The sequence below is a fragment of the Pezoporus occidentalis genome, unplaced genomic scaffold (genome assembly GCF_034315485.1).
Source record: "Pezoporus occidentalis ecotype Australia unplaced genomic scaffold, CSIRO_AGI_Poc_V1 ctg133, whole genome shotgun sequence".
NCBI lineage: Eukaryota > Metazoa > Chordata > Aves > Psittaciformes > Psittacidae > Pezoporus > Pezoporus occidentalis.
In genome coordinates this window covers 25,696-530,273 of record NW_026913136.1, presented here as the reverse complement: position 1 = coordinate 530,273, position 504,578 = coordinate 25,696, and the positions used below count along the sequence as shown (strand labels likewise).

At 39.3% G+C, this 504,578-nt stretch overlaps 4 protein-coding genes and 1 non-coding gene across 8 annotated transcripts; 1 reads left to right on the top strand and 4 right to left on the bottom strand.

Annotated features, from left to right (window-relative positions):
* Positions 1-33,650: 33,650 nt before the first annotated feature.
* ADAMTSL1 (ADAMTS like 1) lies at positions 33,651-434,358 on the top strand. 3 transcript variants are annotated; one of them, XM_062608991.1, is made up of 30 exons: positions 33,651-33,849; positions 143,077-143,196; positions 286,434-286,561; positions 293,735-293,780; positions 304,134-304,370; positions 315,700-315,826; positions 321,320-321,394; positions 324,347-324,504; positions 335,526-335,637; positions 336,526-336,664; positions 346,058-346,108; positions 350,333-350,537; positions 351,767-351,914; positions 354,495-354,579; positions 359,910-360,211; positions 363,263-363,392; positions 375,747-375,957; positions 384,070-384,249; positions 387,909-388,062; positions 389,476-390,613; positions 396,305-396,432; positions 399,439-399,567; positions 406,742-406,921; positions 408,750-408,884; positions 420,502-420,702; positions 421,742-421,922; positions 425,153-425,360; positions 428,456-428,565; positions 429,525-429,745; positions 431,258-434,358. In XM_062608991.1, the coding sequence occupies exons 1-30, from the start codon at positions 33,769-33,771 to the stop codon at positions 431,362-431,364; spliced, it is 5,427 nt and encodes a 1,808-aa protein (XP_062464975.1). In that variant the 5' UTR covers positions 33,651-33,768; the 3' UTR covers positions 431,365-434,358. The 3 variants fall into 3 exon arrangements, with proteins under 3 accessions (XP_062464975.1, XP_062464974.1, XP_062464976.1); XM_062608990.1 differs by lacking the exon at positions 431,258-434,358 and having other exon boundaries at positions 429,525-430,827; XM_062608992.1 differs by lacking the exons at positions 33,651-33,849; positions 143,077-143,196; positions 431,258-434,358 and adding an exon at positions 272,068-272,479 and having other exon boundaries at positions 429,525-430,827.
* Positions 434,359-438,452: 4,094 nt separating this feature from the next.
* SAXO1 (stabilizer of axonemal microtubules 1) lies at positions 438,453-458,867 on the bottom strand. Its single transcript, XM_062608984.1, has 5 exons — positions 458,166-458,867; positions 457,988-458,067; positions 447,960-448,139; positions 443,570-443,772; positions 438,453-439,563 (listed from the first exon to the last, which is right to left on the bottom strand). The coding sequence occupies exons 1-5, from the start codon at positions 458,169-458,171 to the stop codon at positions 438,536-438,538; spliced, it is 1,497 nt and encodes a 498-aa protein (XP_062464968.1). The 5' UTR covers positions 458,172-458,867; the 3' UTR covers positions 438,453-438,535.
* A 4,989-nt stretch (positions 458,868-463,856) lies between these two features.
* On the bottom strand, positions 463,857-483,351 carry HAUS6 (HAUS augmin like complex subunit 6). Its single transcript, XM_062609001.1, has 18 exons — positions 483,254-483,351; positions 482,896-482,991; positions 482,072-482,135; positions 480,367-480,499; positions 479,652-479,799; positions 478,596-478,661; positions 478,421-478,472; positions 478,057-478,221; positions 477,240-477,424; positions 475,989-476,115; positions 475,292-475,373; positions 472,908-472,992; positions 471,454-471,517; positions 469,875-470,033; positions 469,191-469,324; positions 468,772-468,773; positions 464,913-465,923; positions 463,857-464,027 (listed from the first exon to the last, which is right to left on the bottom strand). Exons 1-18 carry the CDS (start codon positions 483,349-483,351, stop codon positions 463,975-463,977), a joined length of 2,724 nt encoding a protein of 907 aa, XP_062464985.1. The 3' UTR covers positions 463,857-463,974.
* On the bottom strand, positions 471,613-471,742 carry LOC134158770 (small Cajal body-specific RNA 8). Its single transcript, XR_009962899.1, has one exon. It is a non-coding gene; the product is annotated as a small Cajal body-specific RNA 8 (non-coding RNA).
* Positions 483,352-484,394: 1,043 nt separating the features above from the next.
* On the bottom strand, positions 484,395-501,758 carry PLIN2 (perilipin 2). Of its 2 annotated transcripts, XM_062608983.1 has the most exons (9): positions 501,691-501,758; positions 499,700-499,757; positions 499,428-499,623; positions 497,377-497,459; positions 496,574-496,855; positions 495,981-496,169; positions 495,113-495,247; positions 494,127-494,417; positions 484,395-485,684 (listed from the first exon to the last, which is right to left on the bottom strand). In XM_062608983.1, the coding sequence occupies exons 2-9, from the start codon at positions 499,727-499,729 to the stop codon at positions 485,550-485,552; spliced, it is 1,341 nt and encodes a 446-aa protein (XP_062464967.1). In that variant the 5' UTR covers positions 499,730-499,757; positions 501,691-501,758; the 3' UTR covers positions 484,395-485,549. The 2 variants fall into 2 exon arrangements, with proteins under 2 accessions (XP_062464967.1, XP_062464965.1); XM_062608981.1 differs by lacking the exon at positions 501,691-501,758 and having other exon boundaries at positions 499,700-499,836.
* Between the last annotated feature and the right edge of the window lie 2,820 nt (positions 501,759-504,578).

Below are 504,578 nucleotides of genomic sequence, written 5' to 3'. Positions count from 1 at the left end.
TGGGCTATTGAGAGGTGCTGTGAGTTCTATGATGACGCACAGAATAGAAATCCTATAGACAGTCATCGAGGCTCAGCCTTCTTTACAGTTTTTTTTTTTACTGCAGGAACTGAACTTGGCTATGCCTGTGATGTTCTCCAGTCTTACTCTTTTAAAACTGACTTTTTACTGTCTTACTGACTTGGTGCCACCACTGGCTCTACTGTTACACCTAAGATTATCATTAAATCCTCATTTACTTATCTTAAATTTCTAGTCACAGTGTTTATTAATTTGGTTGTTATGATAGCTTCGGAACAGCGGTTTTGTTTAGCTGTAGAAAGCACTGTACCTTATTACCAGGCCTGTGATATTTGAGTCTTTCATCTGACATGAATTGAAGAATTTATTCATGCTGCTTTCTTAAAAGGTTTCCTGTGAATCATTTTAATAGCATTTATTCTCTTGTAAATTAAATGGCTGCAGAAATGAGAAATTGTCGTTCCCTCCCCATCCTTCTCCTTCATGTGCCTCCTGTGAAGCAAAGCTAGGTATAACTGTAGTGCACTTTAACAACTAGTTACAGTATGGTAACTCTGGTTTACCTACTACTTCACTGGGCACATGAGAGGTGATCTCTGCCATTGTAGATGCCTGCTATCCTCTTACTTTAATCGTGATTACTGATGATCTGTATTTCACTTAACTAACTAAACCTTCCGAGCAATAAGTCTAAGTGATGTTCCATTTTCATTTCTGTGTGGATATTGTCCAGCCTCTTTGAGCTCAATGACTAAAAATCTGTGGAAGCTAAATAGCTGGTGCAGTGCTCTTTGTTAAGTCCCAGGACTGTGATTTCATTTACTCACCTTGGCTCACACCAGAAATTCAGTCTATGTAAGAAGAATTCTGTGTTCATACACAAATCCTTAGTGCTGTTTTTTTTTTTTAATAAAGTTATATAAATATAATAGTGCTGTTATTATTTTTAAAAATAATTCAAAAAATCTCTGTGTAATTACTCTGGCAGTAGACACAGAGGGGTGAGAACAAGAATTCTGTTATATTTGTGGCTCATTACATGACATTGTTTCAGCTTTCTTGACCAGTGGAGGCAAAAAGCAAAGCTCACTATAGGTATTTCTTGCAATATCTCCAGTTTTATTTAAAGAACTTTAACATGCAGTCATGACTGGATACATGAGAAGACTTTTAATAATATTTCTTGCTCTCACTGAAGGATGCAGAGCTACTGGAAAGAGTTCAACAATGAGCCAGTAAGATGGCAAAGAGACTGGCGCATGTCTCATACGAGGAAAGGTTGAGCTTGGACTGTTCAACCTGGAGAAGAGAAGGTACAGGGGGGGATCTTGCTAATGTTTGTGAAGACCTGAAAGGAGGATGCAAAGAGGACAGAGCCCGCTCTTTTCAGTAGTGCCCAGTGACAGAACCAGAGGCAAAGTGCAACACAGGAGGCTCCGTCTGAACAACAGGAAACAGTTTTTCAGAGTGAGGGTGACCGAGCACTGGCATGGGGTCCCCAGGGAGATTGTGGAGTCTCCGTCCCTGGAGACATTCAAAAGCCTCAACAGTGGTCCTAGGCAACCAGCTCTAGGTGAGCCTTCCTGACTAGGGTGTTTAGACCACATACCCTCCCAGAGGCCTTTTCAGACCTCAAGCAGTCTGTGGCCCCATGATCTCACTTCAAAGGCAGTCTTCTAGTAGGAATTGCGTTTTAATACTTTTCTTAGTTTTCAACTTGCAAAGTATGAACTAAGGTCACTATTTTAAAATGCTCAGTTTGTACCCCATCTTTAGGTCACCCAAGTTTCCACTCTGTTGAGCTGATGTGGTACAGAAGAGATTTCAGTTCGTATACACGGGAATTTCTCTATCATGAATTTCTCCCTTGTGTTCCTCCTAGGTCAGTAACAGATTTACTGACTCATGCTGGGCCCCCTCTATCTCTAACAGCCTTTTTCACAGCAGCTAGCATAGGCATGTGGCATAGATTGTTATATTCTTGAGTATGGCCAGCCGCTGAAGCTGTTCCTTGAAACGGAACTGCAGAGACCTGTGCCTAATATCCAAGCCCTACTCAGTTGACCTTTATCATTCACACCTATTTTTGAATAGCAGTTGTGACTGTAATATTCATGGTGTTAGAAGTGCAATTTGATACGTCTCTCAAAAGTCATGAAAGACAAAAGTATGTCCTGCAAGAAAAGAAAATGCTACTTCTCCAAATTCTCCGCTGAGAGAAAAAATTTGTTTTTCAAAGGTGCTTTTATTATCCTGCTGCTGGTTTAGCCTTCTGGTTGAAGAACTCTATAAAAACACCGCCACACCAGGCATTTAACTGCAGGTGACTAGTCTTTGCAGTTGATCTCCTCCTGAGTGTGTAATTCAGTCCCCTGCAGAGCAGTGATAAAGGTGCAGTTTCACTTTATTTCTGCTAGGCTTTCAGGCATACTGCTTCTGAAATCCAAATTCTGGCTGAGGTGAGGAGTTTGTGCAATGTGAGTAATACCTAAGGAAAGAAGACGGGGCCCTGTAAGCCCTAGAGAACACCACACATCTTGCAGATACCAGAAGTACTTGGTAGATCTCTGGGTTTGACAGCTTAATTTTCTTTACAGATTGAAGCAGGGAAGGGTTAAGTCAGGCAAATTTCTCAGGGGAGAGGGGCAAAGAAAAAAAAGAGGGAGAGAAACAGCAACTACTAGTATCAGCAGATGCTGAGCAAAAGTTTTGTAGCAAAAACTTAACCTTTTCAAACAGTCATTTTCTGGCAGGTATTTAGGTCAACTCTCTTAACTGTGTGCATCTACAGCTACAATATTTATTATAGTGGGGCTCTGACTTTTTATATCTCTGTCTCGCAATAGTTACTCCCTGGAAAACTGGTGTCGGGTGCTTTTTGTCTAGGTATGTCACATGAATACATGAAATAATTGAAGTATCTTGGAAAGTGATAGCATTTGAAGAAGATAATTCATGGCTGTGTTGTACAAAGTGGATTAATCCGTGTGATGACAAACAAGGAAATAAGGAAGTGTTATTTACTTCTATTTCTAAAAAAACAAAAAAAAACAAACAAAACCCCAAACTTCTTATCTTGCAAGAGAAAATATTCTGGTGAATACCAAAGATCTTCAAGATTTCTAAATGATCTATGGAAAAATTAAGAATTCTGACTGATATGTGAGAAATCATGAGCAGTTCAATAGATGGTTTTTTGTTCTTATCAGACAAAGTAATACTGTATGCAAACAAAAGCAGTAAAAAGTATGGAGTTGCCTCTTAAATGTCCAGTAGTTCAGTGTAAAAGGTGGAACTTACGGACACATGATGCATATATGGAACTCGTAGAGTGTGCACTGTTAAAATTATACCTAAAAGAATGTATGAATAGGTTCTAAATAAGAAAAACTGAAATTAATTAGTCCAGTTTATTAATCTGGTAAAGTATTTCTTAACATATATTTCAAAATTACTTGTTTTTTTTTTTACAAAGCCTCAATCATTTTAGTGGCTCAGAAACATGTAAATACATGTACTGTAAATGGGCTAGTGCTACAAACTAAGGTCCAAATCTAAACATCTTTAAAACTCAGATATGATGAGATCCAAGGTTTTGGTTAGAGCTTATTACAAGACAGCTGCAAAATCTGGATTCTGATGCAGAAACTTTCTCAATGTTTGCAGTGTCCAGATGTTTGTGTGTTACTTGGGCCATTTTATCTGTTTAGGTTTTGTCTTTTTTTTTTTTTTTAATGTTCCTATATTTTTATTTTCACCTTCTATCTGAGATATCTATTACTGGACACTATCTTTAATCCAGTTTTGGAGTGATCCAGTGTATCACTTCAGAGGCTGGAAATCTTCAGGACATTGCTACTGCCTAAGACCAGTTAAGCTACCCATAACAATTTTTTTTTAAAAATGAGCAAAAATATTTTTCAAGTGAGAGTTTCCAATTAAAAGGCTTATCTCACTAACACATTTGTGTCGTGTCCATACTCAGTTACAAAGGCATCATTTGGGTTATAAAACCCAAGATAAATTGTTTTCAAAACCAGAGCTGTATAGATAATGAAGACTGCACAGTTTGTAATCCACTGGCAGATCTAGCAATTTCATTTACTGTTAAGCAGGTTCTGTTCCTCCTCTTGGAAGTGCTTAACTCCAACATGTTAGCTTTGCTCCCCATTTGTTATTGATTTGTTGCTTCCTTTACATATGATAATCATTGCAGTAAGTTGAAAAGTGCCATTGTGCTTGAGTACCTTCTCTTAACTGTTCATGGAAGTGAACCTGGAAGGGAAATTCTTTAAGCTAATGATACCACTGCAGTAAGTACCTTGACCGTAGCAGACTACGCTTCAAGAAAATTTGTTCTGTTTTCTGATGAAATTAAGCCCAGAGGCCAAAACCAGGGATGGATGTCAAGGTCCAGCAATTGACAGGCAAGTACACTGTCATGGTAAGTACCTTTCACTAAAACCAGTGAATATTCTACTGATTCTGTATCATGGGCTGTGCAGCATGCAAACAAAACCCTCATCTGGGAGGGGCTGTATTTGAAAATAATTTGTTCCATGGCATCTAGACAAAAATAAGAAATTAATTCCCTGCCTCATAAACATACTTATGTTCTGCAGAAGTGTACTGCAGGTGGTGACCATCCGGAGGAAAAGCTGGGAGTGCCTTTCAGCAGAAAGCTGGAAGATGTAACACTTCTGCATTCTCTCCCTGCTAAAAAGCCACGGGCTGTAAAATGATGTGTGTTGGGGTGGGGAGGGCAGGGCCATTCTTTGTGTGTCTCCCGTGCCCGACGATCAGTGTTCACTTGGAGCATGCTATGTTCAGTGAGTATGACTTCATTAACAGGGGACAGTTTCCACATGTGAGGGAAGGAGGAGCAGTGCTTTCTAAGTCACAGGGATGTTGACAAAGCTGAGCCTGAGCTGCACAGGAACAGTGTGCAGACAAATGTTTGGCATCAGAATTACACTTGGGCTCCAGCAGTTTAGCTGCTCAAGTCCAGCGAGGCTCTGCAGCCAAAATCACAAAGCTCTGACTTCTCAATTTATACAGACAGTTTTGTATAGGCATCAGTCTCTGCTCAGTTTAATCTACTTACAGCACCCTGCAAAGGTGTAAATACTTAAAAAGACAATATGAGATGTACATCTATGTTTGAAAAGGAATGACAAAATAACTATCAGGAGCTGAGCAAGGACTTCCATCTTCTGCAGCTCAAGGTAGTCTGAAAGTATGTATGTATACTGGCTAAACACCTACCAAACTGGCTAATAACAAGAATTTTAAAAGGAGGCATTGGGCTATTTTGTGTGCCATCTTTTACTGGCAATGGAATACTATTTTGATTCATAAGGAGGCTTACTGATCTCTGAGGAAATACTTGGATAGTAAATTACTGTGTAAAACCTATTAGAAAAGCAATATTAGATCATGAAACAGAGCTACCTTTACAATCTAGGGGAATTTAAAACAAGTGTCTTTAGGGAGGGCCAAGGAATTCCTGGCCTTTTTTAGAGCTCTGCTCATTTAATCTATCTGAACAAGCAGGCCAGTCTCTGGCATTTAACAACAGTGTCAGGGAGTGTACAGAGTGTACTTCCAGCACCAGAGGCAAAGTGGGAGGCTTCTCATTTGATTTCTTTATGGTTCCCCTTTAAAGAGTACCTCTAGTGTATCTAGCAGTCTCCATTTACATACATGTAGGGGCAGAAGCATTTTGTATTTCTTCATGTACTTTTTCGTGGCAACTTGCTCAGTAAGAATTTTGTACACAAAGCACATAAGCAAGATCAGAAGTGACATTTTGCTTGTTTCTTAAATTAGCTCCCAACTCTTTTGTAATAATGTTGAACATTTTGTAGGACAATCAGATATGCATAAATTAGTGATATGAAAAGAGGGTTCTTCCTTTTCCTGAAGCTATCATTCCTGGTGATAGTTACGCACAAAGAAAGGATGGAGAATTGCTTTGGGTGGTACCACGGAATAGAGCTGGGAGTACTGGAGTCAGATGGTAACAAAGAGAAATCAGCATAGGCTGAGCAATCAGAAAAAAAGTCCTTAATGAGTTAGCATCCCAAGAGGCATAGGGAAAACCCTGTCATATGGAATGCTTAACATTTTGTATTTAACATTAGAGTGCAAAATGCATTGAATGAGGGAATAATCCTGCTCTGTCAGAGGAAGGTACTTAATAATGTAATCTGTAATTTCAGGGCCAAATTCTCTGTCAGAGGAGACCCACCCTTTCATGCTAACAAAGGATGCAGTTTTCCCTGCTTTCCTCTGCCACAGAGAGGACCAGTCAACAGCTCCAGGAGATGTAACCCTAGTTCATTCTTTGTCTTAGTTTTCCCGGTGGGGAATTTAAAAATGGTTTTGCAATTTGGCATTTTGCAGTGTTTTTCTTCATATATTTGGGCCACAAAATGACATCTTCTTTCTGCCTGTAATCTTGAACATAACTAGCTTTTTTGTCATCATCTTTGTACCAGGCTGGGTAGCCTGAAGCTTCTTATTTCTGCTGGAGGTAGAGTTTTGTATAATCTGGGGAAAGATTCCTACCTTCTGTTCAAAATGTCACACCTCATAAATTTCACAGACCCTGTAGCTCTTCTCCAGAAGCTTATTCAGTTCCAAGAAATACCAGGAACCTGCAAGGGTTCCGTCTTCTTTGCTTTGGATGCAGAGAGCCCAGCAGCTTTCTACACAAGCATGGTACAAAGGAAATAGTAGCTTGACATTTACGCTTATGGGAAGCAAAGGCAAAAAGAGCCCATGAGATGGGTAGAGCTTTACTTTGAATAATCCGATATAGGCTACCAGGGTGTCAAAACTCTCAAAAATAACTCCAGGGTATCCAAAAGGGTAACATTTTTTTTTTATTGATGAAGGGATAAAGGCTACCAAAATCACATTAATGTATTTTTCTGTCAGTAGCTCATTTGTAATCAAAGTGGCATTTATCCTGCCACCAGAAAGCACATCACTGGTGGTCAGCAGCATGAGCAGTTTGTCTGCAGGCTCCAACTCTGCTATTGACAGAGTGACCCACTTATGCTCCTGTTTGCATGAGATGTTAAAACCCACTTTCTTCAGGTGGTCCATCTTGTGTTGTGTAGTATGCATATTCAAAGCTGCCCCCTGCCAGAGGGTTCAAGTCATTGTCATGGCAGCATTTAATACAGCCGTGGAAAAAGCACATATTAAATTAAAAACACGTTGGCATCAGTAACTGCAAAACCATCTTAACAGTAGGATCTTACTTGATATTCACCATCTTGTAATATGTGACAGATTTGACTACTTTTGGCCACATATATGAGCCATTGTTTTTCATTGATAATAGCTGTCTAGATGAAGAAGTGTAAGCATGCTAGGTTTAAAGAACTGGTACATGGACATGCAAGGAGAGGCCAGCATAGTGCTGCAGCACTAAAACTTCACCTTTTTACTGTCCTTTTTCTCAGAACGTATTATGGGTCATCTCTATAATCTCATTCTTGTATGATCTGCAGGCCTCCCCCAACAGTTTTACGTCTTGGTGGTGATAGTAGCTCTGTTCATTTTGCAAGTCAAGAATCTCTTCATTAGTTTTGTGCCATGCCAAGAACTGATTTTTTTTTTCTGTAAGCATTATGCTGTCCACCCCACAATATTCCAGTGGTCGAAGAGGGCCCACATAACTTGGACTTTCAGCAGTGTTGGGAAAAATGGTGGAAATAACTTTTCTTCAAAATGTAGGGAAAGCTGCTCAGTTTCATGGATAAACAATGTAAGTGTATGAGATTGTCTCATACGGTCTGGATATGTATATGCATATGAGTTTACCACCTTGGGTGATTAATTGACATGCATTGTTTTATTTAGAAGTTGATTAAGAATGAAGTAGCCGTCATAGCCTTTGGCATTTTGTGCTAGGAAAGTGTAGCCCCAAAACTTTGTGCCCATTAACAATTGAGTGAAGTCCCTGAGACGTGTCCTTTTTAAATTCTCATTCTCTTTCAGTTTTCCTTTCTCCCTTTCTTCTTCATCCCGTGGGACATCTGGTGATAACTCCATGGTAAAAATGTAGTTTGGTATATGTGTTGCGGTCTCCTCCATACATTCCGTGTCATAGGTAATAAGGCCTTGACTTTCTTGATTTTTGATCATGGACATGAAACATTGGTGTTGGTTTATATTACAGACCTCTGAGTAGCACATTCAGTACTTCCAGCTTTTACATTCATGCTGGTTTTCGACACAGACATTACACTTTTCACAAAAAATCATAGCCAAACAATCAACTATTCTGAATAGCCAGAGCTTTGTGTCCCCCTGTAAGCATCCCTCAGCACTGCACAACAGGTTGCAACTGGGGCACCTCATACGTTTCCCCAAAACAATGCATGGTTGTGAGACAAGCAGAGGCAGCAATAATAATAGCTATGGCCATGGTTATACAATATATGATAAAGCTCACAAAAGTTTTCACCCCAGATATCTTCCAGATTGCCTTAACATGCAAAACAAAGAAACAGGTCTTGGAGTATTTAAGACTGTTGTTTGGCTTAAAAGTCCCCCAGTCTTTTAACCCCTCAGAAGGATGACATATATATTACCATGTGCCAAATATTTATGTAAAGGTATGTCACTTGGCATGACCTTTCTGTGCACAGGCCACTACAGTTTGTGCTTTTGCTCTTTTGCTCTGCTTAACAGTTATGGACATGTCAGGTCCCTCCTGGCTGTGAGAGCTGTGAGACTCTCAGCAGAACAGAGATTATTGCCATTGTTACGTAGAGCAATTAAACAATTCTGCTTGTTGCCTGTAATTTTGGATTAGGGGATAGGCTGCAAAGTTCTACAAACCCTGCCCTCGAAAGCTCTTGTAACAGTGACAGCCTGAATGAAACTGATGAAAATGCAGCTCTCTCTTACTTCACAGGAGAGTACTGACCCAATCTAAAAATTCGGTTGCATTCACATTGTTTAAATGAATAGTGGGACAATATAAAGCGTCATGCATGCTGTCAGCTTCAAGGTGGAGCTGAGCATTATCACCAGGTGCAAACAGCTGGCATAAAGGATCATAAATTTGCTCCGCACCCTGAACAAATGTTTTGTAAGCTTCAAGTAGGGATACTGAACCTAAAGTAACAAATCTGTATTCTTTTACATATTGCCCAGCTTTGAACCTTTGCACTGGCCAGTTTTACCTATGCTCTGTGGCATCCGTGGGGCAGACTGCTGCCTCCTCTGCTGCAATAAATGGGAAGTATCTTCCAGGGGGTCACCTTCTACCCTAGCAGAAGACTTGTTTGCTGGGCCACATGTTAAGAAAAGCTGTTACGACCACCAAACTGCTTGCAAATTTGTGCTTGAAAATAATCATGATTTGTGAGGGCTAAAACCTACCTTACTGTTTATTGTTGCACGCCCCCCCCCCAAAAAAAAAAAAAATGGCTTAGCAGTACTAATGGCCTTGTTTGTAACATTATGTTTTGCTTTGATGTCCTGTGAAAAATAGCCAAAGTCTTATCAGCACAGTGAGCACTACTATGACCATCCTCCTGGCTTCCTTAGCCTCTGTCCTAGCACCACAGTCTGCCCTTCTGTCACTGGCATCCTGCTGATGTTCTCTGGGAGCATAGGGCTGCAGTCTGTGTCCCAAAGACTGGGTCTTGCTGTTTTTGCAGTTATCAGGATGTTCTAACAGGCTAATCTTGGTGGCATGCTCAGTCCTCCACCTCTTATTTGTAGTATCAACATAAGGATACAGAGACACATACATCAACAACCTGCATCCCATAATGGCATTACAGGTAGCCGCAAGATCCCCTAGAACAACAGGGAAAGGAAGTGTTCCACCACTACTCACCCTCTTTGTATGACATTGACCTTGAAATCCAGTTTGAGGTTCATGGGCCCATTGGCTGGTTCTTCTGATTCACCTAGTTGTTTACCACTATTCCCTTTGAGTCTTTTCCTTATTGCCCCCACCTGCATGTTCTTCTGAAATTGGCATTTTGCTCTGTTTTTTTGCTTTTGCAGACAGTGTTGCCTGTGTCTTGCAGCACTGAGCAAAGCCCTGAGCCTGCCCCAGTTGCCCTGTATGGCCATCCTGCTGGGCTGAGCTTCTTGGTCCAGCTCATGGGACCAGTCTCTTTTCACACAAGAGCGTCTGCACCATAGACCTCTTGCTGTCCTTCCTATGAAGGGTCCATAGCCCTTGGGCATGTTCCCCCACCTTTTTGGAACTCCTCAGCCGTCTTGAAGTAATCCTCCCTCAGTGTGTTGGGCTTGTTCTGCAGCCTGTTTGTTTGCTTTCTGTTCACATTTAAACTTTAGTTATCTGATTAGCTCTTAAGTAATGCTTTATTCATTTTATACCTTCCATAAATTATATATTTAATTTCTATATTTTTATAAATGCATTTTACTTAATTATGTATGTATTACTGAGTATGTGTCTATATAAATATGTGTATGTATATTTCTACTCTATACCTTTATATTTCTATATATGTATATCTTGGATATAAATGTATATATTTTTATACGTGTGGTCTTCCTGACACGAAGGACACAGACAGCGAATCACAGGACTGCCTGACAACATGTGGGTACAGTCGTATGAAGAAGTGGCTATCAGCCAATGCTAGTACAGTATGAAAACATGTGGGTTACTATGTTTAATTAAAGGTGCTATAAAATGTATGAAAACAGCTGATTTTCCTGTAACTGTTCCGGTACTGTTGGGTCCCTTTACACCCTTTATATGGTGTCCATATCCCAGCTCCCTGAATAAGGTGTTGATTTTGTGGAACTTGCCAGGTGCACAGATGTCCTCACCTTTTTCAGATATCCCCACCCTTCTTTTTTTTTTTTTTTTGGGGGGGTATGGAACAAACAGGAAAAAAAGAAAGGAGTTGACACAAACACCAAACATGCAAGTAACATCTCTCTCAATGTTCTACAGCCTTAGAAAAAATGGGGTGTAGAGGTTGAAACTGCCTCCAGGCAGCTTCAAGTTTTAGGATTCGCACTTACATAACTGATCATGCCTTGCTGAATTTGGCAGCCATGTAGGGCTTATGTTTTTCACATGGATGAACTGTTCTTGAACAATTTCTCCAATGTATTGAGCACAAACAGGCTTTTCTTCAATGTCAAGCATGCAGGTCTCCTCTCTTTTTTTCTCACCCTTTCCTCCCCCCTCTCATCCTCCTAACAACAAATGAAGTTATTGTGGCCAAGGTAGTGGTGGAGTGGATTCTGTGTAACAACAAAAAAAAAAAATTCTTGTAGCATGGTGCTGTTAAGAATGGGAAAATGGAAAGAAGTAAAATCACTTTGGGCTGGGTTGCAACCCACACAATTGTGCCAGAGAGGAGATGTAGAAGGATACTGCCCCTGTGCTCACACACTCTGCACATCAGCAATAACCTCAGACCCTGAGGATTAGCAGTGCACCAGTACAAACAGCTGAAATCCCTGACTGGGTGGAGGAAATATTGTGGGGCCCCCGCCTGCTGTGCACCGCACCCACTGGCAAGAGAGGGGAGAAACCGCTGCTCCATCCCCAGGAGTGATGGGGCATGAGGTTCTGCCCTCTGTGGGGGTGATGGGGCATAGGGCTCTGCCCTCCCTGCCCAACAGTGTGGTTCAAAACTTCAGAGGGGAAGAGAAAAGCTTTCTTTTCCTTACACCCCGGGATCCAACAGGTACAAGAGGGGGGCTTAGAAATACTCGTGATGTGTTGTGAATGGTTGTGTGTAGCCGAACCACCTTTTGAGTTCATTTCTAAGTAGTTTCTGTAGTTCTCACTATATGAGCAGCTCAGGGGTAAACAAGACTTTCTGATATTAAAGGTAAACAAAAGCTATTAACTGTTGCCCTTTGAGAGAGGAATTTTTTCCTAAAATATGTGCTCCATAGCTATTGTAGGAGGAATAGGGAAACTGGTACGTTCATGTTCCAAAACAATGGCATCCAAATTAATATTCAAAAATATTTCCAAATACTGCAAATCCAGAGTTTTGTGTTTGGGGGGTGAGGGGTGGGGGGGTGTTTGTTTTGTGTGTGTGTGTTGTTTTTTTTTGGGTTTTGCATGTCTTTGGTTTTTGTTTGTTTGTTTGTTTGTTTGTTTATATCCTATCAGGAATACAGATTGATAGAGCAATGATATGTAAATTAGTCACTCTTTCTGAATTAGTCTGTGAGTTAATAAAAGCTAACAAAACCTGTATCTTATATGACAGTTAACACAAACAGTAAAAACCTGATAGCCCCATCTGGAATTTCTTCTCAGATTTTTTGATTGTGGTGTTTCACTACCCAAGCATGCATGGATGAAATTTGGACCTATAGATATTTCATTTTAGTTTTGATTTTTCTCATTTATTAATTTTTTATATTCCCCACTAGATTTCTTCTAGCTGCTTTTGTTAACCTCGTTGTTAACTATAACAGCTATTTAAGTGTGATGAATTTACTTCCTACATTCATGTTAGCAGTAGTATTTACTTTAAAGTCATCATGTTCCCCATATTTTCTGATGCTGGAACATTAAGGCATTAAACTACTTTTTAACATATGGAGAATCTATTTTACTCAATATTGCAACCATTTAACATGACAGACTGGTTTCTTGACTTCTCTAAAATGCTGGAGAATGAGGACTGCAACTATCTATGAATTACAGATGAACCATAGACTACCTGTGAGGGGGAACATAAATATTGTGGCAAGCCCTACACTATGTCATCTGCTATTCTAAAATCAGTCTCCAAACAGACCTAAAGTGCTATAGGACCTGGCACATTCAAACCCCAGCCTGGCCTGCCTTCAAACCCCCATCTTACCTTATACTAGCACAAAGATAGCCCTGTAGTAAACTCTATTATCCAGGCAATCAATATTGTGCTTTATGTTCCAGAGTAATGGGAGAGTTTAAGAACATTACAGCAGTGAAACAAAAGTGAATTAATTAGGAGATTATCAGAGATATCAGGCTGGCCAACCTACTTACAACATGAGAAGCAGGTGTTCTGCACATTTGAAAATCAGGCTATAAATGGAGAAGAAATGAAGCACCAGAGCTTTAAGGAACACATGAACACGAAATGAATGTAGGGAGACACTACCTAAAAAAGCCCCATGCAGTTGTGCTTAAATAAAACTGTTCCTTGTTGAGTAGTGGATATTTCCCACAGGACATTCTAGCAGGATGATGTAAAGTAGTTCGGGTGTGGGAGACCATACCATGAAGCACAGGAAATAGTTGAAATCTTTTGATATGTTTATAATGCTAAGTAAATGGGAAATGGCTACAGCTGAGGTTGTCAACCACTTCACAGTCATCTTTTTCTGGCAGATGGTCACTTTTCACTGTCAACATTTCTCTGAAATTGCACACACAAACAAGGTATGTGGGCATGTTCTGTAGCTAGTGCTCAGGATATGCTCTTAAAGCAACTTCCTTTCAATTTAAAAGTTTTGCTTTGTTATTCCTCATCTCCTCTGTGAGACTCCTGAATACTCTACATGCACTTCAACTGTGTAAATATGGTGGCTTTTTCTTTTCACCAGTGGGATTTCAATACACTTTACTGAACAGCACATGCTTTTAAAACAGCCTGCAATGCCAGCCATGACAATCTTGGAGGGCACATCTGTTTCCTTTTTCTGCTATTGTAAAAGTGATTTCCAAACAAATCCTTCCTCCCTTCGTTCATTCCTCCCTCCCTTCTTTCCTTCCCTTTCCCTTTCCCTTTCCCTTTCCCTTTCCCTTTCCCTTTCCCTTCCCTCCTTCCTTCCCTCCTTCCTTCCCTCTTTCCTCCCCTTCCCGTTCCCTTCCCCTGCCTCTCCTTCCCTTCCCTTCCCCTCCCCTCCCCTTCCTCTCCTTTCCCTTCCCTTCCCTTCCCTTCCCTTCCCTTCCCTTCCCTTCCCTTCCCTTCCCTTCCCTTCCCTTCCCTTCCCTTCCCTTCCCTTCCCTTCCCTTCCCTTCCCTTCCCTTCCCTTCCCTTCCCTTCCCTTCCCTTCCCTTCCCCTTCCCCTTCCCCTTCCCCTTCCCCTTCCCCTTCCTTTTTTCCTTTACCTTTTCCTTCCCTTTCGCTTCCCTTTCCTCTTCCCTTTCCCCTTCCCTTTCCCTTCTCCTTCCCTTTTCTTTCCCTTTTCTTTCCCTTTCCGTTCCCTTTCCCTTCCCCTTCCCTTTCCCCTTCCCTTTTTCCTTCCCTTCCCTTTTCCCTTCCTTTTTCCCTTACCTTTTCCTTTCGCTTCCCTTTCCTCTTCCCTTTCCCTTCTCTTTCCCTTCCCTTCCCTTTCCCTTCCCTTTCCCTTTCCCTTTCCTTTTCCCTTTCCCTTTCCCTTTCCCTTTCCCTTTCCCTTTCCCTTCCCTCCTTCCTTCCCTCTTTCCTCCCCTTCCCGTTCCCTTCCCCTCCCCTCTCCTTCCCCTCCCCTGTCCCCCCCCTTCCCTTCCCTTCCCTTCCCCTCCCCTCCCCTCCCCTCCCCTCCCCTTCCCTTCCCTTCCCTTCCTCTTCCCCTTCCTTTTTTCCCTTACCTTTTCCTTCCCTTTCGCTTCCCTTTCCTCTTCCCTTTCCCCTTCCCTTTTCTTTCCCTTTCCCTTTCCCTTTGCCTTTCCTTTCCATTTCCTTTTCCATTTCCCTTTCCGTTCCCCTTCCGTTCCCCTTCCCTTTTTCCTTCCCTTCCTTTTTCCCTTACCTTCCCTCCCCTTCCCCTTCCCCTTCCCCTTCCCTTTTTCCTTCCCTTCCCTTTCCCCCTCCTTTTTTCCCTTACCTTTTCCTTCCCTTTCGCTTCCCTTTCCTCTTCCCTTTCCCCTTCCCTTTTCTTTCCCTTTTCTTTCCCTTTCCTTTCCATTTCCTTTTCCATTTCCCTTTCCATTCCCCTTCCGTTCCCCTTCCCTTTTTCCTTCCCTTCCTTTTTCCCTTCCCTTCCCTTCCCTTCCCTTCCCTTCCCTTCCCTTCCCTTCCCTTCCCTTCCCTTCCTTTCCCTTCCCTCCCCCTCTCCTTCCCTTCCCTTTTCCCTTCCTTTTTTCCCTTACCTTTTCCTTCCCTTTCGCTTCCCTTTCCTCTTCCCTTTCCCCTTCCCTTTTCTTTCCCTTTTCTTTCCCTTTTCTTTCCCTTTTCTTTCCCTTTCCCTTTCCCTTTCCCTTTCCCTTTCCTTTCCATTTCCTTTTCCATTTCCCTTTCCATTCCCCTTCCGTTCCCCTTCCCTTTTTCCTTCCCTTCCTTTTTCCCTTCCCTTCCCTCCCCCTCCCCCCCTTCCCCTTCCCCTTCCCCTTCCCTTTTTCCTTCCCTTCCCTTTTCCCCTCCTTTTTTCCCTTACCTTTTCCTTCCCTTTCGCTTCCCTTTCCTCTTCCCTTTCCCCTTCCCTTTTCTTTCCCTTTTCTTTCCCTTTCCTTTCCATTTCCTTTTCCATTTCCCTTTCCATTCCCCTTCCGTTCCCCTTCCCTTTTTCCTTCCCTTCCTTTTTCCCTTCCCTTCCCTTCCCTTCCCTTCCCTTCCCTTCCCTTCCCTTCCCTTCCCTTCCCTTCCCTTCCCTTCCCTTCCTTTCCCTTCCCTCCCCCTCCCCTTCCCCTTCCCTTTTTCCTTCCCTTCCCTTTTCCCTTCCTTTTTTCCCTTACCTTTTCCTTCCCTTTCGCTTCCCTTTCCTCTTCCCTTTCCCCTTCCCGTTTCTCTTTCCCTTTTCTTTCCCGTTTCTTTACCTTTCCCTTTCCCTTTCCCTTTCCCTTTCCTTTCCATTTCCTTTTCCATTTCCCTTTCCATTCCCCTTCCGTTCCCCTTCCCTTTTTCCTTCCCTTCCTTTTTCCCTTCCCTTCCCTTCCCTTCCCTTCCCTTCCCTTCCCTTCCCTTCCCTTCCCTTCCCTTCCCTTCCCCTCTCTTCCCTTCCCTTCCTTTCCCCCTCCCTCTCCAGCTCTTCTTCCCCCACCCCTTCTTTGTTTCTATTCCTGTTCCTGTTCCTGTTCCTGTTCATGTTCCTGTTCGTATTCCTATTCCTATTTGTATTCCTGTTCCTATTCCTGCAAGTGTGGTGTGCTCCAGTGTTCTGTTGCCCTGAGTCTCTGGAACCCCATCTCTGCCTGCCCCTGCAGCCTGCTTTTTGAGGAAGATGAGCAGGATGATGACACACATGCTGGTTTTAGCAACAGCTGGGGAGTGGCCACAGTATGTGTGTGGACCTAGGAACATTATTCCTTAGTTTAGATACATTTACTGAGTGCTCTTCAGTCACTAGCCAGAATCCCAAACTACATCTGTCCTAATAGAATTATGCATAATGGGCATTAAGGCAACTAAATATAAAAATGTAAATACTGGGAACATATTTGATTAAGTATTAGTGTAAGATATCTTACACAGTACACAATTTAAGATTAAAGCTGGTGTTGGATACAGATGAAGAGCTCTTAGGCTGAATGACATACAACTTCTTTTACGAATAACTGTAAGGGGCTCTGCTATCTCTAGTTTATCATCTTTCTTGTCCCTTCCTAAATTTAATTTGCAAGCAAGCCACTCATTGCTTCCAAGAAATATGATTGTTGTGGTTGGGAGATCAAAATACAGTATTTTGTGAGCAAGATAAAGTGGTAGTCTATTCGATGAGATTTTGTTCCTTAAACGTGAGGGACTTCAGACCTTGTATTGTACAACAGGTACAATACAAAAAGCAGTACTGCAAGGTTCACCACGTGTATCTGAGCCCTGCATGGGTTGTCTTCTGTGTTCCTTCTGCTCTAACTACTGTAAATTAACTAAGTGGTTTGTTCTAGTTTTGCTGTCTCTAAGGACAAGTGTAGTTTAGCTTGGAACAAATTACTGGAATTGGTAAAAACGTTTTCAGCAGAATCAGTTGTGCTGCTACTCCATTCTGCCTTGAATTTTTATCTGTTATACAACACTTGCTCATAAGATAGATTGTGGGGAAAGGGTACTACTTTGGGACTCTAAAATCCAGAAAATTAGGTAGTTATACAAAGATTCTCATAGGAAACTGTAAAATTGCATGTATCTTTAAATTGGCATGAGTCTTTTTCAAGGCATTAAAGAAATACTACTTACTGCCCACAAAACATACATTCTTGGGCCAAAAAGCTAGACATGGAAATGTTCACTCTTTACTAGAAAAAGCAAACAACAAAACCTGTTTTTTTCCATTCAAGTAGTTCAATATATGTGAATTTAGAATCCCATCTAATGTAGGGTAAATGCCATATATATTATAGAAAATCCCCTACAGAGCCTCTTACAAGAACATCTGTCTTGTCAGAGATCTCCTAAAATAGTTGTAAACTTGTGTGTAATACATAGTAGCCTTCAGTAGAAGTGCAGCAGACAGTCACCTCTTTAGGCAATTGTCATGGTTTAAGTCCAGCCACGCACTCTCTCACTTCCCCTCCCCTCTTCCTCCCACCCAGCTCCTGGAGGGATGGGGGGGAGAACTGAAAGAATATAACTCCCACTGATACAAGAACAGTCCAGTAACTAAGGTATAACACAAATCACTACTGCTACCACCAATAATAATAATGATAAGGGAAATAACAAGGGAAGAGAATACAACTGCTCACCACCTGCCGACAGATACCCAGCCTGACCCGAGCAGTGATTTAGCCCTTCTGGGTAACTGCCCCCAGTATATATACTGGGCATGACATGCTGTGGTATGGAATACCTCTTTGGCTAGTTTGGGTCAGGTGTCCTGTCTCTGCTTTCTCCCAGCTTCCCCTCCTCCCTGGCAGAGCCTGAGACTCAGAAAGTCCTTGGTCAGAGTAAACATCACTGAGCAACAACTAAAAACATCGGTGTTATCAGCGCTGTTCCCAGGCCGAAAGTCAAAACCACAGCACTGCAGCAGCTACTAAGAAGGAGAAAAATGACTGCTACTGCTGAACCCAGGACAGTATCCACCCTTTATTCCATACCATTCATGTCATGCTCATATCTCACATTTTCAATATACCATCACTCTTGTAACAGTCTTTCAGAACAGAGAGGCTGTGTGCAGTGGTCACAGTCGTTAATAACCTGGGCAATAGTGCCCATTGCTAAGTCCACCCCTCAATCATGAGTCCATCTGTATGTTGCATCTCTGCCCTGGTGGCCTGAAGTGTCATGGGCCCACCAGGCTCAAAATTATTCACTCTCCCCTTCAGCAGTTTCTGCAACTTGTTGCCGGGGACTCCACACAGCTGCCTTCCATCTCCGATGCTTCCAAAGCACTGGAGGGGCCCAGTGGACTAGATACTCACCCATACTGTCCCAGACACCCTGCCACTCATCACTGTCCAGCCTCGGGGAAAATTTCTTGGTCCTTCTATATCGTCGTCTAACCCTAGACAAGACCCGAACCTGACTCTGCTTAACTTTCGAGATCAGACTAAATGGTGGTGGGTAGAACACAGTCTGTGTGTGTGCCAACATGCTGATCCCCATCACAATCAGCAGGCAGGTCCGAAGGGTACCCAAAGGCCATTCAAAACCTTCAGAACTCTCAGTTGATGCTGCTGTGCTTGTCACTGGGGCTGGTGTAGCTGTTGTGCTTGGAGCTGGAGTAGCTGCGCTGTCTGCTGCGGTCGGAGTTTGAGTAGCTGCTGTACTTGTCGCTAGGGTGTGTGGGAATGTCTCCCTTCATAGGCTGACCACCTGAGGAGGGGAAAAAAAGATATGTAGTTGGTATACACTTCTGTTATATACCTCCCAAAGTGTAGAGGTGGTCACGACACTGGGAATGCAAGCAAGATCAGTTTCATGATCAATGAGTCCATTGAATTACAAGTCATTACCATAAGGTACAATGAAACAAGAGCCTTAGCGCAAGCTCCCCAGCTGATAAACACTAAGACAGCAAATACCAGCTGTAAGTAAGGTACAACATGCTGAAACTCCGAGATCAAGAGCAACAACTTTGAGAGCAAATAAATCAGCATTGTGACGAGTGACTGTTAATCCAAAACGATAAATGCTTATCACAAATACGATTAGACACACTCTGGTCAGATCTGTTGTTATCTCAACACTTTGTGCCCCACACTGGGCACCAAAAAGAACTGTTGTGGTTTAAGTCCAGCCCCGCAGTCTCTCTTGCACTCCCCCCCTTCCTCCCCCAGTTCCCAGAGGGATGGGGAAGAGAATCGAAAGAATATAACTCCCACGGGTTGAGATAAGAACAGTCCAGTAACTAAGGTATAACACAAAACCACTGCTGCTACCACCAATAGTAATAAGGCTAAGGGAAATAACAAAGGAAGAGAATACAACTGCTCACCACCCGCCAACCAATACGCAGCCTGACCTGAGCAGTGATCTAGCCCTTCTGGGTAACTGCCCTCAGTTTACATACTGGGCATGATGTGCTGTGGTATGGAATACCCCTTTGGCTAGTTTGGGTCAGGTGTCCTGTCTCTGCTTCCTCCCAGCTTCCCCTCCTCCCTGACAGAGCATGAGACTCAGAAAGTCCTTGGTCAGAGTAAACATTACTGAGCAGCAACTAAAACCATTGGTGTTATCACTGCTGTTCCCAGGCCGAAAGTCAAAACCACAGCACTGCAGCAGCTACTAAGAAGGAGAAAAATGACTGCTGCTGCTGAACCCAGGACAGCAATGAAGTAAGTTCTTCATTCTGACCTCTATGAATTACTTACTGTAGTGGGACTATAAGGGGAGATTCGTATCTGAATGATCATTATGTATCATTATGTATCACAGGTCTTCATTTTGACTAAGTTCTGGCTGTCTAGCAACTATGTAATGAAATCTTAGGTGTGCCTTAGATGAAGGTAGTTCCAGTCCCATTTGACTATCCATTATCAAAGAATTATTTATCTGAGAAAATGTGCTTATATGTTGTAAGAATGCATAGCACAGCTGAGACATAATGTGGCTTAAAAGTGATTCTATTTTTCTTTTTTTACGAGAAAAATCTGACTAGTTTATTATATTCTGAAACCACTGTTCCGACCTTTAAAAAATAGAATCCAGGGTAAAACTACTGTAGTGTAACTGGAATGAAAGATTTGCAACACACAGGATCTGGTCTTATAGGTAGCAGTGCTCCATTTTACACTGCTGGTGTTTATATCCCCTAACCTTACTGTTTGTGACAGTTTCTAACTCACAGGCAAATTATCGTATCTCTGTGTGCCTTTCTTTCCCAATCTGTGAAACAGGGATCTTTGGATACTTTGGTTTGCAAAGCATGTTGAAAATTACTAATGAAAGAACAGTGCCTACAACAACATTTTGGTTTTGGTCCATATAAATGCGCTTTTCAAATTTTATTTTTACAGCATCTGATTATTGCCAAATCACTGCTTGTCTTATTACCTGCTCTTTTTCTGCTTATTTTGAAGAAAGGTTATTAACTTATTGGGCAAGTGATTTTCCTCACTGTAATATGAACAGACAGATTTAAATCAAGAATACTGAATACTGTTCATGGCAGATTCCACTTCAACAACACTGGAAGGTATCACATCCACAAAAGAAAGGGTAGAAACACTGCATACAACCATATAGTTCTTAAACCAAGCCTGATATACATGTACCAGCATCCTCAAACCAGCACATCTTGGCTTCTGTTCCTACTTAGTCTCTTCTAAGATTATGAAAGAGAGATGGTTCATATTAAATTTTTTATAACTGTAGACACTGTTCTCTTAAAGCTGTCCCAAATGGTTTTAAAAATTACCTACCGTGCAGCTGTGAATTGCTAATCTATTCCATGCTGGATAGATTCAAACATGGTCTTCTGATGCTTCAGAAGAAGAGTCGAAAATCAGAGTCTTTTATTAGAATAGTTTAGCTTCCTGATATTGTATCAGTGGTGAAATATTTTATACTTTCCTGGAGTGAAATTGTTGAATAGTAAATGACAAAAACTATTAGATTTAAGTATTATATCTGGCTTTGAATCAAAATTAACTAAAACTGACTACTGCAGTGATAGTTTGAAATCTTGTGATCTGCATTTGAGTTGTGTCTGGAAAACTCTTCAGGAATAAACAGGATTGATTGCTTTTTTCCCCCTCTTTTTCTCATTTTTTACTATTGGAAAAATAATATTTTTTTTTTCTTTTTCCTCCTGTAAGAATTCAAATTCCTGGGCTTATCAAATGAATATTGGTGAATATGTGACACCTAATACAGCCCAAACACGTAAGACTCTCTTTGTTCCCTTACCTGTAAAAACAATTTCTGGCAAGTAAGTTAGCCATCACTTACAAAGCCCAAACAGGAAAAGACAACTGATGCTTTCAAATTGTTCCCATTTAGACCTTTGGGCTGTAGGCTTTAATATATTTTGAAGCTAATATTGCTTGACAATAAAATAAAATATGTCTGCCTTGATTCATTCAGTCTAAATGCTAATTTTCATTTAGCCCTGAAAAGATCAGTTCAGGAAGAAGTCATATACCTTTTGCAATATTTGTAGCTTTTCTTAGGAAAGCATAGAATGCTGCACAGACAAGTAGAACCACAAAGACTCCTTATCTATTTATATTAACCCTCCAAGCAAACTCTGCTCTCATCTCCCCACCAATAAAATACGGAATTCACTGCAGTTGGATGATCATTCCATTGTAGTGAATTGTGAAGCAGTCATTTTAACTGCATGTTAGCTTTTGTGATAAATGTGAATTCTCTGGGGTAAATTTTCTATGAAACAATTTTAATTTGCAAGGCTAACAGAATTTTGCAAATACACTTCAGTATCCAGTTTAATTACTTACCAATGTATTCACATACAAAGATTTATATCATGTGCTGATGCACAGTTTTACAGCATAACTTTTGCAGAGCCATTGCATGTATCAATATATTGTCCATGGCTTTTATATGCATCTTTGCACACGAAGTTGCAGATTTCTATATGGCATATTTGTGACTAGGAAAATGCAAAGCATTGGCCAATTCCAGCTCTTGAAAAAGGTTGCTTTCCAAATGTCATTGATACTCTCCTGCAATTCTTGTTAGATAGCAGCAGTTAGATGATAGCATTGTAGGTTGGAAATGATATTCTAAGAGCAGAGGAAAGAAAAAAAAGACCAAATCATTCATTATCCTATTGGTTCACTGTCTGAAAGTACCCTAAATTTAGTATGTAACATCTCTACCTGTCATCCAAGAGTTTGAATTGGGAGGGGTGTGGTGTGGTTACTGAATATGTGTGATTTTTTCTGTCTGCTTAATAAGGGCAGAGTTCCTATTTTCTGTGTGTAAAGTCCATGTTCATTCTTGCCTACCAAAAGAAGTTCAGCATGTGTATTCTGTAAATCCACATATTTCTAAAGGCAAAAGCGTTAATGTATAATTGTGGTTAAGCTTCAAATGTTCATGTTAACCTTAATGCTCTTATGGTATGGATTCCTGGTGCAACACATTAAAGAGACTAGCATTATGAACAAATGATCTTAATCAAGAGGCAAAAGGCTACTTTCTCCAGCAGAAGGTATTTCTTATGCAAAACTGAATACTAGCAGTATCCATGCTTTTCAAGCCAAATTAGAAAGCAATTTATTGCTATATAAACAAATCAAACTGAACCAACAAAACACCTCAGCATTACAGTATGTCACAGCTTTTTAGTATTTGGTAACATGTTCTGTTATTACTTAAAAGAACGAACGGCATGTATAATGCATGATGATGACACTTCTGTAACTTCTGGTGAAGAACTGCTTAAAACTCTGCTTCAAGAAACTGTCAATGGATCTATGGTGCAGCCTAACTCTTATCTGCGCACTATTCTCCAGACAGGCATGATGAAGGAGTAGATATCTGTGTAGATACTACCTCAGAGGAAGGAGATAAGTTGTAATTATTGGATTTCTTTAAAGTCTATCAAATCAATTTATGTTTATTTGAAATTTTGAACAGGTTCTAAGGCAGTTTTTAATTATTCTGTGAAGCAGTATTCAAAACATACATATAGATCATTAAGTAAATATTTTATGTAACAAAATAAGGGATTTCCATTTTGCAATATGATTTTCTGGAGCATTAGATCATTGAGTATTTAATTCAATGAAAGCAGGAATGTTCCTTCATTTGAGTGCTCTTGACAGTGTTGTTCTTCAGACTTTTAATTTTCAGTAAGCAAACGAGTTGGCATAGATCACACCTATGCTCTTATGCACAGCTGTTTTAAAGGGTGGTCAGATGTCTGTGTTCATGGAATATGGTATGTCACAGTCTGCAGATTGAGAATAGATGGTGCCATGGTGCCCTACAACCTATTTTCACCTTGGCCTGGAAGGGAATGAAAGAGGAGTACACTACTGCTGCTTAGTGTACTGATTCCTTGTCATTTTTGTTGAGACAGTTAAAGAGTGGCAGAGAGAGCTTTTGTAATGTGAATCCTTTGGCTTAAAATAGAGCTCTGAAAACTGGCAGCAATTTTATTTCATTAGTGATGTGTGAAGATTTCTTGTAGTTAGTTATTCCTTGTCTCATGTATGCTTCCTCCAGGGGAGGAGTTAGTCTCCAGAGTTTCTGGAATACAAATCTGCAGAGACCTAGGAAAAGCTATTGCTGAGATCATCTTTCCTGCTCCTTTTTTTTAACAATTTGTGTAGGAGCTGCCATTCTAGGCGAAACCAGTAGCCTGTTTGCTTAAGGCTCTGTCAGTGTTAGACTGCAGCCAAGCATGCTAGAATTTAGTCAACTGTGTGCCAAGACAGTGCACGTTTCTGCCTAGTCGTTATCACGTAGTTGTACGCTATGTTTCAGAACTACAGTTTTTTTCCTTGCAATATTTCTAGCCTACTTTGTCTCCCAGTGATTTTTTAGCCTCAGTGACATCTTGTGGCTGTAACATGTTCATCTTTCTATTTTCAGAACTTATATTTTTTTTTCATCTCATAAGAGTTCTACTTTGAAAACTTTGTAAGGGAGCATGAAGAGGAAGATTATTGTTGATACGATCCTGTAGACATGCTCCCAGAGTATCACAAGATGAATGAAAGTCTTTAAATAAAAATGTTGTCTGGGGTTTTATAATGAGTTTTAGCCTGTGGTAAAATGGAATGAAGCATGGTAAGAGATTTACAGGAATATACACAAAAAAAACCACCCCAAACACTAGCTAGGACTCACCGCAGTTAGACACGACTTTTTACATCTCAGATAAAAAGGTATTGCTAGCTTTCTTGGAAGGCTCTGATTATTTACCCACCAGTAGGACTGAACTTCTCTGACTTCTGAAATGGTATTTCAGAAGACTACATTAGATCCACAGCTTATCAATAGGCTTCTAGGGCCAAGGGCTTAATCTCTTAACATTTGTCTTATTTCTGATTTGTTTTCCATCTGACACACATTTCTGTACAGTTCTACCAGTTGCTGGATTCCTGTCCCCATTTATGTCAATGCTCTGCAAAACCTGATATAACTGCAGTGATAGTCTCTTCAAATGCCATCTGACTGGTATTTGCTGACTCTTCCTAGATGGGAGGATCCTTGCTTTTGCAATCCAAAAGAAACAGCTGTCCTAAAAGCAAAGAAAGGTGAGCTGTTAAACTGTGATGTTTTAAAATACTTCATACTTGAATTACATTTTCATGAAACAAAATATCAAATAAAGGAGTATCATTCAGTAGAAAAACAAGTACATTTCCTTATGGCTAAGGTGCTGACCACATGCCTGGTTCAGAGCTTGTTCTTCACTGAATCATCTCCAGATCACTGGTGCAGAGTTATTGCTGTTACTCTGAAGAGGAGAGAACAATTTTTTCCATGCATTGTTCCAACAAGTCCCATATACACCTGCCGAATTTCATAATGTTATACTTCACACTGTCAGGATGTAATGTGCATTATTTTTGGCTAATGCTTCCATTTTGTACAGAACATGAAGTGATAGCAGGATTTCTATTTTATTTTACCATTGCACTTTAACACTGAGATGTGACACGTTTCTTGGTGCCAAAGGAGAACAGAGTTAAGGCTGCATAAACTTTTCAGGTTGCTTGGTCTTTGTGAGCACATGGGTTATTCTCTCACCACTACTAGAAAGGAGAAAAATACTTTGGTTATCTATCTGTGCATGCCACTGGTAAATGTAAATGTTTTTACTCTGCATACACTGTATCTGTTAGGTTAAATGAAGATATTCTGTGCTGGCATTTTTCCCATACAGCAGTTCCCTTCCTTACATACAGACAGTCTAGGCTCATCAAAGATTTTGGGCCTGATTCTATTTTCACTCAACTGCTGATCAAATGTAATGTAACTGGTCAAATTGTTCTGGCAGGAAGGAATATTCAGGTTCTTATGAGACCAATTTTCAAGTCTATGGACTGTTTATGTGGCCTTTTAATGTGAAGAATTATGGGTGGTCTGCTCCCCAATATGTCAGACTGATGTATAAAGGTGAGTTCAGTATTGGGAGGGAGCAAGTTGGAATAAAATGAAAAAAATAATCATTGCTGAAACTTGATGGTTTATATCACTAAAACATTTTGGTTTTCAGTAACTCTGTCAAAAGACAACGGTGCACAGAATACCTTACAGCTTACAGATAACTTCTGGGATTTTTGGAGGATGCAAAAGGAAAAATATTTAAGTTATCTTCTTGAAAAAAATCTTTCAGTGCTGTAATCTGATGAAACCAGATTATAGCTACAAAGATCTGACAAGGAATAAGATAAATAGTTCTGCTTTTGTGGAAGATTTATCCGTCTTCTGCAGAGAAGGAAGGATGAAAAGAGGAACAACCCTTCCAAAACATCTGCTGCTCTGTGTACCAAAGTCAACATCTAAGGAAGGAACTTGATAGTTCAATAAAAGCATGCAGATAATCCCAAAATGCGAGGGATTATACTGATTTGATTTATACAAGAATAGAGTGATCATTCTGAGGAACAGAGAATGACTTTGACTTTTTGCTATAAAGGGTAGGTAGAAGTGGACTGTGTATATTTTGCTAAATCAAACGTGTTCCTACCTGTAACTCCAAAGAAACACAATTCATATTATTGCATAGAAAACTATGTAGGAAAAAGGCACTCTGGAAAAGATTTATAAGTTATAGCTGATGGTATAAGACAATGATATAGTAATACACTGGTTTGATGCAACCAGTGGATGTGTAAAATGTGAAGACTAACTAGTGGTAAATAGCTGGTATTACCAGTGTCTATCACAGATGCAAGTATTGCTGATCATTTTCTTACATCTATAACTCATGCAGGATAGAGAAGGCTCTTAGAAAAGCCAAATGAAAGATTAATGAAAGACTTGGGGCATCAAATGTACTTAAGTTTGTCACAGGAGAAAATTGATAAGGCCATAGCTCACATCAGTTCAGGAAGTCCTATGGCCTATTTTATTAAGTAAGTCAGCATAGGTGTCTTTTGCCTTTAAGTCTGTGAAAATAGTCTTCGAGCAGATCTTTATACACAGAATTGCTTCAGGTTGATAGCTTTCAGGTTGACACAGTAGAAGTGGCATGTGGCTCCAACCTGCAGTTTATCATCTCATGTGAAATAGCTAGTATTTCATGCCGAGAATTGCAGTGACAGTGCTGTCCAGTCAACCTGCTGACTACAACATGTTTGGTGCTCTGTACCAAACACTGAATGATAATAGCGCAGACATGTTCTTGGCCTGGAGAAGTAAATGTTTGAAGTGATGCGGGAACTAGGGATCAGATTTGGATACAAGTAAAACAATAGATGCTGTACTAAAACTTAGTAACATAGTGCTTTGGACAGATAATCAGATGGCAGTTTAGCAGCATCTGAACAGTGCAAATGAAACAATTGTATGAAATTGCTTAAAGACTTTTATTTTTTTTTTTTTTAATCAAGCCTTGTGAATTCAAAGGGCTTAGGTGTTTATTTCTTGCATTTTCATCGCCTGCTGTTTTAAATCCATCTGTCAGATTGTATGTCACAAAAGACTGGGTTTTGCTCTACAATAGACTCAAAGAAGCAGGTTAATAGGAATCATTGGCATGTTTGGTACTGCAGAAGAGGTCTGTGGATGACAATCTAGTTTAGAGGAAGAAAGCCTCTTTTTATTTTTTTCTGATTAAACTCACTAAGGGTGAGAGCATCATGCGCAAAGGTCAGAGCACTGAAAAGTTCCTTAGGAGGCAAATAAGACTGCTTATTTTTATTATCAGATAAGACTAAAAAGAAATACTTAATAAACTCCAAAAGTTTTATCGCTAGAATATTATGACAGAATGTAAGAATTGCCATTATTTGTTTTGGAATAAATACCAAAACTCAGGAAAAAATTTTCTGGGTATGCTAGAAGTACACAAAAGTAACAAAAATTGCCCTGTTTCTATGCTAGCATGATGTTTTTATGAAGGAAAAAAGGCAACAAAATATACAGACATGCCAGAGAGTGCCATTCCACCGCAGCAGAAAATGGTTTCTGGGGCTGGAGTGTGTAACTGCCTGACAGCTCCTATATCAACTGACATTTCCCATGACAGTGTGTCTTCCAGTAAGGGGTAAATGTACTGTGCTAAAATATTGAAGTCCACATCACAAATGGTCATTTACAGGTCAAGAAGATTCATCTCTTTTTCCACAGCTCCTTATATGGCATGTTCAAATGCTGATGACTGTGTTCTGCTCCTATCCCCTTTTCTGAATGATTAAATCACTTGAGAAGAGTTGAGGAAGAGGAAGAAGGTGACAGTTTTGCTTCAGCACTTGTGAGGAAACCAAGGACTGCAGGTGCAGGGTGAAGAATGAGATTTATCCTAACGGATAACAAATTTTAAATAGATCTGGGAGAGGCTTCCTTCCCTGAAATGTGGCAGTTTCCTGGGATGTATCTACCTTGCTCTATATAAAAGGATACCAGCAAGGAACTTTGACGCCTGCTGGATTCTGTCCACTAGTTTGGTATATATGCTGTCTGAGATCACAGACTACATTCACAAGTCAAAGGAGTAGCATTTATTTTATTTTTTTTTTCCCCACTATTGTCATCCCTTTTCCCTGAACGATGATGGAGAACTGCTAGAGGAGGCAGTCCTGGAACTGCCCTGAATTGATGCACTTCTAATTGTAGACATGACCACATCTTTTGGCAGCATGGTTGACTTCCATTTCTGGGACTTCCTTATTTGGAAAAGGAAACATCTTAAAAAAAAAAAGGATTGAGCCTTGAAAAGTCATAGTCCTACTAAAGGTAGCCTGAGACTAAATTCAGTAGATGATATGTGACAGTTTCCTGATATCATCGCAAGTATAGAGACTTCTAAACTACAGATGAGGTGCTAAGGAAATCAGAAATAACTTCTGCATCAGTCTGCCTCTTCCACAAATGTTACATATCTTAGTATTTTAAGTATCTCTTGCATATCCATGGGGAACAGCAGACGGTAAGTGATTTGAGAAAGTCTTTAAACACTCTATGACAATTTCAACAACTTTTTATTGTTATTAATCCTAGATCTTGTATAGCTAGTGAAGCCTCACCCAGAAAGCCTCACCCAACAGAGTTTTATGTTATAATACTTTGGAACGTTAAGAGTTTTAGATGCAGTCTCTGCTGGGAGCTCTTATATAAAGAACAGGTTTTCTTCCATGAAACAAGCAAGTATTCAAAATACACACCTCCCCCTAAAAGAAGTCCTGAAGTTGTGCTGCATTGTTTAACTTCTTAACAGTTCGTGAAGCAATTTTTTATAAGTTAAGAAAAACAAATGCTGTCACATTCTGAGTTTTGAACAAGCCAAAATCAAAAGATTAAGTGTTCCACACACTTAAACATTCCATCCAATTAGTCAGTTCAGTCTGGCTTCTCTGCCTCTGAACTGCTTCCAATAAATTTTGAATATAGAAAGATAAACCCACTGATAAGTTTCTACTACTGTACTGTGCTTTTCATGCAAAGTAGTTTTAGCATTTAAATTTACATATGAATTCTTTGTTCTTTTTCTATGCTGATTGCTGAATTTTTGTGACTTTTTTAACTAATTCTCTGTATTTTGTTATGATGAAACAGATTCTGAAGGGCCCTGATTCTCAGGACTCTGAAAGAACACCTCTGGAATAATTCAGTGTTTGCTGGTCTAGTTTCTCCAAAGACTGATCAGAATGAGAAGGAAAACAGCTAGAGTTAAAAAGTCATCACCTGCTCAGATGCCAACACGTGAAATCTGACGGATGCATGCACAGAGCCAACCAAACGCTAACTTTGTTTTAGGAAATAGGAAATGGCAAAGGAAAAATAGAGAGCAGAGGAAAGGAGAAGAAAGGAGAAGGGAGGAGAGGAGAGAAAAGAGAGTTGTGAATTGTGAGCTGTAGATAATCTGCTTCGCTGTTCTTATTGTTAGTAGTAAGGCACATTTTTAGAGATCATGCCAGACTCAAGTCAAAGTCAAAGTCATGCCAAATATTAACTATGAAGAAAAATCATGTTTGCCAGTTATTACTGATTTTGAATAATCTGTAGTTAAAAATGCAGAAGGAAAACCTGAAGATACTTACTCACACAATGTACTTCATCCACCCTGTACCTGAGCTAACCCTATCTATAGAAAGAGAACTGTTAAACAAGCTGAGAATCATTTTAAAAGTACTGGGGCTCTTCACTGTCTACATTGAGCAGCAGATGACATATAGGAGTGAAGGGCCTACCTATCCTGTGAGACACCTGAGGACTCCCATGTTAAGAACCCCAACATCTAAGCAAGACCAAATGACCCCAAAAACTTTCTACCTGTAAAAAAAGGATTATGTACCTGCAACACAAGCTGCTGCTCAGTGATGCGAGTTCTACTTATGCAAGCACCTTAGTGGAAACTGTGAATCTCTACATGGGAATGCAGCCCCATTCACAGCTTCTGAGCTGCTGGAAAACCTGGCCCCCTGGAATTAATCCTGCAGAAGTACTAAGAATGGTGGGACATCACTATTGTAGTGCAGAGAAGCATTCTGGCCAAACAATTCTGAGAATGATGTAGGATGCCTAAAGCCTCAGATGTTTAATTTTACATCAACCTACCATGTATTATTATGTCTGCTTGGAGGGTTTACCTGAGTTTAGATCTGCAAGGCTGTAAAAGTGCACCGACATTTCTGCAGGAAATAATGAAGTTATATAGGAAACAGAAAGAGGCATAGAACAGTCTGACCTTGTAATACCAAGGCAGTGTTGCTGGGAGAAAAAAGTTGTATCGTCTAAGAGTGTACCTTGCCTGCATTCTAAATATGGAGAAAAGCATATCCTATTATTTGCCTTTTTTTCTGGCTAATGCTAAAAATGACTTCAAAGTTGTTAAACCGTCTCTTTTTCTGAACAAGGATAGTCATTTCTCCCTACAAATGAAGCCTTGGTCTTTTCTTAGATCTTAAAAGATCTCAAATTTTCCTAAGGCTTCTCAGATCTCTGGGCTGATGGCAGTGTAGATTTGACATCTTGTGACTGGCAATAGTTGTGAGTCTCACAAAAGACTAAGCAGCATATTTCTTTGTGTTCTGTTAGTTCTTCTCTGGTTAAAAGTAGTATTGCCAGATGTCTTCATATCCATTTAATTGGGAAGACACTATCAGAAAGTTCTTTTTTTCCCCTCAGTCGTTAATGCATAACTCTACTGTTCTTCTAGACACAACTGTAAGAAAAACAGCGTCTTTGTTGCTACCCTGTTGGACAATAACATTGTGTTGCACAACTTGATATTGAAAGTTAAGGCTTTCAATATCAAAGTCATGCAAAATCACCTGTAGCTATAAAGTCGTCATGAGAATACAGAAATCTTACATTTTACATGCTAATAACACAGATTTCATAACGCAGATAGTAATGATTGTCAGTAAAACACTTCCTGACAATTAACATATAGCTTGGTTTTACCTTCAACCCTTGGGCCCTTCAGACAGTTGTAAAAGGTAGATAAAGAACTGGTGGATGGCTGCATGCAAAGAGTTGTGGTCAATGGCTCAAAATGTTCAGCTGGAGACCAGTAACGAGTGGTGTCCCCCAGGGATTGGTGTTGGGACCGGTCTTGTTCAACGTCTTTGTTGCTGACATGGACAATGGGATTGAGTGCGCCCTCAGCAAGTGTGCCGATGACACCAAGCTGTGTGGTTTGGTCGGTACCCTGGAGGGAAGGAATGCCATCCAGAGGGACCTTGACACACTTGTGAGGTGGGCTGATGCCAGCCTCATGAAGTTTAACCATGACAAGTGCAAGGTCCTACACCTGGGTCGGAGCAATCCCAGGCACAGCTACAGGTTGGGCAGAGAAGAGATTCAGAGCAGCCCTGTGGAGAAGGACTTGGGGGTGTTGGTTGATGAGAAAATGAACATGGGCTGGCAGTGTGCGCTTGCAGCCCAGAAAGCCAACCGTAACCTGGGCTGCATCAAAAGGAGCGTGACCAGCAGGTCGAAGGAGGTGATCCTGCCCCTCTACTCTGCTCTCATGAGACCTCACTTGGAGTAATGTGTGCAGTTCTGGTGTCCTCAACATAAAAAGGACATGGAACTGTTGGAGCAAATCCAGAGGAGGGCCACGAGGATGATCAGGGGACTGGAGCACCTCCTGTATGAAGACAGGCTGCGAAAGTTGGTGCTGTTCAGCCTGGAGAAGAGAAGACTGCGTGGAGACCTCCTAGCAGCCTTCCGGTATCTGAAGGGGACCTATAAGGATACTGGAGAGGGACTCTTCATTAGACACTGTAGTGATAGGACAAGGGGTAATGGGTTAAAACTTAAACAGGGGAAGTTTAGACTGGATATAAGGATGAAATTCTTTACTGTAAGGACGGTGAGGCACTGGAATGGGTTGCCCAAGGAAGTCATTGTGAATGCTCCATCCGTGGTGGTGCTCAAGGACAGGTTGGACAGAGCCTTGGGTGACATGCTTTGGTGTAAGGTGTCCCCCTGCCCATGGTTGGAGCTAGATGATCTTAAGGTCCTTTCCAACACTAACTATTCTATGTGTCTATTCTATGATTCTATGTCAGTAAATGCCCTCCTCATTCCTTAAAAGATAAGGGTAGTTTGCAACATGAAACTTGTAAACAGCTCATTCCTGACAAATTGGATGTCATGTTTTGTTCAGCCAAATTGTGTTTCTTGGATCATGAAGCATTTATGGCATATTACAGACCACACTATTTCATGCATACAGGAGCTTTAACCTCTATAATTACATGCTAATAAAAACAAGAACTGCACAATGTTTACATCTTAGCCCAACCATATATCCTTAGAAAGAAAACCAAAATTCCGTAAGTTCATCTGTCATGCATATTCATAGATTATTCCTGGGTGTACTTGCATAAGCAAACACTTTTCAGTTTAAGCTACTGTGCTTTATGTAGCTGTATTTGAAAGAGCATTTCTAAAATGTTCACCATAGCACTTGTGTTTGTTGTACAAATAACAGGTTGTAGAGAGTTATCAGATTAAATAGGTTATAAATCTCAATGTAAAAGAGCTGTTACAATTTCACTTGTAGATCTGAGCTTTAAACCCAGCATGCCTTCATGGCACAGAACAAAAACTTTCTCCACAATGGCTGATAAAACACATAATGGATGGAGAGAAATGTGGCAGTCTTTAGTCTATGCATGTGCTGCTTCATCAACATAGTTTTATTTAAGATTCCCCTGTGATTTATTTGGCTCTTCAACGAGGTGTGCGTTTTTCCAGGGATAATCCAAGTATGTAAATACATGTGCCCAGACATTATGGGAGCATTTGAATAGGCTCGTGGTGGGACCTTTAGGAACGTACGTCATAACAGTACATTTTCTTGTGGGTTTGCAAGAGACTTACAGGAGCTGCCACGAGACTTTCACAAGTGGCCAACACAAATTTGGACAAATTGATGTCCTTATTTGATTGGCACAACTTGCGTTTTGACTGTTCTATTAGCAGATACTGGGATTGCAGGTATGGGCCAGCACCTTCAAGTGAAGACCTGAAGGCAGCTGAGAATGCTGTATGAAGTAGTTTTGCTCCCTAGACTTGCACCCTTATCTCCAGGCAGGTGTGAGCAGCCAGTGTCGAAGCACAGCAGCATTTCAGTTTATGTGTCTTAGAAATGCTCGTAGGCTTAGCAGGCAAAGACATGAAAGCAAGCAGACCAGTGAACCACGGCGAGAGAGGGCCCGTCCTTGTACCTGCACACTCTCTGCCTGCATGACTGGCTCTGCCTGCCTGCCTGCCTTGTGTTTGCCACTGCGTCTCTGCCTTGCCAATCGGCACCGTTCCTACTTTAAACATCTCTGCCCCCGTGCCCCATCCCTGACTGCGGCACCCCGTAAGGCCCATCCCTACCTGCATGCCCTGCGCCTGCCTGTGTGCCCCATCCCTTCCTGCACGCCCGTTCCTCCCCGAACACCGCATCTTTGCCTGCACGCTACCTCTGCCTGTGCTCCCCGTCGCAGCCTGCGCGCTCCATCCCTGCCCGTGCGCTCGGTCCTTGCTTGAGCGCCCGGTCCCCGCCGTGCGCCGGTCTGTGCAGACACACGCCTGCCTGCGCGCCGCGCACGCCCCACGGTGCCCGCTCCTTCCGACCCCTGGAGGAGCCTCGGGGCAGCAGGCAGGGCGGACCGGCGGCAGCGGCTCCCCGCCTCCCTCCCAGCCGCCCGGCAGCCGGGGGCCGCGCCCCCGCGCACCTCCCTGCCCTGCGGGGCCCGGAGGCGCCGCGCACCCCCCGCCGCTCGCAGAGGCGCGCAGGGGCGACCGTGAGGCAGGCGCGGAGCGGCGGAGCGGCGGCCCCCCGTGCGGCACGCCGGAGCGCCGCGGGAGCAGGATGACCGCGGCGGGAGGGAAGCGCCGGGGCACTGCCGCCTCCCTGCTCGCCCTCGCCCTGGGGCTCCTCTCCGCTGCGCAGGTAAGCGGGTCCGGGGTCTCGCCCGCTTCGCCGGGGGCAGCGCCGGGCTGGGGCTCCGCTGCTTAGGGTCGGGGAAACGGGTTTGGGGCGGCGAGAGCCCCGCGGGACCCGGCGGCGCTCGCCGCACCTGCGGGCTCTGGGATGTTCCCGTCCCCGGGCTGGGGGAGCTCTACCGGCTTTGCCCCTCCTCGGCCGGCAGGTAGCTGCCGCGGCTGCCCGCGGCCCCTGCCCTGCACGGGCGCTGGCGGGAGGCGCTGCCGGCAGCTGTGTTTGCCGAGCGCACGGCCCCGGGGTGCTGCGCCAGGCTGGTTTTACAGCTCTGTGGAAGGAAAGTTGGGAGGGTCGTTACTGCAAAAGTTAGGACACTACTGAGCTTTGCCGAGTGTCGAGCGGGGGGGAATGCTTTCCAAGATACCGAACAACATCGGGAGTCCCCCGTCCGCCTTTTTCAGACGGGTGTTTCGTGCTGAAAGCAGAGCGCTGCGCGGGGCCGTGTCACTGCGTTTCCCTTGGGTGTAATTTACATCCTCTAACATGCTGTAAAAGTTTGCTTTGCTTAGTCATCAGTTGCCATTGCCCAGCTTTATTTCAGACTGTAGCCAAGCGAAAGAAAAAAAAAGAAAAAACCGAAGAAAATTAGCCGCTCAAACGATGCCCTACTCAGCCCTCTGGAGTCAGTAAATGAACTCACTTTCAGCTTTGTATGTGCCCTAAACAAAAGCAAGTGTGAACATGGCTCTCCTAAACCATTCGCTTTTGGTTTTGTTTTAAAATTCTGAAGATGAGTTTTAAATAAGTAAAAGCCCATTTGTAGCAAAGACAGTCTTTTTGTACTTAGGGCATTAACCCTCTCAAAAAAAAAAAAACAACCAAACCAAACCCAAAAAACCAAACTCCAAACAACAAAACCAACACAAAAATCCCAAACCAACCAAAAAAAAAAAAAAAAAAAAAAAGGCACAGGGTCACCTGAAATAAATTCAGAAACATAATTTTCCATGTAACTTAAGGCTGCTGCTGAATGGGAAACTTCTGGTCTCCTGTGCTCCTAAGCATGCATTTTCTTCTCCCTTGAACCTCTGTGGTAACTGTACAGCCATTAGCAGGTTAGCCTAGTAGTCTGAATAAAGTTCTAAGTTTTGACAGAAACTTCTGTCTTAGGTAACTTTGCCTTCCGTTCTTGCACCACCTCCAATTCAGTCAGTGGAGGGCTGTGGTGAATGAGGTGTGATGCCAGCCTACACCTGTAGATGTGTGTGGTCAGGACTGTATCATGACTGCGTCACTGGAAAAGTTGCTGACAGAAGGCTGCAGCATGAGCTGATATCACTGGTGCGCCTCAGGAGTGCACAGGCCGTGCCTTGGGCACCCATATCTAATGGGATCTAGTACCTGTTTCTGATAAAGGCCACTAGAGACATGATAGCTGTGGTCCTGCAATGGAAACCTCATCTGACACATCGCTTAACCCTGCCACCAGCTCTGTTCCCAGGACTGAGACAGAGTTGATCTCCTCTGGCACTCAGCTCTGTGCCTGCTTACCCTAGCTCTGTGGACTTGCTTGCCTGCTTTCTTGCAGCAGCTCCTCTTTGTGGGGAGTTAAAATAGCTCCTTACATCTTTTTTTACATGCAAATAGAGAACATTGAAGCTTACTTCTGAAAATTGTGGAGTGAGTGAGATGCAGTACAGTGCAGTGGCCTTGAAGCTGGGACAGAGGGGCAGTTGAGTTTCCTTTGGCTTTCATTTTACATGTTAGTTACATGAATTTAATTTTACAGTTATTAAGATAGTGTTACTTTTGAAACAGCAGTTTGGCACTGCCTCTTGCCTGTAGTTTCAAATTTACAAAGTGATAGTATGAATAAAATCAGTTGTCCTTATGGACATTATTTCCTAGGGTCAAGAACATCATCAGTCTGGGAAGCCTCCTGTTGTTTTTCTAGCATTTGTAATGCAAGATAGTGGACTAAGTGGGGGTTAAAGTTATGCTTCACTAGGAAGTCACAGGTATCTGCACATATCACAAAGAAGATATTAAAAAAAAAAGACTGTTATTCTGTAACACTCCATTGTATTAATCTAAATTGTACACTAAAATTTATTGTTCTCACGTGCTGTGAGCATGAATTTAGGATTTGGATGATACTGCTATATCATATTATGATAAAAAGGAGTATACAAATCCCTTTGCCTTTTTTTTTGAAGAAGTAAACCGAGTCTTCAAATCTTGTGTTGTTATTACTATTTTATAAGTCCTTCAGGAACTAGACCAAATTGGGTCTTTCAATTAGTAATAAATTGGATCTATTAATATTTATCTATTAATAATTATAGGTCTGAGCTCTATATTCTAGCTGTATTTTGAAATTAAGTGCTATTTTTTTGGGGTTGACATCCTATGCATCCCGTGCATCCTCAGTTCAGTGTTCCCATGGAATTTAAATTTCTTCTTCTTTTTGCATAGTTTTGACAGGGAATGGCCATCACCATTTTTTATAATTTTGTCCTCCTTTAGGTCTCCAATTTATTGGATTTTAGTGGAACTTCTCTTCTTAGGATGATTCTTCTGACAGTGATTTTTCTTTTTGTTTTTTGTTTTTTTCCTAAACTGTTGTTGCAAATTTAAAAAATGCAGAAAAGGTTATAGTAGGTACCCCAACAAAAGAACCTATACTGACTCTTAAAACTGTGCTGTGACATAGTAGTTACTATAGTAGACTCAGCTTTTAGCTCTGCTGAAGACTTCATGTATGAGCTTTGTCGGTAAGTGCAGGCATTTTCACATGTGTTTTATGGATATGAGCAGGTTTAGGTCTGGAAGAGGTGTAGGGAAATGTAGAGCATTGGTAAACTGAATTTTCATGTACTGCTAGACCGTTTGTGCCTCATATTTGCTATATCCTGTTCTATTTTTATATTTAAATAGTGTGGTTGGTAGTGTTTTTTATGTCCACAACATGTGACATAGGGTGGGAGTAGAGTGGGGTTATTTTGTGTATGAAATAGTTCATTCTAAAATATTTGCATGTAGTGACATAACAGTAAATTATATCAAGCACCTACCTTTACCTTTTCTCTAGCAAAATACTTACCAAGTTAAAATCCATGGAGTTTTGTTCCACTCTCCAGAGAAGACTGTTACTTTACTTTCTAGTGCATAAATTTGGAAACAAAGAGTCAAAGCTTCCTGAAAATAGGAATACACTCAGAAAACCTACATTTGAAAATTTGACCATGTTACAGTTAGAAGGTCAAAATAATTCAGTCTGGAAGCATTTTAGATGACACTGTAGAAAAAAATGAGCTCAGGACATAATATTAGAATAGCAGTAGTAAATTTATATTGTTCAACTAGTCAGCAAACTGTCACCATACCCTTACGTGTTTCAAGATGAACACCAGTTTGTATCCATCAAAATGATTTTGTAGTGTTTCTTATGAATCTTGTTAGTATGGTGACCAAAATTTTAATGGTGAAAATAATCATGGCTGTATTGTTAAAGTTGAGAGAGCTCAAAGAAATTTCACTTTGTTTAAACTTACGTTACTTTAATTGTTGGATCTGACTTTTGAGCTTTGTAGAAGGTAAAACGGGTTCTTTGTTGTCAGCTGAAGGCGTGAAGCCGCAGGGAGGTATATTCATTTTACATCACCATCTGTCATAACATTGTTTAATAATAAGACTTCCTCTCAGAATCCCAGAATACAGACTGGTTCAGGTTGGCAGGGACCTCTGGAGGTCGTCTTTTCCAATCTCCTTGCTCAAGCAGGGTCACCTAGAGCCAGTTGCCCAGGACTGTGTCCAGGAGGTTTTTGAGTATCTTCAAGGTGGGAGACTTTACCACTTCTCTGGACAACCTGTGCCGGAGCTCGGTCACCCTCACAGGAAAGAAGTGTTTCCTGAGGTTCAGAGGGGCCTCCTGTGTTTCATTGCCTCTGGTCCTGTCACTGGGCACCACTGAAAAGAGCCTGGATCCATCTTCTTTGCATCCTCACTTCAGGTGTTTATATACATAAACAAGATTCCCCCAAAGCTGTTTTTCTTCAGGCTGAGCAGTCCCTCTCAGTGTTTCTTTGTAGGAGAGATGATCCAATCTGCTCACTGTCTTTGTGGCCCTTTGTTAGACTCTTTCTAGTACGTGCATCTCTATCTTGTACTTTGAAGCCCAGAACTGGACACGGGACTCCAGATGTGTCCTCACCAGTGCTGAGTAGAGGGGATGTATCACCTCTGTCACCCTCCTGGCAAACCTCTTTGCTTAATGCATCCCAGGATACCATTTTCCTTCTTTACCGTAAGGTAACATTGATGGCTTATGGTCAGCTGTGTCTGCCCCATCCTTTTCTGCAGAGTTGCATTTACTTACAGATATGGTGAAGAGAAGGCTTGGGGCTAGCTTTTTACCATGGTGGGCACTTGACTTCAGTCAAATATTTTTAGGGAAGTTTCATGCAAAATTGTAGGGCCATTTCTGAGACTTCAGGTGTGTGGGGAAAATGTAATTTAAAGCATTTACAGTGTTTTTTTCATTCATGAAAGCGTTGAGAGTCCTCAGTTTCTTTGTGAAATAGGATTGAAAATACAGCAAGAGAAATGCCTTGCACTCAGATATGTATTGCTAAAACTATGAAAGTGAGACACAATTTCTTTAAGTTACAGGTCTCTGAGCATTCATGGCCCACAGCTGACTAGACATTTAGGCCGTCAGCATTTTCACACACTTTCACAGGCCATATGTGAATATGTGCATATGCCAGGGAATGAAGCTGTACTTCCTTTTCCCCTGCTGCACTGCGCAAAGTCAAATTATTCGCAAACTGGCATTACATCTGGATCCTACAGACATGTTTACATCTGGATCCTACAGACATGTTTTCATCTGGATATGTGCAAAGGTGGAGTGAATGAGGGGTTTGTGAGATCCAAATGCAGATGAAACAAGAGCTACAACAGGTCAAGAGATAAACACAGAGAACAGGAATATTTTAGCACTGATTGCATGGGATTGATTGTACACTGATTGTACAGCTTCTGAGAAGTTATATGATCTCTGACAATGCTACTTATTTTTTTTTGTGTGACCCCAATAAACAACTCTTCTGTAATAGCTTTTGCCTCATTAAGATGAATGGAAAAGAGGGAATCAAACTATACTTTTATGGTGTCTATCTGATTTGAAATGCTGTTTCATTCGCCTTTTATTGCTGTTGGCCAAATCTCATGGACTTAAAAATATTGCCCTGTTCATATTTCCAGCAATAACTGGTTTGATAATGCAGCCATGCAGTTAGGTACAGATGTGGAATACTTCGATATTTTATCATTAATGAGCAATGGCAGAATTAATAATGAAGCTATGCTTCAAAAAATGGAGGTATAATTTTTTTCTGATCTTGATTAGTTTACTAGTATCATATTCCAGTTTTATGTTCCTGTAAATGACTTCTCTTAATAAAAATATAGCATGCATTAAAATGCATCTTGTTTCTTGGTGTAGAAGTTCACACTGGGTGCGTAACTGGACACTACTAGAGCTTAATGGAAACATTAGAGATGTAAATTGTTGCTGTGTGGCTATTAGAGTTTTGAAAGTCTTGGTTAGAAATTTAATCAATTTTTTCCGTAGACTTTGAGGTCACCTAACATGAAAAACAGCAGCCCCCCCCCCCCCCCCCCCCCCACACACACACACACACAAAAAACCAAAATCCACACTTCAGTGCTTTTACTCTTCAGTGCCTTCTTCTTTTTTTTTGCACTACAAAATATAATAACATGTGTCTTGCCTATGGTCAAAAAGGTGATCAAACATGATGAAGTCTGCTAATGGGATGAGGTATGGTCAGTAGACTAGCAGGTCATTAGCTGGATTTAGCAGCCACAGTATTACCTGTATGCTTTTGTTTCTGCATTTCAAGTCATCCCATAACAGCTCAAGTACATGGGAACATGTAATTATTGTGCACCTTAAGGCTCTTTGCACCTTAAAAATGCAGTTATGTCCCAGTTGCGAATAAGAACTTTCTGTTTTAGTAAGCAATGAAACAGCAACGTAACATGTTGCTTACAAGACTTGGTGAATAATGCAGTGCATCTGAGTCATGCCGCTATTAAATTTAATTAAAATCTTTAGACCCTTCTCAGTTTTAAGGGTATGTATTTTGTATGCCTTTTGAGAGCAATGTGCAGTCAGCATAATTGTTGAACATGTATGTGCAAGGAAAGTTACAAAGATGGGGGAGAAATGGAAAGAGACAATTCAAGGCCTTTGGGAAATACATTAAGTGGAGCTGCATTAGGTACCTTGGGATAAACTGTGGGACGAACAGATCACTAGTGGTATTTGACATGCTGTTGTATTTCTACAAAAAGGAGACAAAAAAAAAAAAAAAGGAAAAAAAAAGATACTTTGGATTGAATGTACAGGGGAAATCAGATTATAGCAATGAGTTCTGCTGGATAGCAGAAATCCTGATTCTTTAGAGCACGTTGTTCTACTGACTGGACAAGGGCAGTATTATATGTGCTGCTTATGCACCAGTTCAGGGCTGGTGTGGGAATACAGTGGGTGACCTAACAGGACCATCCCATCTCAGCCAGTAATTACTATCAGAGGAATTAAACAAAGCCTGTTCTTGCATCCATGCTGCAGTTTGTTCATAGTCCTATATGGCTAGGTGCCATGAATAATGACTGCATTACATCAGTCCCAGATATGGCTTGTGGAGGGTTGTTTGATACAGTTACTTTTGACTGAACCAAGTGTTTCCAGAATTCTTATCTGTACATTTTTTTCTTTTTTTTTAACTGACCCCATATATGTCAGTTTTTTCAATGAGGCATTTAATAATGAAAGAGTGGATTTGCACAAAACTGCCAGAAATTTTGTAGTTTAGTTTTTCTTGACTTGTGTATTAAACAGGTATATATATTGAACAGAAACACCTGCTTCTGGAATTTGACATAGTTATAATAATACTGCCACTCTCTGTGTAGCTCAGGTGAGCTACAGAAACCCCTTTTTCTTTGGGTTGCACAGGGGTTTTTGTTCTAGGAAGAATTGATATGAAGGAAAGACTTAATGTATAATAATGCCACTATAAGTAATACAATAGCTCAGAAGTAGTCCTGTGTGGCCACATATTTTCCCTTCCCTTCCCTTCCCTTCCCTTCCCTTCCCTTCCCTTCCCTTCCCTTCCCTTCCCTTCCCTTCCCTTCCCTTCCCTTCCCTTCCCTTCCCTTCCCTTCCCTTCCCTTCCCTTCCCTTCCCTTCCCTTCCCTTCCCTTCCCTTCCCTTCCCTTCCCTTCCCTTCCCTTCCCCTCTCCTTCCCTCCCCTTCCCCTACCTTCCCCTTCCTCCCCTTTCCCTTTCCCTTTCCCTTTCCCTTTCCCTTTCCTCCTTCCTTCCCTCCTTCCTTCTCTCTTTCTTCCCCTTCCCCTTCCCCTTCCCCTTCCCCTTCCCTTCTTCCCCTTGTTTCCCTTTTTTCCCTTTTTTCTTCTCTTTATTTATTTCTCTTAGGGCTTTTTAGAGGAAACAAAGGGGAGCCAGACTCATCCTGACTTACACTAACTCCCAAAGAAATGACTGACAAACCGCTACACTGAAAACCACCCCTACCTTTTTACCATGGGCTTGGATGAGCTATCTGTTGCAGGGAATGGGAGATGAGGAAGGGAAGTTTTTTTTTAACAGCTTTTCTTTAAATTTCAGAAAAATTGGTATGCAAATGTTTCAAATTTTTCAGTTCAATGGAGAGTTAGAGAAAGAGGCAGCGAAGGTCAGAGCTGAATGTCTCAGTGATGCTTTTGCTTAACTAATGTTTGAAAAAATGGTGCAGTTGTGAAAGCACTGTTTTTTTTTCAGGAAAGAATAACTGTTTTATTGTATTAGGCAGTGCCAGTAATTTCATGGCAATTTACTATGGTAGACTGGTGAATAGAGTGGTGCATGAGACTATTCTGACATGAAAACCGTCTAATTTTTCTCTGAAGGCTTATTGGTGAGTTGTCTTTTTGATATGTGGCATCATAATCGTGTGTATGGTTCCAAGAGAAATAGTTGCCTTTGCAAAATCTCTCTCAAAAAAAAAAAGATGTGCCAATGCAAAAGACAGAAATTAGTTTCCGAATGTTTTTTCTCTTTCGCCCTTGCCTCTTCATGGCTTTCTGAATCCTCTTGCTACAGCTATGCTTCTACTAAAAAGTGTATGTGTTGTGTGGTTATAACTTTGGTTGTAAATGATCCCAGTGAACCTAGGAAATTAGTCATATGAATCAAGTTATATGCTTGCAGATTTGGAGACTGTCTGAATGGTCCTTAGAAAGGCAACAGGACCTCTGCGTTTGGTATGTTTTCCCTCATTGTCCTTTATTTCTAACCTTTAACTTGTGGATGATGGCACTGAATATTGCATCCAAAGGCTTATTATGAGCACTGTCACTGAAACATAATGCTTCACCTGCAATTTGTACAGTGGCTTTTCAAATTCCACTTACTGGAAGACTGCTGTCAAGCAATAAACTCTTGAAACCCACTTGGAGTTTAAATATAAAGTACCTATGTGCTGTACTGCAGTGACTAATTCAAGGCAGTGTTTATCCTGGAGGTGAATGATTTTCAAAATTCATAACTTTTTTTCAAGAGGTGCTTTTCAGGTATGAGTCAGCATTGTATTTAATGACCTGACTACAGGTAGAGTTTTGTAGAAAATGTCCTGTTTGGGGTTAAATTCTATAAGATGCTAACAAACCTTTGCTGAGTCTTAAGGAATGTGTACTTCAGAAGATTAAAGTACAGTTGCTAGATGGGTCAAAACCTTTGGCTTTTATTGAAATACTTATGTTACTATTTAAATTCTTACTGGAGTTCATTTTATGAGCAAGTAAGCTCTGTTCACTTTCTAAATGCCATATTTTCATGTTACATAGTTCATAAATGCTTAAACATTTTCATTTGTTTACAAAATGTACAATTGTCCTGTAGTCCCTTACAAGAATAAGCTGTTACTACAGTCTTGCATGTAGAGGCATATGTGGGGCAAAGGTAAAAGCTGCTAAAGAAAGATCCCTTCTACATTTGAAAGCTACTTGTCCTCATTACCTTAGCATTCAGCTGCACAGGGTAGAGAGATGTTTTAATGGGTGATTTTGAATATGAATTACACACTACCAAAAATGAGTTTAATCTGTAGTAAGCAAAATGAAGATACAGAAAAAATAGTAGTTGCACACAGCCAGGGAGGGAAGAATGCTGTTTTTATTTTAATGTAGATACTTGTGCTGTATTAACATTTTTGTTAAAAAAATGTTTTTTTTCATCTCCCTTCTGTGTTCACTCTGATACTTTTGGCAACTGCGTCATAATATTGTGCTTTTATTACTCTTAATATTACGCATTGCATTTAAACGTAAATTAGCATAGTGAAACGAGGACTGTGTAGTCTTGGCTTTTCAGTTAAAGACCAGGAAATGGCTTTATTTTTGCATTATTTTTTTATTCAAATTTGCTGATTCAAAGATGTTTGAAACAGTGTGGTTGTATAACATTCTCATCTTCAATGGCAAAGAATTCAAGACAAGATGAAAACATGGAAGAAGGCTGAGTATAAAGCTGCTCCTCAGGCTTTTTATAAAAGTATATTTAGAGCCTTGACAGGCTCTCGTAATATCCTCACAGGATATTAGCTGTAATAGAGCATGTTCTGAAACAGTGATCACAGTTACAAAAGGCTAACATGTCATAAGGTCACTGTGGGCACATAATGTGATAAAATATTTATCCTATTTAGAAAAAAACCCCATGGTTAAGTAGATTGTTAGTCAGCAATTCATATGATCCAGCAGTACTATATCACATAATGACTATTTTAAGATTGCAGCAGATATGATTATCTTACTCCAGTGGTTAATAGAAGTACAAGTACAAAAGTATTGCTGGCATAGCTAGTTACTGGCAGAGCTATGGTTGTATTATTTTGGTTTGTTCGGTAATTGTTTTTGTGGTGTTTGGGGGGGGGGGGGGGGGGCATGGAATTGCTCTTGGGATTAATGTGGGAGTTAAAATATTTCTGCATCTTACGAAACCAGCATTAGGATGCCTTTTGTGTCCTTGTGGTCAAATTTCATCCAACATCCAGTGAATGAATTTCAGCTAAACAGAGGGGATAAAAAAAGGGATATTTTACATTTATCCTGTTATCTTTTACTTTCTGAAAGTTTTTAAACTGCCCCACAGGAAAAAATAGGGATTTATGACATGTGGGAAGCAATTTTGCAGAAATGCAATTTTTAAAATACACATAGTTAATACTCTTTTATGAAGATGTTCCTGTGATCATGCTGCTAAAAGTTGAGTTTTGTGTGTTTCATTCCTCAATGCCAGACATGGATGCAGGCCTGGAAATGAGTTGATTGAGAGCAGCCTTGTGGAGGAGGACTTCGGGGTGATGGTGGATGCAAAACTGAGTGAGAGCTGGCAGTGTGCCCTTGCAGCCTAGAAAGGCAACTGTATCCTGAGCTTCGTCAACAGGGTGTGGCCAGAGGTATGCTCCTCTGCTCTGCTCTGGGGAGACCCTAGCTGGAGTACTGTGTTTAGATCTGGGGCCCCCAGCAGAAGAAAGAAATGCTGGGGAGAGGAAGGCCACAAGGATGATCAGGGGACTGGAGCACTTCCCATATGAAGACAGGCTGCGAAAGTTGGGGCTGTTCAGCCTGGAGAAGAGAAGGCTGCGTGGAGACCTCATAGCAGCCTTCCAGTATCTGAAGGGGGGCTATGGGAAATCTGGAATGGGGCATGAGGTGACAGGACAAGGGGGAATGGCTTTAAACTGAAAGAGGGGAGATTTAAATTAGATATTAAGAAGTGTCTAATTTACTGTAAGGTTGGTGAGACACTGGCACAGGTTGCCCAGAGAAGTTGTGATGCCCCATTCCTGATGGTGCTTTAAGCAGCCTGGTTCAGTGGAAGGTGTCCCTGCATATGGCACAGGGTTTGGAACTACATGATCTTTAAGGCTCCTTCCAACCCTAACCACAATGAATTTATAGGAATTGCCTGTTTAGTCCTTCATGTTGCCCATGACTACTTGCAAAATGAAGGCTAGTATATATTTCTTTGTCAAGTGCAAATGCCTTAATAAGTGCTTTCAGTCCAACTGAGTGGTATTTTATCATTTGTTCATTTAAATTATGCGTAACAGATTAAGCAGAAAGGGCAAATCCTGTCTGACCAATTTGGTGGCCTTCTGTAATGGGGCTACAGAACTGATGGATAGGGGCAAAGCAGCTGATGTCATCTACCTGGATTTGTTCAAAGCAACTGACACTGTCCTGCACAACATCCTTGTCTCTGAACTGGACAGACACAAATTTGATGGATGGACAACTTGGTGGATAAAGAACTGGCTGGATGGCTGCATGCAAAGAGCTGTGGTCAATGGCTAAGTGTTCAGTTGGAGACTGATAGCGAGTGGTGTCCTTCAGGGGTCAACGTTGGGACCGATCCTGTTTAACATCTTTGTCTCTGACATGGACAGTGGGATTGAGTGCGCCCTCAGCAAGTTTGGCGGTGGCACCAAGCTGTGTGGTTTGGTCGGTACCCTGGAGGGAAGGAATGCCATCCAGAGGGACCTCGACATGCTTGTGAGGTGGGCTGATGCCAACCTCATGAGGTTTAACCATGCCAAGTGCAAGGTCCTGCACCTGGGTTGGAGCAATCCCAGGCACAGCTACAGGCTGGGCAGAGAAGAGATTCAGAGCAGCCCTGCGGAGAAGGACTTGGGGGTGTTGGTTGATGAGAAAATGAACATGAGCCGGCTTCAGTGTGTGTTCGCAGCCCAGAAAGCCAACTGTATCCTGGGCTGCATCAAAAGGAGCATGACCAGCCGGTTGAAGGAGGTGATCCTGCCCCTCTACTCTGCTCTTGTGAGACCTCACTTGGAGTATTGTGTGCAGTTCTGGTGTCCTCAACATAAAAAGGACATGGAACTGTTGGAGCAAATCCAGAGAAGGGCCACGAGGATGATCAGGGAAATGGAGCACCTCCTGTATGAAGACAGGCTGATAAAGTTGGGGCTGTTCAGCCTGGAGAAGAGAAGGTTTCATGGAGACCTCACAGCAGCCTTCCAATATGTGAAGGGGGCCTACAAGGATGCTGGGGAGGGAGTCTTTATGACGGACTCTAGCAATAGGACAAGTTTTGAAGTCTGTGTACCCTGTTTTATAACATAAGTCATTCATTAGTATAAATTTACATGTCTCTGACTGGTTCAGGGTTACCCTATGGAAGGGCCCACTAAAATAAAACAGCAGGTCTAGCCCAAAAATGACAATGTGTGATCTGCAGAGGAAGTAATGAAATACATATATGCAATTGAAATGCTGAACACAATATGCATACCAGTATAGAGAGAAAGATATAAACTCCTGGTTATTTAACTGTTAAAGGATGGCTAATACAGGCTTGAATTCACTGCCATCTTCAGCTCAAATCCTCCATGGCTAAGCCATTTTAGGACTGCACCTGTCTAATGATGATTATACTTCACCTGCCTTCTAGGACAAGGAATACATTTGTAAAGCATATTGAAAATCAAATGTCCTTTCTTTTTAAACTTTCTTACTGTTAGAAATGAAAGACATATTTGAAGGGCACATTGGCGTTTGAAAGATTATTTTATCACAGAAGTGTCAGTGATTGAGCAGTGTTACGGAGATGAAGAACTGGAGAGACCTGGGAGTATAGTACTGCCAGTATTTTGGACAAAAATGTTTCTTTCAGGTAGCGTAGTTTCTTAGCTATTATTTTTCTCTTAATAAAGAAGATGTAAGGATGCTTATGCAGGCTATTAAATAGGGAGGCAGGAATTGCAAACTATTGATGTAATTTGGGTGTTTTTTCTTTGAATCAACTGTGAGGGAGCAGATTAAATTTAAAAAAAAAAAATCTCACTCTCTTGTTTTCAGGCCAGTGGATAGGAGTTGAATGTTCAATTCTTTGAGTGCTATATCCTGCAACAAGGAGACAGGGTTGATACCGACTATTTAGAAAAGAATACAAGTACCAAAACAAGTTCAATGTGGCTGAAAAGAGGAAATGGATTAGGGCTGCCCTCAAAGAAGAAAATAATATAAGGGAAAAGCAATACAGTACATGTATTTGCGTCTCAAAGAGGCAAGATTTTTTTGTTCGTTTTCGTAAATTCTGTTACCACATTCAAGTTTTTATCCTCAACTTAAAATGTTTGTCTGTGATTCTGATGAGCAAGACAGTATTCTGTATCTTGCCTGTTTCTGTGTCAGGAGGAAGAAACCCCTTTGTCAGCAAGACAGGAAAAAAGATTGCTGCTTGTCTTTTGCATACAGCTTCAACTCTGGTGAATGGAGAAATGTGAGAACATGAGGATGTTGGAACTGCATCTTAGTAATGTTTTCCTTTGAGCTGTGAACTGGAGACTCTTAAAAAAACCTTTTACCTCCAGACTTTTCTTCCTGTCTCCCTACAACTTCTCACTCAAAGCGTGACACTTTGTTCATCGGTACTGCCACAGGATCAAGCTGAGATCTTGAATTTCTAATGCCTCTTAAGTACCCTATATTTTACATTCTCTACATACAACTGTTCCAGTTGTAAAACAGAGATAAGAATTCATATTTTCTTGAGTCTTTTTATATTTTTAGTTGGTTTCAAAGCAGGGATTTGTATGTTCTCGAACTAGTGCGCAGCGCAACGCAACCTAGTTCTTCACAAAGCTCTTCGAAAACATTGCAGTTTAAGTGACAACTGTGAAAACCACAGGTTTTAATGGCAGAACTTTTCTAGCTGCATTCTTGCTAGGTGAATGTTTTTGTATTGTAGGATTACCATATGAAAATGATGTTTAACATAGTTGAAGTTAGATTTTTTGTAGGTCAGCTCTGAAAGTCAGTTTAGGATCTGGTGGGAGCATTTTTCTTACTTGTAATAACAAGATTATATGTCTCCTCCCTGAAGTCTGCATTGTGTAAAGAATCAGTCATGACCACGTATCCTTCAAACTTCTTCTCAGTGCTCTTTTCATGATTATCCCTGCTTTAGTCATGCTATCCATGCTTCTTCTAGGATTTCAGCTGCTGATAAATTTGTCTGTAATTACTGGGTAAAATCATGGTCTGGAAAGCAATTTGTAAAGGAGAATTAGGAATAAACTTCCTCTTTTCAATACTGTTCTTTAATGCTTTTGTCGACACTTTGTAGCACAGCTGAAACACAGAAAACAGAAGCCAAAGAACTGACAGGACATCCTTTCCTCTGGAAATACCACCTTCATGAAAAATTCCATCTATGATTTTGCATATTGGTGCATGTGTCAAGGTTATTCTATTTGTAATACAGAAACCTTATAGTAAGCAAAATTGTCAATGGAGATATTGAATTTGACAGCTGTACTTCATTTCTTGAACATGAGTTTTTGGAACATTTGTAATTCTTGCAGTAGGCAGTGTTTGAGCAGTGGCATCTGTTACGAACTCAGAATTTAGAATAAATTCTTGGTCACATAAAAAGCATGTCAAATATCCTAGGGCCAAAATAATATTTACCACAATTACTTTTGCCTAATGCATCCTCCTTTGACGAAGTAGGAGGAATTTCATTATTTTTTACTTTTTAGGAGTACTTTGGAAGCACTTCATGCTGATCCTGTTTGGTTTGTAGTGCTTTTACTTCTATTTACGTTTTTTAAATATTCCAAAATGCTCATATGAAAGACTGGATTTGTAAAACAGCTAAGGTTGGAAAGATACAGATGGTTCTGTAAGATGAAGACTTGGAAAATGGAACTTAATTCAACCTGATAGAAGTTTTCCTACTAACTGGAAACCTAAAGCTTAGGGATCCGAATATTCCTAGTTTCTTAAAAGATCTGCGATGTATACTTACAATTCTGACAAGGACAGATGACTTATACTGGATTTTAAAAATTAAATAACTTTTAGTGTGTGCTAGAATGGCTAGAAGTTGTATATGGTTATATGGCAACTTGGATGTGCTTTGCATGTCATTGGTAAAACCAGCTTTTGTGTGCCTTTAGTCTGAGAGGGTGGATTCCAATATTGCCTTTTTTTTTTCAATTTCATGTTTGAAAGTAGGTTCTTCACTTGATGCTGGATCTTCAAAGTTGTGAAAGAGTTAGCAAGAGAAGAACTCTGTTGGAGCTAGGAACTTAACTCGGGGGGGGGGGAGTATTATTTCAAAGGTGAGCCTTTGTCATGTTCTCAGTGTGACTTGTTTCTTAGCAGTCACATATCATTAGGTTCAGAAATGCTAAGGATCCTCTCCTGTAGCTATGGGGAGAAAATGAAATTACTGGGATTATAGTCTCAAATCACTTCAGTTTGTTTCATGTCACTGGGGAGTGCAGCAAGAGATGTATTTATGTCAGGGTGGTGGAGTTTGTTTTTTTTTTTTTAAATAAAGGAGAGCAAACTGTGGCGCTTCAAATAGTGTTTGGAACTGTTCCTTTCCAGTAGTCTGATTGGTTTAGATGAGCATGTTGCTGATCTTACTGAAGTGAACAACATGCAGAAAATATTTAAATTTCTCCTAGTTGAGCTGAAGGAGCATGTCTTTCATTTTTCTAACACTATCTGGAAAGTAGGAAATCACTGCAGGGTGTTGAAAGCTGAGGGCATACAGTGTGTTTGCTGTGGGTTATTGGATGCAAGAATAAAAGTCATTGAGTTACAAAAGAAGAAGTACAAATTTTTAGGCAGAATTAATTTGAAAGTAATTTAAAGCAATTTAGTACAATCTAGTCAAACAATATGAAATCTGAGATTGGGTTTGGCTTTAGTAGCAAGAAATAGTTGGAATACTCAGTAATTACGATTAAACATACAATTACAATTTTTTAGTAGTCCACCAAAAGAATAGATTTGTCTTTGGAAAGCTTGTTTACATAATTCACAGGATTAAACGAGCATGGATAGTATATGTTTATTATTCATAATTGCAGTGGCAAACTACTTGACAAAACCGAAACGGTATTGTTCTTTTGTGTTTGAGTACTATGAGAAGGGAAACAAAATAGAAGGCATAGTATGTCTTTGCCATTTCCTGATCAGTGTGTAGATACTGCTTTGGAACAATTTCCTTAAACATGGATTCTTCACATTATGCCGTGATTTTTGTGATACCACTAGAAATTGTAAATGCTTGTAAGATCAGGGATCTAGAAAGGTTACCTTCAGACTGGAGTACTTTGGAAAATACTGTTTCATTTTCAAGAAAGAAAATTCTGAAAATGAAAAAGATATGGTTTGGAGGAAGTTACAGAAACAAAATAGAGGATGACCCTGGATTTTCACTTAATGAATTTCTCTAGCAACATTTACGAGCGGGCTCAGGAATCTCATTGGAAATGTTTTGAATAGCTATATGCAAAAATACACTGCACATTGGGAAAGCTTTTAGAAGAAAAATATGAACAGAAATAATTAACTGAGAAGGTAACCAGAACTTCATTTAGTTGAATTCGTCATTATAAGTACTTAAATAGCTCCTTCTGGTGTTCCTTAATCTTTTTGGGTAGATATTTCCTTTTCAGCAAGCCTGTAACTAAACATTTATTTATTCTGATGCAGCCTTCAGACTTGGACTTCTCTTGGCTAACAAATCACCCTTTAGATACAGGAAGAAAGGAAAGAAAGAAAGAAGAAAAGAAGAAAACAAAAGTGATGGGTTTAATGTTGGCAGTCACTTAATTTTATGAAATTGCTATAACCATTGCATTCTGTAGGAACACATGTTTTTTCTCATGTTTCTCTCCCTTCTTCCTCTCCTACCTCTTCAAGTCTACAAGCCAAAATAAACAGTTTTCCCCACAATAACATACCAAATCTTGTAGAAAGCAAAGTTTAATACAGACATTTAATGACGTTAATTATACAAAACCAGTGATAGTAGAAACAGGACTTTGTTCTTTCTTACCCTTGGATAAGATGTTAGTCATCTTCATAATCGTGGAGGAACTATTTACATCCTCTCCTGATGCAGATTACTTGTTTCTCCCTCCCCCTCTTCCCCAACCTACATTCCTCTGAAGCTCTGGATGCTTGCCATGGCTCGAAGGATGTTGAGCTGCATGTGCAAGTGTTGCTGTTTACTTGAGAAACTTCCCTGATGCTTGGTTGTGTCATTTTGCTCATTCTTAAACCATTTTTAGGATTTTCAGGTCAGCATCCCTGTCCTTTTCTCAAGATCATCTGGGAAGTTTCAGTTAACAAATTCTTTATTGTAGTGGTGTCAATGATGTGTTCAATTTTTCTGCTCGTCATGGAGTGCACCACTTTGTGACCTTAGGTACTTTGTACAAAGAGATGTGTCTAACTGTCATTCCTAGGGGCATTTGCTTGTACTGTGTGTGGTTAATGCTAGGGATCTGTCTGAAATTGGCCTCTTCTATGAAATTAGTGCTCCACATGATTCTATCCAGCCCTGTTCTCATAGCCCTATCAAAAAACAAAACAAAACAAAAACCACAATATTACCCACAAGTGCATCTCTTCTCTATGTCAGGTATTTTTTGTAAATAATTCATTATCATCTTCTGTATTATCCATTTTCAAGGGCTTTCCAAACTGCTTGTCTTGATTGGTGTGGTAATAATGTTTCACACAGTAATTAATCTTGTTAATCAGTCTATTTTGATTTTCTTTTGAATGGTTTGGATAATTACATCTGTGTTCTTTGCACCTGTATTTTATTTAATAGAAAGAAATATGACAAAAAAAGGTATTAACAGAAAATTAATCCTTTTTGAATCTCCCATAAAACTTACATTTTCTAATAAAGCAAATTGCCAGTGCATACATTTATATTTGGAAAAATATTTTTGTTCTCTTCATCAGGAACTGTCATAATGCTGTTCAAGGATTTCAGTGTTTTCTTACTGTGTTAGGAGCTAGAAAATACAAAATATTTAAAGAGAACTGTATTAATAATCATAACCTGGAATAATTGGCACTCAAGAAATAGGAGCCACATTTACCCTTGATTTACCCAGCTATAAATTCAGGAATTTTAATGCAGTAGTGCATAGGCATGCTTGAATTAAAAACTGAAACTCTGTAATGCTGACATTATTTTCTCTGCTGATGTTTTTCCCGTTCTTACCATCCCTGCCCTTACCCCAGATCCTGCACATGCACCGACACTATTTCATAGAAGAGTTTAGGGGAGTTGCTATTATTATTTTTTCCCTTTTTTTTTAAATACAGTGACTTGCCTTGGAGACCTAAAGCTAAGAAGAGCGTCTTCTCTATCTTAGAGGTCCTGTGACTAGAAGAAGGTAAAAAAGCATGTTGTGGATCAAAGTCACCAGCATGCAAGCAGTAGTGAGGGAAACACAGACCTGTGTCTGTACGTGAAAGGATCAGTGATAGGCAAATGTGATACAGAACGGAGTAGATACAGTAGAATGGCATGTAAGTGAGGCATAAACACAGGCAATCTAGAGGGACTAGAAAACAAGAGAGGTAATACATTATAAGCAAAATAATACTGTATGACTACCGGGGGGTTTGTGTTGGGGTTTTTTATATGTCTGAGGCAAAACAAATGAAAATTACATTGATACCAGTCAGAACTTATATTCCTTTGTAGGCAGTAGTTACATATAACAAAAATGGGACTCTATTATTAGGAACCACACTGGGTTTCTATTATCTTAATCTCACCTTCTGCTTTATGTAGTCACTAGATAGTGACTTCTGTAGAAATTAGAATTATGCAAGATACTGATATATTGACTCAAAATCATATTTTATTACATAGTAATAGCAGTGTTGCACAAAACCAATTCTATCTACCCCTTACAGGACGCAGAACACTTTGACATGATACAAGTGATGTTTTTTTGTTGTGCAATAAGGTTATTTGGGCTGGGAGATGGGAATGACGGCTTTGCTACCTCAGGGTTCTATGGTGGACTCTTCTTATTGTTATGAGCCACAAACACATCCCAAACGCCTCAGTGAGTAGACCTCAGAGGCAAGGGAGCTTGTGACTCCTCAAGGACCCTGTCCTGGGACAATACTGGGACTAGGAGTCTGCTGGATCCTGGGATTTGTTTGCCAATCCTTCATCCCTATCTGGGAATTTGAAATATGTAGTAGACCCCACATTAGCAAAAGTCTTCTGTTGCTCATGTGAACTAGCTGGTAGCACTCTGTGAGGGTTGTTCATAAGCCATATGTGGCTAAAACCCACATGATTATTGCCCATACAGTATGTGAGCATATAAGGAGTTCTATAGTGCCACTTGTACGATGGTCTGTATCAGCAGGAGACAAATTTAACAACAAAGGGATAAATTTGATAGAACTAATGAAGCACACATTCCAGAATGTGGGCAATTAGCCAAAGATGCATATTTTGACTCTGTAAGGTATGTGATGCCATTTTGAGTAGGTGGGAAAGCAGAAAAGCAGGTTTGCACATGTTACTTCTGCTTGGGAACCATTCTATATTCTACAGGAGCACTGCTTAGATCAGATAGTCTAGGAGATAACAATATTTAGTAAGATAATCATTCAAGGGAGTTGAGAATTTTGAATCTTGTGCTGCAGAATTAGTTTTCTTGTTTTAGCTGACACTGAGCTGCAAGAAATTGAAGAGCACTGAATAATTTGAACAGCAGTAGTCTAGATTTTACCTGGAGTCTAATAACCACTCTAAGAATTTATTATTTGCATATGTTAGTTTTTCTTTAATGCTTTGAGCATGCTTAGCCACATTTTTTGTGGAAGGTTTTCTATTTGTTGGAATGTTAGCTGGGAGCAAGCACCATTAGCCTTTGCTTTTCTAAGAGTTGACTGTGCCAGTGTGCCAGAATCACCATGTATGGTGTGGCGGGTATGTTCTGTTCCTGAGTGGCATGTACTGCATGTTCTGTGATCTTACGGGTTGAGAATTTAGTACAGATGCCTTTTTCAAGTAAAATAAAGAAGACAGACAGTACACTCCTCATAAAAACATGCCTTAAAGGAGTGTGCATATATGTGTACATATATGTAAACTTATATTTATGTGTGTTTGTTTGCCAAGTCAGATAACGACAGAATGATTCTTAACAACTATAACTATTTTTAAAGTGTATTTATTATTAATTTTATTTGATATTACTTATTTTATATATTGTTTTTTATTTTTATATAAATTTATATATCTGGTGTGCAAACGTAGATCTAACCATTTTGTTTCTATCAAACATAGCTTAATACTGAAGGATATGCAAAATAAAGCTTAGCTGTAAATGGGAACAAGCGTTTTTCTTACTAAGGTTTAGATAAAACTTTTGATTTCCTGCCTCCTGATCAGGAAAAAAATTATATAATTGATTGACCAGTTAAAACTGTTAAATTAAATCATGATTTCAAAGTGTTGAAGTTCTAACAGGGTATAAGTACTCATTTTGAGAAGGACCTGGGGGTGTTGGTCGATGAGAAAATGAACATGAGCCAGCAGTGTGCACTTGCAGCCCAGAAACCATCTGTGTTCTGGGCTGCAGCAGAAGGAGCGTGATCAACGGGTCGAGCGAGGTGATCCTGCCCCTCTGCTCTTGTGACACCCCACTTGGGGCACTCAGTGTGGTTCTGGTGTCCTCAACATAAAAAGGATATGGAGCTGTTGGAACAAGTCCAGAGGAGGGCCATGAGGATGATCACGGGGCTGGAGCACCTCCCGTATGAAGACAGGCTGAGGAAGTTGGGGCTTTTCAGCCTGGAGAAAGAAGGCTGCATAGAGACGTCATGGCAGCATTCCAGTATCTGAAGGGGGCCTATAGGGATGCTGGAGAGGGATTCTTCATTAGGGACTGTAGCAGTAGAATAAGGGGGAATGGGTTTAAACTGAAACAGGGGAAGTTCAGATTAGAGATAAGGAAGAAGTTCTTTCCTGTTAGGGTGGTGAGGCACTGGAGCAACAAAGTGTCAAATGCTCCATTCCTGTCAGTGTTAAGGCCAGGCTGGCCAGAGCCTTGGGCAGTGTGGTCTAGTGTGAGGTGTCCTTGCTCATGGCATGGGGTTGGAACTAGATGATCTTAAGGTCTTTTCCAACCCTACCTATTCTATGATTCTATGATTTTAATGCTAGTTGATAATGTGTTGGCCACCAGTCACTTTTTTGAAGACTTAAGGACTAAGGAGATACATGTTTATTTGAAGCCTAGTAAGTAGTTCTTTCTAACATCTCTGGCAGTAACACTATGTGATTCTGATATTTTCTTCTTTGAGGCATTACAGAGACCTATAAAGAAATCTACAAAGAGGTGTATCAAGGTTATTTAATTTTTATAAATCCTGTATTTCCAAAAGAATAGGGCTGCTAAAATAATAGTGGATATTATCGCAATTGTAATACTAGATTTTCCCAAATTAGGTCTACATGTGCTCTGCATTGCTTATTTTGAAGAATCTGAAGGGCCTTCCTGATTGTCATGTGAACTTAATGCTGGCTGAGCGATGAAGGGGTTGAGAACAGCTCTGTTGAGAAGGACCTGGGGGTACTGGTGGATGAAAAACTGGACATGAGCTGGCAGTGTGCACTTGCAGCTCAGAAATCCAACTGTATCCTGGGCTGCATCAAATGGACTGTGTCCAGCACGTTAAGGGGGGTGATTCTGCCCCTCTGCTGTGCTCTGATGAGATCCCATCTGCAGTACTACGACCAGCTCTGGGGCCTAAAACATAAGAATGGTGTAGACCTTGGAGCAAGTCCAGAGGAAGGTCATAAAGATGATCAGAGTGATGAAGCACCTTTCCTATGAGGAAAGGCTAGGGGATTTGGGCTTGTTCAGCCTGGAGAAGAGAAAGTTCCAGTGAGAACTTACTGCGACGTGCCAGTACCTAAAGGCGGCTCATGAGAAAGATGGGGGCAGACTTTTTAGTAGGTCTGTGGCAGTAGGACGAGGAGTAATGCTTTTAGACTAAAAGGGGTTAGATTCAGGCTAGGTATAAAGAATAAATTTTTTACAGTGAAGGTGGTGCAACACTGGAATAGGTTGCCCAGTGAGATGGTACATGCCTTTAGAGGTCCCTCCCAACCCAAACTATTCTATAGTTCTAAATACAAAATAGAAAGAAAATAGAATTATTTTTCCAATGTAAATGGATAGAGGACATGTGACTGGAGTTGGCAGAAGGAGGGAATAATGGTTGAAAACTGCCAGAAATCAGTCAAAAGTCACTATCCAGCTGAACATAAGGAGAGGTGAGAGAGAAGTGGTTTGGTCAATTGGCCACATATAAATTCATTCTATGTTTTTGTGGAGAGTTCAGTGAACCATAAGATAGCTTGCTGAGGAAGCCTTTGGTTTAGGTAAAATGGTGAAGAAGAACTGTTTTAATGTCTTCAGGTCTGTTTTCAAGTCTGTCTCTTGACAAAGATGAATAAAATGTTTTTCAGTGAAATCTCCTCTATTACTTTTCCAGTGCAAGCAAATGTTAATTCATTCAGAAGTTGTCATGAAGATACAGTTCAATGGATTTGTTCAAGGACCAGGTGTGGAAGCAGCATCACTGTTTGACTTTTACCTTTGACAGATGACTGGAATTGAAGGCTTGTCTGAGGCAAACGTTACCTCATAATATATTTGGCACCAGCACAACTGGAAAGATTATAAAAGAAAATATTAACATGATAAAATATGAAAAGGAAAAGAGTATTTTTTCCTCCATCCAAAACTTAGTTTGTTCATTAATGCAGCATATATTGTCTTCTGACACTATTTCACTATTTTGTGTATAGAAACAGGTGATGCTTGCTGGATAAGGTACGTCTGGACATTCTCATGTGATGATAGGCAGTCTTATTTATCATGCTTGAGGAAGATTAAGAAGGTGGTCATACTGTTATTTTGTTTACTAGCATACTAAGCCACCACTTTCTGTTTTCTCAGGCCCAGTTACCTGTGAGCTAATGAGCTAATAGCAAGCTGTGTTTAGAGTTACTTCTGTAGTAACACCTGGTAAGAGGGGGACCTACCAGCTCCAAGATCCCTGGCAGTTCAGTCCACCCAGCAATCTGCTTTCAATTTTCTCACAAGCATTCCTGGGTTTGCTTTTCAGCCTTTAGGAACTTTATGGACCAGTTTTCCTTTTCCTCTCTGAAACAAATGCCAGCAGAGTCAAGATCCATTTACTCACTGTTGAAAAGTGAAAACAAAGTGCTGACTCAGCCACAGGGAGTTGGAACCAGGTTGCTCCCATAACAGGTTTCCGTATAAATAGCTGCTATGACCGTTGGGAGGGTCTTGTAAGATTGTTTTCTATTGACATATCCATATGGGCAGCTGGGATTGTGCTTTTGCATCATTGTTCGAATTACATGGGCTGCAGAAACTGTTCTGGGACCCCAGAATGGTAAATTATTGAGGCAATTCACTTGCTTGTGTGGTTTGAATCGGTACTGCCTGGTGTTAATCTCTGTGTCCCTTTGCCCTACAATGTGGCAGTGTTTGCTTCTGGGAACTGTACTGCTATAATTATCAATTAGCAGGTGCAGGCTAAGTGTGAGAGCTTTCTGGCTTGTATTTTATTTCTCCTGATTACATTCTGAAATCAAAAATATTCTTTGCTTTTGGGAGTTGTATCTCTGAATTAGGTAGGGTTTGCTTACTTGAAGACATGCCATGTGCTGCTATCCGTTTACATCATCGCTGCAGTGAGATATAAATCCAGCAAACAAACCTGGTTTCATTACCCTTAGCTATAAATTTTCCACACTAGGAAGTTATCTAGTTAACATATGGAGTACAATAGATGATCCCAATGTGACTATGCTGTAAGCCACTCAAGGGATTCGGCTGCTGTGATCAATCACAAGAGCATTTGTTCTAGGGCCACGTGTTATTATTTATAATATATACTGTTTATACTTCATAAAACTCCCTTATCACCCTTTATTTTATAAAATATATACTTTATTGAAAGAAAGAGCCAAAATATTAATCATTTTTATAATAAAATGTCTGACTTCACCTGCCAGAAGTAGCCAAATTGATTTTAACGTCTGTTAATGATTTAACTTTTCTTTTTTATTGACGTCAGTAAAAGGGTGTTACCACTCTCAGTCATCAGTGAAAGGGTGTTTTCAGTTTACAGAAAAATACATTATTTCTCTCTGTATTTATATACGTGTAATGTACATTACACTTTAATTGCTTACCTGTAAAATGTTGAAAATTTAGGTAGAGCATAGATAATAGGAAAATTAGAGACTCTTAAGTGTGGTGCTGGACAAGAAGGCATAAAGAGGGGTTTCTTAATGATTCGTATCATATATTTTCTCCTATTAATTATGAATACATCAGTAAGACATCACTTTTATTTGCTTATTTATCAATGCCTCCTTTACCATTCAGATGTCTTGAGGTAAAATATTGATTAATGTAAACCCCAAGAAGTGTGTATGCACATGTTTTTTAAGAAAGAAAATCCATTTTAAAAAGAATTGAAGTAGTTAATTTTATCAGTGCTTTCTTATGCCTCATGGTATATCATATAAACACAAAATATTTTCTGATTTCACAGTAAAACATCTTACAAGGACATTTTCTGGAAACCTAGGGATCAGGTCAGGAAAGGCAAGGTGCAGATAGAATTGAGTCTGGCCAGGGATGTCAAGGGTAACAGAAAGGGCTTCTATAGGTATGTTGCCACCAAAAGAAAGTCTAAGGATGATGTGGGCCCTGTCTGGAAGGAAATGGGAGAACTGGTGAGCCTGGATTTGAAGCAGGCTAAGATTCTCAATTACTTCTTTGCCTAAGTCTTCACTGGTATGTCTTGGAAGACAGATGCGGGGACTGTGAGAATGAAGAACTTAGGCCCACTGTAGGAGAGGATCAAGTTTGAGATCATCTTAGAAACCTGAATGTGCACAAGTCCATGGGACCTGATGAAATCCATCCACAGGTCCAAAAGCAGCTGGTGAATGAAGTTGCTAAGCCACTGGCCATCATATTTGAAAAATCATGGCAGTCAGGTGAAGTTCCCGACGACTGAAAAAAGGGAAATATAACCCCCATTTTCAAGAAGGGGAAAATGGATGACCTAGGGAGCTACAGACCAGTCAGTCTCACCTCTGTGCCTGGCAAAATCTTGGAGCAGATTCTCCTGGAAGGCATACTAAGTAAGGCACATGAAAATCAACAAGGTGCTTGGTGACAGCCAGCATGGCTTCACTAAGGGGAAATCCTGCCTGACCAGTTTGGTGGCCTTCTGTGATGGGGCTACAGAACTGATGGACAGGGGTAGAGCAGTTGATGTCATCTACCTGGACTTGGGAAAAGCATTCGACACTTTCCCACATGACATCCTTGTCTCTAAATTGGAAAGACATGAATTTGATGGATGGACCACTCGGTGGATAAAGAACTGGCTGGATGTTCACACACAAAGAGTTGTGGTCAATGGCTCAATGTCCGGCTGGAGCCCAGTAATGAATGGTGTCCCTCAGGGATTGGTGTTGGGACAGGTCTTGTTCAACATCTTTGTCGGTGACGTGAACAGTGGGATTGAGTGTGCATCAGCAAGTTTGCCGATGACACCAAGCTGTGTGGTTTGTTTGAGACATTCGAGGGAAGGCATGGGATCAAGAGGGATCTGGACACATTTGAGAATTGGGCTGATGCCAACCTCATGAAGTTCAACAATCTGAAGTGCAAGGTCCTACACCTGGGTGGGAGCAATCCCAGGCACAGCTGCAGGTTGGGCAGAGAAGAGATTCAGAGCAGCCCTGAGGAGAAGGACTTGGGGGTGATGATGATGAGAAAATGAACATGAGCCGGCTTCAGTGTGCGCTCGCAGCCCAGAAAGCCAACCGTATCCTGGGCTGCATCAAAAGGAGCGTGACCAGCAGGTCGAAGGAGGTGATCCTGCCCCTCTACTCTGCTCTTGTGAGACCTCACCTGGAGTATTGTGTGCAGTTCTGGTGTCCTCAACATAAAAAGGACATGGAACTGTTGGAGCAAGTCCAGAGGAGGGGCATGAGGATATTAAGTGCACAAAATCATAGAATCAGTGAATAGTTAGTGTTGGAAAGGACCTTAAGATCATCTAGTTCCAATCCCCCTGCCATGGGCCAGGACACCTCACACTAGACCATGTTGCCCAGTTCATAAAAACGTGCTGTGTAGACCATGTCTAAGAGATTTCAGATGTGGTGGGAAGCACCAAAAGATAGTTGGGAGCCTTTAAATGTGGAAATAGGTATGACAGATGTAAGATATTTTTCTCTTCGGTAGCAAGCCAGCTAACTCTGGCAAGATTTAGAGGACAAAGGAAGCTTGGCAAAGACAGGTCACAGGCAGTTTAAATAATTATCAGGCTTTTTCAGTGTTTTGCAGGACACAATAAATTGCAGCAACTTCAGCTACTGGCTAGTTCAGTGTTACTGACTGAAATGCCATTTCTTCAGTGAGACACCCAGGAGCCATTTAACTGTTACCTGGTATGAATTAAAGTGTAGTTCCCTGAATTTTGTTAGCAGTTTCACAAGAGCAGGGCAGGTCTGAAAAGCCTGGCTGTAACTGGGGAGTGTGTTTTGGCTTTATGTGGAGAAGCAACTTCAAACTGGCAGGGCAAATATCTCTTATGGTGATGAATGTATAGTTCAGCCAAATCAAATGCGAAAGTTTCCTTATCCCTTGGGATCTGTACAGCTACCTTTTGATTACATAGCTAACCTAAGTTATTTTTCATTAAGGGGAAGTTTAGATTGGATATAAGGAAGAAGTTCTTTAGCGTGAGGGTGGTGAGGCACTGGAATAGGTTGCCCACGGAAGCTGTGAATGCTCCATCCTTGGTGGTCAAGGCCCAGTTGGACAGGCCCTTGCATGGTTTAGCATGAAGTGTCCCTGCCCATGGCAGGGGGGTTGGAACCAGGTGATCTTAAGGTCCTTTCCAACCCTAGCTATTCTATGATTCTATGAAGTAGCATGATTGCTCATATGGTGAGCAAATCCATGTAATGTAACTATATCACTCCAGAAAATTAATTTCAAAGCTTTCTGTAGGTGAGGGAAACACTGAAATGATGCTTAGCAGCCCACTCAGGTACTGTTATGAGTCTTGGCTAGTGATATAGCAGTCTCTCAATTTGTTTGCCTAATCATGTAAATAATTTTTCAGAGAGGTAACACAGCTGACAACAGGAAGCTTAGCACCATGGAAAAATGCAGAGAGAAGGGACTTAGTTTAGTCATTGACACAGGATTGATAATGCATGGTTATCATTAGATCATAGCACAAAACATGCACTTCAACAAGTTATCTGTGGATAGTTGTATTCCACCTACAGTAAATTCTGTATGTAAAATTGCTTTCATAAAAGGCAACTGAAATGAAGTAATGGATGTAAGGAATTTAAGAATAAGGTTCTCAAAGTTGTGGTTTTTGGTTTGGTTTTGGTTTGTTTGTCTTTTTTTTTTTTCCCCCAAAAGAGAAATAAACCCAAAGAACTAATAATACAAGCTGACAAAATTTGTGGTTAAAATCAGAACTGTGCCTTCAGCTTTTTGCTAGCAATTATCCATTAGGTAAATTGTGAATGCAGCATCTGTGTAATAAAATGTAAGTACAAAACCAGGCCTATAAAATAGACCTGTTATGTCACTGTTTAATTGTTTAATTTAGTACTTGATTGAAAGTTCTTACTATATGAAACACAAATAGTACTTATCAATGATAGTGGAAAAACAATTTACATGCCCTAGCCTTCTGTGGCATGTACTGTGTGTTGCACTTCAAATGAACAGAGCATGTAATCTCCATTGGCAAAAGAGAGACAAGCCAGCACAAGTAGGAGTCAGAAAGTTAAGAATGTGATCTTTTAACACAGGGTGGTAATAATACATATTGTGTTTTGTTACCTGAGGTAATTAACCATTTGTTGCAATATTTTTACAGTGGTTCCAGTTGTCTTTCACTGCATGCCTGTCTTATCTTGAAAATGGAAGCAAAAGTTAAATGAAGCACAGATCTTTTACTTTATTTATGTAGAACATTTTTAACATACATAAACTGAAATCACAAAATAGCAAGAGTGTTTTTTACTCAGGGATTTGATTCAAGCTCTGAAGAAGCCTTACTGTTTTGAAGTCCTAAATAGAAGTTGACCTTCAGTGTAAATCCTATAACACTACCTTAAGAACTGCAATTAATACCTCACACAAACAATCAAATAAGCCAGAATAGGCTTGGGATAATTCAAAAAGATTTTAAATTTGCAAAATACCAGCATTTTATTTTCAGAGATGGAAATTTCTGACTAAGAATCAGTAGTGTATGTGTGCATTTCAAAAAACAACTTTTTGTTTAGGTTAAGGACTTTAAAGAAATATGGATAGGACTCTAGATTGTTTATATAGTGCAAATATTTTTTTTCAGGCTAATCCCACTTTTTATTTTGTCTTTAGAAAATCATCAGTTATTCCATTAAATCATACCAAAGTCATTCTCAGACATTAACTTTCCGTAACTTTTCCTCATATTACACCCTCCTTGTCCCATTCAGTTCAGTAGCTAACCAAAACCAGTGTGGCAAAGTTCTTACTGGCAATGCTAAGGTGTGACTGTTTTGATTTTCTAACATAATCTGCCAGAGTCATGAATGCTGCAATGCCTACCGTAAAAAATAAAAATAATTCTTTTTGACTGGCGATAACTGCATTCTTAATTAAACTTCTTTTCCTTTCAGATGGAAAGGGAAAGGACTTCCATTTATACCGGCAGTCTGCTTAACTTTGAGCTATTGATAGAGGTTCCCAGTACCCAGCTGCATTCCACAAGTGCCTTTAATAACTAGTGGGTATTAAAGGGTACGGTGTGGCACTGGATTTGTTCCAATCAAGTTAAAATATAACTCAAACTCAAATAGACATTGAAGCAGGAATATATGTTTTAAGATATACTAGTCTGCCAAAAGGTCTTAATTAATTTCTCTTACTTGGTGTATCTTTGTCCTGGGTTCAGCAGTAGCAGTCATTTTTTCTCCTTAGTAGCTGGTGCAGTGCTGTATTTTTGACTTTCAGCCTGGGAACAGCCCTGATAACACCGATGTTTTTAATTACTGCTCAGATGTTTACTCTGGCCAAGGACTTTGTGAGCCTCATGCTCTGCCAGGGAGGAGGGGAAGCTGGGAGGAAGCAGAGACAGGACACCTGACCCAAACTAGCCAAAGGGGTATTCCATACCACAGCACGTCATGCCCAGGATGTAAACTGAGTGTTACCCGGAAGGGCTGGTTCACTGCTGGGTTGGGCTAGGTATTGGTGAGCGGGTGGTGAGCGGTTGTGTTCTCTTGCCTTGTTATTTCCCTTATCATTATTATTATTGGTGGCAGCAGCAGTAGTGATTTGTGTTATACCTTAGTTACTGGACTGTTCTTATCTCAACCCGTGGGAGTTATATTCTTATGATTCTCCTCCCCATCCCTCCGGGAGCTGCGGGGGAGGAAGGAGGGGAGTGAGTGAAAAGGGCATGGCTGATTTATGGCTGAGCTTAAAACATGACAATCTTACAGAAGTCTCATCTCTATTCTGTGTGACCTGAGTACTCTGCTTCAGTTCTTAAGCTCTTTACCTCACCATGGGCTTCTCAAACTGTGGTACTTATTCAAAAGGAAATATTACGCATTTAATTTAGGGTAGTAGATGGGACAAGTCCCAGATCGATGTCTTGCTGTTTTACTGTATATGTTTTCCTTTCTTTTTTGTTTTTATATACCTTTTAATTTTCATCAAGATCTGTCTCCAGCTATGGAGTGAAAACACTATTAAGGTTGTGGTTGAGAAACATTCTAGGCTTTGCAGACTTATGTGTTTCTGGGTAAAACTGCTACCAAACATAGTGTAAAAAATAACTAATTTTCATCTCCTTGGTCTGTAGATGGTGCACAATAATTTATAGGAGTGAAACAAGCAGAATGAAAAGTACTTGGGGACTGGGAAGGCATTACTGAGAGAAAATTCTTAAATAGTCTGATGGGAGTGAATGGTTTGGCAGTATCTCCTCTTTTGTTCCCTTTGCCTGCCTTTCTTTTGGGGCAGAGATCAGTGAGATGTTCAATCTGTCAAATGCTGTAGGGTAAAGCATGCATTCTGTGAATTCACCTTTACTTTGATAACATACGCAGAAAACTCTCCACAATGAGATAGTTTGGAACAAAGTCAGATAATTTGTGGAAGCATTGCAAACCTCATAAATTAGCTAGGTGTTTTGTGTTTGGATTTGTTTTGTTTTTTTTTTTTTTTTTTTTGTAAGCAGTGAGAGTGATAGGTTGTATGCTACCTCCATACACAAGGCTTGAAAAAGATGGTGTCTGAAGAACTGGCGTAAAAGGGACTTTGCTTGATTACCCATGTGTAAAATGAAAATTTCAAGAAATTACTTACATAGAAGCTAGGAAATGTAATATGAAATAGAGGATCCTGCAGAGATTTTTCTTTAGAAAGCTCAGTAATATTAGCTCTGTTACTTATAAAATGAGAGCTGTGGATTTCCAGCTTTTTTTTTAAAGAGCTTTGTTTCAGTAACTTTGTGATTTCTTCTTAGTCACTGTTATGACTGGTAACATTAGTGCCAAGATCTAGTGGTTATGTGTTAATAAAGGGGCAGTATTCATGGATTAAAATACCATTGGCCCATTGTGAAACACAACTAAAAAGTGAAACTGATGGCTACGTTTTCATGAAAAAGAAAAAAAAAGCAGGTCCTATTTCTTACTCTTTTCCCCATTTTATACTGTATCACACACCCTGCAGGTATGAGGTTTCAGCTTTTTTGAGATTAATGTAAAAGTAGGTAAGGAAAAGAATATCTCAACAATTATTGAAAATGAAAATTTGTTTATTTTTGGAGTTTTTAAGACTAATTTAAATTTTGCTTTAGAAAGAGTATCCTAAGTATCAAAATAAGCTATTTAAGATTTAGCCCAGAGTAATTTATGACATGGGCTGTCTTTAATAAAGGAACATGGGTAGATATTAGTTCTAGCAATAATGTTAAAAAAAAAAAAAAGCCAATACTATACATAAGGAATCCTGTCCCTAATTATTTTAGATTTCCCAGCAGAATGGTTAACACTTCATTACCTCTGACCAGCTGCTGTTTAATGATTCCTTATCTGCAGACAGATCCCAGTCATGCAGAAGATAATGAATTAATTCAATAACTGAGAAGTCCCCTAATTCATAATGTATTAATCTCAATTTTGAAACCATTTTTTTCATTCTAGTTGAGCCTATTTTGTAAATGACCTTCTGTTTCTGTATCTTTTAATGGCTTCTCTATCTGAATATAGAGACACTATAACGTCTGTATTATTTTCTTAAAATTATACATGCAAAATGAGTGACTGAAAAGTGATAAATTTATATTACGTAAATGTACAAACTGATACAGCAACCGTGTATGTATAAATATACTATCTTGTATTAATTTGTCTACCTCATATGCACTACTTTTAGTGTTACTTTGGAATTATATGAACAGAGAAGAGAGTAAAACAAATGTCCTCTGCAGTTAATTGCTTTTGCTATACATAGAATCATAGAATAGTTAGGGTTGGAAAGGACCTTAAGATCATCTAGTTCCAACCCCCCTGCCATGGGCAAGGACACCTCATGCTAAACCATGTCACCCAAGGCTCTGTCCAGCCTGGCCTTGAAAACTGCTATGGATAGAGCATTTATCACTTCTTTGGGCAACCTGTGCCAGTGCCTCATCACCCTCGCAGTAAAGAATGTCCATCTGAAGCATCCTAGTTCACATGTAATTATTTTATGGATTTTCCTTTGAAGTGAAGCATACTTGTGCTTGAACAGCCTTAATTCTTGGGAACAAATTGCTGTTTTAATATACCTTTTTTTATTTTCTGATCGTAAGTGTTTAAGAAAAACTAATAGAACACATGGTATTATCTTAGTTATAATTTACTGTGAGAAAATAATATATTTATGATCTATCATTATATATATGCTATGGTAGTGCTCAGGCGATAACTTACGCTTGATCTCCTTTAAAGAAAAAAAAACTTTAAATGTGAAGAGTATAGTAAAAGATAATAGCTTCTCTTCCCCTCCAGAGTTTGCTTTACTGGACACTGACTTCATGTTTGTATTCTGGACTTTTTCCCTCCGGTAAAGACAGAGGCCTGAAATTATAAAGTGTGTCGGTGAGGTGACTATGTAGAGCTTCAGAGGTGGCAGTGCTGTGCCCGAGACAGCAACACCTCTCCAGAGAAGTTTTGTGGAAGCATTTACCTTAGAAACAAGCAGTTGTTAAGTGAGACAAGGGGGGCCGAGAGGAACAACAGCTGAAGCAGGCTGTAGAAGAGTGGATTTGGACATTACTATGCTGAGAGAAGAAACTTAGCACTACAGTGTGGATGCGCAACCTCAGTGAAGCCAGAGATCTTGTAATCTGAGGTCTTTGAAATACAATGTTGGAAGTAGACTGATACCCACTTTTTAGGAATGGGTCTTACCTTAAAACTGCTAAAAGGCTGATGAAGTTGCATGTTTGTCTGCAGACTTGGCTTGCCTTTGTAAATGCCTCTCTTGAGTAGGACCTGGTCCGTGGAAGTGCCGGTGGGTTCATGCTCCACCAACAAATGCAGGGACCTTTTGACAGTGTTGTTGAGAATGGGTGGCAGAGGGTAGAAAGGTAGGACTGTAAGTGCCCAGGAAAGGAAAAGCTAAAGTAAACTTGCGCTAAATCTGCTGCAGGCAAAATTACATGATTCAGTGATACAGGAGGACAAACTAAATGAATAGTAAAATCTTCCAACAAGAAGCAGGCATTTCAGAGTAACACTTGAGTAGGTGGATTTCTAAACTGTAAGGGTACCATGAAAGGACAATACCTAGATTTCAGGATGTGATTTTGATCACTAGATGGACTCAGTAAAAATATTTGGCCACAATATATAACTGTACCACCACCACATGAAGTGTGTTTAGGCCCCTTTCTGTTTGTAAAAAATTCTTTATTTGCTTGGTATATGGCAGCAGGCTCTGTCTATCTGGTATGTCAATTGTACCTGTAAATGTTTCTGTTTAAGCCTTTAAACCAAAGGAAAATATTTTAAGTAAATCTTGTTTTCTTTGGTTTTAGATGGGGATTTTCCTATTAACTCCCTGTAAGTTTATGTAATATTATACTTTGAGACTTTTGAATTACTATCTCTGGCTTTTTTTCACTTGTTAATTTAAAAGATTAAATTTGTTTTCTCAGTCCCATGACTGGACAAATGAAACTAAGACTTAATTAAAAAAAGAAGCTCTTACCACAGAGAAATCAAACTTTTTTGAGTCCAAAAGATCAAAAGAACAGAAAAGAATTCAAAAGAATAAGAGACGTCTTCTACTTTCAGCTTTACTGCATATCTAGTAAGGGTGACACCAGTGCTGCTCAGGAGGTGCAGAATTTCATTCTGAAAGCCCCCGTGGCCTCGACGGGGTTCACTTATTTTTTTTTTCACTTTTTTTTTTGGCAAAGGTGGGCTTTACAGAAGGCCCTTCTTCTGCCTTTTAATCCTATCATGAAGGGCAAGATTAATCTCAGCTCTCAGACATGCCAGGAGACGTCAAAGAAAGGTCACATCTAGTCTCCATTCCCTGTGGTCAGCTTTTCAGTTACCTCCTGAAGTGCTGAATGATAATACAGACAGAACTGAGATGCAGATGAGGGAGAATGATGGTGTGAACAAATAACCTATACACAGATGTGAAGCATTTTTCAAGTCTGTTGATGTAGTTCAACTTTGCAACACAAAGCAAAATGTATTTAGATGCTTCATAGTCCTTTTCACATACATAATGACTTCTTTAAGGTAGAGAAATCTTACTGTCATTTCAGTCCATGTTAAAATTTTTGAAGTAAAATTGATAGGGAAATCAGAAGCCATTTGTCACCCTCTAATTCCTCTATAGAAAGTAACAATGATGTTAGTAGCTCTGAAGAAATAATTTTATCAGTTCATATACACCTATCCTCTATATATTTTTCAGAAAGTAGTTGACCATAATCTTGCTTCCTGGTTTATTTATGTCCTCCAGGCATACTTCCCAAAAGGTTCTATTAAGTATAAAATACAGAAGTCTTCCCTCTTCAAACAGAGTTGTTGAAAGCTCAATTTAAAAATTCTGTATCTAATTCTGAAAAGTTTTAATAATATTTCAGAGCTATGCCACTGTAAATAGTTGCTGGCTTTGAGAAAACCAATTCTAGAATGAAGGCAAGAGTATGAGCAGCTATGTGATAATGGAGAGCACATGTGGCGTTTAAAACCAGATTCAGTAACTAAAATGCTTCAGTGTGTTTCAGTATTAACTCCACTGTTTTGATATTCAGAATCAGATCTCTACCGGATTCACTGAATAGATAAAGCTGTTCCATACTGAAAACTAGTGAGCCCCGAGTGTTTTCTGTGAATTCGTGGGTTCTCTTCTTGCCATTTTTTTTCCCAAGCAGTGCCTTTCACTTTACTATTGTGCTTGTGTAAGGTTCTCTTCTTCTTATAGCACAAGGCAGTGGTCTAGAAAGACTGCATTTTTACAGCTTGTTATTGTTGTCCAGTTGTTCTTATCATGTTAATCTCTTTTCTGTAAAGGCATCACCATCACTCTATTTCTTGTCATATATACAGAGCATGGAGATCTGGGGCATGCTGGTGTTGTTGCATGGATAGGTGTCACTTTGTGTAATTGGTAGATTAAGAATACATGTCAGTCAATAACTTGTTCAAGTTTATTTGCAGCAAATGTTGATGAACAAAGTGGTTCTATTAACGGCCACAGTTTGCCTACTTTATTGTTTGCCAGCAAGTAGGCTACAAAAGCAGAAAGAATCATTCAGGTACTTGAGAAGCAGGCTTTTTGAGAACACCAGCAACAGGCTCTCTTGAATCTTAGAGCCTTGCTTTGCTTTTTCTTCAATTTAGCAACCATTAGCCTGATGAACTGCTGTAATGTCTGAGATTGAATTATAGATCACATAGTACTGATTTAATTTTTTTAACACCCTCATTCTGGAATATGTTTGTTAGGTGTTTGTGTGGTTTCTGTTGTTTTTTTTTGTTTGATTTGGTTAGTTGGGTTTATTTTTTTTTAATTCTTATTTTATTTTAATCTTATTTTACTATAATTTCCATATATTTGAAATGAAATATTTACATTGGAGAACTATTCCAGTACAGAGAATTATTGTTACAGCTATTCCTCCTTTCAGTCATTCATTCTTTTCCCCCATACCAATCCAAAATATGGCTAGATTGAATTTAAAGTGTTCAGCCTCAGTGAGGAGTGTTAAAAAGCTGGCTAATTGTAACATTTCTGTGTCTAGGGTATGACCCTTAACAGTTCAATGCTAAGCAGCCTAAATAGAAATGATGTGGTATTCTTCTAAGCTATTGAGGAGTCCCACCTGTCATGGTTAGGGTAGTGGAATTATAAAAGTAGCACGACAGGATAGAGTAATAGAGTCTTTGAATCTGTCTGTGTGTTGGACACCCATAGCATCTCTGCAGTGGTGTTTATTTGTATATGTATATGTACATTTGTTTCTCAAGAATAGATGATGTATGTAGTGAGTCTTTAGTGTGTAGATCCTTTGCAAGCTTCCAAGGTATGTTAGAAACTCTTAAAGTAATTCCTAGAAGCTTCAGCAGGCCTGTAGCCAGCCTCCCCACTTCACCCTCCAAAACAATCACCAAAGGATGTATTCTGCAGAACTTGAACTCCCAGTGCAGATTACATGTGGATCACACAAACATGGGAACAATCACACCAAAGGTGTGGAGAACCATTTATTATGAATAATGCATTGATCATTTAAAATTTGTTCCACATAAGGTTTTTAAAGAAAAGAAGTAGATGCTGGCAAGATGCCCAGTGGCAGTTTTGCTGTAATTTGCACAATTTAGGCTGGGCTGGGCTGTGACTTCAAAATAAGAGGTTTTACAATAGAACTGGGGACTCTAGTTGGGTCTTGGCACAGAGATGCAGAAATGGAATTTACATATATCTTTTTGAGCTTTTTTGGAAGTGCTTTGAAGTTCCAGAAAGTGAAACCATAGTTTACATAGTATATTCTGTATAAATAGCATGTCCTGTTTATAGAAGTGCTCTCTGTGGGATCCTATTATTTCACATGTATGGGACTGTGCATGGTAATACAATGCTGTAGTTTAGGATTTCAAGAAAGTGCAAGTTAAATACATAAAGCTAAAGACTGTAGTGTGATCTTTTTTATATGAATATGTATATATTAGGAAGCATAGTTAAGATTGCAGAAGTCTTTAAAGCTTGATAGTATAATTTAAGTATTTATTTCATAGTTGTTTTTTTTTTGTGTGTGGGATAGGTGAATCCCTGGTAGTCTCCATGCAGTCCTCCCAGGAAGGAAAAAAAAATGAAGTCATGGTATAATAAACATGATAATGACCTCAGTGCAAGGCATTTGGAGAGGAAGGAAGAATTAATGATTACATCATCTGTTAGTGGTAATGTAGCATTAGTGAAAAGAATTATTGTTATTTATGACATTATACTAAAACACCTTAGAAAACATCTTTTATAATTCTATGTCTGAAACTATGTGAATCTTGGTTTGGTTTTAGTTTATATGTATATGTTCCTTTAATGACCTCAAGGGCAGGATAAATGCAAATATTTGAAGCTTGGGAATTTTTCTTCTGTTTTTTATATAAGACATCATCTATCTGCCCTGTGGTTAGTGATAGCTGTTTAACAGTAGGTGATACTCGAAATGTTAAGGAGGCAAGCTGTCTTCTTGAAAATACAGCAGTATTGCCGGTTATCATGTTTTTTGTCACAATTCTCTTGGGATTTGATGTTTTTCTTTTTTCTAGTTCCGCTTATGGAGAAAATACTGAATATGTGAATTCTAGCAGTTTCAACAAAGCTAAGCAAATAAAAGAGACTCTCATGATAATTTTACATCATCATTCCTGGAGACCTGGAATCAAACTTTGCAACACTTGGGATGACTGATACTGAGATCTGATTTGTTGCATCTTCTGATGTTAGAAACTGAACAGAATGCTTCTGCTAACACTGATTTTTGTGTGACACATTCTATTCTATTTCTATTTCTATGTGTGGTATCTGTGAGCAGATTTCTTCTAGCAGAGTGGACAACAGTAATAGGAAAAATTATGATTCTGAGGGTTTTTTCCATGATACAGAAATAGAGGTTAAATACCCAGAATGTCTGGTAGACATATAGCAACTGTGTTTAAGTCTTTTTGAAAACTTTATGGCTATTCCAACTTGATTACCTAGACTAAAGCTGTAGTGATTGACTGACTGACTTGGTATAAAGCATACTTAAGTATGCTCAGATGCTTCTGTCAATGAAGAGTTTTCTTCCAGATTGTACGCACTGTAGAGCTCATTGGTGTGGCACAGCCAGGGGAGTCATTGCTGAACTGATGCTTTAGTCTTTTTCCTGCCTGGCTTGCAGGAAATAAAACAGAAATTTTGCTCCTAAATGTCTTTTTTTTTCAGATGCTCATTGCCAGAAAGCACCATGTTTTCTTATTTTGGGTGGTCAAGGTTATAACTGTTCCGGAATTTTTGAACAGTCTATATCGTGCCTTTTTTTCTTGTGAAAAAACTGTATATTCATCAAAACTGAAACAAGAAAAGCTCAGTGTCTTTAACTTTTTTACCAAGTTCTAAACGTATTTCAAAATTTCCAAAAAGATGTGATGGTTCTTATTTACAAGGGCTTTTTGTTTTGTAATGCCATTTATTTATTAAAAATAATGACATTAAAATTAAATACCTTGAACTTACAAGACTGAAAAGTAATACTCTCAAACTTATTTTAACAAGTTAATCACTATGTTACATACTTAGGTAATAAATTTTAATGAGTCAATTTATACAATAATAATGAATAGTCTTTGGTAATTTTCAGTCCACAAAGATGAGGCTTCTGTTTATGGGTACTGGATATTGTTATGGCTTTGTCAGTTTAGAGATCTGTCTGCTGTTGAAACTTAGGCAGACATTTATAACTGAAATTAAACGATCTATTTATTTCACTTATTAAATTTCTAAAAAAGCATCTGTCATGAGGCAAAGTGTTTCCTTACTTCCTCACATTATTTTTGAGATTAGCTCCGAATCTTTTTAAAATTTTCCATATCTATTTTGAAGTAGAGATGCGAAAGCTGAGTTAAGTGATCTCATCAGGGCTCTAAATGTATGATATTACAACAAACATCTCTAAACTGTTAAGACACCCTCTGGCAGGGGAAGGTGGATTTGGTATTTCTGGCTTTTAAAATGGAAAGGAACATGTATGTATACAAACACCTTGGTTAACAATTTGTAAGTAAAATAGTGACAAAATCACATGTGTATGATGTCTTAACTAAGAACAAAATCCTTTCAACTGCTTATGATTTTGAAGAATTCATTTTGTCTTACAGGTAAAATATTTTTAAGTTCAGTGGCATTTAAAAATTACATTACTTTTTGGACTTGCAGGTATTCACTGTTGTGTGATACAGTCTAAATATCAGTAGAGGCTTAAGCTAGTACTGAGATCGGGTATTTCTATCATTTGAATGATGCTGATTGCATGCATTAAATAGTGTTATTGCTTCAGATCACTAGTAATTTCACCACATTTCTGGTGTCCTCAACATAAAAAGGACATGGAACTGTTGGAACAAGACCAGAGAAGGGCCATGAGGATGATCAGGGGAGTGGAGCACCTCCTGTATGAAGATAGGCTGAGGAAGTTGGGGCTGTTCATCCTGGAGAAGAGAAGGCTGCGTGGAGACCTCATAGCAGCCTTCCAGTATCTGAAGAGGGCCTATAGGGATGCTGGAGAGGGACTCTTCATTAGAGACTGTAGTGATAGGACAAGGGGTAACGGGTTAAAACTTAAACAGGGGAAGTTTAGATTGGATATAAGGAGGAAATTCTTTCCTGTTAGGGTGGTGAGGCACTGGAATGAGTTGCCCAGGGAGGTTGTGAATGCTCCATCCCTGGCAGTGTTCAAGACCAGGTTGGACGAGGTCTTGGGTGATCTGATTTAGCGTTAGGTGTCCCTGCCCATGGCAGGAGGCCTGGAACTAGATGATCTTAAGGTCCTTTCCAACCCTAACTATTCTATGATTCTATGATTAATGATCTGTAAGTATATCTGTACATACACAATGCAGTTCAAGTACAACTGAAGGTAACTACATTTGTTCAGCATTTGAAGCTTTGCCAGATTAGATTTATGGCAAAATTAGTAGGTGAATGGCCATTCTAGCCCATCATATCTTGTGGCTACTTCTAATTCTGGGGTATGTTTCATCTGCTTTATGCTTTTATCTACAGTTTGCTACAGTTTCCAGGAACTGGTGAGCCTAGTGAAGTAATGGTGACTTTTTCAATGTCAGATTAAGTTAAAGAAAGTGCTGAATAAACTGCTTAATTATGAAGCTGTTTTATCTCCTAGTCTTTCCTTTCCTGGAGTTCCCTCCTGGAGAACACCATATTTCAGCTCTCATGCAACCATTTAATCTGGACCTGTGGAAATTTTCTTTTAAATGTGAGCAAAGATAGCAAAAACAATTTGAGATTTTTCAGCCTCTAATAGTAACTAACCTGCAAACATTCACTGTGCAAGCTGTTTGTGTAAAATGGGAAATATCTCTCTCTGAGTCTGGTGCACTCTAGTGTGAATAACTTCTTTGCTGTGTGGTTATCTCTCAGGTGGTGGTGGTCAAAAATAATCCCAAGGCAATCAGGTTGAATTTCCCTGAGTTTAAGCATGACAGCCGGGTTTGTAGCTGTGGAGCAACAACAGTTTTGCACTGTTGTTGTTTCACCAAGCTTGTGGATGAAGATAAAAGGGAATACCTAGCCAGGGGACAATTGTCATTCCCTTTTCCCTCCTAACCTTAAGGGATGTGTTTGGCATCACTGAAAGCTGCTAGGAAGGTTTTGTGCAGAAAGTAAAATTTGTGCTGGAAGCAGGGTAGTTTTACTCAGGTAGAAAGAGCCAAGAGGAATTTGCAGAAGCTGGTCTCAAAAATTAAGTGCTGAACAGACTGCGTGTGTAGTGGCTGAATGGTCGTTTTATCCTCGGCTCAACTTGCTTTGTATGTTTACAGAAATTCATATATATGATTTATTTTTTGAGATTTTTTTTTAATAGCTTGCTTTAATCAAAGGTCCAAGAATAAAAGTGTAGGTGGTGTAAAAACCCGTCACTCTTCTCCAATCAGCCCCAATGACAAAGTCAGAAATGGCTTTGCTGTCAATGGGCAGAGACACAGTATGAGTGCTGAAACCAACTGTCAACCCTGAGTACAAAATCAGAAGACTATATTATGTCTGAAAGAGGCTGAGAAAAACAAAGACAAGGTTTGTTCTGTGGTGGTGCCAGAAGGGAAAGGTGTGTGTTTTAAAATGAACTTAAAAATTTTAATGTGTCAGTTCATTCTACCTTACCAGCCCATTTCTCAAAATCTTTTTGTTGGCTAGGTGCTGAGAATTAGATGCCTTTATAGTTTTTTTTTTTTTTCTCTTTACTATTATAGTGGTGATAGATCTGTGGTGTATCAAGCTTTTCTCACACTTCTTAATGATTTTGCATGGTGAGATGCTTCACAAAAGATGAGCCTTAATAGCCTAATACATAGGGTTACAATAATACATGAATAATGCCCTGAATGTTTTTTATATTATTTCTTTCATGATTCAGTTTGAAATCTCTGATAGTTGCTTCAGAAAATGTTGATATTAGGTTGGCTTTCTCAAAACAACTTGATCCACAAATACGATATCAATAAAATGGAATTTTTCAATTGCAGTACAGGAATGGGTATTTTGCTCTAAAGCTGCCGAGTATTAGGGTAAGATTTGTATATCTTACCATCAGAGTACTGACTGCATAGCTTTGTTATTGTGTGAATGTCACCACTTTGAATTGGCTGAATGGTTGAAGTCTGGAGTTCATCTTGTCCAGCCCCTGCTGCTCAAGCAGGCTTATATAGAGTTTGTTACTCAGGATTGTGTCCGTATGGGTTTTAAATACCTCCAGGGATGGAGACTTCACAATCTCCCTGGCAAACTGTGCCAGTGCTCAGCCATCAGGAAGCACTGAAAAAGTGCTTCCTGATATTCAGACAAGCCTCTTAAGGTTCAGTTTGTGCCCATTGCCTCTGGTCCTGCCACTGGGCCCCATGAGAAAGAGCTTCCGTTCTGTTACTTACATGCATTGATGAGATCCCACGTGAGCTTTTCATTCTCCAGGCTGAGCAGTCCCAGCTCTCTCAGCCTTTTCTCTAGTCCCTCCATTGTCTTAGTGGATGAATTCTCTTCAATATGTGCATTATCTCTCTTGTACCCAGAACTGGACACAGTTCTCTAGGTGTGGTCTCACCAGTGCTGAGTAGAGGGGAAGGATTGCCTCCCTTGAGTGCTGGCATTACTCCTGCTAATGCAGCCTAGCCCACCGCTTGCCTTACTTGCCATAAGGACACTTCCCTGGCTTGTTTTTAACTTCTTGTCTGCCAGGACCTCCATGTCTTTTTCTGCGAAGCTGGTTTCCATCCAGTGGTTTTCTGGTGCAGGACTTTATACTTCCATTTGTTAAATTGGATGAAGTTTCTGTCAGCTTGCTTCTCCAGTCTGAATGGTCCCTCTCAAATGCCATACCTGAAGTATTTCATCAGTCACTGTTGACATTGCAATATATAGCTATTCATGTATTAATTGCAATTAAACTCTTGCTTTACCACAAGAGTTACCTAACAGCTGCAACATTAATGAACCATACCTAAATACAGGACTTATTTTACTTATTCTGGAATGAGTCCAAGTGTAGTCTAGGGTTTTATTTGTTTTATTTTGTCTTGCTGGGTTTTGTTTATTTAGTAGTATTTGGTTCTTGTGTTAATTTTTTAGGAAAGCTTCATGAACAATATGACACAAACTGATAATAAAGTCTTTTTTTGTCTCTTACAGCTTCTTTTCTTGACTTATCTAACCTTTATTTAGAGTTCCCTATAACCCTTGCATTAGGAAAATAAGGCAGTTCTTCCCCTTTCTTTTGTTATTTCATCTCTGACCAGAATTTCTTCTTGGTCTTCTTTACTGTGGTCCTCTACAAGGTATAAAACATAAATAGCTAAGCATGCTGGCCAGGATTTCATAGCCTAACAGTAGAATCACTGTCAGCACATAGTTATGGTGTGTGAAAAAGTGTCAAGTAAATAATACTGTTGTAAGGATCACAGCTGCTGAATTTTGCAGAAAATGAGTCCTTGGATTTAACTCTCTGCAGTGCTTGTAATCAGAGATAAAACTGAGAGGACTTTCCTGCACAGAAAACACAACTAGCAGGCATGAGAAGTGCCTTGGAAGTGCGCATATGTGGAAATACACTGTAGGAAGATAGGAGCTGCTGGTACTGAACAATGTGGTTGAAAAACATAGTTCTTATGTGTTAGAGGTGGCATTACAGTATATAGCATAAACATACAGTTTATCTGAAACTTTTTCCACCAAAGACAGCAGATTTCTACACGTTTACTTGGTGTAAAATTGCTAAGTGGCAAATTTCTCTTAATTTGTTAAAGAAGAAATACTTAGTCTTACATATTTTTATGTTAAAGTTGATACAGTTATATGTCAGGAAATACAATAAATGATGATAACTGGGTACACTGAAATATGGCTAGCCAATTCCAGATGTGTCTCCTGGATAAAAGAAAGAACTGGAGACTTGGTTCTTATTTTTTGCAAAAGCAAATTGCAAACTCTTACCTGGTAGTGAACGGGTTTGAGGCAAACTCAAATGTTCAAAGAAACTGTAAGCATGTTCTGAAAAAGCTTTTTCTTTGAAATGTCAATGGATGGTTTGGACCAATCCTACTTACATAACCTTAAAAGGCATAACCTTAAAAGACTCATAGCTTTGCACAAAAAAAAAAAAAAACCAACAATTTTTTTTCTAGTTCTGTTCTTTGAAAAATAGAAGCTACGTACTAAAATTGGACATTTACTCTAATTGAATTCTTTTTCATGATTGTGATGGTGAATAAGTAAATAATAAAGTTGGCAATGAAGACATTCATGATAAGTATATAAGTTGAATTGGATAGTATGCTACCAACTGTATCTGTGTCTAACTTCTGTCATTCTGATGACAATGTTAAGAGTCACCAAGACCATTTAGAAGAACTGAGGAAACAAGAATTGTGACAGCTACAGGAGGATCTCTCACAGGAGGAAGCTGGAGGAGCTTTCCTTGACAATCACTCTGACCTCCCCTTCTGTGAAAGGAAGTTCAGCATTGTTTTCACATATCCTACCAACAGATACAGTTGGAGTATATAATTTCCCATGCTTTTCTATCTATAGCACTCCATTAGGGAGAATGCATTACTTGTATGATCAAGCATGCAACTGACAGAGAAAAAGGTTCCTCTGCATAATTTTCTGTTCTGCTTGTAAGTATGCATAGGGCAGGGAACTGATTTTAAAAAAAGAAAAAATCAAGTTAAGTAAGTGTTTAAATCACTTGTGTGTTAGACCAATGAGCAGAGGAGCTAGATCTGTTCTGATGTGACTCCAGGACTGAGTTTTCACATTGATTTGCGATGCTGTCTGAGCAATTCTATCATCTATTCAGTGTACCTGAGAAATGGAAATCACTGGGCTGATACTGTGATCTCTTAATGAAGAAATGCATTGGGCAAATGATCTCACATTCTTCAAGAAAGAAAAAAAAAGGGAAATCAAATAGTGCATGTTTTGTTTCTATTTTGTCTATAATTAAGTTTGAGAATTGAAGCCTTGTCTATCTTTTCCAAGTTAGTCCTAAATTCTGCTGAAATGCCCTCAGGGATCTACATTTCTGTGTTTTCAAGCTGGGCTGTATGTGTAAGTTAATTCTTTTTTTTCCACAAGTATATTAAAAACAGCTATTAAAAACTTTAAATTTAAGGCAGACCCAAACATAAGTGGATAGGAGTGCAGAGAACAACATATTTCTTCTTCATACAGATGGTAGTAAGTCAATGTAACCAGAATATGAAGTACAAAGTGAGACGATCTTGTTTTCAGAACTGCTCTTTTAACTCTCTAACACAGAGAAATCAGAGGAATTGAACTCTCAAAGGGCATATAATTCTTAGTGAACACAGAGAAGTATTTGTTGGCGATGTATTTGCCTCACTATGGAAAACAGTATTAAGCCTCTGTGTCTGGATGGTGAGTATTCTTCTCCAAGTAAGTAAAAGGACAAGATGGCATGCTTACTCATCAGCTTCAGTTCTTTCCTCAACTAGTCAAATTACCAGGCATAAGGCAAGACTTTTCATTCAAAATGCTAAGCCTATCTAAATTAAAAATGTAAAAAATACTGATGCTGAATTCGTATTCCATGAGAGGGAATAAAACTACTATTGATATGGGAAGGTATTTTAAGTGAGATTAAATGAGAGCAAATCAAAGTATGAAGTGGTACACTACTCTCGAATGGGTCTGCTAATAAAAATTGCTATTTAGGCATGGTTAGTTTGGATGATATAGGTACAATGGAAATAGCCAGAGTGTTTTGTTAAGGCTTGAATATAACATGACTGTTCCATAAATGTATGGTTAGTACACAGTAGTAAAGAAAAAACATACACGTGCATTTTATAGCCAATAATTTACAAGTTCTTTGGTTTGAGTAACTTCTGTTCTGCCATCTCCATATGTCTTCTCAGACACTAAGTGTCCAGAAAGACTGAAAGCTAGAACACTTATCTATGGAAGTTCTTTTATTTATGAAAACCTGCAGTATTTTTTTAAAAATCACTTCTTTCCATTGACAGTTGAAAGAATTTAAACTGACTTATCCAAGAGTTGCATTCCTGTGTATGGAAATATATTACAAATTTAAAAGGCAAAATTAGCAATACTAATACTTGTCTTCATTAAGAAATCAAGTTTACTGTATGTTTCTTAACTGTTCATTGGAACAACTGCAAGTGTATTTACGTTTCCAGTGAAGTTCTGCCCTTTGTGTCTTTTTTTTACACTTGCACTTAACTGTAAATTTAACTAACATTTTGAATAAATTAAAATGTTTAAAACTATGGGTTAATACCATGTGATTTCCCAGGATAATGAGTTCAGCAAATGCTTGATGAGGAAATGAAGAGTTAGTTATACAAGTGCATAACTTAAACTCTTGTTTTCTTGGAACTGGCAGGAGCCACTGGAAATTATGTGTAAGTGCTCCTGTTGCATTCATTATGTTCTTCTTGTGTCCTCCTACTGTAACTATGTTTTTCCAAACTGAGGAGCATGCCGTGGTGCATATTGTAGTCCCAGCTTGGAAGTCACTTGTTCTTTCAGCTGGCCAGCACTTACAAAGTATTCTTGTAGGGGATGGCTTTACATCCTCATTCTGTCTGGCCACTCTGCATGTCCAATCAAACATATAGATTGTTCTCAATAAGTTTAACACATCTGCTAATGCTTATTGCTAATGTCTTAGCAGTGTATTCTCTCAAAACAGGGTGTAGCATTTTTACATAGCTGCCTTTCTCACATCAGGCATAAATAAGAATGGCACAAGCATTCAGCCTTGTGGCAGTCCTTTCTCGCTTTTGCAGATTTTTCTAGAGAATAGTTATTTGTGTGAAGAATGTCTGTTAGATTGTGGTGTTGTACTCTGCAGATAGATTTGGTTTGGAAGGCACATGGAGTAATGAAATAGAAAAGCCCTTATGGTGATATAAGGTGATCTGAAATACATGATTCTACTGTTTCTCAGTTTTGAGAATGATCAAAAGGTATAGAAAGCTTAAAATACTTGGCATACTTCTCCTTAGTGCAACTGAAGATAACGATCCATTTCACAGAGGTATAAAGTGACATAGAAAAAATTCTCAGGAAGCTAGCTCTGTAGTGCTAATTTTTTTTTTTTTTTTTTCAGTTGAGTTAGAAAGCACAATTTTAAAGGGAAACAGGGAAGATTTAGGTTAGATGCAAGGAAGAAATTCTTTACTGTGAGTATGGTGAGGCACTGGAGCAGTTTGTCCAAAGAATTTGTGAGTACTCCATCCCTGGCACTGTTCAAGGCCAAGGGCAGGGCTTTGAGCAACCTGATTTAGTGGGAGGTGTCGAAACATGTTCATTAAGTCACAGTGTGTTGGAAGATTTTGAGGGAGTATACCTTTTAGCTATTCTGTGCACATGAGTTTTTTGTACTGCTAGCACCTGCATGAAGAGGGATTTTGACTTTGTTGTTTCAGCTTTTGGCTTTATTCTTCCTAATGAGAAGGAAATGTCCTTCAGCACAAGGTAACTGTAAAAGGAGGCATACAGCTGTACAAAATGAAAAAAATCTGTTAGAAACTATTAATCACTAAGAAAGGCAATGGCAACGTATTTTGTTTGGGTTGTTTTTTTTGGTTTGTTTTTTGGCTTTGTGGCTTTTTTATTTTTTAATTTATTTATTTTTATGAGGGAGTGGGATAATTGGAGGTTATATCTCTGCTCATTCTGTTGAGAAGGAGATGAATCTGATGAAATCGTGACTGGAATGGAGGGCACATAATAGGGAAGAATTGGTTACCATCCCAGCTGAAGAACTGGGGATCGTCAAATTACAGCAATATATAAGCTATACTTGATCTGTTCTTACACTCTAAGTAACTGCTTTGGCCATAGTGAAAGAAGTGCACTACTATGCAGTTTCATTGAAATCAATGCAAATTCTCTATCTGAAAAAGAAATGAGTTTCTATTGAGTGGGAAAAATAAAAAACCCAAACCCTGTAGGCAAACATCTTTCCTGATGGCTCAATTTTAAATTTGCGTAATCATAGCCGGAAGATATTTCCTACATCAATACTGGTCTTTCTTGATTGAGTCTTGTGCGAATATTGTAAAATGATTGTCTTAGATTGTGCACAGTGCCTGTGTTTGAAAACAGTCTAGAATCACTAAGGACAAGACTCATTCAACTGAAGCATTAGTGTTTACCAAAGTTGACTGCATTTTAATTTTTTACAGAACAAATTTGTGTCCACAAACAAATAAAAAATCAACGCCACAAACAAAAAGCCCTCCATAAACAAAAATACCCCAACCCAACGCAAGTAAACCTAACCCAAGTTTGGCTGAACATTTATGGTTTTGTGGTGTTTTATTTTTTTTTTAATAAGTGAGAGAGGAATGTTTGTATCTCATAAGTTCTTTGCAAGAAAAACTACAGCAGGAAAAATCATAGGTGTTACTGCCAGTCTTAAGTTTCTAACAAATTACTCTGCCAGTCCCATGTGAGTTTTGTAATTGAAAATATCTGTTGCGCTGATATTTAATGGGGGTGGCTGTATTTTAGTTGTTTGGATTATTTGCTTGTCTTGGAATCAGAAGGTCTTCATTTTTATTTTTTTTTTATTTTGTATTTTTTAATTCCATTTTTATTTTTATTTCTTTATTTTTTCATTTCATTTTTAAGGTCACAATTTAAAATGTCTTCAAACTGATTTTCTCTATGTCCTGCTCCTCTGCTACTCCAAATATAAACTAGGCTTTACCCTTACATTTCTGTATTACTGTCACATATAATTAAACTTAGCAAGAAACCTACCTGAAAAGAATTTGGCTTGCAACCTCTACACTATATTAACCTGAAAGAAACAGTAGTCTAAATGGAATAATCCCAGTATTAGCAAAGTTTATGCACTTTTGGCAGAAGCAGAAGGAGGGGAAAAAAAGATACCTCACTGCTATGCAGAATAATCTCAGGTGTCTGAATTTCTTGATATTTGAAATCTCTCTGTCATATTGCCTACACATTCCACCGTGGAGACCTTCTTTAGTGACTAAATACCTAGATTAAGAATTTATGCAGTGGCTGCAGCTCTGCTCATAAATCCCTGATGTTTGAGTCCACTTACACTGTTGTTTTGGTGCTGACTGTTAATTTGCAATTTTATTTGCTGCTATTAATAAACATAGCATGTGGACACTGCTGTTTCTGGAATACATAGAGGATTCAGAAAAAACACTGATTTCTTTGGGTTGTGTAGGCTTCCAGACTCCTTCACAAATATGTAGAGAGAACGCCTCTCTCTCCACCTCCCTGTCATAAACTCCATGATCCCAGTGTGGATCCTGAGTAATTTCAGCTGACCTTAAAGAAATTACTACAGGTGTCATGGTGAAAAATTAATATGGAATTAAAATTTAGAGGAACAGTTAAACCTGATATTTCAGATGTGCATAACTGAAGAGCAGAGAGGCATTCCATTGGCATTTTACCTGATCTCTGTGTAGATGAATCCTTGGAGTTGAAAATACTTATTAAAAGTTCAGTAATGGGGAGCTGCTGTTCTGGTCCAAAAATGTTTTTTGTATGCCTTTGTATAGTGAATTGTTCAAGTGCCTCTACAAACTTCAGTAGTTAGATACCTGGTGTAAAATGTAAAATTGCCATTTCTTATCACCCTGTCTACAAGGTGTTGAGTTCAAAGTTAATCTCAATGACACTTAATTGCTAGCAATAATGGTTATGTGTGCCTGGTTGTTGCCTTCAGTAAGATTTATGCAGTGGTATTACCATTATTTGTCGCCTATTGGGAAAATTGGAAAATCGTTTTCTATCAGGATATGAAAGAAGCTCAAGTCTATTTCCTTTCCACCTTTTCAGGGCTCATGCGAGTAAATGGTAGTAAACAGGCATTTGTATGTTATCTCAGTGGAGTTGAGAATGTGAGGTATCACCTATACGTTAATGTAACCTTTGCCCAGAAAAGAGAAATATCACTCTCCTGTACTGTACTGAAGTACAGTGTTAATGTCTGTGGTACAGAATATTTTGATGGAAAACATTTTGGAGAAGGTATTACTGTAGAACTGTTGTGCCAAATCCTTAAAGACCTCCTATTGTTTCCACTGCTTTAATACCATGGAAGAGCTTGGCAGCATGTCATGTCAGTATGAACTAGCTCTAAGCGCTACTTTTATCATTTGAGTACTGCCTTACAATCAGTGCTCATAGAAGGGAAAAACTTTCTCTGCAGACTGTGTTCTATAATCACCAGTGTCTTTTGACATTGTATACTTCTCTTTATACTTGCCTGGATATTTTACCTAGATTGCATGTGCTTTTACCCCAGTATAAACAAATTCAGGAAAGTGAGTGATTTTAATTTGTTTCATCTTTTGTATACCTAAAATTGAATAAATTTTACCTTGGGAAATGCATGTTAATATTCTGAATTAAAGCTAATTTAATATCTTTAAAAGTCATTTAGCATCTTAGAGAAAAGATACTTTGAAATCCTCTCCAGCGTGTGCCCCTGTTTAAAAGCTGTTTTGCTGAAAAGCTTGGCTGTCACATAACATAAACTTCTCTTTTACAACATGCCTCTTGCTGTTAGGCGGATTGTTTGGCTGTTGTAAACCTCTTCTGGCCAGTGGGTGTTCTGAGTACGAGCCAGGCTCCACTCTAATTTCTGTCCAGTTTCTGAAAGGTGAAACCAAACTAGTCACATATACTTCTGTTACCATATCTCCTGAGTTTTGGATTTTGTTTGTTTGCAATTTTTTTTTTTTTGTTTGGTTGTGTTTTTTTTTGCTTTAATTATTTTTATTTTCCTTCTTTTTTTCCTTAAGAAAAAAAAAGTATTATGTGCAAGCATCAAATTCTTGGTCAACATCTGGAAAAATACCCTTTTCCTTGTATGCTAGGCAAACTGTAGAAAAAATTAAACTAACTATTTGATTTCCATGTTCTTGGGATTGTGAAGCTGGATACAAAACTTTGCTTTCTTAAAGCAAAAAGGAATGAGGAAAAAAATGAATTGGCTGTCACTTTCTTTTCAAGAGACAGATCTGTGAATCCTCATTTCTTTGCAGACAACTCATCAAATATCAATCTCAATAGTCTCCATGGGTTTACATGCCCTTTCTGAATTTGTTAGTTTAAAGAAATTTCAGATGAAGTTTTGGATGATAATTGGGTCTGATCTGTTTTGTGATGCTCTTAGACTACCACATGTTATATCATTTTTATTGAAGAAAAAGGCTGTTCTTGGGGAATAATAATCTTAGTGTGATTTTAAAAATCTAACTGAAAGATTTACAATATTGTTTGTCATCCATCCCTGGTGATGATTTTCTCATGAATGCTCTTATGCAGCATACGAATATCAGGTAAATCATAGAATCGTTAGGGTTGGAAAGAACCTTAAGATCATCTAGTTCCAGCCCCCCAATTGACTCAGTGATTGGTGATCTCTACCAATACAGGAATATTTATCCCCTGGGGAGAATTACCATGTATAGACTACTTCCATCTGCCCACTCTGTGCATGTGAGTGGGTCATACCACTTCCTTTATTATTTCCTTTACTTCTAGTTCTCTCTCTTTAACAATTAGAAGCTGTGGGATGCTCTGGGGAGTTAAGGGCTTGTGGCCTTTGGCTGAAATTAGCTTTTACAAGCTATAAAGGCTACTACCAGTTGATGGGGAAATCTTGAATTGCTTTGATTTTCACACCTGGTTTCATGAGTGAATTATAAACAATTTCTGCAGCAAGCATTTGTGGCAGGGAAAAAAATGAAATATTATTAAAGGTGTTTGAATGGCTCAATACTTTGGTGGTAGAGAGAGGAATATTTCAAAACAATGCTTTTCAACAGCTGAAAAAGCAGCTACGTATAAAACTGACTTCCAAGTTTAACCCCCAGAAGGGAAGGTGCTGAATCATGCAGGCTGCACTCACTCGTCTATTTTGTGTTTGAGCATTCTTTCCCTGCAAAACAGACCTAGACCTTTCTCAGTTGTTATTTGAAGTATTATACTGCTTTGTAGAAAATACACCTTATTGTTCCATTTGGCAAGAAACATGTTCAGCTCGTGGTGTTTTTCTGTAATAGTCACTATGATGAACAAAGTGGTCTTTATCTGTGAACTTGATGTAATCTGAAAGTACCTAAAATTAGCTTTCTTGCTGATTTGCATGTATATGAGATCATCTTCTAATAGTGGTAGCACGCTGCTTTCATTTCTGGAAGTCAGGAACACATTTTACCCTTTGTGATTGGTGCATTTAAAAGAAGTTGAAGGAAAAAAATTCATGTCTCTATGTGCTTTAGCCAAGCAGGCGTCTGAGGGTGGAAGCCAAAGGCGCATTTTCCTCACTGTTTCCTTAATCAATCTGGAGGGAGAGGCAGCCTTCTCAGTGCTAATTTTCATAACATTCATAACAATAGAACTGGCGTTTGCTACAGAGAAGTAATTTTGTTAGGGTATTGTTGAAATTACACTATTGAACATGTTAATAGTTCCTCCATGTTAATTTAATAGGATGGGTTAATTTACTGTCACACAGTTTTAGTGCTGTCTGTGTCACCAGAACAAGGGGGCAGAGAGCCTAGTGCTGAAGCACTGTAATTGCTGGGTGGTACCACCTTTTCTGTTTTGAAGCTTTAAATTTAACCCAGATAGTTGAAACACCCTCTTATATCTCTTTATCATTCTAGGAGATGAGAAATGAAATTCAAATATCTCTGCATGCCTGCAATCCCATTACAGTTTAGAAAAAATGATACAAGGATGGCTAAAGCTTTGTATTCATTTGGTATAGCAGAAAAAAAACCCACAACAAAAACCTGAAAAGCCCCCCTCCCGCCCCCCCAAAGAGTTTTGCTTTAGCTTATTCTAGTTTCCTACAATATTTTCTATTCCTTGACTGGTAAGCACATGTAAACCTCACATCTGGGCTAAAACTGAGTTTTGGGTTTCTAACACAAATGTGGGGGTAGCACAACTGTGTTGTTATTGCTCATTAGACATTTTCTGTTCTTGTGATTACTTTAAATCTTTGTGCTTTGAACCCTCTTTTAGAGCAGCAAATTATCCCCAGCTAAGAAACAATTCTGTTGACACTTGGCAAGTCAGTTTGGCTGTGAACCCATGTTTCTGTGACCTTTACTCTTTTCCAGTTTTACCTGAATGCCTTTTTTAAAAAAAAAAATTATTAAAGGTTCCAAAAGTCACTTTTAAACTGATTCTCTTTTTTAGTATTGTTGCAGTAGTTATCATTAAAAAGTCATCTTTCACTCCCAGGTAACATTTGTGGTGTTTGAAATAGGATTATCCAGGTTTAGACTAGGAAAGTAATTCAGTTTTGTATAGAAAGCTCTAATATACAAATGATGCAAATGAAATTGGTTTTTCAAGAAGGGATTTCCATGTGTCAGAGAAAAAAGAAAGTAGAGAGATAGAATACTTTCACGTAAATCAAAGGTTGTGTGCTTGTGGCATTAAGGAAAAAAGAAAGGATTAGGGCATTAGGTTATATTGAATATTTGTCTGGGATACTCTATTGCAAACCGAGTATTTGCAGTTTTACTGCATTTCTTGTCTAATGAATTGTCACTGAGGCTTATTCAGCCTCTCTACTAACCAACATTGACTTGCTATAGTTCAGCCTGCTTTTGAGAGTCCCAAATGCTTATGCCTTGATTAAAGCATGCAACAAGTAAGGAATACAGAACTGAGGATTATAAAGTCCTCCTAATGGTACAGTTACACCCAAACTCCTTCAACTTTATTCATGTCCTTTCCTCCCTCCTCCCCCCAGTAATCTTATCAATGGTACTGTTCAGTCTGAATGAATAAGGGCAAACAGACTTTCTGAATCACTTTTTATCAGATATTGGTCATCAGAAATGGATTTCTGTGCAGCATGGTAATTCTTACTGCAGTTCTGATTTGGATTTTTTAGTTACTGGTAAAATACCCATAATTGCATTTATATTGTTGAAGAACAACGACAGTTATCTTTGACTGTGGATTTTTGGGGCAGGGATTCCTTGACCAATTTTTTTACAACGGCTTCCAATTATGTCCCCATTTCATATTTTTCTCTTTCAAAATCTGATGGGAATGTGGAATAATATGACCAGTTGAATACAGGTAATGTTTTCCAAAGACATTGGTGAATCCTTTGAACTGGAAAGCTCAAAGTTCTGATATAGTGGCTTGAACACTGGATGGGGAAGGAAAGGGTTATGTTTCTCTCTACTGTTTTGCCAGAGGATTCTTGCAGAAGGCAGAAAGACATAAAGCTGATGAAGCACTTGTGACATAACATACTTGTGAAGTTGAAATGAACATTGTTAGCTAAAATTGGTCTAGTTCTTCATCATTTTTGATAGAATGTGTGCAGGATTGACTCTCTACACACATAATTTTCATGCCTTCAAACATGTTAACCAATTTTCAATGAGGACATAAAGACATTTTTGCTGTGTGAAATTTGGTAAGTTTGGCTGATACTGGTTGTGAACTTAAACATATGATCAAACTCATTCACTTTTCCTCAGGGGATTTAGTAGTTCTGAGCTCATACAAAAACCAAACCAAACAAAGTAAAGAATCTCTTTTGGTTTTGCAGACTATCCATAAAGAAAGAGCAGTTTTGTATTCATCAGTAGTCTGAAACCAGAGTTGCTGGTTAACAGGTTTGCTGATTGTTGTGGTTTAAGCCCAGCCGGTAACTCAGAGCCACGCAGACACTCTCTCACTCCCTCCCTTTCTTCCCCCCACTCCTAGAGGGATGGGGAGGAGAATCAAAAGAACTCCCATGGAATGAGATAAGAACAGTCCAGTAGCTAAAGTATAACACAAATCACTACTGCTACCACCAATAATAATAATGATAAGGGAAATAACAAGGGAAGAGAATACAACCGCTCACCACCTGCCGACAGATACCCAGCCTGACTGAGCAGTGATCTAACCCTTCCGGGTAACTGCCCCCAGTTTATATAGTGGACTTGAGGTGCTGTGGTGTGGAATACCTCTTTGGCTAGTTTGGGTCAGGTGTCCTGTCTCTGCTTTCTCCCAGCTTCCCCTCCTCCCTGGCAGAGCATGAGACTCACAAAGTCCTTGATCAGAGTAAACATTACTGAGCAACAACTAAAAACATCGGTGTTATCAGCGCTGTTCCCAGGCTCAGAGTCAAAACCACAGCACTGCAGAAGCTACTAAGAAGGAGAAAAATGACTGCTACTGCTCAATCCAGGACACTGATGTGTTGGAGCATGATAGTGGGGATGGCAACATGTAGAACATGTATTTTCATATAAGAAGAATATGTATGAAGAATATGTGTTTTCATATAAACTATTATTATGGTTATTTAGATTGTCTTCTCATGTGACAGGTTTGAAAAGAAGTTGTTTAGCCAATCTGTCACTCATGGAGAAAGAAGGTGGTAGAAGTTGCACACCTGCAAAATCATTTTAAGAGATGATCCAGGAGGTTATAGAACAGGTTCAGAAGTGAGAGATGGTAACTTGTAGAACTCATCTCCAAATGACAATACACATTGAAGGGAAAGTTCCTGAAGTACCCTGAAAGTGTTGTGCACTTCTTGTGTCTTTCATGTAGTGAAAATGCAGCCCATATAAACTACATGCTTTTTTTAAGGTAAGTATCTCAGAGCTCTTTTTGCAACAGTTTGCAGATGTTCACTTCAGGCTTGCTCTAGAAAATTGTTCACTTAATACTCTGGAACTGATACAAGGGAGACTTAGATCATTTTAAATTGTCCCAAGTTGGTGTGCATAATCTATAATAAATATGGAGAAAAAGGAGGAAAGGGGGATGTCAGCTGGCAAACTAAAAAAGTGGTTTGTTTTCTAATCTATAGTTTTAGAAGAGTTTAGAGGTTAGCTTTCATTATGACTTTTATTAGGGTACTCTAAAATGAAAGAGCATACTTTTTTTTTGGGGGGGGGTACAATTAAATTTGTTGTGTAACCAATTAACTCGGCTATTTGCAGACTTCATGGAATTTTTTTGAGAAGGCATTAATATATGAAGTAGCTGTTTTTCAAAATGTGTTGTCATGGTTCTTTTCAAAGAGTTTTCCACAACTCTTAAGAACCATGGGTTCAAAATCAGTTAAAAAAAATCTTTTCTTCATTGTATAAAATAGTCAGAGATAAAGGAAAATATAGTGTCTTTGCAAGAACTCTACTTTCTATCCAAGCATGTGGATATGCAACGTTTGGGTGATACCGCAGAATCATGGAGTAAGAGTGGCTGTGGTTTGAAGAGATCTCTGGAAGCCATCTTGTGCAGAGCCCTTGTCACCTACAGGTGATTGCCCATGATCACGTCCAGATGGTTTTTTATACCTTCAGGGAAGGAAACTCCACAATGTCTCTGGGCAACCTGTGCCAGTACTCAGTCATCCTCAGTGTAAAAACTGTCTCCTAACATTCAGGGGTTTCCTCCCCTGCTTTAGTTTGTGCCTATTGCCTCTTGTTCTGTAACCGGACACCACCAGAAGGAGCCTGGTTCCATTCTCTTTGCACCCTTCCTTTGGGTTTTTAAATACACTGATGAGATCCCACATGCGCCTTCTCTTCTGAAGGCTAAACAGTCTCAGCTCTCTCAGCCTTTCATCACAGGAGAGATGCTGCAATCCCTTCATGATCTCAGTGGCTTTTTTGTTGGACTCTTTCCAGTGTGTCTGTGTCTCTCCTGTACTGGAGAGGCCAGAAACCGATGTGGAACTCCAGGCATGGCCTTACCAGTGGTGTGTAGAGATATATCTTCTTTCATTTCCAGGAGTCATTTGGCAAGATTCCTCACCACTGAGCATCTGAGTATGAAAGAAGACAGGTTCTTGAATAGGCAGGTGGTTGGCAGGAAAAAAACTCCCAAAACTATGGGCAGATTAAATGACCAGTTTTCATAGCACAGAAAGGTCAGTCACAGTTTTTCAGGGACCTTGCTGTGCTGTTGGACATGTTTGCCCATAGCAAAGCAAGCCAAATGGGATTCTTCATTCAGTGTATAGCTGAGCTATGAATGTCATTGATGCAACCTGCTGTGGACAGTAAAATGTGCAGATACGAAGATGGGTGGATAATCGCATGGGAAAACAAGTCCAGTAGAGGCTATCTAAAAAAACCCGCAAATATGATATTTTTGGCCAAGTAGGTTCTTTCACTACAAATTGTTGGAATCAGTGACAGCATTGTAAGGAAAGGCTGTGGGTTTACATTCTTCTAAGGGAATGCACTGTTGGAGACAAGGTAGAGGTCAATGGAAGTGTGATTTCACCAAGTACAGTTGACCTCATGATTGTTTTGCCCTTTGTATAGTGTGTAAGGCAAAGGAATAGTGTTATCCACGCATTATTTTCCTGTGGACTCTTTGGTAAAATTAATACTTGCCATGGTTTGAACTTCAAGGAAATTAACTTTAAGCTGATATCTTTCATAGAAGCTAGTCGAAACAGCGGGTGTTTTTCAGAGGAACTTTACGTACAGCTAAGATGTACTGTAGTTTCTAGGAAATTGGTCTTCACTGCTTTATTTCTGCAATACCGGACGGTCAGCAGCTGAAGCTCTGTAGTCACAGCTCCAGAGGCTCGTGCAACTACATATAAGCTTATTTGGTTGGAGAATGGGAATGTTTGGGATATGCAAAGTGAAAAGAGGGAAATAAATGCATAGAGTTTAGAGTGGTAATAGAAATGAAGCAGTAATCTGAATGTCCTGTCACCAACTCTTAGCATCAGCAATGATTTTATTTTGTGATTAATTTGTTACAAATTGCTGTGACATTAATAATCTTGAAAGTGATTTTAAAGAAAGGAGTCGGGGTCTGGGGAATGGGTTGGTATTTTTGTGCAGAACTTTAAAAGAAGATGCGCCTTCTCTGTCAGATATGAAGTCAATAGCAGGGAATGTTTACTTCTGAGTTTGAAATAAGAACAGGTAATGGAAATGGGGCACCTTTTGTCTTTAGACACAACTTTCCACAAGGGACATCAAAATGAAAACACTGTATGTTAGACAAAATTGGTATCATAAATGATGTGTAACCACTCATAACCACTCATTTGTCCCCAAATATTCAAGAGATCCTATGAAAACAAAAGTGGTTGGACACTATATTTTATAGCGTAATAGCTAGAAAAAAAAATGTAAACAAAATCATAAAAGTTTATTTTTGCAATAGCTGAGCTGAAAGAAAAACTCACAAACAACCCCTTATTTAATCTTGAATTTCAAGTATTTCTATTTTTTGCTAACTGTAACCATTACATACTGGAAAATTTCTTTGATATCAAAATTATGACAGTAAGAAAGAGGGAAAGAAATAAAGAAAATGTCAAGAAACAAAAAATCCTTGCTTAAGAAAATAAAAGTTAAACAGTCCTTTAGGTGTTCAGTGGTCCTATCCCTTTACTAGATGACATGGCTGGTGGGAACATTCCCCAGTCTTTCAGTGGCTAAGCCAAAACCTAAAAATATGTCAAATCCCCCAGCTATTTTTATTTTCCCAGATTGTGCATAATTCCTTTCAAGTCACTCCTCAAAGCTGTGAATAACATCTATCATGTGCTTATAAACAGTCTATGATCATGATTTCCAGCAAGCTTGTAGCATATTGTTTCAAGTAAGCTGGGTTGCTATAGTTTGTCATGTGGAGCCCGTGTAACCTATCTGCATCCTAGCTGTTATCCAGTCACTTTTAGGCCACACAGTGAAAAGTTAAACCTACCAGCTGAATGTCATGGCAGGACAATATGTGCTGTCACCTCAGCACAAGGTTGCCTGTACTCGGCTGAGTGTGGTTCATTCCAGGTGGTTGGTTCAACTAGTGGGGGACATTGGTGGTGCATACTAAGGGCAGGAAAGGTGAAAAACTGTAGTTGTGGGATGGCTGAATTTTACTGTGGCAATGAACTAGCTGAAGCATTTAGAATGAATAGTATTCACAATAGTATTCATAGGTAAAGCTTTTGCTTTAGAATATGTAATTTAAATAAAAACTTGTACAGTGACCTGCAGTTTTGAATTTGTTTAGCAGAGCTACACCAAATGTAACATAACAGGCTGCTTGTTTAAGTAATGAGGAGGCAAAAGCTGGAATAGTTGTTCACTGAAGACCTTGCCAATTGATCGGAATAACAGTAGGTCTGATTGGCATTAGTTTTCATTTTACCTGCTTATATAAAATATGTTTTACCTGGGGAAAAGGGCTCACTTCAATAGGACTGGACAAACTAAAATAAAGCTCAGTTCCTTTTTTTCGGTGGAAAAAAAAAAGAACAACCAACCAACCAAACAAAACTCCAGTGATAAATATACTAAAAGAAAGCAAAAATAGGACATTACAAGAAAAACATAAAACTAAGAGCTGAGAAAGTTGTTTTGTTACGAAATGATAAAGCAAGCTAACTCACTGCCAGAGAGCGCTGCTAATTCCCCTCCTTTTTATTACTCTTGTTGGAAATTTAAAAGTAGAAAAAATAACATTTTTTCCTACTGGGCTACTAGTTGCTTAGAAACAGATTTAAAGCCTATAGAAGTTCTTAAAGAGGTTCCCAGTGTCTACTGTGAGACTGGTCTGAGTCTTATTTCTCAGTTTCATTTGGTCAAAAGCTCTTTAAATGCCTTTCACAGCACGTAAAAACACTGTCTTGATCTGTCAGTGAATTCCGTGCACATTCAGCGTTTAGTTTGTATATGTCATGGTTCATAGGGGTTTATGTCAGCAGTAGCAGAATTTTTGAACTTGCTTACATGACTGAAAGTATATTCACAAAAGCATCTGATATGCAAAAAGAAGGTGCATGAAATAACTAAGACTGTAAATTGTTAGGCTGGATCACTCTGCTGCCCTGGTTACCAGTAAAGCTTTAGTGTGAATATAGCACTGGCATTACTCTATGTATAATAGCTCACAGGTCTGAATTTCTCAAGTCATGGAAGCAGTTAAGAAACTTTTCCTTGCTCTTCAATTTGAAGTGTAGCAAGGAAAAGCTATTAAGAAAAGTAATATAGATTCTACACCTTTTCAGTTTCTGTGTCAGTTTTTTGCCACTCATTAGTTTGCCTTATGTTAAAATTCTAGAAAGGGCAAGAAAAAAAAGAATACATTGGGGAACAAACATCCTCTGCAGTTTGCCCTCTCCCCTTTGTACTTTTTTAGGTAGAATTCCCTCCCTCTCCTCCCCCCAGGGGTAAAGAGCAACATAACATTCTATTACTCCCCCTCTGTTAACAGGTGAGGTGCAGAAAATACAACAAAAAACTTATCATGAGATAAGACAGGGTGATTACTTACCAATAACCATCATGGGCCAAACAGACTTGGCTTGGAGAAATGAATTTATTGCCAGTTAATTGTAACAGATTAGGACAGCGAGGAATAAGAATAAAACAAAAAGAATAATACTCCTTCCCCCCCACTCCTTACTTCACTTCTGGCTTTTCTACACCCTCCCCCTAAGTGATGCAGGGAGATCTGGAAGGGGGGTTGCAGTCAGTTCATAATGCTTCATCTCTGCCAATCTTTTCTCATCATGCTTTTCCCCTTCTCCAGTGTGGGGTCCCTCCCGTGGGATACAGTTTATCACAACCTTCTACAACATGGATCCTTCCCACTGGCAGCAGTTCTTCACGAACTGCTCCAGCATGGGTCCTTCTCACATGGTGAAAATCCAGGAACAGACTGCTCCAGAATGGCTTCCCCATGGGGTCGCAGGTCCTGACAACAGGTCATGCTCTTGTGTGGTTTCCTCTCTAAAAAGCCTCGGACAGAGATATCACTTTCTTAGAATCATGACTGCCTAAGCTACACAGTCTGATAATTTGTCATTTACTCTTTAGAAGAAAAGAACATTACATATTTGAGTTTCATGACCCCATTTTCCCAATTTTATGAGATAGATAGGTCTACATTAATCTCCTGTGAAATTCTATTAAAGCTGAAGAGTGACTTGAAGGATTAATTTGCCCCTAGAAAAAAAATTAAGTGCATTGATATCTAGGAGTGATTTATCTGCACTTTTGATGCAACGAATGGTAGTTTAAGAGTATGGTATCCACATCCATTCATGACAGTAATGTCATCCGATTCCCCATCCTTAGCACATAAGTAAAATTATTAGATTCTCCTTTCTGCCTTCCTGTAACTTTTAAGCTGACAGTGTTTTGGATAAGAAGGTTTCTTACAAGTAATGTAAGAAGCTTTCCTTGGATGCAGGTAAGGTAGAGATTTTAGCAGGGAAAATGCAGTCTTTGCTTGACTGACAGGAAGTCTGAGGGGGTGGCACATGTAAAGGTGTTCCTAGACACGTTTTATGATGAGAAAAACACATTGAACTTGAAACAGTCATTGAAACTTGAAGATGATAGGCCTAACAAAATGATTTTTTTTTTTTTGCAGAATAAGCAAAGGATGCTTTATGCATCCTGATGCTCTGCTGGAGGTATATGCTGTTAGACCTGTTAAACCTCTGTAAGCATCTTAAATACAGTGAGCCAGATGCTTCTCTGAGTCCTTTTGTTGTTTCTAAACAGCACCAATAAATTCAATTACGTTTGAGAGTTGCATAAGTGATTTAAAATGTCAGGATATAGTGAGCTCTGCTTTCAACATGTTTGGATGTTGAATACAGAAAAACAGACAGAACTCAACCTTTTTCTTCATTCTTGACATTATATCTTGTTCTGGGTTCAGCAGTAGCTGTCATGTTTCTCCTTCTTGGTAGCTGATGCAGTGCAGTGTTTTGACTTTCGGCCTGGGAACAGAGCTGATAACAATGATGTTTTGGTTTGGCCAAGGACTTTGTGAGCCTCATGCTCTGCCAGGGAGGAGGGGAAGCCGGGAGGAAGCAGAGACAGGACACCTGACCCAAACTGACCAAAGAGGTATTCCATACCACAGCACATCATGCCCAGGATGTAACTGGGAGTTAGCCGGAAGGGCTGGGAGACTGCGGGGTTGGAGGAGGTATCGGTCAGAGCTTGGTTGGGCTGGGGGGCCGAGTTATCAGTGGGCTGGTGGTGAGATGTTGTATTCTCTTCCCTTGTTATTTCCTTTATCATTGTTATTATTGGTGGTAGCAGTAGTGATTTGTGTTATACCTTAATTACTAAACTGTTCTTATCTCAACCCGTGGGAGTTGCATTCTTTTCGATTCTCCTCTCTGTCCCTCTGGGAGCAGGGGGAGGGCAAGAAGGGGGGGGAAGTGAGTGAATGAATTGCCTGACTGGGTTTAAACCACAACATATCTGTTGACTAATCCCTTGGATTTCAAAGGGAGCTGATTACAATCCTGGAGCTGTTCAAGGTGCTAACCCTTGCCTTCTTTGGCCTACCTGTGTTAATCCACTGATTTGTAAGTCCTGGTTACTTCTATCAACAGGAAAATGATGTGAGAAGATATTTTAAAAATATGAATTAAAAAACCAAAACCTTTTGCTCAGTCATTACTAGACAGACACGTTTGTATACTATGTTCACATGCTTAGTTAAGAGTTACTTGTTTTGACCAGAAGTAGTTGGTGCTGCAGTAAAAGGTTAATTAATCAGTCCTATTTCACATACACATGGTTAGGGTTGGAAAGGACCTTAAGATCATCTAGTTCTAAGTCCTTGCTGTGGGCAGGGATGCCTCATACTAGAGCAGGTTGCTGAAGACCCTATCCCACCTGGCCTTGAACGCTGCTGTGGATGGAGCACCTGTCTCCTTTTCTCTTAGGCCTGGACTGCCAGCTCCATACAGCAAAGATCTTGTCTTCATGCTTCACCTTGTGCTTAGTCCGATGGGTTTCTGTTCTGCCTTAAAATAATACTGAAACCCATGGGAACAGGAGCTTTGAATGCAAGGCAGAGGGAAAGATAGCGAGAAGATCTCAGGGAAAGAATAACTATCAAAATGAGGAACCCACCTGCTACAAAGCAAAGACCAGCCTGATCAGAAACAGTAAGTGAAAGTATTCAGCACTGACCTATGGTGATAATCAGTGGACCGACAGCATTGATAAAGGCATGAGAAAGACAACATGGAGAAAGTAGCAGTGCTTTAAAAATCTTCTCTGCTATAAGGGAAAGCAACTTCTTCTATAGGTCCACAGCTGGTGCCTCCAGAAAATGTACTTTTTTTTAAATTTTTTTTTTTTCAGGTGCCTGGGTAAGATTTCCATTTTGTTTTAGAGGTTCCAGATGCAGAAAATGGATGTCAAAACAATTCAGCTTTTCCTCAGTGTCCTTGGTAATGATTTCCTGTGGGTTGAGTGCTGGGAGAATATGAATGTCAGCTCCCTGGTCTGACAATTTTTCACATGTCTTAGCAGAGAAGAACTGAAATCTGTTTGAAATTTCAGGGTAATAATAGTGATATTGAATCTTCACTCTTTGGTGTATTTTGAGTCACAAGATTTAAATACTACACAGGTTGTCAGGTTAGGGGCTATAATATTTTTCTCTTTTACCTGGCAAAAAATATGTTGATTTTTAGATGCTGGTATATTGTCTGTAGGTACTAGCTTTATGCAGAATGAACACAGAGCCTTAGTGAGGGCAAAATTGTCATGCTACACAGAGAGTCACAACTTGTCACCTTTGGATAATAAGAGTACTTCATTTAACTGTTCTAATTCTAGGACAGGGCAAGTGTATTTATGTATTGTATTTAGGCAAAAGACATTCCTGCACTGTACAGTTAAACAAGTGTTTCAAGGCCATCATGTGGAAAAACAAAGTAATCTGAACTCCCGAGGAAGTAAAAGGTGTGCCAGAGATTTAAGCAGATCAGTCAAGATTTTTTCATCAGGATAATAACCATCTAAAGTGTTTCTGGCAAAGGTTCCTGATTCAGTCTGAACTACAGACATTATAGACATGATCTCTGTGCAAATTAACATTTTGCTTGATAGTAGTCCAATGGTTTATTGATCCTAAATTCCACATACAGACTGAATTTCCAAGATGTTACTCATTTAGTCAGGAACTACCTCCCTACGTATGTTTTTTATGAAATACTCCCATTACAGCTTTCATTACAAAATCATAGTGAATGTTTAGAGCACAACTTTTGGTGTTAAATATACTTTCCTTTTCCTATCAGCAGAAATTGTATTTTTAGAGGCTAACCACAACAATAGTCTTGATTTAATTCTTAATTGTTGGCAAACTACCTAAAAGGCCTAGTTGAAAAAGTCTTTGCAGCTGTTTTTTTGTCAGAGATTTCTACTCAAATGCCTAATTGGGCAACCCCACCCCTGGAACGCTCACAGCACTATCTGCATGAAATTAAGAAGAACGGACAGGATCATCTTGTCCATACCTGCTGAAAATCATCTGAACATGCTGGTGGCTCATTGTGGATTAGTCAGACACACTACATAAAATCACCAGTTTTAACATGTGCAGAACTAGGAAGGTGGGGATTTTTTGATTTAAAAAGTTGCTCTTGCAAGGATGGGCAAAACATTGAGTGTATAAATATCAGTGAAACAGAGGTCTGCATCTCAGTAAGATGTTCAGAGTTGTTGAGTGATTTGTATTTCCATTTTTAGCATTTGTATCTTTGAGAGAAAAACAGAGTGAGGCCCAATCATGTTATGTTTAAGTCCTTCTCTTTGTGTTTACTGACTTCTGTTACTCTCCCTTTATAAAATTTTCTCAAGCCTACATCTGACTTTTTATATGATGGCACTCCAAAGTCATAGTAAATATTTAGCAAGTCTTACAAAAATGGCATGCAGGTAGATTACGATGAAAGATCTTTAAAATACAATGTATTCTATACTATGATATATTGTATGCCATTACTGATCCACTCCCTGCTCCCACGTGTGTATTAGATGGCTCATACTTCTAATTAGATTGACTTTCTGGCATGCTCTCTGGTCACTTGGGTCCCAGGCATCTGCCTTTCTGACTCATCCATAAAGCTCTCTCTGAATCATGTTTGTGACATGCATTCTACCAGGCTGGTGGAGTTTTGAATAATGAAGACTTATGCATTGGCAAGTGTGTGTAATTTCAAGTACTAATGCAAACTCTTCATGACCCATCCCCACTATTCTTAATCTTCTAATGTAAAAAGTTTCCTTTTAAGCAGATGTGGCTTAGTTCTTACAGTACTTCTGTTGTTGGCCTGATGAAGAAATGTGAGGTGTTTTTAAAAAGAGAATTTTTGTCTGTCTTATGGGCATATTTCTGTGTGAATTCAGGCAAAGTAAGTGGTACTGAGAATTAGCTACAGTTCTTCTCAGTTCTTGGTGAGAGATGATGCTTCTTCATGAAAAAATAGCTCTGTCTTACTCAAGCATCTAAAAATGAAATGTCTACTTGCTGGTAGCATGAAGACACAGGGCTTTTGTTTTGTGGTTCAAATTCTTCCGATGTAAGTTGAGGATGACACTGTGTTAGCTTCCTGACACTGAAACAGGCAAATGCTTTTTTTAGTTCCCTCAGCCAGAGATGAAATAAGAATGAAACAGGTAATGCAGGGTGGCAAGCATCAATTAAACATGAAGTGTTTATATTATGAATGTAAATTTCTCTGTATCCAGTACAAAGATTTTTAGATTCTCCCAGATTGCCTAAGAAATGTAAATATAACAGCAGTAAATTGAGCTGAGTAACTTTTGCTTAGAAAGAAGCTATTCGGGGGGGGGGGGGGGGGGGGGGGGGTTGCCACAGTTGACCCTGAGATCTTTTTCCTGAGTTGAATCTGCCAGTTCTGCATTGTTTTTCCTCAGCACGACCTTACACTTACGCACACCTACCGCATCCCTGAGGCCCATCTACAGTTCCTTGCCATGGACACCACATTTGACTACCCATAAAGAGCTCAATATCACTTATGTGCTTGGAGGTTTCACAGTTGCCTCTCCTTTCTGGGTCACTGAAAGGGATGGGATATAAAGCTGTTGCCAGCACCAACTTGTGAGGGAGGGACCCTGCCTTTGGCATTCTTCCATCCTGAAGTAACACCTAAGCAGTACCTTCTGTGTCCTCTGCTTTAATTGGTTCCCTCTTACTAAAAGGATCTCTTCTCCAATCTTTCAGCAATGGGATTTCCTTATAACGTTTCATGTGGAGCGTTGTCAAAGGCCATTTGAAAATCCAGGTCAGATTTTATCCGCAAGGTTATTGTTACCCTTCTGGAATTCCAACATGTTGATGAAGCAGGATTTCCCCTTTATAGCCACACTGATGCCTCCCCAACAAAACTGTGTTCATCTGTGTGTATATTGAGCAATCTTTTTTGCTTTTCTTTTTTCTTTTTTCTTTTTTTTAAAGACAACTTGCTTTTTTCTATGAATAGGAGCAGTCAGGCTCACTAGTCTATAGTTCGCAGGATTGACTCTGGAGCCCTTTTTGTAGATACAGTTACAATGGCAACCTGCCAGTCCACTGCCACAGTGCTGTTTATAATGGTAGGCTACATACCTTGGCTAGCAGTTCTGTAATTTCAGATTTGAGTACCAAAGGAACTCTCCACACTCATCTCAAAGCTATCTTTTCCCTCTCAATTTTAATATGAAACCACTTACTCCTTTTGATAATATGGTGATTTGTTGCAGGGAAGGCAAGGAGTAATTGTATTTCACACTTCACCAGTTAGTTTTTTTAGTCATGCATGTAATCTGTTTGACTTAAACCAAAATTCCCCACAACTCCAAAAAATCCCTTTCAAATAATGATTTTTTTTTATTTTGATACAAGTGTATGGACTTGGTTTGTAAGGAACTGCTTAAAAAGGGTTGTAAGTAAAAATATTTAGAAATAAAGAATTGAAACTAAGAACTTTGTGCTCTTATTTTTAGTGATTTTATGTATATATATAACACTCAGTAGACTGTTATAATTCATAGTGTATTGAAGATTTTGGTTACTTTACAGACATCAAATTGACATGTAAAATTCACAAGTGAGATAAGTATTTCTTTTTTTGGATGGAGTGCATAGGAAATCTCTGGCAGAACTTGCATATCTTGACACTCAGCTGTGTGTTTTATTGTTTAAGATTTCTTCTTTGGATAAATAATGTTTTTGGAATTTATTGCATTTGTCTAAGAAAAAAAATTGTCTCAAATCAAGTCATGCAAGAGATTCAAGAAGAGATTCACAAATCTTAAATTTAGATAAAACTCTCAGATTTTATGGATGTTGAGTCCTCCTTGGAATAACATGGCTGTGATACGATACTGTAGGTGCTTTCCTTTTGCACAACTCAAGGGGGATGTTTTAACCAACAGACTTTTTTTTCTCTATGCAGCCTTCCTGAGTTTGGTTGCAGGGAAGCTCTGGAAACCTTCTCAGATGTAGGAATAGTATAAATCTCTGGAGGTTTTGGAGATGGAGGTTGAGACAGGGTAAAATGTTGATGACTGTGGAAAAAACCTCCCCATGGGGAGATTTCAAGGTTTGTATTCAGGCTTCCAATGGCTTTCTTCCCCTGTTTCATGGGTTAGGATGTACCATATGTACCCTTCCTTACACCTGAGTAGACACACATGATCTGCCCTCCACACATCTACCTGATTCCTATTTGGGAAACAGTCTCATTGTGTGTCAAGTAACTGACTCGCTTACGCCTTAAACAGGATTTTCAGCTTTAAAACCACAGGTTTTTGTGTACTGTAGGAGACCTAGTGAGACCAAAGATGGATGCTAACTAGGTTTGATAGGTAACTGAAGGATCTTAGTTAAAATAACCACAGAACTTTTATAAAGAGGTTGGAGGAGCCCTGTCCCTTGTATGTGAGTTAACATCTATTCCCACTATTAGCACAAGACAAAAAGTTGTCTCTCTTGTGTGTTTTACTTTTCCATCCATAGATAAATGAATACAAATTTTCAGCCTTTTACTTTGAAGTAACAAGTGAACTTCTATTTCTGCCTGACCTTAGGTATATGCACACTCAGAATTTATGCTCTAGGGTGATCCTTGTAGTTACTACCTCATCTGCTACAGCTTCCTCACTGGAGTTGGTGCTGCCTCCCACCAGGATAGTCTAGTCAGGATACTTTTGGGCCACCAACAGAATACAGAGTTGCCAAAATAAATGTTTTCCAGCAAGATTTCACACTCGCCTAATGAAATAGACATTTTTCTAACTGTTTCTTTAGAGCTGAGATTTTCTTCAAGTTTTGTAATGAAAGTATTTCATGACCTGTTGACATATTCATATGGTGATTTTCAAAAGAGAGATTTCGCTTGCAAAATGGTCTTGGCAACAAGCTGGAATATCTGGGAAGCTGAACAAGACTGTTGACAGGCAAAATTAGAGCTGAATCATAACTGACATTAGCTTTGCAGCAGAGCCATTTTTAAAACTGACCAATAAGTCTTGCTCTGGTGATTTTGAATGTACAAAAGTGAGGTATGTACAGTCCAAGCACTGTACATACTTGCAGTGGTGGTTGTGGGGGTGAAGATAGTCATGTGTTGTTTTTGACAGAATTTGCTAGATCTTAATTCATGTCATTGTGCAAACAAGAATGGCACAGAGAAAAATCTTGTCTTTTAAGAAATAATACAGGGTGAGAAAAATTCCTGTTTCATTACCGGTAAAAGAATAAATACAATAAAACTTATCACACTGGAGGAATCACAGTTTTTGTCTTATTATCCAGACTTCCAAGCACATCATGAGATGGTGGTTCATTTCTGCTGGTTCTAAAGCTTGTAAACACCCCAATAATTCATGTTTATTCAAGAAATAAGCACAATGGTTTATGTAGTATTAAACTGTAAATTTACTCCTATTAAATGATCATGTTCTTGTGTGATGTAGGGTATGTTATGAATTCTGAGGTTTTAATTATAGTTGTAGTCATTCAACAGTATATAAATGCAGGCATTATTTTTTAAGAGGTGCATAATTAGCTGTGACAGGGTCAATGATGACTTCCACTTTATATAAATTTGGAAACAATAGTTCAGTCTTTTAACAGTATTGCTCTCAGGAAAATAATCGGTAGCTGCAATGCAAAACTTAGGAATCTGTTGGTAGTGTGATGCTAATCACTGTGGTGATTACTTTTTTTTTACTGGAATGTTTGCCAGAAATGCGATAACCTGGAGTGTACACTTCGATGTAAATATGAAAACACAGATAACTTATAGATGGCAGGACAAAAATATTGATCCAATACAGTATCATTTTGTTTGTTCTGCAATTTAATATAGCTTGTAAATGGATGTTACTGAGTCAGTGCAAAATAGAGTCATATCTGTTGCAGAAAACTTACAAATCGTATCTAATGTAATCGAGAAATTCCTAGTCATAAAATCTGATAGGTTCTTCAGATAATATAATGATGCTTTGGTAGTACTGTCATGGTAATAGAGGATGTCTGTAAAATGAACCTGATAGAAATGGTAGAGTTTGTAGAAATGGATAGCAGTTTTGTGTACTAAACATTTTAAATGCATACACATACACATGCATGGAAATTACATTATATCCGTGTATTTTAATTTTCTGATAAAGTTTTAAATTTGCGAAAGGAAACTTTCCTAACTGGAAATCTAATGCTGTGTTCTGGCAAAGCTCATTTTACCTCAATACAAGTAACAGTTCTGATAAACAAAAGCAAAATGTCAGGGTTAGCCTTTAATAAAGGGTAAGAATAGAAAATATTTGGCATAGTGGATGTAATGTGCTTGTAGAAGAAATGCCAGCCATCTTTTACATAATCCACATTGTTTCAAAAAAACAGAGTAGGTTTGGTCCACCTCATAAAAATTTCTGGCAAATAAAGCAAGATGTATGTAATGGAGAATCCTGACTTTGCACAGATGTAAAACTTCACTGCTTAACATCCATTGCTGCGTTTTGCAGTACCAACACTTGTCTGAGTCTTCTAAACAATAGGCTGTGAAGCAAAACTTTGTAATAAGATTTTCTACTAGTGAAGCATACTGTAATGACTTGGTAAAAAAAAAAAAAAAAAAAGGGGTGTGGAATGGATAACAAAACCATAATGAAACATAAACCCCACACTCTTCAACTTTCCCTCAAACACAGAGTACCAGTGGGAACAGAGGTATGGAAACTGCTGATTATTTGGAGACTGTTGCTAGTCCTAGGTCTAGTATTATCAATGTTAAAAGAGAAACAAGTTCTGAACTTTGAGGAGAGAAATATTTTGACAAATACAGTTCATGCTTTTTGTTGTGCTGTTGCGTGATCAGTCGCTTGTGACTGACCCAGGAGATGACAGTCTTGTTCAGAATGCATGGGTGAAGGTCTTCCCAAATCTTTGTTAGCGAAGACAGGCCTTCCTCACAGGAGAAGGAAAACTCCTACCTTCACACCTGGGCTGATGGAGCTCGTCTGGCCTTGTATGGTCTTCCATCAAAGAGAAGGTCAGTCTTACAAAACCTACGACCTGAGGACTTTGCTGTCACCGTCCTAGCTCGCTAGGCTGTGGCAGTTAAACCTCAGGTGTAAAGGGTGGGGCCAGGTCTGCACAAGCTGCGCCTCACCTAAAAAATCCACTGTGCAGGCTGGAAGGGCTCACTCTCACTCTCACTTTTCTGTATGGATGGGCGAGGGTCTAAATGGCAGGCGACAAGGTGCATGGGACACTGCAGATCCAACCTTGCATGTGGGCGGACCAGCCCATGGGTAGCTCGAGTTAGCTCAGGAGTTGACAGTCCTGGTTGGACACTCCCTGATTGCCTAAGCAGCCTTTTTTCTAACCAGATTTGCATATCCCACATGGCCTTGGTCATCATGCTTGTAGTAAGTGTGGTTAAAGCCCTTCCCAAATCTTCGCTTGCAAAGCCAAGCCATCAATCAATCAATATTTGCAACCACATATTGGTGCTATGACAGCTCACAATTTTAAATATGTTAATTTCTCACTACATAATGTAAGAAATTTCCTAAAAATGAATATGTTGCAGAAAAAGCTCCTTATATTCTGAAGAGATTGGTCTTCATTCTTTCATCTGCTCTAAATTAAAAGCCAGTCAGGTTGGTAGAAAATAACCTTTTACTTTGTGAGAATTTGATTTTTGCTAAAACATAAAATTTCACCTCTTCGTAAAGCATGCTAGTAAATCTCTCAAAATGCTTTGGATGTAAGTTGAAATATTCTGATATTTTTTTCTTATTTTTCTTTTCAGAAATGGAAATGTGAGGGGGAAAAAATTTGCTTTGCACTGTTTCAAAGAATAAAGACATTAGGGGAAAGTTTAGTCTGGAGAGTTTTTCTCTACTGAGGTGTTTTTTTTCATCTTTGGGTTTGACTAAGTTTTGTGACTTTGAATTTTCCAGTATAAGACTATCTTAACATACTATATTAGCTGTAGTCATTACTCAGGGGTGACACTGGGAGACATTGCAATATGTCTTATCTTTCCTTTAAAAAATGAGGTTCTCACAGCTGCCGATCATAAAGTATAATTTATTTAACTTAATTTTAGCATTCTTTGAACAAGCAGAATAGCTTATTCCAGGGTTATGTACTGCTGCAAAATAATTTATAGCTATAGTACTTATGACCTGCGGTTGTTGAACTTGGTAACATAAAAACTGAGATAAAAAAGGTCTGTTCATGAGCAATATTTTCTATTTCTTAGGCTGTGATGCCACAGACTATGGCTTATCCAAAGGTACAAAGCACTATGCTAAATAATTGATGTAGTGGAATAACTAGCCTCCCAAGCTATGGTCTGAATCTTTCGGTTGTTTAGGTTAAGGACAATAGTATTTTTTGCACTCACTTCTGTGTTTTTAATCAGAGAACAATATGCTTTATTTTGGTTAAAGCCATTCCATTTTGTTAGGGTAGTTACTTCAAGGAAATATTTCATCTTCAGTTAGTTCAATATTCAGGTCAATAGTAATTCTGTATTCTCCCTTGCTTGTGTTTATTCCTTGTAATATGCTGCAGTCTGTCATTCCTCTAGAATAATGTAATGAGTCAGTTAGGGGAGATATAAAAGTGTGATGTGAAGCTTTTTGGTCTTTTTTTGGCAAGTGCAAGCAAAAAAGAATAAGACACTCAAAGTCAGCCTCACAGGATGCGATGATATGAATTTTTTTATTTGGGTAATTTTTGCACTCATGAATTTCTTAGAGCAAAATCAGTCTCTTGTTGTTGGTTTGCATGCCACATAATGGTTAAAACCCACTACAGATTATCACCACAAAGACAGTAAATTTAAAAAAAAAAATGAGGTAAAGTAAAATATTTGAGATAGTAAAATATTTATTTATCACTGATCAATGGGAAATTTCCCTACTCTGTTTTGTATTTGGTGAAAGAAGCAGTCCTGGTCAAAGTAACAGAGCCCTCTCCAATAGTTATTTAGGTGCTCCAGGAAGAATGCGTGATGTTAGCATGAACTTTTTTTTTTTAAATAAGAAACTTGAAAATGGTGATTATTGAAAAATGGGTCTTCTTTTAAAAAAAAACCAAAACTCTGCAGGTTTTTCCTAGTTTATAAGAAAAAAACCAAACTCTTATAACCTCTAAAATAAATTTATGTTGATAGAATCAGTTGTAAAGGGTTTTCTTTTACTGATAATTTTAAATTGTCAGTTGTTAAGTGAAAAGAAAGATATTTAATAATTAATAAAATCTGTTTTTTGAATTGTTGGAAACTCCTGAACAGATTTCATTCTGTTTAAAGACATTAGAACTTTTAATTTATTGTTTTATTTCAGCTGGATTTCTGGTTATTCATGAAGCCTTATCTGACATATTTTCTTTTGCATTATTTCAGTGGTAATTTAAACTGCTCTTAAGGTGATGAAATATACACTAAAGCTTACTTAGCTGTGTTTTAAAGTCCTGGAAAGAATCCAACTATTTTCCTTTAGGCAGTCTCTTCTCATCAAAGCAAGAAAATGCTATACCACTGTAATATCAATACAGGATGAATACAGGGAACACTGTTTTGTCTTCTATTCACTGATCCCAAAGTATGTTCACATAACTATTTTTTTTCTTTTTTTTTTCTTTTTTTTTTTGACATAAGCATATCATCAGTAAGGGATGATGAAAAGAGAGGGGTTATGAGTACATGAGATTACCATGTATGTAAAACAGGTCGTTGGATTCAACCCATTTCATGTCAAACAGGTGTGTGTATTACACAAACAACATTCCTACATCTAATACTAATTGAAACTCATGTTGCTGGATTTTTAAGAACTAATGCCAGGGATTAAGCTGGCATGAAGCCTAAACTAACCTTTCCTTAATAGGTACATGCAAAAAGCTGATTCAGTTTCATATCAGATCTGAATTTGTTTATTCTTTATAGTAATATTTGTTGAGGTATTACATTTATATGCTCACAGAAAGCAAAACAATAAGCCTTAGTAAATAATTCTCATTGTTTTTCATAAATTCAAAAGCTCAAGAGTGCTTTTTAAAATTCAAGTATTGGAAAATAATTTTAATTTCACATATGGAAAATGAATTTCGCTGCATTACATGATCATGAAGCTTTTATGTTGGCCCATGCATACATACCAAAAGGTTTTTAAGGCATGTCTTTGGTAGATAATAAATGGAAATAATGTTCATTATCTAAAATTCAATGGAAGGAAAATATTTCTGACGTGCTAGAAGCCGTCCTTTTCCTTGATTAAAAAAATGTCAAAAAAATTGAGAAAGAATAGGACTAATGAAGAAACAATTAAATAGCAGTAATGAGATGTAGATTCAGTGAACACTTTGAAGTGGATGTGCTTAAATTTTCTACTATAATGAATTGCCTAAAAGGCTTTTTAAACTTAACAAAAGCAATTAAAAATTAAACCAATACATTCGACTCTTCAAGTGGACAAAAAGACAACTTAGTACAAAGTACTTCAATAAGAGTAGAGACAAACAGCAGATTTATAATATCAGTTCTTTCTCCCTTACAGGTCTTTCTTGCTTCAGAAAACTCAGCAGTAGCAAACTCTTACATTTTTCCCTGTTTCTGAAGAAACACTTCTTTTTACCACATCAGAGATACCATGCCATCTCTCAAACTTCCTTCTCTTCTTAATTAGCCTCTCTCCATGTGAAACAGAAATAACCTTTTCTCCTCTGTGGGGATCTTCCTTACTTTTTCTTTTCATAATAATATAAGCTTAGAAAGAACTTCCAGTGGACATGGATAAAACTGGTACTCAGTGCCTTCTTTGCCTCAGTCTTCTCTCCAGCATGATCAGCCTCATCCACCTGACTGCTTTTTATGAATGTTAAAAAGGCTATGTTTCTGAATTTTGTAAGGCCACTGGATGTCATTCACATTGTCTCTAGCAAAGCTTTGGACATTGTCTACCACACTATTTTTGTACCCGTTTTAGGACAATGAAGCTCGGGTAGGTGGATGAGTAAAATGCTGTTTGTATGGTCATGTTGAGAGTTCTGTATGCTGCCTGGAGGCCAGAAACAAGGGGGCATTCAATACAGTCTGTCCTGGGGCATGTTGTGTTTCACATCTCTCTCGGTTACTGAGAGGAGGGGATGGAGGGTACACTTAAACAGATTTGCAGATGACTCCAAAATTTTGTGTGCTTTTGTAGGATATGTCTTGTAATTTTTGAAAGGCATGCAGGTGAAGAATAGAAAATAGCAATGTTTGTGAGCTCAAAAAACTTTAACATCTATTTCTTAACAGCTTTTAATTCGGGGATATAGGTTAGAGTATCAAAAATGAAACTATGTTGATTACATAAAACTTACAATGTTTAGCTTAGCATATTTACTTTGGCTTCATCCATTCAGTTTGTGAACTTGTGAGATACAACAATCGTAAGTGAAATTCAGAAAAGTGAGTTGTCTATGGTTTTTGCCCTCTTTAATTTTTATATGTTTTTTTATCTTTTTTTCCCCCTCAGCTCCATTTTCAGGCTAGTGTAAAACTGTGGTGTGATTTTGCCAATGCTTCACATATCGATTAGCTTACTCCTTGGGAAACTTTTTTGACTGCCCCAGAGGAGTGTTTTGATCAGAATTTAATATTTATTAATCCTAAGCATGCTAGGATTAAGCTGACTTAAAAATTAATGGTGTTAATGTCTTTGGTAATTTGAGAAATCTCATAAACTTGTAGAATCTTGGAACTTTCATTTGGTGCTATAATGCTGATATTTGCTGTTCTTGTTGAAGCTGGAATGAAAGAGCAAGAGGGGTTATCAGACCATCTAGCAGCTATTATTAAGGGGAGCAAAGACAGTGCAAAACAATTCAAACACTCTCTATGGAGAAGTGTATTGGAAATCTAGAACATGGTGTTAAATATATTTCTATTTTTGCTTAAGAATGTTTTAGCAATAGACAGTCTCTTGTGCTAATAACTTTCCAAGTACACTTGCCTAACATTAACCTACCTTGTTTTAACATTCAGTTAACAGACTCATGGCAGTTGGCCAGAGTCCCGTTGTAGGAACACCCCTAAATGAAATGTCCTTCATTACTCATGATCCAAGTGGTATGTTTAAAAGGGCAAAGCAGCCAACTCTCAATCTGTGATTGCCTTTAATGGGGGCTGAAAAGGATACTCTGGAACCACAGAAGTAGAAAACAGAGACAAACATAGAAACAGCATGGTCAGGGGCTGTTTTAATCACATAATGGGCACATAATTATTTGATCCAGCTACACTCAACACTTGGGAATAGATGGGGCTTCTGAAAACTGAGTGTATTCCAAAGTGTAATAGTTTCAGGGTCAAATGAGTTGGACTGTTTTCAACTGAATAATCAAATATTTTTCTCTCATTCTTGTGCACTTATTACTTAGATAAAAGGGAGAGTTGAACAGCAAATGATCACAGTCTGCCTTCTAACTATAGTATAAACTATGCTAATAGGGATCGCTTGAGAAGTTAACATTACTGTATTTTGAGGGTAGAATCTGCGTCCTTGTGCACAGTGATTATTAGAAGGAATAGATGTGGCATTAGGTGTTCCACAGTCTCACAAACAGAGGAGGAATAAATAGTCCCTGTCTTCTGCTTAGCTACTGTTTTCAGAAAACAGAAACAAAATGTCTTCTAAAGTCTTGAACACATCCTGCTCTTATTTTTTTGGTAGCACTAGTTACAGCTGTATATTGAGGGAGTACTTCTAAAAATAATTCTTTTTTTTTTAGCAGTGTCTTTTCTGGTGGTGGATGGCTCATGCTTCCAATGTGAGGTGATTAAAAGCAAGATTTAGTTCCTACTCAATGCTACCAGATGCTATTAAAAAGAAGAGTTACTTCCATAAATTCCTTAGCTGTTACTAAAGATTCAAATCTGAATTTCTGATCTAATCACCATGAATTTGTAAAATATTAAATTTATTATGAATATAGGCATATGTTTATGCTGTCTTATTAAAGGATGTATACTTAGAAAAAGATGCCTATCCTATTTCTAATCTTCCCTAAATGGCTGATAGTGGCCACTGTTTTAGATTATCAACTGGGACACATAAAGCTTTGGCCTGACGTGATACAGTTCTTATGTGTATACCATTATTTAGGAGAATATTTCTGGGGGTTTTATGCTGCATTGTTGTAGCTTGAGGTGCTTGTCTTTGATTCATGTATGTATAACTGACTTGAAGCTGAGATGAGTTGGTTTGAACAAAACACCATGTTAGCAGTGAGCCTGGTCCAGTTGTCAGCAGAGTCTCTACTGGGAGGTGGTACAGTTTGTTCAGTAAGCTAGACTTCTGAAAAAGTACAAGCATAGAATCATAGAATCAGAATATTTTGGATTGGAATGGACCTTAAGATCATCCAGTTCCAACCCCATGCCATGAGCAAGGACACCTCACACTAAACCATATCACCCAAGGCTCTATCCATCCTGTCCTTAAATACTGCCAGGGATGGAGCATTTCACACTTCTTTGGGCAACCCATTCAAGTGCATCACTACCCCCACAGTAAAGAACTTTATATTTAGCCTGAACTTCTCCTGCTTAAGTTTAAACCCATTCCCCCTTGTCCTATTGCTACACTCCCTGATGAAGAGTCCATCCCCATCATCCCTACAGGCTCCCTTCAGATACTGGAAGGCTGCTATGAGGTCTCCACGCAGCCTTCTCTCTTCTCCAGGCTGAACAGCCCCAACTTTCTCAGCCTATCTTCATATAGGAGGTGCTCAATTCCCCTGATCATCTTTGTGGCCCTCCTCTGAACTTCTTCCAACAATTCCATGTCCTTTTTATGTTGGGGACACCAGAACTGCACACAAGACTCCAAGTGAGGTCTCAGAAGAGCAGAGTAGAGGGGCAGGATCACCTCCTTCAACCTGCTGGTCACACTTCTTTTGAAGTAGCCCAGGATACAGTTGGCTTTCTGGGCTGCGAGCGCACACTGAAGCTGGCTCATGTTCATTTTCTCATCGACCAGCACCCCCAAGTCCTTCTCCACAGGGCTGCTTTGAATCTCTTCTCTGCCCAGCCTCTAGCTGTGCCTGGGATTGCCCCAGCCCAGGTGAAAGGTCAGAGTGAAATGTAGTTTTTCACATTCCAAAAGTGTGACTTTACATCTCAGTTCTCATTATTTTGAAGATACTGTCTTCAGAATATGACCTGTGTTTAGGCAAGTTTGATTGCTTCTACATGAAGCCTTAAAAAGCAGCTTTAGGAACCTGGAGTCTATCCTGATTTTCTCTGAAGACTTACAAATTCTTTTATACTATGTACCACAGTGTTTTGATTTGCTATATAATGCTGTTTCCCACATAGAATCATATAGAATAGTTAGGGTTGGAAAGGACCTTAAGATCATCTAGGTCCAACCCCCCTGCCATGGGCAGGGACAGCTCACACTAAACCATATCACCCAAGGCCTCATCCAACCTGGTCTTCAACAGCATACTAAACACCAGAGGCTTAAGCTGAGGGGCTTGAGTACTGAGCTGAGATAGTGAAGAGAGTATCATTGTACTTTAAAGTAACTTTTATCCTAAGGAATGTATGAGGACAGATTCCTGTGAAAGTAAAAATTCTTCTTGCACTTTAAGTTGTATTTGAATAAAATTTTTCTGACATACTGTTTTGTCACTGTCATTCATTGTGAGTTTTAATGATGGGGAATACTTCATTTTGCATTGGGTTTAGTTTCTGGTTTGATTTGCTTTCTGGTTTGAGCCTGGAAAGGGATCACAGGTCAGCAGTGGAGCACCTGATGAGCAACACAAGGGACTTCCAGCCTTTCCAGCCAGTAACCCAACATCATCAGGAGTCCAACTGAAATGTCTCTATGCCAATGCACGTAGCATGGGGAACAGGCAAGAGGAGTTAGAGGTACATCCAAGGAAGTTGAATGGAACTTTGAGCAACCTAGTCTAGGGAAAGGTGTCCCTGCCAATGCCAGAGAGGTTTAAAATAGATGATATTTAAGGTCTCTTCCAACCCAAAGCATTCTGTGATTTCAGTGTACTAGAGATTCTCAGCCTGAACTCATGGCATTTGAGTAGAATCTTTGGTCTCATTAACCATCCTCACGGGAACTACAAGACAAAGACTGAGATGGCCGTAATTTAACAAAAAAAATTTAAAAAAAATGTATAACTGCAGGAAGCAAGGAATGAATATTTTTAAAATGGGTTAATGACTGAATATAGTATTTTACTGTTTGTTAATTACACGTGCCTAGTGTTTCTTTGTTTCTCATATGAAATAGAACCAGCTATGCTCATGAATCACTGGATTTGGGACTTTAATATTTACAGAACCTGCTGCTATTTTTTACTGTTAAACAATGGAACTATTAATACTTCTCTGTGGGAGAAGGAACTTGTCAAAATGGAGTGCAGCTACTTTGAAATGCTACTGTGACTGTGAAGTAAGTACACTGAAACTTCAATCTAATAACATGTAGCTTCAGTTTACTGGTTCCAGTTAGATGCTCCAACCAATACATTTGATATACAAAATGCACTGCTATTATGACAACTAAATATTTTGTATATTTTTCAAAAGTTATTTTCCTGTATAATCTGGGCCATTACCTCCTGTGCAGGATAATTTGAAGGTGCAGTAGAGTGTAAACACAACCACATAGCCAGTGGCAGATGTCCTAGTTACACAGCTGTCAGCTGATGCTGGTTGGGCTCAGCTGAAGTTCCTGCTCGGCGTTTCCCTTAACTGGCCTGCATTATATATGATTTTAAGAAACCGAATGACATGCTGGTGGGACAAAAACACTGCAAGAAGTAGAATCAAGTTTTTAGTAAATTTAAATCTTAAAAAAGCTATTCTAACACATCACTGATAGAAATGACCTGAAATACCAAAGCATTCACTAACCTTTAGACAAATGGAATCTATATAAATATTTATCTTATTAGCACAATTTCAATAACCTAGTAGTTAAATCTACGTGAGTGGGTGTTGTGCTTGTAATTCACAAGCGTGGCTTGGGGTGAGAGAGGAGTGGGCTGGGGAAGTGGAACCTGAGGCTAAAGGTCCTTAGTGCTTTGGAGTTTGTCATGGCAGGATTTTGAAAATATGTTTGGAGTTCCCAAACAAGAAGGTTGGGTCTTTTTGTTCACTGCTACGCTAATGCCAGACAAGGGGTCAGGGATGGTCTCCCAAACTGCCTGTCATCCTCGTAGAATGTGGGGAGTGGAGACTTGAGGAGAGCAAAATGAAATTTCATCCTGTAACCAGGGACTCATTGTTAACACTTTAAAGCATATGGCACAGCTGTGAAATTTTTGTGCCAGGCCTGGTGAGCTAGTGGGAAAGCTTGCAAAGCCAAGCAAGCCATTTTGACTGATGACATTGCTAGTAGGAAGAAGCAGATGATAAAAAAAAATTATTTAAAAGCTGAAAAAATAATCCTGTGATTTATTACCTAAGCCACCAGATGTACTGTACTATACTGTACTACATAATTGAGACAGCATTCTCTGATGTAACAAAGATATAAAGCGTGTGTGGGTGTATGGGGGAGAAAAGAGTAGTGGAATTGAGGGCAAGTTGAATAAACAGTTGAAGATTTGTTGTTGGCTTTTTTTTTTTTCTCTCATTGCAGAGTGTAAAATCATAATATACCCCTTAACCAAAAGGCTCTTAAAAACACTGGTGAGCTCAGAAGGGCTGATTTTTGCTACAGATCAAATCCCTGGCAAGTCATTCCCTGTGTATGGAAAGATGATTCGGATTTTGTCATTCTTTTTCAGAGAGTCGTTGTCAGTGCTGGGAAGGTTAGTGACCTAGGGATTGGGTGTGGAAAGGGGAGAGGTTCGAGCTGCTTTGGCAGATTTCAGATTATTAGCAGGAAGAAATGTGTTGTTTCTGGAGCCCCGTTCAATGCTCCTAGAGCAAAGAGAAACTAGCAGGGTTTTTGGTAGCACAAATGGCCATGCTGGACAGAGTTCATGCCCTGCCCAGATGGTTCTGTCAGACCACAAGGTTTATATGTTATCTCCCAACCACAGTTTCAGAAGTCCTCTATGAGTTTATGTCAAAGGCATTGCCCAGGTGGTGGAGCTGGAAATGTGCATCAGCTGCAGAGGAAGCAAGAAGGGAACAGAAGTGGTCAGTGCTGGCAGATACCCACTGTGTCAGAAATACATTTCAGATCTGCTAAATGTTAGTTGTGCACTTGTAGATGCCACCTGGTTTGAATCAAAACTGCACAACAATGAAAAGCCTTGCAAGATCTCTGACAAAAGCAGTTTTGTTCGTGTAACTGTAAAGATGCGTGAGATACGAGTTTTAAAAAAGAAACTGGAATACTTTGGTGCTGTGCTAAATGTGTTCTTTTCATAGCAGGTATTCAGGTAGTAGAGCTAGCTGCAAAAAGAAAGGGATGAGGGGAGGAACAATGTCTATGCAATTCTTGTGAGCTTACACCCAGACAAGTTACTCTAGAACTTTCTTGCTATCATTTATCTCTTTTTCATGACAGAACTAGCAATTTACAGGTGGAGAGAATTTTTTTGTCTTCAAAGAAGATAAACTGAAGTTTCAAGAATACTATTTGTCAAAATGGAAAGGAAAAAGGAAGAGGAAAAAAGTCTGCTAGATTTTTTATTACTTGGATTTTGACATTTTATGACAAAAATTTAAATTATATTTTTCAGTCTTTAAAAAAGTGCAGTTGTACTGTACATTTGATGCAGAACCAGAAGAAAAGGTGAAGTTGTAGGTGAACAGCAGTTCTGTAAGTCAAAGGTAGATATGAAACCATTTACCTGCTCTCACCTTATCTCAAGATTAAAGAATTGTATGAAGTTGTAAGATGTCTCTGGGAAAATGTCTCACAAAAGTGTGGTTTTTAATGAAAATAAGCAATTTCTTGCACAGGGCAAGTGTTCATTTTGCTGGAAACTCAGACTTTATAAAAATATGTTACATTCAGATATTTAATTCTGAATAAAGTAAAAGTTCGATAGAGCAGAATCTGTGTTAAAAATATATATATTTCTTCCAGCACATTTGTTCCATGATTTGGGGAAAAAGCTTGGAAGTGAAAAGAATAGACCTTTATCTGAGCCTTTATCTGATCACCTGGGAGAAGCAAGTATGAATGTGGGCATTGGAGACAGAAAAACAGATAACATGATAACTGGTAGCAGAAGCAAAACTATTTTTTAATCTTTGAAGTCACACTGATCTGTTTTATTCATATGATTATATACTTCAGGTTTTGATTTGTGCAATTATTATTACAATTTCTTGGTTTTAGGTCAGCTTCAGTGTGCACTCACAGACCAGAAAGCCAACCATATCCTGGGCTGCATCAAAAGGAGCATGACCAGCAGGTCAAAGGAGGTGATCCTGTCCCTCTACTCTTAAAATCATAGAATCATAGAATACTTAGGGTTGGAAAGGACCTTAAGATCATCTAGTTCCAGGCCTCCTGCCATGGGCAGGGACAACTCACACTAAACCATGCCACCCAAGTCTCTGTCCATTCTGGCCTTGAACACAGCCAGGGATGGAGCATTCAGAACTTCCCGGGGCAGCCCATTCCAGTGTCTCACCACCCTTACAGTAAAGAACTTCCTCCCTATAATCAATCTAAACTTCTCCTGTTTAAGTTTTAACCCGTTACCCCTTGTCCTGTCACTACAGTCCCTCATGAAGAGTCCCTCCCCAGCATCCTTATAGGCTCCCTTCAGGTACTGGAAGGCTGATATGAGGTCTCCACGCAGCCTTCTCTTCTCCAGGCTGAACAGCCCCAACTTTCTCAGCCTATCTTCATATGAGAGGTGCTCCAGTCCCCTGATCATCCTCATGACCCTCCTCTGGACTTGTTCCAACAGTTCCATGTCCTTTTTATGTTGAGGACACCAGAACTGCACACAAGACTCCAAGTGAGGTCTCAGAAAAGCAGAGTAGAGGGGCAGGATCACCTCCTTCAACCTGCTGGTCATGCTCCTTTTGAAGCAGTCCAGGATACGGTTGGCTTTCTGGGCTGCGAGCGCACACTGAAGCCGGCTCATGTTCATTTTCTCATCAACCAACACCCCCAAGTCCTTCTCCGCAGGGCTGCTCTGAATCTCTTCTCTGCCCAACCTGTAGCTGTGCCTGGGATTGCTCCCACCCAGGTGTAGGACCTTGCACTTGGCATGGTTAAACCTCATGAGGTTGGCATCATCCCACCTCACAAGCGTGTCAAGGTCCCTTTGGATGGCATTCCTTCCCTCCAGGGTATCAACTGAACCATGCAGCTTGGTGTCATCGGCAAACTTGCTGATGCACACTCAATCCCACTGTTCACGTCACCGACAAAGATGTTGAACAAGACCTGTCCCAACACTGATCCTTGAGGGTCACAACTCGTTACTGGTCTCCAGCTGGACGTTGAGCCAATGACCACAACTCTTTGCATGTGGCCATCTAGCTAGTTCTTTATCCACCGAGTGGTCCATCCACCAAATTCATGTCTCTTCAATTTAGAGAAAAGGATGTCATGCTGGTCAGTGTCGAATGTTTTACACAAGTCCAGGTAGATGACGTCAACTGCTCTACCCCTGTCCATCAGTTCCACCATAGAAGCCACCAAATTGGTCAGGCAGGATTTCCCCTTAGTGAAGCCATGCTGGCTGTCACCAAGCACTTTGTTGTTTTTCATGTGCCTTAGCATGCCTTCCAGGAGAATCTGCTCCAAGATTTCGCCAGGCACATAGGTGAGACTGACTGGTCTGTAATTCCCCGGGTCATCCATTTTCCCCTTCTTGAAAATGGGGCTTATATTTCCCTTTTTCCACTTGTTGGAAACTGGAAGTTGGGAACTTCACCTGACTGCCATGATTTTTCAAATATGATGGCCAGTGTTTTAGCAACTTCATTTGCCAGCTCCTTCAGGCCCCGCGAATGGATTTCATCAGGTCCCATGGACTTGTGTATGTTCAGGTTCTTAAGATGGTCTTGAACCAGATCTTCTCCTACAGTGGGCCTAAGGTATTCATTCTCACAGTCCCCGTGTCTGCCTTCCAAGACTTGGGTGTTTTGGTCAGAGCATTTGCCAGTTAAGACTGAGGAAAAGAAGTCATTAAGAATGTCAGCCTTCTCCAAATCCCGTGTAGCCAGTTCTCCTTGTAGCTTCTGGTGAAGGCCCACATCCCTAGTCTGTCTTTTGTTTGCATTGTACCAATAGAATCCCTTGCTGTTATCTTTCACATCCCTAGCCAAGTTTAATTCTAACTGGGCCTTAGCTTTTCTAACCTTGTCCCTAGCTTCCCGGACAGCATCCCTGTATTCTTGCCAGGCCGCCTGTCCTTGCTTCCACCTTTTATAAGCCTCTTTTTCCCCTCTAAGTTTCCTCAGCAGCTCCTTATCCATCCAATGAGGTCTCCTGGCCCTCCTGATGCACTTCCTTCTGGTTGGGATGCAGCACTCCTGAGCTTGTAGTCGGTGATCCTTGAATATCAACCAACAGTTTTGGGCCCCCCTGCCCCCTAGGGCTGTGTCTCATGGAACCTTGCAAAGCAGGTTCCTGAAGAGGCCGAATTCTGCTCTTTTGAAGTCCAGGGCAGTGAGCTTGCTCTACGCTCTTCTCACTGTCCTGAGGATCTCGAACTCGGCCATCTCCTGATCGCTGCATCCAAGGCTGCCCTGGAGTGTCACATTTTCGACGAGCCCTTCCCTGTTGGTGAGCACGAGGTCAAGCATGGCACCTCTCCTTGTCGGCTCCTCTATTACTTGCAGAAGGAAGTTGTCTTCCACACAGTCGAGGAACCTCCTGGCTGCTTGTGCTGAGCCGTACAGTCCCTCCAACAAGTATCAGGGTGGTTGAAGTCCCCCATGAGGACAAGGGCCTGCGAGCGTGAGGCTGTTCCTACCTGTCTATAGAGTGCTTCATCCACAGAGTCCTTTTGATCAGGCGGTCTGTAACAGATCCGCGCAGTAATGTCTCCCATAGCTATATTCCCTTTAACCCTGACCCACAAACTCTCTGTCAACTGCTCACCTGTCCCCAGACAGAGTTCCATACTCTCCAGCCTATCCCTAACATAAATAGCAACTCCCCCTCCCCATCTGCTGGGCCTGTCTTTTCTAAAGAGCCTGTAACCTTCCATTCCAACACTCCAGTCATAGGAGCCATCCCATCATGTTTCTGTGATGCCTATTATATCATACCCCTGTAGATGTGCACACATCTCTAATTCTTCCTGTTTGTTCCCCATGCTACGGGCGTTTGCATAGAGGCATCTGAGTCGAGCTCCAAATGAAGCCAGCTCATTGGCTGGAGTGCCTGGAGTATCTCTACATTGCTCCGAGCATTTATTAGAGGTCAAGAATCAAGAATCAAGAATAGTTAGGGTTGGAAAGGACCTTAAGATCATCTAGGTCCAACCCCCCTGCCATGGGCAGGGACACCTCACACTAAACCATATCACCCAAGGCCTCGTCCAGCCTGGTCTTGAGTCTCCTTCCCTGGAGACATTCAAAGCCCGCCTGGACACATTCCTGTGTAACGTTATCTAGGTGTTCCTGCTCTGGCAGGGGGATTGGACTAGATGATCTTTTGAGGTCCCTTCCAATCTCCAGCATACTGTGATACTGTGATACTGTGAACACTGCCAGGGATGGAGCATTCACAACGTCCTTGGGCAACCCATTCCAGTACCTCACCACCCTAACATGAAAGAATTTCTTCCTTATATCCAATCTAAACTTCCCCTGTTTAAGTTTTAACCCATTACCCCTTGTCTTGGCAGTCAGGTGCTGGCAACTGGCTGGGTGTGTTGGGATGGAATGATGCCCCCTTCCCCCAACACATCTAGTTTAAAGCTTTCTTGACCAGTCTGGCAAGCCTCCTACCAAAACCTCTCTTCCCCTTTGTGGTCAGACCAGCTCCACCAGCCTCCAGTAGACCTGGCTTCCCAGACTGAGTCCCATGTTCAAGATACCCAAACCCCTGATTATGCCACCACTGTTCTAACCATTTATTTACCTGCCAATCCTCCTAGCCTTTTTAAGGTCCTCCCCTTTATCCTGGAGAACTGATGAAAAAGACTGACTGAGCTCCAGAGCCCCTAATCACCTCTCCCAGGGCTCTGTAGTCCTTCTTAATGTTCTCTGGGCTACTGCTGTCTATATCACTAGCACCCACATGGATAACTGGAAGTGGGTGATAGTGGGACTTATTAGACCAGGCAGCCTCTCTGCAACATCCCTGATCCGAGCAAAAGTGGGATCTCTTTTGAGACCCCCACCTGCAATTCTGTGTTCAGGTTGGATGGAGCTTTGAGCAGCCTGGTCTATTGGAAGGTGTCCCTGCCTGTGGCGAGGCTTTGGAACTAGATGGCCTTTAATGTCTCTTCCAGCCTAAATCATTTTATCATTCCACGAAATAAGCAAAGAAAGGTTTTGTATTCAGGTTTTCTTTTTTCCACAGAAGTATTTTAGAAACATTGTTAGTTACTGTACTGAGTATAGGATTAACCAGAAGCTGAATTCAATGCAAAATATGCAGAAAAGTACAGTAAAGCTTATTTTTAAGGCTTTAATGAAATTGAATTTTTTATTTATTTCTATATATATGTATATATTTCTCTTTTTTTAGCTATCTTTAGGGTTTTGCAGTAAGATGTTTGGAAATTGGACTGGAAGAGAGTAATGTCCTAAGAGTAACAACATAAAACTATCTAGAAAAGTTATGAAAACAAAACTGACAGTGTTTAATAGCACTTTTGTAGCTCATCATTTTTAAACCAGGCATCAGTGGTTTAGCTGATTTAAAGCTCCTGGACTTTGAAGGTGTCCTGGGTTCAGCAGTAGCAGTCATTTTTCTCCTTCTTGGTAGCTGGTGCAGTGCAGTGTTTTGACTTTCGGCCTGGGAACAGAGCTGATAACAATGATGTTTTGGTTTGGCCAAGGACTTTGTGAGCCTCATGCTCTGCCAGGGAGGAGGGGAAGCCAGGAGGAAGCAGAGACAGGACACCTGACCCAAACTGACCAAAGAGGTATTCCATACCACAGCACGTCATGCCCAGGATGTAACTGGGAGTTAGCCGGAAGTGCTGGGGGACTGCAGGGTTGGAGGAGGTATCGGTCGGTGCTTGGTCGGGCCTGGGGGGCGAGTTATCGGTCAGCTGGTGGTGAGGTGTTGTATTCTCTTCCCTTGTTATTTCCTTTATCATTATTATCATTGGTGGTAGCAGTAGTGATCTGTGTTACACCTTAGTTACTAAACTGTTCTTATCTCAACCAGTGGGAGTTGCATTCTTTTCGATTCTCCTCTCCGTCCCTCCAGGAGTAGGGGGAGGGAAAGAAGGGGGGGAGTGAGTGAACGAGTTACCTGACTGGGTTTAAACCACGACAGAAGGTTTCTCAGGATAAGAAGTATCTAACTAAAATATCCCTTTTCTATTGTATCCATGAACTCTATGTTTCTGTGTCAGCTTTTTTCTTTGTAGGGCTAGAAGTTCTCATAAATAGGATTCTACACTGGGAATTTTGTGGAATAGGTTGCTTGTGTGTATTTTCACTTTATACTACCCAATGTCATTTTTCTATCCCTTTGTTTCTCAAGTTCATATTGTGTTGACTATGTCATTATCACTTCTGCTTTTTGTGCCAAAGGTCAAGAGTAAAATATCATGAATTACTGAATCTGAGGTCCTTAAAATCCTTCTTAGATTCTTGACCTCTCTCACCCTCTCTAAATTTGTTTTTTTTTTTACTGTATGCTGCAGAACTATTAAATGCCAGTCTTTGATGTCATAAATATCAGCTTTTCCTTATCTTCACATAGCAATTATTTACAGTGTCTTCCCTTTTCCTTAGAATACTGTAATTCTTGAATTGCATTTCCACTTTTGCCATGGCAATTTCATTTACACAGTCTTACTTCATAATACTCATTTTGTGCCTCTGCCCACATGGTAAATGCAACTAATCTTGTTTAAAATTTATATCAAAACTTGATTTATTTTTCTAAACTGAAATTCCTAAAATCTTTGAGCTTGATTCTACTTTCACTGAACATCATTTCTGCTTTTTTTCCCATCACATCATCTTTATTATTTTCTTCCTCAAGGTTATATCCAGTTAGGCTTTAGTAAATGTTATTTTTAGACTCAACAGTGCTAAATCCCAGCTTTCTTGAAGTTCAGTCTACTCTTTCTTCCTTATTTTTTGGGTGCACACATATTGGTACTGATATCTTTTTATATACAATGATTCATTACATTAGGTATGGACGTTTTTTTTTACTTGTTTGGGATTTGTGTTCCAAGTATGGCTTTGATATAGTTTGACTTGTGGAAATTTAAGCCTCTAAACAGTTTGAGACTTTGAGCTCTTTAGTTTGATTGAATTTGACTACCAGAAGCATTAATTCTTCACAGACTGACATTTTTGCAAACTTATTTTTATCCTTCAATCTGTTTATTTAAATAAATAGGTATACAGCTACTTTATCCAAGTATATTTTCAATTTCATTCCTGCTTACCAAAACTAGGTCTAAAGTAGTTACTTTTTTTTTTTTCTTTTTTTTTTTCTTCTCCTTTTGGTTTGTTGATTAAATGTTTTTCACTCATTTTTCAAGTTCTTCTAGCTATTGCATCTAGAAATTATTTGGCCTACCGTTGTTAGTAGTCTTTCTTTTCAAAAGTATGTTTGGGTTATTAGTTTTCCATAATTCTTAGAAATTCTTGCCAGTAGTTTCCTCTCCAATAATGAGATCTTTGCCTATATCCATATGGGACAGTACTTATGGTTGGCAAACTTATTCTACAATCCCATTAGACTCTTTTTTATTTTTTTAATAATTGTTTTCCAAAATAATGTTCTTCCAGATAATTTTTAAATACATGAAAACTTACACAACAGTTTTATTTCCACTGTTTAAAAATTCTTTCCTCATAGTACCTGTATTCAGAAGTTTGGGGGTTTTTGCTTTACACTTAGCTTTATGTTTTATACATGTCACTCTAGTTTTCCAGTGTGTTGATCAGCCTTCTTCCATAATTCTGTATCTTTCTTGTTTCTCATTGACATCAAAGTTTTTCAGCTTTATTACTGTCTCTATTTCCTACTTTATTTTCATAGTACACTTACTGATATTTTCTGTCATTCTTGTGTCTTCTCTAACTTTTCTGTGGATTTTTAAAAATCTATTTTTGTATTGTATTTTGCCTGATTTTCTATGTTTTGTGATTTAGAGTTATGAAAACAAGACTTTCTTCTTTCTTAAGTGTAGCTCTCCTTAGCTGCCCACTCACCCTCACCTGAGAAAGCTATTAGTTTACAGTTTTGGACTACACACATTCAGAGTCCTTCTGATGGCTAAAGGTAGTCTGGAGCACCAGTTCTTTATTTTTGTCACTATGTAATTTAAAGGTTTTTTTATAAGTAAAAGAATTCCACTACAAGTCACCTGAATGTCTGTTTCTGTGAAACTTCTTCCCGAGCACAGCAGTTTTATAATTTGTTTGGGAACATCCTTTCTCAAGCATGTCTTAGGCTGATCAATGACTATAATGTTTAATTCACTTTGACCACCTTTCAGGAATCATCTTTAAGACAGTCCAAGAATCCCATCCAAAGCTCTCTTGGACCAAGTAGACAGTAGTAGTTCTGAAGATGGCTAAGATTTCAGTGAATCACCTTCGTTTTAGTCAACTCAGTGTTTCAGATAAATCCATTTTCTCGCCTATACAAGTGGCTGTCTGGGGAGTTCTTGGATTGCACAGGGGAGTTCACTGGATTCACACAGAGGTACGTCTTAGATACGAGACTAGACCAAATTTATAGCTGTAGAATGAACTTGAATTTCATCCTTGTATATTATGCTAGCTCTCGCTGTAGCTCTTGCTACTCTGCCCTTGTATTGTGCAGGTTTCTGCAATCTCATTATCTGTGCAGCTTTCTCCATCCTATCTTCAACTTCATCTGTATTTCTACTGTATTTCTAGTCAGCTGTCACTATTTTCAATTAATTCATTTTGGAAAGAATTCAGACATAATAAACTTCCAGCGGATAATCATTCAAAAATCAGACAGCTTTGCATCTAATAAGGAAATCTTGCTGCATGCTGAAACTTACTACTTAGTGGGAAATTGTTGAAGGCATATTACTATCGTACCATTGAAGAAGAGATAAAAAAAACAGTTGCAAACTTTTGCAAGATTTTTAGCAGTCCTGGGTTTCAGAATGTCTTGCCTTTTCATTTCCAGATGAACTGAAAGGACACAGAAAACCTTAAAACTGAAGATGCAAGTCTGCATTGATAAGAGAAACAAGAGGCACAGGTGGTTGTGTTTCTAGAGTCATCACTCTGTTAACCTTCAGAGTGAGGATACAGAGGTACATGTGAAGTCATAGAAGGGAATGAAAAGGAGTGATTAGGCCTGGGGTGAAAGAAGGCTTGTATTTTGAACGTTTGTGTTGGGAGCTTGTGTTTTGCTTTCAAATTTAATTCACTTTTCTGTAGGTTATTTTTTTTCTTGAAAAAAATCCTCAGTTTGGTCTTTACCAGAATGTCCTTCAGGAGAATGAGACACAAATGGCACTTGTTGAAATGAGAAGTCCACTAGCTTTCCTATGAAATGAGGGGAGGAAGCCAGGAATTTCCTAACATTTTTCCAGCATCTTTTCCACCTATTTCTGATATCTTGTTTTTCTGAATTGCTGACCCTTTCTTCTGAAGGACTAATGCTACCCCTTTTTGTAGACTTTATGGTTGATTTTACCATTTGTATCACTGCTCAGAAAAATCAGTCGGTACCTGGAGGCTGGATACTTTGAACAGCATTTTCAAATATTTTGCTTGTTTCAGCACTTATATTCTTAAAGTTTTCACCTGCATCTCTTAATACTTTGGGATTACTTTGTTTAATGGCTCTTTTCTCATTGAGGCTGGATGTCAGCCATACCAGTGACCCATTGCAGTTCTCTGTAATCTCCTCCTTTCCTGTGTCGTTCTTTTTGGAAGATACAAGTAACAGCTACAGGATGCTTTCATGCATGTGGCCAATCTTCTCCAGAGTAAAGGCTGTAGACTGCACAGCTGCAATTCCTTAGTGGAAGCACATGAACCGTGACCTACTGCAGACAGCCACTTTGGGTTACATCATCCCACTAGCCATCACCCACTGCTGCAGACAGCCAGCCGGAGGGATGCAGTGAACAGGCGGCCTTTCATTGACACTTCATGAATTAATGGCTAGGGGCTGCTCAAGAGGAGCACAGTTGGCATCTCTTCCTCCTCGGAGACCAAGTGTTTCAGATCCCTATGGCAGAAATTCAGGGAAAAAAGAGGATGAATTACAACAAGCGTCTCCTTGGTGTTTTGGAATGTGTTGTCCTTTTGGCAACAGTGCTTTTTTGTTTGGGGTTTTTCCTTTCTGCTACTAGGTTAGTATATTACCCAAAAAGATAACCCTTTTCATGCTGAATGCTTGAGGGAAAGTGTTGAAGATGAATTCCCATTCTTCTCGCATGACATCCTTTTGGTTCTTCTTAAAAGATGACTACATGTCTCTGTTTCTTATCATCCATGTTTTATACTTCAGCTCTCAAAAAGAGTGATGTGCACTGCGGTGAGCAAAAATGCTTCCTCTCTCCATCTTGCTGATTCGGTATCTGCTCCTATGAGGTGATCTGTCAGCCTGCCCTCAATTTTCAGATTAGAAATCAGATAATGGATCAAACAAGAATTAGCTGAACAATGGCTTGCTGTTTTATGTCAGACAAGCAAAAACTGCTTGTTAGTTCCCTGCAAATAAATTAGTATTCAGTTTAATGAGAGAAAAGCTGTTGAAACATCAAGCCACTTCTGAGTGGCATTTATCCTCAAACACAGCTGATTTGATGTAATGACCTGTTAATAGAGAAGCAAAGAAATTCTCGCCTGCAGAAGATTTTTTTAACCTGAAGAAGGGTCTCTTGAAAATTTTCAGCACCTGCAGGTTATCCAAAGTGAAGGGAAAAAAGAGGTGTTAAGCAGCTATATAATTCATAGATGGATACGTGTTACTAATATATAGTTTTGCATAAATTAGTTTGTACAGATGATTTTTCTTGTCAGTAAATCTGCATGTAACATTTAAATCCAACCTTGTGATTTCCTCTTCCACAGAGGTATTTATGTCTGTGGAAACAGAGACTTTGAAACTTCAGAATGTACTGAAAGGCATTGCATCTTGAAAGACAGCTAGTAGCAGCTCCATCTATGTTGTGTATGTAAAAAGTGATGCAAGAATTTAATCTGTACTCATTTGTTTTGAAGTATAGTAAATGAAGATCTATCCATCTCCTTTACTTTTGAAAATGGCTAGTGAACTGGGCATTTAAAAATTTTTATCCAGCATTGTCTATTTCCGTTACTTTCCATATTTATTTTGCTAGAATTGTATTTGCATATCAAATAGAGAAAGGAAATATATCGATTAATAGTTTATTTTTCTTTTCAAAATTCAGGTGTACTTCAAGTGAAGTAAAACGTGAAAGAGGATAACATGAAAGAAAACAAATGGGTTTTGTTTATATAGGCTTCAGTTTATTTTAGTTCAGCCACATTCACTGCAGTTTTCTGTATGATATTAGACACAGTTTAGAAAGAAGTTAATTAAATATGCCTATTTCTAAAAGAAAATAGTACTGAAGATAAATTAGTGTTGCCTACATCTTTATTTTATCTAGGAAGTTAATTCTACAAAGAGCTGCATGCTCCTTATACAGTGAACGCTTGCTAGGTGTATTTATATGGGTAAAGAGAAAATCTTGAAAGATACGGATCTAGATTTAGTTTGCCTAAATCCCTTAAAAATTTCTAACATTTATCTCAAGTTTTGTCTCAGCCACCAGAAACTGCAAAATTTAACTGGGAATTGCTTGAAAATTTACAATAAGGCTGCTAGTATTTCCTGCGCTTTCTTGATCTGGAATGGCTGTAAGAGCAGTTAGTCTGTCTTAATGGAGTTTTAGCACTTTTCTCTCCTGGGAGGAATGAAACTGATGGGAAAAACAGGAAACCAAATATCTAAGCAACTTCAAAATCATTTATGGTTTTGATTTTAGAAATATGAAGCTTTATGTAGGTGGAGGCACGCATTTATTTTTCTGGGGCAATTTACAAGCTCATAAAAAGTTCATCAAACCAGTGACCGCAGGTTGCTTGCTCCTTATTCAGACATTGTTATCTTTGGATTATATGTGTTATATATGTGTATATGCGTTATATATGTGTGTCTATGTGTTACGTAAATGCTACAGCAATATAGATAAAAATTATTGGAATAAAACTGGAGTGATCCATTTTCTTGAAAACTAAACTTTTAGCAAACTGTTGAATAATCTTTAAAACTTTTCCTGCTGTCACATGAATAAATATAACAGCTCTGGAACTGGGTTGCTGTCAGGCAAGAGAGAAGTAGGGCAATCCGTTTAATGGGATAGTGCAACTGGGAGCTAAGTTCTTATTGAAAAACACTTGTTTCTTGCATTATTTCAATACTGGGAATATGCTCTAGTGATCACATTTCTCATCTTGTGAAATTAAGGTTATAGGCAGAGAGCCCTCTTTAGTTCTGATAAATCCTGGGAGAGCATTCGCATATGGCTGAGATTGTGTAACAGATGAGAAGATACATACTGTAGAGAGGATTTAGGATTATCTGAGAGAGTAAAGTGATGATTTCCCTGGTTCATGATATCCTGTAAATTTCTGCTATAGTTTAGTTTAAAATACTTCATAGGAACCACATTTTAGGGGTAATGAGGAGGTACCATTAGTATTCATGTGCTGGATAAGATGCCTGAAGCATGTCAAGATTTTTTTTTTTTAATTATCCTTAAATAATTTTTTTCTAAAGTTTACCACAATGTTTTCTGAGTTTAGTCTTGTTCTTCAAAATAAATAATAAAATAATACTTAATAAGCTGCACATTTAAAGTGACTTCTGCTTGTGTCTGATTAAAACTTTAACCTGAAGAAGTATGTCTGAACCAAAGCAATTCCAAGACCTTTAGTCTAGTAAAAGATTTTCGCCATTTTTCCTGAAATAAATGTGGCTTGTATGCTTTACGTTTATCAGGAGAAGGAAGTGTGCCAGAATAAGTGTTGAAAAATATGTTTGGTTTTTTTTTTCCTCTGTGTGAATCAATTTTCCTACATGTGAAAATAGAACTATAAGGAGTTTCTAAGACCATTTAATCCATCACCAGCATTGTACACTCCCTCATTTTTTGCAGGTTGATTTTCAGGTTCAGTTTTTTAAAGCTGGTGGGGTTCTTGGTCTGGTTTGGCTTGGCTTGGCTTGGTTTGGTTTGGTTTGGTTTGGTTTGGTTGGTTGGTTTTTCCCCACAAGTACTCAGGTAGTGAAGCTGTTTCAGAATAACCCCCATCTCATATTAAAATAAGAGTGAGAAACATACCTTCAACTGTAAAGTCAAGAACTGTATTTTCAATTTGCTGACTTTTTAGTGGAATGAAATTAGTTTCTGTCTTTAACACAACTTCCACTCAAATGAGACAGAATTACAGATTATGCATTGCATTGCTCAAAGCATGAACAGCTTTGAGAATTAAGAAATATCCCCATACCTAATGAGTGTAGTGGAAGGTAATAATACATAGAAATAAAAGAGAAGACAGTAACTGAAATCTAGGGTGCATAATTCTTTTCATATCAAGTCTGAATTTTCTGTTTGGGCAGATATATTTATGTACTGAATACACAGCTTTAAATGACTTACCATAACCACTCTTCTACTTGGTTTATCTTGGTGAAGTTTGAGTGTAAAACCCAAACTCTTCATAATTTACAATTCTAATCATAAGAGCAAAGGTGCCTTTATTTTATGATAGTTAATGCAAAATGATGAGGTCTAATACTATTAATTCTAACAACTCCTTCGCCTGTGATTTAGAGAAGTATCTAAACAAATGGGCTGTGTGTTGAAGAGCTGCTCTGTCTCTAGTCTCAGTTTTATTCACCAGTGAACCAAATAAGAAAGTACTAATCATAAGCAGCAGCAGAGTTTTTAGAAACAAGAGTGAGAGAATTACTTCATTTTACACAAGGTACTTAATTGTATTTTAGAAACTGTCATTTCTGAGCAAGTTTTTGTGCAGCAAATGATTCATTAAATCTGCTTAGCTGCCTGTTTGCAGGTTATCTATAAGCAGATCTGTTCATGGAATGTAATCCAGCTTTTTTATTGTTCCCTATGTCACCACAAGAGTGTCATGTTTGGTGATTTTGTCTCTTGATTTATTGATTTATAAGGTTTTGAAGAACAAGACTGAAATAAAGGTTTAACTAACCTGTGTTTAGAGATTGTTACAGATTGTAAAGAGATTTTTAAAACTCAGTTGAACTTGAAGAAGCAAGCAAATTATCATACATGCCACAGGAAGTTTCCGGAAGGGCTTTTCTTAATTAACAATAAAGCACCTCTACGAATGTTAGTAGAGTAGGAATAAACTGGATTGTAAGGACATAAAATCAAACTGTCAGAATTTATTTTAGTGAATATATTTTGAGTTTTAGCCAAAGTGCTATAACTATCAGTCAACTGCATTTCAAGGGGCAATATAAAAATGAATCTTTTATCAACCCTTCAAGCCAGTCAATAGATTTTGTACAAATGAAGTTTTGCACTGGGTTTTGTTAGGGGGGGAAATGGTTATTCTATTAAACGAGAAGATGAGTGAAAATTGGAAGCAATTTTGAACTTAGTGAGCGGTCTGTTGTAAATTCTCTGCCTACTCTGTGCTTTATCTATGTTTTTTATGATAAGCATTTGTGCAGAATATTAATTAAAGATATTTTTATCATAGCACTAGTTTGGGTGGGAGGCAGCTATGTGCATCTCATGGCAGATGGCTTTGTTTCTTTTAAGTTTATGACAAAGAAGAAGCCATAAACGTGAAAAAGTAAGAAGATTTCAAACTGGGAAATCAGCAACAGAGCATAAAGAGGTACATTTTTAAATAAATAAATTTGTGTGTAGCATTCAGGCCAAATGAGAAAAACAGTGTGGTGCATTAGACTTTTAAAGGACTTTTCTCCTGTGTCATCAAGACAATCAAAAATTTTTATTAGCCTCTGCCTGTCACTCATTTTCTACCACAGAAATACACTGTGTTTAAATTCAGTGTGATGCATATTGTATTCTTTTCAAAAGCTATTTGCTATAATGTTATCTTTTAGTAATACTATGTTTACTTGCTCTTACTGGTTTCCTTTCCCTCTTTTTCCTTATGCTCTCAATATACAGCACCTATGTCATAAAATAAATATTGTTTTTCTGAGTACATAGTTTCTATTTATTTTCCTTGTGTCTGAAAGAATTGTAGAACTGTACTGATCATTTCTTAGATACTTGCAGTTAACTTGAATTCATTACTTGCAGTAATTCGAATTCATTGTGTTTTCTGACTTCTGATGTGTTTCAAAAGTTGTGGATTCTGATACCAGAGGAAAAGTAAGCTTCTCAGTGTGTGTGGGAATTTCTTATCCATGTGTTTTTGTCCATCATGTGTCCTACAAGAGTGCCAAGGAGATCAATGATAGTGGCATTAGACTAAGGTAATAATGAGAGCTTTTTAGCACCTATTATGCGTAGTGTCTTAATTTGCTGCTCTAAGATTTAGTATTGTCCCTTACAAAAATTTTCATTGCCATTCACAGCATCAGCTGCTTTTCCTGGAGCAGCTTAGTTTTCCTTAGCACCAAACTGTTTTATATCCCAGAAATTATTTATCTGGCATTGAAAGTCCTTTACCAAGATGTGCCTGTAAATAAAATCACTGCAGGAGATACGGCTAAACTTCTTTGGGAAGCATTACAGTTTTCTGTGGGCTGTAGACATTCAAGATGCCTCTATAGTTTTCTCCCTAGATTTGAAGATTATGAGAAGGGTGTAAGAAACTGTCTTGTGGGATCTCAGAAACACAGTCTTGTTTCCATTCTTGAGATGTGAGAAGAATTTGCAGGCTGTGCAGAAAAAAGTTAGCTCAGCTCAGAGGTTTTGCTTTGCCACTAAAGGGCAGGTGATAAATCATATTTCAGCCTGTCAGCAGACTCTAAAGTTAGCTTTAAATAATCTTACTAATTGTTAACAGAAAATAGATTTCTACATTATTTCTTGGAAGCCATAGCCTGATGCTGTCTTCCAGGATCATGATGACTTGGCATGGTTAAATCCAATGGTGTAAAACATCCAACATTTAAATATATTTTTGTTCCTTTTAGCATGGTGGCTGTTTCACAGCTGTTGAAACAACACCTCTTTTTGCTTTCCAACCTTTCTTTGAATATATTGTGACTCGAGGAATTCTGTTGGAGTTTAGAGAGAGAATCATTTGTACACTCCATAATGGCTTGGATCTGGGCTTCTGAATAGAGGTCAGTCTTATGTTTTGTATACTGTTATTTGTGCCAGGTATTCTGCTACTAACCGGCACTGAATGATGATAAACATCTACACATTTAAACTTGTTTATAGCTGTCTTCAGGTGGTCTGCAGCTGAGTGTGAAGAAATAATTGAAAAGAATGTACTCCACCTGTTAATAGCCAAACATGCTTCTGGTTTAAAATTCAAATTTGAAAATCCAGGAGCTTTTAACTTCATGGCTTTCTCCACTTCTGATTAGTGATGGAGTATTATAGGCCTTCATGATGAAGACCGTGCATTTATTACTTCATTGCATTCTTAAGGAAAGAAATTCTGTACCAAAACTTATTTCTTAATAAAGTCAGTCTAGTTTCTGTTTTCTCATGTTGCTAATATAACAGTAAAACTTACAGATTAAAAGCTAAATAATTATCTGCTTGATGTTCAGAACTTCTTGATGTACCAGATGACTGTGGAGGGGGCAAATCAGTTTCTTTTTTAGGAAAGAAACCTCACTTTTATGTGAAACAAAGTCCAGTCACTACACTAAATCGAAATAATAAGTTCTAATTTACAACAGTACACAATTATCTAGAATGTATTGCAATGGAAGTATCAGATATCATCAAAACCTGATTTTGCAGTATACTAGCACTGACATCCTGAATCAGGCTAGTGTTCATCTGGACCTGTGATGCATATCCATCTTGAGAAATTAGTAGCTCCCATGGAAAGTACAGAGCAATACAATGAGCAGACATAGTATGATGACTTTTTCGGTTGGAACATTTAGACATCTCTGATTTTCTTGTTCACTGAACAAGATAATACACATTCTAGCATACATTATTGTTCACTGTGGTAACCCTACATATTCTTCATATTAACTTATATGTGTGGTTCTGTTCTAATCTGTTTCAATTTCAATACTAGGTTGAGTGCACCCTTTACCAATAAATTTCACAGCTCAGTTATCTTTGGTGGGTGTGATCACACCATCCTGTTTCAGCTGTACAGCTTCTGGGGAGCTTGGAGGATTGGACAGTGGCTTCTGAATTCTGAGTTGACATCCACAATATTGGTGAAATGAGAACACTACGTTTGGCAGGATGCTCAGTTACCTTTATGCTAGTGGTATATTCCCTTAAACTAGTAAAAAAATCCAGAATGAACATATTGAGAAGGTGATTTGTCTAAAAAGTGTAGCAGTAAGGACTGCTATTGAAAGACCTCAAGAGGTTTAGAACAACTGGAAGATTCTTTTCATCTGATTTTTTCATGTGTTACGAACTTTTTATCTGTAAACTCCTGTGCATCTTTGGTTTCTTTTAGAGTTAATCCCTGTGATGAATAATATATTTTACTCTGTGTTATAGTAACCAGGAAAGAGTTGAAAGTAAAACTTATCCTTTAGGATCTCAAATACAGGTGGTAAGGGGGACCATGTTTGTGTTTGGGAGAGGTAGTGGGATTTATCAGGAGGTGGGAAGGCTGTGGGGAAGGTGTACTCTGGCTGGATACACCAGCTCATAGGGTCTGGCAGCTGTTGAGTCACTGCACATGGCACTCAAACAACAGGGACTCAGATATCCTGGGAAGTAAATTAGAGACATAGTATCTTGTTTGATACTGTGTATCCATATCATAGTATGGATAGGGGTAGAGCAGTTGACATCATCTACCTGGACTTGTGCAAAATGTTCGACCCTGTTCCACACGACATCCTTGTCTCAAAATTGGAAAGACATCAATCTGATAGGTGGACCACTCGGTGGATAAAGAACTGGCTGGATGGCCGCACACAAAGAGTTGTGGTCAATGGCTCAATGTCCGGCTGGAGACCAGTAACGAGTGGTGTCCCTCAGGGATCGGTGTTGGGACCGGTCTTGCTCAACATCTTTGTCGCTGACATGGACAGTGGGATTGAGTGCGCCCTCAGCAAGTTTGCCGATGACACCAAGCTGTGTGGTTCGGTTGATACGCTGGAGGGAAGGAATGCCATCCAGAGGGACCTTGACACGCTTGTGAGGCGGGCTGATGCCAACCTCATGAAGTTTAACCATGCCAAGTGCAAGGTCCTGCACCTGGGTCGGAGCAATCCCAGGCGCAGCTACAGGTTGGGCAGAGAAGAGATTCAGAGCAGCCCTGTGGAGAAGGACTTGGGGGTGTTGGTTGATGAGAAAATGAACATGAGCCGGCAGTGTGCGCTCGCAGCCCAGAAAGCCAACCATATCCTGGGCTGCATCAAAAGGAGCGTGACCAGCAGGTCGAAGGAGGTGATCCTGCCCCTCTAATCTGCTCACATGAGACCTCACTTGAAGTATTGTGTGCAGTTCTGGTGTCCTCAACATAAAAAGGACATGAAACTGTTGGAACAAGTCCAGAGAAGGGCCACAAGGATGATCAGGGGACTGGAGCACCTCCCGTATGAAGACAGGCTGAGGAAGTTGGGGCTGTTCAGCCTGGAGAAGAGAAAGCTGTGTGGAGACCTCATAGCAGCCTTCCAATATCTGAAGGGAGCCTATAAGGATGCTGGGGGGTACCCTTCATGAGGGACTGTAGTGATAGGACAAGGGGTAATGAGTTAAAACTTAAACAGGGGAAGTTTAGATTGGGCACCCTCTTTACTATGAGGGTGGTGAGTCACTGGAATGGGATGCCCAAGGACGTTGTGAATGCTCCATCCCTGGTGGTGTTCAAGGCCAGGATGGACAGAGCCTTGGGTGGCATGGTTTAGTGTGAGCTGTCCCTGCCCATGGCAGGGGAGCTGGAACTAGGTGATTTTAAGGTCCTTTCCAACCTTAACTATTTAATGATTCTGTGATTCTATCTTGCTAACCAGTAGAGCCAGAAAGATGTATGGCAAGATAATCAGAAAGTCCTGCTGTAATTAAAAACAAACAAACAAACAAAAAAGTGTTTTTGTTAAAGCAGGTATAAATCAATAGCTTAAATGAAGACACATTAATTTACTCCAGCTGGATATCTGGTCTATTACTTGCTAGTATGTGTCAAATACCCAGCACTGCTATCATCATCTCCAGAAGCCATTCAGCTCCTTATTTAGAGCATAAAGATCTGGGAGAAGTTAGAAATTCTGATTGCAAGAGTCTGGCCCTACTGACTTCATTGATAACACATGTGACAGAGGTTTGGTATACTAAATATGGAGAGACAAAAAAGGAAGCCTCCAACCCTATAAAGACGAAGCTGCTTTTTTTATTTTTCTTCACAAGGAAATAAATAAAAGAATTCAACAGCTGCTATATCCACACACTGCTGAATATTAGGACTCTAAAGTTATTAAACCCACCCTTAGCATAGGCACAAACATTACAAATCTCATCAAATGTATTTTTAAACTAAAATGCAGAATGTAAAATCCAATATGAATAACAAGATTCTTCAAAGTCTATGAATCAAGTCTTCTAATACAAGGACAATCACAGTGGAAAAATTTATACAAAATCTTATGCCATGAAGCTATTCACTCCAATGATTTTCTTGCCGCATGTCTTAGTATTTACCAAGCATGAGAAAATTATGGTTCTCTTTCAACATTGTGCAAGCCATCACAAAAGTTTATGAAACTGATCACAAAACACAAACAAAGCCAATATCATATTAATGGAAACTGTGGCACTTTTGCTACCCAGACAAGAAAAAGCATGCTCACATGGACTGAATAGTAATTGCAGTGCATTATTATAAAGAAATGAGGTAACTGAAACCTATCTAATTGAATTGCAGGTCATAGAGATAATGTTGCCATTATTTTCTAATGCCTTTGCTGGCTATTTGAAGAGTGTGTATTGTGGTAAACACTGTATGATTTGATAGCAGAAAATAGTATAAATGCAATTAATGCCCATCAGCGGTCTGCCAGGACATTCCTGAACTTCTGCTCTCTAATACATAGGAGAGGTGGTCAGAGGCCAAACAATATGACAAGACTACAGTGAACAAATATGGTTTGTGTAAAGAACTCCACCTTGTGAAGAAATATGTCATAATAATTGGAAACTATGTTGAGGCACATGGAAAATAAAAGGTGATTGGTGACAGCTAACATGGCTTCACTAAGGGCAAATTGTGCCTGACAAATTTGGTGGCCTTTTAAGGTAGGGCCACAGCACTGGTGGATCAGAGAAGAGCTACTGATGTCATCTACCTGGAATTGTGCAAGGCATTTGAAGCTATTCTACACGACATCCTTGTCTCTAAATTGGAGAGGCATGGATTTGATGGATGTACTACTCTGTGGATAAGGAATTGGCTGGATGGTTCCACTCAAAGAGCTGTGGTCAATGGCTCAATGTCCAAATGGAGATTGGTGATGAGTAATGTTCCTCAGGGATTGGTACTGGGACCAGGACTGTTCAACATCTTTGCTGGCAACATGGACAGTGGGATTGAGTGCACCCTCAGCAAATTTGCTGATGACACCAAGCTCTGTGGTTCGGTTGGTACGCTGGAGGGAAGGCATGCCACCCAGGGGGAGCTTGACACGCTTGAGAGGTGGGCTGATGCAAACCTCATGAAGTTTTCAACCTCATGAGACTGGAGAAGAGAAAACTAAAGTGAGACCTGATAGCAGCCTTTCAGTACCTAAACAGGACCTACAAGAAACCTGGAGAGGGACTTTTTACAAAGCAATGGAGTGATAGAAGTGGGGGATGGCTTTAACCTGAAAGTGGGTAGATTTAGATCAGATATTAGGAAGAAACTCTTTACTATGATGATGGTGAGACACTGGCACAGGTTTCACAGAGAAGTTATGGCTGCTCTAACTCTGGAGGTGTTTAAGACCGGGTTAGATGGGGCTTTGAGCAATGTGGTCTATGGGTGGGTGTCTCTGCCCATGGCAGGTTGATTATAAGTAGATGATCTTAATGTCCCCTCCAACTCAACCCATTCTGTGATGCTGTGCTTAATTCTATAATTGCCTCATTTTGCATTAATACGATAGAGATACTATAAAATAAACAGGACCTTCCACCACCAATACTTGAACTCTGTGTAACCAGGGTTTGAGCACAAGTCCATAATGTCAGCTCAATGAATTTTCTACAGGGTTCATTCTTCTGTAAGGTAACAAAGTTTAACAGTAAAAAAGAAGCAGAATGAGTAGTTAAATTTCTTTGCTTAGAAGTTCTTTGTTGTTCATTAGTCCTTGGTTGCAAAAGCCCAAGATTCAAGCATGGAAGAAAAATGTGAAGATTATAGTTGTGAAATCTTACTTTCATGAGGAAAATACTGTGCTCAAAGTGCCCAGGAAGACTGATGAAGCAATTCTAGAGAATTTGCAAGTTTCCTCTTCCAAAACTCATTCAAAGTTGAAGAAGGAAGCCTAGAGTATTCTGTAGTTCTGCTGAAAGAAAAAAACCTTTGAACAATGGTGTTCAGTGAAGAAGAACAACTAAACCCTTAAATTATTTGGGCATTAAATTAAATTAGATTATCGTATTTAACTATTTTCCTTGATGCACATTTATCATTTGTTATTTCCTTATTATAGGAAAGTTGTATTAGTAGCAATTTTTCTAACACACACAAAAATACAAAGTGCAATAAATTGTGATAGCCCAAGTACAGGTAATTATGATGTATGTTGTAAGTAAGTTTTGTTTTCTGCTTTCTTTTATGCTAATGATAATTTGAAATCAGGTACTGCTGACTAGATAACATTTAGAAGTGACTGATTTTGCTAATCCCAGATTATCTGTTCGTTCAATTTGGCATAGTTTGTTGCCTGTTCTGGCCTTTAGGAGTATATTGCAGGTCTGTGACAAAGTGCATTGATAAATGAACATGTTGAAGGATGCAGAATGATTTCTGAAGCTATTACTTGCTCCACTTTCTCACATGGCACACACTGGTGCTGACCATTTTAAAACTGGCTAAGCTTTTGAAAAATGACAGTGGAGTTAACCATTCCTTGATGGTCAACAAAGTGAGGCAACAAAACAAGTGGTAGAAAATGAGTTCTCCAGACTGTACATCTTGGTTTCCTTTAATTGTGCCTGATAGCGATTCAAGTGTCTACTCTCAAGTGTTTTGGAAACAGGTACACAGTACCTTAAAACAGGTGTGTTTTGGAAAGAAGCTTTGGCTTGAATTCAGACACAGTCTTGCTCAAACCACAAAAGCCTTTTTGATTATTTTTTTTTTAGTAACCTGCTTGCGGAATGCAAATCACGTCCGTCTAAATATCTCTTGTGTATCCAGTAAATGAGAAACTAGATAATGTTCTCAAATATAATTCCAAATTTTGTTCATGTCTGTGCATTTTGTGTTAAGAACAGTTAGAAAGAAGGTTCTGATCAGCAGTATTTAAAAGGAATCCTATAACTTTGATTTGTATGCTTCTGTGTGACTTCACCTTTTTCCCTGGAGTCTGCTCTCTCCCTCTCTCTGACCCGTTTTCTTGGTCTTTCTCCACTTCTCCCCTCCTGACTTCTTTATTGGTTATGGTTGCTTGGCAGCAGGAGAATTGCTGTGGTTTTGTGCATTCTGCATTTTTGCCACTCCATTTAATGGGGCCATATTGGCTTTCTCCCTTGTTGGTACACTGTGGGTCAAGTGTAGGCGTGTGCATGCTTTACAAATTTGTCCCCATCATTGGTAATGTCTGTCCAAGAAGTTAGTAGCTGGTGATTTTGTTTGAGGGACACTTCATGCTGTAATTCTTAAGTGCAAATCACTTTCTTTTTCTTTTGTTCGTTTATAATGAGTGACTGAAATGGAGCTTAAATAATTCCTTCAATGAATACATTAACCAGATTCTTCTATTGTGGCTGTTTAAGAACTGAAAGTAATTAGCACAAAGCCACATTTCCTTCACAGAACTTTAGAAGAATTCAGGACATTACCATTAAGATAATCATGAATTCAGTCCCTGTGGAAAGGCAGGGAGGAAAGAAAAAAAGATTAAATATATTTCAAGACAAGCAAAAAGATTTCTGGTGGGAACATTCCACTGCTGAATAAAACATTCCCTTGGGAAATAAATGGCTCTTTGGGTTTTTTCATTTTGAGGCACTTCGTGAGTACCTTCAGAGAAGCCAAATAAGAACCTCCTTCTCTTTTTAAAATTTCTAAGCCTACAAAACCACTACAAACAGTAGCCAGTTTCCTAAGAGACAGGCTGTTAATTCAGAGACAATAATATCATCACTGTTTGAAAGACTGAATCAGAAAGCAATATTGTTAATATTCAGATCTCAGTGAAAATTTGTTTTCTTCAGGGTAAAGATTTTTTTGTTTGTCATGACTTATCCTTCCTAGGACTTGCAATCCTATTTTGAGATGTTGGAAGAAGGAATTGCACTAGTGAAAAAAATATTTTAGGATTGACTTAATTTATAAATTTGGACAACCCTTTCTTCTATTTAAAAGAAAGTTAGCAAGCTGAGAATCAAAGCCGTAAAACATAAGGGTTGTAAGGCAAGGAATAGCTACTAACTATCCATGCCAAGGAAAGCTGGGAAGCCAACCTCTAAAGGTTAGCCTAAAAAAAATATTCTGCATGAACAAAGAGAGCTGCCTTTCAAATCAGACTAACATGAAAGATAGGAAGAAATGCTGCTGATAGCAGTTAGCTTAGACCTTGAAGAGTCTCTTTTACCTTCAGTAGAGATGCTGAACTTCTTCCAAACCTAATAAGTAATTGAAGGAGAGAGTAAAACACAGAGAACATGGTGAGAATCTGACTACTTTCTTGCAAGCTTTCTGCTTGCTGTGACTACATGACAGTCATGTATACAATACCTGAGTTTACTCCTGTCTTCTCAAGTGATATTAAATACTTTCTGTATAGTGACACCACTCCAGTAGGTGACTGTCTGGAAAGCCAGTAATGGAGCTCATGTGAAAGCTATCTACACCCACATGAGCACCTAAGTTGCTGGGCTATGGGGTCACTGGGAACTTAACCTCGTCACTTATGGCAGATTTATTACAATAGACCATGGTTTTGTTTAATTTTGTTGCAGTGACCTAGAAATGAAACAAATAATCTCGTCTGATCTCACAAAAATGAAAGAAAATGAAGTGCTTTTTTGTTCTTGTTTCAGGAAGAAAACCATATACTAGGACTGAATCCAAATAGAATTAAATTTTGTAGAGGGGAAGGGAGTTTTCATGGGGAGAACAGTCATCCTCACAGCCCTAGTTCAATCTGTGAGAGTGCAATGATAAAAGAGAAACAAAAGTCTGATTAGGAGGTATTAGTACCTCTGCCTAAAAATCAGATTTTTGTTTTGGTGTCTACCTTATCTCTCAATTCACCTTAGATATGGATTCTTCTAGACTTTGATTTAAAGCAAGAGCTGACTTCATTACAGTAAAGACTTTGAATTTTCAACCCTATTACAAATGTGTTGACACAGCCTTTCTCTTACCTGGCCAGCATGTTTCCCAGTGGGGACCTAGAAAAATCTGTTTGAAATTTTTTAGCATTTCTGAAGCAATGTAATAATATGGAAACATAGCATTGGGAGAGTGATATCATTAGTTAAATAGGGTAGTATCTCCTTTTGCATTTATTCCTCTGGAAAGCACAGTGCACTCATGCCCAAGAAATTCCCAGAGGGAAACATACAGAAGAGATTTTAAATTGTGCGTGGCTTTCTGGCTCTCTGTGGAGGAATGAAAAGTTTTCAGAATGATTAACAGTGGCAGAATCAGGCTGTAATGTCTCTGTGTATTTTTGTGCACTTAGGTAAAGAAAAACAGCTTTTAGAAATCAGATTTGGAGCCAGATTATAATCACTTTTAAATCTGGGACCTGGTAATTGGGCTTGTATCCCTCTCTATCCATCCTAATTCCATTTTGGAGAACAAAGAAAATTTGGATCAAAGCTGCAGCAGAAAACCATGCAAAATTAAAGGCAATGATCATTTTATTTCAGAACTTCCTATGAGATTTTGTTGAACAATTTCTTGAGTCACCCGTGGTACTAATCATGCTCATTTGGCAGCTGGCAGCTGCTTAGACACACCTGAGTCTTCTGGGATGCCTTTCCTTCTTACATGACTGTGTTTTCCAGGTCTGAGGGATGCAGTAAAGCTCTTGTCACCCATATAAAAATGAAGCATTCTTTCACTTGGAAGTGTGCAGGCAATAAAGTGGAATATGTTGTTAGTTTTATTGAGAGTAATTCAGAATTGAAATTCGTGCACAAGTTGTCACGCTGTTTAAAGTGGAGCTTAAACCAAAAAGGGTGTTGCACAATAACTTGGCTTTTTAAAAGACTGCGTTCCTCATCCCTCACTATAAATGTCATTGTTACTTTTCTGGTATTTAATACCTTAATTTCTGTCATATGCTTCATGTTCTAATTTGTTTCTATCATAAAATCCAAGAAATTCATGCCTAAGAATACTACTAATAAGGAAAGGAAATCCTTCTTATTAATGTCAAGACACTCTGGGCGTCTCAAAAAACCCAGTAAGCTTAAAGCACATGATTTTTAAAAAAATATTTTGTAAGAAGACATATTTTTAATAAACCAGTAAATTTTTATTTCCTTAAGTGTTGATGTTAGTAGTAATTATCTGGGTGCTTTTGGATCTGAATAGCCAAAATAAGAAAACGGTTGGCTGAGCAACTGTCACCCTGAAAGTACTCCTGGGATGTGCCCAAATAGTTAATTATAAGTATTTGGGACAACATTTGGTATTTTTGCTTTGTGAGTGAGATATGCTGGAATCTGTTGGTCTCTGAGCTGAGAAAGGTGATATCGTAGGTACCATGATTATTTGCATCAGGTTCCTGGCCTGCGTAGTCATTTCCATGTCTCTTGAATTTGGCAAAGTAATTTGGTAAAGTTAAACCATGCTAACAAAGAATTAGTAGTAGTAGTTTATTGCTGGTCACAGCAAAATTAATTAAGCTACTTCCATAGTGGGACAGTACTCAAGCAAAAGAAAAATTAGACTCTTGGCTGGAATGCATCCTCCCACTGTCTGGTTTGTCTTAGGTTTTTTGTTTTCTAATTCTGTATTTGTTCTCAAAGATTTCTACAGTATGGACTCACATGACTGGATTTAATGGAACAACTAATTTTTTGCACTTATTTAAGAGACGTGGGAGCTGAGCTAAAACGAGAAAGGCATTGCTTAGATATTTGCTGGAATTTTATCTCAGCTCAATTTCATAAAAGTCTCCTTTGTAATGTCAGTTGGTCATCTGAATACCCAGATAGATTCCTTATGCTGAGAAACTTAGGTGCTATGCTGCTAATCTTCATGTATGCATTAGCAAAACCTCATTTCAGTGTTCTTTGCAGGTTCTTGAAAAGCCGCATATTGCTGCAGATGATTGCTGCTGCTAAGGGTCACATTTCTGCTTGGCCACTCTTTCTTTGTATGGTTTTCTCACTGCTTAAGAAAGGTTCAGTTGCCTTATTCTTGGAGGTTGTTTTCTAAGCTGGTCTTGTCACAAACTGAAGGAACAGAGATGAGAGATGTGGTGGCTGCATTACAATGATAGTAGGTTTCCTGAGATAATGAAATGATGACATATATGTAGCCAAGACTTTAAGGAAACTTGAAAAATGGAAAACAGTCTTTCCAGATATTAATCCAATTTACTGACACTCATCTTAAACAGATTGATTCCAGCTCTCTCAGTAAGTATGGCTATAGCCTACTAGGACTAAATTTCATCAGCATTTGTATAAATTACAGTGAACCCAGGAGGAATTACAGAAAAGTGCATAATCTAAATCAAGAGGAGAATAACATTTTTTAGATTATAGCATGTTTTTCAGTTCTCTTCTTTTTTTGAGACTTTATCATTCAGTTTTGCTGAGAATAAAAAATAAAATTAATGCTTTCGTTACTGCTTCTCTTGGGGTTTATTTCTGGTTCATCCTCCGTTTCCCAATACCTTTTTTTTTTCCCTCTTTTGGCCTTTCTATTCTTCCTGTGTAGTGCCTCTGGCATCTGCTTCACTCCCATGTTACTACCAGGAGTTAAAATCTTAGTATTGATATGGTAAATAGTCAAGTTTTAAAGGTTAGCAATACATTATTGAGATTATTGATACTGCAAATGCATTCTTTATGAAGTGTTTATGATAACTGTTAATGACTTATGAAGATAACACAGTAACTCCATAGGTTTCATTTCTTTTTGAAAAACAGTTTGAAATTGTAGTAAGTTGACTCCTCTTATAAGAAAAAGATTTTGCAGAATCTGCGCATATTTTTATAGGGGAAAAATGCTAAGCAGGAATGTGAATCGTTGGTGAGGAAGGGCCTTTTTACACTATCTGTAATTTGACTTCTGATATCAGAAGAACAAAACTGTACAAAAACCTAATTCATCATAATTTTACATTATATTTGCTGACCAATAAGTGCTTAATATAAGTAGAAACTGTTACTTAAAACAAAGGTACAGGTTTTCTTTCTTGAAATAACTTCTATTGTTAAACATCTTTTGCCAATCCTGGGCTGAAAATCTTTTATGAAATGTAAGCTATTTCAGGGACATTTTTATAATAGTTTGTCCATAGTATCTATTGCAAAATGAACATGCTTCAGTAGTAGGACTTCTTTTTCTTTTGGACACATGCATGTTTCTCACACATCCCTGAGGATTCTTCATTGCTATGACTCAATAATATAAAAGGCATACCAGCAGGTGTGTCTCTCAATGTTATCCACAAGATGGGAGACTAGGTATGAATTTTAAAACTTGTAAAACTGTTCGTTTTGTGAAAAGTCTTGGGGGTTTTGGTTGGTTGGTTTTGTTTTTTGTTTGTTTATCTTAAAATTTACACAGAGGAGCTCAAAGCAACCAGAAGAATTAGGTGCCCTATATTTTACTGCTACAGACAAGAGGCTTATGTGAAAGAGAAAGTCTTTTATGTTAACCAGTGTAAAGCTTGGCTTTAGGGACTCTTACTTCTTCCCACTACCCACTTCATGTTCAGGTATTCCCATCTCCCATTTTAGTTTTATTAGCTCATCTCCTTCTAGTCACCCCATTATAGCTGCCCTAGGTTTGCAGCAGTTCTGATCTCACTTCCCCACTAGCAAGGAGGATTGCCTCCTCTCAAACAGCAGTACCAGCTCACCTGTAGGGTATGGCAAGTCAAATCTGTACTTCATTCTCCCCCCACATACTACCCATCATATTCATGGTACACCCAAGCCTTCTTTTTGATCTGAACTTCTCAGCTAGGACAAGTAAAACTAGGATATATGTGGCATCTGGGGGGCATGCAGAAGAATGAATAGAATAAACAGTCATAATAAAAGCAGCAGAGCGTGGACTTTCTTGTTAGTAAAATAAATTTAGTAATATAGCACTTGTGAGTAATAACAACAGTTCATTTAAAAGTCTTGCGCTCATCTTAAATAGAAGAGGAAATATCCTATCTACCGTTTGTGATTGTTGTATGATGGAGAAACAAAAAAAAGCTAACCAGAAATTCTAAATGCCACATTTACCATGCATGTGTATTTCCATACCTTTATAGGAACATAAATCAGTATCTCACACAAAAAATTATCTATGATAATTACTCTTGCTTATTTCATATGAGAACTGCAGTCTCTGTTGTTAAATACTAAATTACAAGATATTCTTAGCCATTTGGTAAAATATACTATTCTCAGGCTGAGTCATATTCGAAATACATTGTGAAGTGTTGAAAACTGAAAAGAATCTACTAGATTTTCAGTTGACAATATACTTCCAGTTTCTGGTTGTTTACAAACTTTATGGGTGTTTCACCTGTAGTGGAATTTTTTTTAAGTCAGTCTAATGAAAACCACATATTCCATTAACATGTAAAAAAACCTCCCTGATGTTCCACCAGTTTCCACTATTTAAAATTTTCTCTATACCTAAAAAAAAATAATCAAAAAATAATCATTGTTTGGCTTGGATAACCAAAGTAAAAAAAAGAAAGCATGTTGGAGCTTGAAGAATGATGTGGATTTGTTTTCATTATTTCTTTCCAAAAACTGTAACAATACCATAATAGTACCTACGACATCTTGATAGGTGTTGGTTAGACACGTAGTGAAGAAACAACCTCTTTCTCAAGTAGCTTATAAGTCTTCCTGAGCTTGAAAAAAATAGGTGTAGTCTAGATGATTTAGAGTGCATGTGCATACTTGAGTTTGCTAGCCAAAGTTCTTATACGTATTTTTTTTCTGTCCCTCAGAAGTTTTAAGCTCTCTCTTCTTATGATAGAGCATTAAAATGCTGGACAAATATGATCAGTTTCATAAAGTAAAAATAAAACTCTATTAATTTATTTCACAAAAGAGGTTTTAACTGTCTTCTACTGTATAGACCAAGGCTGCAAGTAATAGCATAGAGACTTACTTTACAGAAGAATCTCATGTAAATGGCAGTTATCAAGTAACTATGACTTTCTTTAAATGCATGTATTTGTTTTCATTAGTGGCAAAACTGACCAGTTAGGATCAGTTTAGTAATGGAATAAAGGACCATAAACAGACAATTTAATCTTCCAGTCTGATTTATCTGGATATTACAATTGTATCTGTGACAGTATGAAAATTTTGCTTTTCCTGATATGATGCTTTCCTTTTAGGTTCACGGAGACCAAAATCAAGGAGCAGTTTTCCTTCGTGAATTTACATTGATTCGGAGAGAAAGTCTTCATGATGATTTCCTATCTGATTTGCTGCATAACCACAAAACAGAAGATCCGGTAGGAATCTTCTATTATCCCAAAATATTTCATCAGAAATGTTTGCAGGAATACAGATTTTTGTGATAGGTCTTTCATTCTGCTTTATCAGTTATGTTAAGTTACAAAACTAGATTTGCTGCATAAAAATATCACCAGAAAAGTATTGGAAATTCCATATACAAAAAGGCTGTTCATAGGGTGAGTGTCAAATGCATTCATTATTATACAGGCTTTTTCAAAATAAACTTCCATTGGTCTTTTGCTTTATAATGAAAATTTTTCTCATTCAGAATTTTGGCAGTCTGATTTGCTAGCATTGTTTGATTTGCACATGCAAACTGATTTTTTTTTCATTAAATATGAGTAAAGTTAAATTCACAGGTTATGTTAAAAGAAGTAACACATTCTAAAGAATTATTTTATAAAATGCACCAAGGAATGTAAGAAATAGGGAAACAATTTTATGAAAAATCTTCACTGTCTTGTATATATGCCTTGTATGTATTTTTTTCAGGTCTGAAGGGCTTCATGTCTGTCTAGCAGCTGGTTCTCTGATATTTTTGAAGAAAAGAATATGAAAGTAAAGAACTTGAGAGTTGTACTTAATCATGTTTTAAGATCAAATTAGGCAAGCCAAGTGATTTAAATTGCAGTAAATATATAGGTCTGGTATTTTCAAGGGCTAATCTATTATTATGTCCAACACATTGTAGTTTAACAGAATTAGTGGTGCATTAGTATCTAATATTACCATTAATGGGTGATGTATTTTAGGGATTAAAGTTCAAAATAAAGACTCTATAGGACAGAAAATGAAAAGGAAAGTGGTTCTAGAATAATTAAATGTTGGCACAGCCATGTTTATTGCCTTTTTAATCAACTTTTTCTCATTGCCTCAGAGGGCAATGCCTGATGTTACCGTCCTTAGTGCCAATAATCATTGGTGGGAGCACACAGAGATAGGACTTTGGAAGGATGGGGTGGGTGTCTTTTGATAAGTCATGTTGCTGAGGTCAAAGAATCCAGTTAACAAAAGGAGTGAGGGTATTAAACAATCCACTGTGTTTGTGCTAATCCATCTGCTCTCAGAGAATTTGTGCTTAGTGCTTTACAACTGCTAAGGTTTCAGATCAGGCAAAACCAGTGCTTCGTTCAACGACTGTGGGTAATTTTATGGCAGTTCAGGATCATATCAAACAACTGCTTTATTGCCAGGAAAATAAAGATTCATTGAACAGGGTGCTGGTCTTTTGCTACCCCCATCCACTCTCAAGAACATATGGCTGAAATTGTTATTCATTAAAACCATTTATTCTCTGTGGTCCAAAGAAGAAAGTAGTATTCTATTACAAGTTTTTTAGGTACCACTGAACTGATTAATTGTTTTTCTGAGTTATGCTGATCTTAGGTTATAAGTGCTTGTTTATAAGTGTATTTCACAAAGATCAGGTGTCATTCCTGTCATCTTTCTGTGCAGTTATATATATATGAAAACACAACTACACTGAAAGAATATCAGACAGAAAATACCGCTTTGCAATTTTCATTAAAGTATGACTTAAAGAACATTTATTCCAACCTAATCTTCTTGTGACAACATCTTCAACTACACAAGCGCATACTGTTTTCTCTGCATTATTTATTCAGTTAGGGAACACATAGTATGGAAGAACTTGAAGTATCTTTTCTGTATTTCGCCTGAAATATTTTAACTATGCATGGGGAGTCAAGAGTTGTATGCTGTGTGCTATGAGACTTTATTTCAAAGACAAGCATTAATTTTAGCAAGAGGTTTTCTCTGGCACTTACTCTACAATTCTGTTTCTTTAATATTAGTGAATTTGTTTACTAGAATTTCTGCGGAAAATACAGTTATTGTTCCTATTTTACAGATACAGATTCAAAAGCTCACAGACATTGTCAAAAAAATCTACTTTTCTTGAGATCAAAAGAGCTTTTGGTTGTTGTAACCGGTTGCCAGAGAATATATGCTTAATGAGGAAATGCTTACACTATCTGCTTTTGAGGCGGTTTTAAACAATTGTTTGCAAGCTTGTGTGTTAAAGAGTGTAATTTAGCCCAAATATCTTAGCTTATGGTAATTATATAATTAATGTCCAGTGAAGAGTATAGAACATGATGTCACCATTTTCACTCTACCAGAGTGGATACCCTGTTTCTACAACCTGTGAGCTTTATCTTGCTCACTGAAATAGCTCACAGAGGCGCTTCCCTTATCTTTCAATTATATTTCCACCCTTGCAAGTGATATGATTTAGCCTTTTACAACTGTAGCCATTGGGTATTACAGTTTCCATTTCAATATAGGCAGTAAACTGCAAGTCTCTTAGTGTAGTTTCACGATCAACTTTCGGGGGGCGGAGGGGGGAAGTTACTAGAAGCCAGAGGAGGTTTATATTTTCATCATTTTCTTAGTTCCTAGATTATGTTGGTTTTCCTTCTTTTTCTGGAAAAAATATTGAAAATAATTCAAGAACTAAGGCAAAATAATTAAAATATAATGGAGTACATGGATGTAGACTGCTTAGTTGAAACAAAACTTAAAGTTAGGGAAGTTCCTAGTTTAAAGAGCATCCCAAAAATTATTCTCCTGCAGTTTTCTGAGAGTTCCTACTTATGTGCTCCTGAAAGGCAGGGATAATGTTATTTGGGATTCATGAATCCTGAGGCAGTTCTTTAAAAGTAACTGTTTTACTAAGAAATTATTTAAAACTTTTACCTAAAAAGTCAGAATGAAAGCAAGCCCTGTGTATAGTAAAGAAAATCTAAGATGGGTGTCTAAAACTTTTTTTCTCTGTATCAGTTGATTCTGGTATTTACAGTGTATTGCTTAGGCATTCCAGATGGAGGTGATTATTTTCAGAATTGAAATATAATGAATATTTTATTTATGCTATTTCTGAGCCATATTTTTTTTTCCTTTGTACTCTGAATTATTTGATGTGTATCGATAGAGTTCAGCCTGTTAACTAAGGAATTTCCAAACTTCTCAGCTACAGATCATGTATTTCTAAATGGTTATAAAACAGTGCTGCTGAATCCAGCTTTGAGTTCCCTAGGGATGGGAAATTGTAAGACCACAGGAATTACAGGGCCTGCCCCTTGCAACTGCTGACATGATAGATAAATGCTAAAATGCTTTGATGATAAAAGGAACTCTTTTCTGCCTTCAGACTTACCTTGTGTTTACTCTTTGTAAAGAACAGATCTCCCTGGTGCGAATTAAGATACTCCTGTGTATGTTGCTGCCAACCCAATTATTTGAAAACAATGCACCTGTCCTGGGGGAAAAAAAAAACATAAGATTGACTTCAGTTTTGGGGATTGTAAAGCAGAATTGTCTTTATTTCTACTTACACACAAGATTGTTTAGGAGACCAGGAACTGCTTAAGAGTTCTCTGGCAAATAATGCCCTCAGAGGGATCCAAGTCAAATAGTCTGGGATGTTAAGAAAAGTAGTGATAAATCATTGGGGCACAAACTTCTGAGCCACCATCTGTAGCAGCTGCATGGCGTGGCAGAACATGGTTTGTGAAGCTCACTTTCATGCCTTAAGTGCTTGATTTCCTTAGAGTAGCAGGATGCCCCTAAGGCCATGGGGTCAACATCATTGCTATGAGCATCTTGTATTCTTAGAGATGAGAACAGCCATTCCATTTTTTTTCAGTTAAATGGAACCTTGACTGCAGATTGTGTGATTCTCTTCTTCATTTAAATGTGCAATTCTCCCTTTTTATTTAATTGGCAAAAATTATATAGAACTTTTAATGGAATTTATTAAGTAAGGTACAATAAAATAGATGAAAGAATAATATAAAAGGTCTCTAGCAAGCTAGACAGATACTGACCTGAGGTATTCCAAACTTGCTGTTCTACCTGAGGTCTTGAATTTCACCTTGAATTGTTTTATAGAAGGCGAAGCATGAATGAAAAGAGATATAATCGTTTAACCAGTAGTGATGATGAAGTGAGTTACTCATTTAAATATTTTGGAGAAAAGTGCTCTTTTTGTTGAACTCAGATTGCATCCTTGACTAAGAATGTCTTTTTCTACTGCTAGGCAAATGTTTTCTGATTTTCTATTTTATAAATATTAACTGATCACACTAGTAAAAAATGAGGCTTCATAAATATAGTTGCTTGCAGGTTTACCATTCCTCATAACTTCATATTTCTGTGTTAGGCTGGTATATCTCTGAAGCTCTGTTAGTTTTCTTTCTTTTATTGTATGTGCATATATAATACGTATATGCCAGATATAACTAATTGCAGATATAGGTACACACAGTACCCCTTTATAATGCGCATAAGCTTACCTAGATGCCATGTTTGCAACATGAGGCTCGGAAGCATGAAATAAATGTAAAAATTTTAGGAGATGCTCAGTACTAAGTTGTCTGGGACAGACAAGAGGAAAAAGCCACAACTTACTCTTCCAGATTTTCTTTCCTGGTGGTCAAAATGAGACTTCTGAACAATGGCCTGTGATGCTTTAGGATCACAGGCTTTTCAAAAACACTTTTCTTACTTCCCAGTTGTACAGAACTTCCTTAGCTGCGCTGAACATAGGCACGGAAACTTTGGAATCAACGCTGCCTCTTACAGTTGGTAGAGACTCCTTTGCCAGTGCCTCTCAGCATCACAGAAAATGAAAGGAGGATTACTTTTTTTTTGCATTCCCTGTTTACACAGGCGCAGGCTGCCTCCTGAGAATGGGGGCTGAAAAATCCAGCCTAGGGAGCTTTGACTATCTAAGGGAGAGGCAGCACATTGGAGGGATTAGAGAATGTTAGAAATGCTTAAACTTTTTCCTTTTTGAGTCACACTAAGCTATGCCAGGGAATTATTCCTAGAAAAATTACACTACTGAAAAATCACTGGCAGGGATTAGAGTCTAAATTTAGTTTACTCACCAAAAAGTAAGCCTCTATGCCTACATATTTTGTAACTGTCATGTGTACCATAATATCCTGGACTGGTTTACTGAGTTGCCTCTGGTCTAGGGCACTGATGAAGGGTTTTGGAAACTCGTGCTCCTGAGCTGTGTTAAGTAGGACACTGCCCATTTCAGTATCAGCAAAAACCACTGGCGGATGAGCATACAATTTACACCAATGATCAGAAGGCTTGGATTCTAACATCTCCACTGTCAGTGCCAGAAAGTCTGTTTCCCTTGCCCTAGGTCTCTTTCCTTTTTTTTTTTTTTCCTTTTTTTTTTTTCCTTTTTTTTCCCCCTTTTTTTTCTTTCCCTTTTTTTTTCTATAGGGATGTTAATGTGATCCTCATCTCATGGTTGCCATGAAGCTTGCAGTGATGGTATTCAAGAGCATAAACTTTTAGAAGTGACTTTGTATGAACATGTAGATGAAGCTTGTGTGTTTCCATGGTCATCCAAAGAAATCAGCAACTGAGGTTGTAGATGTTGCTAAAGCCTGTACATGGTCAGAATCAAGTGTCTGCTTGCAGAACTGTTTTGTAACATTTACTCTGCTCCTAATATCTACATTTGAATGGTAATTCCTTGAAAAGCTGTGAATAAATCAGAATAAATCCTAAATTGCTTGTCTTCAATTGCAGTATCATGAAGCACAGCATGGTTTCAATAACCAGTTGCCACATACTGAATTGTTAAATCTGGATGAATGTGGTTAATCTTTTAATTATCATTCCATAATTGTCTTATTAAATCCTTATTTGAAGATCACATTCAGTTTTGTTCTTGTATGTTTTTCATGGCTTCCATTTCTTATTTGTAGCTTTCAGATTAGTACTGCAGGCCTGTATCCAAATATGTTGGCAGTAATCTGTAATGCCTTATAACAAGATGTTTGTAAGTCTGATCATACCATATTTTATGCAGACTTTTGGGAAAGCAAGCAGCAAAAGATTATTGGTAGAGTCTAAACAGTGAGTTTATCAGAAATATTCTGCTACAAGTTATAGGACATATGATGTCTAGCCTTGAAATTACTATCTACTGTAATACCTTTTCTGCTACACAGAGATTGTTGCCGGAGTCTGCTTTCGGAATAAGCGTATTGAATTCTTGCATCATCTGATGTGACCTTTTATGCCTACAATGTCTTATCCAAAGTGTATTAGTTATTTTTCATTCTGCAGAGAGAATACTATTTAAATGGGAAGCTATTTCTATTCCTTGTATTTTTTTTTTTTGCTCATTCTTACCTATCTCCTTCAGTAGCAGCGATATTTGCTCTTTCTTGTTCCTTAGGCTAAATAGTGTGGGCACTGGAACAATCTTTTTTGAATGTGAATGTACTATGGTAGGTATATTTTAGCATTCCTATTTATGATGAAGATTAGAATCAATCTGCATAAAGATCAGAAGATAGTGAGGTTTGGACAAGAAGGAGGGGTGGGAAATCTTCCCCGGAAATTTTTTTTCAGTATAGTACTTATTTCTGAGAAATCTTTATTATGCAGAGGTGAGTTTTCCCTTTGTTGTAGTGGATCACAGAAATAAATCTCTTGACCACTCTGTGTGTTCTGAATTCAGGTTTTAGATGCTGTATTCCTTGCTCATTGTACAGCTTCTGGATTAAGACCTGGATGAAGAATTTTATTGAGAATTTCTGGGGGCAAAGGATGGGTTTAATGTGGTCTAAGTCCTCAGAGCCAGTTGCTTCACTTGCCACTGAAAATTCTGTATGCAAACTTCTACGTGAGGAGAATTTTTATTTTTCACCCATTCTGTGGGGAAAAAAAATATGTTACATTTTTGTGTTGCAAGAAAGGTACGATATAACTTTTATTCCTACATGCATCACTGACTAGTTATGTCATCTTCATCAGGGATAAACTTTTTTTTTGTCTTCAGCACTCTATGATTTAAACCAGAATTGTGATAAAAAGGTTGTGGAAAAAAATTCTCATCTTTTTATGTTAATATGGACTTTATATATGAATCTAAAACAAATGAATAGATTATTTTAAAATAAATTAAGAAATGTGCCTAAGGACCTGCAAGTTATATTAGATATTCTGTGTCTATTTAGAAACCACAGTGGTTTATATATATATAAATCATATATAGTGATGTATAGTAAAGTAGCATCCACAGAGTTTGTAATATGTGTGTATAAACTTTTCTATCTTTGGTTTCAACCTACAGAGAAGAAATTATGGGAGTGTTACATTCCAAAAACTTTGTTAGAATAGCATATATTCTTGAGGGCATACCTGCCATCCTGGGTAACCTTGGTAGAAATTTGCCAACAGGAACATCTTTCCTGGGAAGGCAGAGCCCTGTGGGATGCAGTCTAGGACCAAGGAGCAGCTTGGGATGATGGCCCTGGTGGGTCGCAAGCTAAGCAGCACCTACCCACATACGTCAGCAGCAATGAGGGACAGCATTGTCTGGGGATTTGAGCACAAGGCAAGCCCAAGACCCAAGGAAGGGATTATCTCCTCTACACTGTGTTCATCAGACCACATTGCCCTGCATGCAGAGAAGACACCAACAAACTGGCTGGAGGTGAGAGGAATCCACCAAGCCAGTGGGACTGGAGACCTTGCCCTACAAGGAGAGTCTACAAAATCAGGGCTGGTTTAGCTCCTGTGGAGTTTCATGCCCTGAATGTGGAATATTTGAGCAGCCTAGTTTGGACCCTTGGTTAAGCCTACTTTGGACAGGGGCTGGAGCTGTAGACCTCTCCAGGCACCTGCCAGCCTCTCTGAGTACATGGCTCTCTTATTTTTGCTGAGAGCAAACTGTAATTAGCCATGCTTTGGGCTGATTTATAGCGTGTACCATTGGAGTGATCCAATTCAGAGATGGGGCAGGCGCATCTGCTGTGGGAAGCCTGTTCCAGTGTCTCACCACCCACATAGCAAAGAATATCTTCCTAATATCTAATCTAAATTTACCCTCTTTCAGATTAAAGCAATTCCCCCTTCTGTCACTACGTGTCCTTTAGGTACTGGAAGGTTTTTATAAGCTTTCCCTGGAGACTTCTCTTCTCCAGATTGAACAAGCCCAACTGTCTCAGCCTGTCTTCAAAGGAGAAAGGCTCCAGCCCTCTGATCACCTTCATGGCCCTCCTCTGGACTCACTGCAGCAGGTCCATGTCAGTCTTATACTGGTGGCCCTGGGGCTGGATGCAGTACTGCAAGTGGGGTCTCACTAGAGTGGAGGAGAGAGGGAGAATCGTCTCCCTTGACCTGTGATCACACTCCTTTTCATGCAGCCCAGGGTATGATTGGCTTTCTGGGCTGCGAGCACTCACTGAAGCCAGCTCATTTTGACCTTCTTATCAGCCAACACATCCAAGTCCTTCTCCTCAGAGCTGTTCTCAGTCTGTTCTCTGCCCAGCCTGTAGCTGTGCTTGACCCAGCTGCAGGACTTTGCACTTTTCCTTGTTGAACTTCATGAGGTTTACATGGGCCCACCTCTTGAGCCTGTCCAGCTCAATCTGGATGGCATCCCTTCCCTCCAGCATATCAACCATACCACACAGCTTGGTGTCATCTGCAAACTTGCTGAGGGTGCATCAGTCCCACTGTCCATGTTACTGACAAAGATGTTAAACAGTGCCAGTCCTGATTCTGACCCCTGAGGAACAGTGGTTATCACTGGTCTCCCCTTGGACACTGATTGACCATGACTCTGCATGCGACTGTCCAGCCAATTCCTTATCCACTGAGTGGACCATCCATCACATCCATGTGTCTCCAATTTAGAGACAAGTATGTCATGAAGAACAGTGTCAAATGCCTTGCACAAGTCCAGGTAAATGCTGTCAGCTGTTCTTTCCTTATCCACCAAAAGTAGAGCTCTTACTGGTGAAGACCAAGCCAAAAAAGTTATTCAGTACCTTGGCTTTCTCCATGTGCAGGTGACCAGGTCTCCCATTCCTTTCTGGAGAGGGCTCATATTTTCTTTTATCTTCCTTTTATCCACAGTGTACCTATAGAAGCATTTCTTCTCCCTCTTAATGTCCCTGGCCAAACTTAGTTCTGTCTGGCCTTTAACTTTCCTAATCTATTCCCTGGCTAATTAGCAAATGTGGCCATCTATCTCACTGCAGTTTCTTTATAGAAACTGGACTTTATTTTTCATTTCAGTTTTCTTGTTTGGCCCTCAAATACAGAGTTATTTATGGGGTCTTTTTGTTTGTTTGTTTACTTGTTTCTAAGGGGGGAGGGTTGGTGTGGGGTTTTTTTGTGATTTTTTTTTTTTGTGTGTGGTTTTTTTCTGTGTTTTGTTGTGTTGTTGCTGTTGTTTTGTTTTGTTCTTTACTTGGATTTGCTTTAAAATCTGTTGTGAGAAATAAGGCTTAGATTTCCAGTATTGAAGTCTTTGATGGTAATTTTTCTATGGCAGAATGTCATCTATAGGTTAAATCAGGGAATACTAAATTCCAAAAAGATCCCTTGTAGAATTAATACAAAATGCATACTGGACTGCAAAGGATCACAGAAGTAGAAGGACAATGTTGAAGCTTTTTATTGCTTTCAGCTCTGAGGATAAGAGAGATTGTTTCTTAGTGACAAGAGCTACACATGACTAGGAAAGATGTGCCATTGTTCTTAATTAGAAGATACAGTACTGACATCTGATGTCACGTTCCCAAAATCAAATTAAAAAGTAATTTGATAGTTATGGTTCGTATCTTTTTGTCTTCTTTTCCACTCAGATAATCTCCTATACAGCTGTGGTCATAGCCTCCTGTTTAAACAGATAGAGGTAGGTAGGTAGCTTTTTTAATAAAAAAAGGTGAAATTTAGAAGTATTTCTATCCATTTACTATGCATGATTCTTTAAGATTTGTAATACAAATACGTGCTCTTAATTGTTCTTAGCTCTTTTTTTATGGTTCTTCATACACTTAATGCTTGTTAAAACAGAGTAATTTTAAATTTCCTAAATGGTTAAAATAACAGTTTGAAAACATAGATATAAATAATCGTATTTATAGTTGTTGATTTTAAGTATCTATATATAGACATAAATTTATATGGCAGTACATATGTTTTTATACTGCTGGACACAAATGTAATATAAATATTACAACTATCTATCCCTAATTTGTGTTTTCAGATATATTTTAAGTGTAATTATCTTTCAGCTACAGACGAGAGAATAATTTGGAGTTAGAATGTACTACTGACTTAATGAAGCAAATTACAAATTTAAAAAACTTCCAAACGCATATGTCCACTACATGAAGCAATTAATAGGTGTCCTGGAACTTACCATTATGGATTCTATGGTATTCCAATTACTAAAAAACCAAAAGCCAAAAAAAACCCAAGCCCACCAATGACCAAACCAAAAAAAACCCCAAACCAAACCAAACCAAACCACTAATTATGGACAATCTTTTGCTTTATTTTTGTTGTAATTTTTTAAGGGTGTAGTTAAATGACTTGGGGATCTTTTTTATTTTTTTCTGAAAGACATTGCCTATGATAACAAGAAGTGCTTCTAATACTGTCCTCATTGAGGCCTAAAGTAAAATACATTGCCTGTTGGTGTCGTGGTTTAAACCTAGTCAGGCAATTCGTTCACTCACTTTCCCCCAGGCCCTAGTAATGTTTGCAAAGCGCCATCAGGTTGACAACATTCCAGTTAAGAAGGATGTTTGGAGGAGAGGAATTTGTCCTTGACTTTTACCCGAGTTTTTCAGAAAATAAAAGCTCTCTTATTCTCTTGTGAAATTCTATACAGATGTATGGTTATAAACATATTGTTCCTAATCATTACATGAATAATAATACTAAACTATTGGGAATAGAGACTAAAATTATCAGCGCTTAATCTTTTTTTATATTGATGTTAGTTAGAAACAGGTTGAAATAAACAAGCAGTAAAGAAAAATTAGCATTTCTTTTATTATTAACCTCTATCAATCATTTCTTCTTCCTCATTTTACTCTAATTCTTAAGTCCTTAAAAATCTTGCTTTTTTTTTTTTTTTTCCTCTCTCTGGATATGCCTGGATTCTACTTCTATTTCTTCTCTTTCCCTTCTTAAGAGATAGCCTAGTTTTGCAGGATGTAAATAAAGTGGGATCCGTGTTAACCAAGTCTTGCCAGCTTCCACATCTGTTTTTTCCAATCATTTCTGTGTTAAGTTTTATTTCCTAAATGCCTATCTTATAGTTTATCTCTGCAAACTCTGTATAGGGCCCAAGTAAAGTTAAGTATATTTGAGTATAATCTTCTGTAAGGCTTCTGCATGCCAAAAGCACCTTTCACTTCCTTTTGAGCAACCTATCTTCAAATTTAGTGTGTGAAGGTAACAAAAGGGAAAGACAAAAAGAAATCTATGAATGCAACATACCCCTGTGTCAGGGAACATCATTGTGTAATTAGCTTTATATGCCTCTCAGGACCCACCAAAGTTCTGTTTAAGTTGTTTGCTCTGCTGCTTTTAGTGCAAGGTTATTCCAAAGTCTTATTGCTTTGATAGTTAAAAATATTATTTCCAACTTTGCTTATGTTATGTTTCACATTTATCTTACAAAAGAAATATGATCTGCCAGATTTTTTTTTTTTGGTATGTTTTTTAAACTTCTTGATGTTATGAGATGAATGGATAGCTTTCTGCCTTCTGACTTAAGCTACTGACTTCTTCACTGCATGGTTGCTTTCCTTTCCATGTCTTGAGTATCATGAGCCCTGTTCCTAGTTTTAGCTTTGTCCTCATATTCCATATCACCTTTCTTTATGGGGGAAAGAAAAAATCTTTACATGATTTCCCAGCAGTATATAAACAATCTTCCATCTCAAACCCCTCCTCACTGCAGAACTGTCCTTTTTGGTTTGCTTTTCCTATGTGTATTTCATCAAATTTATTTATATGATTTTATCATAGGCTTTAGCTATAGATCCTTTTCAAATTTTCTTCACAAAGATTAATGGGTAGAGCACGATGTCTACTTTTTCATGAGACTATTTTCTATAATAAGTTTTGCAATTTCTCTATCTAAATTACCAGATTTAAAATAGCAATTCCTCTTACAGGTTTAGTGACTCTCTTAGAGGCTGCATCCAGAAATCTCAATATCCTGTTCTTAGTAGCTATCTGTATTTGGACAGATAGCTTTCTGTAGTGACATGATTCCTATTAGTTCCTCCAGTAACACTGCAGAACTTCATATCCAAAACCAATCCCTGATTGTCCCTACCTGGGAATATTTTGATCTGAGCTAATGTCTTAAGACTCTATATTCCTTCTTATTCCTCTAGAGGCTACCATGACCACGTGATGTTTTGGTGAACAATTTTAACCAATTCAAACAAATTTCAGCAAAAGGAAGTGTTCCAGGATAAGATTTGTAGATGACAGTGATCTGAAAGTCAGAGAAGGCAGCTGGATGTCATCAATATATTATGTATGTATGTTTCCTTTTGTTCTTGTCTTTGCAGCATGTATAATACTTTCCAGCAGCTATATTCCAGTCATAATTGCAGGTCCCAAGGATGGGATTCCTCCACCCTTTGAAGTCTGTTTCTCTTCTGCATCAGAAATTGTATCCTGTCTTATTATGCTGCCTGGTATCCTTGCTTAAGTGTGTGTTTCATCCTTCCACATCAGGCTACAGTTTTATGTGATCATGTGACTTCTGCTCCTACCCATACTCATACACTTTTATTCCTTGTCATTCTTTGCACATTATTGTGCTGCCATTTGCCTATTTCTCTTATCCTTTTCTGTATCACAGTCAAGTAAGGAACATGTGTGTCAAATGTCCCACATCATCATAGCATCTGTCCCTAGATCTGATGGATGGTTTGCCTTGTGAGGAGGAACAAAATAGCATGATCTACACTATATATCAGACTATCACACAGATTCTATCTCTACAGTGGAAATGTTGGGAGCTTAATGGAAGTAGCAGAAATCAGCAGAAAAAAATTCTAAAGACTTATTGCAACTTCTAAAGTTATAGAATCGTAGAATAGTTAGGGTTGGAAATGACCTTAAGATCATCTAAGTCCAACCCCACTTCCATGGGCAGGGACAGCTCACACTAAACCATGCTACACAAGGCCTCATCCAGCCTGGCGTTGGACACTGCCAGGGATGGAGCATTCACAACCTCCCTGGGCAACCTATTCCAGTGCCTCGCCACCCTAACAGGAAAGAATTTCTTCCTTATATCCAATCTAAACCTCCCCTGTTTAAGTTTTAACCCATTACCTCTTGTCCTGTCACTACAGTCCCTAATGAAGAGTTCCTCCCCAGCACCCTTATATGCCCCCTTCAGATACTGGAAGGCTGCTATGAGGTCTCCACGCAGCCTTCTCTTCTCCAGGCTGAACAGCCCCAACTTCCTCAGCCTGTCTTCATATGGGAGGTGCTCAAGTCCCCTGATCATCCTCGTGGCCTTCCTCTGGTCACGTTCCAACAGTTCCATGTCCTTTTTATGTTGAGGGCACCAGAACTGCACACAATACTCCAGGTGAGGTCTCACGGGAGCAGAGTAGAGGGGCAGGATCACCTCCTTTGACCTGCTTTCCATGCTCCTTTTGATGCAGCCCAGGATACTGTTGGCTTTCTGGGCTGCGAGCACACACTGAAGCCGGCTCATGTTCATTTCCTCATTGACCAACACCCCCAAGTCCTTCTCTGCAGGGCTGCTTTGAATCTCTTCTCTGCCCAACCTGTAGCTGTGCCTGAGATTGCTCCGACCCAGGTGTAGGACCTTGCACTTGCCATGGTTAAACTTCATGAGGTTGGCATCATCCCACCTCACAAGCATATCAAGGTCCTTCTGGATGGAATTCCTTCCCTCCAGCGAATCAACCGAACCACATAGCTTGGTGTCATCAGTTATATTGGAAACACAAGATTATGTTGATCCAGTTTTGAGTAAATACTGTCTGTTTTCCACGTGTCACCTCTGGGATAAACAATGGAATAAAATCAACCTTGTTCATAATTATTACAGTAATTTTTCAGGTGCTTTTCTAAAGAGAGTGAACAGTACATTAATGACTGAAGTATCAATTCAAGTGCATAATGTCTTAATAACACATATTTTCAATGTTCACTAGGCTTTTCTTTCAGAAAACATAAAATATCACAAGATAAAAATCTTCTGTTGTCTAAAAGACACTGTCTTTACAACTTTGTCAATAGTGTATACATTTTTCACTGATGAGCAGTGCAATACATAAAATGATGGAAGATATTTAACATTAAAGATTCATTGGAAAAGAAGTTTGGGGTTTTCAGAACTGTGCTTGGAAAAAGTTTTAGAATAACCTTTAAAAAAAAAATTACAATTTTCTCAAAGTTTCGAAACTATGAAATAAGTCCATTTTACATAAGGTGACTTTTATAAAAGATCATATTACACTGGTTTTGTTTTTAACTGTAATTTTATTATCTTGAGTTTTTTATTTGATACAAAAATTCTGCATTTCTGAATACAGTCTGTGCAAAGAAGTGTGACTCCCCATTACTGGTTTTGTTGTCTGCTGGTTGCTGCTGCATATTCATGAAGGGGTTCAAGTGAAAATCTCATTGCAGGAATCTTTTTCCCTTTCCACCGCTCTAGAGAAAAGCAGTGTCATAACTGACTGTGTGAAATGATATATGGTGTGAATTGCCCTCTGAGCTGCAGAGAAGCTGAGTGCTTTAGAGACATATAACTGGGTAATAATGGAGATTAATGAAGATAGATGGAGTAAAAAAGACTGCTGTTAATGGAAGTATTTAAAAAATGTGACATCAAACAGAGAAATAAATAGACTTAATGTTGAAAAGAAAGGAAAAAAAAACAAAAGTAGAAAAAAAATGAGCAGTGCTGAGAAGCAGCTGTCTTAAGGAATATTTTTTAAAACACTAGTGATCAAGAAACTCTCGATATTGGACAGGGAGATGCTACATTAGATTATCTTATCACTCCCACATCCACAGCAGGAAATTAAATTCTTTGCTGCTTTATTCAGCATACTGTCAAATATTTTACCCAGCCTAGTTTTAAATGGCTTAAGCAATGAATATGGGACATTCCTTGTTATTTTTCTGCCTGACTTATGTGGAACTTAAGCACAAATGATCAAATTCCAAAAGGTGGTCAATGCCCTGAAGGAATATCGGGGTAAGGAGCAATGAGTACTGTGTAGATTTGGCTAATGATGAGGCTGGTGATAACGGAGTATGAACATGCTAATGCATGAAAGCAGACCCCTCAGCAATGAATTCAGAAGACAGCAGAGAATGCTGGTACATTTGTAACCTGCAGTTCAGAAGGCAGCCACGATAAAGGAGTCTTGATGGAACTTGAATCTTCAGTCTTGGGCAACACGTTCATGCTTGTGCAATTGTGTCCTCATTCTGTAGAAATCAGAATCACTTCTTGAATGTGCTTTTGTGAAGAAACTGCAGAATGAGAACTTCATAGATCCACATGCTTTTATGGACTAGAATAAATGTAGAAGTGAAGAAAAAGATGGCATGTATTCTACTTGTCCATTTATACTGTTTTTGCACGGCAAGGTTTTGGTATCAAGAGGCTTCTGATAGAAGCTGCCAGAAGATACTCCCATGTCAGACAGAGCCAAAGCCAGCAGGTTCCAAGATGGACCCACCACTGGCCAAGTCCTAGCCCATCAGTAACACTGGTAGCACCTGTGGGATAACAGATTTAAGAAGGGGGAAAAGTTACTGTGCAACTGCAGCTGGAAGAGAGAAGTGAGATTATGTGAGAGCAATAGCCCTGCAGATACCAAGATCAGTGCAGAAGGAGGGGAGGAGGTGTTCCAGGCGCTGGAGCAGAGATTCCTTTGCAGCCTGTGGTGAAGACGATGGTGAGGCAGGCCATGGAGGTCCATGGTGAAGCAGATATCCACCCTGCAACCCCTGCAGGACCAAAAGCCAGAGCAGGGGGATGCCCAAAGGAGGCTATGACACCATCTAATGGAGTCCACACTTGGAACAGGCTCCTGGCATGACCAGTGGCCCCATGGAGAGATGAGCCCATACTCAAACAGGTTTGCTGCAGGATTTGTGACCCTGCAGGGAACCCACACTGGAGCAGTCTGTTCCTGAAGGGCTGCACCCATGGAAGGGACCCATGCTGGAGCAGTCTGCTCCTGAAGGACACACAATGGGCAGCTGGTATCCAGTGAGGGTCAACCCACCACACTAATACGTGACCTTGTATGGAAAGACTATCAAGAATGTTAGCTGCACTTTTCTTTGTGCCCTGTCTCATTCTCTGTGGAAAGGACAAGAGGAATCACTCCTATGGTAAATCCTCACTAGTAGGGAATTTTCTGTTTTCAGAGACTCAGAGAACAGTTATTCCAGTGGAGCCAGTTAGCAAGTTTGTGCTAGAGCACAAATACATTGGTCACCTAATTATATTTTGGTCCTTCATTTAGGAACAGGTCTTCCAGAAGAATTGCTCAAAGATAACAGGAATTGGTGTTATTGACTTGAGAGCTAGAGGTTTCTTCAATTTAGCTGAGCAAAGTAGCATGTGGCAGAATTCTCATATTCTGCATCACAAGACCATTTACATATGTGCAGAAAATACCAGCTTAACTCTTATAAAACAACTCAGTGTTATAAAAGTGGTGTAACAAGTGGTGTAACTTTTGGGAGGTTTTTTGGGACAGTGATATTATCTGCAGCAAAAGTATTGCAATACGTATCTATTCAAATTTAGATGCTTTCCCCGTTCTACAATATAGTCAGATACTTTTTTTTTTTTATTTCTACATGTGTACTCTTAGACAGGCTGATGTACATTTTACTTGCACAATACAGTCAAGACTTGCTGGTATGAAATACCTTAAACATTTTTTTTTTTGCTCCCAAGTCCATGATAAGTGGGGGAGGACGTATCTAAAAGTATGTAATTAGGTCTTGCCCAGAAGTATCATTATGTAGCATGATTGAGTGTAGCTACCAGGTTGCCAAATAGCTTACTGCTGTTTCACCTAGAGTACTGAATGCTCATTGAACCTTTTTCCCTACCACCTCAGTTCTTTTCTCAGAAATACCTTTTACATTTGCTTTGGATCATGGCATTTGAAGAATTGCTTTTTAACTTCTGGATGCTAGAAATAGAACCTTCCCCTTAAGCATCTTAATCATCGTTCTTCAACTTCTAAATATTTCTCAGTAGTTATTTTGAGTTTCATTTTTCCATTTGTTCTTAAAAAAATTCCATTGATTTAGCTTGATGTAGTCAGTTGGAATACACACAGTGAACAGAAGTGGTTTTAGTATTATCCTTGTCCTTTAAAGACACAATACACCAAATTTCTAATTAGCAAAATTACACTGGATTGTGGCATCTGTTGGGGTAATTTGATATTTGACTTAAGTAATTTTGATTTCTTAAGTTTTGTGCTTGGAAATAAAAACATATGGATGAAATATTAGGTTTAGAAAAGGTTTTCTAAAAAATTAGGTTTTCTAATATTTTTAAGAAATTTCTATTTGTTTTAAAGAAATTAGGTTTTCTATTAGGTAGAAAAATATGACATTATGAACCATTCAGGGATTTCTTTTTGCAGTATGTGCAAGATACCTGATTTTAAATGGATGTCATAAACCGATCACATGAATTATTCTCTCAATGTGTCTCTTACAGTGGAATTTAATGATGATATAGGAGGAAAAGGAAACCTGCATCTAGCTGAAATTAAATATAAGTTCATATTGCATGTAGAAAATACTTATCACTTTTTTGAGGCATAAAATGATGTTTCTTCCATGAATATTGTCCCAGTTTTTATTTACCATGACTTATCTTGTACAGATTGAACATGCTAGGCCAAATTTGTTCCGGCTGTTAGCAGATCTGCTAACATCAGCTGAATTTACAGGAGTAGTTTAATGTGTTATTTCTTTCAACTTTTCTGAATTTAGTAAGTGTAAATTTTATGTGGCTATTTTGCTATGTATGTATATGCAGTATTTCTCTCTCCAGCATTACCTTCCTTTCACTTCAGAAAAGAACCCTTAACAAAGAAAGATTTCCTGTGCATCTGTCCGAATAATTCTTTTTGCAGCAACATCCGGTTTCTCCCTGTTTTATCTGATCACTTATCAGCTAACTCACCAAACAACATCAAACATGACTCTTAAAATCCAAAAGGCTCGTCTTTGTTTCTTGGAGAGCATTTGAAGGCCCTAGGAGGTGAAAATAAATTGTTTCACATTTGTTTTTTATTTAACTGGAGTCCATCTGAGCTCCTTCTTGCATCAGCGTTAGGTCAGACTTTTAGTGTTGTTCTCCCATTTCTATCAGTGATTAACATTCTGGCCATCTTAAGCACTGATTACTGTTCAGTTTCCTAAGGATCCCCTCAATTCCTCCTTTTGTCCTTCAGATTAATTTTTCCAAATTTCTCTGAAAGTAATTTTTCTGAAAAAACTACCAACCAAATCTATTATTGAATGACTTCAGAATTTAGTTGTAACTTGTAAGTAATTATCTCTTACCTATCTGATTCTCAGCAGCCTTCCAATATCTGAAGGGGTCCTACAACGATGCCGGAGATGGACTCAGGGACTGTAGCTGTAGGACAAGGAATAATGGGTTTAAACTTAAACAGGGGAAGTTCAGTTAGATATAAGGAAGAAGTTCTTTACTGTGAGGGTAGTGAGGCACTGGAACAGGTTGCCCAAAGAAGTGGTAAATCATAGAATCATAGAATAGTTAGGGTTGGAAAGGACCTTAAGATCATCTAGTTCCATCCCCCCTTCCGTGTGCAGGAACATGTCACACTAAACCATGTCACCCAAGGCTCTGTCTAACCTGGCCTTGAAATGCTCCATCTCTGGCAGTGTTCCCTAATTATTTTATGATTCTATGAAAAAACTTATTCAAGCTAGTTTGGTTTTCCTCTGCATATGAATTTTCTATCACAAATTTAAAATCTTGTACAACTTTTGGGTTTTTAAGGAGGTTGTACTAAATGTGATCTAAGTGTGCCTCTGCAGTGAGCCCTAGATCCTCCAAGTGAGAGCTACTCGAGTTTTTGAATGTAATTTTTTCCTCTCACTTTCAGCCTCAGATAACTGCTTCTCTCTGTTCTCATAATGTTCTTTCAATTTGGCTTATTCAGTAATGGCAACAGCAGTAGCATTAGTAGCAGGATCATTAAAAAGTCTTTAAACTGACTTTCAGGCCCTTAACACTTTGGTCATGAGATTTATCAGTAGATTTGCATGTGGTGCAGCAATAAGTGAGGAAGCAATAACATGATACTGGTTTCACAGGCCTGCCAATTCTCATGAGATTTTCTTAAAACCTTAATCTTTTAAGGCTTGCCTTTTACACTGCTCATGAAATATGGCTCTCCTATTGCAAGCTAATCTAGTGGTTTAGTTTGGTGTTTTGTTGATTTTTTTTTTCCCAAACCCAGAGGTATAGGAACACTGGATCACAGAATAGCAATGCTCCCTTTATATGTTATAAGGTCCCTGGCTTCTAAAGTTTTGCTGGCAGACTGCCTGATGTTTTAACAGCAAAAAAAGCTGTGATACTTTTAAGGCCTTCTGTTGTCCTTTCTGCTTAAGTCCTTACAGCAGCTTTTGCTCTGCTTATGGTTAAAAAATAACTAGTGTGGTATTTACTCCACATTTTTCATCAAGGATAGCTCAAACACAGATATTGCCTGAAACAATTCCCAAACATTTTAACACAGTCTACATGATTTGTATTTACCTGAAGTATTCATCAATTGCCCCTCTACAAATCTATCATACCTGCTAATGTTTACCCACAATTCTGTAACATTTACCTGAGATTGGACTTCTGCTTTGCAATCTTTTTCTCCAGACAATGCAGAATATTTGATATTATATCCAGCTGAATGTATCATTTGAATATCTGGAGAAAGAAGAAGAGTTGTTATACTGCTTATGTTTTCAGAGAGAATACGAAAAAAGAGCTGTTAGTCTGCCTCTTTGAAATTCTTAACCAAGATTTGAGAGAGCTATCAACAAAATGGCCTACAGCTAATGGAAATCAGGAGGATTTGGAAGTTTGTAAAACTGATAAGATTTATGAGAAACTGCATTAAGTTTTTGGTTAAAGACACACCTGTAAATACATAACATAATCCTAAACACTTCAGCTGAGTTGGAGACTGTTCTGTGTTAGCGGCTGTTTACATGCACAGAAATCAAAGACAGTGCTTGCCTCAGGGAGCTGACAATCCACAGTAAATCAGGAAGAGGAATATTGATGCAGTGAGTTGAAAGACACCTATGGGTCAGACAAAGCTGAGAATAGAACTTCTGTTTTCCAGCTGCTCATTTGAGCCCACAGAGGAGCCTGAAGCATAACATGATCTAAATAAGTTTCTGTAAATGATATATATATGTAAATATAAATGCTTAAAGATGTTTTTCATCATTCATAGTGCTAGCATGCATCTACTGCTGCCACTAGATACTATCTCAGGCTTATGAAGAGGAAGCAGATATACCTGTTAATTGCAGTGGTCATGAACTCCCTTAAGTGCTCTCCAAATTACTTGTCAAATGACTGCAGTATCATGTCTCAAAAGGTCTGCTGACTTCAGCATTACCAAGATTAGTTTGCTTAGATGCTTCTTTATTTGTATCCTCTGACCTGTCTTCTGCCAAAAATCTTAAGGAAGTCTTGTCTCTCCAAACAGGTGCTCAAGGTTAAATAGAGTATTTCAAGATAATATGAGATGAAGAAAGTGATGGTATTCTCACCAGCAGAAATAAATACTAGGGTTTTTTCCACTTTGTGGAACTTTTTACTATTGTGTTGAAAAGCATACTTGTGTTAACAGCTACATTTAAAATATTTGTTCTAAAGCAAAACTCCCCGAATTTTCACCTTTTATGCCAAATAGATATTTATTTAATTTGACATGCAATTAAACTATTTGCAAATTGCAGTATATTGTACCAGTCTGATTTTAATCTCTGATTTCTAAACCTTCTTGTTCGTGAATGAATAATAGCTATAATATGAAAACAAATATTGGTTTCATCAGTCCAGCTTAGACTTTAATTTTGGATTGAACCAAATTCAAGCAACCCACTGAAAGCAAAATAAAATGGTCTTCCTCCTCAACTCTGTTCTGAATTTTATGCATGGGAAAAAAGATTATTTAATGCTGTGTGCCAGGGGTGGAACATTTACATCTTCTTTGGGCAATAATGCTTCTTTGCGGAAATTCTTCTAGTTAATTATCCTTTTAAGCCAACATCCTTTGCTCTACAGTTAAATTTCATCTGTGTTTTATTGAAGTCTAAGGGAGAATAAAATTGCTGTGTGAAAATAGGACATGGCAGTGTTAAAGGCCCAGTTGGACAGAGCTTTGGGTGACAAGGTGTACTGTGAGACATCCCTGCCCTGGTTGGAACTAGATCATCTTAAGGTCCTTTCCAATCCTAAATATTCTATGATTCTATTGTTATCTCTGTAGTTAACAAAAGCTAATGAAAGGTATGAAGTGTTTATAAGAAAGAACATACTACATCTCCAAAAATTTGTGAGAAGAATTCTAACCAGACTGTAAAGAGTGCAAATCCGTTTGGTAAATCAGAGTTCTTGGCTCTGGTAACCTCCTTTAGGGCTAAAATCTCTACATATATCTTGCTCTGAAAACCTTATCCACATTTAATCCCATCATTTAAAAATACTGTGGATTATATTATGAGTCATCCTAACTTCTTAATTAGAACATATTTCAACTTTTATTAGCTGTAAGGCAATGGGTATTCCTGCCTTATGTTTGGTATGCTTTACCTGCAGGGAACAAAAGTCAACTTTTACTAATCATGGGATATGCAAACTAAACAAAGAAAAAGTGCTTTACAAGTTGCAGGATGTGAAACAATTTTAAATTGATTGTTCAGATAAATAACTTATTTATTCATGGCTATCCTAGAAAAAGTTTCACTTTGATTCAGAACCTGAAACAAGTTGTGGCAGAGTTAAAAGACTCTTGTGCCCCAAACACTCTTCTTTTCCTATACTTTTTCTCTGCCTTTTCGCTTTAATTCTTTGGTAGGTGCTTTGTAACAGATGAGTGTAGGGCTAAGAATGAGATGCTGGATGCTGAAAAAAACAGGCTTATCTTCTCCTTTTGTTATTTAAAACTACAATTTTATAACCAGCTACAAGTTGAGGTCTGATATAGAATGGTATTATGTCATGTTATTTCTCTTTCATTTATATATTTCTGTATCTTGGTCAGGCTTTTAATTCTTGTAAGAGTAGTGCGGTATTTGGAAATATTTTTGGTTTTGACACCAAAAAACTCAGAGTGACACTTAATGGATTTTTCTCAAAATACTCTCTTCTCTTTAAAAAAGTACAATTTAGAATTTTTTTTTTTGTTATCTGAGAGAAGAAATTTCTTTTGGTAGGAGAAAAGAAGTACAAAAAGGAAAATATCACATCTACTTTGCATAAGCAAATGTCTGGATCTAGTCATGTTGCAAGGAAAATTGTTATCTGCAGGAAAGTAATTCTAGTTAAAGACTGAGTTTACTGCTTGTACTTCAAATGTGAATACAAAAGTTAACATAAAATAAGGCTTTTTCTGATTAGAAGATTCTTTAAATTAAAAATTAGTTTCATAACTGCCTTTTTAAAGAGTATAAAAATACCAAGGAGGTATTCCTGATTTCTAGCTGTGAATACTTTTCAAATTTTAGATCGATAGCTACTGTTCAGGGTTTTTTTGAGTTTTGCTTTTATAACTGAACTATGTTGCATCTTTGTTTTTTATCCTTCTCTCCACATTCTGATCTGTTTTAACAACATAACACATTAATTCAGGCAATAACAGCTTCTTCAATCCCAGCTTTGGGGCAGTAAAATCATTAACAACGCCAACTAATCTCTTTTTTTTAGAGATGTATCCCCTGTACCTCTGCCTTGAGAAAGGAGTAGGAAAGACTGACTCTTTCATCAGCCTGAGCCTTTAAAATTTTTGAGGGATTTGGACAAAAAGACATAATTGAGAAATATCCAAGGGTTTTGTTATCCATGTTTTTTTCCACTGCAGAGGTAAAAAAGAAACTCAGAGTACCCTTTTGGTCAGTTTGGGTCAGCTGTCCCAGCCATATGCCCTCTCAAACTCTGACCGACCCCTAGCCTACTCGCCTTTGGGAATGCAGTTTTTTGGAGAGAACTCCTTGATGCTGGGTGAATTTTGCTCAGCCACAGCAAAAACACTATCTTGCATAAATTGCACCATGCAGTGTGCTGTGAAGTAAGTTAATTCTATCCCAGCCAGACTCCACACAATATGGAAATCGCTCAGCCTATGTGTGTATTAAGTGTTTAACTAAAACACTCATAAAGAGGCTATAGTTGCACCTGCAGTCTGCAAAAGCACAAAGGCACAAGTCAACATCTTTTTCACAGAGAAAGAGATCATGTGTTTAACCAGATTTTAAAGAAATCTCAACCGATTTCACTCATTCGGTTAGAGAGTTAGACATGTAAGGGTGATTATGATCTATTTACTTATCCAAATTAATTATCAGATATGTGAAGCATTTACTGCTGCTTCCTGCCCTAAGCTCTTTCATTGAATTTCCTAGCAATATTAAGCATGACCATGTATCAGTGGAAATGTTTAGTGTTACAGGAAGTAGCTGTGTAGGGAAAATTACATGACAGTATTCAGCTTAATTAGCAATTGTGTATCTGAAGGGAATTCTACAGTGATTTATCTAATTAGATAGTTGTGTTAATCCATTTAACCACAAATGATGATGCCAAGTATTAGAGAATTACATATCACCAGTCAGCATTCCCAGAATGTCATAAATAAATAAACCTTTACTTTTGCATCGTAGGAACATGCTCCCACAATTCTTTAGAAATGCACTGTATGGCTTGGATTCGAACCTTAGATTATACCATGTGAATCAGACTAACTGTGTTCTTTCATATGACAGTCCTTCCCTAATGAGAGGCTGTCGTGGTTTAAACCCAGACAGACAGCTTGTTAACTCACTTTCCTGCCTTCTTGCCCTTCCCCTACTCCCGGAGGGACAGAGAAGAGAATCAAAAAGAATGCAGCTCCCACGGGTTGAGATAAGAACAGTTTAGTAACTAAGGTATAACACAAAGCACTACTGCTACCACCAATAACAATGATGATAAAGGAAATAATAAGGGAAGAGAATACAACACCTCACCACCAGCCAATCAATAACTCGCCCCCCCCCCCCCCCTCCCCCCAGCCCAACCAAGCACCGACCCATACCTCCTCCAACCCCGCAGTGCCCCAGCCCTTCCGGCTAACTCCCAGTTACATCCTGGGCATGACGTGCTGTGGTATGGAATACCTCTTTGGTCAGTTTGGGTCAGGTGTCCTGTCTCTGCTTCCTCCTGGCCTCCCCTCCTCCCTGGCAGAGCATGAGGCTCACAAAGTCCTTGGCCAAACCAAAACATCATTGTTACCAGCTCTGTTCCTGAGCTGAAAGTCAAAACACTGCACTGCACCAGCTACCAAGAAGGAGAAAAATGACTGCTACTGCTGCACCCAGGACAGAGGCAGATCTATGTAAAGAAGGCCATCCTTTGGCTATTTCTTGTGTGTACCAGATTTTTCTGTACCTGGGAGAATGGGACCATTCTGAATAATTTTTATGCCTATAACATAAGCCTTTTTGATTAGAATTGAGAAAAACACATCTCTACTGAAGAGCAAATACTTCTCAGCTTTTCAGGAAGTTTTCATCCATGTTTGCCTACCTCACTAACCCAATAATAATAATCAGAAGAAGGTCTTACAGCTTCTCTTCACAGCAACCAAAGTGGGCAAAAGCAACAGTGCAGGTCCCAGCAGTATCTTGGTGCCCCGCAGGTCAGCAAAACCCACAGACAGTAAAAATCAGAGAAGCCAGCACACACCCTCATGTTTTTCTACAACTAGACAGTCTGAATACCGTAGCCAAAAGCTGTTGTGAGTACCTCTTCGCCAGTCTGCAGGGTAGTCAGGCTCTGAGAGGTCACAAAAACATTGGGCACAAAGGGATTTCTTGCCCTTGGATCTATCCACCTGAAACATCTACTGCATTTCAGAAGCTGCATAAGCAGTAAGTTTTGCCATATCCCAAATGAGTTTTTCATCTCTCTTCCTAAAGTAGTTTCATCTTATACAAAAAGTGTATAGTCACAGGGATGAGCAAAAACCACCTGAAGTTCCCACATCTTACAGCACTATCTTAATGCAGAATCAGTTACCCCTTTCCTAGACAAAGAAATACTTATTTGCTTAACATAAGGAGGAGCAACATCAAAAACAAAAACACAGGACAGTTTTCTCTTTTCCGGTGACTTAATGGGCTACAATGCCTTGTTGGGTTATGACGAGAGTTGAAGATCTTGCAGGCAGATGAGGCAGAACAGAGTTTCAACAGGCATACACAGTGACCTTCCCGCAAACACCCTGTTCCCATGCTTGTTCTCCTCTCCCCCCCCAAAAAGAGATTCTGTGAAAATGCCTAGCTTTAAGAATGACACTGGAAGTAGGAAGCCCTTAGGATTTTATATCTATTATTTTTACTTAAATTAGTATATTTTGCTGAAATATTGTTTTAAAACACTGATGTATATTCTGGTAGTGAAAAAAGCGTGAGAAATATGAGTGGAATCACAAGCCCAAGGTATTCACAAATCTGAATGTAGGTTTTAAATGGAGGCTCTGTATGTAACAATACGAGAAAGCAAGTGACTCACCTTGAGATCAGCAGTGGGGCACAAGGCCAGCTTTACTCAGCACCTGAGGCAAGCAGTTATCTTTTAATAACCTTTCATGTTGTTTCAGAGATAGAACAGATTATTAAATTAAACTGAAACACAATTAGACAATGGTTGGTTGTCAAATGTCTACCTTTTCTAGAGCACATTTTGTCAGTAGATTGTGAGGGAATATAAAAATATAAAAATATAACAATAGTTGGAGTATATACTTAATTATATTACTTTATTTTAATCCATTTACAGTTTCATTTGGAAAATGTAACTGAGTCCTGGATCCTAAAACCTGCAAAGTCAGCTTCAGTCCCAGCCTGTGTGTCTGCACTTTGAAGCCTTTTGAAGTAGCTTTGGATTGGACCAAAACTGACAGATAAGTCAAAACTTGGCAGCGAGCAGAGGATTTTTTTCTCGTTCAAACCACTGGTTCCTCCCTTGAGTTGCTGAGGGCAGTGTGAGCTCAATCTGTAGATACTTCAAAGGCTTCAAGCAGCAGACACTGTGGCTAGGGCAGAAGCTGAAACATACAGTTTGTCAGAACCAAAGGATCCTGGGGCCTCACAGTGCTTTTCCATGCATTTTAAAGTAGATTGAAATTGCTATAAAATTGCAAGTGTTACCTGGATTTTACAAGGAAGAATGTCTGTCTGCATTCAGATCTAAGTGAACCTCTTCCCCAGTAAAAAGAATGAAAAATTCTTTAGCCAATCAGCCTTACAAAGCCAAATATCCAGGTGCACTGTTCACTTGGTTTAGCCAATTTTATTGATTTACTCTTTAAGCTTCTTATGATGGTGGACAGCTATTCACTTGAAAGATGTAAATATAAGCAAAAGGAACTGAAAAATTCTCTGCACATGAAAAAATCCACAGCGAATAGTTATTATATTTATGTTTTATGTCTCATAACTTCCATCCAAAATCACTTAAATATTTTTAAATCATTTTCAATGTCTATTTCAGTTTCCCACTTAGATATTGGATGAGGCTTATGGTGGTGATTAAACTGAGCCTTCAAAATGTTGTGAATGGTAGTTACTGTGCTTTCTCTTCTAATGCCAGTAAGCTGTAATATCTATATACTTTGGGGTTTATTCTGAAGTATTACTCCTTTCTTACATCTACAGAGAACACAGTTCACTCCTAGCTGTGTGGATTTATCCCCACTTTACTCATATGTAGTAAAAGCTGATTTACATGTTAGTGTAGAATTTGCGTGTTTATCATAATATAAACCTTAACTGAGAAGTAATTAGGAGGATATAAAAGAATAATAAGGAAAATGTGAGGTTGATCTGCTTACTACAGTCTTCTGTTTTAGCTGATTTCCTTAGACAACAGAGAATCTTTCAAAAATACTAGCTTCTCACCTCCATTAAACTAGTCTATAAAACTAGTCTATAAACTAGTCATTGTTAATCCATATTTGAAAATTTAATCAAGTCATTAGCAATTTCATTAATTATTTAGTTCTGTAGTAGGTATTAGTGCAGTTCACTTGAAAATGAGTTTTACCTTTTGGATGGATATCTTTATTAAACCTGGTTTTGGTCTGAAGCTTACCCCTGTAGGCCAGGTAAGTCATTCACACAGTGAATGCAGGAGCATGCTTTGTTCAAGAGCTCTGTCCAAAGCAGTCCCTCAGACATAAGACTTCAGGTTGCAGACCTTTGACAATAAGAACTGTGTTTAATTAAAATAAAAGTTTCCAGGATCAAGGTGGTGTAGTTTCTCACTTCAGTCACTGGGAATTTTGTATCCATGCTTTTGAGCAATGACTTTCAGCCCCAGGGCAGGTTTCATGGCATCCCCGCAGAGAATCTGGAAGTGCACTGGCCCTGGCCTCAGCAGTGTGAGAGCTCAGATTTGCCCCAGTGACAGGGTAGCTCCAGGAAGAAAACCTTTCCTCCCAGGTAGAACTGTTAATGCAATAGTGCTCAGTCCAGAGTTAAAAACACTCTAGGATTTGGTCTGTGCTTGACAGGTGGTAAGTACACTGATGTGAACTGAATGTCAGAGGCCAAAGGTAAGGCACTTAAGCTTGTTGAGGAAACCATAACTACATTGGTTGTCAGATTCCCCCATGTCTTGCAAGAGGAATGAAGCTAAGAGAGCACATCAGTCACCCCTGGGGCAGCTCTACCTGTCCATTGCTGCTCCGTTGGTGGTTCCTGCAAGCAGCACCAGCTAATTTCATTATGCATGACAAAGTGTCATTAAATAGTTGTATTTGTCTACCTGAAAATTATAACACTTATCTTCCAAAGCCTAATGCAAGTTACTTGCTATTCCATTTAAGCTGGTCACCTCTACATTAAAACTTTGCTGCCTGCAAGTCATGGGGATTTCTTGCTTACTGATTGAACTTTTTGTATAGACATGAGTCGATTACATCAGATACTGATACAGTACACATCATAAGATACACCAGATTCATTACACAGGAGGGAGTGTATGCAAAGATTACATTTTTGGGTGCATATGAAGACAGTTGAAAAGCTTGTCCTGTGGTCAGAGAGACTGAAACTCACATTTGATGTCACTGTTGTTCTGAACAGAGGCAGAGAGACCTTGTTTTTTAGGAGCTCACAAAGAGCTCCTAAAAGAAAGGATTACCTCTTTAGTTTGACTTGTAAACCAGGGGTGTTATTAAGTAAAACATGCCATATATTCTTAAACATGTGTTTTACCCACTCCTCTTTTATTGTCAAGGACTACACATCATAGTGCAAAATCATTCTCTTGCTGAATAATCCTAGCAGTGCAAACAGACATTTGATAGTGAAATGCCAAAATACAGGCCTTACTAAGTTGCTTAATTTAAAATATTATTCATAAGAATATTGTCCAGAGTGTATGAATCAATACAGTGCAAACATCTAGATAGAGGAAACGTTAAATTGATTTAGAATCATAGAATAGTTAGGGTTAGAAAGGACCTTAAGATCATCTAGTTCCAACCCCCTGCCGTGGGCAGGGACACCTCACACTAAACCATGTCACCCAAGGCTCTGTCCAACCTGGCCTTGAACACTGCCAGGGATGGAGCATTCACAACTTCCCTGGGCAACCCATTCCAGTGCCTCACCACCCTTACAGTAAAGAACTTCTTCCTTATATCCAACCTAAACTTCCCCTGTTTCAGTTTAAACCCATTCCCCCTTATTCTGTTGCTACAGTCTCTAATGAAGAGTCTCTCCCCAGCATCCTTATAGGCCCCTGTCCTGGGTTCAGCACTGTTCCCAGTCTGTAAGTCAAAACACAGCCCTGCACCAGCTACCAAGAAGGAGAAAAATGACTGCTACTGCTGAACCCAAGACAGCCCCCTTCAGATACTGGAAGGCTGCTATGAGGTCTCCACGCAGCCTTCTCTTCTCCAGGCTGAACAGCCCCAACTTTCTCAGCCTGTCTTCATACAGGAGGTGCTCCAGTCCCCTGATCATCCTCGTGGCCCTTCTCTGGACTTGTTCCCACAGTTCCATGTCCTTATGTTGAGGACACCAGAACTGCACACAATACTCCAGGTGAGGTCTCACGGGAGCAGAGTAGAGGGGCAGGATCACCTCCTTTGACCTGCTGGTCATGCTCCTTTTGATGCAGCCCATTTATTTAAATGGTTCTTCACTGATACTCAGGAAGCAAAAAATAGCTCGTATTTGTGGGAAAAAATGTTAAATAAATCCATTAGCTAGATCCTCAGTGCCTCAAATTATAGTATTATGACGCAAGAAAAGTTAAAAATGTCAATTGCATGTACCACATCTTTGGGCAGGCATGATAATAGGCCAACCTGAGTTGGAAGAATGAAAAAAAGAAGTACATTCAGCATGTAAGCTAAGATATGGAATGGGCAAATTCAGACATATGTAAGTGATAATTTCGGTCTTTTACTGTTTTTTTTTTTTTGCGCCTGTTGTAGCAAAGTGTCTGCTCTTCGTAGCAATCTGAATAATGTTGAGCTTTTTATAGTGAAATCTTTTTGATTTTTGGTATTGAACAGCCTTTTGAAATATCAACTGAATGTGGCTTAGATGATCCTGTAAAACCCGACCACTGAAAAGGTTTCCAGATGTAATGGATTTAAATGTGCTTGGCAAAAACTTTGCACTGTGAAGATATGCATTGAAATTTGTGACCAGAGGCAGAAAATTCCACACTAAGGAGGCTTCTATCTACCTGCTGTATTCTGTCATTTTTCTCAGCTTCTAGGTTGGATCAGCATTTAAGAAATAAGCATATTTTTGAGTAGGGAGAGGTCTTTTCCTTTTAATCTCTGTTAAAACAGGAAATCATATATTAAGAGGTTGTCATGGCATAGATACTAGATATGCTTCACTGTTTGCTAAGACAATTGTATTGCCGATCAGCAGGCCTAAATCACAGTAACTGGTTGGTGTCATCATAGTAACAAGGCTGGTCAGAGCTGCTTGACACAAGGTTTGTGGTGAGATTGTCCTGCTTATATGGCTTCTAAGCTTCATGAACAAAAACAGAACAGAAGAGTCATCAGCATCATTTTACAGCTGAAAAGTGCAGAATACATGCTTTCAGGGTTGCCCCTGATCTTTTATTCATAAAACCAAACCAAAACACTTTTGAGATAGCAGAACTGACCATACATATGTGCATGTAACACAAGACACCCTGATTTGCCTATTTCCTGTTACCTATTTCTAATTCCAGTTAGTTCCCTGATGCTGATTTCTCCCTCTTTTTTTTTTTATTGATGATTTATTTTCAAAGAACAGTAGTACAAAAAGATGGAAATTGCTTGTGTTGAGAGTCACATGGATGAAGTTACAGTAAGTGACTTGCCGTAGGCCACCAGGTCTGTCTCAGGCATAAGAATGAACTGAATTCCAGGCTGTGTTTTGTATGGCATTTCAGCTTTACACATTTTTTTCACAATTCTCCAGTCCAAGACACTCTTCCATACTTCAGATATCACATTTATGCTCAGCTGTGAGTTCCTCTGAACTGCAAGTAACTGAGGAAAAGCAAACATGGTGCAAATCTCCTGGGAAGGACAGCAAACAGGTGTCCTGTAGCTGGAGGTAGCAGGGCTGTGTGTCCATCCTCCTGGTGTGGTCTTTCCACCCTTGAGGAGCTACAAGTAAGAGGAATCATTGCTATTTTCCCTGGGGAGCCAGTAACCACACCTCTGCTCCATGTTACTGTGCTAGCACTGAACGGCAGCATTAAGTGACCTATTTGTTTTATAGTAGGAATGGAAGAGAAAATTATTCTGGTTTCAGTGAAGCTCAAGGGTAGTTTGCTCTGGGTTTACTGGATTCAGTGCTAATGAATGGTGCTTGCAGTCTGTTTTGGGGGGAGGCTTGGTTCCAGGTATAAGCTCACCTCAGGACACAATCCTCTGTCTGGAGCTAGTATAGGAAACAAGGGGTGGTGGAAATTTTGATTGTGCTGACACTGCCAGTTTAACCCTTTTCATTAGTCCAAGTTGCCACCTTTTTTCTTTTCCTGAAACAAGAGATAGCTGAATTAGCAGATGTGGTTCCTGTGCAATAATTTTACCCGAGGACAAGATAAGTATCTTTTTTTTCTTTTCACTAGTTCAGATAAAGCTGTTAAGTGGAAAAGTAATGATTATGAAAATTACATGGCTGGTATAGAGAAACTTTTCAATAGGTAGAAGATGATGGTGGAGAACTATGCCATGAAAAGGCACAGAAATAAGAAGGAAATGGCAGCCTCTGTGTAGATGAGGAGAGGTGAACTTTTTCTCACCTGCCTATAGTAAAAAATTTAAATCTTAAGAAAAAAAAGAAAGGAAAGAAAAAAAAAAACAACTTGCAGTTCTAAACAGACTAGAGAAACAGCTGGGTTTTGGTGTCTTCCTTTTACACTTCATTGCATGTTTGTTTCACAGCAGACCCTGTAATGAGCAGTGAGATTAAATTTTAGAGATCAGGATCAGACAAAATAATGAATATTTATAATGAATGTTTAACCCAAGTATTCTCAGTTTTCTTGTTTCCAGTTTGATTTTCTAAGAAAGAGCATATGCAGCAAGAAAAGACCCAGTTACTGTCCTTACTCAAAGCAAGTCTGCAGGTTGGGCCAAAGTGTTACGAGTCACCAGACACTTAGGAAAGTGTTAGAATGGACTGTCACTACTATGGGTAGTGGATGGGGCAATATTCAGACGTTATTCAATTCCAAGGGACTCACCAAGACACAAACTGATTTTAGAAATCAAGCTGTAATCAACTACACAGAGAAATAATACGGTGCTCCTTGATGTGGGACTAGATACTTGAAGACTATGATGTCTTCAGGCAGTCTATATTCCTTTAGAAAAGTAAAGAAGCAAATGATAGTGTTAATAGTGTTCAAACATGTATAAAATCTAAATGGTATATTCTGCACATAATAGGCATCTGTTTTACCAGTATCTGAAGAGGGCCTATAGGGATGCTGGGGAGGGACTCTTCATTAGAGACTGTAGTGACAGGACAAGGGGTAGCGGGTTAAAACTTAAACAGGGGAAGTTTAGGTTGGATATAAGAAGGAAATTCTTTCCTGTTAGGGTGGTGAGGCACTGGAATAGGTTGCCCAGGGAGATTGTGAATGCTCCATCCCTGGCAGTGTTCAAGGCCAGGTTGGATGAGGTCTTGGGTGACATGATTTAGCGTAAGGTGTCCCTGCCCACGGCAGGGGGGCTGGAACTAGATGATCTTAAGGTCCTTTCCAACCCTAACGATTCTATGATTCTATGATTCACTGGATGCTATTTGTGATATAGACATGCACAATGCAGGTATTTATATGACTGCAACGTTAAGAAGCACTAAACAAATTAGCGTTTAGCGGTTCAGCGTGGGTTATGTGTTGGTGCATGAAAGAGAAGTGACTACCCTTCTGCTACTCTGTGTGCAGCTAGGAAAAGGGCAAACTTCTCTTATTGCAGTGCTGCAGGCTGGATGGGAAGCATCAGTCCTCTGCTGAGGTGGGAGTATGATTTTATCTGCTTCCTCATTGAGCCTTTAACCTCACTGAGACAAAAGCTGTAAAGACAACAAAACATAATGTAGGATTTTGCTGAAACTAATGTTCCCAGCAGAATTAAGATGCAAGTATAGAACTCTTCATTCAGGGACCTTAGTATTTACAGCTATCAGATTGGAAGAATATTTGACTGAGTGTTGCAAATATTATGGGAGAGCTCCGCCAATGGCAGATGACTGTGAAGGTTATTAAATAATGACTTTACTTGAATGTGAACCTTAAATAACAGCTTTAAAATGTTCAAGTCTGTTTTCGTTCCCTTATTTGGTCATGTGGTTCTTTGCTTTCTGACCAAACTGTCTCCTAGGCCTAATGCATGAGGTGTCTGGCTTTGCAGTGGGCAGTCATGGTATGAGCTGTATTTTGGCTAATGTTTTATCTCTAGGCAGATATTCAGATGACTGTCACTTTCTGAATATCAGTCAGAGGAATTCTTCCCTTTCCACACTGTACTGCTCATGGTACTCATTTCTGCTGCCTCTTGAAGTCCATCATCATTACTGCTAATAGTGGTTGCAGAGGTTAATTTTCAAAGCCTAGTTTGAATAGCCAAATAGTTTCTCTTATTGGCAGAGATGGTCAGCGAGCTCCTTTGAAACAAGCGCAATACTCCTTAGCCCACTGACTCATAAATCTGGTGGTGGGAGGAGGATCAAGGTCTGTAAGAGAAATCCAGTAAAATATTGATAGCCATCAAGTATCTTAGATACTGTCAGGCAACTCAATTATCTTGATAAATCTTGTACTGCATTTTGCAGTGTGGTACTATAGGCCTTCTGAATACTCTTTTCATATCCTGACAACTAAATTACCTGAAGTATAGTATTAATAAGTCATGATATTCTGTAAAAACCACAGACTGACAGTTCTTTCAGTTATGCCTCAGTAATTTGCTAGAAGTAGGAAGGAACGCTCTGATTTTGACTGGCTACAGCCAGTAGCACTTTGCTTAACCCCAGCTGTTTGATTTTATTTTAGCTTTATTGCCTGCCACTATTGCTGTGGGTTCTTGGATGGGGGAGCCCTTTTCTAATTGAAGGAATCCTGGATTTTCTCTTTCACCTTTATACTAATTTTATTCACAAGGAATGAAATTATGAAGTGCGTATTGTGGCAGCCTTGCCTTCCACTCTCCAATTCACCAAGTTACTCTAACAGCATAAATTTTGAGCAGAAATTACCTCTGTTCTGAATCAACTTATTCTCCTCAGGTGAAATCTACTGTGTCCTGACTGGCAATTTAAGGAATGCTACCTGCCCACTTTGGCATGAACTCTCCCATGCAGGCATGGCTCCTAAGCGTAGGTTGCTGAGATCCCACTGTCCATGGTGCACTGTCAGCTGATGTCCAATGCCCTCCCTGGCTCTCCTGAGCTCAGGGTAAGGGGATTCAGGCAGCTGTGCTGCAAAGACACTTGCCTTGCCTGGAATGTTACTGCAGAACAGTGCCAGCACCAGCACAAGTAAAAGGTCATGCTTTCATAGATGTGGTGTATTGGAGTTATTTATACATCTCCAGTGAAAGTCAATTGGCCATTTTTTGGACAAGTTTGATAATACTTGACATGTTGTGTTTCTATGAAGGTAACTTATGATTACATTTAAATGAAAATAAAAAGGATTATAGATACTTCTGCCTTAAGAAGAGGATTTAACCTTCTGCTAAATAACGTTATTCTTTCATGTATGCTAATTGGTTTCCCAGTAAGTATTTTTTTTTGCTGCCTTTCATCAGATAGTGATAGATAAATTTGCATAAACTGGTGGAAAAGAACAAATCAATTAGTAGTAATTTTCTTAAATATTTATGCTGATAGCTATTGTTACATTTTAGAGTTTTTGTTTTATTTTTGTATAAATATATGCTGTAAGTTCCCATATCAGTGATGTATGTTTCAAAACTGAAAATAGTTTGCAGATTATATGCAGTATTTAAGGAGTTTTGTCAAATAGGAGTATATTCAAATCTCAAGGACTGCTTGGCCAGTTCCTGATACCCCTGAATTCAGCCAACTAGATGACATTTGTAGCACAGTCAAGCTGACTAGATGGCATTTGTAACACAGTCAAGCCCAAAAAACATTTAATTCATGCAACAAACAAACAAAACAGGCCAACATTGAATTCCCCATTAAAATATGGTGTCTATAACAAAGACCACCTTGTTAGCAGCATTAGTAGGAGCCTCCACAGGGGACAAGAGAGGGGTCGAGATGTGCCTGTGAGTCATAGGGCTGGCTTTGACTGTTCTCTCATTCAATAAAACACAACCTTTCATGCAGATCGCTGGTCTACAACAAACATCAAATGTTTGATACCATTAAAGCAATAATCAAATAGCACTTTTAAAACTCCATTCTTAAGAGTACGCTTTACTTACCTCTCATGTCACACTGGACTTTTTCCAAAGCCAAAGTTAAGTAGATTTCATTGTTCAGTTGCAGAATTTGGGGTAGTTGTTCTGTTCTTTTGGTTAAAATAAGTTTTATCACTTCAGAGATGAGGAGAGCTTTGGAATAACAAGTGCATGATTTACCAGAGGGATTCACCTTGCAGGAGAGCAGGTGGTGTTATTGCCGCTTGGCTTTCCTCATTATTTCGATGGGATTGAAAAGTTCCCGTTGTCACTGGAGGGTGTGAAGAAACCTCTTCAGATATGTCTGCTGGGTGGATGTGAAGAATAATAGTCATTAACATATAGACTTTCATCTGTATACCTCAGAGCACTTCATTGTGGTCGAATTGCATCATGAAGTGACTTTCCCTTTATCACATGGTAAGCTTGTGACAAATTTAGGAGAAAAAAAGAGTCAGCATATTTTTCAGCATGCTAGTCCAGATTGTTTCTGTCACTATCTGCTGTGTCTTAGTTGAATCCTCCCTCAAATCAAATCAATGCTGCACATTTCTGTAGTCTGTGCTATCTTACACACCACTTTTATTCTTTCCTAGGAACTAAATCAATAAAAATTGGGATAATGTCAGTGGTTAGTAGCAAAAAAAATTTCATGTGTTCTTGAGAGGTGAAGAAGATTCACCTACTTACTGCAATGTATCTACCAGATTTTGTCAAGTGTAAATATTTATATTTGCAGTGATTCTTTCATGATAAAATAAAAAAGCATGAAAGGTATTTGACACAAATATGTCTGCAGCTAATATACATCAGTTTCTGAGCATTAGCAACATCAACATATGCCTCTGACAGGGGAGGCCCTAGAGCTACTGGAAAGAAATCCTTCAGTTTCTGCAGTTGCAGGCTACAGGTAATATAATTAATCCAGGCATGCAGCAGCAACATATTGGCTTCATCTTGCTTTGACAATATAACATGTCTTCAGATATTTCTTTCTTTAGGAGCAAGCCATTTTCCTCTTCTCCATCTTTTCTGTATTTCTGTGTTGAGAAACTGAGTAAGTATTGAACAACTTCCAAGCCATTTCCCCCTCCCTCTTCTCCCATTAGATCTCTCCCTTGTCATAGCCAGGAGTGATATTTTGATTTTCTAATAGACAGTTTTTTCTCATGACTGAGACTGTACATGTGCATGTGAGAAATGCCTCAATTGCATTCCCCATCTATCAACAGTTCCCTTGATTTGTGGCTGTGTCACCATTTTAAGTAGAGCTGAAAGCACTGGAGGTTTAGATATCATGTGTCATGGTGATGATATGCAACAGGGAATAGAATTCGTATGATGTTGCATCCTACTTTATTATTAGGTTTCACTCCTAATGCTACAAGACTTCATTTGAATATTCCCTCATTGTTAATGAAGACTCCCAGCTAGAGATTGCCATTGGGGGTTGTATTTTTCTGCTTGATTTTACACTTTCTGCTGAGAGCAGCATGGATTACTGTTACCTCAAGAAGTAAGATTTGTGAAGAACATGGTGATTTTGTTTCAGTGCTACAACATATGCTATGACTTTTGAATGCTAAAGAGAATTTTATTTCCTATCACAAATGACGGGAACTGAAGTGTACTCAGCACGAGATCTGACCCCATTCTTCAGTATGTGCAGTTCTGTTAAATCTGTGGAGATCTTGGGGCGTCCAACAATTTTGAGTGCCAGTTCTGTCTAGGTAGACGTATTAACACTTGCCTGACTTGATTTTTCCTCGTCTTTCATAGCATTTATACCATACACTGCTATCTCTCTATCTGCAGAAGACGAAAAAGGAGGTACTTGTCAGCTACATTTACTTGCTGTTCTCATTCTGCATAGTGATTCAATGAGAAATGTGTATTGAAACGGGTACAATTGTCTTCTCCTCTGGTCAGCAAGTCAGTAGGCTTTTTAATCCAGCTAGGAGCCGGCCTGGTCTGAAAATGCACCGTGGAGCTTGTGTATTTTTTGATTAGCTATCCTAATAACTCTAGGTTTAATTTAGGTGAACGAAAGGGATTTAGAACAAAATCCTTCTCCTGCTGCTGTTAGGCAATTGGCAGAATATGGTGTTTTTATAGCATGATTCTTCTCCTGTCTTGGCACCCTCCACATGTAATTAGCAGAGTGCCTGCACGATCTCTCAGATATTTTCACTCAGCAGTCTCACAAGCAAGAAAGAATTAACACATTGCTTACTTTTCCATTCTGCTAGCACATTGCATTTAGCATTCTCCATCTAAACAGCTGCTTGGGAATTGGGGTTTTGTTTCCTTTCATTGTGCTTTCCTGGGTTATTGCCATTCTTGTCCGGATGCTCAAGAGCAGCTGGTCATTTGGAAAACTCTATGGTTTGTGGTAGCAGGAACAGAGATAAGACCTTTATTTCCTTACTTACCTGATATTTTTAGAAAGTCTTGAACATCAAAGAGAGAATTCAGCACTTAACAAATACTGCAGGAATTTTTCCAAAATCCCAACTGAGTTCCTTGATGGTGGAAATGGGATGTTGTGGATTGCATTTCTTGGTATATAAGCAAGGCCTCACAATCATATTTATATGTCATTGGTCTAGACAGGATTAGATAATCCAGACCTCCCCAAGACCTGAGGAGATCATCTACCAAGCCACAGACATCACAGAGCCATTTCATGGTTTTGTGTGTGAACAGCTGCAGAACTGCAGTATTTTCTTCCCAAATAGAAGTGAAACAAAGAGTCAAGAAAACTCCTAAAAGGAACTTCTTAAACAGCTGTAAATTTGCTGGCAGAAAAAATATGAAAGAAAGATCTGTGGAAAAGTTGCAAAATACTGCACAGAAAACTCTCTCTCCAAGAGTCCTGTTCTGCATCCCAGATGATACTTCCTTTTTATCTTCTTACCTAGACTTGCCTCTCTGCTTTCTTCTGTCAAAAAGCTGGATATAGAGTTTTCCTGACATAAATTCCAACTTGCCTCCGTCAGTTGACTCCCCTCAGTGGCTTCATAGAGCAGTTTGCACTCACTGTAATTATGAAACAAAAAAAAATTGTGGTTGGATTCAGACATGCACCAGCATTTGTCTGACTCAGTAGGCCATTAGCAACATCATTTTTCCAATTTGAAAAAGAAAGTAGATTAACTGGACAGCTCTACATGGCATAACTGAATTAGTAAAATCTTGTCAATGTAAGGGGTCTTGTTAGTTGTAATGGTGGCAGGAGCTGAACATGGTGTTTTCTAGGACTGTAAGAAAGTAACAACACTTCCACAGAGATCCTTTTCCCATTCAAAGCCTGCTGTTTGCCATCTCTCTTGTGTAGTACTGGCGTTTTAATGATACCCATCCTCTTCCAAGAAAGTAAAATTAATAGGACACATATAGTACCCTGGGTATCATAACAGTATTAAGAGGGATGACTCAATCATAAGTTTCAAAAATAAAATATAGTAGCTGAATTAGCAAGTATAATAAACAAGCTGACCAATATTCTTATATCTAATTTCAAAATAAAAGCTTAATTACAGCAAGCAAGTGGTACATGTCTTGTCTCTGTTAAGAAGACTTTCAAAGTATATCTAAGAAGACTTAAAATTGATGAAAGAGGGATACAGAAGAAATAAACTCATTATATTCCCTGCTCTTTTATCTTTATTTCTCTAGTGCTTCTCAAGCATACAAATTTGTCTGTGAGCTAAACAGCCCTCTTTCTGTGTTATTCCTTCAGCTCCGTCTCAGACAAATCTTTCAGTGAGTTTAATGAAAAATTTGCTTTCAGTAGAGGTGCATTATACTGGTCTCCTTTTTATCCTTATTTCACCACCACATCCCACTGATTTTTTATTCTCAGAAAGAGGAAGAAAAAGTACTCCTGATGGGACATAGATTTGTTGGAACAGAGTATGGCAGTGGTGGAATCACTACCCCTGGAACTGTTCACCAACTGTGTAGATGAGGCCCTCAGTGACATGGTTTAGGGTGGCCTTGGCAGTGCCGGGGTAAAGGTTGGATTTGATGATCTTAAAGGTCTTTTCCAACCTCTTTGATTCCATGATTCTATGTGGTGGTTAGAGCTGGACAGTAGAGTTAGAATTAAATAAACAGGTATTATATACAGAAAACTTCTGTTGTGCCCTCTGTGAGTGGAGATCACCATTCTGAAAATAGTGATTCTCAGGCTGCAAGGTAGAGGGGAAAAAAATCTGTTACTGCCCACCACTGGAAATTAGGTCCTAAATAATCAGATTTTTGCTATTATGTTTATTTATGTTGTAATGCAATACCATAAGAACTGGGAAATTTTGTTCAGGTGCTAATGCTATTCATTTATTTTTAAAGTACTTTAATTTTTTAAATATTCCATATGTTTTCTGTAGTGGTTTTGCATATTATAAAATACTTCCGTAGTACTCCAGTTTAGCTGTTTTATACTTTCTGTAATGCTTTTACAAAGAGGGTTTTAAAGGAAAAACGTCTGGCTTCTCTTTCAGCGATGATTAAATGAATCAATTACTAAAACAAAAGAGAGTAAATGCTACTTGTGCGTCACTTGCTATTACAAAAATGTCAGTATTGTCTGATTCTGGGTTACATATATGTTGCCGGTAGTTCTCTCTTTTATGAGCAGTCTTTCTAATTTCTTTATTGCACTTTCATTATTTGAATACTGATAAAGTGAAAAATACTGATTTTTGTATATTGCTGTTTGCTATTTATTTTTTTCTCTGATGACCAATATGTATCTAATCTTCACTGTGAAACCTGAAAAACATAACAAACAGGTTGGATAAATTCATTTGAAAGAGACAGCTTTCTAACTACTGTTCTGATCTTCTTAAAAACATTGAAGATTTAGTTTTTGGTTTGTTTTGGTTTGTGTTTTTTTTTTTTTTAACATCTTTTTACTCAGTTGAAACTTTCAGTAAAATGGAAATTTATAAATTATTGTATGGCCTGGAAAAGCTGGAGGGCTCTTTGCCTCCGTTTGACCTGTCATACAATCACTTGCTGTGCCACCATCAGCTCCTCACTCTTGGCTGCAGCTCAGAGCTGCACCTCTCCCTGTTCCTCCAAAACTAGTTAACAACCTGTCTCACTCTCATCTTGCAGTAGCCCTGAAAATCAAGGCATGTATTCCTAGCCCTGGCTTCCTGTATGTGTTTATCTCATGTTGCATTTGCTGCTCTTGCATTGAAAAAAGTGCTAAGCCCAGCAAAAACACAGCTCCAAAATTCTCTCATTCCTCACTTCCAAACAAAAAATTGAATTAAGTCAAACCCTCCCCCCTTAAAATCAAAAGCTTTCCTGATTAAGAGGCTAAACTTTGTAAAAAAGGCTGAGAATGAGACATGGAAATTCGAAGAAAGCCTGTAACATTAAGGAAAACTGATTAGACGATTTTGGTTGTCCTCAGATGAGTAGTCATTCTCATATGGCATAGTGCACACTTCAGGTTGAATTCCCTTACAGCAGCACTTAAGGCTTATATCAAGAACCACACCTTAAAAATCTGATTACAGACTGTCCTGGATATCCATTCTGACCTACCGTGACTGAGTTTTATTTTAATTTGTCTTCACAGACAAAGTTGTAAATTTAAATCTTGCTAGTTACCTTTTCGCAGCCACTCTGCCCTGCTCAAAGTATCAAACCTAAGACATTAAGAGATAAAGGTATTTATCCAGAGTTTAAAAATAGATATTCCAGTTATGATTGTGTGGAATGAAGGTATTGCGTACACTCTGAACATGTGATCGGCATTCTAATCCAGGCAAATGTCAGCATAGAGCCACCTGGTGCATTTTTCTTGCAACTCCACCGAAAAAGTACTGATGCTGCAGAAAACCAAGAATCCATTACAAAAAAATATTAATTCTTCACAGCAGTGAATAGCATAGTAAACAGCTACTTCTTGTTGCTGTGGTTAAATAGTAAAAGAAAACAGTCAAAATTCTTTACTGGCTTTTAGATTTTAAGAAACAGATTAGATTTAAGAAACAAAATTGTATAGAAAACTATCTTGAAGCATAGAAGCTATTCAGAAGGCTCTAAGTAACTTGGGAACCTACCTGTAATTTAAAAATTAGTCCAGGCACTTTGGAGAGAAGGATTCACTACTGGGGCTAAAGGCTGAAATGTGACTGGGTGCTATAGCTCCTAAATTGCTCTTCAGATGTGCAACTTTCATCCCTTAATCACTTACTCCTGAGAAGTTTATGTAACTAGAAAAGTGGCTAAGAAAGTTGGGGCTGTTCATCCTGGAGAAGAGAATGTTGTGTGGAAACCTCATAACAGCCTTCCAGTATTGAAGGGGACCTACAAGGATGCCTGAGATGGACTGTTCATCAGGGACTGTAGCAATAGAATAAGGGGGAATGGGTTAAAACTTGAACAGGGGAAGTTTAGATTGGATATAAGGAGGAAGTTCTTTACTGTGAGGGTGGTGAGGCACTGGAATGGGTTGCCCAGGGAAGTTGTGAATGCTCCAACCCTGACAGTGTTCAAGGCCAGGTTGGACAGAGCCTTGGGAGACGTGGTCTGGAGTGAGACATCCCTGTCCATGGCAGGGGGGCTGGAACTAGATGATCTTAAAATCCTTTCCAAGCCTAACTATTCTGTGATTCTATGACTTTTTGTTACTTCCAGCTTTAATTATTTTCCCACTTAAGCACCATAAACATTATTTTTGTTATTTTATTTGATTGGGTGTTTTTTAATTTTTTTTTATTATTTTTCCCTTTTGAAAATTACCACATAACTTAAAAGCTCATGAATTGAAATACATTGGAGAGCTTGTATTAGATTGCAAACATGATCCTAGCAACATATTGGTGAGGATCAGCATGATTTATTGTCATGGTTTAAACCCAGTCAGGTAATTCGTTCGCTCACTTCCCCCCCTTTCTTGCCCTCCCCCTGCTCTCGGAGGGACGGAGAGGAGAATCGAAAAGAATGCAACTCCCACAGGTTGAGATAAGAACAGTTTAGTAACTAAGGTATAACACAAATTACTACTGCTACCACCAATGATAATAATGATAAAGGAAATAACAAGGGAAGAGAATACATCATCTCACCACCAGCCGACCGATAACTCGCCCCCCCCAGCCCGACCAAGCTCTGACCGATACCTCCTCCAACCCTGCAGTCTCCCAGCCCTTCCGGCTCGCTCCCAGTTACCTCCTGGGCATGATGTGCTGTGGTATGGAATACCTCTTTGGTCAGTTTGGGTCAGGTGTCCTGTCTCTGCTTCCTCCTGGCCTCCCCTCCTCCCTGGCAGAGCATGAGGCTCACAAAGTCCTTGGCCAAACCAAAACATCATTGTTATCAGTTCTGTTCCCAGGCCGAAAGTCAAAACACTGCACTGCACCAGCTACCAAGAAGGAGAAACATGACTGCTACTGCTGAACCCAGGACATTTATGTTGGCATATATTTTTTAAATAAGTTTAATAGAATCGTTAGGGTTGGAAAGAACCTTAAGATCATCTAGTTCCAACGCCCCTGCAGTGGGCCGGGACACCTTACGCTAAATCATATCACAAAAGGCCTCGTCCAACCTGGCCTTGAACACTGCCAGGGATGGAGCATTCACAACCTCCCTGGGCAACCCATTCCAGTGCCTCACCACCCTCACAGGAAAGAATTTCCTTCTTATATCCAACCTAAACTTCCCCTGTTTAAGTTTTAACCCGTTACCCCTTGTCTTGTCACTACAGTCTCTAATGAAGAGTCCCTCTCCAGCATCCCTATAGGTCCCCTTCAGATACTGGAAGGCTGCTATGAGATCTCCACGCAGCCTTCTCTTCTCCAGGCTGAACAGCCCCAACTTCCTCAGACTGTCTTCATACGGGAGGTGCTCCAGTCCTCTGATCATCCTCGTGGCCCTTCTCTGGACTTGTTCCAACAGTTCCATGTCCTTTTTATGTTGAGGACACCAGAACTGCACACAATACTCCAGGTGAGGTCTCTCGGGAGCAGAGTAGATCACCTCCTTCGACCTGCTGGTCATGCTCCTTTTGATGCAGCCCAGGATATGGTTGGCTTTCTGGGCTGCAAGCCAGAATAATATTTGTTCCACATTAACAAAATTATTATGTGAAGTCATATTATCCATGAAATCAATATAGTATGAACAGCAGCAGTGCAAGACTGACACCCACCTGCCCTTCTCCATGAGGGGAGGACAGGTGGCCAATTCATTTATGATCATTTAACATATGGGCCATTCACATGGGGTGTAATATCTCCTGTTGTAGTGTCTTCTTACCGGGAAAGTAACGTTTGTGACAGCTGTGGAAAACTATTCCTGATACCTAATTCTCTTTGCTTTCTAAAGAGCAAGCGACTGAGTAGAGGAAACTCATGAGTGAGGCATAGTTAGGAGACCTGCCCAGCTTCATACAGGCATAAATTCTGCAAAGGCCTTATCCACTCGTCACAAAGGACAGGGACCCCAGAGCAATATCATCAGTGATATTAAGCACTGGAAATTCTGATGAAGAAATATTTTTGATCACTTCCATGCTGGAGGTTTCAATTGTCAACCTCCAAAAGAAAGGCAAGCTAATCTTATGGAGTATTCAAGTATAGCATGTATTCATGTACACTGCAGGATGGACTTACTTTTTTTTTTACCTCTTTTAAAGGAGCTACTTGAAAGTTAAGAGAATGATTAAATTTCTTGTTCTCATTGTCTTTGTGCCAGCAGAAATGCAAACTACAGTTTTGTACTGTAGCTTTCTGTAAGATTAGTTCCTTGAGGAGAAGCACAAGTGCAGAAAAAATGCTTAAGAAATGAAATGTGGATGCTGAACAACAGAGAAGCAGAAAAATTACTACAAAAACAACAAAACCCAAACGAAACAAACAGCCTACAAATATGGTAGTGAGAAGCACTGGTTAAACAGGCATGAAAATTCATTTAGCATTATGTCTCCTTGTCAGTCTCAGAGAAATGACAAATTCTTCACATTTTCATTCATCTTTCTTGGTGACAATTCATGTTGCTTGAAAATCTTACTCAAATCATCAGTTTCAGATTTTTCAACAGGATTTTATCACAAAGCACCTGAAATAGTAAAGGTCTGACAGAAAAAGAAGGGAAGGAAATGAAGAACTTGTAGAAGATATGTGCTTTTTACGTTATTGAGAGGGTTAGAATTAGAATTAGAAAGAAGGTTCATTTTTTGTCACAGTTTTGTTGCCCAGATTTACGTACATTCTGCTACTTGGAGTAAGCCCTTATTTTTCTCCAATTATAAACCGGAACAATTTCTGAAGTAAAAATTTCAGAAACATATGGGGAAAAACCGCTGCAGATAATGCATACTCTCTAAGGGCAGTAATTTTGTGAGACTGTGAAAGCAATATTTCCTGTCATCCCTATCCATCAGATGCCATTCACAGCTTTTTTACAGCTCCTGTATCTTTCATTCTGTTGTGATTACCTTAATGGGACCCATTAGCAGAGCAATACTATTTGATAGGACCTGGGAAACAGTGAAGAAATTTTAAGGAATTGTGAAGTTATTCTTTTGTAAAAGCAGGAATGTGATCCATGTCACAGGTTCTGTTGCAATAATTTTTTATGTTCATTGCAAAAATTACTGATGTGTTTTTGCAAGAATTGCAAACAGAACCTGCCACTTCTTAGTATCTCAAGGCATGCCTGTGCTAGTCCTCATAAACCCATTAACACTACTATTCCATTATGCTGAGTGATCCAGTAAGCTGCGACACACAATACACAGTAGCGGCTTACAAGAGGCTTCACTCCAGATACTAATTTGGCACCACCCTCGTATCCCTAAACAGATCTCATTATGGCAAGACCTAGGAAGTGGATTTTGTGTCATCTAATTCTTAAGCACTTGCATTCAAATTGAGGTGTTTCTTCCTGCTAAAAGTTGTTTGAACTTGCAAACAAGAAAATGGGAGTCAGAAAGTAGTTTGCTGTAGGTGCTTAGGCTGTTTCCTTAAGTATTTTCCATATTTAATTTATCAATGTACAAGATTTATGAGATAGCAAAAAAACCCCTCCACACAATGCTAGATTTATAGTTGTTTTGAAAACCTAATGAAAGGTGGTTGTGTTTTGTTTGTCTGTTTGTTTGTTCGTTCGTTCGTTTGGTTGTTTGCTTTTTTTTTTTTTTAATTCAGCAGTTATAATATTTTTCCATGAATTTGTGTTCTGAAAAATTCTGACAGAAGAACTTGTACTCTGGCAAATTCTTAGCTATACTGCTGCAGATCACAGGGTCCTCCGTTAGAGGGTCCCATAACACCAGTTAAGGCAAAATATGGTACCACTGGTGAAATTGTGAAAATGACCATTGAAGTGTTAAGTATCTGTGATGAACATTGGTATTTTGGTTATAATATGTAAGAGCAGATATGAAGGAACCCACACATTAGAAGGCAATGTAGGAAAGTGATACAACAAAGGTCTAAATTCAAAATAGTTATGAGTAATCATAAAATATGATTTTTTCCTATGTTTTAGTGTAATTGCTTTGTGTTAGCAGTAGTCATTGTTTAGCTTGTTTTTGAGACTGTAAGCTTCATATCGCATCTCCATATTAAAGTCATATCTTTATGGTACTTTCATCAGTCTTATCTATATTTCAGCATCTATTTCTGGCTCTGGAATGCCATCTTCCTCATTCTGTGATACAATCTTCAGTTTTTGGAAAACAGCACTCTTTACACACCTCATGATCTCGTATTCTTTGTAACATACTTGTTTCCTTTGGGAATATTAATATGGTATTATAAAATATTTCCACAGACACTTAAAAATTGGTTCCATTTTTGCAATTAAAGGACAGCACAATTTGCATGATGCAAAGTAAATGCATGCAATATAAATACATTTGGAATTTGTGCCAGTTTAAAAAGTAGGCCATTGTCAAGCAATTTGTACTATTCAAATTAGTTCTTATCTTCTCTGGGTTTAGAAGAATTATGGTACTTAGGAGAAGTTCAGTAAGAAATAATTGTTCTTATAATTAATATTGTAACTAGATAGAGATTTTACATAGTAAAACAAAACTGTATTCTAAGAGTTATGTTCTAATAACTGTAATGTCTGTGTTTCAGCAGGTAGAATTTCAATCAGGATGAATATTTTATTCATAAAAGTACCTCAGTGAAAAATTTCAGCTGGAAGGTGCCTTGGAAATAATCTCAGAATTCAAAGACTGTGTTTTCTTTAAGCTTGACACAAAGAGTGCTATGAATAGGGTTCTGCTAAGTAACTGCAATGAACTTTTGTTCAACCCCTGTAATTTTTAAGGTACTTAGAGCATTACATCACTTTTCTTGTGGAAAGGCAGAATTCCACTTTTGTTACTTTTTATACTTAATTAATTAACCAAATATTTTAGAAATACCATTGTAACTGAATATTGACTATATAAATAAAGGATGGGGTTTTTTTTTGCTTGACTTGTGAAATTAGTTCTTATAGAGTAAGTGTTTATTATCCAGTTGCCAAAATTTTAGGCACTGGGGTGGGAGAGTGGATACTGTAAAGCCTGAAAGATTTTAAAACTGAAGTTCTTGAAAGAAAGAAAATGGGAAAATACTCTCCGTAACTTAAAATTTCCATTGATCAGGATACAATGTTGCTGCTGGAAGACTTAGTAAGGATTTTTCACTAAGCATTTTTTCAGTAAAACTGCCTGAAAAACAGGCAAGATTTTTCAAGGTACCTAAGAACCCTAATATTTTACATAAATCTAAGTTTCATGTGACAAAACCTCAGCCGCAGAACCCCAGAGCCTCAAATTTGAGGGTATAACTTCTCCCTGTTAACATAAACTCTATATATTTTTTCTACTCAGCAGTATAAGCATAGTAACAGACAACCTGCAATCTACATGGGATAAGGACGGACTTGCATCTAGTCCAATTTTCAGCATTCTTTCATCACCATCCTTTGTCTTCAGCTGCTCTTCCTGTTTAAGGCTGTGTATACAATTCTGTTTTCCTATTATTCTCTAAGTTTGAGAAATAGACATTTGAAATAAACAGTTTTGTTTCCTTGAAACTTCTATAGCATCTGCTGTTCATTATCACAGTAACGATCAGATGTTAATCTCTGGAAATATTGTTAAATTTTTTAAAATTACTGTTACACATTATTTCACAGATTTTTTTAAAAAGATGAATTAAATAAGATTATAGAGGGCTCTAAGCAATCCAGATTGCCAGATTTCCTGCCTTGTGTATTTTCAAGTGCAAAAAAGACACACAGATGATGATATGCATCTATATCTATACTGTATATATGTCATATAAGTCATTTAACTACTGTATCAGTGGAAGTATAGCAAATAGCCTGAAAGTGTGTTCCATAAAAGATTAACAAAAAAAAAAAAAAAAAACACTCAAGAGCAAAGTGAAGACAGTGGAGGATAATGGATAGCTAGCACTTACGAAAATTTGGTCATAATTCTAGATGGTCCATGATGCAGGTTTACAAGTATAACTTTATATATCCATCTTTGAAAGCCTTAGCCTACAGGTACAAGTTGTGACTTTGCTTGAAGACTTTTAGCTGTCAGCTGTAACCTGGGCTCCTGCCCATTAGTGTTCAAAAAAAAAGTGGGCATGCACTCTCAGTTATTTAGTAATGAGAGCTTTAATCAGATTGTCATTTTTTTTTAACATTAAAGTGAAATAATTTTTAAGGAACTAAATATATCAAATTGAAAAGGTTTTCAGTTCAAAGGTTTAGGACATTTCTTGCTTATTTTGTCAAGTAACAGGGGAAGATCAACATATCAAAACACATTTGGAAGATCAACACATCAAAACACATTTGGCAGTGTAGCATTAGTAAAGTTTGTAGAACTCTGCTGCCAAAAAATGCTGGTTTTGATTTTGTTAAATGAATTTTTAAATCTGGAAGAAGGATCTTCTGCTGCCTTGAATTAGGAGAAATAATTCTAGAAGTTTTTCAGATTGTAATCTTTTTCTCTGAGCTTCAACATCTACCTGAGAGCTTAGAAATAAAAAGATTAGCTGCAGGAACCACTTTCTTCTTTGTAATAGCTGGAGGCACAATGCAACCTTTCTACATGGGAGGTATAACCATAAGAGTTGTAGATTCTGGGGGGACAAAGCGTGTGTGCCTATCAGATAGAACTATTGAGTTAATTCACTGAATTTGCAGTTTAGAGTCCATAATATATCCCATAGGTTCAGAGCTGATCATAATATATACCTTTATGAGACTGAATAATAGCTGTCATTATATGTTTTCAATAAGAGCTCTTTAATGTGTCTAGAAAACAGTTACAAGATTAGCACTGTTGAGGATGAACAGAAAAATAAATAACCAAGTGCAGTATAATATTTATTTTAAATCAGAGCTGCTATGAACACACTGCTTGAGTATGTCTTTCATTTTTTTTTGCAGTATCTCATTTTGAGTTTGGGAGTAAATTATTTTTTTTCTAGGCCAGGAAAAAATAATTGATGCAGTTCATGGAGTAAAATGCTCTTGCTACCTTAATTATTTTCATTGCTCCTTTAATAGTTTTTGTAATTTAGGCAGTTGCCTCCTTAAATGCATATTTTTGTTTGTTGAGAATAAATCCTGAAAGAAATCGACAAAAGCAGGCGTATGCAACAGTGCTACATTGTTGATGTATTTTTTAAAGCTGACCTTTCAAGACATACAGAATAGAGATTGGAAAGAAGGGTCACGTGTACCATGTAGATTCCAGAAATAAGAGAGATTAAACTTGACTGCTTTTCATATCAGAACTGAAAAGTTTTTATGTAGATCCACGTATTTGTTTTTGCACCTTGACTCTGATCAAAATTCTCAGTAAAATTGATTACTCATATCACTTTATCAAGAAATAGTTCAACATTTTTGATGAACAAAGACTTACAGAATTTGATGTGAAAGGTAAGTTCCTAGTATTTTTTTCTGTGATAGCATTTATTTCAAAGGAAGTCTTTTTTCAGAGGCTTTGATAAATTCAAATCTGCTCCTCTTGTTTTGTTTTGTTTTGTTTTTTCCCCCAAAATGGTTTTGGAGCAACTGATCCAAGTGGACACCAAGGGGTGCTGTTTCATATTCTTTGTGTGCAGTCTGTTGCCTGCTCATTCATGTAGAGGCACACACATACTGCACTTCTGCTAATTTAGCATTTCTGCAAGTTTATCTCCAAGTTAAAGAAGACAAAATGAAGTACAATCAAGTAAAACTTTTGGATCTGATTAGATATGTATTATGTATGTATGATAATATGTATTACCTAATTAACAGAGGGTGAGGAAAATCATTATTACTTTCAACTGTGTCATGGTAACTGAAGATACTCAGCAAACAAAAAATGCTAAATAGAGCTTCCATGTAACATGAGAAAGGGTATGTGTTCACACTAGAAATCCAGAACTGCCTATATTTAATGATGGGGCAAAAGAATTTGAATTGGGGATCACTGATCTAAATTCATTTTGCAAACAACCAAACAGGCCACAGAGGAAAGGTTTATTCATCAATACCTAAACCCTATTTAGAATTAGGTCGTTAGGTCTGTGCATATATGTGTCAGCTTGTGATAGAGCATGTGACTGGAGTTGTTGCTAACTCCAATAGTCTTTAAAAACTTCAGTTAACTATAAAATAGTATGCCTCATGTACATTAAGTACTTCTGTTAAACAGTGGGAGAAAAGTGTATTGACAATTTTTTTTCAGAAATAACGTGGCAGTATCTTTTCCTTAAACAATAGCATGGCCACATTTTTTTTTTTTTTTACACAGCTTCAAAAGTAGTTAAGGGAAGTGCATAAGCATATGACTAACAGGGTAAGTCAGGTAAGATAAACTACAGTACAGGAATTTAGCATGGAAATTAGGCATTGGATACATTTTAGTAGAAGCAGCACCTATTTTGTGGTCCCTGTTTATGTGCTAAAGCACAAAAAGGCAAATGTTTTCTCTATTTTGACATTCTTTACATTAATCACATTCCCTAGATAACAATACATCATGGGGTTTTGGCTTCATCCAAAGTGAATCAGGTTTTGTTCTGCAGAACCATTCTCGGTCTTGAATTCGCCACCTCTCTGAAAAGGGAATGTTGTTGTACATGTATGTAGTAATTGATCAGAGCATTCTTACTGCCTCCTCCTTTTCTACCCCCTTCAGGAAATCCTGGCCCTGATTCCTAAACTTATGGTGAATCACAAATTACATATAGTTTTTCCAGCTTGCATCTGACTTGGAATTCTCTAACTAAAACAAACATGTCTTGCACTCCTTTGAACTTCAAAAGCCATTCATGTGATTAATTGAGAATTTCAAAGTGACATCCACTTTCTGTGCCAGTTTTAAAAAGGAAAAAAATGTGCATTTGTACCAAGGAATGATTTTATATGAATTTGAGGCCTAGTCTGATGACCTCAGAGCTCTGGTCTGCTTCTGTTCTTGTATTTCATCTCTCCCACAAAGTTTTGCCATGATGAGCATAGGACTTCCAGCTGGAGGAAACAAAGCTTCTGAAGGCCTTCTGTACTGCAGGTGTACTTGTCTAATTGCCACATATGACAAGCTGGACATTGAAGAAGGAGGTAGGTTTTACCAGCCAGTAATTGTGGCCAGGGGGAAGAGTGATTTCATTCGCAGTTTCAGTGGTGACTAGTGCCTGACTAGATAGATATTCAGGTTTTGGTTGCTCAACTTTAGGACGATGGGGTTCGTGTTTGAGCTGATGTATAGTTTTCTCCTCAAGGAGTCTGAAAATCAAGTTTCTTCAAGGAATCTTAAGTAGTACCCTCAAGAACATCAGTGAAGTTAGAAAAACATCAGCAGAATAATGTGTATTTTAGTTGTTGTTCTCCTATTAAAGCCAGCTAAATCTTGCTTAATTTAGGGTGAGGGCTTATTCACAAGGTTATTACATGAATAAAAATTTAACCAGTAAAGTATGGACTGGAAACATGAGTATAAGTGCTACCTCTATACATCAGAAGCAAATAGATGAACTGTACAGTTCGCAGTCTTCCTAGGGTTTATTTGCCAACCTATGGAATATACTCCTTCAACTTTTTCTTGCTTCCCTGTTTACACTAATACTTCAACTTTCATTTAGACAATACTAAGAATGTCTTTTTCAGCAGTACCCACTGTGGAACAATCTGTCTTATATTCACCAGAATTCCATGCTCATTTAATGAACGATGAAAATTGTATTAACAGATCTGCTAAATCCACCTAGATAGCATGTGACCTGGTGGTAACTCATGGTATCCCGGAAAGTTGGATGTAGCAGCAAATGAGCATTGCACAGTTCTTCATGCTGCTGATAAGGATGTGTTTTGCATTAGGTTTGAGAAGACTGTGCTATATATCACATATTTTAGCACCATCTTCTGCAACAGGGAGGCTAGAAATGATTGCTTTGTCATCTAAACTCTGAATCTAATAGAGAAATCCTATTACTGTACTATCCAAAAATTGACATCCCACATTCTTTGATATTGAAAATCTGTAAAAGATGACCAGGTTGGATGAACTTTCAGCTTCCACCAAAGTTAAGATATAAAAGCTCTTGGTACTCTTTAACCACTTGTTTCATCAACAATGGTTCATTTTCTTTTCTGAAATTATCGGGCTGAAACAGCAAGCCAATGGAAGAGTAAGAAAACTCGCACTGACATGCAAAAAGCAGTATTTTAAAACAGATGTTTGTGGAAGCCACAGTGCCTTTAGGCTCCAGAGATATCTGCAACAAACAAATCAGTCCTACAGCACAGTTTATCACATGGCACAAGGGAAAATGCTTTAAATACGAGTTGTTTGGCAACCAGTGAGATGAAAAGAGTATTCCATGTACGGCAAAATAGCTTCCAGGATACAGACTGTATAGACATAAAAATCCATACTCTGCCTTACGTTTTGTATGCAATGATGTTTTGCACAGCTGTCTTAGGTTTAAATGAACACTGTAAAAATATTATTTTCAGGATGCAAAAGTATGTGTAAGCCTCCTATCATGTCTGTTATGCTGGTGCTAGGGGAAGAGGTCATTCATGTTCAAAACACTTCCCTCTGCTATCTGATGGCTACTTTAATTTGTCCCATCAGGCAGTAGCTGGGCTTGTCTCTCCTGCAGACAGATGAGCCATTTCAGATGCCTTGCCTTCTCTTCACCAAGAAGACCACCAAGCACTGGCATGGTCTAATTGCCAGTCTGGTTGCTTTCTTGTTGCCTTTGGAAGGCTGTGCTCTCACTGTGGCTTTTGTGGTTCTTTCCATCAGGCAGTGTGGTCCCTCTCAGAGGCACAAGCATGCCAGACCAGCCTTTTTGAATCAGTGCCAACCCTCTTACTTGGGAGGTGAAGCCAAATATCATATATTTTAAACTGTAATGCTTTACTTGTCCACCTAGCTCCTGTCTCCTAAAGTCATTAGTTGTGGTTTTACTTCACTGTTAAAACACTCATCAGTTTTTTCTCTTTCAACTCTAACTATATTCAACGTTATGTTTAGCAAGCTCTGTGTAGGTAAAATGGAGAGATTCCGCTGTTCTACTTAAGAGCTTTTATTTTTCATTCTTTTTGTGTCCTAAGGAAGTAAAATGTGTTCCTTATTAAATGTGAAACGTTTAAATAATATTTAGGAGCCAACTTAAATCAGCTAAGGGAAGGCTACTTAAACTTAGTTTTGACATTCTATCTCTATCAAGTGACTATAAACGGGTTTGGATAATGAAAGCTAAATAATATTGGTTAAGATATTTCTTCATATGTTAAATTAACGTTCTTTTCAAGAGTTTGTTGCTAATTTGCCTACAGTAGCTCCCTAATAAGGTACACATCCCAACACTGGGTGATCAGGGAAGGCATAGTTTGCTCAGCATAAAAACTGGCTGGTGACACCAGAGCCCTGACTCTCAGCACTAATGCTTTAAATTCCCTCGAAGTACTAGATTCAAACTTCCACAGGTTGCTCTACGAAAAGGTATGCAGACTCATTATTAACCTAGTGAGTTAAAGGTCTTGTTCTTGCTATTCAAGATTTAGTCATAAAGGCTAAGCCATCTTTTCCCAAAAAGGTGTAAAATAGATGTTGTCTTCATCTATAGGTAGATGAAGAAAACTCAGAGCCTGTTTTAGTTTTTTCTTCAGTCTTTCTGCTGAGCTTGCAATAAATTGTCAGGCAGACTGCAGTGAAGCATTTCTGTTGATTGACAGCAGTCCACAGAAAGATAGATTTATTCTGGTTTCATATAGCGCTAGATATCCAGCCCAAATAGACTACTTTAATGTTGCTCCAAATACAGTTATTAAAGTAGTCTTAATTTTCAAGACTGAAGTACTGAGAAAGCTGTACCAGAAGAAATGCCTACAATGAATCAACATTGTCTCTTGTAATACTGTGAAATTATTTTTTTTCATCAAGTGTGATTGTAGACAATCTTTCTGACAAGAAATAAAATCTTTAACAGTTTTCTCAAATCTTCCGGTTATTTTATTAATGAAATATGATATAAGCAAATAATTTATCATGCTTATGTAATAGGTTAATCAGAATAATTTCTGTTTGTCTTTTGAATGCATATGCAGTGGATGTTTTTGTGTGTTTTTTTTTATTTTCATACATACTCACATGCTCGGTAAAGGGGAACAGACTTTTCTGATGCTATACTATGTGTGACACAGTTTGGTAATACCAAAGAATGTCACGATTCATTCCCTGATTTTGTTGATCATAAAGAACTCTGGCAAAAAGAAAAACAAACTGTGTACCAGCAGCACTGTTGCATATTTTGTAATATTTGGGCCTAGGTTGTTTTTTTGTTGTTGTTGGGGGGGGGGGGGAGGGGGTGTGGAGAGGAGGGAGGGAGGTGTTTGTGGTAGGGTTTTTTTGCTGTTTCTTTGTTTGGTTGTTTTTTTTTTTTTTTAATTACCCATGTCTTCTTTATTCTATCAAATAAAAAATATTCACCTAGAGGATCTAGATATTCCCATATATACCATGTACTCTCATAGTAAACTACCACGATAAAGTAAAACTTATTGAGACACTCAGTAGACTATTTGGGGGGTCAAGAAAAAGTTAACATAGCATTTTGATAAAATATGGGTTTGTGTTTCACTATTGTAGAATACACAGAGGTTGTGTATCAAGATAGCAAGGTCGCCAATCCTCCACTTCAATCAGCATAGACTTATTTAAAATAAGATGTCCTGGTTTCAACTGGGATGGGGTTAATTTTCATCATAGTAGCTGGTGTGGTGCTGAGTTTTGGCTTCAGTCTGCAAATGATGCTGATATCATCCATCCCGCCTGAGTAGGGGAAGTGAGCAAGTGACTGCGTGGTACTGAGTTACTAGCTGGGTTTAAACCAAAATATGAGAGAAATGGACGAAGATTAGTATGTGACTAGGTCTGCTGTTAAACTAGCGATGAAAAGAAAAGGAAAAAACAAAGTACTAAATTAATCTCAAGTGATTGCTATTGAAAAAGTAGTGGCAGACAGACCTGGTGTGCAGGATGTCATCAGTGCTGTGTAATTCAAGACTTAGATGTAGTTTAATCATTCCATGTTATGTTTAATGATCAATATGTTTCTGCTTAAAAGGAAACTAGATTCTTGAATCTTTCCAGAACAGTATCTAGGGTTGCTTTTCTTGTTTTCAAATCCAAAGGCAAAAAACATGGACATTTTAAAAGATCAGTATTTTGTAACTACTAGAATTACATGCCTATCCAAAACTTCAGAGTAGTATTATATTATAAGGAGTTTAATTTTACTTGGAGGTTTGTTTTATACTGGAAATTTACTATATTTTTCTATTTCATAACAGAATAAATATAATAAACTATTTCTTATAGAACACGCTTTGTTATTTTTCATCAAAGGGTTTGTCAGGAAGCTGAGATATTACCCCCTCAAGTCTGTTATTTCTGTTCTTTTAAACATCCTCACTAAGTTCTTGGTCCTCACCTGCCCCTAATTCAATTCAGAAACTTGAGAGATACAGAAATTCTATGAGGCTTATGCGCTGTTTTTATGTAATGAAATCCCTCTCATTCAGCAAGTTTATGAGAGACTAACCCTTCCAATGATGTCAGAATTATATAGATAGCAAGGAAAAGCAAGACATTAACAAGGTATAAACCAAAAAACCACACATTTTTAATCTAGAAAAAGTAATAGGCTCTCAGGTTTGTGATAAAATACACTGTGTTGGAAAATTTGACTACTTTTAATGTGATAATGGCATCCAATGTGAAATGAATACCAGCTGTTACACCAAACTCATCAGTGATGGCCACAGTTTTGAAAGATGGCAGCATGAAATAGGTAAAGGGAACTTTGAGAGCAATGCAGATTAAGAAAAAGTGTCTATTAGACAACTAAAAAAATCACATTCTGGAAAAATATGCCTCGAGGCATTGACATTTCACAGACTTACAGGTTAGGTATTACAGGAAGAAAAAGAACAAGAGAGTTCAGTTGTGACTGAACCAATGTATCAACAGAGCTGCTGTATGAAGTACAGCTTTCTTATCAGCTCACATTTCCTCAAATTTGTTCTTTCTATAGGAAAACATCCAAATCAATGCAGATTTGTTCCTCTAACAAATTACTTTTTCCTGCTTTTCGGCAGCAATAGGAGACATAAAGGGCTGAGATGTAGTTTACCTACCAACAATTCATAGAATCATTGAATAGTTAGGGTTGGAAAGGACCTGAAGATCACTCAGTTCCAAACCCCTGCTATGGGCAGGGACGCCTCACCCTAGACCATGTCGCCCGAGTCTCTGTCCAACCTGTCCTTGAACACTGCCGGGGATGGAGCATTTACCACTTCTTTGGACAACCTGTTCCAGCACCTCACCATCCTCACAGTAAAGAACTTCTTCCTTATATCTAACTTGAACTTCCCCTTTTTAAGTTTGAACCCATTACGCCTTGTTCTATCACTGCAGTTCCTGATGAAGAGTCCCTCCTCAGCAGATACTTCCTTCAGATACTGGAAGGCTGCTAGGAGGTCTCCATGCAGCTTCTTTTCTCCAGGCTGAACAGCCCCAAGTTTCTTAGCCTGTCATTGTGTAGGAGGTGCTCCAGCCCCCGATCATCCTCATGGCCTCCTCTGGACTTGTTCCAGCAGCTCCATGGCCTTTTTATGTTGAGGACACCAGAACTGCACACAATACTCCAGGTGAGGTCTCACGAGAGCAGATTAGAGGGGCAGGATCACCTCCTTCGACCTGCTGGTCACGCTCCTTTTGAAGCGGCCCAGGAATCGGTTGGCTTTCTGGGCTGCAAGCGCACACTGAAGCCAGTTCATGTTCATTTTCTCATCGACCAACACCCCCAAGTCCTTCCCCTTGGGGCTGCTCTGAATCTCTTCTCTGCCCAACCTGTAGCTGTGCCTGAGATTCCTCCCACCCAGGTGTAGGACCTTGCACTTGGCATGGTTAAACTTCATGAGGTTGGCATCAGCCCACCTCTCAAGCATGTCAAGGCCCCTCTGGATGGCATTCCTTCCCTCCAGGGTATCAACCGAACCACACAGCTTGGTGTCATCGGCAAACTTGCTGAGGGTGCACTCAATCCCACTGTCCATGTCAGTGACAGAGATGTTGAACTAGACTGGTCCCAGCACCAACCCTGAGGGACATCACTTGTTACCTGTCTCCAGTTGGACACTGAGCCATTGACCACAACTCTTTGTGTGCGGCCATCCAGGCAGTTCATTATCCATTGAGTGGTCCATCTATCAAAGTGATGTCTCTCCAGTTCAGAGACAAGGATGTCATGCGGGACAGTGTTGAACACTTTGCACGAGTCCAGGTAGATGATGTCAACTGCTTTGCCCCTATCCATCAGTTCTGGAGCCCCATCATAGAAGGCTACCACTCCTTGAAACATAGCAAAGAAATGCGGTAATATATCCCTCTACTCCTTAGTAAATTTAGCCTAACTAACCTCTAGAGAGCAACCATTAAGAATTGTCTGAGTGAACTGGAAGTTATCATCAAATTAATTTTACATTTATGCATAAAAAGCCATTCTTCATTCTACAATTCCTTTTAAGCAAGGGATTGGCTGGTTTATTCTAAGTTAAATGCTCTGTCTCTGCTTATGACCTAAGCTTCAAAGCTTGCAAATGACTTGTTTTAGGATACATACTGCTGTTAATGCTAACAGCACTTTGAAATCATTACGATAATAAGTTAAATGTTGAGATCAGAAAAATTAATGATGCTATTTCAGCATAGTGTTATTTTATAGTGAGCAGTTGAAACTATAGGAGGAAATTTGCTTTGAACATACAGATATCACTTTGATTAATGGTGTCACATAACATTTGCTTATTCTCAAGGAAGAAAAATACGTGTGAAATGACAGTTAGATAAAGGATTTACTTTATATTTACTTTTGTTAAGGAAATTCTATTTCAAAGAGCTATAGGACTTAGTACTATCAGTTGCATTCCTTTTGGTGGAAACCTATAACACTTCTCTAGTCAGTTTTCTACACTGTCTATTTGAGAAAATTGTTTAATTTACTGATTTATTCTTACTGTTTCCTAGTTTTCATATGCTTGAATTGGTATTTTTAAAAGAAAATATTCTTTTCAACTGTATGGCCTGGAGTATAGCTAACAAGTGTTTTCAACATTATTAATTTTTATCCTCCTGACATCTGGTTTGAAGGCCTTACATTCAGTGAATCTTTACACTGTCATCCTATTTTATCTTGCTTCTCTGTTGGTATCAGAACTGTTTTTTTCTGGTGATGTACATAAGGAATAGAAGAGAAGATACTGCAGAGCTACTTCAAAAGTAATTTTTTTTCCCAGTAATGGGTACTCTTGGCCTATTATCAAACATCAATATAATAAAAAATATTATCAAACATCTGCACAGTGTTTACATTAAATTGTATGAGTTTGTATCAAACTTCTAATGTGCACATGGGAAATAAATGAAAGCTAAGGTATGCCACTCTGCTTAGGTGATCTGGTGTACCTCTGAAAAGCCACTTTATTTAGAAACTCAGTGTAGCTTTGTAACCAGTGGAGTATTTGTGCCCATTTCAATTCTAAAGAGTCCTCCTTGCTGTCTTACACTCTTAGGAAAGTATATGCTGGGCATGGAGCATTCAGCTTAAGGATACCTGCTTATCCATGGAAATTTACATTACTTTATATCCTTATTGTAAGGCAGTTGTACATCTATCAAACCCAGCTGGATATTAAGCACTTACATTGTGATGTTCAATGAAAAACCTTATTGAATATTAGGAAAGTATTTCAGTAATAGTAATATATGACATATTAAACTTCATGGCAAAATTCCCCAGTCAAGTAATTAGCATTCTTGTGGCTTTGGTTTTATTTTTTTTCCCTCTGAGACTATTTACCATCCTATTTGAAGAAGTTTATCATCTTCACTTACCCATGTGGTGATGCTCTTGTAGATACATGACTTGCAAGAACATAAATGGCAAGTATGTCCTTTATTACATTTATATCAAAGGGCAACCACAGGTCTGAGAGGTCATCCCATCTGCCAGATTCATTTGGGAATCTTCTGTATAGTCTTACATATGGAGTCTGGGTAAGATAAATAAGATTATGAGAAATAGAGGCTCTGGCACTAGATGTTTCAGTACTTATCAGATGTATTTAAGACTGTTAGATCCTCCTGGATATGGAAAGCAGATGGAAAATTACCAGAGGATACTGATGCCTCTCTGATGCCAGTGGGTGTATTACAGTCAAGACCATGTTAAAACCAAAATTTTCCAGTCTGTAGAGATGAACAGAGCCTTGGGTGGCATGGTTTAGTGGGAGGTGTCCCTGTCCATGGCAGGGGGGCTGGAACTAGATGATCCTTTCCAACCCTAACTATTCTATGATTCTATGATTCTATGAAAGAAATGCATAAAACATAATTGTGCTTCATTTATCAAATAGTTCCTCCATGTTTAAAGTCCACCAACCTTTAGTGCCTGATAGGAACTTACTTCATGGTCAGTTGTATTAGAAGCTTCCATGGGTCACCAGGTGCCTTATTCCTTACAGCCTGTATATGCTCATTTATATAAACAAGGAGAAATAAGGAGAACACACCTGTCTGTAATGAAGGCAGGTTATGTCTAGCAGTCTAGCAATCACCATTATCTTTCAAACTACTATAATTTTTCATGGTGACCATACTAGACCACCTTGGCTTCCTCCGTATGACGGATGCATAGCCCTCCATATTTCCCAATTTTTAGAAGCTCTATATTAGCCACCCTACTGACGCTGTCCTCTGACTTTGAGTTTAGTTTTGTAGTTTCCAGCTTCCCGTAAATGACTGGATGCTCTATCCTTTATCTATCCAAGATGCAGTTCATGTGTTTTACTTGCTTGCTGGCTTTCCATGCTTCTGTACAAGGTAAGTTCAAAGACACAGGGTAACAAGACTTCCAGTGAATCTTTGCCCTTCACACAGGGTTTGTAATTCAATAGTGTGTGTTTGGCTGCTTAATCTATAATGACCAGGTTAATCTGTCTCCCTGGGTGCTCTAAGTGTATTAATATTTATTATTTTTTCTTAGGAGAGTGCTAAGGGTATCAGATTCCCATTGTCAAAAGCGCTATAATACTTCAAAACGACCGCGGACATATTTTCTTCCTTTAAATTGCAATGTGAGATTTACCATTGGAATTAGAGTAATATGTGGATTGAGTTAACCTAAATTACCTTTAGAATTGCAACATTTGCATATTAAAATGCTATTTAAAGTTCTGTTCAAGAAGCTGGAATTCTTGTATTTCACGTCTTTTGAGTGACATATTAAATTTGATGTTAGAAACAGAGCAATATATGAGATAATCTCATTCTTTCTTACTTGATAAATTCTAAACTATGCCTGACCTATTTTCATGTATAACATGCCTTGTAATTATAGCAGTGCATAAAGATTTTATTGTTGTTTCTTTGGGATCATGTGCACAGTCAGCTTCTGACTTGACTCTTGAGAGCTCTTGTGGGCTTTTCCAACTCATGCTGTGCCATCATGTGCCTCTCTGTAGTATTTATTTTTGGTATTTTATACTCTTGCATAATGAACCTGCCAAGGAAAATTTGACACACTGCTTTGTGCAGTTGCCTAACTTCCATGAATTACTGTCAATAGCTTCTCCAGGGAGAGGTATATAACTCTGATGAACTTGAAACATTAGGTCAGAACATTCTTCTTATCTCATCCAGTGTCAACTTTCTGTTATCTGATGTCCCAGCTGCTCCTCAGTCTCTTGCATTCTGACCTGAGCTGAGCTGTAAGAATTTTGAGTGTAGTTCTCACACAGACCTTCTGTCAGGTGTGTTTTCATGACCCTGTGGATAATTCTGGATCTGAGGCATTCCCACAGGACTTTGCTTTTCCTCATTTGATAGTGTGCTGTAAACCATCAGTTCACTGGACACAGTTTCAAGCACGTGCTCTGAGAGGCCCTCTTCATTGTCATTGATCCTTAGAGGTCTCAAATGCTCAGAAGACGGGTTTGTAAAATGAGTAAATAAAATCTGTATTGCTATACTGCAGCTTCTTATTAGAGGTGCACATGCCATCAGTGAAAGCAAAGCAAACATTAGGGAATTTGAAAGTACGGGTTTTCCGCACTTAAATACATGAGTTGCAAAACCTCAGTCTCTTTAAATCCAGTGACATTCCTGCGTAGTAGCCCATTTTAATCTCCACCCCAAAACCAAATGTTCAAGGCTGAAAATACTCTTCTCAAGGCATTAGAGGTTTCTATTCCATCTGAGTGAAAGTTTTGCTTGATTAAAGAAACAATGGTAACTGTAGCAAGGCGTTGGACAAATAGTATTACAAGGACAGCATTGTTTCATTGTAGATGTAATAATTTTTTATTTTTTTTCTTTCCTTTTCAAGGAGACACAAAAAGTTTTAAAATTTTGGTGACATTTTCAGTCCTTTTTTTCTGCCTAGAAGCTGAGGAAGACTGTGAGGGAAATGCACAATTTTCTTTGAATGATGGCATATCTCTGTTAACTACTTTTTTTCTACCCTGCCTTTGTAACGTAACTCATCTTTGCAGCTTTAGCACTGTGATGTGCTCATGCACCTGGGAAGGCCTGGCAGTTGCCCAGCATCTTATGTGTGTTTCACAGAAGGGCTTACCTGGGTAAGAGGGTGTGGGTAGCATAAAGCTGTTTAGCCTTGTGCTCCAAGGCATGTGCTGATCCACAGGCAGCAAATGTCACACTGGGAGAGAGATGTAGGAATTCTGCTACAAAACCTTTGTGATGTGAAGTTCCGCTTCTGCTCTGCAAAGGATGAGTGCAGAATATGGCACTAGCCAAAATACCCCACCTATTCAAGGTGCCAGGCCCAAGCAAGATGGGGACTAATGGGGTTGGGTCCAGAGGAGGGTGGTGGAAGTGACTGGAGAAAGAGTGAACTTTAAAAACAGAGTGAGGGAATTTGGCTTCTTTAGTCTAAAAAGATGTCTATGGCAGGGGTGATGAAACTAGATGATCTTCAAGGTCCCTTCCAACCCAAAGCATTCTGTGATTCCATGATTCTATGAACATGCAAAGTCAAGTCTCTTGCAACTGCTTATTGAGAACCAACCAGGCCACAAGGTGACCTGCCTTTTTCTAGCATTTTATCTTCTCCCCTTAGGGAAGTCTTTTCTGCTGAGGAAGGTTAATTTTTGCATCTAGGCCAGGGTCCTGTCATCTGTAGAGTCAGACTGCTTGGAACAGGGTCACAGGGGCCTGTCAACAGCGGCTACATGCCAGGCAAGGTATCAGAACTAAAATCCTGTCTTGTAGGTGCAGATGACAGGAGCATAATTATGTTTGACATGCTACTAAAAGAGGAGGGAGGCAAGCCACAGAACACTACTTTCCCTTCTCTCAGTGCTTTATTCATCCCCTCACTGCTGCTAACGTGCTCTGTTAACTGATCATTTTAGGTTGCCAGCATAATGGGAGCCCTGGGGAATTAGTCTGCATGAGATGTAAGAAGCTGCTTCTTGGTAATGTATTAGTCATTTCAAAACACTTTAAGGAGGAAGCAGGAAAAAATGACAAGCTAATTCTCTGATATATTTCAGAGGTATTCAGGCCCCTGTGAGAACAATACCTCCATTCATGCTTTGGCACTGTTGGAAATTCATTTTTAGTTCATTCAAGAGAGTGGTTTGACCAAAAACAGAAAGAGAGAGAGAAGCAATGTGCTCTTCCCTTAGCCATGATTTCTGCAACTATTAGAGTGAAAGACTGGCAATTTTCATTGATTCTATTATGAGAGAAAGGCCAAGGATGCATTATGTTACCTTTACAACATATTCTGCATGCAGACTTTCCTCTGGAAATCTTCTTTGCCTTGACGTAGTGCACACAGGAATCAGGCAAATCTGACAGCCTTTCTTCTGATACCTACCTTACTGTAGGGCCGGAAGTTTATGAGGACTGTATAGCATTTGATTTATTGGCAAGTGTGCATAAAACAGGATCATCTAGCTGCCCATTCCGTGAAGGAAATAGCAGTCAAATGAAACAAGCTAAATAATATCATAGCATGCTATGGGGATAAGGGTTGGCTGTTTTCCCAGCACTGTGTTAGCTTGTTCAGCTCTAGTAGGTATAGGTAAAGGCAATCATCGCATATGGAATAGGGCATGATAAGTAGAGCTGTGAGTAGATTGTCATTAATGAATTAGAATGGTAGCCAGTTCCATAATTAGGAGTTGTGACTTGCTAATAAAAAAATCTGGGGCTGTTACAATACTTTGCTTCAGTGTGTATCATTATTGGACAAAGGGAAGGCAATTTTTGTAATCAGAAAATTGTACCCATGTGCAATCCTATTTCAATTTACAAACAATCAGCTTCAAAGAGTAGTGAGCTGTATAAACACCATCTCTATGAATAAGGATATAGACAAGTCTTCAAAAATTTGGGTTGGGATTATTTCAAAACCCTCTAAACCTTTCCCAGAGCTTTAAATAAGCTGAATTGTTACCACAAACCAAAGTAGGAAACACCACTGAGAAAGAATTTCCTCTTTTTCTTAGTCTTTTATTATGCAACCCAACTATATATTTACCTCATTCTATTTTCGCATGCTTTGTGTTACATCCCCGTCTTGTGACTTTGGAAACTCTTTTGCAAGTGAGAGACATTGCAGAGTGTGATTTATTGCTTAGAGTTATGTCTCTTCTGAATGCTACTTCACAGCTTTGCAAACCAAGGAAGTTAATGGAGTTATTAAAAGCTATAGCTATTTAATCCAGAATTTTGTCAAAGTGATTCAACAAAGTATTTAAGCAGTGATCACCAAAAAGAGTCTGTGGAAGGAAGACAGCAGCAGTCTTCTCAGTGGTGCCCAGATGCAGGACAGCAGGGAATGGGCACAACTAGAAATACTGGAAATTCCATCTGAACATAAGGAAAAAGAAAACCAATCAAAAAACATTTATACTGTGAGTGTGATCAAACACTGGCCCAAGTTGCCCAGAGAAGGCAGTAGAGACAATGGAGTCTCCCTCCTTTGAGATACTGAAAGCGGCCTGGTCATTTCCCTCAGTAACCTGCTGAGCAACTTGCACAAGCCCATCCCCAGAGATGCTGATCAGCCTCAGCCACACTTGTAGTTCTGTGATTCTGTGATTTTGGGTCTGCATGTACTGAATTAGATTTGCATGGCTGTTTGCTCAGTCATTACAGCATGTAGTACAGACCAGAGCATGCATCTGTAGTGGCTTTGCTTCTGCAGTTTCAAGTCCACCACACAGGTGCTGTGACAGTGGATTTTACATCAGAATGAGAATTGACAGAACTGACATGACTGCTGACTTTCTGTCATGCGATATTGGAATTTAAAACAGGCAAGTGTGAAAGCCTGTGTATAAGGGAAATAGAAAATGTGCATTTAAATTCTCAATCAAAATTATTTCAGAAGTAAAATCAAGTTGATTTCTGAAATTAGTGGTGCCCTGGGTGAACCTTTTCTTTTGATAGTCTTATGAGCAGTTTCAGGGTGGCTTTGTTTTGTTTTGGTTTTAACTTGTCTTTTATGTTTTGGTACTCTAAATAGGATCTGAACCGATATTCATTTTGCTGTTATAATTGGAGGAAATTAATATCAGATTCTTGACTTTTTCCATGCGTACAATTTCTTTCTTGCCTTCTTACTCAAAAATGCTGAAGATGTTGCTCGTTTCCTCAGCTGTGCTCTCTGAGATTTGAAGCACCCAAGAATCTTTTCCAGCACTGCACATCGACTCAGTTCTGTCCTAGAGTATGTCCATAACTATTACTGTATTGTGCAAGTCCCTGAATGTTAACATTTAAACAGCACTTTCTGAAGTATTTGACACAATTTGTTCAAAGTATTCAGACTTCAGCCTATGTGAGACCCATTCTGCAGATTCCCAAAATGTACAGAAACTGTAAACCAGATCCAGCAAAGCACCTCTTGCCTTAAACAGAATCTTAAATTAGAGAGCTGCACTGCCTAATGTCTACATCAAAGATCCATCCGGGATCCAAAATTGTGAGTTTATCAACCAAGGGGATAGGCATCCACCCAGGGTAAGACTTAATATTAACGTGTTTGGAATCTGTTACTAACCACATAGAATAACAAACAGGTATGTCGTCAATCTTGCCTCCATGGCAGGCTGCTATGAGAAACTCCCATCCATGCAAGACACAGTTTGTATATCGCATTTCTAAAGACAAGTGTCTGTTGCTTTCTTTTAAGGGGCTGAGGAAAGCTCAGCTTTTTTTTTTTTTTTTTTCTTTTGTCACTGGTAAATTCAAGGGAATTTGAGCTCTGTTGCCTGCCACCTGAATGAACATTACAAATATTGAAATGTCACCCTATTCAGAGTGAAGAAACTTTCCATTCTGTTGTGCTTCAGTGCAGGAAATGTGGATAGGACTCCTTTAGCATTAATTTAGCAAAGAGGGAGGCTGGAGTCTTTCTCCAGCAAACATTTCTCTCTTTTTCTTTTTCTTTAATGATCTTAGAGTCTTAGTCTGGATAGTTTAAACAGATAGTTTCAGAGGAGTCTCTGAGCCCAAAAGGCACAAGTTTATGGTGCTGTATGGTGTGCTCAGTGCCCGTCTTTCTAGCAGCAGTTTCTGTCTCCATACACACATGATTTCAGACCCATTCCTTTAGCCTAGTGTGAGGATTTCTTGGTGATACCAATATGGTCCTCATGCAGCAGATGTAATCATAAGTAAACAGCACTGTATAGACAGAAGACCCAACTGTGATTTTGCTTCTGAGGGATGAATTGTGAAGTAAAATGTCAAAAAAGCAATGTAAAATTAGTGCAAGAAGAACCAGGAGCAGGTTTTGTCTAACACTGAAAAAAGCAAAATGAGATATCAAAGATAGGTATTTTGACTGTTTATATGCATTCCTATTTCTGTCACATTAATCCTAAGAAACTCATGAAAAGTAATCTTAGAAATGGAGGCTATATGTTCAGTAAGTAGAATATTTTTAAAATAATAGAGAAATATTAAAAAAGATTTATAGCCTTTGCAGAGAATGTCTGTCAACCAGGAAAGTTTCTGTAGATGATCAGTGCAAATTCCACAAAAGTTTGGAGGAAGATATTAAAACAAAAGTGTACTATCATCATATGGAGTTACTGAGAACTAAAAAAAGTTGATGATGTCTACTGTCCTAAATAATTTTTAAATTTCATGTACAGTCAGCAATTTATTTTTTTTTAACTATACGACTTCTTATATGAAGTTTACTAGCAAGACAATAAATGTTACCCATTCTAAGACCAGTGTTTGAAGAACTGTACTAATGTCTCTCAAACGTGTGCTTTCTTTTAGTCCTGAACCGTCGTACATGCTATATTAATACAGCTCACAGTGAAATTATGGCTTTTATCCATTTGATTATATTATTATAAAGAGGGACAATAATTTTTTGCTATTACACAGATATATCTTTAGATGCAGGCAAGAAATACTTTGTTTGGACTAGAAACTTAAATTCCTCTAACTGTGGAGAATAAATAAATGTCTCTGTTTTGTGTCTCTGTGGTTCTGAAAACTTGTTAAACATTTTAGAAACACATTAGTGTAAATTCTGTGGTATGCACGAGTAAAATGGTTGACCAAAGGCTTTACTGGTAGTAGGAAGTTTGCTTTTGTTTGTGCTGTGTGTAAATATGGAACTGTATTTGTTTATTGTAGAGAGTGTAATTTCTCAGCATGTCTGGTCTTTGACCTTTTATTTTAAACTCAATCATGTTGTATTCACTGAATAATTAATTAAATATTGTTTTATTATTCTTTTAATGAAATGTAATCCCTGATTCTGGTGGTGTGCGTGGGGGCTGTTTTTGCTCATTTCATTGGGTGTAAGTCAGATATTATCTCCCACACAGGACGAGACATTGAAGTTTTATCTTATTGAAAGTTAGAAGAACTTTAAACAGACTTTTGCAAAACTGAAAAATTGAAAGCCCATGAATACTGCTATACTGAGACTGTTAGTGTCTGAGCATTATTCAAGATTACTTGCCCTTTAAAAACATACGTTTTTAAATAGTAGAAGGATATTGAAAAGCCAAAATTGCTTTAAAGCAGCAGATAAACTTCGGAGTAATTTTTAAAAATTTACTGAAGAAAGATACTATTCAATGTACCATTTTTTTTTTTATGTAATGTGATGCACTGCCTGAAAATAGTTACAGAATTGTGTTTAGGGTTTGTGGGTTATTCTGGACTTCAGAAACCCACAAAGAACGTGTATTCGCACACTAGTGATGGGTTTTCCCTAAGTGAGTTAAAGGCATGTGAGAAAAAATGGCATTCTAAAGATTTCATGGTTTCAGAATTCCCAGGGATTCAAAATTCTCTTTGTGTCACTTGTCATTTATACTTCATAATAGCTATGCATGCTCAATAAACTGAACAAGTTTAAATTGCTTGCTGTGACTTTCTTACTGGAACAAAAGTAGATGCAAAACCCACTGAATCTGTGATATCTGTAGCACAGATTTTGGGCAGAATCCTTGTAGTCCTTCAGCAAAACTGTATTCTTTTCTGCATTTGCCCAAAGTCTGTTCCATTGACAGTGAATTACAAAGTACTTTCAGAAGTAACATAATTTTGTTACTGTAATAGGTTAAAAAAAATGTGTTAAAACTGAAGAGAAAAATTAAATGGTATTTGAAGATTTTCTTTCCAGTAACTTAGATTATCTAGATGTATGTTATGTGTGCACTTACTCTGTGAGGTACCAAACTCAGTTCCTGCTGAGAAACCAATAGAAACATTTTTAAACTTTAAAATATATGATTTCCTGTTGCCAAGTATGTAAAATTCTACTTAGAATACTTGTGTTATTTAGGGGAAATAGTGTTATTTCAAGAGCTGCAGGCTGTGATTGTTATGCAAGGTTCTGCATGCTCATTTAATTGAATGACTCAATGGCAAAACAGAAAGTAAAGGAAGAAACTTTTAAAAATAATCCTGATAAAGTTCTGCAAAGCATTCTGCCTATAGCACATCAGGCTACTGTGTATATACACACATACAACATCCATTACTTTGTGCTTATTTACAAACACTCAGCAAACAATTATTTGCCTTTTTAAGATGGTTTGATCAACACTGTAGTAACAGAAATTAATCAGTTACAGTGAATAGTGATACAATAATATTGCAAATCAATGATCATGAAGTAAATAAATATATGCATCTCAAAAAAAATCCTGTTATAGTTTGATTTTACAGTCCTTTCATTTATAATCATGCATTATAACTGTTTCTGTCAGCTGCTCTCTATGAGGCCTTCTTCTACCAATAAAAACCTCTATGTCTGCTGTTACAGTTCATGTCTCTACTAAACAGGTTGTATGAGGGATTTGTTTTCAGTTTGAAGCTCCTGAAAGCTGGCTCTAAGTTCTTTCAGATTAGAGTGAAGTGCTCTAACTTGATTCAGGAGAATCCAACTCCCCCTACTCAAGCAAGGTCACCTAAAGTACATTGCTCAGGATTGTGTCCAGATGTGTTTTAAGTGCCTCTAGGGAAGGAGACTCCACAACCTCCCTGGGCAGCCTATTCCAATGCTCTGTCACAGGAGTCCCCAGGTCCTTCCAGAGAGCTGCTTTCCAGCAGGTCAACCCCTGACATGTGCTGGGGCATGGGTATTCCTCCCCAGGTGCAGGACCCTGAACTTGCCTTTGTTGTATTTCAAAAGACTCCCACCTGCTTCTCTCTCTCGCCTGTCTAGATCCTTCTGAACGACAGCATAGCTCCCTAGCTGTCATCCACTCCTCCCAGTTTTGTATTTCCAGCAAACTTGCTGAGGAGGCACTCGATCCTTTCAGCCAAGTCATTGATGGGTGTAAGTTACACAACACTGGACCCAGTATTGGCCCCTGGAGTACACCGCTAGTTACAGGTCTCCAGCCAGACCCTGTGCCACTGATCACAACCCCTGACACCTGCCATTCAGTCAGTTCTCAAGTCACCTCACCTTCCACTCATCCAGCCTGTACTTCCTGAGCTCCTCTGTGAGGATGTCGTGGGAGACAGTATTGAAAGCCTTGCTTAAGTCCAGGTAGACAATGTCCCCAGCTTCCCCCTCATCTAGCCAGCTGGTTTTCCCATCATAGAAGGCAATCAGGTTGGTTAAGCATGATTTTCCTTTAGTGAATCCATGCTGACTACTCCTGGTCATCTTCTTGTCCTTCATGTGCTTACAGGTTGGTTCCGGGATGAGCTGTTCCATCATTTTCCGGGTATAGAAGTGAGGCTGAGTAGCTTGTGGTCCCCAGGGTTCTCCTTCTTGCCCTTTTTGAAGACAGGGGTGACATTTGCTGTCTTCTAGTCTTCAGGCACCTCTCCTGATTGCCATGACGATGTAATGTCCAATCAGGTACAGTCTTTCTAGGTTTTTTTCTTTTTTTTTTTAAAAATCTACCTTTGCATATTCCTAGTGTAGTTTGGCCAAATGCTTCATGAGAGCTTTTTCACTGACATTTCTGTAGTATCCACTGACACAGGGTTTGATGTTTTGCAGTCCCCTGTCCTCAGAGAATGCTGTAATACTGTTGACTTTACGTAAAGGTGAATACTGAGACAAAGTGATTTACCAAAGATTGCAAGGACAGGAGGAGGGAACAGATCTCTGATGTCAGGTTTCTCAGCCCTGTGCTCTGAGTGTACAACCATATTACTCCTATAAATGATCTATACCTAACATACTATCAGGGAATCCTCTGTGCTTTGGTTTAGCTAAAGGAGAAAAGAAGAGAGACTGCTGGAAGATGAAAGCCGGTGTTGTCAAGAATTTGAAAATTTAAATTCTTGATTATGTCCATGAGTAATGATCAGCTCTTTTCTGATTAAGAAAAAGAGGCTATCCATCATATGGATGCAATTTTCTTCATAAACCAGGTTTTCAAAAAACAATTTTTATAGGTTGTTCTTCAAAGCTTAATCTGCCATCTGCTACCAATAGTCTTCCACACCTTAATTTTCATACACTTTTTACTCTGCTCTTTTTCTTCTTACCTAAGAAACTAGAAGTCTTATATTAAGCTTTTCAAAAGTTAGCAGTTTACCACAGAACAATATAAATGTCCTTTTGAAGACTGGGCAATCAAGTAACAACTAAATGAAGCAGTCGTTGTTGAATTTTCTTATAAACAGACTCAAAATAGTATCAATATGGCTTTAAATCTCAAGCAGGGTAAGAATTAAGAGATATGACAGTGTGACAAAGAACTCCACCAGCCTGCGTATCTTTGTTATTTAAGACTTTGATTTTGAAGTAAGCTATTCTAAAAAGCCCTGTGAAGTGCAGGTCAGGCCAAATTGGCACATACCTGGATTACTGTGCTAATTTCTTTATGATATTCAGAAACCTAGCTTAAACTGAGGCTAGAATACTAGAGCCTTAAGGCTGAAAACAGTGTACTCAGCTAGGTATTTTGTGTAATATAAATGACACCCGCATCAGTTTAGAAGTTGAAAAGAAATGGTAAGAATAATGCCAACCAAGACATCTGTGGTAAGCTAGCAACTAGAAATTACTGTGGATTTAATGATTAAATGGAAAAGTAACTTCTTCCCCCCCCCCCCCCCCCCCCCCCCCAATTCATTTCTTTCTTAGCTCCAGGCCTAAAGCAGTAACTTCTGACTAGAGATTCTGACTAGACAGCTATGTTATGTTTGCTATGTGAAAGTATTTACCACATAAGAAGTAATTGTTGTTCATGCTGTGAGGCACTTTTCGGTAATGTACCCACTACCATCACAGAAGTGAGATGAATAGAGCGTGTGTTTAGCTTTATGCTTATTCACAATGGTATAGCCTGTGTTTATTCATAGGACTCATTTTACCATTAAATTTCATAACAAGTTTAAGTTTCCTAACCCCATATTTTAATAACCTGGTTCAACCCAAGTGTGCTGTATAAGGTGCTAGAAATGTTTCCCACCATCAGTGGAGGAAGAAATACAGGATGTCTTTACTCAATTTTTCCTTTCTTATATTGTTCTCTTATACTGCAGATTATAGGCTAAGACAAATGGCTTGAATCTGGTGCCTGTTGTCCAAGCTCTTGATTTTCCTCCCTTTCTCGCCCTAATTTTGTGTTTTATTGTCCCCTGAGAAACTAAGAGGGCAGGCTGTAATATTGAGAGCAAGAAGGAGAAGAGACAATGAGAAATGCTTGCTCCTGTAGGCATGGAGTAAATATAAGGATGACAGTTATGAAAATTTAGAAGGGAAATATGATCTGTTCTAGCTTTTTGAAAAATGTTACTGTTTCTTTGAAGAAATTTCCCTAAGTTTTGTTTTCTCCCTCAGTTCTTCCTAATTGCTAACCCATGAACCCTTCCTGACAAATCACAAGAGCAGCCCGAGGTGTTCCTCTCACATTTCTACTGTTGTAAACCACTTATTGCCCATGATAGTTGTATTTGAATGCCTGACAGAGTCACAGGCATCATTAGTAATTGCCATCATTAAAACAGTTTCCTTTCCACACTTTTTCTGTTCAGTGTTTCGTCATCTTAGAGAGCGTACACTCAGGGGAAGGACTTGCTTTCCAACAGCTGCTCAGCTGTTCTGGATGGCTGAGCAGGACCTGAAAACTTCCAATAAATGTTTAAGTACACAGTAAATTAAAAAGAAATCTTTGTAAACAAGATTTTTTTTTCTGCCAGTTTCTATAATCGTTTCTAGCTTTTCATCTGAATCTGAATGATTATTAGTAGTTGTACTCCACTGTACAGAATAATGGCATTTCTATGGTAAAAATGACCTTTTCTCTTCCAAATTCCTTCAAGTCTTACCGTTCTTCACCTTCCAAATCATTAATTTTCACTTAGTACCTACAAAACACGATCTTTCTTTATCATCTTTTATTAAATACCATGATTTTGTTCTCTGTTAAGCAAATGCCATGTATCTAGCATGGCATTGTTAGTCTGAAGTGACCCTTGAGGGAAGAACTGTTGACTAGAAGGAAATGTGAGATTCCTGTCATTTTCTGCCAGTGGAGAAAACAGTAGAACCACAACAGAGCAGGAGAGGTGGAAGAAAATTTAATTCATCACATGCTTCCTCCTTGCTGCCTCATCAGGAAAAACAGGTAAAAAAACAGATCACACACATATCATGCAGACATCTTTTAAGATTTTAAAACTGAATAGTGTGGGCTTGAATTATCACAAAAAAAAACGCACAAATACAGATTAAAGATGAAAGAGTAGAATGGCATTGTCCAACAGACTGGCTTAAAGAACAGTTTTGTTAAGTCTCTAGTTTGTTTCTTCTTAGCATGTTTGTGACTGGATTGGGTATGGTTCCAGCAGAGAAATTCAAATAAAGTGCTCATTCTCAGCTGACAGCAACAGCACAGGGCTGTCAGAGTAGTGGCAATGTAAAGTAGAAAAGCTGATCAGTAAAAACAATTTCTGGTCATGCTTACACTGTAAGCTGTGCTCTACTCTTCATTGCCAAGTTTATTACATAGTTAAATAATTTGGCTTCTGGAACTCAGGAGGGCTTCTTAATTTGGAAACTGAAAAAGTATCCTTTTCACCCATCAAATTTGAGCGCATGTTGCTATAAAGGAAAATACTTGAGAAGTATTTGGGCTTTACCCAAATTTATCAAGTAGTAGGTGAGATGTAAGCATACTTATTACAAATTGATTGTTGGGAAAAGTTCAATTATTGAAAGAGAGGCAAAAGCAAGAGAGTAGAAGCTTAAATTGAGCATAATAAATCTTGGACTGTACATTTCATGCTCTGAATAAAATAGAAATCCTTCAGCTGTGAGTCAGCAATTTCATGTCAATGTCCTGGTACCTGCATAAGCTGTTTGAACATGAATTTTTGTGGGTTATGGAGGCTATCGGAATCCTAAAATGATATTACAGCACTGAAATTCATATGTGCCTTTTGTTAATTTTCTATTTATATAGCTACAGAATTTATTTCTTTTACATAAACTGTGCTGTAAAATGTAAAGCAAACAGAAATCATTTGCAAGGTGATCTCTTCTACTGCATTACATATTGAATGACTGCAAATGAAAGCCGCTTAAAATCTTGTAATGAAAGAATGACTATGATACGCTTTAGATGTGAAAGAAGTTGTGTATATACGTATAGAATTAAACATGTATTAATACTTAATTTCAACACAAGTAAGTTCTAACATAGGTGAAATAATAGATAACACTGTAATGCAGCTGTGAAACAGTGTCAGATACGAAGTTCCTGCAGAAAACCAGTGAGTCAATTCGGCCATTTTAATGGAAATATAGTACTGTTAAGGTCAATTCCCTCCTTATGTGCTTACCATTCCCATTGCAATTAATGAGAGATATGTCTGTTGATGGGAGGATGGGGTGCCATAAGCCGCAGCAGACTATTTCTGCAAGTTCCCCAGAAATTTTAGTCAATATTTCCTTTGCATGTTTGCTTATAGATTTCAGGAACATACAGATGTGTTTAGGACAACACTGAATATATTTTAATAGAGATGAAACATTTCCTTTTCAAAATTTAAAATGAAAGGACAAAGGCCTCTCCTTGCCTCTAGAAATACTAGGATGGAAGGCAGGAGCTGTGGTATCAAAGGGCTATAATATTCCTACATTCCGTGGAAAGCCCTTGATAGATGGCAATGCCAACCTGAGCTACAAGCAAGTACACACAGAGAAATATTCAGTTCTGCCATTATTTACAAGAAATGTGCCCAGCTGACCCCTTTGTAGATATCAGATACCTCTGAGTAAGCACTTCACATCCAGAGCCACTGATTAAGGTTTTAAGAAACTGAGACTTGTACATTTGTACAAATGTTGAACAGTGAAACCAGGGGGAGAAATAAAAAACATTCTTGCCCTACACAGTATTTCAAGACTAGCAGTAATGTAACTGTTTTGATCATCTGCTTCATACATGCAAAAAAGGCTGTAAAAATACTGTGGACTTTCTTTTTTTTAATTATAATTCTTTACCTTACATCTAGGAGAAAGTTACTTTTTCTTTTACCTTAGAACAAGTTCAGTATAAAACTACCTTTCAACTAGCCTTGAAGTATGCATGGGATGTACATCTCTCCACTATAGTTTACAGTTCAACCCCCATACACCTTCGGCTGCTAGAATTGGACCTTTACTCATGGTTGCACCTGAAATAATTTTACCAGTGCTATAGCAGGACAATAAGCATAGTTAAAATACAGTAGCTGATGGGTGTTTTCTTACACTATGGCTATTAATAGGGGATTTAATAAGAGTATTGAGCTTATCTGTGTGTCTTGTAGCAAAAGACAGTAGATTCCAGCTACCAAAATATGTCATGTTCTAGTACCCCTTTCTATCTGCATAGTACAGATAATATTTTTTCTATAAAGCATTCAGAGTTCAAGGTGTTTCTTCTACAAGGAAAAGCTGAGAGACCTGGGAGCTGAGAGACCTGTTCAGCCTGGGGAAGAAAGGGTGCGGGTGGGGGGTCTTATCAATGCGTATAATTATTTGAAGGGAATGTCCAGAGAGAACAGTGCTGGGCTTTTTTTATTGCTGCTCAGTGACAGGACCAGAGGCAATGGCACAAACTGAAACACAGGAGACTCTGTCTGAATATTAGGAAACTCTTTTTCCACTGTGAGGGTGACTGAGCACTGGCATGTGTTGCCCAGGGAGGATGCGGAGTCTCTGTCCTTGGAGCAACCACCCTAGGTGACCCTGCTTGAATAAGAGACTTGGGTAAGATGACTTCTAGAAATCCCTTGCAACATTTAACCATACTGTGAAGTTGTTTATGATCAGTTATGGCTTTCCTGGGAAATACAAAATCTTTTTATAGACACAATTTAAATAGATCACTATAGGGCCTTGCAATACAAATAGGTGGAGGAAAAAGGAAATGCAAAGGAAGACTTAAGTGAAAAGCCTATGTAGATGTCCTATGTAACAGGTTTGTGGCAAAACCAGCTCCTTTTACAGGACATTTTATTTTATTAGCTGTGTAAAATATGCAACTAAATAGTACTAAATCAGATGGTTTTGTGCTAAAGCAGTAATCAGCAGCCCCGGCATCACACAGAGCCTTCAGCAATTCACCACTTGAACTGAAATGAAAATAAGATTAAAGATTTCATATCTCATAGCATTTTTATTAAACAAATTGCCTAAACAAAAGGGGAGTGAATAGTAGCATCAACTTGCAATAGTCTTGCCTGTAATTTTAATTTTTATAAGATATTGGGAAGCAGCCCAACAAAATATTGATGTGAAATCTGATCTGCAAGCACTCTGGAATGGTTTGGAATTGAGATTAGAGGTTTGAAAGTATTTGGCAGCTGTGGTAAATTCAGGAGCTGGAGGCAAGGAACAATTCCTCCAGGGCTAACCAGAAGTTAATGTATTATATGGCTCTACAAACTGTACTATCTTCAGCATATGCACGTGTGTATGATCAGTGTATTTTCCTCACGGCACACAATCATTTCATTTTGCTACCTTAAGTCAATAGAATTCTCCTTTCTTATGTTAACTATTAATGAAACTTTGCAGTGATTGCATTTAATATCCCAAAATAAAATCACCCAGTACAAAACAAAATGGTAGGGTTAAATTCAGATATACGCCACTTCTCCCAAAAAAGTGCATGAGTAGAAGGAGATTTACCATATGCTGTAGCCATTGACATCTTTAGTCTTTAGCAAATCACTGGAATATACATATAGTTTACAAAGCATGGGATGCAACTTTGCAGTGTGTTGCCAACAGCTTGCTTTTCACCAAGAGGGACAGCTAGCTGATGGGGTTCATCTGATCTCAGCTGTTGTGTTTTCATGTGGAAGAATGAATTCTGAAGCAGAGTTCTCAAAATGTCCAACTTCTGAAGTTGCAAAGCTTGTATCCTCACTTGCTTAGCCTCCAGAAGTGTATAGCATGTTGTCTGCAAAAGCCAGTTCATGAGACCCAAGAGCATTAAATAGTGCATTTATTTAAAAGGGCTCTAAATAAAAGACTGTGTACAGAAAACTTGTAGTCACCATTCAGAACCTGAAAATACTTCCCCAAAATTAAAGTCACCTGATTCATTAATTCCAGTCCATACTGCCTCATAGCACGTAACATCTGTGCAGTCTAATGACATTAATCAGTGTCTCCATAACATGCTAGACACCAGAATCTAGTAGACTTGAGTGAGCTCCCACACAGCTGTCCTTTTCTGGAGTAAGGGACATTTGAGGTAGGGCAACACATAGTAAAACTATCCATACTCAGAGTAAAAAGTCTTCACAATTGCTAATTATGGAAAGTGGATGCTTAGCAAGGCATATGACATTTTCATCCAAGCTCTGACAAGACATCAACTTTTACATATTCCTCCATTTACCTAAAATCTCTTATTCTGTGATGCTACCTCTATGGGTATTTACCTCTCTAGAAACTTTTCTAGTGTTAGCTGCTAAAACTTTATTTAGTTGAAGGAGTTTTCAGATCTAGTGTTCAGAACACATCATCTGTTTCTTGAAGGGTTTATCAGCAGACCCTTTTTGTAGATGGGGTTTGCACTAAAACTCTGCTTTGGTTTCTGAAGAAGCATCAATTAAAATTTCAATTATAATAATATAGGACAGAAATTACTAAAGTTTAATCACATCACCACCTGCTTAGTGGAATTGTATGCTTACAATCAGTGATACCATCACTAAAATGTGGAAATCTTTGGAAAAAAAAAAAACAAAAACACCAAAAAAAAGCCAAAAAACCAAAAGGATTCCTCTCTTTGTTGTGCTTTTTAAAGACTACATCTAGGCACATTTGAAGACTTACCTTTCATTTTAAGAAGTCGTGTGTAAAAATGTTGTGCTTTTTTTTCTAGATGTTTAATCCAGCAAAGCACTGTTGCAGGAAGAAAGACTGACAGCTTCCTGAGCATCATTAGCGGAGTGCTGCTGGCAGGGTGATTAAGATGCTCCTTCCCCTCTGCTCATCCCTGGTGAGCCACATCAGTGTGCTGGATCTGTTTCTTGGTTTCCCAGTGAGGAGACACATGGATATATTGGAGCAAGTCCAGCAAAGGCGAGATGATAGCACATAGGCACAAATTGTAACACATGAAATTCCATCTAAACATAGGAAAACATGTTATTCCTGTGAGGGTGATTGAACACTGGCATAGGCTGCTCAAAGAAGCTTTGGAGTTTTCCCCCATGGGGAGTCTCAAACCCAATTAAACACAATACTGGTTGATCCACCATAGCTGTCCCTGCTTGCACAGAGGCTGCAAGGCTACACTAGATAATCTCAGGAGGTCCTTTCCAACCTCACCCATTCTATGATTCTGTGATCTTCACATGCTAATCCTACGGACTAATTCCTTATTACAGCATATATGTAAATTAATGAAGCTATGCACCTAAGTAACAAATCTTCACTTAAGTAATTTAAGAAAGTTTCATGAAAATTATGATTTTTAGCATTTCTGACATTTTGGCTATCCAAATTTTCATTTAAGCATTCAAGTCCTATTCAACATTCATATTGAATCAGAAGGACAGCCTGGATCATTATCTTTATATCAATAAAGGTAGGATGGTATACATGTGTTATATTCCCATATAGGCTACATGGTATAAGACACGTGCAAATGTGCGGAAACATGGCCGTGGTGGGGACTGGATTGGTATAGCTGCTTCAAAAAAAAGTGTAACTATAGATGTAACAGAATTCCTGTTTCTAAAATAATTTTGAGAATCTGATTATGCACATAGCGCATGAAATATGGATTTCATTTGCCAAAACAGAGTGCTTAAAACTTTTCTTGCACTCACTGATGAGATTGCCTTGTGTTGAAGAAACTATGCACTTTTTGCATTTTAGCCTGCTTAGGCAAACAAATTCTCAGATGCCTGTCTCCAAACTGTTATCCAAACAGTCAACAGACTTTTGATTAAACAAGTATAGAATGACAGCTAAACTTTTCACCTTAGGCTCTTACCTGGCATGACATGTAGCACTAGAACATTTTCAGGAGTCTGTTAGGTTTTAGATATATTTTTAGTATCTGTCTGTGGGCAGCCTGTACAACAATACTCCAAGTTCAGTCTCGTGCATATGGGATGCCGCTTATTCCAAAGCTCTTCTATAATATTCATTTTTCTTACCTTTTACCTTAGCAAAACTAGGAATTGCAGAAGTGTGCCAAAGTAATGAAGCATGAATTAAATGTTTAGGATTTTGAACAAGTTTGGTTTACTCTTTGAACAAAATATTTGGGTGTTATTTCCCTTTTGCCTGAGATTGTTTGTGCATGGTTAAGCGTGTTTTATAGGAAAGTACCAAAACTTTTTGTATGTTCAACATAGCTAGTTGTTGATAGATGTACAGATATATCAATATCCATTTGACTGACTTGTATTTTCTTCAAGTTAGGCATCTTATACGTTGTTGAAACATGACTTTACAATTTCATGCACCATGGCCCAAAACAATTGGGATGATTTTTTCAATATTATGTAGCTGTTATCTTTAATTAGGAGTGAGCTAGGAATTTCCATACATCCCTTACTTCAAGTGCATAATTCACATCTTGTAGATGAACTTATGCCTCTTGGCACGTAAGGTAATGTATTCTACTGCACTGAATGACAGCATCAATTGTTATTTGATGAAGCAATTAGACTGTAGAAACTGTCCTTTGTTCAATGTTCCATGGGCAAGCCCATGCAGGGGCAGTTCAGACACTCAAGGAATGTAAATCTGAGGGTTTTTTTCCTTTTTATATCACATGATGCAGGATTTTCTGTGTTCTGTCTTTTGATTAACCTTGTTACATACCAGCAATTTTAATTAGTTTTGTATAGAGTGCTTAGAATCATGTTTATGGGAAGTGTTCAAAGAAAATTGGTGCTACCAATGGGTAAATGTGTCATTGATTTATGAGTGTACGTCTATTTCTGAATCTATCCGTATAGCTTGAACTCCCTTTTTTGCTACTCAGATGAAATTTGAACTTTACATTTAAAAAACTGCTATGCAGTCATTCAGCTTCATACATAATTGGTATCTTGACTTTAATAACATAAATTTATCTTCAGTAATGCCTGCACTCAAGTATCTTTATCCAGGATGTGGTCATAGTAAGAAACTATTAAACTGTTTTTCTATTTCTATCTATCTAGTTCTGATTGGTTTGAAGAATTTCACTGGATTGCTTCTATCATCAAACCTTTCAATGTGTCTGAAGTTGAAGAAAGCCACCTAAAAATATGAAAGAGAATCTGATATTTTTAATAAATATCCTTAATTTTCAAGATTTTCAAATAAGAGAGATGAAGTGAAATAAAAGCCAAGTGGAACATGTTCTTTAAATAAATAAATAAAAAAAAAAGGCATGGAAGCAAAAATGGACTGAGTATCTGTAAGAAGTTGCACTTACCTTGAAAACTTTTTGAGTTGGTTCATTGACATGGTACCTGTCACACCCTAGAAGCTTAAAAGTAAAAACCATTTTTGTTGTCCTGAAGTTAATTAGGAAGCGGAAACAAAAACATATAGGAACACAAATCTTTAGCATACAAGTATGAAGCTAGATCCCTGGATGCATTATAAAAAGTAGCAACTGAGGAAATAGTATTATGAAAGGATGTCACATCTTGATAAGTCAGTGATAACTTCAGAGTTTATCTGTCAAGTGGTCTGAATGGTTAACCACTGAGATACTGCAAAGTACTGCTTTAAGGCAGTATTTTGGGAAATCAACTCCAAATGTAGCAAAAAAAAAACAAACCCACGAAGTGAAGCTTTCAAGGAATTACAGGGGACAGGTGATCAAAAGTCTTGGCAGAAAAGTTATGAAGAAACATGGTATGATCTGAAGATCTCCTTAGCTACAGAACGATGAAAGCAAACATTAAGCCAAAGACAGAACTAAGTACATTAACATTATACTTTGAATTTAGGAACCTTCATTGGTTTGAAGGATTCAGTATTTCACTGTTAAGGGTTAATCCTATGCTGGAATTAGAAATTTGTGGAAAAGTAAGTAATAGCCATGAATAACCTTGTGCTTGTTTCCCCCTTATTATAAAGCAGCCTTCCTGTTCATGAAAAAAAAGGAGAAAAGCATATAAACATGACTGTTTAATTTAATCAGGAAGTAAATCATAAGTGGCATAAGACAGAAATAAGCACAAGCACATGAAAAATACTCAAATTAGAGCATATGGAACCAAGACTGCAGTCTGAAGTTCCTCAAATAAAGTCTTTCAATTTGGCACACTGAGCAAGCAACAGGTTGGAACTACAAACTGCTTTAGGGGACTTACAGGCAGCTTAATATTCAGCATGAATACATCTTTTGGAGTCTTATTGCACTCCAATCCTCTTCCCCTAAGTTATTATACTAAATTTAACAATCATTCTTCTCTCACTATTCCTAATTCGCTGTCTCCCCTGCCCCCGATTACATTACTTGAAATGATATTTCCTTTTCTGAGATCCCTGATTGAGCAGTAATAAATGAAGTGAGCATTAATTGTAAATTGCAGCCCAACAGGAGCCAGTTTGGCTTCACGTCAGCCTCCCTTGGCAAACTAGGGAAATATATAATCCTGACTTATTACTCCCAGAGAATACTTTTGTCATTCTCAGTGCATGTGTTTGAATTTGAGCTGTTCATTTTCCCCCAAGATTTTCTCCCTTAACATTACAAGGGGTAATGGGTTTAAACTTTAGCAGAAGAAGTTCAGGTTGAATATAAGGAAGAAGTTCTTTACTGTGAGAGTGGAGAGGCAGTGGAACGGGTTTCCCAGAGATGTCGTAAATGCTCCATCTCTGGCAGTGTTCAAGGTGAGGTTGGACAGAGACTTGGGTGACATGGTCTAGTGTGAGGTGTCCCTGCCTGTGGCAGGAGGTTGGAACTGGGTGATCTTAAGGTCCTTCCCAACCAAAACCATTCTATGATTCTATGGCTAAAAAAATGGAGGGAATAAGAGGTAGAGATGAAAGAATGGATTGTAGGATGCAGCAGTAGGAAAACAACACCATTCATGCTGTGGATGGAGCTTAGCTTAGCTGAGCTTTATTTTATATGGAACAATAAAGTTTATTTTATATGGAATAATAAGCTGTGAAGGAGGTCAGCTTGGCTCAAAGCATTTACACTTTGTATGCACCAGCTGTTTTGCTCTTTGGGAAGAAGAAGCTGTTTGCTATGTACCAAATGAGAAAATGCCTCAGGTACTGGCAAAAACAGTGTTCATCAGAGTCACTGTTCTCTCAGCAAGGAAGACTGAATTTTACTTTTGAACATTTTATCCTTTTATAGATATTCAATTAACATAATTGATACACCAATTTTATTAGGATTGTATTTTATATAATCACATAATTAATTTAACCCTATATAGCTAATAATACTATGTAATATGATATGTGATATAAAACGGTATGATAAAAGTAATACAGATATAGTAATACAATAGAACACAATATAATAGCTATCAATTAATATAATTCTGCCAAAAAGGGCAGTGTGGTTGCTCGGCAACCGAAGAAAACTGCCACAGCACAAGTATATCACAAGCACAAAGGGTGCCAGCAGGAGTACCAGTCTTTAGCCTTTGAATTTGGATGCTGACATATGGTATTTAGCTGAAGAACCATGTTTTTTGAGTCTTTTTACAACACTTCAGCTAGAGTCATAGCTAAACACAAGGAGTGGATCCACGTATGATCTTCCTTAAAGCTGAGTACTCTGCTCCAGAGTTCAGGTGAAGGCAATCCCTGTGCAGTTGTGAAGTGACATTAGCCAGCATTTGTGCCAATCCCTCAATTAAAAATTAGACAACCAAAAGCATAATGATAAACAGAATTGGTTGGTGTTTCTTTATGAAACTAAGAAAACCCCGTGCTTAGTTTCTTCCAAATATGAATGAACATCAATGAAGTTACGGAAGTTATTCAGAGGAAGATTAACACATGACTCTAGAAGTGCTGTTGCCTTTGTATTCTTTTCCACAAAATCTTTCATAGCTGCTTTCCCGCAACAGGACTTGAAGAAATCTGCCCAGATCCAGATATTTTTCCTAAATAGAAATGATCCTCTTATATTCTTCTCTGGTCTTTTACATAGTTCTAAGATAAAATGCCTCAGAAAAATAAATTAAATACTACAGAACTAAGAATACAGTTAATAAATAAAAAAAAAAAAGTAGAAAGTTATAAATACTGAAAATGCTGTTCATTTTTGCAAGGAGAAAAGAGTACAACAGTCTCTCCAGAATACCCTGTCTTTAAAATGAAAGTAACTTTTTTACCACTGTCCTTTGCAATATGTATCTTCTGCTGGAGCCACGTGACCGTCATCTACGTGCCCTGAGGCTAATGACATGCCTCAGAAGCCTTTCACAATTCTTCTCGACATGGAAGCCTTTGGTTCTGAGAATACTTTGGGCATTGGTGGATGAAAGATTGTACGTGAGCCAGCAATGTACACTCGCAGCCCAGAATGCCAATTATATCTTTGGCTGCACCCAAAGGAGTGTGGCCATCAGGTCAAGAGAGGTGATTCTGCCCCTCTGCTCTGGTCTGATGAGATCCCTCCCTGGAGTACTGCATTCAGCTCTGAAGTCTTCAGCACAGGAAAGACATGGACCTGTTGGAGAGGGTCCAGAGGAAAGCCACAAAAATTATCAGAGGGCTGGAGCGCTTTTCCTGTGAGAAAGGCTCAGAGAGATGGTGTTGTTCAGCCTGGAGAAAAGAAGACTCCATGGAGGCCTTACTGCAGCCTTTCAGTTTTTAAAAGGGGCCTATAAGAAAGATGAAGGGACTTCTTAGCAGGGTCTGCGGTGATAGGATGAGGGGAAATGGTTTTAAACTAAAAGAGGGGAGATTCAGGCTAGATGTGTGAAAAAAAATTGTTTACAGTGAATGTGGTACAATACCAGCGCATGTTGCCCAGAGAGGTGGTAGTTGTGCCATCCCTGGAGACACTCAAGGCAGGCTGGATGTGGTTCTGAGCAACCTGATCTAGTTGAAGATGTCCCTGCTCATTGCGGGAGGTTGGACTAGATGACCTTAGAAGGTCCCTTTGAACGCAGACTATTCTATGATCCTATGATTCCATGATCTCATGAAAGAGTTAACCATTCAAATACTAAGATCAAAAAAAAACACCCATGGCTGACTAACATATTAACCATTCTTTGCAAATCTCTTGTGCTACTACCTGTGTTTAAAAGGGGAAAAAAACAAGATGGAATAGTATTTATTTTGTTTATTTTTGCCTCTTATTTAGTCATTTGACTTAACATAAACAAGGTGCTTGACATATCAGTGCTGTCTGACATTTTTAATAAGGACATCTCAGCCATTTGATTCACTGTAATCTGTTAAGTACTTTTATTTGAAGGGGAAAAAGCAAAATAGTCATTAAAACCTCTAAAACTGTACTTTTCACTTGTGAGTGTTAAGTAAGAAAATTATTTTGTTATTATTGAAAACATACTTTTAGGGGAATGTGTGCTTGAAATGGAACCATCCTATTCTGTAGTCATATTGCTCTCAGCATTTTATGTGCACCTTTCTTTTACGTCTTCAGTGAGTTTTTCTTGTTTTAGGCTTTTGATGTGTTTCTTTGACAGGAGACGTTGGAATTCATTGTCATGCTGTAAAAAGAATAGTGTACATTTCTTAGTGGTAACAGTATGGCTATTAGAAAATAATTCTCACCAGTATGGATGGACTTCCATGGACACATCCTCTAGTTCTATTTCCTATAATGTAGTGTTCAGCATAGTCGAAGCAAAAATGAAATGACAAAAATAAAGTTGTGGTTTTTTTCCTCCAGGATTCTCCCCTGAACAAAAACTTACCAGTTACTCAATAATTGCTATTGTGGCAGGATGATAAATGGGAAAAAAAAAAAACCAACCAAAGGTCTATAATTACTGTTAAATTAAGTAATAGGTTCTTTTCTTTCTTCTTTAAAATATCTGTAAAGGCATGTAGTAGTTCATGTTAGGCAGGTGATGGCGTGATTTCAGCATATCACAGAGCCTTGTCCCACTGAGTGCCCCAAATAGCAAGGATAAAGCAAGAAGCATAAAACTGATTCCATTTGTTCTGTGGAAGGTTCTAATTTGGGATTCAGATATTTTGAGAGTGAAAAAAAATAAATCTCAAAAGAGTTTGTAGTTTAGTGTGTAAAGTAGCCAAACCAAACTTAAATAAGTATGGTGGTCTCAGCTGAGTTCCTAGCAAACTCTAGCCTGCCCTACAAATTCATCATGAGCAATTATATGTAATTTGGTACAATTGCCAGCCCTTTATACTGAGCTACAAGAGAGATTGCATTACTTCCCATACCTAATGGGAGCATTACTCCTTGCTCAAGGGAGTATCATGAATACAGGCACTGCTGTCAAATCCTCACTGAGAAAATACCAACCCTCATGCTGGAACTTCAGCAGGAACACTCTGCTGATAAAGGACCAAAGTAGATTCCTCACAGCAGGCACATTTTCTTGGCTTTGATGACTGGCTGCGATCATGCTCAGACATAATCACAAGTGCTTATGTTTTAGATGTATGTGTGTATATATGTTGTCCTTCAAACCTTTGACATTTCTAGATTGGAGTTTTCAGAGGAGTAAAGGACAATTAGGTGTCTAAATGTCAATGAAGATCCATTAGGCTCTTACCCGTAATGTTTAAAACTACCCATGCAGAAGACACAATAAAGTGAGGTTAAGGTTAGCACTGATTGGCATTCCCAGGGAAGACCAGGACTCAGGGAACTTCGAGACTTTAGAAAGATATAAGCATGTAATTCTTTCTTCAACATAAATGTGTTATTTTCTCAGCAATCTTGGTGTACTCAGTTGAAACTGATTTTCAACTTCTTTGAACATGAATTTCTTACCTTATGAATCTTGTGTCTTGGGAAATCTGTCCTCTGAGGTCCTTTAATGCTACATAAATGAAATAAGCTCTAAGAGACAAAACAGTAGACTAAGCTCCTGAGTGAAATAAGTCCTCTGAATTTACAATAATCCTTTTAGAGAAGATAAGGCCACAAATATGAGGCTTATGTATAGCTTGATTCTTCTTAATTCATATTCTATGCCTTTTTAGCTAGATTGCATTCCACACAGATTCACTATTTTGTTCAATCTTTACATTGCTACTGCTTAAAATCCAGGGTACTCTTTTCTCCTTACCTGCAGAGGTGCAGGTAGTAGCAGGCTTGGAAAACTGTAGTCTGTTTACATATTCACAGTTATGTCTACAAAGGAGAGGATGATAAACTTGCAATCAGTTCTCCAAGATACTGTATGTTTCAACAAGTACCAGTCTGATGTAGATATGCAAGACATAAATACAAATATTGACAAGATCTTGTTTAGAATTTATGATACATGTAGATAAGAGAAAAATATGCTGAAATATATTATTAACTATGAGTGCTTTTATTAATTTACAAAAGTACTCAAAATATTCTGCATATTTTGGAAGCAGACTGCCTACTCCTTCTGTTTCTACTTTGCTTTTCACCGCAATACTCCTAAGGAAAAGAAGGCTTTGTGCAGAGAAAGAGAAAATGCATCTTTAAGGTGCCCTGGGATGAACATGTTGTCAACCCAAACATGTTATTGCATCCTGGCTGACAGAATGCTTCTGGAGGTATCTTCTGTGGTATCTTTCTGTACACAGTAAAAATTGTCTTTGTGTCATAATAACAGGCCAGATCACTGCCTCTCTCTTTTCTGCACCTTTAAGTCAATGGCTACCTCTCCGCTACTTAAAGGAATGTGTAGAAAAAAAAAAAAAAAAAGAACTAGGAATTCCTGAGTCACAAAACGTTTAGATATCTCAGAAGTTTGTTTTTCTGTCCCTCGATAGAGTTTTTGATGTGGCACATAATGATGCTTATGTAATCTGTTTGGTTTTGCTCTGTATCTCACATGACCTGTACTTGTCTATCTTCCATTTATGCAGTCTAGTGCATTCTTCTTTTCTGTAGGTGTTATGTCTGCTTAGTATTTAGAAAGTACACTGCTTTGCCCAACAGTATTAGGAGGTCTGAAAGCAGATAAATATAAGAGCATCAAAAAACACACAATGACAAGTCACAGATGGGTAGCAAGACTCTTAAGACCAAAAATATTGGAACTGTTTAATGTTGTAGCAGAAAAATTACAAAGGTATTGGAAAAAGGGTGTAAAGTGGCTGCCATAAAAATATGCTGAAGAAAGTAGATCAGGTTAATTTACTATTAGACTTTCAAATAAAGTTTTATCAGTTCCTAAAGCTGTAAATGTGTTTCAAGGCCCTAATAAATACTTCTTTTCCATAGTGTATAATGAACAACACAATTGTGCAGTGATATATTCATAAATATGAATAGACACTGTCAGAAAGCAGCATACAGTGCTTCCATGAGGAAATCTGAGCTGGGAGCTGATAGCAACTCCAGCAAAGGCCATGCTTACACTGGCAGACACGGTCCTGTGGTTCTGACCACAGTGGGCAGCTTGGTCTTGAGAGCAGGGGTCCATCAACATCCCAGGCATGGCAAGGGGATGAATCAAGGCCAGGGTACAACCAGAAGCTCCTAGATGTAGCACAGTTAACTTCTAAATAGAAGCTCTGATGTTACTATACTGCTAATTTCAGTTCCTGACAGATAGTAGGAGACCTTGCAATAGCTTCTGATAGGCTTACAAGTGTCAGTAGAAAAGAGATATATCATGTGAATATTTCTGTCATGTAAAGATGTATGTAGAACATCTGTGCTGTAGGTACTTTTGCATTGCCATTGTCCAGTTCAAGAAACACAAGCAAACCCATTTAATTACTTCACTCAAGCTCCCTAAATCTTGTTATCAAGTCACTTGCAGAAGTCGAGCCATCATAAGAATCCATTTAGAGGGAATTTGAGTAAATAATTGTTGGAACGGGGCAGTTCATAACATATGATTTAGGAGAAGACCAGCTGCAGAGGCTTCAAAAATCAAGCCAACAAAAGTCAAGAGCCACTGTGAATCAGCTTATGTTGCAACAAGATCAAATAAAAACTGTGAGGCTACCTCGAACATAGCTGGCAGAATCAATGGAAGCTGTGGCAGAAGGGAGGAGGATTCTGGTGGATAAGGCTTGATCTCCTAACACTCCAGTGGCTTACAGGGCAGCCGCAGAAATATTGCTGGTAGGCTGGGAACCACCAGTCAGTGCAAGGGTTTGGTATATTTCCTTTTCTGCCAGCTCCATGGAGATGAAGCATTGACACTGCTTTCCAGACTATGACTTAGGTCTGCACATACAAAAAAAAAGTGATGGTGATATTTTTTGTACATGATTAATGTTAATTTGCCATTATCATTACAGATAAAAATTTCCCAGTAGCAGAAGAAATATATTTCAGGAGTGAATCTGACCAGTTACATGCAATAAGCTAATAACTGCAGGCTAAATATGACTTTACCGTGTTTCTACTCTGAGCCAAAACTGGATGTTCAAGCCAGAATTATTTGGCAACACCAAACATAAGAGAGAAATGAACTAAGCCCCTGCCATTTGTGTTCATGTAACTAATGCTGAAGATTATAGCAAACAATTATCTCTTATTTTGTGGGTATTCTTTAGGTTTTATTTAAATCAATGTGACAACTATTTAATAAAAGATGGTGAAGTAAGGCAGAAAGCTAAACAAGTACATTTAATATTCTGCCAAGCAAATGCTTTAGATCTACTTGTTCAATCACTTTAGAGCCTTTTCTTACCATGAGGGTTTAATATTCTTTATTATATCTGGAGGAGGTCTTTGTAATTCTAAATTTAACAATGGAACTTCATTAAACACGCACTGCCTGTTAAATCATACCCTTTTGAGGGAAATCAACACAACTTTGCAAAAGCCAAGTTCAGCCTTGCATGGCAGGTCTGTCTGACAAGTCTTGTGGTAAAATCTCTGAGAAATGTTGTCTGCAATGAGGTGAGGTGTCTATTTTTGAGTACAGGAAGAACATTAAAAGGTAAAGGAGAATTGACAGGCTGTGCATGAGCAGGAAAACTGAGTTGTGCAAAAAAACCCCAACATTTGTCATCTCAAGAGGTACAAAGAGATAGATGAATTTCGCCAAATTACCCTTCACTTCAGGTTTCTTAAAACCAGGGAATTTTAATCACTGTGGCACAACAGAAAAGTTTGCGAGATGGATGTGAGCAAACATTCGTAAGCAGTTTATTTGCTGCTTATTGTTCCATTAGCTGAGCTATGCTTTGGCCAAGTGTCCATACTGAACAACACACCAGCATCCTAGTAAAAGAAATTCCATTTTGCAGTTTGCTTGGGATTTTTTTTTTTTCAGTTTTTTTCTTTTATTCTCCTATTTTTGAGTGTGCATTTACCAATATGCCATGCATAACTTTTATGTTCAACCTCGGCTTCTACTGAATAAAAAGGCAAGACCCTCAAAATCCTTGACCAGGATCCCAGGCCATATTAAACTTTTAAAATAATGTGTCAGATTTTTAGATTCTGTTTTGGTTTTCGCTTTGACATTTACATTGTATTTTTCTTCATGGCTCAGGCTTATATTACTGGGTAAATAAGAGGATAAGGAAAGGTACAAAATTTAATATTGAAGTATTTACAGCCATTGTCAGTTCCCCCATATAATTTTGATATCAGTTATCTGTGCAACCACTAGCATTTGAGCTGGTTCCTTCCCATCTAAGTGTGGGAAAAGTTTCTCCTGAATGGCTGAAACATGGGATTCATGGCCCAGTGCCAGGGAAGGTAAGGATGAATTTAATGACTTCGTGCCTTCTGATTCTGTACTGTGTGTGGATTGATGAAACTATGCATGTCCTGCAGTCTCTCTCACAGGATGATCTTCTAATTTATGTGACACACTCTTTGTGTAAAAGTTAATGAAAAACTTGTAGGGTATTTCTGATGTTTAAACTAAACTTTCCTGGCCAATCCCACAGCCTTTAAATGCCCTTTATCTGGCTTTATCCTATGTGAAACATTGGTAAAAAGGAGATGACCTCATGAGTGCACATAATATACTATGTTAAATAACTGGATTGTAATCGGCATTCTGAACCTGATCATTTCCTCTTTTGGAATTGCAACTAATATCCTCTGCTATCTTCCATAACATGAGCCCTTTGCTTCCTGAATATTTCATGGAGCTGTGGTTTGGTATTATCTTGCCATCTCAACTCATACTTCCATGGTATACCCAGTATATCCAGCTCTAGTACATTGTTTGTATACTAAAAGTTTTTTTTAATTTTTTTTATAATTCAAGCACTTGATATACTTGGCTCTTACCTTAATAAAAACATATTAATGTGTAAAAATAAGCTCCTTGTTTATATAGTATGGTTTGTTGTTGACTTAAGCATATTTAAAGAGATGTTTACATTTTGGAGGTGATTTGTGTTGCCTCTTTGATCCATGACCAAGCACATTCAAGCCATGATGTTTTACAACTTGCATTGAAACTGATGCATTTTAAGGATGAAGAAAATAATCTTCTCAGGTTTAATTTTCTCCCCTTTAAATTTTGTAGCCAAAGTTAATCTTAGCTCCAGAATTTAAATTAAATGTTTTTGAAATTGTTTTCTAATGCCAGAGCAGCTTTGGTCCAAAGACACGTCCATTTCAAAATTAACAGAAAAGCATTGCAGATCAAGTAAGGCCAAGAGGAGTATCAAAAGACAGAGTTTGACTGCATTTCTTCTGTATGCACTCCCTTCTTGAAAGCAGAATTAATTAATTCTGTCTACTGTAGTTTGCTTCATTATCATTATTCCCGGTGACCAATTAACAATGCTATTCATAAATGAGAAAATCATAACAAAAGACAACAGCAATAAATTCATTCACTCTGCATGAGATCAGAAACAAGAAAATATTCTTCAAAAGCTTGTAACTCCCATTCCATAGCTGTGTCCTAAAGAATGCACATTTTCGTACAAACTGCATTGCTGCCAGCTAGTCCAGATAGCTAAAAGAGCTGGTTTCTGTCCAGAAAGATTGTCATAGAGTCACAGAATGGTTTGGGCTGGAAGAGATCTGGGTGCAACCCCTCTAACATGGGCAGAGTCAACTTCCAGTAGTCCAGGGTTCTCAAGGCCCCATACAACCTGGTTTTAAACACCTCCAGGGACAGAGCACCCTCAACTTCTCTGTTCCAGTGTCTCACCACCATCATAATAAAGAATTTCTTCCTAATATCTAATCTAAATCTCTCCTCTTTCAGTTTAAAGCCATTCCCCTTGTCCTGTCACTACAAGCCCTTGTAAAAAGTCCCACTCCAGATCTCTTGTAGGCCACTTCTAGGTCTCCCCTGAGCCTTCTCCAGATTGAACAAGCCCAACTGTCTCAGCCTGTCTTCATAGAATAGGTGATGCAGCCCTCTGATCATCTTTATGGCACTCTCCTAGACTCACTTGAGGAGGTCCATGTCTCTCTTTTGCTGGGGGACTGAGGGCACTTGGAAGTTGAGCAAGTGACCACTACTCTTTGAGCGCTCTTCCCTTATCCACCAATGCCATGGCCCCACCAAATCATCACCTATTCTTAAATTATCAACAATTAAGTCATGATTTGCCCTCAGTGAAGCCATGCTGGCTGCCACCAATTGTCTCCTTACTGTCCATGTACTTTAGTGTAGGTTCCATGTGAATCTTCTCCATGATCTTGCCAGGCATCAAGGTGAAATTCACCAGTCTGTAGTTCCCCAGGTTTTACTTTTTTCCCTTTTTAAAAATGGGAGTTATTTATCACTTTCTAGGCAGTAGGAAGGTCACTGGACTGCTGTGACTTCTCAAGTGTGATAGCTAATAATATTGCAAGTACATCAGCCAGCTCCCTGAGGACCTGCATATTTGTCTCATCAGATCCCATGGACTTGTGCATCTTCAGGTTTGTTAAACAGTCTCAAACCTGATCTTTTCCTATAGCAGGTGCTTCTTCATTCTCCCAGCCCCTATCCCTGCCTTCTGCAACTTGGGCAGTGTGACTGGAGTACTTGCATTGAAGACCAAGGCAAAAAAGTTGCTGAGTACCTCAGCCTTCTGTTTTCTTCCAGAGGGGCCCACATTTTCCCTTGTCTTCCTTTTATCCCTGGTGTACCTATAGAAGTTTTAATAGTCTCTGGATTGCACAGTATCTGCACAATGGCTGGACGTATCTAGGAGAAGGGTGAGTTGGTACTACCCAAAATTTTTCCTTTCTGTGTTGCATCATCTGCATCATGCTGAAATCATATTTCTCTGGCTATTTCTGCAATGCTTATTTAGGCTCTGAGATACCTGATTCTGTGGTGGAAGACAGGCTGAAACAAAGCTGATTAAGAAAGCTAGACAAGACTGGATCTGTAGCTGAGCATGTTGTAGATTTTAGAAATTCTTTTCTATTGTGGCAAACTAAGATTTTTATTTTTATTACTATGAAGGCAAAGGAAATAGAGGGATTGGGTAGTTTTTTGAAAAAAAAAGAAAAAAAATAATAAAAGATGGAAAATCCACAGTCTGGAAGGGGATTCTGTGGGAGGCTGGGTTTTTTTTTTGCTTGCTTGTGTTGGTTTTGGAGGTTTGGTTTTTGAGGGAGGAGGGTTTTGTTGGGTTGGGTTGGGGTCTTTGTTACTTTTGGGTTTGTGGTTTTGGGGTGAGGTTTTTTTCAGAATAACATTCTCATCATTCTGTACTCAATTATTTTCAGTTTTCAAATAAAGCTCATTTATAAGCCAGTGTTTTGTACAGTTCTTCACACATGCACGCTATTCCTTCATTGTGAAGCAGCCTGTTGGAGTATGCTGTTTGGTGTAATTCACCAGTGCACACATCATACATACCATCATTAGGAAAATATATCTTAAAATGCCTGTTTCCTGAAGCTGGTGTTTTAGTAAGCGTGGCATGCATCTCTTACTTATATAATGTTGCAAACAATTTATTATACCAAAATGTTAAATCCCAACTACAGCTACTAGACAATTTCTTTTGTAACAGAAATGGGTATTGTAGTTGTTCATATGATCTTAGGTTTATTTTATAATTTGTTTATAAATACACACTTTTTAAATCATTCTTGAGTGTTTCAACAAATCTGCAAATTAAGTCAGTGCTTGGATACAAAGCAATATAATGAAACAGAATACATGGAGGTTTTTATATAGCATGGTTAAGATCCACAATCTAAAATTTATTATTCTTTCATATATGTCAGAGTCAAGGTTACAGAAGTCCATGCTAATTTGTGATCAAGATTTTCTTCTCATAGGTGAGAAAACATAGTTTTGTGTTTGAGATATAATTGTTGCAAGAGATTTTCTTATCTGTTTTGTTTGTAAGTTTACATGTTAGCACCAGGACTGAATTTGTCAGGACTAAAATAACATATGTGCTGAGCTTCAGGTAAATGTTGGTTCATTAGTGTTTGTTAGAATATATAGACAAAACCTAAAGACAGAACAGCAGTTGAATCACTCATGCTCTTGAAAGGGAATTTACTTGAGTATTTTGAATGTTGGGTTTGTTGGAGTTTTTTTTTCCCATGAGGACCTGACAAAACACACTTTGCTATTTAAAACAAAAATTGTTCCTGACATGTTTAAGTGGAGCTATTTTTTTTAGTTACAATCCCGCTTCTGTTTCAAAACAGCTGTGCTCTCTAAAATCACTGCTCTTTTAAAGTAAATTAGACTGAGATAATTTCTAGACATTTGGATGACAGTATATTAAGTGTAGCTGGGTCTGAAATAGAAAGTCTTTTAATTTTTGTTGGGAAGACTGAATGTTCACTATCTTTCAGCCTGATCTGCAGACACAGAAATCACTCCTAAATATGTAGTGATTTCCCTGTAAAAGTTTTTAGTGGAAAAAAAAAGTCCATATCTTTAAAGCTTCATTTATATTATGCATCAAATTTGTCTCAGATGTGATTTTCTTTGAATGTCCTGGTTAATCAACAGAAGCTTCATTATGAACAGACTGAGCTTCAGAATGTGTTCCACTCCAAGGTCTACTGAAATGCTGCAGATCATTCCAGTTTCTGTTAGAACCCAAATGCCCTTTTGTCATAAAAACTTGATCCTATTACCCTTAAAAGTATTACTATTTTTAGGTTAAAACATTCTTTGCCAAAAGTAACTTTCTTCTGAGGAGCTAATGGAGTAATCTTAGATTGATGCTGCATATGAAAAAAGATTTTCTATATAGGAGAGAAAAGAATGGTTTAGGTTTCATAATTTTTGAATTAACAGAAATGAAGTAGCAGAAAAGGGGGGTTTTAGGGTACAAAATATCTCAACCTATAGGCTTGCTCAAGCTGTCACATGACTGTGACTTGATCTCAGGAAATCTGTCTCATTCCTTTGAAAGCGGTATGCCAGGGTTGTTATTGCACCTAACAGATCAGGGAAATAGGTCCTGGGTGTTCTGCAAGGATATGAGGGAAGAGGCAACACAAAGAGCAGGGGAAGTTTTGGAGTGCAGATGAGGGGGTATCTTTTCTTACAATTCATTTAATTGTTGCTGGTTCTTAAGAACCTATAACTTGTTTTCTCCTGATACTCTACTGTCAGCTCAAGGTGCACTCCATGATTTCCACTTTGCTGAGTGGTTGCTGATGGCTTCACGTGGAAAGATTTCTGAGAGCTTATAGATGGATCATATATTTCAGAATATTGCCTTTCCATTTCACTTTGTAGAGGAAATTCCATGTGTCTAAAATGTTCTATTTTTCATGTGAGTTTAGGCTGATATAAGTGTAGGGAAAAAATCAGATGAGAATTTTCTGCTCAACCAATTTTCCGAGCCAGAAGTATAACATGGGTTTATTTTAGTCAAAACATGTGCAACCTTCCATGCATGGCATCACACTCACCATGGTTCTATTGTACCAGGGGTTGCATAGCAGAAATTACACTTCTTACAGTATTTATTTTTCAACTGCGGCTTTTTGGTGTAGGTTTGCTTGAGAGTTAAGTTCCAGGTCCCTACCGCTTCTGTCCTTTGCTCCATAAAGAAGGAAAATCAAGTGAAACCGAGGATAAAATGTCAAATCGATGAGAGGAAGTATATGGCACAGGGGTATAATGGGAATTACAAACTGTGTATTTCCCAAGGTCTGTGTGTATGTGGGCAAAGACAATGTTTTGCACACTGTTGGAAGCTTATAAAGATGTCCTTTCTATTTTACACAGGTTTTAGCCCATTGGCACTCCTGCTCTGCCATCCTTCAGTAAGTTGCCCAATATTTTTACGGGAGTGGGGATTGATCTGTAGAATGCTATTTCTGATCGAAATCAGCAGTAAAGCCAAATTTCAATACATACATTTTTTTAATATGGCACGTGAAAAACAACAAGGGGGCTAATGAAGCCATCATGGCTTCTCTAGGGGAAAATCCTGCCTGACCAATTTGGTGGCCTTCTATGATGGGGCTACAGAACTGATGGACAGGGGTAGAGCAGTTGATGTCATCTACCTGGACTTGTGCAAACCGTTCAACACTATGCACACGACATCCTTGTCTCTAAATTGGAGAGACATCAATTTGACAGGTGGACCACGCGGTGGATAAAGAACTGGATGGATGGTCACACACAAAGAGTTGTGGTCAATGGCTCAATGTCCAACTGAAGACCAGTAACAAGTGGTGTTCCTCAGGGATCGGTGTTGGGACCGGTCTTGTTCAACGTCTCTGTCGCTGACATGGACAGTGGGATTGAGTGCACCCTCGGCAATTCTGCTGATGACACCAAGCTTTGTGGTTTGGTTGATACCCTGGAGGGAAGGAATGCCATCCAGAGGGACCTTGACACGCTTGAGAGGTGGGCTGATGCCAGCCTTGTGAAGTTTAACCATGCCAAGTGCAAGGTCCTAAACCTGGGTTGGAGGAATCCCAGGCACAGCTGCAGGTTGGGCAGAGAAGAGATTCAGAGCAGCCCCGAGGGGAAGGACTTGGGGGTGTTGGTCAATGAGAAAATGAACATAAACTGGCTTCAGTGTGTGCTTGCAGCCCAGAAAGCCAACTGTATCCTGGGCCGCTTCAAAAGGAGCATGAGCAGCAGGTTGAAGGAGATGATCCTGTGTCTCTACTCTGCTCTCATGAGACCTCACCAGGAGTATTGTGTGCAGTTCTGGTGTCTCCAACATAAAAAGGGCATGGAACTGTTGGAACAAGTCCAGAAGAGGGCCATGAGGATGATCAGGGAACTGGAGCACCTCCTGTATGAAGACAGGCTGAGAAAGTTGGATTTTCAGTCTGCTTCTAGAAATTTGGTAGTGACTGAAACAGAGCAAAGGTTTCACCTCACTCCAACACATGGCAGTGCTCAGATGTCATCAATGTGTTGTCCCATTCTTTGGAGAATTTTTGACTTTCAAACCAATACAGGCATAAGCTTTCTGGCTGATTTTAACCTGTTTGCTTTTTTTGGAGCTGACCTTCTCTTGGTTTTCAGAAAAATATATGATGCCTTTGCAAACTGGAATGGTGCTGTCATTGTAGGCCATAGGATCTGTTGTGGCTGGGGGAACATTTTCTGGGTTATGGACTTCAAGAAGTGCCAGTGATTAAAGGCATGTGAATGCTTAAAGGTTCAATAAAGAAAACAATCACCCGGAATGATGAGGTATTAACATTTCCATTTGCTAAACCAATTGCTACACACTGCATCAAACACACACTCCCTTCATTGCTTTCCTCTGTCTCCCACACTGTTCTTTTCAAGGTTAATATCAGTTTATAAGTCTAAATTCCAACTTGGGAGTGAGGATGGAATGGGATCTGGCCCCCAAATTCACATGAGATTTTTATTATTTTACCTTTACTATGTGACCTGAGCACTTACAGGTCCACTGTCCCTTGACTAACACAGATTCCACATATTTTGTCATTTTTGTCTTAAAGTCAACAAAAACATATTAGGTAGGTGTTTCTGTGAGGTTTTTTGCAGGAGGTGAAGGTTCATTTGTGAATGCAAGCCTGACTCATACTTTCCACTCACGCATTAGAGAAAAAAAAACAAAAAAAATGTATAACGTCAGAATATGTATAAATGCACATGTGGAGCCTTTAAAGTGTGTAATCAGCGATTTGAGTGTATGCAAGATGAAGTTCCAGAGCAAATGACCCTTGTTTTATGTCAGAGGACCAGTAGTTTTCCTTTGGTCAATATATTCTGTGGAACAAAAGGGTGATTTATGGCACTTCTGAATCAATGCTTCAGTGAGAACAGGTTTGCTTCATATCTATGAAATTTTTTTCAGTTGAAATATCCTTGTACTCTGTGTATGTGTTACAGAGTTAAGATCGAGAGGAACAGTTTAAAATGGAAATTAAATGTCATATTAAGTTTAATCATATTTTAACAGGTGGACGATATAAACAATTTCAATAAAACAAAACAGAATTAATAAACTTAAATCTTTTTATTCTCATTTTCTCCTTGTATGAGTTCCTCTTGCTCTTTTATTTTTTAAACTTACCTTTTTTGTTTGGTATGGATAACATAGGATCCCTTAAAAAAATCATCTGACATAATTCTGGTAGCAATGATTAGGATGGAGTATTTGAACCAATATTCAGGAGGAAGGATCTTGAAGTGTAACAGATCAGATCTTGTTCTGTGGTTCTTATTATGCAAGAACAGTATCATGTTATGTTAAGCAAAATAATTTCATTGATTGAATGGGATTATTTCTATTGATTTTGTAATAAATACCATAGGGAAAAATTATTTATTATACGACTAATAATAGTAGCATTAGTAGTAGTAATAGTAATAATGGTGTTGAAATTATTCTTATTTTTTCATTAAGCATTTCAGTAAATTGTTTTGGGTTTATTTTATAAAAACTTTTGGCTTTATAAAATTCAGGTTTATTTTTTTTTGTTTGGATCTCAATTTCAAGTGGTGTTTTGAAGTGGTAACTTTGATAGTGGCCTACGTTTGTAAAGCACAGTACATTTATGCATTTATTCTATATGTAATTAACATTGTTGTTATGGCCCATACGTGTTAAGTTACAAGCTTGTTTGCAGCTTAGACACATTTTATACCACTGTTTCCCATAGTGTATTTCATGCATACCAAACCAGGTTTTAAATATTGCAGAAAGTAGCTGGGGCAATGTTTAGAGGCCTTTAAGATCACTTGAGGAGTTTGATTTTGTATCTCGTAAAGAACATGATGTTTCCTCTGTTAAAGTTTTAACAGAATTAAGTCATTCAGTCTTCTAAACCCAAGATCAGACTCCTGTCTTAATGAAATTAATAGGTATTGCATAAGCTGTATCCATAAAATAAGTCTTTTATGAGTGGCAGGAGCAGGAGTAAAAGCCAGAAGATTAACCTTTACAGACTTTGCTCTCTTTTTAGTATAATAAAAGAGGAATAATGTCATTCTGTATGTATATCAGCTTCTTTACCAAAGCACTTCAGGATACCTCAGAATAAAGATGAATTGCTAACAAATGTTTGCAATGAAAAAGATCTACAGTTGTCAGTGGTTTTAAAGAAGCCTAACTTCTTTTATCACTGGCCACAGCTCTTAAAATAAGCAGAAAACTATTAATTACATTTAAAACAAACAAATAAACAACCAAAAAGGCTCCTAGCTTTAAGAATGACATTTTGGCTCTTGTTTTGACCTCACCATTGAACATAACTTGGCTGACATTTTGCTTTTTCTCATGCCTTGCCACATTCAGAGCTGCTAACTAGCAACAAATGGCATGAGAGAGAAGTAATTACTGTGTGTTGCTTTGGCTATAGAAGGCATTACACCAAGTTTCTGTCCTTCAGAGACCTTCAAACTACTTTTGCAAGATGAAAAAGGAAATATTTTTGTCAGCCTTACAGTGTCTACAAAAAAAAAGCATTTTTGCACTAATACCGCTGAAGGTTTCTACTATATTTCCTGCAACTGCAGTTGTTTCCAGGAACCTTCACTGGATGACATTTGGTGTGGTGTGAGTCAGAAGAGGTTTCCTTACTGGTGTCTCTAGAGTATGAAAATATATTTTCTACTTAAAATACTACATGCTATCTTAAACATAGACTTAATTACTCTAGGATGGATTGCTGCTAAATATTAGTTCCTTCTGCTACAAGTTGGAGGCAAAGAAAGTGGAATCTTCAGGTGACCAAAATATATAATATGCTGATTATTCCTACTTTACTTAACCTGTTTTTTTAAACCAGACACTTACCTAGGTAGCACCATAAGAATGAAGAGCAGCAGTTCATTCTTGAAGTTATCTTCTGTGGGGTACTAATGATTCTTAAATTTTGGGGTTTTCCTTGTTTTGTTTATAGTTGTAATATAACACAAAATATTTATTTAAAAAAATCTTTGAAATACAGCTTTAGTTGCATACAAACCCATGTTCTCCAAGTGGGAACACATCATGACCTGTGTTGAAGTTGATGTGGTGGAAGTTAAGGGTTAACAGCATCTGCATACTACCTATGTAGCTTCTAGACTTTATTTGCAAACTGATCTTTTACTTTTGCCACTGAGAGGTTAGCCATGCTACCTATTTTCTTGGATTCCAGTACCAGTAAATCTCTGTGTAAAAGTTGGTTCAGTGAATTACAGATTGCATGGAAGTTAGAAAATAATTGTTTGTTGTAAAATTCCTGGAGGTTAAATCAAGCACAGGAAGAGTGGCTAGTAAATAATACTTTATGTAAGGTGCTGCAATGCACTGCATTAGAGTCATAGTATGAGAATGAAGGAGAGGCAAAAAATCTACACTTGTGTGTGTATATGTGTGCATCTGTATGCTTTCTGTGTGGCATGGTGGAGTGGAAGAAGGTATTATTTATTTACTTGTGCATTCACCACCCTCATTTCTGCCAGCATTTTACTACACTTTTGTGAATTAATACAGAAAACCGACAGATTCAGCCTCTCCCCAGCTAATTCAAGCGAATGAAATGTTCTCTTCTGTTATCCAGGAGGGAAGAAAGAGCTGAAGGTAAGTGGGAATATGAGAAGGAAAACTTGCCATGAAAGACAAGAATTAGAGTATTTCCAGCCTGAATAAACTTTCCATCAAATAGTAATGCTCCCTTTACTAGTAAAAGGCTCTAAAGTTTGTGTACCTCTGAAATCAAGAACCTGTTTCTTCTCCTGTTCCACCCTGAGATTCTTTTACCTTGAACTGTCATGAATCTTTATTTCAGTGGTCAGTGAATATCTGGGAGCACTTTAAAAAAGCTGTGCTGTCCCCAGTGTTAGAGGCGGATGAAGAGCTTTGCTCTCTCCATCGCATTCACATTGCTACTGCTGACATTTCTGGACAGACAGATAACAGGGTTCTCTGAGCTCATTTACTTAGCAGTTGTCACTTGCTGGGTTGATGCCAAGGTACAGGTTTTTTGTGTGGCTATTCTGTAAATGCTGCTACCTTGCTGTGATAAAGCTAAGGCATAAATCCCTTTAAAATTCTTGGCTCAATAATGCCCTCTTGTCTGCCTTAGGTCAATGTCCAAATTCAAATGTTTCTGAGCTGATGTCTCTGCCTTGTTGGTCTGACACAAACTTTTGGCTAAGTAATTCCTAATTGGGTTGATATCACAACCCTTTCACTCACTGGATCATCAGAGCCTCTTTTTTAGTAGTCTGATGTCAAGGGATAGGTTGTATAAGCATGGGAACTGTCTTTGCACTGGTATGCTGCTCTGGTGTCAATGGCTAGGTTCTCATCTCAAAAATGTTCTTTATGAAATGCCATCAGAGCAGCTCTTTTTTTTTAAAAAAAAAAGTTTCTTTTTGGGTGTATTTTTGCACACGTGTGTGTGTGTGTGTGTTGGAATTACTGCCTTGTCTGCTCAAGCTGCGTGATGTTGTGTGAGAGCCAAGACTTCTGTGTTGTTACTGGCTCAGCATTTCCAGCATGTGACTTTGATGTCTATGCTTAAGACTCTTTTTGTAGGATTACTGGAGCAGTAACTTCATTTTATTCAGCTGGTGTCAAGAGCTAGTGAACAAGAAAACTCAGTTGCCCCTAGGATGATAGAATTGCTGTCAAGGCAAAAGTTTCTCAGGAGCTGTTTGCTCATCACTTCCAGATACCTTTGGTTACCTTTTCCAAATTATGTATGGTGCATGATGTGCTAAGTTAGTGCTGTAGTTAGTGCTGTAATGCACAAGAGCTGTTCAACTATCCTATAGTTCACTTGTTACTGAGAACTTACTAGCTCCTGAGGGTGAAATTTGTCCTGAACAGATCATCACTTCCAACAACATCCCCAGCACTACCACACAGAATCATAGAATCATGGATTCATAGAATAGTTAGGGTTGGAAAGGACCTTAAGATTATCTAGTTCCAACTCCCCTGCCATGGGCAGGGACACCTCACACTAAACCATGCCTCCCAAGGCTTCATCAAACCTGGCCTTGAATACTTCCAGCGTTGGAGCATTCACAACTTCCCTGGGCAACCCATTCCAGTGCCTCACCATCCTTACAGTGAAGAACTTCTTCCTCACAAGCGTGTCAAGGTCCCTCTGGGTGGCATTCCTTCCCTCCAGGTTATCAACCAAACCACACAGCTCGATGTCATCGGCAAACTTGCTGAGGGCGCACTCAATCCCACTGTCCAGATCAGTGACAAAGATGTTGAACAAGACTGGTCCCACCACCAAGCCCTGAGGGACACAATTTGTTACTGGTCTCCAGCTGGACATTGAGCCATTAACCACAACTTTTTGTGTGTGAAGATCCAGACAATTCTTTATCCACCGAGTGGTCCATCCATCAAATTGATGTCTCTCCAATTTAGAGACAAGGATGTCGTGTGGGACAGTGTCGAACTCTTTGCCCAAGTCCAGGTAGATGACATCAACTGCTCTACCCCTGTCCATCAGTTCTGTAGCCCCATCATAGAAGGCCACCAAATTGGTCAGGCAGGATTTCCCCTTAGTGAAGCCATGCTGGCTGTCACCAGCCCCCTTGTTGTTTTTCATGTGCCGTAGCATGCCTTCCAGGAGAAAGGAAGGCATGCTAAGGCACATGAACACAGATAGAACAACACAGTGGTGCATTGTTCACAGATAGAACACTGTAGTGGTGCACTGAGTTGCTTCAGAGATCATAAATGTCTCTTCACAGGCTGGGAAGCCTTTTCCTGTGGAGCTGGCCTTTCCCTGGTAAGTTGCATGCCTAGGCAGTGCTTTGCTGCGCTTCTTCTGTAGCTTTTCCTCATGCCCTCACCCTGTACACTGCATTTTGGCATTGTAGCTCTGTTACAAGTTCCCCGTACAAGGGGGAGCTGGAAGAAGGAAGCAAAGCTCTGCATTTTTCTGACATCACACCAACATGCCTCATCAAATGACAGAGCAGCATGTGAAAAAAGATGGATAAAAATTACTCCAAAATATTCAAGATGGTCCAATCTGAAAACCTTTTGTCTTTTTGCCTTGCCTGTATTCTTGCCTTGACATCCTGATCACCCTTTTCCAAAGGATAGGAGAGCATCTCCAGGCTTGGGGGCTGCTAAAGAAAAGGGTAGGACTAAAAGGGAGGTTAAGACCACAGAAGCATGTCACTGGCTCCACTTTGGCTGTTTAGGAGCTTTTCTTTCTTTGTTATTAATCTTTCTTCTCCAGAACCAAAGCAGAAATTTGGATTCATGTTTAAAGTGAGCAGAAAGTAATTTCTGTAAAGCAGTAAAACCACCATGAGAGCAAAAACACATACCATGAGATATTGTATGTGTCTTCAGGACACCAGTGACAGACCCTGGAAAAATGGGTGAAAATGAGTTTTAGGAAGAGCTTAGCAGCTGATACAGTGATTCACCACAAAATAAGGGAGAGAATTCATGTCATACTTCGAAGTAAGACATGCTAGAGTCTGGCATGAAGACTGTATAGTTCATTAACCCTTATGTCATACAAGCAGTAGTGTAACCAGATGATAGTTAACATAACTTCTACCTATCCTTCAGTACACCTTTCTTCCCCTAAGATGCATCCTGCCTTTTCTCAAAGGAAACATTAAAATTACTTTACCAACAATAAAAATATGAAGTCACTCATTTTTTGCAAATCACTGTATTTTCTGTGGGTCAGATTCTAACAAGAAATTTTCAATACTACCGTTGGTTCTGGTAGGCCTTCTTTTCCCTTCTGTAGGGACAAACATTTCAGGGTGAAAACGTTTCTCCAAGAGAAAGAGTACTTATTTCAAACTGGTTTTTATATGTATATTTTATCCATAAGAATATTATATATTATTTTTTTCCTGTAACTGTACCATATGTAATGAATAGTCTAATGGAAATGTGAAAGTAGCAGTGGATAAGGAGGTTAGATGTTATATTTGAGTAGGGAAATCCATAATCGTGTAATAATAACATATGAGACAAAGGCATTTCATTTCAGTAGAGAACAACAGAAATTTGCAAAATATTTACTAATCTGCCAGCCGTATTTTTCCTTTCGGAATCGTGATACACAGGAAATGCGCTGTGGGTACATATTACATGCATCACAGTTGATGTACTATTTCAGTTTACAAAGACTAGTATCTGAGATAACAGTTTTTTGCCTTTTTTAATATCAGAAAATTATTGTATTCTTCCAATTACCTGCTAGTAACTCTAAGAGGATTACTTTTAACTGTGACTTATTTAAAATAGCTTATATATCAAAATTCAAACCAGATCTTTGCCTTGAATAATAAAAAAAAGCTCATGAACGCATAGAGGCTTTGAGAGATTGTGCTTTAGTTAGGCTATAACAACAAATCATCACTTACAGTATGTTAGAGATGAACCTAGCAGAGTTATAACTTCTAAGCTGCACTTCACTGTTTATCTTCTAGAACAGTACAGAACTCCTGAGGGCATTTTTTCTGAAAGTACATTTAACCATGCAGAATAGCAAGTCATCGGTCCATTTACAATGTGGCAATGCACATACATGTGCATGCACATTTGTCTGCCTGTCTTTACTTTCAGCTATGAATGCCAATTTTTTTAAAAAAGAAAGTCTGCTTAAACATACTGCATTTTCTCAGCAGATACTAAAAGATGTTCTGGCTCAGAACAAAGGTCTTCTTCACCGTCCTGCCTCCAAAGTGGCTAATAGCTGATGTCTAGGAAGCAAGATAAACACAAACGATTGTATGGACTTTTCACACACAAATGATATGAGCTTAATCAGTACTCATAATCAATACTGTTCAGTGTAAGTATATCAAAATAATACTACAGTAGAAGCATTTTTCAGTAAAACAAAGGATAATATGCAGTACTTCATTTTCTGTGTGGGTGTCTGAAGGCAAATGATGGTTCTAACCCGACTGATTTACAGTTTTCCCACTCATGCAGCCTCCTTGGAACAAAGCTGGCTTGGTAAAGTCGAAACAAATTTATATCATAAGAACTAGAATAGATTTATATTAATCCTATATAAATTCATACAGACTTAATGTGAACTATCTTTTGAAGCCAGCTTCACAGGACAGTGGTTTTTATTTTGCATGATGTAATTTATTTTGGATAAAATAATACTAAACCTGGAAAAAGCCCAGAAAAAGTGCAAGGGAGAAAACTGACTATCAAAACCATTCAGGAAATTGCCTGAGTTGTTTACAATATCAGAAAGTTAAACCACCCAGAACACATAGGTCTAGCTAAACGTAGATTTTCCAATATGAATATTCAGTCAGGTCTTTGTACTTTAAAATACCATACAGAAGAACCATAGAGATTATATTCAACATTGCAACACTTCAGTTTCCCTTTATGTTCTTCTTCTATTGTAGTTTTCATAACAAGCATAATGGGAAGTTTTTTTTGTTTTTCTTTTTTTTTTTGGCAGAGTAGCTGATTAAGTGTTCCATTTAAAAATACAAAGCAAAAAATGCTTTCTTCAAAGAAGGCCCTTGTTCCTTTCTGACCAAATGGAGTTCAGTCAACTCTTTTGTTTGCACATGTACAACCTCTATTGAATCAAATTAAATAATGTAATTACACTACACTGAGGTAAGCCTTTGGGTCATTAATATTGAAAGAGCCAAACATCTTACCTGCTGTCTTCTTCCAGCTTTACTATTGCCTATTTCCCTGAAATTAATGCCACAGTTATCAAACTGGTTTAAATTCAATTTCTTTTGAAACCCATATTTGTCTCTACAGAAGGTAACCAAGGAAAGAAAGACAAGGTGACTAAGAGCCAGAGATACCTGACTCAACATCCAGGTACCATGCATATTTTCATCTTCATACGATGCAGTGAGGGTACAGCTAGTGTTAGAGCATGCAGATCCATTTAAACATTGAACTTCATGCTGCAGTCACAAATAATGTGAAATCGTAAAAATACAGAAGGATCTAGCTCTAAGTACATGGTGCATCTTTTGGCATTGAAACTGAAATCTATTAGCTTTATTATAAATACATAGTTGACTGTCAGTGTTGCAACACAGCCAGTTACGTTCTGATGATGATACAGTATGATAATGTTATGATACAGTTATGGTCTATTGAACAAAACCAGCCAGTCTTGTTCAACATCTTTGTCGCTGACATGGACAGTGGGATTGAGTGCACCCTCAGCAAGTTTGCTGATGACACCAAGGTGTGTGGTTCGGTTGATACCCTGGAGGGAAGGAATGCCATCCAGAGGGACCTTGACATGCTTGTGAAGTGGGCTGATGCCAGCCTTGTGAAGTTTAACCATGCCAAGTGCAAGGTCCTACACCTGGGTGGGAGCAATCCCAGGCACAGCTACAGGTTGGGCAGAGAAGAGATTCAGAGCAGCCCTGCGGAGAAGGACTTGGGGGTGTTGGTCGATGAGAAAATGAACATGAGCCAGCTTCAGTGTGAGCTCGCAGCCCAGAAAGCCAACTGTATCCTGGGCTTCATCAAAAGGAGCGTGACCAGCAGGTCGAAGGAGGTGATCCTGCCCCTCTACTCTGCTCTCATGAGACCTCACCTGGCATTTTGTGTGCAGTTCTGGTGTCCTCAACATAAAAAGGGCATGGAACTGTTGGAACAAGTCCAGAAGAGGGCCATGAGGATGATCAGGGGACTGGAGCACCTCCTGTATGAAGACAGGCTGAGAAAGTTGGGGCTTTTCAGCCTGGAGAAGAGAAGGTTTCATGGAGACCTCATAGCAGCCTTCCAATATCCGAAGGGAGCCTATAAGGATGCTGGGGAGGGACTCTTCACTAGGGACTGTAGTGATAGGACAAGGGGTATCAGGTTAAAACTTAAACAGGGGAAGTTTAGATTGGATATAAGGAAGAAGTTTTCCTGTTAGGGTGGTGAGGCACTGGAATGGGTTGCTCAGGGAGGTTGTGAATGCTGCCGTGCTGGAAGTATTCAAGACCAGGCTGGACAGAGCCTTGGGTGACATGGTTTAGTGTGAGGTGACCCTGCCCATGGCAGGGGCGTTGGAACTAGATGATCTTAAGGTCCTTTCCAACCCTACCTATTCTATGATTCTATGAACTATCACATAGTTGTACAGTCATCCTATAGTTTGCGACTTTCATCTTTCCACAGTTTCCTACTACCCTACCTAGAAGTTTAATAAAATTTTTATAACTCAGGGTCTAGAACGCTCCTATAGTATGTTCTTGGGGAAGAGTGGCTGGAAACCTGCCTGTCAGAAAAGGACCTGGGGTGTTGCTTGACAGATGGCTATATTAGCTGGCGGTGTGCCCAAGTAGCCAAGAAGGCCAGCAGCATCCTCGCTTGTATCAGAAATAGTGTGACCAGCAGGAACAGGGAAGTGATCATCCCCCTGATCTTGGTGAGGCCACACTTTGAATAGTGTGTTCAATTTTAGGATCCCCAGTGCAATATCGACATTGAGGTGCTGCAGCGTGTCCAATGAGGCATGGAGGGCAATGAAGCTGGTGGAAGCTCTAGGGAACTGAGATTGTTTAGTCTGAAAAAAGGAGGCTGAGGGGAAACTTTATTGCCGTCTATAACTACGTGAATGGAGGTTGTAATGAGGTGGGTGTCAGTCTCTTCTCCCAAGTAACTAGGGGTGGGACAAGAGGAAATGGCCTCAAGTTGCATCAGTGGAGGTTCAAATTGGATATTAGAAAAAATTTCTTCACCGAGAGGCTTGTCAAGCACTGGAACTGGCTGCCCAGGGAAGTGGCTGAGTGACCATCCCTGGAGGTATTTAAAAACTTGCAGATGTGACACTTAGGGACACGGCTTTGTGGTGGACTTGGCAGTGCTGGGCTTAGAGTTGGACTTGATGATCTTAAAGGTCTTTTCTAACCTAAATAAATGTGTGATTCTCTTCTCTTACATATAAATGCTTAGTTAAAATTTTGGTATTTTACTAAAACCTGTTGATCTGCTGCCTTTCAAGGACTAATCCTGGTTGTCCTGTTTTATTAAATGGTATTATGCTATACTTCATATAGCATTTGAGTCTCCTCTGAGTGCATACTTGTTTTTTTCTAGCTTTTTCCTCTAGAATTGGTGAGAAATAGAGGGTAACAAATTTCATCAGCTTAACTGTTTCAGAAATTTTCAGCCCAGTTCAGAAATTTTCAGCAGGATCATATTTATCTGATGACAAGTTCAGAATTGCACATTTCTTCTCTGTTAGTTGCTTTTAACATTTGGGACTGTGGAAACTGTGTACATCTCTAATACCTAAGCACAAACTGTGCTTTTCAGGTACAGTATGCTCAGTTTAAAATTGTTTTGCCTATGGAACTAAGTTATTTTTAGAACTGCGGTGAATGAACATGTGTTTAAAAAAATGTTTTGATACATAAGACTGACATTATAAAGCAAACATTATAACTGTTGCAGAATTGGGTAGGCATTTATGAATTCAAGGAACCACAAAAAACGAAAGGAACTTTAACATTTGGATGCTGAGAAAAAGAAGTAGGTAACAGTTTGGGTTTTTTTTTCTGTCAGGACAATATTTGCTCTTTTTTTCTCCCTATATATATATATGATTGATATACAGTATCACACTCTTTTGTGTTTCCCACTATCCTGCACTTTGATGGTTTTAGACGTATCAGTAGAGCTTCAAGTCAGGATAGACAAGGATTACTGAAGTAGGTGGAACTAATGTGGAAAAAAGCTCATAAAGATCCATGATCTCAAATTAATAGCTGAAGTAATATTAATGTGAAAAAAAAAACCCAAACCTGAATTAATCAGCGTATCTGCCTATAAGAGACAGGTTTTGTTTTTTCACATCTGCAATCTGAATCATGAAACACAGCATGCACAAGCATTATCTGGATTTGTGGTGCTCCTTGGAGGATGTCAGTCCTATGAACAGGAGTTGCATACCTCAAGACATGAATATAGATTTTTTCTTCTGTGACAGATACAACTTGGTCTTATGTCAAAGCAAACCCTGCTCATTTTCCTCTAAAGACATGCACTTCTATATCTCAATATATATCTATATCTATTATCAAAGCAGACATGAACTAAGAAAAATTCATGACGCTTAATCTGTCATAATCTCTTAAAGCTTTTGGGAAGAGCAGAATGAGTACTGTTTTTCGTCTGTGGTTTTACAGCACCATGTGTGGGCAACCAGTGTAGTAAGAGATTTACTGATTGAAAGTAGGAGATGAATTTCTCAATTGCTATGGCACATATCACATGTAAGCTCCATGTTAGAGATGAAATGTGACAATGAAGTAGGTAGCATCCACAAAATTGTACAGCAAGGGAGAATAATTTGCCAGAATTATTAGGCAATAGTCTTTTCCCTCAGCAGCCCATGTCTGAGTTCACAACTGTTCAGAACTACATGATGGGGTAATTAGAACATCCTGAGGAAACTCTAACTTTTTTACCTAACTTTATTGTTACACTGCTCTGCTGGGGCTTCTGGCACACAGGCAGAAGCCTGCAGGCAACTCTGCAGTAGGCAAGAACTCCCCATCCACGGGCAGCATACTTGGTAGGGCTGCCCTGGGACATCAGCTTTAACGAACATACAATCTTTGGTGCTCAGTTCTGGATGGCAGGACTTCCTCTAAGGCAAAATCTTAGGAGTCCAAGCTCATGACCAATCAAAGTCTCACCTGACCATTGCTGGAATGACTGCACATTTCTAATGAAGACACATTCCTGTATTTTCCTACTGATACATTTCTGTATCCATAGTGTGTGCATTTCTCCACACCCCAGCATCATAGGGTCATTTATAACACCATGTTACTTTGTATGTTATGTTGAATTGTAATCTGTTTTCTTGGACTTAGAAGTTGCACATAATATATAAAAATGTCACTATGCCTGCTGTTAGTTCTCCAGATACAACTGAAAACATAGCTACACTAATTGAAAGAATTAATATTTCAGCTACTGCTTTTCTCCGTTAGCTCTGTAATACGCATTTCTTTGAGTCTTAAAACTCTGTCACAAGAAATCAAAAGCAATATACTGTTTGTAGTGGGTTGCAAATATTTTTTCCCTGCTATATGTTGTACATAGAGTTCTGATCTCATAAAATTGCATAGAAGTTTACTGAAAGAAATTTTCCATATGCATATAAGTAAATAATTTTGTGTCCATTCCCTCTAGAGTGCTGGAACTATTTTGGCCACTATTACACAACTGCGCTTGGAATTCACAAGTTTAGACTTTCTAAATTTGACTTAATGTCTTTTGCAGCCTCCACCACATATTGTATTACTTTTTGAAAAAACTTTATTTTCCTTACTTAATAAATGACTGCATTGTGGTATAATGGAAATTTCTACCATCTTCAAAAAAACACTTTACATTCTTCCTTGGGAGGAAATTTCGTGTGGTGGGGGTAGGAAAAATGAATGTTGGATGGGGGGGGTGTGTGCTGTATTTAAATTAAATTACAAATCTGCTTTCCTAGTTCTCTAGCCACTATTTTGATTAAAGCTGAATCACACAGAAGCCTTTAGGGTAGCTCTTTCAGTTCTGTGAAGTAAGCTAAATGCTTCAGGTTTCATATGGAAAAAAAAAATCTTTATGTGTTTTACATATCCTTTTGGATTTGCTTCTGTGAGCCTTTCATATACTAAACTTCAACTGATGTGGATGGAAATTCCACATATGGAGGCCCTTGCTTTTCACATGTTTTTCCCTCTCTTTCAAATATGCAGGAATGTGTGCATTGTACTAGTGTTTTATGAATTTTATGACTATTTCCAGAGCCAGCTCCAGACTTCTCAGCAGTGAAAGTAAAACCCTATCTTCCCTTCCCCCATTCCTTATGGGTAAAGGCAGAATTATTTTATTCTCATTCTTAGGTCAGCAAAATTTGATTATCTCATGGCATCTGAGTGGCTTCTGGAAGATGGAAGAGGAGGAGGAAGGCCATCCTGGGTCAGTAAGGGAGCAAGGGACTGCAAAGGGTCAGTGGGTCCGGTCATGCCTTGCTGTCTCCCTTTTTCTCTCTCCTCCTCGCACTCTCCCCCAGCTGCAGCATTCCTCCCTTCTCAACACCCTTGATTCTCCTGTATCTGGAAAAAAAAACAAACTATAGGAAATCTCTGTAATTTGAGACACAATAACAAGTATAAGGAAAGTGAATTAGTAATAAGAGCAATCTAATGATAAATAGATAAATTTATTAAATAATTATTTAGGGAGTTTTTTTTCAGAAGACCAGTGAAAGAATCTCTGGAACTGTGTCAAAGATTAAAAAATACAGACAGTCTAGCTTCAGACACTTCTTTTGAATGGTCACAAAAAAGGGAAATCTGCAGTCACCTTAAAAATCTGTATTCAAACAAAAATATTGGAGTAGTGAATTCCTAAGGCTGGTGTGTAGCAGTCATAAATTAATACTATTGATGACTTGCACATCACTGAGGTCATAGACATTCTTTAATTTTTTAACATTTTGTGTGGATGTTTTTTCCACATTTTTTCTCACACTGTTCAATGCCAAATTGTTTAGACATTGTGTATATATGTTCCTTGTTTGCTTTTATTAAGATAAATGTTTTACAGTAATGCCTCCCACAGAATTTTCTCATCATATGCCATCAAGCAGAATTTTACTTTAGAAGGAGATAGGCATTACATTATGAATATTCCTTCAGGTACATATCATGCCAGTTCAACACAACAGTTGTCATTTAAAATTAATCTGAAACTACAGGATGTGAGTGGTCATGAGATAGGAAAGTTCCTCTTCATTTAAAGAGGCTCTGCATACACTAATTCTCACCAGATCTCCAGAGCAACACCACAGCAAACTGGCTTCTGAACCTCACTGACAACTTTCAACCCCAGTGAAGGGGGCAACACATCACCAATAGATGTGTTTTGAAACAGCTGGAAAGGACTAGCATTGGAAAGAATTTTATTCATGCAGAAGCATGAAAAATGGCTTACTTCTCTCTCTCCAGTCTGAGGTTTAAAGCTTTTCCTCATTGTTCCTTTTCTCCTTTCCTTTCTTGGGCTCTTCAGGAAAACAAAATGAAAATCTGGGAAAATGTGACGGTTGCTTTGGAGATAATCTGCTGTTTCGGTTAACACCTGAGTAATAATCTGTAAAATATTTTCAGCTAACTTAGTAAACACGAATTACAGTATCTAGACTATTAAATTATTGTTAATCTAATAGGGGCATAAGAATATCTCATTGTCCCTATGTGCCAGCAGCCATTCTGGTGAGGTTAACATTTATCCATCATGACAGGTGATGGATTTTATTTTCACACTTTTCCTCATAGGTATCAAAAGCAGAGGAACCTCATAGATTATTTTATAGAATAGGTAGGTTTGGCCTCCCACTCCTGTGTGTATATACTGAAAGTACAATAAAGAAGAGGCACATCCCATAAACAAATATTTTGTAGACTTTAAAATGAAGAATACACCCAGGAGCTGCAGTTCCTGTGAACAGCAAATATCTCATTTCTATTAAAACCAGTTGCATACTGTGAGAGGATCTCATTTCCTAACTGCATACTCTTGGAGCTCTGCTCAGCTGGCCAGTAAGCAACACCGGCTCTCTGAGCTCCCATTGGATTCTGCAGGAGCTGATGAATTTATGTCTGTGTCAGCCAAGAAGAGAATCAAGCTCTTTCTTTGAGGGTCTCATGAGAGTAACAAAATATGCAGAAAAGTAGAATAATATTTGCAATAAGTTTACTCTTCTTACTTATTTTTTTAAATTTCTGCTTTGATCTAAGCAGAAACAGCAGGCAAGCCATCTGTATCTAGCTATCCAGTTATCAGAAACTGAGGTATCTCCTGACAGTCTCCCTTATTTTTGTGGTGATATTTTTAGTCATTAATTTTTCATTGCTATGTATTGATTTCTCTGTGAATTCAGTTGAGTTTTTCTGTAGCAGCATGACCATTAGAAACCATCAGAAACTAGGCAGGAGAGCCTTGTTCTCTGAGTGCTGCTTACAAAAATCATTGTAACCTTTGCCTTTAGACTGGAACCTTAAGACTCCTGCTTTCTTCTGTAATTCCCATTTTTCCTGCTTAGTATCTCATTTTGAATGTTCAGCTATTTTCTTTTGTGAGAAGCCAGCTTACTTCACTACAGGCTGTTTTGTCTTCAATGGAGAGGTCTTGCAGTCTAGTCTTTTTCTAGTCGTCTCCAGCCAGATGATGGTCCCTGGTGTTCACTGGGCCTCCTTGATCCAGCACTTCCACCCGTCTAGAGGGCAGGAAGGAGGAGTGAAGAGTCACTTCAAGTAGTATCAATTTGTTGAAACAGCCGGACTAGGCAAAGTCCCATCTTTGAAAATTTTGCTTTCCATCATTTGCTTGCCAACAGATGACCTCCATTTGCAAAGAGTTAAGATACTAGTGAAGACCATTCATTTCTGAGGTCTTGCATTTTGTTTTGTTTTGGGGTTTGTTTCTTTTGCTGTTGTTTGTTTTTTACATTGTTGCTTGTGTTATCTGGAAACAGTAGACAGGGTATTCTGTGAACCTCTCTGGTTTGACACTAGTCCTCAACTATTATGCAACATTGATTCTGGTGGTGCAGATGATCTAATGTCATGCTCTTGTTTCTGTATGAAACCCTGCCTTTCTTCTGTTCTGTGCCACTGTCTTTAGAGGAGAAGGAAAAAAAACTAGAAGAGTATTTATAAGGAAGCTTGAAAGAGTTGAAGCATGCAAAGAAAGACTCAAACCAAAAGCAAGGCATAGGAAAGTATATTTGGTAATGCAAATTTCCAGGATAATCTGGAGAGGGATCTTTACAAGGTCCTGTAGGTACGTATCACGTAGGACAAGGGGTAATGTTTTTTAAGCTGAAAAAGGGGAGGTTTTTATTAGATATTATGAAGAAATTTTTTACTATGGGAATGGTGAGACATTTTATGGTTCCATGCAAGAGAGAAATGGTGTTATTTTAAAGGATAATCATCACAAGACCCATGTCTTCTTCTATGCAGACAAACAGTCGTATTAGAACACTAATCAAGCAGCAAGAAACCATTATCTTACAACAATACTCCTGCGGATTGGTTTTATTTCATAAATAGCTGTGAAGGGTTTTTTTTGTGAGGTGATGGGGTTGTACTGAATTTTCTCTGTTTACATTTATTTTAGGTTTCTTTTTTGGTTTTGTTCTTCTGAGCAAAGAGAAGAAAAGCATAACAAAAAACAGAAGATTTTTTAGTTGAACTTACTAATGAAACTGTATCAGTATAATTATTACTTGCAATTAATACCTACAATCTGTAAAATTGCAGTCTATGTGCTTGGCATTGCAGGCAGAGAACAAAATGTGTTCTGCTCCAGAGAGCTTTAGATATGCAGTGCATCAGCTCTTAAGTGAGCTGTAGTAGGTAAGTCACTGGAGTTGAGCAAATGTCTGTGAGACAGGCTTTTCCTACTTCTACAAGTATTTTCAAACTCTTAGGTCTTCAGCAAAGGATGGTATCTAAGCAGGAAACCACTTCTGTTGACTAGGACAAAATCTGTGTGTAGGGTCCCTATGCCTATTGACTTGATTTAGGTTCCTCTGAAGTCAAAAATGCAGGCTACTTTGATCACTGAAAATTGACATTGAAAATTACATGCTCCCAGCTGTTAATTGTGCGACTCCCTCAGAGAAGGGGATGGATGTAATTCTCATGGTACTTCACCACCTTCTCTGGACTCTTGAATTCTTTAAAAAAGGACAAGAGTAGAAGAAAAAGGCTCATTAAGGATCCCATTACAACGGTTTTCCTGTCCGCTTTGCAGCTTGAGCCCTTTTTCTGTTTTCACCTGGGGAAACAAATGTGCAGACCTTACCGAGAAAGCCACTTGGGGTAGCATAGTAGCTTGCCAGTCATTTTAAACAGCTTGGATTAACCCAGTTGAGTATAAATAAATTCATAAACTATTTTCACTTTCTTGATGGCAGGGATACATTCACCTACTGCCTATTGTCTTTCTGCTCCCTAAGATGGAGGAGATCTCTAACAACCTTTGCCCTTCCTGAGGTACCCAGGGGACATTTCAGGGTGGTGGTGGAGCTCGACTGCCAACGTGCCTGAGGGTACACCCCTTCACAGGGGTGAGTCTTTCTTTCTGTCCAGTAGGACTTTGGGGTTCATTCTTGACTGACCCTTTAGTTTTTCTTTCCTATATCCTCTCCGCCTTGTTTCCTGTCTTCTTGTTATTCTCTGATCTTTTTGACATAACCTAGAGGGGTGTGCTGGCCTCTCTGCAGTGGTCGGCTGCTAATCTGGGTACTGAGCCAAGCCATCAGCATCATCAGACAACTGTTCTTTGGCACATAGTTCAGAAGTAAATCTGCAGACAAGATGCAGTATTCATCCCTGGTTGGCTTCTAGTGGCCCATTTCAGGACCATTGTGGGAATGAGGGAGTGTAAAGCAGAGTGGCTTAAACCTTCAAATTTACAGCAATCATGCCTAAAAGCATGTGCAGGCTGTATGAGAGAACATGCATTAACATAACATGTGGATTCAACAGTATTTCCTACCTAGCAAATGGAACAAATACCTTAAAATGTATGAAAACAACCACCATGATGACTCCTTGCTACAACTCTGCCCTGTGCTCAGGGCTCCTCACTGTCAATAAGGAATGTTGCTTCTTACAGGCATGCCATTAAATATCCTCGATGTGTTTAAATAGTTCTGTCCACAGAACTTAATATGCAGACTTCAGGGCACTAAAAATACTGATAATCTGGTTTGCAGATTACTAGATGTTGTGGTTGTAGATCTGTTGTTATGCAAATGCCTAGTTTATCCTGTTTACAAAAGCAGGTACTTTTTCATTAATCTCTGGGGCTGTATTTTGAAGATAAGGCATTCTTTCCAAAGAAGCTTATAACTGTAAATATTTAGCAGGTGTATAACAAGCATATATAGCCTGATCCTATGCTGTTCAGTGCCTTTTCAGAAGAATTCAGTATCTCATATGCAGGCATTTAGGTAGACATGTCAGGTCAATGCAAAGAACGAACTACGCAAACACAGGCCACCACCTCTTAAAAAAATCCACTTTACAAAGACGCACTCCAATGTCAATGAATATACCTTTGCAAATCCTCTGGGTCAAGCACCAGCACATGTCATTTGTTACATGAGTGCCTGATATCTTTGGCTCAGGGCCTTTTCGGGGAATATGGCTTTTTATGTTCCCTGAAGCTGTATTAGGTTCTCCAGTGGTGATAGGAAGGAAGCAGGATAAATCACAGCAAGCGATGACACACACACACATTGAGAGAACATGTATTCATATGCTTTCAAAAAATAATGGAAAGTTTTCAGCCACACAAGACATTTAAAAAAGTCTTGTGGTGTAGAAGCCAGTAACTGTGTCTGTAATGCTGGAAAATCTGGTGCTATTTATTCCAAGATGTATTGGGTTATGGTTACCAAGTAGATGCAACTGAATTTTTTATATACTGCTCTACCTCCTGTGTCACCTTTATGAGACAAGTAAGATCAAGATCAGGTCAGTCAATATTACTTAAACTGCTGGTTTTGTCCATTATCCTTGACATAGAGCCTTATGTCTTGTTCTTACTAAGGATCTACTAATGATTCTCTAAGTGCAATAAACCATACATATTCCTCACAGATTCAGTGAGTACTACTGTTCGGAAAATTCTCATTGTAATGGCAATAGAAAGAAATTTTAAGATACTGGAAATATTTGTGCAGAATATTATTTGTAATCCAGACACATGCTGTTTAATTAAACTCACAACTGTTTACCCCTAATGAAGCTGCACTTTAATTATTTTCTCTTCTGGCAATAGCCTTGAACAATGTGTTAGATTTTTTTCATGTGTGGTTCAGTATATCAGCAAGCTCTCTGTCTATGCAGCTCTAGCCCAGTGTTTTGCGAAACAGTGGCAATACAGTCTACATGTTGCATGGTGATGCTGTAGCAGAATGTTCAGACTCAGTGTTTCCCAGAATAGAAGAAAACATACAAGCAGAAGAAAAATAGAGGTGAAAAGGATGCCTTTTTCCTCAAGTAGTGAATCTCATCTGAAGAGTATGACTCTGCCCTGAAAAACACCCACTCTATTCTTACTAGAATCACTGGGCAATTTGTCAGGCCAGAGAGCACTGCAATTTTTTTATTATGCAGTAAAAAGTACTTTTTCCATCTTAACTCTTCCTAAAACAGTAAAATGCAGAGGGGAGCCTTAACTCAATTCTGTCTCTTGCACAAGTGAAGTGGTAAAGCTACTGCTGTATTCGTGTTTCAGAAGAAACTAAAACCAAGGCTGAGAAAATTCAAAACAGTAACATAACCAGCATTTTACCAAATGCTGCATGGGTTACCAGCTTCCTAAAGGGAGATCTGGGTACCCATTCAACATTAAAAGTTTTATCTTGATGTTACACACCTTTAAAATTAATTTGTTTTTATTTTATCGCACCATGTCACTGCAGAGAGTATAATGGTAGATTTTACCTTCCTGGTTATCAGATAATAAATAGACAAACCTGTCATTTAATTAAAGCACCCTTGACCAGAATTCCTTCAAACACAAAGTATATACATCTGGACATATGGTTAAAAGAATTTTCTATATCTGCCATTAAGCCAGTTAGGCAGAGAGTGGTTTGATGAACACTGACCAGCATCTTGACACTTTCAGAGAATCTTCATGTGATTTTAAGCATACTGTGCACCTCACTTCCCTCTCATATTCTCACATCTGAAAGTGGAAAATAAAAGATACTTCTGAATCACATGCTGATAACCAGGCTAATGGATATGCATACCTATAAATTTCAGTTTAGTGTGACTCACACAAAAGAAACTAGCTAATTTTGTAGTTTGCCTGACACTTGGCACAACAATCCTAAAATACGCATTATATTCATCAGATGAGCCTCACCAGTATGTGACATCTTTTTCATTGAGGTGGATGTGTCTTTGCAGGGGGTGCCCCTAACTGTGAATATCACAATATCCCAATGGTGGGATTAATGGCATACAGTTCATTTCTCAGCCTGCATTTTAAAGACCAATAAAAGACTGCCTGTCAATTAATGGAAACAAAGCAGTCTTAAACAAAAAGGCGTTGTAAATGTAAACCCTAATGATTAAAGATGGCACTGTAGAAGGTGTATTAAAGACATGTAAAACCTTTGGTGTTATAGCCTCGGCTGCTAAATGATACTACGTAACATGATGAAAAAAAAAAAGATGATTGCTTTATCCTTACCTGTTGCTTTTGCACAGCATTTTTGAGCAATTTTTCTCTCCCCACCAGATAGAGGTTTTAGTTGGCACACATCTTTCTGAATGTCTGGCTACTTACAGGTTTTAGAAAGCTGAGCTTTTGGCGTACTTCATACAGATAAGGAAATACAGTATACTCTATTAGGCATATAATGCTGTGTTGCTGTATTAGTATGAAAGCTGTTATTTCATCTCTAGCCTCTTCCAGCTCACCTGCATTAGCTTTTCAACTGATGATGGCATCACAGGAAGTTATTGAAGAGCTGACATGTCAGTTACTCTTTCTCAGTCTGTGTACTGAAGGCCTGTGCTCATAAATGTTGAAGAATTATCAAAAAAAAAAAAAAACACAACAAAAAACAAACCCCAAAACCAATCTCTTCCTGCAATTCACAGAGAAGATACAATGCAGACATGCAATACAAATGTCTGTTCTACTTTATCTTTTACTCTGAACTTTGACAGAAAAACAGTCCCATACATATGTGGTCAAAATGAGGAGAGGAGAGGGGAAAAGGCAGAACAGATAGTGGGGAAAAGTAAATCTTTATATATAAATAATACTGTAAAACCACAGTAAGCATTTATGATTGGCTACATATTCTGCTCTATAGTTTACATACAATTCCTTCTTACTACATCAAAGCTTCCTATAGAAGAATGACTTTTAGCTAATAGTCCTGTTGTACTCTTTTGCTGAAAAAAGACATACCCCAGCACAAGAATATGTCTTCTCAACTCCAGTGATGTTGTGCAGGCAAATAAGATTACAGACCTAAGTGGCCAGAATAACTGTTAAAGATACATAAAGGCAAATTTTATAAATCAGAACTCAACTAAAAGAAAGAAGATAAAGCCAAAACCTGCATTAAGATAGCTTCATAAAACTCATTATAAATTAAATGTAGAACAGATTATGTGGTGCATCATGAAGAAGTAGTTTTTGGAAACAAGTATGCATGAAATACTATATCCATTTCAGAAGATAAATTGATTAAATAAAGAAAATGGCACCTGGTGACAGACAAATTATAATGAGAGAGAGCTGTTTATTATAATTCCGAGAGAGCTGTTTTTAAAGTTATATGAAGATATTTTTGTTATAGCTATGACTTCAGGTAAGATGCTAGATATTGCAGAAATAAAGGCCTGTCTGTCATTTCAGGTAAGATGCTAGATATTGCAGAAATAAAGGCCTGTCTGTCATAAACTGTCATATGAAGTAGCTAAAAAGGCACTGGTTCTCAGAGAATCTGTGACATACAAAAATGATGGGACTATAAGCTCCTCTTTTGCAAATAAAGGGAGTCCTTTCATTCTTTTACATTTCTTGTAATTATTTTGTGCTTCAGGATTAAGACATGTATGATGAAACAAGATACTTGATGATAGGACTGTCATGAGACTTCCTCTTGTAAATGGTGTTTGTTGCTAAAGCTCTGAATTATAGTAGGATGCAGGACTCAGTCTTATGTGCTTTTCCCATGAAAAAATGTTGGCACAGCAGGCTTTGAACCATTGGCCATGTGAATAAATGATGGTTCTAAATAATTTAGTCCTGAAATTCAGTTAAAAAACAATAGTTCCCTTATTTGCTGACAGTTACTGGAAATCAGAAGTGCAATAGAACCAAGCTGTCTGGCTTTTGATTCTCAGTAAATGCAGCCAACCAAGTCTTGTGTGCTTACCCATGCCGCATTATATGCTGTCCTCTGAACATGTCCTTTAAGAAGTTTTGATTATGTATTTTGATCAGTTTGATCGAAACAGACTTTGTGTGGGATTTAGAAGCGGATACTAAGTTCTTGTATGACTGAGGGTGTTTAATTTTTTACTGATTAAATGTGATGAGGTTTGTTTGTGAATGCTGTTTATATTCCACTGCTCAGAAATTTGTCTCTGCTGCAGTAGTTGATTTGATTGGAGAATCGCATCATCCTCATTTGAAGGGGAAGTTTAATGCACTTAGTCAAGATAGTTGCCTTCAGTTCCTCGGTAAGTATTTGACATACATAGTGCTATGGTCATCATGAAAGGCTTTACTTTTTTAATTCAGATTATATGAGCATACATTGAATTACATGATAAAACAAATTGTGATGTTGACTAATTGTCATACAAATTAAGATTTCCCTCTAATTTTCACCTGGTTTAGTTTGTAAAAGACCCTGTCGAGTTCTGTTTCATTATTCCTGATTTCTTCCATGAATTAGTGAAGGCTTAGGATCCTTAAGATTATAGCATTTAACCACCTGCCTGGCTCAATGCGAGTTACTCATGTGTTTACCAGCCACGATCGCTCTTTAAATGTTTTTTAAAGTAGTCTTTTCTGTGAAGGTTCAGTGCACATGTGGATTTGAATTTTGAGTTGCCAAATGTCATGAATTCAAACTAGAAGGTCAATGCATCCTACCAGATGTAAATCCAGGAAATAAAAACTATTTCTTTTTCTTCACCTGTTTCTCTGATAGTGAAAATATTTTCTGCTTCACTTGAAAGGAGAATACTATCTGTCTTGTTTCACTTCTTTCTGTAATTCTACCATTTTGAAACTGTTTAATCCATCAAGTAGAAACTGCTGCTCTTTGCATAGTGAGCTGCAGTACTGAGAAATTTAATATGGAATACGATAGCCTCCTAGTTATTAACATTATAATTTCTTCCAGCATTTTACTGGGTGCTTATAAATACATTTTTGTTACAACATAATAGTGCATTCATGGTCAGGATTGTATACAGGTAGGAGCTGTTCACTTTTCTCAAGTATTTGCAAGAAACATAAACAAAACCCATATGTTTCAAATATTTCACTGAATACTTTTTTCCACTTCTGTGCATGTGTTGCAGCCATTTGAGCCCTGTGCTGTTTCAAAATCCAACCACTTACCCCCATGTTTTTGACATATTCTATATCTTTCTATACCTTTAAATGTGCTTTTATTTTTAAACGTGCTTTGTGCTCTAAACCAAAGATTTTTTTCCACAGCACTGACCCTAGATTCTTCTCCATCTCTGTGACAGTCATGAGAACAATATTACTTGCAGCTTTTAAAGAGATCATTAGGTGGTTTTGTGCTATAATCCTTGATGTTTGTCTTCATTGTCTGTTAATTAACTTGGCCAACTAGGGGGTGAGTACTTTGTGCCTTTGGCTTGGAGTACCCCAGTGTGACTCAGTGGGTGCTCCATCCACATGGCATCTTCACTAGTGTTTTGATATTCAAAACCCTCTTGCTAAGGAAGAAGGTTTTCTCCACTGCTTAAATACCTTCCTGGCTCGACATTTCAAAGTATGCTTTGTGCTGTCCAGAGATTCTCATTAATTGCTAGCACAAGAGATGGGCCAAAACCCAAAAATTTTGAATCCAACTTCTCTCCTTCTTCCACATGCCTCCTCTTGGAAACTTTGGAAAACTGAATCCAGATACAGAGCCGAGTATCAAAACTTGGCCAAATCCCAATCCCACCTCCTCCACCTTAGATGTTTTCCAAATCCTGATCCAAACTGTACTTCTTAGCTTTCTTTTCTTCCTCTTTTATTTGTAAGGTTATTAAAACTTGCATATTCTTTCCTTGATGACAGTTTCACCTAATTAATTTTAGGTTTGCTCACAATAGTTTAAGACTGCCAGTAGAATCTGAATTTTTGATAAGAAGGAAAAAAAGTGGAATCAAACCCCATTTTCATTACAAAAGCTAAAAGCTATATAGAGAATTACGAATGGTCTATTGCCATAGAAGTAAAATGAGACAAGGCAAAAGCCTTGTGAATTAGAGATCAAAAGAGGTTAAAAATCATGTGAGGTTTTTTGTTTTGTTTGGTTTGATTCCTTCAGAAAAGTAATTTATAACTCATAAAGCTCCAACTGACTTCCAGCTGGAGAGGTTTGCAAAATTATAGTCCTGCTTCTGCAATATTCAAAAGCAATATCATAGACTCCAAGTGTTGCTGTGTAATATCTCTAAAATAAGAAGCTTCATAGCTCAAATGATGAGACGTCCAACAATGGTATGCAAACCTGTTTGTATCTGCTGTCAGCATCTAAGCCTTTAAAGATCATGTTTTCTGGTTATTTTTTGCCAATGGTAAGCCCAAAACTTTTTATGAAAAGTGAAACTCACATACTGACCTCATGTCTGAGGCTCAGCCTGTGAGTGAAAAACCCAGTCATGGCAATGAAACTGGTCATGGATTTGCAAGAGTTCATAGAATCATGGAATCACAGAATGGTTTGAGTTGGAAATGACCTTAAGATCATCTACTTCAAGCCCCTCTGCCATGGGCAGGGATGCCTTACCCTAGACCAGGTCACCCAAGGCTCTGTCCAAACTGGCCTTGAACACCACCATGGATGGAGCATTTATCATCTCTTTGGGAGCCTGTTCCAGTGCCTCACCATACTCATGGTAAAAAAAATCTTCCTTATATCAAATCTGAACTTCCCGTTTAAGTTTGAACCCATTACCCCTTCTCCTATTGCTACAGTCCCTGATGAAGGGACCCTCCTCAGCATCCTTGTAGGCCCCCTTCAGACACTGGAAGGCTGTTATGAGGTCTCCATGCAGCCTTCTCTTCTCCATGCTAGCAGCCCCAACTTTCTCAGCTTGTCTTCATATGGGAGGTGCTCCAGCCCCTGATGAACCTCATGGCCCTCCTCTGGGTTTGCTCCAGCAGCTCCATGCCCTTCTTATGTTGAGGACACCAGAACAGCACACAGTACTCCAAATAGGGTCTCATGAGAGCAGAGTAAAGGGGCAGGATCATCTCCTTCAACCTGCTGGTCATGCTGCTTTTGATGCAGCCCAGGATACGGTTGGCTTTCTGGGCTGTGAGCGTGCACTGGAGCCGGCTCATGTTCATTTTCTCATCAGCCAACACCCTCAGGTCCTTCTCTACAGGGCTGCTCTGAATCTCTTCTCTGCCCAACCTGTAGCTGCACCTGGGATTGCTCCGACCCAGGTGTAGGACCTTGCACTTGGCTTGATTGAAACTTCATGAGGTTGGCATTGTCCTGTCAGGTGTGTCAAAGTCCCTCTGGATGGCATTCCTTCCCTCCAGCGTATCAACCGAACCACACAGCTTGGTGTCATCGGCAAACTTGCTGAGGGCGCACTCAATCCCACTGTCCATGTCAGTGACAAAGATGTTGAACAAGACCGGTCCCAACACCGATCCCTGAGGGACACCACTCGTTACTGGTCTCCAGCTGGACATTGAGCCATTGACCACGTCTCTGTGTATATCCATCCAGCCAATTCTTTATCTATGGGGTGGTCCATCCATCAAATATTTGTCTCTCCAGATTAGGGACAATAATAGTTGTCAGTGTAGAACAGGGCTGTTATTTGCTTGCAGTTCATTCCAAGATCTCAGTGTGTTCTCGAAGGTAATGGAAGCGCTCTGCTGTTAATGTCTATTTTATTGAAATATTGCTCACAGTGTATTTCTTTTTTTGCCATATGTAGTTAAATGAAATTTACCCTCATGTGATTTCTCATGGAACTAACCAACATATTGTCCCATGTAGCTAAGGCTGCAAGTTCGCTTCTTCAGAGATCTTGTACACTTCTGTGCTCTGTCAGTGACTTCATGTAAAGTCATCAGTGAGTTGGTTAATCTTTCTGTACCTTCAGAGCCCTGTTTGTAAAACTATTTCCTGTATTTTGTGGGCTGTTGAGAGAGTATGGTATGCAAAAAAAAATATTAGAGCAAGCAGAGATACAGCTTGATGGGAGGCAAGAAGTACAGAAAGACTGGAGATACACAAATTTCACAGGCTTCTGAAAGCAGACTTGAAAAGGAACACGCAGCAGCACACCATAAGGGTAATGGGTTTTGTGTGAGGGAATAAAAAAACACAAAGGACAGATTCACATTCCAGAATGAGAGTGTAAGTGGCCCAGAGTCATGTGTGAGCCCACTCACAGACAGGCACTCGGAAAGTTCTAAAAGTAGGATTCCATTTTAGTCTTATCATAAAAGCATGTTCAGTGGTTGAGGGTTGACTATTAAGGGTATGTAAGTGGTATCATTGTAACAGAATAAGCCTGAGAGAGAAACAGTTTTGGAAGAATCATGGATACATGCTTGTCTGTCTTACCTGGGATTCTGCGTCAAAACAGAAATAGGAAGCAATTTTGCATATGCTGGTGCAGATTTTTGCTGTTGTAAGTCAGATCCCAAGCATGTCAGTTCAAGATCTTTGGCTCATCTGCTAAATTACCACACCCTTCCAATGAAAAAATATGAATATGATGTTAAATTGTTGTGGAAAACACTTCAAGAGGTTTTATTTTTGTGAGATTTTAGTTTAGATTTTTCTGCTTCCAGAGGGCTTTTACTGAAGAGCAGGTATCTTAAGCTCAACAAGAGCCAGCAGTATGTACTTGCAGCCCAGAAAGCCAACCATATCCTGGGCTGCATCAAAAGAAGCGTAATGAGCAGGATGAGGGATGGGATACTCCCTCTGCTCTGCTCTCATGAGACCCCACATGCAGTACTGCATTCAGCTCTGGGGCTCCCAATACAAGAGGGATATGGAAGGGCTGGAGCACCCCTCCTGTGAAGACAGACTGAGACAGTTGGGCTTATTCAGCTCAGAGAAGAGAAGGCTCAGGGGAGACCTTAGAGCAGCTTCCAGTACCTAATGGGGACTTAGAAGAAATCTGGAGTTTTTACAAGGGTATGTTGGCATAAGACAAGGGGGGATGGCTTTAAGCTGACAGTGGGTGATTTAAGTTAGATACTAGGAAAAAAATGTTTACTATGAGGGTGGTGAGACAATGGCGCAGGTTGCCCAGAGAAGTTGTGGCTGCCCCATCCCTGGCAGTGTTCAAGGCCAAGCTGGACAGGGCTTTAAACGATCTGGTCTAGTGGAAGATTCCCGGCCCACGGCAGGGTGGCTGGAACCAAATGTTCTTTAAGGTCCCTTTCAACCCAAGCCATTCCTTGATTCTATCTAAATTCACAAGGTAAATGGTGACAGTCTAGCATGGGAAGGGGGTGAGGTCTTTGTAGCTCATCAGTGAGTGCAGTTAAATTTCTAGGAAGAAGCAGTTCTCACATATAAATTCACCGTATGTGTTCCCACAATTCCCACAGAAGAAGCAACTGTTCAGCATTCAGCTTCAGTGGTGAAAGCTCAAAATGTTTCATGTGAAAGCATCTCATCAGTTTGATTTCTGCCCAGCTAAACAAAATGGATTAAGCAGTGTTAATCTTGAGACCTGAGTGTTAAGTCTCCTCACATAAGATTTAGAGGTTGCTGTTGGTGAGAAGACAGAGAGGTCACAGCACACCAGTTCTCAGGTGACCCGAATACACTGCAGTGCTCACGGCAACCAGTCTCGCATTCATGGCAAAGACTGAATATTCTGAAGGTTGAAATATCTGTCTATTGACTTAGGTGTGAATGAGGATGTTCATGCTGCTCAGAACTATGTTGTTCCTGCTATTGTACATTTGAATTTTATCTGAAGTTGGAGTTGTAGGTAAAGATTTTGTATGCATCAGCACCTTAAACTTTCAGGAAACTGCTTTCATAATCACAGGTCATATACACCTGGGTGAGTTTTACCTAGGCAGTACAGCATATTGCAGTCCTTACAATTTTTTTCCTAGTTTCTTTCACATTTACCAAAGGCACACACAAGCACACTGTCCTGGGTTCAGCAGCAGCAGTCATTTTTCTCCTTAGTAGCTGCTGGTTTTGGCTTTCAGCCTGGGAACAGTGCTGGTAACACCGATGTTTTTAGTTGCTGCTTGGTAATGGTTACTGTGACCGAGGACTTTGTGAGTCTCATGCTCTGCCAGAGAGGAGGGGAAGCTGGGAGGAAGCAGAGACAGGACACCTGACCCAAACTAGCCAAAGAGGTATTCCATACCACAGCACGTCATGCCCAGTATGTAAACTGGAGGCAGTTACCCAGAAGGGTTAGATCACTGCTTGGTCGGGCTGGGTATCAGTCGACGGGTGGTGAGTGGTTGTATTCTCTTCCCTTGTTATTTCCCTTATCATTATTGTTATTGGTGGCAGCAGTAGTGGTTTGTGTTATACCTTAGTTACTGGACTGTTCTTATCTCAACCGTGGGAGTTACATTCTTTTGATTCTCCTCCCCATCCCTCTGGGAGAAGGGGGGAGGAAGAAGAGGGGGGAGTGAGAGAGCAGCTGTATGGCTGAGTTTAAACCGCGACACACACACATGTAAATACAAATCCTACCTAAAGCTTCTTATAAAGCATAGGCTTCCTCCTGCTTCTCACTCTGCTTACTTGTACAAGCTTCCAGATTTTCAGAAATCAACCCAGGCTCATTAAAAAAAAAAACACCAAAAACAAAAACCAAAAACAAACCAAAAACCCCCCAAAACCCAAAACTGTTCACTGAAAATGTAAAAAGAATAAAAAATCCTACAGACCTGATGAAAAATAGAGAGGTCCAACCTCAAGGGGACAGGTGGCTTCTGAGTGAAAACTGTCACCTATTATCCCCAAGAAGATGAGCTCCCGAGTTCACTCTTTCCTGCTACAAAGTATATAGATGTTAACAATTTTCTTCTGCCTAGACCTGTGTTTTCCAAATCAAGTATTGTTAAATCTGTAGAGCTTAAAACACTGCTTCAGACACTGTCCTTTGCTTTACATTCATATAATCTGTCGTAGGTGTAGCGTCAATAACCAGCTCTGCTCACAGATTTAATTTGAAGACCTGGCGGAGGTGAAGAACTGGAAATAATGACCAGTTCAGATAGCTGAAGGGGTAATTTTCAGGACAGTGAGTAGCACGCATTTATTAATTTGCTCTCCCCTAAGATGGTGAAGGGGTTATGTTTGTACTATCAGGGTTTGAAGGTGACATATTTGCATATGTATAACTTGCACGGTGATATTGGATGCAATCTTGGACTCACCAACCTCCAGTATCAATCTTGCAAATGATCTTAGAGGACTCAGGACTTCATCTGTAGCAATAGGATTCTACTGACAACAACCTCTCTATTACTGGTGAACCAAATTGCTGGGCATAGTAGTCACCATTCATATAAGCTAGCACATCATTTGAAGTTTCAGCTATTACTTCTGCTGCAGTTAGAAGTCTTTTATTGCTCTGAATTCTTGCATTCATTTAGGGTGCATGACAGAGAAATTTTGGAGATGAACAGGGCCTGGGGCTTTGCACCTTTTGGGCAATCTTACCAGGAGGGCATATTTTCCTTCTTACTATACGCTTTATCTTTTAGTATATATGCAACCCAAAAAGAAATACACCGACCCCCAAACTAGTGTTCCATATCTAGAATGACCTTTCAGCAAGATATATAGATTTACTCCTTGCAAAATGCATATGTGCAGTATAACAAAACCATGGATCTGAACAGCGGTATATAGGAATGTTAAGCTCCAGAACACTTGTAGGCACTTCATGCCTTAAAGTAATTTTTCCATAAATCTATACTTCTTTTTCAGTTCATTTTTTTTTCAGTTCAGAATAATTCAAATGAGCCTTTAAGTAGATGCAACACTGCACTGTAGAAATTGGCAGACACTGGGCATGGCTATTTATTAAAACTACATGCAAGAATTTGAGTAGACCTTTCCTTTAGATTGATTCGTGTGAGTTTCCATTCCTTGAATTTCACTTTGATATCTAGGTTCAAATATGTGCAGAAAACTGAAAACCGAACTGTTAAAAGTATTATATTCATGTGGTTTCATTAAAAAATTATGGGGTTTGCATGAGTTTGTTGTGAAAACAAAATGCAAGCTGCATTTTAGAATCTGGCATGAATTTTAAATGTGTAACAAAATGTCAGGTCTGGTGAATTTTGTAAAACTTATAAGGCTATTATGAACATCTTATTGCTCTGCTCCCAATTAAACATGTATCTTGAATAAACAAAGGTCCTTATAGCTAAACACCTTTTCAACATGTCTGAACATTTCAGGTTTTTGGTAACATTACTGCAAGATCTTCAACTCACTACAAGAAAGACGTTAAAGTGTGGGAGCATGTCCAAAGAAGGGCAGTGAAGGTGGTGAAGATTCTAGGGAACAATTCTTGTGAGGAGCAGCTGAGAGAGCTGCTATTGTTTAGTATGGAGAAAAGGAGGCTGGGGGGAGAACTTATTCCTCTCTCTCTACAACTATCTGAATGAAGATTGTAGCAAGATGGGTGCCCAGGGAAGTGGCTGAGTGACCATGCCTGAAGGTATTTAGATGTGTGTGGTTCTTAGGGATGTGCTTTAGTGGTGGACTTGGCAGTATTAGGTTAACAGTTGAACTTGATGATCTTAAGGCTCTTTTCAACCTAAATTATTCTATGATTAGCTTCCTTCTCTTGTCATCATTCTCCATGCAAAATTCCCATCAGCTGCAATGAGAGGTCCATGAGCAGAACCACGGCAGGATACATGGAATCAATGTATTATCTAATTATTCCAGCCTAGATGATTTAGTTGACTGTTGAGACTTCTGTACTGATAAGAAGAATCTCCAGAATTTCCTTTAAAAAAAAAAAACACATTTTCCAAAGTTGAACAAGAAATGTTGAAAATCGTGAGATCTGAAATGAGCTCATATAGTGTTACATGGGGGGGGGGGGGGGTGGGGTATAGAGAAAAAGGAAAGCATATTATGAAAATGTCCTTCTGAGCTGTTTTATCCGCTGTAAGTCACATGATCGCAATTGCAGCATTTTGGATCTTAAAAATAAAGCAATCATCATATCATCAGTGTTCTTGGGGCAAAAGACCAGAGTACAAAAGAAAAGACGTAACAGTGGTCAGGAGATGTGTGGAAAAAATCCTTTTGTACAACTTTGAGGTGTGTATTGATACTGCTGATGAAGAAAAGAATTTGGGGACTTTGTGTGGTGATGGTGGTGTTGTAATTTATAAAAGGTACAATAGCCTTTTCATAGATTCGTATGTTTGGTTTCCTGAGTTTTCCCTCTTCTGAGCCATAAGGTGGTGCAAAGTTGTTCATCCCTCCCTTTGTTTCTGGGAGGTGATCTCTGAAGTTGCTGTGTGAGGGGATTTGGACTCATAAAGGACTCACTGATAGTAGAGAAATCTTAGTACCCATTTTAGGTCTTCCTCACCCCTGCTACATTCAGTCAAACTAGCTGTTTTTCACTGTAGCCCCTTCCCACTGAGCCTTTTCAGTCTTCCTGTCCCTGTTTCCTTGCCTGACAAGTCCAAAGGTACCCAACCAAGACACTTCTGGCCCTTGCAAGCTGAAATCTCTTTCTCCCACTGTTCCTAACTACTTTTATTTTTTATTCCAAATTTTTCTCTTCAGCCTAATTAATTTCCCAAGTCCGTGTGGAAAAATGCCTATTGCATTTCCCAAGCCCAGCTCTTTCTAGTTTATCTCTTTTCTATCTTGGCCTTCAGATGTCTTTAGCATTTATGTTCCTGATTCTGTTATGCCAAGCCAGACCCTCTTCTTCTCTCCTATCTGATTTCTCAGCATACGTAACTCCCTTTATGTCACCTCAGTTCCTTCCCCCTTGCAAACTCTGTATCACTCTTCATCTGCTTTTCCAGCTTTTCCTGCAGGCTGTTTTTCATTTCGACTGCTGTGCTGTTCTCTTAAATGGTCTGTAGTCTACACTTGCTCCCTTTTCCTTTCAGTCCCCAGTCCTGGTGCCCTTGGCAGAGTTCTGCTTTCCTCTGCTAGCTTCTGACTTTAGCCAGTTTTCAGGCTCATTGCTAGCAATCTGTTCTCCACCCCTAACACACATGTACGTTATTTTTCTCCTTCATTGCCTGAGCTTACTTACATACCACAGTCAAGAGCTTAGGAAGACAGGGCTTTTTACATGTCCATCTGGATGTAGCATGCTCTTCAGCACCATAATGTTGCATCTGCCAGAGATGTCCAGCTCGCCCCTATGTGGGAGAATGCCTGTCATGTTGAGAAAGAGTTCTTGGATCCAGTCTGCAATTTCTACTTCAGAAAATAAAATTCAGAAAATAAAATTAACAGACACACAAAAGAAAAGCTGGAGACTTCAGACAATGCAGGTTGATAGGCAGTAATCATGAGCCGAATGAGAGCAGTGATTTGAAACTCTTATCCGTTAAATACTTAAAAGACAGAGTTCCTGGCTTTCCTGAAATCTGTGGATCTTCGCCTTTCTGTGCAAAATTCTTCCTCCTGTAAGCTTACTTTCCTTCTGATAGGGAATAAGGGTTGTTTGTTGTTTTTTTAATTTCCCCCAGAAGAAAAAAGTAGTGGCAGAAAGACTATAACTTTGTCGTGTTAGAAAAATTCATGCTTGACAATTTCAGAGCAGAGTCAGACTCCCTTCTTGCTAAACAAATGGCATAAAAGCGTTCTGGAGAGCATTTTTCTGTCTTTGGTGCCTTTTATGGCATATGCTATGTATTGACACAGATTAAATTTCCCTCCTGTCTGGAGCAATGCACACTCAGGAGGACTGCTACTGACCTAGCAATAAGCGCGAGCAGCTAATGGCAAGTGGTGGAACAGAACTCGTGGAGGGTGGCTAGCTGAAGGCAGAGCACTCCGTTCAGCTGTGCCATTCTGCCTTTCTCCTCCTCCTTCTTCTCCTCCTCCTCTCTCTCTCTTTAGCTCCCCTCTGTCTCTCACTGCTATGCTTTCCCGGACCCCTTGGCTTTGTTGTGCTGCATGTCTGACTAGCAGGAGGGGAATTGGCTGCTCGTCGGCTTGGTGAGCGCCTCGCCGCAGCTCCAACACACCCACCCACGCCTGGGTCAGGAAATGTGAGCAGGGCTGATAGAGGAGGAGAAGCGGGGCTGAAGGTTCGCACCAGCGCTGGATGTGACAACAGGCAGCTGAGCACTTCGCAGCTTGTGCGGTGGCCCACGCCAGGGCCGGCACAGACCCAGCCATGGAGGGCTGCCGCTGGACAACTGCTGGCACCCTGCTTCTGGCTTTCCTCGTCCTGGTAAATTCCATTTCTTTCCTGCAAAAATGTATTGCTTGCAGCTGATACTGTATCTGTGTGTATATATGTGGATTGGTACGGTTTTAAGCTGTAAGATTGCAGTTTGAGAAAGATTGATTTGAGCAAATCATGTAAATCTTATCCTCTCTAAAGCATTCCAGGCTTGGAGCCTTAATACTGTGGGTTGCTGCAGGTAGAACCAAGAAGCTGACATTGGCATCAGTTTTATAAAGTTGAAGAGCAACGACCTGTGAATGGTGATTTAACTGCTCTGGCTTTAGAGAAGAGCTGTTTCTCCCCTCTTTATATCAAACTATATCACACTGTAATGCTCCAGGAATTTTCTTCCTTCCTAAAAAAAAAAAAATAAAAAAAAAAAATATACAAGTGGAAAAGAGAAAATATTTTTTCAGTTGTGTACATGCAGAGAAACCTTGTACAGCATGTATTGAACTTTTTCCTGCAGCCAGCTTAAGTGAGCCCTCATTACTGCTGTGACTCATTACAAGAAGTTTATACCAACTTTTGGAAGATATGTAATGTGATATCTGGTATACGTCAGGGCTGTAAAGCTGATGGTTACTATATGATTTTCTTGTATATTTCCCATGATTATCCGGATAGGATGCTCTGTAGCTGAGAGCTCTAGCTCTACTCTTTGATTGATAGTAAATGTTCCATTTTGACTCAATTTTATAAGTATGGGCTGTATGTTTGCTATCAGAAAATCTTCAGTAAGAGTATTCATATGCACACATTTGACACCATAGTCATCTTGGCGTATATATATGCTGTCTTTTTCTGAGTATTTGGCTTGTGTCTTCTTATTTGTCTGTATACAACGATCTATGGTAATCATTATGAACTAATCTTAGCACATTTTTTTAATAGCCACAGGGGGACATAAACACTGGAATAACCCTATTTGAATTGCTTATTAAAAGTTATCATATGATTAAAAAAAACCCATAACTTTTTGAATTGAGAATCACTAAATACTAATTAATCACTAGATCTATCTGGATTGATCTTAAAGTTTCATTTTGTTTAAAAGCCTATTTTCTGTTTAGAATACTGAATTCACACAAAATGGCATAAAGTTAGCATAGATTCTCTTTCATTTATGAAAATTAGAAGCTTATAACCTGATGAGTGTAATATATTATGAGCCAATCATGCAGTCCTAATTTAGGGAAGATCAACAGGACATATAACTCAACAAGGCTGTGTAAGAACTGCAGGATTTGGCCTCATATTAAGCTCATACTCATAACATTTGTACTTCAATCTGCTGCTTGTGAATTAAGTTCTTAGTCCCTAATTCATGAAAACAAATGGTGCATTCTGCTGCCAACTATTATGCATTATATTCCATACTATACTATTTTGTATTCATATGACTTACCCTGCCTCAAGAGATTTCCCCCACACACCTCCCACCAAATCTCTTTGTGCCTTAAGAATAGTGATGTGAAGCAAGCTTAACTTTTTTTTTTTTTTTTAATCAGGCCATTCTTTTGTTCCTTCCATACTCAGGAAAATCTCTCACTTTCTTTCAGCAGGAGGTTAGGTAAACATGCAAGAATTTGACTTAGAGCTTGGATAGAGATAAGTTGTAGGATAACTTGGTGTGCATGTTACTGTTGCAGTTTATTGCAGCATGAGTTCAGACAGGGCATGGTAGGATGTTTGTGGATGTTTTTGAGACAGAAAAGAGGCCTTATAGCTATTAGCCTTTAGTCAAGTAGGTGGAGTGAGTTTGACAACTATAACAATCAGCATTTGGATTTATGTGTTTCACCTCGCATCTCTCTAAAACCTCTGTCTTACACTGAGCAAAACAAGCAGCCAGTAGTCATGTAGTGCTCTAGTAACATCAGCAGAAGTTCATAGTTGTAAGCTCTAAGGCTAGGTAACAAGCATTTCCAGGATTAGTCGTAATAATTTATCACATGTTCCTGTATTCTCAGTAAGACACTGTAGAGCAAAGTAACAATTGTTCAACATCCTTGCCTCAGTAAGGAAGATGCATAGCCCAGACACGTGCACACATTATATAAGGGAGTGGACAAGCTTACAGGCAGTATCAGCAACAACATCTCTGTTCCCCTTGACTTCAGGGCAGTCTGCCTGGAGTGCTGCAGTAGTGAGTATTGCTCACTTCTCCATTAGGGTTCTTAACCTTGTTCAGGAGAAATTATATTCATTTTCAGTATGAGTGGTGCTCGAATAAGGTCTGGGGACCTTAGTCCCCCGTAGTTTACTCGTTAAGTATTCTAGAACTTACTCCATACTCAGACCCCTGTTTCCCTGATGTAAATGGCAGTTAGGTACTTTCACAGCTAATTTTGAAAATTTGAGCCATAACATGGTACACCTGTCTTGAAAAAGTAGCATTAGACTGAAAGTAACTTGAAAAGACAGTTTCTGTCTTTCCAAGATAGGACCTGGTATTTGGAAAATTTTGCTTGCTGCTCTGTGAATTTCTTCATGCTACAGACATACTAGCACACAACTTCAAGGAGAAACAGAAGAAAGCAGACATTCTGTTCCTAAGATTTCCCTTTCTAATGGTTTAAATACATTTCTATATATTTAAAATTCCATATATATTTAAATATATATGTTATATTTTATATTTATATTGCCTATATATACTATTTTTTTTTTAATATATATAAATATTTAAAAATAAAAGCCTAACACAAGCAAATCACAGTTGTTCAACTAAAAGGAAATGTAGCCAAAACCATAACCAGCCATGTGTTCATCTGAACTTGAACTCAAGTCACTTCACGTCAGAAGGGCATTTAATCACATTTGCATTTGTTATTTGCATCTTTTCCAACAGTTTTTTTTAGCTCTCTCTCTTGCTGTTGTGGTATTTACAGAAGTAACACTAAGAACTGTAATAAAGTATGTGTGTTTTTCTGCAGGATTTCTTTCTTTTGCTGTGCTAATTTGTACATGGAAAATAGTCAAATACAATAGTCCATTCCTTCCAGGCTCTTTGGTGTTGCATCCCCCTATTATCTAGCTGGGTCTGTCTTGGATGACCACAAGCACAACTAGAAAGTGGAATGAATACAATGTTTCTTGTACACATCTGAACGTACAAAGCTTGACATCTTTTCCTTTCATGTGTAGATAGGTCTATTTTCTGCTGTACATCTGCTCCTGTTTCTACAGTTGTAGCTGTATAGAGGATGATACTTCCTTTACAGATCCAATGTGCACACATACATTTCCATTCATAGTCAAGTATATGTAGAGACTGGCACTTGGTCATGTCAGTTGGGTAAAGATGAGCTAAAACACAGAATTCAACTATAAAAAGCTAAGATTTATTCATGTGAGAGAGTGTAAAATTTCTCACCATTGTGGTTTGTGACCACTGCTGCTATACTCCTGATGCTTCACATGTATAAAAGTAAATGATTTAGTATGTGGAAGTCTAGATGCTACTAGGTGTGTATACTTACGACTTCTTACATGACTCTAGAATTTTGTGTTTGGACATAATTTACTGATCTCTGGCTTCAGTTGGTGTTTTTTTTTTAAGTACATCATTTGTTTACTCTTTTTCTACCAAGTGCAAAGGCGTGGATGAACTGAGCTAAGATTGTGTGATGGAATTTTTTTCTTTCAGACTTTAGTCAATAGAAGTCAGTACTTAATGTAAGTTGTTGACCTATTGGTCTGCTTCATCAGTGTCAATAAAGTTAAACACATTTTGTTTTAATGACTTTTACTAGATTCACATGTCTGACAGAGCATGACAAAAAAAAAACTGAAATTAAACACAGTGATGAGTCTGAAGATTAGAATATGCTCATATTCATTAGAATATGCTCAGTCATGGATCTGTCAGATGGACAAACTCATATACTCAGAAGGTTCATGACTCAATGTAAAGCATATGTAGTCCACATGCCTAGACAACTATGTCTTTAAAAGAAGGCTATCAATCTGTTCATGACTGAATTTTCACTGAAGCAAACAGAAAGTTAATCCATTGTAAATGTGTTGTTAACCATCCAAATACAACCTTTTGTTTTCTGCTGTCACGTCAAATCTGCAGATGGCACTGTTGTTTCTATTCCTTTTCATAGCTACTTTCTTAAGCTTGTAAGAAAAGTTAGAGCTATAGCAATAATTATGTGGAAGAAAAGTGGGGAATTGAAATCTGTTGCCACAGAGTCATATATTCTCTCATATGAGGAAATAAAGCAGAGTAATAAGATCATCCTTACAGAAACAATCATAAAGCTGAAGATAGCTGAAAAACAAGTAAGTGCACATCAAGCGCCAGATGCTATGGTATCAGGATGGGGAGCAGCCAAGTCAAGGATGGTTATGAAAAAAGTCTTCTCATGCAATGTACAGCAACTAATCAAAAGCTGGCATGGAATGCCTAATTCTATCAGATATTATACTCTGGTATGAAACACAACTTCTTCCTAACTGACATACAGGAATGGATAACTTTAGCTTTCAGCACCTCCAAATTTTCATATCAGCCAATGGAGAGTAAGTAGACTTGTCTTACCAAATAGCTGGCCAGCTTTGGTTATTCAAGGTCTTATAGCATTCCTTAAATATATGTTCAGATAAAATAGAGGAAATAAGAGATACACATTTTATGGAGTGATGGAAAATCTTCTCAAAGATTTTAGTCCTGGATAGGGTTGAATACGAATCAATACTAGTCAATGCTTATTGCAATCTATTAATTTAGATGTCTTTCTCTCTAAGGGAATGTAAAGCATTTCATCACAGGTCTGAGATTTGCCATCATGCACTCTAAGAGACACTGTACATGTTCAGACCTATTTTAATCAGACAAAATTTTTCTTTGTGCACACAGGATAAAGAGAGAGGGTTGTCTACTGGGCATTATCGATACTAAAAAGATTTAAAGGCTGGTATAACAGTTTGAAAGATTCCACTCTCAAATGTTTCTCTTGTCTTTCAAGATTATTGTATGCAGTCTCTTACCTGCCTCTGTTGAAGGCTCTCTCATAATCGTATAAGATCATTGGACTTTAAGGTTTTTGCCTTTCTTTTTGGAAGTGGCAAATACCATTCTCAGGATACTAACTGTTATTACAAACATAATGTTTCATAAGCGCAATATTAGCTGAGCTTTAAGAGCAAACTTCTCATCTATATAAATTGATTTGCCTCTGTTAACTGCAGTAGAGCTATGTTGAATTTCACCTGCTTAGGCTTTGTACTGAAGTCTTTTTATTTAATAAGTTTCCATTTTGATCTTTTACATGTCATGCACAAGAGCAATTAAAACACCTCCATAAAGCACTGGTCATTAATATCTCCTTGTGAAGCCCCTGAGTGGAAAATTAATCTTATATTCAAAATAAGACCTTTGCTGAGTGCTGTCGGTTTGTTGTGGCCTGAATCTGAGTGTACACGTTAAAGCTTACTGTAAGCCAAGATCTTCTCTCTGCTTCACTGACTGAGATGTTACCATATCAGAGATTACTAACCCTAGGTGCATTTCCAGCTTTTTACTTTTTTTTTCCTCCCTTTAAGTCCGCTGATTAGAATTTCGTTTCATATATAAGCATTTTTTTCTTTTCTGTATGTTGCCAGAACCCAACTTTTCCAAATTGCTTATAAAAGTAGCTGAAGTTGAGGTGAAATTGGAAGGCTGTGTAGATGGGTTACTGGGGGAGGGAAAACTCTGTATGTACTTGTGAGATTTAATCTGCTTCCATGGCAATCACATGTAGAAATCTTAACAGTTCTGCCACCTGTGGATTATTTGGACAGTACTGATGGGCTTATTCTACCATACATTAATCTTCACAGTTTCCATTTTCATTTTCACCGTTTTTATATAAACTCCTTCCAAAGCTTCAACCTTTTAGAGGTTGCCCAGGGATTTCTGCCTTTCAGGAGCTTCTTGTAGAGCAAGTTCAGCTGAGAGGGTGTCAGGGTGGAGGGGAGGGGGTGTGTGATAATGTAAGACATCCTGAAATAAATTCCAAGCGTGCTCAAGAAATGAGACAGGAAATTACATGTAACTTATTATAAATTCAAACTGTCCCATAAAATAAATATAACTCATTTTGTTTCCATATGAATGTACTGTACGGGTGTCAAGTTTCCCCTTCTAGCTTTGTTGGATATAATCTCAGTCCCTGTTTGAAGTTTGCTAGTGTATTGTTCAGATCCTGCTCTGTATCAACAGACTCAGATATGAAAGGGAATAAAGGAAGCAATAAGATCTCCTACTGTTCCGGTGCTGGCATTCGATTAGTGGATTATTTATTTATTTACTTACTTACTGGCTTATTTAAATCTCCATATTTCTTTCAGCCTGGACTGTTAAAAGCATCCGTTGTTGAGGGCAAATATAACTGCCCTTAACAAGCCCAGGGTTGCCTTTTATTTTTTCATTTTTGTATGTGGGTGGATTATGATTGTAAATGTGCTTTGGATATGACATTTTCATGGTTTCTGTAACTTTTTAAAAGAATGGGGGATTTTCAAGTTACTGTGCTATCATAAATATGTTCCTTAAAGGTCTAGCTAGGGCTGTGTTTTAAAGATGAAAGATCTGAATTAGCTGAAGGGGAGAAGGAGGTGATTCAATAATAATCTCTGAAACCGAAAACTTGAGCTGCCACAGTTTAAATATGCTTTGCTAATCCAAACTTTAGCAGTCTCATAATTCTACAATGGCCTCAGTCATCCATTAGTGATGATGAGCACCAGAACAAGAGGGAGTGCTTTATCACACCTTACAAAACTGAAGACTGACATAGAAAGGAATGTATACCATTTCTCTGCAGCATACTGGCTCCAAAGTATTTATGTATTTTTATTTGGTGAAAACAATAGAAATATGAATATTTTCATCACCTGTGATCTTAGAGAGCAGCATGAAGTGGCAGCAGCTTATATCCTGAAAGTGCTTAAGTCCTTCTGGAGCACCTCTCCTATGAGGACAGGCTGAGAGAATTGCGATCATTCAGTCCAACTTCAGTATAGAAGAAAAGGCTCAGGGGAAGACCTTATAACAGTCTTCCAGTTCCTAAAGGGGACCTACAAGAAATCTGGAGAGGAACTTTCCACAAGAGCGTCTTGTGACAGGACAAGGGGAATAGCTTTAAACTGACAAAGGGGAGATATAGGTTAAATATTAGGAAAAAAATCTTCACTATGAAGATGGTGAGGTGCTGGTATGTGTTGCCCAGAGAGGCTGTGGCTGCCCCGTCCTTGGCAGCATTCAAGTGCAGGTTGGGCGGTGCTTTGAGCAACCTGCTCTAGTGGAAGATGGTTGGAACTAGGTGATCTTTAAGGTCTCTTCCAACCCAAACCATCCTGTGATTCTATAATTTTATGAAAAGAAAAAAATAAGGGAAAAAAAACCCAAACCAACAAACAACTCCACCCTGGCACTGCAAACTCTCAAGAACTGTGTATTTTCTTTTAAATAAACATAGTAATTAATTTGAGATCAATTATGGGGTGATAAAGGGGGGGAATAAATCTCTCAGATAAATTCTGAATTTTGTAGTTAATCCCTAGGGGTCCCATGAGCACTTTTCTTTTCCTGTCTTCCCTATATATTTTGTTATGAGATGGGATCTTTATCTTTCTCCATAATTTATTTACTTATTTACTTCTCCTTCTTCCCTTTTTCCCCCTTCCTTCCTTCCTTCCTCCCTTCCTCCCTCCCGCCTGCCTGCCTGCCTCTCTCCCTCCCTCCCTCCCTCCCTCCCTCCCTCCCTCCCTCCCTCCCTCCGGTTTTGTCTTCCTTTCTTCCCCTTTTTCTCTCTCCCTTCCTGTATTTTTCCATAAATATTTCCCTTTCAATTTTCTGTTCTCCTGTCTCCACTGAGGCTTAATATTTCAACCCTTGATATGGCCCCTTATTGTTAAAATAAACACATACACAGCTCCATGAGGTGACTGAGAGAGATGGCAGATCATCAGAAGAATAAGAGGCTTCATTTATTTTGAATATAACTCATAATTGCAGATGTTTATCTGAAATTACACAAATCTTTGAAGAGGTCTTCTCTCTTCTCTATGATGCCTTCTGATCAGAGAGTGCTATCCTCCTGCTGCAACCTAAGGCATCTTGACATAATGTCTTGAACTATTCATGAGGAGGCTGAGCCATCTTACTGCTTACAAATCTGGTAAAGTCTATGCTGTTGTGACAAGGTCTTCTAGCTCAGACTTTCAGAACGAGAGTTTCTAAATCCAGTCCACATGGGGTTTAGTGCACATAAGATGACTCACTGTTGGATGTTGCAACCTGCACAGGGAGGTAAGCTGCGTGAATATCTGAACCTTAAGGTCAGTTTAGTAAAGCAAGAAAAAATGGCTAATATACAATCAATACACTTAAGTATATTACCCTGCCTATTTGCAGAGACAATGGTTCACCTGTGGAGCTGGGATTGTCAGCCGCACATTGGCTTTTATTTGTTGAAGCTGACAAACACAGCCCCGCCAGCACAAAGTTTCACTTCTCACCACTTAGAAAACACTTGGCATGCAATAGGCCTTGTCACAGATAGCAGTTAACAGTTTTACTTTTCTCTCTTTTTCTTTCTTTGTGCCTTGTGAGCTCTTTCTCCAGCTGCAGTTCTTGCTACGTGGAAGAAAAACCCAAAGTCCTCAAATGGGAGATGCACTTTTAAACCCATGTTGTTGGGTGGGTTCTGAATTCCAGAAAGTGATTTCACCCATTCTGCCTCTGAACCAGTCCTAGCCTCAAAAACCCTTCTGAGTGAATTAGTCAACACATTCTGAGGCTGAGCCAGCTTGGACCTGCTCTGTGTTGAATCACCCATGCCTGGTGTTCACACCAGCACAGCAGGATTTAAATAAAACAGGGTGTTGTAACTTGGGTCTGTGAAAGCTAGAAAGCAAGCTCTTGTATTCACATCACTCTCCTGGTGTGTATTTTCATATGGGTAAGTGGAGTGAGAGATAGGACTGATCTGAGTTTTATAAGGCAGTTATAAAACGTCACAGGGAGTGCAGTACGCACCACATTGAAGTGATATGGTGTCAGCTCCATCCTCTGCCAGCAACCCATACCCCCAGCTGGCTGCTGCCTTTTTAGAAGAAGAAATGAGCTCACGTTTGGAATATTTCTCCTGGGATACAGCTCCCAGTCCAGGTTTATGAATGGCTGTTCAGCTCCTAAAGCCCTGAGATGGCTGTACATCACTGCTTCCCAGTTTTGTTGCAGACTAGAAGTTATGTACTCCTTATTATAAATTTTAAGATACTGCGCATATACAACTGTATGACTTGCTTCAGAGCAGGAAGAATCCCATGGGACTTGGGGAAAGCGCTGGCAATGTTTTTATTGTTCAGAGAGCACTTGATGTGCAGAGCTAATGACTGTCAAACGGTACAAGTGTCCACTACACTGAGACTACAGATATTTCTGTTTTCAAGAAACAGAGTTCAGTGGGACACTTTGCCCTTATTACTTGTGCAATGACCACATCAGGTCATACATGAATAGGTCATACATGAATAGGAAGGGAGGAGTGATTATTTTCCCCTTGATGAACCTTTGCTTTCCTGTGCAAAATAAAAACATGCTGTAATTTTCCTTTTTCTATTCTGTTAGTAATGAGCCTGCCTTGCATGGCTGTGCTTGTTAAAAGAAGACAAAAAAGAAACTCAGTGCTGACAAGGACTAGCACATCAAATTTTTACTTATGTCCCTGGGAACCAAGCCAGCTGCATGCATGTCAGGTGTCTGTGTTCATAGGAGCTGAATAAAAACTGAAAAACTGCAAGAGAATATCTCAGTGAGATTTCTTCTTCTCCCCTTTTTAATCAAGGTGTCTTCCCCTTTTGTCTGAGTGGTAGATCCTGAAGAAAGGGTAAATTAAAAACTACCCAGATGGAGATTTTGACTTTTGTTTATTTCTTTTTAAGAAGCTGAAAAAGAAAAAAAGAAAAAAATAATCCTGGCCCATTTATCCGCATGAGCAAAGTCTAAGCATACAGTAATTACCCTAAGTACAGTATATACCCTCACATGTGTGTACTCCTGTGCCAGCGCCTTCCTTGGGGCGTGGAGTCACTCAGATCAAGGGTTCCTGTGCCAGGGGTTTTCCATAGGAAATACTCTCTTTATTCCCTCAAAGGCCTTTTGCTTGGTCTTGCAAGCGCAAACAAGGCAAAAATTCCTCAGTTCATTTCCAAGACTGTGGAAGGTGGCCAGTGGGCTGCCACTGCTCAGCTCACAGCCCCCACACCCTGTAGAAGGGAGCTGCTTCCCCCCAGGGAGCAGGGAAGCCAGTGTACAAGGTATAGCTACTTCTACTTCAAAACATCTAGCGCTCATTGCAGCTACTTTTCTTTACAGGTTGTTTGCCAGAGAAATCAGTGTTCTGGCTGTAGTTTGAACAGTTCTGTAAGCATCTTTTTGAATTGGCCACACGGAACAGCATGCAGTTAATCAGTAATTGCACTTGTTGCTGCTGAGTGTCTCATGCAATAAATAACTTCAGCAGCTTGGGCACAGTGGCATTTTCTTTCTTCATGTTCTTTTAACTTCTGTGAGAGCAGAACTCCCATTCCTTTGTTAAGAACGCCAGGTAGGCAGGTTTTTCCAGCTTGAGCAGTCCTTCTGCAGGGTGGCAGGTCTGGAGTCTGAAATCCTGTTTTGTCTTTACAGTGACTATAATGGGAAGGCAAGTTATCTACCACAGCAGCTAAACAGTGTTCATCCATCCTGACTTCAAAGCAGCCCCCGTGGTAAAAGAAAATAGGTTGGCGTTCATTCCTGTTAAGTCCTTGGTTATATGGCTAAGGCTGGTTAGGGACCTCTGTGTTCAAGAGGTGCATGAAATAGGCAGATATCTGTTTGGAGTGGAGGACCACTATTGTCATGGGAATCCCAATGCTTCCAGGGAATTATGCTCCTCACAAGGATAAGGCTTATTTTAACGAGCCCTTTCTTCAGTATGGTACAGTTATCTTGGAAAAGTGGATGTGCTTGGTCATACAGTACTGGTTACAACAATGTACAACTCTCTGCCTCAATGCATTAAACATGTTCCTTGTACATTGCAAGCTGGACGTGTCAGAATATTTTACTTATGATGTTTCCAAGATATTCACTCTGAAAAGTTTCAACAGCTAGTCAGGAATGTCTTCCATGTTAACATTTTGTTTGACAGTAATTACCAATACTAATTCAACTGGCTGTGATTTTGTTCTGCCTTGCCTTCCTTCAAAAGCCAGAGATTTCCAGGCAATTTCCCATATGAGCTGTAACCCAGCTGTTACCTTGGATGAAATGCAGCAAAGATACACAACATTGTGCAAATGAAATCTTATAAACCATATATTTACACTGGTTGAAGTTTGAAATAAATGTTTCTTAAAAAGAGATGAGGTCTCTGGCCTTGTCTCCTGGTGTTACACACCTACTACATAAGTGTTGAGAGCAGTTTCTTATGGTTTATTACACACAACATTTCAGTACTGTGTGAAGTATATATTTGATCTCAGTGACAAACTAACATCAAAGGATGATCAGGGATTACTCAAAGAAGGAGAATGTATGGATTGGCAAGAATTCATATAGGGATACACTTGGATGTGTCTGAAAAGGGAGAGCAGAAGGGCCACATAATAGGGAAAAATACTGTTTTTCTGTCTCTAGTATCATTTTCACAGTAGCAGAAGACAAGTTTAGGCAATGGCCTCAGAGGAGCCTTGCATATTGTCACTGACAGTTCATCATGCCCCTAAACAGCGGGAATATGATAAGAACCAGATGATTTAAATTTCTTAAACAAACCAGCATTGCATATCATCTGGGAAATAGCTGTGGCTTAAAGTCTGTATCAATTCCATAGTCCAGCAAGAGGTTAGCTGCATTTTCCACTATCAGTATTGCTGTTTAACCTAGGCAACATACTTCATGCTTGAGAAAGTATTACTTTAGCAATGTTTTGCTGAATGGGGAGGAAGACTGGAACCCTCAGAAACTGAGGAGCAATTAAACAACATGAACTGCATTTATACGCCTTGCATATATCCAACTATCCAAATAGTTGGATTCTGTAGGGATAGCACAGTTCCAAACAAATTTTTAAACTCAATTCTAGTACACATCCAAGATTGATTTTCTTAAGCCTGAACTCCTTTTATAAGTCCCAGGACATGAGCATAGGTCTTGCTACTTTTCATGTTCCTCACTCTGTGCAGCCACACATGTACACACAAGCTCTTCAAAGATACATGGTTCTTTCATGAGGGATGCAGCTCCTGAATGGGCAGGCAGCTGTTGTGATTTTAACAGGTGTGACGGTTATCATGTTTTTTACATACTCTCCCAGACAGTTTAAATTATTTCTGTGTACTATGTGTTAATGGTGAGGGTACAAAAGACCTGTTGTTCATCTCCTGGTCTGAATATAACATGAATGCCTGACAACTCTTTAATAAATTCATAAATCACTATTAGACACTGATGGTGGACCTAATTTTTTTTCAGTATAAAATTGGATACCATGCTCTTAACCTGAGTGCCCTAACCACTGACAGTGGTTTCATTTTGTACACATGATCCTTTTTTGCTTTCTTGTCCAAAAGCAGAAGGTGTTCCTTCTCTTTCTTATTAGAGAAATCTTTTGGGAGTCCTAAAGCTCATTTCTTCCAGAGCTCCTGTGTTGCTCTGTAGCCGAAGGATCACCCTCAGGTTAGGTGTGTCTTAGTGGGTAGGAATTATTAATTAGTGATATAAGATACTTTAGAAAAATCTGTTCCAGACAGTGACTTCTTAGCAAGTAACAGTATATATCTTTTGAAGCTGCAATAAACAATCTTCAGATTTAAAATGATTTTTCAGGCATTGCTAGAATTTCAAATTCAATCTTAACTGTGTAGTTTACAGGAGGGAAAACTGCTCTATTTTCTTTAACATTAAACATGGATGGAGTTGAAATGAATTATGTTTATTCCACTTGTTAAAAGAAAACTTGGAGCCTGTTCCAGCTTGAGATCACATGCTTTCTGGGAATATATAGGTCTTATAACAGATCTTGGAATGCAAATAACAGGCACATGGCTCTACTCCAGGTGGGAGCACAATTTATTTCAGAGAAAATTGGACCCTAAGACTGTCTAGCTTTGCTGATCCTTATAATTTGTGATGAGGTAAGAGTACTTGGTTCACATGACTTTACCTTGCAACCTTTTTAAATTATGTCCTTGGGCTTCCAACCAGTGGTGAGTGATCCAGACAGGCACCCATTTGCAATTTGAAGATATTTCTTTCCATGTAAACTAAAAGCACAGACACACATTTTCTTTTTAGAAGACTAAAAGTGCAAACACACATTTTTGTTTTATAAACAATACCCTTCAGAAAGCAGTGAGCTGAAATAACCTCAGTAAATTGGTGTTGCGTTCCTCTTATCTGACACATTAATGTTAATGAGATTGTATCCTAGAAGGATGGATCACATCTGGCATGAAAGTCGCTATTTTGAATGCCTTTGCATCATGTTGATTCACCATGTTGTGATTCTGTTTTTCCTCAAGTGCATCTTGGAAGGCCCTTTCACAGTTCCGAACACAGCAACAAAGTTTTGAAACACAATTTCTAATGTTTAAAGTACACCACCTCCTCCTTTTAATCAGGAAAAATACCATACCTTACTATTGTCCAAAGTGCTCTTTTGTAATAATCATCACCAGTCTCAAACTGAGACAGAGTATGATACTCAAAGGATGAAAACAAATTCATATAGCAACCCCTACTACAAGAACTGGCTGCCAACCAGTAGGAATGTCAGAGAATAACAGATCTCTTTGGTGCTTTCCATGACCAAGATGATATCCAGTAAGAAGAAATGTTAAACTGGCAACAGTATTTTTTTTTGTCCTTTAAGTGAGTTTTCCTGATTTTTTAATTTCTTCCTCTCCTCAGAGCTCCAGAACAGCTCGTTCTGAGGAAGACCGAGACTCACTGTGGGATGCCTGGGGCTCATGGAGTGAATGTTCGCGCACTTGTGGAGGAGGAGCTTCATATTCACTGAGACGCTGCCTGAGCAGCAAGTAAGTGGGTGAATGGTTTTTACATTACTGATGGGAGAATTCAACTTACTCATATGTGTCAGACCATAAGAAGTAATCAGCTGAGATCTTGAGCTAAATTGAAATTTTCAACTTAGTGTCAAAAAATTATGGTAGCATGGTTCATTTTTTATTCAGGCAAGCAGCCAACATGTTTGATAACGCAACACCCTTTTAAAATATAGAGAGAACCTATGGAGATAGGGAAGTTGCTTGGACATCTTGCAAGGCTGCCAGCTACTGAAAAGTGAAACTCCCTACAATTTCACTATTTAGAGATTTAGTAGTGTATTTTCTTTCCACCTGGACCATAAAGAGACCTCTTGCTGTTGTTTTCTGAAAGACACTTCTTCAATTCTTGCTTTTTTTCTGCCTTTCCTGGCTAGTGAGCAACTGAAAAACATTTGCAACTGTAATTGCTTTCTCTATATCTACAATATGTGTTAAATGTGCAAATTTAAATCTAAAACTACTTTTAAAATATATTAAGGAAACAAAAAATACTGCAGTGACAAGCAAACATGAGAGACTAAATGCATGAAAATAAACAGTAGTCTGAAAGCATTCTGTCAAATTTTCCTCATTTTCTTTTCTTTTTCTCTAATTTGATTTTTGTTATTTTCATTAGACGAGCCAGACATATTTTACTGAGAGTTTAGGAAGAGTCATTTAATGCCTAAGCTGTTTCTAAGCTGTTACTTAAAAATTAACATTCAGTGACTCTGAATAATGCAAAGAAGAATTTGAAAGCAAAAAATTATAGTGAACTCTATTCTGTTGAGCAATTTGTATAGCAGAACTCCAATATCTGCCTTATTTTTGAGTAAATATAATGCCAACCTTAAATTCCAAGGGTAGCAGAAGCTACCTGGAGTAGGAGCTTTGAGTGTTGGAGCACTGTTGGAGCTGCAGCTGGTATTTTTTTGCATAACATTCCCAACAAAATTCTCAAATCTGAACTGTTCCCCTCATCAAGCTTTCAGAATTTAAAATGAAATTGTGACATGAGCCTAATCATACCTTTAGAAGGAAAGGCTTATCTCTGTGAGAACAATAGATCTATTAGCTTTCTCTAGGCCCTGTTGTATTTTGGCTCAACTGCTACAAATAGTCAACTTGGTATATCAGCCTTTAGGTTACTTTGGTTATTTCTTGAAGCATAGCCTACAGTATAAACAAAATCTTAGAAGCAATTCAACACAACTTCAACAATAATCAGGTAGCCATAAACAAGTAGCTGTTCTGTAACTAAATCAGCAAAAAAGAGACTTCATTTTTAAGAAACACTATTTACTTGTCCTTCAAATTCCTAAACAGTCAGGTTGTGGTTTAGCCTAAGTATTAAACAGAGACATTTTTTCCTTTTTTTCCTTCTTTCTAACACCATCTCTTTGATATTATGTATAGAATCATAGAATGGTTTGTGTTGGAAAGGACCTTAAGATCATCCAGTTCCAACCCCTGCCCATGACAGGGAACACCTGGCACTAAACCATGTCACCCAAGACTCCATCCAGCCTGGCCTTGAGCACTGCCAGGGGTGGAGCATTCACAACTTCCTTGGGCAACCTATTCCAGTGCTTCACCACTCTCACAGTAAAGAACTTCTTCCTTATATCTAATCTAAACATCCCCCATTTAAATATAAACATATTACCCCTTGTCCTATCACTACAGTCCCTAATGAAGAGTCCCTCCCCAGCAACTGGTATAGTCATATTCCACGTGTGTATAGCCATACTCCATTCTTTTGGTTCCAGTGAATTTATTCTAGATACACAGGAGAGTTTCATAAAGTCCAGTATGATGGTTTTTCCTTAGCTTCATACTCATCCTAGTCACGTAAATGATGGTCAATATTTATTTTATTATAGAATCATTGTACAGTTTGGGTTGGAAAGGACCTCTGAAAATCATCTAGTCCAACCTGACCTCAAATACTGCCAGGGATAGGCCACCCACAACTTCTCTGGGCAACCTGTTCCAGTGCCTCATCACCTGCATCGTAAAAAAATTTTTGTGTCTTTATGTTACTTATCCATCCTCTTTCAGTTTAAAATCATTGCCTGTTGTTCTGTCAGTACAGGCCTCAGTAGAAAGTCTTTCTCCATCTTTCATACAAGCTCCCTTTATCTATTAAAAAGCTGCAGTAAGGTCTCCAAAAGCCTTCTTTTTTCCAGGCCAAATCATAGCTGTAGAACCACAGAATACCTCGAGTTGGAAAGAACCCATAAGGATCATTGAATCCAACTCTATTAAAAGGAGGACTCCTTAAAGCTAAACCATATGACTAAGAATATTGCCCAGATGATCCTTGAATTCTAACAGATTTGGTGTCACAACCACTTCCCCGGGGAGCCTGTTACAGTGACCAACCACTCTCAGTGATGAACCCTTCCCTAATGTCCAACCTGAACTTCCCCTGATGCACCTTCATTCAATTTCTTCATGTCTTACCGCTGGTCACCAGAAAGAGGAGATCAGCATCTCACTCTCCTCTGCACCCCCTGAGGGTGTTGTACACAGCCATGAAGTGACACCTCAGCCTTCTCCAAGCTGAACCTCAGCCACTTCTCATAAGTCTTGCACTTGAGACCTTTCACCATCTTGGTCAAACTCTGGACAAACTCTAATAGTTTGTTGTCCTTATATTGAGGTACCCCCAACTGCACTCAGTACTCAAGGTGGGGCCGCACCAGGGCAGTGCAGAGTGGGACAGTCACCTCCCTCAACCAGCTAGCAATGCTGTGCTGGATGCACCCAGGACACAGTTGGCCCTTTCAGCTGCCAGGGCATGCTGTTGACTCATATCAAACATGCCATCAATCCAAACCCCCATATCTCTTTCCATGGGGCTGCTTTCCACCCTCTCATCCCCCAGTTTTACATATAACTGGGATTACCCTATCCCAGATAGAGAATCCACCACTTGCTCTTGTTAAATTTCATATGGTTGGTGATTGCCCATCTCTAGTCTAGATCTCTCTGGAAGGCCTCTCTACCTACTAGGGAGTCTACAGCTTCTCCTAATTTAATATCACTCGCAAATTTACTCAACGTACGATTGATTCCTACATCCAGAGGATTTATAAAAACTTTAAAGAGCACTGATCATAAAATTGAGCCCTGGGCAACACCACTACTGACTGGTCACCAACCTGACGTGATGCCATTTTTTTACATCTTTTCAAATCATTGTCAATTGAGTGATGTAGACATGAAGTTGGGCAGAACCAAACAGGCGGTTTGAAAACCTAAACACATAAAGTCAACGCAATCCTGATAAATCTTCCTTTTCCATAACAATCTGGCGTCTGTGGCCTTCCCTCACATTTTCATTATAGGAAAAAGGGTGTGCTGAAAGAAGAAATTTTATGGTCTTTTTTTTTCCCCAGACAAGAACTAAACCAGAAATTGTATTGAGAATCAAAGGGGATCATAAAACACTGTACAGTATTTGGGAGAGAGGTTGAGGAAGACAGATGCAAGATGGTGTTACTGTGTATGTAGCACAGCTTCATGCCTGCTGACACCCAGGAAAGGGGAGTGCTGACGCATCCTGCCTAAGATCTCATGGGAGGAGAAAGACCCACAGCATACTTTTTCTCACAGATACAGTGCAGAAACCAGTATCTACCCCAGAAAATGACTGTCAAGAGCTGTGAAAATAAAGGAGATGAAGATTGTTCAACATTACATCAACTTTCAAGCCCCTGTAGCGAACAGTCCTATCAAAATTCACATCCACAAAAATAACCCACCTCTGGCTCATAGATGCTTGCTTATCTGGGGGCTTGTTTTTTAAGAAAAACGTTTCAAACTTTGATGACTGCTGAGAGTGGCAGGAGTTGATGAAGTCCTCCTCTACATATTCCTTTCATCGTCTTTGGTAATTACAGATAAAGACAACTTTGGCATGGGGTTGCTATTCTTTCTGTCATGGATTATTGCAGGCTTCTAACTCTAGCTGAGCACAAATACACATCTACTTTGGACCTTTGAGGGGGGAAACTTGAACTAAGTCGCTCTACAAACCGGAGTCTGGAGAAATAAATACCAGGAGCTTGGGTTGTTTACATTAAGGAGAAGTGAATATTTTAATATATTAAAAGTTGTTAACCTGTTTAAGAAACTTTACTGGGAAAAAGTTACTACATTTGAAGAATGAAATATGATTCCCAATAGCTTGCTTTCTTTCATATTCACATGATAATAATTATCTGTCAAGCCAAAATTTCAGCTACTTTTTTTCCTCTGCAAAATCAGCTGCAGTTTATAGATAACAGAGAGGACTAGAAGTACCTCTTAACTGCTCCCACTCTTCGTGTGTTTTCCAAGATGAACTTGGGTGACTTTTGACTTTTCTAACTGGCTGTGTTCTCATTGTTGATATGAATTCTCATTTATACCCTGCAGAAGGGATGTGTAGTGACTGTATCTCATAACATGGTCTCACTTAATCTGCTGTGGTTCTTCCTTGTCCGTGAAATGCTCTGTGCTGTGGCATTTTGCAAAATATCCACACAGAGATACGGGACTTGCCTTAGGAGAAAACCTAGCCCGGCCTGGTGTCATGCAAGTTGCTGTGTATTTCGCTCTAGCAGGATTAAGTTCAATAGGTGATTTCAGCTTACATATTTTGAGCATAGACAGGTTCAGAAACAGAATTTATTTTTAGAAATCAAAATATATGTCCCTGAAAAGCTTTTTTTCTTTTCTTTTTTTTTTTTCTCCTACAAATCCATGATTTTGAATCCAAAATTGATACTTGAGCTTAAGAGAATCTGGAATACTGTCCTGATGCAGCATAGTTCTGAAACACAAACACTACTTTGCAAATCTATTATGAAAATATGTCAGTTCAGGTTGAAAGAAGTTTGCCTGCTTTTGGTTGATGGTTGATAAGTGGGAAACTAATGATCTTAAACAACAAAACCCCAAGTTTTTTCTTGGAGGGGCGACACATAGAGTTTTGCAAGAATGGTTCCTAGTGTTCATGAGTCATCACAGTGCTCACTGCATCCAGAACTGCACATTTTTGCTGAACAACCCTGGCTAATAGCCAAACAGGGAAAATTGGAATTAAAAATTGGATAGCTCTGTGGCATTATTCTAATTAAAGGACTTATTCTTTTCTCTAGTGCAAAGAATAAGTCAAAAGCAAGTGTTATTTTTCATTTCAAAACAGGCAGTATGAAGAAACTGAGAAAAGAAGAAAATCTGAGGCAGCTGATATAAAGGAAGTTTAAATTTCACTGGCAGTTCAATGGTTTCGAGGTTAACAAATTAGAGTAATTGAAACTGTGCTAACAGCAGGTCTGTGCGAAGCGAAGAGATGTCTGATGGGTTGATGGCGTTTTTGAGAGACAGATGGGACATGTATCAAGATTCAACAAGCTGTTCAGTGTGGTGTACGAGGCCTGAACTAGGACTGCCTGAATGCTGCATAATATACATTTTTCTCTGCTACATATCGGTGTAAATCAGGAGTAACTCTATTGAGTGTAGTAGAGTGCAAACAGGTTTGGCCTGCACCACAGTACCAGCTTGTCTGTATTGCTTAGAAATGGGATAGTGGTGGTGGAGGGGGTTCTTGGGGATTTTTTAGTTTTTTTTTTTACTTCAGAGCCTATTCTGAATGTAATTTTTATTATTGTATTGCTAAAACTGTTTTGTTTCCTACATATTCTGTTCACACTTTTCACTCCTGTGCATGCTTGCAATGATTAAAATTTACTTGAATTGATTATATAACATTATAAAAGCATTGAATTAGTGGTATTTCTACCATGCTTTTAGTAGCACCCTTTATATGACAGATATTACATAACAGAGTATGTTATCTTTCTGCTTATAATTCTTCTGGAAAAGTGATATTTTCTCATTTATCTTTTCTTGTGACCATTTACATCACTGTGATATGTTTGCAAGATTGTGTTTTGCCCTGATTTTTGAACTCGAAAGGTGTAAACTACTTGTCTTGTGGATAAAGGTGAGAAGAAGGTTGACTTCAAAAATTTAAAGGACTGTTCAGTATATTTTGGGGTTAACGCAGTATGGGAAAAGAAAGCTTTTGAAAAAAGGAAAAGAAGGAATAAACAACACAAATGCATGCTGATGCTGTCCTTTCTCTTGGATAGTTCAAAATGGTTCGGATTCAAAAATTCAGTCTTGATAGGCATTTATTCCTCAAGGAATATGTGCTTGTTAAAACCCAGTGGAAAAAAAAAAAAAAAGAAAAAAAAAGAAAGGGGGAGGGGGAAGTTGTGAAATTAAGAACTTAAGAATTTAAGGAGTTCTGTTCTTTTGAAGAATAATCTTTAAAATCAAAACCCTGCATTCTGAATTATATTGAGTACCTCCTCAGAGTATGCTGCCTAAACTCATAAAACATATGAAACTTCACCTAAGGTCAAATACTCAGAATACACGCTGCTGAGCACTAAAAAGATAGCTGGGTGTTGACCTTTCTTCTGGGAGTCCTGCCAGCATCAGGGCTGGTAGGGGGTGAAAAGGAGGAGAGCCATAGAGAACACAAGTCAGGGCGGTACTGTCCTTGACCTCAGCTGGGCTCAGCTTCTCTTCCGATGTTGCTGGGCAGTAGGGACCTGGGAGTTCATGGGGCTGGTGGATTGGAGAGAAGTTTCATGCTTTCCTCCTTCCCTCATATCAAATTGGGAAAGTCAGTCCTGCTATCCTTTCATTTAGCATAGTTTCAGGCAGATTTCCTTCCTCTCAGCACGCAGGTTGCTTCCCAGCAAGCAAAGCCTGGCTGCTCAGACTCTGTCATTCCTAACGTGTGTGCCTGGGTAGATGCGGAGCTGTGCCCTTGTGAAATCATTGCGGATGGCTGGGAGGCATGGGGCATTGGTAGTGTGATTCAGATGTTGATTTCCAGCTAAATTCCATTGTCAAACATCATTGATAAGCTGATGCCACCTTCTCTAAAGTAATTTTTAAAGCAAAGGTAGGAAACTGAGGAATTATAGAATAAATTTCTCTACCTATATAGAGACAGAGAGCTTTTTACTTTGGGGGGGGGTGGGGGGTGGGGGGTGTAGGAATCTTTGCAGGAAAGATGCTGACACAATAAATATTATGTGTTTGCATTTCATATTAAGCTATTAATGGTTTGTTTTTAATTTTTGGACACAGGACCTGTGAAGGGAGAAACATTCGATACAGGACATGCAGTAATGTGGTAAGTGAAGTATAGCTTTGATATGATACAAATAATAACAAACAACAGTCATGGCCATATTAATAAGATGATTTAGTAACGTGGCCGTGAGAATATCATAGCTATGTAAATTGCCTTCGTGCCACAGGACATTTTCTCAGTGTCTTTTAAAAAGGGAGAGATTATGACATAGCATAATGCTAAAATTGTTTGGAAGAAATTGCAGTCACAGCCTTTCCAAATGGAGTGAAACTTCAGAGTCGTTCTTTACAACTTCCCTGTCAGAATCAAGACCATTCATGTTCCCAATACTACTTTGGTAACCAGCTGGTTCATATTGGGCAGTCTGTCAGGCTGGAAAATTAAGGTGTTAAAGGCCTGAAGACAAATTAGTAAGTATGTTTCTGTTCACCCGTGCCCTCCCAGCATTGCAATTTTGTTGCAAGTCTTAGAAAAGCAATTTTAGATAGCCTGTACCAGCATTTTGGCCTTTCTAAAGGCTCTCTCTTGGGTTTATATATGGTGAATATCGTTTTCAATACAATAAAATAAACTTTAACTTCTGTGCTCACGAAAGTGAAAGTGTGTATTCAGTGGTGAAAATGGAAATAAAGATTTTCATGCGGAAAGTTTTATTGGGTGCCAAGAATAGTAAAAGCTCTCAAATTACATGGAGAAATGTCAGTTTTACCAGTAAAGATGGAAAATGAAATCAAATGTGCACTGGGCCAAACTTTCTCATGCCTGATAGGGTCATATTAAGAAGCCTTTCAATAGATGCTTTGTCTAAAAAAGTTTAAAAGTTTAAGTTAAAAACCTGAATACATTCCCTCGTATTTACCTTATGTTTTCTTCAGTAGACCACAGTTCATAATGAAAGAGACTGCTTCTGTCTGAGCTGTAGTCTCCCATGCAGCAAGATTTCTCACACTTCTTTCTCTGAAACTTCTTATGGGTGTATCCTTTGGCTTCTTATCAATCTAGACATCTGCTTCACCTACTGACAACAGGTAGAGGAATCAATAAAATAGGTCTGCTGGTTGATTAACAATCTAATTCCATCTCTGAGGCACTAAGGCTACACCACAGTTGCAGAGGAAATGTGAACGTTGATTTGTGCCAGTCAAATTGAGTGTTGTAACACACACACGAAAAACTAACCAAACCAGCCACAGCCAAACTGTTAAAGGCTAATTGGAATAAATTAGACTACAGTTAGACCCATCAGTTCTGTTTGGGTTTGTGAAATCATATGTGTTGAGACAGTTCCCCTCCCATTCTGACCTGACCTTGTGTATGCTAAAAGCAGTGAGACAAACTAGCATCCTTCTGTGCTGCCAGTTCCTGGATCACCCTGGTTAGAGGACAGAGTTTTACCTGTGTTACAACCATTATTTTATAATCACTGAGCTTAACTTTCCAAGATAAAGAATAGTTTTCAAAATGTTATTTTTTAGCTCAGGTTCTGTTTTGGAAATGTGTACCTGAATAGTTTTCCTTCAAAATAAAACCTTGCATAGTTTTGTCAGGCAATTCCTTTACATACCTTGTGTTTGGCAATACTGGCTCCAGACTTTCCAATGTAGCAGTGAGGCATGCAGCTGTAGAAATCACTTAATTACTTTGTACCAAGTTTTCTTGTGTTCAGTAATCAAAACTGAAAATTTAAAACTGCTTTGCTGTGCTGAAATCAATGACAGTTTTGCTGCTGATTTATGAAGACCCAGAGCAGCATTTAAGATTTTAACCCCTTTTTCAGAGAGGGTGGATTGTGCTACATTGGTCTTTTCCTTCATAAAAGAATTAATTCTTAATAAAAGGATTAAATGAGTTTTATTTTTTCCTTTTAGTAAACTTGCAAAACTAGCAGTAAATCAAACTAATCTCAAGCTTATGACTGCATCATACTTTGACCAGGCCCATCCAAATATGGTTTTATGTCACGAGGAAAGTATTTGACTGTATTCATTTCTTAGACATTTGATTTCAGAGGACAGTATTTTCTTTTTTTAAAATATGTTGAGTCTCTGATTGAGATGTTATGCCCTTTCACTTATCATCTTTACTAATCTGAGATAATGTGCACGAGTACTCAAAACATCAGTCAGTGCAAGGGCACTGCCACCATGACCTGTATCAGAACTTGTGGTAGGATCCTGCCACAGCCATGGTGATCCTCAGCCCATGTTTCTGGGGCCAGGCACCATTTCGAAATACCTTGTGCAGCACCAGTGGAAGCCTTAGGCAATTTGGGAATCCCGGATGTGCATCTCTGCTGAAATCCATTCTGTTACTGAATAGTGTAGCTGTACCACTGAAGTACTGTTTGTCTCTTTCAGAGTAGTAAAACAAAATCATATGCTTTTTCTTTAATGGAAGTCTATCTTTGTCTCCAGAATCCAAGGATACATATACACAAATTGGAGCTTGGAAATAACTCATTAACCCCATGGCTTGTTGTAGAATTCTGTGCTGAAAGAGGCATATAATACTGTATTATTTTTAACTCAGACTTCACCTCTTAAGATTCATCCACAAAGACTCTGAAAATCAGCATGACAATAATTCCAGGCTCAATGAGACCTTCATTTTCATCTGTTAGATGACTTGTCTGTTACATGAAAGGAAAATGAGAGCAAATCCCCCCATTCCTTCTCTGTAAATTAAGCTAGCTGTCACGCATTGTGGAAAATTTCGTCTTTATTCTTGTGGAAATCAGCAAGTCCTTAAATATGAGCTTTCATTGCAATTAGTTTGTGCATAACTTGAGGACATTATTGTTCATAAAATAATCAGTCTTTTTATTTTCTGAAAAGAGTCTTTCTTTAAACTGACATGTTTTTATTTATATGACTGTCCTCTTAAAGAAAGGATGGGTAGTCACATATACTAAAAGCAAACTATTGCAAAGGTGAAATTGGAGAAAGGGAAGAATACTTCTTGGAATCTGGCAATGAACACATTTTCATAGACACTATCATTTGCAAGATTTTGCTACAGCTGGTTTTAATTCATCTTGAAATTAAATTACAGGATGGAGGGGAGGAGAGGAATGAGATAAAGAAAAATGGAGGCAAGGAGAGAGAATGGCATGTCTGTTTCTTCAGTGACCTATGTTATTCTAGGGATTCTGAACCATTTTGAGTAGTACAGACTGTAAGAGGGGTTGATATTGCTGCCTATAAAACTTCTGAACAGTCCTTAAAAGAACAAATCCAGTCCAGTATCTTCACCACTTGCATTGCCTGGTGTTTATCAGAAACTGGAAAGATTTTGGGTATGAAGCCACATGTGTAAATAGTAAAAGAAGGAATGAGGGAATCTGAAAATGATTTAGGGTTAAATTGCATCTGCTTTTTTTCTTTTTAGTTTTCATATTGACTCCAAGTATGTTTCCAGCCATTTTAGAATATAATCATGGGATAGAGAGAGAAGGAGTAATTTGTTTTTCTTTAGACAATTACTCTGAATGCAATAAAAACGTTTTTGCATCTAGCTGTGTTGTTGTGCTAAACATTATTCAAAATAAACAAAAGGTATTTCCAAACTGCAAATAGGATTTTTCTAGTGGTTTGTTGGTTTTTTTTTTTCAAGCTAGCCTGCTCTATGTTCCTTCTTCTGTGCACGTCCTTGGTCACCAGGTCTTCTCCAGGCTTTGTACCAGGATATCTTGCCATCTCATCTGCCCTTTTCCTATTTACTTGCTTATACCTGCTAGCATGATGATGAACACTACATATAAAGCTGCTCATGAGATTTTGCTCTTTGGCATGAAAATAAACAATGCTGGAGGCTGCACAACATTATTAGCTCTTTCAACAAGGTTTACAGCAGTTCCCTTAAGCCTAAAATAAAATTTGTAGATGCTACATCACATTAATCAGACCACCAAACCTCATAAACACCACCTACAGCTCTTTTTTATATATACCTCACTTTCTTCTCACTTGGCTGGAATACCAGCTGTGATGACATCCCCCATTTTTTGGCTTGCATTCAGACAAGCTACTTCCATCCCTGTTTCTAATCAGCTTATGCTTCATTTTATACACTCCAGCCCTGATACTGCCAATCTTACTTTTGACAAAATGACACTATCTTCTTTCCATGCACTAAAGGCTAGGCTGTTGGAAAGTATCAAACTTAAACTCCTTATAAGTGTGTAAATCTCTAGAAGCATTGCCTTGTGTGTATGAAAAGCATTATCACAAGGTAGAACTTTTTGAGAGATACAAAAATTATTATCAGGATTTAATTTTCTACGCTTTGGTAGCTAGAAATGCCATCTGAAGTCTTTTGCAATCAAACCTCAAACCCCCCAGTATGCATTTTGCAGTAAAAAAAAAAAAAAAGAAAAGAAAAAAAGAATTAAAAAATGGTATAAACACTACACATATCTCCTTAGGGACATCAGATTTACTTCACGTCAGGTTACTTTTTAAGTGACAATTCTTCCAAACTCAGATCATTTATTGTGACTATAGTCTATTTATAAAAACGCTGAATTCTAATAACTTTACTAACTATAGTAAATAGTAAATAAAATAACTCTACTAATCATTTCCTAATGGGCGCATTTTAAAACTTCAGTGTGTCATCTAGGAATTATTTATCTGCACTGAAGACCACGTGATTTTAGTATATTCCTAATGTTAGCAGCCTTGAGTTCTAGACTTGCTATGTTTTCAGCAAGCAGACCTGAAAACAGAACAAAAAAATACCCCCAAAACCACTGCAACCTTTTTATGTAAATGCATAAAGAATCTTTGTAGACCAAACATCTGTATCATTTCCATCACAGTTTCATTTCAGGACTCTTCAGGACTGTGGATGACTCACAGATTTAAATTCAATATTTCTGATAATAATAATTTTTTATTATTTTAATATCTCTTTTCGGTCTGCCAGTGTGGTTCCTATAGTGCTTTTAGGGAAACGTATTCTAATATTTGTATTTGTATTAGTTTTTGACTGAAATATTCAGAAGTTTTTCAAGCCAAAATAAGTTGTTATATCTACTGTCAACACTTCATTTAATATTTAAAAGGTATGAACAAACAAAATTTTAAAATGGCATGAAGGGCTACATATTGAATTATTTGCTCTCTAAAATGGGTATATACTTTAAAAGAAAATAAGGTGCTTTTTTTTGTCAAAATTCTATTTTATAAACATTTCTAATGACAACTGTTCATGGAGGTTTAGATTTATACTTCACTGACTGTTTTAGCCCTCGTCTCCACTCCATGTTTATTTAATACAGAGTGGAAGCATCTGCTGATATTCCCCCATTCACTTTGTTCATATTATTTCTCTCATACTTCTCTCTGTCAAATATTGCAGTGTCTTGGGGTTGTCATAGAAAGCTATAGTATGAGCCCCTCTGGATCTAAGCAGCTAAGCATCATCCTAACCTATTTAGAAGTTCACAGGAATACACTAGTGAAAAATCTGGCTGCAAGAAACTTAATTCAAGTAGGGCTCTCAATAATGCTTCAAGGTCAACTGGAGTTTCCATTAAAACCCTATATCTCCTCAGTCTCTGTATTTTTATCTAAAGTTCTTATTTAGTCTTGGTCTCAAGCCTCTAATTGAGGACCTCAGGCTTTCTTTCCCAGTAGGGAAATTGGTGCAGCTGAAATGCTGTGTGCACTTCATGGAACCGGTTCAATAAGCTGTTCTGTCAGATGCTGCACAGAGTAGTCTAGTTGTAAGTCACTTTTTTTGCGCAGAGGAAAAGCTCCAGGTATAGTAAATCATTCTTGGCCTCTGCAAATATACAAGCACATATATTGTAAACTGTTTTAAGGTTCCTCCACTGTTTCCATCTATAGCAGCTTAGATATGATCTTCCACATTTCACCCTCTAAGTAAACTTTAAAAAGCCTGACCCTCTTTTGTCCCGTGAAATTTGATCTATCTATCACCATCAAAGGACATCTGGGATTCATCTTATCTTTTCCACTGGTTTGTTGATTAATAGCAATTGTTTTGAATGGGATTCAAACATGGCAAAACTCCGGGGACCTTATGAATTACCATAGGGTCGAATAGGAGGTCAAGTTAAACAAAAAAAAAACAACTAAATGTGAGGAAGCAAATGAAGCTGTAGTAATAAGCCAGCATTAGTTGCTTAAGAAGTGAAGATGAAACTCCTGTGTTTATTTTAAAATAGATTTCATACCTCAAAGGAGTTGCTGATCATCTTTAAAATGATGCATATCTTCACTGCAGAGAAGGAAATCTTGACCCGATAGGATGAATGAAGATTATAGGTATCCATCACAGCTTCAGTCTTTCAGGAATATCTCATGAGCCCTCACAAGCTAAAGGTCATGTAACAGCTGTCTAGGACTCGCAGAGTTAGAGGAACAGTTGTTTCCTATTCACTGGAAATTTTCTTCCCTAAAAAGTCTTAATGAATAAGAAGCTTGAAGATAAATGGGCTTAGACAAGACTTTCAAGATGATTAGTTCTTTCTGATTCTTCAAGGAGTGCAGTGACAATGGTTCTTCATGTCTGCAGGGCCCCATAGATAATTTCAAAAAGAAAACAAAAACAGTAAAATTCAAATATAACACCAAAGCTGGAGTAACCTGAAGCAGAACTGTAGTGCTTTTGTGACCAGATACCAGTGCTGACACATGCTCTAAGCCAAACACAGGCCATGCAGATGTGGTTAGCAAAATACCTCGCAGAACTACATAACCCATGCAAAGATATGCTACACCACTACACTGACTTGGCCCATAACTTCTGGTTGTCTCAAACTGTTGGCATACTCTTGTATATCAGTCTGCTGTGCAGATAGACAAAACTACATACTGTTAGATAGCTTCCAGGATGAGACCCTTACGTGGAGTGGAATGTAACTTCACTCATGTCAATAAACAGTGCTAGCTGGCAGCTCTGAAGGATACCCTGCCACCAAGACCCATGCATATATTGAAATCTTGCTCATTTTTTTATTTTTTTTTAATTTTTTTTCTTTTTTTTTCCTTTTTTCTGACTTTCTGCTGTCCATGAGCCAGCACTGCAGAAATGGGGCACAGGAAACCTGCCCCAAAACAGCAAAGCTCTTATATGGAGGTGTGCAAAGTGTTTAGAAGAAAATAGAAATTTACTGCTTGAACAAATATGCAACAAAGCTGGCTTTGCCTTATCTGATATTTCAGCAACTAGAATATTCATGTATAGGTTGTAAGCTTATACCTGTCTTTCATTATATAATTGCACAAAGAGGTTCTGATCTCTACTGGCAAATAATACAAACAATAAATTGTGAGTTTAAAAAGCAAAAAAAAACCATGGAAAGAAATTAGTAAGTAGTGCCAAGTTCTATTCAGTTTCTACTTTTTCAATCTCAGTAACTTGTGTCTAACGATGGGTAATATTCAGATGATAGGTATTTTTTTTAATATTGTCCATTGGTATTAAAAAAAATATATATTACAGAGGTTATGCAGGTCTTATGTGTGTAAGTGCAAGTACATGTGCCCTCTTAACTGAAAGAAAAGTTCCCCCCTTGAGGGAAAGGGATCTTTAAGGCCTTCAGATAGATTTAGGACTTGGAATTTCACAGCAGGAGTAAAGTGGTGGGCCAGGCCATGACCCTTTTTCATATCTGCATGCCAAGAGAAGTATGCATGTCTGCATTTCTGACTGCTTGAATGTATTCTTCGAATGGCTTCAGTTTTCACATGAAAACTTTTTTAAACACAAGGCCTACTATTTAAATCCATTGTTTTATTCTGATCATGATATCAAAGACTGGAAGTATTTAACATCAGTTCTGGTCACCTGCCGTGTCCTGAAAGCTTATTATGTTGATGGTACATTTTTTTCTTTCTTTGATTTAAAAATAAAATCCAATACAACAAATATAGTATTGAATACTGCACAAATTAGGATTATGAACTCTTTAAGTTTTGTGCTTTACTTGTTCTTTCCGTCTTTGTAAAAATGAAGTTATTGAAAGCCAGGAAGTTTTGAAGGTAGAGCCAAGCTTGAACCAAACAAGAGGATTGGCTTGGATCTCTGCAACAAGCCTGAGCCAAGCCAACAGACCTGACTGTGTTCATTTATGGACAGAAAAAATCAGAGAAGGTTATGCACCAAAGGTTTTGTGGCAGGAAATGTGGCCACAGTGTTCCTCTGTGACTGTCTCTTCTCTATTTGAAAATAGAGCTAAAACGGATCCTGGGTCAAGATGTAACTGTCTTGTTCATTCTGTTTAAAAGCAGAACATAAAGACCACTTTTCCTCTAGTTAAAAACTATAGAGGAATAATGAATTTCCCACATAATTTTCTGCTCTCTTCACTCTGTGCTGTTGTCCATAGTTTGTCTCATGTCAACAGGTTGCCCAGATCAGAAAAAGGACCTGGTTGCCTCAAAGTTTCCTAGAGATTTTAAAATCAAACTGAAATACTTTCAGCATCTATTTTTTTTCTTCTTTTTTAATCTTCCGTAACATATGATTAGAAAAACAGTCTGTTGTCTAAATCCTCCAACACTAAAATCCCAGTTATGAGCTTGTACTTTCAACCTCCACTTTCAGGAAGGATCAGTGAGCTCTTTGATCAGTGAGCTCTCCTCAAAAATCAGGATTATTGCTCTTTGATACATATTTTTCTACAGCAAGATTCAACCCAAATTTTTTTTTTTTCTCTTTTATGCCTTATCCATTTAACCTTTTGTAGCAGGAACACTATTACGTTGTACTTAGACAGCAGAACTTCTGGCTGAAGCTTGACCCATTGGTTTTGGCCTGCATCACATTCAAATACAAGGCAAATTAACTGAAAATTTGCTCTGATGGTGCAATACAAATTAGGCTTAAGATCACATTGCCACTACACGGTGAATGAGAACCTGCATTGGTTATTGTGGGTTTGAGCCAAAGGTATACAGGATGAAAAATCCATAGCGAAGATTTTGACAATTTATATCCAAAGGAGACTTTGAAAGCTCAATTGTTAAGACAGGTTTTATTTTAGACTTTAATGCTAAACGATGATCCTTCAATATCATAAAGCGCCATGCAGCCCCCATGCCAGTTCTATCGAAAGCTGTAATAATCTGCCCTATTAGAAACAAGCAGAAAAGTGTTAATGAATAAAGGTGTAGAAAAAGGTCTGAAAAATAGAAGGGATTATTTAAATCTCAGAAGAGATATTTTGTCTCAGTAGGAGCAGGACTTTCCTAGCTTGGAGTATGAGAAAACCTGTAAATAAAGTTGTCACTAATAATACTTGAATGTCTATAGGATGAAGTAGTTTGAGGACAGAGAATAAAAGCATCTTAAAAGGGCATTGTCTAGTTATGTGGTTGTATATACATAAAAATAGTTCCCTATCAAGTCTATAATAGACATCTAAGATTCTCTAAAAATAGAAAGAATGTTACAGTCCTCAAGCAAAGTTTATGACAGGTATTCATTTCACCTCATATCTGACCAGGTATCACTAAAGAGCAGATTTCCTTACAGGAGCAAGGTGGAGGACTATGGTACTTTAACAATCTGAGGCAGCCATATTGCCAACATTTACTTGTTTGTCACAGTTCTCATTCTTTTAATGTTTTTATTAAAGCTTACCTTCTCTATTCCTGTAATTACTAAGAAATTCTGGTTACTTAAAAAAAAAAAAACAACAATTAATCTCTAGTCTTTGTGATTGCTTGTACAGGAAAACTTGAAATACTGTTCTTCAAGGATCAAAAAAATAGAAAGGAAATAAGAAGAACTCGTGTTTATTTTGCCTGAAGCCTTATGATTTTGAAACTTTTCTTGCTCTCTTAAGAACTTGACTCATGGTTTTCAATGCTAAATAATGGCAAGAAAGTGTGTGTGGACAAGAGCTTCACATTCTCATCAACAAGAGACTTTATGCAGTATGAGTGGTCTTTGTTTTTTGTATCAGGTGTACTGGGTTCAGAGTAGGGTTTATATGTCTCACAAACCTCCTGAAGGATTAACGAAGGGGCTTTTTAACAGTCGTCCCAGTAAAATAATAGTAAGTTGCTAGTTACTCAAATTATGAAAACTTAGGTTAAAGAAATACAAACATGTATCACATTTTCTGGTTCTTGTTACCCTACCAACTAATGAAGCAAAAAAATAAAAAAAAACCAAAACAGCTAATGAGGAGAGCTCAAATAAACAAACAAATAATGTAATTCTTTTTTCTTTCTCTTCAGTCACAGAGGAAAATTTGTCTGGAAAAGACTGGCTGTGCACACACACTTCTCCACATATGCACACAAGTGCAAAGAGATTCAGCAACAGCACATCAGGGCTGTGGTTAAGACACCTACAGTTCATTACGACTGGCTGTCCCAAGCAGACTTGCTTATCTTTTCCTCTTTTCTTCAGGACTGTCCACCAGAAGCAGGTGATTTTCGTGCCCAGCAGTGCTCTGCTCACAATGACGTCAAGTACCAGGGACAGTTTTATGAGTGGCTTCCTGTCTCTAATGACCTCGACAACCCATGCTCGCTGAAGTGCCAGGCCAAAGGAGCAGCTCTGGTTGTGGAGCTGGCACCAAAGGTTCTGGATGGGACCCGATGCTACACTGAATCACTGGACATGTGCATCAGTGGCTTGTGCCAAGTAAGGAGAGAAGCCCTACCCTAAAGCCTTTCCTCATGACTTCCCTGCTCAGATCTCTCATGCGCCTACTCTCCTCCTTCATACTTGTATCATTTTAGCATCTTCATTTTAATTATCTGTTTTCATTCTCTTAAGTTGACTTCTACCTTGTTTGGAAGAGGTGTACAAATTCAAAGGTTATTTTCTCATTTTATGCTGTTTCCTTGTTTCTTTGGTTTTTTGGGTGGGTTTTTTTTTTCTGTTGGTGGTGGTGGTGGGGTTTGGTTTGTTTTTTTTTTTTTTTGAGGAAAGGATTTTTTATTTGAGGTTTGTATTGTCAGCAGCAGATCTCATTTGAAAGCACCATAAGAAAACAATGGGTTAGCTTCCAGTTTGGATATACCAAAGTTTCATAAGTCTATGAATTTACATTATCTTTGAGGATTATTGCTCCCTGCAAATCCCAAACCACATAGAAGAAGATGAGGTACTAAACTATGAAACTGGAAAATCTGCTATTGATTTGCGATAGGATTAAACAAGCTGCTATATGTCTTTAGACCTCAGCTTCCCTGTTTGCTGAACACTTCACAGTGAATGGAGATCTACTCATCCTTCAACCAATTTATTTGCATCCTTATTTGTTTCTATATGGCCTTTGTGCTTTTAGTTATATTTTGCTACTCTTTTGAACCTATCTGCATCAGTTTAATCTTCTGAGCTACATGTAGTTGTTGATGGAGGGAAGGAAATTTGCATCATCTCCTTTTAATACTGAACACAGCTGAATATCAGAAAAAGTTGAGTCTAGGTTCATGTTTTATTGCCCTGTCTCTTTCCCACCTCTGTAGATTTGATGTGGTTTTGGCATTCTATTGTATTTTCAGCCACTTTATATACCTTTGAAAGCTTTTCTCCCTGTTTCTCTTCTCTGATTTTCTGTTCAGAGCCAAAAGCAGTCCTGCAGTAAACAAAACAGAGTAGACAGTTACTAGGGCTAATCTCACTTGTGATCTGAAGAAAGGAATCATCTAGACCTCTTGACCTCAGCCAAGTGCACAAGTTTCCCAAAATTCTGGATTGCCTAATGAGACAGTCTAATTATAGCTCTAATAGCAGGATTAGATCCAGTGATGAAAAAGTTGGTCATTTCTGAGAAGATCTTTAAGTAAGTTTGCTACTACAAAAAGGTAGTTCAGGACTGGAGAAAACACTTTTGTTTCTTCTTCCAAAACTGTCCATCTTTCTCTATTGCATTCTTTCAATTTTACGGGTTGCTAGTTAAAGACAGATGCATACCAGAAATGCCTATCTTAATGTCTACTATTTATGATAATATTATATTCCTCTTTACACATCTACTACCAAATACTACAAGAGGTAGTTTTTAACTTTTCTAATTTATCAATTCTTAAAGACTGAACTGCATAGTGAGTTCAAGTCAGTTAATAATAAACTTAGTTTCCTTAGCAACCTTTCACAGAGACTGAAAAGTACTTGTAACAAAAGCGGTCAGTCTATGGACCCCGCTATACTACAGACAGAGTATGAAAACCATTGATCTAAAAAGAAAAAAAAAAGGTGAGAAAAGGTGATTTCATAAAGTGCAATGGCTTACTACAGCATCTTTATGTTTGAAGTCAGCATGGCAATAGAATTGTAGCCAACAATACTCAGCTGAATTTCAAAAGCTATTGTTCATATCAAACCGAGGCAGTGAATGCATTGAATATTTTGCCAGAAGTGTATTGACTATAGTTTCATACAGCTTCTTCACAATAAAATGTTTTTTTTTCAAATATTAGCATTGTTTTGTTGCTTACTATTTTGGTATTACTTATTTGCTGTTATAAATCTGTGATAGGTAAAGAAATTGATTGTCAGTTGAGAATCACCAATTCTAAAAATATTTTTAATGCAAACTTTTCTGCAGTGAAGATATATTTTGTTAAGTGACTTTTGCCACTGTGAAGTTACCAAATTATTATGTTCTCTATATATACTTATATATCTATATATATATACGTGCGTGCTTCTGATTTTTTTTCATGAGAAATAAAAGCTACACTGGCTAGTGCATCATGTCAGAAGAGTGGGAAAAATCTGCTCTCCTTTAAATAGATGACTGTGCTATATTGTCTGTCTATCGTGATTTCAGCATGGATAGTTTCTCTTCCTCCCTTCTGTCTATAAGCATTGTTGTATGGATCCTTTCCTGCTTACAGCTCAGCCCAAAATATACAACTAATCAGGTTACAGTGTCACTTAAACCTGTGTTCAGTGTGTGGCTTTTGTACTCACTGGCACAATGAACTTGCTTGATACAGGTAAAATACGGATTTTAAAGAATATAGATTAGGTTTCCACCTCAGCAGGCTCTTAAAGTCCCATGAAAGCGCCTTGGTCCCCAGATGTCTCTGTGGGATGCGCTTAGAGCACTGCTGCAGAAATTGGCCTAGGCCTATGGCCATTCCTAGTCATTGCTTAGCCTGGGAGCTGATTTATTTGCATGACCTCCTCACACCGTTCAGGCCAACTCCAGTTTTGAGGAAGGAGGCGGCTGGGAGTCTTCCCCACTCTGTCTGAAGTTCTGGAAGCAACTGGCCTACATTACTCCACGCTGGCACACTCATGGCTGTAATATTCAAGACTATTCTTATCCATGCTTGCCACCAGCAACACTGAGGATCACATGCTTATTTTGACAAGATCCCACTTTCGGCACTTTAATTTGTCACATTATCTAACAGTGAAAACTCTGTCAGAAACTTCCAGAAGGAGATTTTTACCTGTGTTGCTGTTTGTATTCACACAGGAGGACTGAAAGTGCCTGTCATTGCCCGTTTGATGGCAAAGGAGGCAATGGAAGGCCTTTGTTCTGTTAATTCTCTACAAACAGGCATCATTTGTGTTTCTATCAGTGAGTATTCACTTTCAGAGGCATTTAATCTCCCATGACAGCTTCTAAGAATGATCTTTTTCTTCTACCAAGGTTATGACAGAAGTCAGGTTAAAACAAAGAAAACTGTTACAGAAAAAAAAGTCTAGGTATTTACATGTTGCTGGGATTTCAGTCTCCTGTAGTTCACCTAGTTCTGGCTCCTGCTTGTAGCTTTCCTCTTTTTAAGTAGTAAAACACCAGAAGAAAAATGCAAGAGATGTAATAATAACTTTATTATTTAGGAAAGATGGTGGCTATTTTTCCTCAGACATGTAGAAAACATTATTAACAGGATCAGTTCTAAGTTGGCTTTCGATTTAGCCCAGCCTTTTGGCATTATGATTAAAGTAGCTTTTCAGTTTCTGATGTCTTCCTCAAGCTTCTTGGCCTAAATACTCAAAAAGAATCGTTCTTTTTTGGTTTTTTTAGAGTGTATTGAAACCTAGATGCCTTCTGGGGACATAACATTTCATAAAGTACTGAATTCTTTATTTCTGATGGTCAGGTCCTTTCAAACTGTGTCAGGCTGAATAGCTGAATTGCTGTTTCAACTTTTTGTCTAATACTCTCCATCCTCTTCTATCTCATACTCTGTGGATAATAAATTTTGATTTTGTTTTCTTGTTGATGAGTATCATTGTAATGCAATGAAAGAAGTAGTGTTATCCTCAGCATATCTTTCCATCTCACAGGAAGGAGTGGGGTGGAGAACCTTATGACTCATAAGTGTAATAGACAAATGTTTAAATTGCTATCTTCATGCCAGGTACCAACATTTTTGTGGCAGACAGTGGTGAGGAAATAGGGATATGTTTATTGTATGAAAGAATCTGCATTTTCATTATTAGACCTCCACTCCCCTGCCCGGAGCCATTAGTTTTCCGCTTTATAGTACCAAGGAGATTGGCACCACTGCACAGATATTTTGTCCTAGTCTTTCAGCAGAAACAATACCTGCTGTTACTCGCAAGCAGACAAACTCTCTATTGTGGGTATGTCTTTGACCAGTAGCACACAGAGCACCTCCCTTTGCTAGGGCGGGAAGCACATAGTGATTTGGGAGCTTAGAAAAAGAAGTCATTCCAAAGAGCAGTTTGGAGAGTCCTGAGAGCTCTTTTACAGTTACCATGAAGTCATCTGTGTCCACGTGTTTCCTTAGCACACTGAAAAATCTACGGTGTGTTGAGTGGCACAGAGAATTTAGTGCTGCAAGATGTATGTCCACGCTTGGCTGGGCATTTTGAGAGTGTTCCCCCCCCTCCCCCCGCCCCAAACAGATGTGTTGCTCTCACTGAAGACCGTGACAAGGCTTTCAATCACTGTGCAAATCCAGGGCAGGGGGGGCACAGGAGTTTTAGCTAGTTTCCCCTGTCATCCCAAGTGTCTTCTCATGGAGCCCACATGCATTCCTCTTACACACACTGGTTAGAATACCACACAGACTAAGCAGTTTCAGCAGGGGGCTGGGGAGATACGGTCTCTCTCAAGTATTTGAGCTGTGGGTGAAGTCTGTTCCTTGATAACACAGATTATGTGACTGCCCTGAAGCACCAGCAAGTCTGTGCTGGCACTGTTAGTAGGAAAGCACTGCAGCTGCATCCCCATTGATCCAGCTCACAGTGGACAGGCTTCTGTAAACAAAAGAAGCCTGTCTGAGAGAAGGAAACTTGTACACCCAACAGAAGAGAGGTCTGAGTGGCAGTATCAAGCATGTCATGAAGTCACCAGAGCTAACAAAGGATCACAGTCAAATATAATGTGTCACAAGTGCCAATTAAATGCTTTTACAGTGTAGTACTTCATCGTTTAGGAGGATGGGTCCAGAGGGCAGACTTCATTAACTTTACTTTTGCTTTCTCAAGCACATTGTTCTGAGGGAGCTGAGCGAGAGCTGCCTTGGTGAGTTTTGACTTATAACGGCTTTTGCAATCACCCTCTGTTGTAATATTTTCATCTTCTACAAAACCTAGCAAATCTTTCCACTGGCAATGCTAAGTAAGTGATCTGTTTAGACAGTATGTGTGACTTTTTCAGAAAATCAAGCATTTCAATAAAAACCTGCTATAGAGCACTGACTAAAGAAACAAGGGGTTTTTGTTCTCTCCAATCACAACACGCAAGAATAAAGCAGAAACTTTTTCTTACTCTGCCAGAATATGGATATGTGAACACAGATCCAGAGAAAACCAAATAAAACTGTGAATTGGATAGGTGAATATAAATAATCACAAAAGCTTCTTTTCTTCCTCTTGTCATCTGTTTATGAACTCTTAAATTTAATTCCGTCTAAATGTTGCTCCTTACAGAACAGCAGCCTCTGGATTCCTGTATCATCAGAGTGAACTTTGTTTCCACATCTGTGGGCTCCTGTGTTGGCCCACACGATAAATTGGTTGGTTATGTATGACTGAATCTCAAAAATTCAGTCTTTTTTATGTAGGAAGATTCCTTCTAGCAAAATTTGCATATAAGGATAGGAGCTGCATTTTTTCCACATCCAAAATTTTAATGCCTCTACAAATCCTCATTTAAAAGTTGTAGCTTTTAAATTGATTTAATTGTTTCTTTTTAGATCAAGGGTGATTTCAGAATGAGGTTATAGTTACTCTTTTCCCTGAGGAAAACCTGAGAAATAGGAATTTCTCTTGAGTTCCTTCTGCTGCTGGGTGTTTGCTGTTTGGTTCTAGAGCTTTGGCCGAAACACTGATTCTCAGAGTGTTGCATCTGCTGTGCTGGGCGGGTGAGGCTCCATGAGGGTTTTGGTCTGGGTTTAAAAACAGCAGTAGCAGACATCCCTGCCTAGCTGGGAATGCTGGGTCTTGGGGCAGATATCAAGCAGGATCTGCAAGTCGTTTCCAGTGGATGAGTGGTACATAAGGCAACAAACAAAGACAAATCACTGAGCTGGCCAGCCACAGGCTTAGCGTGTTGGAAGGTGGATCTCAGTCACTACAGTGGTTCTATTTAACAATTAGGCTACTTATCAGTGGCTGAAATTTGTTTACACTGCCTGAATAGTTGCAAGTTTTGTTTGGCTCAAGTGCCAAGTGAGTACATTGATTGCACATGTCACTGGGGCTACTGTTAACAGCACAGTCACAAATTGCCTTGATGTTGTGAAAATCATGTTATGGTCTTCAATTGCAATTGCTGATTCTGGTGTGCTTTTAACTAAATTCCTTGGGACATAGGAGGGCTCTGCCCAGCTGCACAAGACTGCCTGTCACAGGACAGTATCAGCAGGCTGTGCCAAAAAAATGCTGAGGCTGTGAACCCTCATCATAAGGTGTCAGTGAATTGAAGGACAGATATCACTTCAGTAGGGGTTGTGAGTCCTTTCATCAAAGACACCAATCCAGTTCCTGTTTGCTGTACAGCTCATAGCTTGTTCTCTCCACAGTAATTTAACAGTACAACAGCTCTTCGTCCTGATTGTAAAACAGGATTTTGGACCCTGTTGAAACAGTGGCTCCGATCCAAAACTTTCTTCAGCTGAGTAGTGACAATCAACACAAGTCCCAGATTGAGCCCCAGATTGGTATATGTGTGAAGGGCAGCTTTGTTTTTCTCGGATTCTCAGAACTTGTGTTTGAACTGCAGACGTGCCCTTTGAAAACCAGAGAGATTTATTTATAATTGGCTAGATTTGCAAGCTTGCTTTATTACATTATTTCCTGCCCAGAGTTTCTTAATACTGAATAGAAATTATTATGAAAACTTTTTACTTCAGGGCATTTGTAGTCTAGCTGGTCTGAAGCAAAACCTGTCATTGCTGGTCCAGTTTTATTTCTGGAAAAATCTGCTAAACTGAGCCAGAGTTCAAGGGGAACACATACATATATAACATTCATGCACGCACTCAGTAAGTTAGTTCCAACTCCTGTTGTGGGACTTTTAACTTAATGCTTTTAAACTATACATGAACAGTTGCTTTGTTAACATGATGAACGTCTTTTTTCTTGCAGTGTCCTGTAAAGATTATTTTGCAAATATATCTCGGAGTCAGGAATGTCCCTTTTTTTGTTTTCCCAACTCATTGGCTGTCAGTGGAGTAAAAGTGTTTGGGGGGTTGGGAATCAGAGTGAGCATGAAGTGTGGGATTTCAGCCTAAAATGTAGCATGGAATCTTTACCTCTGAGCAGAACTGTAGTATAGTATGCCAGAAGACAATTCAGGCTTGGCCAAGTAGGGGTTAGCTGCTATTATTCTGGCTTTTTGTTACCAACTTTTTATGCTAAACCAGTAAGAACAATTAAAAAATCAGCTCATTTTAGAGATGGTAAAGAAGGTCAGGGAGTTCTTACTTACCTGTGATTTCCTGGTTCTGGATGTGTGACATCTTCCATGTACTGAGACATCTCCAGAGCTCTGCATGATCTTCCTTTACTACTATAAGGGACTTTACCCACAATAGCAACAAGCTTCACAGGCACAGCTTTAGAAATATGCAAGAGCTCCATCCAAAGCCTATTGAACTTGAAAGTGCATTTTCTAGATTTTAATGGGGTTTCGATTAGATTGTCAGGGAACTTAGTGAAGCCGTTTGTGATGTTTTGTGTGGTAACAATCTGCAGGTCAAGCCTCTGACCGCACTTCAGCAATTTGAAACTCAAAAAGATCTCAGTGTGGAAAGTCTGTGCTTCATTAGCCTGCTTTAAGGGGAGGAGGCTTAACATGCAATAGAAATGAGTATAAAACTGCTTACTTAAGAACATTTCTAGGCACAATTTGTTGCAGTAATCCATTTTTTCTTCCTGTTGGGGGCTTCCTTCCCAGCCCTTTATGGATTGAAAAAGACTTCATCTCCTTAAGCCCTGCAGGATGAATTGAGATCAGGACAAGAATGCATTGGAAAAGGAAGTTTCCACCCCACAAAAACTTCAGAATTTCAACACCAGTTCTAGTTTCAAACCAAGACGAGGGTTTGACATTTCAAAGCTTTACAGAGAGTGAAATATTCCCTAGGTCTCTGATTCAAAGATGTCACTATTTTCTTTCAAACTGTGTCCACCAAACCATTACTCTGAGCTGTACATTAGAGATGCAATATCCCTATTCACTCCTTTGCTTAGCAAGCTGATGAAGCATTTCCTTCTGTAGTGCTTACTTTCATGACGAGTCCTCGACCGCCCCCCAGTTAGATGAGTATGCCCATGGGTTAGAGTCTCGGCAGGCTTTTCTAGCTCTACAGAATAAGCGAATCTACTTTTTCTGATAGCTGAGTCTCCCCTAGAGTGTCACATCTTTGGCATCCCTGGTAACAGGCATTCCAAAACCTTCTATATCTATGTTTCGTGCATTTTTCAGGTGAATGGTGAAAGAAAAAATTCTGCCTTCCTGTTCCTTGCTAACTCTGTGCAGATTTCGGGGGGGATGGTGACATATTTTCACCCATATGTTCATCTTTTGCAGTAGTTATCTACAGCCTTGAAGGAGAGGGAAAATAATATAATGGAAATTATATATTCTCAACTCAGTAAAACATGTTTCTTCTGCTCATAGAGACAGAAGTTGCTATTCTCATAATTATCTTTTTCAGGAGCACTTTTATATTTCTTTTTTTGATCTTTTACTTTCATAAGGGTCCAGCCTACATAATGTTTCCAACTAAGAGCTACTACAAAGTGATATAAGAGATTTAGAGTAGGGATTTTCATTTTAAAGAATCAGGGACTCCATTACAAACACTACCAACCTTTTGCTAAATGAAGTTACCCCAAAAAGGTGGAAGAAGTATTTCCCTAGGTAGTGAAGAAAAAAAAAAACCAAAACACCGGTGATCTTGGAATATTTTTTATTTCAGGAGTTGATTAATCATTCATAAGTGGGTTTTTTATGAAAAAGAGAAAAAAGCTCTGAAGAAACGTTGGGGAGAAATAGGAAATTTAATTAATTTTGTTAAAATTTCTAATAGCATAAAATGATCGGAGAGACTACCAAGTACAGGAAGATTAAAACATACTTTGTTCATACCACACAAGTTTTGGTGTTCATAAGAGGTCTCCATTTTGCTCATACTTCCATTTCAGCAAAAGAAATATTTTTATACTATACACTGGCAATGGGTGTCCAACTCAAAATGAGCAAAGAACCTCAATATAACTTCCTTTCACACCTGAGATTTTCCTGGCAGTTTCCTCTACAAGTTGTGACTTAGCTCCAGATTACTCAATTTATAAATTAACTTTAATCAGACTACAGCCTATGGCAACATTTTAGCTGATGATTCATAAAGTTAAAAAGGCTTTAAAGTAGTGAAGGCTGGCTTTGAAACTGGTGGCCTCATACCTGGATTTAAGATTCAGCCCTTTTTGTATCCAGGCAGTTCATATGTTCTTTTCAAAATTAAGGGAAGGCATACAGATTTGTATACAACTCTAGCTGCTGAGTGAATATAAAATATGTTATGAGCAGATATGAAAGGGAATTCCAGCCTTTCCTCTGATGTCTTGGTGCCTCAGCAAGACCTTTCTCACTGTGGGTGCTAGTAAGCTGTAATATGCTAAAGGAAATAAAGCTGATTTACAGGCATTATGTCATACAGTTTTCAGGTCATGCAGGTGACTTTTTTTTTCACATCTTGTCTATACAGGGATATTCATGAATGTTAAAGCAAACCAGTCTCTGTATACCAGCTTCTGTAGGGGTATTCTCATTCAGAGAAAAACAGACCTAAATTTTACATGGTATCACTGATATAATTTATATGTCTGTACTTGGAAGCTCTGTATGGAGTAGTCACAATCAAGATAACCTGAACTTTGCTTCAGCTATCTAACCATTATTGTAGTGGTATTTCTAATATGATAAAATGTCTCTTGCAGTCTTGATATGACTAGGTTTTCAGGGAATTGTATCATTTATGCATTACCATTACTCTTTTCACCCTCATTAATTCCCCTGGAGACATTATAATATAATGCAGAAGCATTGAAGACTGACCCAGTTATGACCCAGTAGAAATGGGTAAAGTCAAAGAATTTTGATGATAGCTTTCATCAAGCCTTCAACTAAACCTATGATGATTTAAATTAAATTTATTATACTATCAACATAACAGATAACCAGAGAAAGTGCTATTGTGCCACTAGTAAAATAATGATGTTAGAAATGGGTATTAAATTGCTAAAAGTAAACACTGGATATTAATCCAAGCCTACGTTTTCACAGGCAAGTGAACAGGAAGTGTCAAACCCAGAAGTACATCCCACCCTAGCAGAGGTCTGCAGCTCTGCACACTAGATTTGCACAAATAAGTAATACTGGTCTCAATATTTAAGTAGGCAAGTTACACATGCAGCTTGTATGACTCTGCATAGTAAGTACTCTATTTGCTCTTATCGGTTTCTAGGACTCAACTCTCTGATATAACTCACAGACCCAGGAAAATTTAAAGCTGAAATAAGCACTTCATTTAAAATTCCCTGTGTTTATATATACTTTGGCTTAGAGTCTTAGAGCAAACTCCTCAGAAGTAGAATTTATACACAAATATTTTTTCATTACTTACTGTGTATGCCAGAATGTTAAAGCCTTTTATTTTCCAGTATGTATGAAGATAATTATAACATCGTATGGACTTGCTGAATTTCTTGGGTTTCAATTATTTATGTGCAAAATTCATAATTTGGATGCAGAAATCTAAGTTCAAACAAAAGGCCTACATTCAGCACTATTATATATTTATATATAATTTATATTCCATTTCTTTAAATTCATTTAATTATAAATTTATATTTTATTCTCCTTAGAACATTTTTTTTTTGCAAACTGAGAAGCCTAGTTCATCCATTCAACTTTTAAAGTTTTGAACCAAATAATTTGCATATAAGCGTAAAGCCAGTTTCTGACTTTCAGTTCTTTGTTTTAATCATTCCTTCCTATTTATCAGATCTTTAACAATGTCAACACAGGCAGTGATAGCGTGGAATAAGATTATTGTCACACATAATTAAAACCACATGGTTTTCCTAACTGCAAAGCAGGTAAAATTTCACTGAGATCTCAGCCATGTTGCCATTTATCTGTGCTGCTCTTTATTTTTATCTGTCTGCTCCGTATCTCTGTTACTTATCTCAAGCATTTTTCTTTTTGAAACTATAATAAGTGATTTTTTTTTTTGGTGTCTGTCCAATAAATGTTCACAATGCCCTAAAAAACAATCTCCAACAATACTCTTTTCTTTCTCTGGACTGCAAAAGCCATTGAGTACTAACCTGCTCGCTATCTCACATCTGAATTCAGTTCAAACTCACAGCCAGATTTGCTCAGCCTCTTTCATTGCAAAGGCACTTTACAGCCATCTAGAGATGCCTAGAGAGAAGTTTGATGGCAATTAGTCGCAGAGATGGATCGAGCAGTCAGTCAGTAGGTGCTCACATTGAACTGCACATCTTTCTTTCTTGCCAGATCGTTGGCTGTGACCACCAGCTGGGAAGTGCTGTCAAAGAAGACAACTGTGGGGTCTGCAATGGTGATGGGACCACCTGCCGGCTCGTTCGAGGCCAGTATAAGTCCCAGCTCTCAGCAAATAAACGTAAGCTGTCCCTTCTGGTCAAGTGCCATCTTCCCCTCTTAATGAAATACGCATTTCTTGCAAGCTACACTTCACTCTTTCTCAGGCGGTTGCATGGTCATGGTCAGTCTGATTGTCCCCACAGATTCTTCTCTTGTGGGTTAAATTAGGCTTTCTCAGACTACAGCTCTGGCTGTGGGGGTGGACAGAGGATTATGGGCAGGTGCTACCAATAAATTTCCCATCTCTGTTAGCTAGTTGCTTGCAAGGAGCTGTGGAATGAGAAGAGCTGCCTCTACTCTTTCTTGTCTGGCTGTACAGCTGGCTAGGCATAGAGAACACAGTCAAGACTGCTCTGAACAGTGGTTTATGCTGCTCTGTGGCAGAGGGGCACCCGGGGGGGATGGTGCTGCCACCATGGCAGAGTATTCACTCCCAGACCTATGCCCACACTATGCCTGCTGGATGCTGAGTGTACTGACTCAGTCATGGGGTGGACTGAGGTGCCTGAGTCGTCAGGAGGTGGCTACATGGGCAGGTACAGACAGATATGGGCTTTACCTGCACACTGAGACAGCTTCGGCTCAGGGTGGTAAAGAACATTAGTGTGCCCCAGTGACAGGGTTAGCGTATCCTGGATGCCAGGCAGGCTTTTACCTTGGTTACAGCACCACAGATGGAGCTGTAGTTTTGGGAAGAGAGCTGGGGCATGTTTGAGCAATTTGAAGGAAGGGTAAAAAGATAGGAAGGAAGGGTGGAAGGAAGGAGAGAGGGAGGGAGGGAGGCAGAGAGGCAGGGAGGGAAGAAGGGAGGGAGGGATAACTCTCATAAGAGTTCCATTGCTGAGGCAGAACTGCACATTAGAGGGAAAAGGAAATATTTCACAAAGATGTAGGAATGGAATTTCACCTCATTGTTACTGTTTCTGCAATGTGAATTGATTCAGAACTCTCCAGGCTGCTTGAGAGATCACAGTATTTGTGAACTTTCTTGGCAAATATGTCTTCCTATAAGAATAATTCATTGCTTTTCAGTTGCTTTGTGGTAAAAAGGTGCTACTCTCTCCTCTACTGAGGATAAAGACACTAAATATTATACACAGTACTAAAATTTCAGTGAAATATAGTCTCTATATTGAATGGTTTGCTATTAATGTCATATAGGTAGAATGGTATATAGGTAGAAGAGCAGATGGCAGAAAGCATATTATTAGAGTGAGACAAATGTGAAAAAATGTCAGAGAGTGGATTGCTTAAACATATTTGCGTGCCAATAATAATAATACAGAACTGAAGTAGCTAATCAGATTTTGTATGCACTCTGTATAAACTACGTGGCATTATTCTCTCTCCTGCTCTAGACATGCATGTAGTTAGGCAACACAGTATAAATTTCAAATATACCAAAAGTAAGCGCTCCTTTAAATTGGCTTTTTACAGTTTTAAAGGCACACTTATGGATCTCCTTCACATATATGAATTAATATGAACTCTTTGTGTGTTTTGCTTCCAAACAGTTTATAGAATCACAGAATAGTTTATATACATGCTGTGAAAATTTGAGATTTTACATTTCGAAAAGCTTTTAAAAATCTACTTCAGTGTTAATCTTCCCCAGGGTTGTTTAAATATCTGTCACTTTGGCACTTCTTCTGTGTCAGCATCTTGCTAAATTGTCCCTGTAAATGTAGCTACATTAGCATATCTGGGATCAGAGCCCGATATACTTTCTGGAATGACTGGTTTATGTTTGGCTAGTCTATAGCTTAATTCCCAGCTATCTCTACAAAATAATCCTCATTTCTCAAGAATTAATGTCATATTTTGTCCATGGTGTGAACAAGGTATTAAAAGTCTATGTGAGCCAGACTGCCATGGAGCATAAATCAGAAGGAACATGTGCAGCAATGACCAAATATCAGTGGAGGTGTTCTGTGGACTCACTTGGAATTTTTGTTTGCCTAACAGAGCACAGCATTCAAGTTTGAGCACTATGTGAAGGAAACTGGACAGTGACCTTTATTCCAGTGCTTTCCCAATAGTTTCTAAGTTGTTTGTATCTCAAAACCACCCCAGATACAGGGCTGAGCTCATCAAACTCAATTAATTTTCTCTTTGTGGCATTATCCAGTTCACTTCTCCATGCTGTTTATGTGAGAAGGATAGGAGCATAGGAGAAGGATATTACTAGAAAAAAATTCATAGAGCTTTTAAACACTTAACACTTGCTATGGGAACAGCTTCTTCAGTATTTATAAGGGTATATAACTCTTCCAGTGGCCTCAGAAAGAGAAGCATAGCAGGGCAGGAGGCAACGTAATATTGAATTTTCTCCTGCATTTTTGTGAAAAAGGAAGCATCTGTGTCTATGTTCTTGTTTCTATTAAAAAAAAAAAAATAATTAAAAACCCAGAAATATCCTTTTCTCTTCGTTCTAAGCTTGGGTGTTTCAATCTTTTTAAGTCTGCGAAAAAGCAATTCTTTCCTTTTTTTTCATATTGCATTTTGGAAAGAGTGTATGTATCTCCCTATGGAGATCAGCTATATTTAAACATGTTTCTCTGTATTCACCAGGGAGCTGGAGAGTTTATCCCACAAGTGGTTGGTGAAGTCTGCTGATCACCTTGTGAAAAGATAGTATTTCATTAAAAAAAGGATTGACATCTATTGCTGAAGTAAATTACATTTGAAAGAGAATTATAGAAATTGTTATGCTGAGACAGAATATTTATCTGATTAGTAATCAGATTGCTATGGTTTTCAAAACCAGATGCAGTTCCAGATTTCAGTTGAATATCAGTAGTAATGGGGAAATAGAAACAAATCCATTTCTCACCATGAAAACTGACAGACCATTTATACAACATCCATATTCAAAATCCAAAACCAGAAGAAACATCTCTCATGGGAATCTGGTATATGTATCTGATACATAACCTTTACCTTAATTCTTGCACTTTCTTCACAGCCCTGGGCCACTGGTCTTTCAGTTATTTGGGACTCTCCCTCACCACCCTGTGCATCCCCTTGAGAGAAACCAACAACCCATTAATACACTTTGTGCCTTTTCTTCAGAGTGCATCACACAGCTGCTCCACAATCTGCCTGTCTGCTTATTGTTGGAAGGAGCTGTGACTAAATATTACCATGCTTAATTCCACATGTCTCTTCACAGGAAATGTCTCCTTCTTATCACTGTTAACCTCAGGAAATCATCCTTCAGTCCCTACTGCTTCTGCTTGTAAAAGCAGGAAGCACTGTGATAAGCATAAATCCCACTGGGATTTACATATCGCACAAAGTGTGCTAGGATTTCAAATAGAGAGAAATGACAAAATCAGGTGAAATATAGTCCCAGCAACACCCTGGAGCAGAAGAGACATCCTACAAATATATAGTATATAAGGTTGCATGATTTAAACTGTGATATATCAGGGAGTGATTAACTCTCCAGCACAGAGCTCATAGCTGAGAGACAGTCAAATATAATAATGACATGAGACTGCCTTTAAATAAGACTTGTAAAAAAAAAAATAGTATTTTTTGAAAAATAGAAGTTATTGTTTATTCCATTCTCATTCCAATAAACATGATATATATATTATACAGCAAAATGATGTGTCATTCTCACAGATTTTTTTTCCCCAAAATGGATAAAATGTATTAATCCTACTAGGTATCTTGAATGTGACTGACAGAATAAAATCAGCATTAAAATAGCAATATTATATTTAAAGAATTTCGTAAGACTTGAATAATTGTCTTTTCAAATAGAAAATTTGAATTCTGTGTAAGAATGAAGGATGCCAACCTTGGCCAATTAATGTGATATCCAAGATGTGTATAAGCAGAATGTGTGCTGAATAGAGTTCAGCCCCAATGTTACAGAAGTCTTAGGAGATGCTGAAATTTCTGGATAGATTGAGGAAACCTCTCAAATAAGATTTTGAAAGAGGTGACAAAGCTCAGTAGAGCCTGCGCTTCATCTCTATGCAATTCGTCTGACATGCAGAGATTTATCAGACTGCCTACATTTACCCCTTCACTTCTAGGATATTAAGAGGTCACAAAAGTATGGCTATTTTATCCCATAAAGCTCTCCAATATAAAAGTGGCAGAAATTCCTATGGCACTTAACTGAATTTAAAATTTAAGGGGGTTATAGTTCACATTTTCACGACATAGGATTGAATGAATGAATGAATGTGGGTTTTAGAAGTCCCTGTAGCTTTCAAAGTTTCCTGTAGCTTTCAATTTTTCTGTTGTCTCCATTTTTTATATAAAATGACAACATTAATAACTATTTTGCTGGTAATTGAGAGTGCTGATATAGCTAGGCTGGAACAGTTATGCCAATTTGGTCTGGTCAGAAATTTAAGGCCCCATCTCATATGTTTGGATGAAAGATAATATGTTCTTAAGGGGTTAAGTTAGACTTACCTGACAAAGCAACACATTGCTTTGGGAACAGAGCTATAGTTCTTGCTAGCAGTCATTACATGACGCAGGTGTGAGCAGCAATAACGAACAGAGAGTAAAAGGGGCTTCATTCCTCTCATGTTTGTCACCTCCCCCCAAAAAAACTCCTGTTAGCCATGCACACTTTTTCTTTCCCAACTTCTAATTATAGGAGAAGAAGGCAAAAAGGATAGGGAAATGTGAATGAAAAACTTAGGCGTGCTGGGTAGTCTAGGTCAGTGTTCTCTGGGCACTAACTCCACAACCCAGGCAGAGAATTAGGAACATTTTCTAGCATCTATCCACACCTTTCTTTCCTGTCTCCCTTTGGGAAATTACTGAGGTTGCTGTCTCTTTAGAATTGCTGACCAAACCAACTTTCACAGCAGCATGTGACCTACATTCTAATTCACACCTCAGTTTAAATCCAGTTGCAAAGCTTCCAAGGGCTTCACAGGTGCAAGATCCTTCTCTAAGACCGGTTTACAGTCTAATGGGCTTCTGTTTTTCAAGGGACTTTCTGTTAATGGTGTGGAAAGGGAAGGAGAATTATAGCACTTCTAAACATTAAAATAAAAGGTGTGAGAGGGAGGCATGCCTGAGGGAAGTGGGGGATCATCACAAAGCATGGGCAGGGTTGTGAAGAAGCTGTGGTGTTCAACTAGGAAAGAGACAAATGAAGGAATGGGTGCTTCTGGTTTAACATCAGAATAGGCTTACGCTTCTCTACTTCACCACGAACATCAATTCAAAAGTCATGGAAGAGGTTTAAGTGAACCCATGGTGAAATAGACAGCTATTGAGTTTGAAATCCAGAAATGATTGTGAAGGAGTTGGAAATAAAGAAAACCAAGAGGTTTTGGTTTTTCCAAGTAGAAGGTTCTTATCACATTTAAGGAGTTCTACAGATTTGTGATGTTCTTTCATAATTCATAGAGTTGTTTAATTGGTCTAAAAGCTTTACCTTTGACTGACAAGTACGTATTTCACTGCTGGTTTGAAAACAGACGAGATTTTCTTTGCTTGTTTACTCCATGCATTTTTTGTTTTCCCACAGTGGACGATACGGTGGTTGCTATTCCCTATGGAAGCAGGCAAATTCGCCTCATGCTGAAAGGACCCGATCATTTATGTAAGTAGAAGTTAGTGTACTTTTGTTTATGAAAGTCTTGCTAACCCGCAATGTTCTGTTTTCACTGTGGTATCTAATTTCTCTCTCTCAGATCATTGATTTTGACACAGGGATGAGTCCTGCCCTCAGAAGTTCTCCAAGGACCTAGTTACACCAGTGTTACACACTCTTCAGAGCAGAGCTTAGCCAACATTGCAGAATTGTTTGCCCCTACATAATTTCTCAGTCATTTCTGTTTGCTTGTCCTTCGGCTGGCTCACTTGGTGCCAAGTTGTTTTGTTACAAATTAATAAAATATATCCTACTGAATGAAGAAATATTGAGAACAGTGAAGTATAAGCTTCCCTACAGCTGAGCTTAGCCATCAAGCTGCTCATAACTTTAACATATGTTTCTGTTTTGATAATCACTCTTACTTCATAGATGGTCACAAATGCAAGCATACACACACAAAAATTTGATCAGAAACAGCATGTAAAAGACAAACCCTGCTCCTTAGTAGTGATATTGCTTATTGCTAGAGTTAAGACCAATGAGTGCTGCTAGCTCATCATTTTGTAGATATAACACTTGCCTGCTTTGTCTGACAGGGAGCTCTGTATCCCTGCAGTTGTGTATGCCTCTTCTTCGTGAGAAGGGTTGCAGGATTTGAGAACACTCCAGGAGAACTGAAGGCAAATTCATTTATTTCATTAATAGAAACTCTGTGCATCCCTCTCTCTGGCTTTATAATGCAGTAGCTGCTCACAAGCTGTTCCTTATTTCAGCAGCAGCAAATGGACACTGCAGTGTTGGTAAATGGGATTTACTGCCAGGAAAGACAGAAACTGTACTTCATAACCTCTTAGAAGCACAAATTATTGTAAGATAAGTAGGTTTCCTGTTTTCCAAAACGTAATAGGAGTTTCCTGTAGTACAGAACAGTTAGAGTCCTTTAAGCTTGTCAGTATAAATAAAAACATTAGTGTCAGCAAGGAGGTGAAACACCAAACTATTCCTACCCTCTCCAGATTTCTTTCACCCAAAGAGCTTCTACTGAGTGGCAAAATGAGGGTAGGTTTATCAGTCCTGTTCTGTAGCTCACTGCTTGTGTTGAGGAAACAGTGGGCACACCATAATCTTTTAATGGTTCTTTAGATTTAGGGCTATGAATAAAGAACAGCAAATTACAGGTTATAAACTAAGAAGAAAAATGTATAATGTTCTTCTTACAAGTTCAAATACTGCCTGCACTTCAGTTTTTGAGTGGCCCTTTGAGTATTCCTGAGCTGCTCTAGAATGGTTGCTATTACTTTCCCAGTAAATGATTTGTACTCGTCCTTTTTCTCCTGTTTTCTTTCCCAGTATAGATGCTTTCTTCCAAGTTAGAAAAATTTCATACTTTTATTATTTTTTCAGTGAAATTGAGCTATAACACAGCTTAGAGAGAAATGAGATTTTAGCAGGAGAGATAAATCTAAAGCTGTCTTCTCTCAGGCCATATCACATTTTACAACAAAAAGATTTCAATGAGTGAGGTCTGCCTGAGACACTGGTTGAGGTTTAGATTAACTGCTCTGTGTAAACATTAATAACTCCAAATACATCTCTTTCTTGTTTCAGATGTCTCCACGAATCTTTCTGTTTACCCATCAAAGGATTTTATATATGTATGAGATAAAATAAGTTGAGGCGGAGGGAGTATTTTGCCCTATGAACTTTGACTGTGGGAGAAGTTAACAGGAGGCTGATTATATACAGACAAGTCTTAAAACCATCTTTATCCCTGATGCATGCAGTCTTGTCCAGAAATAAGTATATGGCCAAGTGCATCACAAAGGAGGCTACTAGTCTCACTGAAAATGAAAGAATTCATTAATATGGAGCAAATTCTTAGCATACTGCATCAGCAGCTTCCTTCATGAAATAATTCCCATAAGCCATCCTGAAAAACAGTCTCATTGCTGTAATTATCTTTTTCCCCAAAATTAACAACTTCATACGTGCTAATAAAAATTTTTTTTTCCACTTACTGCCTCTGAAACTATTATTCCATCACAAATTAATAGTATGTCCACATCTAATTAATATTTTGCCTTAGCTTCCTCTCTGTGTGGGAGATTTTATGCATAATTTCATAGATACTTGTGAAAGCATTAGTTTTGCAATCCTTCATGATGAAATGTGTTGTCATTTTGAAATAACTACCAGAAACCGGTCACTGGTGAACATACTGCATAACATAATTTGGAGTTGGTGGGGAGGCTGGCTAGATGATGGAACACATCTATTTTCCAGCTGTTTATTTCTATTTAATCAGTTATTTAATATGTTTTTTTATGATTTAGCAATCAAAAGTAACTGCCACAAAGCAGTATCTTAATTAATGCCCAGTTTTGGGAATCTGTGGATGCAGAGATACAGAGGGAGAGCTCAGAAGGGTTTAGCACTCCCTCTTCTGCTGGAATGGATCAGACTACTTCTGGAGAGGAGGAAAGGACTGCAGTCATACTGATTTTCTTTCCTGGCTGTCTTGCTTTCAGTTAATGGTCTACCACAGAACACGTGGTTAGTGACTGACCTTTGAACTAAAAGAGGGAACAGCAACTTAACAAAGCCAGTACTCATGGGTGAAGGTCTGAGTCATGCTCCACATAGGAGAGTGACTTACTAAGAGTGAGTTAAATAACCACAAATATGCCTAACTAGGAATAGATTAATATGTCTGGAAGAAAGTAAAAACATGACCTACTGGTGAGAACATGAACATGGATCTAGAAACTAAGGGTTGAACAGAGCCAAAAAGCAGATGGAGAACATGGAAGTATAGGAATGTGAATGAATTGTGGGAAAGAACAAAAGAGTTTCATTATCACTAATTTAGGAGGCAAAACTTTACCACCTCTGTTTTGTGTTGGGGCTTTTTTCTGCTCTTACTACAGATTATAAAGTTAATTTGTTTGTATTTGTCAGATTTGGAAACCAGGACTCTCCAAGGTGTGAAGAGTGAAAATAGCCTCAGCTCCACAGGCTCCTTCCTCATGGAGAATTCTAGTATCAGCTTCCAGAAGTTACCTGACAAGGAGATACTGAGAATACCTGGGCCTCTCACTGCAGACTTCACTATCAAGGTAAGGGTCATTGGTCGTCGACCTCTTACAGCAACAAAAAGTAAAACAAGATGCATTGGAATGATTAAAGAGATTTTCCTAGACCTTCATTTTCCAGCTGACATTTACCAGAAAGCCTAGCTCTCGAACTCTATGTGAAATTCTTTATAGTGAAATATCTGATAACACTACTTGGTAAAAAAAAGACTGAGTTTATGCCAAGAAAGGCGTATCCAATGTGCCCCAAAGAGGAAAGATGAACTCATCACAAGAAAAGGCAGATACTTTCTGTATATGCTACTGAGGTACATAGAAATCAGGGACATGCAGCTTGCTTCATCTGTGACAAGTAAAAAGAAAGAAAGTCTGTGTCTTTGTCCCATAATTTCTGCGGTTTATGCTAGCGTTATTGCACAGAAGACTGTAAGGGAGTGGAGAATGTGGTCCACAAGCTCAAAAATAAATGGAATGACTTTGCTTGAGAAGTCATGGTGTCATTTTGAAGTTCTGCTTTGTGCTGCACTGGCAATAAGAATAAAATTGTTTCCTCCCATTAAAGCATTTCTGTTCTTCCAGGTAATATAAAACACGTTGGTGGAAGCAATACACACATTATGTGGGAAAACACACATACAAAACTGAGCATTTGGGAATTGCAATAAAACAAATCCTTTTCCAGTAGATCCAAGGGACTTGAAGGATTTCAGCTGTAAAACTGTAAAACCTGCGTCATTTCCAGGACTACATACATTTTTCACTATGGACAGCAGAGGTAGATGACATTTGGTTTAACCTAGAGCTGATGGCAGCTACAAGTTTGAACAATAAACTGGAAAATGCAATAGATGATTGGGTTGGATTAAGCTGGTCTGGGCTGGAATGGTTTTGCTTGGGAAGTAGCAGAGCCCTATAGACTGTCCCTTACCCATCTTGGTAAGTTAGCAGCACAAAATGCAAGCAGACATTATCAGGACTGGTTCACAAGGACAAGCCTGGCCTGAAGAATGCATTCCCTTCTCTTTGAAGGTCAGAATGAAAATGCCTTAATAAAACATATGCTGGTCAATTCAAAGTGCCTAAACCACTTCTACCTATATTACGGATGATGTACATCAGTGAGATGTAATCAGAATTGCTCACTTTTTATTATTTGTGCTGTCTGTGAATGCAAGGTAGCCTGGTTCATTAGAACATATCTGCTGGGGACAGATGGTCATGCATACCAATGGCCCTGAAATGGTAACATCAGGGTTGGGCTGTGTTCCTGTTATTTCTACTGTTATCTTTTATGACAGGGAAAAAAACTTTGTCACTTAGTCTTTGCATTTCCTTCTCTATCTAGCAAGGTAAGAACTACTGGTTAAACTAAAGGCAGTACCCTACTTGTGTGATGACTGCATGGCCAATATGAGAAAGCAAGCTGGATTAGGCACAGGTGGAACAGACACTGCTGAGTGGAGAATAAACTATTTTACTTGTTCTGTTATGTGCTTCCACATTTTGAAAGTCAGACTAACATACAACAAAGATATTCTAAGCTCTTTAGTGGGGGGGGTTTAAACTAAATTTTTTAGCTTCTGAATATTTTGTTAGATTTTTTGGGGTATAGAAGTTTACATACAAAAAAGACTAATACAGGAGAACCAAAATGCGTGAATATCTCTCAGTTATGTCAGGCTTGTCAGCTGCTTTCCATCCATTATAGCCTTCAGATTGTGAAGGTAAAGTACTTTTTAAAAAAAAAATGAATTAAAGGCTTTTCTGTGGTATTAGCAAGTTTTCCTTATGGATTGGGATCTTTCTGGTTGTCCAGATTTAATTTCCTGGGACAAGGAAGTTTTTATGCAAACATAAACGAATTTGTAGGTGTAGCAAAACTCTAATTTTAGGATCATTTTCTCGAAAATGACTGCTACAATGATTTTCAATTGACTCTGAATGCTCTTATTCAGAAATGTCAAGTTAGACACCCGGACATAATTCAGAAGTAGAAAATCTATGTGGGACTTGACATGTGAATTTCTTTATTGGTGACATGGAGTGTTTCAAAATTGCATTAAGAAACCTCATGCTGTTTCTGTATGAGCTGAGTTGTATAATTGCTATATTTCTTGACTTTGTAATAATCAGTGGTACATTTCTCATGTGCTAAACTCTTGGCAATCTTTTCACAAGATATGTAAATGAAAAAAACAATTCAGTAAAACAGGTCTCATTTAAAAAAATTAAGATGTTATCTCAGAAGGAGAATTGGAGTTTTTATATTCATAGTTCGACAATTATATATACCCATTATAAACTTTTAATGTTTGAAAGGCAGACTACCTGAAAAAAAGGCCAGTAAACTTATATTCCACTTGAAATTTGTTCCTAAATCCTGAGTATTTCCCTAGTTTGAGGTTTTAATACAAAATTCAGATTCATGTACATAGAAACACCTTGTTTCTAACAAAAAAAAAAAAAAGTTATGTTTGATGAAATCCTGGTGAAATGAAGGTCAGTTTCACTTGGAAATGTTTCTGTCTAACACTGTGCTCTAGAGAAGAAGGCGGTAATATCACACAGGGGGCCTCGTCCTTTATTGGCAGAGCTGCCACTGATCTGTTATGTTGACAAGGTCACATGTTCACCTGCCTGTGCTAAAAAGTCTCTTCTGTCGATAATGTCCATTTCAGACAAAACGTAAAGAAACCTTGAGTAATTGTTTCATTGCATACGTTTGCAGTCGTCCGAACAGGATGAATCAGTACTGTCAGCTGGGTCTATACTGGATAATGTAATGCAACAGTCAGCACTGGTTGACTGTTTAAAGCAATTAGCACTGCAAATATGAATGACTTAACAGTCTTACTGAAACAGCTGATAGGAATTGCCAGGGAAGGGTTAGGGCTGGCAAAGCACAGCCTGTTAGGTTTTGCTTTACATGCTGTGCTTTTTGCATAGCTAGGGCCCTTGCCCTGTGGCTGAGGTGTGAGTCAGCAAAGACCAGTGGATTTAATGGAAGGTTTAGAAAAGGGTGTTGAACAGACTTGGGGTTGATTTGGAGGAAAAGCCACTGTTGGCCTAGATATAGACTAGACTAAATTAGGTTTATGTTGATTTTCAATCCCTTATATCATGATGAAGGTTTGTTCATAGGATCTTCATGGGCCAACAGCTTTGCATCAAGGATGCACAGGGTTGGACTGGATAAATGTTTCTCTGGAGGCTGTCAGAGGTATTTGAATTAGGATTGGATTTGTATTGATACTGTCTTTTGTACTACTAGGGCTGACAAGCTTTGATTAAGGGCTGCTGCCAGAAGAGACTGTCTGGTTATCTTTTTTTCTTTGTGCTGGTGGCTGGGGATACTGCTGGCTGATTAAGAAGTGGTACAGACTGGGTTCCTGTGAGCAGTTACTGCTCAGATTAGGATTTTGACCACCAGTTGTCCAAAAAGTCATAACATAGATCTCAAAAATGTATGCTGAGTTATGCAGTGCTTTGCTCTAGAGTGAGCCAGACAATTCTTATCTCTGTTGTGATCTAGCACTGGCAGGAACGGCTGGCAAGAGAAATGCATTTGATTAGAGTACAGGTTAACAAAAGAAAATAATGTTGGGACTAAACATCCTGGGATATGCAAGGGGAAGCAGGAGATAGTACATGTACAGGCAGCCAGCTGGCAGAGAGGTTCAAGGGCCATGTCAGACTGGGGCCAGGTTTGGATTAAATAATCACTTCTGAACAAGGACCATACAGTGATTTACCTTGTGGAGTAAAATGAGAAATTATTTCAATACTCATGTTAGGGCAGAAGGCAAAAGATGCAAATCTTCTCGTGCAGCAAGGGCCTACTGTTCATGGCTGGCTCACTGTTGAATTTTAGAGAGATTACCATATGAAGATTGGGAAACTGGCAAGGGTTTCCAGAGAAGATTATACCTTGTATTTGGGAGAAGGCTGCAGGTCAGGCAGGAAATTGTGAAGGATCTAGTCTTGGAAGTACTGGCAGATCTGGTTTGGCTGGGGCTCCAGAAGCAGATGAGCTAGAATGAAGGCTGAGCACACAGAAAAGTTTAGTTGTGACTGAGTCAATTTTTGTGTTATCAAGGTCAAATGACCAAAACACTTTGTTTAATCTAGGAGACTATTGCAGTATAGTCCTTTCATCGTAAAACAATACTTGTTCTTGAGATATGTGTCTTCTTGAGGTCATGTCTGTAGAGTGCATATTGGACTTAGCTGGAAGCACTTCTGTAACATGGTCTGTGTCACTAGTTTCTATCAGCCTATGTCTGCATCCAATACTTTGTTTTTGCAGGAGTCATAGAAATCACCTATTCTGATTTCCTGATTCACAAAAACTATGTGACTGTTGTAATAATGTCTAGGTCAAGCTCACAAGTAATGACCAAACTGAAAAGAGACCTAATTGTTATTTATCTTGACTAGATCTTGTGGCAATTTCAGAAAAATTCTACCATTTTTCTTGGCAAATGTAGTAAAATTTATAGAGAGCCATGTAGTAGTCATTTTGAAAACAATGTATAGATTCTATTTCATATCTTTTTTTAAAATTTCTATTCAATATAAATTATTTAGAATCACAGAATAGTTAGGGTTGGGAAGGACCTTAAGGTCATCTAGTTCCAATCCCCCTGCCATGGACAGGGACACACACACACTAGACCATGTCACCCAAGGCCCTGTCCAACCTAGCCTTGAACACTGCCAGGGATGGAGCATTTACCACTTCTTTGAGCAACCTGTTCCAGTGCCTCACCACCCTCTCAGTAAAGAACTTCCTCGTGGCCCTCCTCTGCACTTGCTCATACAGCTCCATGTCCTTCTTATATTGAAGACACCAGAACTGCAAACAGTACTTCAAGTGTGGCCTCATGAGAATTTCAATTACTAGGTCTTTGAACATGATCATTCTCCTAATCAATGTGTTTCATGTATAAATGCTGTCCTCCAGTCAGTTTAGTAATTTGAGCCTTTGTGGACAGACCATACCTAATTTAATTTGCTTGTTTGCATAAATACTAGTTCAAATGCATTATTCAGATTTTCCTTTTCTGTTAGGTCTGTTATTTGAAAGGTGTTTCACTGTGAGTTAATATTATATCTGCTTTGCATCTCTGTTAAAATACATTAAAATATTTGCTTTCTCTCTACTTTCTACCTTGTATTTAAAAAATAAAATCACTCCTTCAAATTGAGTATAGGTTAGATATTTCCCCACTTATTGGAGGGGGTGTGGACCAGATGACCTTTGAAGGTCCCTTCCAAATCAAACTATTCTGTGATTCTGTCATAAATACATCGGAACCGCTGTATTAGGTCAAGCAAAAAGTCTGCTTCACTCAGGTTTCTATTACAGAGAGGAACTGATTTCAGATACTGAGAGTGCAAGAAACAGGTTAAGGTTATGCTATGTTTGTGGACCCTCCTTCTTTATTCTCATGTTACATTTGTACTTTTCTGTCTAATGACTCAAATGAGCCAGTCTTCAGGGTTCTCTGTAGGTCCATTTTGTGCTATATTTGGCCTTCTGTCAACATTTAACTCATGGGATGAATTCCACAATGAACTATGCACTTTGTGAAATAAGGAATACATCTCGTTTTTAAACCATTGGTGCAATATTTTTACTGATTCTGAGTGGGAAAATATTCCCACTCTGAGAAACAGGAAATTATTACCCCTTTTCCCCATTACTTCTATATTTGAGATCTCTGACATCATCATTAGCTCTTTGCTAGTGTCCTACTTTATCTAATCTTTACTTTTATCATAGATGGTCCATGCAAGATTTATCCTTTTTTCTCTTCTCTGTCCTTTTTCTAGTTCCATTGTGCTTATGTATTCACAATTTTTATAGCATACATAAACATATAATTTGTAAATAATATTTAAATGTATAAATGTATGTTTTGAAAATATCCATTTCCTATAATGTACAGTTTAATAAAATGTAATTAAATTATTTAATATTTATTTAATATACATAGAATAATTACATTATGTATAAACATATATGTTGAAAAACAGTGAACTACACATAATGATCAGTACACAAATGTATTCTCTTTGGCTGTGTTATATTCTCTCCTTTTTTATTCTTCTCTGTAATATTCCATTATTTTTTTTAACTGTTGCTGCACCCTGAGCTGATAATTTCAAAGGAATGCCTATAACAACTCTACTACCATTCTGAATGCTGGTAGCAAATGTGGAGGACATTTTCATGTATAACTAGCATAAAAAATTAATTATTTTGTCCCACAGGCATTAATTCACTTGAATGTAGTCTGCCAAAGATTCAAGTGATTTCAGAGGCAATTTCATTTTTAGTTATCATTCATAATTTTTCACTTCAGCAAACTTGGTCAGCTCATGGTTGACCCTTTATCCTGCTCCTCTGGGGATGCGGCTGACAACTCATGCCCTGGCAAACATCCCTTAGGTATTCCACATGTCCTTCGTCCATTCCAGGAACAGTTTATAGGACCATTCTCTGTTACCTAGTCATTTGTCCATAGGAGGATCTTCTTAACTCATGTGAATTTTGTCTAGCACCTTTGGTAAGGGACTTAGAAGAAAAATGGTACCTAATTTACCTTTGTCAGCATCCTTCATGAATCTTCAGCAAAGCAAGCTACAATGCTCAGGAAGCATAGCCCTTCTCAAGCACCCAACTTTGAGTTCTGTTCTTTATTTTCGTTTTGTCTGCTGACCCCAAAACAGACGTAAAGATTATTGGTCTGCAGTTTCATGCATACCTTCCAAAAATGTGAAGAAAAAAAAAAAAGCTAAACATCAAAAAATTATGTATCTATTTTCTTGTGGTTTGAAAAATAGGCCAGATGTGTTCACACATGATTTGCATTCCTGTGCTCTTCAGGCTTTGAAACTACTGGGTAAATTCTGTTTGGATGTGGAGATGTATTACCATTATTCCTACATACTTCTTTAGAATACTGCTGATCTGAAGTCTACTGACAGGTTTTAATTTGAGGGAACAGACACAATTTCATAGGTATGTGGTTTGTTGTGGGTTTTTTTATTGCTCTGACAAATTGTTCTTTTTGACCTTTTCTTTTTCTGCAACTTTTTTCTAGCATCACGTATGAATTCCCCAAGTCTATCTAATTCAGAAATCAGTCAGTTTTAAGTACTATGAAACTTTGGTGCCAGCTTGTTCAGCATTCATCATTTTAACACATATTTCTGTGATGAATTTGTTAATGATTTTTGTGGCAAAAATTGCCTTTTTAGAATCACAGAATCATAGGTTGGTTTGGTTTGGAAAGGATCTTAAGATCATCTAGTTCCAAACCCTTACCATGGGCAGGGATGCAACACATTAGACCAGGTTGCTCAAGGTCCCATCTTATTCCTGGTTTATTTTTATGTCATTTAGAAGATTTCAACACTGCACTACTCATTAATAAATCAAACCCAACGATTTGGAATTTGGCACTTGCAGAAATCATTTGTACTAATAACATGGAAAAATCCATTATAACATCTTTAATAAGCATGGTGGCATGGAGTTAAATCATAATATACCAGATCAAAGTTTGCAAGGCAAAAGATGGCATGCAATAATAATTCCCTTTCCCTAACCCCAGTCTGAGACACACACAGGAAAGAAGTGGTCTTTCCTCCTCCAACACACACAATTTCATAAGATGAGAGCATCTCATTGAATACATTTTTATGGCTTAACCCTACAATTAACATTGATGACTGTTCGGTTATCACTGCTCATTGAAATTCACAACTGCTGCCAAAATCAAGCATGAAATGGTTGGGCTTTGGAGGATTTTGCTTGTTTGGTTGGTTTTATGTGAACTAATCAAATTTTGGGGCTATAGGAAAAACAACATAATACAAAAGCAAAGCCATATATTGCAGTCTGACAGATCTGACAGATCAGAATAATTCGAAAAGTTTATGCTGCTTTCGTGCTCAAATTATGAGTTTGCTGTTTTCATTCAAAATTCTGTAATTATTCCCCAAATCAATACTGCATTTTATCAATCCCACACCTCACCTGAGCAATAGCTTGTGCCTCTGTTGCACCATCCCAGACAGCAATTTACAAAATCAATTTTAAAAAGCAGGGTACAAGCGATGATTTATTTTTTTCCTGAGTTTTTTCTACAAGAAAAAAAGATTTTATAGTGACTGTAGGATAGACAGTTAATTTTTGGTGGATAGTCTGAGGATTATAATTTTAACCAACTCTTTATAAGACTGGTGGTATTCTCTTGGCTCTTACAAAATGATGAGGACTGCTCTGATGTTTGGAATACTCTAAACTCCTCTGCAACCTAAAGGAATTCAAGGATACTCTCTAGGAGGCTGCAATGCACACATGCAGGGCTGAGTGCTCTGCAGTTCTGTAGTACTTCTGCTGTCTGATACTGTAAATTTAGATACAATTTTATTTGCAAGCACAATGAACAATGGTCACTTTTTCTGAGTCAGTGACAAAAATGACTGCTAAAATCAGTTAGTTAAAGGACTAACTCAAGATTTTCAAGCATTGACCATCTCTTTTTATAGCTCTGGCATTTCTCATGGCTAGCAGGGTACTGCAGATGCTGCAAGGGTAAAAATTTCACCATACTCCAGAACAGGGAGTGTTTCAATGTGTGGAAGTTGGCCCTGTTCAGCAAATCCAGGACAGTTCTTAAAGTATTTAGCTATCAAGTCTCACTTTGAGTTTTGCAAGGCTCAAGCAGTCACTAATATTTTCTCCTGGATCAAGATCTTAGCTTTAAGAAACTATCAAACAAAATCAAAAAGAAATTTTTGCTCTGTGGATTCACTATATATTGTTCCTCTTCTGCTTACAGTACTCCTTAAAAAAATAAATGAAACTGTGCCTGCTTCTTTCATTTGCTTGTTTTGTGCCATTTTAGCTCATGGCTGTAGCTCATTGTAGCCCTTTCCCACCTATGCTGTTGTCATGGCTGCATGTGTGACTTCAGGCTGGAAAAGATGCACATCTGTCTTTTCTCTGTGTCAAAACAGGCAGATAATTCTGCAGACATGCAGAAATAGTCTGCAGGGAGAGAAACTCTTCTATCTTCCTGATTTTATTTTTACTTTTTCTTTTTTTTTAATGTGAATGCTTTTTCTTCCTCTTCCTTTTATAGTAGGCTCTGTGTGAGCTCTTGATCTGTTCTTCATGATTCACTGAAGATCATACTGCTGAGTAGATCTTCTGAGTTTAAGAATCACTGATGATACTTGAAAAACAAAGCGTAAGAGCAGAATTCCCAGTGAATATTTTTCTGCACATTCAGATCAGAGACCTCCCCGAATGGTTTCCAGCACAACAGAACATTTTTCCCAAGAATGCATGAGGCTTTCATGAGGCCAGAAAGGCCCTTCTGAAGTGTGTGATTAATGCACCGTCCCTGAACAAGGAATTAGATATCCTGTTTTTGACACACAGTCTCAGATGATATTAATCCATGGAAAAGGCTTCCCATTTGCTGAAGAAGCTGTATTGCTACAGCTGTATTTTTTTTTTCTGTTGGGAATTTATGTCACTGTTTGCTCATATTAGAAAAGGGCAGCCTTGGTCTCAGTGGGCTAGACCTCTTACAGACATCAAGATAACCTGCATTATTTTTGCCTGCCTCCTTCTTTTCAAGACATAGTTTGATTTGTAATCATGTTTCTGTCCATCTACAGGGGAAAACAAAACAAACAACCCAGATTATGCTGTTCAGCTCGATTTGTTGTATTTTTGCTTCTGTTTCACAGTCTGCTCTTTGACCATGCCTCTTGGTGTTTGGAAAGACAGAAAAGGAAACACAGGTTGAAAAGTAGTGTTCCCAAAGCATGGCAATGTGTTTCAAACACAGGAAAAGAAAAAGGAGGCAGTGATGAAATATTTTAAGCTGTCTGAAAAAAGCAGGGAGGGTTGCTCCTCAAGAAGGGTCCGTCTTTTCTGATTGTGGTTTGGCAGTTTTTTCTCCAGTGATAGCATCGTGCCATTGATGCAAAAGTGCCCAAGGAACACAGATATATTATATACTAGCACAAATACTTGACTAGGAGAGGCTTTTAGTAGCAGTATTGTTGTTCCTCCCTTGCCAGCTGTTCATGCGGAGGCTTAGAGGGACAAGGGATGCCCAGCAGAGATTTTAAAGTCCCCGTAACTGTATTAATCAGCACAGATATCAAATAGAAAGGAGTTTTTTCCTGGGCCAGGTACAAGTGGTACTGCTTTAGCAGTGTGAAGGTCTTTTTTTCTTATTGCATTTCTTTCACTGCAAACTCTTGTTTATGTGGGAATTCTATTCAGAATACAAAGCGCTAGAAGCTCAGGTGGCTTGTAAGTTAGAAGTGCTTGTAAGCTCTAAATAATATTATCCAAAGATGTACTTAGCCCAGCCAAAAGTCCATGCCTATGACTGAAAGGAGCATTTTTGCAGCCAGAATGAAGTAAGCAGGAGGATTACTTACAATAAGTACCACAATAATGAGTACCACAAAGAAGAATAAAAGACTCACCTCAGAAACAAAACATCTTAAATAAGAACTCGTCTGCTTTTTTATTTCCCACAGCACAGCCTCCCATTTTTCACTGTGAATTATGTAATATATTATACATGGTCTCAGAAGGTGTTTGGGCAATATTAATGATCTAAAATCCGTGTCAATGTTGCACGGACAGCAGGTAGTGCTAGGTGATTTTCTGATGGATTAAAGAACAGTCCGTATCATCTGTCCCCATAAAATTATTCAGTAGCACTAACCATGTGTTTACCATGCATTCATTATTACAGAACATGGTTTCTAAATGGTTAGAATTGCCATTGATTATGCTCAGAGATTTATTTGGCTGTTTTGCAGCCAAGATTTTGCCATTAATCTGTACTCTGTTTTGTGCATTTCATTTCTATATTGCAAAATAACTCTGATATTTCACGTAGCTGCAAGATGTCTCAAAAACTGCAAGATGCATGTGGCAGAATGCTTCTTTGTAATAGTTATGTCAGATTCATTCTTTGGCATTACCTCTTTTTCAGATCCGCTATGCTGGTGCTGCCGACAGTTCAGTTCAGTTTATCTTCTATCAGCCTATCGTTCACCGATGGAGGGAAACTGATTTTTTTCCTTGTTCAGCGTCTTGTGGAGGAGGTAATGAATTACCACCGTATTCCAGAAACAGTCATCTGTGTACAGGATCTGTCCCAAATTCTGCACTGAGATTTTCACCTTTAAAAGGGCAAAATCAGAAAATGAAAGTAGTTACATCTGAACTAGAGGAGCAATGTAGCAACAGTGATAGTAGCTTGTAGATTTTTTTAGCATCATACCAGGCTCTGTACATAAAATGTATTTTGATATTCATGACTGCGTTTTATGCTACAGCTGTCAAACATAAAGGCTGATGGGATTCGGGGCAGCTTTGGAGTCAGAAGATGTCTCCATTTGTCCCTGTTCCTGTGAGCAACCTTATTGACTGTTGTGGTTAAACTCCAGCTGGTAACTCAGCACTACGCAGCCACTTGCTCACACCACGCCTACTCCCCTCAAGCACGGGATGGGGAGGACAACAGAAAGAATGTAAAACCCATGGGTTAAAAACAGCTTAATAACTAACATAAAGTACAATATAATAATGATGATTATGATAATAATAACAATAATAATAAGGGAAATAACAAGGAGAGAGCTTTAAAAATAAAATGGGAAAGAAAAAAAACAATAAACACAAGTGATGCACGATGCAGTTACTCACCACCCACTGACACATACCCAGCCTGACCAGAGCAGTGATTGTTCCCTTCCATGTGACTCCCCCACAGTTTATATGCTGGGCATGATGTGCTGTGGTATGGAATACCCCTTTGGCTAGTTTGGGCTGGGTGTCCTGTCTCTGCTTCCTCCTGGCTTCTTCTGCCCCTCCTCACCAGCAGAGCATGAGACTGAAAGGTCCTTGATCACAGAACTTACATGCACTGCAGAGAGAGACAGGAAGAACACCATCACATCACATATTATTTTTTCCACTGTGTATTGCAGGTTATCAGCTAACATCTGCTGAATGTTTTGATTTGAGAAGCAGCCGGGTAGTAGCAGATCAATACTGTCACTATTATCCTGAAAATATCAAGCCAAAGCCAAAACTTCAAGAGTGTAATCTGGATCCTTGTCCTGCAAGGTCAGTCAGCTCTAATTTTAAAAGAGACTGGTGTCTAAAGGAAGAAGTAGGAAAAGATTCTGTTGCTGTTGCTTACAGTGTTACTTAGCCTATGTAGTTCAATGTCTTTCTCATCCTGAGGATGTACTGGGTAGGAAAAGACCTCTGTTTAGCACCTCCACATTGCACAAACTGATTTGAAATGGTTGTTTCTTCCTATCAGATACTGTTTTGCCTCATTGAACATTATAAAGTGTGAGAAAACATATTGTCCATTATATCATCCCATGATCAATGTAGGTCTCTCAAATGTTAGTGAGACAGAAAACATGTTCTTGGTGTAAAAATGTTGTGAAATGGTTTTCATCACAATTAGAGACATTATTTTTATGGGGTATTTTAAATTTTCTCCTAATAAAATGAATACTTACACTCATGGCAGCAAGTAAGAATGTAATGTGTGAATTTGTATCAACAATATTTGGCCCCTCAAAAAAGATGCCTTTTTTCTCCCCTGCCAGGTGTTCTTCTTCAGAGGATTAATAGTAAAAATAGTGAGGTCACAGAGTGAGATTTCCCATGTATAAGAAAAGGAACAATATCATAAAAACAACCAGTCCTTTGTTCTGAAGCCTCTCATAAACCACAAGCATGTATTTGTAATCTAAACCTTTTGGTCCTCTTGTGTGGCTTTGGTAAAAGATGGTCAAGTGCAACACAGCAATGATGCATGCAAGGGTGCCCTAAAACCGTTTTTTCACCTGTTCCTTTCCCTCTAGACTAGTTATGATAAAGTGAGTTCAACCAAGTGTCACTAAAAAATTGTGATGGCCATTCAGATAGGTGGAAATTGCCGCAGGAAAAAGAAGTCCTAGACAGGAGAATGATGCTTTGGGGATCTATGTGACTATGTATCCACCTGACTGAGTGTGATTGCTTACCAAACCACGTATACCAACTTAAGAGTAGCTAGGCATTATCAGAGCAGAACAAAGCACACCAAGCCCAAGATAGTTTTTACCTCTTCTAGAAAGTTTCATTGAAGTTCATTGACCTTTCATGCTGGAGTTAACACTCAGGTTTCTTTGTCACTGAAGACACATTTACCTAGAGTGTACGGCATTTTGCAACACTTTTGTGTTTATGAGAACAAAGGATTTACAAAACAGTAATTCTGTTTGCAAATAATTAAAAGCCAGAAATGTTTTTATACAGTTTTAAATTTGAAGTGAAAATGTCCCATAATTAAAAAATGGAAATATCCAATCTCAAAATCCTACTTCATTTCAGCTGTATTGTAAATTCTTTAAGTTATAGACTTTATCATACAGTTCATTAGGATGGATTAAGGATATAATATGAAGAATGCAGCTTCACTAGCGCTTTGTGAAAAGTGTTTCCTGTTGAGAATCTGCTCAGAAGTGATTTTTCAGCTTAGAGATTCTTTCCCACAATTCAGTAAGACTATTTTTTTCCTTTAGCAATATTTTTCAAGTTCAGTATCTGACTTTTCTTGTTCTAGTACTTTCTAGAAAACAAAACAACACAAAACAAAAAAAAAAAAACAAACCACACCAAAATAAAACCAACCAACCAAAACAACTAGTTGCAACTAGAAATGTTACTATAATAAAGCTCTTGCATTTTTTCCTCAGTGATTTTATTAGATTAAAAGCAGTTTCTTTGAATTGTTTGAGACTTAAGTCAGTAAAGTAGAGGCCAGGTATGATCAAGTAAGAGGCCTGAATATCAACATCTCAGATAAAAGATGGCTGAATGGTGTGAATAGACATGGAACCTGTCAGATTCACTCTCACAGTACCAATGAGAAAGTAATTTTATATAGCTGATTTTTTGTTGGGGTTTGGTTTGGGTTGTTTTTTTTTGGGGGGGGAGGGGGTAGGGGGTAGCTTAAGCTGCTATTAAAAAGAAAAAAAAAAACAAAAAAAAACCAAAAAAACAACCAACGATTCTGAGTCAAATATGTAATTTGTCTTTGGAATTTGTACTATGAATATTTTCCATACTTCTCCCACTAATTTTAAATAACATAAACATATTCTCAAATGGTAAGATAGATGTCAGGATGGTACATGGAAGGAAAAGGGGAGGAGGGGAAAATAACAGCTGGACAGATGTCAGGAAGCAATTTTTGTTTTATATAAGACATAACAAGGCAAAGTTGTTGATATAAATACCCTGAGGAGAGGGAGAGTTATTTAGAAGTACAGCTATGCTGTCCCAGGGTACAAGCAGTAACAGAGGGGAATTGGCTCTTTTTGGAAACGTCCTCCCAGAATGCCAAATTGCAAATTATTATTTTCAGAAGTGCCTTTGTAAAGAATTGCAAGAATCAACAACCCAGACAGAAAACCAGAGGAAATCTGTGGTAACTTCTGGAATCCTGATGCTTTCTTATGGTCAGGAAGAGGGTAGGTGAAGCAGAACAACAGGGTCAGAAGTGTGAGTGAGCAAGCTCTACAATGTCTTTGCTGTGCAGGAGCCACTCTGCTCTGCCTGTATAAAACAAAGATGTTAATTTTTCCATTGAGGCATAGCTGATTAGTGGTTGCTGACCGCTCCTATGGTACATCAATGAACGCCACAGAAAATAATCATGGGAGACCACAGTGGCACTGACTAAAGCAACTGAGAGGGGTTACTGGAGGAGAGCTTACAATAAAATTTTCAGCAAAGAGCAGGCTGAAAGAAAAGTTTAAATGAATACCAGGAGTATTGTGTGGGCCTGCAATTATTTGCCTCTTCAGCCTTAGTGCATATAAACATTTTACTTTATTATGGTTATTATGGCAATAATTAGCAGCATTGCTGGCATCATGAGTAATAAATAAAGCTTAGAGTGAACAAATGTGAAAAATTAATCAACTTCTCTTTCTGCAAACCCAGTTTCTCACATACTCAGAGGACAGGCAGTGGGTGAAAGGTTATTTCTCAAACATATATGGTTTATACATGTTCCTTTTCTGGGTTAAGTAAAGGTGGCCTGTCCACCTAAGTAAGGCCAGTAATTAGTGTCTTGCACATCATGACACCAAGTCCCTTTTCATCCCTACACACTAAAAATGCCCAGTCCAGCCTCTCTCATCAACCCTCCTTGGGATCCATCCCCTGCGTTAGAAAGAAAAAAAAACATTCTGTTTATTTACAGTCCATTAAGATATTACAACAGTCTATACTCAACTGGCAAATATATGTGTAATATCTACTGATGTAGCACCCAGTTTGATCTAGTCCACTCCCCTTCTATGTGGCAAAATCAAACATTGAAGTTTCACATGTTTAATTAACTGCAAATCTTTTAATAGTCCAAAATTTCACAGACTGGAGGTTTTAGTGCAGGCATTATAGCTATCATCAGTATCCTCCTGATATCCTGGTATCTTCTAATGAAAGGTCAATAGAATTCTTTCCTGCTTTGAGAAAATGTCTGTTTAGATTTGACTTAGCCGGGTATTAGGACAACTCTTGAGGTGCTATAAGCTGAAGATACTATTTATTTCATAACTCAAAAGCATTGCTCCAAAAACCAGCTTTTACAAATCTGAAAAAGGTTTTTACCCCACTCATCATTATTCTACTCACTGGGATATTCTCTGGAGCAACATCAGTGCTGCTTCCAGATAGATATCATCTTTAGCTTCTAAGTGGCATTCCAAGCTACACTGTTCTGCATTTTTACCAGCTTCCTCTATTTTTGCCTGTCTTTGCTGCATGTTAATGTGGGGTTCTCTTAGTCACAAAATCTCCTGGTGTTTTTACTAGGAGATTCCAATGGTGTATAAAGATTTATAAAAGCATCTTCAGCAAAGATTCTAACTCCATGAAGCAGCTGTATCAAAGTTTCATGTTAGAAAGCCTCTAACATGTGGGTTTCTTTTTACCACTTTGCCAATAATGCCAGTCTTGCCTGCACAGGCAAAAATCTTGGAATTTGCCTAGAGCATTATTTGCAAGCCTGCCACCAGAAATAATGTTAGTACCTGTGGAAAGTTTTTTGAGAAAGTCTCCAGTTCAAGCAAGACTTTCAATACTTAAGGACCTGAAGGAATTCTCAGATATCCACAGTTTATTAAGTTTTTCAGAAAAAAAAAGGCTCCTCTTCTTATTCATCAAAGTTTTTATTTTGGCTTCCTCATTTAACTACTCATGCTGATTGGTGGTGGAGGCAGGCATAGCAAAGAGAAATTTAAATTAAAATGTGCTTTGGGGTTGTTAATTTTTAGCTATTCTAACAAGAATAATGAAGTACACGTAAAAGCACAGAAAAGGCTGCTAGGATATTATGGCCATTCAAAGTACTCCTGAGTAGCAGTAAGTCCCCAGTGTACTTGGTGATGTGAAAGTGTACACAATTTCCTGAGCAACAGGAAGGCATGCGCATGGTAACTTTTATCTGTTTACTTCAAGAGAGAAAGAGGTGGTATTGAGTAAATATGCATGATTAAAAGACAACATAGAGTATCCTCTTAATAAGTAACAGAGGTCTCTTCATTGCAAACTGACAGCTGAAGCAGGAAATTGCCAAACACATGCTTTTGTTGCTTGTTATCAGCTTTCCTAAAGGTATATTAGATAGGGGATATAAACCAAGTATCACGTCAATGCAGCGTTCTCATTTTCACTACATTCTTTCTGGAAGATGAACAGAACTGGAGTGCTGGTATGTTCCTGAAGAGACAGGCTGCACTTCCTGATTTACACAGTAACAGGCATAGATCTGCAGTGATGAGAGGGGTCTGAGACACAATGACTCATTTATTGTTATTACCCTCCATTGGACCATATGATAGATTTAAACTTTGTTTTGAATGTTCTTTCACATAAAATATCCCATAGTTGCCACAGATACTGGGCTTTCTGACAGTACCCCGGCATGGATGTGGGTCACTGGTCATGATAATGCCCTTTCTTCATCTCTGCTTCAGGCAAATGGTCATCTCTGTGGATATGCATTTTTTCACTTCAGTTCTTAATTTGTTACAGGGGGCTGAGAAAGCCTCTCTGAACCTTGGTTGCCTCTGATTGCTGGGTCCGGCCTCAATTTCTGTAGGGAAATGGAAACTTAGCCAACCATATGCATATGGATGATCCTAAAGAGAGTGAAAGATAGACATTCTGGGGAAAGATGAGTCATGAAGATTTTAGCCATCAAAGCAGGAGGGTGAACAAACGTTTTTCATCAGCATGGTTGAAGTTGCATGTTCTGGAAAAGTGAGACAGCTATTAGCAAAACTATGCTGCCTGCAAATGAGAAAACAGTCAACAAACATTAGTAATCCCAAATGTATATTTATGGAGGGTGTTTTTGAAACAGTTCAGAATTTAGCAAGGAACTACCAAGGTTGCCAGAGAAATAAGCTAAAGTGATGCATTATGCATGAAAAAGGGGTGTAGAAGGGAGTTTAGGAGGCCAAAAACAATTCAGAAGAGCAGGAAAGGAACCATCAGACAAATTTTCAGGAAGGCTGAGTTGGACATCATGATACATTCAAGTAGAAATGGCAGTACATATGCCTCCAGATACAGGAGTTGTGGTTGGAGAAGGAGCTGATAGCAGATGTTGCCTCAGCTGTCAAAATCTTATCTTTTGTGATGATCTTTTTCAGGTCTTTCAAGTGTTTCCTTTCACTTAATGAATTAGCTCTCCACAGCTCACTTAAGCTGCTTCAATTTTTTATTATTATTTGCTGATTGCTATTAATATCTTAGGCATACTTTGGACCATTGCTTAGATGGCATAGTCCCTGCCATGCAGACCTTCACTCTCAAGTTTGACAGATTTCAGTGAGCCCCCATCAGGAAAGATGGGTAGCAGATCTAGCCACCTGAGGGTGCTGCGGCTGCAGCATTGCAGGTATGAAACCCCCAGGAAAACAGAGCCCACAGCAGAAGTGAAGGCTATGAGCCAGAGACGTGCTAGTGTCCTGCAGAGGCTAGGTATTGGCATGGCCGTGTGCAGGAGCACCAGCACATGCGGGGCAGGCTGCCCTACCCACACCTGCCCATCCTCTGCACATTGACCCCATGCAGGTTAGACCACTCTGAAGCATCTCAGGGGGATATGTCCTTTCTCTCTGCTGACTCTTCTCCCTGCTCTAGACTGTGCCCCTGCTTGGCTCAGAGGGTGGCTGGCCTGAGAGCTGTGGAGCTGTGAGCATGCAGAAGAAGGAGGTGGGAATTTCTGGCACCTTGTCTGAGGCAGTCACTGGGGAGATACAGGAGAAATGCATTTGTGCATGTTGTTTGTGCTAAAAGGGTAGTTTGCAGAGGAAAAGGAGCTACCACCAGGGTGTCACGCCAAGTGTGACTTTCAAGGAATTCAGCTGTGGGTACCCATCCCATGGGAAAGCCGACTGCAGAGATGGCAGACCTGGTTGCAGCACACCCACCTCTGGCATGTGCAGTTCCCGCTCCAGCTGGACATATGCCTTGGAAGAGCAACTGTACTGAAGCTGCCAGCACTCCAGAGGAAAACAAGCCAATCTGCAGAGTATGTGCTACAACTTGTTGGTCTGAAATGCATGGAAGATTTCAGACATATAAGACTCAGCATCTCTTCAGAATAATTTGCTTCGTACTCCTGCTTCTGCCAAAGTAGATTTGCTCTTGGTGTTGTGTGAGTGAGTCCTGTTATCTACTCCCTCATCAGCCAGAAATCTCAGTGTAGTGAGGAATTATTATTTGCTCTGTTCATTTAGCAAATGTTCCTGTTTGCATTGTCTGAATAATGTACAGTGAACAGAGTCCATAAATTAGATCTTTTCCAGTCTTTTATAGAAGTATGTTGGAATGACAGATTCATAGAATTTAAGCAACTTTGTACAGTCAGAAAGTACAGGTTTATACCAAAGTAACCTCTAAGGTGTTTTCAATGTAATCTCTAAAAGGTTTTTTACATAAGTAACTTAGTCTTGGGGTGGGGTTTTTTTGAAACACACACCAGAAAAACACATGAGACTAGCTTGGAAAGATGCAGTTGCTGTTAATGATACAATGACCATCTGCTCTTAGGTTGTATCTTCAAGACGATTTTTAAAGTCATAAATTAAGCCATTTTGTATTATTGTGGAGGTCTTTTTCCTCTCTGTGACTATGGGACTTATGTTGTTAGGGATACTATCTTACACTAACAGAATGAGAGCCTTTGGCAGCCCCTTTTAAATGCACAAGGACAGCATCAGTAATTCTGTAGATCAGTAATTCTGTAGATCTCTATACTATTTACAGAAATGCAGTTTATGTATGCAAAATTCTTTGAGGGTCAAACCTTTCCAATGACAATATTAATCTAGTGCTTTGTAAATGTTATTTAATCTTCATAACAGTGTTTGGATGTGGTATGGTTATTTCCATTGGAATGGCCTTAGATATTATGCATTCTAATGCATGTAGAACTGGATTATGCATCCAGATCATGCTTATTAGAAAGAAAACATTTCTCACTGCAATGAGTGAGAAATGTTTTGAAATCTGTTTCTTTCTTAGGCAGTAGATACTTTTATATTATAATTATTTCATTTCTGAATGTGGTGGTATATCAATCTTTTTTCCAACTGCTCTTCAGCAAGCTGATGGGCTGGAAAGTGCAAAAGGGTTTGGAATGGAACTTCAACAGCATTAGTTGGAGAGTCGGGGAGGCAGCAGAGATCCCCGAAAGCATGACCAAAGAAACCTCAGAAAAAGTCCTCTTCCATCTTAAAATACTAGTACACCATTTCTCACACTTCTTGAGGCATTTACCCATCAAGCTAAACCTGAAAAGACTTCTTCATTGGCTATACTCTAAATAACCCGTTTGTCCTCTACAAAGTTTCTGAGTTCCAGAATCACCTCTCCTAGATTTCTGTGGGGACAGGCAGCTCTCTGAAGATGCAAATATGCATACTCATACAGAGTCCTACTGTGATTACAGAGGCTGCTAATCTTAGAGGCAATTGTCTAGTCCCCATCACACACTCCCAGGGCTCCAGTGTTTTCCCTTGCTTTAGCTGGAAAATTCCAGCACACTGAGCTGGCACTGACTCCTCACTGTGAAAACACAATGGGATCCATTCTGCTATCGTGGACGAGTTATGCACATAAAAACTCTGTTGACTGAAAGGAGAATAGACCCCTTTGCCGTTAGGATGACAAGACTTCTTTGAATGAATACAGTGTTTTTCAATGAACTGTGCTGAGGATGACAAGTACTTTCTCCCTTCCTTCTCCTTTGCTGCTTCCCCCTTGCAGAAATCCATAGCAGCCTCCTCTATCTGTAGAGATTCATCTCTCTGTAGCTTGGGTAGGGACACAGTTTTTATCTTCATGCAATTGGCATTCACTCTTTAATGATTCTGCCCACCCGCCCCATCCAAGTCCTCTGTTGTGCGGTGGCTTTGATGAAACTGACAGATGAGGTCCTCTGGTGTCATCTGTTCAATATTAATAGGTATGCCTGATTAATAACTTGGAGACAACATGGTTAGAGGTATTTCGAGTCAAAATCTATAAAATGTGCAGACAAAAGACGAAATTCCAGACTAGCAATTCAGTGAGATCCTGTTGCTGCCAACAAGTCAAGTGACATCCATTTCACACATAACTGGCATGACAATGGTTCAGATAATTGCTACATCTTATCTATGCTATACCTTTAGATGTTGCATTATTTAGATATTACACCAATAAACACTACAGCAAACTAAGCTAACCAATCACAACACCACCAAAAAAATCAAGCCAACCTTGCATGTTACTCTTTTCTCCAGGTCTTTCTTTCCTCCAGAAAAATCCAAATAAAGAGGCAGGTTCTGAAGATGAATGAAATTGGACTGATTTAAGGTGGAGAGACAAAAATTAAAGATTTGAACTCTTGCACTGGGATTCTCCAAATTTCTAATCCCAGCCTGTGTAAAAGCAGAAATTTTTATCTGGATGGCAGAAACAACCATAATTAAATTAGGAAAATATAAATAACTTGATATAAAATAAACATAAATAACTTGGTCTAGACCTCTTTAAAGCAGATAAAAGTTCTATTGTCTTCAGTGACTTTGAATACAAGCTCCAAGACAGTGTTAAGTATGGATTTCTTTTTAATGGCAGAGAGTAACCTCATAAATTTAAATAATATTTGGACAACTCATTTGGATCACTTCTGGTAATGGATTGCTTCTCAGTCAGAAAGTAATATATTCATAAGAATAAAGGGTAAGTCAGTGGTTTATTCTTTGACTCAGAAACAGTAGGATAAGACCATAAGCTTTGGTTTAAATGTGATAGCAATTTAGGTAAAATATCTTGTTTGGGCTTTTTTTTTTTTTATATTGTTTAAAAGAACTTGTATAATTTAATCATTTAGTGTTTATTATGTATACCTTCTACTCAGAGGGTTGGCATTATTGTTCCTAACAGTGATGGATACAAGCAGATCATGCCCTATGACCTCTACCATCCCCTTCCTCGGTATGTAAAACAGCCAAACAGATGCTAGGATTAACAAATACATTTTCTTCTTTTTTCCTCTTCTCTGCTTTTCTGCTTTGCTCTCAAACTAAGTTAACAGCTGCTGCTTTTCTCTTGCTCTGGACTCCTGCAGAATAACCCAGAGATATTCAAGTCCTGACCTGTTATAAATTTTGTTGATGCAGAACTGAAACAATATTATAGCTGAAACGGCAATGCAGACTTATCGAGTGTGTGGATCCTTTCTTCCTCTCCTTATGCTCCATCCCCACCTTCTCTTTTCTCTCCCACCTTTCCTTTTTCTTCCCTTTAAACATTTCTGAACAGAACTATAACCATTGACTTTGTAATGAACTATCAGACTTTCTGTCTTGAATTGCTGCTTCTTGCATGCTTATAAATTGTGAGGTTTTGAGTTTAGACAGTATCAGTGTTGTGTTCTGATACTGCCTTCCCCAGGTGTATTAATCCATTGGCTTTTCTAAGAAATCAGAGATCAGGAATAGGATGGCAGCCTGATTTGTATCATTATCTCACAATTAAAATGCCTTTAATCAGAGAATCATAGAATTGTTAGGGTTGGAAAGGACCCTAAGATCATCTAGTTTCAACCCCCCTGCCATGGGCAGGGACACCTCACAATAGACAATGTTGCCAAAGCTCTGTTCAACCTGGCCTTGAACACTGCCAGGGATGGAGCATTTACCACTTCTTTGTGCAACCTGTTCCATGTAAGATTTGAAATTCTCATGAAAATAATCTCATATCAATTACTCTTACAGCAATGAATAAGAATGGTGCTGATAAAAATGTTTGGTATCTGAAGGATAACAACCTTTTGGTTTTGAAATACCACCTGGATGTGTATTGTGCTGTGTTTCCTTCTTCATTTATTTATTGTGTCATAGAGGATGAAATCACAGAAATAGCCCCCAAGGCAACTTGTTAGTCTCATTCTAGTGAGGAAACAACCTCCCTCGAACCATGGTGAGGCCTAATGCAGAGATCTTTCAGCATCAGTTTGCAAACGCAGCATATTTCCCATTCAAGAGCCCCCAGCCAAATCATGGACCCACCACAAACTATGAGTGAGAACACAAGGAGGAGAGCAGCTTACTTGCCAAGCTTTGCCACTGCCATTCATGTTCAAACCCTTTATCAATGATCCATGTCACTTGGATTAGGCTTTTCTCTTCCTTAGTTAAGTGCTTATGATTATGTACACACAGTCATTACCACCAAATACTCACAAGATACACTTAAAAAATGTACCCCTCCATCTAATTCCTTTTTTTTGGAAAACACTTTTTTCTCTTCTTTGCTTTTTAAAAAATCACATACATATATCCTAACCTCAAGAAATAAACCTCTGTTAGTAAGGAGTATAGAGGCTAGAATATTAATACAGGCTTTTAACTCTCTAGCTTTGAATAAAACAGATTTTATTACTGTTGTGTACAAAGGGCATGCACATTGACAAAAGACAGAGAACAATTTTATATCAAAGAATGATTCTCAGTACTTAACAGTGGATGGACTGTATTTAATGAAAAAGCATCCAGAGCTGGCAGCTAGGCAGTCTTTTTCACTGCTGAACAAAATCCAAAATAAAGGATCAAAATGCCCTGAGGTATTTGGCTTTCAGTAACACTGAAAGAAAAAGAAAAAAATCATTCCCTGAAAATGATCAAAAGGCTGAGACTGTTTCTCAAGCTGTTCTGGATTTTGATCTCACCCTGTTACAGTTCCCTTACATCCACTCTTGCCGCTGTACTATTCTCTTTTAACACCCCCTCCCTGCAGGATCAATTGCTCAGGTTGCAACTGCTGGCTGGGACCTCTGCCCCCCTTTTTCCCTCTACTGTTTCACTGTTGCTTCCCCACATCTCTTCTCCAGACCTCAGAGGCAGCAGAAACTGAACAGTCCATGAGGCTGGCATGAGCCAGGGCCAAGTCAGGGGGATAAAAAATGTCTTTCCTCTGCACCTGCAGAGCTTAGGAAAAAAAAAAAAACAACCAACCAAACAAACAAAAAAAAACCCAAACAAACCAGAGAAGCCCTGGTTGCATTACCTGCATTACATCTGAGACTGGCACCTAATACCAGGGACAAAGGAGAGCGACAAACACCACAGAAGGGGAGAGCAAATCTGGTAAGACATCTTTGCAAGATTTCCCTGCTGCAGCCTCTCAGCCTTGAATTTTATCACAAAGAGTGAAAGGTATGGTTCAGCAGATACAGTGCTTCTTTTTAATACACCATCAATTCCTTTCACAAATTCTTGGTCAGTGTCACACCTTTTGTATCTAGAAAGGACCTGAGACACCTGCTTTAAGAGCAGTGCAACAGAAAAACTTCACCTCCCTATCCTACACTTACAAAAAGCCTCAGGACCAAACCCCATTGCCTACACTTAAGCTGCTTGGTATTGTAGAGGTTGCCTAGGGTATTTGGAAACTTGTCTCAAAGACTCCAGGGAACCATCACTGTTTATGATCGGGAAAAGCTGGCTCAGGCAGGCTGCAGCCATAACTGCTGTTCGTGAGTTTCAGTCTGAGGCCTCTTCATTTAAATTTGTGGTAGTGAAAAACCTTAGCTGTATGCTAGGAAACTTGGTCAGCAGAGCCACAGGTAACACACTTGAACTAAAAACTGCTAAAATTACCCATTTGTGACATAACGTGGCTCATGCTGGGCACATAATAATGGATATGGCTGGTGTAAATATGGTTTCACCACTTGTTTGTGATAAGTCATAGTATTAATCAGTGGCTTTACCATTCATAAACAGCTATTAGCATAAGCCATTTCACATTGAGTTTTATGGCACTTCCAGCCAGTAGCTGGGTAGTGCTTACATATACTGGAGCTGATAAGAAAAAGATACATTGATATGACGAAAAATCAGAGGGAAAAATAAAAATTTTCCATATTCCTATACAATCTTAGAGATCCTGTCATTGTTACTTAATAAAAACAATTCCTTTAACTGGGAGATAAAAAATCTCACCTTTCACATTCCTGAAAGAGGAAACAAGTAGGGTTTTTCAAAAACAAACAAAACAAACAAACAAACAAAAAAAGACACCCCCCCCCAAAACCAAACAACCAAAAAAACCAAACATTTTTTAAGAAAAAACAAAACAAAACAAAAAAAAAAAAACAACAAAAAAAAAAACAAAAAAAAACCAGAACCATCTTATGAGCAAAATAATTGTTTCAACCATTATTTCTAATGGAGTTATGAAAGGACATTTGTTTGGGAGGGGGGGAAACAACAACAAAAAAAAAACACACAACAACAAAAAAAAAAAACAAAAAAAAACACCTCTACCAACAACAAAAACTACAAAAAAGATTTTGTGGAATATTTTTAGGAATACAGAACATGCATTTTTATACTATCAGACCATCAAGCATGCACAGGATTACAATGGTCCCAGATCCTCTCTGTGTCAATGGCTTGAATATAAGAGAAGAAATACCAGACTACTTTATGTGGACAGACATGTACACTTGTAGAACAATACATACATTATTGTATATGCATCACTGTAAAAAAGGATTATTCTCATAAGTATGCATACCTCTCAGAAAATGCACATTGTTGTGTGGGTTTGTCATTACAATCTCAAATGGCATTTGTAAAGAAAAGATGGTTTCTCAGTCCCCCTCACTGCCTCAACTGTAAGGAAACAAGGTCCATGTAGTTTATTGTTTGGAGGCCAAGCATCCCATCAGTATAGTCATGTCTTTTTTTTTTGGTAATTTCCTCCAATCTTTTTTTTTTCCTCAACTATCTCAGTTGTTTCCCTGGAAAGAAACACTGCTGTTTCCCTTTATACAAAAAGAGCATCAACTTCACAGCACACTGAGTTTCCAGTGACTCATGTCAAAGACTCCTCAGAAAATGACAAATTGTGAAGATATGATTAAAGAAAATAAAGAAAGAATGAAGTTTAAAGTATTTAGAATTTCTGTGGACATAGTCACTGGGCTAGCTGGAGAGAGATTCCGTATTACTAATTTGTGACTTAAAAAAAGCAGCATGAGAGTGTTTTGCTGTTATGGCCACTTATGAAAATACATATATGATTAAATTTTACTGACATTAATCAGAAAAAAAATCCCTCCTGCAGACAGCAGTTTATGCATTTGTGGCGTGTGGGTGGGGGTGGAGGTAGCAGGTATTCCTTTTCCTGATGCCTCTTTGTTTTTCCCAGATGGGAAAGTACACCCTGGACTGCCTGTTCCTCATCCTGTGGTGGGGGCATTCAAAGCCGCAGTGTCTCATGTGTGGAAGAAGACATTCAGGGACATATCAGCCCTGTGGAAGAATGGAAATGCATGTACACTCCAAAGATGCCTGTTGTCCAGCCTTGCAATATATTTGATTGCCCAAAATGGCTTGCTCAGGAATGGTCTCCGGTAATCAAGTTAGCTTTGTTGGTTTTATATTCAACACAGTAGGAATATGTCTTAACTTACAGTTTACTGAACCTGTGGAAGTATGAATATTCACTACTTTCATTCCTTATTACCGTAACCTCTGTTTAAATTAGGTAATTTGTCTAACTGCAAAGTAAATACTCAGGAATAATATAGTAGTAAGATTAACATGATTAAGGAGAATGATGCAAAAAGAAAACAGATCTGTAATGTTAATTAGTGACTTTCTACTAATAACAATCTGGGAACATAAATGACATGCACAAAACAAAATCAGTAAGCATGCAATGGTGTATCTTTATTACAGCTTTTCAGCCATAAATTGAGTATCATGAATTGCTGAGAAACGTCTATAAATACATAAAGACATAAATGGCTCTGCTGTTTGATGCTTGTAGTTGTGTGTTCCTAACTCATCTTTCCTTTTGCACAAAAGTAAATGCCTTTGAGATGTCTGTCTATGAAAGTAGAAAAGTACTTTGATTTTGTACATAAAGACGTAATCTTCTATGTCATTTCTTACCACCACAGTTTCTCAGCAAATAAAATGGGTTTTAAAAGCTAAATTAGCTCACCCACAGGGGAGGGTTTTTTGACTGATTGCAATGTGTTTAGTAATTTCCAGATAAAAGCCACTAAGGGCAAGTAATATTGGTAGTATCTATAGCCCTCCTCACTGGTTCGTAGTTTTGAATCCTGTACAGGAGATCACTTCTGAAACAAAACGTATAGGAGAGATTGGGGGGGGGGGGGGGGGAGAGAAGAAAACCCAGTTTTCCATTCTGTTTGGTGCCATGTTGCAAAATAGAGAGGTGTCTCCCCTGTTAACCCATAAGCCTGAGTATTTTGTCCAAGCAAAGCAAAGTGGTTCCAGATGAAACTGACAGGGAGTTACTGAGCATATCCAATATGGGACAGATGGCCACAAGCCAAGTACCAATGCTGCAAGAGTGACAGTGAAAGAGAACTCCAGCAGCAAAATGTCCAAACCAAGTTAATGTGAAGAGCAAGAAGGCAAAACTTTCTGACAATTTCGCACTCGATCCATCATTACCAAATATCATGAACGGTTTATATTCAAGGTTGGGTGTTTCTGCCTCATGTTTTGGTCTCTCATATACACGTACTTCTATATGCATATTCCCTTTTATTTATCACTCCTGTGAGTTATCATACACACCTTTTGTTTTTCCTTTTTTTTACACCAGTGCACTGTGACCTGTGGACAAGGCCTTCGATACCGTGTAGTCCTTTGCATTGATCACAGGGGGATGCATACAGGAGGTTGTACTCCTAAAACAAAGCCACACATAAAAGAAGAATGCATTGTACCCACTCCTTGTTACAAACCCAAAGGTAATGAGGCAAATACATTCTCACAAATTTTTCAGAGCTCCTCCATGTTGAGCAGTTGGGGCTTTTTTCGTTGCTAGTAGCGATGTTTCCACCTGCACTAAGTTGTGAACGTGCACCTTTTTGGCCTGCCATTCCTATTCCAGTTTGCCTGCTAGCAGCTTGGAGTGAATGTTGGCACTTTCCTCTTTCTTGTAGGCTCTAGATTTTTCCCTGGTAATCTGTGGGCCAGCAGACCAAGAAATATAAATGTAAATTTGACCAGAGTGTAAGCAGGTTTGACCTCACTGGCAGTGTCTGGGCTAAATTTACCCTGTATTTTAAAAGGAATCAAATACATGAGTAACATTTATGGTAGATAAATGTAACTATCATTTTAAAGTACCTGTTCTTAACTTTGAGCTTGAAACAAATCAGAAACAGGCATTGTATGTCCCAACATGAAGTTCCTCCTACTAGCAAGGCTGCAAAATTTGACAGACTGCTAGACGTCATCTTATTGCAAGGAGTACTCACAATTTGTATTGAAATGTTTTTTGACTTGGGCCTCAGAGGATACCACTGGGGTAAATCCCCCGTATTTTATTGAGAAGGAGAAAATACATCTGCAGCTGTTTGGAGGTTCTTATGGAAAGTTAGTAGAAGTCCTGGAGACTGGATTGGACTAATGGGCAGTGGCCAGGTGCATAAGACACAGGTTTTTGACTGTTTCATGAATATGTTTGTGCATGTGTACAGTTCTATTGATAGAACCTCTGTGTCTATATGCTGACTAAGTTATAAAAACTCCTGGGATACAGCAACAAAGATAAGCTTAATTTCCCTAAACTAGAGACTTAAACCCCATAATAAGAAGAAATAAATTCCTTTTTAAAAATGAATTGCTATCCTGATACATATTAAGAACAGTTATAATGAAGCCTTGTGAAATAAGAGTGATCTGTGACCTTGAGCTGATCCAAGATAGAACAGTGAAATTTGGAATTTTAATTTCTCTTTGGCACCCTTGCCAAGTTTCAAGATTTTAGTTTATCCAGACCATGAGAATTTACTGTGTCTGCCAGCCACCAAAGCAGTGAAACCCAGACACAGGTCCTCTGGGGAGTGATGGGTATGTTTGCACTGTATTTTGCTGTCCAACCTGCTCACTCAGTCCACCTTCCAAGATTTAAAAATCCAAGCAAAAACGCACAGATCTGGCTTTCCAAAACCTATAAAACAAGCTGCAGACCATATAAATAGAAATATCTTCTATATATTTTGGATAACAAATGCAGCAAAATATAGAATAAACTAAGAGCTATGCTGGCAAATAATCATCTTTAAATGGCACTAACAAATATGTCAAAGTAAGAGCTTGGCAAGCTATTTCCGAGAGAGACACATAGTAATTCTATTACTGTCCCTTTTTTCCTCAGTTAATAACTTTCTCCAAGAAAATTTGCTTCACTAAAGTTGCAGTAGCTGTGAAACCAAGTTGTAAGCTGTTGTTCTTCTACGATACAACTGACAGATGGGAAATTTTGTGTCCATATGTGAAATGTTTACTGTTGCGCACAACAGTCATAGAAACTTCCAAACTATTGTGAACAGCATTAATCTGCTCCTGTTGTCGAGTACAAATCCATGGATTACATAAACCCGAAAGGCTTAGGTGATTTGTGAGTGGCAAATAGATCTGGCCCTGGTTCTCCTCAGTGGTCTGAGTCTCATCCCCTTTTATTTGTGTTTTTTCCCCTGATTCTAGCCCAGAACATTTTGTTGAAATGCAGAGCTCCTTCTCAGATTATAGTGCCAAATTTGCTCTCGGTTTATACCCCTGTAGAGCTAAAACAGCTCCACTGCCTTCAGCTCAAATACCGTACTTTGACACCGCATGAGAGTTTGGCTTGTGTAGCAGCATGGCCCTGCACTCCCCAAAGCAGAGCAGCTCATTATGCTGCATGCACATCCTGGAGGGGAAGAAAAGCAGCTCTACTGTTTTCCATCAGAAATGACAGAAAAAGTATCAAGCTCATTCTTTTAAATCCACATAGCTGATGAACTGATAAAGTTGAAAAGCATAGCTGGGCCATTTTATTACAGTTTCTCTGTTCTGTGGTATCACTCATCAAATCAGGGTTTTCTTCCTTTCGTAATCTATCAAAAACAAGCTTAATGTGTCTTCTGAAGTTCTAAAATTTAAGGGTAAACACAGGGATTTTATACATTTTGCCTTTGCAGGGTCAGTGGAGGCCTGTTACACTTGGAAGACTCCCTACAAAAAAATACTTTCCAAAGTAACTACTTTTACAGCTCAGTTGCATAGTCTGAAAAGTGATATAATTTGCCTTTCTGACTAAATAAGCCCTTCTAGCTGCAACAGTAAACCATGTGATCATATAACCTTGTAGGCATTATACTCCAGGTGACAAAGACTAAGCTCTTTCTCTCCCTCCTGCTCTCTTTTCTCTTTCTTCTTTATGTTCAGCCTCCATGTGGATGAAATCATGCACATATGAATCACAGAGAGAGGGGAGGCTGGCATATATAGCAGCATTACTGCATGGTTCCAGCTTTCACATGCTTGTGCTTGTTCCATAGAGAAACTTCCTGTGGAAGCAAAGTTGCCGTGGTATAAGCAGGCTCAAGAACTGGAGGAAGGAGCAGTGGTGTCTGAAGAACCATCGTAAGTCTTAAAAATTTGCTTCTATCAGGTCCTCACATTTGTGAATCCCTGCATTGTTGTCTTGTGACTTCTATGAGTTTCTGTTGAACACAATTTCTGTTATGAAATTGCATGCTATGAGTTACAAAGTTACACTTACTGTCCTTCTACCTGTAGTTTGTGATCGTTTTCTAATGTGTGCTGCTACAGCAGCAGATGCCTCATTTTTATTCCATCTGCATGTACTGCCTTCCATTATTTATTTCTTCAGGAATTTCTAAAGGAAGCAAGTCTTACAGTTCAATTCTGACTGTATATGTCTATCTGTCTGTTGCCTTCCTCTTCTCTTAGTTATGTCTGATTTTATTCCAATTAACTGAATTTGACAGAAGTATAAAGTTATCCCAGAATATTTTACCTCTCTGTCAAATTTCACTGATATTCACCAGGAAATTCTGTGGAAGTATTTTCCAAATGTTTCACTGAACTAAATGACTAGGTAGAAAACTGACACCCTACAATTCCCCAGTTGAAGGAAACGTTTCTAAAAGAGTTTGGTCCTTTAGAAACCTTTAAGATTTCTAAGAGATACCAGAGAATCCATTTGGACACTTAGCCTTCAAACATAGACCCATGTTTAATCAGTCTTCACCAGTTCTGCTGCCCAAAGAATTAATTATAACCAGTCCAGCTACTTGAAGGCTAGAGGGAATAGTTTGAGTTTTCTGAACTGCTGCACTCCTAGACATGATCAGTTAAATATTAATTGGAACATAACTACTATGAAATACTCTAAATCTTTGTGTGGACAAAGGTTTAGGGTAAGAAGTCCTTGCTGTCCTGTGTTGTATAGATTGCTCTCCTATTGCTGTTCAACTCTGAAGTTAGCATTCAACAGGCCCTAGAAGTAGAAGGAAAAGCCAACAGTATCTTTTTATCTGACTCTGACTGGAGCTCATTACACCAGCACAGCATGACAGCCAGAGTCAGAAAGAGCAGCAGTCATGATTTAAAAAGGAGGAGTTTTCCTATATATAATGAGATTGGGTGGTAGAGGGTAGTTTAAAAGATTTCTGTCTCTAACTCTTGAAAAATGCTTTTGTATGTTAACACCATACCCAGCTTTTAGCATGCTGTCATAAATAAACCTGGTGCTAGCCATAAGAAGAAGGAGTAGGGAAAAGGGCAAACAATAATATCTGGATGCCAGATGGCACCATCATAGTGATAGGGCCAGTTCAGTAAAAAAACAAAAGGAAATTCCTGCATCAGTGCGGGGACAAAGCCCTCAGGGAACTAGGTATGGACAGAGGGGGCAGTGTGGCAGAGTCACCCAGTATCTCTTTCTTACTTTTCAGCAGGTATTAAGGTTTCCAAAGACACATAAGCTATTTATTCTGGTTTTCCCTGTTAAATAGTTTCTATCACCATGTTTGTATTTGCTTCACAGGTTAATAAGTAATCCTAAAACTTCCTACAGATATTTTACTTTAAAACTAAAGCATGTTATAATTATTGGATTGCAAAACTAATTAAGGACACATACAGATACTATTCACTTGTTGCTTGTCCTCTCCAGTGTCATGCAATGAAGAGGAAGAAGGAAGTTTAGGGAAACTTCTCCATATTAAGGTCTAATGGCAAAAAAAAATTGAACTATGTATGCAGTCAGTCAAAGATCAGCAATGCAGCAGCCTAACATTAGGTAACAGTTTTTATCTGTTGATTCAAGGAACCTCTTTAGACAATCACCTCTACTCAAGATTTATATGTAATGTATACAGGGCAGAAGCAGTTATCTTACCCTGGGGAGAAAGGCAGCGGTGAATTTATGGAGAGCAGCAACAGTATAGAATGGTGTGACACAAACCTGAAAGAAAAGATCACATTCACACTAAACTGAAAAGAAGCTATAGAGGGACAGATTGTAATCACTCAGACTGGAACTGCATCTATGCAGCTGGTGCTGATGCCTTTACTTTGTAGTTGGAGTCTTGAGATTTTATTGATGAGTGGTCATGACGTGTTTCACTTCTCTGAACAATGATACCAGCAGCTATCCAGTGCTGTGTATGAGCATCCTGTGATATTATCCATACCTTATGACCTGTGGAAAGGTGGCCTCTCCTGGAGAAAGAGGACTGGTTGCACTTCAGCTGGAGGCAAGCAGTCTGCAAGTCTGAGCTCAATTCTAGGTTCTATCATAGAAAATTTCTAAGCCTTTGAATAAACCACTGAGCATTTTATTTCACCAGCAGTATCTGATTTTAGATGCCTTAATAGGTGGATGCCTGTGCCTTTGAACACTCAGTCTTATTGGTGTGTGCAGTTCTCAAAACTTCAGTGTTTGTCTGAACCATGGATTTACCAAACAATGCATTTAAAAGCAAAAGTACCACACCTGAATAACTCCTGCAGAAATTCGTCAATGTCAGTAGCATTACATTTCTTTTCTTCTGTTCCTAGATCACATTTTGCAGCCCAGCATATGCTAATGTGCACATGACAAATGATGCAACAATAGCCCCTTCAGCTGAACAGAATCTTGGGCAAATTGTGAAACTTTGGCAGCTAACAAAACCCACTGAAAACTACAATGCCTTTTTCAAATTCAGAGCTCACTATTTTGACAGGATGTTCATATATGCGAAAAGATTGCTGATCCATCACTGTGAAAGTGCCCACAGGCCAAGAAACAAGTATATATGTTACAACTATGCTGTAACATAGTTGGCACTCCAGCAGTTGAGCAACAGCAAACATGGTTAAAGTCAGTTGTAAGAAAGAAGGGTCATAATCCTCATTCCAGCTTTCACTTCTCCACCTTGTAGTGATCTCTCTAAAATAGGAGCAAATATTCATCAGAACTACCAGAAGACACACTGCTGGTTTTTTCCTTTGGGGAAGAATCATTATATCTGCTGTGCAGAGGAATAAACGATGATCTTTGATGCAATGGCAACATGCTAATCACTGACAAGTATGCTAAGAGCTATGAAATACTCAGTGCAATCTCTTTGAGGCAAGAGGCACATTTTTATTTTTAATTTTCACAGCTGTTAGCACAATTGGGTTCTGCTGACAGCTACTACTGCCACATTGCTAGAACTAGTTATTACCTTTGTCTTGGTAAGGTCATTATTATGGGGGCTATTATTACAGTGGGAATTAATTAAACAACATGCAATAACAACTGAAACACCTCCATCATTTCCTGTTTTCTAAAAAAGAAATTACTTCCCAGTGAATCTGTTCCACTACTTCCGTTCTCAAAGAAGACTGAGATGTTTGTTTACAAAAAAGCACAATGCTGTGCAGTGAATAGTACACTATGTGCAGAACAAATAACCTTAAACCCATTGAACTAACTGCTTTTTATTCACATACTTTTTGTGTTTTGTGCTCACCATTCAGCAACAATTATTAATGACCCCACAAATGTATTTGAGAGCATATGCAACTTCCTGGGGTTAGGATGGTAGAAAGTTTAGAACTATTGGTATTATACATTCACATTACATAAATGTTCAGTATGTAATGACAAGTCCTACATAGAGAATTAATTTGCAGGGTTTTACCCCCTTCTTTTCTGCTTGCAATTCTTCTGATTCTATCAATTCCCTCTTCAGCAGCAAACAGTTATATTAGAATTAAAATACATTTTCCAATTTATCACTTAAAATATAGAAACTAGGCCTAGAAATCTGAATAAAACATAATTTCCTGAAGGTATTGCAGTGTTTTCATTATGACTAGTTGCTGACTAGGGTAAAATAATATATGGCATTTATGGATCAAGCCTCATTTCAAAAAGGGTACAGTCTGCATTAATAATGTTCCTACTTCCCTTTTCTTTCTTCTTTCTTTTGTTCCTATGTTTGTATATGTGATATACATCATGTGTAAATATTCTGAGTATACAAAGTATTTCTGGATTTCTAAATAAGCAATTTTAATACCTGGCAAAGTATCACCCCTCTTGGTTTGGAATATGGCAGCTCTGCAGCAAAGCACAGATACAAAACAATTCATAATGTTAAAAAATATAAGACAGCTTCTGATGAAGACCAGTGCCTTTTTTCTATCTCTAAGTTTGTCAATTCAAGAAGCTATACATTTAAAGTAATCAAAATATTTAAGTCACAGTGGCTGATATAGACTGCTTAGTCTGTAACAAGAGATTTCCCACTTCAAAATAGTATTGTAGCAGTTGCGCGTCCTTAGAGAAACAAGATGAATAGCCCACCTATACTATTAAAGAGTATAATCCTTTCAAAATGAAGGGTATCATCTTTGACCAATCTTTTTAGGTAAATTGTCACAGAATGGGGAAATGGCGTTACTTTGTATCATTAGTGTCTCAAGGGCTTTGCTCCAGAAAGGATTTTTGCAGTCTTTGTAGTGGCATTATAAACATTTTGAAATGTTCCAATAGTATATGCAGTCCATCTCTTTCTATTACTTCCTGTTTATGGTGCTATAGTGGTGCATATCAGGTTTACAGCAAGATGTTACTAACACCCACAAAAAGTGGGTAGAGTGATGCACGCTCTCTGCTCTAGGAGACTATGCTGTTCCAGTTTGGGGTCCTGGTGCACACACATGGTGGTGGGTATGTAGGTGGGTTGCATATTGTAATGATTACTGCACGGTGCTTTAATTGAAGTATGCGTGGACTTTCAGAGGCAAAACTTTGGAGCATGTAAGAGTTCCTAACCGCTGAGAAAAGAGTAATAGCCGGAGAAATCCAGAATAGAAATGGAACACTGTCATTTTTATTGAGAAATAAGATGTCCTAGGGGGAAGGAAAAAAAAAAAGAAAAAAAAAAGAAAAAAAAAGTCAGCTAAAGAAATGCTGGTTTTTTTCTTCGTTATGACTTCAAATTAAGGTTTAAATGGTTATTGCAATACAGGAACAATGACTGAAATTATCTTCCCTATAATATTGCATTAGCTAGTAACAGCAGCATGCTCAATACTTACTAGTGATATAACTGTGATATTAACTAAGGCAAAGATGGTCTATGTTGAATACTGGCAAAAAGTAGCTAGTCAAATCATGATGCACATTGGGAGATTGCAGGATGCCTTGCACTGAGACCTTCTAGGATCATGGCAGGTGCCCTAAGCATGCATCTTTCTTCCTGGATTTAAAGAGACACTCCACATGGATACTTGAGAATGTTTCCGCTGTTCAACAGTATGGCTTTTATGTGTATAATTTAATAGCCCTATGGTGAGGTGAAACATTTATTTCTCATTGAACAGAATTTGACCTGGACAGGAATATACTGCTTTTGCTTGCCTGGCTATTTCTGGACATAACTTGCCTTGCTCTCTTTCTCCCACAGGTTTATTCCTGAGGCTTGGTCCACCTGTAGTGTCACCTGTGGAGTGGGCAGCCAAGTGCGGCTTGTGAAATGTCAAGTGCTCCTCTCTTTCTCTCAGTCTGTGGCTGACTTACCTATCGATGAGTGTGAGGGTCCCAAGCCTGTGTCTCAGAGAGCCTGTTACAGTGGTCCCTGCAATGGAGAGGCCACCGAATATACCCCAGAGGAATCTGAGCTGCTGTATGGCAGCTTGCAGGAGTTTGATGAGCTCTATGATTGGGAGTATGAGGGCTTTACAGAGTGTTCAGAGTCCTGTGGAGGAGGTAAGTGTGAAAAATTTCTGTGCTGGATTCGATTTCTGTCTTCAAGCATGTGCTTTGCAGTTAACGCCCATGGATATGCTGCTTTGATATGCTGTTTACATTCATAGGATCATTTAAGTTGGAAAAGACCTGTAGAATCATCAAGTCCAACCATAAAATCATTGAGTACAACCATATTTGGAAAACTATGGATGAAAACTGTGGAAAAAAAAAACCAGCATGTACACAGCATATTTTATCCCAGGACTTTCAGTGTCTATGCTCAGGCTGCCACCAAGTGATCAATGTATTACATATTTCTGTTTCTTTACATAAGCTTATTACTTAAAAGGTACTCATGCATTCAAGCAAAAAAGCTGAATGTTAAAGTGGTCTGGTGATACAGGCTAAGAGTCATTTGTCATTTCAAGTTTTATCGATTGATTTCTACTGTGCAAGTATAAACATGTGGAAACAAATTTTCCTCTCATAGCAGATGCATTAAATTATTGATATTCTGAGGGCTCAGCTGGTTCCCTAACTCCTAAGTGCCATTAGCTCTGATCCCAGGGGAAAAGAAAACACATGGTAAAAACGCACTAATGGTGTGATTGTCTGAAACTAGCAGCCTTGGCACTTGCAGTTTCTCAAAGTTAATCAAGGTCTCAGGTTCCACATGTTGTAGACTATTAATGCACAGTTCTCAGGTATCCCTTTTTGTCCCATCACTTTGTTTAGCTAATTCTGAGAAATATAAACAATGCAGTATTTTTTAAATTGAACCTGGACTTCTCCAGCTTTTTACATTACAGTTGTAGGCTATTTAAGAAAAGGATTACTATAGGTAAATATAGAATAGATACTGTAGAACTGGAAACCACTTAGCACTTTAGGAATGTCTAGTAGTGTGATCTGTACAGATTCACCAGTTACAATCAGTTACAAACTTAAAAACCACATATAGTAGAAAATCATACAAAGATTTTCTATTCCTCTTAGCTTGATGACAGCAGTCTGTGTTTAGAGCAGGTCAAAGAGGATTGTCAGATCACTGCCATTATTGTTTTGTTTCATACATAAAAAATACGGCACTAGTATAGTGTAAGTGGTGATGAACAGTGACTTTACAACAGGAATATTTGTCATACATGGAGGCTACTAGTGAGGAGTAACCGTTTGTTACACTTTGTGAATACTGAAACTTGAATACCTTCTGCAAATATCATCCTGAAATTAAGTAATTTCTTTGAATATACTGACTGTGTATTTTTCAAATATAACTCACAGAGGTGTTATGACAGGGATGTTTTGCTTCGTAAATTTAATCTCTTTCAATTGCTAGCAAAATTATTAGCCAAGATTTCTTTCTGTGTGATGTCAACTCCAAAATTTCCAGATTAGCAGATGCTAAATCAGATACTTTTGTAGCCATAGGTGCAAGACTGTTCAGACTAATTTTATTGGGTTTGGGGTCTCAAGAGAAGACACTGGATAGAAGCAGAAGTAACCTTTCACCTTCCAGAAGTAGCAACCAGAAGGAATTAGTCATTTCAGTCTGCAGTTAGTGACTGCATTTCTCAGAGCTGTCATCGAACATCATATAGCATATATTCTATTCTGATAGATATAAAAACATAAAATCTCGATGGCATTTTGAAAGTGAACTTAAACTGCCTATATCCGTATCTCACCCTTACACCCTTTTATTCTGTGATTTCCTATCTAGACCTGATTTGTTTTTTTCAGGGAAAGCAATTCTAAAGCAGTCAGCTTTTTGTTCTGTTAACACTGTGCAGTAAATACTGTTTAGAATTCAGTTAATTTGGCAAATAAACTTCCTGAAGATCGTGCACTTTTTAAAGTATCTTTGTATTGTGAGACTTCTGAAGGATAATTGAAATTTTTATGTTCTCTAAATATTCATGGATCCATCCTTCATTTAAAGCTTGTAACTGTTTGATGCATTGACCTGTCAAAACCAGAGATACAGTTGTTATCAGCATGCTGTGACATGCTCAATGCAAGATTCAACGAAAAGCTGAAGAAAGGGATTAGGAGCACACTTTTTTCTTCTGGAGCAAGCCACTGGCTCAGTGTGCTAAAGCCAGAAACTTCTGTCAATACACAGTCCAGCAGCCACACACTGGTTAAATTCAGGCAGTAGCCTTTTTCTTCAATACCCATACTGTCAGGCAAGATTATGGGTTCTACAAGTACCTTTAAAAGATAAAAAATTTTAAGATCATATCTATATGCATTTGCTAATCCACCAGTGTGAGAGAAATGGAGAAGATGCTGAATTTAATACCTTACAGGTTTGTGTCTTCAGTTTAGTTGCAGGTCTATGGATGCAGAAGGGTAACAAAGCAGCTGACTTGCCTGACCTTGTCTGACTTTACTTTTGCAATCATTCTGTTGCTTTAAAATACAGCATGCCAAAGTCAAAGCCATCTTCATGCTTTAGCCTGTGTGACAGACAAATAATCAGCCTCACTGCTGTTTATTTGTCACAGTGTCATTCATAGTGAGAGGATGAGCCACTGGAAAACACTGGGCAATTTTGCGTGAATGAACCTAGGGACTTTTCACTGCAATTGAGACACCTGGTGAGACTGACAGCAGGGATAAGTAAAAGCCCAGAGTCTCATATGATGTTTTGATCAGGTGATATCCCAGCTGTCTGAGGAACAGGATACAAAAAAGTGCAGTAAGCAATGTGTGACGATTGCAAGAGTTAGAGATTAGAAGGGAGAAAAGGAGATGCGATTTTTCACGCTCAGTCAGGTACACTGTGCCGTGAAACATCCCCCTTTGGTAGGCATTCATACCATACTCCTAAAAGACCACCAGGCAGAGCACTTAGATGGGCACAGCAAACACTTCACTGACATGTGGGAAGCAGCTTCCTCCCTCTCTGCAGCAGGGCTGCAGACCATGAGCTGGCAGCGCTGGGTGTGAGGCTGTGCTTCCCTGCATGCCACAGCCCCAGTGCAGCGCCACTGGCCCATTCCTGCCCGTGGCTGCCTCTCCAGGTACATAGAGCTGGCTGTGACTATGTGTTTTTGTGTGCAGGTGTCCAGGAGGCAGTGGTGACCTGCCTGAACAAACAAACCAGGGAGACTGCGGATGAGACGCTGTGTATAACCAGCCGTCGTCCTCCCCAGCTGCTGAAAGCCTGTAGCCTGAACCCCTGCCCCCCAAGGTAGGCTTCTTATACCTTGGGCATGCATGTTTTTTCCAGACTTAAAGAGAGGTGATCACTGCTGAAGCTGAGAAGCTGATCTTCAAGCTCCCCATGAATCTGAGACATTGGTGCCAGGGATGCTTGGATCTGGATATTGGATCTGGGCCTTCTTGAAATGATTCCTGGAGTAAAATGCTAGAATGAGAGCCTGAGATGGCTCCCCAGGTTGCAGTACCACAGACTCAGTTGTCTGAGCTCAGCAGATCTGTGTCCAGTATGTTGCCTAAAGCCATTCAAACAACACTAGCAGTATGAGGAAAGGAATTTTAAATAAGTTGTGACCCCAGACTCAAAGGTTTTTCGTTCTAGAGTCACAGACTGCCTCTCACATGCTTTTTGTCAGACTGCAGGGGCTTACAGCCTCTCCACACCTCTGCCATTGTGCAAATTGATGATAAAACCAAAGTGCAAACTTCAGATCACTTGGCTATTCAGGTTCTGCAGTCAGACAGTTTATGAATAGACTTGTCAAGTTTAAGGAGACTTCTTCAACCTTCCCTCTCACAAGATTTTCCAGAACCTTTTCCTTCCTGACCTTAGGCAGCTTTCAAAATCCTGACCCTAAAAATAGCAGATCTTTGCCTCCAGAGATTTATATCTGTACTCTCTATGACAGAAAATAGCTGTCATGAGGTTCCTATGGTTTATTTAAATAGACCTGGGCCTGTCAAGACTTCAGGTTATACTGTATACATATGGTCTTTATTCCCATCCGTACACAGGTGCCTTTACTCTCTCCAGTTAGTGCAGCACATTTTAAATTCATTGATTTATAACTGGGTTATTTAAAACACTCAGCACTGCCCAGGTGGTATATATTCATTAAAGTATATATTGATAGGTGTATTTATGCATTAAATGACAGCAGGCTATGCAAAGTTGTATCATTATGAGCATTAGTAGATTTTGGGCACACAGAGAAGGTTCACAGTAGAAATCAAGTATGGCATCAAACACGTTCAGCATCCAAGAATGATAGTGAATGATAGTGAGAATTAATGGTTTGATTGAATGATCAAGATTTTGGGTCTGTGTCAAGCAGAGCCAAATAGGCTGACACGTTTCACCAAAGCATCACAAGAATTGCTTACAAAGATATTGCAACCCTGATTTTCTTAAATTGTATGTAGTGCTGGCAATAACACACAAATATTATATTAATGCTTGAAAAGAATGTCATAGGTGAGCATCTTGCTGTGATTGATATGTAGCAACATCACTGGATCTGAGAGTGCATGGTGGGAGATTGATCACCCTTTGATTCTGACATGGAAAATAGATATTTGATGGTTAAGAAAAAATAAGGCACACCCATGTAGACCAGTATTTATGTGAGTTGTGTTACGAAAGTAGTCTGAGAAACTGGGTGAATACTTTTTGAATTAGTGTGTGTGATAATCCATACCACGGTGGTAACCTCGCTACCAGGGTGGAGCTAGTTTAATACAGCTTTGGGCATGTAGTTCACTCAATGGATTACAAGATAATCATGTTGTAGGTGAGACTCAGGCTGTTGAAGCAGAGGTGAAAGGGGATGAAGGTGGTGGTGGGAGACATCTCTAGGGCTGCAGGTGAGAAAAGGAGATACTGCTCCCTCCCTTGTATATACATCTCCTCTTCCTCCAGCACCCTCAGTTTGAAGGAAATTGCCTGTCTGCAGAGATTTAAGCGGCACAGAATGAAGAACGGCACGTGTTCTGCAAAATGGTTCTTCTCTTCAGAACAAGGATGCCTAAAACTCAAGGCTGCAGACAGTGGGCAGCTTGGCTAATTGAAAGAGAGGCAAGAAGGAAAGTTGTTGTGTCTCCCAGGCAGGCTTTGACATGAAAACTTCCCTATTTCCTGCAAGCTTCCGAAGTGCTACATCTGCTAATGCCACTGAATTAAATACAATTAAACTGACAGTATTTATTTTATGAAGAGTATTGCTTTATAATCATTAAGTATAACACTCTTAGGGCTTCCAAAGACAATACGGGGGGGGGAAGAAAGAGCTTTATGGTTTTCTGTCTGTTTTAATCATAAGGTGCTTTGGGATTCTAATTCAAGAAACTTTGATCCAGGAATCCGATGGAAATTAAGCTAAAATCCTGTTGTTATGAATGCTGATGAAGGCATTGCTTTTGACTGACAAGTCCAAAACTTGTAATACACCATAGCTGTGAACTTAGATCCTTGTTACAGAAGTTTCCAAAATGCGATCTGTGAACCATTGATACATCCCAGAGCTTTCACTGGTGGCTTATAGAGAGAGCTGTCTGGTCTTATATTGTTGGCTCTTCTCTCTGTTTTCCATCTGCTAAAGTGCATTAACAGAAGCTAAAAATAAAAAAACACTTTCCTAAAATGTCCTTGATATGTAAGTTACTGTTGGAGCATACAGTTGTGGTGCGTATACGAGGCAGTCTGCTGAAAAGGCAACTGAGGCAGTGATGAATGTCACAGTAGACATGAGAATGTTCTCCACAGCATGAAGAAAAAGCTGAAAAGTCTTGCCCAAAAGAATGAGAATTTCTTCCTAGTGTATTTAGAGAAATTATTCCTGTGATGTTTCTTGAACACAAACAGCCCGGCCTGGTTAGAATTTAATGTATATGCCTAGAATTTAAGTTCAAGATTTCATTTAGATTAAGAGGAAGAATAGGGAATAATAGTTCTTTCCAAGCTTAATGTTGCTTCTGCTGCAGCCACTGTTGATTACATGTGGTCTTCTCCACCACATCTCAAAGGGTTAGTTGTGTAAGCTTTTCCTGGTAAACAATTAAGCTGGTTTAATACAGATAAACAAACACATTGAGCCAATAATCTAGTCAGCCTTTCTGGAGGATCAGAAGGCATACACCTCAAGACATATACTCTTGAAGTAGTCAGTGAAGAGTTATTTCATTCTGGTTTTATTTCATCATTCATTTGAGGCACTTGCTAAAGGGATTTTCACTGTTGCTGCTCTTTTTACTGCTTACTGAAAATAAATTTAGATAGGCTAGAAGACTTCATTATTCACTTAGTGCTTCATCTTGAAATTCGTCTGTGATATTATAGTCCTCTTCAATTCTGGATTGGTCTGGTCTCTGCTGAAAGAAAATACAGTAAAAGCTAGAGTAGACTGGCAATGCTTCAGATTTATGAAAACACTGCAAGGCGATTGTGCTTATATAGCAGCCACAGAAAACACTGCAAGGCGATTGTGCTTATATAGCAGCTGCGAGAGCTTTATAATTTCCATTGAAATTCTGGCTTAATATCTTAGTGCATTACTATCCTGAGCCCGTTGAAGAAAGACAATTTGTCTTCAAATATTTGCAGCTGTATGGAGTCAGCAAAAGCTCATCCTTAAAGTTCTTACAGAAGAAAGAAGAAGAGCCAAGAAGAGTTGTACACAAAAATTGGAAGATTTCATTCATATACAAATACCAAGAAACTGAGTTTCCTGTGGTTTCACACTTTGTTGAGAGTTTTTTGCTTATTGCTTCAAGAACAATAGCAGAAAAAGAGTCCATTCCCTTTCGTGCTGCAAAACAGTATTGCAGAAATTTCCATTTTGTGCTAAACTAAGAAACAGTGAAACATTGTTGAGCTGATTGCTAAGCTGGGAGCTAATAACTGATTTTCAGCACAGTAGGTATGGAGTAAAATTTTGTGTCATTAACTTGGAATGCCCTTGTTTGATATTTCTATAAAAAGGATAAAGCGTGTTTTGAAGTTTTGACCCAGCATGCTTTCCCCAGAAAAAAAAAAAAGAGGAATGAAAACTATAAACATTTTGAGTCAGTCATTCAGTTACTTAATTTGTGTCAATCAAGTAATATCTCTTCCAGGATTACATAGCAGTACTTGAGCAAATCACAGTCTTCCCAGGGGTGATGCAGAAAAGCTGTTCGATGTCTAGAAGTGTCTGTCTAAGTTCAAAAAAAGGAATGGCAGATCACTCAGTTTTGCTAACTGTTATGTTTGTATTCTAAATTGCTCCAGAAACAATCAGGGAAAAAGAAAACAAAAAAAACAAGCAGAACTGTTTCAATGTTGGCTTTACTTTTGTAAACAACAAAATTACTCCCCTCCGAAATGTCTTTTTCTCAGCCTCCACAACCCAAATACAGAGGCAGTCATCGTTTAATCAGATATAATTGCTGTTGTTTGTAACAGCAACAGCATGAGCACCTGGTGGTGAGCCAGCAGACTCTACCAAAGGGGTGAAAGAGAATGTTGTAACTGTGTCATTAATTATAACTTCTCAATAGCTTGGTCTATGCATGTTGAAAAGACTTGGTAAACATGTATGAAGGAGTAGAGGAGAAGCAGAGCAATGAAAGCCAGATGGCTGAAAATGGAGGAAATTCCAGGCAATTTCTACAGCTTTGTTCTTGCATATTTTCAAGACTGAACTTTATTCCTGTACAACAAAGAATAGCTGAATGCTATGAAACAAAACAAACCCACACACCCAAAAAAAAAAAAAAAACAACCAAAAAAAAACCCAACCAAAACAAACCAAAACAAACCAAAAAAAAAAAAGCAAACAAAAAAGCCATCACCACAGTGAAGAAAAAGCAGGCAGTTCTAAGAATAGCACACAATTTCACCCCAGCACTCTCCTGTTACTCCTTCAAATCGCTGTTGTTGGTAAGAAAAGACAGGAAGCTATCTGAGTGGTCCTAACTGAAGGGTCAAGATAGCTTGAGTTAGGCTGGAGTCCAGGCCCTTCTTTTTGTGTTCCTTTTCTTCTTTTTTTTTCCTCTTCCCTGCATCTGTTTGAGTTTGCAATAAATTACTTGTTATTATTTTAATGTTTATTTAGTGAATTCAGTATTGTCCATCTCTTTTGTTCTATTTAATTTCCCAGATGAAGTCAAACTATAAAGGAGAAAAAAAATTAGAATTTTTTTGGTGCTTTTGGGGATGTGATAGGTCAGACTTAGTGTAAGATATGCTTCCAGTGACAATCTGAAATGAATTCAATGTGTGGAAGGCCAGAGCTTTCTCTAATCTGTTAAAGATGACTTCTGTGTCTGGAAGGTTGCCAATGCATACGTGTCACGCATCGCTCAAGTGAAATATTAGAGCATCTCTGTCTAGTTCATGAGAAAGGTTAGAAGATTTGCAAGTCATTATGTCTACAGATACTGCAGTATAGACTTACAGGCAGGAGATAGCTGTTCTTGTTTTGTTGTTACACCTTTACTCAGAGGTGTAAGTTAGAATTAGCATTAATGAGGCAATGATGGTGTAACTATCTCTTTGAGCCACAGAAAGATTTTTAATCCCTCACAGATTCATGAATTTTATTTTATTTTTTTCAATGAGAGGTATTTAAGTCTGATTTGAACTGAAGTGCATTGATAATGTGTTTTACAGCCTCTTAAAATGTAGCCCACAGAGCCTCCTGGGATCTTGAACCAGTGCTGGAGTGAGCTGGAGAATCAGACATTGGAAGGAATATGCTGTATGCTGTCAGACAGGGTAGTTTCACCCTTATTTGAAGTCTTTACGTTGAAAACCGGCTTAAGCAGATGTCATGGGCTCAGTGAAAGAAACATAATCCCGTTTGTTGCCCAGGTTTACTTTTCTAAATATGGGACTGTACAGATGTCTAAACAAGCTGCTATCCCTAGGCAGCTCTGTTATGCTGTACCTGCATTATCTGCATGCTTACCCTGCATTACTGTAACATCACCCTGGACTTAAAAGTAATTAATCTGTGACCTAAACCCATTTGTCTTTATCTTTCCTTTCTTATAATATAATCTCCCCCTTTGTACCCTCTCTAATTGCTAGCAGATCATCCAGGATGTAGCCACCTTTCCCCTTTCTCACTGGATGCATCACCTGTGCTAGTGCAGTAACTGATGCTCCTCAGTATTTCTCAACATCTCTTACAGTGAAGCCACCAAGAGGACTCCATAGGTAGTTGTCCTATTCAGCCATGTGTGTCATATCTAAATGTGAAACAAAATAGCTTGCAAGTTTCCAGGGTCAATGGAGCAGCTGTAGAGTCGTCCTTCACAGTCTTCCTCCAGCTCTTCTAGATCAAAATTTCAGACTTCTTACTCAGCTGTATTGCTTTTTACATATGATTGTTCCTTCACTAGATTTCACTCATAAACATCTTCCTCCATTTCAATTTGTATTCCATTCAGACTAGTATGCTCATAAAATATTAAAGTGCAATTGTAAACATTTATTTTAATAACTTCTATTTTTTTCTTACTTCAAAGAATGGTAGATCACACTTTTGATTCAGAATCCTATATACCCATATGATTTTTCCTCTACACAGATCTTCCGTTTTCCCAAGTTAGAACACTCTTGTATTGAAATAATCTTACCATGCCCTACCACAGGTTTTTTGTGTCTTGGTTTCTGATGAGTGTGAGCTGAAAGTCATGGCAGGCACTTAGTGAGTCCTTCTGCAGAGAATGACTTCTTTTTTTATTGGCATGTCAATTTGAGGAAAAACATCTTTTATTGCAAAAAAAGTGAATTTATTACTAAATAGATTATCAGTCACAGTTTCAAGATCTCAAAGGGGAAAATAAAAAGGAAATATTTGATCTGGATATACCCTTGGAACTTTCACTGTCTTACTAACAGTATGTTGCAAGAAGGGCATTGAAGGAAACTCAAACACAAGCAGGCATTGGGAGTTTCCTGAGTTCAGTTAAAGTACCATATAGATATATACACACAACTTTGATTGTTCTCCTCTTTCCCTGCCAAAAAAATAGAGAGAAACCTCGTATGTCTGATTTTGAGAGGCAGCCTATTTGTACCTTCTGCCCTGGTGAAATAGTTCAGGAACAGTTCATCCTAATGAAAATAGTATCCCTGTAATACTGCCAGCTGGGTCAGATGAAGATCATGTTATCTGCTGGTTTTGTGGAAGTACTGCTCATAAAACTTGAACTTGCTGGAGAATTACTTAAGCCCACTTGCTGTTATCTGAACACTCTTCCATTCATGAGTTTGCTTTCTTTGTCCATTCATTCCAGTGATACCTCCTTTGCTCCTTTCCTGCACTGATCATTCAGCAAAGGCATCCTTAGATTTTAGGAGAGTCTTGTGACTCTGTGGGATAAAATCAAATTTTCATTAATATTGTTACCTTACAGGTTGTGAAGTCAGGCATCTTGTGTATTCTTTCAATGTCATCTATATGCATTTTCAACTATGTCATTTTTAAATGCTTCATTTTAGATGGTATTTCAGATTACAATTAATTAGTTCATTGCACATCTTTTTTACCTGTTGAGCTTTTTCTTTCTTTGTGTTATGGTGTCTGTAAGCTTGATGATTTCTTCTTGGGGGGGGAACAGCTGTTTTTCAACATTTTCCATGTGGCCTAAGAAAAGATGCTGGCTTGTGAGACAGTCCATCATGGAGAGCACCCTATATGTATTGCTTGAAACATGTTAGAAGGTTACTCCAGCAACCAAAGTTGCCATTTGTAGAGATGTTGCGTACTCCATTTGCCCTCTGTTCTTCTCTGACTTGTGAGTTCCTCCTCTGTTTTCCCCTATTTGGCTCTGTTATAGAAATATTGGCTCCCTGCCATGTTCAGCTATAATGAGCTGCAGTATTAACTGATACTGTCAAGTCTACAGCTTGAATGCAGGCCACTCCTGCCAGCTCCCAGAGCACTCTTATTGAGCCTTTGATCTGCTTGCATATGTTGGCTGCTCAGGCATTTCTCTAATGATTCCCTTCACTTGCAAGGAAGATGCTTTTTGAAGAAAAGCGCCTCAGTCTCTCTTGTGCACAATAATCCGCTGAAACCTTTCCTGTCTGTTTAGCTTCCTTGTCATGTTGGTGATACTGAACAGCTTTTCTCAGGCTGGCATTGAACAACAGCTAAGCATGAATTATTTTTCTGTTGCTAGTACTAATATAAAAGTACTTTGCTTTTTTTTTTTGTTTTTTCAAAGCTTAGTTAGAAATATCAGTTTTCCTCTGAGATGTGTGTATCCTGAACGTATAGTTATAATATTCCCTCTAACACAACTCTCTAACAACTGAACCATAGCAGTAGGGAGATCACTTCCTAGAGGCACAGATCCATGTTTAAACACCTAGAAGGTCTTAACTCTCATGCTTCATTTCAAAGAATCAATATGATTTTACTGTGAGTAACAGCTGAATAAAAATTAGCTGAATAAAAATTTCTTACATATTATGCCCGTTTCTTTGGGAACGGTTTGATTATAAAGCCAGGAAGTGACCTGGGAGTCCTCACCTCAATTCTATAGCCTCACTGCAGCAAAGTATGCTACCCAAAATAACTCTCTGTAGTCCAGTGTTTAAGATTGCAGTCTGTATGGTATTTAAGTCCTGAGGATACTTACTTCACCCAAGACAAATCTGCTTAAGAAGCCTCAAGAAATCCTTTTACATCTGTGAAATAGGAAAATTTCCCACAAATACAGCTCCAGATCAAAAACAGAAAGGAAGGGAGGAGATGTATGGGCACTGAGTAGACTTCTTAGTCTAGAGGGTCCAGTGAAAGACAGGTTGACAGAGGACAAGAGGAAGCCACTATTGATATAGCATGTGTTTTACTCATTCTGTTGTGTATGCATACGCAGCTGCCACCCAGCCCTTGTGCACTGATGAACGCCTCTATGCAGGCAGGTGTCAGATGTTAAGTAAGACACTTCCAGGCAAACCTTTTTCCACACTCTTGAATGTTTATTTTAGAAATAAGAAAAGCTATTTTGTACCACTTTCATATGGTTTAACCACATAAAAATGACAATAATTTAATTTTTTTAGAATTAGTTTGGGAGGTCTTTCTACAGAAGGGTGTTTACCTTTCCTGTGCAGTTCAGATTCCTTGGCAGTGCTTGAAGAGAGTCTGTCAGTATGAAATTGTGTATGTCTAGAAAATATACTTTAGTTATAGAGCCTAACAGCTTAGAATGCTTTGTTTTTTACCATATATACCATGCGTACAGGGACTGATCCAAAGCTCTTGGCTCCATACTATTTTGTCTCAAGACTATGCATTTTTCAAGTTCAACTTACATCATCTACTTTTTCCAGACTGACAATGCAGGGACAAGAGTACTCTGTTCTGAAGTCTCATTGCTCCACTAGGACAAGAATTCTAATTCTAGCAGCTTCTCCTGACATGAGTAGCTTGCTTACTAGCTGGTATCACTTTCTGGTCTACCTATCTAGCAAAATTGTTATGTGGGCTCCAATTCTTGTAGCAGTGAGAGGGACATTTCAAAAGGCTTTGTTGTCTCTGCTGTTATTCATAACACACTAATGCCTAGACCATACTTCCAAGCTGAGAGTCTCATTGTCCTAGACAGTAAAGAAAGACAGAGTAAAAGATTATAGAGTCTTAGAATGGTTAGAAGGGGACTTAAAGATCATCTAGTTCCAACCTCCTTGTGCAAATTGATGACTTTTAGCTGGGTTATAAACTAGCAAGTATGCGGATTTTTCCTAAAGTCTGAACACGACAACTGTGGTGAGCTAACAAAGATGTCAGTTCCACAAGGTTTCCTTAGCTTGATCCTGTAACCGCCATATTATCTTTTTAAGTACAGGATTATTTCCTACTTGAATTTTAATTCTGTTATTGTCAGATGCATGCCGGACATCATGGCATTCTTTTTAGTATACCATACATATTGGAAGACTTATTTCAGCCAGGCCAAAACACCCAAAACCAAAGAAGCAGAAAAAAAAACAGATAAGGACCATGTGAACTAAAACAGGAATTATTTCAGTTAACATCACATAACAACGTACAGTAAGGGTAAAACTGTGTTACTTGAAAAAAAAAAAAAAAACAAACAGTATTAAAAAAAAATCTCCAACAGTACAAGTAGTTTAAAAACTAAATTATAAATTTAGTGGGATAATCATAGCTCAAAGTGCTGCAAGCACCTGTCCCTGTTAGAAATAATTCTGCAGCCCTGTGATTTTATTCTGTAAAATTATCACTGATATTCTTGTGCTTTTTAGGACTTTGAAATTCTGCCAATCATATATGTCATTTATGATTTTGGTTACTTGCACATGCCTACTCTACTTTGCACGTCTCTACATTCTTTACTTTCCATGTAGGAAAGCCCATAAAAGACACTGGGAACTATGAAAGTGCAAGGGTAAGAAAGAGTCTGACCTCGTATTTCCTGAGCACCTCTAAGGAATCTCCTGTTTAAAGCAGCTGGAAAGAATTGTGAACAAAACAATGTTATGGATAGGGCAATAGATACAACCTGCAAAAGAAATTTCAAATACTGGAAAAACAAACCCTTTCTCTTTACTGAAATATATCATTTCTTCCTGGAAGAAGAAACAGAAACCCTCTTCTGCAGAAGCCAAGATGTCCAAAGAGTTTATGTGGCCTGCTAGCCACTGAGATTTGAACTACCAACAGAAACATTGTGCACTTATACCAGTAGTGGAGGCAACAGCTATTACCATCACTTGAATAAAGGAACTCTGGCAACTAACCACGTATCAAAATAGATTCTGAAATAAGAAAATGCCTTCTTTTCAGCACCTACTCAAGTATCTTACTTTAGATTGTGCCAAAACTGAAGGGTAGCTGATATCCACATTAATTCTAACTGACAACTTTACGGGAAAATCTGGGAAGACCTTTCCCCCAAGATCATTCATGTGGAGAACATGCTCCAGATTAGTTTAACTGGCTGCCAGATGTCACTCCTATTCCACAGCTAAATAGTTCCCGGCACCTATATCAGGCTTTAGTGGCCTTCAGTGTATTATAGCCTGGAAAGTGGCCAGGGCAACTTCTAAGTGCTTGTGGTGATGCGCAGAACATATCCTCTCCTGTTATAAAATCAGCAGATATCATGGGCAGATGGAGCACAGAAGGGAACTAACGTGGCTTTTTGGTCCATCAGCATTAACATATAGGCAGGAAAAAATATTTCTTACCTACTGGTGGTTTCAATTTGTTATGGGTGTTACTGAGAGGGAGGGAACAAATGCTCAAAATAACTTTGTAAAATAAAGAAGTTACAATTGTTCTGTGACTGTAAGATGGCACAACCCTGAATGATTATTTCCATAATGTGTTTACTAACATGATGCATTTTAAACGTGCTGAACTGTCTCTGTTGACTGCTGATCTCAGACTCTCAGAGTGGTTTTCCTCTGCTTCTTCCACAATTTCTGCTTCATGCTGCTGAAGCATGCTTCATGCTTCATGCATGTTTCATAACTTTCCTGCACTGTCTGCCTCAATTCTGCTTGAAGCCTGAGGGTGTCTTTCTTCATGATCAGTCTCTTTAGTTTCTGCCTGGCTTTGTTTCTTCAAGGGCAGGTTCTTTGAGTCTTCCTTGTCCTGAATGCTTAATTTGCTTCCCCAGCAATCAGTTTCAATAATGTCATGCACAAAACGAAGCTGGTTTTCAGAATCAGAAAAAGTGGCAGTGTCTAGCTCTCACACTTTCATTTGGCATGTGGGAGTACGTCCAGGCCAGTGTAGCATTTTACATAAAGTTGATGTGAAGATTATTTTCTTATATTTTCATTTTGAACACAGGACTTTTTTGTGTACATATTTTTGCATATCTCTGAAGTGCATTCTTGTAGAGAACAAGACTGGAAGGCCTAATATTTTAACCAATTTTCTGTGTACGGCTGAAAGAATTAGAGGGTGAGTTCAATAGAGCTCATAGGGCAAAATCTGGTTTTAATGTTATAGACACTGAAATTCAGTCACCAACAAGCCTGCTGATGCAGGATTTACATAGCTAATGTAGAGAAGGGCCTGTTCAGTGACAGGTGCTCAGCCAGGGGTTGAAAAAGACCTATCCTCATGCTCTTCCATTGCATCTCTTAAGACCTTAGCACCCCCTACATCCACTGCAAGGAAAAGTCAGTCAGGAGACCAACAACTGGATCTTCTGGAAGAAATTCCCACTCGGCAATTCATTGATGCATTTCCTGTATGGACTTTCTTAATATCTTCTTCTTGTTGTTGTTGTTAAAGACAGAAAAAAAGCCAGTTGATTATATCCAATGTCTAGAAATACAATGGCCAGTCTCTTGCACACCAAAAACATTTTATTTAGAACACAAGACTATTCCCATGATATTGCAGGAGTCCCAAAGACTTGAAGTCCAAGAACTTTTGACAAGAACTGAAAATGCAGAGGAACAGTAAATAACCTTAGCCTCATCCTGCAATTACAAGAAGGGTGACAGTGATCAAAGAAGAATTCCTTTCATTTACTGCTTCTTCTTGGCATCTGTCATTACAAAAAGAGAAAATTTCAGGTGACTTTATTGTGTGCTTAAGGCTTTTCTCTATTGACCCCTTCACAGGTGGGAGATTGGGAAATGGAGCACCTGCAGTCTCACTTGTGGGGTTGGATTGCAGACACGGAATGTCTTCTGTTCTCATCTGCTGTCAAGAGAAACTAATGAGACCATCATTTTGGCAGATGAATTGTGCTATAAACCTAAGCCATCCCTTGTGCAAGCCTGTAACCGCTTTGACTGCCCACCATCCTGGTATCCTACAGAATGGCAAGAGGTAAGAATGTATGTGTAATCTCATTTTATGACAGTTAAAAGTAGCTACTTATGCATTATGGATGGAGCATTCTGCTTTAGCCCATCAAGAGGATTCATTAATCACTCCAAGAAGCCATTCAAAAACTGAAAAAGTTTGCCTTTTTACAAATGCATAATTTTCAGAGATAAATAATGACTATACCTACTTCTAATGCAAAGTTAATGTAAACTATTCATATCTGGCTGTAGATTCCAGACAAAAATACATGGAATATAAGAGTCAGCTGCCATGAGTGGATTTGGGTTAGCAATGTCAAGGTTTCTAGGAATACAAAGCTATAAGGATCAAGAAGGAGAGAATCTCTAAAGCGTGTTGAGTATTCCATATATTCTCAAATAATAATTCAGTCCAGGATAGGAAATGATCCTCATCTTTCAGAGTCACAAATGAGTGTTAGGCTCTTCCCTATGGGAGATGGATACCTTATTTACCCTAACACTGAAAGTTGTTTCCTACCCAATGGATCTGTACAAGAATTTCCATCTTTGGAATGCAACCTGAAATGAGTTTGTTTGCTGCCATCTGATTGCAAATAATAACACTTGTGTAATTCAAAAAACCTTAAAGAGGCTTCTGTTGGATATAACATTGCACAGGAAGAAAGGATCCTGCCATGTCATCATGAGGGAAGGAAATATTTGCTGTGGTGGAGGTGCAAGCAAAAGGCCTATTTAAATCTTTGATTCTACTGGATGCAAAGATTCATTTCATCCTATGAGAAAAATATGGTGCTTGCATATTCCTACACAGTCTCCATCTATAAACTCCTTCCTAACAGCCAGGGAGATGTTAAAGTACTCACTAAATGAAGTTGAAAAGTCTGTGAAGCTGTACTTATGGGTCAGCTCTGGGTTTGGGCAGCCAACCCAGTAGCAAAGATTTGTGTCACACTGACATTCTGCCGAATCTAGATAACTATCCTATAGCGTTAGTCCTATGTTTAAAAGAATTCAGTGATATTTCATGCTTTAATTTGTCTGCTGATGTTCACATACATGTATTTGCTTAGTTGTATTTTTGAATATTTCTAGCTATACTCATAAATGCTTTATTTGTAAATACCAAATAGTATTCTACTAGCACACAGCATAATAAAGGCATTTCAAAGTTAGCATATGCTAGAACGAGTGCCTATGCTCATTAACATCCTATAATTGGCAAAAAAGTCTTTGCAGAAATAAATTTTCTGTAAGTATATGAACAATCAGAAGAGACATACGTTACAGCTTCCTGAAAAATTGATTTTCCTCTAACAATGACCATTTGCTATAAGCCATCCTAGAATGGTACCAAAATAGTTACGACTAGAGCTATTGTAAAACAGACATTTTTCAAAATTTGAAAATCTTCCTCAACTATGTGAATACTTATATTTCTGCCTGTCTAAAATAATGTTTTGACCATTTTTTTCTCTGCTCTCCTACATGCTATCTTTCTGAAAAGTGTAGCAGATCTTAGGGAGGAGGGACCTCAATCAATTATGAAGTCTTTAATAAGCATATTAATCTTGAGTTTAATCAAGCTGCTCAGTTCACACCTTTTGTTTTAGCTGCTGCCTTCTCTGGCTGGGTGGAGAGAAAGAACCTGGGTTGCAGGTCATTGCTGCAGCTTAACAAAGGTCATATCATAGCTCTGCTGCTCTTCCACAGGCTTTGCAAGCTGACCAGCTATGTCAGCTCCTCATCCCTTGGGCACTGCGTATTTCCTGTGCTTACCTTTCACCAGGAGAAAACAGCACAAAAAATGTACTTCTCTACTTACTGGCTTCTGCCTCTGTTTAGATAAATATAGTGCAAGAAAAAAAAGCAAAACAAGCAAACAAAAAAGCCTAATCCATCAAAATTAAGTTCCATTCTCTCAGTTTTTAAAGACATCTGTCTTCCTGCTTTACACCACCAATTCTGTACAGTTATTTCCATCCTGTAGAAAGCCAGGCCTCGCAGTTCAGTGTCACACGTTTCCCTTCGATGACCTCCATGTGAAAAGCTGCACCATCAGGAGACTGTGTTGCACTTAAGAATTACTACAGCTGTTGGCTCCTGAAATGTGTGAGGGAAAAGGTCATTTGAACAAGATGCAAGTGGCTGAGACTTCTCTTGGAGGTGAGCTCCAGCTATGCTGCAAAGATGCCATGGACCCTACAGCAGAAGAAATTCTTTCTTTACATTAAGGGATCCACAACACCTCCCCTCTCCACAGATCCTTCCGAGGGTTTCCCATATACGGGAAGACAGAGGGCCATGTAGGCAAGTGCCCTCTTCACCCTGAGGAAGGTTATTTAAAACTTCACCAACACTGGAGGGTAACATCTGGTCGCCACACAGCCTGATTTGAAGCCATTTCTTTGGTAGCATCTGTGGAGTTTGTCATGCTCTTCAGAGCACTCTCTTACAATAGTTTCAAGCAAACAAACAAAACAAGATTTAAACTTAAGAAAGGGTTGTCTGACTTAAATGCCATTAGAAGCCCCAGTGTTCTTGGCAGATAAACACATGATAATTATCAGTGCTGTAACATTCCAAGCAATTTTTTAAATATCTCTTTACAGAATCAAGACTATTTATTTTTAAATAGTTCTTTTTCTTAGCTAAATCCATTAGGATGTTTATCTTGCTTTAAGTACTGTGCCTCTGGAGGGAAGTGGATATGATCTTTCCTTTTGTCATGGTTTAAGCCCAGTCCGTAACTCAGAACCATGCAGCTGTTTGCTCACATCCCCCTAACTGCCCCCTCCAGGCAGGAGGGGGGGAAGAACTGAATGAATGCAAACCCCACAGGTTGAAATAAGAACAGTCCAGTAACTAAAGTACAATATAAAACTAATAATAATAATTACCAATATTGTTGTTGGTTTTGTTATGATTATTATTGTTATTATCATTATTATTATGTAAATAACAAGGGGAGACAATATAAAACTAAAAGGGGAAAGGAAAAAAAAAACATAAACATAAGTGATGCACAATGTAATTGCTCACCACCTGCTGACCGCTATCCAGCTCTACCTGGGCAGTGATCTGCCCTTCCAAGTGACTCCCCACAGTTTATATACTGGGCATGACGTGCTGTGGTATGGAATACCCCTTTGTCTAGTTTGGGTTGGGTGTCCTGTCCCTGCTTCCTCCCAGCTTCTTGTGCCAGAAGCATGAGAGACTGAAAATTCCTTGAACAGGGTAAGCACTGCTGAGCAACAACTAAAACATTGTGTTACCAGCATTGTTCTCAGACTAAAGCCAAAACACAGCACTGCACCAGCTACTAGAAAGGAGGAAAATAACTGTTGCAGCTAAACTCAGAACACCTTTCTACAGGTCCCTATCGATATCTACTCTGCAAACCTCGAATGGCAAACACCCGCTAGTAAATGGATGGTTGCACTCAGAAAGTTGGTCTCAACAGCTAGATGCCTATATGCAGATTGGTGACAGTTGGTGCTCCTCAGGGGACATTATTGGCACCAGTACTGTTCAACTCTTTTTTCAGCAACATGGACAATAGGATTGAGTGCATCCTCAGCAAGTTTGCCAATGACACCAAGCTGTGTGGTTCGGCTGATATGCTGGAGAGAAAGTATGCCATCCAGAGGGATCTTGACACACTTGAGAGGTGACCAATGCTAACCTCATGAAGTTCAACAGTGTGAAGTGCAAGGTCCTGCCCATGGGTCAGGGCAATCTCAATTTCCAGCTTGGCAGAGACCAGGTGGAGAGCAGCCCTGAGGAGAAGGACTTGGGGGTGTTGGTCGATGAGAAAATGAACATAAGCCGGCTTCACTGTGCGCTCACAGCCCAGAAAGCCAACCGTATCCTGGGCTGCATCAAAAGGAGTGTGACCAGCAGGTCGAAAGAGGTGATCCTGCCCCTCTACTCTGCTCTGCTCTCATGAGATCCCTGCCTGCAGTACTGCTTTCAGCTCTGAGGCCCCCAGCACAGGAGGGACGTAGACCTGCTGGAGCAAGTCCAGATGAGGGGCACAAAGATGATCAGGGGGCTGGAGCACTTCTCCTATGGAGACAGGCTGAGAGAGTTGGGCTTTTTCAGCCTGGAGAAGAGAAGGTTTGTGGGAAACCCTACAGCAGCCTTCCAGAATTGAAAAGGGATCAACAAGAAACCTGGTGAGGGACTTTTTACAAGGACATATAGTGATAGGACAAGGGGGAATGGTTTTAAACTGACAGAGGGGAGATTTAGATTAGACATCAGGAAAAAAAATTTCTCTGTGAGGGTGGTGATGCACTGAAACAGGTTACCCAGAGAAAATGTGACTGCCCCATCCCTGGCAGTGTTTAAGGCCAGGCTGAACGGGACTTTGAGCAACCTGGTCTAGTGGAAGGTGTCCCTGCCTGTGGCAGAGGGAGTGGAACTAAATGGTCTTTAAGGTCCCTTCCAACCCAAACTGTTCTGTGTTTATATGATTCTACTAAATCTTCATTGTCCTTTGGTTCGTTATTGAATTAAGCGCCACAGTTTCAGTCTCTGCATTTTTTTTTTTAGTTGTTTGGGGATATCTTTGCTCCAAAAATAATTATGCTCCAAAGATAATTAGAACAGTGGCTTGACAACACAGTCAGCGTGGGAAAACAAGTAACATTTTCATATATTTCCCTAGCTATTTTTCCTCAATATTGTAAAAAGTCCTTTCTAAATCTTCAAGTGTCAAGCCTTAGAAAGCAACTGGAAGACCTGCTGAGAGAAAAATGTTTAGTCCCTCTGCAGATGCTTTATCTTACTGTAGAGTAGTAGCAGAGAATTCATTTTTGAGAGTAAGGCCAAAACTTGTACAGCTGTAGTCCCACCACCTTGAGCAGATGGCAGTGGAAGAGATGAGGATGGCCTGGGAGAGATGAGGAGTAGGACAATCCCTTCCTCAACTGCCCTTGTAAGCAGGACTACCATAAAATGACATACTTTCAAACATTCAGCTACTGCCCCAAAACAGTAACAGTTATCATGCTGAGAGACAGTTGTTTAGCCCATTATTTTTCATTAATAATTGCCTTTTTTCACAAGTTTGAAAGACACTAGCTTCCCTGCCTCACAAAAAATAGAAATGATGGTTTTGCCTGAATCCTCTTCCTTGTATGCATGTGTGTGGATGCTCATAGGTATGTGCTGAGGCAGAAGGATGTCCTGCTTTCCCTCTCTGATTTCAATGGTGACCATCAGTTCTTAACTTTACTTATCATTCACACATCGTTGTATGAGCGGGACACTAAAGGAATAACTACTGTGGCAGGTACCAAGGCCACCATTTCACCAGCAGTTTACAATGACTGCTACTAAAGGAGAAAATAGTTGCTGCTGGAATCTGTTTCTTGCCCTTACAACACCTATTCCTTTATATCTCCAGAAGTGCCGTGCAATCACGCAGCGGTCCGGGTTAAAGCTAGCCAGAAATATAATTAGTTTTAACTGAGATTAATTTCCCACATTTGTGTTCACTTCAGAGCCACACAAATGCTTATGCCAGAATATGGGAAAAGGCAGCACAAAACCAGGAATGACTGGCTAGCAGACTTGGGTTTATGGGTTTTCATCTTTGGTGTCTGCCTTGCCTTATGTTTGTTTAAGCTAATTGCTGAACTAGGCATAATCAGGGAGCATTGTGGGATGATGTCACTCTGGTAGTTGGTACCCTGTCAAAGTCTCAGATCCCTCATAAAGAAGTGTTAGGAGATACTGGGCTTGGCTCTGCTCAGAAGCTGTGGGGAGCAGGAATATCAGGAGACACAGTTCAGCCACATCTTACCTACTTGTGTGAGTGAGATGCAACCACCCTGTGATACAAGCACCCTGTGATACAGTACTTTTCTCTATTGTAATGGTGCTGTAGGATCATTTTGAACAGCAGAGCACATTAGTCAGATGGGAAATATTTGAGTGAGAATCCTGAAAAAACTACTGTTTCATATTTTCTGTAAACACAAGCAGATGTTGTTGTTATTGATTACCCCTTTTCTTGGAAAAATGCGAGGGCTGGAAGCTTGCACTACAGAAAAATCAACAAAGACCCCAGGGCAGTGTAGGCTCCAGAGGTGAAATGTAAGTCCAGGCACAGCTGAAGTGCAGTAATCCAGGATTGGCCTAGAAGAGAATTCTTGCAGAAAGGATGAATCATATTACTGCATTTGGCTCTCTCTAGCACTTACCAATAGAGTTTGGTGTTGAGTAGTAAGTTATTCTTCTCAGAACAAAGTTGTGTAAGCGACTGAAGGGCAAGAAGCAAGAAAAGATCTATTTTATCATTTTATCTAGTGGCAATGGAAGGACATGAAAACTTCCTGAGATCTGACTGATTGACAGAAGGAACATACTTCTGTTGTATTCATACAATGACTAACCCATTTTGGCTCTTGTATGTGATGACAGTGGTAGGCAATCTTGCAGTAATACCTTTAGTCATATTTTTCTTGATTTACTCTCTCCTTAGGAATGAATTATCTTCAAATGAAAGGTTGATAAATGTTTTGTTGAAAATTAAAGTATTGTTTTACTTGCTTAATTTTTTTAACCCTTTGATCTTTGTAGCAGTTTAAGTAAGCAGGAAGAAAACTATTTTTATTCATTAGAGAGCAAACCTAATGGAATATAAATATTTTTTTTCTACATTCCTTTTCTATCTTTCAAGGAAAATGCATATCCTAAATAAATAGGCATTAGTTCATGCAGCTCTGTCTATGTGAGAGAGAAGGACCCTTCATGACTGCAAGATTTTCTAAAACAGTCCCTTTTTAACTGCTTGAGTATAAGTTTTAATACTTCTTCATACCGTTTTCTGTTTTTCAAGCATAACTCCCATGTTGCAAGCTATAAGCAACTTCTGGTCACACCACTGCAGTGCAAGCTCCCCCTTCTTCTTTGCTAGGAGAAAAAGAGTTGAGCTAGCTGGACAGAGCAGCTAGTCCAGTCCAGCTAGAACTGGGGAGCTTTCATCAGTCTCAAGAAAAGGATCCTCAGGAGAAAGGACTGAGCAATCAAGTTTACAAAAAAGATTCAGGAAAGCTATTAAACCTACTTGTTCAAAACTTCCTGCCCTGCTTGGCTAGAAAATGGATACAGAAAGGGATATCTGATTAAAGAAAGAGGGGAGGTGGGTTCTCTTGATATTAATAATTCCAGTTCACTTTGATGCAAATAAACCTTCCTCCTTACCTTCTGGAAAGAGTACACACTGCTGTCATGTCAGCCATAAGTATGAAAGAAGTGCCTGGATATCTAGTGGTTTATTATATTAATCTTATAAACCAGTTACTGAGATTAATAGCAAATTGCAGCTGACATACAGCTTCTGTATGAATTAAAAATCAGAGAAATGCCATAGTGAAAGAAGTGTTCAAGGACAGGAATTCTGGGCTTGACAGTTAAGTTTTGAGCTGCACTAGCAACAGACCTCATGCAGGTCAGAAACAAGAAATAAGAAAATTACAAAAAGAAGAAAAGGCAAAGTGATAAAGTGGGGAAATTTTTATTTATCACACTCTCAAATATCCATTTGTTTTCTTGCCAGTACACACCTTTTTTGAAAAGCTAAATTTGAATATGTAGTTCAGGCTAACTATTTTAGAAGTAGTTATCTAATATTCTTAATCAAATCTCAGAAATGCAGGTCTTGAATCATCTGCTGCTGGAGATGACTTTTCCACTCTCTTCAGCACTGTCAGTAGCACAGTCAAAACTCAGACAGCCATATTAGGATGTAGATCTTCCACACGATGTGCAAGTGTCTCATTTTTCAGTTGGTGGTTACAGGAAAGGACAATGTTTCCATGTCCGTAACTGCCGTTCTCACCTATTGTTTCCATGTCTTTTGTACAAACATCTGAAAACAGAACACTTCAGAAATACTGAAGCAATTTTTCTAGATATTAGCAAAATACACTGCTTCTACTGTCTAAAATATTTTTGACATTTATAAAAGAAGTCTGCTTTGACATCTCTGAATTATTTTATATGTATATATTTTCTACATGGCTAATGTTGAGTGTTGATTTCTACCCAACTTCACAAGTAATATTTGCTGCAAGTTGCCATTGTGCGAGAGTGATGTGTGGCTGACTTTGATGTCCCACAGTGTTCACAGACATGTGGCAATGGTGTCCAGAAGCGAGATACACTTTGTAAGCAGCATCTGGCGGATGGAAGCTTGCTAGAACTGCCAGAAACCTTCTGCTCCACACCAAGGCCAGTTACCCAGCAAGTCTGCAAAAATGAGGATTGTCCCAGTGAGTGGCTTCTCTCTGACTGGACACAGGTATGCTATTTTTATGCATGAGTATTGTTCTGCTCCTGGTGATTAAGCTCCTCAATCATTTGGGATGGAGGAGTCAAATGACCTTAGATTGCACAAGGTGTGTTATTCCCAATTTTGCCCTGTAATCTGTCCCTATCATCCTGGTAGGGGATGTGATCACTAGCTCAATGTTATTGTTTGGAGATTGCATCTGCAGATGTGCTTTAGCAATCCAGCCAAACCATTAAGACCACCCTTCTGGCATAAACACAATCCATGCTCAAAACAATAAATCCCTGCCTCTGTCCATGACTATGCTTATGTTCATCCAAGGCATCAATGAATAGTAATCTTTACTCCCCCAGGCTAAATGCTTTTTCTTCCCAAAGGCTGGCTGTTCTGTTGTCAATAGCTTTTTCCTCTTGGAGCCTTCCCCTGTGATGCAGAGAAGAGAAGGAAGGGATTCCTGCAGTCTGCTATAGTCACATCATTACAGACTCCAAGCTTCCTTCATTCTAGGACACTGCTCTTGCAATGTTAGCTAGCTACTTCCTTCCTTCAATTTAGGGTTGGCAGAACTAACGCAATGTACTGAATTCTCTTGCACTTTCCCAGGCTCCCTTTCTGGCCCCAACTGGCTTAAGAAAAAGAAAATTTATAACAGTGTAACTGAAAATATAATTTGACATTTAAATGACAGTAAACATGAAAATCATTCCTCATCTTGCAATCTCTGCCATCTCTCCTAGTTCTCTTTCATGTAAGGAGGTGGAAATTGCTTTAATTGTGAAACACCAGTTACCTAACAGAGCTGTCCCAGCTGCACTCTGTGTTGATCTATTTTGATATTTTACTCAAATAAGTAGATATTCCCATGAAGTCTGCTGCCAGGAGAAACATAGACATTCTGGCAGTGAAGATGGTAATTCTGTTCCCAAGCTGTCCTCCTTCATAAGCAGTTGCAATGTGATTTATGTTCTTACCTTTAATGTGTTTTCCCCACCTCACTTCATCTCCAATTCCTGTTGCCTATACCTCCTGCATCTACAGAAGTGCATGTGTATATTTGTGCTTCCAGCTTTACAGCACTCATCCCACTTTCCATGACCTTTACCGACTGCTGTCTGGGTCCCAGTGCAATGCTGTATGCGTTATATACATATGATGCTATTATTATTATATAATTATGATTTATATACATATACAGCATATATGATGCTGTTTACATAAATATAAAAAGAAATAGGCATGCTGAATTCCACTGAACAATGCCCATCACTGCATTGTGCACCACAGGTTAATAGTAATTAATACTCCTTTCTGTATGACGTGTGGTAACTACCAGCCTGAGGTAACTCACTGGCATCTGAAACACTCATAGAATCATAGAATCGTAGAATAGTTAGGGTTAGAAAGGACCTTAAGATCATCTAGTTGCAAACCTCCTGCCATGGGCAGGCACACCTCACACTAAACCATGTTACCCAAGGCTCTGTCCAACCTGGTCTTGAACACCGCCAGGGATGGAGCATTCACAACCTCCCTGGGCAACCCATTCCAGTGCCTCACCACCCTAACAGGAAAGAATTTTTTCCTTATATCCAAGCTAAACTTCCCCTGTTTAAGTTTTAACCCGTTACCCCTTGTCATATCACTACAGTCCCTAATGAAGAGTCCCTCCCCAGCATCCCTATAGGCCCTCTTGACCCTATGAGGTCTCCATGCAGCCTTCTCTTCTCCAGGCTGAACAGCCCCAACTTTCTCAGCCTGTCTTCATACAGGAGGTGCTCCAGTCCCCTGATCATCCTTGTGGCCCTCCTCTGGACTTGTTCCAACAGTTCCATGACCTTATGTTGAGGACACCAGAACTGCACACAATACTCCAAGTGAGGTCTCACAAGAGCAGAGTAGAGGGGCAGGATCACCTCCTTCTACCTGCTGGTCACGCTCCTTTTGATGCAGCCCAGGATACGGTTGGCTTTCTGGGCTGTAAGCGTACACTGAAGCTGGCTCATGTTCATTTTCTCATCGACCAACTCCCCCAAGTCCTTCTCCACAGGGCTGCTCTGAATCTCTTCTCTGCCCAACCTGTAGCTGTGCCTGGGATTGCTCCGACCCAGGTGTAGGACCTTGCAGTTGGCATGGTTAAACTTCATGAGGTTGGCATCAGTCCACCTCACAAGCATGTCAAGGTCCCTCTGGATGGCATTCCTTCCTTCCAGCATATCAACTGAACCACACAGCTTGGTGTCATCGGCAAACTTGCCGAGGGTGCTCTCAATCCCAACTCATCTATTTATTATTTCTTTATCAATTATTTGATTCAGGAATTTTCCTGCACCCTCAGTAATTTTGCAGATGACAACAATTTGGCTGCTGGTGATCTGCTGAAGGGTAGGAAGGCTCTGCAGAGGGATCTGGACAGTCTGGATCGATGGGCTTTTGCCAGTGGTATGAGCTTCAACAAGGCGAAGTGCCAGGTTGTGCATTTGGGCCACAGCAACCCCATGCAACACTCCAGGCTTGGGGAAGAGTGGCTGGAAAGCTGCCCAGTGGAAAAGGACCTGGAGGTGCTTATATACAGAGCCGAACATGAGCCAGCTTGTGCCCAGGCAGCCAACAAGGCCAATGACATCTTGACCTGTATCAGAAATAGTGTGGCCAGCAGGCTGCACCTCGAATCCTGTGTTCAGTTCTGGGTTTCTCACTACAAGAGAGACACTGAGGTGCTGGAGCAGGTCCAGAGAAGGGCAATGAACCTGGTGGAGGGCCTTGAGAGCAAGTATTACAAGGAACGGCTGAGGGAACTGGGGTTGTTTAGTGTGGAGAGGAGGCTCGGGGTGGTGGGGTCCTTATCGCTCTCTACAACTAGCTGAAAGGAGGATGAGCTAGAAAGTGGCTCATCTCTTTTCCCAAGTAACAAGTGATAGAACAAGAGGAAACAACCTCAACCTGCACCAAGGGCGGTTTAGACAGGATATTATGAAAAATTCCATCACCGAGAGGGTGATGAGGTATTGGCACAGGCTGCCCAGGGAAGTGGTGGAAACACCGTCCCCAGAAGTGTTCAAAAAACATGTAGGCAAGGTGCTTAATGACATGGTTTAGTGATGGACTTGGCAGTCCTGGAGTAATGGTTGGACTTGATTATCTTAAAGGTCTCTTCCAAGCTAGTTGATTCTGTGATTCTGTGATTCTATAATTCTAACATATCTGCAACAGTAAAGCTCAAATACTAAGTTTAGGCCAGATTTTAGCAGAATAGGATATAGCTGTGAAGTACAACTCAATGTGGTCTGCTCTTGGCTATGAGCAGGAGATCTAGCCAGCACATGCAGGCATAACAGAAACAAAATGCAAAGACAAGCTTTGTACTGTAGCACAGTACCATTGATACAAGGGGCACCATCTGAGAGAAAAAGTACTAAACGGGAAGATTCAAAGTCTCAGAAGACACAAAATACCTGATATTTTGTCTCCCCACTCTGCCTACACCGTTTGTAACTGAATGGCTGGGTGCTGCTCTGCCTCATTCCACTCCAACATTTTGAAAGCTGTAACAGATCTATTCCATGGTATGAGTATACAGTGTGGATATGGGAGGTGAGGAGGTGTGCATGACAGGAGCACCTTTTACTTTTAATACACCTTGTTCCTAATGTTTCTTATTCTCTGCCTAGTGTTCAGTGAGCTGTGGAGAGGGCACCCAAAGTCGAAATGCTATTTGCAGAAAGATGCTGAAAACCGGGCATTTTGTCATCATCAATTCCTCATTGTGCCCACCTTTGCCATTTTCATCCTTGATCAGGCCCTGTGCTCTAGGCACCTGTACAAGTAAGTGGAAAAGATGCTTAGGAATGTCTGGGGAAAGGGGGCTTGGATGTCCATCACTAAGAAATCCATGCTGTCACCAGTTTCAAAAACTCACACTAGTGTTACTTGGTCTTGAAGAGTGGCTGCTGCTGCTGCTAAGTTTTTCTGTCTGTGAACAAGCATGCTTTAGTGATAAGGCAAGACAGTGGATGAGAGCTTTACATTTTACTGTTGGAGCTAGGTCTGAGCCAGTGTCCTGGAAGGGAGCTACTAATTTCTGGAAGAACTGGCTCAAAATTCTGACCCAAATCTAGGTCTAAATTTCACAACTGGAATGTAGAGGCTCAGAGATACAACAGAGCAGCCCGAGGGCAATTGCAAATAAACTCTGTTAGAACAGCTGAAAAGAAAATGTTTGATAAGGGATATTGTTGAAGATATTTAAGAATGTATTTCATTATGTCACTTGGAACCCTCTGTGAGATTTCTAATGAACCATGCAACCTAAGTTAGATGTATTTTATGTTGCTATTTCATGCATTTTTTGTTGCCCTTCACAAGAGCAGTAGTTTCCCTGTATGCCTTTCCCTGGCTCACGAGCCAACTAGACGTGCAATAGTTTGAAAGTCAGCCTAGCTTCAGCTTAAAGCTGGCTATGAACTCTGAAACTGATAAATGTTGGATATGTTAAGGAGAAAAGAAGATCTGACATTCAGAAGCAAAGCTATGAAAAAATATTGCATGGTATTTACAAGTAATATATCTATGCTGCTTTATTTAGTGCTTCACAACAAAGATCTCTGTCATACAGATCTGGAAACTGGAAGGACATACTGAACTATTATTTAAATGATTTTAATATTAATATTATTTAAATTAATTTATTATTTGATATATAATATATTGCTATATTATATATTTATTATTTAAATTCATACTTAACATTATTTAAATTATTTTAATATTATTTAATCTATTTTTAAGCCTAATCCAGACAATTTTGTTCTATTCAACATCATTCCTTGGGGAAGCAGCACTTTCACCTCCTGACTGCTGTGTGCTGCAAGACCATGTTGCCTTTGAGGGTTCAGATGGTAAATCACAGCACACATGTCTTTGCAATGCATTTATTCAGTAAGAGTATTCATTTAAATACTTTAATAACAAGAACTACATTTCCACAGAAGTATTCTCCCTCCCAAAAAGATTTTGACTCTTGCTCTCTGGTTTCTGCATGTACCCTAGGCAGGACTACTTTTGCATTCCTAAAGGAACCTTGTTTTCCTGTTATTTTGATTGCTCCGACTTAATGTTCAGCAGCTGGTAGCCAGTTTCTCCCACTATTGTCTAATAGGTTGAATGCTGCCAGCACCAAAGTAAACTGCTTGTTTTGTTTAATGGTATCACATACTAATAGAATTAATGATATTTCAGGGCACAACAGGCCAGTTCATAAGCAAAGCCCCCACATTATGGCCATAAAGAAAGTTTACATCCAGACAAGGAAGCAGAAGAAACTACACTTTGTTGTGGGTGGGTATGCTTACCTGCTGCCCAAAACTTCTGTAAACCTCCGATGCCCTACAAGGAGGTTCCGGAAATCAATGATCACTTGGGAGAAGGATGACAAGAGGCTCATCAGCTCAGCTCACATCACCATTACACCCTATGGGTATATCAAAATCAACCGTTTGAAGCCTTCAGACACTGGGACATACACCTGTACAGCAGGGCCAGTCCAGGAGTATTTTGTAATTAAATTAATTGGAAGCAACAAGATCATTGCTCAGCAACCAGCTGGTATTAGGGAAGAAGAAACTATGAGAAAACCCACCTTAAATGAAGCCTTGAGAACAGAGGAGAAACATATCAACGGGATTCTTTTCAATGGGAGCAAAGCTGAAAAGAGAGGGCACCTTGTGGACCCCAGCAGGTGGTATGATTATATTGTCTCAAGGCTGATGCAGTACAGGGGCTGGCCAGGGGAAAATCTGGAGTCCTGGGAATCCCAGGAGTCCACAGAGAGAAACACGTCTTCAGAGGAGGATCAGAGCCGAGAGTATAGCCTGCCATTTACTCTGATCACAGAACAGAAACGCTTGGATGATATCATAAGTAATTTGTCTCAACAGCCTGAGGAGCTTAAAGATGTCTACACTGAGCAGCTTGTTATGCAGCTGGCTCATGAGGTTTTCAAGAGCCACTTAGAGCACCAGGAATCTGTTATCAAAGCATCAAGGAAAGGAGCAGATTCAACCTCAAGGGAGCACCCTGTCCACAGACATGTTTCTGGGTTTACCAGCTCCCTGAGGACATCATCTGCTGAAGCATTCCTTCCTACCTCTGTAAACCCAGCAAATGGTTTGCACAGACCTCATCAAAAGCCTGCCATCCTACGAAAGATTTCAGCAGCGCAACAGCTTTCTGCTTCAGAGGTTGTTACCCACCTGGGACAGACAGTGGTCCTAGCCAGTGGCACACTGAGCGTGCTGCTTCATTGCGAAGCAGTAGGAAACCCAAAGCCCACCATCAGCTGGGCTAAGAATGGAGAGGAGGTGAAATACAATGATAGGTAAAACATATTCTTTAACTTCTTAAAAAATAACTGATGTTTTGGCGCTTCAATTTTCCTGTCAGTCCCACACACAAAAGCGTATTTTGCTACAGTTTGGTTTCATACTGAAAGAAGGGCTAACACATATGAAGTGGTAAACAGGGTGTTGTAACTCTTCAGCAAGGTCTGGATACTGGGTCAGTCTGGCAGACAAGAGCTTTACTTATAGAATCATAGAATAGTTAGGGTTGGAAAGGACCTTAAGATCACCTAGTTCCAAACCCCCTGCTGTGGGCAGGGACACCTCACACTAAACCATGTCACCCAAGGCTCTGTCCAACCTGGACTTAAACACCGCCAGGGATGGAGCATTCACAACTTCCCTGGGCAACCCATTCCAGTGCCTCACCACCCTTACAATAAGTAAAATGAAGAGTTGTAAAGTACTAAAGTACATAATGCCCAATGCAGTCAACTCCATGTCTGGAGGCTGTGACCCTTAGTGTGTTTTCCCATCTGAAGGTGCAGATTTCTGCTCTGGAGATTGATTTTGACGTATAAAAATTATTGTTTATTACTATTATCCTCTGGGTATCTCCTCATTAGGGGTGTGAATTGCATTCCTCACAGTGCTTCAGCAGGGCCTGTCTGACATGGCTGTGGTAGCAGAAGATGAAGGGAGTGAGCCTTCTGCCTTCCACATGTGTATCTGTGTTAAAAATTGCCGCAAGATAAATCTCAGGGAGACACTTCAATCACCATTCCCTATGTATGTTCTGATCAAGACTGGAAATTGTGGAACCATACTTAATGGTTCTTTGCAGCTGTGCTGTCATCTCAACACACCAATTTCCAAGCATTAGCCTTCTGATATGAGTTGATGCATCCTGGTTTTTTCAAACTCATGTGCTTGCCTCAGGTGTACCCTGTAAACTTGAGTAACAAAATGCTTTTATCAGCACACCACAGAAATTATGCTGGTTTTCCTTCAGGTAGACTTTAGCTGCCTGTCATTCCACATTATTCATTTGTGTGCAAAAGCACACAAAAAGAGATTATTTTCAATGCTAGTTATATGCATAACTGTGTTGATAACATAACATTTTTCCCATATGTATACTTGAGACTTTATAATTTGGTGCTGTTCTGTGAGAAAGGATAGGTAGAGAGTATAAACTGCCTCTTACAAGGCAGTTTTATTAACAAACACGGTACAACAAAATAGCCCAGGGATCTGCTTTCAGCTGTTTCTGCACAAGATACTGACCTCAGTTAAGGTATGTGAATTTACTTATAAGGTCAGCTTGTGAAATGAGAAAAGATGGAGTCAAGGGAAAAATTTCCAGTGTTTTGTCTGTGGGTCATCCAGTAAAGTCCTGACTTAGGTACAATCACTTGTTCTACTGAGTTATACAATTGGTTTATTGGCTCCTTTCTCACTTTGGCAACTGAATCTCTCCAAAATCATTGGGGTTTTTGAATGTACTGAATTTCCTGGTTCTTGTCTCTCAGTGTCTGAAGGCTAGTAAGCATGTTAGGTTTAGCACAAAAAATTGTAAATTTTGCAGCGGGGCACACTTAAAGCAAGAATGTATCTCTTGTGGAAATCACATGCAGTCCTAATTAAGACTTGGGCCTGTAGTATCCCTTTATTTGGCCATATTCCTGTCAAAATATCTTCATGGCCCCCCAAAAGTTTCACATATAGATTCTCATTGCCAGTGAATTTTGCCATTAAAGGACTTTTTTTTTTTCCCTCTACTTGAAATAAGTTTGATTTCTATAGTATGCTTGGAAGGGAATAGGAGTTAAATAAAGTCCACATGTGGTTAATGATGGACACTATACTTGCACACCATATAAGCAGCCATGGTGTAGCAACAGGCAAATTCATTTAGCTGACAATAAAAGTCTTACAGTTTCTGAAATTTTAGTTTAGATTTTTATTTTATTTATTTTATTTTGTTTTGTTTTGTTTTATTTTACAATGTCTTTCAGTCATTTTCTTTCCATTTAGTTTGGCTGAAATATTATTAAATGCTATGTTGTATTTCTGAATTTTCAAGCAACTATGTGGTTTAAAATTTCTATCAGAAAGACTCAGGGAATTATAGTTTGTTTGCTAGTCAGTAGCGTTGTTCATTGACAACTTTTCTTTAAAGGTTAAGGCAGTTTCCACTTTATGAACTTCCTTCTGTGTTCATCACTTATGGTTCTGCCAGGTTTGTGGGTGGGGAAGGAAGTGAGCAGTACTGTGGGCTCCAGAGGTACTCAGCATCTGTAACATTGGAGTTAATGTTTAGAAATCATGGTGCATATATAATTGGGTTGTAGATGTTTTACTGGGTTCTTAACAGCAGTATTCTGGTTTTGGCTCAGAAAGCTCTTGCTGGCTGCCAATCAGTTGTGTAGATGGAAGCCACGGTTTCAGCAGTCTCACAGGGTACTGCTGTATACTGCAAGACCATCTGGATGATGTGGTGTTTGGTACGCTTGAGCAGTCTTTCAGGTCTGCAGCTTGTCTTCTTCATACTTTGCCAGCCACTGAATAGAGAAGAGAAACCAGTTTTCCAGCCCACCTCTCTCTTAATGGGAATAAAAAAAAATATTAGATGGGCCTTTCTGTACTAGCGTCAAAGAGGGGCACTTTCGGTGAGGAATGTCAGAGTTTTGTTGAAGTCCTTTAGCTTATGCCCAACTCAGTATAATGAGATTCTCAATGTATCTGTTTTGCATTGTGACTTTTAGAATGTAGGCTGCTGGATTTAGGTTGTGTGATAGCTATCTGTATTGTGTATTAACAAATATTGAGATAAGGGCACCCACATTTATGTTTTGTGGCTGTGGACTTCGTCTAGAACAGTGATTTGGTAACAAATGGCTCTATTCCTATCACCTCCTTCCATGAGCTGTTCTACTCACCTGAAAGTATTTGACTCCCTCTATGTAGCTCCACTTGTGAAACTTACTTAATTTCTTTAATTATAGTCTATTGTCACTAAAAGATATAACACAGGCCCCCCCCGAAAAGTGTTTGTTCCTCAATAGAATGAAAACGTATGACACAAAAATCTTCAGGAGTTAAACATACCTGTGTGGTTCCAGTAAAGGATCCTTGACTTGAGTCTGCATATTCACCCTGAGTGCATATTCAACATGAGTGTCCATACTCTCTCCTAAGGTTAAAATGTCAGATTAATAGCAGCATGGGTTCTGAGTGCAGCTTCAGAACTTCAGAGCCTAGTATCTATACCAAAGTCTGGAGACATCTGTAATGATGGAAAATGTTTACTTTGAAAGAAAATCCAGATTAGCTTCTTTAGGAATCCATTTTAAAAGTGAAAAATTTTTGAGGGATTTATGCATTATTTAGCAAGCCTTCCAAGAATGCCATAATTTTCATAACTATGAACCCATTTTTACTGGATAATTCAACTTTTCTGAAACAGAAATGTATTTTATAAGTGGACATGAAGCAGAAGGAAAACAGTAGGTGATACAGAGTTAAGTGTTTGCAGGGTGTCATCTGAATTACTCACTGATGTATGTTCTGTAAAATACATTTTTGTCTTGGAAACAATGCAGTGTGGAGCAACTGAGATGAAGCTGATTAAACATTAAGCTGTATTATTTTAAGTACAAAAATGAGATTCTGAAGACAGGCTGCTGACAGAAAGAAGTGCTACAGCTGGTATTTTTTTCACCACTGACAAGCAACTCAATACCTAACAAAAACAGCAGTCAATGAGCAAATAGGGGATCCAGCCAAAATCATTCTATACAAAGACAGTTGACATTTCTGCTTTCAAGAAAAGTGGCTATGCCAAATTGTGACACACAAATATCAAAAAGAACTACAGAAAAGGACACTGGCTTTGTTTCTAGAGAACGACATTAAAACTTGGGTTGAAAATTTAGGAAGATGGCATTGTGTTGTAGTTATGGTCCCCTGGGTTTTGCAAGATGCAATATTAAGCAAGGTCTTTCCTCAACCTAAAGGTGACAGAAGCAATTCATAAAATCTTTTTTTAGGGGTTTGTAGGTATTAGTTTGATGTAGAACTGACTAATCAGCTTACATACTATATTTGCACACATGCAGGGAGAACACACACAGCCTTCAACTGTTACACACTAGTACAGTTTGGGACAAATTTTGAAGCTCTAATGAATTCCATGTAGAGATTGAATCAGTCAGTGTTAAACCAAAAGATTTATGTGTGAGATAGTAAGGCATACTAAGACTGGTTTTGTAAATAAAGGAATTTGTTAGTTGCTGGCTTTATTAACAGTGGTTAAATAGAAGCATGCTTTGTTTATGAATAAGTGGTAAGAAGGAAAAGATCCTTGAAAGCAGAAGTGGGGAGGGAATTCTTTCAACCATTGTTCTGTTGTTTTTTTTTGCTGTGCAAGCAAAAATGCATTTTTTAAAATGGTTAATGTTTATTTAGCAAATGTGCATTTTTCTAGACACTTGCAAAACTTGCTTGACAAAAGGCAGCTCTTTACTGATAATAATTATTATTATTACTCAAGAAAGGTCAAAAAAACAAATTTTAACTCTGGGTTTTTTTCCTATAATAGATTATGATGGGTGGCCCTAACCTGGTTTGTTTTAGAGACCTACCACCCACAGTGTTGTGCAAGATCAAGTATCTGCTTCTTTCTGGGCCATGACACAGCAGTTTTCACTTGGGGGTAGGAGAGGGTGGGAATGGAAAGAAACTCATCAGTTTCAGGATCTTTGAGCAGACTTTTATTGCATGTGTTTTACAGGCATATCCCTCTCCCACTTTCACCTTTGTCACTATCAATCACATCTTCAACTAAGAGTTTACATACAACAGCTACTGAAAGTTGCTGATAAGGAAATTGATTTATCATTCATTCTTAACAACAGTTTCAGCTAAAAAATTAAGAGAAAGGAAAAATAATTATGAAGTGCACCATACTGGAAGTAAAGGTACATAAGCATTCACAAGAGCCCATGGAATTAATTCTTGCTTAAACAGGTATACATCAGGACCTGATGGAGTTATACCACTGCAGAACTAGACTGTGAAAAGAAGCAGTTTATTAGACTTCTAAGGCCATATTCATTCCGTTTAACCATGAGCAATACACAGAGATCACAGTAGGCTTCTCTTACTGGCAGAGGAAAGAAACGGTTCAGCCCAAGGGGGACCTGAGTATTCCTCCCTGTCTCCACTGACTATTAGGGGAGCAGTGAGGCTGCTGAATTTGTGCAAACTGCAAAGCAATCAAAGAATTTGGAGCCCATTTCAGGTTTTGACACTGAGCCTGTGGCTCACTTCACTTCTTTCTGCCTAGCTTCTGCAGGGTTTGTGATACTTCCCTTGCAATAGTTCAGCTTTTTGCTATTGCTACTCATAACTTAGAGAACTAGGAGACAGGAAGGCTAGGCAGCCCTTTTGACATAATGCAGGTAGTGACATAGGAGAGGAAGAGGTTTCACAATCCATGGGCAGATATCCCATGTACTCAGCAACCTTTCTGTAATACACATATGTTGGGAATGAGACTAAAATTGAATTTAACTAATCACAGCTCATAGTCTCCATGTAAGACTAAATTTATTCAAAGATTTTTAAATATAGCCCAAAAGCCTGAACAAAAAAAAAAAAAAGTAATATATTCATGCTTACACAAACTAAGGGACCATTATGTCTGTCTTTCTGCTTTACTCCAGGATGCTACTTCAGCCTGATGACTCCTTGCAAATTCTAGCACCTGTGGAAGCTGATGTGGGTTTCTATGCTTGCAATGCATCTAATGCCCTGGGATCTGACTCCGTCTCTATTGCTATTACTCTAGCAGGTAACAGTTCGCTCTCTGTGATTGCAGTATGGTCACTGCTGCTTGCATGATCCTGGGCAGAAACTGCAGGGGGAGAGATTGCGGTTGATGCTGGGTGGGCAAGGTGCGTCAACAGACATACATTGGTGAAAACACAGGGTGTGAACTCTGGAAAACCCTGAGCTATAAAACCCAGCTTTCTCAGATGGTTCCTGAGATTTGCGTATTTCTACAAGAGATGAATGCTTTTTCTCACTTTCTGCATCTGACATGCTCTCAAGACAGTGTTTATGCTGGTTATTCACAGCCTATATGGGCAGTGCAGTGCAAGCCACGGAATTTGTATGCTTCGTTTTAAACCTATTGTTGCTCTCTTCAAGTCCAACTGACTGATTGAAGAACTTGCCCAGATGTACATCGGGCAAACCTAAAAAATAGCAGAGCTGAAGACCTAGCCCCTTGCAAGATCAAACCCTGTATCACATTCAATCCATTGTGGCACAGGCATGGCTGACACTGTTTCAGTTGCTGGCAAGTAGAGGTTCACAAAAAATTAACTTCTGCATTTATATTTCTCTAGTAATGGTTGAGCTCTAAAGCAGACTAAATATATTTTGTTAGTTTAGATTTCAGTTCTAGAGAAAACTCACCCAAATAAAAGTCAAGGGAAATGGGAGGTAGTGGAGGAATCCAACTTCAAGTTTCGTTGGTAGGCAATTATCAGCAGGCTCACAACCACATCAGGACTAGCAGAAGGAAAGAGCAGCAAGTGTGAATGAGGACATGTTGGGTAAGACAAAGGAACAGAAGACGTAGATAAGGATGGTGACAAGAGAGAGGGCTTTGAGGGGGATCCTGTTTATCACAAAAGCAAAAGGAAACACATTACAAATTCTAGAAAGCTCATTGATTTTTCAGCCCTCTTCATTTCACTGATCCAGAATGTGGAAATATCTGGAAGCCTCCAATGTGCAGGCAGTGACCAACAGCTGCCAATATATAGATGTATGGTTAGAGGAATTAATAGATGTTGATGATCTTGACATTTTTACACAAAATGCAGAGAAAATTTCAGGTTAGAGGAGGATAAAGAAAATCTAGGAATGCAGCAATGGCCAGCAATGAAGCTCTAATGATTAGTAAACCAACTGGAAAGGGACTTTTTCTGTCACTTAGAAGGAGAACCGCTGAATCCGTCAGAGTGGAAAACAAAGCTCTGCACCACAGCTACATATTACATGCAGGCAGAACCAAAGAGTCCAATCCTGATTACAATACTGCAGTTCAGGAATATCTTTGCTGAATCCCAGGCAGTGAAGGAGAGGTGCTGCTGCTTAAGACAGTATAGTGTTTTATAAGGAACAACTCCACGGTAAACCTATTGTGTTGCACCAGCAAGAAGCTGAACATGAGTGAAAACTGCTAATCTGTCTATATTGCTTCAGTAAGTTTAAAAGCCATAGTCTTAGCACAAAATAATTTGTGGAGATAATTTTCTATGAAACTATAGAAAAATAAACTGGCATTATGTATATGTGTGGCACACATACATAAAAAAGCCTAAAGAAAGGCTTTTTTGTTATAGTTAATTATCAAGGTTGTAGCTTAAACTTTTTAGTTGAATTACATTCATGCATCCCATACTCAAACTGAACTCTGCTTAGGAACTGGTACTCATTTCTGTCTCATATCTGAGGCAAAGAGCTGAACATCGCATAAAATGGGGCCATTAAGGATGAGTATCTTAAAATGAGATACTGAGCAGTTTTTGGAGCAAAGCAACAACCTTTTTGGCATAATGGAAGTACTTTCTCAAAAAAAAAAAAAAAAACTGGAAAACTGAAACCGTCTTTAGAGGGATCAGGAGTGGGGCTGAAAGCTTATTTCATTGAAGAATTTTCTGATTAGTTTAACACACGCATGAAAAAAAAGTGGAAAATGCATCCACTTTTCTCAATGGTTTGCTTCTCATTTGTGGGCTGGACAGCTAAAAGATTTTTAATCTTTTCATGTGATTGTGGAAAACAATTTGGAAAATAAAAGGCTGATGAATACCTGAAGAATTTTACTTTCTTATCTTTAGGTCTTCATGCAAAGCATCAAAAATTTTGGATATATTTCAACAGTAAAATGTAATATTTTACTTTGCTATTCTTAGGCATTAAAAGCATCAAAAGAAAATACCAAAAAAGCTTGAATTGATATGACAGTAATTCCAGATGAAAGGCATCTCTTCAAAGCCCTGGAAATATAGATATATGGAATAATTTATAGTTAGAGCTGAATTAAATTTTCAGGACTCTCTATGAGCTCAATGAAACCAAATGATTTTTATTTCCTTCATCTTTTCTTCCTTGATCACCTCCAGCTCAACACACTAAAAAAGCCAGTGGAAGACATTAGCCTAAAACTGCTCTTCTACAGGCAAATGATGATATCTGAACCTCTTTGTGTCTGACCATTTATTTAAGGGCGGGGGGGGAGGGTGGAATATGTTTATAGATTTTTGGAGAAAGATGAGTTTGCAAGTCTTTACTCTAGCCATTCTAAGAAAACTTTATGGTTATTGTCTGGTCTTCCCAATCCAAGTGTTTCTCCTGTAGGTTAAGGAAAACACGATGGATTTGTAGAAACAGCTTGCATGTTGCTCTAAACCTCCTGCACTATTAATGTGCCTGTAGCTATCACTCCTGCTTCTTTTTCTTGTGTTTGGCCTTTGGCAAAGGGTGGTATTTTGGTTTTAGTACCAGCAAACATCTTGCTGCAGTTTCAGTTATACCAGTGTTTATTGATTCATATGGTTCTCATGTGTGTCCATGAGGCTTTAATGCTATTCTGCCTTTTTCCATGGACTTTGCTGACACTGTATTATAAATAATATTATAAAGCGAAGGTGTCCTCATACTCCAGCATTTTCCCTTATCCACCTGTACCGTGTAAGTACTTTCACACAGAGTGTACCAGACCATCTGTCCCATGAAAATCCACTGTGCTTGATCTGATAACTGTGGTGCTTCTTTTATGCAGGAAAGCCATTGATAAAGGCATCAAGAGCTACTGTGATCAACACTGAATCTCCTGCTGTTACTGTTGATATTGGAAGCACAGTGAAAACAATCCAGAGAGCAAATGTTACCATTAGCTGCCAGGTTGCAGGTGAGAAATTTTTTGATCTCCCATGAAGCTGCCTTTGGCTATAAATTTCTGTGGTGTTCTTTGCTGAATTGGTGTCTCCAGAGGCAGCAGGGTGAAACTGAAAGTTTTTCTTAGGACTTGGGCAAACTTCATTGCTTGCATTAATTCTTAGCAGAGAAATAGTCCTCGCTTTATCAATACCAACAGGAAAAGTGTAGTGGCTTAAGAAAATTGGTCTGAGACAATATAACAGACATTTGTTAGAGATACACAGTACGATGTGAATGCAACAAATCTGATACACATTCCTACCTGTTGGGGATGTTTGGTGAGAATATATAAGCACGGACCTGACTCATTTCAATGTTGATTGAGTTCTCAAAGTCCATTCAGGTTAGTTCCTTCTTTTCCTGCCAAACTCTGATTTTTTTTAAATTAGGACATGTTAGTACACTCGTCTTCTGATTTTTCTTTTTTCACCTTGGGAGTGCAGGAATTCAGGAGAATTCTGCTGAAACAGGGTTCTCCCTGAAACTGTTTTCCAGACAGAGACTGAATGTCCCTCAATCTCGTAACGGTAGTTTGCCTCTTTCCAATGGTGACCAATCTGCGTGTTGCAGTCCTATGGTTGCTGGTGGCAATGGTCTGTATGGAGAGGAGGGTAAGGGAAAAGAGAGAGATGGGAAATCTCTAAAAACCCAGGGCCAGATCTTCAATTCATTATACTTTTGTACATCGTATGAGTGGGAACAAAAGCGGGGGGAATCAGCTTACAAAACACAGACTGAGCAATGCTGAGTGTTACATGAATATCTGCATTGGAGATATGTATGGAGTAAACTACTAGACTGATATCAAGTCCCTTAGACCCTTGCTTTAGCTTCTTGTCCTTAGCAGCTACTTCAGATGGCTGAATAAGCATCTGCTCTGCAAATACACAGATGTCCTTCTCTTTTACACTTCCTGGTCACTGTAATCACTTAGTGGTTGTCAGTTTTCTTCTTCAACTGCTGCCAACCCCACCCATATGCAAATACTTGAGTGAAAAAAGTATTTGGCTCAAGTTTCTTTATTTGTTCATCTGTTTTTTAACAAAGCATGCACAATAGCTGTGCAAACACTAGGCTGGGATCCCAATTTACTAATTAGGCTCAGTGGGATTAATGAAAGAAATATACAGTATTATTTCTCCTAGTAATTCACTAGGGAGTGAATTCAGTAATTCTGTTGCCCTCCCAACACAGACACTAACACTTTCTTGCAATCAGACCAATGTCTTTCAAGGAAGAAGGAGATGAAAGCTGTTCTGTTTTTCCCCAGGCCCCTAAATGGCCAGGTGCACTGGAAGTGTTGAAAGAGACTAAGTATTATAAAGACATAAATTATTTTGGATTTCTGTCTTTGGGCTCTCTCAGCTGCAGATGGGGAGGCCCCACAGATGTAGACTGTGATTGCTGATTTAAGAAGTACAGCCATTTCCCATCAGTATAAAGACATAATGAAAAGAACAGGATATGGCTGAGCAAAGGTGCCATAGCTCTTACTGAATCAGAAGACTACAGCAGGGGACCACAGTATGGTCGGGGCACAGATTCAATGCCTTTTCTGAGAGGAAAATAATCTCTAGCAATTTTATGAAGCCAACCTACTATGACAACGTGTATCTACAATGGAAAATTTTAGTACTGTCACAGCAGAATCACTCTCTTCACTCCCAGAAGGCGGCTTTTTGATATCTAGTAGCATTATGTATGTTGGATTCTTTGGTGATTCAGGAGAAATTTGCCTAAATCATAATTGTCTTCATGGGTGTTTATCTTCTGCTTCTGCAGAAAATGTCAACTGTGTCTGACACCAGAGTTTACTATTGAAATTTTGATTAATTTATAAATCACAACCTGTGATGTTACATAGGCAGTAATAGAGTGGATAATGAGGGCCAAAATATTTTATAGGCACTAGAATCCTATTTTCATACAAATACTGCTGGTAATTCAACAGCAGTAATTTAAAACAAACAAACAAACAAAAACTGCATTTGGGAAGAGATCCAGGAACAGGGTGATTTTGATCAACAGTCTCTCCTATGCCTGGAAAATATACCATTAATAAAATCTGTTGAAGAATATGAAAATAAATGTCATTTTCCTTCTGTTTTAAGCACTTTTTGGTTTAGCATCTGGGTTTTGATTATTCAATCTTTTATATGTTTTTACCATTCTACTTAGAATGATCAACTCTAAGGAGAAAAGTAGCATGCACTATTGCTTTAGTCAGCAAACGTGTCGATCCTAATGACTTCTTCAGAGTAGATGAATTTTACAGCTATGTGGCTTGCCAGAGTTCCCCAGAAGGCATTAACAGTGAAATAGCCATCAAATCACTGTAAGTTAAAATGCAATAGTTAATGCAATAACATATCTGGCAATATGTTATTGCATATGTATCTTCACAAAAGAAATTGGATTGTGAGAATGAATATAACACAATTCAAAAGCTAACTAACATATCCAGTATTATGTGCAGACTATCTAGATGAAAAAACTCTTCACACAACTTTGTAAAGCTGTAGTCTTTTTCTTCCTAGTACTTTCCCTCTAGTCATTTCAGGATGCCCTCGGACAGCACAGCAACTGAGAGTTGTTCCAGATCAGAATTTGGCACCTGTTAATCTCATCATAATAAGATATGTTGCTATCACTGTGGTGTATTGTCTGTAGTACAAGATAATGCATGTACTGGATCTTGATGTCTTGGCTCATATAAGGACACATATTTACTGAAAGTCAGCAGGGCAGCAGAGTAAATACTTATAAGAGAAATAAGTAGCATAAGGATCAGTTATAACATTTTCTAAAGCTGATTTTGCTGTTAAGGGACAGAAATATACACTTGCTGCTGACAGGTGTTGATAAGCCTTGGGAAGGTTTCTTAAAAACAAGAGATAATGAAAGAGAACATTACCAGTGCCTAGGGAGTAATTATATATTGCTTTTTAACTTTTTATGAAAGCCATAAGCACTGTTAAAATCTGTGTACTGAGCTGAATTCTGTATATGTTTGCTGTGGGACAAGTGAAAATAAAATCATTCTGAATGTATTAGAGTTCAATTGGCCCCTGATATAAATAATGTCAAGGATGAAACTCTGCTTTGGTCATACGACAAAGATGGTGCTGTGGTTTTCTTCAAGCTTGAAAATCAGTCTTATTTCACTTGACATAACGTTGCCATTTTGTCTATAGAAGTGAAAGAATATTTTTTTAACATGGTTAAGTGATTGTGGTCAATACAGACTTCTCCAAAGCTAACTCTAGAGGAACTCCCAAGCAAAAATCACTCGGAAGTCTTACATGTGCTTGTGACTGCCACCTGGAGGTTTTTCTCCAAGCTTCAGAAAGCCAGCATCACTTCTAGTGTGGGCAATTTGATTGCTGCGTGCAGCTTCACTTCCAAATGGGAGATGGGAGCAATTTGGATTACATCAGTATCACTAGGAAGCTTTCTGTTAACTTTACCACTTGAATTGTGCAGGTCCTCATTCAGATACCAGAAGCCTTAATCAATCTGGCCAAAGCTGTTGTTGAAAATACAGCTGGACATGAAAGGGCGAACCAGTTTTTAAAATCTAGTTCTGAAGACATTTCTCAGTGGTATCATTCAGGCTGTAAAACTTCTAACAGAAGGACCTGTATGCAAAGTGTCATAGCTATAGTCACTGTTAAATATTGTTGACACTATATATTGAGACTATGTTATATAGTGTCATATATTAAGTCACTGTTGAGCCAGAATACATTTGGAAGAGTGACTTAAAAGGTATTAACACCCTACCCTGTATATCCTTCTCTCTCTGATATTTCATCTTGAAGGTTTTTCAACTGTCCTAAACATTGCTTTCCTTTGTATTTAATCTATGCTGGATGTTATATTTTTCTAGTTATTACCTTGCTTTATGACCCATATTTGTTCATCAGCTAGACCAGATTGTGGCATGCAAGTCACTGTTTCAAGAATATTGTGGCACTGAAAACAAGTCAGCGCTGCTAGATACTTGTATTGTTATGCTTCCTTTCCCAGAAAGCTCCTAGTTTAACAAAATTGTCTTAATTGGGATATACAGTTCTGCTTGCTACATATCCCAAGTAGCCTTTTTGTGCTGGATACACCCACAGTGATGGAGGAGAACGCTGAAGAATAGGCTTTGGTAACTGTTTACTACTTAAAGTCTTGGCTGCCTAGCAAGGTGAATTTTCTTTCCAGATGGCAGCTGTCAGAGTTTCAGTCTGTCTGATTGGATTGTTTCTGTAAGGCAACACACGCAGCCGTCTGTCCGCTGTCATTCACCATTACCCGACTGATTGAAATGCTCTTGCTACCCCTTGTGGTAATGCTGCGCAATGATGGGTTTGCTCATCCCTCTGCTGACTGCCTTGCGGTTTGTGTCACTAAAGGTGGAAGCAGAAAAGAAAATGAAGTTGCTGCTTACTGACATATATTGCCTATCTTCCATAAACCAAACTCTAGGAACAGCTGTACAGGTTAGTTTCAAATAATTTCCTGTTAGTGTGAAAACCTCACATTAAAGACAAAGGAACAACACGCTTTGTAGAGTAGCAGTCAGAAAAAGGTATTTGTATAGCTGCTGGATATTCTGTAGGTACAGCGCACCTTTCCTAGACTCAACAGTAATACCTCAAACAGTAAGAAGTCTTACCTTTAACCTCTTGTTGCTACTTCTGCTGCTGAAGTGTATATAAGAGGAACCTGTCTTTCTGGACTAAGCAGCTGTTTTTAAGAAGCAATTTTTTTATTTTTTTTTTTCTGCCTCTCTGTATTTATTCATGTGTTTGTTTTGAGTCCCTGCTCTTGAGGGCTGTGGTCATATGAAATCCTTATTGTATATTTCTCTTCTTCTTTACCCTTCTCAGCACTCCCCATCCCTTCCTTTTCTCCCACTATTTGCATTCCTCTTCCATTATTTTCAAGAAGAACGTGAGACTTCTACCCAATTTTAGTCTTCAGAACCAAAAAAGAAGATAAGCCCTGGCTGGAATTAAAGAAAGCTTTATAATTTTATAATCTTGTGATTATTTCTGAGATACATTTCTTTATATTTCCATGCCTAAGTTCACAACAGCCATAATGTGAAAATCTGTGTGCCCTAAGTAGCTTAGGCTTCAAGAGAGGGAGTATCATCCCTTCTCTAGGGAGGCACTGGGAGGGCTAGTGCTGGGATGTGGGGTTTTTTCCATCTGAGGGACTGCAGAACTGGTACAGTTTCCATTTTCTCTCCTTTGTTCTAGAGAGCTCACCTCTCAAAATGCCTTTCCCCACAATGGAAACACACTAAACACTCAGGCGTGAATAAACCCAAGGGTTGGGGTTGTTTGCTACCCAGTGATTTTCTAAACTACCCTAAGGACTCTGTGTGGATGCTCTGGAATAAATTTGAGTGAGGTTTAAAGTGATGGTCAGCCCACCCACACCACATAGGTCAAAGAGTAACAGCCACATAGGGAGCTGTGTAGTGGTCCTGTCCCAGGAGGTGGTCAGAAACAGGCCAACAGCTCATCCTTTTTAGAAAAATGAGTTGTAGCAGCACAAAAGTGAGTAAGACTTTGGAAAACAGTGTCATAGACAAGAATGATTAGTTCCCTGGGTATGCCATGGAAATCCAGATTAGCATGTGCTGTTAACCCTTAAACAAAAGAGAGAAAAACCCTCCAGTCTTTTACAGGCTGCTTCCTGATACTTTCTGAATATGGACAAGACCCTCTGCCCTTACAGGGCTTCATTTCTCCTTCCTCACTGCCAAGCTCAGACGTACTTATTCCAGATGTCTTGGCAAAGTCACCAGGTTACTCTGGGAGAGGAGGAAAAAAGGCCACAATGCTTTGATGTAGAAGAATACAGAAAATCTCTTTTTCCCACTTCCATCTGCACATTCTTAGTGAGACACCTGCAATCAGGCAGTCACTATTAATACAGAAAAATGGGTGGTCGTATTCAGTGAGCACAGCCGACTGAGGTATTTCTGATGCAAGGGCCACACAATTGATAGAGTAGGTTTGGGGTTTTTTACATGGAAGCTCTATCAGAAAGATGCTAGAAATGGGCAGAGGAACAGGTTGCTGTGACATAAGGCAGGGAAGGATTGAGGTAGGTACCAGATACTGAAGAATAACTTCCTGTATGCATGCATGCATATGTACAGCAGACACAAGGTAGCTGCATGTCTGTGTAAAAGAGATTAATTGCCTCCACATACAGAGGCTACCACAAATGGGAGATCATGCACTCCAGCAGTTACCAGGATTAGTAACATTCTACTCCTTACAGCCATGGGCCCACACAGTATCCTCCCAGGCACAGGTCCATACGTCTGTCCCATCTGTTGAGACTTTCAATACCCAATTTTTTAGTAGCTAGTGACACCAAATTACCTGATCTAGTATGCATTTAAATCAAGCTAGAAATCCCTATGTGAAGAAAATGCTATCTACTGCAAGACCAGGGGTCTTGTCAGCTATACATCACAATCTATTCCTACAAGAGATTACTCAAAAAAGATAGCTAGACCTTATTTCCAAGCACACAAAAGGAGGCAATTCTTCCTATAGTGGATTATGAATCTGTAACAATCTGTTTTCTGAAGTTGCCTGGTGAGACCAGTGAAACTGCTTTTCTGAAGATGTAAATTCTAATTGTTTACATAATTGGAAAATGGAAGATTGGATGAATTAATAAAAGGAAGTCTATGAAGAGCTCCTAACTACACAGAAACTATTTCTGGCTCAGAAAGTTCCTGAGCTGAAACTAATGTGGGGCTGGGAGAGGCACCATCTTATGGCTTCTTCCAAAGACAGGATACTGGGATAGATTGAGCTTGTTCTGATCCAAAAGAGGTTTGTTTTTAAGAGTGGTGAGTTCAGAGTTCACTTGTGCAATTCTGGGACACTAAAAGGGAAAACTTCAATTTAGTCTTAACTTTTCTTCTCTGTCTCAGAGGGGTCTAAGAATGATAAAGACAGGAAATGTGAAAGAGCTGACTAAACACTTCTGAACTGCAAAAAATGAACATCACTTCCTTGGAAGTCATGTTAAAATCTCATTTTATTTGTTCTCTTTTAACAATTTTGTCTGTGGCAGCCATAGTACCTTACTTGTGTTATGTTTTGTCAATGTTTTTCCAGGTGTTCCTGAAGCAGAAGTTACTTGGTTTAAGAACAAGGTCAAGCTGTCCTTTGCTCACCATTTGCATGATGGGCTGCTGCTAATTCCAAATGTTTCTCTGTCAGATCAGGGGTTGTACTCCTGCAAGGCAGCCAATCTTCATGGGGAGGTAACTGAAAGCTCCCAGCTGTTGGTTCTTGGTAAGTCCAGGGTATCTTGCACTTGCAGCAATAGTAAGATACCTGCTGGCACATCTAGCCTGCAGAACTAACCAGAGGATGTAGAAGAGGGGACGGCATAGAGGCAGCCCAGTCCTAAGGAAGTAATCAGTCTGCATTTGTTCTCTGAGCAACATCACTTGAAACAAGGTGATAACAAAAGGAAGATAGATAAGGAGAAAGTGTCTAACCACAGGGACTGCACCTCCCAGTCCTGAAATAGTCAATTTCATTCTTATAGACTTACCACTTAAGAAAAGCATTTATTTCTTGACATGAGAATGATGCCACTTTCTTCCCTGTGAAGTTCTACGCCTCCACTGAGCCGCCTTTCTGTACATGGCTGTCTGATACTGACATTTCACACCTATAAGGTGCATAAGCTAAGTGTGCTTTTAAAAAGTACTTCCCAGGTCCAGTGAATAGTGAAGTTTACTTTTCTTGGGTTTGTAAACAACAGACAGAAAGCATAGCTGGGTGATTTGAAAGGACAATGTCAGCTGTGAAGTATCGGTGGAAGTGTTACCTGGTAGTAATTGGATGTGTGGGAAAAGGGTTTCCTTTCCTAGTAACTCATCTATCATTTCTCCATGCCTGGCAGATGAATGATCCAACCAGACTATGTAAGTGCTTCTCTACATTTGATAGTGAAGTATCAAATTTTGAAACCTGGTCCCTGTTATTGGTGCAACACCATTGAAGCATCTGTTAACAGCTCTCATCTTTCATGACTACAGTGAGCACAGGTTCTATGGATGATGCAGCTTCCAGAGGAAGTTTTAAAGTGAGATTTCTCAGTTTCACAGACGACACTAAAATCCCTTTATGGATGTTCACATGATTTCTCTGTGAATCCAGACTGGCTCTAGAAATTCAGTAAAAAAAAGAAAAAATCTGGGGAAAAACATTATCATCTGGGTTTCCAACTATAAATAAGCACTCCCACAAGATCTTTAAATCCTTCTCTGATCTTATAAATGGCTTACTTTTTAAAGATGGAAAGTTACTTTGAGTTATGCAAGCTGCTTATGTTTGTAGGCAAATGACATCTTTAGTTCCTTGATGGAAAGAAACAGTTCAGGCATCCATGACTCATACTTCTGGTGGTGAGTGTGATCAGCAATAAGAAACTTGCTTAGTGTCTGCCATGATTTAATTGAAAAGGGATGAAGCCACCATTCATTTAAATAAAATATCCCATCATTTCCATGACAGAATTGGGAATTATAAAAATGATGTAATTTTTTAAAACAGCATAATGGATAGTAAAGAACTAAATCCTCCAGCTCTCAGCATAGATTGACCCTCTTGAGCTCTGAACTCTTGAGTTCTTTGGAGCTTTACCTAGGTATACCACAGGATTTGGCAGAGTTATAACCATATTTAATCAGGGCTTGATCCAGGTTGTAGCAGACATTGAAAAGTTTCCCACTGACTCTCACGGACGTTTGATTTGGCTTCTGTGCTCTATAAATTCGCTCTTTCATCCAAGCTTCTTTATCTCTTGATACCATGTATGTTCATCATATGCAAAGGTCAACAAGAATGTCATGATAGCCTTCAGAGAGAATTTATTTTGTGGTCATGCTGATCCAGATGTTATTTTAATGATTTCTCTAGCACCTTACCTAACATGAGGCAAAGCACACCTCCAGTAGTTGCTCAAAGTTGCTCAGATTGCCCCTCTGAAATGGTAATATTGCAGCATGGTAAATAATGAAGGAATAGCTGGTGGTGGTTTTGTTGATGTCCCTGAGATGTTTTCTGCTATTGTGTTGCTGATCACTTCAGTCTCCCAATCTGTTACCAGAGCCTCCACGACCTCTTCCTTACCTAAAAGACTTAACATCAGTGCTTTCCAGTGCTGGGACCATCACTCGTTCAGTGCTGACCTCTCCTTCAGGAACAAACATGACCATCAGTCCAGGGAGCTCTGCTCTCATAGGTAAGTCACAAGCTCTACCTTTTTTTTTTTTTTTAATTAAAAACTGTTTAGAGTTTAGATTATAGTTATGCATCTGGTTACACATTACAGTTAACCATCTGGTTACCCAGCCATGGAGCACTGGGACAAAAGACATCAAACCAACAGAACACTGTCAGTCAGAATCACTGTCAGATTGTTCTCAAAACTCAGAAGCTCATTAAAAAAAGGAGGCCCTCTTATTAGTGTAATACCCAAAGCAGCATACAGAATAAGGGCTCCATTGTGCCACACTGTTACACTTTGTTACATGATAAAATCAGTGTCTGCACAAAGACATATAAAGAAATACTTCCCAGTGAAATGCTTTTCATCCTTTTCTGCATTTGACAGAGGTTTCTCCTCTTTACACTGCAAGTTCTGTTATGTGCTGTAAAGTCCTTTCAGATCTGTGGGCATGATAAGTTTGCAAGGATATTTCAGCCTTTTCTAAATTTTTTTCTCATGCTGATCTTGAGCCTCTACTAATTGTCAGGCTGAAGTAGGCAAACAGCTTTTCTAATGGCCTTGTTACTGCATGAAGTGAAATCTTGTAGAGTAATGCAGTTTCAGAACACTTTTTAGAGGCAGGGATCTGAAACTTTTACCAAAGGGTCTGTAAATGGCCTGAGTGTTTATACCTCTAGTCTCTATAACTTCCAAAATATTCCTTGCTTACATTTAGTAACAATTTTAAGATTTTATTTTCACAGTGCAGGCTTTCTCTTTATGTTTTTACATTTGTATGTTTTACTTTTCCCCAGTGCTGACATATGCATATATTTGCAATGGGTTTTAGTGTGCAGCTCTGGATTACATTTCTGCTTGCACAAAAACTGCAGTGAAATAGTCCTTAGTAGGGAAAATATCTGAAGGTATTTATTAGCATCAAATAAATCATTTTGATTATGGTTTTATTGTACTTACTGTTGTAAGAATGTTTCACACTCCTGTTACATCCATTTCCCCTCAGGTTTCCAAAAGAGGGCTTTTGTAGTTGTAGGGATATTTTTCTAGTTTGAAAGCAGTAATTGAACCACAAAGGGTATGCTGTACTGCCTGTATATAATCATCTCAAAATTAATTTCATTTGGCTATGTCACCCTGCACCCTGCCATTCCACTTCAGGGACAAGAAAACTCCAGGAACTGTAATAGGAAAATAGCAAACCAGTCTCATTCTTGAGGCAATTCCTTCCACTTGACTGGCATTTTACTGACCTGCATTTGGGGCCTATTACTATTAATACCTACAGAAACCTCCTGAGAGGTTTCTTTCTAATGAAAAATCAGCATGGAGTGGAACTATCTAATCAATTAGAAAGCTATAGTCTAATGTGCTGCATCATGTTGTATCACCAAAACAAACACACAAACCATTCAGCTTCCATGTATGTTAATGAAAGAAAGGGCTCATCTCTCAGATATTTTCTTTTTAATCAATATCTAGTTTACTCTGTATACTAATATGAGTATGGATTACAATCCGACTCTATATTTACTCTCAAATTTAGTCTCCCCACAGTGCAGTAAGACAGTGCCTAAGGTTATCTTGGACTACTCTGATACCTTCATAATCAACCTTTGCTTGAAATATTGCTACACTGGAAATAATATCTTCATGTATTTCTAAGCACCAGCTGCAAATACCAGTTTGAAACATCTTACAAACTTTTTAACGTGTGACCCATGTCTGTGTCCCCTAACCACAACATTGCTTTCAAACTGTCCACTAATTCTTTCTATCCTGCCACCTACTCAATTGACTTTAATCCTGTTAAGACTTTCATCCTTGATTATGTTGAGATGTTTGCTCTACATGACCCATACAAAAACTGAAAAATTTCTGTGTAAAGGGTTCCTTGTCTGTGCTACTACTGACAGGTAACATCTCTTGGGACTCAGAAGGCATTGAATTAGACTTGATATTTGGAAAGCTAAGGATATGAGGATTTGTTGAGTAGAGAAGGAAGATAGAACATGTGCAAAGGAACAGAGTGAAGTGTGGAGAGAAGGAGTGATAGCTAAGCTTTGGGGAAACTTTTTATTTTAAAGGAGCTAAAAGCTAATTTGAAAACATGTTAGAAGCAAATTCAAATATGGGTTCACCATGTTTTAAGAAAAATGGGAATTAAAACTGCATTAAACACCGGATTTGTGCCTGTGGATGGGGGAGAGAAGGGGAAAATAGAGGAGCAACAGAAAAATTAAATTTGCAAATGAAAACTTGTTTGGAAATTAACAACTGTATAAAATATAACAACAATTAACAAGCTGAGTTAAAGGGAGAGAACTGGTGCCTTCAGATTATCATACATCACATGAACATTCTTCTACAAAATGGAATGGTGCAATACTTTCACTATCTTTTCAACTATTTGAAACAATGAACTTGCTCTCTGGAGTCAGGTCCTGTGTGTTTCTTCTATACAGATTTCAGGGTTTTTCATAAAGTAAAGGTCAGGGCCATAACACAAATACCTGGTTTGGAGGTCTTCTCATCGTCAAAGGTCACTGAATGATCATTTGTGTGCCTTCACTATGGAAATAGAGGCAAAGATCTGTTAAGGACCCATGCCCTGCCCAATGGAATCAGCAATTTACCTATTAAGATATAGCACAAAATGCCTTTTTGCATGAACTTACAGGAACATTTTTTTGTCTTATGTACCTCTTACTTCTCCTTCTAAGGGGTTGAGATTTCAGTGAGCTTTCTAGGCCTAACTCCTCACTCAGTTAGGGATCATGATAATGGCTTACACAGATCATTGTAGAGCACTGCAGTAGTCCCCAGCCCTCACATCCATTGGCAGTTTGTGTAGTAGACACTTCTGTGTCATCTGAAGGACAGGACTTCCCTCCAAGCAGAAGCTAAGACTCCCACGAGCGTAGGAATATTTCTGGGTTTTACAGTAGTGCAAACTGTCAATCAGTGATGAGCAACAGACCACCATGCACTTTCTGGTGTCCTTGGTTCATGGAAAGTCACAAGAAGACTTTATACAACACATAATATAGAACACAGTAAATTTCTGAAGTGACACGAATTTTTATTCCTTTGGAAAGCTTACATGTTAGACCTTAGTCTTTGCAAGGTTTCTGTCTTTCAGACTTTTACAATTTTAATACAAGTTTCCTCAATGTTGTTAATGAAAGTGTTACAAGAACTTACATCCTTTTCTCAGAAGGAAATTCTTTCTTTTTGTCACCTGATAAGACCTTTTTTTTTTTTTAGCAATATTCATAACCATTTGACTTCTATAAGTCCTGATTACTTTGTGGAATTAACTTTTTGATTTAAAGGAATGTCCTAAGTTCATGTATTTTCAACAGTTTCTTTATTTATGTTACAGGTATCATGTCATGCTGCAAGAGGCTTTTTTACACAACTCCCTGGATACATTTCCATGGGTCTTGAGCTTTATAAATGTTAATTTTGGCAAAACTGAAGTTGTAGGACCTGGTGTCCCCAATTTCTAACACTCAAAAAAGGCTTTTTCTGAGCCTTTCAAGAAGGCCTATCAAGAATATTTGTTTTCATTTGGGCTCAAACTTGTTCAAACTTGAACCCTGTGTTTGAAGACATTTCATTGAGAAACTCTGAGGATCTTAGAAATACTAGTGGGGATCCACTTCAGTTTCTCTTTATTGTGACCTTCCTGGAAACTTCAGCAGACTTGTCAAAAGATACAAAATACAGTATAAAGATGTCACCTTAGCACAGAAGAATACTGTGTTTATTGCAGATATTTACCATAATGACAGCTGAAGCTTTAATGAGTTTGACATACATTTAAGTGGGGATTCTTACAGGAACATTGGAAGGTCAAAAATTAATACTTTTAGGAATATAGAAATGTGGGACTACCTATAAAGTGTCACTGTGAAGGAAAAAAATGTTGAAGGAGAATGTACTTTGCTTGTAACAGCAAGTATTTCTTGGCATCTGTTGCTTTGTTTAAATGTTTTGTGGCACATGAGCTCTGAGTAGCAGAGAAAATGCCTGTGAACACAGCTGATAGATTTTTCCCAGAGCTTCAGGTCCATGTCCCGCATGGGTTTTGGTTGGGGTTTTGGGGGGGGGGCGGTGCTGTCAGAAATCTTGACTGTATGTGATTTCTTAAAACATAATGTGCACTTGAGGATATGTATAATGAAGGAAGAGGAAGAATGGGTATTGAGTAATAGCACAATGTGTATAATTAAATAATGGCTTTGGACTCTATGAGGCGCCCAAAGGAAGAGATGCATTTTCATTTTAGATTGCAGCACAGGGCCATGAATTTATTGAGAAATGGAAGCATAAACTGTTAAGATGGCTAGGATCTGAAATGAACTGAAAATCTAAATCCTACTTAGCACAGCGCAAAACTTAAGCAATATATTTAAAAGAGAAAAGACAAACAACAAAAATTAAAGATTGAGATAATGGTAGCTGTTGTGTATAGCTGCAATGTGTATTCTTAAGGCTCATTGTATCCTGATCAAACGTTCACATTCTGGCAAAAAAGCAGCAATTTTTTTGAATGAAAGAGGAGGTGTCATCATTATATAAAGTCTTGGCCTTTATTCTGTTTTTATTCTTTGGATGAAATGAATGCAATGCAAATCCTGGATTATAATGGTTATTCTAGGGAATCTGAAGATATGACTAAACCTAGATGATTTTTTGAGGTCCCTTCCAACCCTTAGGATTCTGTGATTCTGTGATTTGAAACCTGGTTCTTCCCCCTTTTTATCTCTCTGACTACATATTCTCCAGTTCATTTACTGGGAGCTTGTTGTTGTCCCCAGCATAGGACTCTGAATCTTCAGTTTTCAAGGCTACGCTGCATCTATCCAGTTTTGTACGTTTAGCAAGAAAACGTCCTTATTTGTAGGAGATTCTGAGAATAACTGTAAAGTTAGATAGTAAAGTGTACTTTTTATCTTTTTATTACCAAAAAAAAAGTACTGTCAATTGTAAAAAAAAAAGGGAAAATACTCTTGCTCCATATTTATTGTGTTCCCCCTGATGACTTCCATATCAAATATATTCACTTCACAAATCAGAACCTGATTGTACTAGCTGCAAGCACTGCAGGCACAGTCCTAGAAAGCAGACTTCTCTCTGGTTTTATACATTATCCCCAGTGTCCACAGAGTTAGAGCAGCCTTATTGCCAACTTCATTGCTGCTTCAGAAGATGAAGAGCTGGACTACAAATTCTTGTTCTGCAAACACCACTGTTATTTGGCGATGAAGCTCTTGTTAGGAAAAAAGTAGTAAAAAGCCCCCTTTCACAAAAAAGATGCAAAGGATTCCCCTTACCAAAGCAAGTATTTCCCTCTCATTCTTCTTCTATTGTCAATAGTTTATCCCCCTTGTTTTCTTGTAGAGTCACTTAGATGTCCAAGTGCCACTTTGCTTGCAATGGCCTGCTTTTGCAGTATGAATAAGTGACTTATTCTGAAAAGGCCCACTACATTAGAGCCAAAGACCAAAGGTCAGGAGGGTTTTCAGTCTCCTTTTTTATTATAGGGGCCCATTTCAAATCTATGGCTAGTATTTGCCTATCTGCAGATTTAAAGGTTAAAATCATGACTATCTGAGAAGTTATTTTACACATCTTGTTCTTCCTCTTCACTCTCTATAATAAATTGGCCATCATGTTTGACAAACAGTTCTAATATTAAATAATATTTTTTAGAAGTTTATTTTACACTAATAATCCACTGTGATGAGGACAAAGTTGCATTCATGGGATAATCTGTTCTGTTAATTGTGTTTTCTAATGCTTTCCATTTTTCTCAGTGAAAGGTCTGCCTTGTCACACTAATTTATGAGAATTCCCACTTAAGTGACATTTCTACCAAAATAAGAATTAAAATTAATATCAAGAGTATGCCATTATCATTGCAATTAATTCACCAATCATATTCTAACACATTGATTACATTCTAAACATTGTGTAAAGATCATACAGTATTGCAGTATCTTCCTTCCACATCAGACTATACCGTAGCATTTCACTGAAATGTGTGGCTTTTCATTTGTAAAGTGTATACAGTGTATACAGTATGTGATATACAAGCAGATACCCCTGCTTGGTTGAACATTTTGACCATGCTGATAGAGTGGAGGGTTTTCAGGCAATCAGACACTAGTCCTAGTGTTTGTTTTCCAGGCAATCAGACACCAGTCCTGTCTCTTCCAAACTCTGAAAACACAGTCAAAAGACCAAGGTCCTCTAGGCAATCTGCTGCCTTGGAGTTTTTTGCTCACTGCTGTTTGGTGCCATGAATGAGCTAATCTGAGAACCACTGATCTACAGCAGTGGTCCAAATGCTGCCACATAAAATAACATCACTAGCCTCTAGGCAACATGTTTTAATTTTGGGTTTGTGGTAAGAGTTGCAGCCCTTGAACTTGTGTCTCTAAGCTTTTCCACGATAACTGAGACTGATTATTTTCCAACATAGATATAAATGATGCAGAGATCCACCAAGGCAAGTTTTGGTGAAAAACTAGGGGTACTGGATTTGCCACAGGTATCCCAGGCTGGAGACCTGTCATTCTGCCAGCTCCTTCACAGAAAAGGTCTTTTAGCCTCTTCCACAGCTTAAGCTTTGCTCTAGAGTAAGTGTTAAGGGAGTTTTCAAATACTGTCAGTTTCTGACCTATTGACAAAAGGACTTGTCCATTCTAAGTTCTGAAGCACCCTCTCCATCCATGTTGGTTCTTAAAACCTCTCAAAAATGGCTAAAGCATTTTGTTAACAGGACAGAAGTTACAGCCTCTCTGAAACAAGCAGCACTAGCTTTCCTGAACCTATCTGTCCTTCATCTCCTCTGCTCTGTTTTTGTTAGTTTCCTGAGCTGCTGATGCGTTAGGATGTAGCAAGCTGATTTTGGCTCAAGAAATACAGAAAGCACTGACCTTTGCAACCTGAGGAAACAGTGTTATGCATTAGCTCTTGCTCTGTCTTTTGTTGAACTCCTTGTATTGTATTGCTTGCCCCATTCACCTCTTTGAGTGTTATTTTTCTCCCATTAGTGTACTCGTACAAGCTGGAGCTGTAACAATGGTGGGGCAAAAGTTTAGGCTTACTGCTACTCCTTTTCCATTTATGTTATGCTCTGAACAAACCAAAGTTACCTCAGGAGGTCATTTCAGCATGCCATAGCCATTCTCATAGGCTTTAGTTTCATGATTTTCCATTGGTGATTGTTTTCAGTGCAATCCTCATTTATACAAGTTTCTCAGCGTGTAGGATTCCTGTTGTGAGAGTAATTTTTTTAAAACAGTATTACTACCAGAGCTTGAAAATTCCTTGCTTTTTTAATGGGCCCACCATGTGGCTGTATATTTGGGAACATTTTTTTACAGCCTCTGTGTGGCACGGAATGGGCCTAACTCAATTTTTGTTGAATACGGTGTAAATTTACAATGTTATGTAAATGATATCCAATAACAACAACATGTGTGGCATTAGGTAACTTGTTTAGGTGCTTTGAGAACTGTTTAAAAAACATGTCATATGTTTAGCATAGTAAGTTTCAACTGCTCCTTTGGAGCCATAAATAGTTCTTTTAATTGCTTACTTTTTAAAAACCTACTGTCATCAGTAGTGGCCTATTTCAGGAATTTCCCAAATACGTGGCTTTCCTTGTCTAGCATAAATTCATGTTCATTTGACCTCCTTAAAACTATTAAAGGTTATACTTACATTAACACTATTTTTTTCTTTTGGGGATTTGCAGGATCACATTACTTTTTATAATCTTTATTTCAGTTAGTGTATGAAAGCACTAAGAAGTAATTTGCATAACACCCTGAGTTAAGTGTCTGTTTAAATTAACACTGTACTATACTGAAAAGTCTTTCCCCGTAAAACAAACTGTAAAAGCTTTTCTATTAGCTTTGCCATTTCAGCAAGATGGGTTTAAACAAATACAATTTTCAGGCCAGATCTTACCTACCTTCATTTGGTTTGAAAGTATTTTAAAAAGCTGAACACATCCTGTCAAATTTTCTTTCATATGTTACGTACAGGATGGAATTAAATTTAACTCCATTCGGTTTAACACTCGTTTCTCATTTCAGTTACCTAAGGACAAAATCAGGTATGTCAGGAAAATGGGGAAGTATTTCTCTGTGCCAGTTTGATCCCACCTACATAATGTGAACACAGTAGTAAAATATGAAGTACACATAGTAGTTCCACACCAAGCTTGTATCTATTCAGACTGATCTGTGGCTTCTCTGCATTTTGTTCCAAGCATTTTGTTCTTCATTTCATCCTTAATCTTATTTCTATTATGAAAGTGTATTTTAACTCTTTGAATGTAGAGACGAGAGTGAAAATACTGTCAGGTTTTTCTGTATCTGCATTATAATTTATCACTTTACTCCAGTGAACTGTGGTCTGCCACATTTTTCTGTCAGGGTTCAGTAAAACACATACAGAAGCACAGAATTATAGAGGGTTTTTTAGCTTGCTTTATTTCAGTTTAATATAATTAATAATTCTGCTACCAAATCCCTTCTTCCCTCCTTTGCCAGGCATTTCAGATAGTAGTCATCAGTCATCTTTTGTCTACCAATTTTATGTTTGGACAGGTACATGTCTGTGACTTGCAGATGCAGGGACATAGGCCTTGTGATTCATAAGTCTAGCTGAAGATCCCTGTGAACTTCCTATGCTACATTTATTGTACTTTGTGATGTACTACAATGTCCAGCCTTTTTTTGTTGTTGTTGATTCAAAGTACTTTTAACTAAAGCAGCACAAACATTTTCCTGTTTTGCAAGGAGTTGTCACTGATGAATAGCAAGTGGGTAAAACTGGACTACAAGCACATAGCTGAACATTAATACCAGTGAATGCAAACTGCATACAAGTGCATGCTTATATCCAGGCTATGCTACTCAGAAACAGGAAACAATTTCCAAAGATGAATGTGTTACTTAGTTTTTTTATTGTGCTCTGTTTCTCATTTAATACGCATAAAATATTAGCCCACAGCTTATGTATCCATACACGTGGAAAACATATATGAAAATGTCACTTGTGAAATGTGGGTGATAGGAGTTAGTAAAATTTTACTGTAAATGTTAAAAAAAGTAATAATTACTAGTAGAATGTATCTATCTCAGGAATAGTGTTTGGGGGGTTTCCCCCATGTTATTGGTTGCTGGCTGTTTCTTTAGCTCACATTTTATATATATATCTTTGAAGAAGATAGTCAGTTCTAGGAAGACTATAATGTTTTGCCTGACAATAAACATTTTTAAAGAAAAACAGGTATGAACTAGGACCCTTTGCACGCTGAAGACAATTTCAGTTCCTCTTCATCAAACTGACTTTTCTGCTTTCTTCATTGATTCTGTGCAGACTGTTTGCAAATGCAAACAGTAAAACCAAGCTCACAGCATGTCTTTGTCAGTTGTCACGGCTATATGCTGACCTATAGAAATCACTGCAATCATCTTAAAAGACAAGCCAATTATAAAAAATTAGAATACTGTAGGCAAAATCAAAACTAAGTTTGTCCGTTTCCTAAATATTCCTTTGTTTTCCATTGGATTTAACTTAGGCAGCCTTAAACCTGTGAGGCTGAAATCTTTTCATTGCCTTACAAATAAAAGGGGAAAAGGGAAGAGGGGAGACTATTGTGAGAAGTTTGCACTCTCACATTCTGCCTTTTACTTCCCGTTTTCCTTCTTTTTCAATCGCCATCTGTAATAACTATTTCTTTACCAGCAAAACACTGTCATTGCAACTGCAGTGCCTACCGTGTGCCTCACTTGCCTCCCACCCAGGAGACCTTGCTCTCTGTTATACCTACTGCACACAAAGTGAACCAGCTACAAAAGGCAGCTTTATTCAGCCCACACCTTTCCAGGCAGGCAGGGCATGCCCACAACAGGGGACACAGCAAAGAGTTGTGTAGCCACTGCAGCAGCAAGAGGCCCAGTATTTATCCTCCCAGGGAGCAGATGGGTTCTCCCCAGTGCTATGTATCTACCTCTTAGCATAAGAAGGGCTGGGACATGCCACGGGTAACCACTGACTTTTTCCATTTTGTATGAGTTGTTCATACGAGCAAGAAAGCTTAAGTTCTCGCGGGCAAGGCAGCATCTTCTGCCATGGGAATAGTGTAATTGGAGGTATGCTTAGGGACAACAGGCAGACAAGACTACAGCAGCCCAGTCCCTAGCGTTAGTTAGTGACCCAAGTCAAAAGAAGGGTAGCAAGGATTCCTAAACAAGGTAATGTGATGCTCAAGTCACAGAGATCTGGTCTTTACAATGGCTGGAAATCAAACTGTTCAGCCTTTGTGGGTAGATCAATGAAAATAGTATTTTTATTCTTGCAGTGATAGGCACCTCAGTACAGTATAGACAAACTTTAAAGGGAAATTGAAATATTTTAAAAAAATCTTGATTTCAGTAACTATAAGGCATCTCACTTCTCTTTTAGGAGCCGTACTTGCTGAGTACATGTTACTTGAGGATCTCCTCAGGTGGACAGACAAGAATGAAAGGAAAAACTGTAACAAAAAGTCACATTTCAGTGTCTGTTCATTGTGTAATGCAGCTGCAAAGGCATCATATTTACATCCTTGTTTGTCTTAGTGAATAATAAATAATAATCCAATGGCATGGAGATAATGAAGAAATATCAGCTGATGCAATTCTTCCTTAATCTTAAAACACTCTTCCATTTCTAGTATTTTGAATCTGTGCTCTTCCTTTCTATATCTAGCTCTTTTTGAACAGTGCTAGTGTGAATTTTCATGCCACATTTGTTTTTATAATATACTTTTATGTTTATTTGTTTATATAATAAACTTCTTTCAGAAGATATTTGGTATACAATAAAGTAATTCACTACACATACATACTAATATAAACAAGAGTGTAAAACTGCAGTATAACAAAATAACAATCAGCATAGATTGCATTCACAGAACATTAGCCAGACCTTTTAAGTATAAGTGATATGCATGGAAGTGAAGTACTACCCTAAGCCACAAGCAGTCCAACATATACCATCCCTTGCACATGGATTTTATGGCTCCCCATCCCTGCAATTGGTGTGGATGGATTGCACCACACAAATACCCTAGATTTTCTTTTTCCCCAGGAGATAAGTAAGGCAACTTACAAGTCTTTGCCAGGGTATGCAAACTGTGCATACACCTGCCTTACCACAGGAAGGAGTGACTGAATTCCTTGTTTTGCTTTGCTTGCATGCATGGCTTTTGCTTTCCCTATAAAAGTGTCTTTATCTCAAGTCATGAGTTTTCTCCTATTTACCCTTCCAGTTCTCTCACCCATCCCACTGGAGGGGAGTGTGCAAGAGGCTGTGTGGTGTTTCATTGCTGGCTGGAGTTAAATCATAACAACTTGATTAACTGGCTTTTGTATAATCGTTCTTTTTCCAACTGATGAGAAGGTACTCATTATCACAATACTCCTATTTCTCATAGTGAGAAAATGAGGAGAAAACAGGATGGAATTGATCTTTTTCCCCTAATTTTGACCACTTCAAAGCATGTAATTTTGCAGCATGTTCAGTACTTAGCAGGTTTCTTTCACGTCCCTGTTTTTAGGTTGTGCTGTGGATGGTCATCCAACCCCGAACATCACGTGGCTTTACTCTGGTAAGCCACTCAGTCTGCGGCATCGTCTCCTGGCAGCAGGACAGATTCTTCAGATACTCAATGTTAGTGATGCTCCAGGTGGTGAATTCAGCTGCCTTGCTCAGAATGAGGCTGGGTCACTTACACAAAAAATATCCCTGGCTATACAAGGTAACTTAACAGTTTCAGTGAAGCCCTATGAAGCTCTTGCCATGGATTTCCCTGCACTGCCTTTCTCACCTTAGATTTTTCCTCTCTGAAGCCAGGACTGTCATATGCAGCAGGAAATGGATGTTTTGATGTTTTATTGCCATTAATATAGATTTGCAGGACTACGAGGTACCTTAGAGTCTCTTATGTTTTATTTTACCAAAATCGTACGTGGTATTTCTGGCCTGATGAGCATAAAACATACCATGTTGATTCAAGATATGCTTATGCTTGCTGAGTCTGGACAACTTTCTTGTCCAGAAATTCAAGATAAAGATGTCATAATTTGAACCTCTAAACTTAAAAAGCCTGTGTGCTCATCTGCTAAAGTCACTATTTCACAGTCTTGTCTTGCTTGAAAATCCTTCACCTGCAAAAATGGTGCAACTGTTATGTCTACTGTAGAAATAAGCTGAAGGTGATAAAGCCACAGAACAGAGAAGTGCAAATGGGTTGGAACAGAAAATGCAGCTTTCATGGCTCCAATTATCAGGAATGAAGGATGGTGAAGAATTTGACTTTTCCTTAAATTTTGTCATAAAATTGTGTTGCAACTTCCTCATTCATCTTCAGGATGGATGATCTGTATGATCTACCTGGTGAGAAACACACTGTTGTAAGATCACAGAATCACAGATACTGCTGGTAGCTACAATTAACCACACTTCATTAAATCACATCCCTTTAAAACTATAGACATAATGCCCTGCATCACTGGCCTCTGGCTTTACTTAACTGCTCCACCATATCATTCACTTTCCATGCCTGATGCTTCTAAGCACAAAAAAAATGGTGCATTTTTTACATGAAAGACAGTGGCTTACATCATCTGGAATTCTGTTCCATCTTGTTCATTGCTTGATGCCTTGTAGACATAGTTAGCTCCCCTTCGTGTGAGTCCAAATATTTAATCCTGGAGAATGCCTCTAACTCTCTTTTTTAAGGGCCTCTTGATGGCAGTTTTTGAGTGTTAACATGCCTCCTCCACACTTTTTGGCAGAATACAAGTGGTCAGTGGACAAGCTGATGGCTTGTTCAGCTTCCTGCGGCCACAAAGGCATACAGCTGCCCCAGCTGAGGTGCTTACTGGATGGGGCTGAAGTCAACATATCCTACTGCAAAGAGAAGCCCAAGCCAGCCCTGCAGCCCATCGCATGCAACAGGAGAGACTGCCCTTCACGGTTTGTCTGTCTCATGTTAAAATGTCTTACACGCTTCTAAGATGTGCTGGAAGAGTTCATTGAACTGGGTATGATGCCATTGCACCCTCTCTGGTGCCTGTCTGGAGGAAAGTCATGGCTAAAAGGGAATATATGAGTGCTTAACCTAATCAGTTGGGAATTTGTAGGAACATTTAGGAAAAACTGACATTACACGGTAGAAAGAGAGTTTACTCCTTCAGTAATTAGGTTAGAAAAAAATAGAGAACCTATTGCCTACTCTTTATTAGCAAAGTTCATAGCTTGTGTAGTCTTGGTTGATTCCAGCCTCAGTCTATGTTGCATGTGAATATCATGCCTATTCTGTGCTGCATACATGTGGGTATTGTATGGTCACATCTTTTTTGCATTCCACCTGGCTTCGTATCAGTTTATCCCAACCATATAGCAGACAAGAAGCTAGATTTAGGAGCTATTCTGGTGCTTTGAGTTCTTATGGTGCCTGAACATCAATATGGTCAGGACTATAGCTTCACCTGCAAAGAATTTCCTTAGCAGAGTGGAATATTGTCGTGGTTTAAACCCAGTCAGGTAATTCGTTCACTCACTTCCCCCCCTTTCTTGCCCTCCCCCTGCTCCCGGAGGGACAGAGAGGAGAATCGAAAAGAATGCAACTCCCACGGGTTGAGATAAGAACAGTTTAGTAACTAAGGTATAACACAAATCACTACTGCTACCACCAATGATAATAATGATAAAGGAAATAACAAGGGAAGAGAATACATCATCTCACCACCAGCCGACCGATAACTCGCCCCCCAGGCCCAACCAAGCTCCGACCAATACCTCCTCCAACCCTGCAGTCTCCCCGCCCTTCCGGCTAACTCCCAGTTACATCCTGGGCATGACGTGCTGTGGTATGGAATACCTCTTTGGTCAGTTTGGGTCAGGTGTCCTGTCTCTGCTTCCCCCCGGCTTCCCCTCCTCCCTGGCAGAGCATGAGGCTCACAAAGTCCTTGGCCAAACCAAAACATCGCTATCAGTTCTGTTCCCAGGCCGAAAGTCAAAACACTGCACTGCACCAGCTACCAAGAAGGAGAAACATGACTGCTACTGCTGAACCCAGGACAAATATATTTTGTAAAATGGGCACATCATGTCAGATCTAGTGGGTATGAAGCAGGATCAGACTGAGTTTTGCCTCATTTTTGAGATTGCTAGCTTGTGATTTCCTTGGGATTTTGACTCTCTGCCACTGTAATGCCCTGCTTTTCAGTTACTGTTTAACACAATGGAGCCAGGACATCTTGAAAGACTTATAACTACACTTTAGGTCTTCCTCTGATGCCTCCTCTCCATGCAAAACACTTTCCTTCTTTGACACCCTTTGGTGCAAATAAAAATACATCCTGAATGGCTATCCACAGATTCAGTGTAGTGTTACACTCCCTACATGTTAAAAGTGTCCTACTTCTACAATTCAATGGCTCCTTAGCTGAGATGTGTAAATATGCTTTTACATATTTTTCTGGTTTTTTACTCCCTCCTCTCCCTTATTTCCACTGTGGACATGGTGTGTTTCAGTATACAAGCACTTAAAATTAGTCAGGATCTCAACAGAAACTCAGTACAACTTCAACAATGATTTGGGACTCACATTAAAAAAAGAGGCTAAGCTAAGGCAAGGAAAGGCTAAGTAACCCAATGAAAAGTAAGTGGCCAGATTTACCATTCTTGCTGTGTCTCGGATATAAGGCAGGGCTCTGTTTGATTACCTTTAAAAATATATCCTACCCCTCTTTTCAGGCAAGTGTTTTCTGAGCTGCCAGCTGAGTCATAACATGGAAACCAAAAGAGATTTGAAGAAATATGAAACACGCTCATTAGCAACAGTTTTCCTTGGTTATGGCAGTAAATTCCATGGGAATGGTTTATGTCTTTTTATACCTTCCCTGAATTGTAATGCAGCCCACAGTCCTCCCTCAGCTCCTGAGAAACTCGTGAGATGTAAGCTTGGAAACAAAACTTGATTGAAATGCAGAGCAGAGCTTTATGAGGGATGTAGAAATTTCAGATTCCACCTCACCAAACTGCATGAAAATAGCAGCAGCGTTTTTGTTTTCCATACTGGGAACGTTTTTGTTTATATACTTGTTTCTGTGACCATGGGAGTTAATCACCTGCAGAAGACTGAGAAATAGTAATGGATGCCTCTCCATGGGAATGGAAACCACCTATGCCTATTTTGTAATCATAAACATTGCTGGTGAGAGATGTGACAGGAACTATTTTCCTCCTAGTAACACACAAATCATGTTGAATATCCTGAAACTTAATGAAGCAAACTGCTGACTTGACCATAAAACTCTTCAGGAAACTGAAGATCTGTTATTATTAATTAACCAGTTGTATCCTTCCTGTTCCTACCTATCACCTTCCTAAACCCAAGTGTATGAATGTTTCACTTCATGATCCTTGAAGAGGCAAAACGCGTTGTCAATCTTTGTAAGAGTTTGGATCTGGAATATTATTTTCCAGGCTTTTACTAGTTAGACTGGATTTTTTTAAACCCCAGCACATAGAAGTTCAGAAACTTAGCCTCAGATGGCAAATGCATGGCTGAGCTGAAGAGAAAAAAGAAAGGTGTCCTTTGTCCTTTAGCTCACTGTGCAGCAGCCCCATCCCTGAGCAATCTTCAGGCTTTTCTGGATTATCCTAGTTGTAGGGGCATAACAAAGCAGGCAGATGCCAGCAGGACCCAGCAGGCTTTTGGCTGTTCTGTCAGATGCAAGTTCAAAGTGGCTTGTGAGCTACTCCAGTGAATTTACAGGCATAGTTTTCCATGCTAAGGGGTGTAAATGGGCTAGTCAGTGCTGCATTGTGACTGTAGCCTGTGGCAGAGGCCTCTGCGGCACGCTGGTGTAAAAGCAGCCATGTCCACCTCCTGTGCCTGGGCTAGGAATACTTAGCCTTTACAAACAGCCTTAAAGGCTACAAAATTAATTCTGGGCCCAAAGAGCCTTGAGAGATAGTGTAATTAAAAATGTGCTCTTCTCAGCTTTCATCCTCTGAGCACTTTTCAGTGATTACTATGGGAGGCTGAGGTACTCAGCACTTTGCAGGATTGCACCCTAAATGAACCAGCCATTGTTGCCTTTCTTTGATCTAATAAATAAAGATCTGTTGACATCAGTGATCCTGCAGATGGTGACATGCATTTGCTCCCTGACCTATTTTCCTTTCTCTCACAGGTGGATGGTAACGTCGTGGTCTCCTTGCACACAGAGCTGCGGTGGAGGCATCCAGATTCGGCGAGTGACGTGTCAGCGCCTGACAGTGAAAGGCAATTCTGTCCCAATGTCAAATGAGGCTTGTGCCCAGGTGTCGAAGCGCCCTGTGGACACACAGAATTGTAATAGGCAGCCCTGTGTTGAGTGGTTTGCCTCCTCCTGGGGCCAGGTAAGGAACAAGCCAGGAGTCCAAGGACAGCCTCAATAGTGTGGGCTAGAAAAAGACAGAAAATGAGAGGAGTGATTTTCACCCTGGTATCTTTAGCTTACAGTCTGCAGGCTTTTCAGGAGGCAACTAAGCTACTCATCTCTTTCAGCTCCATGTCTGATGCATGCCATGCTTGGATTTTTGTAGCTTCCCACGATCCCTAGAAATGCTGCTTGTAAACAAGGCTTTTACTGGAAATCCCTGTATCATCCCCAGTGGAAAGGTTTGAAACTCCTTTCTATAATGACAGGTGACACATCTGAGAAACAGCCTTCTCCAAGTTTTATTTTCCTTTATCACCTAGTGAGTGTTCAGTTTTGGCTGGCAGGAGTCAGGACTGATTACTGTGATAGGTTAGGGACAGGGGGCTGTACAATAAGCCAGTTTTACAAAGTTGCTGATGTTGCCTGAGAATGCTAAAGAAATGGGACCTTTCTTGATTTGCTTTATGACGAAGAGCAGAATGGAGGGCTAACTGCATTTTCAGGCTACTTCATGCTGGTTTGCAGATATTCAAATTCTCTCCTTGCAGCTTCATACAATGATCAGATGTTAAAAAGCTTCACTCCATAAATAGCAAATGTTATTAAGTATTTAAAGTTATTAAGTATTTAAATAACTTTATTGTGGGAATCCACAGAAGAGTTATGTCTTTGTCTCTGTGAGCTATGAGATTTCCTGAAAAGACGCTTGTCAATATGTTACCAGTTATAGCCTGGGACCAGTTATTACTATGTGCTTTCCTCCGTTACTCTCCACTCCAGCTTGACTGAGCCATATGTGAAAGTTGATGAGTCCACTACAGTCCAAACTAAGGGGTAAAAACTCACAGATTTCAGCCCAGAGATTTCCAGAATGGTGATTCACATGGGGCTATAGTATTCCAGGTTAAATGAGAGACAGGGTTAAATCCACAGAAGCCAATTTTACTTGAGGTTACACCAGATACCAATACTACGTTAACATCACTTCTGGTGAAAGAAAGGTTTTTGAAGGGAAGAAGAAAAGCAGTTTGTCAAAGCAAAAGTAGTCATACATCTAATTGAAATGATGAGTCAGTATAGAAGCGAGACTTCTTGCCTTGGAAGAAGAGGCTAAGAAATAATTACCCAGACTAATAACTGTAAGTCTCAACATACAGCAAGCTGTCATGAAATATTTTGCCTCCTTTTCTAAGAAGCATGTGTAAATTTGAAAACAATGGCAAATACTGTATCATTTTATTAGAGGTTAGAGTAATACGATTGCTATTAATAATCACATGCATTCTATATTTATTTGGGCTAATATGCACAGCACATTGCACTGCATCAGGATCTTTTACAATGTTGGTATTAAAGACTGTCTTCAGCTAGCAGAACTTGTTATGTTCACTACTTGAAAACAGCTTCATTTCATTCTTGCCTGTGTATACTGGAAGTTTTCCCACGAAAGGTGAATGAATTATTGTATTATATTTATGAGTAGAGCTTGGAATTATCCTTTTACATGAAAGAAGCAAATTATTTCATTCCCTGTAGAATTCCAGGTAAGAACTGGATTATCCTTGCAAAAAGTCAGTTATGTCATCCTTATTTTGTAGATCATTATGGGCTAAATTGTTCCCCATGACAGCATACTCATCTGAGACAATTAGAGAGGTCTGAATTAATTTGTTAGACCTATCCCCTGCATTGTAATGTAATATTTCTTCTTCCTAGCTTAGAAAAAAAAACAAGCCCCAAATGATCCTGTACAGCTCTGTCTCCAAGCCAGAAGACTGCTGTTTTAACTACAGTTAGGAATGTATCACTGACTCAATGGGTCAATGACCTTCTTGTAGTATCATAGGGTATCAACTGACCAACTTTCCAAACTCACAGAGAAAATAAATGGACTACCCACCCTATCCCCACTTCTACAATTAATTCCTTTCCTTCATTTAATGTTAGTGTCATTTTGATCTCTGCTATGTAATCCCCCATAATGTTGTACAACTAGTGACTCAGGCTTGCTGGTGATGAAGGATATAGCCTCTGCAGATACAAAAGTACTATACACACTCCAATGAAAAACATATCCATCCACCCTGCTCAATGAGGGGATTGACTGGGAGCATCTGGAAATGTGGCAGTAAGTCTCTGACGGTAACTGCTTCTCTCTCCCAGTTGTCAGAGAGGGAAGAAACGTCAGCAGAAAGGAAGTATTATGTGAGGAGTGCATATGAAATAGGGCTCCCACTTATGGAAGGTAGAGGGAGAAGAAGATGTGTCAGCATCCCCCCCCCCTCCCCGGCAAAAATTCCTCCCTCACACTGAAGTCCCCTTCTTCAACCCTCAGTCTGTTCTTGAAAATAATTTCCACACACTTAGGAAAGAAAAAGGAAAAACAAACAAAAGAAAACAACCAAAACAACCAACTTTTTCCTAATGGTTAATATAATTTTAAAAGGACACAAGTACATGCTTCATACCTATAGCTAATTATCATTTAATTGAAGGAGAGGATTAGAAGAGTTAAACAGTAACATGTGCTTGATAAGCTTGAATAGGTTAGGGTGACCTCAGTACTGTAGGAAGCTTGCAGATCTGCTGTGTTTGTCACGCTTGCTGCTTTTGATTATTGTACTGCAATGCTTTCAAATTATTAAATGTAATGGAATATGGCCTTGGTTCAGAGTGTTCTTAGTTATTAACTTTTTGCATGTAAATTGTGATAGTAGAAGCTGCAAAATGCACAATAAAAGGAATGCACTGAGATTTCCTATATGAATCATAGCCTCTTGGCTAATGACATGGAAGTGTTTTATCTGTCCTAACAGATGTATTTAAGATTGAATTACTGAAAAAGAGAGGTAATGAGTCTACAGAGCAGATCTAGAAATGCAATTTTAATGCTGCTGGAGGAGACTGAGGTAGGGCAGAAGATGACTGGCTGCTCAGCTTTCAAAGCCCGCAGAGTTGCAGGAAGTGTTCCAAAGCTCAATGGCAGTACCCAATTTATTTCACAGGCAGTCTCACAAAAAGGGAACATGTCCTGCCTTTTACCTCCCTTGAGTGATTTTTCTGTTTTCTTAGTGTAACGGGCCTTGCATTGGACCACGACTGGCTGTACAGCACAGACAGGTGTTTTGCCAGACCAAAGATGGGACTTCTGTGTCATCTGATCAATGCAGTTCCTTACCAAGGTAGGACAGGAATCCCTTTTGTCTGAAACCACTGTCCTTTGCAGAGATGTTGGATGAGCTAGTGGCTTAACTGGCAACTTTGGGGTTTTCCTGATGGAACAAAGAAGTCATGCTGCAACCCATACAGTTACATGGTACAAATCTCACCAGGCTTAACCCTAGGCTCCACTATTTGTTCCTACAAGCCCCCCCAAAAAACACTAGTTGGCCAGCAAGTGGAAAGTCTTCTACACATGCTAAATCCCAACTGAAAGGCGGTGCTCTGTCTTCTTAAGCTGCCATTCTTCTTCTCACTTATTTGAACAAACACTGTAACTGGGGGAGACAGGGGACTCCACAGCTTTTGTTTTCCTGCAGATAAAATCTACAGTCAATATTGTAAAGACATATTTACATATAAATCATGCCTGATCATGACTGAAAATCAATAGAATTGGCTCTTTAGCTCCCAGTCATGTATTTTCATTATCTGTGTGAAAAACAGGTGGGAACTAGGTATGCCTATGCATCATCTGCAAGACGGTGTAGAAGGGAAAAAGAGGGTTTCAGAGAACTGGTTTTCTTCCCACTGGCTGCAAAGCCATGAAAAGGTTACAAAGCCCTTCTGACTCTTACTGATCACCACTTCACTCATTGCACCTTTTCAGCGGTTTGGCGCTTCATGGAGAGGGCATTTCAGCCAAATCCCTAAACAATTCAGATGTCATTTAACTCCAGTAGTGCTATATTAGTGCATGCCTGCTGAGGGTATGGCCCTTGACTGCAGTTACAAACTGTTTTTCAGTGCACTGGAGTTACCCTCACCCCATGAAGACCTGACCCATATGGTGCTCTGAGTGAATTAATTTGGGGGTAGGCAAGGTTTGCTGTCCCCAGAACTTGCATGGCACCTGGAGTGATGTGCATTTGCTCCCTGAGCAGCATGGTGACAGTCCACCCCTCTCTCCTCCTGCCCACAGGCCATTGAGCACCCAGAACTGCTGGACCGACCTCTGCGGCGTGCACTGGAGGGTCAGCCTGTGGACTGTCTGCACAGCTACATGCGGAAACTATGGCTTCCAGTCCCGGCGTGTCGACTGTGTGCATATCCGCACCAACAAGCCTGTGATGGAGCATCACTGCTCTTGGAGGCCACGGCCAGCCAACTGGCAGCGCTGCAACATCACACCCTGTGAAAACGGTACTTTGCTGAGAGGAGGGGAGCCACTGCGGCAAGGAGGGGAGGAAAGAAGCAGAGCCATCTCTCAGAAATGCAGCACTGGACCTGTAGCTGGGCATCCTGTGGTACCTCCAGCCCAAACGTGTGTAAAATGCAGTGTCCAAAACTCAGTGCCCCAGCAGGGAATGGTGCCTATTGTGGTTTGTTGGTGATGGTGCTAGTGCTGGGATTACACCCCCTTCCTAATAGCGTATGCAATGGCTGGTGCAGTCTTAACTTTCCATTGATGGTACAGACAGAAAGAAATGCATGAATCACAGACAGGCTGCTGGCTATAGCTACAATACAGTAAGTCTAAATCCAATGGCTAGGTTGACGATGGGAATTCCTGGAGTTGAGGCTGCTTGCTCCCAGGTGACAAGCAACTAACTGGGCCTGCCAAAGGACTAGATAAGTTACAATTTTTTTTTTAAGGCAAAAAAGGATAGTGTGCCTATTTGGAAGCTATGTCCTGCTATGGCAGTGTCAACTCGGGAGACACCAGACAGCAGAAGCCTCAATTGCTATCTTCTCATTTGCCCTGTCTCCCACTTCGCTGGCTGATTTTGATGGGCAGATCCCATCCTCAAGCACACAAGCCAGCTGCTGTGCAGTCATCACAGAAGGAGCAGCAGAACCCGCTTGTGCATGCCTGCAGCCACACCAACTCTGAGGCTACATCTCAGTAGACAAAGCAGACTCCACAGGTCCAAACATGTGAGCTGAGTTTGGGATGCCCTAATGGAAGTGGAAGGGCTGAGGGAGCTTACAAGTACTACACATGACCCTTACTGTCACTGCAGCCTCTTCCTGCTATGTATAAATGTCCTGTGATGATCCTCTTCTCAGCCTTAGCATGGGAAGTAGGACTCCCTCAGGAAACAACACCCACAAGGTCTTGCAGGGATGGTGGACAGTTTTCCAGTCTGGAGCTCCAAAGCAGGAGGCTGTGGGCCTCCAAAATTGTTGAAATAAATACTAGGACCAAAGTCCTAGGGGAGCTCAAAAAGTGTGTTAACATCCCCATCCCAAGCTGTGCTCTGGAATGCACTTGTAACACACACACTACAACGCCTGCTCAGCTGAGGTAACACTCCCCCACACTATCTCTTCAAGTGTAAAAGGTTGGCCAAAGTGCCTTTGAGACTCTCTCTTTAACTGGGTTTCCAGTTTTATTTACTACTTCTTCTCTGGTCTAACAACTGTTCTAAAGCCTCCGTAAAACGCTGGTGGGTGACAAACTGACACTGTTAGAGCAGCCTCAGCAAGCCCTCTCCCTAGGTCTCTGAAAGCGAAGTCTCCCACCACATTCTCCTTTGAGCCTTTGGCCGCTTGAAGTCCTGCTCAGCAAGTGAAATTCATGCTCATAGTGAGACCTCCCAACACAAAGCTCTCTTGGAGCCCTTCTTGGCCACCCCAGGAAATTTTTTCAGGTAAGAAATCTTTCTTTCATTGTTTCATCACCACTTCTCCTTTTTGTTTCCCCTTTGGCAGTGGAGTGCAGAGACACCACAAGGTACTGTGAGAAAGCGAAGCAGCTCAAACTCTGCCAGCTCACCCAGTTCAAATCACGTTGCTGTGGGACTTGTGGAAAAGCTTGAAGACAAAAGCAGTGGAAATGGAGGAACAAGGGGATCACAGACTTTGCTTCAATGACGCAAGGACTTTTACAGAAAGTATAAATGGAACGGAATTCTCTTTTTCATTTTATTTATTTATTTCCCTAAAAGAAAAAGTGGAAAAAAAAAAAAAGAAAGAAAAGAAAACCTTTTACCAAATCATTGTTCACAAGTTTTCCCTTCTATGAATCTGGGAAATCCTGCAGTGAAACATGATCATGAGGGTAGACCACAAAGAGTCGGTGAGGCCCACGCCACCAGCAATGGGCCTGAGAGAAGTGGGGCTACCCCATAATCCATGTACATGCCTGGAGAAACACTAGCAGACAGATGGGGAAATGGATCAGTATAAAAACTTCACATTGGACCACCACAACATGAATCAGATGACCAAACAGCTAGACAGGTCATGGGCTACTGCAGGGAAAAAAAAAAAAAAGAAAAAAAAAAAGGCAAAACTAAACATTCAGCTATGAGCTATATAGACACTTCATCTATCTTAGATGACTTTGAGAGCATAAGCATATGATTTTGCTTTATAAATCTGTTACAGATGAGATCATATTCCTTTCTGTCTTTCTAAATCCCTTTCTCCTTCTCATGCCAGGCCTTCAAACTTTTTCAGTGGGAGATCCTGGTATCTTTGAGGATCTGGTGCCTGGGGAAATTGAAAACAGTGTGTAACGTGAGCCTGAAGTACACCAGGTGGTGTGTGCAAGGGAGGATTAGGGATAGGAGAGTTGCCCTCAGCACACAGGTGAGGTAATGGTGATAATTATAGGAGATAAAGTATGATCTCTGTAGTACCAACCTGAAAATGCTGTCCTGTGGAGAGCACAGGCAGGAAAGATAGAAAGTGTCCATGGTAACAGAAGCTACTCGGCATACTGCATCCTACTAACACTTGAAAAGAGAGGAGTACTAGTTGCCAGTGTTCAGAAGCTTTCAAACCTCAGGTTTTGGAAAGGTTTCATGCTAACATGAAATTTCTCTCTCCTGGCAGACAAGCAAGCAGCAGGAAAGAAGTAGAAAAGAGATGTATTCTGATTCCTTGCCATTATTCCTGCTCAGTAGAAACAGAACAGATTCAGCATCAGGCCCAGAGGACTAACACAAATAATTTTTAAGAAACTTGCTTCCCTCCAGTTGCCTTCCACACAAAACAGGTGCTATAAAGCAGCACATTTTTAAGCCCATGTATAACACTCTGCAGATACAATCTAAAAAAGTATAAAACCCACAGCATGATTTTGCATGCTGTTCTGTAAGTCTTTACCCCTGGCCAACTGCAGTAGTTATTCAACCTGCTATTTCATGCTTCTTGGGCCCTCTCTGCTCTGCTCAGAATAGGGCCCTAAAATTAGAGGAAATCTGTAAAGTACAGCATTTGAGCATTGTGAAACTTTAAAGGAGATGTATCTGGACCTGAGGCTTTGGTTCAAGACCATCTCTAAATTAAAGGCTTGGCTGTGCCTCTCCTGTCACCCCCAGTGGGGCTCATGCCTTGTGGTACATTAGTGAAATGCTGTTTGAGTACTGCTGTGTTACAGCTTCCATGACATGTAGATTTTTCAGCAAATCTGGGAGTCTGCTTTTGAGGTCAGTGCGAGGTTCTTCATGACATTAAACTGTCTCAAGTTGGGTTACTTCAAAACACATCTGGCAGTGAACACTTTTATTACAAATGGGTCTTCAAGAAATAGTGTGGCTAAGCATCAGTGTAAGTTGTTATTTAATAAAAGAAGAATGTCTTTTGATGTATGTAAATGTATATCTTTTCTGTATATTTATTAGGATTTCTTTTATAAAAAGTGCAATATTAATAATTGTACATTATTTTGTCCAGATAAAAATATTTGGGTTTGTTTTTTTTAAATCTCCCTAGAATTTTGTTCCTCTATAATCAATAGCATACTTCTCTTAATTTTAATAGCACATGCATTTAATTGGGGATCTGCTTCACTGTGCACAGAGTGCTTTATAGACTATGACATGAGGAAGGGATGGTGCTTTTAGCTTGTGAAATAATAGTTCTGCATGGAATGAAGGACAGTTCCTTAATAACAATAGTAACAATGATGATGATGATATGGCTATTTCTAGTACAGTAGTAAAAAAAAGCAGTAAAGGGAAGTATTTTCATTTGTTTAATAGCAAAACATATTCAGATGCTCACATGTTGAATAATAGATGTGCAATAATGCACAGGATAAACACAAAGCCACTACTTTGTCTCTGCACAGTGTAGATTTATTTACACATCTGTCCTCTTAATTGTGAGTTGGCAGCATCTCAGTAAGGATTGCTGGGTATTTTATGAAAGGATACTTTCCTCCTTTAAAAAGAAAACAAAAGTACAAACTTGTATTTACATAACTTCTTGTACAAGTAATGCAAGTTACTTATTTAACTACTGCTGTCTGACGTGTTGTTTATTAATTTTAAAAACAAAAGCCAAACAAATTAGCAAAACTATTGGAGTACTCTGTCCTTACTCTGTATTATGATAACAGCACACAGCTGTTACACAAAGCGCAAACGATCTACCTGCCTTGGGGGAAGAAAACGTCTTAATTTGTTTTTAAAAGTCTCCAGCCATTAAGATTCTGCATCCTGTTATACGTATCTGTTTTAATTCTTTATTTGCCTTGCTTTACTCTTTTTTGCTAATATCTTGCCTCTATTGCTCTTGCAGAAGTATAAAGCCACCACTGCTGGTCCTAGGATCATGAAAATCAGTAAAAGTATACTCCTGTCTTTCTATGCAGCAATACTTAAAGACATCTTGTAATTCTCTTCAGCAACCTATGGCATGAAGCAAACACTACTACTTCAGTCTTTCCTTATAGGATGCTTCTACCTTCAGCAATGGATCTTCCACCTCCTCAAAGTATCAAGTGTGTATGTAGAAGGAAACCTAGAAATAGTCAGAACTACTAGGAGGAGAGAAATAAAAAAAAAAAAATAAAAAAAAAAAAGAACTAGCATTTTTTCTGAACAATGCTAAAATGTCTCACCTAAAAGGGAACAGTGATTTTGCTCTGATTAACTGGCAGTTATTTCCCCAGTATGATGTTCCTTCGTATGCTGTTTAGACACCTACACTGCAGATGTAGACACGTCACACACACATAAACACACACACTCACGACAGCCAAAGACCAGAGAGCTGAGACACCCAAACAACCGTGCTGAAGGCAATGTGAATTCAGTCATTCATTTTGAGTAATACAAGTATAGAAGCTGATGTTGATGTAAAATGAACAGCAGGCCACGTTAGGTTCTCAATACAATAATTATTCTCATCTTATGTATATGGCTCCGGTTACCAGTCAAACCGAAAGCTTTCAAAACCTGGAAAGTAAGCTTCCAGTTTTGTTCTCCCTACTCATTTTCCTCAAGGAAAAAAAAAAAAACAGTTCTGCAACAAGCAGAAAAATGTAGTGCTGAAAGGTTCCCCACAGGAGATTTATTCCTCCCCCTGTTACAGGGCAAGGTAAGCACAGCTAAACTACTCCAGGCATGTATGTCTGCAAACACAGAAGCACATAATGATTTGAGATGGAAGGGACTTTAAAGATCATCTAATTCCAACCCCCTGCCACGGGCAGGGACACTTTCCATTAGACCAGGTTTCTCCAAGCCCTGTCCAACCTGGCCTTGAACACTGCCAGGGACGGGGCAGCCACAGCTTCTCTGAGCAACCTGTGCCAGCGCCTCAGCACCTTCATAGTGAAGAAGTTCTGCCTAATGGCTAATCTGAATCTACCCTCTGGCAGTTTAAAGCCATTCTGCATTGTGCTGCCACTACATGTTCTCGTAAAAAGTCCCTCTCCAGATTTCCTGTAGTGCCCCTTTAGGTACTGGAAGCTGAACAGAGACCAGGCGGGAGACTGCCCTCTGCTGGCAGAGCAAGTGGTCTGGGAAGAGCAGGGAGACACTTCAGCTGCCTTGAGCCAGGGATAGGGCTTATAAAACTCTGATAACAAGGGCTTTTAAGCCAAAACAATGAACAAAGGGTGTGCTGCTTGCCCAGGCTGCAGTTCTCTATCCTTCCTGCTAACACATTGCTTACCTCTTAGAAAGTGGAAAAAAAGGGAAAAGTAAGAGTGTTGTTTAAGCCTTTAAGCCCTCTGCAAAGAAAAGTTTTATATTTGTGCAGATATAAATAAAAGTATGCAGTTTTATGTGGCCAAAAGTGAAGGGGACACTGGTGGGTTGTAGTCTGGTTACATATAAACACTTTAAGTAGCAGCAGGATGTGAAAAATTTCATAGTAAGCATATAGTTATCCACACATAGAATGACATGGGCATGGAAAACCACTCCTTACTACCATCTGTAATACTACAAAGTAGCCTGCTGCTTCTAGGCCTTGGATGCGGTCTGAGCCTACTTCATTTACAAACTCCCCAGGGCTAGTGGCATAGCACAATAATAAAACCTGAACCAGAAAGATCACACCAGACAGGCTCTGAACAGCTTGGTCTCCAAGTGAGGAGATAGGACAGGTTTCTTTTCTCTTAAAGAAGTGCTTAATGGTTGGGCTGAGGAGTAATTTGGTCTGGGCTACAGGGAGACTTCCCTCCACCCTTTTCAACATGCAGCATTTTTTAAAAAAAAGCATAAATAACTAGTTTAAATAAATAGCCCATGAGGTTGTTGGATGCTTGTTAATACACTTCACCTACTGAAACACTGATGGAGTCAGTTTTCAACTAATAGCATATAACCTAGTGATTTTATTACCAAGAAAGGAAAATCTGCCTGTTAACCCCCTACATACAAATCACAGCAAATCGAATCCAGCTGTGCAGGGAGGATCCCACAGGCACTTTTCTTCTTTAGCAGAGGGCAAACAGAGCAGGGTCCTGCTCACCCAGCAAAGCAACATGCTCAAACCCATGTGATGGCACATGGTAGTGCCATATGAGCCCTCCTGCCTGCCTGGGGATATAGTTCAGACCAACAAGCACAGCGCTAGTGAGCTAGTGGAAACAGGGAATATAGAGCCAAACACTCTACTGCCTCTGTAAGAGTTACCCTGTTCCTTACCTGCTGAATGCAGCCTAAAAAGTGAAGGACAGACATGCAGCCAGATGGAGAAGTCGAATCAGGTTGCCCCAAAATATTTCCCCACAAAAGAAAGAAGAGAGGCACAAATCACTGGGACTACTGCTTCCAGTGTGGGAAAGAGGCAGAAGAAGACATTAGTAAATAGGGGAAGAGGGATTTGTAAAGTGATCAGCCAAAAGCAAACACTGCTCAGAAAATTTGTTAAAGAATTTTCCCGTCCCAGTAAACCCAGACCACAGTTCTCTGCCCAAATGCCTCTTTCCAACTGAGAAGACATGGCTTCCCTAGGGAGGTCTCAGCCATGCCCCAGGAAAGTCTTTTTTTTTCTTATGCCTTGCAAAGAAAGGAATTGTTTTTTCATATGTAAAGTTCAGCTGCCTCCTGTCTCTGGAGTACTATGCCCAGGATCAATATTCCTTCCTTCTGTAATATGAACATCCTCAGTCCTTGCTGAGGCATCCCACTTATCTTTCAACACTTTCTTCATAGCCCTGAAACACTTGAGGTGCTGACAATTTGCTCTTTCTAGCAATCTATAGCACTGGGTGAAGCCCTTTTTAGAGTTTGTGCTAGAAAAGTTTCTAAACTTTTCACAAATTTGCTGCCTGTTCAAATTGCTAGACCATAAGTATATGACTTACCGATTGCTTTGACCTCTCACCTACTGCCAACTGCAAATTTTGTCCAGATGGAGGAACTGTCTCCTGCAGATGTGAGGCAATGGGGTTTGCTGTCTTTGCAGGCACAGGTGGTTGGTTGTAAGGCGGGTGTCACATGAGTCAAAACTGAACTGAATAGTTATCTCCCCATTATTCTGTATAACCATTTATTTGAGAGTTGGTTTACTTTATTTCCTGCTAAGGCCTGGAGAGTAAAGTATTTTTGCTTAGATTTTTCCCAGACGGGACCCACAGTCCTTGATGGCTGAGCAGACATTCAGGACCTCCCAGGAAGCTGCTACCCTTCTAAAATTTAGTTTGATGTGTTTCCTTAACTCAGCTTTCGTGCTTAAGACTTGCCTAATAGATTGTGTTTTGCTCTGGAGATCAGTAGCACCGGTGAGCTTGGTGTTTTCAGGGACTCATGATGAAGCTATCCCTCCAAACAGGCTCCGCAGTGTACATACAGGGAACTATCCCTGACATGTATTGGCAGTGATTACAGTAATTGATACCACTGTAGTAACCTGCTCTGGCAATGACAGTTTTCCCTATTATCGCTTAGCACAATCCTCCTTTCTCTTTTTTGCATCCCCTGGAAGTCTTTTTCAATCCTGCCAAGGACAAAGCCCTTGGCTTTCATCCTTGCATTTTGGATTTTTAAACATTTTTCAGTAGTATTCTTTGTACTTATGCCAGTGTTTAGGTATTCATGCCATTATCCAGTCTTAGAAAGCACCAATGAATGAAATAGGAGGTTGATTACAGCTGATTCCCCTCATTCCACCCATTTGTTCATAAGGTGAGAAGTGTTGTCTTGTGCTGCATCCTAAGTGCAAGGTTCATCAGCTCCTCCGGGTTGCTCCAAACACTGGAAGTTTGCCCAAAGGCAGGTAGTCTTTTTACTCACTCATTATTGCCCCACAAAACAGGAAAGATCACTGCAGAGCAGCTAACAGGTTTCTGAACAACTGCTAATTATCATAGAATACTTGGGGTTGGAAAGGACCTTAAGATCATCAAGTTCAAGCAGCCCAAGCTTTAGTCAGCTTTAATTTCTGTGGAATCACACCTTTAGTCATTCAGGTGAACTTATACTGTTCCTTAGTGTTATCATATATTGTTTTTAATAAGACTTTTGTACATTTAGGTATAACTTAGGGGAAAAAGAAAAAGAAACCTGCAAGATCTCTCTTTTTGTGTCTTAGGAGGAGGATATCTGTCTCAAATAAAGAGCAAGAGTTATCTGGGGAAAACAAAAAAAAAAGAGAAAATCTAGAGAAACAAGGATTGATGTCGCTTTCTTTTCCATTTGTACAAATGATCCAGAAAAAGTCAATGTCTGCAAATCAAGTGTATTTTAAAAGCACTCCAAATATAAAATCAGAGATTGATTTGAAAGAAGGTTACAAAGAAAATCAAGCTTTCATTCGTAGCTCACTGGGGTCTTGCTCTTTGAATCCATTTCCAAGATGATGTCCACTCTCTTCTTCCTTCTGTGTCAATCCTGCAAGCACTCGACTCTTGGAAGCAGGTAGATAGAGACTGTGACCATCAGCATTAGTTCCCTCAAAGATGTACCCAGGTGGGTGTTTGTAAGAGGCCAAGCATCTAACAAAGTCTTTGGGTGTGTAGCTGGTAGTGTAGATTGTTTTAGCTTGTAGTGGAGTTTGATCCTTTGGGCCTGACCAGGGAGGTTTATAGCTCTTTGTAACTGTGGGCAGATGAGGCACATAATGGGTCTGAAAAGTAGTCAAGCAATCCATGGGCTTTGCTGAGAAAGTCAGCTCTGGAGCATGAATGATAGGTTTTAGCCTCTTGCACAGCCAAGGCTTATAGTCTTCTTTCATTGTAGAAGAGCTATTGAATGACCCAGTACTTTTAGGTATCTGGGCCACAGGTTGACACGTCTTGGTTGGCTTGCCATTTGGGTGCTTGTAATGTATCTTAGTAGTGGTCTGAAGGTCCATTTTCTCAAGAGGAGGAAGATATACAACAGGTTTCTTGGTGAATATGGAAGCCCGTGGCCAAGCTTGGTATTTTTCCTGAAACTCAGTTGTAGAGGAAAATGGAATATTATTGAGATACTTTGACTGGCATGGTTTTGCAAGTTTTGCTGGCTGACCAGCCATCCACTTGTAAGAAACTTTGTGGGTAGTAAGGCCATCAAATGGGATCTCATTGGCCTTGTATTTCTCTTTCTTATGGACGTAATGCTTTTCAGGAGGATGTGGCACATAATTCACTCTATAATTAGTTATATACTCAGGAGCCTTGGTTTTCTGGATTTGATTTGGAGGCTTGAAGTTTCGAGTGGCAACCGGCCCCCTGTAGAGATAGTCATCCTGGAAAATGGTTCTGTGGTCAAATTTTAATTCCGATGGGCGAAATCTGTTGTCTGGTCTGATCAGGTCTGTCTTTTGTTCATTCCATAGCACATAGTCATCTGAAATACAGGAATTGTAAGAGGAATCATATCTAAATGCTCTAAGTTTAGGCTTATACCATATTATGTTTTGATTATTACATTTTCTACTGTAATAAATACTTGTTAATGTTGTAATGAAACATTCTATTAAAAGAGCTGCTACAGAACACCTTACAGACTAGTGTGCTAACCCCTGGAAAGCTTAGCATCTACACAGAAAATTAAAATATTCGTGTACCACTCATACCTATAGAGATGGTGAAAAACAGTGTGGGAAGATTAAATTACATTCTCTTGTCTTGCAAAGGCTGCAAGTGACAGAGTGGGCACTGTCCTCATGCCCAGTTAACTAGAAATCATGAACGTGGAGTACCATGTAGTTATATTGTGGCTAGCTCAGAACACAGGCAAAGTATGCCTATGTCTGCAGAAGGTTGTTCAGGTGTCACCCACAGTATGTCTAGGGCACTTTAAAGGCCAAGTTGCAGAGCTACCCTTCCTCTTTGTACCTTCTCATTTGAGATGACCTGTTCCTCAGCTATATAGATGTGATGCTGCCTACTGTTTGCTGAATTCAGGTTTGTGCAGCTCATGTTAGTGTCAGCAAGCTGTGCTCTGCGACATTTCCTCAGCTCTTGGCTTTTCCCTCTGTGGTACTCCTGCTGTCAGTACAAGCAAGAACCAAGAAGGAGCTTGTAACTCTGTCTCCAATTCTTCCTTATTTGAAAAAGTGTGCTGGAATTTGCAGACCAAGCCTATGCTGATCTAAAGCAGTGAATCATACTGCATAGATGGTCCATACTTGCTATCCAAATTCATGACAAAGAAAAACTTTTAGGCAGCATTTTAGAAATATTCATGTCTTCATTCCTTGGCAGGACACAGGGAAAAAATAAGGCACTGAGACTTTAAAAGATTTGCACTGAGTCACACTAAAAATTCATTGCAAATCTGCCTAACACTGACCAGAGCTGCAGCCACACAACCATTGATTTTCCCCTTCCTAGTAACCTTGTGCAACTTCCCCTAGAGAGCATTATGGTTACTAGTAGGAAGTTGAAATGAGATAGTCTTGGAGCTAACCCAAGTATTACTTTTTTTCTCTTTTTCAATTTTCCCTTCTTTCAAACCACATTGAGAGTCATGAGGCAAATAAGCTTCCAGCTGACTCTGCACAGTAAGGAAGTCTAGATTTCAAAGTACTAGAGAGTAAATGATGCAGTTAGGTATCAGGATATTTGAACTCCCCAATCCAAACAGAGTTATTCCTTTAGAATGGCAGTGATTACTGTACTGCACAAACACAGTTACACAAAGGATGTGCTCATTACATTGTGAAGGTAACAAAAAAAATGTAACTTTTTGCACCAATTAGGTGTCCATTTAAAGTCCTTCTGGTTCAAATCAAGTTGCCTGTGCCGGCACAAGAGAGAAAGCAGCAGCCACAGATGTCATGTTGCTCCCAGAGAGTGCCCTGGCACTTGGGTACAGAGCTGCCCTCATGCTACTAATTAGCATTGTCAGCTGACAACATGGGTCTGCCTGTGTGCACTGGCATAGACATTCATCTGCCACTGTCGGTGCCACTGAAGACCAGGCTGCATGCCCTGCTAGTGCAGAGGTGTGTAAATGCCCCAGGCACCACCACATTGGTGGGACACTGACCTTGTGCCCATGCCTAGGACACATCTTTCTCCTGTGGCCCAGCAGGGTGAACCACAAGCATAAATGGACATGTGTCATTACAGAGGATGTATTAATAAAGCGTTAAAACAGAGAAGCTAGTAAGATTCAGCCCATCCCTAAGCAAAGGCTTGTTCAGAGAGCTGACATTTCAGATGCCAACCAAGAGTAACCAAAAAACTTTTTACATTCTCCCATCATCTTCACTGGAAAATAGTCTGTGCATTTTGGATGTAACCACAGCTTTTGCAAAATATTCAAAATACGACAAGTCCATCTGTCTTCAATTTTAAAAATTTACTAGCTCCACACATTTGGAGACCTCACAGGCATTATGAATTTATTTTACCTACTGTAAGCCAGCAGTGCTACTATTCCTTAAAAACAAGTTATAAATTTATTGTCATTCCAGTTCTTCTCCATAGATATTAATAGTTTCCCATGTAACATAATCTTGAAAACATTAGGGGGTACAAGAAGGAATGGAGGATATGAACCATATATTATTGGAGGTTAGGCACATCTTTTTATAACCAAGCAAAACAAAACTAAAATCAGACTACGTACCTGCAGATGGATGGAAACAGCTATGTGTGCAGCTTGGAGGAGATGAGAATTTTGAAACCTTAAGTTGCAAAGTCTTCTGACATTAATTGCGATATGTAATAGCATTATCTTAAACCTACAGTGTCATTTGAGGTATGGTGTGTTTAGCAGGAAGGAGTGTGACAATACAGTAGGAAAGGTACTTTAGTACCAATGCAGCACTGGTTTATATGCTGTTTATATATTTGAGTTACAATAATTAGTTGAAAAGCTTGTTTCAAAATTTCATGCTTGAGCAGTAATCAGTATAACCTAATAGAGAACAGAACTATGAAAACTTGTATTTTTTGTGAACCAGGGCCTCTAAAGGGGAATTCTTTCAGTATGCAATTTGATCTTTGAGAGGGTTTGGACAAAGATTTCCATTTGCAGTTTTGTGAAAAATACTGCAAATTATAACCAAATGTGGCTGTGATACATTTTATTAGAGTTCTGCAGTAATATCTAAGGTGCTGACCTAAACACTGATAAAAGAGAAAGACATACATCTGGTTCAGATACAAAGAAGTCAAGGATATCTAAACACATAAGGAAAGATCCTCTGCTTGAGCAAAGCAGCTTTTTTTTGTTGGCTTCACTGAAGCTATTCCAATGAATACCATCTGGCAACACTGCCTACGCAAAACAAAGTGTTCAAAATTGTGTAAACATGGGTATTTTACACTTGTGGGTCACAGTCCTCATGACTCAAGTAATTCCAAAGGCACAGTATTTCCTATGTGCTTAATATAAACATTCTAGTTTATGCTGTTGCAAACATGCAGCAGCACTAAAGTCTGACTTTCAGTCATTTCAGCTGGCCCAATCTTAACACTGGATTCACACACCTTTTATTTCTTTAATCCCTGTGCCATTTTGAGTTTTAAGAAAAAAAAACAGTGTTTCTGACCACTGGCACAAATCTCAATGCCAGCACCAATCATAAGCTTTTATATTTGCATGGCATAATAAAAATAAAATAAAATATGACCATTTTAAATTATTTTAAGAGATACACAAATGCTATCTGCCTAGCAATGTTAGGTAGTGGGAAGGTGCGCAGAGGAGATGCAAAGTCCTCTGATTTTCTACTTAGGACTCACTACCAATACTAGCACAGTTGCTAGTGTAACAGGGTAACTGAAAATCTTCTCCCAGTGCACGCAGAAGAGAATTCCTGCCTTTGGAGAGGAAGGAACAAAGCCCTCACAAACGCAAACCCACTACACCAAGTCACTGATACTAAGAAACAATGGCATGGTTGGATGCACTGTTAACACATTTTAACAGGAGCAGAGCTTGAGTGCTTTGGACAATTGTGTGGAACTTCTGTGTGTCTATAGTTGCCATATACATGTTTTGCACATTCACAGATTAACACTGTAGCATACACAAAAACGGTCCCATACTTCATGACCTGTGGCTGATCCACTAACACTCTGGACCAGCCCTGCAGAGAATGTTCACTATATCCTAAAGATGATGCTGCTGGACCCACTTGCAGGAGTTCATATGGCCCTCCTTCTACGTAGGATGCCTGCACACATGTCAGACATACAAAGGATGTGAACTCAGAAAGATCCCAATGCTACCATTAATACAGGCTTGTATTTCCAGCAATTTGTGTCTGTGAGGTTCCTGACCAGCCTGTTGGCGTACATAGACAGAAGAAGTAACAACCACATAGTGTTTTAATCTGTCCTTTTCAGAAATGAAGCCATGGTGAAGTCCTGAAAGAAGCTGCAAAGGCCCATACCTTCATAAGTGGTTCTTGTATTCATCTTGACATTGGGGATGTGTTTTGTCTCAGAGGGGAGGCATGGAGGTAGTCGAGAGGTAAGGTAGGAGTGATAATCCTGTTTATAAGTGGTGGTGCAATCCATAGTCTCATCACTCTTGACATGCTTTTGAGGTGATACAAGTTTCCGTGGCAACACTTCCTTGGCTATGTAATCTCTCCTGTGAAGAATAATTTTATTATGTCCTTCATCTTCAAGAAAAGAAAAAACCAAACCATTTCTATTTCTGAACCCACAAATAAATTAATACTGCCTCTTATCTCCACAGCCTAAGAAAGCTGGGACAGGAATCAAGCAGTTAATGAAACACATAATCCTTTCACAGTTGGAAGCCTGGACTCTGAGAAACGAACAGGGGCAGCTCTGGACAACCTCAGGCAACCCAGATTCCCCTTCTTTCCATCCACTGAGGTTAATGGCCTTATACAAAGCTATCTATGTTCTACAGTGGCATGACACCAGAAGTCATTACTCCTTTTAAAAGCTCAATAATTATAGAAGGCTATCTAGTATGTAGGGGAAACTTATGAGAGAGGCAACAATACCCTTTACAGATACTCTGTGTACAGTGGTTCAGCCCAGGATGGATAGGTAACAGCAAAACAGTTTTACAGCAAAACATCAGTTAAGGAAAGAAACAACAGCATGGTCAGAAAGCCAGCTTTTTCTCAGGTAGCACCCAACATTCACTAACTTGAATCTATTTTACTGCCCACAGCCTCTGGTATAGGGCAGAGAGTATACTGCCTGGCACCAGTGAATTCAATCTCTAATGTCAGAGTACTTTTCCACTGATCTATTTACACCACTAGCAGCTGGCCAGGAGAGATCATCAGTAAAGGAGCTATTCTAATATTAATATTGCACTTCACGTCTGGAGTGATGCTGGGTGGGCAAAAGCCTGAGCCTCTGAAAATACTGTATTAGTTATGTATTTTAGCAAATAAACAAAGTTCTCAAAAGTCTGTGTGGAGCAGAATAGAATTCACATTGCAAAGTATTAGGTATAGGTGTGAAAACAGAAATACAGAAGTAAAAAATATTCCATGAGTATCAAGAGGTATTTATGTAGATGTCACACTTGTTGCAGCCCCTTGGCATACTTTTGTCAGCAATTTAAAGCCAATGTACTTTTTAAGAGGGGCCAAGAAAAGGCAAGAATACAAGGCATATTGCATCCTTAGTAGCAGGAGTGCCCAGTAACAGAGAGGGTCTTTCCCAAGCCATTCACAGTGCACTGCACAATCCTGTGTTTGAAACAGCCAAGGCTGTACTAGAGGCAAGTAACAGATCACAGGTGTTCAATTCTTCACTGCGTGACCAAGAGCCTTCTGGCAGTGGGAGCAGCTTTTCCCACACTGACTGTTGTGAAGCAGCAGACCCTACAGTGGAAATCACAGAAGAGAGATTAATCTGCTGATAAATCAGTGGCAATGTGCATCCAAGATGACACGAAAACCTGTACTGCCTGCAACTCCTAGACTTTACCAAGGGTGCCTGCTGTCGTAGTGTAACACATAACACTCAGTGAAGTGTTATTAGAAATGACTGGTGACAACTCAGTGTCTGCTGGCCTCACAGTTCCTGCAGTTATATTCACACACTCCATCAATTCATTCTCCTTGAGTTTAGCCACACAGAACCAGAGCATTTAGCAGCCTTGTAATAGGTGGTGACACTTCTAGGCCTTAGTACTTTCACTCTTGGTGCATATCCTTATGATCATTACCCAGAGGACACCAAAACCTGTAATAGGATGGCTAACTGTTCAGGTTTTCTCCTCTAACAAGGGTAGGCAATTTTTACACTTGGTAGAGTGCATGCTCTGAAGAAGCATGTGTAAGTAGTTTCTGCACTTTCTCATTAGTCTGCTTTTTAGAAGTTCTACTGAACTCCAGGAGTAACAGTTATTGTTTGTCTGAGCAAGGAGAGTTTTGCTGACAGAACAGGAAGTTTCCAAGGGCTCCTTGACAGACCCTACATGGCCACTGCCCTCATCACCTGTTTTAAGGGACACTGGTGACACCAGGATTGAATTATAAGCAGATACAAAGATGTCTAGCTCCTTTGGCTTACCCTGGAAATGGAAGGCATATACAGAAGCGAAGTCTGCTCTTTGAAACTCTCTGATCCTTTTGGTGATTGCTGAAAGATCCCCATAGGCAGAAGCATCTCAAATGTGAGTAAATGGGGCATTTCAGAATTTATCAGCCATGTTTAAATTGACAACTCTTAAAAAGGCAGAGGCAGAAGGAATGGAGAGCTTCCATGTCAGAATGGGTAATGAGGGAGCTTGAGAAGTGCTCACCAAGCCACTTTCAATCTTGGATGTCATCTACCAACTTCAGCAAAGCCTTTGACACCATTTCCCATAGCATTCTCCTGGGGAAATTGGCTGCTCATGGCCTGGACGCGTGTACTGTTGCTGGGTACAAAACTGTCTGTATGGCTGAGCCCAAAAAATGGTTATGGATGGAATTATACCCATCTGGCAGCCAGTCACAACAGGTCTTCCCCAGGGCTCAGTATTGGGGGCAGTTCTGATTAATATCTATATCAATGATCTAGATGAAGGGATTGAGTGCACCTTCAGTGAACTGGTGAACGACACCAAGTTGGCTGGGAGTGTTGATCTGCTGGAGGGTAGGAAGGCTCTGCAGAGGGATCTGGGCAGGCTGGATCAATGGGCTGTGGCCAATGGCTCAACAAGGCAAAGTGCTGGGTCCTGCATTTGGGTCACAACAACCCCACACAGCGCTACAAGCTTGGGGAAGAGTGGCTGGAAAGGTGCTCAAAGGAAAAGGACCTGGGGATGCTGACTGACAGCTGAACATGAGCCAGCTTGTGCCCAGGCAGCCAAGAAGGCCAGTGGCATCCTGGCCTACATCAGAAACAGTGCGGCCAGCAGTGCCAGGGCAGTGATCATCCCCCTGTACTGAGCACTGGTGAGGTGGCACCTCAATCCTGCATTCAGTTCTGGGCCCCTCACTGCAGGAGAGACATTGAGGTGCTGAAGCAGGTCCAGAGAAAGCCAACAAAGCTGGTAAAGGGTCTGGAGCACAAGTCTGATGAGGAATGGCTGAGAGAACTGAGGGGGTTTAGTCTGGAGAAAAGGAGGCTGAGGGGAGAACTTATCACTCCCTGCAACTACCTGAAAGGAGACTGTAGCAAGGCGGATGCTTGTCTCTTTTCCCAAGTAACAAGTGATAGGACAAGAGGAGATGGCCTCAAGTTGCACCAGGGGAGGTTTAGATTGGACATTAGGAAAAATTTCATCACTGGGAGCATCGTCAGTCACCAGAATAGGCTGCCCAGGGAAGTGGTTGAGTGAACATGCCTGGAGGTATTTAAAAGACTTGTAGAGGTGGCACTGAGGGATGTAGTTTAGTGGTGGACTTGGCAGTGTCAGGTTAACAGTTGGACTCAATGATCTTAAAAGGTTTTATTCCAACCTAAATGATTCTATAATTCTATGAGGAGAAATGGATGGTGTTAGCTGTTAAGACTTTACTAATAGTCATTGGCATTTCCTAGGTCTCTAATTCGGTTCAGCAAAAGCAGGAGTGATATTGCTCATGACTGTGGATGTGATGACAAGGGAAGTAAACATCTAGATCAGGCAGCAGCTGTTGTTTGAGAAAGAGAAGCTCTTGGAGTCATATTAATGGATCAGATTCCTATTTTTTATGAGATCCTTCTGTGGATAAGTTCTTGGCACATCACTCTGCCAGCAGCAAGGAAGAGCCTCAGAAGTTACTTCCATAAGGGAAATTGGCACAGCACAAGTGTGAGGATTTCTGCTAAACCCCAACACTGAGCAACAACACAGCTGAGAAACAGAAACAGCTCATCAATCCACAATGACTGCCTTGAGGAAAACACTCATACCCCTTCCAACCATCACGCTCTACCATATTCACATTTCCTTGGAAACGAGTCATGCATGTTAACAAGTGTACAAAGTGCCATGAAAAAACACAATGAAAGAAAAACAGTCTTCAGAGATCATCCATACTTTCCCAGATAACATTTCTGCTGGTTTCACAGACCAAAACAGAAAATCAGCAAAAGCCAAGACCATGACTATGCTTCTATGGCCCATGTATCCTCTGATCATATTGCTTCTCAGTCTCAAGAAGTGCAAGAAAAACACCTGCTTGCCTCCATACAAAACTGTCCTCAGATAGATCTTCATCCCTCCTTCAGAGAGCCCTCATGAGGGTTTGTACAACCATAACATTGATCTTTACAGCCTCCTCTTATGAAAACCAGTGATTTTTCTTTTCTCTATTACTCATCCCTCTCACACACATTATCTAAGTCACTGTCTTAGACTATTTTTCGTACTTTGTAGTTGAGGTGCCTTCCATGCGTATGTCTGCCACCTTGTACACTGCCTTTGGCTTAAATGAGCCTTCAGGAGCAGTGATGGGATGAAGGGGGTATTGCTCCTTGTACTCTGACAGCACACATGGCTTCTCAGTCTTGTCATAGAGCCTGGAGGGCAGGTGTGGACAACGGTGACATCTGCAAGGGTTAAAAAAACAGTACACGAGTTAGTGACTTGCAGGTAGCTGATTAGTAATACCTTACTGCGTAAATCAGCTGCAGACTGCAACTACAAAATAGTGGACGAATAGGTACTGCAATGAGTGCTGCAGCCTTAAGTATTTTAAGTGCAAAAGCATAACCTGCACAAACAGCTGTTTCTGTCTACTATAACGGCCTGCAGTCAAAAAAGTGCAGGAAGCCAACAAAAACAGCCTAAGAAAGCAAGTTCACCTAGATGAAATAAAAAGCAACTTAATTAAAGATACAGCCAAGGGTGCCATATTGTGCTGGAGTAGAAACGCTACTGTCCTTTTTGTCCCATTTCTCATAAATTTACTATCCTACTTTGCTCACATATTGAGCTTACTTGTGTACGTAAGTGAGCTAAAGGGTGACAGTCTGGGAGTCTCTATTCAGTCATGCTTGGGCAGCACTGCTCTGTCCATTTCTCTTTCTGAAAGCAATGTAGTATGGCTACTGCAAGACCCCTCCATAACATGCACCAAAACAAGGACAGTGAAAACAAACTGATTTTCTGAGGAAGCTCCCTTCTGACTGGAACCACAGATCATCTATCATTGGTGACTTCCTTCTCCTCACACTGGGACCAGGCCAGAGCAGGGTGGGCAAGGCTCATTGTGTCAAAGAGAGGTTTGGGATTCCACCCTCAGGTTTCTTTCCAGAGACATTACAGTTTATGTACCTTTCTGGTTTGAGTCAAACCCACTAGAGTCAATGCAAAGGCTGCTGATTAAAGACTTCAGGAACCACCCCACAGGAATTACAGTGATAGGAGAAGGGCTCCAGTTTTATGCCTCATACATCATTCCTGCCAGAGTTGGAGTGTTCCCTCCTGGATGTATGTTTTCCAGTGCTACATCTAGTCCAGATACAAATTACTCATTTAAAAGGGCTTCCATTATATTACATGTTGAGCAACCTAGGATCAGCAGATGTCTGATTACCTAAATTTATAGATAACCTCCAGTTTACACTGAAGAGCACACTTCATATAATGAATCATTTTCCAAACTAGTACAAGAAGATAAGAAGGGCCCAGAGGGCTCGAGTAAAATGGACAGCCAGTAATTTTTCACTGTTGACTGGGCTTCCGTATTTCCAGAGTTATAAAATAAGAATGCAATCAGCTCTTTTGGGGAGAGATAAATGGTATACACCAAGTCCATAATACATTGGATGAGCAATTGGTTGGCAGGTTGTGCTTAAAGAGTTAAAGTAAATGGGGTCACATCAGGCTGTATGTGCTCTTTAATGTTTTTATAAATGATCTAGACACAGGAGTTAAATGCACATTAAGTAAGTTTGCCAATGACCCAAAACTAGAGGAGCTGTGCACTCCCTTGAGGATAGAGAGGCTTTAAAGAGAGATCTGGATAGACTAGAGAGGTGGTCAATCACCAGCTGTATGAAATTTAACAAGAGCAAGTGCAGGATTCTGCACCTAGAATGGGTAATCCTCATAATACACATAAACTGGGGGACAAGAGGCTGAAGAGAAGCCCTGCAGAAATGAGCTGTTCCTCTGCAGGCCGTAGATTTAAACATATAACAGGAGTGTATATGGTGTATATGGTGTATAACAGGAGTACTTGAGAGGGAAATAAGTCTTGTGTTCTTTTAACATGACCTAAACCTGGTGTCTTAGCAAAAATGAAGGCTTCTGCAAAACAATTTCCAAAAGCACGTTTTCACCAACTGCTCCAGCTTTCAGGAAGTATGAGTGCTGATAAAACTCTGCAAGGTCTCCAACATCTTCTTGCTGTGATCTATGTCATTTCTAATACACTGCATAATGCAAGCCAAGAAGGAAAAGGGGGGGAGGGAGTATTTACAAGCAACCCCCTCACTCCTACATTAAGTTTGTCACTCCCAATACAAAAGGAAAGGCAGTTTTCTGCTCCTTCTACTTTTGTATTACATTTGCAACCTGAAATGCTGTGGGGAAAGTCTAGTTAGCAACATGGCAATACAGCCTGAGAATATAAGCAGCATGGAAACATCACAAGCTACTCTAGGAGTATGGTTAGCTTGGAGAATTGCAGACAAATTTTGGCTGTTAAAAGAGACAGTCACCTTGCTTTGGCAGGAAGGAAGTTCTTAAGCTACAAAAAACTTTTGATGGGGTAAAAAAGTCAAATGGAGTAAGTAATGCATCAGGAAAAACAGTTTCCTGTTGAACTGTTCTCTGTAAAAAAGAATTCCAGTCACAAGGAGGATGTCAGAAATCCTGAAATTCTTGAAAGCTGTCCATGGAAAAATGGACAGGAAGTCATTTTTCAATGTTGATAGGTGGGCTTCCATATTTCCAGAGTTATAAAAAAGAACACCATCAGCTTTTTTGGAGAGACACTAAACAGTAGGAAACATGATGGTGCTTTTCTCTCTGATTTTTATTTTTTGAAGAAGCAAGCTGTGGGCACATAAATAATTTGTGAGCACAGTAAGGACCTCCTCCAGCCCATCTGACAGCCAGTTAGGATGTCAGAAGCTACACCTTGTTCATTAACCTTGAAAACACAGTTCCTGAAGGTTTCCCATCAGAAAAGTCTCTGCAGGAGTCAGGTGTGTGGAGGGAAAAAAATCAACAAGCTGAGAGCAGATGCTCTCAGATGTATAAAGAGATGAGAGAAAGATGCTGGTAGCCGGAGGCACCAAAGAGGAGACTGAAAACAGAAGTAAGTATGGGCTTAGAGGGAGGTTGGGGAGAAACTACCTTCAAAGAAAATAAAGGCACCATCTGGCCTTAGACAAGAGGACAGACGGGGTAGAGGGATATCAGAAGATTAGAGGGAATTACAAAATGCCATCACAGGTAAAAGGATAGGCAGGACTTAAGTGGGAAGGCAGAAGCATGAGTGAAGAAGGGTTGTTGAACTGCTAGGAAGAACGGCCACTTTGAAATCTGGATTTTGCTTTTAGTGATCAATTTAGTTATATAACTAGGCAAGCTGTACTAGTTGTAGAAAAACCTGGCAAAATACACACTGTGTATTTGGCATGTTAAAGCCCCATTACACTACTGCATTAACTTGCAGGTACACGATCTAACGATAGCTCCCTTGCCAGAGATACTCAGTCCCTTTGAAAACCAAATATAACAGATTGAAAGTTCATCTCTGCTCAGTCTTTTATGCTAAGTAGCGTGCATAAGATTTATGATGAAAATTCATGTGAATATTTGAAATTTGACATCTTTCATTCCTGGCTTTTGTTTTGTGCAAAGCTGGTTACCAGACAAACTTGAAAGCCCACCACTTGTGTCTTCTGAATGCAAGTGCAAATCTTAAGCTAACTGAATGTCAAGAATGAATTAACTTCTGACAGGTTGCATACTGAAAGAACTATTTTGATAATGACATTGTGATTATTTTTTTCATAAATACACCTGGAAAGGCATAAAGTTTCCTGATGTAATATTCCTATTAAGCACTACAAATAATACTTTGATCTTACTTCAATTAATGGAACCAAAGGTGCAAAATGAAGCATTCAAAAGCAAGGAAACACTAATTACCATTTCCTGTAGGAGATTATTCTAGCCCTGTTGTTGATGTGGAGTTAGGATCAGTTTAGCTTACAAAATCAAACATCAAATTTTTCACAAGTAAAGAGCTCCATTGAGAGCCACAGTTTCAAAGAATTTCCATCTATTACTTTTGTTTGTTTGTTTTGGAACTGTTAGCATGTTTTGCTGTAAACAGATCATTAAAAACAGCACAGGCACGTCACTGTTATGGATGTGGATTAGGAATCAGCAAGTGGGAGCAAGTGGGAACAGCAGATAATATTTAGACTGTGGCATCTTGGGCTCAGTCTGTAGTTTGTCTCTGTTAGCTGACAACTGGGTTTGGGAAAGCCAAAGTGACCTTAGGCCAATTAACCTGCTCTATGTGTCTGTCCATATTAAAATACCTTAAAGGAACTCAGGCACATAGGGAAATCCAAAGGTTTGGCATTAAGATCCTTTTGCAATGGATCACATTGGCTGGATGTGGTAGTTTAATCCTCAGCTAAGAAAATCACCTGCATTTTCCTCTCTTAACATTCTTCAGAAGCAGTTTTATGTCAATGGTGAAGTTATTCTGCAATATTTGAATGCACTGAAAATTGACAAATCATAAATGTATCTAACTTTTTGTGCTTGTTAACATTCACCATTTACTATGGTGAATATTAATTTACAGCTACAGGGTAAAAACATCTTTGTTCCTCTGACTAACACAGCTTCTTTTTCATTAGAGATACCACAGAACATCTGCAAGAGCTGCTGAGCTCCACATTTTTAATGAATATTTACATAGGCTTTTCACTGAAAACAAGATGTTTTTCTGCATCATCCAGTATCAGTTCCAGCCCCTTCTCCACTTTTGCTGTCTGTGACAGAAAACACATTTACATTTAACTGAATTTTATTGCCAGGAAAACTAATTCTAGGAAAAGAATGAAATATTTTCCTGAACTGAAAAGCAATATGCAACAAATGCAAATTCATTTAAACAACAGCTCTACTTGCTTTGATTTTTCTTCCAAAATAAATGCTCTTGAAAGAGCGTCAAATGAAAACACACCACTGAACAATGGCCAGAACTAGCAGAGGATTTGCAGGCCAGCAGCCAGCCAGACCTAGAAAGCCACAAAACTGCTTGACATGCAATGCCTTGCAACGCCCAGATTCTCACTTTGAACTGTGGTAAACAATTTGGTTCAAAGTATTTAGCACAGTATCTCCACATTTATCTAACAGTAAACAGTGGAAACACTTGCGACTAACATAAGCCTGCTGCCATCTTCTGGTAAAAAGTTCAGGATATAAAACAACCACAAAACAACCAGTATTTGCTCGCTGACGTTATCTTGGCCTTTTATTTCACAGTAAGGAAACGTGAAATTGCTTGTGCAGTAATATTACATAGAGAGAAACAAATAGGTTAGTGCTCTCATAGGGAGAAAGGATCGTTTTCACAAATCCCTTCCACTGGATAGTGACTGTCATAAGAAAAAAGGTGCTTCAGCATTAAGTAGTAGCTGTTATTTTACTTAGAAAAATACACCAATAAAGCAGCAATCCTAAATTATACTTTAGAAGCCACCTATTTGAATGCACTGTAAATATGAGAAGCAAAACACACATAAAGTCAGGAAAGGCAGAATTCAATACAAAACAGGCAAACCAAAGTTACTTTAAACAAGCCAGAATTGCGAAAGCTTAAACAGACATCACTCCACTAACTTCTCCTACCAGTTAGTCTTGACTCTTGCCTGTTCTTTGCACTAAATGTATGAAGTTGGGAAATGCTCCTCACAGAGTGGCAAGTCCTGGAACATGAGAAACCAGCACACGGTAATTCCAAGGGGAGATACAGGACTTACACACCCAAGTCACTTATTCCCATATTCACAATGAAAAACTGCAGATTCTTCACTGTAACATATCCAAACTAATGTCAAGGCTAAATAATACAGATGAGAAAATTATTTCAAGTACATTGTGGTATTAGTTTTGATGCTTAGAATATCCTGAAGAAAGATGTCAGCAACTTGCAATCCTTTAGCCCTTTTAATCCAACCATAACTAGCTCTTGACAAACTGAAGTTCCTTGAAACATGAAAAATTATTACTTAGAGTCTTTGAAGTATCTCCTTTGACTACTTAACGTGAAGTATACTTTAAAAGTTTGCTGTGTTCAATACGACAGAAATCTAGAAAATACTTCTATATCTTGATTTTGATTCCTACTTACCCTCTACAATAATTTCAACATTATATAGACTGAATGTTGGAGTCAACAGCATATAGACAGTGAAGATAAATCAACTTACACCAGCACTGTATGCAATAATGCCATCTAATAACCAGATACCACAATCTCGCACTTTGAAGATGTGATCAGTCTGAACGCTGCCTTTTCCAAACTGAATGTATTTTATATAACCCCCACACACACATTTTCTATGAATAATGCATGCAAAGAGAACAGAAAAAGAAGTGTTACAAAATTGCCTGGAAAAAAAACATAGGACCTCTGTTCTTGCAGTGCTCAAAACCTGTAATATCTATAAACAGGGGTTTAATTCTGTTGCTCTTTACTCATGCATCGTAATAAAGGATTGAACTGGTAATAGGTAGTGATGTGGGAAAGTAATATGTAGGAAATTGCCAGTTAGTATTAGGAGGACTGCCAGAACAGAAATCAAAGAATTCACAGTCTCCAGCATAGTCTCTGCATTGATATATTTGCTTTTAAAATCAATTTGTCTATTCTGTAGGAATAAAGGAAATTTTACGTTAGGGTTATAAGATCTGTTTTACTTGAACTGAATCCAACTCTGGCCTTTACTAAAGCTTTTTCAAGACATGCATTTGCTAGTTCATCAAAAAACTATTTCCAATACAGCTGAAATGATGAAGCCTTAAGCATCTTTCGTATCTGCTAGAAGAAATCCCACACAGTTTTTTAAAAGTTGGTTTTAACTTAAAGCCGGAATGTCATTAAAACTAATAAAAGAAACAGAACTCCATGGAAAGAATTCCACTCAGTTCTTGCTCAGTTTTTCTTGAGTTTTTGAGTGTTTGGTCTGCATGAAAACTATCACTCTAGACTAGATGTCCTTGTGAAAATGATAAAGTGCTGAAAAGTGATCCCACAAGTGCTGCGTAGGACTTCCCATATCAGGAGACTTGCACAGTTTGAAATTTCCAGCCTGTTATATTTCCACTCTTCTAACGAAGTTGCTGAAGTTTCAGTGCTTTCCAAAGGGATGCACTCCTTTCACAGAAGCCGTGTTTTGAAGATAGATCCATTCTGACAGACCTTTTCCAAGCTCATAAACCAGTTCTGAGGCAAAAGTATCTTATTAACTCCCACCAGAACTAGTTGTAGGTGTAGCCACCCAGCACCAAGTGTTTGTACTGGTTTTGGCTGGGATATAGTTAATTTTCTTCTTAGTAGCTGGTATGGACTATGTTTTGGATTTGTGCTGCAGTGTTGATAACACAAGGATGCTTTAGTTATTCCTGAGGCCTTTTCTGCTCCTTACACCAACCAACCAGAGAGCAGGCTGAAAGTGCAGGAAGAGTTGGGAAGTGACACATCCGGGACAGCTGACCCTAACTGACCAAAGGGTCCCACACTATATTGCATCATGCTCAGCAATAAAAGTAGGGAGAAGGTTGATCAGAGGACTGCTGCTTGGGGACTAGCTGGGCATTGGTCAGCTGATGGTGAGCAATTGTCCTCATCTCCATCACCTGTCTTTCCTGGGTTTTATTTCTGTTATCTTCCTTTTCAGTTAAAAAAAAAAATACTATTTTATTTCAATTATTAAACTGCACTTATCTCAATCTACAAGTTTTCTCACTTTTACCTTTCAGTTCTCTTCCCGTGTCATGGTTTCAGCTTGCATACAGTTAATTTTCTTCCTAGTAGCTGGTGCAGTGCTGTGTTTTGATTTTAGTCTGAGAACAATGCTGGTAACACATAGAGGTTTTAGTTGTTGCTCAGTAGCATTTAAAAGTCCTGATCAAAGACTTTTCAGTCCTTCATGCTCTGATAGTGAGGAGGGGCACAAGAAGCCGGAAGGAAACAGAGATAGAACATCTGGTGAGCAATTGTATTGTACGTCACTTATCTTTCCTGGGTTTATTCCTTACTCTCTTTTCCTGTCATTATTATCATTATATTTCACTTTATTTCAATTATTAAACTGTCATTTTCTCAACCCACAGATTCTATCTTTTTCCAGTTCTTCTCCCTGTGCAGGAAGGGGGGGAAATGATGAATGAGCAGCTGTATGGAGCTTAGTTGCCAGCTGGGGTTAAAACATGACAGCATTTTACTTCATTTTACCCCTGAGAAATCCTCACAACAAGAAATACAACAAAGCAATAGGAAAAACCTTTTTCAAACATCTTCACAAAGGGACTTCAGGAGATCAAGATGGAGATGAGCAGCACAAGCCACAATGTAAACAGGCCCACTTTAATGAAAAAATAAATAAATAAAAAGGGAAAGTTACACTCCAGTGGCCAACTCTCTTTTTAAACAAAAACTGACAAGAGAAGAATGTAAAGATCCCCTTGCTCTGGGAGATGACATCACTCAGCAACATGACAACATCTCCATCAGTGCACCCAAGTTTCCAAGACTGGTATTCCTGTGCAAGCTACTAAAATGCATGCAGCTGGAAGTGATGGTCAGGCTGCTGGAAAAGTATATAAATGAATGGCTATGGATTAGATCCACCTCTTGGATGACTCCACCTATGTCTAAATGTACCAGAAACTGCTGTCAGCCAGTGCCACACAGAAACACCATCAGATGTGATGTATGAAGGTACTTGCTATTCATTAAGTCTTGTAACTGAGACCATTTCTCAGTTTCTCTTTTTACAGTTTTCAATGCTTAATGAACTAGTAACTGCCAGCTACATGGGTTTTTTTGCTTTACTTTTCAATAAAAATAGAATCATAGGACCATAGAATGATTAGGGTTGGAAAGGACCTTAAGATCATCTTGCTCCAATCCCCCACCCCCCGCCTCACACTAGCCCATGTCGCCCAAGGCTCTGTATAACCTGGCCTTCAGAACATATACAAGACAGACTGCAAACAGTTATGCGTTATCATTCAGAAGTTACAGTAATCTCTGTTTTGTTATAGCTTCACATTATTTGACATGCTACTACCAAACATTTTACCATTTGATATTACACTCGGGGAAAGATATTCCAAGCCCTTTGTCATACCTTTGTAAGCAATGCATATATGCTTTGCTAAAAGGAGAGCATTAGTATGATCTTAAAAAACAAAAACAAAACAAAACAAAAAAAAATACCCCAAAAAACGGTTTGTAAATGTGGTTTAGCCTTGCTCACCCTTACCAGATGAGTGTCAAAAGTACACAAACTCTGACTTCTCCATATGCTGCACTAAATTTTGACATATTCTCCCCTGGAGGTGAAAGTGAGGTATTTGCGCTGTGTACTTCAGCTAATGATAATCCAGCACACCTAACTTCAGAAACCCAAAAATTCCCTATACTTAGGAAGCTGAAGAATCTGCTAATTAGGAAGTTAATGAGAAAATCAATTTCCCAAGCTTAATGGTCAATTACTTCTGAATAGTATTTCGGGATACGTATCATAAGTCTGTATATGACTTATATACAGTATATGAATACTGTATTTCTTGCAGCAAATGCCTAGTTTAAGGAAGTCACATAAACACATACAAAGTTGTATTTGTAGCTGCTGGCAATACCCTGCTGCTTCCCCAGTTCCTCCTCACTAAGCAGTAAATCACTGCTTTACAAGAGAAGGATTTTATCCTGAAGTTCAGCACAATTACGACGGCCTTCTAATAAAAGCCTAACCAAAACTTCCTAAGTATCTGCCACAACCTGTGGAAAGGTGAGCTACTACTTATAAGACAAAAGCCATAGTGTTGTACCAAATCTGCAAGCAGTAAAGATCCCTAAAGTACACAGGTGTATCATTTCTGCTTTTACATATATCACTTAGAATTTGAGGCCAGGTCTTCAAAGGAAACTCAAAATCCTTAGGTGTCACTTCTTAATCCAGAACTCTCCATGCAGTAGCAACCCAAGAACCACTTAGCTGGACAGGCAGAATTGGGGAAAAAATACTTTTTGTTTTAAAGCTTTAAAAATGCTCAAAGATACATTTATAATTTTTTATATGCAACATACAGCAGTAAATAGCAGTGCAGCCCTCAAAAGCAGTACAGCATGCTAATCAAGTAACCACTACCCCAAGCTCCTTCACCCCCAGCCTCTACTACATACCCACAGGAGCACAGCTGACAGATGCACTTCTTCAAGGGTGGAACTACATGTAAAGGCTCATCTGATTCAGGAGACATGGTCTGTAGCAGAAAAAAAAATCCAAAGAAAGAAAGAAAAACCTGCCACTACTCAGCAACATCTCCTGAAAACAACTATGTCATTAAGACAATCTAGGAACCTCCATAAGCAGGGACACAGCACAAGACACTGGTACAGCCTGCACTACACGTCACAGCTGACTAGCTCCTTCCCTTGGGCAGGAAGCCCAGGTGCCTCTGGTGGCACTGCAACCAGAATTCTGGAGCTCTGCTTTCAAACCTCTTCTGACCAGGGATTGGAAGCCTTGACTGCTGCCACTTGGGTAGCCCTTTGTGAAGTCACCAGCACTGAACCCTAGAACCCAGGTCTGCAAGGAACACAGCTGGGCCTGTTCCAGACAGCTGATATAGCTAAGGTCAGATTTTCCAGTTCCCTAGGTATTTGACCGTAAGTTCAACCTGTAAACAGGCTGTTATGAAGCACTTCCATCTTAGCTGTTAACATGTTAGCAGCCACATTATAGCTTCAGTGACCAGCCACATGAATATCTTTTCATAAAGCTTGTCAAATTCTGCTTTATAAAGGTGTCAAATACAGGTGGATATTCTTCCTAAAACCTATTTACAACTGTTTTGGAAGAAAGGAAGAGAAAGATAAACAAGAACAGAAAACCAATTTTAGTTAGCAATGCCTCCAAACTGTGTAAAACAAACATCATGTTAGAGGTCAGTGTTACCTAACCAATAAATGGAGGCTACATGAAATCTATTGCTGAAACTCAAAACTCCACCCACATCAGCTACAGATTTGGGACGTCACATGGATCCGTCACCACGCCGCTGATTCTCAAACGTTATGGCCACTGGTCTAAAACACAATTATTGAACAAATGGAGGGATGTCAACCTTGAGGAGTTACGCTGGATGGCATCCCAACCCGAGGGGAGAGTCCCTGACTGCATGCCTGCTGCTCTGAGGAGGACTAACTCCAAAAGGCTCTCTGGCAGGACTCCCTTTATACCCTAGTCAAGTCTGATCTGTGGTCAGATACGGTCATGTAGTGACCACTGGCTCAGGACCCCAACTTCCTTGCCCCTGTCCCTGCTGACCACCACCACACGAGTGGGACAAAAGCTGCATGTGCAGGGAGTTTTCCCAGGCTTTTGCATGTGGAGGGAAGCTTTCACAGTGAAGCTTTTGTCAGGGCTTTGTCAGTGTGGGTGTAGCTGCCACACAATCCAGCCCACAATCACAGTCAGGATTCAAGTGGTTTCCTTGTAGTGGGGGTACAGTCACCTCTTGCTTCCAAACTTAAAAGGAAGCACAGTCTTGGTGAGTCTTAATGCTTACTATGGATCATCATTTCTCAATTATTTAGCTGCTATCATAACCAACACAGACCTCATTGTGTGCATAATAAGATTTATCATAATACAAACTTTGGAATGTGAACACAACAGCCTTCTACCAACAGATTCAAAACTCGACACACATGCATTTGTTTAGTGCTGAGGCTTCCTGCCACACTTCCCACTGGCTTCGTGGGGTGCAGTCATACCACTTCTGGGGCATTGACCCTCCTTGAAAATATCAAAACTCCTCTCCATGTCTCCACTGGGGACATGTAGAGAGGTAAAACTACACCTTGAGTCCCTCACCGAGCTAGCATTTGATATGTCTGACGACCAGGTCCTGGCAGTTCATGCAGGTCACTACTCCTGTCACCAGCAGAAGCACTGGGGTGACCCACATCTCCATGTGCTGCTCTATAAAGAAACAAAACTAGGCTTCTAACCTTTAGGGTTAGAAGTCAGGGATTATCTTTCAGGCACTAATATGGTAGGTCTGCCTGCTCCTGTCTAGGGCTTCCTAGGCATACAGGCCTGGGTCAATACTGCATTGGACTTTGCCAGGGTCATGGGTACAATGCCAACAGAGGGCAGTTTCACCATCCAGATATCCCACATGGGTTCTCAGGGGGAACTGACCTCTTTGATAATCAGGTATGGGGGTGTCGCCCATCAATGGCCAGTAGGACAAAACACTTGAATCTTCTGTTTCCCATAATTTCCCCAGTGGTTACTGGCAATGAGGACTGCTTGTGACAGTCGTGCATCCCATTTGTGGTGTGAAACATCAGGATGTCTTTTAATTAGGCCATTAGAACACCCAACTATACCATTGGCTTGAGGACAATATGACGTATGTAACATCTATTTTATACCCTCTCCTTGTGCCCGATCTTGCATTACCATGGCTGTAAAATTCCAACCGTTACCACTTCGGATACATTGAGGCATGGGCAAAACACTGAACCATTCGCAGAAAGCCCTGGACCATATGATCTCCAGTAGTAGCACTAACAGATGTAGCCATAGACAATTCTAATACTACTTTAGATATTAATACTTTTTTCCATTGGACAGGTTCAAGGGACTGATGTAATTGGTCTGTCAGTTGTTCCAGAGAGTTCTGTCTTGTATAACACGCTGGGCATGGGCTTGGTTCTGGTGGTTGGTCTTAACTCTCACCTGACATTGTGGGCAAGCTGTGAGGACCACTTCACTGGCTTTCACAGGCACTGGCCAGCCTCAGGATCAACAAAAGAGGTCTGCCTTGCCTGAGTAGCCTTGCTTGATATGCAACTATTCACCTAAGCGACCCCAGGCTACCTTTTCACAGGTCAGTACCCTCATTTGGGCTAAGTGATCAACTTACTGGTTCCACTTGGCAACAGGGATTTTAACCTGTGCGTGGCCTTTCATCCATCCCACCTTCAAAGGCTGGGATCTTCCTGTCTTCAGGAGACACTTCATCAGCCAACGTAAATGGCATTAGCACCGCTTTCTGTGGTCAACAGAGCCTACCTTCACTCTTTCTCAACTTCTCTCCTGCTGCCAATTTCTAATGCTACTGCTTTAAACTGCCACCTTAATCCCACTTGACGAGCAGATGCATTGGTAAATCACACTCCCTCTGAGTTTCTGGCAGGTGCTTAATAGGAGAAGGCTTACACAGTTGACTTAGGAAACCTGGGTCTAGATTTACAGGTTGCTGCAATTTGGAGACTTTGACCAGACCCTCTCTTAACAGAAGTAATTGGACTAATTCCTTCTGAGTACACATACCATTTCTGAACTGTGGCTTTTGGAGCTACTCCCTGAGGAGGTGGCGATCCATCAAGAATTGGATTCAGAAGGAGAAAAGGACCCTGTACTGTAACATCTTGTGATGCAGTTTCTCATTGCACATTCCTTAATCACTCTAGTGAGGGAAAGGGCTCCCTTTTCCCAAGCCAATTACCGCTGTTTCATTTCTTTAAATGAGGTAAAGAACATAGTAGAGGCCTCACTGGTCCTCATGGTCCATTTTGGAAAATGCCACAATATGAAGGTTAAGTGACAAATCTCCACTTCACTTTTACACAGGTCCTGCAGGTGCAGTGGGCCCAGTCTTCAGTATGCTTTGAGTTCATCTTTCAGAGAATTAAGGGGTTCCAGAAATTGTGAATTCCAGTCGCATCCCTTTTCTGAAGCAAGTTTTTAGTGGGGAAGTACCCAAAAGCCGTGTATATGTGTTTTCTCCAATAACCTAATGGGCCTAACAACTGTTGCAATTATATTGTGTTATGCAGGGCCTGCCCCTCCTCAACACTTTATTGGGTATTGTCAGGTACTGCAACAGCTCCTGCTACCCCCAAAGCCCCACAGAATTTAACCTCTTGTCAAGGACTGGGGCATTTGAAGGGGGGGAAGATCAGCCCAGTTTTATTCAGTAGTTTTCAAAGGGCTCTAGCCACTTGCCCAACTCTTGTTCGGTTGCTTCAGACTGTGGCAACCGGAGGCAGCCTGCAAAAGCCTCACAAGTGGTTTCTGCCTCCCTGCACCCTGCCATGGGGCAGGTCCATCGTTGACTGCAGCACATCAAGTCCCAGTGGATTCTCCTTGTGCAGGTGGGCAGTGCTACAGCTGTGAACACACTTTCCCCAGCAGCCGGGGCTGAGCTCGAGCCAGGGGCAGTTTTGCTGCTGCATCGGTTACACCACGCTACCCACAGCTCTCCTTCTGACGGTTCAACTCCGTCATCCTCTGCCGGTTGCTCATTTAACCCCATCTGGGCCCCGCACCATTGAACCGCCGCACGTGCTCGCTCTGCACCCGGGGATATGAGCACAGAGCTCCCTGCCAGCTGCTGAGGCAGGAGCTCACCGCCGACCCGAGTCCCCCCACCGCGGCTTCTGGTCCTCACCCCCCTCAGGTCCTTCCCCCGCCACTGCCGCCGTCTGCCGGCCGCGGCCGAAGCGCTCTGACCCGCAACCCAGCTCGGGCACCCGCGCTGGAGTGCTTCCGGCCGAGGCACGTTCCTGACCAAGGCCCCGGCCTGTCCTGCCCGGCGGCTCGGGGACGGTTCGAGACCTCCAGGAGCGCGGCCGATGGTGACTTCATTGTCACGAGACGAGCGCGGGTGCCGCCGCGGGTGCCGGTCGCTGCCAGAATTCCTCCCAAGGCACCGAACGAGCGCTTTCGGGGTCTGGGAATGCTGCGAGGAGGCGCCTGAGGCGGCGTGGCTCTACCGGCGGGAAGCGGCCACCGGGAAGCGGCCACCGGGACTCCTTGCAGCCCAATCTTCACTGCCTGGCTGCAGCAGCCCCCGCACTCGCTCCCACAGCTCCTTCTGCCTTTGGGAGAGGCTGCCTCCCCGCTCCCCCTGCCGTCTGTGTCCCGTCACAACGAGCCACTCTGGACCCCAAAACTTGCTCGCTTCTTCAGCGCCTAACAGTACCTTATTTCCCCTCTCACCAGAGACTTCACAATCTGCTGCTGTTTGCCCAGCTTATGCCAAAACTGTATTGCAATTCACTGTGCCCAGGTCCTATCCAGGGAATAGTGCTGACTGTGGTTTTGGGTTACCCCCCTTCCTCTGCCTTTCGGTCTCAGTAAGAGCTTTACTCCAACTGCCCCACCTCTTCAGAACTACTCTCCTCAGAATGTGCCCAGACATTTCCATCCTAGTCCTCCACGTCTGGGACTACACTCAGCTTCTGAATTTGACCAAGACAAGGTGCGTGTGTTTGCTTCTGGCAGTAGATTTCAATTCTTTGTTCTAGTGAATGCCTTCACTTTCTCTTTTCAGTTCTTTTAAACTATCTCCACCTGCTTCTCCAAATCATCCCTTCCTGGTCTTCCAAAAAAAAAAAAAAACCAAAAAAAAAAAAAAAAAAAAAAAAAAAAAAAAAAAAAAAAAAAAAAAAACCAAAAAAACAAACAGTTCTGTGCCTGTACCAAGGCCATGCCCCTGACGGGGTTCAGACTAGCTCGCTGCATTAAATTCCTAGTACTCCATTAAATACCAACTATTTTAGTGAAAAGATTCTGTAAAACCATTATTAGCTCTTTTTTATTGAGGCATTTCAAAAACTGACCTCGTGCTCCACCATCTCCCCAGAATTGTTCAGTTCTCCCTAATAGCACCGGTGCGCCAAACCACTTCTTTGTTCAGTGTAGGGGCACATCTGTGCCTCTGTATTGATCCCTCTATTCACACCTTGCCAACTATGCCAATTTCACTGTCATGGAACCAATAAACTCAGGCTAGTTTTAAGGGACGGAGGAAGGGGAGGACAGGTAGGTTTTGAGAGGAGGTAGAAATAAGGAAAGATAAAGACAAAATTTCACGTGACACTTTGCCTTTCCATTTTCTAGGATTATGCCACCTACTCATATAAGAACAGTTCTGCATTTAAAAGATGGGCTTTACATAGAATGCTGCAATGGATGACATATTAAAGGAACCAGGGCAGTCAACTAATATGCTTAAAAAAGTTTGGAATACAGACTGCTGAAAACAGGAGTGCAACTTCTCCATCCAGGTAGTGCTTAGAGAAGACGTTACACTCTCAAGTGATCCACAACCATAGTAACACAATTATGTTTCTCCTTAACCATAATTCTATCTTGACAATGGTTCCTTCATGGCTGGCTTCTCATCCAAATCATCTTTATCTGTAAGAAAAATTGTATTAGTTATCACTCAGAACTTGGTACTATTCATTAATTTACAGAAATGCTGCTTCACATTTGTTTGACACCTATTAAAAAACATGTATGAAACATTACTTCCAATTCAGATAACTGTTCAAAGCAAAGGAGATCATCTGCTATCAGTACCGCCACAACCTAAACTGAAGCAATACTTTGCACGAAGTATAAATCTCACTACTCCTAGCTTATTATGTTAAATTCCTAGTACTCCATTAAATACCAGCTGTTTTGGTCAAAGTCTTTTGTAGAACCATTACTACCTCATATTTATTACTGCATTTCAGAAACTGACCTCACGTGTAACTAAACACTGAACTACTGCTTAACTTTAAACTGGTTAAAGAAAAGTTGACATTTCCATTGGAAATGGGGTGAGGGAGCAGGGGGGCCCTCTGGAATGGAGTATATTTCATTATGAAAAGTATAGTAATAGTATTACAATGAACTCCTGACTGAATGCATAAAAAAATCCAATGACCTACAACATATTTCTAAATAACCACATCTGTTCAGAGTAAAGGCACTACTTCAAACTAATTTTGTGAATTCTCAAAATTGAACTTCAGATTGCTCCACTGCTAATGCACCTTAAGGCTTTTTTTTTTAACAGCTGCAAATTACCTCAAGAGTCAGACAAGCACCTTTTCTCCTACTTGCAAGATGGTGATATAGGTAAAGGAAGCATGTTTCCTTTGCTTTTATGTCTCACTTTCCATAAGGAATAAGCATAAAAATAATCTGTACATATACTTGCACAGCAAGGTTTAGCTAGAGCAGGTTATTTGTGATAGTATACCCAGTAACAGAAGGGACAAAATCTTATTGCTAAAGCACATGGATACTTACCTTTCAATTTATGTTTTAAGTCTAATGGGATTTCGAGTACCATTGATGCCATTTCCTCCAGATGTCGAAAGGATACCAGCAAAGATGACAGAGAAGATTTTATTTCATTAAGGGATTTTGGTGTTGGCATCTTGGTAAACTCTTCATCCAAAAAGAAGAGTTCTTGAGGACTGGAAAATTCATCTCTTTTTTCTGGTGCAAGACTTGGGGATGATACAGAGCTTACAGATTCACCTCCACTAAGTAGTTGATGCAGCTCCTTTTCACTCGTAGATGGCGTCTTTTCCAGTGCTTCATGTAGGTTGGACTGCACATGTAGCTTTGCTCTTTCAATACCTTCCTCATTTTTTGAGCCACCTGTTACTGGGCTGTCTATTACATCAAAATAAGACTCAAAGCTTGAAGACTGGTTGGCATCTGTGTTACTAAGTACTCCTTCAAGACATCCTTCAAATGTCTCACCCAATATCCCCAAGCAGGCAGTTTCATCACTGACAGAATTTAACAATGAAGATACATTCCAGTACAGCATCCCACTCATTAAGGAACCCTGAAAACACTCTGATGGTAGAACATTTGTTCCACAAGTGTTTTCTGAACATACGCCTGTAGTATTCATGATGCTCTTTACATATTGAGAAGTATGCTCTTCTAGATCATCTACAGAACTGTTGTTCAAAACAGTATCTTTTAACTCCTGTGCTTCACTTCTCTCACTTTCTTGTATTCCAGATGATTCTGAAATTGGAGATTCAATATGACTTATCCTCATCTGCTTTTGAGGTCTAAATTCTGTAGATCTTAACTGGGACTTGCTTTCTGACAAGGCAGGATCAAAGTCAGGTACAGAAGATGCAGAGTCAAAGCACTCAAATCTAGAGTCTCCCATCTTCTTACAGATGTAAGCATCCACTGGAGCTTCTTCTATTGTTACCTCAGGTAGGTTCAGCTTTATGTCTGATGAGTCCTCAGTCTTAATAGCTTTTCTCCATGATCTTCTGACTTCTGTAACTAAATAGAACAAATCAAGGAAAAAATTGATTCTATCCTGGTTTCAGCTGTAACAGTAATTTATTTTTTTCTTACTAGTAGCTGGTGCAGTGCTATGTTTTGGCTTTACTCTGAGAAAAACACTGATAACACACCAATGTTTTAGTTGTTCCTCAGTAGCGTCTACCCTGATCAAGGACTTTTCATTCTTAACGCTCTGCCTGTAAGAAGGGGCACAAGAAGCTGGGAGGAAACGGAGACAGGACACCTGACCCAAACCAGCCAAAGTACACTGCTGTCCAGGTTATTCATGAGTGTGAAACGTGCTGCAATTAAGCAAGCCAAGTGGTTAAAGCCTCTCTGGTATGGAGGACAATGGCTGAAGTACAAATATCGGAGGCCTGGCAGATTGACTACTTCACACTCCCACCGACCCACCAAGGCAAGCGCCATGTGCTTACCATGGTGGAAGCAATACCGGATGGCTGGAAACATATGCTGTGCCCCACACCACTGCCCAGAACACTATCCTGGGCTTTGAGAAACAAATCTTGTGGTGACACAGCACCCCAGACAGAATTGAGTCAGACAATGGGACTCATTTCCGGAACAACCTTACAGATACTTGGGCCAAAGAGCATGGCATTGAGTGAGTATATCACATCCCCTACCATGCACCAGCCTCTGGTACAGTGGGCTGTTAAAAACTACACTGAGAGCAACGGGTGGTGGGACTTTCGAACATTGGGATACACATTTACCAAAAGGCACCTGGTGGGTCAACACCAGAGGATGTGGCAACAGGGCTGGCCCAGCGCACTCAGAACTTTTACATACTGTAGAAGAGGATAAAGTTCCTGTGGTGCACATAAAGAGTTTGCTGAGGAAGACAGTCTGAGTTATTCCTGCTTCAGGTAAAGGCAAACCCACCCTTGGGATTGTTTTTGCTGAGGGACCTGGATATACTTGGTGGGTAATGCAGGAAGACAGGGAAGTCCAGTGTGTATGTCAAAGGGATTTAATTTTGGGTGAAAACAGCCAATGAACTTAATTATATGCTGTTGCCTGCTATATAACACTTCTATAGCATCTAAATGCCCATCTCTGCCACCCTGGGCTTTGAAAAGAAAACATGTGCTGTCATGATCATCAGCACAGAATAAAGTCACAGGAAAAGCCAGCAGCAACAGTGGGAGTCTCCCAGTACTGTCCTGAGGTCACCAGCGATTGAACCTGACTTCTATTCAGTCATCACCCCAAAGAATACACTCCGATGAGACCAGACACATTCAGTCATGTCACCAGCAAGCAAGAATCCAACACTACAGCCTCTCCTGTCCTGAAAGACTGTTACAACAGGTAAAGCCCAACATGAACTTAGCAAACTTTATAGGGATGGTCTACAGACTAAGGAATGTGTCCTGGGTTCCGCAGTAGCAGTCATGTTTTTCCTTTGTGTTAACTGGTGCAGTGCTGTGTTTTGACTTCCAGTTTGAGAACAGTGTTGGTGAAGCCGATGTTCTCGGTTGTTGCTAAGTGATGTTTACCCTGACCAAGGACTCTGTGAGGCTCATGCTCTGCCAGGGAGGAGGGGAGGCTGTGGGGAAGCAGAGACGGGGCGCCTGACCCGGGCTGGCCGGGGAGGTATTCCATACCACAGCACGTCATGCCCGGGGTGAGGGGTAACTGGGAGTTACCCGGAAGGACAGGGGCTTATGGGTGGAGCTCGTTTTTCTTGGCCGGTGGTATCGTATTCTCTTCCCTTGTTATTTTCCCTTATCATTGTTGTAGCTGATAGTAGCGGTGGTGATTTGTTGCTGGACTGTTTTTTTCTCAACCCGTAGGAGTTGCACTCTCTCGATCCTCCTCCCCGTTCCTCCGGGAGCGGGGAAGGGGAGAGCCCCGGTGCGGGGAGGCGGGGGGGGGAGACGGACACGGACCTCGATTATTGTCAGCTCGGCACCACTCACTGGGAGTGAGTGAACAAGCTACCTGACTGGGTTTAAACCATGACAGAATGATATCTGTCTGTGTGTGTGCATGTATGTATCTCTCCGAAAGACAAAAAGTAACGGCATGTTGAAAAAACTGTGGGGCCTGAGCATGATGTAAATGGCATGAAGTAAGGGGTGGACACTGTCCTGGGTACAGCTGTAACAGTTACTTTTCTCCTTAATAACTGGTGCAGTACTGTTGTCCTGGGTTGAGCAGCAGCAGTCATTTTTCTCCTTCTTAGTAGCTGCTGCAGTGCTGTGGTTTTGACTTTCGGCCTGGGAACAGCACTGATAACACCGATGTTTTTAGTTGCTGCTCAGTAATGGTTACTCTGACCAAGGACTTTCTGAGTCTTATGCTCTGCCAGGGAGAAGGGGAAGCCGGGAGGAAGCAGAGACAGGACACCTGACCCAAACTAGCCAAAGAGGTATTCCATACCACAGCACTTCATGCCCAGTATATAAACTGGGGGCAGTTACCCAGAAGAGCTTGAGAGCTACTCAGGTCAGGCTGGGTTATCAGCCAGCAGGTGGTGAGCAGTTGTATTCTCTTCCCTTGTTATTTCCCTTATTATTATTGGTGGTAGGAGCAGTGGTTTTGTGTTATACCTTAGTTACTGGACTGTTCTTATCTCAACCTGTGGGAGTTACATTCTTTCAATTTTCCTCCCCATCCCTGCGGGAGCAGGGGGAGGAAAAAGGGAGGAGTGAGCGAGCGGCTGCGTGGTTCTGAATTACCAGCTGGGCTTAAACCACAACAGAGGCTTATAAGGATAAATGTGTATCCTCTAAGCCTCAAAAGAGGGGAATTGTAAGCTGAAATGCTAAATTGTAAATTCAAACCACTCTATTAATTGTAAGCTGTAAATTGGGACTCCTCTGTTGAGAGCAAGATGGGGCTGGTTCTTCATGCTAATGAACAAATTGGAGCAAACTGACCTAAACTGTGGACATAATTGTTAAGTAATTCACAAAAGGCTTTTGCACAAGTGCAAGCAAAGAGGTCAATCAGCAGACACAGTGAGGAAGACTATCGATGGCCACCAGAGACCCCTCAACCACCACCCAGCAGGGAAGCACATGTGTAATTAAAATGCAAATACTGTAATTTTGTGAAACAATTGAGTATACCTTAATGCCATAATTTCATTAGGCCTACTATGTTGTGTTACAGGGGAAGCCTGTAAGGGTTGCAGCTTCACTGAAATAGTTATCTTCTGTGACATGTACAAACTCAATGAACTTACCACATTCTTCAACAGTGGGTAGTATACAGTCAGTTTCCAACTTATACAGATTTTCTGGAGTTCGGGGAATTTGTCTTCTTGTTATAAATGGGTCAAAAGACAATGAGATAGTAAGATCTTCTAATGCCATTCCTTTTCTCTCACCAGTCAGAGTCGACTCAGACACCACTGCTTCTGCAACCTGTAGGATTTTAGAAAAGGGAAATCATAGAATCATAGATCATCTAGATCCTGAGAAAGCAAAATCACCACCTCTTTATTTCTGTCAGTTACGGCTCAAAATAAATCCACTGTCTAAATGATCAGAAGAGTTTTGAATCTCCCGACTCTTCTTCTTTTTTGAATCTTCTGACTCACAATGACCACGGTGTCCTACAAACACAAAATTAAGATAGCGGACTGAAATCAGAACTCAATTCTAAGTACCCTCACCATCTAGGTTTAAGTATTAAAAGTTACATAAATCATACCATGATAGAACTGAAAGTTCTATTCATTTCATCATGACTTGAAAATATGATAACTGCACAAGCTCCATGCTTTCAGGGTGTACATAATTGGGTAGTCACCCCTAAAAGTTAGTGATGTCGATTACCATCTAGCAGAAAAAAGTAACTTTTGACATATGCAAATTACAAAAGGCACGTTATAATTAGTAATTGGTTCTCTGAACTTAATGACCATTTATTTAACAACGGGGGGGGAATAAAAATAAAAAGACTGTTCCTAACCACTTCTGCCAGTTCATCTCTGGCTTTCTCAAGAGGGCTTTTGACGGGATAACCTGCATTCTCAACCGTTTCTGAAATGGAAGACTCATCCTTTCCGTTTCTTAACATGTCTTGAGACACAGGCTTTTTTTCCACCTCCCAAGTTTTAATATGCAAGTCCTAGAGAAATACACAAGAATTGTCAAATCTTAAGTGTCAGAATAACAGAATAAAGAGAAAACTACTGTGCAAATTCTGAACAGCCATAGCCTCAGTGTTTAGTCAATAAAATATTTCAGTCTTCAATTCTAACTAAACAAATACTTTTAGAATTGTATTTAAAGTAGGACGCAAGTAGTGGCTAGGACAGTGTTGCACAGAGCACAGATGACACACCTGCAACTACCTCGAACATTCTCCAGGATAAAGGGGGAGGACCTTAAAAAGGCTAGGAGGATGGTAAGGTTAATAAATGGTTAGAACAGTGGTGCTGTAGTCAGGGCTTTAGGTATGTAGAACATAGGACTCAGTTTGGGAGGCCAGGTCTGCTGGTGGAGCTTAGCATTACAGGAGAATCTGCTCCAAGGTTTTGCCTGGCACAGAGGTGAGACTGACTGGTCTGTAATTCCCTGGGTCATCCAATTTCCCCTTCTTGAAAATGGGGGTTATATTTCCCTTTTTCCAGTCATCGGGAACTTCACCTGACTGCCATGATTTTTCATGTATGATGGATAGTAGCTTAGCGACTTCATTTGCCAGCTCCTTGAGGACCCAAGGATACATTTCATCAGGTCCCCTGGACTTGTGCACATTCAGGTTTTTAAGATGGTCTCAAACCAGATCCTCTCCTACAGTGGGCCTAGGGTCTTCATTCTCACAGTCCCTGCGTCTGCCTTGCAAGACTTGGGTGGTGTGGTCAGAGCATCTGCCATTGAAGACCAAGGCAAAGAAGTTCTTTACTGTAAGGGTGGTGAGGCACTGGAATGAGCTGCCCAGGAAGTTGTGAATGCTCCATCCCTGGCGGTGTTCAAGGCCAGTTTGGACAGAGCCTTGGGTGACATCATTTAGTGTGAGGTGTCCCTGCCCATGGCAGGGGGTTTGGAACTAGATGATCTTAAGGTCCTTTCCAACCCTAACTATTCTATGATTCTATGCTACACTGAACAATTGTGCAACAGACAACTATACAACCAAGTTGCTTTTAGGCACCTTATAACCCTTAAGGTCACACACAACTTAAACATCAAATTCTGACCACTGCTCACACCAAAAAGACAAGCAAACAAGCAGAGAATCGGTGACACACCAAATGTTGTATTTGAAGTCAACTTCCTACTGTCCTTTCCTAAAGCTTGATGAAGTCCCCAACAGCTTTTAGAGTTTTCCAGGACTGACTCAAGATGTGCAAAAACACTACAGGAAAAAAAATACAAAACAAAACACACACACACACACACACATTCCCCCCCCCCCCCCCCCCCCAAACCAGAAAAAATTACAGCCCTCTCCCTGAAATATTAACTCCAGGTTTCATTCAATGTAAAAAGTAAATATCTTAAGTTTAACTTCTCTGACAGGCAGGAAGTCACTGAAGAATTACCTGTTCAGTTAACAAGTCTCTGTGTTCAGATGCTTTTGACACCTCCAAAGCCACTGAAGAGAAACTTCGGGGGGGGGGGGGGGGGGGGGGGAGGGGGGGAAAGTATTTTAGAGACAGATAAAGCAAGTGGCATGCAAGTCTTAGTAGAAGGCCATTACATCTTATGTGCCCCGTATCTGTCCGTTACGATTCCCCTCAATTCGTCCCGGTCATCAGAAGGCAATTTTACTATAGGGAGAGCATGTGACAATTAGAGCAGATTTAGCCCTAGCTGTGTATCAGCCTCCCAAAGTTATTAATCAAGTTTTTAATAAAGTTTTTCCCTTGATTAAAAAACAAAAAAAGCAAACACATTTTGTAATACATTTTATAAACAAGTCCTCTATATTCTCCAACATAACTGAAAAACATAACTACAAAGTCTTCTGCAGACTTCAAGTTCATTTCCCTGTTTTCCCTAAATACGCTTCCTCTGAATCCCCTTTGGCACCCACAGATATGTTCTTATGTGAACTTACTGATATTTAACAATCACCTGGCTATAAAAAAACTTCAGTCTTCTAACTTCTGATGAGTATAGTGCTAATAGCATAGATGACTAAAATGTAAGATGCAGTCCCCGCTTGCTAGGAATAAGGCACCTTAAAACATTAATATTTGCTGTTATCTATCTTTAGAATCACAAGCCAACAAAAAAATTTATGCTGTATGAAGTCACTAAGAGAAATCCAGGCTTTAATTTTTAACTAGTTGGACAACCTTTGGGACTTCCATCCAACTACATGTACTGATGTCTTAAGAACAGTACAACCTTCTTTTGCCAACTCCCTTTGTCCCCTATTAGACAACTTTCAAGTATGACATACAGTCATACTTGAAAGTTGACTATGTGTTTGGAATATGTGTTATTCAGAAGGTTACGAAACTTTCCACAGTTCAGTTAAATGCCAATAGGCCAAAGCTTTCTAGAACACCATTGTTCTGTATTCTGTCTTTTACTGGAACTGCAGTAAGAGAAGCTACAGCACAAAGCAATTTTAGAAGACTTAGTGAGTTGTGGTTTTGGAGGGGGTTTTAACCACAAAAAGAGGGCTCATCTGTGAATGTCTCCTCTTTTATTCTCAGGCTATACTGAACATACTGCGTACTTCAGCCCAGCCTCAGAAACCAAAGTCTGTTTTCTCCACCTGTCTCTTAAAGCTTGAAAGAACGCAGTCAAAAAGAGGGATAAAAACCTTGCAACTTTGCCGCTGCACATGCTATTCAGTAGCAACCAGCTGATCAATCAGTCACCAGCTGCAGCAAGTGGCAGTTACTTTTGGACTATCTTCCTAAATCATGTGGGAGTACTGCAATATTCCGCTAAGGATCAAGAGATGCAATATATGCAACTCCAATAAGTTCTATTTTTTTTCCCCACTGCTTTTTTACCAGTTATCTCATTAACATCATACCGTGGTGGTGTTGATTTATCCATCACAGTTTCTAATGCCCCATCATCTTCCTCACAACTTTCTTCAGTAATAGGGTCCAAAACATCTAGAAAAGCAAGCCAACAGTTTTATTATTGCTTCCACTTCTTTCCACTCAGGCTTCCCAGGCAACAAGTGACTCAGACCACTTCTGTAGACTAGTCACAGGATAGGCTTTCTGAGTATTATTAGTACGTAAGCAGGACAGAGCAATCAATTCTTCTGCTCAGGTACCACCTGAAGCCACAGACAACACTAGCAGCCTGTATTTACTTGTGTTGTTCCCAAATATATGTTCCACCCTCCTCCAAACTACAACCCCAGCCACACATTACCCCCCTCCTCTCTGCATTTGCTTCAGTTGTGCGGCACATCAATTCCACAAAAGCAAATTCCACCCATGTTTTCTCCACTATCTTCATCTGCATTTTTTAATAAATAAATGTGTGGACATACTCATCCCTCTGATCAATGCTGCATCAGCCCAAGTGCCCAGGCAAAGCAAGGCACACTGTAAGGAAATGTTTTGCATATTATCAGAGGTATACATACCTCTCAGCTCAGGACTCTCTCAAACAATAAGTATTTATTTTGGTACATCATTTGGATAAACACCCAAAGTTTAACCTCAGCATTCTCTACTAACCCTAAATTGCAGCTTCTGTAAACATAAATCACACTTCTTTTTGTATTCACCTCAACACCACCTCAGAAATCTAAGTTTATTTGGAGTTTGCAATGTTAACTTTTTTTTTTAAATGTACCATATTAACCAGAAGAAAGTTTTCCTAGTGGCTGGATTCTCAGATCACGCATCTTAACCACAAAGTGGAGAAAATGCCACAGACAAAAACTTGTCTCAAGCTTTCCAGTATTACCAGAAGCTCACAGCATTACTGCACAGTGCTTTAATCTTTGAGATTTAAGGCAAACTACCTCCCACCTGCAATTCTATAGCCTTTTCCTTTGCAGCTTCTAGCCTTATACTTACATACCCCTAGACTACTGGAGCAGCGTTTTCGCCATCTCCCTACTGCTTTGCATCTTGACATTCCAACATGTATCTACTATGTCATTTTTCCTAAAAGGGACTGCAAACACAGACTATTCAAGCTGTCTTCCTCCTTTTCCACCCTTGCTTTTCAGCTTCTAGTTATCTATAAATCTACACTAGTGACAGTCAACTCTTGGTTAGTAAGCACTACCCAGTAAAATACAGTCATCTTATCAGCCAGTTAACATGGGCAACATCCATGTCTGATCAAAGGGAGTTCTAATCATTATTAACCTCATAACCGAAAGCAACCAACACAGAGATCAAGTAAGGTCCTGATCAAATAGCACAGTCACTGTGGAATCAAGTATTTCAGAATGCACCAGGGAAAGATGCTTTCCTGGTAGGACACCTTTAGTTTCTTTTCCCAGCTGACCAATGGGAAAAGATTTAATCTTCTTTCTCTCTTATTCCTCTTCTAACCTGAAGCAACTTTTACTGTCAAATGTTTTCTCTAGAATCCAAGAGCAAATCATTACATGTGGAAGTCTGTCTCAATATCCTTAGTGTGAGAACAAAATACCAAACAGATCCAGTGTTGTTTTTTTGCCATACTAAAAGCTTCAGAGAATCTGAAGCAGGTCAAGTGAGGTAGTCCTCCCTCTCTATGCAGCCCTGGCAGGGCCTCACCTAAAGTACTGTGTCCAGTTCTGGGCCACCAAGCACAAGAGAGATGTGGAATGCCTGGAGAAAGTCCAGTGAAGGGCTACTAGAATGATTAAGGGTCTGGAAAATCTCTCAGATGAGGGAACACTGAGAAGCTGGGCCTGTTTAGCCTAGAGAAGAGAAGCCTCTGAGGGGATCTAATCAATGTGTGTAAGCTCTGAATGGAGAGAGAGCATCAAGAGTATAGGACGAGGCTCTTCTCAGTGGTGCTTTATGACAAGATTAGAAGCAACAGGTGTAAACCAAACCACAGTACATTTCACCCAAACATGATGAAGAAATTATTTACTGCGAGGCTGGAACAGGTTGCCCAAATAGACTGTGGAGTCTCCTTCCCTGGAGCTATTCAAGAGCCATCTGGACACAAATCCGAGTTACATGCTCTAGATGCTCCTGCTTGAGCAGAGGTGTTGGACTAGGTGCCCCTGGTGGTCCCTTCCAAGCTCAACCATTCTGTGCTTCTGTCATCTTTGAGATACAACAAGGCTGAAAAATCTAAGGCAACTGTGGCAAAGATCCATTATCAAAGACTATCAAAGATACTTGCAAAACCAGTGGGGAGTCTTTTCAACACCACATAACTTTTAACAAAGTTAACAAAGTAGCAGGGTGAAGGAAAAAAAAACACAAACTTCCATTCACTGACCTGAAATTGATAGTAGATGCTGACAAAAACCTTGATCTTCCTCTGCAACTCTAAAAGAATGGTGCTGAACAGCTGTTAACTCCTTTCAAAAGAAAGGAAAATTACACAACTTTCCTTTCAAAAGAAAAAAATTTACGCAAGCAGTCCAAGAAAATCTGCATGTCAATAGCAATTTACAGACAACTATTTACAACAGCTTTTCTGCAAGCCAGTTCAGACTCAACATGAAACTTTTCCTTTCTGCTGGGTAGCTAGGCAAGGGTAGAATCTCAGATCCCTGTATCAGTGCAAATGACAAAGATAATTTCCATTCTGACATCAAGCCCATCACTATAAAAGAGAAAAATGGAACTCAGCAGTTGTTCAGACTGACAGCACATGAAAGCTCAGTTTCCACAGGGAAATAGACATGGACAAAACCAAAACCAAATCAGCTTGCTCTTATGCTAATCTACTGCTTTAAGAAGATGGTTGTATCCCCCATCTTATATGAAGATACTAGCTGTCATCAAGTCAAATGTACCTTCCTTAAGAAAGACTACTTCATAAAGCAATTTCTGCTATACTGTGTTATCTGATTCCCTAGCCTTGCAGATAAAGCTTAAGTCTTGCAATAAAAACACACCAGCTTACACATACATCCTCTCACCTTCACTCTTTCTCTCCAATTTATCAGATTCTGATGAAGACTACTTACTCGATCCTGATTTAAGCTGAAATAAAAAGGATATAGGCCAAGAAAGCTTTTCCACTTCACTTTCCAGTTTTCCTGTTCTCTAGAAATAGATTCAATTGACACACGATGCTGTTGCTCTATTTCTAGCCTGTAACATATGAGCATGGAAAATGAACATAAGACATCTGTTGGTGGAGGTAACAGTTCTGCATAAAGATGGATAGTATTATGTACCCTTCCTAATCCTGCAAAATCTGATATACATCCATGCATTTGTGCATCCACTAAGAACTGAAATTCACAAGCTAAAAAGCAGCTGCTAGGTAGCCTTCACGTTTCTTACACTTGAATTGGAAGAACTACATTAAAATAAATGCATACTATGAGGTACACACCTGAACTTTCCCTAAGCCAGTTTCAGATAAAGTTTTAAAATCCCAGAACCGATTAACATGAGAAATAAAATAAAAATCAGGTCAATTATCTGTCCTGGTTTCAGCTGGGATAGAGTTAATCTTCTTCCTAGTAGCTGGTAACAGTGCTGTGTTTTGGCTTTAGCCTGAGAACAATGCTGGTAACACACCAACATTCTAGTTGTTGCTCAGTAGCACTTACCCCCATCAAGGACTTTTTGGTCTCTCATGCTCCACCACTGAGGAGGGGCACAAGAAGCCAGGAGGAAACAGACACAGAACACTTGACCCAAACTAGCTAAACAGGTATTCCATACCACAGCACATCATGCCCAGTATATAAACTGGGGGGAGCTACCCAGAAAAGCAGGTCAGTCTGGGTATCAGCTGGCAGGTGGAGAGCAATTGTGTTGTGCATCAACTGAGTTTTCTGAATTTTCATTTCATTTTTGCTGTTCTCTATTATTGCTGATCTTATTTCTATTATCACTATATTTTACTTTATTTCAATTATTGAACTGTTCTTCCAACCTGTGGGTTTTTCATTGTTCCAGTTCTCCTCCCCATCCCGCTCAGGTGCATGGTACATAGTTAGCAGCTGGGTTTAAAACCATGACCCTAGCAAAGGAGGTCATGAGGAACAAAGCTGAAAATATTAGCAAAGCAAGGGCAAAAAGCGACACTAGAGAAAAATCTCAGAATTTAATCAAGAAAAATGTGAATTTCTCAGGGACAAAGGAAGAAGACTGAACCAATACGTTTTCATTACAAACAGTATTATTTTAGAAAAGACTCCAAGGTAGGAAGACATGATCTGTAGACTAAAGAACAAGGAAGCAGATAGTTTCCAGACAATTACCTCAACACTTTCAAACCCTGTAGTGATTTCTTGTAGCACATACGCTTATTCTCAAGTACAGAAAGACATTTTTCTGATTCAGACTGAAAGTGTTCATCTCTCAATGTCCTGAGGGCTTCATTTAATAACTGGGTAACTGCTACGAAATTGAGGCTTTTAGCTTCATATGCATTCCCCGTAAAATGCTTGAAGTATAGCAAGAAAAAAAAAAAGAAAAAAATTAGTGAACAGCATCAATATCAGAAAATTGTGTCTTCTGTAGTCAGAGAGGGGACACAAAGTTACACTTGAAATTTTTATTCAGTTCCTGATTGTTTCATGTTTCAAAAAAAAAAAAAAAAAAACAAAAAACTCTAGATTTAAGCCTCGGGTTTTATTTTCTAGAATCAGCTGCTTAAAAACAGCCTATAAAGCAATATGAACTAAGAAAGCTTCACTAATGAGGTATTGTTTAACCACTGCCCCAAAAGATATGGCAGGCCTAAACATCGCCATATACTACACACTGGAAACAGAAGACCATTAGTTAAAACAACAGTTAAAGTAGACAACCTAGTTTTAATTTCTAAACAACAACAAAAAAAAAACAAAACAACAATTTACCAACATAGTTAAAGTGTTCATGGTTGAAACATAACTAATACAAATCAGCAGCATAATCATAACAAACTTCTACATAACAACTAGACATTCTATATACCCTTGAGCAAACCTCTTACCACCTGTTAAGTTTTTGTTTCTTTTGTTTTGATTTTTTAAAAAAAGTACTGGATTACACCCTGGTGACAAAGGACAAGCAAGGACAAAAATTACTTACTTGGTACACATAGTTTTCAAGTTTGTGACTCAAAAACTGTGGAACGCTGACAACAATTTTAGTTCCATCCAAAATGGCACCATCTTCAAGTATAGAATCCACAACTTCCTTTTGTTTTTTCAGAGACGTAAGCGTTCCCATTATAAGCATCCACATGCTGCGGACCTTAACAGGCAAGAATAATAAAAATGCTGTGTGAATGTTTGGCATAATACCTATAATGACAGAGTATCAGAACAGCATAAAGGCGGATGAAGGGGCTAGCATAATCACAGATAAACAAGTGGAGTTAACAGTATCTGAGAGTAAATGCCACAGAAACATAAGAAATACACTAAGCTGCCACAGCAGAAAAAATACTCACCTTTTGAATTCTCTCAGTTTTGTCATTTTTGTTTTCAGTATTTTGTTTCATCCTATACACGCACGCAAAACAAAAATTCATATGGAATACAATTAAAGTAGAGCTCGTATTTCATAAAATTGAGTAAAAAATTGATTATATATAAGCCAACTTGGTCACGATGTAAAACACTTACTTCCAAGACTGTATTTGGAGGACTGCATATTCAGAATTTATCCGGTTTTTGGCTTCAATTAAAAGCCTAAGAAAAAAGTTAAGTTACCACAGATCTAAAAAAAAATTTAAAAATCCAAATTTCTAATCTGCTATTCTCAGAATTACTTACAAGCAGTATCTAATCATGTACATTTTTTCCAAGTCTGCACACCGAAGCAGTTTTGGAATCATTAAAACAAAAAAAAAAAACAGGACAACAAAAACACCACCACACACAAAACAACCCAAAACCAAATAAAAAATGCACACACAAAACACACGTGACTTCCTCACAGTGACTTTGCACAGAAAGACAGCCAGGAAATCCACCAAGATATTTGTAAATTAAGCAATTAAGCTGTCACTTATTCTATTGCAATGAAACAGACCAGTCCTCTGGTATGGAGCTATGATACATACACTGAAACTGCTCTTTTACCTACAGTACAACTCTTTCTTCTTTCCTCCCATTTAATGAACAGCTTGCAACTGTCCATCCAAGTGCTCCAGTCATGTAAACTATCCCACCCAAATTCTGTAAATTCCACTGACATAATGCTTTGCCCACACAGAAAGTTCCACTTATTCCTCTAACTGGGAATGTTTTACATATACAAAAATAAAGCAAAGTGAAATAATTTAGGATTATGCCAATAAAATGTGTCCTGTACTGATCAAGCAAAGACCAAATGTTTCACCCTGAAACAGTTACATTCTAAGATACGACCCTTCAGATGTTACGCAATCATAGTGCTATACGTGTGGAATTACTTGATCATTTTTAATGCCCACGTAACCATCTCTTCCAAAATATAGCATCTCCTATACTGCAAAACCAACTTGTTTAGACTATTACACTTCATAAAAGACCCTACAAACAGTAGAACTGTCAATTAGAGGTAAAGTGGAAAAAAAATGGGAAAAGCTCAACAGAACTCATGATGTAAAGCAGCTGCAGCCTCCTCAGATCCTTTTAACCACACACACACAAAAGGCAGACTTTATGAAAACACTCCTTTTAAAATATATCACTTACCATGCTTTTTTCTGATATTCTTGAATAATGAAGTGTTCCTTTAGAAAAATTTGCAGAAGTTTATTGTATGCAACTCTGCATCTTGCCTTTGCCATGTACATATTCCTACATCTCAACTTTACAGCTTTGGCAATAAGTTTATCAGTGCCTAAATGGAAGTTAGGATGGATTACATCATTCAGTTTTAGCAAACAGACAACTTTCTAATCTTCCTAGTTTGAAATGGAAGAATAACATAGCAAAATGCTCATTTTAACTAGACTGAAATAGAGTATGCAGTGTACTGCCTTTTTTCCAGTTCTTTCTGTTGTATACGTCCTCATTCCCTCACCCCCTTTCCCAATTCTTTAGGTAATAAAACAACACAAGATTTCCAAGAACAGTCAACAGCTCTGATCCTTCAGTATTACTCAGGCTGTGAGAATGAGAATAGTATAACAGTCCAATACTTCTGAACAGACCACTGCTTGCGTGGGGACTGGTGAACAGCATTACACAGGCGAACCTTGGAGCAAGACCCATAAAGCAACAGAAAGCAAAGCAATCTGCATTGTTATATCAGCAGTAGCTGACAGCAAGTAGACAGAACTCCATGAAAGATTCTGAACTGGACAACTCAGAACTACCTTAAAACTGTTGGCATATACTAAAGACTTGATGAATTCACTGTCAAACATTACAAATGAAGCATTTTCATTGTTTCATTACAACTTACCTACAGAATTCCTTTTCATGTCCTCAACCAGTACATGCTTTGCAAACAAATAGAACATACGAATAAATTTAAAACCTCCAGGAGAAATTAATGAAGACGCTGTAACATGTTGAAGACAGCCTTTGTGTTTCTTCTAGAAAAATTAAATTGGTTTTTAAACATAAATTTGACCTAAGAAATTAAGCCTAAACAACAGCCATTTAGCAAAACATTGCAGCCTACTTGTTATCAAGGCTAATGCAAACCTTAACTATTTTGCCACTATAGCTGACACCCACTCTCGCCAGAAGAGACTAAAACTTTTTGAATGTTCCACCCATCATCCCAAGTTCTGCATGTGAGAAACAGTTTCAACATACAGACTGAAATCAGTGTTGGGTAATGTTGTGGTTTAAGCCCAGCTGGTAACTCAGAAACATGCTCACTCACTCCCCGCACTCCTTTCTCCTCCCACTCCCAGAGGAATGGGGAGGAGAATTGAAAGAATGTAATTCCCACAGGTTGAGATAAGAACAGTCCAGCAACTAAGGTATAACACAAAACCACTGCTGCTGCCACTGATAATAAGTGAATAATGATATGGGAAATAACAAGGGAAGAGAATACAACCGCTCACCACCTGCCGACCGACACCCAGCCTGATCCGAGCAGTGGTCTAGCCCTTCCAGGTAACTGCCCCCAGCTTATATACTGGGCATGACCTGCTGTGGTATGGAGTACCCCTTTGGTTAGTTTGGGTCAGGTGTCCTGTCTCTGCTTCCTCCCGGCTTCCCCTCCTCCCTGGCAGAGCATGAGACTCAGAAAGCCCTTGGTCAGAGTAAACATTACTGAGCAACATCGGTGTTATCAGCATTGCTCCCAGGCTGAAAGTCAAAACCACAGCACTGCTACTAAGGAGAAAAACAACTGCTACTGCTGAATCCACAAGAGGTAAATGTTAGAAACCTCCGCCCTCCTCACCCGCAACTGGTAATACCTGCCTTTGAAAAAATAGGTTTTCTTTCCTGTTTTCTCCTGAAGTCATTAATGAGTGTTCTTTGCTCTGCTTTTAGCTTACTCAAAGATATTGCATTATTAGCTTTTATCTTTTGCATTATTACTAAAAAATAAAAGTGTTCCAGTATAGAAGGACCTGATTTCTACACCTATCATTAAAATGAAGGCAGCATGATAAGATAACATTAACTAATGGTACCTGAAACCATCAATTTTGGTTTGCCTCTTTCCTGTTAGTAAGCTCAAGTTAAAGTTTAGCCCATTTCCCCATAAAGAAAGATTTATGGTAAAAAAAAAATTTCCTGCACCTGAAACCACCCTCACAACAATAAACACCTTCTGAGTTAACTAAGGCAAGCATCTCTCAAGTTGAAGAAAATTATTCTCACCCAGACATGAGGAACCCTGTGGAACTCTGTTTACTCTACCATTTACTCTACTCTAATACCATTATCCAGAAGAAAGCCACAGCAGTTTTAAGACCCAGGATTAAGTCTCTCTCATCTAAATTCCACCATGTCACATTGTTTTCCTCAAACAAGTCTAAGATGCAACTATGTGAAATAAGACTATATGAAATAAAACTAACTTCTTTGGTAAAACAATCTTCTTTAAAACTCTTATTTAAAAGCACTATGTATTCTTTCAAAAAAAGGAATGAGCTTACAGTAAGCAGTAGAGCATCAATTTCCACCTTCATAATACTCACTTCAATGTCTTTCAGCCATATAAAACACTGCTTCGTAAAACACGCACCCGCAGAGACACAGTTTCTTTCCATTTAAAAAGAATGGGGAAAAAGAAGAACAAAAAAATCAATTTCAGGACATGTAAAATATTAAGTTACTTAATTAACCATTTTAAGAACAAGGCTAAGACAAAGATTTCTCAGTGATGCCTCCTGGAGGAGTCAGAAAATGAGGAGATATAGCCTACAACAAGAATAGCTAAAAGTTTGTTAAATGACAACACTTTCTTGCCATAATACAGTAATTATGGTCTATTTCTGAGACAGATTTGTCTGCACCTTTTTTTAACTCAAGAGAAAGGAAGAGGGGAAAAAAGAGAACACTGACAATTTTCACATCCCTGGTCTTTCTCCAGCCACTTCGTTTAACGTGTTAGCTAAAACGGCACAGCTATATGAGGAAAGGCATTAAGGAAGACGGGATTCTTGCCTCATTAAAAATCTTGGCAGCAATCCATAAATGGGAAGCGTTACTCCCTCCTTGGTTAGGGAAATTAATGGGAAAGTTAGACTACTTTGCGGCTATGAAAGTTTTTACCAACAGGTGGCATCTATAGCTCACGAAGTTACAGACACTTTCAGAAATGCCTATAATTAAGGCAAGGTTTCTGATACATTGCAGAGCTGTGATCAAAAGGAAACAAATTCTGACGGCATATTCTTCTTCCACGGCATTCCTCCAGACACACACACACACACACACACATACACACCCCAGCAGCTGCATAAATCGCGTTCTTGATTACATGCATAGCACCAACCTCACAAGCCCGAAACTCACTTACCTGAGAATCATTGCTGCCCGAGCCGGATCCAGCTTTTCAAACAAGAAGGTGGCAATAACGCGAAGCGCACTGCTATTCGGTATGTTGAACATCTTTCTAATACACAAATAAAGAGCCACATCAGATGCAGCTACCATACCGAATTAACACAGCATTTTTTGCTGACCGCTCAAGATTACAAAGTACTACTTTGCATCAAAAGGCACCTCTGCTGCAAGGCGATGCCTGCCCCTTCCCTCCCCACTTCCTTTACCTTCCTTCCTCATGCTGGGCGCCGCCTGCTGAAACCCAAGACCTCGCTCAGGGACCGAAGGCGCCATTCCCCTCCCTCCCCAGCCCGCTTCTCCCTCACACTTACGGTCCCAGTACCAAGTGGGAGGCGTCGACAGTCTTCCGCTCTAACCCCAAGGCCAGTACGTACAACCAGAGATGGCGTTCCTCCCACTTGCATCCCATAGCGCCTCACGGAGCACCCACCACCGAGACAGATCGGAACGCGGCCCACCAAGCGGACAACACACCGCCGCCACTTCCCGCCGCCCGTTATAAAAGCGCGCGCGGGCGCCAGCCCCGCCCTCCCGCGGGAGGCCCAAACGCCGCGAGACCTGCCGCGAGACCTGCCGCCAACCCCGCGGGGGCTGGAGGCTGCGCGCGTGCGCCGCCGCCGTCGCTACGGGGCCCCGCCCCGAAGGGCCGCCGAGCTGCGCGTGCAGGCCGTGGAGGGCGCCTGTCACGAGGCGGCGGCCTGCAGAGGGCAGAGCGGGCTTTTAACCTGTAGGGTTAAATCGTGGGTTCAAGCTAACAGTAATGCGCACGGCGGTAAGGTCACGTAGTAGGATACGGCAAACTGCTCTTAACTTGCTGGCGTGTAGGGAACAAGGAATGTCCGGCTGACGGGAAGGAACATCACGGGACTGGGAACAACTAAGTAGGCAGTAAATAAGACTAAGGATGCTAGCCTTCCCGGTAACAGACTGGGACAAAATGAAAGCAGGGACATATCACACCACACTTATTAGGACATTGCGAGCATAGGCAAGCACTGAGTATGCTGGTGAACATCGTGAACGCAACAGGTGAGCACTGGTGAACACACTGAGGAAGACTATTGGCAACAATCATAATGTGTAATTAGAATGCAGATATAATTAGCTCCTGGAAATCTCATGAATGTGTGAATTACTGTCTGGAAAAGCTGTAAATATGCATGAGTATGCTAAATACGTAGCTGCTAGTGGCATTAGGTGCACTTACCTTTGTAAGGTAATTACTGTCTGGAAAAGCTGTAAATATGCATGAGTATGCTAAATATGTAGCTGCTAGTGGCGTTAGGTGCACTTACCTTTGTAAAATGATCCACGTGTGCACTCAGCGCTGCAATAAAGCACACCTGGTTTCTAAAACTCCCAAGTCTTAGACAGTTTCTTCCACCGTCTTTTGCAGTAACAAACCAACCATGACGCTTAGCATGGAAAACAAGTACAACTCGCAGTGGGCTGTGTGGTTCAAATGTTTATTCCAAGGCATTTCAGTGACTACACTCCAGAGTTTCCACAACAACCAAGCATTACATGACAAGAGAGAGTGGGTGCCAACCTCGCAGCAATCCTACCCGCTGTGCAACACCTCAGTGGCTGTAGCACTGTGCAGCACCTCCGGATTTCCTGCAGTGATACCGGCAGTGCTCTGCGGAGCATCAGCCTGCTTCTCAGAAAGAAACTGAACAAACCTGCTTCCAGTCTGGGTCCATTCACCCCAACTCCTACAGAAGTCACCGTGTGCAACCAAATGCAGATTCAATATTCCTTTGCAAATACTTGAGATTGTGTTTAAACATAGGAAGGCCATTACTGTCACAAGAAGTATCCCTACCCTCCAATTGTCTTTATCTTTTTTCAGTTTTCTTTTGGCCCACATCTGTTTGTATCTCATTGACCTCTATTTTTTCTTTACTCCTTACAGTCTCTTCCCCCTTCTTTTTTAACTGTCATCCTTATTTGTGACAAAACTCCTTCTTAAGCATTTACCTTATTTTAGTCTCAGGCCCCACAGATGATAACGTCAGGATGGCATGAATGTTTGCACACAGAAGGCATGTAGAGAGAAAGGGAATCCTTTCGTGCATATAGCACTCTCGCCAAAGGCAAGCCCTAAGCTTCTGAGCTCTCTAGGTACAGAGCCTAACAAAGAGAACCTGAGAGAATTTGAGACAAAGTCTCTTACCCATTCCAGCAGCAAAGAGGTAGATGCAGAAGTGCTTCTCATGTAGAATGAAAGGGGAAATTTTGTGGGCAAATACTCATCAACTCCTATTGTTGGCAGCCCTTTATGAAAAGCACTGGAGTGTTCTTATGGCTGCTGTCAGCCAGAGAACAAATCATCAACAAAGACTTGATCAGCTGGATACACTGTTAGGTTGTATCTGTTTTGTAGAATGTGAGCTTTACACTCATGCTAATGAATTAAAGTAGCATACATTCTTTACATAGAAAAAAAAATATATATATATAATTTTGATGCAACTAAACCAGTAGTGATCAAAAAAAATATCCCCAAAATCCCTAAACTAGGATAGGTTCATCTTCAGAAAGGAGAAATCTAAGTTAAACATGGCAGAAGTACATTGTATCAAAAAGATGTTTTTATGCTCTTCTTTATTCAGCTCTTTGCCCTGTAGTGTAAGGGCCATTTGTGCGTGAAAAGTCTTGCTGATCATCTTCATCCAAATCCAGAATGTTTGGGATATCATCTGTCTCTGAAGACAGGTCTGTAATAGTGAAATCTGGAACCTGCATAGGAATGAAATCTCAATCAATTTAAAAGTAAAACTAAATAAATTTGTGCAGTATTCCTCACTGAATTCAGGAGGCAAAGATGCTTAGCATCTCTAGAAATCAGACCCAGAATGCTGAATAGAGAGTGAAATATGCTCAGCCATATAACAATCACATAGCATTCAGGCAGACCATACAGTACACAAGATGCAGATCAGCTGCTTAGAATACAGGATTTTATAGTAGAGATGGAACAGAGTTTAACTTGGTGGAGTGTATTTAGTGAAATCGGCCACTAGAAAATTAAGAAAGGAAGTTTTAAAATGTATTTTGCCTTTCTTCTTTCCTTGGGAGCAACGAGCAGCATTCAAAGGAACTTGTCCTGAGGAGCTTGATAATAGATCGCTGTGTACTGTTCTGCCTGTCTACCACATCACACCGTTCCTGAGGAAACAAGTATCTGGAACTGCAATCCCACTCTGTCCTCTGATTTAACTGTATGTACAGTATTCTGCACTGTTAAGCAGCACCAGATTTCAGGAATTGCCAGAGACATTAGTGGATACACGGTTGTTACACACTTCTAAAAATGTTGACTAAGACACTTAGAAGCTTAAGTCCTAACCTTTAAGTCCTTTTAGTAGGACTTAGATTACTTAGGCACTTCTGAAAAATGGGATATAATTAAGCAATTTACTCATATCTAAATGTCTGGGGTTTTTTCTCCAAGTGAAAAATACTTTTATCCATAGTTTGATTCATGGTTAGCTTTAATGTTGATGTGACATACTTGGAGCCAGGCACAGTGTCAGCACATAACAACTGCTGCACGCAGACAGGACTTTGGTTCTGCATGCACAAAAAAGCAGCAGTTTGAAGAGGCTTCTAGGCATTTGTGTAACTTAAGCTCAGTGTTGACTGGAGAAACAGTTTTAATCCATTTCCTTACTGCAAAACACCTTGCTTATGACTATTTTTATGAAAGACAGTATGCAAGACAAATTTATGCTTTGCCTGCTATGAAGACATGTCAGAAGAACAGAGAGCGCATCAAAGGATAAAGGGATTACCGTTTCAGCTATCAGGTTGTAGACTGCAATCACTCATTCAGTTTCTGAGAGAGTAACTATTTACAGGGCACTAGGTACTTAGAAATATTAAGCAAAATATTAAAGCTAAGCTGTAGAAGAATTTAAGCAGCATGTCACTCATCAGGTGCTAATGTAAATGCAATGAAATAAAAGATCACTTTGAGAACCTAAGCTTGATCAAAATGAGATCAGTAATTTCCTAAAAAATTAAAAGGCCCTAGGAGCAGGGGAAGCACATCTTTCTACCAGCAAGAATTGTCTTGCATCTTTCTGATTATGGCAGTTTACCTAGAACTCTAGTACACTTAAAGAAATCAGTTTTCCCACTATCAGCACATGACCCGCTATTTCCTACTGCAGTACAAATGAGGGTATCTTTACAAAACTAAAGCCAAGTAGTCCCTATGCAAACTCATTTAAAAATGTGTCCAAATAAATGGTTTAAATAAATCGGTTTATTCTCTGTTTACACTGAGCAGGGCATGAGACCATGTTCAATAACAGTGTCTGACCAGATGTAACTTCCACTATATCCTAGGTTTAAGACACTTCCATTACTTAAATACATGTTGTTCCTACTGACAACAGGATAATCTCTCAAATAGAAGTTTGTGCTTTCTTCATCTACTTAATGCACACGTATTTTTAACATAGTAGTAAGATGTTTATAACCATGAAAAAATTTCAAACTGAAGTGTTTCTCTCAGCTTCAGAGTAAAACAGTGTTGATGGCAGTAAGTTTTCTCTCAGTTTTGAACATGCTAAATAGTGTTAGAATAGCATCAGTTTAACTAAAACAATGCACAACCCTTGGTGTTACGGGCTTGCATAGGTAAAGGACCTCCTCTTGCATACCACTTTTCACAGTTGATAGGAAGTTGAAACAAAGCAGTAGGTCAATTGTTGCAACAAAGAATAAGGCCAAGATATGACTCTGTGCCATTTCTCCATAAGATGCAGTTAGATCATTTATACTGAATAGCATAAAACTTGCAAAATCTTTGCACTTAGTGCAAAACATACTTCAGTGTTTTGCTGTTTTCATATACAAATGTTGATGGCAATAATAACCTAACTTTAATCAATATTTTGCTTGGTTAATATATTTTCAGAACTGAGCTACCAGAAATTTGAGAGATGGTTCTTATTCTGCGTTATTCCAGAACAAGCAGTTATTTTTAGTCATCAGAGACTGTAGTATCCAAAAGAAATGAAGTTTCCATCTTAGTATGAAAATAAATGCATTTAACAAAACACTCTGCACAAAACCTCCAGCAAGCTGCTGCACGTAAGACTTTCTGACGCAAATGACCAACAGATCATACTTAAAAAATAAGTTAGGTTCCATTCCCTCTTTTTAATTAGATGGCTTAGATAAGCTTTTGGATGTTTTTTTTTTTTTGTGTGATATTTAGGTTTGGTTTCTGTTATTTGCTTGTTTTAATAAAAAATAAATAATTCATCAGTTGTTTCCAAATCCTTTAACCTCTTTTAGTAGCTGTATGGTATTACTGTAAGTTACAGTTTGGTAAGGGTTATTGCAAAGAAGTCATCTGAAGGAATGGGAGAGATTTCAAATGCTTTGAACTGTTCCCTATTTCAGGCAAACTAGCTATACCTCTGCACTTCCAGCCTTATAAGAATTTCATAATTTGGATTTGTCCAATGTGTACACTGCTATATTATGCTTATGAAACTTTTATACCATATGGAGATGTTTACAAATGCTTATATTTAAAACTTCTGTGCCAAAATTTTTGTAGTAATGATAGTTGTTCTCTGTTAAGTTAGGCTGGAAAGGGGAAGTTTCAACTAGCATGAATGAGTAACGAGTGGTGTCCCTCAGGGATCGGGGTTGGGACCGGTCTTGTTTAACATCTTTGTCGCTGACATGGACAGTGGGATTGAGTGCGCCCTCAGCAAGTTTGCCGATGACACCAAGCTGTGTGGTTCGGTTGATACCCTGGAGGGAAGGAATGCCATCCAGAGGGACCTTGAAATGCTTGTGAGGTGGGCTGATGCCAACCTCATGAAGTTTAACCATGACAAGTGCAAGGTCCTACACCTGGTTCTGAGCAATCCCAGGCACAGCTACAGGTTGGGCAAAGAAGAGATTCAAAGCAGCCCTGTGGAGAAGGACTTGGGGGTGTTGGTTGATGAGAAAATGAACATGAGCCAGCTTCAGTGTGTGCTTGCAGCCCAGAAAGCCAACCGTATCCTGGGCTGCATCAAAAGAAACGTGACCAGCAGGTCGAAGGAGGTGATCCTGCCCCTCTACTCTGCTCTTGTGAGACCTCACCTGGAGTATTGTGTGCAGTTCTGGTGTCCTCAACATAAAAAGGACATGGAACTGTTGGAACAAGTCCAGAGAAGGGCCACGAGGATGATCAGGGGAGTGGAGCACCTCCCGTATGAAGACAGGCTGAGAAAGTTGGGGCTGTTCAGCCTGGAGAAGAGAAAGCTGCGTGGAGACCTCATAGCAGCCTTCCAGTATCTGAAGGGGGCCTATAGAGATGCTGGGGAGGGATTCTTCATTAGAGACTGTAGTGATAGGACAAGGGGTAATTGGTTAAAACTTAAACAGGGGAAGTTTAGATTGGATATAAGGAGGAAATTCTTTCCTGTTAGGGTGGTGAGGCACTGGAATGGGTTGCCCAGGGAGGTTGTGAATGCTCCATCCCTGGCAGTGTTCAAGACCAGGATGGACAAGGCCTTGGGCGAGATGGTTTAGCGTGAGGTGTCCCTGCCCATGGCAGGGGGGTTGGAACTTGATGATCTTAAGGTCCTTTCCAACCCTAACTATTCTATGATTCTATGATTTTTGAGTGATCTTCTAAAGAGAATACCTTACCAGTGATAATTATTTCTTTAGTATTCTATCTTTTACCATCCCAGTTTTTGTGTAACTATCAGCCTTCGACACTGTTCCATTTCATCTAGTTTATCTGCCTTGCTGCAAATAGGACCAACTATTTCCTGTAATTTTCAACATATCTGGTCTTACCTTTTTTAAAAGATGCCAGAGAGACTTCACAGCCTTCTAGCCCAAGCTATATCCTCAAAAGTGGTTTTGGACTAAAAGCACACAAATTTCTGTGCAGTGTATCTGAACTGTTTTGACACATGCAATTCCAGAGAAACCAGTAAGATGGCAGCAAAAATTTAAGAGCAGGCTCTTGTTCTGATAATACAGAATCACAAAATCAACCAGGTTGGAAAAGACCTTCAAGATCGTCAAGCCCAACCATTCCCCACCACTGCCAAGGCCACCGCTAAACCGTGTCACTAAAGTTTTCCTCCATTTGAGAGTTTTCAGCAGCTACTAAAGATGTACTTCAGCTTCAGCCACTGTGGCAAAAAAAATGCCAAGATGCTTTTGGAAGGTGCCACGTAATTCTTGCCTCCAGCAGGTATTTTAGTAGACACTCTAACTACGCTAGATAAAAATACCGCATTTTGTGTCCTGTTTTCAGCTGGGATAAAGTTAATTTTCTTCCTAGTAGCTGGTGCAGTGCTGTGTTTTGGCTTTAGCCTGAGAACAATGCTGGTAACACACAGAGGTTTTAGCTGTTGCTTAGTAGTGCTTCCCCTGATCAACAACTTTCAGTCTCATGCTCTGCCAGTGAGGAGGGACATGAGAAGCCAGGAGGGAGCAGAGACAGGACACCTGACCCAAACTAGCCAAAGGGGTATTCCATACCACAGTACATCATGCCCAGTATATAAACTGGGGGGAGTCACCCGAAAGGGAGCAAGTGCTGCTCAGGTCAGGCTGGGTATCGGTCAGCGGGTGATGAGCAATTCCACTGTGCATAACTGCTGAGATTTTGTGGTTAGGTGGTTGGGTTTTCTTTTCCTCCTTTCCCATTCTTAGCTTTATATTCTCTCCTCTTGTTATTTCTCATATAATTATTATTATTACTATATTGTATTTTATTTTAGTTACTGGACTGTTTTCATATCAACCCATGGGGTTTACCCCAATTCTTTTCCCTATCCCACCCAGGGAAGGAGGTGGAGGGTGAGTGAGCAGCTAGTGCTGAGTTGCTGCTGGGTTTAAACCATGACATTTTGGCTGTAGTCTAGGGATATGCTATACTAAATGACCAGCAAGAAGATACCCCTGCAAACTATAGTTACAGTTCAGTTTACACAGTCAATGCTGTCCTTGTTAGGAGTCTAATGATTTCAAACCAGAGACTTTTAGTCAATATAATAAGCCAAGAACATACCAGTTTGCTGTTACACAGACCTCTTTCTCTCCAAGCAAGAGTTCCTAATTCTATTGAGGGGTAGAATAAAAAAATTATACTTTCATTGCAGGGGAAGGGAGAGGGGATCCAACAAATAACTGCACACCATAATAGCATGGTAAAGGAACCCGAGTACAGCATTTTGGTACAACAGGCTATTAGCCCAACCATTAGGTAAGCATTTAAGCAGGCATTCCTCTGATTCTTCTGGTTGGGGCCACCAGCTGTCAGAAGTCACGAAGTAACTGAACATAGAAGCCACCCAACAGCACATCGTGAAGGAGAAAAGATTTGAAGGTCTAGGCTAGTATCAGTTTTTTATGCTTTCTACTTCATCTGCTTGCTGATAGTTAGTAAATCTGGTCAGTCACCCAAGAAAGCACAAACCCGTAGTGCAACTTAAGGCAGAGCAGAGAGATGTATTGCTTTCATTAGACGGCGCCATCAAAAGATAGTGAAGAGTTTGAGTATCGTACTTGATTTAACTACCTCAAAGCTAAGGCCCATAGCCATCAGATTTTAAAATACATGTAAAAATGGGTATTCTTTGATCTGCCAGCTGCTCTCAGACCTGATTAGAGGTGCTAAGGAAAATAACTGGACTACAACTGTGGATGCATTCTATAAATTCTATTACAAAGAGAGATAAATTATATTCTTCTGCTGGACTCATACAGTAGATACATGAACAGAATTAACTGTTGAAAGAATTCCAGAAGCATTAACTCATGATTTAGCTGGAAAGAAGTATCTCACTGTCTCATGCTAATGTCACTTCAAACAGCAGCCTTACAAAACTCAAGTATTTAAAGGCAGAAATTACAGAATTTATTATCTGTAATCTGCTCTTGTTAGTTTGGTTTTGTTTGGGTTTTTTTAACATAGTGCTTAAAACAGTCTTCCTAACATGTCTAGCTAACTTTGACAGCTAAGCAAGCCCTCTCACGTTAAAAGACTAGAGTACATCTGGTTTGCTTTAGTGCCCACACTGTGCCAGGTGGAGGTATTGTTAAGGAATTATTCTAAAGTTTTGGGAAAAAGTGCTCTACTTGCCAGGGACTGACACCTTTCTGAATCCCATTAGAGCAAGTGCAAATGAGAGAAAAAACCTGAATACCACAGCTGAGATGTTCTGCTGATACAAAACAGTACAGTTAAACTATAATCTTTAAAGCTATGTCAAGGTAAACTGTTTTTCTTACCAGACACTACCCAACCACCAGGAACTCAAATAAAGAGCCACAAAATCAGGTTTTAACCTGACTCTCTACATCCATCAGAAGACAGTGGCTTGAATATTAAGCTCAAAAGGCAACTGAAGGACCAAACAGTGACCTTTTTTGAAAATGGTGGCCAGCACGGCTACACTAAATGATTGAAACTCAAGAGATGCACAGGGTGTGCATTAAGAGTACAGACACAACTTACCTGCACAGCCTTAAACCAAGAAAGCTTATTTCTTAGTGACTATAATTCTCTTTCAGGGAAGGGATTTCATGGGATTTATTGAGAAACACTTCCACCTAAGTAGCTGAGTGTTAATGTAAGTTAGTCACTCAAGTTCAAAAGAGGGTAAATGAAGTTAACCAGGTTAAAACTGGCATCTGCAGCTGAGGCATATGTACTGCCTATAAGGAACCAACAGCCTCATGCACACAGAACACCCACTGTGAAGGCAGGACAAGGTTGTGTTTTGTTTTTTTTTATCCATATCCTTCTCAATATCAGAATATCCATCAGCTTGCAGCTTAAGTCATCATTAAAGGTAGGTAATAGCAAGCACCACAAAAGCAGCAGTAAAGCTAAGACTCTGAATGGAAGAATGCACAGGAACTCAAAGGGAAAAGGGAAGTGTTGCAGCCGTATCTTACCTATATAGGCATACGCACACACACAGACACAAACACATTTTTAATGCATGTCTACTTCATCTGCATTTCAAGCTTGCTTTCAGCTGGACCCAAGTTGAAGGGGTCACAGAACAGCAAGTTACATTTGTTTTAAATGTCAGTGAAATGGAGACAGGCTTTGGCTACTGAAGCATTTATTACTAACATACAAAATCAATTAAAAAAAAAAAAAAGACAAAGACAGCTACAACAAAACTACAACCCACACAACAGCAGGCACCGGGGTACAAACAGCATGAATCTTGCTTTTATATTGAATTAAAAAAAAATACATAAACCAACAAGTGTTGAGAATGATTTGGTCAGTGTCTGGAACAGGCTCCTCAGGGAAGTGGTCATGGCATCAAGCCCGTCAGGATTCAAAGAGCATCTGGACATCTTAGTCATATCATTTAGTTTTAGGTAGTCCTGCAAGAAGCAGGGAGTTATACTCCTGTTCCTTATGGGTCCCTTCCAACTGGAGATATTCTATGATTTGTGATCAGGTTACTGTATTATACAATTGTGAAGTTTATATAGTGAATTTTAACACTGCCACAGCATTTAAGTAACTCCAGCTGACTAATTCAGAAACCCCACTTTCAGCTTTGGAATTATGCACCTAGGAAACTTTTGTAATGAACTGTGTAGCAGCAGAATTTGAGAGTCAGATTCATAACAGTTAAATGTGTGATCTGCAACAAACATGAAATTTAAGCATACCTAGCTGGATTGCAGGGCTTTTAAAAGCATTTCGTAGTAAGGCTTATACATCATCCTGGTACAGATTAAGCAACAAAGCAAATGCTTTTAACTATGGTAGGTTTCATTTAGACTAATGGTATTAATATCATTAATAAGCAGGGAAAGGTTTCTTAACTTGAAAAACAAGGCATCTTGACAACTGTAAGCTGCCCATATCTAGGCACTTGAGACAGACTGAGTTTTTAGAGTGAGCTGTATTGTCCCATGTAGTTTAGCTATGTGTAATAGCATCCTTTTTCTGAACCATTTCCCCCACTCTATGGATTTTTCTCCAAGGCTTTTTTGACAGCTACACTTGCTAAGGCCACTTGTTTTGTCAGCCAGCAGAGTAGATGCATGCTGTGCAGTTTATTCATTAGTGAGTTCAGGCTGTTTGTCTTTCTGGCTGGAATTTTTCTCCCCTTCACTTTTGCTCTCAGCATGCTGAATGCCAGGCAGTTGTGGGTAAAAGGGACCTACCAGCCAGTTGAGCGGTGTGTTGTTTACAAGATAATCCATCACATCATCCAGAGACTCCTTCATTTTCTTCAGCTGTCCTTTGCTAGTGGCAAGAAAGCTGTCTGATAATTCTTGGAAGGAAGATGCAGACAGAAAACTCTGGTAGACATCACCTGCCATTGACCCAACACTGTAAACCTGATCCTGCACGTTCTGTGGTAGCCCCTGTAGGCTTGAAACCAGTGTGAGGCAGGTGGTCTGAAGCTGCTGAGTGAGACTCCGTGCTATAGCTAGAGTTCTTGACTCAATAAGCTGGAAACAAAAAGCATAATGACGTATTAGTATCTTTTTATGACTCTAGGAGCTTTGTGTGGTTCAAGATATATAAAGAATCAAAGTAAAGGGGATGTACATAAAATAAAGCTATAGCAGATAATAAAACAGGTCTTTAGTGTGAAAAGTCAAAGACTCTCAGGTACTTAGTATTTCTTCAAAGCTCAAGTACTTTGCGGATCAGAAACATTGGTAGTTTCCACCCAGCAACAGACAGGTAAGCTCTTGTTTCAACTCTGGATGACAAGTCACAAAAGGCAACTACATACTAATCAATAAGCCACTATCTAAAGCTACATGTAAGACTCAGTGAGCCTTTGCCTAAGACTGCTTTATGCTGAAAAACTTATTTCTGGTCTGGCCATATCAGTGAGCAAGTCCTAGCTGATCAAGATATGCATATCCCAACACAGGTTCACATGCTAAACAGGATGAGCATTCTCTTGGAAAGAGAATGAACATCAGAGTGTTGGCAGGAAGTAGACATATTTAAGAGTCTGGGTGTCCCCTACTATTCATAGCAGTCACTAGTCAGTTGCCCTGAGCTTCAGCATTCATATTCCACATGTGCATAAGCTTCTGTGCTGTTAAGATGCTATGCGCTTTGGGCACTGTTAATTTGCTGCTTCCTTGACAGTATATGATCCATTTATTTCTAGTTTAACTCTCTTTACCTCAGCGCTCTGAAGTTCATCACCATCATTTTGGCCTGTGTTTTTCTTCCATTCTGCCCAGGATTGATACAGCTTTTCCTGAGCATCAAGAAGTTTCTGATTGGCACTATTCATGTTCTTTCTGGCATAGTCGATCTGAAATACAGCCAAATAAAGAAGTAAAAAGCAGTCTAAACAGTTCCATTAGGGCCACCCTCCCTTACTGGCTTTGTAACTGCCTTTTTAAATGCTTCAAAAGTTCAGCACAGAAAACTTCGGAGAATATAACAGTGTGTTCCTTCTCTTCAAAGGAGAAAACTAGAAGCAGTTTTGAAATCACATGTAGTGCTGCATCAACTATTTTCCCTCTCCCCCACTAGCATACTATTCAAGGATTTGAAAGCATATAGAAGGCTGTAACTCTTTAGGTACAGTTTGTACTGTACATTGTTAGAGTAAGACTACTGAAATACCCAAGAATGCCCAAAGATACCCACAGCAAGAAAAGCAAGGCATGAGGACTCTGTCATTTTATTAACAAGAACTTAAAAGACTGAAGCATTTCTAAATTGCAAGGCACTTTTTTCACTGAACTAAGTCTGTTAAACCCAGCACTCTAAAACAGCAATATATCGTTCAATATGTTACTTCTATTTCTGCAGTGCTTAAATTTACATGCAATATCTAGTTAGTTTACAGCTCAGCCCAATTTAGCACCTCTCACGAATGATAGTGAAAAGCACTGAACAGGAAATGCTTTATACTTAGAAAATGCATTTAGTGTGATAGTGCGACTTCTAGTTTTCCTATGCCTATTTTTGCCATTTTATGCTGGACTCAAACTATGCCAACATTTGCTTTTTATACCTCAAGTGAAAACTAAACTTACCAGATTAACAGTGTGGTGGAGCTGAGAGATGGTCTCCTGGCTCTTCTGCTTAGCATCATTGACTTTGTTTAAGGCTTGTTGGTAGGCACGTGCACGGAACTTTGAGGACAGGGATCCTAGTCTAATGTAGTAGCTTGGCTTTTGAACTCCAGTTTCAAAACCTTCAACTTTTGCTGCTTCTTTCTCTAGGTATGTAGAAGGGAAGCAAATTGACTACTGGAAGAAAACTTAAAAGGTCTGAGGCCATTTAATTTGTTTAGTAACAGCTGAATACTGGACTTGTTTAGTAGTCCTCTAGCACCAGGGTAGGTTGATAGACCACCATACATGGAAATTCTTACTTCTAACCTGCTTCCTTATGAATAATATGCTATTATGACCAGCAAGGCAAAAGGCAGTTTGGGAAGCACATGCCCCATTCCCCACTGTAAGTAAGTAACAAATGGGAATTTGCTTGCTTCTCTCCAATACAAGCATTAAAAAAAAAAAAAAAAAACAAAACCCAAAAAAACTAAAACAAAAAACCAACAAACAAACACCCCCTAAAAAAAAAAAAAAAAGAAAACCACTAAGCTTGAATTAGTCTTACCTAGTTCTGCTTCTGTAAGTGGGAGATACCGGTCTACAAGGCTCTCCGATTTAGTGAGAGCACTATCCACTCCACTGCTCACCATTTGCAACACACGACTTCCCAGGACAGTGTTAATGCTGCCATTGACAACTGACTTGGTCATTTCTACACTGTCTTGCATTGCTTCTTTAGTCTTGCCCATAACTCCAGTGATCGTGTGAGCAACAGTTTCCTTGGCACCAGATACAGTGGTTGTTACAGCTTCTCTGGCTTCAACAACTACACCCTTGGCATTGGCAACAACCTGCAGTAGAAAACAGTTTGATTCACTAAACATTTTCTAGTGAAAGCTACATAGTCCAGGAAATATAAATTTATGTGACAGCTTTTACAAGTATCAGTGATCCAAGAAATTCTGTCCTGAAAACATATGTACAAGATGAAACAAAATAAGGCTGCTACAAAGCGTTCAGCTCCAAACACTTAAGTGAATGTAATTCACTGCAGTAATTCAGGTACTGTTTGCTGCACACAGAGCAGGAAACAGACAAGGACTCAAATTTTTAAAAAGGCACCCACCAGTGAACAGCACCTACAGACAAACAGATTTATCAAATGGTCAGCAAGGTTGTTGTTTTTTTTTTTTTTTTAAAAAAAAAGAGGGCTTAATGGGCTCCCAAAGGCAAACAACAATTCTACAGAAATAGCTTTCACTTCATCATTGCTTCTAAGCTGTGCTCCAGGCATGAAATCTATTTTTAGTGATAACAGAAAAGAGCAAGCATAGATAACTCTGCTTAGCATGTGTACCTGGGAAGAACTTACCTTGTCAGTGGGTTGATTCAGTATAGGCAGTCTCTCCTCAATTTTGTCTAGACCTATACATGCATAGTTGTTGGCAACAACAACTAAAAAGAAATAAAAATACTTTAATTTTTGTTTGTTTTTTTTCTCCTTAGTATAAATAACTTCGTAACTCCAACTGAGAATTCCTCTTGAAACAATGCTTTTAAAGTAATTTCCTCACCCTTTCAGTGAGATTTGACACAGGAAGGCCCCAAAACAAGGCAGGTTTACAATGCCAGTGAAAAAACCTCACTTGCAGGGGGATAAAATCCATTTGATACTTTACAAACAACTGTAAGAACAAGCTAAAGCACCTGGCCTTCTGCCACTTCATGAAGCCAGCCTCCTACTTACAACAGCCTTATGACACAGTTGCCAAATTTAACCAGAAGTTGTCCTCAGTGAGAGAAAGTACAAAAGTAGCAATTGAAACTAAGTGAAAGGAGAGGAAGGTGTTGAGCAAGAAACTATGTAACCACCTCACATGTCAAGATGAGTCAGTTTAGTATTATGAAAGCTGGACTCTGCCTTGGCTATGGATTTTGGGGGGTTTTGGGGTTATTTTTGTCTGTTTATTTGGTTTGGGGGGGGGGGCAGAGGAGGTGTTGTGCTGTTACATCATACCCATCTGTAATCAGCTGCTCAAGAAGACAGGCAACAGGTTCAGTCAGCTACCTGAATCACAGAATCCTAAGGGTTGGGAGGGACCTCAAAAGATCATCTAGTCCAACCTTCCTGCAAGAGCAGGGTAACCTAGAGTACATCACACAGGAACTTGTCCAGGCGGGCCTTGAATATCTCCAACGTAGGAGATTCCACAACCTCCCTGGGCAACCTGTTCCAGTGATCTGTCACTCGCACAGTAAAGAAATTTTTCCTGATGTTCACATGGAACCTCCTATGCTCCAGTTTACACCCACTGCCCCTTGTCCTATCACTGGACATCACTGAAAAAAAACCTAGCTCCATCATCCTGACACCCACCCTTTACATATTTGTAAACATTGATGAGGTCACCCCTCAGTCTCCTCCAAGCTAAAGAGTCCCAGCTCCCTCAGCCTCTCCACATAAGGGAGATGTTCCATTCCCTTAATCATCTTTGTAGCTCTGCACTGGACTCTGTCAAGCAATTCCCTGTCCTTCTTGAACTGTGAGGCCCAGAACTGGACACAATATTCCAGATGTGGCCTCACCAAGGCAGAGTAGAGGGGGAGGAGAACCTCTCTTGACCTACTAACCACACCCTTTCTAATGCACCCTAGGATGCCATTGGCCTTCTTGGCCACAAGGGCACATTGCTGGCTCATTGTCATCCTCCTATCCACCAGGACCCCCAGGTCCCTTTCCCCTTCACTACTGTCCAGCAGGTCAGCCCCCAGCCTGTACTGGTACATGGGGTTGTTCTTCCCCAGATGCAAGACTCTACACTTGCCCTTGTTGAATTTCATCAAGTTCCTCTCCACCCAACTCTCCAGCCTGTCCAGGTCTCGCTGAATGGCAACACAGCCCTCTGGTGTGTCAGCCACTCCTCCCAGTTTAGTATCATCAGCAAACTTGCTGAGGGTACACTCAGTTCCCTCATCCAGGTCGTTGATGAAAATATTAAACAGCACTGGTCCCAGCACCGACCCCTGAGGGACTCCACTAGTCACAGACCTCCAGCTAGATTCTGCCGCATTGACCCATTCTGCCTTCTTCCTCACTACCTGATCATCAAGCCCACACTTCCTTAGCTTATCTATGAGGATGCTGTGGGAGACAATATCAGATGCCTTACTGAAATCAAGAAAAACCACATCTACCGCTCTACCATCATCCATCCACCTAGTTACTTGCTCATAGAAGGCTATAAGGTTGGTCAAACATGACTTCCCCTTGGTAAAGCCATGTTGGCTGCTCTTAATGACCCCCTCATCCTTGATATGTCTGAAGAGTACTCCAGACCGGCATGGCCATGTTAAACTGTAAATGCACCTGGATATATAAAGCAATCAGTAGAATTAAACTTAACAGCTACATCTTTGCCTTACTCTGTGGTTCCAGTTTCTGGATGATAGGCATAGCACTTGTCATGGCTACTGAAGTAATTGTCTTCACTCCTTTCTCTGCGATCTCACATACTGACTTCAGATAAGGAAAGTTATCCTTTGTAGTGCTATAAGCTGTAGACACCATGTCGTAGGTGGAGCTCACCAAGGGAAGATTGACAACCCTTGATACAACGTTCTGTTTAAAAGAGAGAGAGGTTAGTTGATACCTGTTCTGAACTAGACATAAAAAACTAAGGGGCTATCTCACATACCTGGTGTGGATCAACTGCTGCCAATGCCATTTTCTCAGGTCTTGAATCCTACACAAGTCTGTGAAAGAAGCATATCTGAGTTATAGCATCCTAATACCCACTTGATGTAATCACCAGACTTTGAAACCAACAACCCTTTTCTAATCAACACCATTGATCAAGGGGATTAGGATATTCACATTCTTACACACAGGAACATTGTAGAAATTTAAAAATCCCAAACTTTGTTTACGAATTACTTTGTTCACAAATTACTTTGTTCAGTTTAGCAACACAAGTAAGACACATGCAAGAGGCAGGCTTTGAGGTACAGCAGTTCATTGCAGATTTACCAAAGAGTTACCAAATTTATTTTTCTAGAAGAAATAAACACATTTGGGCTTACCTGTTGAGGCAGGACAAAAAAAAAGGCCAGCCTTAACAAGTCACTAAAAATCTAGTTTAGAGTGTCTAAGTCAGATGAAGAACCCACTATCAATATTTTTAGTCAGATTAGATCTTCTATTATCATAAGGGAGTCATGTTTCACATTTGAGTCACCATTGCTTTCTGAATCTTGAAAACGAGTGGAAGATTGAAGGGAATTTCAATACCCTCAGCTTAATTCTCACAAGTGACTCCACTAAAGTCAAGGAGTTAATTATTTCTAGTGCAATGCCTGATCCTGAGCTCCCTCTGCTCAGCATGTTCAAAAGTTAGCTTCCTGTAACATGGAGCACAGGACTTGCCCACTGCAGAACATTACCCTCCTTTATGCTAAATTAGTCTTAATTATTACCCATCCCACACTGAAAAAGGCTGAAGACATCAGTAATTCAACAAGCCTATGCTACTCAATTATTTTCCAACACGTATTCCCATGGAGAAAATACTAACAGGTTTCCCCATACGAACCCTATTAAAGGAGAGGGATATTGCAGTACCACATAAGGAGAACACACAGAAGCGCTCTGTCATTCTATGCATGCACATAGGCTGAACTAAATCTGTAAGAAGCACTTTTTGTGCTGGTTTCATATGACACTTAAGTTCCAGAAGAACCTGTGTAACTGAAAGCAACAAAAAGGCAAAATAAAAGCTGGTCATCAAAACAACTGTGGTTTTCAAGACTTTCTGCTAGGTTTGCCAAAGAGTCAACAGCAGTGTGGGAAACAAGGACAATGGCATGCTGTTAACATTTTTGCAGGCATGCTTGCACATATTAACACACATATGCCATAAGGTAATGCCTGTAATAAGATTAATCACTGTACATGGATCATACAAGCAGGTAACAGACAAGAGTTACAGCAGTTACAGAAGTTTTCTTTCTGTCTATCAAGTATTGAAATACCTCCAGAAACATGTTCCTCACACAGCAACACAAATTAGATTACCTAGAATACAACTGAATTTCACTTTGAACTGCAAAGTATGCTGTAGAACAGAAGAGACTACCAGCACAAAATAGGGAAAGAAGGAAGAGGGGCCTTTGTAAGGATAACTTATTTGTAACGTGCCCTGCAAGACCACGCACAGCGTCGGTTTGAATTTTAGTCACTAAAATAGTGACAGAGTTAGCCTGTGAAGTTACTCCTGCTCTTAGGCAGGGAAGGCAGCTAGGATCTTGCGCCGTTTCAGAGATCCTCAGTAGTTTCAGCTCTGGCTAAAGCCTGACCCACTTCACTGGAGCCGGTGAGTGAAATACCTGAAACAAAGCCCGCGGTACTAAAGCGTATTTCAGAGACAGAAAAAGATCCTGAACAGGAAAGTGAATAAACTGAGTCTCAGATTTCATTTTTACTTCCCCCCCTCCCCCTCCGTTATGGCGTCCTGGCCGAGGCACGGCAGGAGCAACGACGGAGGCAGGGCTGCGGCCCTGAGGCAAGCCGGTGCCCCGGCCGCTCCGCCGTTGGGAGACACCATATTGCCGAGTCAGCACCGCGGAGCCGAGTGCTCCCGCCGCCCCGCTCTCCCCAGCGAGGGCCGAGGCAGAGCGCAGCCGTACTCACCCGGAAAATGGGGGGGGAAGCCGCTAGTACCGACCAAACCCCGACACTACCGCTGCCTACGAATAACGGCCGAGCCCCCGTATTTATTGGGAGAGGTCTCCGCCCCGCCGCCGGCTCTCTCGCGAGACGAGAGAGCGTCACCGCCACGGCCATGGGACGGGAGGGGACGGGGCTTGGGACAGGGGTGTTCGTAGTGGCAATGGGTCTGGTCCTCGTTTAAACAATGAAATCCTAGCGCAGGAGACTGTCGTTCACCTGCTGGCTTGGAGGACAGCACTTCAGCACAAGCACAAGGACCCGAAAGAGAGGCAGAGCCAGGCTTCCGGGTGGGGTGAGCAGGCCCACAAGTAGACCAGCCAGAAACAGGTTGCAGATGCTTGCGGTCTTCTCTCATGCAAACCTTTCAGCACGTCTAGTTGGAGGAAAAAAACCCGGGGCAAGAGATTTAGCTGTGCTTGTCCTAAATTAACCACCTCCTCCTTCACCCAGCTCCTCTGCGCCAGCACTTGTCCCCTGTGGGGCTGGAACGCGAGGTGAACTGAGGTTGGGGTCAGCTGGCTCTCTGGTCGCCGGCAGCCACCCGTCCCTACGGCAGCTTTCCGCTGGGAAAGGAGCCCCCTTCTCCTTCTCCAGCGCTGCAGGCTCGATCCAGCTTGACCACAGATAATTGTCTCAGCAGGTTTGAGTATGCCTTTGGAATGCTGTAAACTTTCCTTACCCCGAAGGTGCACTTTATTTTTAGCCTATAAAGAAACAATAGTGAGGGGTATTGAAACGGCAAGGAAAAAACAATTGTGGGCAAAGGTTCAAATATATATTTACAATTGTATTTAGCTTGCTGCAGTAACAGGGTGGCAGAAGAGAACAGCTTGACACAAAAGATTCAGGCCTTGAGGGTAGTCACACACTACAAACATGCAAAAACAGCCAGCCCAAGATTGTACAAGTGTTTTTCCTAAAGGAAATTAGCTTCCTTCCTAGAAAAATGTAATTATTTTAATGGGTAAAACTGACAACAAATTACCTTGTCACTAAACCACAAAGACTCCTTTATGCTGTTTCTGCTTCCTAAACAAAAGTTGACCATACATACTGTGCATTCACTTCTGCTTAAACAGACCTCTTTTTCTGCTCAACAATATGACAGGACAACAAATTCTATCAGTACAGAGCAGTACAGAAAGAAATACCGCTGTCTGCCCAGGACAGGAGAAGTCATCTTTCTTAATTGGACTGACCACCAAAAAGAGTCTGAGGGCTACCTGTAAGAAAGAGAAGACTTCCTGCAAAGCCTCAGTAGCAAACTGTGCAAGCCATCTGTTCTTATCATGTATACTCACATGCTACAGTATTCTAAAATGTCCTTTGCTTACTGCCAGATTGAGTCTGACCCTTGCTCCCACAAAGCACTATCTTCTTGCTGTGGGGGAAAGCCCATTTCAAGAAGACCTTCCCAGGATGGTTGCTCAGTTTGCTTCTGCGAAGAATTCACTTATTTTTCCATGTTCTAGAGCAGAACAAACAGAAGACTATTCCAGAATAAACCAGGAAGTTTTTCTTCTCTGAACTGCTTTATTATGCTTCTACTAGGATGCAGATCAAACTCTTTACAGGTATTCCACTGTTTTCCTCAAACTGTGTTATCTGAGACCTCCCATTTGTTTCTCATTCACAGTCATGTGTAAAACATTTAATGCACCCATAACAACTGCAAAAGTGATTAACCCCTTTTGTCAGGAGGGTCTGTATTGGGCATTTCAAAGTATTACAGGGATTTTAGTCACTAATATGCATCATTGTTATTTGTAGTACAGGAACACCTGTGGCTCACACAACAGAGGGACACTGAGGGGCTTATCCAAAATTCTGAAAAACTAGTAACTTGCCTTCTGAGAACCTTGTCTTGGTAACTGGACAGGGAGGGGGGGAGGAGAGGTACCTCATGGGTGGACCAAGTTCCTCAAATACCTTAGGGAGAAGGACGGTACTGTTCGAGAGCGAAGAAGAGGAAGGCAGGACAGCATCAAGTGAAGCAGAAGTAACAGGTAACATCAAATCATGACACACCAGCCATTGCTAAAAGAGAAAGGGAATAATAGTATTCCCAGACCTTCTTTCCATGGGGCAAAGGCAAACTTTTAAAGTCACATAAAGCATCTACTGAAAAGTTTCATTCTTTCAATCTGAGTAACACATGAGCATGTTCATCCATCCAAGTCCTTTTAATTAGCATTTCAGAACTGAAGTCAACCTACTTACCCTCCAGGGAAAAAAGAAAAAAAGGTATGAAATTATGGACCAGACAATGAGCATATCTATGCTCTGGTGTTTCTCTTTTAAACTCATAATATCCTCCATGACACGGAGTCTCAGGCTCACAAGCTTTGTGACATACCTCTGCTTGAGATAACAGCAATAGGTAGAATTCAGGTCCTCCGGCTTTTCTTACAACCTTAGTACAGCAGAGAGGAGCAACTTGTGCTGCAGTGTCATGGCCCGGTGTGGGTTGGTGGCTTCCTGGCAGCTCGGAGCCATGGTAGCTTCCCATGGGAGTAGAAGGCCTGGAACTGGCTCCTACCACCAAAGCCAAGAGCAGTGCAGCCACAGGCAGTCCCAGACCCAGGAACTGGGAGTCTGGTAAGCATTGGGATGGGTCAAGGCCAGGCTGAAACATCAGCCCAGGGCCCAGTAGGGCTGAGGGGAGCTAGAGACTTGCCCAGCTGTCGCACTGCTGGGGCAGGGGCTGATGGCTTCAGGGAGCTGACATGGTAGGATGGGAAAGCCCCTGGGGAGGCTGGGCAGGGATGGTACACCCTGTCAGTGCCCTCAAGGCCCTGACAGACAGTTCCAGCTGGTTGCAGGCACTTTGACTTTAACTAGGAACCTTA

What these genes read in the sequence shown, in the direction of transcription:
- ADAMTSL1 (XM_062608990.1), top strand. Translation starts at nt 33,769, where the DNA reads ATGACCGCGGCGGGAGGGAAGCGCCGGGGCACTGCCGCCTCCCTGCTC. An exon ending in CCAGCTCTCAGCAAATAAAC is followed by an intron (nt 315,827 to 321,319) that starts GTAAGCTGTCCC and finishes GTTTTCCCACAG; the next exon opens with TGGACGATACGGTGGTTGCT. An exon ending in TTCAGCGTCTTGTGGAGGAG is followed by an intron (nt 335,638 to 336,525) that starts GTAATGAATTAC and finishes TGTGTATTGCAG; the next exon opens with GTTATCAGCTAACATCTGCT.
- SAXO1 (XM_062608984.1), bottom strand. An exon ending in TGTCAGCTGTGCTCCTGTGG is followed by an intron (nt 448,140 to 457,987) that starts GTATGTAGTAGA and finishes TAACCCTTGCAG; the next exon opens with ATGTCACCGTTGTCCACACC. An exon ending in GAAGGCACCTCAACTACAAA is followed by an intron (nt 443,773 to 447,959) that starts GTACGAAAAATA and finishes TATTCTTCACAG; the next exon opens with GAGAGATTACATAGCCAAGG.
- HAUS6 (XM_062609001.1), bottom strand. Translation starts at nt 483,351, where the DNA reads ATGGGATGCAAGTGGGAGGAACGCCATCTCTGGTTGTACGTACTGGCC. An exon ending in GATAAATCAACACCACCACG is followed by an intron (nt 471,518 to 472,907) that starts GTATGATGTTAA and finishes CCCCCCCCGAAG; the next exon opens with TTTCTCTTCAGTGGCTTTGG. An exon ending in GAGATGAACTGGCAGAAGTG is followed by an intron (nt 469,325 to 469,874) that starts GTTAGGAACAGT and finishes AAAATCCTACAG; the next exon opens with GTTGCAGAAGCAGTGGTGTC.
- PLIN2 (XM_062608983.1), bottom strand. Translation starts at nt 499,729, where the DNA reads ATGGCATTGGCAGCAGTTGATCCACACCAG. An exon ending in CAGCAGTTGATCCACACCAG is followed by an intron (nt 499,624 to 499,699) that starts GTATGTGAGATA and finishes TCTTTTAAACAG; the next exon opens with AACGTTGTATCAAGGGTTGT. An exon ending in ATGAACTTCAGAGCGCTGAG is followed by an intron (nt 494,418 to 495,112) that starts GTAAAGAGAGTT and finishes TTTTGTTTCCAG; the next exon opens with CTTATTGAGTCAAGAACTCT.